This window comes from Gobius niger (assembly GCF_951799975.1).
Source record: "Gobius niger genome assembly, chromosome: 16".
NCBI lineage: Eukaryota > Metazoa > Chordata > Actinopteri > Gobiiformes > Gobiidae > Gobius > Gobius niger.
This window is the reverse complement of record NC_136867.1, coordinates 19554877-20051388: the sequence shown is the minus strand read 5'-3', so window position 1 is coordinate 20051388 and position 496512 is coordinate 19554877. Positions and strand designations below refer to the sequence as shown.

The 496512-nt window shown below is 41.6% G+C and overlaps 9 protein-coding genes across 22 annotated transcripts; 7 read left to right on the top strand and 2 right to left on the bottom strand.

Annotated features, from left to right (window-relative positions):
• Window positions 1-766: 766 nt before the first annotated feature.
• ppp2r3a (protein phosphatase 2, regulatory subunit B'', alpha) lies at window positions 767-73859 on the top strand. Its single transcript, XM_079573373.1, has 14 exons — window positions 767-1184; window positions 42804-46061; window positions 65584-65732; window positions 65928-66063; window positions 66757-66860; window positions 67093-67195; window positions 67332-67406; window positions 68996-69239; window positions 69566-69614; window positions 69714-69803; window positions 69955-70130; window positions 70476-70594; window positions 71112-71218; window positions 71779-73859. The coding sequence occupies exons 2-14, from the start codon at window positions 43554-43556 to the stop codon at window positions 71873-71875; spliced, it is 3957 nt and encodes a 1318-aa protein (XP_079429499.1). The 5' UTR covers window positions 767-1184; window positions 42804-43553; the 3' UTR covers window positions 71876-73859.
• Window positions 73860-83699: 9840 nt separating this feature from the next.
• fndc3ba (fibronectin type III domain containing 3Ba) lies at window positions 83700-192233 on the top strand. Of its 2 annotated transcripts, XM_079573380.1 has the most exons (27): window positions 83700-83813; window positions 114759-114904; window positions 118386-118461; window positions 140534-140610; window positions 144860-145088; window positions 145403-145574; window positions 146507-146634; window positions 163844-163902; window positions 166776-166927; window positions 167052-167111; window positions 167193-167331; window positions 167494-167547; window positions 167740-167864; window positions 169556-169730; window positions 169949-170035; window positions 171229-171364; window positions 171916-171987; window positions 172419-172537; window positions 172917-173022; window positions 173793-173965; window positions 174528-174641; window positions 175675-175824; window positions 176339-176619; window positions 181440-181664; window positions 188212-188378; window positions 189251-189378; window positions 191090-192233. In XM_079573380.1, the coding sequence occupies exons 2-27, from the start codon at window positions 114788-114790 to the stop codon at window positions 191405-191407; spliced, it is 3639 nt and encodes a 1212-aa protein (XP_079429506.1). In that variant the 5' UTR covers window positions 83700-83813; window positions 114759-114787; the 3' UTR covers window positions 191408-192233. The 2 variants fall into 2 exon arrangements, with proteins under 2 accessions (XP_079429506.1, XP_079429507.1); XM_079573381.1 differs by lacking the exons at window positions 83700-83813; window positions 114759-114904 and adding an exon at window positions 117787-118000.
• A 6113-nt stretch (window positions 192234-198346) lies between these two features.
• Window positions 198347-201486, bottom strand: ghsra (growth hormone secretagogue receptor a). The gene is made up of 2 exons (XM_079573544.1): window positions 200485-201486; window positions 198347-200099 (listed from the first exon to the last, which is right to left on the bottom strand). The coding sequence occupies exons 1-2, from the start codon at window positions 201281-201283 to the stop codon at window positions 199786-199788; spliced, it is 1113 nt and encodes a 370-aa protein (XP_079429670.1). The 5' UTR covers window positions 201284-201486; the 3' UTR covers window positions 198347-199785.
• A 1710-nt stretch (window positions 201487-203196) lies between these two features.
• On the top strand, window positions 203197-234436 carry pld1a (phospholipase D1a). Of its 2 annotated transcripts, XM_079573401.1 has the most exons (26): window positions 203198-203567; window positions 212359-212571; window positions 212958-213127; window positions 214040-214182; window positions 214405-214516; window positions 214663-214728; window positions 216213-216271; window positions 216395-216487; window positions 218556-218708; window positions 218911-219060; window positions 220178-220261; window positions 223160-223241; window positions 223471-223581; window positions 225147-225332; window positions 225553-225766; window positions 227119-227247; window positions 227444-227562; window positions 228660-228773; window positions 230098-230208; window positions 230323-230411; window positions 230492-230605; window positions 230692-230741; window positions 231013-231147; window positions 232126-232279; window positions 232922-233039; window positions 233979-234436. In XM_079573401.1, exons 2-26 carry the CDS (start codon window positions 212394-212396, stop codon window positions 234201-234203), a joined length of 3159 nt encoding a protein of 1052 aa, XP_079429527.1. In that variant the 5' UTR covers window positions 203198-203567; window positions 212359-212393; the 3' UTR covers window positions 234204-234436. The 2 variants fall into 2 exon arrangements, with proteins under 2 accessions (XP_079429528.1, XP_079429527.1); XM_079573402.1 differs by lacking the exon at window positions 214663-214728 and having other exon boundaries at window positions 203197-203567.
• A 3626-nt stretch (window positions 234437-238062) lies between these two features.
• Window positions 238063-318869, top strand: LOC306975700 (traf2 and NCK-interacting protein kinase-like). Of its 11 annotated transcripts, XM_079573357.1 has the most exons (36): window positions 238063-238496; window positions 256899-256964; window positions 281882-281938; window positions 285364-285489; window positions 286215-286325; window positions 287409-287499; window positions 288451-288581; window positions 288667-288721; window positions 290168-290246; window positions 290977-291152; window positions 292435-292501; window positions 292594-292792; window positions 295370-295486; window positions 296702-296788; window positions 297604-297804; window positions 298051-298524; window positions 303019-303165; window positions 304188-304433; window positions 304560-304660; window positions 305399-305514; window positions 307462-307559; window positions 307644-307667; window positions 308838-308906; window positions 309277-309383; window positions 310812-310914; window positions 311535-311684; window positions 311860-311956; window positions 312033-312203; window positions 312949-313092; window positions 313567-313701; window positions 313853-313953; window positions 314031-314180; window positions 315760-315777; window positions 317086-317245; window positions 317573-317712; window positions 318645-318869. In XM_079573357.1, the coding sequence occupies exons 1-36, from the start codon at window positions 238440-238442 to the stop codon at window positions 318726-318728; spliced, it is 4455 nt and encodes a 1484-aa protein (XP_079429483.1). In that variant the 5' UTR covers window positions 238063-238439; the 3' UTR covers window positions 318729-318869. The 11 variants fall into 11 exon arrangements, with proteins under 11 accessions (XP_079429483.1, XP_079429489.1, XP_079429490.1 ...); XM_079573363.1 differs by lacking the exon at window positions 296702-296788; XM_079573364.1 differs by lacking the exon at window positions 298051-298524.
• A 3108-nt stretch (window positions 318870-321977) lies between these two features.
• slc2a2 (solute carrier family 2 member 2) lies at window positions 321978-327899 on the top strand. Its single transcript, XM_079573967.1, has 12 exons — window positions 321978-322098; window positions 323020-323115; window positions 323946-324157; window positions 324318-324442; window positions 324647-324762; window positions 324838-325000; window positions 325111-325217; window positions 325631-325711; window positions 325816-325920; window positions 326008-326109; window positions 326208-326411; window positions 327547-327899. Exons 1-12 carry the CDS (start codon window positions 322084-322086, stop codon window positions 327736-327738), a joined length of 1518 nt encoding a protein of 505 aa, XP_079430093.1. The 5' UTR covers window positions 321978-322083; the 3' UTR covers window positions 327739-327899.
• A 2064-nt stretch (window positions 327900-329963) lies between these two features.
• Window positions 329964-334118, top strand: LOC306976034 (eukaryotic translation initiation factor 5A-1-like). Of its 2 annotated transcripts, XM_079573877.1 has the most exons (5): window positions 329964-330197; window positions 330801-330977; window positions 331113-331217; window positions 332250-332381; window positions 332569-334118. In XM_079573877.1, the coding sequence occupies exons 2-5, from the start codon at window positions 330810-330812 to the stop codon at window positions 332629-332631; spliced, it is 468 nt and encodes a 155-aa protein (XP_079430003.1). In that variant the 5' UTR covers window positions 329964-330197; window positions 330801-330809; the 3' UTR covers window positions 332632-334118. The 2 variants fall into 2 exon arrangements, with proteins under 2 accessions (XP_079430003.1, XP_079430004.1); XM_079573878.1 differs by lacking the exon at window positions 329964-330197 and having other exon boundaries at window positions 330725-330977.
• Window positions 334119-350698: 16580 nt separating this feature from the next.
• Window positions 350699-372530, top strand: slc7a14a (solute carrier family 7 member 14a). The gene is made up of 10 exons (XM_079573462.1): window positions 350699-350820; window positions 361676-362156; window positions 363283-363519; window positions 364982-365199; window positions 365340-365486; window positions 366892-367100; window positions 367296-367443; window positions 367877-368372; window positions 368462-368698; window positions 370991-372530. Exons 2-10 carry the CDS (start codon window positions 361850-361852, stop codon window positions 371269-371271), a joined length of 2280 nt encoding a protein of 759 aa, XP_079429588.1. The 5' UTR covers window positions 350699-350820; window positions 361676-361849; the 3' UTR covers window positions 371272-372530.
• An 8159-nt stretch (window positions 372531-380689) lies between these two features.
• Window positions 380690-385760, bottom strand: cldn11a (claudin 11a). Its single transcript, XM_079573807.1, has 3 exons — window positions 385433-385760; window positions 383685-383849; window positions 380690-381586 (listed from the first exon to the last, which is right to left on the bottom strand). The coding sequence occupies exons 1-3, from the start codon at window positions 385656-385658 to the stop codon at window positions 381324-381326; spliced, it is 654 nt and encodes a 217-aa protein (XP_079429933.1). The 5' UTR covers window positions 385659-385760; the 3' UTR covers window positions 380690-381323.
• Between the last annotated feature and the right edge of the window lie 110752 nt (window positions 385761-496512).

The window sequence follows — 496512 nt, the reverse complement described above, 5'->3', positions numbered from 1 at the left end:
ACAAGTTCCTGAAAGTACAGTCGTCATTATTCATTCACTTGGTGGTGGTAAACTGTTATTGAAGCCACAGCCGCCCTGGGGCAGACTGTCCATTTACCACATGGCTATATAATGTGTTGTTCATATCCTGAGCTCTTATTATGTCAGTGCCCTCTGCTGGACACGTGTGGAACTCTATCCTTTTTATTTATTTATTTAATGCCCCCTAGTGGCTAGAATGAGCATTCTGGTTATTCTTTCAAAATGCATAACTCCGCACAGGAATGGGCTAGAGACTTACTTTTTTTTTTTTGACATACTCTGGAATTTATGCTCTACAGGGCAGGGGCCGGATTAAATCATCATCATCAGTCCGAGAAACCCCTTGATCCAAAAAGGGCCCCCCCAGTATGAATAACTAAGCTAAAAATATTTAAAGTGGTAGGAACTTAAGTGTCGCATTGCCTTTCAAAATCAGTGCTTTTTCAATGGTCGTGTTTTGTAGACAAGATTTGAGGGGCCCCCACTTAAGTGCCTTGGACCCCACTTTGGAAACTGCTGGTCTAGACCTATAAAAGCCTACCTCACATTCTCAGTAAACACATAAATCAATTTAGGCTCATGAATTGACTCTTTGATTCCAAAATATGACAGACTCCAGCCCTAGTCCAAGATCGACAAATAAGCGTGAAGCTTTACCACGTGACCCTCGAAGTCGCGCCTATCACAACCCTATATCCCGCGGCTAAGTAAATGTACCTGTTAATCTCACTTGTAGCTCGCAGGCAGACAGAGGTGGAGGCTGGATACTCGCAGCCCGGGAGCCTGAATCGCGTCGTGGCTGTCAGTCTACCGCTACACCCCGCCCCGCCGAGCCGCTAACGGGAACTCCCCCTAGTTCCCCCGGTCTGTGCGCTGCGCTCTGCTCAGTCTCTCCATGAGCTGTCACACCGAAGTATTCCCACACACACTTACGCATCCACGCACACACAACAAGGTGCTAGAGTAGTCTTGTAGCCACCAGCACCGCTTCTTCTTTGCACGTCGGGAGCTCGAGCCAGCGGCACTCGTTTTGGCTGAGTGCAGGAGAGGAAAAGGCGGCTTGATTTCTCCTCGTCTTGGCTACGTCGTGACCTGAGTTTTTTGGAGGAAAGAGAGAGAGAGAGAGAGAGCAGGACACGAGACAAGCGGGAGTGAAAGAAGAGGTAAGGACACTTGCGTTGCCTTGTAAAACTTTGCTGGGAAAAAAAGCGTAAAGGGATTCTCGTGCTGTGCTGGTTATAATAAAGAAGGGACAGGGCGTGCTGGGTTTTTTAGTTTGTGTTTACGCGCGCGTCATGGTGCACGTACACACGCGACACTAGACATTTGGGGGGATCCTCTCGGACTGTGTCAATAGAAGTTTGGGAGGGTGAGACGACAGGCAAATAGTGGCACTGTAGTGAGGAAGCAACCTGTTAACTCCAAACTAGCAGATTGCCACTTCGTTCATAGTCTTCCAATGTCTCAGCTTTTTTTGACAGAATGCTAACTCTTGGGTTGGTATAGGCTACGATGTCTTCCACTACAAAAGCCTGTGTTTCGAAGTGTACGTCTGTGTTCTGGCGGTGTTGGGAGTGATATCTTGTCAGATCCTGCGGGGTGGGGGTCAGGGAGGCAGTCACTGGGTCTCCCTTTGGTATTCTCCAAGAATAGACAAGGCGCGCTCTCACACAGATGCATGGCCACGTTAAAGAGCTGGGGAAAAAGAAAAAGAAAAAAAAGTCGTCAGTGATGACCCATAGTGCCCTGCAGGAAGAGGCCATTTGGACAACAGAAATAGAGGGAATACAGCAACCCTGACATCATGCTCACAAGTTAGGGCATGTTTTAAGTACATGGCAGGACTAATATAAATCTACTTTTATTAAGATTCTGATATCAAGTGATGTCAGGTCTTTGAAAGGTTGCGTCTCGGATGGACTTTGCAGATGTTGATGCTTTACTTTGCCAGTTGTTGTATTAGCTATTATATGGTTATGACACACGAGTTCTCATCCGTCTGCCCCAAGCCGCGATAAAAATAAGATGCAAGCGACGTAAGAGCAACCAAAACAAGACCAGAGCCAAATCAATGTTGAATCCCTGCTTTGAGAAATGACGCTGTTGCCATTGCAAATTGTCTCCCTATCGGAAAAGGCAATTGGAATTATTTCTTTTTCTGATGCATGTTACTTTTAAACTTATTCTAATACCACAGAAAATGGACAGACATTTCAAGTCATCACTGCTTCTTCAAATAAACAGGCTTCATCGCATTTTTGTAAGTTGCAAGTAGTTGGTTCTGGCTCCGAGAAACACTGAATGAATCATCAATCTTCCACTCCACTACAACGTAGGCCATACCTGTCATAGTCCAGTTGTAGTACGACTTAGAATCTTAAACTTTCCATTTCCATTTTTTTTTTACTGCCTTTATTTCAAGGCTATTATTTCTGTGATGCACGGACAGTGAGGTATGACAGGGATGACTCACAAAGGACATAGCAACAAACTGGTCCGTTCGCCTGCTCCCCCGTTCTGTTCTCTGGATGAAAGATGGCAAAAAAAATACATGAGAGGACGGAGAGAGAGAGAGAGAGGATGTCTGGCTGGACACCCTGACTCTTGGAAGGCCACAGAGGCTGCTGTAAATGAATTGAAGACAAAGTGTGTTGTGTGTGTGTGTGTGTTGCATCCATCAGACTGAATAGAATGACAACGCCAGCAAGAGAGTTTTCATATGAATTGAAAAGCTTCATTCAGCATGATAAAATGTCTAGATTTGATTGGGAATATTTAAAGGCTGAGCAAATGTTGTTAACCAAAGCTGCTGTGTTAGTTAGTTGCTTTGTTTGTTAAGTGAATGAAATGTTTTTGGATTCAATTCAAGGTTAGAGATGTGCGACAAAGGAGACGTGTCTTTTGGGTGAGCAATGGTTCTCAAACCTTTTAACACCAAGTACCATCTCCAAATACAGGCCTAGATTAATGGGGGGTATTTAATCAAAAACAGACCTGGAGTTATTGGAATCTTCTCCAGTGGCCATTATGAGTATCGTGGTGGCAGCCCCTCCCGAGGCCCTATGTATCAAGAAAATGCTTCGCTCATCACTCAGTGTTAATCTTAATCCTTTCATCACAAAGTAAAAACACTGCAAGATTATTTTCTCTTTATTGAAACAGCTGTGCAGCGAAGGGGAGCAGGAGGAGAAGAGAGGGGTGAGAGGGACTTACAACCTCTGTAGATGCAAAAAGATATGAGACTGTCTGCAGCAAGCTGGTAGCATAGTTGTGTAGCTTTACCGGCTCCTAAAGGAGATGTCGTCTGCATGTGACCCATCCTTCAGTGCCTCCCCAGACCTGTCAGGAGCAGTGGTGACCTGTCTTCAGTTTTAGAGATTTGAGTCATTAATAATGTCAATAAGGCTTTTACCCTTACATTCCAGTTTTTTAGTCCAGCCCATGACATATATTGTATTTCCATCATTGTAAAGTTAGAGTCTTGCCTTATAGGAGCCCTTCAAAGATTTCATTATTACGTAAGTCCGAGCTGCTTGAGAGACATTTTCTGTCATTCTCCACAGTATACGCACAGTCATTTTAATTAAATCCATTCTTGCTGACAGAAGGTTTTATTAAGCGCTCATAATATCCTCGTTTGTGCTTTGTGTTTCCTCACTGTTTTTTTTTGTCTCACAGTATCAGAAAGGGTCACGGTGTCTTCAAACGATAAGTTGATGGATAATTGGCTTGCCTGTTGCTTCTCGGTCCAAATGGATGTTCGTGGGTGGAAATGTGGGTGGCTGAGCTCTATCTATGCAAGATTTGATTTTCTTACAACTCGTCTCCATAGGATTTTCACAGGTGCTTATTTTCGCACCTATAAAAAGATGATTGTGAGTAATGATTTGAGTTGTTTTGCCTGTACATTTATTTATATATACATACATATACATATATATTAGACTTTGTTCTTGTGGCTTAGGTCAACAAGATTAATTGCAAATCAAAATAGTAATTATGTTCATATATACACTGCCTGTGAGCGAAATTTATGTCTCATGCTCCCTGAACCACTCAATCTCAATGTGAGCCTGATGAATCCTGGCATTGTCATCTTGGAATATGCCCGTGCCATCAGGGAAGAAGAAATCCATGGATGGAGTAAAGTGGTCATTCAGGATGTTCAGGTAGTCGGCGGAATCTCATTCTTTGTGCACATAGTGTCGCCGAACCTAGACCTCACCAACAACTTTATTTTGGTCAGGCAGTGTAATTTGATAATATAATGCCCTCTACAGACAATAACATATCCTTTCTTCATGGAGTCTTATAATGTAATTCTTTAACAATTTATTTTACTCCCGAATTCCTCAGTATGTCTATTCTGTGTGTATGACTGACTAGTAGTGAGTGACAGTAATCTGGCGTTATTCATTTCGCACATTGGTGAAGGGGAACAGTGCCGGTAACAACATCCCACGGGAACATATTGGGAGTGTCCCGCTGTAATGGAGTTACAGCTGCGGTCTAAGGCTGCATTCGGGGAGATGGTTGTCGGGTGGGTCAGACGGCTGAGTCACTGGCTGTCAACCCGCCATAATCAGCCAGTTTTCTTCAGTTGGAAATGGCCTTATAGCAAAAAACATTCAATGATTACATTTGGAGAATCCTGGGTCAGCTGATTCAAGTCACTGTGTAACTTTCATGTGTGTTGTTACTGTTTTGCAATTGTGGCTCCTGGTTTATTATGGTTTTATCTTTTAATTACTCGGCCTCTCCCCATGAATCAAAATCTGGCATAAAGCTTACCGAGCTCTCTTTGTAATGTTTTGATTGACAGAGTGTTTTGTTGTAGTAACACTGTCAGAAAAAAGCTCAAAACACTGACTTAGATAATGATTTCCCACCAATGTCAGTCTGTCCAATACCCATTCAATTAGTCATCGTTGCTATTAGGAACCATTGTATTTGACGACTTCATGGTACTTTCAGTCATTCACATTTCCCAGCAGCCTTTGAGTGTGTGCGTCTCGTATTGCATGTAACGCGGCCGGCTGCTAAAAATGAAGACGTGACAGGGAAAGTGTGAGTGTGATAGTGAGAAGTGTGCTCGGGGGAGGGCGCTCATGGGGCCAAAGGCTAAAGTTACCGCCTCTGCTTAGTATGTAGTCGTCACTGAGCCAACAAGGTGCATGACCGGGCCAAATGTGAATAATTGTTGCACTTTTGATCCGATTTTTGGCTTAAGTTTTGACTGACTTTGCGGGTTTGGGCTTGAATGATGCCAACAGGGCTAAAGATTTGGTCAAAACTAGGAGTTAACTGTAAGGACTAAGTCTGAATTAAACCCAGGACCTGTTGCTATTGTAAATTGTGGTTTGTGGCCAGTCATCACGTGGGCGTTTGATAATGGGGAAATTATCCAGAGGAGTCCGATATACACTGGAAGTGCCCCATAAATCTGACTGTAACTTAATGCTTTACTCATCACATGCTGTTATTTTATCTTGGATGATATTACAAAGTCCTGGGATCTGGCTCCATGAATCCAGGTCAGTCATTAATCAGAGCGCAATAACATTGGATCATACAGGAACAAAGGCAATGGGTTATTCTTAAGTGGCTTGTGATTTATTAGGTACATTTGGGCTGAAATACTGACTGTAAAATAATTCATTTGTTGTCACTTCAGGGGACAAGATGAATTGAATCTTGGATATCTTTCAAGGAAACTAAACATCTCAGCTAGTTCACATGGCAATAGCAAGGCGTGCAGATTCCTTATTCCTCTGCATTTCTATGTTATTCACGGTGTTGCTGGCTGCAGTTGCCAAAATAAAGCCCGTCGAGTCCCGTACCAGAAGGACACAGTGTTGTGAGCTGCAGTGCGGTCACAATGGGCCGATTCATTCATGAGAGTGTGGGAGGTACTGTGGCCCCCCCACCCCCCAATGGCCTCCTCTGATCCATGCCTGGGAACACGGAGGAAGACCTGCAAGATTAGGGATGAAGAGTCACTTTGATTCACAGATCTCCCATCATGCTTAGCTGCGTGTTGACAGGTCCCTTTGTGGTTGTGGTCAGGGTTGAGCAATATCTGAAAAAACATGAGATAATGTAGTTCTGTGGTAGTGATGCAATCGGTGATAAGCTTAAAGTTGTGGTTCTCAAACTGTGGTGTGAGTCACGCTGGTGGTGCTTGAGCTTTTGCATGTTTGTCACTTCATGCTTTTGTAATGGGTGTAATAATAGTTTTTTTATGGTTTAAACACAGTTTACACCCAGTTTAGCCTAGGGCCGGACTATTGCATTTCTTCATATTGATTGATTTCGATTTATGATTCAATTATAATTTTTCAAAATAGAATAAATCAATGTAGCTGATTCGTGAACTTAGACAGACCTTTTATACAAACCAGAGCTCACACAAAACAAATGTTTCATGCTTCATTCCTCTAGTTTCATTTAAAGCAGTAGCTACTAAGTAACTCATGCCCATAGAGGCCATGAGCGCCACTGCTGGTGTCGTAGCATGTTCCGGTTTTTTATTCATTCATTTTCTGTGAGAGTAAATACTACGCTGACAGGAAAGACAAAGGGAGAGAGGGATATTGTACATCCAATTACACAATGAAGATGTTTTTTTTTTCATTCAACTTGGCTGTAAATAATGTTTAAGTGGCGCTAGCCCGCAGTTAGCTTTGCCCGTGATGTTCCTGATTCCATTAGTGTGTATTGGGGCCTCCAACCTGGTGCAGGAAAGCTGCAAGTGTGGTTTTCTGTCCAGAGACCCCAGGGGGAGATGAAAGACCCCCAATCATCCCATCAACAGTTGTATTACCCCCAGAGGGAGAAGGATTCTATTAAGGTAAACAAGTTACTTAGTACTGCTTTAACGCCCAAACATCTTGCACCGTCTAAAACTAGGCACTGTTTCTGCCGAAGAAAAGGCTGTAAACCTGACTATATAAAGTATAATATAATATGCCTAATATGAAAAAAAAAAGATTAAAAGCTGTACACAACAAATGAAACAAAAAATAAAATTTTATTTGAAATTATTGATTGTTGAGTGAGCGATGCGGAAGAATATTAAGGTTTTAATTATAGATAACATGTTAAAAAGTTACATTTTATTCACAAAAATAAAAGAGAAAAAATACTCAAAATCTCAACCAATATACTTGAACTAAATTATGACTAAACGACACCCAAACAGGCAGGAACAGACTAAATGAGCCGCAGATGGCCTAATGACTTACCCTAACACAGGTAATTATTGAGCTGAGACTTAAACAACAGGGAAAGGCTGATGGCACGACCGACTAACTCCTCCCTCCTGCTAGTCCAGTTCCTCACTTTATTTGCTGCTATATTTTGTTGTTATATTTTGGCTATGTTTTGTTGTTATGAAGCCTTCTGAATGGTCGCTTCAGCCCGGCGCTCTGTGAAGTGCATCCCTCTGTTTGACTGCGCATTTGTGAGCGATGAGTTAATAGGCTCCATTCAGTGCTTTATTGTGTTGTGTTGTCCACAGTGCATGGCTTTGTCTCACTGCTACACATTACACACACTTTTATACTGAGCTGAACCAGGCATTCCTGCAGTCGCTCGGCCCGATGGACAGAAAGGGCGTAAGATGGGGAGGAGCTGGGTACAGCTAACAGCACCATTCATAGTCATTGGTTGGAGCCTGAGACATGAATGGTGCTAAAAATACTTTCATTGCTGCAGTTTTATGTTGCTTTGGTCAGCTGCGCTTTTCATTATTCTCGGGTCTTGTTGTGAAGCTGCAGGAGATGTCTGTGTCGCATTACCATTAAAAAAAGCCTTCTCGGTTTTCCAATAAAGAGCTTTGTGTAGTAATGAGAAACCAATTTGAATACAGTAAAGACAGATGAAAGAAATTCTACCTCTTTATGTTCAGACTTGGGTTAATTAAAAAGCAATTGGCACCGACTCCATGGACGTTAATAAAGTAATAAAGTTCTTGTGTAATTGTGGTTATGCTGCTTTGCTTCATAAGAAAGGACACAGGTTCTTAATTTCTCAGCCGTACTGGGTTGTTTTAGTGTTGAGGATGTTTCACCTCCCACCTGGAGAGGCTTCGTCAGCAAACTAACAGTATTCTTTGTAATACTAGACTGAATTTGTATCGGGAGGGGTTACCTTGTTATTGGTACCACCCACCCTTTGAATGAAAAGCTATACTTCAACTTCAATAGCCTCTGTTTTATTGGCTCAGATGGGGGGGCATCAATAACAAGGTAAATACCTCCCTCCTGGATTGGTATTCATCCTCCTGCTAAAATGATTTTGCTGATGGAGCCTCTTTAAATGAGAGGTGGAACGTCCCTTAACACACACAGTTGCATTATCTGTGATTGGAGCTTTATTATGGTTGTTTTATTCGGTCCAAAAAGAGTTGTTTTAAAGCACATCCACCTACAGGGAGCGCTATGTTTCTGACCTTGTTGATAAAAGAAGGGTGGTCATGGAGAGCATTGAACGTTCAACCTCCTAATTACAATGCCACTGTGCCAATCCTCCAAATCGGCCTTAAAGGACAAAGATGTCTGGTCAGTAATATTTTTTCCAACCCAGTAATTTTAAAGGTTGCTTGCCAACTCGCAGAAATTGCCCCTCGGTTGAGCGCTAGACCATATGTCGATCCCATCCAATAAGTCGCTGTGGCGTGTTTCCATTGAAAATAAACAACGTCCTTGCTTAATTCTGGGCCTATGCTCCTCACAGACAGACCGACTAAACTACACAGGCAAAAGGCTGCTTTTATCGGTCAGCGTGGCTAGACCATGCGTCTCACTCCCCGACCACAAGCACTGCAGCGAGCGGGACGGCAGCACGGGAAATCAGGGAAGAAAATGTAGAGATAGTGTAACAGAAACAGGAGTAATTTAAACTTCTGTAGCCGACACCACGGAAATGCCTCCAGTGCGCCATGGGAAATAGGAGAGGCATTACTGCAGGGCTGGCATGTATTTTATTAAGCTGATATTTTCTGGTGTTGCCTATGCCTAATGAACGTTCAACAAATTCTCGACAAACTACCATCCAGTAGTTTTCATGGATCCCTCAAAGCTGTTTTTACTTTGTTGTCTGAATTACATAAAAGAAAAGTGATAATCTTTTTGTTCTTAAAAAGGATATGAGACAATTCCCTCTACTGCCCCCTGTTGGCCGGTTGTTTCAGGGGATGACTGGTCCCACAGAGAAACCACATGAACATATTTTAAGTGGTAGGGGAAACTGCAGCATCAATCGGAAGAAACTTGTGCTGACACATGGAGAAAGGAACCACCTGGCCCAAGTGTGCTGTGGTTTTCTCGAAAAGACAGATTGTTTCTCAAAGATAATAAAGAAATTATAATAGTATAGCCTCTTTAAACAGCAGTAAGTGCATTAACATGTTGCGGAGGAAGGCTGGGAACTCTCTTGGGAAACGCAGAAGTTGAGCTGACCTACAACTGCGCGAGCCAATTCTATCTAATCCATTCAAGGAGCTTTATTGGCAAGATGGGATCTGCCCTGACATTGCCAAGGCTTAAGTGCATTTTGTCTTCCCCTCCTTCGTTCGGTGGAAGCAGGAAGTAGGTTGGCGGTGAGAGAGCAATGACCGTCTTTATCTCGGTCAATAAACATGGGCCAAGAGGGAGTCCTCCCGGCTTTTGATTATAATGTGCTTTATAGACCTACACACTCCCATCAGTAACGCAGTCGCTGTATGGAGAAAAGAAGGTCAAAGTTACTAGACTAGAAAGAGCTGATGAGGGATGGATAACTACTAGGGGTGTATGTAAGTTACAAGGGCGAACTGTGCGTATGAGTGGTGGTGCTGAGACTTCCCTTTTCATATTATAGCAAGCGTATGTCTTGTTTAGTCTAGGTTTACTTACATATTAGAGCAAAATCACCAAGGTCTTGCATTTAAAACACATTTTTTTGCAAACACAGCCTAAATCAAAATGCATAGTGATAAGAAAATGTGCAAATGTTCAGTTTTAGTCATGATCTTTTCCCATTCAGTTCCATTGTAGCTGTGTTTTTGTCCGTATCTTGTTTTGTTTTGACACAATTGGATTTATAGTAGTAATAATGGCTTACATTGTTTTAGTTTGATCTTTATTTAGTTCTGTAGTTTCAACCTTGTTCAAACCTTATTCCCCGGATTAGGTTCGATGCTGCTTTTTCCCAATTTCAAGGGACTATACAGAGTTTAAAAATGTTCCAGCAATGCCCTAATGTGTAGAATGAGCACCACAACTGCCTCTAAAATCCTACACTGTCACTCAAAAAGTTTTACTTCGGGTCCGAATTGCCATCATGCACCAGCTTAATATAGAAGGTGCAGTTACACATGTGGCCTGAGTTGGCAGTAGTGAGTATAAAATGGCTAACGTGCATCTAGCCCCTTTAAGCCCTGGTTCAGTTGTGGATTGATATTTGACAGAGGCCTCCCTAGACCCGGTGTTGGCGTCTAGGTACAATCTAGTTTACTGAAGACTGCTTTGATAATAATGTTTGATTGTCTATACATTACACACCCTTGTCGGGACCTGGTTTAGTCTTAGTTTAACCTCATTAGTCTTGAGATAAATCCTGGTTTAGTCCCCCACGCTGTAACACAATCAGAATATTATACCGTATGAAGGTTGCGGCATAAAAACCAGGTCAAACTCAGGAGACATACAAAGTAGCTGGATAGTGCTGTTTAATGTGGCGCAGAGTTGGCAGCCTGCGCTCAGTGAACGGGTCAAATCGCACTCCCTCCTGCCTGCCAGTCTGACCACTATATCCTATCTGCACCGGATTGTAATAATGTAAGTGAATTTGTCATAAACCAAGGAGACTTAAAACCACAAACTTCCTAATATCAAGCTTTATTTAGTCATTTTGGAGAGGACGGATAAGCATTTCACTGTTTCCAGTAGCGCTACAAAATTAATCACAATCAATCGCAATCAAATGTCGAATGGTGGCAATTAGCATATTAACTGCCATAGTTTTTTAGGTATTGCGGTTCCGATGAAGACAGGCTAACCATGTCATTTAAACCTGCTCTGAAATGCATAGGTTCTTGTATTGGATCTGGAGCTCGTATTTCAATCTTTTCTCAGAGTAGGACTGGTTCTCTCATGAGATGAACAAATTGCTTCTAATCGCCAAGTTTCCACCTAGTTTCCAGTAAGTTATTTGTCCGGTATACACAATGAACTGTGCAGTAGTGAGTTTGATTTCCTTGACGTCCTGCTAAGTAGCTAAGAATGCCTTACACTTACATTTTTACATGTAGTGCCTTTCAAGAGCTGGGAACGAACTTCCGACTGCGGTATAAGGGAACCACTGTACCACCACCTGAGCCTCTGATGGTGCCTTTGAGTTGAGATAAAGCAACACGTCTACAAACAAGAATAAAGTTGTTTTTCTCCTCTAAGCACGCGTTGTCCATATTGTATTTCATCCTTTAATCTGAGGAGGAAATCAAAGAGAGGCATTTACTTTCAAGCTATTTCTGAATCAGTATAAATGTGTTTAGCAACAGGTATCTTTCTCTTTGTAGATAAATCTGAAACCCACACGCTTTCATATGCTCACAAAATAAAAAGATGTTTGTATACTTTGTAACTCTGTAGTCCTTTTTTTTTTTTTTCAGGAGACGCGTCAAAGCTATTTTACGCCACAAGATCAGAAAAAAAAGCAGCTTGATCCAAGATATTTCTGTGATTTAGCGTTAAAGTGTCTGTTACCACGACAACCAGCTTCACAAAAGACATACTAGTGCTGATAGAGGTTACATCACACAGACTTGCATTGTGCAATGATATACCCAAACACACTGCATACTTGGAAAACAAGTATAGTTGTTCAAATACCATTTCCATCTATAGTAAAAACAGGCATTATTTTTTTTTGTAGCATTAGTTTAGCAGGTAGTTGTTTACTCTAATCTAAAATATGTGCCTTAGACCAATCCTCCACTTAGATACTCCTGACCAAGATCCTGGTGAAGGATTTGTGCTACTCCATCACCCACTGATCCTGACAAGTTGGCAGTGAATGTCCCTTTCTGTGTCTGACAAAATCAATAATAAACATCACAAAAAAGCAAAGATTTGTCCTCTTGCATTTGACCTTTGAGCTGGGTGCTGTCAGATGCGCCACCATTCTCATATCATGAGCTAGATTCGAATAGGTTGCGTTCACATGATATCACAACTTTCTACACAGCCTATCATTTAAAATTGAGTTGGTGGGTAGCTATGATTTGGATTGTAGTAACTATGGTAACCGTCACAATGCTGAATTTTTCCGACTTGGTTTATGGTTAATATCTATGTTCCCTCCCGGAACTGCCACCTTAAAGTGGTGGAGGGATTTGAGTGCACGAATGGTCCTGGGAGCTCTGTTGTCGGGGGCTTAATGCCCCTGGTAGGGTCTCCCATGATAAACTGGTTCTAGGTGGCGGGTCAGACAAACAGCGGTTCAGAACCCTCTTATGAGAGACCAACAGACCTGAGAATCAAGAGGCCGTCCTTCTATGGACCCACCACATGCAGGAGGAGCCATGGGGGCAGGTGCAATGTGATTTGGGCAGCTCATACAGCTGCCCCCACGATCCGACAGCGGAGAAGTGGAAGAAAATGGATGGATGGATGGATCTTTGTAATGTCTGGACCACATGAAACAAAAACGGTCACAAAGTTCAGTGTCTTCTCTGTCTCTCTCAGATTCAACATGCTTGATGAACCCAGGACCTTCTTGCAGCGAGACAAAAGTGCTGGCCAATCTGCTAGCTTGCGGCTTCCCTTAACCTTACATTAACCTCTGTTTCCTTTACCGGGAGTCCGCATTCAGCTCTCCGTAAACACCATAGTCGTGGCCTCAATCCCAATCTCGTTTTACACCTCCATTAGTTTCTGTTGCTGTTTCTGTCTTGTGTGTCTCTCATCCATTAGTCTTCCCCCTTCACACAGAGACGCGCTGACAGGGCGTTTCATCTCACCTGTCCCGTACGCATCCCTGAGGCCAGACAACACCGAGGATATCAGTCACTGTCTTTGATCCTGGGAGTCGTCCTTCCAAAATATTTGTCTTTATAAAGATGATGAAGCATGTACTACAGGTCTTGTTATTGCCATCGTCTATAAAAATCATGTAAAAGTCTGAATCTGTTTTGCAGTTAAGTATCTTGGGTCGCACTAGGCACCATAATATGATATCCTTTACAAACAACATTTCCTGTCCTCGTGGGGTCTGAAAGGCATTTCATTCTTGTATTAGTTTTGTAGGAGGTCACATTTCAGGCTTCTCTCCAATATCAATGCTCCTGGATGTGTTTGAAACTTGCACTGTGACCTGAATTGAAACATAAGTCACAAATCTAATGACTATAGCAATACTACAAAGAAACTGCCTTATATATCATTCCAAAACTGTGTCTTGGTTAAAAAGCAGCAGTGCAGCCATGTAGTCATTGTTTTCTATCACAGTAAGCGTGTGTAGCATCATCTGCAATGCTAGAACTTGTAATGATGACTTTGCACTAGTTGTTGTTGTGGCAGAGCAGATGGTAAGCAGTTTTTCTTCCTCCTCCAAAGATGGATATCCAGTTGGACATCTTACTCGAGCTACTAAGCCTTCCCCATTATGTCCTTACAATAGCGGTTTAGAATCATCTTGATAGTATCAGCCCTATTACATTGCGGTGTGTTCGGGGTGCCTGTTGGGAGATGGGAAAGTTTGATACGGTTGGCTCTCTTTCATCTGCGAGGTGATTCAGCTGCTATGTGTGTTTGAACTGCATTCAATCAAAGACAGTTTGTTGAACTCTTGCAGCAGCTGTGGACACATCACCTGCACCTGCGCGACCACCGGGCCATAAGTCCTCCTATTCTTCTCGTACGTCTCCTTTTGTGTGTTTGCTTTGGGTTCTTTGTTTGAGTGGACTTAATAAGACGAAGGAAATTACAATAGGATCCACCGGAGACAGACAAGGGTCGAGAAACCGAAATCCGCTCACCCAATACTGCATACACAAACAGACGTACTGAACCATCAGATATTTAGGATGACACTGCAACGACGATTGAAGCTGCAAATGAGGACACAAACATTGGATTATCATCATCATGAGAACCAAAACAAAGAATGTAGATATAAACAGTTTTACATGCCATGTAAAATGTGTGGTTATTCAATATCAACGTTGTTTTCAGTAAAATCAACATATAAGATCAGAAAATACAAGACTTTTCTCATCAACACAGATCTGTGAAGTGACATTCTAATTAGAGTATTTATTGCAAGTTAGAATTACTTCATTAAGAAACACATTGACTATATTGAAAGAAGATTTCATACACAACAGCAATATATAATCCTAGAATATTGCTGTAGACCTTGACATATTCATAGTCACATACAGAGAAAGTGAACAGTCTTCAGGCCCGCAGGTTTGAGCCATGTTTTTCTGGTGGGATTTGGTGTTCTTCTGTCAGAGCAGGAATTTCTGACACAAATAATTCATGTCCGCTTCAGGTGCACACGGCTCAGCGAGATAATGAACTAGCACTTTCTACTTATCCGGGCCGAGCTTGACCTCCACTGGATTCCTCTGCAAATCCACAGGCAGCAGATAAAATAAATGCTCTCGCGTTTAGCCAGGTCACAATAATTGGCTTGTTGTTCAGTGGAAAGTCAGCGGTACCCTTGTTGGTTTTGTGCCATGGCGAGGGGCTCTTTTTACCTAGGCTTGGGTGAAATCACTCTATGTTGCTATTGTGAAAGTCATATACGTGGGGAATTGGTGGTGATTGTGTTTTGTGTAGTTCTTTTCGTAAACATAAAGGGCTGACTATAGCTTTGTGGTGGGATATATTGACAAAAATGAAGATCTTAATATTGTTTAGATTATCCCTGTATTGTTGGTGTTCTTTTCCCATTAGCCTAGATCAGCTCTGAGAATAACAAACTCTGACACATTGGCTAAAAAGGATACGTTACAGCCTATTTGCGAATTGCACTTGCTTGACCCTCCTGTGACCAGTTCAGACTCGTGTGCAGACAGTGGCAGACAGAGGTCTTAAAGTTTGCCAATACATGCCATAGAGCAGTGTTTCCCAACCAGGGTTATGCGAGTGTCAGGGGCACTATTATTTCAGATCTAAATAGAAGGTGAAACTGAACAGTATTTCAATATAAAAGCAGTAAGTAACTTGTTTACCTTATTAAATCATTTTCGTAGTCCCTCTGGGGGTAATACAAGTGTTAATGGGATGATTGGGGGCCTTTCATCTCCCCCTGGTGTCTTTGGCCAGAAAATCACTCTTGCAACTTTCCCTGTTCCGGGTCGGAAGGCCCCAATACACACTAGTGGAATCACAAATAAGAAGCTAACAGGCTAACGGGCAAAGCTAACTGCGGGCTAGAGCCACTTAAACAGTATTTACAGCCAAGTTTAGTGTAATTTGATGTACAATATCCCTCTCTCCATTATTTGTCTTTTTTGTCAGTGTAGTATTTACTCTCACGGACAAAAACTTAATGGGTAATGAGTTTTAGTAGTAATGAAAGATTCAAGCGGTACAAAGGACGAAAAGAGCATCAGTGGTGTGTTGCATGGCAAGGAACCATTGTAGCAAAGATATTAAAATGGGGATGGTCAAAGCTGAAGAAGCTTCTTGGATTCAAAGTGACACATCATCAATTCTAAACAACTCCAGAATCAGATTACTACTTTTTGAAAACCTTTGTTATGAAGGGAAGATCCTGGACAGCTTGGTGCTTACTTAAACGTGGCATTGTGTTTTTGTTTGTCTTTCTCAAGAAAACTCAACTTTCTTTCTTTCTTTAATGAGGAACAATATTTGTAAGCATGTTTTTTTCTGAACTTCAAAACCATATTCTCTGCACAATTTCAGCAGTCTTACATCGTGTCTCTCCAGATCTTGATTAAAGGCTTCTCTTTTCTGCGTTCTTCTCCAAAGTGCGTGTTGACAGTGTGGCCCTAGAGTATAATTTACTCCACAATCTCAGCGTTGTAAGGCTGTAATTAAACAGTGATTTACCCTTTTATTCATGGCAACATTGTTATGGAGTTCTTCAGTGAAGAAAGCAGAAATGTTTGGTGACTCCAGCCTGCGCACATGGGAAAAGGGGAGGCTATTGAAGGTCCTCTGGGAACTGTTGTTATTATTGTTAAGCAGATTCCTATAAGAAAGCCAAAACATACAGCCAAAACCTACAGCTCATACTAACGCTAAGAAAAAACTAAACGTGGGGGGAAATTGCATTTGATTATAATCGATGGAATCTGTCTCGGGTCAAAATGATTCCCCAAAGCACAGCACTGTTTACATACTGAAAAACATGCGCAAAGCTGAACAAAATGCTAATTCTTGAATGCTGTACAGAATCTGCCTTTACCATCCGTTGCATTGGGAATATTTGGTTGTTTTGATGTCTGCAAAAGCTCTTCTTTCTCAGATGCCTGTTCCCAAGACATGTTGCTGGTTTCTGCTGCCAAGAACATTTAAATAGAAAGTTTCTGTACAGTATGCTAATGTTTTGTTGCTAAAAATACCAAGGAATGCACAGAACTCAGAGGAATTCATATTTAGCAGCAGCATTTGGACTGATGTCGAGATGACTGTCTCTGTAATTCCACTGTGGTTGGTTCCTATTGTCTCTCAATTTTCGTTACTTCCTCATGGGAATATTGGAAATATTCTATGTTTATGAGTCTTGCCCCTGAACCCAAGTGACACAGTGAAGATGAAGCGACTTAGAAGCTGACCTTGTTTCGTGTCATGGGTCTCAGTCTTTGAAGTGGACACCTCCGAGCTGTGAATGCTGGATTCCTGAGATTTCCCCAGTCTTCCGTTACATGATGTATGGTCTGCCATTGTCCCCTCGGCCTTGTGTATCAAATACTGCAGAGTCAGTGAAGCTTAGCATTTGCAAAGTAGCTCTATAGTGCACAGCAAACGGGGATATAACATAAGTGGGGGTCCATTTGATAATACTGAAGCACGACACGAGTTGCTCCATATACACCAAATAGAGCTAGTTTGTTAGATAAATAGTCATATTGATGATTTTCACATAAGAACTGAGTATTTATTTAGGGAGCCGATCCTGTGGGACATACGGTATCAGGTAGACAATTGAATCTAAATATCCGATTCTGGACTGTCTGTTTTGGCTGTCACCACAAAAACACAACTTTCACCAGCCGAATCTCAGTGAATATGGACATGCTGTACCTCATTTTTCATTTTAACCTGGATAATTCAAACGTGAGTGAGTTTTACACTATAAAAGTACTTTTGATCGCCGTGCAAAACAGTGTAGCGGGTGCGTAGGCCGACCTATGTTCCCCAGGTGCGATTTTTTTTTTTTTTCGTAGGCGAGTTGGTACATCAACCAATCACAAGTCATGAGAGTGAAACCTCATACATATATCTATCATCTTAACCCTGACCCTGCCCTAGCCACTAACCTTAAGGATAGTGGGCTGGTGCCTAATCTTAATCAATAGAAGTGGGGGAACATAGGTACTGGGGAACATAGGGCTGACCCCCACTGTAGCTAGCAGAAGCAGCTAATGCCAACGACAACTAATCAAGGCTTGGACAGAAACAGTCAATCAGATGTTTTGTATAGCCCGATATCACAACAGGAGCCAGGACTGCACAAACATTAAAAGCAAAAAGCAAAACAATGAACAACAATGTAAAGTTCAGGCAAATGAGGCTATCCAGGCAAACGTACTGTCAAGATAAGCAGGTGGTGACGAGCCTCATGAAGAAGAGTCCAGTGATCCTTATTTAATCCTTTTCCATGACAGTTTATTTAATTGAAAACCCCTTGATATGTAATTCATTAGTTGCAAGATAAGATTCACAACACCCCACTTTTCTCATGGTATCGTAGTAAAAATAATAGATGGCATCATGATCCACAATGGTTCACAATTACCTGTATCAGCAATAACATCACCATTTAAGAGCATACTGAACCTGTAGCTAATCTTGGTTTACCATTGATTTCCATGTATGTGCTGCCAATGACAATGCAGAATCGTTTCACATTTCAATAAATCCATAAAGCTTAGTAGCACCTCTTTCTCGGTCTACGACATTTTTAGTAGCTATAGAAATACAAGCTCTGCACTTTTTGGCTCTATATTTTCTTCTGAAGAGATAGCCCAGAAGTCGAGTGGAAGGATCCAGCCTCAAGCGAACTGCGCGGTGAGTCTTTGACAGAGCGGAGGAATCTGAAGTATCCATGGTTTAGGCTGAATCAGGGAAATGCAGGAACTCTAGCCGCAGGCATTAGGGCTTATATATAGGCCCTCACCTCATGACGCCAACACTGCCCTCTGAGCGCCCTCCGCCCACCACCGCTCGTATGGACACAACATGCGCCTTCAGTAAATCTTGAGGTTGTTTCCTTGCATTTCTAATTACCCATGAAGTAACGCGTTATGCAGCTTTTACTGATTTCTGCCAATACAGTTCTGTTCTTCTTTGTTCTACTGTTGGACTGAATATTGGCAGGAACGGGATTCAAAATATCAAAATGGGCAAATCAATAGTAAAGCACACCAGATCTGTTGTGTTAAAGTGAACACACTTTGTATTGAATAGGGAAAAAACTGGTAGAACTTTTTGTCCAACATGAAGTGTCAGTGATCGAAGAGAGAGAGAGAGAGAAAGTGGTGTTCCTCTTCCCAGACACTTCTTTCAGTTCTTTTGGTGCAAATGTGTCCTTTACAGAAGAAAGAAGAGATTGCAGTGTTTTGAAGATAAGCAAAATATAGAGGAAGGAGTAAATCAGATACAAAACACTTATTTATACAAGATAAAAATCAATTTTCTGCTGGCACTTAATCGTCATTTTAGGAAATAATTATACCGTATTTTCCGGACTATAAGTCACACTTTTTTCCGTAGTTTGGCTGGGGGTGCGACTTATACTCAGGTGTGACTTATATATCAATATATTATATACATTGTATATCAGCTACTCCTGCACCATTGAAGATTTAAAAAACGGTAATCGAGCAGAAGAAAGCAAGCTTGGAGTGAGCGAGAAACGTGTGAGGGACTGGCGAAAAGCGGAGGTTACTCTTACTGTAATGAAGAAAACAAAAAAAGCGAATCATGGGCTTAAAGCTCGAATGCAACAGCTAGGGCAACGAGATCGCAAATGAGAGCTTGAACAACTTGCTGCCGGGAGCGGCTTGTCAATAATGCAGTTACGCCTCCATCCCCAGGTAGTTGCCAAGGCTGGTGCGGCTTATTCTCAGGAGCGACTTATATATGTTGTTTTCTTTTTCATTATGCATTTTTTGGTTGGTGCGACTTATACTCCGGAGCGACTTATAATACAGAAAATACGGTAACCATTTATGAACATATACTGGGACCTGAATGACCCTGAACCACCTGTTTGTGTTTGCCGATTTACAGCATCAGCTTCAGCTTTCAGGATTGTGCCCCACTGTTTACATTCCTCTGTCATTTCCGAAATTGATATACACTACATTGATGCATCAGTGTATTTTCGAAGGATAGTGCAATTGTTTGTAAAGAGGAAGTCTCTGACTCACTTCAAATTCACTGATCTTGATTGCTTGGCGCGTAAGCGCAGCGAGCATTGTTTACATTCTTCGGTATCCAGATCCTGTCATTTTGAAAGGAGATGATGACGGATCGCAAATTACAAGTCACAGTAGCCTTTTCTCTCTAAACACTTTGGTGAAATCTGACAAACATTTACCCAGCTCAGCCTCTTTCTGTCTGTTTCTATGGAGCTCCTGTCTTTGCTGATGTATTTGATGTAGATATGTGCCTTTCCAAGCTGCTTCAGTTCAACTCTTACATCTCTGTGGGATTTTTCTTCCTCAGAAACCCCTCTCTCTCTCTCCCTCTTCTCTCATCATCTTGAATTTGACAGACCATTTCATTACAAAAAGTGAATAACTTCTTCCGCCCCAAATCCTTAACCCGGGAACGAGTGACAGTGATTGACACTTTTCAATGATTGCAATGATGTTTTAAAATGAGTATTCGTTTCTCTGCGTCCTGATCTCTCGACTCGAGCCTGACACAAAGACGCTGGGCTTTCATGAATAGATCATTGTAACCAGCAGCGCTTTATCTTGACTTTGTAATGATGATTTCTCTTTTTTTTTTTCTTCGGTGGGCAGAGGAAGGCTTTTGGTTTCAGACTGAGGGGAAGAGGCGAGCTGTGGAGCCAGGCCATTTTCCCAGAGGTTTTTACTGACTCCTGACTTCAAAGGCCAAAGCAGTCACAGTCGCAAATCCCATAGGAAAGAGTGGCTTTTCCGCCAGAGGGAAGCTACACCTCTATTAACGCATATGCTTGTGCAACAGATGCTGCCATGTGTTTCTGAGCACTGCACTGTTTAAGATAAGTCCTATTTGCATAAGGACATTGTGGAAATAGTATTGCAGGGTGCTCTTTCTGTATTCTGTATCAAGGAAGAGTCAACTTGTTTTTTTCTGGATTTAGTTGCTACATTTATTTTGACTAAAAAAGGAGTTCGGATAAAGATGCACAGCTTATTACATCACTGATAATACAGTATTTGTGTTGTTTTTATACATTGCCTGTCAAGAGGGGAGTGTAGGTTGCCAGATAGTGACTACCAGATGTAACAAGATCAGGCAAAATCGGCTTCTGAGCTTGCAGTCATACAGTTATAATGTTATATCCTCATCAAAAACATACCTTAAAGTGCATATGACCCATTAGACACAAATTTAGCTGAAACATAATTAACACAATTATATTTAAGATTTTGCTAAAGATTGTACCCAGTTTTCTTTAATTTGGCCATTTTTGTGATGTGACATGGATGAAGGCAAACAGTTTTAAACTGTTGCCGTGCCAACCATGTTAAGTCAATGGGAAATGAGTCAAACTGCTGTGGAACTTTACCTCTATCTATGTCACTTCCTGTCAGCAGCTTAAAAATAAAAATAACTTTTCTGCCAGACGTTTCTTCACTAAAATTGCTGCTTCACTGAAATAAAACGATAATTATGAAAGTGATGAACTTGCAACAGATGATAATAATAATCATAAAAATAAGTCATATTTTTAAAAGCATTAAACCCATATGCACTTTAAAGGGACTATATGGAGTTTATAAATGTTAAAATTATGTATTTTCCTCCCCTACATGTTCCAGCCATTAATTGCTGTCATGCTGGAGCTTAATATAGAAGCTGCAGTTATGCGTAAGACCTGAGGTGGCAGTAGTGAGTATAAAATGACCAACTTGCATCTACAGTAGTCCCTTTAAAGGGGCTAGATGCAAGTTAGCCATTTTATACTCACTACTGCCACATTACACATGTGACCTGAGGAAATTCGGACCCAAAGTAAAACTTTTTGAGTGACAGTGCAGGATTTTAGAGGCAGTTGTGGTGAATAGGTCTGGGCTCATTCTACATATTAGGACATTGCTGGAACATGTAGGGGGAGGAAAATACTTAATTTTAACATTTTTAAACTCTGTATAGTCCCTTTAAGTAGGCTACGTATTGATACCTTAAGTTTGCACGTTTCAGTAATTCTTTCCTGTCTTTTCAGTCGGTCTCTTTTTCTGCACTCAAAATGCTAAATCACACTCTGTCCCACGGAGATTTTAGTGAAACATCTGTCTTCTAAGGTCTAGACATCTTCACCAAACTTGTTCTTGCTCCTGTCTCTGGTCAATCTATTGCCACCACCTTGATTTGCATGTTTGCCGAGGTTCAATTCGAAAAGTAGAAGCAGCATTGCGTCCTCTGCTGACTTATTGCCAGCACACATGATTTTAAGTTGTACTACTAAGATGTCAAGGCAGAGCCTGAATACAACATAATAGACTTGTAACATAGTCCTCCTTCAGTGCTTGCAAAAATAATCAAATATCACTCATAAGCTTCGAAAGCGTTAATTATATCTGACTGTTCCCATTTCTCAGTAACAATGCTGGCAAACCGTCACATTATCTGGACTGGGAGCCTGATTTTATTGTGATTTACAGTTTGTGGAGAATACATGGTGCGTTGCCCGGTCTGGCACATACCAGATATTGGCAGTAGTAGTACGTTTCTTATGTGGAGGAGTTTTGGCCCTTTCGCTCTTGTGTGGGAGTCTGTGTCTACGCAGCTGTGTTTGACTTTGCACGAGTACTAGAAGAAGTTTGTGTCTCCAAGGCGATATCGCATGAAAAATAGCATGGCATTTTCGTTTCGTGAAATTGCGCTAGTGTTTTTCCCTCCGTGGCATTTATTGCTGATTTGATTTTAATTGGTTTTAATTGGTTTTATCACCTGTTGCTTGGTTAAATGCGTCGACCGGCTTTCCAGCTTTGTCCCCCAACAGGAGTGCGGGAAAAACGTTATTTTAATACGCTGAAAACACACACAAGTCGAAGTCTTTTTGATCGTGGGCCGAAATTCAGCCCCCACGGCGGGTCGTGGGCCACATATATTGTAAAGGACTGTGGCCTCATAAATAACAACATCTTACACTCATTGTGCTTCATCAGCCTGTGTCACATGTTTCTCAAAGTGCTACATAAAGTCATTATTCATTCACTCCACATTCGATGGCAGTAAGTTACTATTGTAGCCACAGCCGTCCTGGGCCAGACTGACCATTTACCACGTGGCTATAATATGCTGTTTATATCCTGATCTCTTATTATGTCAGTGCCCTCTGCTGGACACGTGTGGAATTCTTTCCTTTTTTAAAGCTTTAGGCTGCCCCCTAGTGGCTGAAGTGAGCAAACTGCTTATTTCTTTAAAAATCCATAACTCCGCACAGGAATTGGCTAGACTTACTTTTTTTTTTGACATGCTCAGTAATTCATGCTCCTAAAAGGGCCACATTAAATCATCTTGACCTTGACACATGTGCTTTAAAGGGGCTAGATGCAAGTTGGCCATTTTATACTCTCTACTGCCACCTCAGGTCATATGTGTAACTGCAGGTTATACATTATGCTCCTGCATGACCGCAATTCGGACCCGAAGTAACAACGTTTTGAGTAACAGTACAGGATTTTAGAGGCAGTTGTGGTGAAAAGGTCTGAGCTCATTCTACACATTAGGACATTGCTGGAACATGTAGGGGGAGGAAAATACTTAATTTTAACATTTTTAAGGGGAGACATCAGAATTAAATCTTACTCAACTCGGGAGTACTGGCATTGCTGTCATCTCGATCTTTAGTTTAGCCTTTACCTTTTTCTTTTTTAGACTTTTAGATCCATGTGCTTGTTTACATATATATATATATTTTTCAGCTTGTTCAACACATTGCAGATACTGAAGTAGAGACCTTTCCTAATTCAAATGGATCACCAAGGCACATCATGTACCGTAGGGATAGTGGCGTTTACTCGCAACTCCCCAGTATAAAAGCTAAAGGTGTTTGCGACCCCCACAGGGCGCGTTTTTATTGAAACGACATAGAAAATAGGCCTCCCTGTTATGATCTGGTGTCACCCACGTTGAGAACCACAGGCATAGTGATATGGGAAGAACGATGCTGTGATCTGCCAGGAAACAGGAAAACAAAAGAGGAGATTCATAAAGAAGACATAAAGTTGGATGGAGAGAGATTAAAGATTAAACAAGTTTATTATGCAATGTGTTAAAATGCAAGAAGGAAATTGGCACTGTCTTGCAAACCGTTTAACGAAACATAAAAATTGTAAATTCCTCTACATTTACTCAACATCTGATGCTAAATTTTACTGCACTTGTTTTATTTAGTTGAACCACTTCTTTATTACATATCCACGCGTACGACTTGCACATTGTAGACTTGGCAGCTCTCATCGTCGGCATGACTGTGTGTCTGGCCTCAGCTCTGAAAAAGCCGCCTGGAAAATTCTCTATCATCGCTGCCCAATGCTGCCTGCTCATGTCATACGACAACACGCAGAGTCAGATGTAGTACATGCAGACGGCTAATGTACAGACAAAGAGACCCGCATGCTTCAGCTTGACATCGAACATTTTACGGTCGTCTCAACTTTTACGGCCAAAAGCGCGCACTTGCGAAGAGCTGGGGGCATTACTAATGACACAGTCCATACGGCATGTGGGCATACCAAACACATGAGGGATTTAGGGCATTTGAGTCTTGAGTTTTATTTGAAGCATGAGCAACCTTTTACTGAAAGCAGCGATCACTTATTCCACCGCTTTTATTTTGGGCTTATTACTTCATGTGTGTGTATATATCATCATGTTGGTCCAGTGGTTGTTCCCATGAGAAAAAGAGTTGGACCATTGAGCTATGACGGCACAGGAAGTTACCGTATTTGGGGAAAGGTCAGGTTAGTAATAAAGCTGTGGCTGCACAGTGTATTTTCTTTATAGAAACTGCCAAGTGTTTTAATTACTGGAGTGTGTTTCTCTATGTTCTCGGTTATAATCGGAATTGAGCTGAAATGCCAGGCAGCAGGAGAATCTGTTGTAACTGATTTTTCCTTTCCAAAGGCATGGATGGATAGGTGAATGGCCATAGCATAAAACAGAGGTGGGCAAACAAAAGCCCCGGGCCAAATGCAGCCTGCCTCGACCTTCACTCTGGCCTGCTTAATACTGTATGATCCAGCCCGATTTGCATGGGATAAAACGGCTTTAACAAGACCAATGTTTTCCCTGACATGAAGAAAGAGCTTTTATTCATGCGTTCAGGCAATTACAGTCTATTTCAGATTTGACCCCAAGTTAAAAAACCCAGAAGTGGCCTTTGCATCAAACATTTTGCCCACGCCTGGCATAGAGAATGAATTTGGTAGTTGCTTGTCAGTACGATTATTCAGAGTGTACTCCACCTAAACCCCAAAGTAGCTAACATCGCTGTTTAGTTTTTTTTTCAAAACTAATCAAGTATGCACTTGTACTATTTGTTATGCAACATGAACAAATGGGTGGTATCAGGAGAACCAGGTAAAAAAAAAAAGATTGCCGTCAGCAGTCCAGGTCCAAGATCATTCTGCAACAGTCCCATTATGGCTTTCTTCATATTTTGCCGTCCCACATTCACTTTGAACCGCTCATAATGACACTGTGCTCCTTCCTGAGCCTATAACCCATGAGGGAGTGTGTGTGTGTGTGTGTGTGTGTGTGTGTGTGTGTGTGTGTGCGTGTGCGTGTGCGTGTGCGTGTGCGTGTGCGTGTGCGTGTGCGTGTGTGTGTGTGTGTGCGTGTGTGTGTGTGTGTGTGTGTGAGTCATGCGTGCCTCTGCCATTGCCTTTGTTCTCCTGACACACTGCCCTGAAACCAAAGGCATGTCCTATGCTTCAACTTCAGATGAGAGAAAACAGTGTGTGAATATTATAGCTTCAGGGCACATATATGCTGCTAACCATTACAGGACTACTGCACTATATCAGGGAAATGATGGTATTTGAGAACTACTGGATTTTCTATTTTATACATATTTTTGATGGAGATGAAGCATAATTCCGATATTCTTTATTTTAAAACTTGACGAATGTTTAATTTTAGATCACCGTGCAGACTTCACTGTCCTCATGCAACTTATTCATCTTAAAGGAACGCTGACAGGAGAGACGGAGCGCCCTCCAGTCCTGCCTCTCCATAAATGAAGCCTAATAAGTTGCGCTTGCGTTGGCTTGTATTGTGGCACCGTGCCCCGTATTGCAACCAGATGTGACACTCAAAAATAAAGCCGTCGGCTAAATCCGGATGCCAAAGTCAACGCTTCCAATCCCTTTTTAGCAGTGTTTGCTTTGAATCTTCACTACGAACCTATTTGCCCTTTGACGCTCCCCTGTGGTTTTTATAGTCGTCCTTCAAATTGTTTTTAGTTTTACTCCATTGATGAATCTCCTTATGCAACTCTTGACGTGCCTGTGACTTTTTCCGCATTGCAGCTGATCGACACTTCTCATCCTCTGTGTCATATTAGATTTGATTAGATTTAGTCCCGTGATGATAAACATTGCAAAAAAAAATATTTTTGGCGTATTGTTTTTTTAATTGGTGCGTCTGCTTCTAATTGTACCACTTTCACTTGTTTTTGTTTTTTTTCTACCTCTTGGAGACATTTGCGATGCCAGTAATTGCTACCGGGCATTGATGTAGCTGTAGCAATTACTGTTGTGTTTTTTGTGGATTGAACACAAAAAAACAAGCAGTATAGAGCTGAGCTATTTTGGAAAAATGGCTAAACATAAGTGTCAGCAGGTTCTACACAATAACACCGCACAGAGATAGGATATAGCATATAGAGGACATTACCTTCTTCCTACTTCTTCTTCTTCTTCTTCTTCTTCTTCTTCTTCTTCTTCTTCTTCTTCTTCTTCTTCTTCTTCTTCTTCTTCTTCTTCTTCTTCCCTCTTCTTTCTTCTTCCCTCTTATTTCTTCTTTCCTCTTCTTTCTGCTTTCCTCTTCTTTCTGCTTTCCTCTTCTTCTTCCTTCTTTCTTCTTCATCCTCCTTCTTCTTCTTTGTCTCCTTTTCTTCTTCTTTCTAATACCTTTTTAGATCTAAAGGTAAGTGTCAGCAGGTTCTACACAATAACACCGCACAGAGATACGATCTAGCATTATTGTTTATATATAGAGGACATTACCGAAACACATGACTTAATTTCCCCTAACATCTTTTACGTTCTCTTACGAAGTCTAGAGCTGCACGTGTCTCGGCCCTCTTCCAGAGTACATCTGTATTCAGCCTATGCCTGGGTTTATGTGTGCGCTGATGTCTCCCACAGATGATGAAATACAGAGAGGAAGGAAGTGAAGAGATACTGCCGTGCATCTATCAAGACAAATCCCCAAAGCTGCAGAGATTTACATGTGTGGACGAGGGCTGCAATAATGTCAGTGTTACAAAGATCCAAAATCATCAGGTTTACTTTGTAAATTCAAAGTTGTTTCACTTCAATTGCATCTCAAGGCTGTTTTACTTAGATGGACGATGCAACAAATAGTGTTCCACAATGAGCCATATATAAGATTATGATTTAGATGTGGCAGTCAGGAAGTCAGGCTAGGACAATACACATCGCTTTGAGATATATTGTGACACGTCTATTGTATTGTTTCAGCTTCCCACACAACACAAGTAAATCTAATGTTTATGACTTTAAGGGCTGGTCTCAGAGTTGTTAGAGCGCTGACTTATTTCACACAATTACAGACTACCATTTAGTTTAAAGCGTTTGAACACTTGACCTTCTTTTTCTCAGGTTAACGTATTAACATTTCTTATCAAAACATCCTTATTGTGTTGGTAAATGCCTCTATGCGACTGAAACGCACCGGCATAATATGTCCTGATAAATAAAGGACTTTCAGTTAATCTAAGTGCTTTTTTAGTATACCTCACGGCATAGATACAGACGGCATCTCGTCATAGAAGGGGGCGTGGCTTCGCTGAGGGGGAAAATAGAATCTTTTGGGAAACACATTTTTTCACTCTTTTTAGCCATTTTCTGGTGGAATACAAACTTATTTATCACATACAAATAAAGTCAAGTGTAAATCGGATCCATATGGATATTTTCTCACAGCAGATTGTTCTGTAGAAGTGAAAAAACGGCAGTCATAGCAAGCGCTAGCTACTGTTAGCATTAGCACGATATTAACATGTAGGATCTTGTTAGCATTCTCCTTTTTTTTAAATGTATTTATGGGCTGTTGAACCACTTTGCTCCTCTCCATGTCTTTGTTTCTTTATTTAGTAGAAAACTATGTTCATAATTCAGCATTTGTTAAAGTAGTTTTTGAACAATTAGAGAAAGTTTAGATTATTGTTTTCCCCCTTAACTGTTTTCAAACATGACCATATATGGGCGATTACAGAGATGCCGTCTGTATCTATCGTAGCTAGGGGTGGGTACCATTAAACGAAACCAGTATGGTATCGGATGAAAAGTTTAAGCACTTCCGATATCAAAAAATGAAAGTATCGAAAGCAGGAACCGAGAAAAAAATCTTCAATCTATAGATCAAAGTTTTGATGCTGTTGGTCCAGGGAGAGCATTAAATGAAGGGACTTGGTTGTTTCAGCTCAAATCAATTATTTTTTCCCCCCTATTTTTATTTCATTTTTTTGTTCATTTTTTTTGCCCAATGTTTACCCAATTTTTCCCAATTTTGTTCACACTTTTTTTCTTATTTTTGCCCCAGATTTTTTCTAGTTTTTCCAAATGTTTCCCCTCATTTTTGCTAATCTTTAATTACTAATATTCTTCCTATTTTTTCCCCATTTTTTCTCCAATTTTTCACACATTTCTTGACAATGGACACCGAAATCAACCTTAGATCCATCTTTATTAAAAACTGCATGCCTATAGAACATAGTGATGTTATCTGAAACTCCATAGAAAAGTAATAATGATTAGCGGACGCTCATAGAAATGGCGTGGCGGTGCGTTCAAAAGCATTTTCTGTGTAAGTGGATTCGGACACTGTATATATGTAAACAAGGCGGTGTGACGCATTTGGAGACACCCTGACTCCACAGTGAACCGGGGCGCTTTGGGAGCTGGACATTCGACCACTCCGAGGGCAACAACTGCGATCACATGCACAAACACTGCAGGGCTGAGAATAGACGCTAAACACTGGGCAGGAAAATAGCAGCCTGGTGCTGACAGAGGATGTGGATTTTCAGAGTTGACTGCTGGTCCATCCCTTGTATTGAAGTCACAGAAGAAGAAGTGATTCGATCAGTGCGGCGTAATAGAAGTCAACTAAAGAAAGTGCTGCAGGTTAGATCCATGTAATACAATTGGTTGATGTCAAAATATCAGATTGAGGGCAAGGGCTGAAATAGAAAGTTTGGGAGTGTTTTCCCTGACCATAGTTCATTTGTGGGTTTTTTTCATTTCTATAGGTCAAGTGATTAAAGAGATAATGAAGCTGCACTGTGCAACATTACTGTATTGATGTAAATGATTCCTCGGCTTGTTGTGAGCTGGCTTACCTCTCTTAGATCTGAAAGTTTGCTGGGAGCGAGACATCTTGAAGACATCATCAGCTCGTCTCCATGGAGATGTTGCTTAGATAGCCAAACATAATGTTTAAAGACACTAGGTTGGTTCTTTTCCAAAAGCTTTATTTTGTATTAGAATTTTCTGATTCAACAAAGCCTAAAGGCCGTATACCTGATTTTTCTTTTCTTAAATAACAAACAATGAAAGAGGAAGCCAGTAAAATGTTACTTGAAGTCCAAACTCATTCCTAACTCCCAGCATCCCAATTCTTCACAGGGACATGTTTATAGACACGCTTAACAGACTGGGTTCCTTTTGGGTCCCTTTTACAGGAATGCTACAAAACTAGCCTGAAAATGAAATTGATACAAATGCTTAATAATTCGATGGACAGTGTTTTTGCCACAAATGTCTGTGTTTACTAGATAATAAAATCTTTCAATTTTCAGGTTTTAAGAAAAAAAACAATTCACATAGCTCAATCTTCACATTAAGATCTTTAGTTATTGCACTGATTCAATGTTTATTTATATGGAAAATTGCAACTTCATGTACCTATTTCCAAATTATACATTTTTTTATACAATTTTAATTTACATGTAAATCCGGATTTATCCATTAATTTGATTTTGTTGATTTTGTCACAAATACAGACAATAATGACCCCTTTTTTATTAGTAATCTTTTTCCCTCTATTATCTTGCCATAGACTTCACCTCAACATTTTCAGTATTAATCCATGGGCTCTTTAAGAATACAGGTGTGCATGTGCATTTAATATTAACCTTCACCAAAGAGGTTTTCGGCTTTACCCAAATCTAAAAGGTTACAGCCTATAGGCCTATAGGCCTCATTTCAAAGATAAACAATTTATCTAAATGGATCTTTTTCCTGTTTTTATCACTTTTCATCATCATCATCATCATCATTTTTCATCAACCACCACTCTTTTTTTTTTCTACACTTTTTGTCTTTTTTTTTTTTTTTGCTGCATTTTTTTTAACTTTTTTGTCCCATTTCAAAGGTTTTTCCAAGAGGCTTTTAGATTTGGGTAATGCCAAACTGGAGAAAATGTGGCCGGTTCAGGTGAGGGTGAAGAGGTTAACTTCTAGAGCTGGCTAATTCTGCTGCATCCATGGCTTTGAGTATTCCCTTTGCAAGTTTTATACAAGCTTTTAAAAACTGTTCATTGAACTCACCGAGGTTCACTGTACCACTTCAATTGTCTCCGTGGGTTGCCAGACGTTGGGGAGGGGAGCTCAAGGAGTCCGGTTTTATAGACTTGTTTGTAAGTCGGCTTGTAAATTTTCCCTAACTTTCTTTGGGTGACAGCAGCTCCCATCGACTGACACCGTTACTGCTTGGATCTGAGGAAGTATTTCATTTTCAAGCCTGATACTTGAACCTGATCCCTTTTCTTTTTCAAGCATAGAAATCAGCAATGTTTTTTTTCCCCTCGCTGTCATTAGTTTTCTCCGTTTAACTGAGGAAGCATTATTCCTTGTCAAAAGGGGTTTTTAGACATAAAACCCACTAATGGCCGGCTTAAATGGGCTCTTTTGGGTAATTTAGACCAAATCCTGCATGTTATGAATTATAATGGAAAGTGTAATTATAGGTTCCCAAAGTGGTCAGCAGTGTCTCATTGAAAAGGGGAGCTGCAAATTTTCCCCTCCACCAAAAGCAATTTCTGCCAAGTTCCAAATGCACTACAATGTTACAGAATATAAATATTTTTTAAGAGGTATTGCACTGTATAGATTTCTCTCCACAAGGTGTCACAGGTGAGATCGATCTTTGTGCTTATCCATGTGAATGAGAAGTTTCATTTGAGGACATGTTGTAAAGGTTAATTACAAATCATCGGCAACAACATAATGTGCAATGGCCCACCTATTCATCAACACAAATCCAAGCTATACTCACACAGGAAAAGGTAAGGGCAGACATGAGGAAAGGGAAATACTATTGAATATGAGTCACTTTCCGCACTCAATTTTGTGACTTGGGGCACGGATCTTTTTTTAATGCCAAATTTCATGATGATAGAGTGTTTGAATTGAATTGTAAATTTAACCTCTCAACCCCCACCTGAACAGAGCACATTTTCTCCAGTTTGGCCTTACCCAAATCTAAAAACTTCTTGGAAAGAAGTGTCAAAGTAGACAAAAAAATGAGGAAAAATTGACGAATACTTAACAAAAAAAGGTACAAAAGAGCAACAAAAAAGCAATGAAGAGAGAAGTCAACAAAGGTCGGAACAACACAGCAACAACGCAAGGAAAAATATCTGTTTAGGTCAGTTTTGTTGGTCTTAGCTTTCAAATGAGCCATTACTCTGGCCTATAGGCTGTGACCTTTTACATTTGGGTAAAGCTGAACTGGATAAAATGCACATGGTTAAGGCGGGGGTTAAAGGGACATTTCAGGATTTTTGACATAGGGCCTCTTTTCCCAGTTGTCCAGAGTGTTGTTGATTTCTGGAGATTATTTTTTTTAATTCATGCATATTTCAAGAGTTTAGTGGTGCTAGGCTAGTGCTAGGCTAGTGCATGTCTATGGTAGCCTGCATTAAAAACAGTCTGACCGAAGCACAGTGATGCAAATCACTTGTAACACCAGACTACCCATATAAATGTTGATAAATGTAGAATCATTTGAACCATTTTGCATTTAAAATAACTTATATTTGAGCAATGTCAGCTTCGTGGTTGTATAAGCTACGCAGCGGTGGAGTGATCTGCTAGAAACTAGTCCCTCAAAATGCAATAATTAATGTAATGCAAGGTCAGATATATTTCAAAAATGACTATCGACACAGACATTTATATGGGTAGTCTGGTGTTATAAGTGATTTGCATCACTGTGCTTGGTGATGCAGGCTACTAGTTACCATTGACATGCACTAGCCTAGCACCACTAAACTCTTCAAATATATGGACTGCATGAATAAAAAAAATATCTCCAGAGATCTGGATAACTAGGTAATGAGGCCCTATGTCATAAATCCTGAAATATCCCTTTAAGAGGTTAAGAAGAAATACTGTAGGTTTAGAGACAAATCAAATAATCTATCAACAAATATGTTACACTGAAGACCTTTCACTTCATTTTACCTTCATGTACAGCCTCATAAAATAATGGGACCTTTCAAACACTGTCAGGCCCATATCAAGGTTAAGCCACGGCATCTACAACGTTTCTATAATTGCCTAAATTGGACTAAATTATGTCTAAATCAGGGCACTTCACAAACCATAAACCCAAAACCTAAATGAAATGCAGAACATGAACAAAATTAGCTCTAAAAAATGTGAAGTCTCGAGATCACCCTGAATCTCACCTGTAGAAGTGTCACCAGTTTGTGAACCACTGCTCTGACATATCGAGGTCACACAAGTCTGATAAGGTTGAACGCCAATGTGTAAAAGCAAAGGAGGCAGGCTGTCATAACTTTGACGAATTGGGAATTTAATTACTGTCAAGTCAAAGGAAATATTTTTACCACTATCCGGAGTCACAGCTTTGAAGATACAACGTAAGGTTATTTTTGTATTCAAATCAGCTGTAACATGTCCATGTGCATTGTGTTCCCCTCAAACGGTGTGGTTTGGACAATTATCCCAACATGTTATTTAGAGATCTGAGGTTTTAGCGATGTCCCAACACCTGATCCCGCCTGCTCCACTAAACTCCCGAATTAGCTGTGGTTTTTTCTCCTATTGCTTCTTCCAGCTCTCAGCCCCCGGATATCCCGGCTCGGCATTCTGGGGCACAGGCAAACTTCGTGGTATTTTCCGGAGCACGGTGACTTTCTTCCTGGATGATGGGCTATAGCAACAGGGGATTGTGGTCAGAAACCCTAATCTGCTCCTCGTATGACCCCGTGACGGACAGGGACAGCAGTGAGAGAGGGGGGGGGAGAAGGAATGGGGGAGAGAGAGAAAGAAGAAAGAAGATTCTGATGGTTAGTCTAGCCCCTAGTGCTCCAGCCTAAACATGCTCTTATATGGGTTTCTGTTCTAATCTCGACACTTCTCTCTTTGTCCCGTTATAAACACAGCAACATTGGCCTGACAGTCATCCACGCACGTGCAGCTTCTGCCGCTGCAATTTAGGGAAGCCAAAGGTGGTCATTATCTTACACATTTTCTCTTTGTATATTGTGAATAGTGGAGGTTGTCAAGACACAAAATCGTCGGTATTGGAAAGCAGGAATTGTGCAGCTAAATGTCACTTCTATGTCATTTTCTACTGTCTTTGCTTTACATAAACATTGTTTCATGTGGGTCAACGTGACCAGCATGTTTTTGGAGGTCGGGGAAACCGTAGCACCTCATGGAAACCTGGCTGGCTGCCTTCTGTCTCCTCTGATCCTCTGAAACAGTGCAGCGCCTCCTGGGTTTGTCCCTGTTTAAGAGCGTGGTGTCCTGCACTGGTCAGCTCCACCTCCTACTGCGCAGCTCCCTGCTCTCCCTCTGCCCAACAACTGTCTTTCACCATCTTCTGGGAAGAGTTTAGTGGTTCCTCTGTGTTATTCCACAGTGGACGCCCATTAGCTAGAACGATAGAAGGTGTGTGTGGCTTAGCTGTGAGTCTCGCCCGGATACCTCCTCGTTTGTCCCTTTTTTGTTTCCTGTAGCTCCACGTGAGCTACGGTAACATAAACGCTGTCTTGTTGCACCCGGAACAAATCACTTGCTCCCACCAACGTTTGGCTTGAGCCTTGTGAACTCCCTAAAGTTTTGGTTTGATTGTCCTTCCTTTTTCAGTTTGTCAGCTTCCTGAACACTCGTCACATAACTATTTATTTCCATGGAGCGCTATTTAAAAACGTTGATGCATTTGGCTGGATATTACCTCTTGAGATAAGGAAATTGCAGGAGACTGATTGCAGGAGTTGTGCTGGCATAGCCACGGTATTTGTGAGATTTCTTTGTGGCAAACAAATCTATTTTAGGCTTGTGCAGTCACAATACCTTTTCAATCAATGACTAGGAAAGCTGCAACTGAGAGATTAAAACTTGCTGAAGGTCAAGGCATTAACATCAGCAGGATGGAGGAGCAGCAGTTGAATCTGAGGTGCCCAACAGTTACTTTTAACTTTATTTTCGTGTTGATTGCTCCGGCACTGACGTCACTGCAATTACACCTTTTGTCTGAGGAAAAGAAAGCAACAGTAAGAATCAAAAAGCTATCCACATGTTTGTGACTGACAAGAGCATGTACCAGCATAAGACAACAATAGGAGCTACATTTGTTATAGATTGTACCTCACATCGTTTTTTATCCCCTTTTGATGGTCACTTCCTTCTAGTTTTTGCGTTTTGAAGCAGTGGTTTAGTTGTTATTCTGAGCATGTTGCCGAGGGGGTTCACTTTGTAGGTGGTATGGCTAGAATAAACTGTTGACTGGTTGAATCCAGGTCAGCTGTCTTTGTGCATTATCGTAGCTCTATTTTGCTTGTGTCCCGTTGTCTCCCACGGTGGTGTGTGTGGATTTGATCTATCTGATTGGTTCATATGACTGATGCCCATTGGCAAAAAGGATGACATCATCTCAACATGTGCAGCAACGAAGAGATCAGGTCAAAGTTTGCTTGAGGCTCTATTATGAGTGAGTAATAGGTGTGGCATGAAGAGAGTATCTTTTAGTCTTTTATGCACAGCAGAGAAAGTAGTCCGTCATCGTAATGATTTAGATTTGTAGAATTGATGCTTCGGGATTTTTTTTACATAAAGGGCTCTCACAATAATTACAATATCGACTTATCGTTCAATAAATGACAGATAAACAATATATTTTTGGGCTCAATATTTGTCGTCTGTACATTTATTTGCATTTTTCCTCAATTTTACTAATGTACAAATGTTTTTACCCTAAAGTAAACAAAGCAGCATCACTGTCGTTTTTAACCTTTAGAATTAGTTTCTGTGCCTTTAAAAGGTCCTCAATCATCTTGACAGGCCTATTTACATGTTGGGAAAGTGCTGGTTTGACACAACAACACAGTACCTAACAATCCTGGCAAGGATCTATTTTAGACCGTGACTAGTCTTAAATCCATTGCTGAATCGGTGCCTCCAAGTGCATCTCTGTTTTTAACCAGGCTTCGGGCTGACTGTGTGAATAGCAGTGCCGCTCTTGATTCCTTTAGCAAAGTTTTATGGTGTTCCTGCTGCTGTTATCAGAATAACAAGCACTGCTCCGGGCGACCAATTTTTTCCGTACTACAAACTATCAACGATGTTCATGCCTGTACACGTGGGCAAGCATTTATAGGGCTCCAAACTGCTACTTTTTACTCCTTCAAACCATGCCTATAAGACTACTGAGCGCTGTGCAACTTTACAATGCCCTCATTAACTGCATGGATTTAGATTTTGTTGCCTTTTTAACCAATGACTTCTTATTTGTTTGAAGGTTAGGGTTGAGTTGTTATTGAAGTCGGGATATTTTATCATGTGTCTTCAACAATGAGCTTAAAAAGATGTATTGTCCGTCAGTTGTTGTAACCAGGAAGTGTGTGTGTTTGCGAGACAGCGGCTTCCTTCACCTGCTTATGCTCAAAAACATCCTCCTGTTCCTAAGATTTGTCTCCTGAAGGCGGCTGCACTGTAAGTGTGGTGGACTGTGGCAGGTAGTAAAGCACTGTGGTCACTAATAAGACTTTCACAGAGACAGCTCTTACCTGGAGGAGAGGATGCAGCAATTGTGTTTTGCTCTTTTCAACACAAGGTGAAAGTACATTTTGCAAAGAGACAATGTTTGCGGTTAAATGGAGTAAAAAAACATAAATGCAAAGTTGGAAAAGGTTGTAGGAATGAAGGATCAGCGCAACTGACCTTGTACAATTGGACCTGCCAATTCATGATATGACCTGGATTCAGTATCAGGGAAATGTTACTGTCACTGCAAAGTAGTACACTGAGTTACTGCTATTCACAGAGCAGAGGTGTGGATTTAAAGGAGCAGGCCACCGTTCTTCCATACTGTGATATGTTCTTACCTGAGCTTAGACGAGTTGATGCGTACCTGTCTGGTCTTTGTGCGTGCCTGTGGAAGAGCGTGGTAGCTTCCAACTTCACCCCATTTGGAGCTATAGGAATATACTGGGAGAGGCCAAATGCTAGCAACATCTTTGGTCTTTTTTGCGTGACTGAGTTCACACAGTTCTTCCATACTGTGATATGTTCTTAGCTGAGCTTAGACGAGTTGATGCTGTCTGGTCGTTGTGCGTGCCCGTGGAAGAGCGTGGCAGCTTCCAACTTCACCCCCGTTTGGAGCCTTAAATATAGTCAATAATTTATTCCATTAAAAGCGAAGAGTGCAGATAAAATACTCATATGCACGGCTAAAAAGTAATGTTTTCTGCCAGGATTTGAACATTGTCAGATTTCAGGCCTGTCTCACATCATCTGAAAGGCTGGTCCTGATTTAAAAAACTGAAACGCAGCCTCACTTAGCCTACTTATTCCCACCTCTGGCTAGATACTTGTGGTCTCTCAAATCAAAGAAAACATTGAATGTGTTTCTTCTTTATCCATAAATCTGTTAAACAAGCCGTGACAAAACAGATTTCCCTGTTTGCTGTTGCACCAATCAGTGCAGTAGTATTCTCCCAAATGTGTGTCAATAGTAAAAATCCTCCATTTTTAACTGTCCCTGGAGGCTTGGACACCTGCAGCTTGTGTCGTCCAGATGTACTGCAGACCTGACCAATAAAACCAGGCCAGGTCCTTCACGCCTTCACATTCGCTCCACTGTGTTTGTGTGCTCATGTATGTTAGGGCCTAAGTCTCGGGGGAGCAGTGAAAAGTGTTGCTCCGGTCCAGACGCCGAGGGTTGCCAGATCTGGTCAGAAAACCCCCCAAAATCTCCAACACTGTTCCCCTCAGATCAAGTCCAGGAACATGCAGAGAAGAGAAAGCGTTGCAAATGTGAAATTTGTTGGGGTGATTAGGAACCTGTTAGTCACCATATTCTTCAAAGCTCTTGAGCCAAGTTTATGTTCTTTAGTAGCTGTGATGAGACTAGCAGATTAGTTGGAATATGAAGGCGGCCTAACTTGAGGAAAAATGTAACCTGGTCCCTTGCTGAGAGGTGAGAGTAGGGCTGGGTACCATTAGGTACTAAAGGTATCGAAAAAATGAAAGTATCGAATTGCAGGAACCGAAAGTTTTGATGCTTTTGGTCCAGGGACAGCACTCAAGGAAGTGACTTGGTTGTGTCAGGTTTTTTCTCCCCATTTTTTCCCCCAATATTTATTTATTTTTCCCCCTATTTTTTCATTTATTGATTTATTTTTTTCCCCAATTCATTTCCTCCAAAATTTTTACACAATTTTTTTGCACCAACTTTCTTTTGTTTTCACATTTTTTTCCCCGCATTTTTTTGCAAATATTTTTTTCACCCCCATTTTATGCACTAAATGTATTCCCAATTTTTGCCTAATTTCCCCCCACAATTTATTCCCCATTTCTCCAATTTTTCCCCTCATTTTTAAAAAAATATTTCTTGACATTGGAAATGAACCTGATATTGTACATTTGCACATCTACCACACATTATCGTTCTTTTTTCTGGTTCTAGACGTCAAATATTTCAGTATAGGTATTGGAAAAAGTATCGTCCAGGTATCGTTAAAGTACTGGTATTGAAAAAAAAAAGTAACGGTCCCCGCCCTAGGTGAGAGCGCTATTGCAAGTAATATTTTGTCCTGAAATTTGATGCAAAAATGCAAGAGGTGATGCATTTTCAGCCACTAAATGACAACAAATCTTCTGTTAATATACATCAAATTGCTGAGCCAACTATTTCCTCCCATTTCCAAGCCTTGAAATAACAAAACTCTTTATTTAGAGTTTTTTATAAACTCTTTATATGCATGATTATTCTACTATAAAAGAATAATCATGCATGTGCTTGGATATTGAATAGAACTACTAAAATGAAAAGTCTTCTCACACACTTGCAATTGATCAGTAGTTTAATTCCCTCTTAGCGTCTATTAGCTAATTGTTTTCATCTTCAAACTCCTGTGATTGCAGTCCGGGGAGGCATTCCTCTTCCTGTTTTTCAGCAGCTGTAGACAGTGCATTATGATAATTGCACAACGAGGGCCCTTTCGGCTTTCCCTGACAAGGACGTACATCCGCTGCTTTTGTGCGGCAGTGGAGGGAGCTACATGGAGGGCTGTTGAATTATCTTGACTTTGTAGTTGAGCGCTGTCACATATATCTCTGTGTGTGTGTGTGTGTGTGTGTGTGTGTGTGTGTGTGTGTGTGTGTGTGTGTGTGTGTGTGTGTATGTGTGCGCTCTTGTTCATACAGCGAAACCCAGGAAGTCAGTCAGGGTAAATAATTCATGTGAGGGGCTCTGCAGTGGAGAAGTGGGTCAGGACTCCCGTCAGCGCGGACATATAGATCATGTGTGGGAATGAGAGAATGGAAACAGAATACTTATGAGCTGTCAAATTAATGATGCAATGTGAAATTGTGTTGAATAGCCTGCAACTTTATCTATGATGCACTTCCAATGGATATTAAAGGAGAATAAAGGGCCTAAACCATGCAGAATTTACTTATTTAAGCTTTTCAGTCTTTTTAATGATGAAAAACATATCTGGAGTGGTGTTTTGTTTCAGTTATCCTGCATATTTATTCAATCACCCTCTTCTATACCCTCAACGCCAGTCCTGGTATACGTCACACGCAGACAGACACATCATCTGAGTTTTAAAGTCTAGAAAACAAGTAGTTCCAAATCAAACATAAAAGGAATTTTCATTTCAAAAACCTCTCATATCTTTGTCTTTTTTGCAGAACTATTTGTTTCAAAGCGTGCATCGTCTCACTGACTGCTTTTAAGTTCCTTTTTTTCATGCAATTTGTTGATTGGGAGTTTATTTGTCAGGGAGACAAGCTGATTTAGTGAACAAGATGCCCTTTCCGATCAAGCCTAGTTTGGCTTGGAACTAATCCAAGCGTTTACTGTAGTAGTTGAGTTGTTACACAATAGTACAGTAACAATACTTTCCCAGCAATGCTCTTTTTCTTCAATCGCCCTTCCCCCTTTTTAAGTTGCAGACTTTTTTGTTTCCCGTCCTCGCTGATGCAACAAACCGCTTTATTGCAAATGTATTTCGAGCGAGATTTAACTTGCCACTACTTGGTTGGTGGGTAAACACTTAACCAACCACTTGCCAGTACTTTATAAAAAGCTCTTGCCACTCTTTTGCAGCTAAGGTTCTTGTATTCTCCTCTAATTTTTCCGCATTTATTCAATCATTTATTCATTGTTTGCTAGATATCAATAGTGTCCTTCTCTGTGCAGTATTTAGTAGGTGGTTCCGAATGTTTTGAGCGCTGTGTGTGATCTCTGATGCTACACAAGTCATGCCTAGAACTTCCATGTGTTGGTGGATAATGACAGGGCCAGTGCGGACCTGTCCCTGCTTCCTGGTGGTATGTTTGGGGCTGTTTTCACTGCAACAAAGACCCACTTACCCTCAGAGGCTCCCAGGTCTCTACGCTGTGCGCACTCATGGACATAACCGCAAAACAACAACGAACTGCATGCAGGTGGGGGAAGCTATAAAACTGAATTAAAACTCCAAATAAAGAAAATCTGTGGCCAAAAAACCATGTGAAGAAGCCTGCGTACCACCACTGGTCCCTGCCCCGCTGGTTGCGAACCGCTGCTGTTTACTGGGACGCGCTCGCGGTGACAGGAGCGAAGGCTGCGACAGAAGAGGCCTCTGGTGATTTAGTGCTTCCTGTGAAGGTCAAGTTGAAGGAGGACTGTTTTTAGGCAGGTTCTGAGAGAAGGCGGGAGCGAGGGGTCTGAAGGCACGGGAGCGGAGCGGGATAACAGGGAGAGAGGGAAATGGAGATGGGAACGTAGTCATTATGGAGGAAAGCTGTGAAGTTTTGAGGGTAAATTGCACTTTGATGAATTGAGGTTTGTGGGAGATCTTAGTTTCAGGAAAAGTGGCTAGATTTTCTATAGCGGTGTGCTGTTGTCATTACTTTTGCATGTTTGGAATGTTATTACTAGGGTTGTAATCTGATTATATCTGGATCTTCTGACAGTGGCTATGTTTACATGGTCCGAAAAATCAGATAACTGGAGAAATCAGATAACCCAATAATAAGATCTGATGTGTTTACATTCTCTGCAGAAATCGGAGAATCCCAAACTCCAGGTTCTACATGAGCCGTGCAGATTTGGATTTTTAGAGCAACTGAACCGTCTCCACTCCTCTCTTTAGTCAGACCTGCAGAACCAGGTAGAGGATGATTGCGTCTCCATATTTGGACTTGGAGTCAAACTGCTCTCCATGTGGCCACAGCTTCTTGTGCTTGTAGCCGAGTGGATACAGCCCAAGTTTAGTGACTCAAAGGTCTAGGGTTCATATCCGGTTCACCAGTTTATTGTTTTCTGAAGTAATTAAAGAAATGAAAGCACACGTAGCAGAAACTGTTCTTTAACTTATATTAAGAATGTATGGGTGAAGAGAGTGATTATTTACTGAATTGTCTCTCTAGAGAGGGGACTTGAAGTCACAACACTAAAGAGCAGCAGCCTAAACCACTCGACTGTCAGCAGTATCAAACTTTTTTGAGATTTATTTCATGGATAACTTTTAGTATTTTTATTATGTCTTTGTCTTTTTGACATGATTTTGGCCTTTTTGCTGTCTTTTCTTGATTAATTAATGCATGTGTGCAGGAATAAATCAGATTATATGATTTTCAGATTATGTTGTTTACACGTCTCTTCAATAATCTGACAACTCCAGAAACCAGATTATAATCAGATTTTTGCTCTCCATGTAAATGTAGCCAGTGTAGCCATAAAAGTGAAAATAGTAGTTATAGTCATAGTAGCAGTAATGATAAGAAGGTCCTGCCTTTCTGTGTGGAGTTTGCATGTTTACTGTTGTGTCCCTGCTAAAGGTCATTGTCCTCCCATCCCTTTTTAATTTGGTTGTACTTGGATCTGTCCCTATCACATACTGAGTGGGCCTCCTCCGGGTGCTCCCCCATCAAACATGTACAATTGGAGGAGTACCCACTCCTCCAATTAGCTCAAGGAGATGGTTCCTGGGGCTGCACTGCGGTTGCACACTGGTCAAAAGCAGAGAACAATATGCATGGGACGTTAAAGTATATTTGCCCAAACCTAAACTTTAAAATTGCATAGAAATGAAAAAAAAAAAGTTTCCCCCAATGCACTTCATAAAAGTAGGCTTAGGTGTGGTTTGGGTACACATGCTCCATGTGTAACCAGCCCCTGAATCATCCCTTACCATTACATGTGTCACTGAGCTATGCGCCGTATCGGTAAGTAGGCGTATGTCTGTGTGCAGTTTGCGTAGGGCTATAAACATGAGCGGAGTTTGTTTACATGCTTGGTCTCACTTTAAGAAGCTGACACACGCATATGCCAAGACAGAGAAGAGATAGTGATTGCGGGTATGTGTTGCTAATAGCCTATTTCTAAAAGTGTCCAAGCAGATTTAAGCGAAAGAACAGCTTGCCAGGAAGAGTAATTTCCTGCCTCGTACTGATTCAGAGGCATCCAGCTGTTGTGTGTTTGTTTGTGGGGATAGAGAGAAAGAGAGGGAGGATGGAGAAAAAAGCAAGATTGTGATTTGAGGTGACCGCCTGTTTTTTCCATGCTTAATAGTTGTTTTTCCAGGTGCAACAACCCCCCCCCCCCCCCAAAGGATGATAGTGCCAGCCACTGCCTCTCCCCCATCTACAAAACTAACTAATCATTCTGTCTCTAAACCAAGGCTCAAACAGTCAAAACAGACCTTAGACTGAATTATATTGTTCTAATCATCCTTCTTTGCAGACAATATGGATGAATGGCCTGTTTTTCTAGCTTGAGATTTCTTCTTGCCTTTACAGATTTAGTGGTGTCTCCAAATAACACGTTGTGCATTGGTATTTGTGTTGAAAAGCAAACAGAAATACCAATATAAAGGGCACATCTGCGAGACTATCATTTTATCTTTTATAAAAGTAGTGCAATTTTTATGTTTTGGATCCTCGTAGGCAGGCATATTTTGGAGTTTAAAAATATTCCCTTCAACTGTCAAAAAGTTGGAAACAGGCAAAGAATGTGAACAATCGAAAACATACTTATGTCTTTCTGCCAGAGCCGTTATAAATCAATATAGTCTAGTGCGTTTTTTCCATCTCTATATTTCAGTTTTTATTATGAAACTCATATTCCAGACAAGTACTGGTAAACTGCTGGACCGCACAATTTTAGAAAGACATTTAATGGAGATTTTTCAACCACCATGGCGCAGTTATAATTAAATTTGAGATTTGTGTCTTGATATAAACATTCAGTTTACTGTCCAGGAGCACATTCATTTGACAGAAGACTGAAATACAAACAGCTTAACTAATACAAGAACCATGTACAGGGCTAGCAGGTTTTATTCATAATAAAAGACCCCATGGAGACGGGATATGTTGTTGTTTGCAAGGGATGTTGTTCTGCCTAAATAATCCCAGTCTGTTCCTAGCTCCATGAAAGACTGCAACATGTTCAGGCCCCCATAAGGAAAAACAGCTCACGGATTGTTTCATTTTGATCCACCTTATTTTAAAATGTTATTTGGCAGTGCATCATTGCTCTATTTATTCACTTGCAAAATTTGAAACAGCTCTGGCAGTTAATTAATTAGTGCCTCATCCCAGTCACACTAAGTACAGCACTGACATACTTTCTCTCTCTTCTGTTGCAGGTGGTGTTGTCCTGTCGAAACATCCACTTCCCTTGACGCTCCATTAGCATCCGGAGACGTAGCAACACCAGAGATAGACCACGAGAGAAGGATAGCAGTGGCCAAGCATCTGCAGGCCATCTACTGCCGCTTCACATCTGTGACTAATTCAAGTCCATCAGGAATAGAAAAATAAAGGGGGACTATTGACACGTCGCTGCCCATGGGATGTACCCGCGCCGGGGGTATGACGCTGGTTGAAGTCTCCCCCGGCTTTGATTAGGCCTCTGGGGGGAACTGGTGAGGAAGGATGGGTGATACCCCCAGCTGGAGGTTCCGCATTGGCCCCCTTCATGGCTGTCATTAGTGGGTAATGAGCAGCTGTTAAGAGGGGCAGCCTGTGGAGAGAGGAGGGACTGTACATCTGTAGCTGAGAGGACTGCAGACCTGGAACCTTTTCTCCCAGGGAGGAGACGATTTTGAAGAATTTTGTGTGTGATTTTAATTCGCCAAAGTGTTTTATTGTGGATGTTTTTTTCCTTCACTACGGCCTATTTCACTTTTTGCAGTGATTTGCATATGCATGTGGCATAGACCCTGGAAGCATTTTGAGTTTTTCATGCACAGGACTGAATAAGCTATTTCCCATATAGGGTTTTAAGTGGAGACTTTCTTTTTTCAAAATGACTCTGAACTGTGTTTTCCTATCAACTGGATAAAAAAAAATACAACTCTACTCTTTTGCAGACTTGTTTTGTGACATTTGCCATCATGGCCGCAGCCTATCGCGTGGTGGTTAGCAGTGTCAGCTGTTACAACAGTGTGGTAGTGGACAGACGCGCCCACTCCCATGCCGTGCACTACTGCTCCGGGCCATGTGGGGCGCTATCGCAAGGACTGGACTGCACCTTGGCCCACAGAGGCACCTGCTCTGAGCTGCTTGTTGCGCCCGAAATGACATACCCAGATGCCAATAACGCAGCTCTCCAGTCGAGAAACATTATAAGTCCGCAGCACTTGTCCAATCATGGTAAAAGCATTTCCATCGATAGCGGCTACAGCAGTGGCCTGGAGCGGGCAGGTAGTAGTGGAAACCTGTCAATCGCCGAAGACGGAGCTACCTTGCGGAGTAAAAAAGCCTCAAGCAGTTCTATTGGGAACTTGTCGGGCAGCTTGAAGGACATCACCGAGGAAGCCATTAATTTAGCAAGTGGCAAGCTCAAAGAATTCTCCTTTGACAAGCTTCGCCTTTCGTCATCAAATCATGTCACCTTCAGAAAAGGGCGAAAAGTGCGGCCGGACTCGTTCAGCCGCCGCTCCGCAGACTTGGAAATAATCTATGGGCACTTCAGCTCCAGTGTCACCTCTAATGGGACAGCTAATGGCATGACTAATGGCCTGAGTACTCCCAATGATGAGAATGTACCGCCGTTCGGGTTAGGTAAAAGCTTAGAGGAGACGAAGCAAAAAGGCAATTCGAGTAACCTGTCTGCCATCACTAAAGCAAGCGGGGGGTCCACCGGTAGCCTATCTAGCATCAGCTCCCTTGACCAGAGTATGAGTACGGTGGCCTCCCTGTACCGTAGCACCATGGGCGAGGAGAACTTGATCGTTCGCTTGTTGGAGAAAACTCGAGCCGAAGCGGGCAGTGGCGGTGGGGAGGACATCCGCGCCTGCTTGGACATTCTTGTCAAATGCTCCGAAGATTTAAAGAAATGTACCGATATAATCAAGCAGTGCATTCGCCGTAAAGCAGGGGGGGGTCCTGAAGATGGAGGAGCAAGCCCCGACAGTGTGTACCGCGCTATGATGGCGCGACTGAGCTCCTATCTGAAAAGACTGCCTCTAGAGTTGGAGGGGATCAGCGGCGGGCCGGGACATAACGAACTTGCCGAGTTGGTGAACAGTCTTCATACGCTCCAGCAATTGCCTTTCTCCCCAATTTTCGGCAACGAACAACCGCCCCGCTACGAAGATGTAGTCCAGTCCCCTCCCATGACAAAATCCTTCATCTCTTCCTCTGTTAGCGCTAAATCTCCCTTAAGTTCTCCGTCCCGAACCCCCACGCTTGCGAATGGACTACATCACCCGTCTCCCATAGGTCAACACACGCTCACTGTCCCGTCTGTAACAGTAGCATCTAGCCCCTCGTCATCCCCGTCCCATTCGCCTCTGCGAACTTCACCCACCCCCCCATACGCGCACACACCCCCAGCTTCCCCAATGGAGGCTCTATTCATCGAAGAGGAGGATCCACCAGAGCAAATTGTCGAAATTGCCCCCAAGCAATCAAATAATATCAATGGGTCGATGTTAAACCAGCAATCTCAATTTCATTTGTCAAATAATTTGCCAGTCAATACCAGCTATAACCCAAATTGGCCGCCTTCTGCCCCGGTAAATCTTGCAATAACTAAACCTGTCACACATAGAAATGAGGACATCGACAAGCTGCTAATGGACTTGGAAAACTTATCACAAAGCATGAGCAATCCACCTCTCCCAGCTAAGACCAGAAAAAGAGACAAGCTAAGTAACGATCCTTTCGGTCAACCCAAAATGGGGCATTTTCAAAATCAAAAGCCAGTCGCAATGAACGGGCCTCGGTCAAAGTCCCCCGTGCCGATTGCCTCTTCACCGGTGGAAAGCAACCAAGGTGGAGTTGGGGAGGAAGAAGACGGCGCGCTTTTGATGAGGATTTTGGAGAGCATCGAGAGTTTCGCCCAAGAGCTGGTGGACTCCGGTGCGGGGAGTACGGGAAGCGCAGAGCGAAGCAGCGGCAAGGAACGAGAGGTGATGAGGCTATTGCAAGATACTCTGGCCCCCAATAGCAGGTCAAATACCCCGCTAGAAAATCTGGCTCCGTGTGCTCCTCTTGTCCTGTTCGACGAAACGCCGCCAGCCATCCCGCCAAAGCAATCCCACAATGCAACACCTGTCAAATCCGTGATTGTTCCCGAACCTCCGCCTGTATGTCCAATTGACGCTACTCCCAAACAAGTGCCTATGCCCGCACCAGAGCCTATAATCGAAATCACAGAAGTGGAAAACATTTCAGAAGTTTCCATTGCAGAACCACTGCCGACAACAGTAGACTCTACACCTGCAAGCTTGCATTCCTCAGCATCTTTGACTGAACTTGAGCCTAGGCCCGAAGCCTCGCCTCCTGGCTCTATGACGACGACGACGGAACCAGGAAGTCAACTAGCTGGCATGTCCGATGTGGTGAAAGACAGCGGGTCTACTCTTCTCATCCAGCAGACTCCAGAAGTGATCAGGGTGAGTGAGACCAGTTATTGTTTTTATGCTGTTCTGTTCCTGTTTCCATCTATGTAGTGATTAGGCATGTGGATGAGCAATACAGCAACTTAACATGTTCGTGTTTGCAAGTTTTTCAAACCACATTTGTCCAAACGCTGTTCAATTCTGATGAAAATGCCAAAATGTTAGAGGGCAACTCTATAGTCAATTGCCTGAAGATGGTTATTATGGTCCACATAATCTTTTACTTTGAGCACTTGTTATGCTTTATAACTTAGAACAGTATAAAGCCAATTCTACCAATTCTGAGTCATACATTCATCATACTGAACTCCTCTTTTAGAAATTCAGCTCAAATAAACATTCATGAAAAAAAACTTTTCTTCTGTAATGAAGAAAAACTGTCCTTGCCCACTCTATGCAAACAGCCGTCTATTTCTAGCTCTTGTCGAGGCAACAGCTTGCAGCTTTAAAAGATATAAGTTAGATGGAAAATCAATTTTACAGCATCTTTCGGTTCCCTCATGGTTGTTAGTCAGACTTTGATGTGAACTGTTCCAATGGTGATGAGATTTTGCACTTTGATGTTATATTTTTAGACCATAAAGCATTGAATTACGTTTATTAGTCGTGAGAGAGCACTGTGATAGAGTGGTTAGCCTTTCTGCTGATTCTTTCCGTACCTTCTCGCATCGTTCCTGTGCTTGGTGGCTTGGTGAATTAATAATTGAATAAAGTAATGGTGAATGCTTGGCTCCTCCATTGTGAGTTGTCCAGAGATGAGCAGCCTTGCTTCTGTCAGACTTCCTCAGGGCAAGCGTGCAGTGAGCAGTGCTTCCTTGTCAAGTGCTTTGTGTCTATATCGATCATTTTCTATCTACAACCCAAAGTTACCTTGGATTTCAACTCTTACCCTATAGGCTTTTACAAAGAAGAATAAATATTGCTACATAAAGATTTCATTCTTGGAGTAAACACCCTTTCACCTTTACCTAACATGGAAAGTTCCACTGAGAGTTCAGAATATATATATGTATATTTTAAAGAGAATACCCTGTTGTACATGTTTTACTGGTAGGGGAAACCAAAGCACCCACAGGAAAGCTACTCAGACATAGGGTGTATGTGCAAACTGCACACTGAAAAGCCCCTTCTGGCCTGGGAATCAAGCTCGGGACTCGGGAGCACGAACTGTTCCTCCTCAACCTTAAAATGCACGACAGGATTTCACCGTGATCACAATGACTTTAAATCATGTGCGTAATACACTTGTAAGTCAAACCGCAGCATTGTCTGGATTCAAAGTCATATACACCGGAGGACAAAACTGTCAGCTGAATGTTTTCCTTTTTTTCCAAGACTATATTTTATCTCTGACAGTTGCTGCTGCAGAAATGGCCTTGACGACAGCTCTCAATCGTTTTCGATAAACTCGCTCATCAACAGCAAGATGACCTTTACATGGAAGAAAACCGTTATTGTGATAGTAGTGGCTGCGCTGTGTTGACATTCCTGCTATGAAACTCGTGTGTATCTTGGCTCACTCTGTTATTCCCTTTGGACTATATTTAAGGTAATTTGAGGCTGTGTAATAGGCAATGTGAGGTGAAGGGACCTAGAGAAAGCGCTGCAGTTTTCCGACAGTCGCCTTCAACAGAGGAAAACCAGAATATATCTTTGCCTAAGACTAAACCCGCTAAAGTGTAAAACTACAGAACCAACACAAAACTAGGATTACACCACCCCAAACGGCTACTACACCAGGACTAAAGCGGGATCAATCCAGCTCTCAAGTTTTCAAATCGATATTTCAAATCTAATCCCTAACCGAGGAGTCTTATCCTATAACAAACTAAACCCAAACTTAACTGCACAATTAAGTGGTCCCCATCCCTCTGTTTGAGACCCTCTGGCCTTGTAAACAAACTTTGAAAGCGGAGGTTACGTTTTCTTTGATGTGGGCGTTTAAAAAAAGAGCAGCAATTACAGTAATGATGCCTGACAGACGAACCCGCATTAACACTTGCGCATGAGAGGCAGGTCTGTTCATGTTTACGCGTTTGCCCTGACCCCTGCGTCTCTTCATTAGATTGTTGCCAATTTCTTTCACGGCCCTCTCCCCGCAGCGCCTCTTGTAGCCGCCGCTGTTTATGTGTTTATTTACCGAGAGCTGTAACCTTATGCCCCACTGATATGTAGGCCACCTATTTGAGAGGTTACCATGGTAGCCTTCTTCTGCAGCCAAGATAGAGAGAGGGAGAACAGGATGCTCCAAAAGCATCATTACAAGATGTCCTGCTATCCAGCTCCGTATCTCTGCTGCATTTCCACAGTCCACATGTCATCATTATAGCAAAAATACACGTTACTGCAGGTTGTATTCTTGCTTCAGGCTTCAATAATCTATCTCTAGCATGTAACAAATAGTTTACAGAGATTTCTGATCCAAGCCTTTTTATTAATCCATGCTACAAGTGCAAACAAACACTGATGCCACTCTATGTAATGTCATGTCTGAGAGTGGCTAACTGGCTTTGGAGTGCAAGGCGGCAGAGTGGTTAGCATATTCTCACCATGTCAGTCATAGGTTTCAATCACTTCTTTTCTTCTAATCTCTCCCCCGCCTTGATGTGCACATTTTCTCCAGTTCGGCTTTACCCATATCGAAAAGCTTCTCGATTGGAATGTTTACAGCCTATAGGCCTCATTTGAAAGCAAAGACCTTGAAGAACTGATCTTTTTCATCACATTTTTACCACTTTTCTGTTGAGTTTTTGTCACTATTTTGATGCTCTTTTGTTGCTTTTGTATGGCTTTTTATACTGTGTTTTTGTCACATTTTTGCCACATTTTTGCTGCAATTTCACAAATTTTTTGTCATATTTTTTGTACTTTTTTGTCAATTTTTTGCTGCACCACTTTTTTGTCATCATCTGCACTGTTTTGTCATATTTTTTGCAATTTTTGTGTGGCTTTTTTACAGCGTTTTTGTCACATTTTTGCCGCTTCGTTGTCACTGCGTTTCTGCACTTTCACCGCTTTTTTGTTATATTTTTTGTTGCTCTTTTGTGGCTTTATTTTGTCACTTTTTCTTCTAGTTTTTGTTGCTATTTTGACGCTTTTTTCAAGAAGCTTTTAGATTTGGGTAATGCCGAACTGGAGAAAATATGTTCGGTTCATGTGGGAGTTAAGAGGTATAAAGATAGAATATCTTGTTTTGAATAGTTTTTTATTATGATAACGTCCTATTCCTTCACTTGAGGCGAGACCGATGGATATTTTCAGCCTCTTATCTTTATTATCATAAGGCTAATTTGAGAAATAAGAATGATTTTGACTTTCTCCAGTTTTCTAAAAAAAAAAAAAATAAGAATATGTCTGAGGCGATTATGCTTGGAAACTGATATGTTTAAGTAGGTTATCTCCTGTTATGGCTTCCTTTTTCAAGGGCATGCCCTCGACACCATATTTTTTAAAACACCATTATGTGCTGAGATTTGCTAATAGAATTGGTCTATTCCCTGATGCCTCTTTGTTCCTACGGCCAGGTATCAATCTTCACTAACCGCTCGTCTTCCATCCCTCTGATTGGCCCCTGGGTTATTTTGGGCTCGGTAAATACGAGTTGTTGCTGTGTGGAGGGAAGACCATTGGAGGGGGCGGGTGGGGGTCATATGCTGGCGTCCCGAGTGTTAACGGGATGCTTACCCCCCCGGTGCCCCCTCTGAGCCTCCTGGCAAGCGCTAGGTGTGAGCGGGGCCTAAATCTGTCCACCCCTCTGTACTATGGCATCCCGCTAACAGACTCTCTGTCGCCACAGTGTAAATGAAGCTGCCCCTGTCTGTGGCACCGACTGAATAAATGCGGGGCTCGGAATCCCAATTGAGTCTTGTTTATGCTTCGTACAAATTATGATTTGGTTCCAAAACGCATAACAAATCACTGTGCAGGCGGCAGGAATGACATTCGGACTTTGATGTCGTCATTTCAGATAGAGGGCAGGGTCCAGTCTTATTAGGCGTCACTGACTGAGAATAAATTGTGGGCATAAAACGTTGGGCTTTATCAATTATTGTTTGATAAATAAATTGCGGTTTCATGCATGTGACTTAAAGCAGTACTAAGTAACTCATGTCCCTAGAGGCCATAAGCGCCACTGCAGGTTTCGTAGCATGTTGTGATTTTTCACGTATTAATTGTCCGTGAGAGTAAATACTATGCTGACAGAAAAGACAAAGGGCGAGAGGGATATTGTACATCCAATTACACAATGGAGATATTTTTTTTCACTCAAACTTGGCTGTAAATTACCGTTTAAGTGTCGCTAGCCCGCAGTTAGCTTTGCCCGTTAGCCTGTTGGCTTCTTCTTCGTGATTCTATTTGTGTGTATTGGTGACACCTTGCATCACCCTCAGAGGGACTACGAAAAGGAATTATTAATGTAAACAAGTTACTTAGTACTGCTTTAAACATTGTAATATATTGTATATTAGTGATTACAGCTCTAAAAGTATGTTTGTATACATATTCCTGTTTCAAAAAGAAAATATTAATAATGCCACCAAGCAAAAGTGCAGTCAGAGATTTCTGTGTTTTGTTTTGAGGACATTAGCTACACGTAACTGCAGATCTTATACACCAGTGTCCAACTTTATTTGGCATGCTGCATTTTATTTGGATTGAGTATGGCATTTTTGTTGTTCATACATTTAAATTTTGTTTTCATGTGGATAGGCTCTATATTACAGAGACATTTGTCATAAACAAGGTCAACCATCTGCATTTTTGGAAAGGCAAATTCAGTCAAAGAATTCTAGCTTCAAGATTAAAGACACTTTCCCAGTGTTTTCCTAATTGTAGAGTACATTTTGTGGGGGAAAAAAAGATGTGCTGTGCATCTAATTACAAAGCATTTTCATCAATCATGAACTATAGCGCGAAACATGTAAGTTTGGACCCACTTTAATTTCCTCCAGACAAATGATCTTCTGTAAAGTCTTCAAACTCTCTGACTCCACATGAACACAGCCTTAAAGAAAAGGTATGAAACTACTGTATGTGTTGGCCTCCATTGTAAGTTGAGCCAATGCTACTGTAGGTCACCACCGAGTTTAGGAATAGCTCGGTGACACTCTATCTCTCCTCTGGCACTCTGGGAATTATGCTAATATATCCCCAACACCAACCCCGCCCCCCTTCTCGAACGCCGCATTAAGCTGCCAATCAAACTGTAAACAAGCCAAGCCCCTCCGCGCGCTCAAAGTGCCCCCGCCACTTGTGCTGTCCGCCCCGTGGAGACTTGTAGCTATGCCCCTCTCGACATGGCTTTGGCCTCGGGGCGGAAGTTGGCCCGAGCCTGCTGGGATGACACTGGGCCCAGGGGCAGTAACATCCGGAAATGTTCCTTCGCACAAGTGTTTATTGTTGATTTTAGAGCTAACAGAGTAATACGTGGCTTTCTGCACCTGTCAGGAGACTTAACATGAAACACCATGGAGACTAGGAAGTGACCGGAGAGGCGGCAAAGCGAAGCCAAAATAGTATTAAGAAAGTAGCAGTAGTTGGGATGCTTGAGAAGTGACTGTTCCTTTCAGATTAGGCTATATACCTGATTTTATTTTATGGAATGTAATTTGTTTTGTCTTTTTTGGATTGTGCTAAAAACTGTTGTGCACTGTGCAACTAAATGTATGGGTAAAAAAAAACATATATCGATTGTCAACAAGCAGACTAGTTGTTGTTGTATTGCTCCTGAAAGTTGTGAAATGTGTTCATAGAATTGCTTCAGAAAAGTTAGAAATGAATTTGGGCCACAACTAATTTTAAAATGTTAAAAAGTGAACTATTTTAAAGATTGACATTAACATTGCAAAAAGTATTATATTGCATTAAAATAGCCAATTTAATGGTCACAAAAGTTAAGTGCAAACAACAAAATAACTTAGAATTGAGGTCTTATTATATAAAACCTCCCAACCTTGTAGTTTTAAGATATTAAAAAATGATTTAAGTCTTGACACAATCTTACAGAATATCTCGGATTAAACAATCAAACAATATTTTCTCCTGCAATTTGATATCTAACATGAACGAGTTCTTGGGACGTCTGATGTTTTTTCTTGGAGGTCTACACTGAGGTGAGGCGTGATTTACTGACAGCTGTAACCTGACTGGCCATGTATCATGATGACTTTATCCACCACGTGTCAACTAGTGGGTTTAAGAAATGTGGTTTGAATGATTCAATTAATGTAATTTATTCTTTGTTGAATATAATTACCATCGCAGAGAACACACAACAATGGTGTTTGATTCAGGTTCAGGAAACTTAATTGGTCCCAAGGGGCAATTCATTTGTAGCAAACCTCAGAACATTTGTGTCAGACGTTTCAAATTGTCTGTATTACTTAATAAACACACTCCAACACAATTCAACAGTTCAGTGACAGAGGGGATGAAAGAGTTGGAGAAACGATTAGTTTTTGAGAAGGAACATACAATGTATTCAGAGTGAATGTGGTTGCTAGCCAGGGGTGGATCTAGAAAAAAATCATGGGGTGGCAAGCAGGGTCATGGATAATTTCTGGGGTGGCAACACATTTTTCAAATTCAAAAGTTTTGCTTCATTGCAAGGCATTTTTCCATTTATATGCAGGCTGAGCCTCCCCAAAATTAAACCCAAATAGTAGCATTGTCCATAATATAAGTAGGGGGTTTCTAACAGGTACAATTGAAACTTTTGTAATAATAAAAGTAGAAAAATAAATAAATAAATCATCATCTTTGGAGCCACAGGACCTGGCACTTGGCTCCTTATTTAGCTCTAAAGTAGTTATAATTCTTTGTCCTGTCAAAAAAGTACTGAGCCAAGAAGCTTCTAGAGCAGATGTGAGACATCACATGACAATGGGGTGGCAGCTGGGGTGGCAAAACCTTTACTAGGGGGGCAGCTGCCACCCCATGCCACCCTCCTAGATCCGCCCCTGTTGCTAGATATTTTATTGATCCAACGTGGTAGATGCTTTTATCTCAGCAAAAACAACTTAAAAGATACATTATTTTTATGCTTTAGACACTTTTTATGCTTTGGACACATTAGACACTTCAGAACTGGCCTTTCATGTATTAAACTTTGAAAATAATGCATGGAGACAGGTCAAAGATACATAAAAGCCAGTTTTGTATTGAGGGTCTGACGTTACAGAACTTTCATTCTGCTGTGATATCATTTGCATACCCATGGCACTGAACTCAGCGATTGAAGCATTTAGAAGAAAACCCTAGAGTTTGTTTTGGACCGAGCGACCAGAATTTTCCTTTGCTGTCCATCTGTGAGACAAATGAGGGAAGTGACCTCTCAACCTTTCAAGATAGTCACCGCCGTGCGATTTCAAAAGAGCGCATGGCGATAGAGAAACGCAAGAGTAAAGAAATAACAGGAAGGGAGAAAAGTCTAAAACAAATAGAATGGACAAAAACGCCTATTGAGTTGGGGAGGAATTCTCAGAGCTTACAACTGAAAAAGAAAAGGGCTTGAATCCTGAATGCAGAGTAAGATTTTGTATGTGTGTGCGTGTGTGCGTGCGTGTGTGTGAGAGGAGGAGGGGGGGGGGGGGTAACGTGTTGACATTGGGTCGGCAAATGGGGTGACATCATCGCACGGCTGCTTCGACAGGAAATAAGGTCACAGCGGGAACCTGGGCCAAGAGCAGAGAAAAGACGCCCGCTTTTGAGACGCACGAGTGAATAGGTTTATTTATACCGGTACACACACATTACACACAATGTACAATAGCCCAGAAAGAGGCCTTGGTTGCTATGAGAGAGGGACATTTCCAATACAATGAGCTACCAGCGTTCAAGGTTATGGGTAGTGAGGACAATGGCGGGTTTCCCAATAGGATACATTATCTCAACCAAGCTGTGGTATGGAAGAAATGACTGGAGTTTTGCTGAGGATTGTATTATGTTCCCTTGCAGGATGGGGTCAAATATACTAATTAACATCCTCAAGGGGCCGGAAAAAGAATTTACTATGTAGCCACGCCTTGTGATTGTGAATGAAGAACTTTGTAGCTCCACAAATAAGAGAATTTATCCCGTTTGGGCCCTAGTCTTTACCTTTGTGGAATCGAACAAAATGGCATGGCAATACAACGGGATGATTGATTGGTTAGGACGTTGTCTCACAGTAAAACGGTCCCAGATTTGATTTGCAGACTTGTAATACTTAATATAAACGTTTTGGGGGGTTTTTTTGGTAGAGGACAGTGGTGTTCAAACTATTCACTTCAAGTTCCACCTTCAATTTCCACCAAGGTCTAAACTTGGGCTAAATCAGGGCTAATTTTTTTTTTTTTTTTGATAAAGGGTTATTCCAAAAAATCATACAAAGACTATAACATAAAGTTTATTTTTAAAGCACTTTTCACAGATTTTTTTTTTAAGTGCTCTTTATAACATGAAGGAAACATAAGAAACATCACATATAAATAACAAAACTGGGAAAAAAAATATCATCAGCCAAAAACTTACAGTTATGTTCAATAAAATTCTGTCAAACCCTGGCAGAATTTTAGACAATTTTTCAAAGAACATGAAAGATAACACAAAAAGTTTTTTTTTTTACTCATAGTTTGTGGTTGTGTGAAGCCATTTGTGGTGGAAACACGGAGTTTGCTCTTTTGAAATCATAATGAAAAAGAGAAAGTACCAAAATGACCTGATCCAAAGTTTACATAGTTCTGTGTCTTGCCCCATTTAGCATCAGTGACAGCTTGGAGTTTTTTGTGGTAGTTGTGGAGGAGGGTCTGTATAATGTAATGGTAAAGCGCCCCGTTCCTCTTGATCATAAACTTTTGTGTTATCTTTAATATTCTTTGAAAAATAGTCAAAAAAATTCTGCCAGGGTATGTCAACTTTTGACAACAAGTGCCTACATAACAAAGTCTCCACAGAGTCAAGCACACGGAGGGACAAGAGCAAATCATTCCAGAGTCTGGGGGCTACAGCCTGAAACATCAGATTCCCCCAAGTTTTCAAACAAGTCTTTGGGATCTTTAGGAGACCCTGGTCTCAGAGGTAGGGGCACAACAATTCAGTAATATACTCAGGGCCCTGACCATCCAAAAAGTCGATGCGTCATTTGACTCTAAGCCAGTGAGGATTGATAGAATGGGGGTGATGTGGGCAGTTCTATTTGTGCCTGTCAAAGATCTGGCAGCAGCATTTTGACTAGTCATGTAGAGAAGCCTATAGCACTGAAGCATCATCAGTGGAACCACAAGAAACACTGGCACAGGTCCAACATCTTGTTATCCGTCCGCCAGCACATACATTGACATTTGGCTTGCTTTCCTGCTCTAAATGCCCTCACATTGTTGGACCATTGACATCATCACTCTCCCCTCCGGAATCAGGCAACCCTCCAACGCCTTTCTCTGTGTGAGTTGACGCAAATTCCCTTCTTTCGAAAAACACCAAGTCACTTTTGGAGTTTAAGGGCTTATCGTGGGAGGTTCCTGCAGCGTATACGTTTTTGTGGACCCTCCCTTTTGGTTACTGTGGAAACCTCCAAAACTTGTTTATGAGCTGCCTGTAGGTGGTGGGATTCCCCTCCCCAATAACACGAGTGCTACAGTGATTGGGACATGCACTGTAGGTTTATAATAGGCTCATAGTAACCGCGAAAATCCTAGGTGGGTGTTTTCTGTTGTTTAGTTTGGGTGTGGTTGCGTACAAATGTGTCTGGACAATAGTGGTTTATTATGGGAGTAAACTGGCAATGTTCCACTGAGCCGGGATAAGAAAAACGCCCAGCTACTTGGAAGAACTGAGGAGCATGTCTTGCCCTTTTTCTGCCGGGTATTGAGATTAGGAGTAGATTTGCAGTTTGATGTTAACAATCAAGAGTCAGTCCACATGTTCAGTTGGTATTAACAATAACAAGAATCACATGCATTTCAGAACACGATGATAGAGATATAAACCGCAGGGCTGGAAGGTTTTATCAATAACAAGACCTCATAGAAATGGGATGCCTCTGCAGAGAGAAGTATACAGCGTTATCTCAATCATTGCAGCCTTAATAATCATTATATAACAGTCATTGTATTATTAAGTTCACTTTTTTTTACTTGCTTGTGATGTTTTTCAACAAGCCAGCCCACGCAAACAAAGTATTCTTTTCTTCGATCATTTTGATTGACTTTGACTTAATGTGGTTCGTGTAGAAATAATAATTGAAGTGTCAGACGAACAGTCGACCAACATTAACTTTTTCTTCTGTTGTTATTGAATAGTTCTGGTAAAAAGCACCGAGGCAAACAATGCTAATTTATGCGCAAAAGTTATTCAGGAAAAAACAGTGACTTTGCACAATCTCACAGCCCTGAGTCACAGGGGTCGTATTTTTGTTTTTTTTTCTCTCTCTTTTCTCTTCTGCATCTGAGAGAAAACCGCAGCACTGTGTCCTCTTGAGTCGACGTTTAAGGCATAATTTATTCACACCATCTGTTTTTGTTTCCCTTGCATAGAGAATTCATCGACTTATGAACACTTTTCCATTGTTTGTGCGTCTAAAAAAAAAATCAAACTGTCTGGATGCGCCAGACTCCCGTTTTGTGCTTGCCATAGTCTGTCAGTAAAGTTGGAGGAATCGAAGTCTGGGATGAGATAGATTGGGTGAAATGATGCAAACCAGATCAAAGTGTTGGCCCCCCGAAGAGGAAAGGTCTGTGAGTATGGGGTTGAACAACAAGTGCCAAGGCAAAGGCAGTGAGTTGCTACCCTCTAGTGATCCTTATACCTCACTGTAGTTGTATCATGGGGCTGGGAGTTCAGTTAATCATCAATGAAAACAATAGCGCCATCTGGAGGACGGTTTTCGCATTGACAGGATTATATGAGGACATCCAGCTGCTGTCTAGTCACTTGACCGACAAATGTCTTGTAACGTCCTGACAAGTGTGCTCTTTTGAAATGGGGATATGTTTTGCAAATGTGTGAAAGTACAAGAAGATACAAGCATAAAGTATCATTAATACACACACATGCGAACCAAAGTAACTGCCCGTCATTGCTTACTGTGTTTTAAAAGCTTGTTTTTAATACCTGCTGCATGCCTTGGCTGGCTGTGCGGCTCTAGACTTCAGCACTTTGAGGCCCACCTCTGCGGCCGCGCTTTCTCACTTACTCCGAGCCCTAAGATAGACGCGCCGGAGGTAACGCAAAACTCGCCCGGATGAGTAAAAATAAGATGAAAGAGTATAATGTAGAGTTTGTTGTTATTGAACTCTATATGTTGACAGGTGGTGATTTCCCCTTGGCCAGTGTAGAGTTCGCAGTCATGGAGCAATTAAAGGCAACCGGTGTTTATCCATTTGTTTGAAACCAATGGACATACAGTAGTGTTTTATTTGTGCAAGAATTCCTTTCCAACTAATTCCCAGTCTAAAAGAGATACCATTTTGTTTATACAGTATGTAAATATTTTAGTTGTCTCAGGAAGTCTATTTGAAACTGGCCTAAAAGTATCAAATATCTCAATTTCTGCACAGGATTCTCGTTCTAGCGCTCGTCCCGTTGGCTGCTGGTCGTGTGGGGAGAGGTTGTGCTTGGAAGGAAACGAGATATAAAAGAATCGGGGGGGGGGCGCGATGAGAAGCGCATTTCCTTCCGCCGGGCCCGCAGCATTCCAGGTCAAAGAGCGTCGCCGTGGAGACAAAGTGCGGCATGGGACGAGCAACCATAGAAATAAATATGCAAGAGTGCGGGGGGAGAGAGGGAGGGAGGGAGGGGCAGAGGTGGGAAAGTACCCCGTTAGGTTAGAAGTAACTATCAAACGCAAAATGTACACAGCTGCCATTTTGTTTGATAAGTATTTGATATGAAGAAAGTATATGTCTATATAATCATTCATTACAATTACTGCTATTGTCCTATTTAAAAATGCAAGAAATATAGGCCTACAAATATCTATAAAGTAATTAAGGCAAAAAAAAAAAGAGCAGAATACAAGAATTACTTCCTTACTACAAGCCTACATATGAGTGTATTCAAAGCTCTATGTATTAGTATGTGCATGCTATGCTCATTTTCCATTGCCGCTTTGCCAGCCTCCTCGCTCTCTCTCTGCCTCCCACATGTGAGCCACGTGCCCCTCCATGTTTTAACTGTGTGGACTCTGCCCAGCGCCCGCAGCCGAAATAAACATGAGGAACTGCGCTCTAAATTTACTCCGATAATTTTACAGTGGCAGGACTGGCGGCAGCAGTCGGGACGAGCCGCCTCCCGGAGCAGGTGTCTCTCTGCACGCCGGGAGGAAGTTGTTATGTTCACACTGTTCAACTTCTGTGAAAGACATAGTTGTAGTTAATACACAGGCAATCAAGGCATATTCACTCACAAATGCAAATGCCAGTCTCGGTTATTAAAAATTGCAATTTTTCTTCATATCGAGCAGCCCTAGTATTTTTATGACTATTTTCATGGCAATTAGAACATTCATAATTCTGGCTACAGTTTTGCTTTTCCCATCTATATGAGACCCCGTAAGGCAAGTGGATGATGTATAAATATAAAACTGGTAATCCCTGTATTGCTTGAAGTAATTTTACCTGCCTTCATATAGTGTGAAAAATAATGGACTAACAACTGCATGTTAAATTGCCCATCAAAGACAAGTTGCTATCTCCCTTGAATTTTTACACTAATAGAATAGATTGCTCATAAAGCGTGACAATTGATGCCACTTAGGACAAATTGCATGTTTTGAATAATATCAAAGGCAATAGTGCGTTGGATTTATGCAGCGTAGTTTAGGGTTAGTCAGTGAAATGCATTGTGGGGATATGACAAAATCAGAATACAGAACAATGAACTAGTAACTACACATGACTTTGATTAACTTACTCATGTTCATATTAACTATGATTTCAATTTCAAGGTCAAGAAGGTCCCAGGTTTGATCCCCGGATAAGGCCTTTCTGTGTGAAGTTTGCATGTTCTTCCCGCGTCTGTGTAGGTTTCCTCCAGTTCCCCTACCACAAAAAACATGTACAATAGGCCAAGATTAATGAAAGTGCGAGTGGGGGACAGCCGATGGAAATTAGCCCTTGGCGTGGCGTGTTTACCAGCACGAGTCCCGTATATGTTCATTAACATGCACTGTCCTGACTAAGGGTTATGCTATTAGCGATAGCAATACAGCCGCATGGCAGCGTTACAAATGGAAGCGATCGCACCTTTACTTTATTAATGTACTGTATTAATTTTACATAGCTGTCTTTTTTTTTTTTTTTTTAGATTTTCCACACTGCTAAAAATATCCACATTCTTGAGATCATGTGACCAAAACAGAGACACGGCCAAACAACAACCAGACAACATTAGGAAAATGTATAGTGTGAGTGTGCACCTTTTCTGAGGGTTAAGGTTGTTTTAGTATTGTATACAAATAAATATTGTAAATATTAGGTGAAATGTTATCACTATATTGCAGAAATATGCGATGTATTCAGCAACATATATGTTCAAAGAGAATGTGTCTCGGTGTTAACAGCATTTTAGCAGGTGTTTTTGGATATACATGTACTGTATAAACACCTCTGGTAAATGAATAGATGATTTATATCTTGCACATGACTGGTGTCACCGGGTGACCCCTGGGTGCTTTCAAGTCCGACCTAATGTACTCATCCCAGTGGGAACAGCACGTCCTATTAGATATCCCCCAGCAGGCGCAAGGCAAAAATACACCAATTAATCTAAGCTTAAACCCTCAGTGCTTCGTTGCCAGACACAAGTGTTCTTTGCAAATTAACGTTTCCTTTATTCAAAAATAGTCCTAACCTGATTTTATTTTATTTTTTTGAGTGTTGGGAAGAAACTTTAGACATAGGGGCGGCGTTCGGGCATGTCCAGGAGACTGAGTTACAGCCTCTGTCAGTCAGATGGGAAAAGAGCAAGCAACTGTGCATTGGCATCTGCTCGGGCTCCCTTTACAAACACATGTGCACAAAATACACACAAAAACGCACACGGACACGTGAACTTTCACACGCAACACCTCTTTATTGTGAGAAATGTGTCAACGCAAGTGCATGGCTGTCGAGTTAATAAGGTCATATGGAGGAAGCGCGGCCGTATAGGCTCGGATACAGGGGGATTTGGTAAACACTCGAAGATCGTGCTCATTTGTTGATGGAGCTGAGATAGCGATAATGTATAATGTTTCCCCCTGCTGTTTGGAGGTGAGAAGTGTGGCGCGTCGTGGAAAAGGTTGGCATGTGTGCGCGACCTTGGCTGGAGGTACGCAGTTGTCTGAAAGAATCCTCAAGAGCCGTGGACAGTGTGCTAACCAGAAACAGATGCATACTTTTCCACGGAAGACCTGTTCTGTTATTTTATTTTACTTTATGCGCACTGTCCCGTGGGAGAGTCTGACCGTTAGTTATTCATTCGCTGGTCACGCGCCATTTGGCAGCGGGACAGAAACATTAGTCGTTTACAGAGCGAGCATTAGTGCAACAAGGGACAGGAAACAAGGTCAACAAACAAGACATCACTTTAATTAAGCTGTGAGTGGCTTAAATCGTTCTGCAGGTGCAGCGTAATTCGACACACAACTCTAAATGAGTAAAAGATATTTTTTAACCTTGGTGGTAAATTTGGTGGAACAAAAATAATTTTAAGTAATGCCGTCCCGATAGACTTGAATTGGGGAACTATTACAGTGGGTAAATGTGAGAGAAGTGTCTTGCCCAAAGACAATATGATCCGAATAGTGAAAATCAAACTGCCTGCCTTTCATCTGTGGATTAGGCTCAGTTATGTGAATTAGTAGTATTGTTGTACGTTCTCACATAATACTCAAGTACTTTGCTTGTACTTGACAGTTTGTGCAGGTTTTCTTGCTTAATAAAATACAGCACTGACAGCACTGAGTCTCCAATAGACCACCAGTAAACTCATTTCTCAGTACCTTTCGTCAAGACCTTGAGCAAAATCCATGGTTTGCACAGCTCCTCCTTAAACCTTACTCTCTCTTTGTTTGAGCTTTGGACACATTCTTCCTCTTGTATTTGTCCTTCACAGCACACGTTATGGCAAAAGTTGAAGATGCTTCTCGCTGCTGCTTGCAATATCCAGTGTAGTCCGGTTCACTTTGTAATTTTGACGGATTTTTGTGGAGAATATCAAAACTATACATTTTTGAAAACTTTGTGAAATAAGCAATCAGAAAAAACAATGTTTCCAATTGCTTTGATATGAAAAACAAGGAAAAAGAAGTGCGATAATAACATTTATATGGAAATTTACAAAATGGTAGAAAATTCCATTTTGCCGTTCTAATCAAAAAAGTCAATGAAACCCTTGTCATATGTTTCATGGAGTTACCATAGCGATGACCAGGACTCCCTATTTACTCCAATGGAAAAATGGTATAATTGCACAATTTTAGCAAATGACAAGGGCAAATGGAAACATTGTTTTTCTTATTGCTTATACCACAAGGCTTCCAATAATATATAGTTTTCATACTCTCCATGAAAGTCCCACAACAGTGGAAATCTAAACATAGTGAACCGGACTAGTAGTTTCACTTCCTGATTTTCAAGCAATTTCACTGTAAGCCCCTCCCAATCCCACATCCTCTCGCTCCCCTTCGCTGTGCAGCTGTTTCAATAAGGAGGGAAAAAAAGAGAAAAAGTATGTGTTTTTACTTCTTGAAAAGAGGATTAAGCTTTAGAGATAGAGAGGTGAGGAAAGCTGTTTGAGAAAATGACGAGCTCTTGGGGAGCTGCCATCGTGGTGCTGAGAATAGCTGCAGGAGATGATTCAAAGATTACTCAAAGATTACTCAAAGATGCGAAGAAGACGGTTGAAACACAGCTCCAGGTTTGTTTTTGATGAGAGAACAGCGTTGTAACATGGTAAAAAGCTTTAAAAAGTCAATTATAGTCCCTTTAACACTTCTTTGTTCGCTGTTTTAAGGAAAGAAACATTGACACACAACACAAATCGCAGTTTTTGAACTAGGAGTGGAGTGAGAATTGTGCACAGTGTCCTATGAATTGAGAAAAATGTATTGTAAAAAAAAATGTATTGTACTGTAAATGTAATGTAAAATTACTACGACTACCATTACAAGAGCGAGCCAGCATTTGGATGTGGTTCAACTTTACATTGACCGCCCTAATGTCACTAGATCCACTAGTCACTGGACACATTATCCTATAGCCTTTCCAGTAACTTCTCTTCTATGAAAGATACTGTACCCATTATTTACTGTACTTTGATACAGTCAGCTGATCCGGTGAGACTTTTGTGTTGTCTGTCCTGAGTTCTCCCCTCTCCCTCATTAACTGCCCTGTCAGGCCTAGGAGCTGGCTCTGGACGGTTACTGGCCTGATATGGCTTTGCAGGACCGGATCATGTCACCTCAGCTGTGCACACACATACTGCAGGGCATCTGTGCTAATTCAATTTATGTACCGTGATATAACACAGGCTTAAAAACTATTTACGTGAACAGATTTAAGCACCATATACAGTACTGTCATTAATAGGAACTGTGCTATTATAGCAGCACATTTTTAACCTTTTTTTTAATAAACTAGTGATTGATGATCTGACTTGGTTGGACTTTTTATATCCAAGTACTTTATTCTTTGCCACTATGAGATAGGCGTTTAATATAGCAGTCCCAATTTGTTTAAAAATGACCAAAACTGAATACATTTTGGGGACAAGAGTGGAAATGGCTTCATGGGTTTAGTTCATTGTCATGTTAGGTACAGTTTCTTTCAGAGGGGATTTTGGAAAATAGTCATCAAAAGCTTTAATCAAGCTGTCATATTGTTTGGACAATTCGATGTCTTTGGGTGCTACTTTATGGGTAGATGTTGTCCCTACACTGTGAGAAAAAAGCATTTTGAGAAACCATCATTTGAAGTTACAAGCTCCCATACTAATCTGTAGAGTTTTCGATATTTCTGTATTTAGGCAAGGCAAGGCATGCTTAGTTATACCGCGCATTTCGTACACAAGGCAACTCAGTGCGCCTTTAGAACTATACAAGACAATACGGTTTATTTGTTTCCAGGTGAAATCTTGCATCAATCTGGCCCAAAACCTGAAAATTGCCTGCCGTGTCTCTCCTCAATTGATCCTAAAGGGGAATTAGTTCACAATGCATTGCAATTTCAGTCCATATCGATGAGTGCGTGTGTTTTCAATGCCGGTGTTCCAGGAGGAATGCATTCAGAAATGCGCACTAGTCATATGGTATTACTGTATGTCAACAGAAATAACAACAGGTGCGCTGGCTGCTGAATCATCACGCCCCGATTTATCTCCACGGAAACACATTTAAGTATGCTCTGTCCACTGAATTTACTGTAAACCGCTGACCCGCACTTCCTGCATCCCAAAAAGTTTCCGCTCGCCACCTCTAGCCAGCTAACTTTAGCCAAACAAAAGCCCACACAACACTTACACCCTAATGTGCAACATGGACCCAGTACGCCCCTCTTCACCCCACCTCCCTCCCCTCTACGACGCCCACCCCCCCCAATGGGCCTATTCGAGCAAATGCTGGGGACAGCCGCGGCGCAGTGCGTGTGTGTTGTCGCTGGTCCTGGCTCATGTTTCCGAGCGCAGCTTGAGCTTGAGCGCAGGCACCAGAGAGGTTACACCAGAGACATAGAGCCACTCCGGACTAGCCCACAACTGGAGGTCCCAAAGAGAGGAAGCAGCACTGGAGTGTTTTGATTACCTTGTCTTGTTTTATGGACTAGCTGGAGTCCTGAGGAACATCAATGAAATGATGGAGTAGTTTGGGATGCACTTGGATTTGGAAAGAAATTGGCGTTTTGGATCTTTTTATACTTTTCTGGACACATTTAATGAGTCGTTAACAGAACTATTGTTGCTTTGCTGAGCATTTCTTGCTGGTCAGGCCGGTAGCCGCACCAGTGGCCAGTAAGTGGATAGCTTTCGGACATCCTTGGATTTGGAAGGAGATCAGCAGACATATTGGATTTTGTCATACTTCCTTGAACTCTTTTTAACTGACTCATCAAGCCGACATTCTACTTTTGTTAATAAAGCCGAGTCCTCGCATCAGTTAACGGGACAGAAGCTTTACTAGTGGCCTATACAGGTGGGGGGGTTTGTGTCTCGTCCCCCACCATGAAGATCCAGGAGACGTCTTTGCGTCGGGACCCCGACCTCAGGGGGGAGTTAGCCTTTCTGGCCCGAGGGTGTGACTTTGTGCTCCCATCCCGATTCAAGAAAAGACTCAAGTCCTATCATCAGCAGCAACAGGTTAGTTTGTCCCGGGCCAAGTTCAAGACCAATGATCCATCTACAGGTCCAAAACTTAAAAAAAATAAAAATAGACAGATAAATGTAAAATTAAAAGAGATTACATTCATGTTAAATAAATGAAATGTCCTAAATTTAGCAGTGTGAGAGGTAATGTTCTAAACTTTTTCACACAGAGGCAAATCTCAAACAACCATAACAGAGGCTGCATTTTGTTGCCCCCCCCAGCGACATGCCAGGAACGACACACTATTCCCAGGCAGATACCAGAGTGATATTAATAGGTGAGGAGGTGTAGGAATAGAGTGATAGAATGAACGCTGAAGGAGAGAGGGAGGGGCCGCCCCAGCTGTCCTCCTCAATACACACTTCACAGGCCTATAACACACAGTGCAGGAACCAGGAAGAGAACGCAAACGTTTTATCAGCGCAGACTCGTTTTTATAAGGGTCTGTGGATTTTGAACAGTGCGTATTTTGTTTTTTGATAGTGAATTTGCTGTAAAGATGAGCCATGTTTTGAAACAGGAAATGAATGTAGGTGCTCTGCTCCGTCAGAGTGACAAAAGATTGACATGTCACATCGCACAAAGTTTATGTGCAGAAGTTTGCTCTGAAGAGAGTGTTAACATTGTGTTGATCTGGCACGTGTCGTGTTGGACATATTAATGTAAGTTTGGCAAAAGTTAAAGCACACCGTCTCTTGTCAATACTGCCACGCTATGAATGACCAGTGCAGTGTTTCTCAGGTTTTTTTACTGAACGTAGTTTTTTGCATTGATCATTCACTCCACTCTCAATGGTGTTAAGCTTGAGTTGAGAAGGTGAGGCTGCCAACCTGCGCCATCAGCCCCTTTGACCACGCTCATTCACACACCACTCATCTAAGCGTCCCGGTCTTCTATTCTGACACTAAAAAGGCCCAATCCCACTAAGTTTCTGAGAACAAGGCTCCATTAATGGGAGAGGGGCTTACAGTATGTTCCAGGTTCCCAAAGATACACAAGACCCTGCCTCACTGAAGATGGTAGCATCATTTTTGTGCTGCATGACAGGGGTTCTTCATATAGTCATTGTCCCGTAACTCTTCAAACATTTCCACGGACAGAATCCTCTGACTGCTGTGTTTCAGTCTTTGTGCACATGAGTATATGCTGGATGAAGTTCATATTTCTGAATCAGGCTCTTTTCTTGTGTCTGTGTATCTCCAGGTTCAGGCGAAATCAGAGAAGAGACCAAGCACCCCTCCTGCCACACCTGCCCCAGAGGTGCCCACTGTTGTCCCGGCAACAAGGACCCCGAGTCCGCCCCCTGTTCCAGTCATAGTTACTCCTCCCCCTCCGGCCATCAACATTCCCAGGTACAGATGTCAAGATACAATAATAACTTTGACTGAAGCTATTCTTCTACGTAGACGCAAGTACAAAGTTTCAAATGGATAGGTTTTCTCTTCATTCAACTCAGAAGCAATACAAATCAGCAATACATTATGTTTTTAATTCCTTATCAATTTTGTAAACACTGTAACTTAACACAGTGATATGCCTATTCCCAGGTTCTACTTCCCGCGTGGGCTCCCTGTGATAGGCACCTCGCCCAACCATGACGCCACCATCGCCACCATCGAGGCTGCCTTCACCGAGTTCGAGGACGAGAAGGCGGACATTTATGAGATGGGGAAGATCGCCAAGGTCAGCCTTGTAACAACTGCTGTAGTCAGGTGTGAGGATAGTAGCAGCGCTGTGTGAGCTCGGCTGTTCCCAGAAAGCAGACAGTCACATGACGGAACATAAAGCATAATTTATGACAGGTCTGTCATAATTCCTGGAAACATTCTGCTGTGCATGGGCATGTTTTTAAGGCCAAGAAAAGTAGTGTTAATTTGCAAAAAGGCACTTACGAGACCTGGAAATTTTCCTTTTGTACTAAGGCCACCTTCTGTCCTTCACTTATTGACATTTCTTTGCGGATAACACACAATCTATGACCTGTGTCATCTTAGTTATAATAAACCTTCACTGGAAGCATCACTGCAATCTACCACAACGTTTTGAGTGTTTATGTTTCCAGGACCAGTGCTGATAGTAAATACATTTCTCCTAAATATTTGATTGCTCAAAAGACATAATAGTTCGGTACTGTTTAATAGCAGGAACAACCCTTTCTTACAATGCTAAAGACTGTGTCCAGACTTGAACTTTTACTGATCTGTTTTTTTTATTAATGCTGAAATTTACCCTAATTTATTATCTTTATTCAAACCTAAATAATAAATGATTTGGTTGTTGGCACATTCTTGATCTTTAATGGCACACTTTATACAGATTTTTGCTTGTAGTGTGCCATAGATGACACTTATGGTATGTCTGGTGTTTTTTACTCAGGCATGTGGATGTCCTCTGTACTGGAAGGCCCCCATGTTCTACGCTGCAGGTGGAGAGAGGACCGGCTTCGTCTCTGTTCACTCCTTCATTGCGACGTGGAGAAAGTAAGAAAAGACGATATATTTCACAAATCCATAGACATGATAAACGTCTGTAAATCCCACTTCTTTTCGGTTTCATTCCAAGTCTATTAATATACATAGTTTTCAAAATGTCACTTTCACACTTTAAATTCTCCTCTTCCTATCTGTCTTTTAACTTGTAATTTGTTAATCTATTTTACTCGTGTCAAACCCTGTGTGACGACTGTGTCCTTCCTTCTTTTGTCTGCTCCAGGTTGCTGCACAGTTGCCATGACGACGCATCCAGGTTCATTTCTTTGCTCGCTAAACCCAGATGCAACTTCCTGGAGCAGGAGGACTTCATCCCTCTCCTTCAGGTACAAAAGAAAAAAAAAATACAAGGCATTGCATATAGCATTTGGATCACGGTCAGACGACTATTTGCGCACTCTGTAACATCTGTCCACCTTTATTGTTTGCCTCATGTCCCCTCTCTCTTGTGTCTCATTTCAGGACATCGTTGACACACATCCAGGATTGACATTTCTGAAGGATGCACCAGAATTTCACTCTCGATACATCACAACGGTAAAAATGTGTGCTTTATTTCATGTTTTGGGCTTGTTTGCTTTATGGACATTTTCACTCGGAAACAAATAAATTAGCTAATATTAACAACAAGATAGATATTGCACAACAAGATAGACCTTGTTCCATGTTAACTTTATGCCTATGTGTTTCGTATATTCTGTGTATTTTGATGCTTTGCTCCACCATAAAATCCTCAAATATTGAAAATATTTTTATTTTTTTATAATTTATAATTTTTGGTTTTTTTCGTGAAGGAGTTCTCTTGAAAATGACATACACAATCATATATTACTATAAATCATTAACCCTTTAGATTCCAATTTTTACAATGAACAAACAACAACATTTTTAAAATGCAATAATTAAAAAACTAAACACAAATAATCCAATGCTGTCTGGTTGTGGTATAGGGCTATAATATAAGGTAGGGATGGAACGGGTTGAAAATAGCCAAAACTAATAATTTTTTTTTCCACATTAAAGTAAAGGGTTGGTAGCATAACAACTGGAAATTGCAATCTTTATTTATAGAAGAGAGGTCAAAATATGAAATTATGATGGAGTTAATGGCAAATACTGATTGTATGGGTTTGCAATAGAGGCTGGGAGGGGGGAGGGGTTAAAAGTGAGCAAAATGTATGACCTTATTTTTAAAAAATGTAAAAGGTTTAGAAGATAAAGAAGGGAAATTGCAGGGATAATAAGTTTCACCTTGATTTAGACATAGGAGGTCAAATAAAGAGTTTATAATGGAAGTCTATGGGTACGCAGATATCTGAGGCACTCTCAGAGGACACAAAACTTCTCACGCAGTTAAAAAAAATTGATCAGAACCAAATGATACCCGGGAGACACATTTTTAGGGGAATTAAAAAGGTTATTGCAATAAGTATACCCTCCGATACGCAGATTTCCACAAGGGATAGATATTGCACCGACTCAGTGTTGCTGCTCCATTGATTAGTATGGAACATTGCAATTTTAAAGGCCACTTAACTGTATTTAGAGGTGGGGTTTTTTTTCATGGCAAATGCATTTAACAGCTCATCACAGGGAGACTAAGATATTGTCATGTTTGTGCGTAAGTGGCTCTCAGAGGGGATGGTATCCTGTGGTAGGCGCTGATGCAGAAAGGCCTCTCTCTGTGCGTCAGACCTCCGTGACGTCACGGAAACACTGCTGCCCTGTGCTGCCCCCTACTGAGCTGTTGAGATCCCCTGACCCTCTCATGCCCATATTAAGACAGGTCATTCAGTTTAGACCCACTGACCAGTCACTCGATGACAGTGGAACTATGTACCCTGGGTTATAGGAATCTGCTTTTTACTAGTAGACGGAACAGGAAGGATTGTGTCTTTTTGTTTTGTTGGATGGAATCAAAATATAAACGATACACCAAGAATAGTTGTTACTGTGAAATTATGCATGTACAGTGATTAAATCAAAGTGAAAAATGTGTGTGTTGACTTTAAAGATTAATACAAGGAGCATTATGGCTTTTAATCCTCTGTCTTATGACTCTCTTATGACCTCCCTTCATTTTCTCCCCTCAGTTGCTTGACACCCGTCTCCCCTGCTCTCCCCAGGTGATCCAGCGGATATACTACATCGTGAACCGCTCTTGGACCGGGCGCATCACCATGATCGAGCTGCGCCGGAGTAACTTCCTCCAAACACTGGCTCTGCTCGAGGAGGAGGACGACATCAACCAGATCACCGACTACTTCTCCTACGAGCACTTCTACGTCATCTACTGCAAGTTCTGGGAGCTGGACACAGACCACGACCTGTACATCGACCTCAAGGACCTCACCAGATACAACGATCACGGTGAGATGATTCGGAAAATAGTAAGAGAGAACAACTATTCCTGGACAGTATGGGGGCTCCCTTTGCAGATGACAAACAAGAAAGTCTTCAAATACAAATAAGCCTGAGGATGATAAACACAGTTGCATTTCTTCATCACATAATTCATCATGATTTATTGCAGAGATCAGTAGCAGATTTTCTGAGACCCCCATTCAGACCCCACTTGGTCCAAGATAATTGTTTGTTTTTCCTGTGTTGACATAAATTAAGCACTTACTCATGTCCCTGGAATTAATGGCTTACCGTAAATCCATTTGTTTCTGCCTTTTGTCTCCTCCGCGCAGCTTCCTCAAACAGAATAATCGAGAGACTATTCTCGGGGGCTGTCACTCGGTGAGTAGAAAGCCTCCGGTAAAAGCCGAAACGCGTCAACTCTTTACGGCAGTGGTTGGTAGTATCCGCTCTAATTGATTGCGTCTTTGCGGTCGCCAGGGGCAACGCCGTGCAGAGAGAAGGCCGCATGAGCTACGCCGAATTCGTCTGGTTCCTCATTTCGGAAGAGGACAAGAAAAACCCCACCAGGTAAAAGAGCTTTCACTACTACGACAAAATGCTGAGGGTCTGAAGGATTTATTAGACATTTTAGTAGAACTGGCAACAACAATAAACACCTTTTGATTCACATTTCAGCCTTGCAAACATGTCTAACCCAGTGTTTTGCTCATGTCGCTAGTATCGAGTACTGGTTCAGATGCATGGACGTGGATGGAGATGGCATCCTGTCCATGTTTGAGCTGGAGTATTTCTACGAGGAGCAGTGCGAGCGTATGGAGAGGATGGGAATCGAACCTCTGCCGTTTCAGGACCTGCTGTGTCAGATGCTGGACCTGGTCAAACCGGAGAATCTGGGTAGGTGCTACTATAAGCCTCAATTAGGCATAACTTAAAGTGGGAGTGATTGTTTATTAGTTGATTTTAGTTGTAGATATGTAGATTTGGATTATCAATGTAGTTGTGATGTGTCATAAACTCCCTCAGTCAGTGCGAAAAAGAATATTGTTATTCATCATTCCAACATACAACATGCAGAAAGGCTTTACCCAGCTGAGGTAATAGAACCCCCAACCTTTTAGCTGTGTGAAAATCTCAACTCCCTGGTCTGTCTGCACTGTGTAATGAAGGCAGGCCCATTAAAATGGCATAAATCTTTAGAGGGGTATCTATATGTCCCACTCATTCTCACTGTCTCTGTAGGGAGGATCACACTGTGTGACCTGAAGCGCTGCAGAATGGCCCACATCTTCTTCGACACTTTCTTCAACCTGGAGAAATACCTGGACCATGAGCAGAGAGATCCATTTGCTGTGCAAAAGGTAGCAATTATAAAATACATATAACAATTTTGATTTTGGAAAAAATATAGAATGATATTTTTAATTTATGTTTTCAATTGAAGATTCTCAGTTCTCTGCGCATATTTTACACAAATTTAGGGACATAAACAAGACCAGGCTGAAATATAAACCGCTACCCATTTCAAGAATCACATTTATTTCAGATCATGTTTGTAGAGGTGCAAACTACAAGGTTAGGAGGTTTTATCCAGGATATTTTGTGCTCTGCAAAGACACTAAGACCTACTGATTCTCGCTGACACAATTTGCTAATTGCAACCATTCTAGCTATTAAGGTTAATTTGCACCTCTTGAACTAAATTGAACAAAATATAATATGTTATATATAAGTCATATAACTATAAAGCTGCATGCTTCAAAGTTGTGTCAGTAGGACTGTTGCTCTCTGGATGTGCAAAGCAGCCATGTATGCTTCACATTTACTTGTAAGTCTATCTGCTCATAATGTATTTGTGGGGATGGTATGGTGTTGCAGGACATCGATAGTGACGGTCCAGAGCCGTCAGACTGGGATAAATATGCCTCGGAGGAATATGAGATTCTGGTGGCAGAGGAGACCGCCAACGAACAGCTGCATGACGGGTACAGTGCTCTTTCTCACATGTAAACTTTACATTGGCTTCAGAAAAGCAATAGCACAAGTATACAATTCTGCAGACATATTGCTTTAGATCTGTGGTCTTTTGGCAAATTCCATTCATTGCCCTGATATAGAACGGTATAACCTCTATACAAGACTGAATTTACTTATTTATTTTTTTATGAATAAGAATGATTTTCAGTATCAGACTTCAACACAACAGGTCAACATGCAAACTTTCTGTAATGCATGGATAAATATATCGGGGATAAAAGAACAGCAATATCAGGTTTATGATCATTTTTTTTTCTTTTGGAAATTTCATAGGAAAATACAATAACTTAAGATGTTTAACTCTATTGTTTATATCAGTCAGGAGGTCCATTATCCTCCTATTTACTGTATATCCAACCCCACCACAAAATATGCAGAAACAATAGAAGTTTGAACATATAGATAAACATTGGAGGCCTACAGAACATTGAATGCAATGTCATCTCAAAACTTATCAATTGGTGTATATCCCACTGTATGTGAATTCCACTTTTGTATGTTTTGGCAGGTCCTTTGATGATGACTATGATTCAGAGGAACTGCAGGTCCCGGGAGACATTGGCAACAAGATGGAAAAACTTGTCATCACAGATCTCACTGCTTAAAAAAACTACTACTGGAACTGTGTGCTATGCCGTTCTGGAATCAATGGACTCGATGGCCCTGGTATCACACAAAATGAAGAGTGCAAAGGACTTTCTGCATCAAATGACACAGTTACTAGTTCTACATATGGAAAAAGACAATGCCAACAAAATGATATTTTTGGAATAAGAGAGGAAATATTTAACTGCCTTGTACAGCTGACAATCTTGCCAAAGGACTCTCAAGAATATAAAAAATATTATATCATAAGTAAATGTTACTTAAGTTGGACACTGCCCTTGAAATATACCAGACGACTGCAAATTTTGCAAGTCTGTGAACACAAAGCAATAGAAGGGAAAGATTACTGGTTACCACAGCGCCCTCATGTGGCCAGTCTTAGTGATTGCATGCGTTTTTGTTGAAGAAGCAGTGTTTAATGGCTCACTAACCTTTCCAAGAAGGAGTTTGGCCAAAGCTGCTGCTCTATTATTAGTCTCGCATTATCAGCAGTCACTCAGCCTCGCTTTCATTTCTCTACCCAAGGATCTGCCTAAAAGGAGAGCAATGAGTGAATGTTAATTAAGTAATCAAGCTATAAAATAACATACTCTCTGGAAGAGTTGCCAATGGAAAGTCACGTGGTGTGCATTAGTGATATCTTCATGGTCCGCTTGCTATTGTCCACACTACTGTAAATCCATTCACATTTTTCAGTTTGTACAGCAAAAGATTTACATTTTTTTCCTCAATTATGATCAAAGTTTTCTGTCTATGTCAGTGCTGTGCAGTTTTTTTAAATCATTGTTCAAACCAATTATTTTCAACTCATGCACGCACCTCACTGGATGTAAAATTATCATGGATTTATGCTTTGCCCTTGTTTTGTTTATAAACGTGAATGCTGCAATGTGTTTCAACAGAATGAAGGAAATGCTCATTGTGGGGGTTTCATCATTGTCCTCATTTAAACCATGTGTGTCATTAGCATTAGCGCTGTAGCTCCTGTTGGCTCATTTGGACAGATGTGTTGCACTGGGCTCTCTCTCCTCTGTGCAGTGACAGGGCCAGTGTGCCGCAGGAGTGTGTTTGTTCATAATCACAGATGGAGGAGTTGCTTTTCCAGTGTTTTGTGAAGCGTTGAGAGTCTGTTTAGACATCCCAGTCGTAACCATGGAGACGATGTCCACATCCTGGGTTTGTTTGTAGAAGTTTTAATTAGGAATAGGACCGTGCTTATCTTCAGTGACCCCTCAGTCACTGCCATATACCTCCTGTATGTTCTTACTGTAGACACAAGCTCCCTCTGTGCTGTCACCACTGTACATGTGCCTGATTGTATTATATCTAAATAATTATGTTAACACTATATTATTAAGCCTTTATAAATATAACGGCTGTGATATTTTTCTGTATTAGATGACTTGTAATGTTGTGCCACTGTGTGGCTGTTAACTGGGAGGGTGGGGTAAATTATATTATGTGTGAATATTTGTGTGCACAGGAAATGACTGCAGCACACAATAATCCGCTGGAGGACGCAGCACTCTGATGACAATCATTATTCAAGAGGCCAGCACTGCTCTACAGTGATTGACAGAGTTACAGAAGTAACCTGCTGTTACTGCAGTGACCTACTGTTACAACAGAAACCTACTGTCACAGTAGATCACTGTAATGACCGTGATCTCCTGTCATCACTGTGTTACAGCAAGGCACGTCTGCTGCTGATGATACAGCTCTATGCAAATAGGCCTGATGTCCCCGCCGCATCAGGCAGGAGTGAAGCCATTTAAGACTTTTACTTTGAAATACATCTCTACTGTGAGAGATAGATGAGACTTTTTGTTCGATGTACTTCCTCTGTGTAGAGGAGCTTAATTAAGCCGAGACTTCAAATGGTTAATATAATGGCATGGTTTTCTTTGTTTTCAGTTTGTTCTTATACCTGTTGCTGCCATTTAAAGTTGAAATAAAGATACAAGATGTTCTGTTTTATCAGTGTTGCCGTATGTCTAAGTTTCTTCTGAAAGTACATTTTTCAGTGCCTTCTTTGGCAGCCCTCAGTCACACATGCCTGGTCTGTGACCTCGTCTGATGACATAAGCAGAAGGTGCTGGCGTCATGGTTGCCAAGGCAGACTCGCACCAAAACAGGAAGTACCCGGTGACTGTGGTGATATTCAAGAGATTCCAGTGCACAATGAATCCACCGACGGCCAGTCATTCCAACCACCACAGAGTTTACACATCTACCCAAGCTCACTTTTACAAAAACAGACATGCACACACAAAGTATAATGTGGTAATGACATGACATGTGGTCAGAAATCTATCATCTTTTTTATAATTATTATTTTGAGTCAACCATGGATATGTACAATGGAAAGGTTGTTAGAACTATTGCCAAGTCTTTGGTTTCCTCCCACTGTTCTTGTCCATGTCTTAGTGAAATCCACACATTGCCTACATTGCACTGAACAACTAAAGAAATAGTATGCCCGGTGCATTACTACACCTCAGAGTGTACCTTGCCAATAACCCTGAGTAGCTGGGACTTCAACCATACATCAGTCCAACGAGTTGAACGAAGCTACTCAAAAAGACACAAATTACCAATCTCTAGATGACCAAACTGTCTGCCCATATTGTTTCAGATTTTTGGTATGCGTTCTGACCTGAAAGCGACTATTGTTCTGGTCCTCTGGTGTAATGGTTGGCGCGAGCATGATAGCCTCCCAATCAAAGGTCAGCGCTGGTCATTGTTTCAAATGGCAGCTCTGTGAGTTCTCCACAAATGTCAGGAACAAAACAATTATCTCCAGATTACGGTCACACTCGCATTCTTTTACCCACCACCCAATGACTTCACTGCCTGCAGTCATGACGCGATACAAGGTGAGAGAAGAGAGCCACTGTGCTCACCGAAACGGGCAAAGGTGTGTGATAGAAAAAGAGGTAAACATTACATAAAACATTATCCCATTAATCTTACTATAAACAACACAGAGCTGTAGTGATGTAAGGAAAGGCATTTGAGATCTTTGGAAAGCCTCATAAAGACACACTGGCAAGTACAATGATCTCATTCAAAAAGTGTGGGTAAATCCTGTATTGATTAGTCATAGGAAAGACTTACACTTTTCGTTGACAAAGTTCACTGGCTAAAAACACACGGTACTTTACATGATGTTTGTCATAGTGTGTCATGCAACCCGTGACGTTTACAGTTATTTCCATTTTAGTACTCTTAACATGGTTTGTTTGTTATGTTTCAGTTATCTTTGACAGTGCAGTGTGAATCATTCATTCATCATCAGTAACACAGTACTGTTTAACTTTTTATATATACTATATGGAAAATTAATGCTCTTGCAATTGAAAGAACAATACGAAGAGGTTGTGGGCTAACAGCAGTAATTACATTCATACTGCATCAACAATGTTAGTAGCATTTTTGATGTTATTGATTTTTAACTTCTGCATTAACCAAGTGCCTTTACTCCAGTTCAGCTTAACCCACTTTTTCGTCACTTTTTCGTCACTTTTTCGTCACTTTTTCGTCACTTTTTTGTCACTTTTTTGTCACTTTTTTGTCACTTTTTTGTCACTTTTTTGTCACTTTTGAACACTTATATGATCATCACTTTTTCATCACTTTTTTGTCACTTTTTCGTCACTTTTGAACACTTATATGATCATTACTTTTTCATCACTTTTTTGTCACTTTTGAACACTTTCATCACTTTTTCGTCACTATTTCGTCACTTTTTCATCACTTTTTCGTCACTTTTTTGTCACTTTTTTGTCACTTTTTTGTCACTTTTTTGTCACTTTTGAACATTTTGCATCACTTTTGCATTACTTTTTCCTCACTTTTTTGTCACTTTTTCGTCACTTTTGAACACTTATATGATCATCACTTTTTCATCACTTTTTTGTCACTTTTTTGTCACTTTTGAACACTTTCATCACTTTTTCATCACTTTTTCATCACTTTTTCATCACTTTTTCGTCATTTTTTCGTCATTTTTGAACACTTTTTCCTCACTGTTTCATCACTTTTTCGTCACTTTTGAACACTTTTGAACACTTTCGTCACTTTTTCATCACTTTTTCATCACTTTTTTGTCATTTTTTCATCACTTTTTCACCACTTTTGCATTACTTTTTCGTCACTTTTTCATCACTTTTGAACACTTATAGGATCATCACTTTTTCGTCACTTTTTCCTCACTTTTGCATAACTTTTTTGTCACGTTTGCATAACTTTTTTGTCACTTTTTCATCACTTTTGCATCACTTTTGAACACGCTCTTTTTTGGCTCTTTTGTTGCATTTTCTTCATTTTAGTCAAATTTTTTGTTGCTCTTTTGACACTTTTTTTCAAGAAGCTTTTAGATTTGGGTGAAGCCAAACTGGAGAAAATGTGCTTGGTTCAGGTGGGGATAAAGAGGTTAAAGCTATTCTGAATATATCAAAAATTCTATGTTTAAAATAGTATCAGACTTAAGCCAATTTATTTTGACACTCATCTTATTTAGCCACGCATTTCTATATTGACATGTTACGTTTTGCTTAGGATGACTGTCAAATGATGATATCCAAAAGATAAAAAAGATTTGATGTGGTCAATATCAGTGTGAACAGGCCAGCAGATAACAACAGAATTCAAGTCACTTTTTGCCTGAAGTGCAAACGTTACCTCCTGATGTAATGGAAATACTGGCTCCTAGGGTTGTTTGGTTAGCTTACTGTGGACGTCCTACCATTCACATAAATCCCGCTGACCTCGTCTCATCCTGCAAACTGACCACGCCCCTCTTTGATCAGCTGTCATAACAATTCATGTCGAATAGCCTCTGCACAAATATACCCACGCTTTAGCAGGAAAAAAGAGAGATGCCTTTGATGGCCAATCCAGCTGCTCCACAAAGGGGGGGAGAAGGTGCAAAGACACAGAGGTGGAATAGGCATGTCCGATCTTGTAGCACTGCAGATTTGGGGTTGACTGCTTTGAACTGCATGGGCCAAATTCCAGCTCACTCGCACATAAGGGAGGAAGAACGAAAACCAGCACTTCATACAAGCTGTGAGCCAGACGCGCCTGTTATCAAGAGTCACCTGATGTGTTTATTCTCGTCAACTGAGGGCCTTTCCCGTAGACACAACATAAGCAGACGAGAAGACATCCCACTTAGGCAAAAGTCACCCCGACGTAGTAACAGTACTACAAAGAGCAAAACGAATCAACTGCAGCTTAAGATAACAGTATTGGTTGTAAGTAATTTCAAAAAGAGCATATTGCACATGTTTTAGCTGTGGTATTTGGACAGAGTGTGCAAACTCTATTGACAGAAAGGCCCAACCCACTCTGGGTCGAACTTGAGTCCATCTCGCAATGAGGCAAGTGCGCCAACAGCATGCAGGAGGCATACAGTGACTTTTATCTCAATAGGATACTCTTGGGTCTAAAGATGAACATGTAGTTGTACTGTAGTAGTAAAAATAGAAGTGTTAGCCTCTTACACCCCGCTTTAAAGGAACAGGCCAGCGTTTTTACACACTGAGATATGTTCTTACCTGAGCTGAGACGAGTTGATACGTACCTGTCTGGTCTTTGTGCGTGCCCTCAGTCACGCAAAACGACTAAAGATGTTGTTAGCATTTGGCCTCTCCCAATGTATTCCTATAGCTCCAAACGGAGGTGAAGTTGGAAGCTACCACGCTTTGACTGCACGCACGCACGCACACAGACCAGACAGGTACGTATCAACTCGTCTAAGCTCAGGTAAGAACATATCTCAGTATTGAAAAACGGTGGTCTGTTCCTTTAACCAAGCACCTTTTCTCCAGTTAGGTTTTACCCAAATCTAAAAGCTTCTCGACTGGAGCTCACAGCCTATTGGACCAGTGTAGTGCCTCATTTGAAAGCTTTCTATCAGTATTTTGTCGTGTTGTCGTCACTTCTTTTTTTTTATTTTTTTTTATTGCTTTCTCATCACTTTTGTTGCTTTTTTAAAGTGTTTTTGTCTCTTTTTAAAATATTTTTTTGTAATTTTTTTTCGTTGTTTTTTTTATTGTGTTTGCATTACGTTTTTGTCACTTTTCCGTTGCGTTTCTTCCATGTTTTTGTAGGGTTTTTTGGGTTGTGTTTCTGATCTTTTACTGTTGCTTGTTTATCACTTTTTTTGTTGTGTTTTCATCACGCTTTCATCACTTTTCTTGGTCACTTTTTTGTCGCTTTTTTATTGTGTTATTGCTGCTTTCCCAGCGCGTTTTCATCTCTATTTTGATGCTTTTTTTCAATAAACCTTTAAATTTAGGTAAAGCCAAACAGGAGAAAACTCGCTCGGTTCAGGTGGGAGTTAAGAGGCCATAGTAACCTTAACTAAAGTCAGTCTTCCTCAAGTTGACAATTTCCATAAGCCCTTACTTGTACTTGTGTGATTATAACACAATATAATAACAGGTACCATCACTTTTACTTAAGTGCACATGCTCCGTGCTTCCTCCCCCCTGTGATATATGCGCACACTATCATATGGCTGGTCACATTCCACGCACTTCAAAGGCCTCTGGTGAGCGGCGTGCGCATGATTACAGAGCGCGCCTGCTCTAAAGACACAGGGAGGGCGAGCGGCAGCGGGCGATCGAGCACAGGACGCACAGGGGAGGGACAGGGGAGAGAGAGAGCGAGAGCAGCTGGGATGGCGGGACACATCTGGTGGTTTTGAAGGCTTAGCACTGACAGAGTTCAAGTCTATATCTTTGCGCACTTTGTACAATCCAGGGGGTTCTCAAACGGAGGGGCGCACGCTTCCTCTGAAGGTAAACTTGAAGGATTACTGCTAGTTTTAATCATTTATTCTAATTACACACTGGGCTGTTTTTGCATCAGTGCTGCAATTTGGGCCTTGTCCCGGTTGTCCCGGCCCTGGTTTACTCCCAGTTTGGTCATGACATAGCTGGAGTTAGATCTATTTCGGTCCTGTTTTAGACCTGCCTTGGTCCAGATATAGTCTTGGTTTAATCCTGTTGGGACTAGGAAATCCAAAGGATACAGTCTTTTGCGCTACTTGGTGTAAAACGTTCGAGAACCACAAATGCAAGTCAACTTTTGGACTCATTAAAGTACACAGGCCATTCAAAATAGTCTGAATATAATCCGAGGAATAATGCTATAGACTCGAGTGTGTTCATTTGTTGCTGCATGTTTCCATAGTTGAAGAGTGTGGGAATGCCGGGTGTTGGGTTGCACAGAGCTGCATGTGAGTTGCACAATGTTTTAAACGTTTTCCCCTACAAAGCCCTTCCCCGAATCATCTGCTTCTCTTTACGTACATCCCAACACACATGCGCAGCAAATGGAACACGGACGGCCGATAAGAGCAATTGGATCAGTCGCCGCTTTAGGTCTTCAGAGCATGTGTGTCTATATTTGAACTATTTATATTTTAATATGAGTAAGATGTAAAAAACGTCCTGAGCCAAGAGCAATGAATACACTTGGATTTTATGATATGTCGTATGATGACAAGAGGCATCTCCAAATCCTGCACCAGGGACCCGTCTCAGCCAGACTTCTCGGCCCACCCAGCACTGTCAGACACATATTGACACAATAATATGTTAGATGATAAAATTATAGCTATACCACCGGGGTTTAAGCCCATTAAACGAACGTTATCTTTCAGAGACCCTTATTTTGCTGCAGACAGCTCAATGACCCCTTTGCCAACTCACAAACTCCTTTTCCTTTTTTTTTATGTGTGTGTGTGTTTTGTTTTTTTGAAGAAGATTAACGGTAATAAAGATATTTTATTATAGTCAGATGTTCACAAGGCAGTATTTACGGAGCCCTTAAAGTTCCCTAAAAAAAAAAGGCAAATGCTCAAGTTTTCTTTTTGGCCGCAGGGTTGAATGAAAGTTTTTTTTATTTTGTATTTTTATCGTACAACATTTTTCTTCTCCCTTTAGGAAACTTTAGGGGCTCCATAGTTATAAAAATGGTTGATTGATGAAGTACAGTACATCTTAATAATTGTGACCTCGTAATACATATTTTCAAAAACCATCATCTTCACTCTTGGTGGGGATGCTCTTCTTCTGTAGCCACAGCTGCTGACTGGGCTGACTAACAGCAACTTAGCTGGCAGCCCATCTCTGCCAGCGGCGTACGCAATCACCGCCACTCAACAATTTTGCATGCATGTCCGTGAAAGTTGGGAAAACGTCTTGTGGGACAGTTCTAAAAAGCTAAAGTAAATAAATAGATAATGCACTTTTTATATGTACAAAAAGATCCCTGCACATATTTGTCGCATCTGTTGGGGGCATTTGAGGATGATGGCTGTTTGTTGACTTTATTTTTAATTCCCAATAGCGTTCACCCAGTGTCCCGGTGCAGGCGTGTCTTTCACAGGCCTAGGATTACAGTAGCAGTTTTCTTTAGTGCCGTCGGAGGAATGTGTTTGTGAGCCGGGGCCAGCTCAGAGAAATCTAGAACTCAAGGGCAATGAGGCCATTTGGCTGCATCCACTTTCTGCTCCCTTCAAACACAGGCGGCACGGAGGTAGATCACTGAAGGAGAGGTGAGGGGAGTAAGGACTGTCAAATGAAGGATTTGTTTGGGTTTACTTCATTGATTATATGCGAAGAAACTGAAGATAAAGCTTACAATGCAAGGTAATCATATTTAATTAGCTTTTTATTTTTACCTAGTGTAAGGGCAGGGTGGCACATTCTCATTTCACATCACTGTGAAGAGTGTGGTTGCAAGGATGTGATGATGCCACATTTTCAAATGAAGGGAAGGGGAACAATGTGAATGACACAGTTTTTAAATAAACAACAATGTTTATCACCACGTGTTTGTGACTGGCTCCAAACAGCTAAAACAGTTATCATAGTGTGAGCAATGAACTGTGTTTATGATAAAAGGACTTCACGCCGAACAAAGAAGACCATACTTACTGACATATTTAAAACTGGTCAAAAGTCTGCAGGTAAAGACAAAACATTATAGAGTTCCAAATTTCCACCTCAGTGAAAATCTATATGGGCTCTTTAGGATGTAACATGAGTGCAGCCTATCGTGAAACTAATGTCTATCCAATTATAGCCTTTTCTTTTGTAATTAGTGCTTGTCTGCCAGTAAATGTTATTGAGAAGAAGCTATATCTAATGAGATTTGTTTGATTAGATTTTACTTTGAACCCTTGCCTTGAAATATGACTTCTTGACTTGTTGAACCCGCAGGTCGTTATTGTTCATTGACACGTTTATCTTAAATTGGCAAACACTTGCATCCAGTTACCGTGCAATCCATAGTTGAATCCAATACAGCGAACCCTGGATCTGATGTAACTGCAATGTGGTATTGAGGCCTTGTTGTTCTTTTTTAAACTGTACTAAATGTCCCACAGAACATATTGATTCGTTTGCGCAGTGACCCTTGGACGCGTCATTGGAGAGGTGCCAGGATTGACTTCAGCCACCAGAGGGACTGCTGCTAATGCGTTAGACCAGTGGTTCTCAGCTGGTATGGCATCGGGACCCACTGTACCCTGGGGTGACAAGCCGCAACCCAAAAACGACTTGAAAAAATATAATGTATTGTCTTTTCCTCAAAAAAAATGAGAAAAAACTAATAACATCCATTTTAACAGGCGCAATAGTGATTCTATACTTTTCCTGTACAGAAATATGAAAAAATTTACATGAAAAAAGGCTCTCGACCCTTCCGCAACCCACTTGTAACCCACCAGTTGAGAACCACTGCTTAAGACCACCAGTCCTCACCATGACCCAAATACATGTACATCTGTCTAAATAGCCTATACTGAGTTTGCTCTTTTTAAATCATAATGACAAAATAAACAACCAAAATGAAATCTAGAACTCAAGGGACATCAAGGGGCATCTGGTGGCCAAGATCACCAGGGTTTACATACCCTGGTAAGCATCCTCACCTGTGATCTGTGTTTATAATTATTGTGTGTGTATAAAAGGTCAGTGAGTTTTGGGCTCCAGCATCAGTACTGACGTTTCTAGTCATGATGAAAGCAAAATAATTGTTAGAGGATTTGCAATAAAAGGTTGTTGAATTGTATGAAATGGGAAAGGGTTATATATATATATATATATATATATATATAAAAAAAAAATCCAAGGCAGTGTTCACACTCTAAGTGGAAAATTCTGTTGAAACCACATTTAGGTCGACCAACAAAACTTTCAGCAAAAACTGGCAGGAAAATTGTGGATGCATAGAAAGACCAAGAGATAGCTTCAGCTGAAACACTGGTCTCTCTAAAATAAAAAGGAGTGTAGATGTTTCAAGGAGGCACTTGATGAGAAATTACTACACAAATGCCACAAAGTAGCCGTTTACAATATGCCAAACAGCACAGAGACAAGCCTCAACATTTCTGAAACAATGTCATTTGGAGTGATGAAACCAAAATAGGACTTTTTGGCCACAACCATAAACGTTACATTTGGAGGAGTCAACAAGGCCTGTGATGAACGGTTCACCATTCCTACAGGAAAACACGGAGATGGATCACTGATGTTTTGGAGATGTGTAAGCTACAATGCTTCAGGGAACTTGGTGAAAATTGATGAATGCAGCATGTTATTAACGAATACTGGAGGAAAACTGTCACTCACCAGCCTGGAAGCTGCACCTGGGATGCACTTAGACGTTCCAACAACGATGCAAAGCACAAGTTCTGGTCGATCTCTCATTGGCTTCAGCAGAATAAAGGTTCTGGAGTGACCATCTCTGTTTCCTGACTTCAATATATCATTGAGCCACTCTGGGGAGATCTCAAATCTGCAGTTCATGCAAGACAGCCCAGGAATTTACAGGAACTAGACGCTTTTTGCCAAAAAGAATGGCCATCATGGTATACCATCTGAGGAAATAAAGAACCTCATCCACCACAAAATAATCCAAGCTGCCATTGATGTTAAAGGGGGCAATACTAATAAATAAAAGATCCGCACAACTTAGTCGCTCCAAAGCTTATTTAATGCTCACCAGATAGTGACGTTTCGGGCCTTAGCCCTTCTTCAGACAAAGTGGGGCAATACACCATATTAACTGGGGTATGTAAACTTTTGATCAGGGTCATTTTGGTGTTTGTGCTATCTTTCATATTCACTGAAAAATGGCCCAAAAAAAAAATTATGTTCTCTACCTCATGGATAACTCATTACTTTCTATAGGTATAGAAAGTAATGCAACGCTCTTTATAAAATAAGATAAATGTGTTAAAGCAACAAAGCTTCTTTTTTGCATTATTGCCACAATAATTCAAATAATTATAATTAATATCGACTTTGTGACATCAATTTCCCCCTAAAAACTATCAATGCTGATACTACCGTGTGCTATGAGCATACATTGGTGTCCCATCTTCCAAAATGAAGCAGCCAGAAGCAGCCCCAAGACTCCTACTGATAAGACAAGAATTAAAGGAGGCATGTGGCTTATTAAACACAATTATAATCTCAGCGAGAAATGTATTAAAATTGCTTATGTAAGGACCAGAAACATAGTTATACAAGGGCAGCTTTTGCTAATGTCTACTAACAGCCTTTGAATGCATCAAGAAAAGCGCAGTACTAACTTGGTTCACTACTTTTTACTTTCTTCTCTGTTTTGGACACCTCCGCGTAAAAGTACAGTAGCCTATACGCTGCCGCCGCTGCTGCTGCTGTGATCTCAACCCAGACTTTCCCTGTTGCGCATGGGAGCATATTTACGGTAAAGGGGGCGGGCTCTGGCCTCCATGTGCGTCGCGTTTTGATTGGCATGGCGGAGTCTCGCAGTCCGAGTCGCGCCGCGCCAGCAGACAGGCAAAAGAGCCGAGCCTGGGAATAAAAAAAAACCGAAAGAAAACGCGCAGCAACTCCGTCTGTTTTCCTAAGATTCTTTTATTGCAGCGAGGTGAGTTGTTTTTACGCTTCTCTTCACTGTACGAACCGCCTGGATGGCTATTGTTGGGGAGGGAAAGTGCGAGGAGAGGCTCGGAGTGTGAAAAGTTTTCGAAGTGCGTGGAGAGTTTGGAGCGGTGAGTGAGCGCTGACGCCGGCAGTCTGGGGGCACTTGGCTCGCGTAGAGGAAAAAGGAAAACTGCTGCAGCGGACGGGCTGAGGGGGGCAGAAACGAAACTTTTCTGGGCGCATTTTCGCTTTTATTTTCAGAACTCTGCCGTAACTTAAACTGCGCGGTGTCGGTGGTGTTGAGCTCTCCGGTGACTTCGAGTTTGACTGTGTGTCCGCTTTTGGGAGCTGCTCTTTTGTGATCCACCGCTTTTCCCGAAAGAATGTGTTTTTGTCTCGGAGACCAACTTCGGATGTGAGTGCGCAACAGGACGAAACTTTCACACGTTTCGGCCCTATTTTTGCATTTCTGTTGTTTTCTGTTAAATGCGACTTTATGATTGTCTCGTGCGCAAAATCAGGAACGCAGACGTTTTATACGCGGCAGCAATACGCTTGGATCTGAAGATGCTGAGGCAGTCAGATTTGACAGAGGTGGTTGCGAAATCATCCAGTGTTTTCTTGTTATACGGGGCAGTTACGTGATCACTTTGGGAGCAATGCATTGCTTTTTGAGGCGCTGCGTTTTTCCTCCGTGCGGTTTGCTGAAAGCTGAAGAAAGTAGGGCTTTGGTGAAGAGGGGAAAAAGTGTCCTAACTCCAGCATATCCTAGCATTCCTTCCAGCCAGTCTGTCTGCCTCTCTCTCTCTCCTCTCTCTCTCCCTCTGAAACGTCTACGTGTCTGTTTGTGCAGCAAAGACACATCTCCCTCTGATGCAGACGTGGAAATCAAACATTGGGGCTCGTGGATGAGCTGCAAACTCAATGTCATCTTTTTAAAGAGGCTAAGTCTATTACATTTAGCCCACCACTTGGGGCCTTCATAATAACGCAACGTGTAAGTATCAGCATTGACAGAGTGCCAAAGCTATACATAATGCACTACATATACTACGTGTGGTTTTACAACTTTTATTTCTAGATATTGCTTCAGGTTTTAAATGCTTGAGCAATTCACACCAGCAGAGGGAGTACTGAGCTACTCAGGTCTCCTACTGTTATTTCATATCATAAACGAAATCATTGTCTTTTGAACGCTTGATCAAATTAAATTAAAAGTGAAAACGAGTGAGGATTGAGTTGGAAGGAATAAATGTGCAGCTTTTAACAGAAGCCACGTTGTTTTAAGTCTTAGTGGCATCATGGAAGTTTGCCACAGTTGCCCAGTTACATAAAGCCATTATAATTTGACAGTACCGGGGATGTATAGGCTATCTATGGAAGTCACAGAGAAACTGCTTTCATGCAAAATTTAGGTCTGTATTTCACCATCTACTCGCATGTTTAAATAGTCGAAATTTTCTCTGGATGCTGCCAAATGTAGGCTTGGGGGAAAAACAACCTATAGCCTCCACACATGTTCACAAATAGCATGCATGTATTGTTTTGGTTTTTTTAAGAGAAGTTGAAAGAAGCAGCGAAATCCGATCCTAAATACATGACGTCAGATGACATTCCTTTGGTTAAAAAAAAGGCTGATGTGGCTGTGATTTTTTTTTTCCTTGAAGAAAAGTTGATATCCAACGAAAGGCTGCTAGGAGAAGGATTTAAAAAGCTGTATGCCAGATAATACAAGCACATAGTGCAAGAAATATATATCCCTAATCTCTGCATAGAAAGCAAGGTTGCAAATCAAAAACTGAATCTGGCCCTAACTTGCTCTTAAATAGTTGCTTAACAGGTATGATAGGTGTCACTTTCGAGAAAAGCACTGAATTACAAGCCCCGGGATGCTTCTTTTCGTAACTAGGTCCTAAGGCAAAGTTTGCTGCTTTTTTTGAAGAACATAAGCGAATTTGCATGTTGGAAAGCAAGAATAGAAAATGCCTGCAGTTATTGTGCAACGCTATATGTAGTGAACCCCAGTCTCCTTTACCATGTCCTTTGCCTAAAGTTATCACTGTATCGAGGTTATTGAATACAATTGTTAACAGAGTGCCTAGAGACTAAAAAAGTATTCATGGATGGTCAAATTATAGAAACACAGAGAAGTTTCAGTACCTTTCCAAGCGAGTATCTTTTGGGTATTGCTTTTCTTTTTCTTCACAACCCAATTATATCGCAACTTAAGTTGAAGTAAGCCGAGCCGGTCCTGGTTAACCGAATGGGAGCAAGGTCTGCATCACTAAGCTTCTTTGACCTCATACATTCAACATGGTTAGAATGTAAACAAACTCACTGGCAGTCGCTTCAAGATTGCAAAAGAGTTGATGCATCCGTATTGCAGGAAACATAGCCTAACTATTGCTTTGAAACATTTCTTATTACTTTTAAAACATGTCAAATTCTTGCGACAGGTTGGTAAGCGGATACACTCAAAGGCGTTTGTGAACAATTGGTTTAAGCTTTGTTGCATGTTCCTCTCCTGTGATTTCTCCAAGTACCCCAAAGGAGGCTAGCCTTTGTCGCTTTTGGCCATTATGAGCTATTGTATGAATAGCAGCGAGGTTAAGTAACACTCTGTACATGTTATTGACCTGCTTTCCCATAACATTGTTGCACAGGTAGGACATGTATTTGTGCCACTTGACCTAGACTATTCTATTTTTTCTTGCATGCAAAACCTACACTGCATAGTCAAAAAAGTCACACACTAACACTTGAATGGACCACCTGTAGCTTTGATTATAGTATGCATTTGCTATGAAATTGCTTGGATGAGATTTATTTTTGGCCTGAAAAGTATGTTTCTGCCATTTCTCCAACTTTGAAGATCTTTTCGCTCCTCATTTGGGCCTTGTTGATTGATTTTGTGCATTGACAATATGAATGAAATGTTTTCAAGTTTGAAGATATGAGAGGATCATTTTGCTCGATATTTGTAACACATTCTGCTGTATTTCTCAAAGACAAATTGTTATATGAATGTGGATGCGATACAGCATCCAACACCTCGGGGATGTTGCCTGCGTTGCAGCTCCCAAAACATCTGGCTAAATTCATCCTTGCATGTCAACTTCCTACAAGCTCCGACACGAAGCGCTCATTCTCAGGTGCATTGGGTAAACGGGGTCAATGTCGGGCCGCCCGTTCTGTGCGCCGCGCTTGCCCGTGTGCTAACCCAGCGCTAACCTAGAACATGTTATCTGAAGGCTAATGTTACTGAACTGCTTGTGTGTCAGCAACAGAAGCAGCAGCAGAGCCTCTAGAGTTACCGTGACAAGACAATACGTCCCTGGAAAAAGTGTGTGAGCCTGTGAAAGAGTAGATAGGAACAAGAGGACATCTCCACATTGGCCTCTCAGCTGTTTGCTTCCTCTAACACAGGTTTTCCTGCAGGTTAGATCAGATTTGAATAACTTGATACCTGCGTGCGGTTATCTGCATGTAGCCGCTAGCCATTTGGTAACATTGCCAAGTCAAAATAAGGTCTTTGTCAGAGATTGTTTACGTACAATAAAGATTGCGTGCAGTGGAATTTGGTTTCGTTAACACTATTCACCTTATTCCGGAAGTTTGCGTAGGCGCCGCCATGAATTGTGCCCGCCACTTTTCTCCTATCTGTAACCATGGGACTGGAGAAGTCCACATAAAATCAGTTACTACACAAAAACACGGTGCAGTGTTGACACGTTGGTGCAAATGAACATTGGCCATTTTACACAATCAATCGACTAAACATCAGATTTGAGTGGAGAATATTTTCCCTCGTTCTCCGTTTAAATGAACGGGCTTTGCACTCGACCGGAAGTGTCTGAACAACAGAAGTGCCGGAACAAAGCAAAAAGTGGGCGGGGCGGAATAAGGTGATGAAACTTGTCATTTTTCCCCCCTTTCCCTGGATTTTGCATTACTATTGACTACATTTCAAAGTACTCATTTCATTCTAACCATTCAATCCTATCTATCCTACCTCTCCTTGGTTTGTAGAAGAATGGCTTTGTTGCGTAAGAAGCCATGATGCTGAGGACATGTGCAGCAGCTTTAACCGAGACCATCAGCTGCACAACAAACCCATCGCATGAAGCCGTGTTTTTCAAGGCCGGTAGATCTCACATGTACAGTAGAATCTATTGTGTGCGATGATGCCTCATTGCAGCTCTTGTATCACTACAGTAGATTCCCTTGTCGAAGAAGTGCTCGCATCTTTTCACTCCGTCCAACTCTGAAAAGCGGCAGGTGGGCACTGTCTGCTCTTACAGCGGTGACATTTGGAAGAAGAAGCGGCCCGTTGTGAGGGGGATCCCATCGCGGTGCTGCAGATGTGATGTGAGCAGCCTCTGTTCTTTGAAGGCCAAGGCACTGACACCTGGCTCTGCTCCGGGTCTTCCGAGCGAGGATCTTTTAGTAACGGGCAGGCAGTGAAAGCGTGCACATGTGTTCTCCCAATGCTGCGGCGGACGACGACTCCTCTCGCCTTGAAAAACCTTCTCTACCTTCTCTAACAAAAGGGAAGTAATAATGTAGATAAACGACACCTACTATAATATCCTGCTAATTCAGGATCTTAAAGCACATGTATTTGCTTTTGGATATAGGGTACAGTATTTTCAGTTCAACAAACCTCTGGCCAATTTGAAATCTTGTTTTAGACATTGTGTTTCTGCTTACATGTTATTACTTGATTGTTCTGCTCTACTGTTGCAGACTCTTGTATTTGTTATGAATGGTTGTGCCCCCAGTCTGAGGCATATACCCTGAGGCACTGCTTTACTGCTGGAATAAGCTCTAATTTTCCATGAGCTTTAAAAGAAACATGACTTGACTACGCACCATTATTAACATTCAACAGAGAAGCTATTTTCATTATTTCTCTTTGTGCTTTGCTCCTCGTTCTGTGTCCCTCTTTCTCAGCCCGTGGTCCACTGTTGAAGTATCCCAGCATCTCGTGTTTGCTTGGCGCGGAGCTGTAATGTTTACCCGCTCCCTCGCTCCCCCCGTCGCTCGCCCCTCTCATTCTCCGGAGCCCTGTCTCTCTTTCTTTTTTGTCTCCCTTGATAATTTCCTGCATTGTTGACAGTTGATTTAGAGGGAGATAAAAGAAGGCTTTCAACTTCTCCCCCCCTCTCCTATTCTCCTGGCTCCTGTGTTCAAGGATGGCTTTAGCGTAATGTTTCGTAACGCCATGACTCTTGTGTCTGTTTTAGCCGGTTTCTGTCTCAGATAAGGAGTCTGACATTTGGGCTGAGCGCGATTATTGGTATTTCAACCACTGTTCCCCAAGGACTTCAGTGAAACTCACTCATCCTACTTTTTCACAAACAATGGTACAGTCCCAAGGCCAGGTGTCTGCTTTCAGTCATGGATTTTGTCAAAGGAAGCCTGTTAAATGGAGTCAAATGTATATTGTAGAAGAGTGACATTTAAAATTATTTCATCACAATGAACATGAACTAGAATTACATTAAGGGCATGTGATGCAACCCATGACTTCACTGAGAAGTCATACTTCTCCATTCACTGTTTATGCAGTGTGGACAGAGGAGTGTTGGTTAGACTCAGCATTGACAGGGCACCGCTCTGCTAATAGTGGTCGCTGAGTTAGCGGACCTGTCCAGCGTGGTCTGTGCCCATGAAGCTGCACTTAAACTTTAATAAGACCATTGCAAACCTTCATGATGGCTAATGAGGAGGCCATCATGTGATCGGCAGGTTGGCCAAATCCTAATTGACGATAATAGTTGAGTAGAAGTCTGACATTCATTATTTCATTGTGGAAAAAGTAAGAAAGAAAAAAAATGCAAATACAGATATTGTTTTGCAGTCCAGTGAAGTCCAGCTGCCTATATTAGGACTTATATCACTGAGGGAGATATGAACAGGAATTGCAACAAGACACATGTCAATACATTGTATGGACACATCCACTGATGATTAGTCCATTTAATCTACACTTCTTTTTTCTCATTTACACTATGGTTGAACACAAATGATAGAGCGCATATGAAAGAGTCACCTGGGACTTTTCACATGCCTTCCTTATTGAAATTCATAATTACAATATGGCCAGAGCTGAATACAGATTTATATAATATACTGTATATATGACTTCTGTGCCAGTTAGTGAACCTGTGGACCTGCGGTGCTAATGCCCCTCATGGCTCCTCAGGGCAGAGCACAAAAATAGCTCAGCCCACAGTGTGTGAATATGTGTTCAGCTGTGTCTCCACAGCCAACACACATGCAGGAAACATACAGACTCTACGTGCCTGCATTAGCATGCCAGGCATGTTGGTGTTTCTAGTTGGCAGCTCCATGGAAAGTTCCGCCGTGCGATAATGGTTCTTCTTATGTCATTTTAGAGTGAGTGCATCTCTCAACTGTCTGCTCTACACTCTCCTCCAGGTGTTCATTTGGCACCGACCACTTTTAATGACTGCTTCTATTTATTATGTACCAGTCTGACACTCAAATCATGCATATGACCGGGGAGGGCTGGGCAAAATCATGGCAATATTTAAAATTGGTATTAACAGTCCAAGGAGAGGGTTGGGTCACTATTCTGAAAATATTTATCTATGACAGGAGGACATCTTATAGAATTGTTGTTGATTATTTGGTAAAAGTTAGAATATTAGAATATGTAACAGGTCCTTCACATAGAAAACTTTTGTGTTTTTTGTAAAAAAGAAAAGTAAATCATAGTGTTTCATAGTTTTGAATTACTGAACTTGATAACCACTAAGACCTACAGGAAACATAATAGATGGATCTGACCTCCTACAGGTAAAGAGGGGTGCCATAAGAACAACAGTCTCTGGATTAATAAGTTCTAATAAGGTCTTCCTTGTCTGGGTTTGCAAATCTACAATACACAAATGTTATCTACAATAACATATCATTCACCACTTCTTCAGTCACTCCTCAGAGTTGGGGACTTCACCAAAGCATGTTTAAGTGTCAAGGATGAAAGGCCTGGGACATCAATGTTGTCTGTGTGACACGACCCTCCCACAACATTTGACCCGATGCTCCCAAGTCGGCCATTTTAGATTTTTTCACCTCCAGACAAACAAAAAAACACATGACCTTTAGTCAATGATTAGATATACCCTAGTCTTTAGATTGTGACTGTTCATCCTGGAAATGATGATAAATGAAAGTCAAGTTCTTCAGTGTGATAGCTGACTCACACTCAAAAGTTTACAGAAGTTGAGATGTTTTAGTTGTTTTGTTCTGGTTTACTCACCTTTCACGCAGCTGTCACCTATCCATAAACAGTAAGTGACATCACACTCTGTGACCATGACCTCTCAGTTTAGCCTGGTCTCTCTTATTAGCTCTAAAACCCCCGCAAGACCCAACCCTCCCCATGATCCAACCCACCGCTCTTCCCCTACACCAAAAGCTTCCATATTCATGTAGGTCTTGTAAATTCCATTCACTGTCCCCATCAGACTTCAACTTAATCACACGGGAACAAATAGAAAGGTATGAAAACTCCCTGAATCTAGTGCATGTCGTATTGTTTTGAATGAAGTCGCGTTGAAAGTGTTGGCACCGTTCTCCTGAGTCACACATGGACATGGCTGGTCCGACCTGAGGGTTCCTGCACGGGGAAGGAAGTCGATGTGTTTTTTATGCAAAGCCACATGTTTTATTGCTTTCCCTTGTTAAATCACCTCCTCCTCTCTGCCCCCTCCAGGGTATGCAGACACACTCCTGGCCCTGTCTCCCCCACCCGGCGCTGCGCTGCATACCTCACCCCCCCCCACCTATCCTTTCCGCTCCTGACAACTTTACACTCCATTGCTTTAACAATGGCTAATGAGGTATACCATTTTAGCCCGAGAGCAGCATCTCATTTGAACCAAAATATTGAAGTCAGTCAAAACGGCGTTGGTTTATGTTGATCAAGCTGAGGACCGCACAATAAATCACAAGATCAGCTACTCTGACTTATGACTAGTATAGACCACATCACCTCTTATCAATTCAAATCACATATACACATGTTAATGCAGGTTAATACCATTGACCTGTGTTTTAAAATTAGAATTTGAAATGTCAAGAAGTTCCCTTGTTAACGTCAGTCACGCTGGGATAGCCCGTGTCAATGCCCCCTTTATCACAGTAGGGAAAGCGCTACTGTACCACTGCTTTAAAAAGAAACAGTCATCTAGACACAGTTATCTCATTGTGGACACGGCTTCCTCTGCTCCTCCATCCATCCATCCATCTCTCCCGCTCTTCCTTTACCTCTCCCCTCCCTGCCCCGGAGCAAGGGAGGCCGGACCCCCCACAAATCACTGAAACATTTCAAACACACATGGGCAGCTCTGGGCACACACAGTATCCCCGCGCCGCTGTGTGAAATCCCCAGGCTGATTGAGGAGGAGGAATGCGACCCCTTGACCTCCGGGACGACGGGTGGGCGGGGGGGTTGGGGGGGCGCTGTATAACACGGAGCAAGTGAATGTGTACACTTTCCATTGGCGTATAACCCCAAAAGTGTCCCACCTGATTACTCTCATTCGCTTGTAATGAAATAAGTCTCGCAGCTGTATTTATATTTTTGCATGATGACCGATTGGACAAATACATATTTCCAGCATAACATAAAGTCTGACTGCTGCACTTGACACTTTCTGTTGGCTTGTAATCCAGAAAGTGTCCCACCTGATTGCACTGATTCCATTGTTCATTTGTTTATTTGTTTGGGACCGTGCATATTAATGAGCACACAGGGGACTCATGCATGTAAACGCCACACCGGATTCTTCCCATCTGTTTCATCTGTTGTCCCACACTCGCACATTCTCATTCATTCTAGGTTTTTAGTGGCAGCTGGAATAATAACCGCATTTTTCTGAATAAAAAGCATTGCGCGACATGATTTAGCACCTCTATCCATCCAATTGAGTTGAGATAAAGTCTGATGTACCTCCTTCCACCCCTTGGAATTCCCACTTTGATTGGTAGCGCCAGACTCTCTCTTTCTAAAGACAATAAAAGGTGATTTAAACAAATGACTGTCCGCTCAGGCCTCATTGAGTTGTTCGCGGAGAAATTCTCAGACTGATTTGTTGGAACTGTCTGCGCAGAGAGGAGACGGCTTTCCCATGTAGGTGTGACTAAATAGGCCTTTCTCTCGCCGCACCTACACATGCATACCACCCACGGATGAGCTTTTTTTTCATGGTCCATAAAGTCCATGATCAGAATACGTCTCGCTGGTGCGTCTCCCCTCCGACTCCTTCGAAATGTGCATCCGTGTGAGAAAAGAGTGCAGGGGGGAGGGGCTGAGTTCACTTCTTGACTCTGGCATGGCTGGCTTAATTAAGACCCATGGCATGCAGCCCCAGCAGAGCGGGGCAGAAGCGGCAGGTCCACTCGCTGAGAATGGGGCATGGCAGGCCAGGCATTGTCCCGCGCCGCGGCACGGCTCCTTTCATTCCTCCCTGTGAGCCGCTTGTAATGTGGAGCTGATTGTGGCTGATAGGAGGTCAGTGGAGTGAAAGAGAGGTGGTCATGCAGTCGGTGACTTTTGCACCGCTGACTTTGTGTTGGATAAACATTGTAAATTTATTCAGATGCGACTAGACTTGACATACCACTGTGTTGCATTGTTAATGTGAGCTCTCAATCTCGAGCAGAAGTTTTCATTTTTGTGTCGTGCCTCCTCCTCTTTTTCTCAGCTTCTTCAGCTCAAGTGCAGATATACAGTTTTGAAAAGTTAATTTTCAAAGATCATTGTTGTAGACATGAGGGGGTTTAGGATTCTCCACTTCTCACTAAAAACTAAGTTTATTTTTTTTTGATCCTTTTTCCTTTTTTTTCTTCCTTTGAGAGTATTGTTTTTGGCTTAAATAGAAGAGCATCTGCCGCTGACCTGACATATCTTAAGGGTCTGCGTTTTTTACCAATACAGATGGGATCCGTGCTTTGGCAGAGCTCTGTTTTATGATTGTATCAATTGTTTATCTTTTGTCTGTGCAATATTGTGTCTATTGTGTTTGTGATGTTATTGAAGGTTTTTCATATTAAAGTTGACTTGAATCCAAGTTGTATGTACAATTGGTAATATAAAGTAAATAGTATGGTGGCAAAATATTCAAAAATGATCTTATCTTTCAATAATCTTTGCTACAGTGGAACAGTTTTTTATGCTTAAATGACTGAGCCATGCTGTTATGTGCAAACCCACATGCTACAACTGTAAGCCTTTCAATCTGCCTGGAGCGGGCCCCAATGCAGGACTTCAGGAACCTTGTGCAGATCTTTAGCTGCAAGATCCTGTTCAAAAGTATCTGACCTATATAGCTTGAGGTTTTAGCTTAGTAGGCATGCTTTAGATTGAGACACCTTCCACTGACCCAGAAGTAATGTTTGGTCCCTCATGCTGACAAATTCTCTCTGTCTCTTCATCTCTCTTCTGTTTCCTCCAACTCTGTGGCCTCCAAAGCTTAGTGCCATGTTTACCGACTGAAATATTGCCCTGTAGCCTCCAGTGTATTGATGAATCATGTGCTTTCTACAATAGCAGCTTGCAGGCCCTTTTGCTTTTGTGCGCTGGTGGAATTTTGTGTACATTTTCGTGCTGTGTTGTTGTGTGCGTCTGTGCGCGCTCTTGTGTGCCCCATGTGCTTGGCGAGAAGGAAGTGGTGGTGTTTGTTTAAACTAAGCACGCTCAGCCATGTGGGACAATTTAGCGGGAATGGGACCCCCACTCGCAAAAAATCTCTTGCTCATGGGCTCCTCCCTGCCCCCTCCAATCACTAACCCAGAACGCTTGTGAATGAGCGGCTGTCTTTTGAAGGGGTTGTTTGGGAAGTTGTGCCAATAGTGGGGAGCCAGAGGAGGGGGTTGGATACATTGAAGAAGAAGAAAAAAAGAGAAGGTTCTGGGTTAGATGTTTTGGATTTAGGACATTTAATTTGACTCAAAATTAGAAAACTAGGGCAGAAGTGATTGAGAATTGATAAGCTTAAAAAAATCAACGCATAAGCAATGGATGTTTATTTATTTTGCAGGTTAAAACAGTACTAAGTAACTTGTTTACCTTAATAAATCCTTTTCGTTGGCCCTCTGGGGTAATGCAAGTGTTAATGGGATGATTGGGGGGTCAGAAAACCACAATTGCAACTTTCCTGACCCCGGGTCAGAGTCACCAATACACACTAATAGGATCATGAAGAAGAAGCTTGCAGGCTAATGGGCAAAGCTAAGTGCGGGCTAGCACCACAGTATTTACAGCCAAGTTTGAGTGAAATGTCCATTTTGTAAATGAATGTACAATATCCCTCTCTCCCTTTGTCTTTTCTGTCAGCGTAGTATTTACTCTCACGGACAATTAATAAGTAAAAAATCGCAACATGCTACAACACCTGCACTGGCGCTTATGGCCTCTAGGGGCATGAGTTACTTAGTACTGCTTTAAGTGCATATTTGACAGGTTGCACTACCCTTTTCACAAGAACACAACATTAAAATGAGGTATTACAAAGCACTTCCGCAGTGTTTTTAAAAGCTTCCTCATTAAAATGGACACAAACTGTGACATAAGACACATGTACATAAGGGCCACGAGTGAGTTCCAGTTCTATCCTTGAAACTTTGAAATCTCCCTCTTCATAATGTTAAGTTTTAGAACATAAAAATGTAACTTACATTTATCAACCTTTCTTAAAAAACAAAACAAATACCAGTTCATTGGTTTTAAACTGAGTAACATTTAACAGAGCAATGCATAGGAAAAAACAAACACCTGTCATGTGGACTTCAGTGTGCATATAGGGCACAGATGGAGGGGAGAGAGGCCATCCAAAACACAGTGTGACTAATACTGATTGGCCGCTGCGCCCTTTGGAGTGAAAAGCGTGCAACCGCAAAGCTCACACACACGCACTCATGGGCTACAGGCTCCCTTATCTGCGCTGTCACTTGAAGAAGGATTTAGTTTATCCGGCCGGAGCGTCATATCGATGCTAAATGGCTCATTTTACATGGAAGCGGTGCATTTCACAGTTGTAAAAGGCGGACCGGGTGATAGATTACTGCGGTGGAGCTGACGATGGGGGGCTAATGCGGGGCTTGTGGCGGTGCAATGTCACACTTGTTGAATATTGTCATGTCTGGAGTGTAAAATATCATGTGATGTGCTGCTTTCTCTGGCAGAGCTTTCGTAAGGGAAGGACTTGCGAGATAGTAGGACCTTGTGTAGAGTTCATTGTGCCCGCTTATCTCCATGGAGACAAGAAAGTGGCCTAGAACGACGGATATTTTTCGTAGCAAAAGCACTGATGTTTCTGACTATGTGACATCAAAATCTGCAGAAACTTAATTATGAGACGAATTGCAAATGAGTGGTCACAAACTGCAATTGGCCATTTTCAAAGTCGGCGATTATTTCATACAATGGCCAGGATGAAGTTACAAAACAATCTCTCTTTCATTGGGGTCTTATGTAGGAACCTGCTACCTTAGAGGCTTCGGTTACACGTTTCAGAACAAAGTCAATTTGAGATTTTTGTTTCATTATGCCTCTCGGTCTCCAGACACGGCTGCACCTCGCATCTCTGGCTTTGTCCTCAGCCAATTAGAAAGCAATTTACAATACAAACAAATCCAATGCCCAGTGTAGTAAGTATAGCACATCTTCCGATTCTATAGGCAGAAAATAATCTACTTTTCAGCTTAAGATGATTTATCACTTCTTACGTAACACAACATTTCCAATCAATCGTAACAGTGTTGTAATGTTGCCCAGCTGCTATCTGATGACTCAATAGGGGTTTCCCAAACGCTTGATTCACAGGTTCTCCTCTTTCCAAGGAACTGCAGCTCATGCCAAAACATATATTTACAGAGAATCACAGTCTCATGTTTTGTTGTTGTCCGAAGACAGATTTTTGGTAGTCATGTATCAATATTTTTTTAATTCCTTTTGCAGGTTTAGGTGCATGTTTGGAATTATTAGTGTAGTACAGCATAGAGCTTTGTATTCATTGTTATTATTAAAGGGACTATACAGAGTTTAAAAATGTTAAAACTAAGTATTTTCCTTCCCCTCCATGTTCCAGCCATGTCCTAATGTGTAGAACGAGCCCAGACCTATTCACCACAACTGCCTCTAAAATCCTGCACGGGTCAGAAGTGCCGTCATGCATGAGCTTAATATAGAACCTGCAGTTACGCATTAGACCTGAGGTGGCAGTAGTGAGTATAAAAGGACCAATTGCATCTAGTCTCTTTAAGTATTGGCTGCGTAAAGTTCAATGACACCAAATGCAACAGGGGATGTTTCTGTGGCCCATTATTATTGGCATTCAAGCAATTGGCAGTAAATCTCATTAGTTTCCATTTGAGAAAGTATTGATTGACACACACTCCGTCCACTGAAACGCATTTATTCATTTGGATAGTGCATGATTGTACATAAGACTCATGCATGTACGCACGCTACACGGGATTATAACCATGGGTTAATCTCCACTCTCATTGATAGCCTGTTGTACATGTTTGTAGTGGCAGGGAAAACCAGAGCACCTGGAGGAAACTCTGCAAGCACAGGGAATCCGGGACCTTCTTGCTGTGCCACCGAGCCGCCCAACAAAAGTATGAAATCTGTCTATGTCATCTCCTGTACTGTAGACCCTCTGCATCTCCAATGTGTGTGGCCTGGCATAGCTGACGAGGAGATCCTTGGTTTTAGGGAGGGGTTAACTTTGAGCTCTCCTTAGGCTAACATACTCAGACACGCAGACTCAATGAACTGCACTCGGCGCAAGTTTTTTGAGCGGAGAAGAAAAATCTGGAAGCCTCTACTTTGTCAAGGAGTGACTCATGATCATGTGCTTGTGGGAAAACAGCCACTTCCTCTATATTAAATACAAACAATTGTGCCAGAAGTACACAACTGTCCTTAGGCTGCGAAAGGAGGATACTGCGCGTAGAGAGACAGATGAGGTTTATTGAAATGGAAATACTGACATCAGGCCTAATGATAAAGATAATGATCGGCGTCTGTAAACTATTTGGTTGTGGTGTGTTTACGCTTTGAACATCTGGTAAGCAAAGGCTCTGACACATGGAGGAACATACCGCTTTTGCATATCCGGTCGCGTTGTAGAGGAGGCTGCACTAATGTTCTACTGTATTGTAATTGGTCCCCATCTTTCAATGACACTAACCCATCAGGAGCACTGCAGCGCCCGGGGGAAACCTATCTCCAGATCTTGAGCGCTATAGGTTTTGGTAAAGACAAACCCAGCTGGAGGAAAAACAGGCAAACTAGTGTCTAAGATTCTGAGTCTTCAAAGATTTGATGTGACACTCAGTCTAGAATTGTGTGGGTCCTGTTGGGATAGTAGCAAAGTCAGCGAAGCCCATGTCCGAGAGGTTGGCACATTTATCCTATTTCGGGCAAGACACCCATCTGAATCATGTGCAAGAGTCTCTGGAGTGTAAAGTGTAATAGCTGTGATGGCGAGTGAAGAAAAAAAAAAGTAGAATTACTTGAAAAGATTCTGTCTGATGTAACTTGTTGAAATGCCTCGCTTTTGACACAATGACCCAGTTTACTCACAGCCCTCTTCCTCAAACAGATGAATATAGCAGCAGCGCTTGTTCCTGTCTTTGACGTTGCTGCTGCGTGACGACGTGGCAAGCGCTGGACTGTGGGTTTACTGCCTGCTGGGCCTCTGCCACACCACACACAGCTGCAAGAGAGAGAGAGAGGGAGAGAGCGAGAGAGCGAGAGACAGGAGGGGTAGAAGGAAAGGAGAGAGAATGTGGGAAAGAAGGGGAGAAGGAAGGGGAGCACATCTGTTTCAGCGTAGCTTGAGTTGAAGCTAGCGGCTAGCACTCCCGGCGGTACGCACATAGAGCTTATTGTCAGGTTCTTCAGAAACAGGGGAGAGGACGTTTCTTAATTTGCCGGACTCATTCAATTCTCCCTCTCCGGCTCCGTGTCTGTGCTGCTTTCACACTGGCCCATTGCCCGCTGTCTGTGGTATGACAGGCAGGACTAATGTTTGTTCTGGGGCAATAACACAATTAGGATTCCACACATATCTCTCCCCACTCAACCTCCGGCCACTGTGCGCCCCCCTCCCTCCCTACCTTCTACCTCTTGTCCTCACTGCTATAGGGCGGGACTTGGGGATTAAATTTGCCTTAGCCTGTATTTGGGAAGAATCACTTTAGAGTTAACTGTGCATGTTTTAAAGGGTCTATAGGGCTGTCATAATCATTATTATATCGACTTATCTTATAAATGACAGATAAACAATACATTTTTCGGCTGAATATTTATCGTCATTACATATTCGCATTTTTGGGGGCTTTTTATTTTATATACTACTTCTTTTCTTACCCTAAGTAGGTTGTGTTTCATTGTATTTCAATTTATTGTGGGATATTGTAAGATTAGAGCAGTACTAAGTAACTTGTTTACCTTAATAAATCCTTTTCGTAGTCCCTCTTGGTGTAATACAAGTGTTAATGGGATGATTGGGGGGTCTTCCGTCTGTCCTTGGTGTATCTGGCCAGAAAACCACAATTGCAACTTTCCTGCACCGGGTCGGAGCCACCAATAGACACTAATAGAATCACGAAGAAGAAGCTAACAGGCTAACGGGCAAAGCTAACTGCCGCTAGCACCATGCTACGACGTTTGCAGTGGTGCTTATGGCCTCTAGGGGCATGAGCTATTTAGTACTGCTTTAAGTCCTTTTTGAACTGATATTTTTAAGCTAAACAGGCCTAACATTACTCAATTTCTTCAGTATATAAGCTAATTTCACAACTTTGAGAGGTCGCTTTTCAGGTCACAGTAATGCGAACCATAACTATAGCCTGCAAGCTCACGATCGATGAGTTATAATTACATGGACAGTATTTTTTTTCACAAACCACTACATATGTATGATAAGAAGGAAAAAAATGTCTTTCTCTACTAAAATCAGATACAGTGACTGAAATCTTAACAGCTAAACAAGGATTTTCATGCACTTCAGAACTTTTGTGCCGTGAAAATCAAAGAAATTACAAGGTTTATCCATGAGACGCAGTGCAGAAATGTGTTTTCATGTTTGGTCAAATGTTCTACTGAGGTTCAGCTCTTGCGATTTGCTCATTCGTCCTGTTGAAATTGTGATTTTACGTTGTTATCCCCCTCTCTGTCCTTTCCCTAGAGTAGACAGGCTGCAGATACTATTGATTTAATCGCTCCTAATTGTAGTATTTTCCACTAATCTCCCGTCACGTCCGAGTGAGTGTCTCTCTCTCTGTGTTTTTTTCCTGGCTCAGTTCCCACTATTTGGTCCACTGCTCTTCCGCCAAAACCGCCCAGCGCAGGTGATCTTTCTCCAATTAACCTTTCTCACAGCGGAAAGCTCTCCCACCGCTCCTGACCTGGGTATAAAATAGCCGCCGCTTCCTCTCGATTTTGTTCACAGGGAAAGACGATGCCGCGGCCGACCCCTCCCTCTCTCCACGCCTCCGTCTGCTCCTCTTTCGCTTCTTTCTCCTGACCTGCCTTTTGTTTTCTGGGTGTTGTCTTGATCCTCTATATATGTGTGTGTGTGTTATGTAACCGTACGCTCTCCCTGGGAATGAGCCGCACTTTCTTTGAGCCCTCATAGCACCCGCCCACTGGCCTCGTCCCCGGCCAATCGGGGGGCCGGTGCGTCCCGCGCAGCCAATGGCAAGGGAAGAGCGGTACCCTGGAATGCGGGGGAGGCGGGTTTTTTCCAGGAAGTGCACAGCAGTAAAGTCAAATCCCGGACCTTTTTGGCTGAGCTGCTCCTTTGGCACTCAGGATTAGAATTACTCTGGGTGGGTTGGAAGCAGCTGCATATTTAGCTGTACAGAGCTTTTTGAAGTCTTAAGTAACTACAGCCTTGCATCTTTGAAAATGTACTTGACAGTTTTTTCTCCTGTAAAAATAGTCTGTGTAACTTTATCACCGCTAACCTCCAAATGACCCATTTTGTTGTGAAGGAATCCTATATATCAAGGTGTTTTGTGGCATATTTGGAGCAATGTCAGTATAAACATCCCATTGGAACAAACAATACATTGATCTTATCCTTCCCCATTCAGTAAGACACAATATATTGTTACTAAGCGTTTCTGAAGAAGTTCTGTTATGTAGCCAGTTTTCATCCTAAAGAAGCTCCTTTTTTGTTGATCTTTCTTGGGTGTATAGATATTACTTGGGTGGTAGAAAATGCTGATCTTTGATGGGGAAAAATAGAGAACCCCGTATATGATTCCAATACAAAGTGCTCCAGTATCAATATCAAAGCTCATAACAAGCAAATTCCAAGTGCTTCAATTATTTAGGTGGTACAATACAAAACCATGTAGTTTCGGTACTTTAAGGATACTTGGCTTTCGATACCGATACCTGAACTTTTTTCGATACCTATACTAAATTATTTGTCATATAGAACCATAACAAATTAAAAATGTTAATTTAGTCCTTTTATTTCCATTTAATTACTTGTATCATTTGTTTGAGGTGAAGCAACCAAGAAACTTCATTTAAAGCAGTACTAAGTAACTTGTTAATAAATCCTTTTCGAAAAAAATGATCTCCATTGTGTAAATTGGATGAACAATATCCCTCTCTCCCTTTCTGCTTTTCTGTCAGCGTAGTATTTACTCTCACGGACAATTAATGAGTAAAAAAACACAACATGTTACAACACCTGCAGTGGCGCTAATGGCCTCTAGGGGCATGAGTTACTTAGTACTGCTTTAACTACAAAAGGGTGGAAAAAAACACTTTCCAAGCTCATTTTTGACCATTTCCTTCCACAATTTTCCCCTACATTTTCTAAAATGTTCTACCTTTTCCCAATTTTTTATTTTTCAAATTGGCTGCAAATTTTCCCAGTTTTTCAAGCTTTGTCCCAAAGATTCCCCCTCCCCCCCATTTCTTTTCAAATATACCCTGCTTTTTCCTTCTTTAATTTTTTTTTTCAACATGCCTTTCACTTCACGTTGGTCATCATCAATTTTGATGACCAACAGCATCAAAACTTGATATAAAGATTTTCGACACTTATATTTTTTCGATACCTAAACCTTTTTTTTCTCTATACCATACTGGCATTGTTTAAAATTGATATAGCCCTATAAATGGCCCTTGAATTGTATTTTTATGTAACTATAACCATACAGACTCGGACAAGGGCAAAAGGTGACGTTTGTTTACAATTGTGTGTCCGGATTTCCTGCTTATTCGACCTTTAAAAATAAATAGCGTCCAATGAGCGGCTTTCTTCTCCGAGCTCTCGGAAGGACAGAAAGGAAGAGGGCGTGGAGAGGGCCGTCTTTAGTCACTGTGTCGTCTGTTTCGGGGCCCGTGTGTTCCTGGAAACACATGCCTAGATGAGAGGGACTGCGCTGGTGGCTTAGCGGATGGATAGGAGGAGGATGAGAGGGGAGAGAAAGGCGATGCCCAAGGTGCTCATTTTGTCTGCGTGTGCACATGCAGGGCCAGTGGAGAGAAAAATGCTGATTGGAGTTGTTCTCCAGGCTTCGTCCTAACTTGTCGGCGCCTGGACTGCTCACAAGGATCTGCAGAATGCCTGGTATTTAAAGGAAACAGGAAACAGACTGAAGGGGGGTGGGGGGTTGGGGGGGACACAGGGGCAAGATGAAAGAAAAGTAATGAGCTCCTCTTTTGGATGAAGTAATCGAGGAGTAGAAATAACAGTGTTTTTTTTAATTTGGAACCAAAACACTCCAGTCAGTGTAAACAGGGATATTTGAAATTCTTTTTGCACTTTTTTTCCGCCACACACGGTCAATATCTAAAACAAAAACACATGCTTTTTAACCTCTTAAACAAGCGCATTGTCTCCAGTTTGGCATTACCCAAATCTAGAAGCTTCTTGACTGGAGATTTCAGCCTATAGGCCAGCGTAACCCTCATTTGAAAGCTAAGACCTACAAAATTGATTGTTTTTTGTCGCTCTTTTGCTCATTTTTGTCGTGGTATTTTCATCCTCGTTTTCTTTGCTTATTTTGACGCTTTGTTTGAGGAGATTTTAGATTTGGGTAAAGCCAAACTGGAGAAAATGCACTCGGTCAAGGCCGGGGTGGTAAGAGGTTTTTAATGCTATGGTTTACTATTGAACCTGGCAAAACTTATTTGCTCGGGACAGTCCATGTTAATGAACACACTTTGGACTCATGCATGTAAGCAGTGTACATGTTTTTTAGCGGTAGATGAAGCCTTAGCACCTGGAGGAAGCCTATACACAGGGACGGAGAGAACATTCAAGAATTGCCTTAGAAATTTGCCCCTGGGTCTCATGCGGCACCGGTCTTCTCGCTCATAAATATAGGTAATAAATCACTGCTGCAATTTTGATGTTTTCTTTGGCACAGCCCTCCTGGCAAAGTGTAAAACCACAAAGTGTCCCTTGTGTCAAAAAGTGTGTCCTTATCTGAACTATAGAGCTGGTAATTCAACTCCCATGCTGTGCACACATTGCGTAGGGGAGGGCATCTAGCTGAAGAAAGTGCCAATTCAAACTTCAAGTATGAATTATCTGTATGCATATAATTCTCAACTTCCATAGATTTTATTTGTTCTTTACTTGTCTGTACTTCCAGCTTGGAGAGAAGTTGATACTTGTGGACTTCATGTGCCAGACAGGTGACCTCACTGGTGTGTTCAAGATAAAAAACATAGTTGCAATTTTTGGCATAGTTGCCATATTCCACCATTTTTCTAATATCAGGCAACCTTGTTTCAAATTGCATTATGGGAAGGTTGAGGTTCGAAGGGTGTTTCTGCCGTTTGCTAATAGCATCTGCCTCGAGTTATGCGCACAATGTAGAATCCCACCACAGTCTAACCTTGGAGACACTCGGGGAATGCTGCATGTAGCAATAATAAAGGAAAACATTCGACAAAATTACGTGCAGAACGAAAGGTTGGGATGAGGACATGAGCTTTTGCTTGACAGCCAGGAGAGCACATTCAGTCTCCTTGCTTAGAGATCCAGTGTCTGCTTGATGTGTCCCCATTTAGCCACTACGATTTACGGTCGCTGTCATCGACTAAAAGTCTACCCCGCAAGCAAAAGGACCCCCGCGAAGACTTTTATGATTTGTCAAGCTAATAAAATAATCAGTCTATAGGCTTTAAGACGATTTGATAGTGCATGTTTTTATGTACGACTCAATGGAAACAGGTGCACAACATGCAAACATTTTGGAATGTACTGTTGCTATCAATACAAAACATGCTCCTAATGACCAGCTTGACACAGAAAATTCTATTTTTGCAGTGGGTAATGAAAGAATGGATTTGGATGAGAACCTAACCTATTAAAATATCATATTTGGCTGCCTTTAGTCAGCATCTCCATGGACACGAGCTGCAGATGTCTCCACTCCCAGTAAATTTACAAGTCTTGTCTTTGGAGAGGTGAGCCGCTCACAGCAAACGCACATTTGTTAATTTTTTTGATATGCTAAAAATGCTAAAAATGTCTGTAATGGAATAAATGTTTGCAGCTTATTCTATTTATTGGGTGAAGTGTGTTGAAGGTAAAAAAAAATAAAGTAAAGGTGCCCTAGAGGTTTGAAATTGAAGTAGTTTGGCGAGGAGCTTGTTCGTACATGGCTTTGCGAGCGTGCGCGCTGATGTACGAGTCCGTCGTCGCATTCCTCTCTCCACCCGCTGCAACTGCGTCTCCGTGGATGACATATCATTACGGCAATTACAGGGCGAGAGGGCGCAGACCGTAGACCCGCTGGCAAATGTATGCAAGGAGCACACATGCAGGAGCCAAACGTATCAAAAAGGAAGATGAAAAGAGGGATTCTTTTTGATCAGTTTCAAAAGTGCATCAGTCGAATTTCAGAAATGTTACATTTTCCCCAAGTTTCTAATTCCAAGGCAGAGTAGTGTCTTTTAGTGTCTTTTATTTTTGCTTCAAGCTAGTCCTTGCTCTAAGTAGGCTTGCTCTGCTGTTTGGTTGCAATGATTCCCAACTTGTGAGAAGGTATTGTGATTGAGAGGCTAGGTTGAATGTAAGTGGATTAAATCTGGTATTTCAACATCAATCTTAAAGCAGCGCTAAATAACTTGTTTATCTTAATAAATCCTTTTTGTAGTCCCTCTGGGTAATGGGATGATTGGGGGTCTTTCATCTCCCCCTGGTGTCTCTGTCCAGAAAACCACAATTGCAGCTGTCCTGCCTCCGGGTCAGAGTCACCAATACACCGTAATAGAATCACGAAGAAGAAGCTAACAGGCTAGCGTGCAAAGCTAACTGCAGGCTTGCGCCACTTAAACAGTACTTGCAGACAAGTTTGAGTGAAAATGTACAATATCCCCTGCAGTGGCACTTATGGCCTCTAGGGGCAAGAGTTACTTAGTTCCGCTTTAATATAGTTTTTAGAAGCTCTTCTGAAAGAAGTCGACAATATGTATAATTCTTTTAAGTACGTCAGTATGGACTTTTTTTTTTTTTATGTTTTCAAATGACATGCTAGCAAATCGATGTCATTCTGAGCTTTAAAATGTGTGGGACAGCTTCGTCTTGATTCATTCATTCATTCAAGCTTTATTAAGGACACAAAATCCTGGTCCATGGTATTAAAAGAAAAAAGAATTTTATGAAACTGAAATACAGATCGGAGCCCTAGTGCATAGCTCAAAACTGCAGCTTCTCCAGGCATGACTTGGACCAAGGAACAGTATTTGTAATATAGTTAAGCTAAAAAAAAAAGTCTAGTTTGCTTGATTGTCTCCTTTTAAGGTCACAGGAAAGGGATTGAGTTGGACACTTGAATTCAGACAACATTCAACCATGGTAGGAAAACAAGGAATTGACTTAGAAACAGAAAGATTAGAAATGGGAATAGAAAACACAATCTATCCTGAAGTTAAAACAAGATGGATTACAATAGATTAGTCTATTCTATGTATCAGCATACAGACGTTCAATAGACACTTTTCCCTCTTTGTAAACTGTCATATTGTATTATTTGCCCAAAGCCTTGTTATTAGCCCTTACAGGGAAATAAGAGTTGAGTGCAACGTGGGAACCGGAGTAGCGTCCATCTTTCCTCAATCAGTGTCTTCTTTGTGCCGAGCGTCTGTGTGTACGTGTGTGTCCTTCTCACTATAAGCACCAGCAGCATTCCTCTCCTCCCGCCTCTCTCCCTGTTCCTCCCTCCCTACCCCCTCCTCCACTCCACCTCTCTCCTCTTTTTTTTTTTCTTTTTTCTCCTTTTTCCCCTCCTCAGTTGCTGGAAAGAGCGAGGCAGGTCTCCCATACACTGAATACCTTTTGTAAGAGGAGCTGGACTTCAATGGGAGTGGTATTGGTGGCACTTTCCCACAATATTTAGAGGCGACGACCCCCTTTTTTTAAACTCAAAACCTCTTCAATGCATCAACTTGTCCTCGGATATCTTCGAAATCCTTTTTTTTTTTTTAACCAGGCATTCCTTCACTAATGCTGGCAAATGTACACAAATTAATATTGAATCTAGAAGTGATTATTCGTAATATTTTTAATGTTTAATTAATATTACATTTAGATTAGTTTTGTGTGATCAAGATTTACTTTTGTGACGAAGCAGAAACATGAACTGCTAAGCTAGGGATCGCCAACCATTCTTACCCTGTGATACTTTTATGTATGAGCTCCTTATAACATTTGCATAACTATGATGGAGTTTTGCACTGGCGAGTTGGTAGCCAAGATGATGTTTCAGCATAAAAGAGATTTTTCATACTTAAAGCTGCATTATGCAACTTTTTATGGGAAAAGAAAGTTGATATTTGTGCGTATTTGACCTTGTAGTGACCAAGCGGCGGTATAAGTGATCAGCATGGCACATTAATTTTCAATCTTGGTGGTCTCTACAACGCTCCAGGATCAATTGTTTTGTAGGTTTTCTGGCGAGAGGGTCCGTCAGCTACGAAAACCTTCTAAACAATGAATCCTGGAACTTCCTAGAGACCACTGTGATGGAAAGTAAAGGTGCCATGCTGACCACTCTCACAGCCGCTGGGTCACTACAAGGTCAAATAAGCACATATATCAACTTTTTTTTCCACACAAAAAGTTGCGTAATGCACTTTTAACTATATTTACCTTAATGTTTGCAGATTATTTCCAATATGTCCTGAACAAAAAGCATCTAAAATGAGGCTCATCAACTGTGAACAGTATGTGTAGAAATATATAGAAGGCCTTTGACAAACTTCTTGGAAAGGCTTGGAGAACTTGTTGATGCTCCTCAGTTTAACACTAATGCAAGACACATAGACTGACTTCAGAGCATGTTTGTAAAAGTATAAACTCAGTGATAGTCATTTTGTGCAATGCAATAAAATCCCATGGAGATCAGATATTATGCCTGCACATGATATTGTCTAAATAGCTGCAGCCTTGTGATTTGCCAACTGCGAGAACTCAAATTACGGTTTACCTTGCAGTCCTATTTTTCACTGTATTCCTATGGACGGCGTACAGTAGATCGCGCTCGGAGCGTTGACACCTGAGAGCATTCCTCAGCGCTTAACACACCCAACATCGGGGGAATGAGATACCTACAGCTACGTCTGAGCTGTGGTTTTCTGTGCTATTTGGTGCCTCTTATGTCAACACATTTACATGCACGATGCTCATTGGGACGTATTGAATGTCAGATAACTTCAGAGGTGGAACAAAAAAAGCCCCCATACGTGAAAAGTTAGAGCCAGCAAAAAAAAAAAAAAAAAGAAAAAGTGGTAGATTCGTCGTTGCAGGTGATAGCATTGTGTGACCAGCTAGGAAGTTGTTTTTAACGTTTACACCAGCGATGCATGCTTGACAGTTCCTGCGTTATCACAAGATCCAGTGAGTGGGTGCACTTCCATATCGAGACCACACATTTGCAAAGAAATGTGCCGGGGAAAGTAAGAGGAAAGTTCAGTTTCCGTTTCGGTTCCCCTCTGACAAATTGGACTTTTATGATATTTGTGCTTCTATACGATCAATCCCTTACTTATATTCTTTACACTTGCGTTTTATATTTAGCCATTTGTCAAATATTCCACTGGTGCTGACGTTGAACTATGATGGCTGTATTACTTTTACTTTCCTTTTTTTCAATTAACATGCTTGTCGGTATTTTGGAAACTCCGAAAAGGTGTCACAGTGTGCTTTAAAGATGTTTTTAAGAGAGCAATTGTTGGAAATCCAAATACGTTACAAACCTTTAAAGTTCAGTTACATTTGAAGCTTTTGATGGATTCTTTGTCGTGATGAATTGGTTGATAACCCATATTTACTATTTGAATAATAGCCTAAACCGCTTTCTGTCGGTCAGTTATGGATTTCCGTCCGCTCTCTCTGCTCATGCGTTGATAATGCTTCTCCACCGAACTGAAGGCTCTGAAATCAATGCATATCTTGTTTTTGTGACACAATCACTTCTGGGAAGAACTTGTCACGCCTGATACATGGAGCCATAACACATATCCTCTGCTCCCCTTCAAAATGAATGACCGGCAGCAGATTCTCAATTGAATTTGGTGTGGAGTGGTCCTCGAGTGGGCTGTACTTTACGGGGCAATGCTGCAGTTATTAGTGAGTATGGCTGCCAGTTAAGTTGGGGCCTATAGAAGCGATGATGTAATGAGTTTCAGAACATTTTTGCATAATTTCCTTAAAGCTGCATTATGCAACTTTTTATGTGGAAAAGAAAGTTGATATTTGTGCTTATTTGACCTTGTAGTGACCCAGTGGCTGTTTGAGTGGTCAGCATGGCACCTTTACTTTCAATCACAGTGGTCTCCAGGATGCTGTGGGTTGAATCGTTTTGTAGGTTTTCTGGTGAGAGGCTCCTTCAGCAGTGAAAACCTTCAAAAAATAATTAATCCTGAAGCGTCCTCGAGACCACCGTGATTGAAAGTAAAGGCGCAATGCTGACCACTCATACACCCACTGGGTCACTACAGGGTCAAACACGCACAAATATCAACTTTTTTTTCCCCACATAAAAAGTTAATCGCACAGCTTTAATATGTTGTATTGTAAACTCAGCTTAAAGTGTTTTTACTCAATTGATTCACCATCTAACTCTAAAACCGTCCCAAAAACCAGCAGCGGTCAGTTTGAGTTGGATTGGTGGCAGGATTATTTCCTTACTCAACTGATGGGGGGGATTAAGCCTCCCTGTGATCTCCGAAAGTGCTATCCAGTAATTAAGAATAGTAATGGAATAGTTGGTTAGATCTGTTGTGTGTTATCATATTACTCTCAATTGGCTATCATTGCCGTAGAAAAGCTGGCCGGCCTAGTTTTTACTGAGCGGGTGCATTGGCGTGTGTATTTTTGAGGTGTGAAGTGTCCGGTGGAAGTGTGTCAGACCGTCTGCGAGCTGCATGTGAATGTCCATTATGTTCTCCATCAGGACAGACTGTGAGTAATGGCCCATGTGTATCTGGGGCTGCTGAGTGTGAGCACTGTTAGTGTTTGGTGTCTGCGAAAACACAGGGCTATTGATTCTCAAAAGTGTCAACAAGAGAAGGGGCCACTTCAGATCATATGGAAGTCTTCAAAGTACCGTAAAGTATAAAAGTGGATCCGGTGTTATTAAGTAGAAGTGCTTTATTGACTGTTTTGACCTCACAGTGGAGAGCAATCCAATAGCCTTTAAGTCCATTCATCCTCCATATCATCTCTTTCACCGCCGGGATGTAAGGTCTATAAGTCTAATGTAAAGTATGAATGAACAATGAGCGTTGTTTGCCGGTGAAATCACGGCCAGATGGACAGTGGCGCTGACATCTACAGACATCCCCTACACAGACGCACAGTGTGGTTCCCCGTCCCGCCGGAATGCGGGAGGAATAAGGTGTCGATTCCCAGCTGGGATAAAATGTTAAATGAAAAATTCCACGTTGGATCCAGAGGACAATCCCTCGCTTGTCCCGCCGAGTGAGTGTGCTCGCATGGGCCGTCTGTGAACACCCGTCTATGTCTAAAACAGAAAGTCCCTGTGTAAGCACTGGTGCACATAGGAGATGTATAGAGCAGCGGTTCTCAAGCTGTGGACAGGAAAAACCTATGGTGGTACTCAAGACTCTTTAGCTGCTCAAGTATTGTGGTAGCTCCAGTCCTAGGATTAGATCTGGTTTAGTCTTGACTTGTCTGCCCTGGAGTACACCGCATTTAGTTCTATTGTTGAGAGAAAAAACAATACTGCCTGCTCTCGTTTTTTGAAAATCAATCTTTGAAAGACTTAAGGAGATGCACTTTGATTTTAGGAAGTCTCCTCCTTCCCTCTCACCAGTGTCCAGTGGAAATAGTGCACCAGTATAAATATCTAGGCACCATTACTGATGACAAACTGGCCTTTGAGTCTCAGGTTGGTGCTCTCTGTTCCAAAGCTAATGAGCGCATGTACTTTTATCGTAAAGACTTTTAAGAGAATGTTTCATTGAGTCTGTTTTGTTGGTTTGGTACAACATTGTCCTTGGAAAAAATAGGAAGCACTTGCAGAGTATTGTGCGCACTTGTGGGGAAATTGCAGGAGGTACATTTAACGACCTTCAGGACAAAGAGGCCCAGATCTTCAGACGGACCAGGCAGGTCACCTCAGACTCGGGCCATCCTCTATGGGCTGAGTTCAGCTCCCGTCTGGCCACAGATTCAGCAAGGGTTTGATAAATAGATTTATTTATTAACTCTTTTGTTCCAGATGCCATTGGTAGTTTAAACGGCACTTTGTAATTCTATGGAAACTGTGCTTTTCGTCATTCTGCTGCTGCAAACCAAACGACTCTTTGAACCTTGAAAGTGCATAATATGACAGTCATTGCAATCTGTACAAATATGCTACATTTGGAAAGGGATGCAAACGATCTCTTTCAGGATGATACAATGATGATGAAAGCGCCATCTTGAATTAAAATCTGCCAAACAACCTCACCACTGTGGGGGGAAAAAGGAAGCAGATGACAAAAACAAACAACTATTCTCATCGCAATTTTAGCAACAGCTTTAATTAACTTGACATCGAATCCTTCTTTCTCCCGTCCATTTGACCAGGTAACATCAGTCCGGAGCGCGGCGCCTCTTGACAACTCGAATCTTTTTAAAGCTCGCCTCCGCACTCTGCAATTTCATACATCACTTCGCCCAAATTGCAGTGAAAGGTTAAGTGTTTAAATTTAGAGGCAAACTCTGCCAAGTAATTATATAACAGGACATCGCTGAGCTGCATTTAACACATCGCGGTTTATCTATCTATCAGGAGGGTCTGAGAGAGGCTTAAAAGCGAAGACGCAGTTTCCCACTTTCGATTTGGGAGGTGGTTGTAAGGCATGTCTGCTCCATGTAAAATAGTCCTTGGAAGTGAGCTGGGCGATCTCTCTGTGTCTGGAAAATAGCAATACATTTCAAACAAACTCCACACCAGGCATTTTTCTTCAATTAAGTCAAAGAAAAAATGATTTGGTCGCCCTTTTTAAAAGATGATTCCAACATTACAAACTTGGGGAACTTTTTTTTTTTTTTTTTAATACCCTACAACCAGCTGGTCATTGTCTGGACTTATTAAGAAAGGAATGAGTGCTAGAAAACTATAATGTATTGGGTGATTTTTTGGGACCTGGGACTGGCACAAAGATTGCACTGGAAGTGCAATCTTTGAGATTGCACAAAGATTGCACAAAGATGGCACTTCCATGTGACCTCTTCTGGCTTCACTCATTCGTGAATCAAAGAATAATTGACGGTTTTGATTACATTTTCAAAAAAGGGGAACTTGATTGTTTTGATTTTGTCTTGTCATTTGATTTAACCACTCACCCCCCACTTTCACTGAGCGCATTTTGTCCAGTTCGGCTTTATCCAAATCTAGAAGCTTCTTGACTGGACTAAGACCCGCAAAGCTGGTCGTGACTTTTCTGTTGCTTTGTTTTTATCACATTTTTAAAATGTTTTTTTTTGGTCACATTTTTGTCTTTTTTTTTCCTTTCCTCTTTTTTGTCATGTATTTGTATTTTGTTTGTCGTGTTTTCGTCAGTTTTTCATCTCATTTTTTGTACATTTTTTGTACCTTGTTTGATGCTTTTTGATGATTCTTTAATCGTGTTTTTGTCTCTTTTGTATTGTGTTATTGTTGCTCTTTAGCTGCTTTTTGGTCACTTTTTGGTGCATTTTCATCCTTGTTTTGGTCACTATTTTTCATGACACTTTTAGATTTGGGCAAGGCTGAAATGGAGAAAATGTGTATGGTTCAGGTGGGGGCTAAGAGGTTAATAAGCTCTGAAGAAGTTCCTGAAGAAAGTAGTAAAATGTCCTCTCGATTGACCTGCCCTACGATATTTGAACATATTTACTGCGATCTATTCTACTATGTACTGTAGCATTTGCCGCATGTTCCTGGCCATTGCGAGCGAGTCTTAATGCCTTGTAGGAGGTCTCAGACTCTTGTTTTTGAGAAGTCTTTTGTAGCTTTTCAGTCTGGAATTAAAAATGAAGCAGCGCACAGTAATTACTTGCCAGGCTGTATCCCATCGCGTCGCTTTTATCCAAATATATTGAATTCTTCTGAGACATGAGGTTTATTTTTGAGACATTGGACGGGACGCAGCGGTTGCCTATTCCTCCAAAGTTTGCTCCTTATTTATCATCCAGGCCTGAACCTTCACTTTGCCATTCCCTGCTTTTTTTTTTTTTCCCTCCAGTCTTTTTCCTGGCCGAGCTCGAGGCAGCCTTACCATCTGTCTGCGACGTGTCCTGAACGCAACCCCTGTTCTCAATACATCTGTGTGTGTGTGTGTGTGTGTGTGTGTGTGTGTGTGTGTGTGTGTGTTTGTGTGTGTGTTGTGTGTGTTGTGTAAGTGCACGCCCGTGTACAACTGTATCTCAAGGCGGGATGTCCGGGCTGCGATGGAGGAGTCGGGAGGAGATAGCAGCAGTGTGTACACGGGGAAAACGAGATTACATGGATAAATTGGGGTGGGTGAAGGGAGGGGGACGGGGGGGGGAGTGGGCTCGGGGGGTGTTTATGTGACAGTATGAGGCGCAGCTGTGTGTTCCACTAACCCACGCTAAGACCTCTGTGTCAGTGTTATGGGACGACCGGGCGAAAGAGGACACACACAATGGCACGCAGCTGCTCACAGGAATGCTCACTCCTACAACATATGGACTTGTTAGGAAAGTCACATGTTTCAGAAAGTTGTCACCTGGACATAGTTTTAAGAATACTGCTAGAATATATGTCCACCTAATACAGTGATATGATTATTTTGTGATTATATTGTGCAGCCTTAGTTTTAGACAACCACTGGACTAAATTTGACGTCTTGTGGGGGCAACAAGAAAAAGTATTCATTGGCAGTTTGATGTATGCAGTCATTTATAGCACCAAAAGTAGTAGCACCATTTACTAGCAGTAAAAGTTACTAGAAGTAGCAAAAGAAATGGTGGTAAAAGGTTGTCAATAGAAATGCCCTGTGTCACCAGCTTTATTTCATTGTCTTTTTTTATTTAACCTCTTAACCCCCGCCTTAACCGAGCACATTTTCTCCAGTTCAGCTTTATCCAAATCAAGCAAAAACGAGCCCGAAGAGCAACAAAAAAGTGACACAAATGTGATGAAAAAGTGCTGAAAACACAGCAACAAACCTCAACAAAGACACTTCCAAACTGTGACAAAAGAGCGGCTAAAACGTGCTGGAAAAGCAACAAGAAAGCCACGAAAGAGCCACAAAAACGTGACGAGAATGTGATGAAATAGGGACCAAAAACACAACAAAAACATTGGAGTCTGTTTTGTAGGTCTTAGCTTTCAAATGAGGCGTTGCTCTGGTCTATACTCTGTAACCTTTTTTGCACTCGGTTAAGGGGTGTGTGTGTGTGTGTAATTGTTTAATGTAGCTGTTTCTATATTACTTTACATGTGGCACCTTTGCTCTTTAGTTTTACTACTGCTGCTTCAAAGTAACCCTGTTTTACCTCTGTGCATATACTGTGTATTACTTCTTATCCCCATACCTACCAATATTCAGCTATGATTGCTAATCGCTGCTCACAACCACTAATCATCTGCTCTTTAGCCCTGATTTCACTCAGCGACAGACTGTGCATCAAAACGCAATACGTCATTTGCTAACCCACCTCTGGCCATAAACCTGTGTGCGTTTGTGTCTTACATGGAGATGCTGTGCCTCAATACGTCACCCTTACGATTTTGGCACGCGTCCTCTTGTGTGTTGTTGGGATCCCATGTTGCCCCTGGGACAATGTGCGCTGTATGGGTCGCCGCAAATGTTTATCCATGTGGCTTTAGCTGTTAGCATGTGCATCGTAGCCGTTAAAGGTCGAGCTACTTTGTCTAAAGACCTTGACAACAACCACATGTTGGAGGCAAGACACCCGCCGCTTTTAGAGCTTTTTATCCCCCTCCATTTTCAACCACTTTGATGGATCCTAGTTATTTTCCACTTAAGATGATTAATGCTGTTATTATTGCATGCTTACTGCTATGATTATCCTTAGCAGAGAAGCCAACTGTAGCTCCCAAAATAGGCCACATGACTGACCCACATAGACCTATTTACATGCTAGTTCAGATGTTTACAAAGCCAGCAGGTGCAGCTCGCCGGGCCCTTTTTATTGCCCAATACTAAACATGATTGCTTGCAAGACCGTTATGCTGATAAATACAGCCATTTAAATTAGTCTACTGCCTATGCATCTTCATTCTGGTTTATGTGGGAGTACGTGCATTATTTAGCCAGCCACAAAGCAAATAAAACTGTATTACTTTATACTGGAACTAACATACTTTATTGAAATGGTTTTGTTCATACCTATTCTCTGCTTTCTTTGTAACATATGTTGTGTTTGTTGTGTTGCAGGTAGGGCAGTTCAGTGAATTTCTCCATGAATGTACGTCACAATGATGATGACAGACCAGATTCCGCTGGACTTGGCTCCGCCCCCTCTCCTGAACCCGGAGGTCCCGCTGATTCCTCACATGGTTAACGGCGACGCAGCGCAGCAGGTAAACACGAAAAAAAAAAAACACACGTTCTAACACCACTAGTGCCAGGCAAATTGACAATCATTGTGATTCACTGATTGTGTTTTGGACTCGCATACCGTCACATCCTATTGGTCAGCCTCTATCTTGTCCTACACAAGTGACAGTCAATCAGATAGCTTTTGTTAACTATGACTATTTCAAGTCTTAAATGAGGACTGGCTCCAAGTTAGATGAGCTAAAGCATAGCCAATAGCATAGCCAATAAGACACAAAAGCAAGGTGTAAGAGTTGAAAGTAGCTTGAAAAGTTGGACATGATTGCTTTTTGTTTCATCTACCTGCTAACACCCATTGGACTTAAAAGCACAATCTGAAAAACATGCACCCAAGACCATATACTTCCTGTGTAAATACATATATATATAATTAATTTATATAAACTTACTTAAAGCAGTACTAAGTAACTCATGCCCCCAGAGGCCATAAGCGCCACTGCAGGTGTCGTAGCATGTTGCTGTTTTTCACTCATTAATTGTCCGTGAGAGTAAATACTACGCTGACAGAAAAGACAAAGGGAGAGAGGGATATTGTACATCCAATTACACAATGGAGATCTTTTTTTTTTAACTCAAACTTGGCTGTAAATACTGTTTAAGCCCGCAGTTAGCTTTGCCCATTAGCCTGTTAGCTTCTTCTTCGTGATTCTATTATTGTGCATTGGTGGCTCCAACCCGTAGGCAGTGAAGTTGCAAGCGTAGTTTTCTGGCCAGAGACACCAGGGGGAGATGAAAGACGCCCCAATTATGCCATTAATTTATTAAGGTAAACAAGTTACTTAGTACTGCTTACCACCACCGAGTATGGAGTGAATGTACAATTGTCTCATGTAAAGCGCTTTGTGACTATGTATGTGAAAGGCGCTATATAAATAAAGATCTTCTTCTTCTTTATTGCGGCAGATTGATAGCTCATATTGAATGGTTCCTGGGTTCAGTTTAAGATGTAGATAAAATTAAAGTGCTACGTATGAGACTAGAAGGATGTGAAAGCAGCTGAACAAGAGGCACAGAAAAAAGACCAGTGGTGAAGTCTGAGTAAAGAAAGCCATCAACTTTATTTCATGAAGTCAGTATTTATTTATTTTTCTTTTCAAGGAGTCAATAAAAAAAACAAAAAGAGAGAAAAAATGACACATGAGACTTGGACTGAAAAATAATACATTTTGTGTAATAACGTTGCCCTGGCTTTTAACCAGGTCATGCCAACTGAAGGTGGTGAACATGCAAAACATGCGAGCCTGGTTGGTAAACAAAACTTTTTTTCTCAGGTGAGGAGCTACTGCCGGTAAACTGTGTCTATAACAGGAACTAAGAGCCGAGAGCTATGCCACACATGTCTACACACCTCATTGTGACTGCTGATCTGAGCACTTTCCAAATACTCTGCATTCTCACTTCAAGTTGTGCAAAATAAATATAGTTATAGCTTTGCCCATTAGCCTGTTAAAAAATAAATCTAAAATAAATCTAGTCCTGCCTGCTATTCTTAGACGATGCGATTTTGTGAATGATTTGAATAATATCAAAAATTCTAATGATTTCAAGAGACTATTCACTCACTCAGGCGCTAAATTCACACAAGCTATTAAAAGTTTTATGTTCAGGCGTCCTAAGATAAACTGAATACCCCCAACTGCATGCACAAACCAATCATAACGGACGGTTATGAGTCCTATTCTCCCCAAACGCTCCTCTCTTTTTGTGCACGAGGCAGTTTGTGTATCCTCTGTTTCTGTCCCGGCCCCAGAGGAAGTTTGCCGGGAATGTTTTGGCTACTGCAGGTACCAGTTAGGCGAAGGGTTTGGCTGAAGAGTGCAGCTCTTTTTATTGTCCCCCCTGTAGTTCCCGAGTCATGGATCTAGCCCCATGATTACATAGATTCTGCCTTCTTCCGTTGCTCTGTGTACTTGTTGGTCCCGTTCAGCACTTTTGAGATTTTATTTGCTGTTTTAGTGCGTGAGTGGGAGCAGCGATGTCTGTGTTGAGTCTGAAAGCGCATACTTGTGTTTTGTGTCGTCTGCGGCCTGTCTACCTCTGTCTACCTCTGTCTACTTCACCTACTCGCGTCCCTCACTCAAGATGTCAAAGATATTGACGGGTTTTATGCCACAGACAACAGAAAAGCCCTCATGGCATCATCAATCTAATGGGTTAAGATGGAGCCTATTATATTGCCGGTAGGCTACGTAAGATTACAAACACATCTTTGGTTAAAAAAATACCATATTGATCTTCATGTCTGGATACTTCACACGATCCACCTGTTAGACATTTAGTTTATTTGCTCGTTCACAATCTGCAGTACCAGCACAAGCTCAAGGGGTTGCAGTATGTCAATGTTTGACGCAAATACAGAAGTGTTAATGACATCTAAGACACTCTGCTAGAGACATCAGAGTTGTTTTGGCCATGTTTAAACTTTGTTGATGTGATGTCGGTAATAATAAGCCTAATTCCTTCAGTATCTAATTTTTTTATGTGTGCTAGAGTCGGGGTGTGTTCACCGGCTGCATGAATGTAGTGTATTTTCCCAGCAGATGCATATGGACTTGTTTCCAGTCGCCCTGATGTGAACATGGCCTAAGTTTGATCTAAATTACTTGAGTCACAGTATACATTAATAGAACACTGATTGGCAGACGCCTTACTGACACCTCACGTTTCCCTAGTCTTTTATATGGGGGGGGGGGGTCTTCTTCCCATAACACGGGTCGTCCTGTACTACGCCTGCGTTCCCATAGCAACAGCAGCAGCAGCAGACGAAGCAGGAAGTGTGTGTGTGTGTATATGGGTGTGTGTGGGCTCTCGGATTTGTGTGTGTGTCTGAGAAAGGAGGGGAAGCAGGTTATAGCGCTGAGATGGGAGACTGTGGGAGAGAGCTGACGATGTGCACAAGGGCACACCTGTGGAGCATATAGTCGCGCGTGTGTGTGCAGAGGCTGCATGCATGATTAAATTTGGCGTGTGTGCGCGTGTGCATGACAATGGAGGGTCACCTGTTTCATGTCTACAGCCACGTGTACTCCCTCAACAATCTGTATGCGGACAATCTGACGGTAAGACGCGAGGAGTTGGCTAGTATGGGCTGTGTGGTTTCAAGCACGTTTGCGTGACATCTTTAGTGCTAAGTGGACATGCCGTATCCTTGTATTTTGACTTGCTTTTTGAAGATGTGCAACAGTGTCACGGCAGCTTACCTAATGCTGCTGTGAGCGTGCCAACTCTATCCGTCTTCGTCACCACCCCTATCGTGAAAGCCACTGCGTGTTATGCCACCTTGCTACTATTGGTCAGAGTGGTGACTTTCCTATTTGGGAAAGATTACTACAAATGTTTGCCACAACTTTTTGGTCTCAAACTGGAGTTCTTGTTTGTACAGTGTTCTCAATGTTTTCGCTTATTCAGCATTAAGCTATCTTTTCATTTTTTTATGTTTTGCAGGTGATTTTGGTGCAGGTGAACCCTGGGGAGACTTTCACCATCCGGGCAGAAGACGGCTCGCTGCAATGCATTCAAGGTAGGTCAAAAATGTCAGGATGGCACTGTAAACAAATGTACCTTTGATTGTTTGACACACATGTCACTTACAGCTTGGTCCTAATGACTTTAAGTCCATCTAAAAGATTCAGATGTTATTATGACAAAAATAATGTAACTGCTATATTCAGTATGGGTTTTCCTCATTTTACATCCCTATTATTTTGATGTATGCCATGCACCAAACATGCTAGTGCGATCTGTGCATTCCTCGAAGTGTTGGTATGAGCATAAACGGGTATAACGCAAGAGGGTTTTTGCTGAAAACAGACTCCGTGTTGGTCTGTTTCCTTTGAAGAGAACCAGGCAATAATTCCATAAGGATGAGGAAGGGGAAGTGAGGCGGAACACTGGCATCTAGGCGTGTTATCTCCAAATTAAAGAAAGCTGCATGAAAGAGCGGTTTTACCCTGAGAGAGATTGGGTATAGCTGATGGTAGCCCGCTTCTTGGGGCTATGTGGCTGGATCTGATAGGAGCGACATGAAAAGCCTGGAAATGCAAGCCACTTAGAAGCTCTTAAAAGACGGAAGGAGGTGGCAGCAGCAGTAGCAGCAGCAGCAAAAATGGGAATTCCCCCAACCCTCTGTGCGTCTCACTTTGATGATGTCAGCAGAGTTAAGCAGCAACTCGGTAACTGTGAAAGAACTCCTTTGTGTTTCTGCTAACCTCCTTCTCCCTGTCCCAGGCTGCTCTTTCTTTCGAATTATGAGAAGGTTTTCTATTTCAAGGCTCCTCCCAGCCTCCAATCGTCCACTTTACCGTAGTCTAACTAGGGCTGCACAACATAGATCTACTGATATAAAAAAAAAAAAGATATGAGAATCAAAATGCGAAACTTATCTCAATAGTATTGTTAAAGTTCTCTAACAAGATAAAATAAGAGTTGGGTTGAATGACATTGCAGGAAAAAAAAGGGAAACTGATGATTTAGTCCTAATTTAGCATCTAAATAGTACAGTATAGTGTAACATTAGTGAGTGCAGAGTATTGAATTTCTATATATTTAACGTATTTTGTCAATCAGCTTTTAACACAATGTTGTTTTTATTTTTATTTATAAAGTTACCTATTGTTTAAAGCAGTACTAAGCAACTCATGCCCCTAGAGGCCATATGGGCCACTGCAGGTGTCGTAGCATGTTGCGTTTTTTTACTCGTTAATTGTCCGTGTGAGTAAATACTACACTGACAGAAAAAAACAAAGGGAGAGAGGGATATTGTACATCCAACTACACAATGGAGATATTTTTTTTCACTCAGACTTGGCTCTAAATACTGATAAAGTGGTGCTAGCCTGCATTTAGCTTTGCCTATTAGCCTGTTAGCTTCTGCTTCGTGATTCCATTAGTGTGTATTGGGGCCTCCGGGTCAGAGCAGGGAAAGCTGCAATTGTTATTTTCTGGCCAGGACAACCAGGGGGAGATGAAAGACCCCCCTATCATCCCAACACTTGTATTACCCCCAGAGGGACTACGGAAAGGATTTATTAAGGTAAACAAGTTACTTAGTACTGCTTTAACTTCTAAGTGTCCCTCTTTCAACCGCTCCCCTCATATAATTACATTTTTCTTTGGACTCTTAGAGCTACACTCTCAGCCCAGTGCATTATGATGATAGACAGATACGCATTTGTTGCAAAGAGCACTGACGTTTGAGATGCCGCTCTCTCGTGCTTTCTGCTTAAGTGCTAAGATGACATTGTGCTTTGCCAAAGCAGGCAGGTGAAATACCCATAAGCTACTTTTGCTGTATAATACAAAAGCCCATGTGCTGTATTACGCAAGTATTCATTTTAGGGTTGCGTTAAAACTAAAGGGCTGCCCAATATCCATACATGGGGCTAACATTAAAAAAGTATCACTGGTTTGCATCTCTGTGTGCAGCCTGCCTCACTGGCTTACTTTCACCCACAGCTGATGACAGTTAATTGGGCGGTAGTATTTAAGGGGCTAGCGTCGTTAGCTTTGGCCAGGTCATGTTTGAATGCTCTTATTATTAATGCAGTGGGGCCACACGTACTGACTCCTGGGCTTTTTTGCTGTCCGTCTTTCACTGGAGGAGGTCAGCGGGTTTAATTACAGGCGGGAGTGTGCAGTTTTTTCTTCTTTTTTTTGAAGGCCAACTCCTTATAGACAGAGTTGCAGTGTGATTACGGGGCTTGTTTGCTTGTGTACTTGCGCATGTGTACTTTTGCGCGTGCTGGTACATGTGTGTTTGTGTGTGGCTCTTGGGGGAGATTACAGAGACCTCCAGGCACAAGCAGGGAGCAGGTTTTATATAAAGTAACCTGTGTTTAGTCGCTGCGCTGCGGTATGAGTGCGTGCCTATGCTCACATACGCACATAGGCGGCCAATAGAGATGCTTTCATTGGAGTGAACCTTTTTATCCAACCCCTGCATCTTTTTCAATCTCTTTCCACTCTTTCGTGTGGTATCACAGATGGTCATTAATGAGCCTATAGTTTTACCATGTTAGTGTTTTTTCTTCACGGAAAACACACCTGGATTTGTGTTTTGATCCATGCATGTTTAAGTAGTGCCTCAGACTGTCCCCTTCTCAAGAGCTCCAAAACTTAACCCCTACTAGGGCTGCACAATATGAGAACAAAATGACTCTATGCAGGGGGAGAGTGAGTCCTTCAGTGGGTCGGTGGATATAAGGAAAACTCAGGTGCTCTTTTAACAAGTCTCACACTGCTTCGCTTTTTCATGTCAAGCTTTGTTGCATGGATCCTTAAAGCAGAACTAAGAAACTCTTGCCCCTAGGGGCCATAAGCCCCACTGAAGGTGTCGTAGCCTGTCGCGTTTTTTACTCATTAATTGTCCGTGACAGTAAATATTACGCTGATAGAAAAGACAAAGGGAGAGAGGGATATTGTTCATCCAATGGCACAATGGAGATCATTTTTTTCACTCAAACTTGGCTGTAAATACTCTTTAAGTGGCGCTAGCCCGCAGTTAGCTTTGCCCGTTAGCCTGTTAGCTTCTTCTTCGTGATTCCATTAGTGTGTATTGGGGCAGGGAACGTTGCAATTGCTGTTTTCTGGCCAGAGACTCCAGGGGGAGATGAAAGACCCCCCAATCATCCCTTTAACACTTGTATTACTCCCAGAGGGACTACGAAAAGGATTTAAAGTTACTTAGTACTGCTTTAAAGTCCCTTGCTATGAATGGGACATGTCACCAACATGTTTCGACCTCACTCAGGTCTTGATCATGGCAGACCAAAAAATAAGAAAGCAATTACAATGCTCTAGCAATATTTCACTAAACAATTTCAGCACAGCAAACAAAAATTGTATGCTCTTTCTTTTACCCAATTTTCATACTTATTAAAATGTGTCAAAACAACACAAAATGCAATATTAGGATGAAAACAAGGCTAAAGAATTATATTAATCCTTATATCCTTAATAGGGATATGATGACTAGTATGGATTTTTTTTTTTGCCACATCTGCTTTCAGCTGTGTTTCAGCTGTGTTTCAGTGCAAAAAGAAAAAATGCAACAGTGATTTTGTGATATGGAGATTACATCACCAAATAAGTTAGATAAACTATAATTTGGCAATATATTGTGCAACCTGACTCCCTACCTGCTGATGTGATTCTCCTTTGTGGTTTTAATGTACGTAGAGACTGCTTCATGTCTGTCCTCAAATAATCTCCACTACTAATCATTCTATTGCTAAGAGCGGGCAGGTTTATTTTATATTTGTATCAACAGTTTAACTCTTCAAACTTGTTTTGCATACTGTACATATGCTTTATTTGAGTTATAAAGTAATGAAATGGCTATAAAAGGCTAAGATGTCCCACACATATGTATTACTTTGTATTAATGTATGATAAAACACAAAAACTTACCTGCTGTAGATGTAGCCATGCTTTTGTCTATGGTATGTTTTCAATAAAGTGACCTGCTGTGAAGCTATGCTGAAGGCAACTTTAAAAGCTTCTTTGAAGAAACTGTCTGAACAGACTAATGCTGGTACTGTACATGTGAATTTGCTTACGCTCATGTCTGCCCGCCGCTGTGTGTTGGTCCACATGTCTCCATTCCCTGTTGAAACAGCCTGACCCCTCCGTGCTCTGGGTCAGCGTGCCCTTTGAGCTTTCACCTCTCCCGCCCCGTCTCTCACCGACTCTTCATGTTGCCCTTATCCCGTGTGTATTTGTGTAAACCTGCTGTGGACCACCATAACCTGCACTTTTCCCCCCATACTGTCGCTTTTGTTGTCCACTTGTTTTGATCATGTTGCAAAATAGTAAATTAAGACCAAAACGAGGCTAAAAATAAACAAAATTAGGAAAGTATGACTGAAATGGAACTTTTACACATTTTTTAAGTTTTGTGTGTGTCTTTGTTCTAGGCAGCCCTAAAAAGGAAATGATTTACCCTCAAAACTATATTGAACATGAATTAAACTTCACATTGACAAGTTCATATTTCACCTTACTTCAATTCAGGACCCCTCTCTTGACCGCTTTGTCTTAGCCTTACGTAATTGCAGTGCTTCTTGACTTCTAACTCGGCTCATATTGTGCGCAAATATTGAGTAACCCTCCCCCCCCCAATCGCCCCACTCACCTCCAGTGCCCATCCCCCCCCGCCCCTGTCCCACCAAGACCGTTCCCCTGAGCTTTCCCACACTCACTTCAAAGGGACAAGACTGTGGAGGGGAGTGTGCGAGCGCCCTGCTCTGGAATGTCAATGTGTTAATATGGCTCTATGTGTGCTTTACAAGGCCGTGTTCGTTTACTGTGTTGTTTGCTCTTTTGTCCGATTTTTTATTTTTATAAGGGATGATGTGGCGGGATAGGAGGGAGGATGGAGGATGTTAGGTCGTGACATGACAGGATATGACATCACAGGTCATGGGTAACTCCGGATGTGACTCACCTGTGGTTCGTTTGTATAGGGCAGTATTTATAGCCCAGTCCATGTTAGGCGATTGCAACGTACTGCTTCACACTATCATATATTGCTGTTCCAACAAAATAATTGATCAATAAAGAAAAACAATGAAAAGGTGACAATCATGTTTTCACCCTCATAATATAAACCTCAACTTATCATCCTACTCTAGGCCTATACATTTTTTCTTTTTATATATCCAAAGTCCTAACCAGGGTGCAATTACGATAACACATGATTGGCAGTAGAACTTTTAATTCAGTAATTGCACATTTCATTAACCAAATATTTACAGTTTCATCATTATGGGAAAAGCCCAACAGCTTGTAACCGGGATCTCTTCAGCCCTTGCTTTGTCCCTCGCCCAAGACTTGATAAGTCATATTTTAGGTACATTTTCTTTGGTGCTGAACATTTTTTACAGAATCTGCAAAATTTTAGCTTCATAAAGTAGAGCATAAGGACAACATTGAAATCCTTTTTGTTGAAATAGGATAATTAGACAAGCCTTATTGATGCGTAAGTAGTTTTTGTTTCATAAAAGTACCTCATCGTGTGAGAAGTGTGTTTGGTCAAAATACATGATGTGATTAATCAACTTAATCAATCACAATTAATAATTTTTTCGATATATACGATTAATCGAGATTAATTTTGACAGCCCTAGTCATTTCCAAACCTCATTAATGAAAGAGGAAGGCAATCTGGAGTAGAATGCTTCCCAACGGATGGACGGAATACAAAGGGGAGCGTGGAAGTAATGCATATTAATAATTGCTCTTAATTCAGAGAATGATGCACAAGTTTGTGGTCCTTGCTCTGTCATGAAGTTGGTATTAATTTGTTATCCAGCAAGTTTTCATTACCCTTTTCATAGTTGGTCAAGAGCCTAGAGACTTTTTGAAATAAGAAAAACTTTGCCTACTAAATGAAGTCTGGAAGCATGAGCATACCATCGTCATTGCTATGCTATGCGAATACATCCTATAAAAATGGTTAGACATTTTTAAATGTCTTGCATGCCGTGGCTGAATTGCATTTTCTACAACCATTTCAATTTGTAAAAAGGTTGTCTGCGTGACCTCAGCCAGCTGTGAGCTCCTCTTCTTTAGTGTTCGTCTCATCTGCACACTGCAATTTGTTAATCACATCCAGGTCTGTTTTGAGTGTTCAAGCAGATGTAAGCGCTTTAGTTGCTGCTCTCTCCCCTCTGATCCAGTCGGTTGGTCCTCGTCTTGGTCGCATCTTCATACTGTTGCATTATTCGGCGTGGCTGAAATATGACGAGCACTGTAATCATTCTGGTTAACTCAATTTGAGCGGGACAAGCCTGAGCACGAGAGATCCCAGGTGGACCGCTTTATTGACCGCAGTTCCCCATTGACGATGTGCAGGGCTAACTATCTGCCTCTAAAACAAATGACCTGACAATAGCGCTGTCTAAGCTCTCTGTCACGCCAGGGGTTTTCCGTTGTAGGCACAAGGTTTTAAGCTGTCACCTGCACTGGGTTGTTTAGTTTGCTTCTCACCTCAAGAGGCTTCAACAGCACCTAATGATCTTTTAGCAGCTGCTCAATAGCCTCTTTGTATCAATAGCCTGGTGTGTCTGTCCTGGCATGGACTTTGTTTCAGACTCACGAGCCGATTGTGCCCAAAATACTGTAACTAAGGAACAAGTTGAATTTAAAACCCCTAAGCTTTCCTGTACAACACAGTACAGATGATTGCTCGAGAAAGTGTGTACAATAGTCCTGTCTATTTTCAATGTGTGCATTTGAGACACACCTGTAATGTTGTTATGTGGGTTTGATTCAGTAGGAAATTATATCAGTCTCATGTTATTATTAAAAAAAGATGCATAGACTTGAAGCTAGCTTGATTAAGGATTTGTGTATTCATTATTGTGATACAAGACATTGCTTTGTTGTTCTGTTAGAGCTTTTGCTTCTGAACGAGAAGGTCTCTCCTCAAGTCATTGCGAGACAGGGCTGATACCTTTGCCGAATGTGCCCTCATTTAGTGCTTAGTTGCATACCTTTTTTTTCTTTTTTTGAATCATGACGCTGTCTCTCTCACCGTGCTCACCTGAGTCCTTTTCTTTTGCCTTGGGCCAACTCTTAAGACTCACAAAATTCTTTCTGGGGATGTGTTTAGTGACTGTTCTGATTTGCGTTTTTTTTGTCTAGTCATTTGGAAGAGGTTTGGGAGCACACACGCGCTCGCTCTTTCCAGGTGGTGTGTACTGGAATGTGGCCCCCCCCCAGGCGCTGCTTCTTGCACCTCTTGACTACTACCTGTTATGATGGACTTAAAGTAGGAGGACAGGGCTGCTGTGCTCAATTTAGCCCCGATGTGTGGAAGACAATGGCCGTGTAGGACCGTACTATTGTCTTGTCGAAAATGTTTGTTAATTATTACTTGAATAAAAGCATATTCACAGTAAATGTAACTCCTAATCCTCCTTCAGCCTGTCGCTCTGTGTATCTCGCCTCTGTAAGGGCATGTAGAACAGACAGAGACGGAGCTGATTGTTGTTGCGTGCCCTGCCCAGCGCCTGCCATTTAAACCCAATGCCCTCATGGACTCAAACACGAGTATTCGGATGGGAGGGGACGCACTAGGCTGGAAATATGAAGAAAAAAAAAGAAAGAAAATGGAGAATGAGGAAAAGTCAACACAGAGAGAAAGAAAGAAGTCATAAAGGGAGGCCCGGCGTGTCTGATCGTGTCTGCTGTAATGTGTTATAGGCAAGCACTTCCTCTACGCCTTGACCCCAGCCACCCCTACGAGCTGCCGCCGCTGCTGCTGCTGCTCTGGGATGGTCCTGACTTAGATCTCGACAAAGGAGGTGGGGGGATAAGTGGGTTGTCCTATAGGTAGAGCTAGATGAATGGGGTTATCTCTATAGCATTGGGAGATCATAAAGACTTTACGTCATTTATCCCTGAACTCAAAAGATGCAGGCAGCGTCCCAAACCCAGGGGAATATTTTGTCTCTTCCTATGCAATGCAGTGTGAAAGTGTGCGAGCAGCTGTAGAGAGAAGATTCTGGAGAGGAGCGTAGAACGAGAGACGGAGAGAGATTGAGAGGGGGGGAAGACGGAGCACTTTTCCAGGGATGACATTCTTGGCTCCGTCGAAGCTCAGGGTACAGCTGGAGCACTTCTTCTCCTTTTCTTTACTTCTGCAGAGTCCCTCCCTTCTCTCTCTCTCTCTCTCCCTTCCTCTGCCTGCCTATCGGTCTTTACAAACTCTGTCACTTCCTCTTCTACTTCCGCCTCCCATTAAACTGCTGGTAGGTTAATTATCATTTGGTGATTGTTGATCTCATTGAGCGCAAGGATCCAGAAGTGAGTCGAAATGTAGCCACTTTATAGCATCATATTCATTCAACAGTTTCCCCATTAAAGGGCCTTTACCCGATTTAGTTTTGTTTACAAACATTGATTTAGGGAACAAGAAAAGTTTAATCTGATTGTGGTCCAAATTCCCAGTTTTATAACAGTAAATGTTCTTCATAAGGATGTGTTTATAGTCACGTTTCAAAGCAAAGAGCTTCACTGTCATCTTAATATTATACTATTGATTAAAAACGAATAGTTAGTTTGAATAGCTTGATGCACAGCAGATCTTTATGCCCGCAAATCTCTGCTTTTGCAATATATCAGGGCATTTAAGTTGTATGCAAATTTAGATTGTAAACAGTTCTTTGGTGGGTTGCACCTTTTTTTTTTTCATCTGAGGATGCACTGCCAAATTTTATATCCGATAATCCATTTTCATCCACCAGTTGGCCAATGTACCAAAGTAAGTTATAGTCTTTATCTATTATATTTAGATTTATGAAGGGACCTCGTTTCCCAGGCTTCGATGCAAAACAGACATTGCGCATGTGATTGTTAACGTCACAATGTTTACAATATTTCGAGAAGACAGCCTTTCCCCCCCAACTTTTTCTTCCACCCGATTGGCCGGCTGGTTATGTGCATTTCCTAGAGTGAAATCGAGCTGGAGCCAGCGGAGTGATCGGAGGCCCTGGTAAAGAGAAACATTAGACACTTTGACCTTGCTTATCAAATTAATATGTCTTCTCCTTTCCCATACGAGATATCTGAACTCTGCTGCTGTGTACTCTTGGCCTTGGCACACACAGGACTGCGTGATGTTGGGGGAATTTCCCTGCTAAGTTTCTTTTTTTTTTTTTTTTGCTTACTCTGTTTCCATCCACATTCACACGGCTCGTCTTCTTCTCCTTGTCTTCCACTTTCTCTTGCTCTTTTGTGGAGGACACAGGCCGAGCGCTGTTCAGACTCTGACTCACGGCAGAGGAATGCCCCACATTAACATGCGCCGAGATAGACGCAGGAAAAAGGAGGGGGCGGTTGGGAATTTTTTAATCAAGCTTTTTTTTTAAAGGGGGATGTTATGCAAAATTTACTTTTTAGAGCTTTTTTTTCATCATTTTAAACATACTTGGAGGTTTGTTGTGATGGGGAGCGAGGCGACGAGGGGTTATAGTGACAAAGGTCCATTTCGATGGGAACTTTGCATAAATAGATCAATGTCGCGTTTTCTAACCAGAAAAACGTAAGATAGTGATCAAGAAGTGCTTGGAATTATCTTTAAAGCGTAATGCCGTGCTTCAAAGAAATGTGGAGAAAAGTAAGACCAACGTTTTGTCAGGGTTTGTTGAGTCTTGAGAACTAAGGAGGAAAGAACAAGGGAGGTGGATAGGAAACGGTCTTAAGTCTTGGGTATGTTTACACACTAACAGCTGGTGCACTTCTTAGCGCTGTTCCTCCAGACATGTCGACTTGATTAGAGAATGGATACAGTGAGTCATCAGGCTCTGGGTTGTGTATTTAATATTGAGTGTGCATGTTCGTTTGTGTATTACAAGGCCATAAGCGGTGGATAACTAAAGCCAAAAAAAAAAAAAAAAACATCATGGGAATAATGGGAAAGTCTAAGCCTAGCAATTTTCAATACTTAAATGGTGAAAGACATCGATTCGTGAAATGAATCTACTGCGTGCAAGCTTCTAGGCTGGTCACCCAGAAAGAGGGGCGCAACCCGATCGTACTGCAGGACTTGGCCTGAAAGATCTTAAAGAGGCCGCACCTGCTATGGAATAGGCGGTGGGCAACCAAGGGGTAATTTGCCCCACAGGACAGGTTGCCACATAAGCATTTGCAGCCTCTACTGGCTCTACTGCTGCTTTTATCCATAATATCCTCTGATTTGACTAAACATTCTGCTGGTTGGTAGCAATCAACGGCTGTTTCTAGGATTACAGTTGCAATATGCCACGTGCTGCTATTACTGCATCTGCTGCCTACAAATACTTCAAACTAGTGGTAGTGATATACAGTGTTTGGAATAACGCCGTTTAAAAGAACGGCGTTAGGTAACGGCGTTATTTTTTCAGTAACGGAGTAATCTAATTCATTACTCTCCTCGTCGTTACAACGCCGTTATCGTTACTGGGTAAACAAAGTGGCACGTTACAATTGGGCTGAATGAAGCGCCGCGGTGTCAGCATGGGGAGAGCAGTGGAGAGGGTGGGCGGAGTCTGACGGAGCAGAACACGCACATCTGACTGTCCGTGCAGAGTACTGCATCGCGCTCTCTGCTCCATAAACTACTTGTGTCCCCGACCCGCGGCTTGTCATCCCCACAGCGCGGTGCAGCCGCAGGGGAGAATCAAGTTGGTGATCATTGATCAGTAGTGTTGGAACTTATTTTTAACCCAAAGACGCAGTGGACGCGGTGGAGACACGTCTTTCTCCCTCTCTCTCTCAGCGCCTTTCTTCTTCTTCTCTCCCCGCTCTCCGCTCCATAGAACAGTGCAAGGCCACTAACCTTCTGGGGCATGTAAACTTATATTTGCTGTCGATTGTTTCACGGAGAGACATCATGCTTGTGCGTAAAGTCTGCCCTGATCGTTGGCACATGTTACTCTTGTTCCTCCCCATTCTCTTTGAATACGGCCATATTCCTACATTAATAAAACAGCGGCGCAAATACAATACCACTCAGTCACAGGGGCCTCCCCCACTCACCCCCCATTCAGTTCATTCAGTTACTATGAACATCTTTGAACATCTTTGAACACCTGTCTGTTCTAACCATTTCAATTGACTTGTGAAAACAGCAACAACAAAAAAACAAAATTCTTTGACATATAGCAACACAAATAGTTACTTTCCCTGGTAACGAGTTACTTTTATTATAGAGTAATTCAGTTACTAACTCAGTTACTTTTTGGAACAAGTAGTGAGTAACTATAACTAATTACTTTTTAAAAGTAACGTTCCCAACACTGGTGATATATTACTACAACTGCTGTAATTTCCCACTAAATGTCAAAAATTCTCCAGTCCACGGCATCTGAATCTGGATAGTGTCACTGCCCAATGTTATATTAAGTGTTCTTGTTCATACAACTGCATTACAACAGGACTGTATGAGACCATGCATGTGCACATTGATAACTGAAGCCATGAAGCCCATATCTCCAGTCTGGGAATAGCCTTGTGATAAGAGCAGAAATAGTTTGGGTGTTTCGCGGCCCGCTTTGTTTTTCTTTACCGCGGTGACCGTGATTTTGGTCACCGTGGTCATTTGTAAATGTCAAAGTGCTCCCGAAAAGTGTCACGCCACGGTTCACTCTTGCACAGGTGCTGCTGTGAGGTGTCTGCCGCCGGCATGTGAGACATTAGAGAAGTTCTACTAGTACTACTGCTTTATACTCATTCTTTGAAGCAATACTCTTGCAATGCTAGTACTATTTTTAATCCTACTACCACTGCGACTTAGCTAGATCATCATGCACTGTGGTTCAGAGAAAAGAAAAAGATGAAAATGATCTAAAAAGGCTCTTCCGAAATGCTATCAAGATAACTTTAGACATCTGTTACCTAAGTGTACAGTACTGTTATTATGAACTTATAAGATTTTTCCTCATCATTTGCAACTTGTGCGGTTTGGAAAATTTCTTTCATATGATATGATGACTTGAGATCATTAACTACGTATGCTCGAGCACTTTTCGCAGATACAAAAACTCCCAGTGCTATACAAAATGCTTTTAAAGCTAGTAAAACAAACTATGCAAAATATGCATTGAAGCTTAGTCCTTTTCTCTCTGCATTTCTGCTTTGCCACATGTCTCTCCCTGCATTACACATACATGACATAGCCCCGGTGAACTGTTCATTAAGTGCAGCGTAGAACAAAGCCTGCTCAGCTCGGTCCCTCCAGACATTACGTTGTTCTCCTTTGGACCGGGCCCAGAGGCTTGAAGGCAGAAGTAGGTCGTCCCGCCGCTGCGCTCCCCTCCCTGGATGCCCCTCCTCTGGGTGCTCTTGGGTGGAGGTTTTAGGCTGGCACCCACGCTCAAACGCCAAACACTAAACAGATCGGGGCTTGTACGCCTGGAGACAGTTTACACAATGATCACCACACGATAAGCTACAGATACAAGAAACGCTACCCCTGGGAAAGGAGTTCTTACACAACCAAATATCAGGGTTAGGGGAAAATGACGTTTTTATATGTCAGTGATGGGGAAAGTTCCAATAGTTTCAAAGTAGGGTAAAGGTCTTCTAGTGACGGTAGTCTTGTACTTCTAGGATCCTAACCTAAGATTATCCCTCTGAGTCTGGCATGCATTAGGGGAGGTCACATAGAATGAATGACCTGATGACCAAATGCAGGACTTGGCTGAAAAATCTTACTGTCCCATTACTGCTTGCTGCTGAGGTCAACTTATTAACAGTTTTAAAATATCTACACTCTTTCCTTTCATGTGGCACTAAATAGCTATCCGACAAATAAATGCAACCTTGCCCCATAGCCTCAGATAATGCTGCACTTAGAAGTAAGGACTCATTTGATAATAGTCGATTTACAACGTTTTTAAGAATCACTTGAGGCAAAAGAGTCGGGCCACTGTCTGACTGGAAACGCCGCAAGATTTATGGAGTGTTTTGGCAAAATAATGTAACCTCCTATCTATCTGCAATAAAATCACTGTTTCAAAATGATAAAACACTCATCTATATTACCAGTGGGGCCTATAAATCCTATGTGCTGTTTCCAGTCTCATTATAGGAACGATAGCGCTGCACTATAGGCATTACTAGATTCTCCACGATAAGCTGATGATATGCCATCGAGGCGGAGTGGATAGTAATACAACACCTCTTCAAACCTGAGAGGAGGGAATTTCCACAAACAGATCTCAAGGTGTTTTTGTATGCATCTATTATTTAAAGGTGCATTACATAACTTTTTATGAGAAAAGAAGTTAATATTAATGAGTATTTGACCTGTCAGTGACCCAGCAGCTGTATGTGTGGTTAACATGGTGCCTTTGCTTTTCACCACGTAGGCCTCTGTGGTGCTCCAGGACCAATAGGTTTTCACTTCTGATGTGTTACATTCCATTCAGAAAACCTACCAAAAACCCTACAAAAAAAACTGACATAAAATTGGGACGGAAAGCAAAGGCACCAAGCGAACCACACATACGGCCACTGAAAGGTCAAACACTCACTTCTACAAACTTCTTTTTTTTTCCCCCACAAAAGTGAAACACACTTTTAACCTTTTAAAGGTGTAGAATAGATAATAGTAATAAAATGCAGGTTTACTCAATTTTTTTTATTGTATTTTATTTTTATTTTTTTGTATTGTAACGTATTATTGCCAAATAATAACTGATGTGAACTACAAAATATAATATATTTGTCTACTGCCTATTACTCCCACTCAAAGGTTGCTTCCATAACTACTTGTTATGAATTAGTTTTTTTCTACAACTGCTTCTGTGTCATAAAGTTGCAACTCTATAAATACATTGTCTGCAAGGATTGATGGTGGGATTTCCTTTCTAATACTGTTTGGGTTCTTCATCCTACGCACCCATCTTTATTGATCTGTGAAGAACTACTCCCATTTTGTTTGTGTTACTTAAAAATACTCCAATATTTGAATCAAAGAATTGCTCAAGTTTATGAGCTCCAGAAACATGTTTCAGTATCAGTCATTGTGCATTTTGACAGCATTATGTAAGGCAGTTTTAAGTGTAAATGTGGCGCTGTGCAGGAATGCTCACATGCATACCTGAATGCATGCATTATGAAGGACACAGCCACACACACACACATACCTGAGCACATGCATTATGGAGTACAGCCTTCAAACACCGCATGGCCTTATGATTTGCATTCCACAGCAAATCGGCAGCCGCTCAAATTACACACTGTCACTCAGAGCACAGGAGCGCGCCAAGGGCTCTGTGTATGGAAGTGGTGCCACCGGGGGAATAAAAAAAAATCATTGTTTTGTAATTTTCTCTTTGGATACTGGCACTTTTAATGGACAGTCGTATTTTAGAGCAATGAAAATATAAAATCACTTCTTGATCAAATCCACTTAGGTTTGTTGTTCAGCATTGAATGGCCCTCTTAGTGCCCAGTCATGCTTGCGTGCTCGCGGTTGTCTGTGCCCCTCTGCCTTGTCTGTGCGGGTGTTGTCGCTATGGGCAGGACCGTGCAGGAAGCCCCGACTTCCTCCTTCACCACGACCTCACCCTGCCCACTCTTAAGATGTCTGCCGGACCTGACTCACCGGAGATAGACTGTGGCTTATGTTTATTTAGCATCATATGTTTCACACCCGGGCCGCAAATATAACGCAAGCTATTTTAGAGCAGTCTCCCACACATCCTTTGTTATCACGTCTTTTATTTTAGTCCACTTCCTATCGCACAATACATCTGCTTCTTGTTCTTGTAGTCGGTGTCAGTGATTGGCGAGAAGCATCAGGGATCATATTTACCTGTGCATTGAGATATGACCTTATAAGTTCTCCTGCCTTTTGATGATCCGTGCACACTGCACAGTCATGGTTAGTCATGGTTTAGTTGCAGTTTTGTCCGTTATTTTTTTTTATGGATAAGATCATGGTTAGTCCGTGCAAATTCCAATAAGATAAGATTCAACAATCGTGCAAACCTAAGACTTTGTGTCCCTTTTGTGTTTTGGTTGGACTCTGGTTAATCCTGACATTATTTCTTTGTAAGCTTTTGTCCTGTGAGATGATATGCATGCGAGCCTAGAGGGACAGGAAACACTTGTTATTTTATTTTTTCAGTCCAAGTTTATTCGTAAGCAGCTTTTTTTTTTGACCCTGCTTTTATGGCTTATTAGGATGCTTGTACTGCATGTGTATTGGTCTGATTGGAGAGGAAGCGCCGGTGGGAGTGTCGTGGTGGAGGAGCTCCTGAGGACAGATAACATTACCCCGCTGATGCTTACATAACTTCCAGGCAGCGCCACGTCACGGCTGACCCAGACACACGCACACACACATGCACATAAATCAATACTGATATACAGGCAGTTTGGGCAACTGCACAGCGGGACCTTCACAGGAGACCAACGATGACTTTAAGATTACACACACACACACACTTCTGTAGTGGTTCAAATAGTTCCTCCAAGTTATTTTTTAAAGAAGGCTTTAAGAACAGGGCAAATCGGTATGCATTAAATCTATACTGTACCCCATGTTGTACAGTAATGGTTTTAGTCATTTGTCATCCTACTTCTTTCTTTTCATTCGCCAGTACAGTACAGTGTATTTTAGAGAAGTAAAGGGTCAATAGTCCAAACTCTAGAGCATTCAAAACAGTTTTGTAACATCCCAATTCGTTTATGCAAGTTTCACAACTTGCGGGGGCAATGTAAGCAACAACTGCTCGTTCACAATCGATGCAAATGCTTTATAGATGCACCACACACAAAGGCCTTTTTCCCAAAAGTCTGCATTTACTGAAGGACAAAAGAAATTGTATTCCACTACTTGGAAAATAGATCTGATTCAACACTTTTAAGTTTGTTTGAGTTGCACAATGTTTAGCAGACGTTGCTGTTTTGATGTACTTTATTCAAAATCGCCTTTACAAGTTTGGATTGAGACGAAACCCAAATTATAGTCTGTTGCTAACATGCTGTATGATTTTGTAAATAATATGCTCTATGACCAGTGAATGACCACTGTCATCAAGACGAGTCAAAGTGCAGCTCAAAACGTCGATATCATTTGACAGATCTAAGTGTATTTGGGAAATCCATTGCCGAGGAGTTGTTGTCTAAGTAGGTCAGCTCACAAACAGGCTCCTTTGGTCTGCTCCAGCACACACACTTTCCCAAGAGGGTCTGTGTTTCCTCTCAATATGGCCGCCACATGTGCAAGGCCCGGGCCGAGGCGAGCAGAGTGAGAGAGAGAAGGAGAGAGAGAGAGGGAGCCTGATGCTGAAAGATCAATGATGCCACAGTGTCCCTAAACACATAGAGCTAATGTGCTAATGCTAAGAGAAGGAAAAGGCTATTTTCTTACCATCCCTGTTTTATTCCTGAATCACTTTTGTGGAGTAATCCGGCTAAACTAAATGTGATTTTAACAAGAGCACAACTAAGCCAGGACTTAACTTAGACTATATTATGTCTAAACCAGGATTTAACCGGTCTAAACCATCTACAGTGGAAGTAAACCAAGCCTACAAGCCTCCACAGCTCGAGAAGCCTTGTACGTATTAGCCCATTATACTGAGTGTAGGAGCCTGTGTGAGGCCTGTGTGTTTACAAGTGTGTGTTGTGATCTGGGGCCCCGAGTGCAGCTGCCTGTGACAGCTGCATCACGGGAAACATCTGAGGGGACGGTTGCATCATCTCCTCTGTCTGTGCGGCTAAAGGTGTGCACATGTGCAGATTAAAGGCTCTCATTGAGCAGACGACATGTGGAGATGACATGACTTAAAGTAAACTTATCAGCGTTTCCTCGAAAGTCAGACATTTAGTTGTTTGTGTCACAAGTACTTTAGCCAATAGTTTATCTAGATCTAAACAAAGCGCAACCCAAGTAGTTTCAAAACTCCAGGTTACTCACCACTCCTCCATCTCCTCCTCTATGACTTCTGCTGCTACTTCTATTACGCCTACTCCTTACAATGCTGTTTCAGATGGGTGCTATTCATTCCTTTATTGCGTAGCTCTGTACTGTATATAATTATTGTATAAATAAGTGATGATTTGCCTAATCTGGTTCTTTTTTTTAACCTTGTTAGCCTCTTCTTTCCTCCCTAAAAACAATTTGATGAAGCCTTGCCACATTTTTACTGCGCTTGCTCCACAGACATTACTTCAGATTCCTACTCTTTCTTGTTAACCTCCTGTTAATAATTTCTGTCATCGCAGTCTCATTACGAGTCCTTGGCCATGTTTGGCAGCACACCTTGCAACGGACTGCGTTTATCATAATTGTTGTACCCCGTTAGCCATCCGATCCCCAGAGAGCTCACTATTATACAGTGCAATAGTTCATGCAGGCTTGTGATGTCATAACATAAGCAAGGGATGACCTCTTGTCCCACCTTTGACCTGACCTTTGCGGCAGTCGGAAGGGGAAGAAGCAACAGATGGAAGAGAGAGAGAGAGAGAGAGAGAGACAGGGACGTAGTGTCTTGGATTCCTGTAGCATTAGGCAGAGGAAGTTCTGACTGTGTTTTGCTTCGAAAATATTGCGGAATATCCTGGTGTTTCCAAAGAACACATGTATAAATTCACAAAAAGAAACAAGGAACCCAAACTTTACTTCTTTTTTTATACGTCAACACAAGCTTCTGTCACTTGGATTACTTACAGTTCAAAGTAGGAAAGAACTATTCTAAGAAGTTAGAAAGCTACTGCAATAGAGTTTTATGTACATTTGCAACATAGCTTCTTGCAGAATTGATTGATCCCTTAATATAAAATGATTTATCTGAATGCATCACTCGGGTGCAACTTCTTCTTTGTCTTCGACTTTTCCATAAGGCGCTCTGTCCAATATTGTATGACTTATTGCAGCGTGTGCGCATGAGGAGCTGCAGGACAAAAGCGTCTTGTGTTTTTGGGAGGAGGAGGAGGGCGGAGTTGGGGGTTGGTTTGGGGTTTTCTTTTTTTTTTTGGAGGGGGCTGGTCTGCCGGGTCCAGTCCTGGGGGCCGCTGATGGGAATGCTCCTGTGTGCAGTGTGTGTGATGGGGAGGAATGCCGCTGTTTGCTGAGCGAGGAGCGCAGACTGTCCAAACACGCGGCTGTTTGGGCACCTTTGTGGAAAGGGAGCTCTCTATGGCATCTTTGTGGGAGTCGGACGGACTTTTAAAAGTGTTTAAGGCTTCATCTATAAACAGCAAACAATGAGGACAGCTCTTGGATCCTGTACTATAAGGAAGGAAGACGCTAAGATTCCAATTGACCACAAAATAAATGAATTCTGTTTTCCTTGTGCAAATGCATGTGAGAAGGATGTCATACAGTCTTGGACACTCTATGGTCTTAAACATCAACATTTTAAGCACTCTTTTGGTAAATTTGTAAACCATTTTAAACCACAATGATCAGTTTCTGGTACTTGATTCCTTAGTAGTGTAATCTAGGATTAGAGCTGAACTACCCAAATTGCCTAAAAAACGGTTCAAAAGCAGTTATTCTTGAGTTAATCTACCTTCAATATTGTGCAAATTTCCATATAGAAAAATGTTTTAAAGTCTAGTTGATGGTACTCCCAGTCGCTTGGATACCAACCATATAGCCTTGTATTCTGCACTGCTTGTATACACTGACCGTCTGTATACGGGACAGACAGTGAGGGGCAGATGGAAAGCGCACAGCACTTGCCCGGCTGCCCCGCTCTGAAAGACGGCCTGTGAGTGCGGCGGGACTGAGACGGCCTCTGTCTAAAGTGAACCAGGATTACTCAGTCGGGATTGCTAAATGCAGACTTTGGCCCGGCGTAGGTGTGTGTTTACTGTACCAGTTTGTTTTCGGGACGTCCAACGAGGGGTCGGGACAGCGGGTGAATAAAAGATGCTATGTAACGTTGGGAAGGACGGAGTGAGTAAGGGCTAGGATGAAGGAAACAGGATGTGATGAATGAAGTGAGTAATGAGCTACACAGAGCTGATGTTGATGATCATTGGCAAAGAAATCTAGGTTCAAGGTTAGGAGTTTATTTCACGGGGTTGTCACGGCAAATCCTCCGCCTCAACGTGTGCAGGGCATGGTTTGAGTGTATTGCGCCACGTTTTAAGCAAGGTGCCCCTCCTGATGCAGTCTTCTTTGCTATCATCTGGGACTGAGACGCTAATTTGCTTGCAATATCAGTGGCTAGAGCATTTGTCCACAGATTTAAAGGTTAGCATTTCCAGTCCAGCGCAAAATGATGCGTACTGTCATTCTGTCCCTGAGAAAGACACTTTACCCATCTGGCTTACGTGGTGTGGGATTGGTGGGGCTGATGGAGCACCTGGATTTAAAGGGATATTTCAGGACTTTTGACATAGGGCCTAATTTCCTAGTTATCCAGACTGTTGTTGATTTCTGGAAATATCTTATTATCTTATTTCATTCATGCAGTCCTTATATTTGAAGAGTTTAGTGGTGCTAGGCTAGCGCATGTCTATGGTAACTAGTAGCCTGCATTAAAATCCTCTTCAAAATCATGGGGTAGTCCTCCAAACGTTGCCATATCTGATTTGTAGAAAGCTCCTTTGTGAATTCCACGTGTAGTAATGCCGCAGGTAAACAAACTGCTATAGATCTGGTAACCTAGCAGATCACTCCACCGCTGCTCAAATATAAGTTCTTTGAAATGCAAATTGCAAGTTGCTCCAGTTGGTCAGTTTTAGGTTCATCAACACAATGTGCCCAAAGAATGAGATCAGCTGACTACCTGAACATCCTGAATGACCAGGTTATTCCATCAATGGATTTCTTCTTCCCTGATGACGCAGGCATCTACCAAGATGACAAAGCTAGGGCTCACGTTGCAAAAGGTTGAATCATCATGTTCACTCATGGATTGGCCACCACAGAGTCCAGATCTTAACCCCAATGAGAATCTTTGAGATGTGCTGGAGAAGGCTTTCCGCAGTAGTCACACTCTCCCATCATAAATACAAAACCTCAATGAAAAATGAATGCAACACTGGATCTTTTGACATTGCAGAAGCTTATTGAAACAATACCACAGCGAATGCATGCTTTAATCAAGGTTAAAGCCGGTCCAATGAAATATGAGATCTTATGGCATATTTTGAGGTGACTTCTTTTTTGGTCAAGCAGTGTATATATTTACTATTATATACTACTGCTATACATTTTTACTGTTTTTCATAAGGAATTTAAAACATGCCATGAACAAGATGAAGGATCATGTTGTTAAATGTCTTCAACAATGGCATGAATTTGTAAGAAACAAAGCACTTTCTTGTGAATAATGTACGCATACAAATGAACATTGTGCTGACTTTAGAGTGGTCTGACTCTAAGACGGCGGGTCCTGACAGGGGTGTAATCGGTCAGAAAATATTTGTGCGTGCCTGCGAGTGTGCAGTGTGATTTATTCTGAGGACCGACATGCTCCCACAGGGGTCCCAATGACTTTAGCAGCAGCGGACCTCCATCGCCGACTAATGCGGGGAGAAAAAGAGGCACTTGAGGAGATACGCACGGTGGAAAAGTCAATATCATTTCAATCTGCTAATTCTATTATACATGCTATATATTCAGACAGATATTTACTCGAGCAACTACAGACATCCATCATTTAAGGCCTAAATGTGCACATTGTTAGGCTCCAGATGCGTTTGTGCAGTCGGTATAGACCTGATTCAACATATGCATTTCAGTTTGGGCAGAGTGGAGGTCATATACAAGGTGTAACTGCTTGGGACTCGCTGAAATGATAAATGTCTACTTGAATTGCAGATGTGAGAAACATATATTGGTGAAGTTTTTGTTATTATTAAGGAAGTGCATTCAGTGGGTTACAGTATATAAGAGTGTTTGTAAACCTGACCTATTTGTGTCCCCAGGTATAAGGCAAACATGTTCAAATCATATATCAGTTTTACTGATAACAATTGTAATGTTGTTTTGATCTTCACACGAAGGTTGCCAGATCCTATAGCTCAAACCAGTTTTGAAATTAACATAGATGGATTTGCTATACTACTTCCAAAATCACTCCGCCTGTCTGAATTAGTGCTTAGTGTCCAGTTGATGCTAAGTATGTCAATTCTACAGGTTCTTAGCTTTCAAATGAGGAATGGCATGTCCACATATAGTGAAAGCTTGTACTTTTGTCCTCATATGTCACTCAAGTTCTGCAGTGCCTGCAGTTATGGATGGATCTACAATAAATGTATAAGATATTACTGAAGAATAAGCCTAAAATTAAATAGATGCACCTATGGGATGTCACTATATCGACTTATTGTTCAATAAATGACAGATAAACAATACATTTTTGGGCCCAATAGCAATTTTTCCCACATTTTTCTAAAGTAATGCATTATTGCTTTCCCAAGTTAAGTTGCGTTTTGTTGTATTTAATATTTATTGTGGGATATTTTAAGATTTACTTTTCAAACCAAGCTTTGTGGTCATTTTAAGCTTTAGAGTTTGTGTCTGTGGCATCAAAAGGTCTTCAGTAATATCGCAAAATTTTCCTGCTTCAATATATCAAACTTTATATTTTATATTAGATGTACCTTGCTTAAAGCCAATAGTTGCCATGGTCCGAGACATTAGAGACACAGATGTCAAGCGAGTATGAAAACAGATATAGCTTCATTGTAGTTAGTGTTGCCATAACGTCAACTGGAGTAAATACAGGCTCATGTCACATAACTAAGTAACTGTTTGCACAGCTTAATGCTAATGCCATTCGATCAGCTTAGTCTGCTGGTCTCCATCATACACTCCTTGGTACTAGAATCCCCGACTCTGGGAACTTGAAAACTCCTGCCCCCGTTATAGAAATAGCCCATAGCTTTACGTAACGTACCCATTCCTTAAAGCGACAGATAGTAATGTATGCTTTTGGGTTATTAATGCTTTGGAATAGGGGGGCGATTCTGAGCCAGTGGTCCACAGCGGGGTCACAGTGAAAGGCCCTTCCTTTTGAAAAAGTGTGTGGGGCAGTTTTCCCAGCATGCACCCTGTTGATTGATGTGTGTGAATGAGACTTGACTGGAGAGTGAAGCCGGCCAATTAAATCAAGTGTTTCTTGTGTCCGTAGGTCCTGCAGAGGTTCCCATGATGTCGCCCAACGGGTCAATCCCCCCTATCCACGTCCCGCCGGGATACATCTCACAGGTCAGTAAGGGGTTTGGAGTTAAAATGAGTTGGAAAATATATATTACAGGAGGGATCAACCAATAAAAGTTAATAGCAAAGAATTAATTTGCACATCTCTGAATTGAAGCGTGATTTTGAAAGTAGTTTTTGTGACTATTGTACTGTACGACTATTGTTTAAGTGCGTCAACAAGAAAAGCATGTTAGCATTGGTTCGCTGTCTTTAACAAGACCACACAAGTCCCAGGTTTGATTCCTGGTCCAAATAGCTTCTTCAAAGGCATCTCTCTATTGTTTGCTTAATCTCTTAACCCCCACCTGAACAGAGCACATTTTCTCCAGTTCAGCATTACCCAAAAATAGCGACGAAAATGAGGATGAAAACGCCACAAAAGCACTTCAAAAAATGTGATAAAAACACGGCAACAACGCAACAAAGAAGTTACAAACAGTTTTGCAGGTCTTAGCTTTCATATGAGGCGTTACACTGGACAAACTCTCTATTGGAGAAGCTTTTAGATTTGGGTAAAACTGAACTGGAGAAAACATGCTGGGTTGAAGTAGTGCAGATTTCCAATACCTGTGCACATGTGTTACCCGCCCATGGCAGGAACTTATGGGACACAGTCAAGAAATCCCAGGTTAGGGTGATTGGACTAATTTAAGAGGTAACTAGTGCCATCTGTTGCTTTTGAAGGTTCACACTTCGTCATGATTGGTTAACAAGGCATGTCCCTCACTTAGAACATGACGGAAGCTGCAATAGGATGAGTGAGTGGGGAAAAAGTGTTTCGGGCACAGAACTGAATTGCAAACCGATATGGCAATGTCTCCAAATTGACATTTCTATATGTGCTGTCTACCACAACCTTTTCTCTACTTCATCAAAACAAAGAAATACTTTAAAAAAAAATCAATTTGGATAAATCAAATTCGCGAATGTACACTTTCCATCTCTCCTTTTTGAAAAATGACCTATAGCACGTACAACAATAGAACAATGCTTTCCAGCATAATTCATCTCAATTCAGTTAGTGCCAGGGCCTGTGTTTGTTTGTTTTGGCACTCTGGGTAATTGAGTTATGAGGAGTTAAGGATCTACCACAATAAACTCTTTTACGATGACAGTTGTGTAACACAAGTGGAGATCCCCCCCTCCTGTGCTCAGTTAAATGATGATCATCTATGAGACATGAACTGCCCCCTAAAGAGAACAAGGGCACTTTTCATTTTGGCAGCACGGCTTGGCTTTTCTGTGTGTTTGTGCGTGGGATGATGGTGAGATTGTCAAATAATCTTTTGCAATGGGGGGAAAAAAATTATTGTTTTGTAATATTGCAATAACATCAGTCTTAAAACATCATCTGCTGCAACTACTACTGCTTGTGTTGCTATTTCTGCATTTGCTGTAGTAGTTTTTAGTACCACTACTACAGTTTTAAATAAACAAAAACGAAATCTCCTGCTTCCAGCTAGTTATATTCCCTGTATGATTGATTGATAGTCCTTTCTTGAACTCATTTCACAACTTCTACTATTACTATCATCCTCACTGACGCCCACAACTGCATGACCGCTCTGAACCTTTCCACCGAAATTCCCCTACTACTATTTCCCAATCCGCAGCTAAAATTTATTCTGCTCATTTGTTGAGATTTAAAGACCTTTTATAACACTTTAATCCGAGTATGATGCTTTTCTGTGGACACTCTCCCGCCGCCCGGTGCCAGTGGACAGCGGGTCATTGCCATCTCCGTGGGCTGCATGTTTGTGTTTTCTTTGCGTGCGTGTTAGCAGGGAGCTAGCCAGCAGTGAGCGGGAAACACTGTCACTCTTATGTAAACGGGCCGATAGGGGAGACAGGCGGTGGGTGGGTGGTTATAGGAGGCTCTACTGGGAGGGAAAAAGAGAGGGAGAGAGAGAGAGAGAGAGAGTTGGGCCAATTCTCTATGCAATGAGAGATGGATTATACACATGTGTTCATTGGGCTGTGTGTGTCAACAAGTGCATTAAAATAGTTGCATGGATAGAGCATGAACTTACATCACCTGTTGGTTTGAGCAGAGTTGCCAGGGGAAGCATTTTGATAGTTTCAGCGAGCAGTGCAAGAACTGACATTAGGACAAAAAGTCAGATAAGGATAGGGGTAGTATAGTGTAATGAAAGTCCTGCATGTAACAACTTTTAGTACAGGTGCCTCCCACCTATCAACCAAAATAAAAGCTAATTGTGCATGGCTAAATGTTTGCAAATTGCGGTCAATGTGTTCATTACACAATCATTTGTTGCACAAAGAGAAAATGCATCTGTAAATGTGACTTGACGTGAGTTGTTTTGCCAAGACAGTAATTCAATTGGACTCATAGAGCTTCTGTAGAAATGTGCAGTGTTTTTGAAAGAGCTGCTCGGAAAGAGCTGGTTTACTGGTTGAAGGTATTAAAACCACTGTAGCTTTTTAGTACTTGGGCACAAATACTAAGTAAATGAACTCATTTTCACATACTTTCAAAAACTACTATCCATTAACCTTTCATTGTTGTTTAGGCAACTAAATGATGTGATCAGAGTAACAATTGGAGTAGAATCTGTTAATAATGCTCAGGTAAATAAATAGGATTGCAGTAAAAAAAAAAAAAAAAGTAAAAAAATAACAATGGCATGTTACTGAAACATAAATAAATGTGTGAAAATATAATGCAGTACATGATTGCTGCAGACCGCTATGCAAAAAGCCCACACACAGACCAACAGTGTCAGGGGTCAACACCCAAAACACAACAACCAGAAAGAGCCCTATTGGAGAAAGAGGAGGGAGGACCAGCTTAATTCCTCTGCCCTAAAGAGGAGTACAAGAGGAGGCAAAGGAGGCCCCAGTCTGGCCCCCCTCTATGCTCCTCTGCAGGAAAACAGCATATTTACTGGAAAACAGGAGCAAAGTCCTGCCATGATGTCGGTCTGACCTACATGCTGGTTCACACATGGAGGTGATATAATGGCATCAAATTAGGGTATGGAGATGCAGATTTTGTCACAGCATTGAGTTAAGATTTTTTGAAATGTTTATTTATAGACTGTAAAAGAAAAAAGGAGTCTGTAACAATGAGGGTTCTGTTTTAGAATAAAAACAGTGCATAGACCCACTGCCGTTCTTTATGCAATACAACATTTAAAATATATCCATATCATCCCCTCGTCCCACATCTCTATCGGCTCTTATAGCATTATTTTCTCTTATACGGTGCTATTGGAATTGTCACTTGGTGTTATTTGGCCGTGCCTTGTTGTTGTTGTTGTTGTTGGGACAGGCAGATGACTTCCCTCTCAGCGGGGAGTGTGTTTGCTCTGAGCCTGGTATGCGGCTCTGTGAAAGTGTGTGAATAGCAGGAATGTGTTCGTCTGGAGCTCTCTGCTTCTCGGTGCAGTGCGACAGTGGACATATGGTAATTTGAGGCACTTCTTTGAACATTGTTATTGAAGCGTGGGGGCGCTATACTTTTCTTTCCAAAACAACCCCAATGTCCAAAATAACAGTGAAAGAATATGCTGGATTTTTTTATGAGAAGATTCCAAATGTTTTTTTTTTATGATTTCTCCTTTATTGAAAGCCTGAAAAAAAGAGAGTTATGCGGATCAATATGGCTGTGCTTTCATTAAACATGACAGCCTCACAAGAAGGAAGCACCTACAGCAGAGATGTTCACACATGCGGTGCCTGTCTGTCAGTGCCTTAATCTTTTAATTTATTTGTTGGTTGGCGCCCAAACATAACAAGTCAAAGCACCTGCAGAGCACAAACACAGCAACGTTTACTAGAATCACAACTTTTACTGTTTTTGGGGGCTGGTTTAGAAAAAACGTGCATTGGCATCACATTTGCATTCGATCATCACCTTCACTTCAGCATGACATGGCGCTCCCTTTGCCTATGGATGATTTAGTGATTGTCGGCGCGAGTGGGGTCAATAGTTTCATGATGTGAAGCAGTGGTTTCAAACTGTGATGCTGTGGTGATACTGGGCTCCTCTGAGGTTATGGAGTTTATTTTATTTGGAGTCAAAAGTTTGAGTTAGTCTCTGTTTTGAACCACGCAAGTCATGGTTCAGTATTTTTGTACATCTGAGAACCAAACCGTGTAAGAGAGGTAGAAAAAAAACTGCATATAAATGAGACCATCATTGTAGTTCTTTGTATTATTTCTTTTATCCACAAAAACTGAATCCTACCTCTGTGTTATGACTCAGCATGGTTCTGTCTGCTCTTCTCCCCAGGTTCTGGAGGACACCACGGGGGTCCGGCGCGTGGTGGTGACCCCCCAGTCTCCAGAATGCTACCCGCCCTCCTACTCTCCGGCTCTGTCCCCCACACATCACCTGCCCCCCTACCTGACCCACCCGCACTTCATCCCCAACTCCCACTCCTTCTACCCCCCAGTGGGCCCCGGAGAGATCCCACACCAGTACTACCAGCATCACCTGCCACCCATGTACACTGACCAAGGTATTGTATATTCATACTCTGTTCTCATTATGCGCAATGTGATTAATGATGTACTGTATATATTATGCTAATAGAGCCAAACAACAAAAGGTAACTTGAACACGTGCAAAAGTTCAGATTTAATCATGATTTTATTAATTTTATACCTGAATTTAGTACTACACTTATATTAACTACATTTCATACTGCAATGAAATCCATGGCATTGTAGAAAATACCATTGTCAAAGACACAATAACTACAGAAATCGTCTTTTTGTCAACCCCTACTTCATTTTTTCTTGCTTGACATCTTCTTTTTCCTCTCGCCAACAGAAATCATCCCGCTTTATGGGATGTCCAACTACATCAGCAGCCGAGAGGAGACGTACACTAAGCCACAGCCCAAAAAGATGAATGAAAAGAGACTAGAGCGACAGAACAGGCTCAACTCCCCTCCCTCTACTCACTACAAGAGCAGCCTGGGCCCTCAGCACAACGGATACAGGTGAACTTCCTTTTACATGTGCTGCACAAGAGCGTTACTTGTGCTCAATAGGCAAGTGTTTCAGAAATGCTTAGAAAAAGGAAATGTACTTCCTGGAGTGGTTGTTCCACTAATTATTTACTTAACCCCCACCTCAACCAAGCACTTTTTTGGCCAGTGTAACGGCTCATTTGAAAGCTAAGACCTTTTTTCTGGTGTTTCCATTCTTGTTTGCATTTTGTTTTTTGTTGCCTTTTTTGAGGCTTTATTCAATAAGCTTTTAGATTTGGGTAAAGCCAAACTGGAGAAAATGTGCTTGGTTAAGGTGGAGGTTAAGAGGTTAAAGAGACCTTTGAGCTCTGATTGGGTTACTCCACACCTGTTCAGTCCGTGGTAAATTGATTTATATCAAGGCGACCACACCATGACAAAATCTTCTCCATCCAACAAACCACTAAATCATCATCATCTTAAAGAATAACTAAGGAACTTGTTTACCTTAATAAATCCTTTTCGTAGTCCTTCTGGGGTTGGTACAAGTGTTAATGGGATGGTTGGGGGGTCTTTCATCTCCCCCTGGTGTCTCTGTCTTGAAAACCACCCGTGCCTCTGGGTTGGAGGCACAATACACACTAATAGAATCATGAAGAAGAAGCTAACAGGCTAACGGGCAAAGCTAAATGTGGGCTAACGCCACTTAAACGGTATTTACAGTCAAGTTTGAGTGAAAGCAATTATCTCCATTGTGTAATTGGATGTACAATATCCCTCTCTCGCTTTGTCTTTTCTGTCAGCGTAGTATTTACTCTCACGGACAATAAATGAGTAAAAAACCGTAACATGCTACCTGCTTATGGCCTCTAGGGGCATGAGTTACTTAGTTCTGTTTTAAGTTTATGAAGCATTACGAGATGAAGTTCATCATTTGACCGAGGTTTTGCCTTTTGTTACAGCAACAAGTCCCACGCCCCGTCGCTGGGGTCGGTGGGTTCAGGGGGCGGAGTCAGTCCTGGAGGGAAGAAGCCAGAGAGGCGCCTCCGGAGCAGTCCCCGAAACGGTGAACCAGAGCCGCACACACAAGGTAAGGACAGTGACGGGACTGTGCGCACCTGAGAACTTTATATGAGAGAGACTGGCTCAGATGCAGGGGTTCAATACAGTGGTCCTATAACTTTTGACATGGGATTTCCTATTGATAACAGCTCGATTAAAAAAAACTAAAAATTAAACTCTTGAGATGTTACTGTCCCTAATCAATAAGTCATTTCACAAATGCAAATCGGGTCCAAAAAGATTAATGGAAAAAAAAACATGCCGATGTCCGGTGCTGCATATCATTTTCGTCAAACAAACTTGGTGTCTCTGCCTAAAACGGAAGCTTCTTGTGGCCTGTATGAGAGTCATTGTCCTGTGTTAAACTCAATGGCCTTTTGCATTCAAGCGTGTCCTATAAAGCGCACCTTTCTCTCCCCTCCTCCCTCAATGAAAGTCAGTCCCGAAAATGAATGGATGAATGGCGCTTCACTGAGGTAAAAAAAAGAAAAAAAGAAAAAAAAGACCATGGGTTGCCTTGGTTACCACATAGTTGAAGCCGTCCCCGAACGCTATCGTCTTACTGCTGTCTACAATACAGGCCTTGTTGGTGAAGGCTATGCTGTGGTGGGACGGGTGGAGGGGGGGGGGGGGGGTGTATTTTGGAATGGGTACATACCTGTAGAGTCCTGCTGCAGCTGAAGGAAGCCTTTCAGACACTCGACATGGATTTATCAAACACGTATAGGCAAACAAAGACTGCAGGCATGTGGGCAAATGGGCTGATCGGAAATGGGGGAAGTTCCAGTTTGATTTACTTGGCTACATTTTTCCAATAGCTTGCTCCTTATCTTATACCTTGCCAGTGTCATTTTTTATTACGTTTTGTTGATATTAAGCAAGGGCAAACCAACATAGTTTTACAGTCTGGTAGACAGTTTTGATATCTAGGGTTTTTCCATCTACCCATATGAAAACAATTCTAATTTTACTTCTTATTTGTTGCACATTAGAATTTTAGATGCTAAGATTAATAAATATGCAGTTCTGAGCCCATTCATGCCGTGGTCAAACACTTCACAATTCTTACGAAGGGGAGGCAGCCTGTATGCCAATATGTGCTTAAAATTGTTATCGAATTTCCAGCCTTGCCGTATCATTAGATAAATAATTTAGCAAATATTAGTCAAGTCAATGGCCAGGTTACTCTAGTTCTCCTCAGAATGTGACATCAGCTGTACATGCACAGTGAGGGCCCGCCTCCAAATAAGTTGTGTGGGTGTCTTCGTATGATTTTGGTAAATAGTCTGCATTCTATTTCCTTTTTCTGTTGCTGTCTCATCTTTATACTGTGTATTTCAAAGTTGACACAAAATCAGTGTATTTATTGTGACTAAAAATATAGCAGAATTCAGAATGTCATGTTACATTTTTAATTCGATTTTTAACCCCTTTCTCAATACACTCTCCATTTATCTAGTCTTTGGACTTACAAACACCCCCAGAAACATGGTATTTACACACCCCATTACTCAATGTACACATTGGTTTTGTTCTATATTTCCACTTGCGTGTGCTTATTATGCTTGTGCTTATTTCTATGGGGACTTTGTTATATTACTGTAATATCTGTGGTCTTTTGGGGTCTCCATATAGGCCTGGAGATTCTGCACAATGGACCATACGACAGACAAACCCCGATACATATCAAAACCTTATGACTAATGCAAACTGGCCTTTTATGAAACAACCCGTAGTCAAGGTTGTAGGGGACTGGCAGGGCGCAGCGGGGTACAGGAATGTCAAAATTCGGTGCACAGATGAGCAGGGCCGAGATGGATAGAGATGGTTTCTTTTGGAGACGGGGAGAAAAAAAAATTGGACGTTGAAGTCCAGCGACAGGCAGAGGAGAGATGGAAAGATGGAGAGTCGGCGCGCTGAGAACAAACAGACTGAAGTTGCCTCTTGGCCCAGTGCGTCCGAATGTGATCCAGGCGAGCATACCTCACAACCGCCTACGCTTGCCCTTGCTGCCCTTAGATTTCCACTATGGGTTTGTGTGTGCGTGTGTGCGTGTGTGTGTTGCCCCTATGCCAGCATCAAAATGGAAAAGAAAATAATATTAAACGTTGAAAATACTTATCTTTTGCATATACTTTTGACTAGTTAAGGTTTGTTTGATATACATTTCACTCCAAGATATTTCTGACTGGTATTAGTGAATAAAAGTGCAGTTTATACAAGGGAAAAAACATTAGCTGAACATTTAGCTTGAATCAAGAAGATAAGCGGTAATCAGATTCCTGTTTAACTGCAAATCTTAAAAGTATGTTTTTTTGCGATCTGTCAATCTGATCTTGTTTTGTTTTAGAAGTTAAGTAAGCAGACTGACTTGGCAAACATTGTATCCATTTGTGACCAGCTTTTCAAGGCTCTCTCCTCCCAAAGTGAGCTGATTCTGGGCTGTCCTTTTGGCTTCCCCCCCTTCATCCTGGCTTCGCACCATCACCACTGCAGAGCTACTCCCGCACTCAGAAAAGAGAGACTTTAGCATTAACAGATGGGGTCCAGCATTTGTTAGACCAGTGGAACTCAGATTGTGGGAGGGGTATGGCTGGTACATGAAGTCATATCCCCTTTGCCCCTCCTGCTTTGCCATTTGTTGTGAAAGTAGATGCAGGTGATGACTGTAGTGCTCTCTGTGTCAAATAGTGCAAAGGTGATGCTCAATGCGCTCGTTCAGCCGTCTGTGATTGTATTAAATTAAGTAATAAATAAAGGCGAAATAGACATTATATGATTTATTTTTCCTGGAGTCGGTGAGGGATTCCTCTAAGCTCCGCTCCGCTGAAATGGCAGCTGAAACAAGTGAACACGTGTCACGTATTTTAAGTTTTGGCACCGTCAAGCGAAAGCAAAGAAAGCCGCGCGGATCATTTGTGCCAAGTTCAATAGAGCTGTGATTTTTAAACACCGAAAACTATTTGGGAATCTGATATCTAGTTTTAGCACAATGTTCGTCACAGCAGAGTTCATGTGGAGCGATGTTTTATTGGCAAATCCATACATAAGTCGAGTATGTCTCGAACCTGTCAGCGCCTGGCGTTCTGATCACTCATCATTTGTAATGCATATGAACACTTTTCAAGATCAGCCTGCCCATTTCAGCCCCTATCTGTGCAAATAAGGCCAAAGTAGGTATAGTTCATAGATTAGGGTCATATCTTGTCATTGTAGCATCCTGGGGTTGAACAGGAGTATACAATATTTGTTAATTATGGAGCTATTATTTCCTCCGTACACCTTAATGTGGTGGAGGGGTTTGAACGCCCGAATGATCCTGGAGCTCTGTTGTCCCATGGCAAACAGGTCCTAGGTGACGGGTCAGACAAACAGCGGTTCAGAAGCCTCTTATGAGAGACCAACAGGCCCGTTTAATCGTGAGGCCGCCTTTCTGTCGTCCTATCACCTGCAGGAGGAGCTACAGGGGCTGGTGTGCAATGCGATTCGGGCAGCTCCAACAGCTTCCCCCACGACCCGGAAACAGGCAAGTGGAAGAAAATGGATGGATGGATGGATGGAGCTATTATTGTTGCAAAAAGTTTTGTGCTTGTGTGACTAGATTTGTCTGTAATGAGAAGTGAGCATAGTTGCTTTGCGTGCGTAGAAATATGAGACATGCTTTATTATGTCTATGTTGATGTTAATGATTCCATTAGCATTAACAGCCCACTGCTTCAGCTACTCTTCCTGGAGTCTTTTCACATTATACACACTTCATCAAAGTACAAGGGGTGGAAATGAAATCCAAAATGCAGAGTGTGTTGAATTATCATGTTGAAAATGAACAGAACAAACTTAAGTCCAACTCACAAGGCTTTACGAACACACAAATCTTTTTTAACGTGGACCTTCGATCAAGATTTGCAAGGATAACTACGTTGCCTGGCCCAGAGTTTAGTCTTTAAGGCATTGGGCTTTTCAGACACCAATGACCCCTGCAGAAGGATGCTCAACTTTCAGGAGCCAGCAACTTAATCTAAACGAGTAACAGCACCACATTCTTCAAACATATTAACTACAACGCTTTAGACTCAAACAATTGAAAAAATAGCCCTGTCATGTTATGCTTTGGCGATGCGATGCTTGTTAACTCACTCCGTGAATCATGACTCAGCACTCTCTCTCCCAAATCCGTCTGCTCCTTCTGTAACGTAACAGCGGGCCAAAAAGGTGTGTGAACCCTCTCTCTCTCTCTCTCTCTCTCTCTCTCTCTCTCTCTCTCACGGTCTCGGTCCTGTCCCAGCTCTTATTGGGCTGTTTGGATGTGGGTTGCCATGGCGATAATCTCAGCCCCCCCGCCGTCTGCAGCCACCTTCCCCGCAATCCCAAATAGGGTCATGTTTGTGTGGGGCGAGATGGAGAGGTGCAGTGTGGCGGAATGGACAAGTTGATGAGGGGACACCAAGGGCAGAGTGGAGACACAGTTTGGTTTCATAGACCTTGTGCGATAGTAGCATTTGTAGCACTACTCAACCTGACACACTTTTGATCAGATGCTTTATATTTACTCAAGACATGCATACAGTCTCATTGAACTTCTCGGGCATCACTCGGATCTTCTCAAGCGAGTGTAAAGCCTCTCACTCAGACCCCTTGACCGCACCACAGCTGGTTATGCAACACTGCCGCTCAGTCACCCTCCATCCGCACTAAATCAAGTTAGAGCTAAATAAATGAAATAATTACAACTTACTGACATGTGACTGTGACTGCCAATGTCATTTCCCCTGATCTACTTTCTCTCTGGGACATACAGTAGGGCTTAGCAAAAGGTTTTATTTTTAGACTTGATCCTGCTATTTTAAATTCGCTCCACGCTGCGGTCTGTGTGCACTATACTGTACGTCAGGGATGGCCACTCATGCAGCGTAACAACTCAATTTAAGACTTGTTTGTGGTTGTTTTTGCTCAGCGTAGTGGTGTTAAATGTCTCCCCCCCCCAAATGCAACTTTTCAGACAATTTCCTTTTTGCAGTCAATACAACAATAACCCCGCACAGCATTTACCGTCAAAGAAGTCGCTGCAAAAACCCCAGTTCAAACTGATAGCTTCTCCCCGCTGCACATCTGCTTGTCCCGTGTGAACTGGCCTTCCGCTCCTGTCTGCCAGTCTAGAGTTACAGTCCGGAGACATTTTTTTTTTTGGGCTGAGCGGGGTCGGATGGGGTCAGGGTGCTGCAAATCTCATATCCCATAATCCCTCGGTGCCTGTTGTGCGGTCGCTGCTCCGCGTTGCACGTACACACGCACACTTGCTTCAACACGAGTGCATACATTATTGGGACCATGTGTGTGTTTATGGGTGGTTGTTTGGAGCTTTGCAGTTGGTTGCTGCTCGATCCTCAGCTCACCTCTACCTCTATTCTAGACCTTATTTATTAAGTTAAAGCCTCAATACCTGATTCTTTATATTACATTCGTGGCTAGTTTTTGTGTGCAATACTATAACTGTATCGCTCCCTGAAGGTTGTGAAATTTGCTTATAAACTCATCTCTTAAGAATCGGGATGTTTGAAATGCTTCTCGGATGTGAGGAATGAGTTTGGACCAAATATTTTTAAATTGATATGCTCCCTCTTTCATTGTTTGTTAACAAAAATGCCAAGTACACAGCGTTTAAAGCTATTCTAATCTGTTCCACTCCAGTCTGTAATAGCCTGAATGCGTTCATATGAAGAATATAGGCCTGCAACGCAAGCCTGTTCATGTAGATAATTTTATTTCTGATTTTACTTGCCATTGTCCATGATCCTTAGCTACTTGCCTACTTCATAGGGATACAGCCATAGACAGATTATGTACAAGAAGAATCATTGTTATAGCAGTGATGTTCTCTTGTTTAAAGCAGCACTAAGTAACTTGTTTACCTTAATAAATCCTTAGGGGGTAATACAAGTGTTAATGGGATGATTGGGGGTCTTTCATCCCCCCCTGGTGTCTCTGGCCAGAAAACCACAATTTCAACTTGGCTGCCACCAGGTCGGAGTCACCAATGCACACTAATGGAATCACGAATAAAAACGTAAGCAGTATTTACAGCCAAGTTTGAGTGAAAAAAAAAAAGATCTCCATTGTGTAATTCTATCAATCTCTCCCTTTGTCTTTTCTGTCACCGTAGTATTTACTCTCACTACAATGAATGAGTAAAAAACTGCAACATGTTACGACACCTGAAGTGCCGCTTATGGCCTCTAGGGGCACGAGTTACTTAGTACTGCTTTAAATGCGTTTCTTGGATCAGACCTGTTGACCACTTCTTATGGGAATATCTTTTGAAATGTTTAGTCCCTTTTGCATTACAAGCCGTGTACGTCGGTAGAGATAAAGTGGATACATCATACACAATTGCTAACAAATGTTGCTGTAATGAATGGGACCGGTGGTGGTTTATTGACAACAAAAACAATGGGTACTTCTGTGTCCTATCTATTTTGCAGTAGAATAATTACTCAAAACTGTGTGAGCAAAGCAAAAATACTACTTGAGTATGGTTTATGATAAGGGAATGTTATGACATGTTGAAAAGCATAAAAAGGTTGATTTTGGATAAGTCTCCTTTAAGTTCTTCCTTAAACAGACCCGACCTTAGTTCCCATGCCATATTACAGAACTAATTTACCCAGTATTTACCAAGCTTAAAGCAGCCTTCTTATTTTGACTCTTGAGTTGTTTTGGCCTGATTCACTTCACTCCTTTCTCCTGCTCTTGCTCCACTTCTCCCTTTCCCTGCTCCAGTCACTCCGTCCGCCCCATGCTTCTCTAATCCCCTTTTATAAACCATCGCCGCCACGGCCATGAGAACCAAGCCTTCACCACGGCAACCACCGTTTCAGGCATGTCCCAATCACTTCTCCCCGTGTCTGCATGTGCTGTGTGTTTGTAGCCAGCTGTTGAGCAGATGGAATGATCACTATGCAGCCAATGATAATGGTCAGGAATTTGAGGTCCTCTTTTTTTTTTAAGGCTTTATTCCTTCTTCCCCCTCTGAGATTTTTTGCCCCTATGTCTAGTGTTGGGATTTATGGTTCTATAATGAGAGCTGAATCTTCGGGATGTGTTCATTTAACGAAACATTCAAAAAGACTCACTGACAAAACATATATTAGCAAATTGCAAAGATTGAAATTAGGGCTTCACCTTCACATCATCATATCATTGTTATGTCAATACTATTTGATGTAATATCTACCAATATTCAATGTCCAAAGGTTGTAATTCAACAAACAAGCAAACAAATGAATCTGATCTGGCTCTTTTGTCATATAAGATCCTTCTAAACCGTTCACGTTATCGAGCACATGTGTCAAACACACGAGATGATGTACATTTTTTTTTAAAGAAAGCCAGAATGCTCACTCCAGCCACTAGGGGGCAGCTTATATTAATAAATGAAAGAATTCCACACGTGTCCAGCAGAGGGCACTGACACAATCAGAGATCAGGATATAAACAGCATATTATAGCCATGCGGTAATGGTCAGTCTGCCCCAGGGCGGCTGTGGCGAGTGTGGAGTGAATGAATAATAACTTTGTGTAGCACTTTGAAAAACGTGACACTGACTGATAAAGCGCAGTAAGTGTAAGCTGTTGTTATTTACTGGGCCACAGTCCTTTACAATATATGCGGCCCACGACCCAAACAAGTTCAACACCCCTGTTATAGAGCCATTCAAGTGATCTGATTCCCTCAATAAGCACCACCATCACTGCTCCTGTCCCGCCTCCCTCTCTCTGCTGTTGTCCTCTCTGATTAGAGGCTTGCTAAATGGCTATCCTATCTCTACTTTTAGGGAAACACAGTTTGTTTGAAGTGGTTTGGAAAGCTGGAAAGTGGCTTCTTACCTGTACTCAAATAATGCACTTACAGTATCTGGCTTCAAGCATCAAGAAAAGATGGCCTTACTTTTCATGGAAATTATATTTTTCTGTCTACATGTAGCATTTTTGACTCATAAGTGACGATGCCGTACTTGTTGGATTCATTGTAGAAACCTGCCGTCGTTGTATTATATTTGTAGTAATGAAAGGTACTTGTAAAAGCCTGGCTATTCATGTGAAAAGTATTCGTAATCATGGTAAATAAACTAGTGGTAGCAGCAGTCTGTTTCTTTTATTCAAGTACTTTTTCTTCCTTCTACTTACCGAGTGCATTCTCAAAGTACTTCCTCCTCTCTGCCCGTGCGTCTGTTTGTGATGAGCGGGGGCTCTGGGCTGAGCGGTCGTTGCCACATTTTTCACATTTTTTACTGCTGGCCTTAAAGCTCTTTTTCTGTCCCAGAGCAGACAGGCTGCGTCTCCCGACCACACGTCGTCATGGGGCAAGAATGCACCCTCCACGCTGTCAGCGGGGCCGTGATTTAAATGGCAAAAGATGGCATTCATTTTATAAAAAACATCTAAGTGTGTGGCAGTAATGGGTCTTATTTGGGCTTAAGAGGAACAGGCGCCGTGGCAAAGGGATGTTAGAGGTTGGCGTGAAATCAATGAAAAAAAAAAAAAAAAAGTACTTTGACTAGTGTGGTAGTTGTACAAAGTAGTTTTAAACAAGTTGTAAGTCTGACTCAATCAGTTCAAAAACTCTGTGTGAAGTAAAAACTGAAAAACACCAAGTAAAGTAGTGATATCACAACATTTCAATGAAAGGGCCCAGAGTTTGGTGATGTGCCGTAAGGATAATTGTTAACACAGAAGACTGAGATAATGATAATTAGCTTTGTTCGCTAATGCAGAAATGGGGCCCTAAAGCTACAGCCAATGACCTTTTGAAATGCAAAGCTAATCCGTCTCAATAGTGTGAAAATGCAGAAACCAGTGTAAGCATTGCCTGGAGCTTTTTTTCTATTTGCTATGGCCACAAATAACGAGAAATCCACTGCAATTGCCCTTTTTCTTATCAGTATACGTTTTGATAACTCATTATGTGTGAAGCTGCCATATATTGAACTGCTTTAAAACTATATTAAGCTCTGAAATGTGTTATTTATTTTGGAACTGTGGGTTAAGAGTAAAGCACATTTCAGAGCTTTCAGGGTTAACCCTCTAGTTCACAAAAGTTTGTCTTCTTTCACAAGTTGCTGAAGGACAAATCCAAATTTATTCCCCTTCCCGAAAAAAAAAAAATGGTGACAAGGCACGCTATTAATACTGTTTTGCTTCCTGTGGACAATGCTTTAATGCCATAATCACTTCCGCTTTCTATTTTTGGACTTAATGGAGCTAAAAAACGGAGCCCCTCCCTCGTTGAACGCATTGTTGTTGTCTTCCCGTGAATCTCACGGATTGGACTGCAGTCTGTCACCGCGGCCCGGCTGTGGAGTGCGTCTGCTGATGATCCCGCCACATCCTCCTAAGCTCGTCTCCTCCCTCCTCTGCTTTCATCCATCTCCCTCTCTCTCCCTCGCTGCTCTTATCCGCGGCTCACTCCCGATCGCTCAATTTCCTCGCGTGTTTTTCCACTTAATCTCTCCTGCAGACACTTCGCAGTTTGTCTCCTCTCTGTGTTACTGTCTGTCCCTCCGGCCGCCATCCGTCTTCCTCAAACGGCTTCAGTTTTCAGTCCCTTTGCCAGAGGAGAAAGCAGAAAGCCGTACTCTATCGCCTGTACCTGTGGAGAAAAGTGCAATATGTCAAAGTACACATGAAAGCAACCCAGAACTTGATTCAAAGTTTGATTCAATTACTACTACAGATTTCAAGTACTACTACAATGTATTGCTAGTGCTACTCGAAGCAGTGCTGCTGACATTATGACTACTACTACTACTACTACTTTGATTGCTTCCAAGCTACTTGTACAACTTAAGCAACTACTGAAAAACTACAGATATTGCTCCCCAGTGTCCAAGAATACATTTTGTCATTGAATTGAAATTATATATTTCAATAATCACTATTAATTTCTTTATTATATGTAAGTTAATTAAAGGCCCCATACCTGTTTTAGCCTTTTAACCCCCACATGAACCGAGCACATTCTCCCCAGTTTGCACATTAGATTACCCAAATTTAAAAGCTTGTTGAAAAAAGAATCAAAATAGCCACACAAAACAAAGAAGAAGAGCTTTATTTATATAGTGACTTTCACAGAGTGCTTTACATGAGACAATTTTACATTCACTCCACACTCGGTGGTGGTAAACTATGTGTACCGCCATCATTCATTCACGCACACATCATTCATACAGGCCTATTGTATATGTTTTTAGTGGTAGGGGAAGCATGCAAACTCCACACAGAAGCTTGCATGTTTGCAAAATGAGACGAAAATGACAATGAAATGTCAAGAAAAAAGGGAAAAGTGGCAGAAATGTGACAAAAGTGCAATAAAAAGTAATAAAGAGCAACAAAAAAGTGCTAATAAAGCAATGGAAAAGGTTTTTAAAAAGTGACGACAGCATGGCAACAACTTAAAGGGGCTAGTTACATGTTAGCCATTTTATACTCACTACTGCCACCTCAGGTCATGCGTGTAACTGCACCTTCTATATTAAGCACGTGCATGACGGCACTTTGGACCCGAAGTAACACCTTTTTGAGTGACAGTGCAGGATTTTAGAGGCAGTTGTTGTGAACAGGTCTGGGCTCATTCTACACATTAGGTCTCCAGTCAAGAAACATTTAGATTTGTATAAGTTCGGCCGAACTGGAGGAAATGTGTTCGGCTCAGGTGGGGGTTAAGAGGTTACATTGTAAGTTATGGCCCAAACTCATTCCTAACTTTTCTAATATCCCCATTGGCTCCTTGCACCAAGTGGCTAGTTCTGCTGAGCTGAAACTGCAAATGCTCTACTGAAGTATTCACATAACACAGACTAAGTGGTCATACCAGGAACTGACTGTCCACCACGTGATTGTTCAAACTGGTCCAAGCTAATCCTCATAGGAAATTAATAGGACGTGAAGTACTGGCACATACAGCTTCAGGTTAGTGGAAGTAACCACTACCCAATCACGTATCAGGGCCTTTTAGTACTCAAGCAAAAATGCTGACATCATCCCTCCACTTCCGATCTATTTTCTGTTCCCTGTGTCTCTCCTTCTCCCTGATAATGAAACTCCGGTTATCCAGTGACAGGATGTGAGGTCACACGAGGACAGGAAGTGTGTGTGTGTGTGTGTGTGTTGCCGGCGCAGGAGGCCGATGATGAGGGTGCAGGGGAGGACAAGCTCCGATCTGGTTCTGTGGTGTTACTTCGGGACACGGTTCGGTCTCTCTGTGGTCGTCTTTTATATTAAACACTTGGACAGCTGGACGGGGGCGACCGCAGCGAGCCGTAACAGTCAGCTGTGAGCATAAGCAGCTCTGTTTCAGACTTTATTACAGGCCGGTACATTTATTAAATCAATCTCCCCTGCTTCTGCCGCGGCCCCCGTTTGTGGCCCGCCCGACGTTTTATACGGCTGAGAAATTGTCGCAGAACCGTTTTAGTGCTTTTATAGTCATTATTCATCTTTTTTCTGCTTTCCCGTATTTTGATCCTTTGTGATTGTCGGAGCCAGTTTCAGCGGATATTAAGGTCTTCTTTTTTTTTTGTCCCAATACACTTTTATCTAGACATGGGACCTGTGATATTCAGACCGAAAAAGAGGCGGATTCTTATAGGACGGCAGTAGCATATAGTTATTAGTGTCCGTCTACTGTTCTGTCCTATTGTGCCATATGACGTACCACTTTTATCGCTGACTTATTTCACTTCTTCATGGCTCAAGCATGCAATGACAGCAGGACCTACAGTAGTCACTTGTGTCACAGCGGAGACCAGCTCAAGTCTGGCTCACTTAAGTCAGGTCGCTTTAGTGATTTAAACATCTGCTCTCAGTGAACTCCGCAGCTGAGCCATAACGTCATGGAATTCCTGGTCGTCTCTTTGCAGTTTTTAGCTGCTCTTGACGTGTAGCTGCAAGACAAAGCACTTTATCCCGAAAAGCTCTTGTTCTCCATTTTCACTCAGCTGTAAGAGAATGTCAGTCTGCTGCAACCCTGTGCAGGCCAGAGGCGGGAAACGACTAATGGTCAAGTAATTTGCTTTAGCACGTAATATGTTTTGAAAAAAATGCCGTCTGTCTATATTTGGAGAACAAAATATTGCTAGTTTTAAACTAAGACTAGAAATCTGCATTTTACCAGTTACCATAGTTACCACCCTGGAGTTTTCAGCCTCCCTCCACCTCAACTTTAAACCATAGGCTCTTGAGAATCTTGTAATGTCAATGTTGTGATATAGCAGATCTTCAGACACTTTGCAATATGATATGCTCTTACTTACTTTTACTACTTCGTCTTCTTTCATCCCATTCAGCCAATCATCTTCTTCCTAGTTTGCAGTACTTCAAATATTGATTTGACATACAATATTTCACCCTTTTCTTTGCATTCATTACTTCTTCCATAACCTAACCGGTCGAATCAGTTCCTCTTAACCCCCACCGGAACCGAGCACATTTTCTCCAGTTCGACTTTAACCAAAAGTGACAAAAATGCATGGAAAATTTTAAAAAATGGCCAATATGCGAAGAAAAGATCCTTCTGGATGAGTTTTGTAGGTCTTAGCTTTCAAATGAGCTGTTACTCTGGCCTATAGGCTGTAACCTTCTAGAAGCTGAACTGGAGAAAATGCACCTTGTTAAGGCGGATGTTAAGAGGTTTGTTCTAAATTTGTCTGACCCTCGACATTTGCGCTACTTCAATGGAAATGTTGAAGTATTAGTGGGAAAAAAATAAAGAGAAATGTAAAAAAGTAAGTATAAGTATTGCTCATCTATTATGTATAGAGCCATAAGTCAATAGTAATTATTGTGCCAGGCCTGTGTATATGCGTATTGTCACCTGTTGAACTCACAGTAGCCCGGCTCCCGTCGCCGTAACCTGATCAGCCTCTCTATTGCTCTTTCTTCATTATTCTCTCTCCACACACACCGCGCACACATTCGCCGACAGGTCAATCCGAGGTCGCGCTTCCATGACATCACTGTTGCCATGAGTCATAAGAGCAACCACCCCCCCCCCCCTCCTTTACCCCCCTCCAGGCTTTTCTCCCGCGCTCACACAAAACAACACACAAACGCACACAAGCCGTCATATCCACACACACGCACGCCACCGGACCATGTGCAACACTAGGCATCATTCACCACACACTTAGGGGCCAGCTCCAGTCCAAACACAAACACACATTTACTGATCGCACGTGCGGACAAGGCCACATTGTGTTGTCTTATAGTGGCCGCAGTATTGGAAGAAAGAAGCGGGAGGGAGGAAGGTGCAAGAAAGTTTGCCAGTTTGCTGCATCGCCATTATCTGCACAATGTAATTATTCAGTAAGTTCTTGCAGCAGTGGCAGATGGCAAAGCTGTCGCCATGAACTCACAAACAACAATAACATTAACTCCAGTTCGCCTTTACCCAAATCTAAAAAAACACTTGATTGAAGTTTGCAGCATTTAAGCCAGAGTAACGCCGCATTTGAAAGCTAAGACCTGCAAAATTGATCCTAACTTTTTTGTCACTTTTTTTTTGTCTCTTTTTTGTTGTGTTTTTGATGTGTTTTTTTTTTGTAGTTTGTAGTTATAGTTGCTTTTGTGTTTTTTGTTGCTTTTTCATCTTTTTTTTCATAGCTTTTTTGACACATTTTGTTAATTTTTTAAATGCTTTTTTAATGTGTTTTTGCCATTTTCACATCACATTTTTGTCACTTTTTTGCCCTCTTTTGTAGCTTTTCCGTTGCTTTTTCATCACACTTTAGAAGTGTTTTTGTCGCTTTTTTGTATTCTTTTTTTTGTTGTTTGTTCATCTTTTTTTTCATAACTTTTTTGATGCATTTTGTTGTTTCTGTCATTTTTTTGTGGCTTTTTCATCATTCTTTAGAAGTGTTTTTGTCTGGGGGGTTTTTACTCGTTTTTTTCTGCTCTTTTGCCACTTTTTCTTACGTTTTCATCCTCGTTTTTGTCTCTATTTTGATATATTTTTTACAGCCGAACTGGAGAAAATGTGCTCAGTTCAGGTGGGGTTTAAGAGGTTAATAAAATAATAAAGTATGATTGAAGTTGAAAACTTGTTCATATCAGAAGCTTGTTGTATTATTTTGTACTTAGATTGTACACTTTACTGTTTTGAAGAATCAGATGGCTTTTTTTTTTCTTTCTTTTTTTTTTACTAAATAATATGCATGTGCATAATTGACAATTATAACATTCTTTTGGGTAAAGGAAATACAGTAAGAAAGGAGAAACTGGCTTGTCAGGATTGTGAGTTGACCTGGTGCACCCTCTGCAGGCACTTGTTGGAATGACACGTTAAATACAGATATTGGTTGACAGTTTTGTGTTCCCTCTATGACAATAGTGCTATAGTAGAAGAAGAAACAAACAATGTGGATCATGCAAAGTACAACTCCAGGTATATTTTTGATGAGGGAACAATATTACAATATAGATAAGGACCTTTACTTGGTTTGCCCTGATAGTCAAACTTTCTCCAAACAAAATCTATATCCCGCATAATGTCCGTCTTAAGGCCATTGGCGAATGACGACTGTCCACCGAGCCCTCTTCAAAGCCCGCAGCCCCGCTTCCTCCTGTCTGCCTCACCTCTGCGGCCACATGTGCTCTGTGTGTGATTTAGCGCGGTGCTGCCCAGATGAGAAACACAGGCCTCGTCTGATGGAAAAACCCCAGCCCAGAGGATCTAACCGGGTTGGGGGGGGGGGGCTTTGGGGGGGACGGTCTTCCATTACGACTGCCTCTGTACCCTGGTGCCCCCTAAATTACCTGTGGACATGTCAAAACAGACCAGCGCATGTGTTTTTCTAGCTTACATTTGCATAGAGGTATTCTGTACGTGTGTGCGCGCATATTTCAACAAGTGGCTTAACGCAGTTGTCAGAAACCAAGACACCGCAGGAGAAGAAATAACAGCACGCTAAAATTACAATGCATACCTTGTAGTGATTTTCCTAAAGCCTTGAAAGCGGCTCATTACCTTTTAAAGAAATAGAACTTGCAGATTTTTTTTTTTATCATTGGCATTATGATGTTGCTATTTTTATGAGGTTATTTCCTTGTCTGAGTCTTTTGTAGCTTTTGTTTTTGTTAGAAAAGTGAGTCATAGTTTGTTGGCTTAAATTTGGAACACAGGGAGGCAACGAAATATGCGAAACTGTGATAATATAGTCAGTCTTTTCCAGTAATCTGTTGTTGCCATCAGAAAAAAAAATCAGAAATTGTGAAAATGCCATGCTAAGATCTGCTCGTATTAGTTTTCTTCTTTTTTTAGAAATACTTGCCTTAAAGCCACGCCGCGTAGAATTTCACCCAAGAAATAATATTGAAATACAAGCATTTGTTTTATGATAGATATTTTCAACATTGAAAAATACCTCAAATACCTAAATATACAAACGAACATGAGGTTTTGCTGTGAGCGACTCACCTCGCCTCAGACCTGACTGTAACTTTACCGGGAGTGGGTACGTCTCCAGCTCGTTTCCATGGAGATGTCGACTAAAGTCAGCAGAATTTGAGATTTAAATAGGTTAGGTCCTCATCCAAATCCATTCTTTCATTACCTACTGGCGAAATAGCGTGTTCTGTGTCGATCTGTTCATTGGGAACATGTTTTTGTGTTGATGGCACCAGTAGAGTCCAAAATGTTACACAGTGTGCCTTTAAATGATCACCTTAAAGGAATAGGCCACCGTTTTTAAATATTGAGATATGTTTTTGCCTTAGCTTAGACGAGTTGATGCGTACCTGTCTGGTCTGATGCGTACGCTCAGTCACGTAAACAGAGCACAGACAGCGTTAGCATTTAGCCTCTCCTCTTCTCATCTATGGATCCAAACGGAGGTGAAGTTAGAAGCGACCAAGCTCTTCTACGTTTTTGCCATTTAAACATGAGAGGTTACACGATCCAAGTATAGACACACAAAATTAAACATGTCGATTATCTAAGCGGATAAAAGGGGAACTATATTGCACTATGTTGCAAGGCATAGTAATATTACTACGCCTTACAATATAGTTCCCCCTTTATCCGCATAGAAAATTGACATGTTTAATTTTGTGTGACTATACTTGGATCGTGTAGCCTCTCATGTAACCACATTTAAATAGGAAAAATGTGGAAGAGCTTGGTTGCTTCTAACTTCACCTCCGTTTGGATCCACAGATGAGAAGAGGAGGAGAGGCTATATGCTAACGCTGTTTGTGCTCTGTTTACGTGACTGAGGGCACACGTAAAGACCAGACAGGTACGCATCAACTCGTCTAAGCTAAGGTAAGAATATATCTCAATGTTTGAAAACGGTGGCCCCTTCCCTTAAAGACGTGTACAGTCTTTTTCAGTGCAAGAGCATGTTATACTAGCCCGAGTGTATTTTTCTAGGAGTGCATTTAATTCCAAACTCTGAGTCAGTATTCAAGTGACTTCATGTTTTTCTATATAAATTCATCTCCAGATTTGTCTAAAACCAATAGGAACGTATTGTGCAACGTTATATTTGAACAACATCTCTCGCACTGAATCATCCCAGTTTACTATCACATCTGTTTGACCAAAAAATCCCACTCTCCCTTTCCCTGGAACTGGCCTTTACCGTAGACTCACACAATTGCGCCACTGTTTTGTTGAAAAAAAAAAAGCTCTGCAAAGTAACCCTATCCATCCACTTGGCATCGCGCTCGCCGTGATGTCACTGCAGCTGACGTCAAATCGTCCTCCCAGCAATTATCCGCAGATGTAGAAACGCCTGATTGAAAATAATACTAAATGATTACCCTAATGATTTCTAGCTAATGAGGGCTATTTCTGCAGCCGCCTTTGTACTGAACTAAACGGCCATTGTCAAAAAATCGGACCATGTTTTGTATGTTCATCTAGCTCAGGGTCTGGAACTCGTGACTAATGCCTTTTTGTGGAAATTATGATTTTTTCCCTTTCCTAATGATAATCACGTTGCCTGATTAGATGAAGAAAACATGTGTTGCACTGTTACTGAGAAGTTGTAAATCTTTTTGGCCACAGTGTTTTATGGATGGTCGACTGAATTGAAATGCGTTTACTCATTTTTCCGTGTCATGATGCATAGCAAGGAATTAGAGTTCTTAAAAAAGTGACGGTCTCTCATTAAAAAAAGGGGGAAAATATCTCTTTCGGAAAACATTTTTGTAACAATGCCTTGTTGTTTGTGTTCTTCCAGATAATGACTTGGAGGGGAAACGCGTTCAAGACATGCTGTCCACAATCGATAAACCACAGGTGAGTAGCTTTCCATCGTCAGGAGAAAAACACAAAGGCAATCAAATCAAATATTTCAAAAAGTTACATGATTTTGAGACATTTTTCACATTTCTGATATTCTGATTAGAAAACGGCATATTATAGCGAAGTAACGGCAAATATCAAAATACAGTGTCCAAACTAACATCAATAAACTTTTGCACATTAAATGATGATGAATGCTTATTGCATTTTACAGCAGGGGATCCCGAGTTGTGGGTTGAGTGTTTAAGGGGGTCGCGGCCCGAAAAATTTGGGAACCCCTGATCTGGACTTCCACTTCTCATGAACTAAAAAGGCAAATATACAATAAGGCTGGAATCAGTACAACAGGAAGTAAAGCTGCACAACTTCCGTATTTCAAAAGTACTCACAAAATCAACATGTGTGATTAAAACACTGTATAACTTAAGTGCAAATAGTTTTTAATTTAATTCTCTCATACTGTAATGAGGCTCCGCATGTTGGCCACCAGAGGGCAGCATCTGCTCATTCTCTAAGCTGGAGCTCTGCCTTCTCCAGACACAACGTTGTTCACACTATTCACATACAAATAAGATGAGTTTTGAATTAACTTAAAAAATGTTATTGTTAAAATATAAGCAGCATGTACTCTGTGGTCACTAATATTTATTTTTTGCATTTTCATATGTAAATCTATAAGGGTAATCATCTTACAAAGTCTCTGTATCTATGAGGGGATTGTGATACTTGCTCTAGAATAAAAGATTTGCATATCAAGAGATTTTATTTATTGCATTCATTCTTCAGTTTGACAACTTCGATATTGTCGCTTGACAGATTGATCGCATGTCCTGGCACAGCCTCAAGTGCTGTAGTGATGGCGTAGGTTACAAACAAAAACAGATTAAATCACGTTATTGATCAAAGCCATCAGATTTGGTGCTACAGCAGTAAAGGGGTGGGATGGATTTTGTTTGGAGCTTCTCCTCACGGCCACAGTGGCAGGTGGCACACATTTCATTAATATCTTCATGATATTAGCTGCTCGCGGGCAAAATTGTTTACCTTTATGGCAAAGGGGCGAAGATTGAATTGAGATCCAAGAGGCAATTGAACAAGCAATAACATCTTTCTGTTGTCTTTGTGCGTGCAGATGAGTTTTACAGTAGACTGCTGTGCTTATGATGCAAGAAGTTGCAACACACATTAAATACTTATTTCAAACCAATTAACCTCTGAACTCCACCTGAATCACACACATTTTCTCCCGTGTGGCTTTATCCAAATCTAAAAGCTCCTTGAAAAAGGGTCGAAAGGATGAAAATGCAACAGAAGAGCGACAAAAGAGCGACAAAAAAGGCGATAAAAAAGTGTTGAGAAAGGCGATGAAAAAGTGACAAAAACGAGGGTACTTTGTTTTAAGTAAGTAAGTGCTTTATTGTCAATCTACAAGCGTACAACGAAATAGTGTTCAGGTGTCAGTCCTGAGCTGCTGCGGCTTTGCCACGCCGTCACTGTGTGTCAACCTGACCTGCATGACCTCGGAGGTTAGCGAAACTGTAGCACTTGGAAGAAACCTGGCTGGCCGCCCTCTGTCTCCTCTGATCCTCTGAAACGGTGCAGCGCCTCCTGGGTTTGTCCCTTTTTCAAAGCACGGCGTCTTGCACTGGTCAGCTCCTCTACCTTCTCTTCCTCCTGCATCTCCCTCCAAAGATCCATTTAGATGAGCTTTCAAATGAGGTGTTACACTGTCCTATAGGCTGTAAACTAACCTCTTAGATTTGGGTAATGCTGAACTGGAGAAAATCCATTCTGTTAGGGCGGGCGTTAAGAGGTTACAGGAATGCATCTTTTTCAATACCTCCGCTTTGATCTTCTGTGCATGTAGGAAACATCTCAATCATGCATTTCTTACTTGATTGCCAAAACATCTGACATGTGCTGTCCGTTTGATGTACACGTTGCTAATCTCATAGACTCTCTTCCCTCTCAAGGACAATCACGACGTCTTCATCTCATAGCCAGTTCAGCATAAGTTAGAAAGCCATTGTCATAGCAACCCCTGGGCGAGGCGCAGGCACTGACCGATACAAGCCACCCTTGAATCTAGAGCGATGGTAATGTTAAGCTGTAAGCATGTGGCCACAGCTGCCCTGGGGTAGACTGACTGAAGCGAGATGTGGACCCAACAGCAAATGAAGAGCTGGAAATAATTTGGGAAGCGCAAACTGACCATATCATTGAGCTTAGTGCTCCTCGTGTGATCACATGCGTTTCCCCTGCCCTCTGTCTATCCGTGTTCCTCGCAGACAGCCGGTGCGTGGTTGTGGTTAGTGCTGCCCTAAAGCTGCGCTCATTGACTATTCAGGAAATGCAGAGTCTGGGACAGCAGCAGACTGAGTTAAATCACAGTAAATTGTATCTCCCCTCCATGCGCCACTGCTGAGATTTGTATAGACCTGCTCAAAATGGCAATGATTCTGACACAAAGAGGGACGTATTAAAATTCAGCGCGACACAGTGTCTTTTCCACGTCTTTCTGAGGATGGCTAGTTTGAATAATTTCTTCAAAAGTAGTGGTGAATATGCATCTCCCACATGGGTTTTAACATAATAAGTAGTCATAACAGGGATATCAAATTACCTTTGTATGGACTCCTTAGTTTGAATACTTATTATCCACAGTAGTATGAACATAGATAACAGTGGGAAGAAATGAATGATAGTCTACTGTGGTGCTGCTGCTTCGAAAAGCTTGTTATGCTTGTGAAGTGCAATATAAAATGACAATACATCATCAATAATGCACAGAATTCAATTATTTGACTGAAACTCGTTACTTTTCTTCAGCTGGAGACTCATCGATAACCTTGTGACTGTTTTTCCAGGTGACGAATGTGCAATCGCGGGCAGCTCGTCTGTCTTGGGCGCCCCCTGCAGGGCTGGTGAACAGGCTCAGTAACGGCGTCCCCGTGTCCTGCTCCTATGAAGTCTCTCTGTCGGACAAGGGGCGAGACGGAAAGTACCGGCTCATATACAGGTAACTTCACACTCAAACTCGGGGTTTGACCTAAGACATCAAATATGTTGTCAGATTATTGGATTACTTGGTGGTCATGACAGGGACTGGAGGTGGCTTTAAGTGTGACTGTAACTTTTTTCAGTGGGGAGGAGTTGGAATACCATCTCAAAGATCTAAGGCCAGCAACGGACTACCACGTACGGTAAGGCCATTTCGACGCATTGCCCCTCATTGCATCACCAGAGTAACAAACATAAACTAACAGGGCTTTTCCTTTCTCCAGGATTTCTGCAATGTACAACTCGGTGCGAGGCTCATGTTCAGAAGCCAGTTCATTCACCACACACTGCAGTGTCCCAGACGTCCCTCTAGCCCCCAAATTGTCCCATCGCACCAAGAGCACGCTCAGCCTACAGTGGAAGGTACGGCTTTAACAGGACATTTCTGTGTTTCTTTTTTTTTCTTGGAAAGTGCACATGCTCATTCTTGCGTGTTTGCATGACACCACAGGTCCTTTGTCTGGCTTTTTGACTCTTCCTTTATCCTCAACTCATCTTTCTATCCTTCTTATCTTGCGTCCTCAGGCCCCGGGTGACAACGGATCCAAAATCACAAACTACCTTCTGGAGTGGGACGAGGTGAGACCCCGCTCTTAAACTCATCAAAATGTCCCACAGTATATATGTTGTACAACCTGCCGCTGAGCTGGAATCACAACTACTAGATCTTTTATGTCTTGGTATAGGCCGTGATCATGTGATTTCTTTGTTGTAATCTTCAATCACTCATACTCATAGTTTGGACTTTAACGCTGTTACTGTTTTCTCTAGGGAAAGAAGAACAGTGTTTTCAGAGAATGTTACTTTGGGAGCCAGAGACACTATAAACTGACACGACTGTTCCCGGCTTGTGGCTACACGTTCAGAGTGGCTGCACATAACGATATTGGCACAAGGTAATGGTGACTTTCTTGTCATACACTCAGTGTCGTTTTTATGCTAATGCGACGGCTGCTGCGCACAGACATTTTACCATTAACGGACAAATATAAGATGTCTTGCAAATGTATTCTCGGCTGTACAGTGTATAGGAAGGTGTCAATATACAGCAGGTGGTCATTCAAGTGTTATTTGAATTTATACACATGGTTATTTATATTATGGTTTTATGTATATATGGTTTGGCAGAAGCTCAATTACTATAATGACATATACTGACGCTGTGTCCTTTGGTGAGATACTTCATCCACCTGTATGTTCCATTGCCTTGATATAGTCAAAGCCATACAGGGGGAGGAAAATGTTTGTGAACGCTTTGGAATATCTCACATTTCTGTATAAATTGGTCATAAACAACAGCCCCTATCCTCACTGTGAAGTACGGTGCAGGGAGAGTCATGGTGTTGGGGCTGTTTTGTTGCCCCAGGGTCTGGACAACGTGATATCATCAATGGAAAAATGAATTCACAAGTTTATCAAGATATTTTGCAGAAAACCCTGAGACATTCACAACAGCGTGGAATAAGTATGTTCCTTTTACTAGACAGCTGGTGGACCCTTCTTTGGCAGCAATAACTGCTTTCCTGTAGTTGAAGATTAGACGTGCGCAACGATCAGTGTGAATCGTGAACCATTCCTCTTTACAAAACTGCTGCAGTTCAGCGAGATTACTAGGTTCACTTACTTTTTCTTCCCTGCCCTGTGACTGTTTACATGTTATGGCCATTAAAAATATGATAACATGTAATTGTTTGGGTGGTATTAGTTCAAGCAGACACTGGAGATCAAACCACATTTTATGACCAATTTAGGCAGAAATGTGAGAAATTCCAAAGGATTCATACATTTTCCCGCTGTACAATGGAACATTTACTGTATGTCATGTGATGTTATTGATGAGTGAATAAATATTGGACTGATAAGATCTGAGATGCATTGTGAACACTTGAGGATGCGCTGGAAAAACTGTATAATACATTTCATATAGAACACCAGGCTGTGGAGTTATATACAGTATGTGTATACCACCAAAGAAACATTATGTACTATAATGGAGTGAAAAACATGACTAACTGAGACCACTCTGCTTTCCATCCTCGTTTTCCCCATTTCATCTCCGGTCGCAGTGCTTTTTGTCATTATAGAGCATCTCGATGTAGTCGTGCCACAGAAAGAAGAGGAAGAGAGGGAGGGCTAGAGAGGGAGGGCTTATTTGCGGACCTCGTTGAACTCAAACTCGCCTTCATGGATCAGAACACAACTTTTGGTTGCCATTTTTTTGTACACCAAAGGGTTAGACATAGACTTGGATCATCCTCATTAGAGAAGGGTAATTTTGAGGACACAGTAGCTTGATGATATAATTGATACAGACTTAAAATACAAGTAAACAGCAATGGCAGTATACTAGTATTCAAAATAGTAATGTCAAAATGTAGTAAAATAAAAGTATGCATTATGGACATGAGGATGTTGCTGTATAATATAAACAATGGAGGACTAGAGATAAGTTTCTACATAAGGTGTGCTTTTTTGCTAATTCAAATTCACCGACTGTCTCTACTCTTCTCCCACTCGTTTGTGTCAACATAATAAAAAAAATTGCCCAAACATTTAGATGTGCAATAATAAGTTTGTTGTTTTGCAGCGGCTTCAGCACAGAGGTGATGTACTACACAATGGGCACGTTGCCCGCTCTGCCCCTGGCTCCGAGGCTGGTCCGGGCCGGGGTGTCCTGGGTCACTCTGGAGTGGGGGCGGCCTGAAGGCAGCCCCAGTGAAGAACAGCTCAAATACACACTCGAGATCCAGGAAGACAACAGTGTACGTACACAATTAAGTTCATTCAATGCATTTTTATTTCAATTATATCAATTCAGGTAATACAAAACAAAACTGAATGTCTGATGATTGATGGTGAAAACCGGAATACTAGTACTAGTACTACTGCTCAACTACTTATCATTTATACATACTCAACCAATCAACTGAAACATTGTGCATATGGCAAACTGACAACAATTATTTTATTTTCATTACAGGGAACAGACTTTCATCCAAAATACACTGGAGAAAACTTGACCTGTACTGTACAAGGCCTGAAGAGAAGTACACAGTATAAATTCAGGGTGAGTTTGTGTTTCATAGATGGCTACTGCTTGGTACAATCAAAGATCGTTTTCATATTCTAACTATTCATAAGGTTAAGGTATAGTATCTAAAATGTGTCCTGTGCATTGAGCCATCCTCCAATTCCGCTGGAGCTGTGGGTGACCGCATTGTGGCGCCTGGGGGCCCATCTCAGTATCCTCTTGACCAAGTTGTTTACTCCAGGGTTTGAACAGTATACGTGTGCTGATTTGGCTCATGTACAGCTGCAGAGCAAACGATTATTCAATGTTCAAAATGTCTGAAAATCAGGGAACATGGCTGATTGATTTTCTAGTGGAGGTCTGAGAAGCCCCACAGGTTCAACTGAAGACACTCATTATTTTGAATCAATGAGAAACAGACTGTCCTCTCCTTGTTAGATGCTTAAATATAATAGCCATTCAGTGGATTGTACGGTCATACCATCTCTGTAGTATAGATTATCCGTACTGTAACCCTTAGCTCATAAGTGTTTTTCCTCGCTTATCAGTGCCGCGCTCACAGTCACTTATCGCTCTGCATGTGGAAGCATATGACATATACAGTATGTGTATATGTCTTATCCAGACTGCTGTTTGTGTTTCACTTATTTTTTCCCAACACACCTCACAGCTACTTTTCTTTAATTTGAAGAAACACAGGAAAATAAGCTTAACTCTCTCTCAATATGGGACAATTACAGGTTCTTCATATTTTGTATCTCTTCTTATTGATTGACCTATGTGCAGTATTCTTATATGGAGTACAAAAACTAAGAGTGCAAAATGCAAATAAAGCTGTGTTATACTGTATAAGGTTTTCAGCATATGCTGTTCCCTCACCTCTTTGTTCTTGCTCAGTTCTAAGTAAACATACCTTGAAAATAACCTGATTTGCTTGCCAAGACATTGTAATTTTTTAATTAAAGCTACAGAATCTTTTGCACACATATCCGTTATACAATTGGCCCACAGACTGTTTTAAAAACAAGCTTTCTCTTTCTGTTTTATAATCAGCAATATGTTAGGCTTGTGAATCAACAACAAATATCACATCATGTTATTTGTTTCATTTATTCACACAGTTTGTTATCCAATAGTTTTCTTTTGTGTATACATGCAGTATAATACAGTATTGAAATTCTTCACAAACATTAATTAAATTAAATTAAATTGAATGTTTCCTGTTGCAGCTTATAGCGTCGAACACGGAGGGGAAGAGCAGTCCCAGTGAAGTCCTGGTCTGCACCACAAACCCAGACAAACCAGGCCCCCCATCCACACCCTGCATCGCCGCGGCAACGCCCTATGGATTCACCGTCACATGGGGTAATGATATGAACACAATATGTAGATAATCTCTTTACAGAGATGCATTGAATTGAATCAATCCTATATTTTGTCAGTGTAAAAGTACAATGTCAATATTTTATCAACAGTAATCCAAGACAAGTGATTAAGAGGATGTTTTTCTTGTAAAACATTGTGCCGCAAAGCATTTTTTAAGTTTGTTCAGAATCCTTCAGCAGTAGCTTCTTTGGTAGATAATTTGTTTTTGCTATTTTGAAAAGAACATGTTGTACTTTGTAAAAGACCTTTGACTTTTCCACAAGAAATTTGTCTTTCTTAATGACAAAAAAAATGTATGAAATATATTTTTTCATCTTCAATTCATTCATTCTGTCAGAAGCTTTGCTGAATCCAGTTGTGCCACGGAGGCCATCTGGATTAAACCCAATGGGGAAAGGGGTCCTAAAATATTTAAGTATACCATCGATACAAATGAAGATCCGCAATGACTTGAAAAGTTTCATGCACTGTAACTTAATTAGTTTTGTTCATATAATATCTAATGTTTTGTTTTGTTTTGTTTTTACCAGATCCTCCCCAAGACAATGGCGGCTCAGAAGCTCTCACATACCTACTTGAGATTTCAGAAGGGTGCTCTGAAGGTAAAGTTATTCATTACTAATGTTTCAAGCAAAAAAAAAAAAAGCACTGCGCTCATGCATTAACCTAGTTCTGTAAGCATGTAATCTGGCCTTGAGTGCATTTTTACGTAACTGTGACATGATCCATTTTATGTAATCTTTGTCAGTGCTGGTAAATTGCCCTGTTTTGTTGCATTACCCATTGTTGTCATGTATAATTCAGGCACACTTTTTGCGTCACCCAAAAACAATGCCCCTATTGCGCAGAGGTGCAACATAACATGCACAACCTTTATTATTGGCTCTGTAATGGATCAGAAAAGCCCATTTACGTAAAACAAGGCAAGCCTAAATTCTGGGATAAATAATTGGGTCATGCTTGGCAACATACAAACAATAAGGTCTTATGTATACAGTAGTTGTAATAATAATGATTTCGTGTTATTTTGCAGCGAGTCCGTGGGAGGTGGTCTACAGCGGACCCGCCACAGAGTGTGTGTGCGAGCAGCTAACGCCAGGAACGGTGTACCGCCTCCGAGTGTGCAGCATCACCACCGGAGGGCACAGTCAGGTAATGCGGGCATAGACGGACTGCTTTTTTTTTTACACTTCGCAACAGTGGTTTGGGGACAGAGGGTCAGCTATAAGTGAGATAACATTGAAATGGTATGGATTGCATGTATATTTATGAAAAACATTACAGATGTTTATGTCTTTTTGTGTGTGAATATATGCAGCTTCGGGTCACATACTATCCCAGTCTCAATAAAGTACTTCACCTTACAATGTGTTACAATAGAGACGTAGTGTGTGATTTATTCGTCAATTGTTTTCTGTAATATACCAAATAGGGAATGATTTTAATAAGAGAAACACCAGAGCAGCATAAATAACCATTACTAGCAAATAAAGGTGATGTTTTCTGAAATTGTTCGTCCTTGCTTCCACAGTGTGCTGTCAGCATCCCAGTCCGTACGTTATGTGTCCCGCCTGGGCCATGTGTGCCGCCGAGAATTGTGGGGAAAGCCAAACACAAGGAAGTTCAGTTAGAATGGGGTAAGTCCGGTGCCTAGGGTTTGATACAACTCTTTATATAACAGGGCTCAATGTCTGTTTGCGGGTTCTTCTGCAACCTCAGTAAACCTCATTTCATTACTTAGTCCACTGAAATCCTAACCTTCTCTCAGATCTGACCCTACCTTGCTAATATCAGCCCATTACTGTGCATTAGTCTCTCTATCTGTTGGTTTAAGTGTCCGAAGCTCAAGCAGAGGAAGTTCTTTTTTAAATCGGTATTAATAAAGTTGGACCCAGTAAACTCGCATACAAGCCTCTGCCATTACTTTGCCCTGTTACAGTCCAGTGAGGTTTTTCGACATCACTTTCCACTAAACACGGACGCTGCTGGAGAAAATATAATGCACCTGTTGAACTTAACATCTACAGTGGGGTCATTGTGAAACATCCTTTTATTTGTTTTGTTTAATCATCTGGCTGGCTAAGACTATAATCATGTGCATTTCTTATTTATTGGTGAAAAAACTGCACTGAAACAATGAAATAGAAAATGAAAGTTTTGTAAAATATTGACAAAATTTTCATAGTGACACAAGTATTGGGAATCTTTGCAACAACTACAGAACTATTCCATTCCTCTGTGCTGTTTGTGAACTTGCAATTCATTCATCCAGTAGGTTTATTGTAAATTCAGTAGATTTTTTGTAAATTCCATTAATTGAAATGAATATTTATTCATACCTTTTCAATGCCAGACTTGTACATAACAACACAGGAGTGATATTTTTCATGCTTTTTTTTTTTTTTAGACTCCCCTACGACAGAGGGAGTGTGCGAGCAGTGCGTGTTCAGCTTGGAAATGAGCGAAGGAGACAGTGAACCAGCAGAAGTGTACAATGGCGCCGAGCTGCAGTGCACTGTGGGTAGTTTGCTACCAGGTGCGACGTACAGCTTCAGAGTGCGGGCTGCGAATGAAGCCGGGGTAAGAATCCTGCAACGCACACAGATCTGTACCTGGAACCTTTGGGATTGTTTTAAAATAAGTAGTATGAGTTCCTAAATAGTACCAGCAGTAGCATAGGTAATAGCAATATTTTTGGAGGGCTTTGTAGGTGTAATAGTTGGTGGAAGTTATGGTAATTGATTGTTCTCAATGTGGTTAAATCATTTTAGTTGTACCTCTAGTTTCAGTATAAAGTTATAGTTAAACAAATAGCTATAACTAGATCTTGATTACTTGAGAATGGCAAATATCATTGCAAATGTATTTTCCTATCAGAGGTGTCACACATAGCTCTCGGGGCAGCGTGTCCCAGACAGCAGACAGACTAAGAGGTTGCATTTAGTTGAAGCAGTGTCCCCTTGTCTGTAGCGAACACTAGCATTAACTCAATTACGTTTTAAAGAGCTTCTCTATCAAAAAAGGGAACAAACAGGCTCGACACTTAACAGCGGTCACGCTCTGAAGCACATGCCCAATTTAAAGCTCGTGCATAAAGACCTCCACTATGAGTTCAATGTTTTACTTCTTATTTGCGTTGCAGTTTGGTGCGTACTCGGAGCCAACGGAGGTGACGACTGCAGCGGGACCTCCAGGCCAGTGTGGGGCGCCAGTCATCACTTTGACCAGTAACACCTGTGTAACGCTTAATTGGGAGGTGAGAACTATGTCTTGTAAAAATATATATATTTTCACAAGCAACATAAAGTAACAAGATATAGTTTACTGGATACTTCTTATGTTATTATATCTTTCTATCAAGAGCCACACAAAAAAAATGTGTGTGGCTTGTTGCAATATTAAGTGACGCAATATGTATATCACAAGTAGTCACAATATATCGCATTCTTACTGAGATCTACCTGACAGAAGGTTTATACTTTTTTTTTTTAGCCTAAAACAAACAAAAAAATACACTTGGCATGGTCTTTGTCATGATTTTGACATATTTTTTTCAAATTACTCACAATGTTTTAATTTAATGGGAAATTCTATCGCTTCTGCATTGTGAGACATTTTCAAAATAATCATTACTTAAAGCAGAACTAAGCAACCCGTGCCCCAGAGGCCATAAGCGCCACTGCAGGTGTCGTAGCATATTGCGTTTTTTACTCATTAATTGTCCGTGAGAGTAACTACTACTCTGACAGAAAAGACAAAGGGAGAGAGGGATATTGTATATCCAATTACCCAATGGAGATAATTGATTTCACTCAAACTTGGCTGTGAAAACTGCTAAAGTGGTGCTAGCCCGCAGTTAGCTTTGCCCGTTTGCCTGTTTGCTTCTCCTTCGTGATTCCATTAGTGTATATTGGGGCCTCCGACCCGGAGCAGGGAAAGTTGCAAGGGGGATTTTCTGACCAGAGACACCGGGGGAGATGAAAGACATCCCATTAACACTTGTATTACCCCAGAGGGACTACGAAAAGGATTTATTCAGGTAAACAAGTTTCTTAGTTTGTATCAAATTCAACTATCAAACTTGTATTCCTTTGACCAAACTGGAAAAGCAATACTTTTGGAAGTTTACAACCTCAGAGTAGAAAAGAAATGAAATCACAATAAAATCCGCATTTGATTCAAACGATTGCTATGATTGGTGAAAAGTAAATGTATGCATGGTGCTTCATATTCTGTGTAGGAAGGATCTTTAATGTCGATGTTTATTCTTTTGGCTGTGTGTGCTGCAGAGTCCGGAGGGTTCAGGGAGCGACATTTCGGAGTATCGTCTGGAATGGGCGCGGGAGGAGGAGCCCATGGAGCTGATCTACTGTGGATCTGCCACACAGTGTGAGCTGTCAGACCTGACGCCTGCCACAGAGTACTGCTGCAGGCTACAAGTAAGTCACACAATACCAGTCCATGCAAATGCTCAGACCATAGATATTACAGACAAGTCAGGCCTCCCTTTACGGCCCTTATCCTTGTTAGTAATACAAGTTTTGTGTCATGTCAATGTTTTCTCTGCTCAAGAAACGGCACCTTTGTCATTATCTTAACTGACCCATTATAGACTGACCTTTGCTTTTTCAGAGTTAGTTCATGTATTATATATCTTCTGGCTTATGGTCATCATAAGCAAAAGAAGAGGCAGGAAAGTCCCAGAAATGAGCCCCTTGTCCCATGTCTGATGCCCAAAATGGCACACTTTGCTTGAAACTCAATGACTTTGTGCTAAGTTTATGTCAATCATGAAGTAAGAACCAATTAAAAAGCTCAGAATTCTATCATCTCAATGCTGATTGGATCACAGGTTCACAGGTTCATCATATCAAATGTCCCCAATCAAACAGTTTACAGAGGTAGCCATGTGTCTCAGACTTTCTTAATTGTCTTCTTTCTCTTCTCTCTCAGGCGGTGAACCAGGCAGGAGCAGGCCCCTACAGCGAACAGGCCAGTATCCGAACCCCAGCCACGATCCCCGACCCCGTGACCACGCTCGCGCTCCTGGACCTGCCCACCTGCCCGGAGACGGGGCATTTCCCCTCCACCTGCCTATTCCTGAAGTGGGAGGAGCCCAACAGCAACGGAGCGGAAATCACTTCTTACGTCGTAACCGTGGACGACCAGACGATCACCGTGGAGTCCGGGACGAGTCACATGGTCACAGGGCTGCAGCCCGACACGGAGTACAGGTATAGTAAAAGAGTAAAATGGAAAAGTATCTCATATTTACTAAACATAATTCATATTAAAAGCCTATATTATTCTTTTCACATTATTGAGTTTGGGATTGAATGTTATAATATCAACATTGTCCATAGACTTACATTAGCTCAAAAGAAAGAACATACTGCAATGTTCAAATGTCTTTATGTAATTGATAACTCAAGTATTCTACATTTAATGTATTTATGATTATTTTATATAGCCTAACCCTGTTCCCAGAATCCTTAGTGGTTTTGACAACTCAATCCCAAACTTTCTAAATATGCTAAAAAAAGAAAAAACATTTTCTTCCCATCTCACTAAAAACGGTTGCTATGGTAAACCTTTAGAAATCCTTCCCCAGTCACAGTCAATAGCAGATTGCTTTCGTCATAAAGAGCAATGGCTCACTGCCTAACAAAGGAGAAGGTTCGAATGACTTGCTGCCAATCACCATCTTGGCGACCTCCGACCTGACCGGTGTGTGTTTTGTCCCCCTCCATTCGCAGAAGATTTCATTTTAGATTTCAGAATCATGATTACCAGTAACCTTGTGGCTCTCAGTGGGGAAAAGGAATTTGTTGATGAATTAAATGACTTTAATCAGGCCTCACTTTCAAATTTACTATTGTTTCTTCACTTATTCATCATAATACTTAAGTGATCCAAAAGGGGAGTTAGTCAGTTGCTGTTGCTCCATTAAAAATAAATCGTGAAACATTGAAACACTACAAAAACGGAGCCGTCAATATTAAAAGCAATAAGGTAGTGCTACTTATTAAACCTGCATAGTTAGATATTTCCCCACTATATCATGGAGTCGATGCAACACTAGGTCACATGACTGTTTAGTTCTGAAAAATGGACTCATGAAGAGTGACACAGGAAAAAGAGGCTTTTCTTATTATGCTGCCCACAAATGGAACAAACTACAAAGACTTTTGCAACTGAACTCTTTAGTGCCTCTGTCACATCTAAAATGCTTAGTACTAGATTTGTATAAAGAAAATTGTACCTGCTTTAATTGATATTTATAACATTTTCTAAATATTGTAACTATTATATTGTTGTTCTTTGCAATGAAGCAAGGCGCTCCTGAAAAAGAGAGTCTTGTACTCTCATTGGGCCTTCCCTGTATAAATAAAGTATAAATAATAATAATAATGATAAAAATAACATGACTAAGAGAGAGATACCCAACCTCGATCATACAGAATATAATGTAAACACCATTGAAAGCCTCACTCGCTCTGCTCTAAGTCCACATGAAATGCTGCATCCCGTGTCCCATCCCTCATATTGTTCTTATGAGTGGATTCTGTGAAATGGGGAGGAGAGGGGGGGGGCATGATTGTTTTCATTGTGTTTTGCTCATGTCACTCTGCTCTCGGGTGCGCTCCCACAGGGGTGTGCGCGTGGCAATCCGTGTGTGGGATTACTTAATTACAACAGCGGCCACTTCAGACCAGCGCCATCACATTTTTTCACCGGGGTGTTTTGTGGAGAACGTCGGTAAATGCCGTCGTCGCTTTTGGCACAAGTGGTCACTTTGGCAATAATAACACAACCTTGCAGTTATTCACTACCCAGAGCTGTTTTAGCTGTCAGGAATTGTATTTTTGGAACTTTAAAAAGGTTACTGAATTGCCAAGGTGAAAATGCTTTATTCTGGTCGGGGTCAAACTGTAATGTTTGAATACAGTCTGACGTTTTTTGTTGTGCGGTCACTATGACATCTTCTTATTCTCAAACCTTTAAAGTCTTTGCAAAATGGAAAATTCTAAAAAGAAAAAAAAAATGTGTCTGTGGGGCAAGTATTTAATATAGCTTATTAATTTAGTATATTTAATGTCAAGGCGACCAAATAGAAAATGTTTTTAACTCAACCAATAATACTGTATTTAAAAAGCTTGTTTCATCCTTTCCTTTCATGATTAGTCATATTTGAATCTCCGTTGTTAAAGTGTCCCATTGACATATAAATCACCCTTGAACAAATTGTTTTCAAGGGTTTAACACCTCACTACATTTTTATTAATGTCTGCACCATTCAAATGTGTAGTGTTAACCAATGAATTCAGCCCAATCAATAAACATCAGCTGAGGCTTGTTTTGTCCTAACCAGTGTCCCGTACCTGTCGGGTGCCCAAAACAACAACATGTTTACCTCCGGCGTCACGAAAGACCAGCTGCTCACGTGTACTGTGTATCATAGAACAACGACCAACAATTATTAACCCATTTAAATGCAAATCTTTTAATAGCAACATTAAGCCTCATTGTCCTTTTTAATACCTGTCCTTTTCCTCTTTCTGGTCTCCATGTTTTATCCATGGTACTAATTACATGGCGAGGAGACAAGTGCTGCCCTTTTCCACTGCAGAGCCATGACTTTGGATGAAAGGTTACAGTAACAGCGTCTGCAATTAAATGTCAGGAGATGGATGCTTTGAGTGGAGAGCTTTGGGGAGGATGGTAATCTCGTGGTCAGGACCTGAGAGGCTACAGCACAGCTATATATGGCTAGAGAAGATACTGATATGACTTTTGTGATGTGTATGTGTGAAATATGATTAAGCTGAGTTAAGATGGTTACGTACCATTACAAAAGGTATCGATTTAAAGGTCCTTTACACATTTCTTTCTATTTACATTACAATGAAAGAGGGAGCGAGTTCAGTTATACTTTTAGTTGTGGTCCAAAGTAATTCCTTGTTACTTTAATGGTAATAACAACTAGTCTGCTTGTTCACACTCAGTGACATAGTCTTCAATTTCTAGTGTTTCTACTGATTTGTTTTGTTTTGTTATTTTGTGAGCCAATTGGTGCAAAATGTGCACTGATAAAATGATAAACAGCCAGGAGTGGGACACATTTTTTTATTCATTTATTCAGGCAAATGTAATGGACTAGTTCTAGCCCCTGCAGCTCTCCCAACAAAAGTTTGGTTCAGGATTGCATTAGCAGCACAGCATTGTCGAGTGTATGCAAATTAGCCATGTGGACTTAAGTTTTGTTTAAAGCTGCCATCATGAAATATTGTTAACATAATATTTAATGAATAAATGACGAGCATAAACGCGCTAAACTCACAAAATGCTTTCTGACTGGGTGCTAAGTCCTAATTCCAACTTTATTGCAATAAAGTTTATCCTGACTAGGAGTGCTGTCCATTCTTTCGTTTGAAATAATATTTAAACAGTGAGACATTGTGCTGGTAAATGATCTTTGCTCCTGATCTGTCCTGTTTAACCTGGAGTCGGGTCAGAAAGAGGGATAAAAAAGAGCGAGGGGAGCAATGCCGATCATTCATGTTCAGGACGATCTACGAGAAGATTAGGCTGGATCCTAAATGGTCAGAAAGCACAAAAATAACGCTATGCAAATGAGTGATACATATCTTTTCCCAATTTGTAGCAGGCAAACTGTAATCCTGAATACTTTCTAGTGGTTATACGGCATATACCTGCGTATCACGTAGACTATACCACCACTGTTCATACTTGATAAAATTGCTTCACAATTCAATAGCGGCACACAGTGGTCTTTTTTTGTGTGTTTTTTTTTTTCCCCCAAAATATCTGCTTTTTTAACACATTTACATCAGCAGAATAAACATGGGGAACTTTCTCATGATTTTCTGTTACAACATCCTGTATAGTAGGTCAATGATGATAAGACTCTCGAGTTCACTCATAGACCATTAGACACTATGAGGTACTTGAAGTAGCACAACATTTTCAGCACAGATTGATAATAAATGCAGGCCACCATCAACTGGCAGACTGTAGCTTGGATTCAGAAGATGAATTGTGAAATTACAAACTGTAAAATGGTGAAGAGATGATTCTGTCTGAATCATGTGAAAGAAGTGAGTCAAGAGGTTTACAACATTCAGTGTAATAGGTTTCACAGTGTGTCATGGGTCTAATGGAGGTGGACAAAAGGATCACACCATCACTCGCTCACTTAAATGGGCCTTTTAAACCACGGACATGCATGCAAGTCCATATGTATGTATACATGTATATATATATAAATATAATATATATATATATGTGCGTCCAGACAGTGGCCAGCATATTTCTCTATGAGATGTGCAGTTTATGAGATGTGCAGTTTTTGAAAGACATCCATACACAGAATATCCACAAATTACTGCTCTACAAGATAAGGATAACTGGACTAAATATTGCAATGGATATTCACTAAACCTTTTCAACACAGGATATTCCCATGAATTTACACAAAATATGTATCGTTTTTATCAAGTTGTGTTGAAACTTTTGCACATGTTTTTTAAGGCTGTGTAAAATGTGAATCGCATTTAAATAGATCGCAGTGATTTTATGGCATATTTTGTCTTCTTGACAGAAACAGCAACACATAATATTGTAAAGCTTATTTGCTTCACCATAGTGAACGTATGACTCATAGCTATAATGCTTGTATGAAAATTGAATAATGCAACCTCGTATTGATTCTATAATTTCCCCGAACTTCATTTCTGTTGATGGAGATGACGTTGAACTTCGTGCCATTTTTCATTCATGTGAATAGACTCTGTAATTATACAGATATTAATCACAAAATAGGTCAAACATCTGCAATATGACGCACATTGTATCATACAATTCTGCCTGTTTCCACCTCACTTTTCTTCAATGGGCTCTTTCAAGGGTCGCAGTGTCACATGAATGCAGAACCCTCTCGATAATAGATCACATTTTAACATCCATATTAATGACACTCCATTACAGTTAATCATGTTTAATTGCACTCTTTTGTATCTTGTCTCTCTTGCAGTGTGCTCATCCAGGCGGTGAATGCCATTGGCTCCAGTCCCTGCAGTGCCCCCCTCGTGGTCCGGACACGCCCCCTGCCCCCGGCCCCGCCCCCTCTGGAGTGCTCGGCCGCGGGACCCCAGAGCCTCAAACTGAAGTGGGGTGAAAACAACAGCAACACGCACACCCGCGCCCTGCTCAGCGACGACATGGTCTACACACTACAGATGGAGGATAAGAATCACAGGTGGGCGCGCTGTCTGATCAGATTACATAAGTATTTTAAACATGGTACTTTATGTACATGTGCTTTAACCTATGTACACGTACTTTAACCTTTGTTCCTGTTAAGTGTCTCTAAGCTTCAGTCTCCATCTTAAAATAATGGAGTTTATAATTAATGCATTTTTTAGATATATTCTCAGTGTGAAAGCAAGCGACAACGAACAGCAAAATAAAAATTCAAGTAAATAAAAAAAAAATGTCCAAAGTAATAAATGATAATATATTGATTTTATATAGCACTTTTCTGGACACTCAAAGACTCTTTACGTTGCATTATTCATTCACTCTGTACTTGGTGATGGTAAGCTACTATTGTAGCCACAGCTGCCCTGGAGTAGACTGACAGAAACGAGGCTGCCAATCTGCGCCATCGGCCCCTCCGACCGCCACCAACCACTCACTCGTACTCTACATTCACCCAGGCTTCCTGCTGTTCCCAAACGGTCTACCATCCCAAGTACCAGCCAGGCCCTTCCCTGCTTAGCTTCCGAGACCTGACGGGATCGGGCAGGGCAAAGGCGGTGTGGCCTTAATTATGGCCATAATTCTTGGCAGTGTAATTATTGACATTTTAAAGATGAATCTTAATGTAACCTTGAAGGAGAGTGCTGTGAGCAATTTTATATTGTATTTTAATGGTTCATTGATTGGCTTTACATCAAACACAGAAAAATAAATGGATTTCGAAGGATGTTGATATGCATTTACTATTAGAACTTAGTAATGAACAATGATGACAGTGTAGCGCTTTGAGAAACTTGGTAATACAGGCTTGTAAAGCGCATTACAAGTGTAAGGCATTACTATTATTATTATTACTATTATTATTATTAATATTTAGTCTATAGTTATTGCTATTTAAATGTTATCATATAAATTTGGTTGTAAAACGTTGCATTTTGTCATGAATGGAGTGATTTCTTTTTCAAGCTGGCGGGCCCCCGTGGGACGTTCAGAACACTGTGGACCTTTGGAATAGCTGCTGTATTTGCTTCAAAATCCTATCTCTTAACCCCACATCACATCTCTGTCCTACGCTGCTCTGTTCTTTTATCAAGTACCAAAGGATGATTCATTTCACAGCGTTAACTCTGATCCCATGGCCCGCAGATTTGCATCTGCTTAAATAACCGAGCCCAATAACAATCACTGAAGTGGTCGTTGACTTCGCCAGAGTGATTCATATGGTATAAACAGAACAATATTTTGAACCAACCAGGAGAAAACATAAGGACGAGGCACTTGGACTGGGCTGAACTTTATGTGAGAAACCTGTGCAATACGTAAACACAAATTGGGATAGTTAAAATGTAACAATTGTAAATAGTTTCTAAGATATTTTTTTGCAGCTATGATGTGGTCGCAGCATAAACAGGATGAGATAAACTATCTGTATCACATTATTAGGTGACACTGTATCAATATTGCAAGAAGCTACAATTGCAAAATCCCGGAGGTCTTCCATCTGACTGAGATCAACCAAAACTACTTCAAAATGTGCAACAGTTCAGTTTTAGTCTCCATGCCTATCTGTGAGAGTGACGTCAACACATTTGAGCATTTCAATACTCTTTTAAACCCAATCCTTCTCCATTTGTTCAGGCTTGAAGAATATGGTAAAAGAAGGGGGGAAAAAATCTGAACATAACTAGGGGAATATTAGCCGTTTAGTGTTTGTCGCTCCTTTTTAACATCTGATTGAAATTGTTCACTTAAAGCTTGATGCTCTAAGCCTCATCATTTCACTCAGTTCCTTTAACAGGCCGCTCAATAGCCTAATGAAGATGGGAAACTCAATGCCACACACACATACACGCACACACACGGCGAAGGAGAGCAAAACATCTGCAGCCTCACAAATGGTTAGATAAGCGTGGGTGCATGCAGTGTGTGTGTGTGTGTGCATGTGTGCTTTTTGTGTCCTGTAACAAGTTGTACCATGGGTAAGTCACGCCGTAGGAGGATGGAATAGGTGTCTGAAAATCAAGCTGGGTTTCGCAGTCTGGGCTGGGCTGGCGTTACAAAGAAACCGCAGGGGATATTTCTGCTAAAGCTAGTCTGCTAAACATATTGCACGTAGACGAGGAGAATGTATTTTGAAACACATTAGGAACAAAGGGCAGCCAAACCTGATGTTAAAATACATTTGGTCCATATTCTTAATTTTGAAACCTACTGTAAAAAATATGTTAGACACATAGTGGGAGTTGTTGGCATGTGTTTTATGTATGCTGCGTATGTATGTATGTTTACTTTTGGAGGTTATCTGCTAATGTTGGAAAGGGCATCAAAGCCATGGTGGGCAGCTGGGTCCAATTTTGCTTCTCTAATCGTCACCAAATTAGCTTTAAGCAAGCGGCACAGAAATATGTTTTGTTAATTGCGAGGTTAGGTGCCAATAATGAGTTGGGGGCTCGCCACCTGTTTAAATGTCTGAGTGCCCTTTTCGTTTGGCGGCGCGTTGATGTCTAAATGAAAGCTTGGCCAATGCGTTGGCGCGGCATCAGTGAATGAACTACGGTGCAACGAGCAACAGATGGGCTGCTATCTACTGGACTGCGATCTGTTCACCTCCCCATTACGCACTCAGATCCTGTTTAACCTGCCAGGCGATGAAGAGTAGCTTTATTTAGTTTCCTATTTTTCATTGGCGTATCTACACAGCACTTTGTTGCAGGGTTTCCGCGGGGCACTTGGATAAGGGTGTTTTCAGATTGATAGAAACAAAGAAGAATGAAAATATGATGAAGTAGATGCACTTGTATCTGCACTGATATAATATACAATTTTATGAAGACCTATTTTATTACTACTTGATTCTTGTTTTACTCTGATTTTTAATCTGGTTTGTCCCCAGTTTTGGCCTATTTTGACCTGTTGTAGACCTGATATTGACCTGGCTTGGACAAAATTGTGCTCCAAAGGCCAATTTCTCTTTGTAGTTGGTACATGATGTTTGAGAGCCACTGCAATACATACAGTTTGCCAGTTTCACGAAAGACAAGGAATGTGACTGAGAATAAGCAGTTTTGATGTATTTACGTAGTGGAGAGCGTTTATGGGTTCAACTGTTCTCAAAATTATGCACAAAAAGTGAAGGGGAGAATTCTGATGAAGCTCGTCTGGAGGGTCTGTTACTGTAGATCTATTCAACTTTGGCTTAGGTTAGAAATCACATCAGACAGAAAAGTATGGACGTTTTATATTAACTAGTAGCGTAGCCTTTTTGAGAACCAGTGCATTGTAAAGTAAATCGATAAAAAGCTCTTGTTAACTATAAATCTCGTAATTGACGTTGGTTGAGTAGTCTTGCAGTAAGTTGCACACGAGCCCTGAGTTCCAGTATATTATGGGCTGCATTAGCGGTTACATTACGATGATTTACGGTACTTTATGAGCTGTAGCCGTTCACTTTTGAGCCCTTTCTCACTCGGTCATACCGCCGGACTGCCTAACGTGCACTTTACAATTAGGGACATTGCCATGGAAACTCAGAGACCTCCCCTCTAATGCAATGTATTTGCGAGGCCATTGTTTTACCTGGAAGTATTTATGCACTTTTGGCATTCTTACCTTATTTGTCTTTTTTAATTGAATTTTTTGACCTTCCGATAACCTTATACAAACCTACTTTCCTTTTTCCCCCTTATACTTCAAGTCAATTGAATGTTTTTTCATATTTATTCCCATGTCTTTACTTGTATGCTAGCACACCAGTTTTTCTTTATCTTGAAAAACAGACTTGTTGCATGTTTCCTATTCCTCATTCCCTTTAAAAGAGGCTCCTTTTACTACCTCTGTACTACCCAGGATGCCTTGCTTCAGAGAAATTGAGAACACAAGGGCGCCATGACAACGGTTGCGAAGCATTACCATTTAGACATTAGTGACCTGGAATTCATTTTTAATTAACTTTTGTTGATGTTGCTGTTTATTCGCTTTGTCCTGTTTTCCTGTGAAGTCTGACTGGTCAATAATTTCTAATTCTAATTGACTGTGTCTGAAATGTAGCATTTTATTCCAGAGTAATAAAGTACCGGCAGTGGACATTTTTAATTGTATAATACTGGAGCTATTGTTCATTGTTGGCTCTTTTCACTTCCTTCTGTATTGCTTTTAACTAATGTTTGTCTATGAACAATGTTTGCTAGTCGTACTTAACATGGCAGAGTTCTATGATTCTAACATTACATTTATTACAGTCCATCCCAAACTCTATTCAAACTTCTCGTGGAAGGATTTTGGCATCTTGAAGACTGATGAAGCAACAAGCCAAAAATGACTAAATGTTTCTTCTTAACATGCATCTCTTAAAGCAGTACTAAGTGACTTATTTACCGTAATAAATCCTATTCCCTCTGGGGGTTATACAAGTGTTGATGGGATGATTGAGAGGTCTTTCCACCTGGTGTCTCTGGCCAGAAAATCACACTGGCAGCTTTCCCTGCTCCGACCCAGAGGCGCAATACACACTAATGGAATCACGAAGAAGAAGCTAACAGGCTAGCGGCCAAAGCTAGCTGCGGGCTAGCACCACTTAACCAGTATTTACAGTCAAGTTGGCGTGAAAAAAATATCTTCATTGTGTAATTGGATGTACAATATCCCTCTCTCCCTTTGTCTTTTCTGTCAGCGTAGTATTTACTCTGACGAACAATTAATGAGAAAAAAAACGTAACATGCTACAACACCTGCAGTGGCGCTCTAGGGGCATGAGTTAATTAGTACTGCTTTAATAGGAGTGCTCAAGTTGTCACAGCCAGGTGTCTCCTTGAAATATCATGATTGGCAAATGCATAAAAGTGGTCTTAACCTGCCGTCTCAACACTGACATTGCTGATACGTAGAAACCAAAACAAGCTTTGTCTATCGAGTCCATTTTCGCTTTTGTAAATAACTGAACAGACACATTTGGCGCTGCACCAAGCTCTGGTTTATCTCATTAACTTTGTCCTGCTCCTTTTGCCAGTGTCCATTTGTTTGTGGCTGTGGCTGTGAAGGATGCATTTAATTGCTTTGACATTCTGCCTCTATTCGGTTAAATAGATTTCTCATGGCAAACTTACCGCGAGGCAAGTTTGTGATCGCGTACAGCTTTTTGTTTTTTGCCTTTGTGGGAGGAATTAACTAGTCCATAAATCAACCATCACTTCTCCAAAGAGCCACTGCATAGAGAGCTCAGTGGAGTTATAGCCCTTCTCCGGACTATAACCTCTCCCCCCTCCTCTCTGTCTCCTTCACATCCTCCATCTTGGTCTTCTCTTATAATTGCAAGTCACTTTCTCTCCTTCGCTTGCATTCATCACTTTTTCCTCTGCTCCCATAGACTCCCGGTACCATCAAACTGATAGCCATGATGAATAGTCCTTTAGCTTAGGCCCTTATTCACTGACTTATTGTGTCTCTCCTCCATCAACCTGTCTTTGGCGCCAAATGAAAAACTTTTTTACAGTGACCTTTGTCAGATTTAGGTCCTTGGCCTTGTCTCTATTTATCTTTTAATCGATCCAAAGTACAGTGACTTGTGACGTAGGTTGCGGTTGTGTGACATTGCAACATCATTGGCGTGAAGGGCAGTTTTCGGACAGTAATTTTGCCGTGGTTTATGGTTAATATTGCGTTCTCTAGCTGCACAATTTTAGTGGATGGTGTGATTTTCTTTTCGCTAAAGCCATTCAGCGATTAAGATTCCATAAACTGCACTGCTTACAATACATTCTTGACCTTCTTTTGTATAATCATTTACATAACTGAATTGACAAGGGCCAGGAAGCACATTAGCGGTGCCTATTTTCTTTTGATTTAGCTATTCCTTCAGAGCACTTATTGGTTCGTGGAAAGAAAGCAGCATGGTTACATCATGTTTGTAATGGTCTTAGGGTCACTAATAATGAGTTCAAGTCGAATATTGCAAATAGCTACTTGTGGGCACATTGCGCCCATTTTACCATTTTAAATTACATGTTATTGCGTTCTTCGACTATCCCAGATCCCACCAGTATACCACTGGGCACCTGTGGATACTAAAGTAGCTCATCAACACCGAGTGTGGAGTAAATGGATAATACACCGAATTGTAAAGCGTCTTTGAGCATCTGGAAAAGCGGAATATAAGACAAAGGCATCATTGTTATTATTACTTCTATTAGGTTTGTTGGACCGTTGACCTCGGGCACAACAACTAAAGTCAATTTGTCCGCAGACGGTAGGGTCTCATTCATCAATCTAACAGCTGTGGGAAGGAAGCTGTTTAACATTAGAGCTTTTGTCATCTTGATGCTGCGGTATCTCTTTGTTGATGACTGCGGTGTCATCAGCAAACTTAATGACATGTTTGTTGCTGTGAGTGGCAGTACAGTCGTGAGTAAGCAGCGTGAACAATAACGGGCTCAGAACACACCCTTGAGGTGAGCCTGTGCTCGCCGTCATTGTTTTGGATGTTGTGTTGCCAACTCTCTCTGCTTATTTACTTAGAATCATAATATAATAATCTTTTTTTTGTCTCTCAGGTTTGTGACGATCTACCGCGGGCCCAGCCACACGTACAAGGTCCAGCGGCTGACCGAGTCGAGCTCCTACTGCTTCAGAATACAAGCCGTGAGCGACGCGGGGGAGGGACCATTCTCCGAAACGCACACCTTCTGCACCACCAAGTCTGTGCCCCCCGCCCTCAAAGGTAACAAGTCCCAAAAATAAGAACATAATAAGAACCAGATCTAAGAATATAGCAATAGAAATCAACGGTGGGATATGAATAATCCCTGAACGCAATGTAAATAGGTTATGTTTACCAGTTGATCCTATTGTTCGGAAATGTCATACAAAGTGTTACTGTTATGGCTGCCAGTGCCAGTAAGCCGCTTATTACAGCTTGGACGTCCTCTCTTTGGATATAACCTGAGAATATTATTACTTTAGCTGCGAGATTGAAATATGCAAGCAATATTATGAAAGTGTTTATAAACAAATCAATATGGCGGCACCTATTTCTCTAATTCAGTTTGCCGCATCCATTCGGGATTCATTTCACTCCTCTGTTTGTTTTTCTGTCAAATGTTTTTTTTTTTAGCTCTGCAATTATTGGTAATGTATTTTCAGGTTCAGGGTGACACGAGTCCCAAATGAGAAGTGCTTAGACAGTCAATTATGTAAACACAAAAACAACATTTCAGAGTATGATTCTGAGCCTTGGTTTTAAATCATCCAAATATCAAAACAAAAAGGTTTCAGAGGATGTGATGGTGGAGGCGATGGTAGTCCTAGTAAAAACAGTGTTGTTAGGGAAGTCTAGGCAGGTTTACAAAAAATTCTTCAGGCGTAACAGGCGTAATTATACTTTATTGATTTTAATTACAGGAATAATGGGTGTTTTTCTAGTGTAAACATGTCACCATGGTCTACACCCCATTGAGTCCAATTAATGACCCTTTTTAGACCCCGTTTGGACCTTTTGGATCTTGATCAAATAATAATAGCTATGACGACACCATGATTATGAAGAAAAGTAGGAATTTCTGATGTTCACTGTCTGTCTTATCTTCCCAACAGCTCCCAAAGTGCACCAGCTGGAGGGTAACACGTGTGAGGTCACATGGGAGGCTATCCCACCAATGAGGGGAGACCCTGTGAGCTACGTCCTGCAGGTGCTGGTTGGCCGCGAGTCAGAATACAAACAGGTAAGTCCAAACCTCACGGCATTTGTATATTGTCAGTGTTGATCTCATGGTACAGTGTTATTTTGATGATGATGGTGGGAGCTAATAAAGCATTGTGTGGTGTTTGCTCTAAAATGCCCTTCATATCCTCTTTTCCTCCCAGGTCATTGGAGGTGAGTGAGTGGGGGCTGTTGTTGTTGTTTTCGCCTCAAAGTCCGACAAAACGCCTCATTTTAGACTCTGGAAGGAAATTCATGATTCCCCCCAAACGGCGCAAAGGCTCAGTTAGGCTTGATGGAAAAAGATTTTTCAGAATTCAGCTTTTGTGATTGAAGTGGCCAGCCTTGTCCTCATTTTACTTTGGCGATTCCGAGAAATGTTTTGTATTAGCGCTATTTGCACACAACGGTTATATGGATGTTTGTTGGATTGCATAGGTGTTTGGTTTTAGTAGATAAATAAGCGGCACAGAGAAGGAAGACTATTCTGAGCTCTGTGTTGTTTAGTTATTTGAGAAGCATGGGGAAAGAGGCTGCACACCTGCCCATGGCTGCACACCTGCCCATGGCTGCACACATTCAGTGTTGAAGTGTCCTGAAAATCCGATTGTCTACATGGTTTCTATTTGGAAATGTTCTTGTAAATAACCGACGAGAGGAGCAATTTACTAAAAAACACATTTGTGCTGTTACCAAACAAAATGGAAACACAATTATAGTACTTTCAGCTGGGTGCTTAATGTTCTGTCACTGGGATTTGCAAGAACTGTTGGACACATGCGATGAAATTGGGAAACTCTATTAGTTTTCCGTAAATGCGACTGTAAACTGCAAGAACAGACACCGACTGAGTTAAGAATTGATGACCTCTGATCCACAATGAGATGCATAGTTGATGTAATTTTTATTTTTGCCCTTGCATTTTGTGCTATTTTTAACATCATGGCAATTATTTGATTTCAAGTAAGACATTTTGAGTGACAGTGCAGGCTTTTAGCGGCAGTTGTGGTGAATAGGTCTGGGATCATTCTACACATTAGGACATTGCTAGAGCATGTAGCAGGGGGGAAAATACATAATGTTAATGTTTTTAAATTCAGTCTAGTCCCTTTTAATTGGAAAAATACACTGAAAAGTTCAAAGCTGGGATATCTTCACAACTCCAGGACATAAATATTAATTCACTGGTACATGTTTTCCAACAAAAGGCATACTGTATGAAATGTCACCAATGTTGCAATGTTACCGTATCAAAGAGCCTCATATAATTCCGTTCAATGACAAAGGAGCATGTTCATGAAGCAGTGCATTAATCTAGTTCTTGACATTTACATGACATTTTCAATGACTACAACTAAAACTGATTAATTTCAGGATTTTTGACATAGGGCCTCATTTCCTAGTTATGTAGAATGTTGCTGATTTCTACTAGTCTACTAGTTACCATAGACATGCACTAGCCTAGCACTAGCCTAGCACCACTAAACTCTTCAAATATAAGGACTGCATGAATAAATCAGAAATCTGCAGAAATCTACATTACTCTGGATAGCTAGGAAATGAGGTCCTATGTCAAAAATCCTGAAACATCCCTTTAAGACAAAATCAGAAAGAATTGATTGATTCAAAAATAACTCTTATGTTTATAGATGTCATTCTATGCTCTCTTGGTTTCTTTGTATTCCTTAAACTCAAAAGACTAAGCGACTTAGCGATGTATCTTCTTCGCACAGGTGTATAAGGGAGAGGAGGGCTCGTTCCAGATCTCCGGTCTCCAGGGCAACACAGACTACCGTTTCCGGGTGGGCGCGTGCCGCCGATGCCAGGACACGTCCCAGGAGCTGAGCGGACCCCTCAGCCCTTCCTCCCTGTTCACGCTGCGCCGCCACGACAGCAGCAGCGCGTCGTCGGGGGAACTGTGCCCGACGGAGACGGGCAAAGCGGCCGGGCTCATCTCCAGCGACGAGCGCTTCGCCGCGCTGATCGTGTGCGTGTTCGCGGGCTTCTCCATCCTCATCGCCTGCCTGCTACAATACTTCTTCATGAAGTGAGGGAATTTTTAAAACTATAGGATAGAAAGAGAACGCAAAATCACAGAGAAACTTTTTTTTATGTATGAACGAACCGAATGAAATCAAAAAACACTTGAGATGTTCTTCTAAGGCTATGTATGTTTTTCTTTTTTTTCTTTTTTTCTTTTTTTTTAGTCAATGTACCGATCCAGGCTTTACTCTTATTGTTACTGCCTGCTCTCACTTGGTCATAATTTCTCCCCATGTCGTCTTTGTGTCACTTGTCAATGATTTCTGTCGAGGGAAGCCATTTTTTTTAAAGCTGGACCTTGTTTGGGAAACTGATAATCAAGCCTTAAAACTAGCTGTGAGCGCCGCAGATGCTCCTCAGACTCACTCGTTGCATGTTTTATTTTTTGTTTTATTTTGTATCCTTTTTACAACATATTCTATTAGAGACATGTAAATGTTTTGACAGTCTTCTTTGCCGTACTTTTTTTTTTTATGTTTAATTTACTGCAGTCTTTATCCAGTCAGCCATATTCCTTCGTAGGCCTTTTTTTTTTTTTTCTTTCTTTCTCAAAAGCTTTAGCCGTTTTGTATATCATTTTTTTTTACACAAGAGGCTGTCAGTTAGTCCGTGCAATCTGCTCTCACACAAAAACCAACCCGCGACTGACACAGGACACTTTACATTTCATGCTACGACAATGACAAGCGCGCGTATCCTTTTGAAGTCAATCACATATCTCTATATAACACTCTCGTTCAGCTACCAAAGTGATGCAAATCCATGTGTGGTGTATGATGCTGCTATCCTGTGATTTTTTTTAATTTTTTTTTTTATTCTATCTATAAAATTGAAAACCAGTAATCTAATATATAGATATATACACAATATATTAATATAGCAAATATCTATGAGCTATAGAAGTGATGTATATAAAAGTGATGGCAATGTAAGGTCTAAAAGTACAGTGCAAAAAAAATATTGGAGTAAGAGTCAACGCTAGATAATAGACAGAAACTTATTATTACAGTTAAGTGGGTTCAGAAAGTTCTCACACCTCTTTATTTATGCCTTGTTCACAGTGTGGGAGTCTGACACCAAAGTCGTAACATTTCACAGACCTATTCCACAGTTCGCGATCATCGCTGTGCTGTTTTTATAAGTTCATAAAAGCGTATGAAGTGTGAAATATACTCTTTGAACATCTCCGGGGTCAGGCTTCAACATAAAACAAGAGTAAATAAATATGTAGGTGTGTGAATACATCCTGAACTCGCTGTGTAGCTGCTGGGAGTTTGAATGGCTAGACTGAAAAGGGAGAATACTGAGCATTTTGTCAAAGTGCTCATGCCTTTTCACACTATCTCAATTTTGCCTCTTTTTATGGTAGCACGTACATACAAAGGCGCCCATACTGTTACAAGCTATCCGCGTACTAGTCGGCGTGTACCCAGCCAGCGTAGTCAGTACATCCAAGGACTCTTCCCATTGCTTTCCTAAACGGCCATTTTTGCCGCTTTCCTCTGCGACTTCCTACATCTTTTTTTTTTTTTTTTTACTCCCGTCTGTTGTTTGAAAGGTGCTTTTATCAACATCAGTACAGCTACATCTCTCCTGTGTTCTTGAACTAACCAAACATAAAGAAACAGGGCATTCAACCTTCAACCCCTCTCCCACTTCTCTTTATAAAGTATTGCCAAGGTACAGTCCTAACTCAAAACTCCAAAGATCCCTATATAAAACGCATCAGGTGGAAGGATGACATTGGGAGGTGTGCTGGGGACCCGCCCCTTTGTTGTGATTGGCAGCCTGTTTTGTACCTCAGGGAATAGGCCTTACACCGGGGGACTTTTCTTCCCCCCGTAAAATACCATTAACATTTCTTCTTCTTCTACTTTTCATCTTTCCCTCTCCTCATTCTCTGTGCCTTGCTCCAGCTCGCAAAATGGTTTACTTACTTGCTCATTTACGTATATAAAAAAAAAAAATGCCTTTGCCAAAGTCGATGGGAAAGTCAAGGTAGAGTTCTTTTTCTTATTTATACTATATATTTGCATACAGTACTTTACATGCCAATAACAGTGCAATCTTCATTTATTTATTGTTTAAAGAGTAAGAGACAAGTGTAGTTATATACTAATTTTTTTTTTCCTTGTAGCATGTTTTTTTTGTTTTTTTTTGTTTTTAATTTTTGTATGGATGTATGTTAGATATTGATTAAGGCCAGCATTCCTTATCTGTAACCCTTTAAGTATTTCTGTAGCTCATCAGTCCGCGCATCGCAGTTAACGTCATCCTTTTTTTTTGTTGTTGTTGTTGAAAAACCATGTAACCAAACGCATATGTATTTTTGTGTCGTTTCGGCCCCGTGCACAGCTGAAACCTCTTTTTTTTTTAAACCGCTTTAGACAGAGATACATGTAGCACATTAGTCTTCTGTATTGGGATAACTTGCTGCTGCCTTTGGCTTTTAAATTAGTATTTTCATGAAGCTTCGGATATCTTTTTTTTTTCTTTTTTTTTTTTTAACTGTTGTATTGCCAAACTGCAGGCTTACTATGTCCACTAAAGGGTATTCGTGATGTTTTCTGTAATGACACCGCATTTATGATTATTATATTCTTTCAAAAGGACAAAAAAAAAAAAAACATTAACTCGATCTGTGATTACGCTTCTTTATATTATCTTTTATTATCTGTAAAGCAAGCAGAAATGTGCCATTTTTATACAAAACAATTGTGTAGCCCCTTTTCAGGAGGAGGACGTAGCGATGACAAAGGCAATCAGTGGATGACAATATGACAGTAATAGTCCAGTACTGACGACTCCTCCTACAGGCCTTCGCTGGTATAGCAGTAGTGAGTATTTTCTATCCAGTATTTTACGAGATGATACACAGATTTATCTATAGAGCTGTAGTAGCGACTAACAAGAGATGAAGCACTTTTTTTTTTTCTTTTTGATGACAAAAATAAGGTTGATATTGAGGGGAGTCCTTTTTACAAATACACTATTGCCAACGTCGTCTGTTACTCTCATTTGGCATTACATGGTGTGGTTGGCATCACTGTGACATTGGCATTACTCGAGCGCGGGCCTGTGTGCTTCTCCAAACAACGGCGCCTCCTCTCGTGCCTTTTTTTTTTTTCTCGCCCACTCTTTCGACGTCGCCCCTGATCCCACGTCGAGCCTCAAGACGACAGTAATGCCGACTGGTGCGCGCCTGGAGGTTGTGGGCAGGGTACTTTTATGTGCTTTATTTTTTTTATTTCAAATGCTGTTCATTTTTTTAGACCCCACCCCCTTTTCCCCCCCCCCCTTTTTTTTTTTTTTTTTTTTTTTTTTTACGAAGTCCCACCCACAGGTCCTGCACATTTGGTGGGTTAAGAATGATTTACTATTTTTGCCCCAGGAAACCCCCACGTCTGTGCCTTCTGATATATTTTCATTTTTATTTTTTGTTTATTTTTGTACGTTCTGCAGTAAGTAGAGATTTTGACTGAGAGATTTGGCGATTTGACAAAACGTACAGAAAACTCACAGGTATTTAACTATTTTTTAAGCGAGACAAAAAGATATTTTTACCTCACAAGTAAAAAAAAAACAAGCAAACATTCCAATGTTGTCATGGTCTACAAATTGAAAACAGAAATTCATGCATTTCTTGTATTGTAAATGTTAGACAATTTCATACACATTATATAAAAGAAACTGCCATATCAATTTTAATGTATAGATTTTTTGCAAATACTACCCTCTGTATGTAAGACATAACTGTATCGGTAGCGTATATATAATATATTTATGCCCAATAAATGTTTTAATTTTTTCTGAATTTTGACTTTGTCTTTTTTTGTGTCTTTCTTTCTGCTTTAGTCTCACACCGCATGATGAAATTAACAATAAAATCGAAACAAAAATGCATGTGATTTAGTATTAGCGGTATTTTCCGATGCATTGGTCAAAGGTTCATGTCTTTAATGGAACTGGCCACTGTTTTTCTGTTCTTACCTGAGCTTAGACGAGTTGATGCGTACCTGTCTGGTCTTTACGCGTGCGCTCAGTCACGCAAAAAGACCAAAGATGTTGCTAGCATTTAGCCTTTTCTCCTCTCCTCTATGGGGCTAAACGGGGGTGGTTTGAACATTTCCCCTACTTCGACATTACTGCACGGACGATGAAGTGCTCCTAAGATGTTACTACGCCTTACAATATAGTACCCCTTTTCACCCTCTTAGAAAATCGACATGTTTAATTTTGTGTAACTATACTTGGATCGTGCAACTACTCATGTAACCATATTTAAATTGAGGAAACTTGGAAGAGTTTGGTCTCTTCTAACTTGGCCCCATAGAGGAGAGGAGGAGAGGCTAAATGCTAACAACGTCTTTGGTCTTTTTGCATGACTGAGCGGACGCGTAAAGACCAGACAGGTACGCATCAACTTGTCTAAACTCAGGTGAGAACATATTTCAGTGTGAAAAAACGGTGGCCTGTTCCTTTAAAAGAAAAAAAAGGCTCATTGCAACCATTTCTTTTAACTCTTTATGAAGGTTTAGGATTTTTTTTGTGTGTGTCCATATTGACAATTATGTTTGGACGCTAATGATTTTATGCTGTTTGAGTGGCACCTGGGCATACACATTTATTGGCTTTTTTTGTAGTAAATGGTGAAAATGAAAGTTCCAGAGGGAGCGAGGGTAAGATCAGCTTTCTTTCAGCCTGGACTGAACTATTATGTTTGTCTTTCAGTTCTTTCAACAGATGATTTCCTTTCATGCCGCTTGTTCAGATAAGCGATCGTCAATATTGTCCCTATGTCCTTGAAGACTGGTGGCTCGAGTAGACTTAGTAATTTCCGCTCCTCCCCTCGGACCACCATCACTCACTTGACCTCGTGTGCACTCACTGATGCGTGTAATGTATCCAGTCAAGTCCGAATGAAAAACAAACCCTCTTATCTTATTGCGATTGTGCAGTGATGAAGGCCGCTGAAAGTCATAGACAGGCAAAAACAACACCTGCATGGGATTTGTGTTGCATAACGTTGGGACCAAGCAGTGAAGGTCCGCTGGTGACAAAAGAGGCCCCAGCAGTGGCAGTGTTTCTTATTGACTAGGACATTACACAAGACGGCGCAGGCCATGTGAGGAAAATAAGCTTTACAAATATTGTGTTGGTGAGGTTATCTGAGGGTTTCTGTCACAAAGGAAGGGTATTGTGAGGATTTTCTTTCTTCTTTCACATTGTTCAAAGAAGGACAATGTAATACAGGCTATGAACAAGGAATTGCATCGATGTGCAAGACCTCACATGATAGCCAAAAAGAGAAGTCTGAGATTTTAGACTTCTGCAGTACATTTAGCTTTACATTTTACTGTATTATGCAGTCAGTCTGCACACTTGTTTGAAGATAACTGTAACTGTCTTTCTGAGTGTATTGCCGGGATCCATAAACAAAAGCTCCAGTAAAATATGCTTTAATTGGGAAAATTCTGTCAAGTAAACTTTTCAATAAACACTTAAATTGCACTTTACAAGCCCGTGTCACAACTTTTTGCTACACTGTAGTCATTATTTATTCACTCCAACTTGGTGGTGGTAAGCTACTATTGTAGTCACAGCCGCCCTGTGGCAGACTGCCCATTTACCACATGGCTTTAATGTGTTGTTTATATCTCTTATTATGTCAATGCCCATTGCTGGACATGTGTGGAATTCATCACATTTTTCATTTAAGCTGCCCCCTAGTGGCTGTAGTGAGTATTCTGGTAATTTCTTTAAAACCCCATAACTCCGCACTAGCCTGGCTAACGCCAGACTGCTGTGTGCGCTCGAATCATTTCGAACTGCACAGCAGCCTGAGGACCATGGCCGAAATTTTCGCATGGATTTGGGAACCAATCACAGAACGAGGAGGGACGGCAAGATGATGATGAGCTATTCGATACACGGAACCTTGTAGTTTATTTACAGATTAAAAATAAAACGTTTATTTACGGATCAAACATGACAGCAGCAGACGCAACGCTATTTTCCGATCAAGCTTCAGTCCGTGTTCTAAATAGTTTAGCTCGAAGGTTTACAGCGGGTACGTCATACGTCATCGGATACGATTGGCTGTGGCCACGTGCAGACGCATGATAGACATTCGTAGTGCCCAATAAACGGCTCTGGACGATCGTAAACCACACCTCTCCTATGAGAAAATGAATTGGTGGATCCCAGACTAAACATCACTTGTAACTCCGCACAGGAATGAGCTAGAGACTTACTTACTATTTATTTACTGTACATACTCTACAAGTTGTGGGCCAAATTGAATCATCCTGCAGGCCCGGAAGTAGCCCGCAGGCCGCCTGTTGGGGACCCCTGTGACCACTCATTTGCACAATACATTCACACAGCCAGGTAAGATGAATGAAATGTCTTGCCAAGTAATCAGATCACTGTCACTCTCAAGAAGAAAGATGCCCTGACCACCCTATCTACACACTAGCTCCAGCTCCTCTGGAAGGACCACAATGTGTTCCCAGGCCAGCCCAGAGAGTCCCTCCAGCGTGTCCTAGGTCTTCCCAGAGGACTCCTCCCTGGACTTTGCCGCCAGTTGGCATCTGGTTTAAAAAATCTCAGCTGGCTTCCCTCGATTTGAAAGCAGAAGCTCAACTCAGAGATCTTCCTCCACACCCTAAGTCTAAGTGACTGCCCAAACACCCAGCGGAGGACACTTAGTTTGACCATGTACATCCGGGATCTGGTCTTTTCTGTCAAATTGAACAGATATTTTCCAGCCAGTAAAGAATATTAAAATGCATTGAATTTTAATTTAAGCACCCAAAGCATTCAGGAACAATTGACTTTTCAAGCCAAAGGACAACAGTTAGCTTATATGTTTTCCCATTGACATTTACATTTACCTACAGAACATAATCACTAACTTGACAATACATTTTTTTTTTACATTTACATACATTCAAATACATCCATCTGGGTCCAAGGCCATTTTTAAAGATGCACTATACGATTTGAAATATATAGCACATTACAAAGCAAGATAAAAGCAGTTAAAGAGAAGATTAGTGTCTGTTTCACAGTATACAAAGTTCATCTGAAAATAGGCATCTGGCCAAAATTTGTGTGAGAGTGAAAAACAGTGTTCTTCCATTGTCCATCAATTTATGTAGAAATACCGCAATTTAACGTAATTATCTATATACAATAACAATAGAAAAGTTACATGACCTTAGAAAATAATAATAATTTGCTTAATGAAGTATATAAAGCATTATTATCCATTAATGAGTTTGGTTCAGAGTGTACTCAAACATTGAAACGCTAGAACAACATGTACAAATTATTGTGCGTCATTGTTTTTGCCACTTGTGTTGTTTGCTGCTAGCGCGGTAATAAGGTACTTACCTGTCATTTTTTTTCCTAGACCCAAAGCTCTTACAAGGGCTTTACATGAACAACTCAACATGCATACATCGATGTCATTTTGAGCTTGTTTTTTTCCCCCGAATGTGCTGTGAATAGTGTCTTTGGTTTACAATGAACACACAATATTAACATGTAATAATAAATACAGTTAGTCCCTTTAGCAGAGCATTAAGACCTGAGAATGCCAAATTACAAGACAACATGGAGAGATCTTACATTTAAAATACAAAATAAACAATTACGCAACAGCATTTACAATACGAAAATACAATCTGGCTTTGTTTTTTTGTATATACAGTATATATATATCTATATATATGTATGCCAGAAACATTTAATTTAACATTAATAATGAAATAGTTACATTTTCCTCTGAGCAGCATAAACACAGCATGGACTTGAATTTCCAAGATACAGGGCATTTCGAAAGTCACGCATTCGCATACAAATAAATAAGAAAAAAAAAGACACATAAACATACAGTAAATTCATTCACTCTGCACCGCTGCTCCTCTCTGATGGGAGACAGACTGGCACAAACATCATCTACAGTGCTTACTTTGTCATCCAGAATCTGCAAAAAAAACAACAACATAAGGCCATAGAGTTGATGTGCGTGTTTCTTTTATCACATTTGGATTGATGGAGCACTTGAGGCTAGAGTTTTTTGCTTGACATTAATGATGCTCAGTCTGTTTTTCAGTCCAAGCAGGTTAAAGGTCTCAATTTCTGCTATTGTGTTTTGTTTTGAGATTTTAACAATGATATAAAGTTGTCTCCTCATGGGGAAAAAAAAACAATCACACTCCTGGAGTTGTATTTTGTTTCATTCATGCACGTTTGAATACTCGTGCCTGTCTTCTCACCAGCTCATAATGCTGGCCCCCACCTGCTAACATCAGTGCTCCTCTGGGTTTGTCATTTCAGCACTCAAATTGCCGATAAGTTCTGTCTCTTATAGTCTTGTTTAAAAGCTGGCAATAGACTCGCTCCAGCCATTTGAGCAGGCTCCCTTCAGGTTGCTGGCTGTGCGACATCGGTGAGGCTGGTTGTCCGTGAGGCCGAACAGGCGAGCTGCGGCCCTGCGGTACTTCCAGGACATGGTGTTGTAGAGGATGGGGTTGATGGCCGCACTCAGGTAGAAGAGGACCACGGACACTAAACTGCAGTAGCCCGACAGGATGGACAGGAGCTGGGACTGCGAATACTGGGAACGGAACTGAAGGTATCGGCCAACGTGGAACGGGAGCCAGCACAGGACGAAGGCAAACACCACCACAACTGTGGAGAGGGAGGGAGGGAGGAGGCATTAAATATGAGGGAGCTTCTAGTGAGACTTGAACACAGTATCTAGCCAACAACTAAAGATTGGTTTTAAACTGCAAAAAATGTCCCTAATTCTGGACAGACAACTAAAAACAAAAACTCCACCCACAAACAATCAGGCTTTAAAATGCAATCATATTGTGAATCTTATTTCATTCAGAACAATGGAGTATAGAGTTTTATCATCTTTCCCATTTTCAACATATGACATGGTTATCGTATCACTACATCAGGCCTAAATGCCAATATGATCAGAATACTAAAATTATCAGATGGGCGGAATTTGCAACAACAGAACTGCTTTACGCGCCGTGCGTAATTTGTGCGTAATTGTACATACCCAGCATCTTGATGGTCTGCCTGTTGCTCCGTTCCCTGACCCGAGAGCTCATGCTGGTCTCCCGGTGCCTTTGCCATAGTTTGCGACCGATGAGGCTGTATAGAACCGTGAGGCAGAACACGGGCATGACGAAGAACGCGGAGCTGAGCCACATCATCGCGCCCATCAGCCCCGACTCCATGGCGTAGTGTGTCATCTTACACTCACGCGTGTCCTCGATGTCCATGTCGCTCCTGTTGTCTCGCTCTACGCCCACCACCACAAACACGGGCCCGGCACTCATCATGGCCACGGTCCACAGCACGAGTATCAGCGCGCGCACACGTCTCTTGGTGACCAGGGCCTTGGCGCGCAACGGGAAGCAGATCGCCAAGTAGCGCTCCACGGAGAGAGCGGTGATGCTGAGGATAGTGGAATATGTGCAAGACTCTGACACAAAGTGAAAGAGTTTACAAAGTGCGTCTCCAAAGCGCCATGGTCTGTACCTCCACATCCGGTACAAGTCCAAGGGCATGCACAGCAGGATAACCAAGTCGGACACAGCCATACTGCACAAGTACAGGTTGGTGGTAGTCCGCATGTCTCTGTATTTACACACAACCAAGATAGTCATCACATTCCCCGCTATCCCCACCAGGAACAGCAGCGCACACGCGACTGTGGTGGCGGTGAGGAGAGGGATAGAGTAGAAGTTTAGAGGAGGAAGCTCCCATAGAGGGAAGTCCAGTGTGCTGTTATCGTTCTCCCAGCTGCAGTTACGGAGGGAGAGGCACTGAGTGTCGTTGGGCCAAGACGGCATGCTGCCGTTTATTTACATGGCTGCACCAGGTCCTGGTTGTGCAAACCACCCTCATCCAGAGCGGGGCGCATCAACCCGTGGAACAGCACGCCCCTCATTTCAAAACATGCGCATCAACAAGCCGTGCGTAAAAGTCAACACCAAAAGTCAACGGTTCTAAATGAAAGATATGGCCAAGATTTACTTTTAAAACAAACCATTCTCAATATCTACCCAAATCCATAAAATATCTCAGTTAAGTAGAACAAGATGTTTTAAATGTTAAAACGTTTGTATCACTGAAGGGTAAAACGTTGGAAAAAGGCAGCAAAAGTTAGTTATTTCAAGACCTTTTGATCCATAAAAATGGTTCCAGTCCACAGCCATGTGTCCTGCGTCTCAGATGACTGCCCGTGTGGAGGTGTGAGTCAGAGCCGTAGTGATGCTGCAGTGAACATTTGTAACATCTGTCCAAGCGCAGCTCAGCCAAACACATACGGGTAAACAACCACGAGCGTGAAGACGAACACGCGCCTGAACCGAGAGAGTTTAACAAAAGTCACAAGAACGAAGAAAGAGCGTCGCATTGAGAACATACTGAAAATATAATCCAATACGATGGTAAAAGATGTCAAAAAGAAAAGCTCCCGTGGCTTCCCCTGGAGGATGTGTTCAGTGATTGAGTCCTTGTGCGCCGTGCATGAGGGGTTTATACGGTACAGGTGAAATAGCACAAGCCTTAATTCAAACATGCGGCTAACCAGCACCCCCTAATGGTTGTGTTTGGTGATATTATGACCATTTGCAGGTTTTTCATTCATAAAATCAATTGGGAGATTATACATTGAACTGGTTTTAAGGTTTCATTTAGGGATACAGTGGCTTCAGGGAACCGAGATCATTAGAGATCATTAGTGAAGTCTAATCTCCAAATCACGCCATTAAATAATATCTGACTAAATAAACTGGCAGAAAGACAAAAACTATCTCAGCATACTGTATCACAAAAAAAAAAAAGGAAATGTCCAAATGTGAAAAATGAAATCTTATCTGTTTGCCCTTTGTGCCTTGCACACTCACCCAGGAAACCATTATTGTTTATGGCCTCTAAATCATGATGGGAGTGAAAAGCGCAGAGGGTGGAGAAGGTAAATAAAGGGAAACACACTGACAGAGATATTTCTGCTGGGAACTCATTGGAGCTGTTCACGAGTCTTGACGTGAGGGAAACCCTTTTCTTGTCGTCTGGTATGTACTCAAGCTTATTCCATCCTTCCTATACTGTCTATATTATTGGTTTTGTTCAAGCAGAAGATGATTTAGGCTGCCTGATATAGTATGTGCCAGTGTTGTAAACATTTATTCATATTTTGTATCATTTATTGAAAGAGAATTCCTTTGTGAAAAGTCAAGAAGAGTCTACATATTAAGTAGCATTTTGGTCTTTTTCGTTGTATCTTTCAGATAGTATAAGTAGTAATAGTATACTTTCAATATGCTTTGAAGTATCTGTGGGTGTACAAGTCTAAGTTTAGACGCTCTGTATAATAACTTTAACAATCAAATTGTAGGAAAATATAGCCAACTATTGAGCAAAAAAACTAAATCCCTGAGAGTGTACGGCTGGTTGGGTGTCATCCGGTGCTATCAGGGAGTGGCGAGAGATAACAGGTTAAAGTCTATATTATACTGTATTGCACCGAGATATGCGTTTGGTAAAAATGAAAATTGTGTTGTGCGTTGTAGTGCGTAAATGTACCCACAGGATGGCGATGGAGAGCTGTGCATGTCTGGGGCCGAGCTCATTGTAGCTTAAAGTTCCAGGTAAAATTAGGAGTGACAGGCCACTGACCAGCTATGTTGATTAATAAGTTAAGTTTGCTCATTGTTAAAAGAAAGGCTACGCACTGTGGCTATCGTTTCATTGTAGAAAGAAAAATGAGTGAAGAGATTGGTTCTAGCCTCTATGTATTCTCCCTAGCGAACTCCTCCTACCCCACTGATCCACAAGTCCAATTCTTTTTCTGACCAATCAGTGTTTTTTTGTGGGAGACCTCTCCACGCGCTGATAGGCTCAGAGTTTTGTCAGACCCGCCTTGTCTGAGGAGTTGAGGGGAGTTCAGTGTTGGGTTTTCTCAGCCATAGCGTAAAGAGGAGACGGCTGGACTCTGCACGAGCCCTGTTGCTGTCACGTTTTAGTTGTTTATTAGCCCGTTTCGAAAGTTTTGACCGGTTGGTTTTACTGACAAGTGGGACAAGTGGCAACGCGAGCAACATGCGGGCTGCACGTCCACCAAACGAGCAGGTAGGCTTTGTGAACTAAAGTTTTTTTTTTCTGTCTTGTCTACTGTGCAAGAATATCTTTGCTGTATGGGGTGTTCTTGTTTTTTTTTGCATTTTAAATTTCTTCAGTGTCGTCCGGGTGCGCTTGCGTAAAATGGGTAGACCTCCGTGCAAAGTTGCTTGATCCCATAGGAGCACATTTTATGGACTGTCACCTTTCACAGTCCCTTGGGAACTTCGTTATTGTAACCGGGACAGCTAAAACCACGGGGAACGCTTTGCAAATTGCTCTTCTTTCTCTTGCCCATAATGCGCGCTCCCCGTCGGAACCAAGCCCCGCTCCTCCTTATGTTGTCTTTTTGCAACTGATACATACGCTACGCTTCTGACCTCTGGCATTCGCTCACCCTCAGCCAAAAAAGCACAATGACTCCAATACTGTAAACGCCTATTGGAGCTTTTAACTTCAGTGGGACGCTCAGGTTTAATCTGTAACACACTGGACTGGACTCTTGAAATAGTGCCAAATATCCAGGACCTATTACATAATCATACTTTATTCTATTGTTGTACTCTGTGTCTTTAAGAATGGGTTGAAGGTAGTTTTCTTGCTTACATGGCAGATTGAAGAAATGCATTACAGATGTGGAGAAGAGTGGAGTTTGTTTTCTTTAGTTTTATCCAAACAATCCAATGCCTATTGAGAATGAGATCTAGGGTGTCCAACTGATTTTATTTTGTTGCTATTTTTGTTTTGCTATGTTGCTGTTTGTGCAATAGAGGGAGTTGACTGTAGCTGCTTAATTGTAGTTCATTGTAGTTATTACAAGCTACCATTCCTGTAATTTACACCTCATAAGACATAAGCCTACATGAGTACTGTTTAGGTTTGTGGTAGGCAAACAGTAGCCTTTTATGAAAGTTTGACAGTATAAATTTGATTTATTGGTCATTGCAATGCATTTTTTTTCTTTCTCTGCTGTTTTGATGAGCAAGATACTTTCGGCAGACTCCAGACATGTTAGTAATTCATTTGCCTGTGTTTATTCAAGTTATGAAAAACAATATTGTCTCTATTTACATTTAAAAAAAAAAGCTGGGCTGATGAATCTTAAAAGTCTTTAAAACATAATGCTGGTTTTCTTCCACGCGTATCGGCTCCAGACAAGCCTTTGTCAAGAAGTGAGGACCAGCGACTTGTCTCCTCTTTTTATAGAGGAGTGATTGGGCGCTCAGAACATCTGGTGACCAGAGGGTGTGGCCGCACAATTATCTGAGGACACTAATTGGATAACATCACAGAAGAAAGAAAAAGAAACACTAAACTATTATATATAATGATGATAAAAGAGAAAAAATAATGATAATGATTGATAAATACTGCTACAGAAAAGGGTTAAAGTCAATTTCCTTATTTAATCCAGGGTATACTGTAGCTTTTATATAATAGATATACCAAGTTTCCCTTTGAAGTAATGTATGTATGCTAAGTATGCTCCAAAGTAAACCCTCCACTCTGAGACCTTTAGGGTTGCTGTCGTCATTTTGAGCGAAATGTCTACTCGTTTTTGTTCCGACAATATTATCTGTCCATTGTTCTGGATTCTAAACACTTTTATTGTTTACAACTATGTAGTCATCATTTATAATGTACAGATTGTGTGTAGCAGTTGAAAGGGTTTTAGTGATTTTAGTTGAAATGTGTAATCATAGTATTCTGGTAGTTGCAGTAGAGGCTATGATGCCATTAGTTGCTGTAGTTGCAGCTTTAGAAGCAAAGTAAATAGTAGTGGTTCATAGCGTTAAACTCTTAAATTAGAAGAACGTTTTCATTATCTAAGTCTAACAACTATTGTGAGCATAGCCTTTGTCTGATAACTGTTTTCCTTGCTGAATATTCCTACCTGTAGCCCCAACATTCCCATGCTCAGTCTTGGTTGAGTGAGAGCACAGTCCCTCCTCTGTCACAATGATGCCTTGTGTGTGTCACCGCGGAGCGTCCAGCGATGATGATGACGTCTCTGCTCTGCTCTTCCTCCCTCTCCGGTGCTGTTGCCGATTAGATAATAGGCAGCTTTAGAGTGGGCAGAGAGAGAGAGGTGCCACTGGACCTCTCTCTCCCTTCACTCCGTACCATCTGTGCCACGACCAGCTTGGCACCGCACCTAATGTACAGTAAACGCCACACGATAGTACTTATGGACACGCTGCTGTACGCTCATTTACTTATTACAATATGAGAATTACTCTGGGTGTTCACTGATGACACATAAACATGACTGCAAGGGATTCTGAAAATGTGGTACATCGTAATTACAATTTTTCAGCATAATGGACTAAAATTATAATTAGCAACACTGAAATGGCAATACACATAGTAATCTGAAAGGTTTAAGCCTTCTTCACTAGCGTCATAAAAAAAAACCACACATTTACTTCCAATAATAAAGCAGAAAAGGCTTATGTTTAATTAGCTGCTTAACTCCAGGCATTTACTCTAATTGCCCCTCAACGAAACAAAGACATCTTTTTACTGACTTACAGTGAGTAACAATCTTACTCATGTTTCACAATTAAACCACCTCTCTATTCTGAATAACAAACAAAACAAAAAAACATTATTTTTGGCGGGCCGTGTCTCATCTTCACACATCAAGCAATGACAGTGATGCGTTTCACAACTTTGTGTATTTCTCCTGACACTGCATGAATAAACGGGACAGTAGCAACAGCAGCAGCAAATGTTGACATACTGTCAATGGTTAGCCAGAGCCACAGTGTTCCTTTGAATAATTTTACATTTATTGAACACAAGACACCAAATACAGCCCCTGCAAACGAATAGCAAATGTATTAACTTTGAGCAAACAGTTTAGATAACATTACATTACATTATCGGTGATGTATTTTTCTGGCAGGACATGCCAAACTGTGAACAAGATGTGATAAATATCGAGGTCAGTGGATCTAGAGCAGATATGGGCAAAGTTTTAATGCGAAGGCCACATTGGGTATTTGAACTTTCCATGAGGGCCAGACCTGGTGCGAATTTGATTGTTTCAAACATTTACAATTCTCAAATAGACTTTAATAGCCTAAACACATTAAAAGAGCAACAAAATATTAATGAAAAAAATTGTGTTTTCCCCTCTTATTCGGTAATGCTTTTAGGGCCCGGATTGAAGAGCTAGACGGGCTGCATCTGGCCCCTGGGCCTTAGTTTGCCCATGTCTGATCTGAGTCTAGTTTTGTTTTTTGCTAATATTTAATCATAGTTTTTTAATCATAATTGGACAAAAAATAGCTGTCAATACAGTCAGGCTTAACAACATGACCCACTGGACTATGTTAACCTGTTTTATTGACAAAGTGGATAAGTTGCTGCTTCACTCTGAAAAAGAGCTTTTGGAAATGCTCTAAGCCAGTTGTTTACCACTCACTTTTTAGCACTGGTCTCTTAGCCTCCTTCATTTGTTCAGCACATCGCCTTTGAGCACAAAATGCTCACCTGCTGCAAAATAATGTATTATATACTGCTAATGATTCCCATGGTGTGAGAGAAGACTGGAGACCGGAATTGTTTTGTTGATTTGTCGATTGTAAACTCTGTCCATCCAGCGTGAACTAATAGGATTTTTGATTCATGCCTTAAATAAGTGTGGTTTTGAGACCGTTCATGTGGAGCGGAGCTAAAGCCAAGTTCAACTACTGGAGCAGAAAAGTGTTATTATTAGCATGATGGAATAATTCTCCTCCCAGTTTTGAGGAAGTCAGTCTAGGCATAGCACCATTGTATCCCAGCTTCAGGATATGAATTTGACAGCACACAGTATGTAAATAAAATCCCAAGAAACTAAGCTAAGGATACAATGTCAAGGTTTCATGTATGAAGTATTCAGTTCATGATGATACATATTTTTTTCCCAATATTGTGACGCAAACAGTTTAGCAGATTTTTCATTTTTTTTCACCACATTTTGTCACTTTTTGGGTCATTTTTTCATCATATTTTTGTCATTTTTATTCACATTTTGTCATTTTTTCACCACACTTGGCCAGGGCACTCTTAATCTCAATGAGTCTTTTTCCTGGTTAAATAATAAAAAAATATATATATATTTTTTTTTCCACTTTTTTTTTCCACCACATTTTTGTCACTTTTTATTCAATTTCTTTGTCACTTTTTCTGCACATTATTCTCATTTTTTCATCACATTTTACTACTTTTTGTTGCTATTTTGACACTTTTTTTTAAGAAGCTTTAAGATTTGGTTAAAGTTGAACTGGAGAAAATGTCCCCGGCTCAGGTGGGGGTCACGAGGATAAATAATGCAATAACAATTTCTAAAACTAAGCCACTGCACAATTTTAAGTTACTTAAGAAGAAATCAAGAAATCTTATACAAACAAGAACAACAGAGAAATTAATTAGTTTCATGTTCTGGAGTAGCTGCACTGATCCCAATAATTTGACTCTTATTTGAGTCATTTCCACCTTCACCCCTTGGGAAGCTTGAATGTCCCAATCTTGAGTATTTAGTTCTGTAATAGAAGCAGTTAATATGAGCATTTTGTGGTTTGGTGACAGTGTCTTCCCACACAAGGCTTATGTGTTTGGCTCTGAGACTGTTTTAAAAAGTGATTTCCTGAAGACTTCCTCAGGGGCTGTCGTCGTGCTGCCAAAGAAACCAAAGTGTACCCATTTTCAGATCATGCGAGCATCTCTGAGGGAAATGTGAGAGCTGACAGTGGGTGGGAAACATGGGACCAGAAATGTAATGATTGGAACAAGTTTACAGCCTTTACTTCACTGATTAGTGCGAACCAGCTGTCTTTGAACGTGCCCAGATCCCGTTTAAAGACGCGAGGAGATCGAGCGTTTAGTGTGGCTGCTCCCAAACTCTGGAACAGTCTCCCCCTAAACGTCAGAGCTGCTCCAACCATAGAAACCTTTAAGACTGCCCTTAAAACACATCTGTTTGCGTTGGCGGTCAATTCAAGCTGAGCTGTATTATAACTCTATTGTGTGTGCTTCTCTTGTTGTTTTGTACTGTTATTTTATACTGTGTACCTGTATGTGAAGCACTTTGGGCACCTAGTGTTGCTGTAAACGTGCTATACAAATAAAGTTGACATTGACATTAGTGTTGTATAGGGATCTGATGACGCCAAAACCCGCATATTTTGTCGGTACTTTCTTATGGTATGGTATATTGTGTGTTAATGTAAGCCTGTAGCGCAGGTATTTTTGTCATTTTTCCAAATTTCTTTATGTTTGCTTTACTGGAATAACAAAGATTCATGTTCAGTTTCCTCTGCTTTTCAATTTACGGGAATAAGTGCAAAGCAAAGTCTGTCCCTGACCCAAAGTTTCCAGGTTTACGTCCAACCTTCCACAATGATCAAGAGCTTGCGGTATTAGAGGTCGACCAATACTCAGATGATGTCAATATGTATTTTTGCCCAATGTATATGATATGAAATAATGTTATCTCACTTATCCAGTCAGAAAGTCCTTCGAGCATTATGTTGTGGGTTCCTGTGACATAGACATGCAAATATTCAACAGGTTCAACCAGCGTGCCTTTATTGTAGTTGTGCTATTTTGAAACTGTTAAGTGTGCATGCAAATGACTATTTTTAGCATTCCTAGGGTTTCAGTCTACACAAGTTGTTATAAAAAAATTAAAAAAACACCTTATTTGACAATAATACAGTTTTTCTTATGTTACATTGCTTTGACAATTTTCTTGTATGGTCCAAAATATATTCTATTTGTTATCCCATTGAACTACAGAATGATATCACTGCGTGTCGTCGATTCTCGCTTAATTGACATTTGAAAGCCACAGTTCCGTGTGAACGAAGAGGCGGACACTTCTGCTGCTCCCGCGATTAGTTTTGGACGCTCTTCTTTGCTCTTAGATTGCCATGACAACCCGGCAGGAAGCAGGAAACGGAACGTTCTGCCCTGAAAATAGAGATAACCCATAATTTCCAGCTGGGATCGCGACACTCTCTTGACTGCCTTAGCGTGCGTCTGCGTGACACGTACACAAGATATATACCCCCACATACCGAGTCCTGGCACCCCCCGCAGAATCGAGTCTCAGTGGGTCAAGCGTCTGTAGCTGGGGTCATGTGTATTCTGGGAGAAGAGAGAGCTGTTAAAAATACTATGGATATATTTGAGAACTTGGTAGGAGAAGCCACGCAATTCCAACAGATTCCTCCTATAGTAGCTCTGTATACGTAATTAATGACATGCTTATTCTAACCAAGCAAATTAGCTGTTACATGTTTCCAGGAGTCAGACAGTGCATGGAACAGGTGCTTATAGCTGGAGGCCCTGAACGCTTCAAGTTGGAGCTTGTTCAAGACTGAGAATGTTTACTGTAAGCTATGCTGTTATGGCCCACATCTCTAGTTGTCCAACTTCAATGGAGGTTCTTGAGTCATCTCCTGTACTCTGCGGCCTCATTAACATGACAGAGCTTGTCACTCAATTCAGGACAGAGAGGTTAAGATGTTATCTAAAGAAAAAGGTTGGTTTGAAAGAGGAGCCAAAGAAGCAATTTTTGTGAAGAAGGAGAATCCAGTCATGAACAGGAATGGGTTTCGTTTTAACCTCTCCCAAGTTTCTCCTTCACGCCGTGCCTGGAAAACTGTGTCATGTTAATGAGGCTGAAACTCAGCACAGGACAGATCAATAGGCAGTTAATCAGCAATGATCAGATGAGATTATGGCCGTTCAGACTAAACGTTAGGTTATTAGGATGTTAATAGAGGGGAGGGACTGAGCCAAGCTGAACCCCTCCCTGTGGTCTTTATCTGGGCTGCGGGCTGGGCTGAAACTTTAGTGCGCTGACAAAGCCTTTTGGATGAGAGGCAAAACGTTCTACACTTCAACTACAGAATACAGAAGATGACTCAAGAACGATCAACATTTCAGGTAGTGCTGTCAATCAATCATTAATAAGAAAGAAATTGAAATGTTGAAATGTGAGTATCACGATTAATATGATGATGAAAATCAATTTGTGATGGGATTCCTGTGTCTGAAATCTGCCATCTCACAATGGGGGATCGTCATATTGTGATTAGGAGGTTTTTTTTCTTCAGTTTAACACAGCGTCATGCTGAAACACAGATACTTTCCTCACCTGTTGGTCGTGATGCTCTGAATGAGTGGCATGCCAATTTTACCCATCACTGCAAAGTCAACAAATGGTTTTAGTCACCGCTGACAGACAACAACATTGTACTTAGTACTTATTTAATATCAAAACAGTGATGTAGACCAGGGGTTTCCAAACTTTTCACACCCCAACCCCCTTCTGTAAAATGTTCATAGAATTTCTAATAATTTACGATGCAACATTTAAAATCTGGTTTAATTATGTTAGTTTGGACACTGTATTTTAACAATTGGCTTAATTTCACAAAAATGTGTTGCTTTCAATGAAAAAATACATCAAATTCAGTGTCAGAAACTAAAAAATCATCTTGTGACCTCCACTTCAGTGTCCCCCACCACCCAGGGGGTCCAGTCCCCCACTTTGGGAACCACTGATCTAGGCTATAAGTTATAATACTGTATGTTTTTTTTGCCATATTACCCATCCGTACGCTTAGACTAAACTTAGAACTATGAGTGATTAAGTTTGTTTACCTCAAGATCCCTGATATATGGTTAAGACTGCAGCCCATAATGGGAGAACACTCTGTCCTCAGCGTCATTTGTTTGACTCCCGGCACACACAATTTCCTGAGTGTTTCTTCCGGCTCTTCACCCATTTTCACCTTGACATGCCCTGTTTAATAAAGTCTAAGGGCCACTAGTTTCAAAAGGATAGCACTATTCTCTTCCTTTGTGCTTTTCACCCTCCTGGAACTTCCCAATTGTCGTGAATCACCAAAATTGCAGCATCACCAGAAGCTGAGTGGTGCCACGCCTCGCCACAGTCTGCCATTATGTCACTGAAAGAAGAAGACAGGCGCTGCACTGTGCTGGAGCCTGGAGTGACGACATCTCCTGAGTCACGCTTTGTGTTTTCAATGACTAATGCTCACAAGTACCTTTTGTGTGGTGCGTTTGACTTGTACTATACATCATCATGCATCATTTTGTGCACAAGGTTTTTTTTTAACTATAGGGCTGCACAATATTCAATAACTTGCCTTGAGAGTATTATTGCAATACTTTAGTAAACCATTCCAATATAACCTAGTGCATTTTGTGTGTGCATTTTTTTCAAAACAACAGAAACAGAATCTAAAATGGAAATAAACTTGGAAAATCTTGATTGAAACAGAATCTTTGCACATTTTTAAGTTAACCTAAGTTTTTGGCTGTTTAGGTCTAAATTCCTGTTGAGTGATTTGTTGAATGTTCACTGTAAAGTTTCCCAAATACTTCACATACCACGGACTTGAAATACAGGCTATTAAGGTCGAGGATTAGACATGGTTTGGGCTATTATTCATTTTCTTTATTATGTGGTTTTCCTTGAAGACTTACTTTCTCACCGTCTTTAAATGTCATCTTTCATTATTTCTTAGGGGTGAGTGCCATTATAAGTAAAAGAAAAAAAGTGAAGGCACTTGATATACTGAACAATTCAAAAAATATCCTTTTAGATCCTAAGTTATGATGTTAGGTTCTGAGAGAGTACTTACAGAAACACTTGTCCCAGCACAAAAAAAAAAAACATCTCCTGGTGCATGAAGTAGCAACGTGATTCAATTTCTCTGGTAATAAAACACATTAGAATTGCTTGATGTTTTACCTACACCTATGTTTTCTCTTCTAGGGCCACCCTGCTCTGGTGGTGTGCAGCTGCTAAGCATGCTGGGTAAGGCCCCTCCCACGAGCAGCAGTTTAAACCTGGTGCACTCTGAGGTGTCAAACCGAGGGCCAGACGAACAAGACGGAATCAACATGGCCGACCTTGTGGAAAGCCTTGATGCAGGAGAGCTGGACATTGGAGACGGAGAGGAGATCGACTATGATGGAAATATTTTAGGTGCGTGCTCAAAATATGCTCCTTTTTATGAATGCCTTTAGTTAGCTTCTGTTATTATGAGTTGTCGAAGGTAGAAACTTGTTCTGCTGAAAACTACTGGCTATCTTTTAGTGTCTCAAATGGGGCTGCAGCAAAAATTTGAGACAAATCTTACTTTTAATGCTCACAATTGGCAAATCACAATTTCAGGTCAAACGAATAAAGTCCACTGTTTAATCTCAACATCCAAAAGCAAAATCCTTCAGTGTGGGCACCATTTCCAAAGATCCAACCTACACACTCTTTAGCAGCCAAACTACACTCCCACGACAACAACGTGTGCAAGCCATTAAACATACTGAGAGTCCTAACAGCTACATATTTGTCGTCTTTAATAATTTCATCAGGGGACAGTCGGATCCCGTTCTCCGCCATCTATGCCTTGGTTGGGTTCAAAGAGGCCAACGCCAAGGTCTACCTGCCAGCTGTGCCCATCACCGCTCGCATCCTGGAGGTGGAGAGGTTCACCTCGGCTCAAGATCGCTTCAACCTGTCCAACCACCGGAGCGTCAACAAGGTAGAGTTTGGAGTCAACCGAAAAGATAAACAAGTATAATAAATGTGAGAAGTAGTTTCTGAATGTGCTTGGTTACTGGTAATTTCAACGTACACACAATTAAAGCAGAACTAAGTAATGTGTTTACCTTAATAAAATGAAAACCATGCTTTATACTTCCCTGCCTCCGGGTTGGAGGCGCAATACACACTAATAGAATCACAAAGAAGCAGCTAATAGGCTAACGAGCAAAGCTAACTGTGGGCTAGAGCTAATTTTGAGTGAACTCAAATATCTCCATTGTGTAATTGAGTTGTGGCACAATGTACAATATCCCCCCTTTCTCCCTTTGTCTTTTCTGTCAGCGTAGTATTTTATTCTTATGGACAATTAATGTGTAAAAAAAATGGTCTGCAGTGGCATAATGTACATAGTTCTGCTTTAAAAGATTTGTGTTTTTTTTGTTTTTGTGTGAATTTGTTTATTTTATTGGGGGCCCTTTAGCTCCTGTCTGAATTCATGCTGAGGATTAAATTGAACAGTACAAGTAGAAGTAGTAGTATAAACTATATAGACCGAGGGCTAGGGCCTTGTAAATGACTATAAACTTCTTCTTCTTCTTTTAAGCTGCACATCATAGAATATTCCTTGTGTTTTGGGTTTCTTCTGTTTTAGATTTGTATACTTAAATGCTTCTTTGCATTTTTTGATGTTGGTCAACTAAACTAAACTAAATAATATAAGAGCCTTAGTTATTGAGGCATCAGTAATAACAGGAGTTGCAATATTGGCAGTTAGGTTGTAACATTTTTTTAATACATAATCAAGTTTTCTGTTTGTTTGAAGCTTTTTCTTTCTAATATGCATTACAGACTTTAACAACATTCTTCCTCGTTTGATCATCCCTAACTCTTGTTATGTCTTTTTTTCCAGTCCCTGCCTGCTGTGTTCAAGATTGAGCTGAGGCACGGCGAGTTCACTTGGGTGGTGAAGAGGAAAGAGAAACACTTCATGGAGCTGCACAGAGAGCTGAGGACGTACAAGACCTTCATGAGGATCCCACTGCCCTCCAGAAGGTGCTCACATGACACTGAAACTAAAATCCACGTAACAAAAATCACATGGGTGCTGTTATTGCATGGTCAGGACAACATCGCACTCCAGTAAAGGAATGAACTGGTTACTGTAATTAAGTTGTAAAGATCTTTGGCAGAGATTGAATAAATGGTGACTCCCTTTTAAATTGCTTTATGTTGTTCCTGTGAATTATATAGATGTTTGTTGTTTTTTTATTGTAGCCACACAGTGCGTAGGAGGACAGTGCGGAAGAGTGAGGTGAGGGAGATGCCTGTCCTGCCCAAAGGAGGGGGAGACGAACTGGTGCGAGAGGAGCAAGTCTCCAGCAGGCGGGTAAGCTCTGGCTCCACAAACATTTTTCCCTTTAACCCTGTAACCACCCATTGCCAACTCAAAAGCCGAAAACTGCTCTCAAACCTACTTGTCCTTATTGGCTTATGTGAGAACCAGTGGTCAAAATAGTGTATATGTTTCTACAGAGACAGTTAGAAGACTATTTGAACAAGCTGCTGAGGATGGCAATGTACCGCAAATACCACCATACTGTGAGTAATCCCTCTAAGCTTACATGCTCATAAACATAACACAACCATAACTTCCCTATGACACCCTGTCAATGTTTACTCTATCACTCCCTATAAATTTCTAACTATACTTGACAAGTCTCAACTTCCCACTTCAGTAAACACGCCGATTGATTGTACTGACATTGTAAAATAGCTATTGTGTCTTTATTTTTACTAACCTGTTACTATCAGTGCAAGACCAACAGAGGATGTCATACTATGTGGGAGGTTGACATAGTTAAATCACTGTTTACTCAACAGAGAGGCTGTTTAATGTTGAGACATATTAACGTTGCGTCTGGTAAAGTGCATGAGCGAAAGCAGATGCAGTCAAGACACAGCCATCTCTATTGCCGGGATTACACTTTTTTTTTTGGAGCTTATCCATATCTATCTCCTGGGCATTTAGTTTCAATATTGAATTGGTATTTTATGTATTGTACCTATTTGGTTATTTTTTTTCAGTTTAAGTTTAAGATGATTTTTAGGTAGGCTTTTTTCAATTGTATTCTCGGCATTTCACCAATCCTCCCGTGCCACTGGGTCATAGTGTCAGGAGTGTGGAGCGAGAGGGTTAGCATTCTGTACATGTTTTATACATGACTAAAATCCATATACTCCACCCACAGTATCTGCATGGGGACCCACCCAGAGTGGCAATCTCATTTGTGCCAGACCTAGAGGGCTCTGTCATGTTAATGAAGCTTCATTAATGCTACATATTATAAGGTGTCTTTTCATTTATCTGGGGAAAAACAAAACAAAAGAAACAACCAAAAAACATCAAAAAGCATCAAAAAGCAAACAGTGGCGCAGATGGTAGAGCGGGTCGTCTCATGATCAGAAGGTCAGGGGTTCGAATCCCAGCTCCTGAGGGTGCACACTGTCATTGTGTCCTTGGGCAAGACACTTCAGCCACCTTACCTCCAGTGTCTGCGTACACTGGTGTTTGAATGAGAGTGTGAATGGGTGAATGGTTCCTTGCTGTAAAGTTGAGACCATTTACCATTGTAAAAGGGGATAAGATTAACTAACTAACTAACTTTATTGCTTCTTTTTCCTACTACAGAGATACAAAACATCCAAATACAATAGTTTCAAGTCCAATAATCGAACCAGCTGGATTGTCTTGAATTAATGCAGAGTTTTTGCCACAAAACATGTTGCCTCTTCACATGCTGGGTCTGACTATGTGCCACAAGGTCACACAGTAGTAGTTACAGATGAATTTGATTGATGTATTACAGCCAAGCTAAAACAAAACTACCATTAGGCTCAGACCCATCGGACTCACCACTGTTCCAAAATACTATCCAGACCCATGTGTTGAATTGTGCCTGAATGAATAGTAACATGTGTTTTATCTGTTTTCATGAGCTGACAAACACGATACAAATAAGTAAATCCTTTAAGCTTGTTGTCTCTTTGTGAATGCAGCAGTGTGTGTTCCTGTCTATTCTCAGATGGAGTTCATAGACATCAGCCAGCTGTCTTTCATTCATGACTTGGGACCTAAAGGACTGTGAGCGATTTTGTTTTTCTTCCCCTCTCCCTTTAAGCCATCTGTAAAAAAACATTATAATCTCTCCTCGGACAGATGAAGCAGCTTCTTTTACATATAAACATTTTCATGTCTTGTTTCCAGGGAAGGGATGATCTACAAGCGCTCGGGAGGACATCGCATACCGGGCATGAACTGCTGTGGTCATACGAAGGCCTGCTACCGCTGGTCCAAACGGTGCGTGTCTGCCAGAGTTAAATTCAGTATCAAGTAATGTTAATGGGAAGTATGTAAGTAGTCAAATTAATTGTCTGGATGGCAGTAGAGCTAGTGGGTAGGCAATGACCCATAACCCGTAAGATGGTTTGAATAATGTCCACGTGTTGTCTCTGAGTTACAAACCCATATTTGTTATGACAGGAAGGGCTTACAAATGGGCAAAACACAGTGGGGCTCATGGATCACGGCAGGAGCTAGATAGCGGGTGCAAGCTGACGAATAAAATATGCTGCTTTGTTGGCATGTTGCACTTAATTTACCATTTGATGTTGCCTGTATTACAATATTAGGGCCCCAAATCTGATATGTAAATGAGGTGATTCTGCGTGAGTAAAATATTTACTCTGCTGCTGATCCACTTTTGTATGTGCTGCTCACTTAGCACATGGGCAAACGCTTGGTAAATGACCCCCAGTGTCATCATTTTTACACAATACTACAAATTTTGCTTGGATTCTCTCTCAACAATATACATTTATTGTATAGTCTCATTGTAGTCCTTTGAATGAAGTAAAGGAGCTTCTAATGGCCTTAAAGGGACTATACAGAGTTTGAAAATGTTAAAATGAAGTATTTTCCTCCCCCTACATGTTCCACCGATGTCCTAAGGTGTAGAATGAGCCCAGATCTGTTCACCACAACTGCCTCTAAAATCCTGCAGTCGCTCAAAAAGTTGTTACTTCGGGCCCGAATTGCCGTCATGCACGAGCTTGATATAGACGGTGCAGTTACACGTATGACCTGAGGTGGCAGTAGTGAGTATAAAATGGCTAACTTGCATCTAGCCCCTTTAAGTTTACGCCAAATGTGCTTGTTACTTCAAAGTGAGCAATTTTATTTTTTAGGTTTATAAAATAAGCATTTATTTGTTTATTTTAATTTTTTTGCTTTTGCATCTGTTGTGGGTTAGCGCTCGATCATTTCACTGGCTTAAAGCAATAGGCCACTGTTTGTTCTTGATATGCTCTTACGTGAGCTTAGGCGAGTTGATGCGTACCTGTCTGGTCTTTACGTGTGCGCTTAGTCAGTGATGAAATTAGAAGCGACCAAGCTCTTCCACCTTTCCCATATTTAATTATGGTTACGTGAGTAGTTACACAATCCAAGTATACAGTAGTTACACAAAATTAAACATGTCGATTTTCTAAGCGGATACAAAGTGGCACTATATTGTAAGGCGTAATAACACCTTAGAAGCACTTCGACGTCCGCGCAGTAATATTTTCACTCCTATAGAATTCTCTGCGCGGACGTCGAAGTGTTCCTAAGGTGTTATTATGCCTCACAATATAGTACCCCTTTTTATCCTCTTAGAAAATCTAAGCTCAGGTAAGAACATATCATACAACATATAAAACGGTGGCCTATTTCTTTTAATTGCTGAATTGTTCTAGACCTCGCACGTTGTACTGTTAAATTCATATAGGATTTAACAGTTTGTTGTGTTAAAGTGTAAATTATGTCAATGCCTTGCTTTTAACTCTCCCCTCTATACTCCTCTTGACTGCTTGAATCCACTTCTACTGTAAGCGTCCTTGTTATCCCAGCCAAGTTCTTATGTGAGCGTTTGTTTTGTTGTTAGAAGACAACATGCAGAGTCCCACACTGTGTTCGCAGTGCCATCCACCTACCTCCCTGTGATCGTACGCTTCCTACACGCTTCCCTTCAAACATTATCAGATGGTCCTTCTAAGAAAACATTTGAAAGTCATATAATGTAGCAATGTGGGAAAACGGAAATGAGCTAAGATATATAGGTATAATATATGTATAATGTATGTAAGTAGCAGTAACATTTTTGCTGCACGTTTTTTGACTACTCTACTAAAGACATGTTTAGTAGCAGAAATAGCAACAATGACTTGGCAATGGCTGTGGTGTTTTAAAAACGTAATTCAATATTCATTCAATATGTTATGCTCATTGTAGACATTTTTACCTCTTAGTTTTATTTCTTTATTTACACTTTAATTCTTTGTTCGTGTCTAGTCTATTTGCTCAATATTGTTTGTGTGTGTTTTTGCAGGTGGCTGGTGGTGAAAGACTCTTTTCTGTTGTACGTCAAGCCAGACTCTGGGGCCATATCTTTTGTGCTTCTTGTGGACAAAGAGTTTGGCATCAAAATGGACTCCAAAGACACAGAGACCAAGCATGGCGTCCGCATAGACAGCCTCTCAAGGTCAGGATTACCATTCGATTCACTGTGGCTCAAATGGTTCACTAGAATTAAACCATTTGATCCGCTGTGTCAGTTTAAGAATCCAGTGGTGATGGATTTAGCGTCACATTTTGAAAGTCCAAAAGTAATTAAAAATCCTGAATGATGAAACTTTTGGTGTATTTATAAACCTGAATGAGCTTAATAAGCTTTACTTTGGCAGGGCGCTGGTGTTTAAGTGCAGCAGCTACAGACACGCTCGCTGGTGGGGGCAGAGCATCGAAAACTTTGTCAGGAATCACGGGAAAGCGTTTCTCAGAGATCATCGATTCAGCTCCTTCGCACAAGAACAGGAAAACATCCCGGCCAAATGGTAACTAACTGGTACCTAACAGTGCTTTCAGTGTTGTGTGTTATGTTATGTTATCCCAGATGGCTATGACGATGCATTTCAGCAATGTGGTGACAAATGGACTTCTTTTACATCTCATCAGTCACTATGCAAATACATTGTGAGCGTAGCGTTTTCTGGGATTCGCATCTATTTCGCCACCTCTCCCACTCAGCTGGCAGATCTTGTTGCGTCGTTTGAAATTGTCTTTACACTGAGTGCTACAACTCGGTGAGCTGTCTCTTTTTGACTTTTGAGAACTGAGAATGTACCAACAGCGTTTTAACACAATAATCAGTTGTGACAAGGAGGTCAAGACCTTAACCAAGGCGAAGAGAGGGTGTGAAGGAGGCCATTTTTGTGAAGAAAGAAATCGGCACAGAGGTCTTAGGGTACATCCGAAACCAGTAAATTGGTAAGAGGTCAAACAGGATGTGCGCCAGCGTCCGCCATGATAAGAAGCGTCCAAATAGGGCTGTCAGTTAGGAAGGAGGTAGGGAAAGGAGCCTCAATGCTTCAGAGCTATGTGCCATCCCTTAAGCCACCGCGCCTCCGGTATATAACCCCAGATTCAACTGATCCTCTACAGTAGCCACCGCTGCCTCAAGTCAAGACCATGGCATTGAGGTTATGCTAATGAGTTGGAGACAGAACCCAGGTCTTGCTAATAGACAGTTAAAGAGATGGTATTATGCTTTTGACACTTATTGGATAATCATTTCATACGAATCTTGATTTCTGTCCTCCACTTCGTTTCCATTTTCCTTTGAATCACTTCTGTTTCAACAAGCTCTCTGTCCCTAAGATTGCTTGACAACGTTTTTCTACAATAAAATTGGTAACTTCAGTGTTGCCGGCGTCTTGGAATAATAATGGTTTCTTAAGAGATATAAGTGCACGCAGGGTCACAAAGACAAATGGAAAATGCCTTTGTACTTTCTTCACTGATGCCAGGGCTAAAGGCTTTGTAGTTTGAAGTGACAAATGAGTCAGCGCTAAGAAGCAGTCCCTTTTCCATGAACTGATTGTCGAGTAACTTTATTTGCCCACCTCATTTGCTTTGTACAAGTGACCCTGATGTTACTTTCTTTTACTTTAGGTATGTCAATGGTAAGACGTATATGGAAGATGTGGCAGATGCGCTAGAGGAGGCGAAAGAGGAGATTTTCATCACAGACTGGTGGTAAGTTTGGCCATTGTGTAAAAAGGAGAAGCTTGATAATGTACTGTTCTGATCTGCCAAGGGTTGGTGTTAGACTTTCTGAAGCATAGGCAGTGTCTAGGACTTTTTGTCTCACATTTTGGTTCAAACAATTCCACTTCAAAAGCACCCATTAGACAGACACCAAATATCCGGGCCTTTCTGTGTGGAGTTTACATGTTCTCACCCTTGTCTGTGCATCCTTCGAATGCTCCTGGTTCCCCTAGAAATTAAAACACGTACAATAGTGTCCCCTCCAGGGCCATGACAATGAAGATGATGAAATCTCAGTGGGACTTTACTGGTTAAATAAAAGGAATAAATAAAGATATTTTACTGAGGGATTAGTTGATGTATGTATCCCTCTCAAACTATGTAGTAATTGCGGTATTACTTAAAATACTAAAACATCTATTTAAAGGTGCATGGTGCAACTTTTTATGTGGAAAATATTATTTTTTATTTATAATATTTGTATGTATTTGACCTTGTCGTGACCCACCAGCTGTATGAGTGGTCAGCATAGCCTCACAGTGGCCCATATGGCGCTACAGGATCAATTGTTTGGATGGTTTTCACTGCTTACAGACCCTCTCACCAGAAAACCTACAAAACAATTGATCCTGGAGCATTGTAGAGACCACCGTGTTGGAAAGTAAAGACTTCATGCTGACCACTCATACAGCCACTGGGTCACTAAAAGGTCAAATACGCAAAAATGTTAACTTTTTTTTCTGCATAAAAAGTTGCATAATGCCCCTTTAAAAATTGCAATTTTTATAGATGGTGATCAAAATCAACCAATAATTTGAAACCTGGCTGTGTGCCATATTCACATATTACAATACATGTGCAGAGTCAGAGCAGATTTTAGTCAATAATTTACATAAAACAGAAAGTTACATGATGTGATGTTGAGCCCTTTAAACTCTAGGACAATTTTCGCTGTACTTCTACTGTATTTGTTTCCAATCTGTGTACTAGATGTGCACCCATAACAAGCAGCTTTAAATATATTAGCATACGCATTACTGAGGGCGGTTACAGCTGCGCCGAAGAGACGTCGGTAAATAGCGGTCACTTTAACACCTGGACAAAGCTCTTTTACATAGTATTATGTCTCTGTCCTCGCTACCACACCATGCAAGCCCCATTACAGCTCCTATTTCCACCCCATTCAAACACAGCCAGAGCACAAGCACAAAGGAAGGACATGCTATCCTCCTCCATGCCTTTTTACTTTCTTTCTATGACCTGAGAATACAGTGTACCAACCCATTTTACCCTTTGTACTTTGTTTAGGGTCAGGTTTCTCTCATGGGGTCTGATGTTTACTCACCAGGTGTTCCAGAAAATGTGTTTTTTTGCATAAATTACAAAGCAAAGTGAAAAGCCATGAAGTAAGACGTAGCTTTGTAGTAGCTTAGTCATTTCATGAAATCCCGCAAATGTGGATGTTATGTCGGGTTCAAAAAAAGTATTACAGTATAAAGTAGTGGCGTTTTGTGAACTAAATGAGCAGACACAATACTCTGCTTTCCTAAAGATTTGCCCCCCCCACCAAAAAAGTTGAATAGGAGCAGAAAAACCTTTTATTTTTGCACTTTTTGGAAGCTTTAATCAATACTCTGGCAGCCATATGCGTTGTTTACGGTTAATCAACACTGCTATCTACACATATCACGCACTGAACTCTCAGTATTGACTTTGTGGCACTAAATTAGCCGTGTAGCACCTGTAGCTGAGGTAACGACATACTCCCATGACATTTTGAGCGCAGTAATTTGCAGCCTTTCACGGCCAAATGCGTGACCACTCATGTCGGAGGAAGCCTGAGTGTGGCAGGCAGTCAACACTGGCATCACTGGCTGAAAGTCTTAACCAATCAGAGGAGAGCTTTAGCAATATGAGCCAGTGGCATGGTGGATATGAGGGACCCTAGAGACAAAATCCATTTATCAAGCAATGGTATGGCAAATGTATTTATATAGCACCATTCATTTGCAGTAACATGAAGTCCTTTGAAAAGAAAAAAACATGCTACTGTATAAAGAAAATATACAAGAGTTCTGGTGTGAACTTTGTAGAGAATCTTTAAGGGAGCCTATGTAAGATTTTTGTATGTAAATATTTCATAAACATGACCTATTAGTGTCTCCATATATGACATTGACTCAACATGTTCAAATCAAACATTGGTTTTGCTGGTAACGGTTGTAATGTTAACGTTATTTGCTTACATTTTTCATTCTGGTTCTCATGACAATTATCCAATCAGAAAGCAGATTGAGCCACACACTTAACCTGTTAGTTGCTGTCCCCCCTGATCAGGAGATAGGGATTAGGTTTAGGGTTATGATTAGGGTTAGGAACGGCAAATGTGATGTAAATTGTGTTTTACTCACATAAATCTTACATGTAGTTTTATTGTAGAAACTAGAAGGTCTTGGATTTCAAATGAGGTATCATACTAGCTTATAGACTGTAAGGTCTCAAGTCAATACTCTTTGAGATTAGCAATTAGATATTAAGTTTAAAACCAGTTTGGAAATGAATATAAAGGAGACGGGTCTGAATGCAGCCGATGAAGAGGGACCTGATTAGTGGAGTTCCACACCTCCACAGGACACTGTTTAAACTAATCCAAACTAGCCCTAAACCAAACATTAAACCTAACCTTAAGGATAGTGAAGTTTACTTATGGGTCTTAAGATTGATTGAAATAAATGCTGCAGAAAAAAAGTTTTCCTGTGGAGCTCCACTGCCCACATGACTTTCAGACCTTCTTGACATAAAGGGACACCCTCCTACTTCCATAATCCTAGCATATCCTACAAATACTATCTTTTTTATGCTTTGTGTTTTGTTTTACCTGATCAGGCTGAGTCCAGAAATCTTCCTGAAAAGGCCGGTGGTGGAGGGCAACAGGTGGAGGCTGGACTGTATCCTCAAACGCAAAGCAGTAAGTCACACCCGTACTATACAGCGTAGAATTATCACAAAAAGTTAGCCACAGTAAATTTTGAATAGAACTGGCTTCCACTTTTGAGAGACGCAGCATTCACACATTTTTTATTCATAGTGTTCATAATTTTGTCAGACATGTTTATAGCTACCCACTTGCATGAGTCACAGTGCTGATTTACTGTTCAATAAAGGTCTATTAATATGAATGGCTGTTGTGTCCACAGCAACAGGGCGTGCGGATCTTCGTGATGTTGTACAAGGAAGTGGAACTGGCTTTGGGCATCAACTCTGGATACAGCAAGAGGACTCTGATGCACTTACATCCAAACATAAAGGTAATGGCAGATCTGTTGCACAAAATACACACATACAGTATTTTATATTCAATCGTACCTCATAGGTCTTATATATGAGGTACAATGTTAACAATAGGAAGAACGCAAATACAAGAAGCATAGGTTTAACATCTTTATGTGAATGTAAAAATTGATGGGTTCAAAACTACCAAAGGAATTCAATATACATATGTGGATGTATATTTTTTTTTATATATAATTTAGCAACTTTGTCATTAAAAAGTTGTAGAAGAAAAAAGAAAGAACCTCATATGTGGGAGAGTGGGAGGAAAAGTAAGTACACCGTTTGGAATTTCTCACATTTCTGCCTAAATTGATCATAAAATGTGGTCTGATCTTTATTAAAATTATAAGAATGATTAAACAGTGTCTGCTTAAACTAATACCACCAAACATTTACATTTTAGCATATTTTTATTGGCCATAACATGTAAACATTCAATGAACGGGTTGGAAAAAGTAGGTACACCGCTTGAATCTCACTGAACTGCAGCAGTTTTGTAAAGAGGAATGGTCCAAGATTCATCCTGATAGATGTGAGCGTCTAATCCGCAACTACAGAAAAGCAGTTATTGCTGCAAAAGAAGGATCAGCCAGCTATTTAATGCAAGGGTTCACTTACTTATTCCATGCTGTTGTGAATGTCTCAGGTAAATGCAAAACAGCTTGATAAACTTGTGAATTATTTTTTTCATCGATGATAACACATTGTCCACGCCCTGAGGCAACAAAACAGGCCCACACCCTGATGGTGACTGTAATTGATTAATTTTATGCTAATGTTTTTATTGATTTTATTTGTTTTCTTGTAATTTAATGCGACTGTGAAGCACTTGAAATGCCTTGTGTATGAATTGTGCTCTACAAATAAACTTGCCTTGCCTTAGTTTAGTTTAGTTTTGAGCATATCGTATTTACAAACTTTGCAACTGCCGTTCTTTTACATTCCGGTTTGTTCTCTGAGACCAGCTCATTTTGGTACAATTAAGATATACATAACCATAATCAACACATAGCTTAGGATGTAGATACATAACCATAATCAAACATAGGAAATAAGTTTACATAGTCTTTTGATGTATAGAATCAGGTTAAAAGGCTGTCTTACTACGTACTGTGCATTCTTAAATATCGAATGGTAACAGGTTATTGCTGCCATCTGATACCGCCGCATCATTGCCTTGTTGTTGCCTTGCCTTGATCCCTTCACCATACTTCACAGTGGGCATAGGGTTTTGATGTAAACAGTTTTTTTTTTTTACAAAACTGCTGCAGTTCAGCGAGACTCAGGTGATGTACTTACTTATTCCTCCCTCTCCTGTGAATGTTTACATGTCATGGCCAATGAAAATATGATAAATGTAAATGTTTGGGTGGTATTAGTTTACATAAACACTGTTTACTCATTCTTATGATTTTAAATTCCAAACAGTGAACTTACTTTTTCCTCCTACTGTATGTGTATCATAATAGATTCTTGACCATGACCACCATCTTTTCCTTCCCACATCGTGATCTGTCTTGCTGCTCTTGCTTTGGTGCAGGTGATGCGGCACCCGGACCACGTCTCCTCCTCGGTGTACCTGTGGGCCCATCACGAGAAGATCGTTGTGATCGATCAGTCTGTGGCGTTTGTGGGCGGGATCGATTTGGCGTACGGCCGCTGGGACGACCGGGAGCACAGACTCACCGATGTGGGCAGCGTGACCCGATCTGTCGCGCTGGAGCAGGTCTGACCCCCTCACTGACCAACACACAGTATAGTTTCCTTGGATAATTTGATAATGTTGCAAAGGGGGAGACTTGAAGAAATACAGCTCTCCCCAGTGCCACAGCTCAGTGGAAGGAACAAGCAGCTTTTGATTTACTGAACCCTTTCCAAACAACTTTATGTCCTCTACCTTTGGATTTCTCGGGATTCATCTGTTGCTCATTTCATTTTGTGTCAAGGCTGGCTACACTAACCCTCCGTCCAACAAAGCGGTGCCCACGGGAGACGCTGTTTCACAGAGCAACGGCCGCGGGACTCCCCCACCCCCCGACGTGGAGCTCCCCAAACTCAAAGGGATCGGGCGCAGTAGGAAATCCCGCTTCAGTCTCTACAAGCATATCCACAGGCACACGGTCCAGCACGCAGACAGTGTGAGCAGCGTGGACAGCACAGGTAAGAAAATATAACTAGGCCTGCCACGATAATTACTACATCGACTTATCATCCAATAAATGTCAGAAAAACAATGCATTTTTAGGCTCAATATTTATTGCCAATACATTTATTTACTTTTTGTTCATACTTGAACAATTTTACCTTAGTAAATTCAGTTGTGTTTCATTGAGTTTACCCACCATCTATGCATTTTCGTTGTACAATTATATAATGACAAAGTTAGTTTCAATGGCATCAAGTGGTCCACATCAATATCGTTTATCGCGATATTTTAGTGCCTCAATATATCAAATTTAAAATCTTATCGTGGCGCAGACAGAAACCATGACAATGACATTGCTCACCATTTTTTGCTGCAGACATTTTAGTCCGGATCACTATGTTTAGATTTCAACTGTTGTTGGATTATAAACCTTATGGTATAAGCAGTGACAAAGCCAATGTTTCCATTTGCCCTTGCCATTTGGTAAAATTGTGCAATTATACAATTCTTCCATTGGAGGAAATGGGGAGTTATGGTCATCGCTACGGTAACTCCATGAAACATAAAGACAAAGGTTTCATTTACTTTTTTGACTGGAATGGCCAAATTGTATTTTCTGTCAAATTTTGTAAATTTCCACCAAACTTTGTTTTTAATTCCCCATATTGTTATTATCAGTCTTTTTTTTTTTTTTTTTGCATATCAGAGCAAATGGAAACATCGTTTTTATGATTGCGTTTTTAATAAAAAATGTATAGTTTTGATACTCTCCACACAAATCCGGCGAAATTACATAGTGAATCGGACTATTTGTCTAAAACACAAAAACTATAGTAAAACTAATTCAGCTGCATTCTGACCTAAACGTTGCTTGTTAAGTCCAATTTAGTTTTGAATATAAAAGTCATTATTCTCGTTTTACGAAATTAAATATGCCGAGATTTTTTGTGACTTTTGTGGCATTACAAATATAGTATTTCGGCATTAAGATGGCATTAAAAAACATTACATTTGCCACCTGTAGAAACCCTGTAACTCATTCGTTAAGAAAAAGAGGCTTTCACAGTGTCAGTTCCAGAAAGGAAAAATTAATATTGCTTCATAACTGGGATCGACAGCAAAGCTTTTCCAAAACTGCAGCCTTTATGTGAGTTGTTGGTCCACAATGGCCAGTATCTATCCAAAATAGGTCAAGCTGCGCCTCCAATCGCTGAAAAGGTTATTGAGAAGAAGAATCGAAATAGTTTGCTGCGAATGAGGATATTACAAGCGGCCATAGGACATAATATCATACCAACCATGTTATTGTAATGTTATTGTTATGGCTGCCTCTATTGTTTTGTGAAGTATTGTATTGTGTTTTCAGGGAGCGGTTCCGTAAAAAGCTTGAAAACGGGAGTGGGGGAGCTTCAGGGCAACACTCGCTTCTGGCACGGAAAAGACTACTGCAACTTTGTGTACAAGGACTGGATTCAGCTGGAGAAACCTTTTGACGGTACAAAAATACACTGTACATGTCTCACTTTCTAAAATTAGCCACACCATTTTCTAGTCAAGACACAACAGTTTATAGATTCATATTAAGGTAAAAAAAAAATACATTTGTGCACTTTGTTTTGAATATTATGGCATCATCACTTTTATCTTCCGTATTCCGTATTGTTCTTGGACTTACCTGGCACTTTCTTCAGACTTTATTGACAGATACACCACACAAAGGATGCCTTGGCACGACATCGCCTCTGTGGTTCACGGCAGAGCTGCAAGAGACGTGGCCAGGCATTTTATCCAGCGTTGGAACTTCACAAAGGTACAACATGGAAACTTCGACAATAACCGCTGGGTTTATTTGAATTTGCCGACATGAGCTACAGGCGGACTGAGCTAGTGGAAAAACAAATGTTACGAGCTTATTCCAGTTACTTTTTCTCTGCCATTTCTTTTTAACTCTCAACAGAAAGAGGCAGCATGTTTTTTTCAGGCCCGAGTGTAGACTCATATATAAGACTAATATATTCGAATAGTATTTCAGCATAATGCCTCATGAACTCTCTGTATAGTGGCCCATAGTGGAGATCTGCACAGTAGCAATGCTTAGGACTAACTTTCTATCTCTTTTTAGCACATTTTTCTCCGGTTCGGCTTTACCCAAATCCAAAAAGCTCCTCGACTGGAGAGCAGCAGTGTAATCTTATTTGAAAGACCGACTAAAGTGATTGGAACTTTGTTGTCACGTTGTCGCCGTGTTTTTGTCACATTATTGATGCATTTTTGTTGTTTTTGCATCTTTTTGTCATGTTTTTGTTGCTTTTTCATTGCTTTATTTGTTGCTTTTTAATAGCGTTTTACCACTTTTTTTGTCAGTTTTTGATGCATTTTTGTCATGTTTTTGTTGCTTTTTTGTTGCATTTTTGTCATGTTTTTGTTGCTTTGTTGTTTTTTTGTCACATTTTTGCCACGTTTTTTTTTTACTTTTTAGTCACTTTTTTGTTGCAATTTTGTCATGTTTTTGTTTCTTTTTTGTCTTAATTTTCGCCACTTTTTAGTCACTTTTTAGTTGCATTTTTGTCATTTTTTTGTCGTTTTTTTTGTCTAATTTTTGCCATATTTTATGTCATTTTTAGTCACTTTTTGTCACTTTTTTGTCTCATTTTCACCACGTTTTTGTCACTTTTTTGTTGCATTTTTGTCATGTTTTTGCTTCTTTTTTTTGTTTCTTTTTTGTCTCATTTTCGCCACATTTTCGTCACTTTTTAGTCACTTTTAGTTGCATTTTTCTAATTTCCTTACTTTTTTTGTCGCTTTTTTTTTTTAGCTTCTAGATTTGGGTAAAGCCACACTGGAGAAAATGTGCTCGGTTTAGGTAGGGGCTAAGAGGTTAACTTCTTCTTTCTACCTTTTATGTAGATCATGAAGCCAAAGTATCGCTCCCTGTCCTATCCCTACCTGCTGCCCAAGTCGCACTCCAGCGCCAGTGAACTCCGATACCAGGTCCCGGACAGTGTGACCACCAAAGTCCAAGTAAGAGAAGTTTGTCATTAAAAGTTGCAATGTTTTCTTGCCTTCAAAGCAACTGGTGATTAAAGAGAAACACACCAACACAAGCCTGCATGTGATGTGAGATTAGTGTGGAATCAAAATAAGGACCAGTCACATTCCATTGGCTCACTAAACTTGAAGCAGCGAAGAATAACATAACAAAAAAGCAAAAAAAAAATAAAAAATTTACAAACAGGGAATCAAAGAAGCGTCTAAATGTTGAATCTGGGCCACAGTGTCAAAGATGAGGGTTAAACTGCCAAGAACACAGCACGGGTCCTTCTTTCCCACACAAGATCTCCACATTCCTGTGTTCACCTTCACTTCATCTGCTGGAAACTGATAAAAGAACAGGCTCCAGAAGACGTCCATGTTATGCAACCAACTTCAAAGATGCACCCAAACAGTTAGCGCTAAAGAGTTTGATGCCAAGTTCAAACCATAACTTGCATTTCCTACAAAAGCATCCAGTGATTTTCACCGCACTGACAACCTTAAAATAAAACACTTGAGAATACAATCGCATGCCCACGTCGTTATAATTCTTGTAAAAAGCAAGACAATCTGGTAGATTCTTGATGCAGATTAACTTGAGTTCTGTATCAAGGAAAGAAAATGGCTCACTACTTGCAAAAAAAGGCAATACATTTCCTCATTTAAAGGGGCTAGATGCAAGTTGGTCATTTTATGCTCACTACTGCCATCTCAGGTCGTACGTGTAACTGCACTTTCTATATTAAGCTTGTACATGACGGCAATTCTGACCCGAAGTAAAACTTTTTGAGTGATTTTAGAGGCAGTTGTGGTGGTCTGGGCTCATTCTACACATCAGGACATGAATGGGACATGTGGGGGGAGGAAAATACATAATTTTAACATTTTTAAACTCCGTATAGTCCCTTTAAGCAAAGCATTAATTTATGTACAGTACGTAGTTTCACTAATAAAGTCAGTAAAGTTCATACATACAACAACAACGAGCTCCCAGAGAACTATCCGCTTTCCCAAACCGCTATCTTTAAGCCTTATTGCAGTCATATTTTAATGGACTGGTCTAACTGGATTACAAGCCCCCGTGACATCCATCGTAGGAGGCATCTGACAAGCTTTAACATGTTTCTTCTTTCATAATAGAAACTGACATTTTACCACCTTAGACACCCGAGTACCAGATCAAAGTTTTAAATAGGTAAAAAAAAGAAAAGAATTATGGTTTAAATATACACTCACAGGTCTAGCAGCAAACAGTACAAGTACCTGTAAGTACCTGTTGTAGTTGACTAAAATACTGATTTGTGCTTCTTAGGTTTTGCGTTCTGCAGCGGACTGGTCGGCTGGTATCAAGTACCACGAGGAGTCCATACATAATGCCTATGTCCAGGTCATCGCCAAGAGCAAGCACTACATCTACATAGAGGTATGAGCTCATGATGTGGAAGAGAAGAAGCAGTTCCTAATATAGATGAATTCATGCTCATAGATTGTTTATGGACGTCTTTTTACAGTATAGTCTTTTATGATTGTTCCTCAGAACCAGTTTTTCATCTCCTGCACCGACAACAGGACAGTCTATAACAAGATCGGGGACGCCATCATTGAGCGGATCCTCAGAGCTTACAAGTATTTAACGGTTCAACCATTTTGGAGATTTTAATGTAGCTTGATGTAGTCTTGATTTGGCTTTTTCTCTTTGCTCACAGAGAGGGCAAGAAGTACCGCGTCTACGTAGTGACGCCGCTGCTTCCTGGTTTCGAGGGAGACATCACGACCGGAGGTGGGAGTGCCATCCAGGCGGTCATGCACTTCAACTACAGGTCACTGAAATACTTTTATTCATTCAGTTATCTGTTTATTTTTTTTGAGAAGGCAAGAAATGATTTTTGAAATTCTAACCCTACAGGACCATGATCAGAGGAGAGTACTCCATCATTTCACAGCTGAAAAGAGAAAGTAAGTATCGTCAGAAATCCATTTTGGGCTATTATCATGGATGAGAACACAAAGAAAGTAGTATTATTATTATTATTTTCAAATGGGCAAGTGATATTATGTAACTTTACAAAATTGCTCCCGGCAGCCAAAAACAATATGCAAATCAGTTCACGCATTTAGTTCACTCAGCAATGATTAAAGTAGTGATTTGAATAATGATTTTAAGATTTGAAGTGATGTGCGCCTGGATAAAATAGTATATTAAATGCTCGTATTTTGTGTGTGTCAGTGGATGATCACTGGATGAACTACATTTCCTTCGCCGGTCTGCGCACTCACGCGGAGCTGGAGGGGCGTCTCGTCACCGAACTCATCTACGTCCACAGCAAGATGCTCATAGCTGACGACAACACGGTCATCATTGGTCAGTGTCTTGACTGCTCTACTTGGTCTCCCCCCCCTTCTCTCTATCTAACTCTCCCTCTTCCTTTCTTATCGCCCTCTTCTCTCTCTCTCTCTCTCTCTCTCTCTCGATAATGTCACTCATGTCAAACACACAACAAGCAGCAGTAGCACTGACAGAAATAGAGTTTGTATCACTTTCTCACTTTATCAGGTTGGCAATGGATCAAATGGGAGCCAAGTCCAACTGAACTGTAGCTGCACACAATCCAGTGGAATAGCTATTGTACTCCCCCTGCTGGCTACTCCAGGCATTTTTCTTTGTGAAGAGCTCTCATTTAGAAATGGACAGTACTTTGAACAGTCTGAATATTTTAAAGAATAACTAAGTATCTTGTTTACCTTAATAAATCCTTTTTGTAGTCCCTCTGGGGGTAATAAAAGTATTAATGGGATGATTGGGGGGTCTTTCATCTCCCCCTGGTGTCTCTGGTAAGAAAAAGGGCAAAGCTAACTGTGGGCTAGCGCCACTTAAACAGTATTTACAGCTAAGTTTTAGAGAAAAAAATGATCGACATTGTGTAATTGGATGTACAATATGCCTCTCTCCCTTTGTCTTTTCTGTCAGCGTAGTATTTACTCTCACGGACAATCAATGAGTAAAAACCGCAACATGCTACGACACCTGCAGTGGCGCTTATGGCCTCTAGAGACATGAGTTACTTAGTTCTGCTTTAACCGCTCTGACACATTGCCATCTATTTCAAATTATTTGCATTAATATATATTTTTTTGCAAATTCACTTTTTGTTTTAGGCTGTGTTTGCAAAATCCGAGTCAGATGAAAGCCCTCATTAATTTGTGATGTGGATCTTGCATTGCCTAATATTGCATTAACAATATTTTGGTGATATCATGTGTAGCTTTTGATAAATAAAATGTATGTCCACTGATTGCCGCAATGATTTATAACCTGGTCTGTCATACTCCCCGTATCCAGGCTCGGCAAACATAAATGACAGGAGCATGCTGGGTAAGCGGGACAGCGAAGTGGCAGTGATTGTGGAAGACTCGGAGAAGGTGCCCTCTGTGATGGATGGACAGGATTACGAGGCGGGACCTTACGCACTGCAGCTCCGCCTCGAGTGCTTCAGGTGCCATTTTCAACCTCGTTCTTTTTTTTTTTTTGGTCTCTGCCTGAATGAAAAAGACGTGTGTGATTGATGAGAACACGGTGTCTGGAAATGTAATGCTGACGTATGTTGTTAGTTATGGCATTAGACAAGACAAACAGGAATGAGTTCAGAGACAAAGGGTGAAGACATTTATCATTGCACAAATGCCACAGTAGAATTGGAGGGTTCAGCCAAGGACGGTGCTTACCCTCTGGCGCTTGCAACAGATAGGAAAATGTGTGACAAAAAAGCCACAAACGAGCATTAGAAAAGGGACAAAAACATGACAAAAAAGGGACAAAAATGCCACAAAACAGTAACAGAGAAGTGACACACAAAAAAATGAGAAAAAAATATCAAAAAGTGACAAATGCAAGGAAAAATCTTAACTTTCATATGAGGCATTACACTGGCCTAGAGGTTGTGACCTTTTGGATTTGGGTAAAGCTAAACTGGAGAAAACTCACTCAGTAAAGATAGGGTTAAGAGGTTAAGCATATTCATTTTGTCTGCAAAGTGGCCCAAAAAAACTTTCTTACACTTACTTACAATACAATTTATCCAAAATGTAATGTTTATGTTGATATTGAACCTGCATAAATGCCTAATTTGTTTTTACAGAACAATCCTTGGAGGCCACACAGATGAAAGTATCGACCTGTCAGACCCAATCAGTGACCGCTTCTACAAAGAGGTGTGGATGACCACCGCGGGTCGCAATGCCACCCTTTATGAGAAGGTACAACTGATATTTAATACAAGAGGCCTAATCTACAGTCACTTCAATAGACAAAGGCAAATTACTACTTTCTTTCCTGGATTGACTGTGGTGCATTTTGAGCATATACTGTACATCAGGGGTAGGTAGGTTTGCTTGGTGGAGAGCCGATTTTCTTTAATTCTTCTCCAATTTTAGCCCAATGTAAAGCACCATTTTGTACAAATGCCAGCGTTGTATGTACACGATTAGGGCTACCATTAAAAAATACCAGTCTGGTATCGGGAAAAAAGTTTAAGTTCTACTGGTATCTAAATGTAGTTACCGAGGGGGGAAAAAAATACTGTTTTGATGCTGTTGGTCACGGGACAGCATTAAAGGAAGTGACTAAGTTGTTTTAGCTCAAATAATTTTTTTTTGCCCATTTTTTTATTACAATATTGTCTATATTTCCCCAATGTATTCCCCATATATTTTTGTCCCATTTCTTCACACAATGTTTCCTTATTTTGAGCCACATTTTTCCCCAAATTATTCCCCATTTTGAGCCACATTTCTTGCCATTGGAGATGAACCCGATATTGTAAATTTGCAAATCTTCCAAACATTATTGTTCCGTTTTCTTTTTCTAAACAACAAATATTTTAGTATAGGTATCGAAAAAAGTATCATTCAGGTTCTGTTTGAAGATTTTATAAAGAATTGACTGTATTTCACACATTTTTAGAGTATTCACAGGCATTTGAGCTCTCATTTGTGTCATAATATCATCTTCAAAATTATGAAAAACATCCTGAGGGCCACAGGTTCTTAGCAGAAGGGCCGGATTTGGCCCTCAGGCCTGACGTTGCCTACCCCTGCTGTACATTCTACATTCTTTACACCAAGCCTATAGTCTCCCTGGCTGAATTTGCACCTCTGCTTCATTCAACAGTTTTTTAACAATATTGTCTCCGTCAGGTCTTCAAGTGCCTCCCCTCGTCTCTGGTGCGTAACATGGCTGAGCTGGAACAGTTCCAGACCAAGCCGGGACTGGCTCAGACTGACGTGACCAAAGCCCGGGAGGAGCTGAAGAAAATCCGGGGCTTTTTGGTGCAGTTTCCTTTGGACTTCCTGTCAGAGCACAACCTTGTGCCCTCCGTGGGAACGAAAGAAGCCATGGTCCCCACCGAGATCTGGACATAAATAAGCGGCTTGAAAAAAAGAAGAAGACAATTACGCTACTTGGTTGGTAGTATGAAGATTGTGGCTTATGAAGAAGATGGGAGAGAAGATCAAAAACAATATCGAGATTGTGAAAAAAAGAAAAACAGATTTTTTTTGTGGGCATCGATTCTGGACTACGGAAATATTTCAAGGGACCATGTGTGAAGCTGAAGAAAATTCACAGACATGCATGTGCTGTTCGTAATTTAAAAGTGAAGCCGCAAAGTGATCTCCGTTTTGACAAAATGCTCTGAAATTGTCAGTCGTGAAGCATGCACCAATCACAGGAGCATCGGCTATTTGCTTCTCATGGAGTATTATCCACCACTTGTTTGATAGGAACATATCTGGGCATCTATGTGCTGTCACAATGCATCTTCTTATTACCTGGCTCGTACTGCATTATGAAAAGTTGAGTTGGCTCGATCTACTGCGGCTTGTAATGACCTTGTTGACCAGAAGAGGGAGCCCAAACCCTTCGAAAACTGCAACAATCACGTGGGACTTTTACTTCCTTCTTGTATTATTTCTTAATGGCTTTCCTGGTGTATAAAATCACGCTGTGTATCTCAGACAAGCTTTTTATATATGTAAATTAACTCTTCATTGCCAATTTCTTGAATTTGTTAAAGTCTCTCTTTGTCAGAGCGTTGTCAGGCTGCTTGGTTTTTAATGTATGCGACTTACACGGCTATTAGTATAATGTTATTGTACATGTATAGTATAATATGAAATGTTTTCAATGTAACTCCAATAATGTGAAATTAAAGAACCACTTTTTTGGTATTCAACACATATCAAGAAATACTCTAACATACGTTTCATGAATCTACAACAATGACATTGCTCAACTATACAAATGTCTATACTATACTACGATCTAAAACAATGTCAACAATTTCCCCTGATTTTCCTTTGGATATCTAGAAATCTTGCTCAGTGAGATTAAAGAAATATAGTATTTAGGCATTATATAGCATTAAATAGCATTGAATTTGACTTCCTGCCACCTATAGAAACCTTATGTGCTACATAAATTGGAGAAAAAGACAAATTTACCTCTATTTAACTCACCCATCTAGCTTCTTTCAAAACCCTTCCTTACTCACCTTATTCTTTAAGAGAGTACATGCAGAGTTGGTTTCTGTTCCGGGAAATTGGGATTACATAATTACATGAATACAGTTAATTAAACCGCTCAGTCAGTTCTATATTACATGATGAGTTATTATTTTATGGTTAACAAACAGTTGTTAAAAGGTGTGACAAGTTTGAGCACTTAATCTGTTCTCTGGAAAGGCGTCACGGTGGGCCTCCTGTGCCAAATTTAATCTTTGTCCTGATCTAAACCACTGTGGAATCAAGCTTATCATTCTTCTATGAAACACCAGCTGCTTGGAATGGAAAACAAAAGCTGTGGTTCTCACCTGGTGGGAAACGGGATCCAAATGCGGGAGTGCTAGAAATGTATTGGTAAATAGTTTTGGTAATCTTTGACAGTTAGCCTTACAATCAGTGCAATGTATTGACAGTTGAGCATAAGGGGCTAAACAGCTTTTCTCCCCATAAAATTTGAAATATTTTATGTCATGATGTGGTGAAGGTGGGTTTCGAACCAGTTAAGAGCCACCAATCGAGACTGTTTCACTGAGCCCCTCTAGAGTCCACAGTGGCTCAGGTGAGTGGGCGTTTTGTAACTGGAGGCTCAGCAGTGTGTTTCCAGACAGTTATCCAAGTTACCATTGTCACCTTGCATGAATGCGACGCATGAGTGAACAAGCGACTGAAAATCTTAGTCACAGGTACACAACACATTTCAGTTTCAGTTCTTTCATTAACCAGTTGTATGCAGAGGTCATTTTCATAATCCTTCTTTCGTTATTTCTGACCTGTTATGCCTGTGCATTGTTTTTCATGATGGGTTAGTACAATTAGGGTTGTGGGACTTTGACAAAAATGACTGTTGATGAATAGTTTTGATAGTTTTGAACGTCTGCCTATTATATTTATATAATAGGCAGACATTATATTTATTAAAAGTTGAATTACAGGGGCTAGATGCAAATTGACCATTTTATACTCACTACTGCCACCTCGGGTCATACGTGTAACTGCACCTTCTATATTAAGCTTGTGCATGGCACTTCGGACCTGAAGTAACGACTTTTTGAGTGACAGTGCAGGATTTTAGAGGCAGGTATGGTGGATAGGTCTGGGCTCATTCTACACATTAGGACATAGCTGGAACATGTAGGGGGAGGAAGATACTTAATTTTAACATTTTTAAACTCCTTGTAGTCCCTTTAAGCAGGCAATTTTTATTTTGGTCGCTAAACACATAAAAGCATTTAAAGTCATTTCATTCAAAATTAAAAGCACTAAATCTGATTGAAACTGGCATTCAATCTAAATTTCTTAGAGAATATACATTTTACAGACAGAACCTACAACAGTGACATTGCTCAACTATGTCAAAAACAAACAACAGTCTTGGGACAGGTTTGTGCACTAAATCTGTTCTCTGGAAAGGCGTCACGGTCGGCCTCTTGTGCCTCTGGCACTGATCTGAACTACTATGGAATCAAGCTTATCATTGCTCTCTTACGGAATACCTGTTGCTTGGAATTGAAAACAAAAGTCCTGATCCTACTGTTAGACATGGTGTGGAATTATTAAATTCTTTCTGCAGAAAATCAAACAATGTGATTTAAGTCGGGACGAACAAAATAGATGTTCAACCCTTTTTCTTGAGGCTTTTTCTCTTGATCTTACTTTGGCTTTTGGCAGGACACTATATTATAATTAAATACTATAATTGGTGAAGGGAGTAGACTTTTGCTTCAATGGGACACCTCATATTTCAGGTATTCATTTATTGCGCTTGGTGCGTAAAAAGGAAAAACAAATAAGTGACACTGGGGCCGCTGGAATTCATCCCGCCACATATTACATGATTGTAATTTCCAGATAACCATGAGCATTAAAGCCCCTATACCTGTTTTTATTATAGCATTGTTTTGTTTTTTGATCTTCCAGTATATTCTAAACTCCTCAAATTGTGGAAAAAATACTGTGCATTCATATCAATGTTCTGAACTTGAGGCTAGTTTTCCAGCATTTCTGTGTGTAAAAGTCACCGTGCAAGTCATTTGAAAGCTAAGACCTACAAAAAAATCTAAACTTCTTCCTCATTATGATTGTCACGGTTTGGTGCTTTTTGTTGTGTTTTCATCACGTTTTTGTTGCTACATTGCACACAAAAACTGAAATGCGGCCAAAACGCTACATCATAGCAGTGAAATCATGACAAATACGTGGCAAAAAAGAAACAAAAACAAACAAAAAAACGTGATGACAAAAACAAGGGAGAGGCTTAGATGAGTTTTGTAGGCAAGACTCTGTAGGTTGTAAGCTCCAGTCGAGAGGCTTTTAGATTTGGGTAAAACTGGAGAAAATATGCTCGGTTAAGGTGTGGGTTAAGCGAATAAATTACTCAATCCCACTTTCATTATTTGTAAAAAAAAAAACAGAAAAAAAAAAACAAAAAACACAGGTATAAGGCCTTTAAATAAACATGATATTTTAATAATAATAATGAAAAGGCCAATTCTGTTTATTTTCCACTATAAAGCGCTGGCCTATCTTTGATTTCCTGCTCGTATTTCCCCCCCCCAAACTTCCATTGAATTAGCAAAAGATTAATATTACCACAACATTTCCTCATCCTGCTCCAGCGCGCGTCCCTGCGAAACCCCGCCCCCTCTGCTCGCATCCGGGCTGTGTCCCCGCCCCTCCCTCCCCCTGTGTTTGTATCCCCGCTCTGTCACAGCGTCAGCGGCACCAGTGTGTCCCCTTCTCCCCGCCGTGTCCACCGCTCCGCCGCCCGCGTCGCGTCTCCTTGAATCGCCGCTGCTTCCTCTCCCAAACATGGACCAGGAGGGGCGCGTCACTCCTGTCCCCGTGCGCCCTTTCATCCGCTAAGTGGGTCTACTACTACGGCCACGTTTAGCGCCCCCCCCACCCCCTCCCCTCCCCTCCGAGCACAAGGCAGGCATAGTTTCATCTGCGTTATTCAGACTCAAAAAGAAGCAGAGAGTAAGCGGAGTGACAGCCAGCCCGGGCAGACGGAGGAGGTCGCAGAGGCGCTATCGGCACTTGGAAGCGAGAAAGCCGTTTCAGGATACCCGTGCGTTATTGTGTGCGCCCTTCATCACAATGGCGAGTGAGTCTCCAGCGCGCAGTCTGGACGAAATTGACCTCTCCGCCTTAAGAGTAAGTGTTTCTTTTTTCTTTTTTTTGTGCTTATTTCTCACATGATTTGTCTTGTTCGCCTCCGTTCGTTGCACCTGCCACAGCGAGCTTCCACCGTGAACTGCAAACCGGCAGAGGAGAAGAGAGTGAAGGAAGCGTATATATATGTGGGGAGCCAGCCAGCCTTGCCTGCCCCAAACGTGTCAAATAATAGATCAAATTGCATGGAGACATTGACTAAACTGACAGCTGAAGAAGTGCGTGAAGAGCATGCACCCCGACCTCAAATGAGAAGGGGATAAGGGAGGATGGAGCTGAAACTGCTGACCTGAAATCGTTTTTTTTCTTCTTCTTCTTTTTGAATGGGTCAGCCTTTAGCAACATCTTTGCAGTCATAGATTGTCCTACATTTATTACAATTGTCTTACTTTCGGTCAATTCTACAAAATCGAAATAGCCTGAAATTCTCCCCATTTGCAACACAAACTACACTCTTTTGTTCATCCGTTATAGCTGGAAGGCAGTCTGAATACCCATACATGTCAGACAGCAGATGAAACCACCAGTGCTTTTTTGCATCACTGGGCACAAATGCATGTGGAGTGGTTGCTTCTTGCTTCCCCTGCGTGGGTGGCTTTGGTAGTCTGTAAGTGAAAAGATGCTTACTTAAAAGAACTGGTTACTGTTGAGAAAGATAAACCACATTGCTGCTTTTGTTATTGCGTGATTCCTCAACATAGGCAGTAGTTTTACAGTCCTATATATATTTTTCCAATGTGTTTTTGTCCTTAGGTCTCCCTCCCACATGTTGTGTCAAGCTTTTCCAGTCACATCACATCTGTCTTCGTTCTTGTCTGGCCCGTGATCTGTCTGTACCTGGCACGCTGCATGTTATCCGAATCTCGACAGCCCCACCTCCTACATCAGTGGAGCGACGATCACAGGGAATGAGTTGTTGACATAAACTGCTGCTCTGCACATGTGCGCCAAATTGAGTTTTACGTGGAGAATTTAAAAAGGAATTGGAAAGGGTACACGAGATCACAGGGTAGATTTGGTGTGTTGCAAGCAAGCGTACTTTTGCTTAGTTGTAACTGGCCCCATTAGTGTTCAGAAGAAGCTATTTTCAAAGAAGCTTGTTGTGAAGGATGGGCCACTAATCATGTTTAGTCCTGGACCTGCTATGGCTATTACGTATTTGGTTAGTTATCGAAGAGTTAAAGAAGAACTGATGATACTGAAGCGGACCATAGGCAACTAGTTCAGATCTAGTTCATTTAGGGTTTGCTTTGACCTGGTACTGTCAAGTTAATAACACAAATGTACTACTTTATTGGTTGATCACATGATAGCTTTGGTATCAGAACTGTACAATTCGGCAAATGATTGTTTTCTCAGGAAGCCACAATATATTGCAAAATGAGGTCTTCAATCTGACTTGGACAGACATAGTTTTTGATAAAAAGTTACAAGTCATGACGTCACAAGGCTGTACCTGTCCCAAGCCTTTATAAAAATGTCAGTAAGGACATTAGACATACAGTAAAGGACATGCCAAACCATTGTTCACATCTCTTCTTGAAGCAAAGTATGTTGTCTGTCTTGGACAAAAAACATCTTGACTTTTCATGATGGCAGATGATGTGCCTCATTGTGTCTCTGAATATTGCTGCAGCCGACAAAAGAATGCACTTTTGCTATGATGACTACATTCATAGCTTTGGAGTGCCTGGGTCTCCCTGGAAGCTGTCATTACCCCGCAGCACTTTCTCTCGTCTTCCAGGGAATTGTTTTATGTAAGTGCAGACAGGTAAACATGTTGACACAGGAAATGGTGATGGTTAGTGCTGTATTTTGGTACCTCGGTTTCTGTCACCTGCCCACACGCTCTTGTCTGTGATGCATGTGTAGTCAACCGCTGGCCTGGCGAGACAGGAAGTAGGTCATCTGGCTGTGACGGTGCAGCACCAATGGGGGAAGGGTGAGGGGGGATGATACTGGAGTTATGATACTGGCTGTATATCAGAAAAAAAAACAAGTCACCTTTGCTTCTCTCCGCCTTTCTTTTTGGGTGGCCTAGTATTGTTTTGTTTAAAATGGGATTTTCCATTTATGTATAAATGCAAGATTCCCTTTACTGTCCACATTTTAAACAGTCCTAGAGCATTAATATTTAAGAGAGGACTAAAATATTCACTTCCAAACTAACACATGCATTTATGAACATGTTTCTAGAGATAACTCCTATGCAATGATCTTCGTGGTTTTGCACTGCTTTCCCTTCCTCTTGCAAATTCTGTAGTAGAGTTGTTTTTGCAAAATACATACTGTACTCGGGTCCTCATGTCACTGGACAGTCTAAACCAGGGGTGTCAAACATATGGATTCAATCCAGCACCTGCCTTGTAGAGCATACATTCCAGAGTATGTAGCGGAAAAAAAAGTAAGTCTCTAGCCCATTCTTGTGCGGAGTTATGATTTTTTAAAGAATAACCAGAATGCTCATTCTAGCCACTAAATATTAAATAAAAATTTAAATAAATGTTTTTTTAAAAAGGAAAGAGTTCCATACGTGTCCAGCAGAGGGCACTGACATAATAAGAGCTCAGGATATGAACAACACATTATATAGCCACGTGGCAAATGAACAGTCTGTCCCAGGGCGGCTGTGGCTTCAATAATAGCTTACCACCAGAGTGTGGAGTGAATGATTAATGACGACTAAGTATGTAGTACTATGTAGGAGGACACAGGATTGTAAAGTGTATTACAAGTGTAAGCCATTGTTTTTAATGAAGCTACAGTCAAGTTGGGACTTTGACCAAATCACAGCTTATTATTATACATTTATTGGAAAATTGTTCTCTATTATATGCGGCCCACGACCCGCCGTGGGAGCTGAATTTCGGCCCGCGACCCAAAATCAATTTGACACCCCTGGTCAAAACAATAAACGTTCTACTTGTGCTGAACAATGAAACACACCTGACAGAGACAGTGAGGCTACAGTACATAGATATATTTTGAGCTCTGAGACTGTGAATCATATTACTATTACTTCTATATTACTTGACTAGATAATGATAGCCTTTGCATTTTCATAGTGCAGCCCTCACAAACTGATTGCATTTGTTATTATTTCAAAAACGTTTGTGCAGCTATACTTTGTTCTGCCTTTCTTATGGCGATATTGTCCTCCCATGACACAGAGACACACCGGCTGTGCAGAATGGGAAGTGAAGAGAAGTGGCTTTCCGTGTTTGCTGTCTCGACACTTTTTCTTCTGCGTCTGTCTGTTGTGGCTCTCTGCGACATTCGCTGGTGTCATGCCTCAGCCCCTGCAGCTCCCATCCGCAAGAGCAATGCTTCAGTCGAACAGCGCAGGCCGAAGATGGGGTGGGGTGGGGGTGTCCGATGTGGATGTCACTGTGGTTTGTCTGACGGCAGTGCTTTGTCAATGGTCTTCTTTGATGCTTATGGATAGTTCTGGTCTGAGTCACTGCCCTCACCACATTTGGAGAAGTAGAGAAAAGAAACCAGACAAGCTCAATAAACCAGTGAATTTAATTCTTGTGGGAACCTAAGACTCTATCTCACAGTTACTGCTCCCATAAATGGAAAAGGTGCTATTAATTTCTATTGCAAGGATCGCTGAATCACATGTTTTAAATGTAAAACTTTAAGCTCCTTGATAATGCCACCTGCCGGTCATAAAGTGTACTTAGTGACAGATAAGCCTGTTTTATAATGCATACAATAATGCATTGCTCCTTGACACAGGGCTGCACAGTAGAAAACTGACTTGGTTAGACTAACACAGTCATAAAACTGTGTCAAAACAAGATCAAATTGGATTAATACAAGATCGGTAAACAAAAAAATGGATGTCAATGAGGAAAATCATGACTTAAACTTCAACTTTTGCACATTTTCAAGTGTGAAAGTATAACACAGATGGAAGACCGCTGTGATGTTGCGATATATTGTGGCTTCGTGTGATACGGATGTTGCGTCTCCTAATATTGCGGTAAAGATAATCGATTTTAGTGCCATTCCGCATTGCTCCTAAACCGAATAAGCTCGGCGAGACATTTTGCTGCAGGCTAAATGCTATCTATACTGCACTGTTGCACTGGTATTGATTGGTTTCACTGAAGTTTGAAGTATACATTCATCGCTGGCCTTTAAAAATGGTGATGAAGCAGCAGCAATGGTTTAGTCTTCTTATCTGATCAACAACACCCTTCCATATACCACTGAGAATCTTTTTTCTTCTGCATCTTCGTCTCATGTTGCTGCTCCTGTCTACTTCTCTGAAAAACCTCACATTTATTATGTCTTTCAAGAGCTTTCTTTGAATAAGCAACTTCCTTATATTCAACCTATTCGGTGAATAGGTTATATTCGACCTATTCTGTGTTGTATTGATTGGTCTCACAGCAGTTCGAGATCCAAATGGCGACTGTACGGTATATTTCTGATTTTTATTTTCTTGCTACAAGAGTGTCTTTGAACCCGGACTGTTGAATGGTTTGGTAACATGTTTCTCTCATTATTGAGCTGTCAGGACCCTGTGCTTGTCAGCTTCTCCAGAGGTTTACAATGCATTCACTGGGAGCCTATTTTCCATTCATGTAACTGTCAGTTTTATATGCACACGCTCCTATGTACCATACAAGGCCGGTCTGTAACATGTGCAAATGTGTTGTAATCTGTGTGTTAACCGAGTTGCCGTTTGAATTCCCAGTGTGTGTACACCAGTAATTTAATTAATGCTTCTGCAACAGTGCTTTTCAGCTGTATAAAACCTGTACATTCTTGCTTCAAAGACTGAATGGGGGCTTTGCTGTTGCCACATTAGGGAGCGACATTACAATGCATTGCTTAGTCCTCCAGTCGGTTAGTTGGTCCAGTCAATATCACAATACTAGATTTTGGGAATATCTAATTGCGAAGTTTCTATTGAGTATTTAATTTGCTATTTTAAACACATCTTGGGGTGTTAGTATTTGAGCGAAGACGGAAATATTAACTCATAGTGTCCATTTCACAATATGCTTCTAGTTATTTAAACTAACTTGCAGCTGTTATTCATTCCAAGACCTTGTTTTGTAGTGTGCCTCCTAAATAATTGCAATCTTTGATATTTGCTAAATGCGACCGGTCAAACTGATTGGCATTATGAATATTTCATGGGTTTTACCATCCCTGGCACAATTGTCTCATTTTATACAGGTTTAGGACATTAGCAGAAGTGCTTCCTACTGACCACATATGGTGACTGGAATGGGAGCTGTATGTATGAGTGAAGTTTTTCAATCACTGACACACCGTCATGAATCTGGATGAGAGGCCAGCTTCTTTCATTCTTGTATGCTTAACATCTTAAGGATTTTTTTTTTTTGTACATTCATTTTATTGCAAAACATTTGAAAATTTCCAAAGTTGTAAATGTAAATGTGGACATCCAAGAGTTCAGTCGGTTGTGCAAAGTCTATGAACTATAGCAGCTAGTTTTGGTACAAATAGAATATCACATTGTTGCATTAGTGTAGCGCAGCAGTACAGTATGTAGTCATCATGTCCACTGTGCCTCATAAAAAAGCCCATTTTCAAATAACCTATTCATTTACTGTAATGTGACTAATAGTGTGATGATGATGCAGACTGTGGTTTTTATGTACAGTGAGCGGGTCAGAGGCGTCAGAGGCACGGGTTCACCATGCAGTCAGCTGATGGCTGCGACAGATGGAGGACCAGCAGGAAGTAGCAACATAGACATAAAAAACACCACAGACACTCGTACACACGCACGTACACACAATTCATTTTAGTTGGCATTGGTCAAAGGCACAGAGCTGACACTCAGGTGTGAGGTCTGAGATGAAAGGAAAAAGCAGGTGAGGATGAAAGGACGACTATGGGGTCAGAGAGAGAGGACACAAACAGTAAAGTGGACTTCACCGTGCTCAGTTGTAGCTTATACGCATCTTTTGGGAACCTCAGCATTGATTTAAATTCTATAGCTTAAAATAATGTGTAGACATGTGGAAGAGACAGTTTATGAGTGGGAAATATGGTCAGGTTTAAATTTGGCATAGAGCACCCTCTGTTGGCTGCAGTGGGAATGAGAATCAGAAACTGAAAGTGTAGGATTTCTAGAAGCAAAGAAATTCTTCATTCCGTGACTTGTACTACGAAAAGGGGCGTGGCATGGCACTGACAAAAACTTATGGAAGTTCCTGCACTAAAAGCTATTAATTCATAGAAGTATTTGTCAACAGCCCAATGCTATAGTACAGTTGAAAGGTCTAGCTACTCAATAATGGCAAAACCACAATAATATATATAATATATAATACTGGTTATTTTCTTTTTGCATTTTATACTTCACACCGAACAATGTAACTATTGCATGATCTGTTTTGTTAACTCTCTATCTGTGGTGTTGGATATAATGTATGGCTTAAGGAAGTTGGTACAATGGTTAATCTGACCTTCTGTGCCTTTTGTGGGATTAGTCAAACGTTTAGTCACACTTTACTTTACAGCACTGTAGTAGCGTGGTCATAGAAAGGAAATAGCATTGTAAGTAACAAGGGACAACGTATTTTGCTGCTCTGTTTCCCGATTATAGCCAATTAAATACTTGAAATATTTGCTGGTAAATGATTGTCAACATACTGGGATACATCACCATGACATAAATTATTCCTGTTCCCGTAAATGACTATAGTTGGCATGTTACACTTTTAATCCATGCTTTTTAAACTCTTTGATCATGCAATTGTGCTGTAACATAAAGGTTTTTCCTCTTATTGTCACAGATATCATTACACCCATATCAGAATATCTAGTTTTGAAGTGGCAGCGCAAATATAGCTGTCCAACTGCCTCTGAGGGGACAATGCGGGGAACATATAGGCTGAACTTCAGTCTAAAGGAGGAGATGTGACCAGTGACTAAACTAGCCCGTGCCATAGTGCTCTCCCTCCCTCGCGGTTTATCCCAGTATTAGGCCACATTCCTCAGCCCCTCACCATAGACTCCATAGTAACGGGGCCAAAGCACTGCCCAAGGCTTACACAGAGCTTATTCATGAATAGTCTATATACTGTATGGCAGTCTGTCGCCCAGAAATGCCCCACTCCCCTCTCCCCTCTCCTCTGCCCGGCTGCTTCTAGTTGACCTATTTTCTCGCCCCCAAGTCACTGATGATGGAGCTGTAGTGAGCCTTTAATTCTGGGTAACGCTTGTGCAGGAAGTAGAATGGTGATTGTCCTATTTGCACAACTCCATCCATGTTACATAAGAAACGGTGCCATTTTATTGGTGTAGTTATGGGTGCGCTTGTATTAGTTCACTACATAAATCAATGACAATCATAGATAAATCAGTAAAGATACATACATTTAATCTTCAGTGAAAGGGGTGTCAGTATGGCTGTACAATGTGAGAAAACATTTACATTCAATAACATTATTATATATATGCAGGCATAATTTATGTATTTGCTGCATAACTATAAAAGTTTTCACTTGGTTCAAACAAAGTTGACAAACCAGTGCATCAGCTAAATCTATTTAATTATAAAGTAGTAAAGTAGTAAAGTAAAATTACTTAGTGATGACTGAATGACAGTTTTATTATTCCAGGTGATTCAGTGGTACCCTAGAAAAAAATTGTCACTAATGTCAAGGTTATATAATACATACCAATGACTATCAATACTCAAGAGACAGAATGGGTATAATATAAAACTTTAAAAGAAAGTACTATCATTACTTCTACAGTTGTACTAATGTTTCTTACATATCTATGCCAGGGGTCTTCAGCCTTTTGTCCCTATGAGCTGCTTATACTTTGAAGTCACTTGTGTAACATCCTGTGTATCAAGAAATGTAGAGGAAGCTGGACAGCTACTGATAGCTCAAGAGCTATTGGTCAGCGATCCCTCCCTATTGCCCAGCTGAAAACTGCTTGTAAGTCACTACTACTAAATACTTTTTTATAGTACCTTTCAAGATAGCCAAAGTGATTTACATGGCATTATTCATTCAGACTCTGGTGGCGGTAATGGCAGCTCTGCTACCGAGACTGCCCTAGTTAACTAATGTGAATGTGGCTGTCAATGAGGGCTGCGCAATATTTGACTAAACTGTTTCAACACGGTATGTTAAAGCTATGTTAAAGTTATGCTAAGTAAAACCAAAAGTCTAAATCAGCACTAAAACAAGGCTAAAATGGAGCTAAATAAACTAAATCTTTTGCTTAGGCTGAGTTTGCAAAAAATGTGTTCACCTCAGTCAGAACGAAGACAAGTGATTTTGAAATACTGCTATATTGAGGCTTCGTGCGATACAGACATTGCATCAACATTGCGATACAATATTTTTCTTGCCTTATATTGTTCAGGCTCACTGCCAATGTGCTTCTCCGTTCATCACCAATCACACGAGAAAACAAACAGACAAGACAGAGCTGGGATTGAACCGCCAACCATGTATTTCTAAAAGTATTGCTTCCACTCACAAAACCCCATTGCACTGCAGATTCTTGTTTGGCTGTCAGTGCAAAAAGTAAAAAAAGAAAGAAAAATCTATTGGATCGAAATCTCATACGCAGGGGTCAAAATGGAAGAAGCAGATGAATGATGAGGGGGCAGGAGGGACGGACGCGCAGATGACAAGAAAAAGTGTCACATGACAGGGTAAGTGATTTAAGGCGTAGGGACGAGGAGTGAATGGGTTCATTATTATGGCAGGACAAACTCTAACTCTGCTTCCTGCTGTAAATCTATTATTAAGAGATCTGACTTTTTAATGTTGGTCTGGGTCACAGAGACTGAATTATTAAGCTGTCACTGCGTCTCTGTTAGGGCAACTCGATGTATGTTGTGTTGCATATGGCTATTCATACAAAATCATCAGAACGCTTTATCCGGCTGCACATTAAACACATCAATACATTGGTGAATTGTTTTTATTGCGATATTAGGCAACACAATTTCTATAATGCTAGAAGCCATGCTATATTGTCTGACTCTGACTGGATTTTACAGTTTTTGCTATAGATTTTTTTTTGCAATATCCAAGACAGCCCTAGCTTTGACCACCACAAGCACCGACAGATTGAATTCTATGGAGAAAAGACAAAATCTGACTCTTAAGCACGTTGTGTATAAATCTTTCAAGGGCTCAGTTTGTTACACAGGAAAGTAGGGCTGCACGATATATCGCAAAAAATATCATATCGCGATATCAGTTAAAGCAATATCCGTATCGCAAGAAGCCACAACATATCGCGACATCACTACAATCCTCAAAGTAAAGACCTGCAAAACTGATGGTAATAATTTTGAAGTGTTTTTTGTCACTTTTTTGTCACTTTTTTGTCACTTTTTTGTCACTTTTTTGTCGTTTCTTTGTTGCTTTTTGTCATATTCTTGTGTTTTTCCCACTTTTCTGTCACTTTTTTTCTGGTCATTGAGCAAGACACTTTAGCTACTATATTGTATGAGTGAGTGGTAATTTCTTTTACAGTATTTTTACCAGCCACGAACTTGGTGTTGGAAAATCCTTTTCCAAATGAGAAAAGAAATGTGGGATTTTTTCTGTTCAATGCACTTTCAGTTGCATGATTGGTGAGCATGGCGCCTTTACTTTCTGTCACAGTGGTCTCCAGGATCAGCTGTTTGGAAGGTTTTCACTGCTGTCGGACCCTTTCACCAGAAAACCTACAAAACAACTGATCCTGGAGTGTTGTAGAGACTGACGCACGTGATCGAAAGTAAGGTCCGCTGGCTTAGTATAAGATCAAATATTCAAAAAATCTCAACTTTTTTTCACATGAAAAGTTGCATATTGCACCTTTAATGTGTAAGTTTGATTTATCCACATATCCAAACTCCATATTTGTATTGCACTAAACGATAAACCAGCTTGTCTTCTCTGATAATGAGTAACTGCCATGGTGTTGGGCAGGTGCTGGATATAAAAAAGTTTCTTTGGAATTGGGCTTGCCTTTTTTACGAGTGCACAGTGTTTTGAATTTAAATAGGCACTATGTACTAAATCAAAATGTCCCAATTTGACATGTCATAAATTCTCTTAGGCTGTGGCTCTTGACATTTATTTGTTTTTAGTCAATATTCTTGGATGGTTGCCAAGTCTATGAAGTTTGAGAAATAGTTCTGAGTAAAAGTGAGTGTTACTATTAAAATCATCAGTTGGACTGGTCACTGTTGGCATCCCAAAGGCAGTAATGTATTTGATATTCTTGAGGGGGGGAAAAACTATCCCTGTCAGTGCCTTTATGGGTAACAGGCTAGGCTTTCTGAAATACCATTTTGTTCAGCAGTTCATAATATGCACTGCAATCAAATGGTATCCAGATCATGGTGAAGTTTATTTATAAAAAGAGAGAAGAGAGTAGAGCTTTATACAGTATATATAGCACCTTTCACAGAAATGGTCACACAGTGCTAAACAGTGAAAATATGAAAAAGGCTCAGCTCATCTTGTGTTAAAAGCCTGTGCTAAAAGATGTGTCTTTAACAGAGTTTTGAAGCTCTCAATTGAAGTAGCTTGTAGAACGGTATTGGTCTTGGATGTGTTTAATATGTGCATTATGAACTGAATCGGTAAAACGGAATTTCTACCTCAAGTGTTGGCAAAATTGGAAAACTCTGTGATAGTATTCATAAATGGGTTGGTCTGATGACAAGAATAAACAAAAGCAGTACTAGCTGCAGTCACTGAAGACCCTTAAACATGTGCTGTAAAGTGGCTTTCTGCAGGACTCCAGCCCGGCACTCTAAAATCCATTACTTTTAATGGCCTGCTGGACCAATATACTGTGTTTGGGATAGAGAGAGGGCCCAGGGAAACTTCACTTCTGTGCCCCAAAGGTTTGGACTTAATCTTTCGTAAGTGCACAAGTGAAATGATAAGCCACATAATGAGTCAACAGAAGAAAAATAAAACTACTATTGTAACTCCCAATTCGTCTCAGATTTTTGCCTGTGAAAAAAATAGATATACATAATAATTTCTCTGCCTTCTCTGCCTTCAAGCCCACGTTGACTTTCAGTGAGATTTGTAGTTTCTTTCATATAATGGGCTGCATCAAATATTTGGATAGATCATGGCTTATTGAGATAATTAAAGGCACACTGCGTAACATTTTGGATGACACTGTTACCAAAACCGAACCTAACCTGTTCAAAACTCAAATTCTGCTGACTTTCGTCACATCTCCATGGAGACGAGCTGGAGACGTACCCACTCCCGCTAAAGTTACAGTCATGTCTTAGGAGAGCTGAGCCGCTCACAGCAAAGGCACATGTTTGTTTATACATTTATCGGGTATTTTTCAATGTTGAAAATATCTGTCATAAAATAAATGCTTGTATTTCAATATTACTAATTGGGTAAAATATTACACGGTGTGGCTTTAACTACCAAGTTAATAATTGTATCTGGTCCATACACTGATTAAGTCACATCGTGTGCAAGGGAAAAGAAACAAACTCTTATTACAAGGACAGGACTTTGAAATGGGACATGTTACATTGTATGGGCCGATCTTGTGTTTCTAAATGCAGGCTGTAGACTAGACCTTTGTGCAGATGGATGGCACCATGTGCAATCTTCAGCTTCATACCTGGCACAGTGAGCGGGCTGGACAGAGGCTAGACAGACACCCGTGGTGATATGCAATTTACGAATGAGGAACTGCGTTGCAATTTTGCCGACATTATACTATACAAAAGTGCAATATCACTGTGCACGCTCCCTGCTTTATTTGTAGCAGCTGTAGAACAGAAACAAAATAATGATGCAGTTTGTGGATGATGTATGGAACGGCTGTAAATTGCTCCGTGCTCCGGCTTCTTTGCACAAGTTTGTTCATAAATTCCACGACTAAAATAAGTCCCGGTTTCGCCTCAGTGCAAGCATAATGTGAAGATTAATGAGGAAAAGGTTCAATGTTGCAAAATGTTTCTGTTAACAGCCTCTTAGCCAGAAGCGTATGTGTCTTTAAAACTGCATTACCTGGATTTCCTCTCTTTAACCTCCAGCCATGAATGAACTACTCTTGTCAGCACTGTTAATAACCTTGCTTTTATTTCATTACAAAACATTTAACCAAACCGATCTCTTACCATGAAAATCTGACTCATCAGATTTGAATTTTTTAAGCTAATAGAGATATTCAATAGGCCGATTCAAAGCAGCAAATATTTTTTGCCACAATGTGCTGTATGGGCAATATTGTACATTTATTCTTTTCTCTTTGGTGAAACTGGAAGAAAGTGCACTCTCACTATTGGGCGGATTTGTTTGTTTATCTTGTGTTGTATCATATAGTCACAAATGAACATCACTATAGTCACTATTTCCACTTTAGATAACAGAAAACGAACAGGTTTTTGTAAGACTATCATTAGTGTATTTAAAAAAAATGAATGGATCAGTTCACCCCATACAACAGAATTAGAATTCCTAAAATAGAAAATAAAGGCCTCATCTCTTGTATGTTGGTGCCTACAGGAGTGACATATACACTCCTAATGGTCAAGGCAAAGAACATACATTTTGAGAGTATTTTTCCCCATCTGCACTCAAAGTCATGTTTCAGTGCATTACTGTCCTACAAGCCAGCGAAGGCCCACAGAGGCAGTGCCCACTGGAGCAACCCTTAATGTAATTGTGCGCAGCTTTTGAATAAGTACTTTTGACTAACTCATCTCTAAATCTAAATCCACATAAGTCCGATTATTTTCCCCAACTAAGCTCTGATTCTGATCCTCTGTTTACAAACTATTTAATGCGCGCTGTCACATTCTGCTGCGGCTAGACACACACAGCCCCTGTGATTCACCAGCCACCCGTGGGGTCATGGGGCAGTCATGTGGATCTGCCTGGAGATGCACAAAATGAAGATATAATAAAGCTACCCTGCACAGGAACAGCCCCACCGGTGGCGAAACGCGCCCCCAGCCCGAGTGCAGAGAGCTCATTCTGCAAGTAGTGGCCTATAAAATATGAATGATATTGTGCTATATTTTTATCAGCGTGCCAGAGGACATGTATGAACTAGAGCAGGAAAAAGGCTCTTCTCTCCCCGGTTTGGGCGATCGTTTGGAGAGGGAAATAAAACCACACACGCGTGCATTGCCCGCCTCGTATGTCTTCTTCCTGTGCATTTTAAAGCGTGCGACTGGCTGTGTGCGCGGCATCAGAATGTAGAGAGAGAGGAGAGGGCGTCCTGAGAAGTGTCTGGGGAGATCCTGTCAGAAGTTTGTATGCGAGGCCCATGGAGTTAATTCACACGCGCGGAGAACGGAGGAGGAAGTGAGAAAAGGAGAGGTCTATGCATTGGGCACGGACTGTTGACATGCAGACTCTAACCTCCGATCGATCGACAGCAGTGGGACCGGTGTACACAGAGCATCGCAACAGAATCCCTGATAGGAAGGACCGCTGCTTATAAAAAGTGTGGTTTAAAGAGAGTGACTTTCAGAAAATAGTCTTAGAAAATAAAAGTGGAAAGAGTGGCATGACTTACTTATATTTTTGTCCTGTCAAAACATTTTTACTTAATGGGTTTCATTAGACAAAACTGTACAGCATGTAATGTAGTTGATGAGTGAGGGCAAACAAGCTGGGGCTCAAAACTTGCCATTATGGCTGCCTTATATTGTGCAGTGCAAATTTAAGAATAGCCACAGCAATATTCATATTCCAAAAAGCCACGATCTTTTGCAGAGGGAGATTTACACATGTTTTGAGTACACAGCCGAACACTTATCTGACTTAAAAAGTAATTACTTTCCCACTTCAGGTCCACTTTAGTCTGCCTTTGAAACAACAGCTTCTCTTGCTAACAGTATTCAGTGTTTTTGCCAGTGGATACCTTGGTTAATTCACCTCTGGTTAATTCACCTGTCAATACCAACCATTGGATTCTTTATATAAAATAGAACTAGCTGGCGAGTGTAGTAGCTTACAGGATTGTAGAGTAGAGTATTCACCTGTCTTTGATTTTATTTGATCCCTATTAAATTCTCTCTTAAAGCAGAACTAAGTAACTCATGTCCCTAGAGGCCAATAAGCACCACTGCAGGTGTTGTAGCATGTTGCGTTTTTTTTGTTGTCATTAATTGTCCGTAAGAGTAAATAGTAGATGCTGAGAGAGAAGACAAAGGGAGAGAGGATTATTGTACAGTGTGCCACAACCCAATTACACAATGGAGATCGTTTTTTTCACTCAAACTTGGCTGTAAATACTGCTAAAGTGGCGCTAGCCCACAGTTGGCGCTGCCCATTAGCCTGTTTGCTTCTTCTTCGCAATTCTATTAGTGTGTATTGCGCCTCTGACGCGATGAAGGGATAGTTGCAAGGGTTGTTTTCTGACACTTGTATGACCCCCAGAGGGACTACGAAGAGGATTTATTAAGGTAAACAAGTTACTTAGTCCTTCTTTAACACTCTGCATTATAGACTACTCAGTCACTCTCACCATAGTAGGTGTGATACACTCACACACTCTAATATTTCACTGCAACACCTTTAGCTTTGAGTACAGCACACATTCCCTGTGGCATAGTTTCAATAAGCGTCTGCAATGTCAAGAGTTCCAGTGTTGCATTCATTTTTAGCCAAGATCTTGTATTGGTGACCGGAGAGTGTGACCACTGTGCAAAGCCTTCTCCAGCACAGCCCTGAGATTCTCAATGGGGATAAGATCTGCACTCCATGTGTGAAAATGATTGATGTCTCCTGCTCCCTGAACCCCTTGTTCATTTTGTGAGCCCAATGAATCCTGGCATTGTCATCAGTTAAGAAGAAATCCATTGATGGAATAACCTGGTCATTCAGGATGTTCAGAGAATCCATTGATTTCATTCTTTGGGCAGATCTAACCAACTGCAGCAAGCACGGATCATAACAGTTAGTTAAATCCAGTTGGTGACCCTTTTTTTTAAATATCAGGCAGTGTGTGGCTTGTGCGCTTCCTGTACTATTCTCTCTCCATCTGACTTGCTCTCTCACACAGTTTCATTGCACACATTTAGCTCTCTGTGCTCTTCCCTTGATGCCCACTCGCACTTGTTAGAACATTTGAACACTGGCTGTGTAGGAGGAGGTGTACTTTTGCCACTCTGTGTGTTGCTCCAGTGTGAGGCAGCGAGACGGCGGGAGGATGTACTTGAGGGCGCGCGAGAGAAAAAACAGTTCGTCTGCAGCGCTAGAGAAGGGGAAATCGTTTGTGCGCGCCCTGAACAAAAGACAAAAGGAAGGAGAGTGCGAGAAAAGCGCTCGGTCCACAGAGGCAGCTGACAGGTTGACAGGTCTGCTGAGAGGCGCAGAAACAAACCAATAGAGACACTAAAGCACTACAGGGGAAACAGGAAGGGGAACTGATAAAAATAAACAAGGGAAACACAGATGGTCAACCTAAAAGAAGGTGTAAAGTAATTGCCTCTGTTCCACAATACTGTACAGAGTTAGTTGTCTGGTTGTGCCATTTCCAAATCTAGCGAAGTGGAGAGTGTTGTGTCAAATCTTAGTTCTCCCATTTTAGTATTTGTATTGGTAGACATTACTGTCCCTGTAGGGAAATGTATCCTCCGCATTTGACCCATCCTTCATCCAGTGCCCCGTGCAACCGGTCAGGAGCAGTGGGGGCGACCGCAGTGCAGCGCCTGATCTTCACCGAGAAACATGGTCAGAATTACCTCGCGGGAGGATTAGCTGACTGTGCATGTTTTTGGATTGGGGGGGGGGTTTCAGTGTGACAAGCTACTCAAGGGTGGAAGGATAAGTCAAATACAGAGGAAAAGGATGCAATGCTTGGCGAATCCAAGTAACCACCAAACCCTTCACTGAAATTGAAAGAAAAAAAAAATCTGCAGTAGGCAAAATATAAAAGGTGTACGCGCGTGTGAAAAGCTGAGAGTGAGCGAGAAGAGGATGGAGCCTCTCAGATGTGAATAGAGTGTAGCTTTTTATAGACCAGAAGGTTTTATTGAGCGGGGAATAGTGTGTGACAAGCAGCAGGTATCATGTAATATTTGAGCCAGGCAGAGATGTCAACACAATGTCTTGCTTTGTAATTGTGAATCAGCTATAATGCAACACGGCACCTATTAGATATGAAAAAAAAAAGAACATCCACATCCCTTGAAGCTTGAGCTGTATCATTTGGTAATCTAGACCAGTGGTTCTCAACCTTTTGGAGCCGCGACCCCCATTATAGCAGGTAAAGGGGTTCGTGACCCCCCACCCGGGCTATTGTTAAATAGTAGAGATAAGTTCTCATAATGTTGTTTATAGGACCGCATTTTATTTTATTTATTTAGTTTTTTAAATTATTATTATTACTATTATTATAATTATTATTTTTATTTATTTTTCCATGTCTTTTAATTATTATTATTTTAATTAATTAATAAAAATAAAAAAATATTAATGTTTTTTTTGTTTTTTGTTTGTTTTGTTGGGGAGGAGGGGAAAAAAATCAAAGACCTTTGTTGTAACTTGTTGTTCTGACTTGTCAATAAACAAAAAGTAAAAAAACAAAGTAAAAAAACAAAGAGAAAAAACAAATAGCTGAAATAAAATTCATGAAACTACGAACAAATAATGGCACTTTGGTACAATAGCAAACACATGCTACAATAAAACATTAGATTATATGCTAATTAAAATATGTATACTTTATCTAAATAATCTGGCGACCCCCCAAATTTGTCTTGCGACCCCTATGGGGGTCCCGACCCCCAGGTTGAGAACCACTGATCTAGACGCATGGATAAAGCCACAGTATAAAGCAAAATGGCCTAGGTCTTCCATTTACAGATATATACAGTAGTGCACATGTAACCACAAAAGAGTTAATGCGACTATTGAGTTTTGGCATTAGCGTCTGACGGACCAATTTGCAAAAACCAATAGTCAGCACCGTCGTCCTCTGAGGCTCCCAGGTCTAAGAATAGCTCAGTGAGTAAGAGATTTGGGGTTTAAATTAGTCACGTAGCTCAGATGCCTTTTTAAGCTGGCTTTCAACAATGGCAAATGTGACAAAGACAAATAGTATAGTGAAAGTATTGAAAACATAGGGCTGCACTATTTTTGGACAATACTTTATTGCGACGTCCAAACTTTGGGTTGGCACTTTTATACTTGATATACCTCATGAAGAACGTTTTACTGTTATTCTCTGAGGACATATTACTGTATTACCTGTAAAATTGCAGTGTTTGACATTTTCTATTCATCATTTAAATATCACTGCTGCAGCCCTAGTGATATTGATGGGCAAGTTGTTCTCAGAAAACCCTTCACAAGTTGGAATAAGTTTTCTGCGTATAGGCTCTTGACGTGTCTGCCAATACAGTTCAAGTTTTGATTGACGCACACGCAAAAACTGCTGAGTTTAAAAAGAAGACTGGGCACACTAGTAGTTGTTTTTTTGGCCCATGCTCTGGACACTGTCAGGAATGAAGAGAGGAACGAGTGGACGATTTAAAGACTTTGGAGTGAGTGTGAATGCCAGCTATTGTCGGAATGCCGTGGCAACACAGCAACGGGACAGGAGCAGGATGGGGGTGGAGGGAGGTTTTGCTGGGATGGGGTCAGCGAGTTTTAGTTGCTCGCTCTACTTGGGCTGCTTGTCAGAGTGTAGTGCTAAAATCTGTGTTGACAAATAGCAGCAAAGCGACTTAAATTATTAGTTGGTTTGCGTGGATGTGAGCACTAGAGCTGTGCACTCAGATGAAGGTGATCTCCGAACTAAAAATATCAAGTAACTGAACACATAAAGCCGAGAGAAATTGTGATTTTCAATGATTGTCCTTTATATTGCAATAAACAGTGAGTTGTTTCCTGAAATGACTGTGTCAAAATCAAAACGTAACAAAGAATCAAGACCGATCTGAGGCTGGATTGGGGTCTGAATTAGGACCTTCATGTTTAGAAGAAGAAACATAGCACTAAAACTTGGCCTTTAACCTTAACCATGGCCATACCGCCTGTGCTATGCCCAATCCCGTCAGACCTTGGAAGCTAAGCAGGGAAGGGCCTGGCAGGACTTGGATGGGAGACCGTTTGGGAACACCAGGAAGCCTAGTGAATGGAGTGAGTGAGTGAGTGGTTGGTGGTGGTCGTAGGGGCCGATGGTGCAGACTGGTTGCCTCACTTCCGTCAGTCTTTGTGCAATATGTGCAATAACTAAGTGCCCTCAAACAACGAGCTGCTTATTGAACACAAATGCTTACGGTTTGGGAGATCTACTTACCCTAGACTTCCACCATGGACTCCTTTTAAGATGGTCCATGATTGAAGTTATACCTTGTTGTACACCTGTCATTGCGTTGCAGATAACTTGACTCATTCTGTTGTTCTATCTCCTCAGGATCCTGCTGGTATTTTCGAGCTGGTTGAGCTGGTTGGAAATGGCACATATGGGCAAGTGTACAAGGTGAGTCTGACATTTTTGTTATTTGAAGTCCAAACTACAGTTAAACATTCTAGCATTGTGTTGTGTCACATTAGAATATACAATGGTTTAAGAAAACATTTGTATTTACGTTTGCGGTTGATGCATCTGTGGCTTTCACTTTTACTCGGCCTATATGTCGCAGCCTCACATTGACCTAATTCATTTCCTGCCATGGTGCAAGAAGCAGAACTTCCTTAGATGCAGAGGATCTGAGGTATTTAAATATTGCAACAGACACCACCAGAAGTCTTTGAGACGCTTCTTTCCAAAAGTCTTTTTTCCATCGCTGACTTATAATTCTTTTCGTCTTGTTGCTGTTTTCACCTAAAGCACACTTCACCTAAAGCACATTTCCCCCTCTCATCTCAGCGGGGGGCAGCGGTTTGCACCCATGGGAGCCTCTTAGTGAGATGCTTTTGGGGAAGTGTTGTGCAGAAAGCTGTTCTCAGTGGGTGACATTATGACATGCGTGTGGTTTGAGATGTTCACTGTCTTTAGCCCTCAGCTGTTTCCTGCTGCCATTTTGAACACAGAATGTATTGTGACACTGTGATTACGTCTGTTATGGTCCCCGTCCGAAAAAGCGGCATCAAAACTTAAAAATAATATCCAAATTCAACTAAACGTGGATTGGAGTGTTTTCTGCACTTGTTGCCCTTTCTTCAGTCATCTGGAAGGATTTTTAACTGTATAATCTGCCCATATAATATCTCCCATGACCTGACCCTCAAAGACACTCAAATAAACACGACTGAGTAAATAGAAATCCCCACCGACCACCTCTGCCAGTGAGCGCAGCCTTCTGCCCGTGCGCACGTGTGTTTAATGGACCCACAAGTCAAGGTTAGCCCCGAGATGGAGAGGAGGTGCGCTCGCCGGTGATTGGATCAGAAGAGAGGTCGCGCAGAGGTCGGACATGGCTTCTCCGTGCTCCTGGAAATAATCTGACAGCCTCGTGTGTATACGGGACAAGAGAGGCGAAAAAACACGGCGCAATCGGGAACAGGAGAGCCAGTGTATCCGGTTATTGCTGACGCGACGGTCTTATGCTGAAAGTCACGGCTCATTTGCTGGCTGACATTCAGACGCTCTGCTCCTATGCGTTATACAGAGCTGCACACTTCGCCCCCGGCAGCAGGACCGACCAGCTGATGCATTTCCATTCATTGTTGGAGTTGGACAAGTATAGATGTATAAAGGACATACTATTCAATCAGCTATAGCCTACTTACTGTAACTAGACCTATTTCTGTGTGGATGCATGATGTGTGAAATGTCAACTTTGTGTGAAAAGTACTATACTTAGCATTAGATCGGTCAGGGTAGCTTTTTAGTGGCTGCAATTCAATTAGAAAACGACAGGCATAGGGCTTTACCTAGACGTCCATCTTTTCCTGTAGCTGCAGCAGGTTTCGGTTTCTAAAGTTGCATTAATGAATTTCAATGAATGATGACTTTATAGCTGCACTGCGCAAGTGAAATACACCTCAATAGCAACATAAACCAATATGTCTTCAATACCAAACATACTGCTAATAATCTACTACACTGCGTTAACAATTATTATGCAAATAGTATTTCAGTGCCATAAAGGTAGAAAATGGACGGTATTGTGTCTCAGGGCTCTTTGAATAACTTATATCAATCTCAGACGCCTGTGATGATCAGTTGTCCGGTAAGCCCAGTTAAGGAAAAAGCTACTGAAAAAGGGCGTTAACCATTATTAAGCAGACAACCATTCTCAAGCAACAGAGGAAAGAAAAAGGATCTCTCTGTCGATGAGAAGCGTGAAATAGTTGAATGCCTTTGACTTGGTATGAAAACCTTTGATATCTCATGAAAGATGAAGCGTAATTAGCGTACTGTTAAGAGATTTTTGCCTGATTCAGAGCACACACGGGTTTGTGCAGATAAAGGCACAATGAGGACGGTTTCTGCCAGACAAATACCTCAGATTAAGAGAACAGCTGCTACAAAACAGCAAACAGGTCTATTTGAAGCTGCTGGTGCCTCTGGAGTCTCCTGAATATCAAGGTGTAGGGTCTTCAGAGGCTGCAGTTGTGCATAAACCTTCTATCCGACCTCCTCTAAACTGTTAATTGAATGCTCATGAGCAGAAACGGCTTACCTGACAGCTAATTATCACAGGTGTCTGAGATTGATGTCAGTGATTCAAAGAGCCCGGAGACATAATACTATCCATGAGTTTAATTGAATTTATTTTTATTTTTTACCTTTATGACACTGAAATACAATTTATATAATAATTGTTAACGCAGTGTAGGCACCGACAATGCTCTTCTTGCAGTGGGTTGTCAAATCATTGGAAGAGGAGCAAATGCGTTTATCCCCCATGTTTAGCTTCCTGTAGTTCAAGCAAAAGCAAAGCAGCAACATGTCCATGGAGAGGTGCTGGTGATGATTACTTTGGAAGTAGTTAGACGTGCTTTTCATTGGTTTGTGTTGCTACTCCTAAAGGAACATGCATAAACTGTAGATTGCCTTACATACAGTAATTGCTGGATATGCTGGATACCGCTCTTGACGCAACTCTCTTGGGATCGGTGCGCAGCCTGTGGTTCTAATAATTTGCCACAGCGTAGCAAGTTATCTGCTACTTAGCGTCGGTATAGCTCCTGCTGATGCAACCTCCACCATTTCACCCAGGTTGGGACCTACATAAAGTGGAAATAAATTGTTTTTGACCTTCTGTGGCCAAATCGGAAGAAAGATAAACTTATATCTATTCGCCAAAGCTGTGGCGGAAAAACCACAAGGAAATGTAATCCCGAACCAAATCACCTGCGGAAAGTGCTTTATAATGCTTCATATGAGATAGAGGCCCTTTCATCTGCTCCTCAATAGATACTCGGATAGATGCGCCTCATACATAAAGATAAAGAGAAGCGAAAATGCCATCTATTTAAGATTCCTGGTGCGACTCGAGGTCCCCTGTCTGAGTCGCCCGAAGAGAATCAACATCTTGTGCAGGTAAGTCTCGGTGATGCGCTCTGATGATAAATTGACCTTCAAGTCTGGGGATATTAGCAAACGGAAATCGCTCTCCAGCTCCTTCCCTGAAACAATAGACAATTAGGAAGTAACGAGTATAAAGGGAACATATCATGCAAAATTCACCACCAATCACCACTACAAGCCTATAATGTAACTGCAGCAACAGAACTCCCTCAAGTGCTGCTCTAAATATTTGGCATTTTGCGCACGTGGGGATGCTTAGTATTGAATAAATGCTTTTCCTCTGATTCAGAAACAAAACAAAGATGTAAGCATCCCAATTAGATCAGGTTTGGTTTAAATTTATGTTACTGCATGCAGTTTATATGGTGGCAGACTTGTGCCGGGCGAAATGCCAAATTACAGAGAGTCCCACGTGCTGCTGGTGGCCAAATATAGCACAGTTTTATCTGTTGCTAACCTAGAAATTACTCGACATGCATACCGTATAATGAATCTATGTGAAGAAGTATTGTTAGAGCTAGAAAAGAGTTCAGATGGCAGACTTTCACAACTGCAAAACAGGCAGAAATGGGCAGGGCCACTTTAAACGACTCTTGTGTATTTACCCATAATACAATGACATGCAGTTTAGCCTTTAATCATGGGGCACAAAGCAGTGTAATGAAGTGTTAAGTGTTTGAAGTATAGGCGCAACAACATGTACAGGATAAATGTATGTAGTCCTGTTGAGTACAATGCAACAGAAGTGGAAATCAGGCCGCATTAAACAAACAGGAAAGTGCAATGAATGGAAATGGTGCAGCTGCTTTTTACAGTCACAGCGGGTGAGCGAATAAAAGCCCATACGGTCCCCAACCGTCACTGCTGCTTCCTCTCTCTCTCTCCTCTCTCTCTTTCTGTCTCTCTTTCTCTCTCTCTCTCCCCCGTGTCCGTGTGTGTTTGTGTCTGACAGTGGTTAATATTTTAGGAGCCGAGTCGAGCACTTTGCCTCAGGAGAAGCAGGAGTGGATGTGTCCTGTCGTTAAGAGGGAGAAAAAGATTGGTCGCGCTGCTTTCTTCTTTCCTCTTCTTGCTTGGAGACAGCGCAGTCAGTGCCAGCAAACAACTAACACCGGAAACCGCTGCCAAAAAAGTGGGCACTTGTGTGTGTCATTGTTCAAAATGGACACACGCTTTTGCTTCTGGGTGTGGGAAAGTTTTAGGTGTTCAGATATTGCAGTCTTTTATTGTGTGATACAGAGATGGTGTGAAAAAACCCCAAACACAACAAAAACTGCAGAGTAAATTATAGGACGCAGTAGCAGAGGGCTCAACAACGAACCCAAAGGTTGGTGGTTCGAGGTTCCTGATATAAACATAGCACATGGGTCTCAAGTGATGGAAACTTAGGACCTTTTAAATAGTTAAAAGTACGTAACAAAATAGTGTTCAGTTGTTGAGTTCGTCCTGTGGGCCAACCTGACCAGCACGTTTTTGGAGGTCAGGGAGCCTGTAGAACCTGGAAGAAGCCTGACTGGCTGCCTTAAGTGCTCCTCTGAAACGGTGCACCACCCCCTGGGTTTATCCCTGTTTCAGAGCGTGGTGTCCTGCACTGGTCAGCTCCTCGACCCCTCCTTCCTCTTGCTCCTGCGCAGCTCCCTCCTCTCCACAACAATCTTCTAGGAAGACCAAAACAGGCAAATATAATCTGTCTTATTCTCCAGTGAAGGAACATTTGTCAGAACAATGGTAGGGCTAGAAGATTTGCGTGGCTTAGCTGCGAGTCTTTTCCAGATACCTCCTTGTTTGTCCCACATTACACATTAAAGTGCACATTACATTCAACAAAAGTTATGTGACTGAAACCCATTAGTAGATCTATTGCCAGTCATGTATTTCAGTTTTTTTAACCATGGCATTTTTATGACCTATACTGTTGCCAAAACACATTTCACTTTTTTTGCTCTTGTATCCAGTTCAGTTTTATAATAATACAGTAGTTGCCAAACAGCTGGACATGACGATTTGTCTTTAATTTAGCTCTACAGTCCGTGGAATAAATGCAAAAAAATCCAGTGAAACCAAGTAGTAAATTGGTGTTCTATTGGTGTTGAATATGATCATGCATCACACAATTATTTGTATATGCATTGTATCCTGCCAATACAGAGCCTTATGTCATGATTGGCCGCTCTCTGAACATGTCCCCACATTCATCAGTCGGAAAAATGACGCGTCCCGTGGGAGCGTCGACAACCTGATTAATCAATTTTCCAATCAATAATACCGCTGCCCAGCCATTTGAGCGTTGTCGCAGCCAATCGCTGACGAGCGTTTCCTCGGGTCACTAGAGTCACGAAAACAGCGTGGAAACATGCACACGTGAGGTTTCGAAAAGACGAAGCCGCCAGTGAGTGACTAAGGGTTAAAAGGGATGAAAACGGGTGACACTCACAAACAGTTGGTAACGGCGAACAGGAAAATCCTAACAAGGAAGATGAAGAGGCAGGATGTGAGAGAACTTTTTAATTATTCATCAGAAGCCATGCTCTATTTATGGTGATTTTTCCAGCAGGCAAGGGAAGCTATATGTGCCCATACAGTACGCAGTGGCTGCTCCCTTAAGTACAGTTGGGCTCTAGGGAGGTTTCGGGCCAAAAAAACTCAGCGCAAAGAAGAAAAGAACAAAACAACACTATTATATATTGATAGATAAAGCAGCATATAGGAGAAGCTTTTTTTGTACTTGATGTTAGGGCTGACTGAAAATTGGAAAATGATTGTGTTTTTCTATGAGACAAAAATATTAAGCCGTCATCTGCGTTGGGTTGGTTTAGCGTTGCCTTTCACCTTCGTCACCAACTAATGATTGACTTGCAGTAGGCTGAGTATATCTTGATCCAGTGGGAAGGGGTTTACATTTAGCAAGGTAAAGCCCTCCATAACGAATCGGAAGATTAGGATACATCCATTGTGAAATATGCGCTTCAATCAAGTTACAAAACATGTTTTAGGCATACCCAGGAGCATTAACATTTGAGAAAAGACTGAAATGGAACTACTAAACCAAGGCATGTAGCACTCAGATTACAAATAATGTCGCTGCGACCTGAATAAATGGATGGAAATTAGAGTAAGGGTGGAATTTGTTGTTTGTTGTCATGTACTGTTCTGAAAAAAAAAAAAAAAAGAAGCTACAACTTTCTCGGACAATGACTCCTATGACATTTGTGAAAGCACACTACAAAGCTAGATTTGTATCATTTAACTAGATGGGGTAATGAAATGGCCGATAGACCTGTTATCTTCAGAGTGCAGACAGGCCGGACTCCAGCTACTCAGCACATTAGCGGGCCTCTATATTATCCACTAACATAAAACACATCTATAGCTTCGTAATAAGACTCGGCTTTTGTAAACCTATACATCTGCAGCCAAGTAAATATCAAAGTGGTCCCGCAACACCACTTCTCCCTTCCTTTTTCGAAGTGCAGATGTTTTAAGTTCTCGCTTCGCTCATGAACATTTGATCAACTCTAATGTTGTCTTTGCAAACTAAATCAATTTTTAAATGCGTCAGCTTTTAAAATGGCATTCTGTGTAATTGGACTCAAAGACATTGTTTGAATTTTTAATGCAGCCAAAACACATAAAAAGAACTCCTCGCAATGTAAGACAGCTCTACAAAACCTAAAGGGCTTGTTTGGGTCTTTTTAATAATTCAAATTGTTGCTGAAGTGTGAAAAACAAATGCATGGTGCTTAGTCAAAGATTGGGTACTAAAGCGCAAAGATTTCTAGCTACAGGGCAATGTTTCTACAAACAAGGCATATCTAAATGAAAGTGAATGAGATTATCTCCCGGTCATGGCTTCTGTTTGTGGGTGGGATTGTGCTGTGTTTGAGTTATTCTAAGGCTTTTTTTGATTCTGTAATGACCTGTGAAATTTTAGCAAACCAAACTAGGCCAAACATTCTGATGCATCAAATCTTTGAGACTGTTCCAACCAGGGATAAATGTTATGAGTTTCCGATGAGGATCTCTATACCCTTGCCAAATCAATGCGCAAACCGCTGTACATCAATGTTACTGGCTTTGATTTACACTGCGCTTTCAAGCTCAGAAGTCTACTCGCTGAGTGTTCCATTGTTTTGTGTTGGGGAGCTTCATTCTGCAGATGCCCAGGGCTTACTGGTGGAAAAGTGGCTGTCGATCTGTGCCAATGGCCTCTCAAATTACCTCCATGTTGAAAAGTTGACACCAAAAGTTAGGATAACATGGCAATTCAAGCCAGAAACCAACAGCTTGGGTTTGGATTTGCTTTGAATACACTCTTTATCGTGTTAACCATATATTTCTTCCCCTTTCTGCTCCAATATGACTTCCTCTTTGTCCCGCCTTTACTTGAATTTAAGCACCTATCCCTCCCTATCTCCCCTCCCTGTCCTCACCTGCTCTCTCCTCTTGGCCCAGAAAATTTCAAAGACCGTGGGAGATGCCTTTCTTTCTTTCTTTTTTTCCCCTATTGATGGCACAGATACGCCGCCATCAAACGTTCACACACACCACAGAAACATGGAGAAGCCAAAACACTGAAAGAAGTCAGTCCGTCTTGTTTGATGCTAGAAACTCCGCGAGCTACTCGTTCACAGCAGGGGGGAGGAGAAGCTCAAGCGCGCATTTGTGTAGAGAGTTTTTTTTTTAAGCAGACAGAGATAGATGGCAGAACGATGACAAATCTGCTGTTGGTATTAAATGTTGAACTGAACAAATTGCTTTTTAACTGGGTATTCCGCTATAGTTTTGCGATTCATAGTGTGTTGATGAATCGGGAAGCCATTAATCTTACCGCATTAGGAGTGTTTATCTAGTAACTCGGCTAAATGCTTCGTTGGCATGTCTGACCTTTTCAGCGATTGGTTAGCGCAAGGAACGGACCATGTTTTCTAAAACGTTATGAACTTTTTAATCAAGTATTTGCAATCAATTTCTGGGAGAGTGCACAGTCAAAACAAAAGCTGTTACAAAAGTGCACTGGCGCTAAAGCTGGGCAAGCCCTTCTTTACAGCAGTGACAGCATTTTCAAAAGGATCTTATGGAAGTATTTCATGTATTTGTCCAAACATGCTTATGAGTAGGACTTGTGTCTTACCACGAGGACTAAGCCAGAACTAGAACTGGTCTGATAAAAAAGTACTAAATCATGAGGAATCTCAGAAAACTCAAAGCTCAAAGGACAAAGCCATTGCAAGAGACAAGCTCACACGGAGGACTCGCCTTCCTATACCTGTCTTACATATCAAAGCTGATTCCTGTGAGCAGGAGCTGGCAAATGAATGACTGACAAGAGCAGTGACTGGGCTTTATCTGCTGCATTAGACACGGCGAGATCAAATCTAAAACTGGGATTATGGTCTGAGGAAGAAATTTGTCAAGGCTGTCTCGCTGCTATAGACTGTATTAGGACTGACAGAGCCTCAGGTGTGGAATGCAGAGATGGTCTCTATGGTCTTCACATGAGGACAATGACGCAACTGTCTTATGATGTTGGAATAGAACATTTCGTATTTCTGTTTTTATGTTGTATTATTGTCTCTTGGCTTGAGAGACGAACCACTTGGATAGTAGTGACTTGTTGGTGATAAGGCCCTTGAATTGACAGGAATTCCCCCAAGATAGTACGACTTAATGGGCTTAAAGACTCCAATGTAAGGTATCAACTGGGTAATGGGGTATTGAACTCATAACCTTCATGGCACCAGGCAGGAGCACTAACCACTCTGTAACATGCTAATTTTATTTACCAAAACGGACGAGGTGAAAGTAAGCCACTAATCATATGTGAGTTTGCCCTAGTCTCAGATATAGGCCACACTCCTGATACATAGATAGTGCATTCGTCTACATTAAAGGTTGCTAACTGGGACAGTCTCATATGATCTCAGCTGGGGGCTCTCTCTTGTATGATAAACATAACGCTTCTGTACACTGTATGACAAAAAAAAAAACTTCCGACCTAGATTTAGCCAAGACAAATGCGACAGATTACTGCTCGGGTTTGGTCCGCTCACAGAATGGATGTGCTGAATGCCAGGTTACTTAAGCAATTAATTGGTTCCTTGATGAGCATATTTTAAGATGACTGTGTGAAAATGAATTAGGCTCATAAAAAGTTTGAGATCAAATGTTATATTTTCAGCGTTACCATAGAAACCCGCCGTTTTAGAGGGATCTGGCAAACATATTCAATATATTAACTTAATGCGCCCTGCCTTAACCAAGCACATTTTCTCCAGTTTGGCCGTACTCAAATCTAAAAGCTTCTGGACTGGAGCATACAGTCTATAGGCCAGAGTAACGCCTTATTTGAAAGCTAAAACCTGCAAAACTGATCTTTAAAGGATCTTTTTCCTTGACTTGTTGCCATCACTTTTTTTAAACGTAATTTTTCATCAAATTTTTGTCACTTTTTTGTTGCTTTTCTGTTGCATTTTCATCCTCGTTTTCTTCTTGTTTTTGTCGCTATTTTGCTGCCTTTTGTGCTCGGTTCAGGCGGGTTAAGAGGCTAAATGCAGCGAAAAATAGCCATGAAACAACTCCATAGCTGCCGGCTCACTTCTGGTAAATACATCTAGCACAAGTCTTTTATTGTTCACATAAAATCTTCAGCATTGTTGTGGGATGTGCCCCTTCTACTTCTCTATTATGATTAAAGTGTGGTTCACGGAGCATGAGACATAATATTCACGCAGCATTGTATCGGCCATCACACCTTAACACAGTGTCTCCCATAGGAAAAATACAATCTTTTGGCAAACCAGTACAGCAGTCTGGATGGAAATCAATGTTGCGGTAGTTGTGTTGTGAGACTGGAACCGTGTGCGTTGTTTTTAATGTTTGCCCCATGTGCCTGGTCATCAGTGCTATGATTTGTGTACCCCTTGTGCCATCACCATGTCTCTCTCTACACCCGCCCCTCCCCCCCTCCCTCCACTGTCTCTGGAGTCTTTAGGGATGAATGAAACGTTGAACCGTGACTGAGGTGGCTGTTACCGTGGGAACGCCAGATGTGCGCTCACGCTCATGCCAACACCTGGACTGCAGTTGATTAGCTCACATACGCCGTATCTCTCGCTCCCCCGAGGCCACGCATCCCACTTGCCCACAATGCACCTCTCCGGTCTGTCTCCCATAGAGCTTGGGTCAATTATCTGCTCCCATTCTTAGCGTCTTTGTTTGCATTTTTTTTTTTCCTCCCTGCAACATTTCACAGCGCGCTAATTGTAAAAAGAGCTATTTGCACACACCCTCTCTCCCGTGCGGTGAATTACGCCGAGTCAATAGTCGAATCGATAGCCAATACTGTCTGTGACTCACTGTATTTTTCTTTATTACCCCTGTCCTGGTGTGTTTAATGTGTTTTTCAAAGTCTTTATTTTCACACTTTCACGTCTAATCACACGTTGGAGCGGCAGTTGTTAGATGGAAACTGGAAGGTCGAGCCCAAATTCAAAAAGTATTTGTTGCGTGTGGGTCTTCATGGCCACATATTTCTCAATGACCTTTGTTTGTTACTTATATTTTGATTGGAGGTGTGACCATTTCTTTGCATAGAAGGAAGATCCTGCTTTGGTCTTAGATACTTAAAGAGGACATATTTAACCATGTTGTAACATTCCCTGGGGTAATATTTCACTTCATTTAAACGTGTGCATAATCTTCATTAAATTGGTCGCACCTTCTTCTTCTCCTTCTCCTTCTCCTTCCTCTTCCTCTGCTAAAGTGCTCTTATCTGTATTACTTGGATTTTGTTGCATCAGAGAGGGAACACGAGACTGTACTACACGTTTTTAAGATCATCATTGGATCCTTTGTGAGCAGTTCTGCGCTCAAGGTGTTCTCATCACTGTGCCATCAGTTTGTTAGCATGCTGTTTGGTGAAATCTTGTACGCCGAAGCTTATACTAACTGCTTTATCACCTATAGCTCTCCGTAAAGGATGATTCCAGGCCAATTTAACAATCTCAACTAGCCCAGTCTCTCATTTCTCAATCTCTTCTGATATTATTAAAAATGATAAGATGTATATATTACCAGAAATAATGTTTTTAAACCACTTTATGCAGAATATACTGATACTGCTCTTGCTGCGCTCTATTACTTTGGGCTCCTTTGGAGAGACCACGGTGTGAATTGTTTTATGTATGGGTCATTACATTGACACTTCTCCCCTGCTTCTTCTCTGCTGCTGTTTTCCTCGCGCACCTACCGAGCGTGTATACAGTAAATCAGCGCTGACTGTTAGTTTGACCTCTAGAGCCGACGAAGCGTGATGCTGATGTGCTGAACCTGCCTCTTTGCTGCAGCCCCACCTCTCTTCTATGTGTGTGTGTGTGTGTGTGTGTGTACGTGTGATGTATTCTGTTGTGAAGATGCTTTTCGATTTGAAATGGGAGACAAGTGGCCGGGTCAATGGTTGCCTGAGTGTATTAGCGAGTAAGTACCTGTGTATAATTGAAAAGCGGGATGCATTTATGGCTTTAGCTCCAAGCAGGTCATGGCTGCGGTGTGAATGGATTCCTATCAATATAAAAACATGTACCACATATAGCTTTGAATGAAACAATCTCATTTTCACCTAAGTGGTAGCTGCGCGATTTATTGTGCATCCATCAAATCACGGCAATTTATGACACGCTGCAAGCAGAGGGCTGTGTAAGGTGTAAATTGCATTGATTGTGCACGTAATACAGCATGATACCTGCTAATGAGTGCAAAGTTTTCTTTTGTTAGTTCAGTTCAGTGCTGCAAATGTAATCACAATCAAAAGGAAATCGCACCTTTAAAGAGATTACGAGAGATTTGAGCACGTCAACTCAAATTGGATGTTATTTTTGGCAAAATACCCTCTTGAAGCAACTAAATATCCCGTTTCGATGAGCTTAAAATGTGCTAACTCTGCAGTTTATACTTCTACAAGCATGTTCTGACATGCAACTGATTATTGTATTTGTGTAGTAGTTCATATGCATGTCCTGGTATCCTCCTGGTATTGTTTAAAGCAGAACTAAGTAACTCATGCCCAAAAAACGTAACATGCCCCATAGAGCATGTTCATTCATTGTCTGTGAGAGCAAATACTACGCTGACAGAAAAGACAAAGGAAGAGAGGGATATTGTACATCCAATTACACAATGGAGATATTTTTTTCCACTGACACTTGGCAGTAAAAACTGTTTAAGTGGCGCTAACCCGCAGTTAGCCTTGACCGTTAGCCTGTTAGCTTCTTCGTGATTCCATTATTGTGTATTGGGGCCTCCGACTTGTAGACTGGAAAGCTGCAAGTGTGGTTTTCTGGCCAGAGACACCAGGGGGAGATGAAACCCCCCCGCCAATCATCCCATTAACACTTGCATTTATTAAGGTAAACAAGTTACTTAATACTGCTTTAAAATTGGTGCTTTTCATTGGAAACAAATACAAATTGCTTTAGTTGTCGCTCTGTACCCTCAACCACAAAAGACATTGTTAAAGAAGGGAATCCAATTTAAAACCCATAATCCACCTCAAATGAAAGCATTAGATTAGAAAATGTTAATATGGAATATACTATAAATATGCATACAAGTTGCCATTTCACAAAGATACAAAGAAGCCCATATAGCCATGACCTACTGGTGCTGTTTTGCTCTGAAGTGTCTGATTCCCGTATCAAACCCAATGCTAAATCCGTCTCCCCGCCCTGAGATTAGCCCGCCTCTCCATTCATTCCTCTGTCTGCTTCGTTAATTGGGGTGTTATTCTGTGAGCTCGCAGGTTAACGAGCCTCCGCGCACTCCCCATCTCCTGATAGATTATTGTTTTGCAAAGCTTATCCCTATAACTGCAGTTCATTCTGCTCGTGTGCAATGTTTGTGCGTTTGTGCCTCTCCTCTCCTTCAAAGCCATCAATAAAAACCCCTCTGGACTTATTCAACACTTCATTGGCCTCATCATTCTCCCGCACATATTTCTCCCAAACTCTTGTTGTGCACGATTCCCTTCGCCGGCGCTGGTAATATCTTCTCTCTCCTTTTTTTCAAATCGCGCCTCCTCTTTCTGCGTGTGGATCTATGACTAGCCTAAGGGTGCATATATATTTCCCAGCCAGTGCGGTGGTAGATTGGAATAGTGGCCTTTGTCACTTTTATTTACTGCCTGGCTGACTCCACTACAGTGAGTTAGCCTGCCTGCGTGTGTGTGTGTGTGTGCGTGTGTGCGCGCCACTTTCCGTGAATATAGAGGGATTGGAGGTGCTTGAACTGCAATGAGGTGTGTCCAGGAGCATCACCCTCCTATTTTCTAGGGGCATTTTGTATTTGTAAAGTTTGTTAATGGAAACCGCAGCCCCAGCGAGTATGCACCTGCTACTGCTGCCGGGGTAGCGAAGTGTGAATACAGGAGTGCAAGGTGTTGTGTCTACTGTACGCCGCAGTGAAGCAAAGGTTCGGTGAAATATTTTGACCTCGACCCAGCTGCATTTGGGAGCGCATGAATAGTCAAGCCTCCTGTGAAAGGGCTGATTTCGAGAACACAAAGTTCAAAAGAATGGTAATAGTAATAAACCAGATAGACCATGATTATAGGTTTAGTGGCAACAATACACTGTGATCCCCTAAAGTCCTTATGGAAATAATGCTAAACTAATCTGTAAAGCTAATAGTTCGAACATTTTTGTTACCCCCTGCCTTAACCAAGCACATTTTCTTCAGTTCAGCTTTACCCAAATGTAAAAATGTTTCTCGACTGGAGCTTAAACGCCAGTTAAAAGCTATGACCTACAAAATTGATCGTAAAATCGTAAACATTTGGGTAAAGCCAAACTCAGTTCCCGTGAGGGTTAAAGGTTATGCAACAGGTGACACATTCACATCGCTAAAAGCCAAAATATAGGGCAAAATCGCTTTTCCATCTTGGACCGCAATGCTATAGGCTTAATTTCTAATCCTAATTTTTACATAAGGCCTACTTTTATTCAGGATTAAAAACTAAAAATGTCTCAATAAACATGTCAGAACTACAACTTCAAGTAAACCCTGAAACTGCCCATTGATATCAATTGTTTATGTTGCTTACATGACTAGTCAGCTCTCTAGTCTGCGTGACTGTGTACACAGCGGTCCACCCGGGACCTGCCCCATTGCCCACATAGCCCACTTTTTCCCCTCTCTGATACTGTTGCCATGCCAACAGGCCCAATGCCAGTCCGTGGGCTTGAACCTGGTCCAGACAGTTCTTGCTTAATGTTTGTGTGCATGGATTAACACACAGAGTGCAGATTAGGATTAGAGTGTGACCCATTTCTTTTCATGAAGACTCACACAAACTGACGCTCCATTGTTTTTGTGCCTGTGTTTATGCAATACTCAGCATATGCTTTGTTCTCTGTTGTGTAATGATAATAATTTTATGTTATCGGACCGTGTGGGTGTATCTTACTGTCACACATGGTAGCAATATCTGAGAATTAAGTCATCATCCAGTTTTTTACATTTCTGACAGGGGCATTGCTTAAACAGTCAACATTATGGAGGGTGTGTATGCAAGTCTGGATTGAGGTTGGCTGATTTTATTCCTTGTCTAAAGACCCAAAAGTCACCCAAACTATAGAACCAGTTTCTTCAGATGTCAGTATTGAACATCAGAGGGGGTTTTGGGCACCCTCCCCTATGAAACTTTTAATGAACTGGTAGTATTTTCATCAGACCTCTGAAAATACTCAACTTTATCTCGGGAGCCAGTAGTTCTCTGCTGGAAGGCTTTGCTCTCAATAATCTTTTTGTTGATCCTCAAACAAACAAGGAGCTAAACTATAGGATACAACTCCTTCAACAACTCCTTGGACAACAGTAGTGTCTCTTTTCCGCTGTCCTGCTCTGGCCACTGTACCTCCTGCTCTGCCAAAATTGTTGCTATGGCTACAATAGGAAGTGTCCCGCGTGGTACGAGTCCAAAGGGGGTGTCATTTGTGTTACTTGGCGAGAGGGCATAGAGGCTCTCAGCACTCAGCGTCTCAAGTTATCCACTGGCTCTCGAACTTTTCACGCCAAGTAACAGCTTAGAAAATACTGGGCTTTCTGTGACAGGACGAGGTCTACTCTGCCAGGTTTGAAATAATACTGAACCAGGGCTTACTGTAGCTGTTTGCGAGGACTAGCCTGAGTGAGACGTGTTCAGTAGGGTCTCAAGATTCTTAATCTCAGTGAGGGCTTGTAAAATAGATATGGGAAATAAATTGCAATAAGTTGCAGGCCCGGTCCATACGAAGTCAAGCTGAGGACCAAACGCAAAGATATTTTTTCAGTCCAGTGTATCGTCCATACGAGCCCAGTGTTTTAGGGGTCTGTAAATGAACATTTTCCAAACTAGGTCCCAGAGTGGAAAGATCTCAAAATGCTGTTTACGTGGCGCCATTGTTACGACGACTCCATCAACTTTTACTAAAACGATGACATCACAGCACCAGAGTGGTGTCAGTTATCCATAATCTAATGACCTTATTATGGACTCATACTCATAGATCTATGATGGTTTTACTCTACTCCTCTTTGCTCCACTGCAGTCCGCAAGCCACAGGTGACAAGTAGAAAAACACGACCGAGTCAGTCTGTGTTTTTGGACTGACAGTCAAAGTCCGGTCACTGACAGGTTTTTCTGCTTTGGTCCCGCTACGTCTGAAGATTAAACTCGCCTCCTCGTCTCTTCTGTAGATCGTAAATCCATCAGTTTCATTTTCTTTCATTTTTATTTACTTCACCTGCTCTTTATCCTTCAGTTTGTTTAAAAGAGAGACAGAGTTGGGGAGAAATGAGAGCTTGTATCTGTTGTTCTTGAAACTGTGCTCTGTACCGTCTTCCTGATGGGACAATTTCATCATATTTTAAGTCTTTCTTACAAAAGCTTGATGTCTGTTTTAATTGTTTGTGACTATATCGTATGTAATTCTAAATTGGGGAAAACACAAAACTGAGCAGTTAGATTATGGAGTGGTACATATCATTCATTGTTCATCACTGGCAAAATGAGATTGTCCTTCAGCAAACAATAAACTCATCATAAAAAGATGTGACATGAACACCTTAAATTTAAATGTAACTATTTGTTGTTAGATTATGATACGTTTGCCATATATTGTAAACCCCCCCCGTGTCCGAATTCAACCTGAAGCGCGTCTTTTTCCGTCAACTGTAGTGTTGTGTCAGTGGCTCTATCTGACAGATGTAATTAATTCTCATTATGTGCGGTGAAAATCACAGGAAGAGGCGTGCCCCGTGTCAGTCTAAGCCTCACTTTCTGATGTGTGGAGCTAAAAACACTCACTCACACAGGCAGAATTAATGACAGTGGAGGAGGCTCGGAGTATAATGACAATATGATGAGCGATTATCTGAATTAGAGAAGGATTACACTTCAGTCCACCGCACTTACTGACGAGAGTGTCGTGTTTTTAATCATAGTATCCCACTCTGATATGAGGCGAGGAGTGCTGGTATTATCTGAAAATACCACTGCGCACTGTCATTGCGTTTGCACGGTCATGCTGTATGTCTGATGCGTGCGCGTCTGATCAAGCGCGTTTAATATAGCAAATGGAGAAAGCAATGTTTCCTTGATTGGTGCATTTTGTTGAAATTTGCGCTCCTCCTTTTCACAGCGTGTGGAGCGGATTTAGCAGGATGCCCGTCTTGTTGCAACCAGCCAGTGACTGGAATGGGTAATGGGGAGAAGCGTCTTGCCTACAGGACAAACAACACTAGCTCTGCCGTGAATCAAACTGGCTACTCTCCAGTTCAGAGACAAGTGCACGGCATTTAAAGGCCCTATACAGGCTTCTTAAAAGGCTATTCCACGAGGAAGAAGAAGAGGAGGAGGAGGAAGAGGAAGAGAGGGGAAGAAGGAGAAGAGGAGGAAGAAGAAGAGGAAGGGGAGGAGGGAGAAGAAGAAGAAGAGTGGAGGACCGAGAAGTGGGGGAAGAGGAGGGAGAGGAAGAAGAAGAGGAGGAAGAAAAGGAGGAGGAGGATGAAGAAGAAGAGGAAGAGAGGAGGAAGAAGAGGAGGAAGAAAAGGAGGAGGAGGATGAAGAAGAAGAGGAAGAAGAAGAGGAAGGGGAGGAGGGAGAAGAAGAGGAAGAACACAAAGAGAGGAGGAGGAGGAAGAGGAGGTAGAAGAAGAGGAGGAGGAAGAGGAGGAGGAAGAAAAAGAGGAAGAAGAAGAGGAAGAGGAGGAGGGAGAAGTGGGGTAAGAGGAAGAGGAGGAGGGAGAGGAGGAAGAAGAGGAAGAAGCGAGGGGACTGAGAAAAACATTGTAGTTAAGGCAATTTGAGAGTTGTAATGTTCAAAACAAGTCTGTTAAAGATATTTGAACTTTAAAAACACTCAGCGTAAAAGCATTGTTTAGAATGAGACGGATTGAATATGAAAGATTTCTCAAACGCGTATAAAATAAGACTATTTTGTCCATATTATTTGATATTATTGGATGGTTATGAGACCAGTCATCACTGCCCAACAATGCAGCTCACCCTCCCTCACTGGGGTTGCTCCGAGTAATAAGTTTCTGTGGGTTCGTCTTAAAGGCCGATTGGATCTCTCTCTGTATCAGTTTGCTGTCTCCTGCGCAGCACGGCCATCGGAGCAGAACTAACACGGTCAATGCAGCGTCTTATCGCTCCCACGCACCTGGACCAGCTGCGTCACCCATCCACGCGGGTGTCTTCGGAAATCGAGCGCGTGGCTGGACCAAAACGCATAAGAAAGAATATGAATTTGAGTGTAGGGACGCTTTATTTTTAAATGTCACGTCGCCGTAAATTGCCACGGCTGTTTTGGATGCGCTTAGTCATGCAGGGCCACTACCCAACCCAAATATTGTCTCCTCATTGCGCCCCGTCCCATGTCTTTCCCAATTTGGGCCCAATGTCACAGCGGATTATCTGCTGTACGCTTGAATGCAGCTGTCTGTGGCTTCATGGGATTCAGACTCAAATGCTAAATCGAGCCCGCGATTAAATGCATGTCAAAAGTTTGTAATAATATTAGATCCGGAGTCTGTATTGTCTGCTTTAGTTTGTTTGTGGTGCCTGCTCTTGACAAACTTTCCATCAAATGCTACGATTATGTTTTGGTAATTACAGTTGTCAGGTGGGGAACTATGCTATAAGAACTTTAAAGGTGCACTATGCAACCTGATGTTAGTGCGTATTTGACCTTTCAGTGACCCAGCGGATGCTTTGGTGGTTAGCATAGTGCCTTTGTAGAACCGTATCAATGGTTATGTACACTTTACATTCTGAAAAAATACCTGAAATCCTAAAAAACCTGAAGTACAGTTGATCCTGAAGCATCATAGAGGAACCCAAGGTCAAATAAGCTCTAATATTTACTTTTTACATATAAAGTGGAATAGTGCACCTTTAAGAAATACATAGAAGAATGGATCAAGTACTGGCGTGGTGTGGTTACCGTAGTAACGGCCCGCAAAACAGCCTGGTCCGGCCCACTGCCAATTTTCCTATAAAAAGTAAACAATATTATTGCGAGTGTGCGACATACCCACAAATGCTATGGCGGCTATAGTGGCTAGCGCCAACGTTACCGCTAACTACAGCTGCATATACACTGAGAAGGCTCTGCCCTGCATAAAAACATAATTATTACAGCGAATTCATGTTGCCTTTGCAGTGCTATCGAGTAGAGTCAGAACTGTGGTAGAATCTAATCGAGAATCGAGAAAGTACGCCTTTTTGTTTATGTATATTTAGCCATGTGCTTCTGAAGTCAGGCTTTCAAAATAATACAATAGAGCTGGAAAGGCCTTTAGACGCCAACAGGGCTGAAATAACAGTCACAGTGAGAGTTATAATACAGTATTAATCTGCTGCAAAAAAAAAATGATTTCAAAAACTGGAATATAATTCAAACTTTTATATATTTGAATAATGATGGTAATGAATTTCTAATTTATTGATCCCAAAAATTATCAATACGCTTGGTGCTGGTGGGGGCCCCGCCAAATGACCGGCCAATGACCTCTGAAAAAGCTGTCCCAGTAAAACATGTAATCCAATAGCAGTATGTCTGCGTTTACAATATGTTCTCTCCATACATACTGCAGTAAAATATCCAAACACTTTTAAGCTCATCATATTGACCCAGTTGCACAATAGCCCAGTCACTCATCTGCTCTTTGACCCAGCTTTTTAACACTGGCAGACAGCTGATCCACGATTCCTTGTCTACACGGCTGTAAGACTTGCCTCCTTGTTTTCTGCCATCCCTGCTTGTCACGCTCAGGCCTCATTGGTTATTGCATTCAGCCTAACACCGGAAAACAATCTGTGCTGCGAGAGGCATTTGAAAGAGAAACACAAAAGGACAAAATTAAGCCAAACATTTGGAGTGTGGAGCGAGGAATAATGAAAGGAGAGATTGAGAGAAGTTAAGAGGGCTGGATAATGAGGATGGGGGTGAGGGAGGGGGGGAGCGGGATGGGCGCGGATCTAGGTCAGACTCGGGCGACAACAAAATGCAGCTTTCCCAATGAAATCCTTCCTATAGGGATGTTGTAAGGCTATGTATTTAATTACATCAGCAATAGTAGTGTTAATTCTAGTTATAGATCAGGGTCAGTCAATGAAAAGGAATGGGTGAAGCTAAATGAAATATGTTTGGGGATGTATATGCCTCAAGCCTTTAGCAATCAGTTGTAACTCAATTGGAATGGTAGGTTCTCAGTCTGTTACATCTTGTGAGGAATTTGAGAAAGATGCACACCTTGAAACAGTAAAATCAAGTGCCTGTTGACAACAAACTTGAGGATAAAAGAATGAAGCTTTCTGAAATGCTGGTCAATTGGAATTGGCTTTATGGCAAGTGAAATTGTAAACCATCTTCGTGTTTCTGGTTGTATGCTACTGTGTTTCACACTAAACAAACTGTTGTTGTTACCTTTCTACCTTTCTGCGCTAATGGCTTAACCACAAACAGCCTTTTGTTTTGGTAAGAAGGTTTAGCGAAGATCAACAGGCAGTTAGTAACAGGTACGTGATGTTTGACGCTGTTTCGTGCAGCCTTTATCCCCAAATAGTTGGACGTTTACGTAAATGCCTTACTATTTGTAGCATATTCTCTAATTTGTTTATTGCATAATGATTATGCTATAGAGTTTTAGGGGAAGCAGTCGTGGAAATTGCAGTGATGGTGGCTGTAGAATAGGCCTGTCACAATAACACATTTGAGGTATATTATTGACTCAAACGATATTATTGACTCAAACGATACTGGATACTGTCATTTCTCAGACATAAAAATGACAGTAAACCTTTATTCTAAAAGTGCATAATCATATCCTAAAATGCCACACATGCTGCAATAAAAACAAAATATCATGTAACTCAATTTGCTTAAGTTAAAAGTTTTACAAAGGAAAAATACGGGGGAAATGCTCATATCGTTAGCCACATAGCATCATTGCCTAAGTCATTTTGTATTGTTACAATGGCAATAAGAGAAAAACAATGTGTTTCCTAAAGGACGTCTTTTTACATGTTTTCCAAAAACAGTGGAAAAATGAGTTAGGCAATTATGCTATGTGGCTACCGATATTTGAACAGACGATAAATATCGTGCTCAAAAATATATAGTTTATCTATTATTTATTGAACGATAAGTCGATATAGTATTTATCGTGACAGTCTTACTGTAGAAGAAGTAGTAGTTTTATCTATCTCTCAAATACAAATTCAATACTATTCCTCTGTAATTACATACTTATAGCTTACACCTTGGACACTCAAGGCAAGTGAACAGTAAAAAAAAATCCCCTACAGACAACTTAACATTCAAGAAAAGTAATAGTCACTGGGTACAGGTAGATAGATCTCGTTTTTACCGTAACCATGGAAGACCATTTTACAATGAAACTTTGAATGGATACACTTTCTGATGAATTCCTCCAGCTCTGCCTAAACCACTTCATAACACAAATCTCAAAGCCCGCCCTGGTCCGGGGAAAGATGTCCTTTTTTCATGCTAATGGTTTCATTTCGAGATGCATAACATTTCTTGACATTGCTCAGTGTAACCCAGACCCCGGCGTTACCCCTCTCTCTCGCGGCGGATAGAATGACCGTGAAGGGACAAAGGCGGATGAAGACGGGCGGGCGACTGTAATGCCTTTTTGCCGCCGACGTCCTTTTCATTTAACAAGGCTTTAGTGACACGCTTTTGGAGGGACAGAAAATAATTGTCTCCAGTGTATCTACAGACGGCTTTATGTCATGCAAATTTGGAAGCACTGCATCTAAAACGAGATATGGAAATGCCAAAATATGAACATAAGAAGCCTAATCCACAGCCTGGTGGCACGAAGCCCCTGACAACATAGCCCCCAGGATCATTCAGGTGCTCAAACCCCTCCACCACGTTCAGGTGGCGGTTCCAGGAGGGGATAATGAATGATAGCAAAGCATAATGTTCATATTACAAGAAAATGTCAGTCAAATCACTGGGGAGTTTGATGGTGTTGTTATTATGGTAATTAGTCTCAACATTATAGTGTATAGTGTATTACAGTATAGTATCCTAGTTGCACTTGCTTATGCTTTCATCTGCAGTTCTTCTGGTCAGCGCAAACCATTGCAAATACAAATTGCATTTTGAACCATCTAGCCCACCCTTGTCTAATCCTTTCAACATTTGAACCCCTCCTGAACCGAGCACATTTCCTCTAGTTTGGCTTTATCCAAATCTAAAAGCTTCAAGAAAAAAAAAAGCATCAAAATTGCGCCGAAGATGCAACAAAAGAAAGAGACCAAAATGTGACAATAACGCGACAAAAAGGGGGGAAAATTACAAAAACATGGCCGAAACACAACAGAAAATATTGTGAAAACATGACAAAAAACAATGGAAAAAGCATCAAAAACTGCCAAAAAGATAAAAGATAAAAACTCGACATAAACATGGCGATAATCACTTTTGTAAGTCTTAGATTTCAAATGAGGCGTTACACTGTTGTTCTGCAGTCGAGAAGCTTTTAGATTTGGGTAAAGCCAAAATGTGCTCGGTTAAGGCGGGGCATAACAGGTTAATCATCATTTTTTGTTGTTGTTGATACTTCACATTGTGTGGCACCACTTTGTAACCTTTCAAACCATTACTGTAACTCATTGGCTCTGAACCACTGGACTTTTACTATCCCTTTAAGTTATCTTCCAATGTTTTATCATACATTTGGAGCTGTCTTCTCTCTGTGAATAGAGGACATGGACAGATTTCTTTGCAAGTGTGGTCCGATTCTGGTTTGTAAGTGGTTTGCAATGCCTTTGTCGCTGTTTGACAATGCCAGTCCTTGTGTGGCTGGAATTGGGGCAGTCTGATCCTAATGAGAAATCCCCTGTTCAATCTTACCAGCGCTTTTGAATCTTGGACAAAAATTGGGCCTATTTCTGTGTGAGTGTGTGAAAGAAAAGTGATCTACCATCCAGCAGTGCTGCGCTCGGATTCTGCTCCTCTGAACCATGACTAAGAATTATCCCATTAAAACGCAGGCTTTCTTCTTACAATAATTAAGAAAGTTTAATTTTCTCGCCTAGATGTGTCTGCAAATCCATCTGTGGGGCTTTTAATGTCAAAACTGTGGAGAGAAACACATAGTTTTAATGTTATATTATCGTAGCTATAAATGCTGATTTTGTTTGTCAAAATCCTGCAATTTTACACCGTTGCAAATCCTGAATGGGCACAAATCTTACAATCTTTTCAGAAACCTATTTTTACTCAAAGACTGTTTGGCAGAACAAGCCATCAAGAACCTCAGGTATTATTTCACTGCTATTAACTGTGACTATTGAATATTCTCTCAAGCTATTCATCAAACAAAGTGACTTTTGGCAAGCCTGTGGGAACAATTGATTTGTTAAAAAGAAGCAAAATACGATGAAAAATGGGAAGCGTTCGAAGCGACTAATGCAGGCAGCTGAATCTTTCCTGTACAAGGAAAATAATTGGAAACTTTACTGTCAGAATGTTTAAAGGGTTTTTGGTTTATTCAGTAGAGCATTTATCCCATGATTTCTTGAATAGGGCTACCCATTTTGGACAATAGCCTAGCCAGATTACAAGCATATACTACCTATTATGAAATGGTTGCAAGGGTTACTGCCCAACACTTTATTATTTTTTTCATTTTATTTACAATACATAATAATAACAATTCAACCTGAAAAGACTCAGACAGAAAGGCAGTATGAGTGTTTCATTAGCGAACATGAATCATTATTGAGGCTCAGACCCCGGCAGAAGATTGAACGAATGATATGAAATGTGTGGCATTGATGAATGATAGACAGAATCTTCCCTGGAGCCTGGACCCTGGACCCTGGTGGTGGTAGAAGAGGAGACCTGGGTTGGCCAGTCGATGATGAGCAGAGCCAAGGAGAGGCCAGGCGGAGAAAGGGGTGGAGGCGGGTCGTAGCACGGCTGGGAAACGGTTGAGTGATTGATCAGAGAACTTAAAAAGGGGATCCTGAGCGATGAGAGGCTGCGGTGATTGGCTGTTGTAAAGGTGCGGCTTGAGCAGGGTCTGTGATTGGATGATTGGAGAGAGCTGCCGGTGATGAAGTGATGAATTAATGCAGCTGGTAGGTCTTCCAGGTTGAATTTGCACAGAAGCTTCATTAAAAAAAAAAAGACATTAACAGAAAAAGACAGACACATAAGTAAAGAAATAACAAAGAAACAAACAGTTCTTAAATTAAGTTTAAATGGAAGGCAGCGATTATCTAAAGAGTTCAGGGCTGTGATGTCATATTGCTATAAGCATCATGGAGTTTGCAGCAAACATAAACCAATGGAGACTTTGTAAGGCAAAACACTGGAGCTACTGTTCACATTAAAACACTGCACACCACAGTATGTTAAGTATTCACCAGTAGTGACTCAACAGCCAATGGAGTTCTTCCACGGCTTTTTCTTCCACTTTCTACATCGTTTTTAGCCATGATAGTCCATGGAAAAGGTTTGCTAACAGCCACAAATATGGCAGATCTCCGTGGTGACAGTGGATTTTACCGAACTCTATACCCAGCACTTTTTGGTACTGGTATGGATAGACAATAGGCCTTGAGTAATGTCAGCGTTTTGGCTCCCAGCTGTAATCACGTGATTCAGGCCCGTAAGGGAAACTTCAAAGCCCCTTCACCACCTGGTTCAGGGCAATTCCTGTTTGTTTGTACAAGTGCTGCTAAGCTGGACTGCTCTGACTCTATCATTCTAATCGCTCCAGCTCAGACAGGTGGAGATAATGGCCGCCGGTGGTTACGTCCTATCCGCTTCATCACAGCCGCAGATGCTCGCGAGTCTTTTGCAAATCAAGCACTTGTGTTCGCGGTCCAATCATCAGCACCCGCTCCGGGCTCAGTCCCTGTATTATACATCATGAATGTGACTTGCTACTTTGTTCTATCTTGTTTATGAAGCTCCTTTTAAGTACTGCCAGTTTAGAAAGTGGGCTAATTTTGTCTCAGCTAAACACTTCCCCCGTGTTTTAACTTTGGGGGAACGTATTTTTGCGAGCAGATATAGCTAGTAAGGTGTTATCCCTTCACGGTTGTCCTTTTTTGGTTCATTTTGCAGACGAGAAGCGATGGTGGGATGCAAAAAAGGTTCTGTTTTTTTGTTAATTATTTGAAATAGGGAAGGATGTTTGTTTTGGCCCAAATTCCAGCACCACTTTGTACATCGCAAAGGCCTAACTGGGAGATCTGAGAGTAATGCGTCAACAAATGTTTCAGCGTCTGCCGTGCGCAATCATATGTCATTCTGAGAAGCCGCATATGCTCGTGATTTATGCAGCATATTTTGTCCGAGGCCTAACTTGTCTTATGTGTTCTTCTTCAGGGCCGCCATGTCAAGACGGGGCAGCTGGCAGCCATCAAGGTCATGGATGTCACAGGGGTAAGTCTCCCACAGTCTCCCTGAATACACAAACACACTAATGCTGGAACGACTGTACGTAGAATGGTACAAATTCACTCTGCATTCTGAAATGTGTTATTATTTATTATCTACAATCACTGTATCCCCTAATAGTACATGCTGTATGACTTTAACCATCAGCTTCGTGCTCGTCATCTATTCTTGAGTCACTGTGAACTCCTTTGTGCGACGTGGTGGGTTGAAATAAGGACATCCCTTTTGCCACTTTGGTAATATTAGCTTGATATTAAGTCAGGAAGATGAAGGCAGTGTCTTTATAATGCGGGGACAGGGAAATCTCAGCTATATTTAGACATCCTCTCACTCCGCTGCTCGCTGCGACTGCTCAGCTGCCTGCCAAAAAACAATGAGACGCTAAAGGAAGTTAGTGCCAAAAAGTAAGTGAGCGAGACAATGCAGTGGTGAAGTCAAGAATCAGCTTGTTACTGTTATGGCCAGTGGAGTCTAGGCCTGCAACTGTAGGCCGTAAAAGTAACGGATGAGCTCCTTGTTGGTTTAAAAAAGGCACTACAACAACAATCAAACTTGGGTTGTGTTAAACAGTATTTGAGGTCACAAAAACAAGAATTCAGTCACTGAGCTTTAAAGAAGAACTAAGTAATTTGTTTACCTTAATCAATCCTTTCCATAGTCCCTCTGGGGGTAATACAAGTGTTCATGGAATGATCTGGAGAGGTGTTATTCTCCCCCTGGTGTCTCTGGCCAGAAAACCACAATTGCAACTTTCCTGCCTCGGACCCGGAGCACCAATACTAATGAAATCACGAAAAATAAGCAGGCTAACGGGCAAAGCTAACTGCAGGCTAGCGCTACTTAAAAAGTATTTACAGCCAAGTTTGAGTGAAAAAAAATATCTACATCTCTAATTGGATGTACAATATCCCTCTCTCCCTTTGTCTTTTCTGTCAGCGTAATGTTTAGTCTCACAGACAATGAGTACAAAAAACGCAGCATGCTACAACACTTGCAGTGGCGCTTATGGCCTCTTGGGGCATGGGGCCTATGTGGAAGTCGGAGAGTTCCTCTGTTCATTTCCAAACTGGATTTAGCCAAAAGATCAGACAACCCTGTGTGAGGCTCATAATTGCTGAATGGAAAATTGTCCTGAGAGCCAAAACAAACATTAACCTCAAGTAAAATGTCTTGTAACTGTAAATAAATCAGCATTGCAAATTAATATTGAAAAGAAAATATGAGTAAATTAGTGGTGGACCGTTATCGGCGTTAACGTGCTGCGTTAACGCGAGACTCTTATCGGGCGATAAAAAAAATATCGCCGTTAATCTATTCTCAAAGTTGGGTTGGGAGCTGGGTCTATACTCTGCAAGCTATGACGACTTTCACCGTGATATTTTAAGGTCAGCACACATTACACTACTTTTATGCCCAATTTCGGACGCACAGGAGAAACGTGAATGAATATTGCGTCTCCAAAGCGACACACAGAAGCAGCGGCCAATGACAGAGTGAAAAAAAGACAGAAAAACACCGCGGCACCTCCCTCTTTCGAAACAGCGACATAAACAACTCCTTTCATGGCCACAGCCCCACACGAAACAGCGCAACTTTATCACCAAAAGTTCACGGGAGCCTTTTCCAGCTACATTTCAACCGCGAGCAGAGTTAACCGCAGCACTTACTGAGTTTGGAGACGAACTTTCCAGCTACTTTTCTCCGAGTCCGTTAGCTTCTCCGCTCCACCCGTTTACTTTTCTGATCAAATCCAAAGAAATACGTCCTGCATCTTCGTGTTGTCGACGTTTATCTCCATTTTGACAGAACTATTGCCAGGTTGAAGTTTGTAGTAGCAGTAGCTGTAGCAGCATGAGCTGCGTTGTTGTGTTGTGATCACGTGACACTGTTGACAGTGTTGACCAATCAGGAGATGCGCACATGTTTCCCACGCTCACAAACAGAGGCCTATATTTTCTGATCTGGTAAGATGGCCCATATTACCCGTAAATAAATACTTGGGGACTCCTGCCACAACTGTCCCATGCGAGAGACGTTTTTCTTTAGCAGGTCATAGTTGCAGAAGAGGAGATTTAGATTTAGTCACCAGAAAATTGATTGACACAAAGCTACTGACTGTAAACAGTTCATCAGGACCTCTTATGTAGTAGGCCTACAGTTCAAAATTATTGTTAAATAATGACTTACTTTTAGTCATTATTTGGGTAGCACACATATTCTGAATGGCTTCGGCAGAATTCAAGCGAGTCATTTTAATCTAGATTAATCTAGATTAATTTCAAAATTAATCTAGATTAATCTAGATTTAAAAAAATAATCTATGCCCACCTCTAGAGTAAATACAATGCAACTTTATGTCCTTACATGAAATTCCTCTATGTCCAGATTTATGTCTAACCCATTCATTTTAATTTGCGGAGGTAGTCTCATCACCAGCCTATTGTGAAAACGTTAAGGCACACTTTAAAATTGAAATGTGTTCTCCACATGTGACCATCCTTTAGCGCTTCTGGGACAAAACGTCATGAGACAGTGACCAGTGACCACAGAGCTGCTCCTGGGGACCAATTTCACACCTCAAGGTTCAGGGACAGGCATCTAGCTGGAGTTTCGGCCTGTTGTGTAGCTTTCAGAGCATTGAAACATACATTATCACCTGCATATTTGTCCCTTTACAATGGTTTACCAAGTGGGTTGCAAATTCTGATATGAAAGCCTGCACAGTTAGCTATAAGCTACAGAATGGCTTTGTAAACACTGCAGTTATAAGCCAATACACAATTGAAGATAAAGTTTGCATCAATAATTAAACAGCAAATTGCCGCTAAATAACAAGCGCCTTGGACCCACAGCTACAAATGCCGCAGCTAATGAAATATAAAATGAAATTGTGGAATAAACGAACTGCCTCGATAGATACTTGTTTTGGCTTTTGGCAGAGCTGCCTTACCCCACTAAAACAAGGTGATTAAAAAGTAATGGAGGTGTGCTGGATAATTTAGTGCCCAGCTGTGTGCAGTTTTACACTTTTAAATAAAGCAAACCTGCCAGTAACCGGTCAGCCATAACATTACGACCACTCAGCGGTTCAGAGGTGCCCAAAGTATGGTCCAGTAGCCAAATGTGACCATTTTTTGTGGACATTCCCTGCTCTTGCTGAGTTGGCTTGCATCGCTATGTTACTTTGACCATTCTGCAGCGGTCTGAACTAGTTTAGGGAAGGAACATTGGCCACATCTTATCTTAAGTTAATGCTACTCAAAAGATGTACACCACATTCACATTGTAATGTATGGGGTTGCATAACAGCGTGACCAATAATAATCAGGTGCTCAAAATGTCAAGGCTGATCGATTTCTATTACCTTGAAAAGAGATTAAGGCTCCAAGTATGTGTTTTTGTTTTTCCAGGAGGAGGAGGAAGAGATTAAAGCAGAGATAAACATGCTGAAGAAATACAGCCACCACAGAAACATAGCCACGTACTATGGCGCCTTTATCAAGAAAAACCCTCCAGGAGTGGATGACCAGCTATGGGTATGTTTACTTGTCACATGTAGTTTAAATTAAGGATCATTTTTCAAAATGTTTTTCAAGAAAGTTATTAAATAAGTAACTGTTAATCACTACTCATTTGTCTTCATATTGTATGTAAAAAATGTTCTATCTTTACAGTCAACATATTCGATAATGTCATATTAATGCTGATTATAATAATTAAGATCACCAATTACGAAATGCTAATCAATTAAGGGGTCTTTCTGAAATGTGTATTTTATATTCATGTTTTTGAATGAAAAAGTAGAGTACCATTTTCAGCTTTTTAGGCTCTTAAATATAAATTAATATCTTACCCTCCGCCTTAACCGAGCACATTTTCTCCTGTTCAGTTTTACCCAAATTTAAAAGCTTCTTGACAATAGTAAGCCCTACAAAGCTAATCACTGTTTTCTGGCTCTTTTTTTGTTTTTTTGTTTTTTTGTTTGTTTTGTTTTTTGCTTGTTTACTGTGTTTTTGTTGCTCTTGTGTTACTTTTTTCAAGAAGCCAAACTGGAGAAAATGTGCTCAGTTCAGGTGGGGATAAAGAGGTTAATCACTAATTTATAAGGAACCAATTCAATTCTTAGTGGGTCCTGACATCACATGCTTCAGGTTTATCGTATTATTGCTAGAACTTAACACACAGTATCAATAGTAATATGCTTCCTATTTTTCAATTCTCCTTTAATCATTCCTGTGTCATTGTTTATCCATGCCTTCAGCTGGTGATGGAGTTCTGTGGCGCGGGCTCCGTCACAGACCTTATCAAGAACACCAAGGGCAACTCTCTGAAGGAGGAGTGGACCGCTTACATCTGCAGAGAGATTCTCAGGGTGAGTGTCCTTCTGCCCAACTTAAATAAAACACAGCTCTCAAAGAGATGTCATTTTCTGCACTTACTCTGTTTTGTGTTAGCCTGAGGGAGAATACCTTTACTTTGTTGACTCAGAAGAGGTTACAGAAGTAGTAGGGAAAGCTTGTGCCACTACCTAAACAGGCCCAGATGAGAAAGGCAGGATTCTCTGAAAAACAACAGCCCGATAATAGGATGAATAGTAGAAGCAGCGGTAGTCTGCCTTTTGAGATACATCCACAGGTGGTTTTTTTTGTAGACATAGAGTGCCAAATATCATTAAAAAATGTTGTACTTTTGCACAGAAAGTGAAAAAAATATTTTGCATGGAGGAAAAAAAAGGAAATTCAAATGCGATAAGACGAGTGATAAAGTACAGCGGGTAGAGCAGCGATATCATCAGATAGAGTCGAGAGGAAGCAGGGAACTTGAAACAAAACAAGGGCTTTGGTTTGAGAGAAAGAAATCAAAGCGGATAAAAGGAAATTGTTGCCTGTGTTCGTGGCAGGGTTTGTGTGGAGCTGACAAGACGCAGCGATATTGAGCTCTCTGTTTGAGGCTATTGCCCTCAGCACAAAAACATGAACAATAAAAAGATTGTGGAGAGATAAAAAGCGTGTGTGTGTGTGAGAGCGAGAGAGAGAGAGAGAGAAAGACAGAGATTCCAGGAAAAAATTCAATTCATGGTTGTACAAGTTTCGAAAACACATCAGAGAGGATAAACTGCTGTGCCCGGTGTCGAAGATGAAAGTCAATTTTGGATCAGTGCAGGGGATTACGTGGAGAAGTGAGGATATCATATTAAAAACTTAGTGTTGTGACATATTTGTATGCAACACAATTATGACATACACTACTGGCCTTTCAAAGTTAAAAAATATTTAAATGATTTGGTACTTTTGGTGAGTACATCCTAATCCTAAGTATGCTGATGGATTGACATGTTATGATTGATTTTATTGTATCTTTCATTTTCTAATCTAAAATCTTTGACTCAAATGTCGCCACAGTTGATCCTTTTTTTTTGAGAACACGTTGCTTATTTGTTTTTTTCTTTTTCCAGGGCCTGACTCATCTCCACCACCACAAAGTCATCCATCGGGACATCAAGGGCCAGAATGTGCTGCTGACGGAGAACGCAGAGGTCAAACTAGGTCGGTCTATCGCTTAAGCCTTTTCCGCTTGACGAAGGGTCTGTGCGCAATCTACGATTTTGTGGAACACATGGACACGTGTGTGTTTCTGCATTTGCTTTCTGCTTTCTGCTGAGCCCACTCATCTCTTTATAGCTTTTAGACTGCTGAAGAAGGGACTCTCTCCAAAGCCCAGTGGGGTGGGGATTATAAAGTGTCTGGTACTCAATAAGGCCCACCCATATGCTCCGCTCAAAGAGGGAAAAACACAATAACAAAAAGTACAACGTAACCTATTTTCAAAAAACAATCTTTATGAGTTGTGCAGTCTGTTGAATTTTAACTCTTTACAAGTTGTTATGCACTGCCTGTCCAAAAAAACTAAAAAAAAAGGGTCATGCGCTCTAATATTTGGTTGAACCGCCTTTAGCTTTGATTGCAGCACTCATTTGCTCTGGCATTGTTTCAGCAAGCTTCTGCTATGTCAAAAGCATACATTTTTCCTCAACATCTTGCCTTGATGATGGGAGAGTGTGACCACTGTGAAACTCGTTCTCCAGCACACCCCAAAGATCCTCAATGGGGTTAAATTCTGGACTCTATGGCGACTAATCCATGTGTGAAAACGATGTCTAATGCTCTTTGACAATGTGAGTCTGATGAATCTGGGCATTGTCATCTTGGAATATGCCCGTGCCATCAGGGAAGAAGAAATCTATTGATAGAATAACCTGGTCATTCGGGATGTTCATGCAGTCGGCTGATTTCATTCGTCAGGCACATAGAGTTGCTGAACCAATAAGTAACAAAAACTGCAGCAACCCCAGACCATAACAGTTCCATCTAGGTGGTGACTTTTTTTTTGGAATATGTTGCTTTCTTTTCCCTCCTGTTGGTGTATCTAAGAGAGCTTTATTCTGCTGCCAAATATTTTTTCTGTCAATCAACAAAGCCCTAATCCTTCCATTGCAGTCGACTTTGGGGTATCGGCGCAGCTGGACCGAACGGTGGGGCGGAGGAACACTTTTATCGGGACGCCGTATTGGATGGCTCCAGAAGTCATCGCCTGTGACGAGAATCCAGATGCTACATACGACTTCAAGGTGCCGGAGCGAGTTTCTATGAAGCCATCTGTAGCTCTTTTTTTTAATCACCACTGGTATTTATGCACTGTCTTTTTCATTGCAGAGTGATTTATGGTCACTGGGGATCACGGCGATAGAGATGGCGGAAGGAGCTCCACGTATGTAGTCAATAATTTAAGCCTACACATTTTTACTGCCCGAGAAAGGACAGAAAGCAGAGATGGGAAGCTACAGCTTTCAGTGTGAAATGTCAGCATTTTGTGCAGGTGTATCTAGATAGTGTGGAATGTGTCGAAAAGATTTGGGATTAAAGATATTAATGGTTTGTGTAAAGCAAAAAAGTGAATTCAAAAATCCTCACTCCTGAAGTAACTGTAGTTGTAGAGGGATTTAACTTGTTTACCTTAATAAATCCTTTTCATAGTCCCTCTGGGGGTAATACAAGCGATAATGGGATGATTGGTGTCTCTGGCCAGAAAACCACAATTGCAACTTTCCCTGCCTCCGGGTCAGAGCCACCAATACACATTAATAGAACCACGAAGAAGAAGCTAACAGGCTAGCGGAAAAAGCTACCTGTGGGCTAGCGCCACTTAGGCAGTATTTACAGCCACGTATGAGTGAAAAAAATCATGTCTATTGTGTAATTGGATGTACAATATCCCTCTCTTTCTCAATATCCTTGTCTTTTCTGTGAGCGTAGTATTTACTCTCACGGACAATTAATGAGTAAAAAACCACAACATGCTACGACACCTGCAGTTGCGCTTATGGCCTCTAGAGGCATGAGTTACTTAGTACTGTTTTAAAGGAATAGACCACCGTTTTTTCATACTGAGATGTGTTCTTACCTGAGCTTAGACAACTTGATACGTACCTGTCTGGTCTTTGTGCGTGCCCATGGAAGAGCGTGGTAGCTTCCAACTTCACCCTCGTTTGGAGCTGTAGGAATATGCTGTGAGAGGCCAAATGCTAATAACATCTTTGGTCGTTTTGCGTGACTGAGGGCACGTACAAAGACCAGAGAGGTACGTATTAATTTGTCTAAACTAGGGTAAGAACATATCTCAGTATATATAAAAATGGCTTTATTAGAAAATATAGATCCCACGCATAATGCTAGCAGCTTTTGAGGGAATATGTAGCAAACTTAACATTTTCTTTTACTCACTAATACTAGCCTACTATTTATGTGTCTACTGCCACTACTACCGTTGCAGCAACTATTGTCTCTAAAAATGTCGCTATGATCCGAGATTTACTTCATGATTTGGCTCAAGCGAAATGTTGCTGGCATCTGTTCTTAATTAAGTATAACGCTACAGTAATGGATTCACTCATTATCAATAGACCATGTATTCCCTGTATCCTTGTTGTCGTTGTATTGCTCTCTCAGACTAATTTATGGTATTTAGCCAGACACTTAACTAACAAGAGTGTACCATGCTTGTGTGTGTGTAAATCGACTGCAGTGTTATCGGTATTGACAGTTGATATTGATCAGTGAATGGGGCAACTCCAGCTTTGACTATATGCCATAATGATGTTGGGTCCAATTACCCGCTCCCTGTGCCAGACTCTCACCTGTGATTTGTATCTTCTAGCGCTGTGCGACATGCATCCGATGAGAGCGCTGTTTCTCATCCCGCGTAATCCTGCCCCCAGGCTAAAGTCAAAGAAATGGTAAACCTGGATTTTTTTTTAATAGTTATATTAGCAGTCATAACGGCAATTGCCCTGACTAAAACACAGTCCCATACCGAGCAAATTATGCAGAATTGTGCACAACTACAAATCACTCACTGAGGCACGTGCCACATTGGCCAGGTTGGATGAAGTGTCTTGCTTAAGGATACAACAAGGTTCGCTGGTTGGTGTTAGAATCCGAAGCTCCAGCCTTCAGATTGGTTTATTTTGTGGGGACGGTGCATGCTAAATGAACATGAATAAAGCTTTGGATGTGAACACACCAGATTGTAGCCATATGTCAAATCCCAACCATAGTTCTGCATTCATGATCTTCATCAACACACTTGCATTTGTAGTTCCAGTGCACAGCTAGACGACACGCTTTTCCTATTTACAAAGATGGAGTTATCGCTTCATTATTGACAGGCGGATTAACAAAACAAACATGGCTGCTTACCTGGCCGAAGAAATGAAAAAAGTACATCTAGTATCAAATCAACAGGCAAACCACTTAACTTACAGGAATGACAGTATTCACCTTATTCCAGGGTGCCGCCATTCCTAGTGCACGCCCCTTCGCTCGCATTAGTTTACAAAGGCCTGCAGACGTACAGTGACACAGGAGTCATATTTTAGGGGGGAACACTGAGCCTCTGCCGACTGAATATTGTCATCACTGACCTTAATTGCATCCCCAATTTTCAAGCTTGTACCATGTGTTCAGGTCGAAGAAGTTCCAGTCGTTTATAGAGAACTGCTTGGTGAAGAGCCATACCCAGAGGCCGAGCACCGAGCAGCTGCTCAAACACCCGTTCGTCCGGGACCTGCCCAACGAAAGGCACATCCGCATCCAGCTCAAGGACCACATCGACCGCACCAAGAAGAAGCGAGGAGAGAGAGGTGCCATAGTTACACTGTCGAGGGCTGAATGAAGTGGGGAGAGTTACAGTATCTTATTGCGATTATGATTTCTGTTTTCAAACCTGTGGTCACAACTTATATAGTTATGGGTCACACCTCACGACAAACTCCGGCCCCACTACAAATTCAAACTATTTTCAGTTTGGTCCGGCTTTCCTAATGCATACCAATTCTTCACAGGGATGAGTTCATGTCACATGGTCAACAGCTAGCCTGTCAGTTCTCAATCTATAATAAGCCTTTATAATTAGATGCACAGCACACGTCTGTTTTTATAAATAAAATAAAGCCATGAACAAATTTTATTCCCCTGATTGAAAAAAATCAAATAAAAAAAAATCAAAAGCCCCACAACTCACTGAAAATAGCCCCAACCCACCAGATGAGAACCACTGTGTAAGAAGCCTTAGTTGTACATGTACATAGTGTTCTAAATTTATAGTCATTGTGCGCTCAGCTTTACAGCTGCTGTTACCACAAATGGGCACTTTGAAAATCAACCCTGAAGAAATACAGCTGCATGTCTGTGATAAAATGCTCACAAGATACGCCTCAACTGTCCAGTATTATTTATTCAGGCAGAAATAAAAGCGACGCACTTCCTCCGCTCTCCCCCATAACCCACACACTGTGCATTATCGTGGAGAAACTGTCAAACTGCCACATTAGACGCTTGAGCAAACCCCGTCCCGCGCGGTAGATGTCGCGATGGTGTCTGTCATCGCAAAGACCAGAGCTTTCTGCAGCAGCTGTCACATTGTCACATTGAGACACTTGGTTTTCAAATGTTGACTTCAAAACTGTGGGTTTTCCAGACTTCACTCTATACGGCTGAAAGAGCTCCTATAGCAAATCATCATCACACTCACAGTCCTTGAACACATTTCTAAGACAATTTATGTCGCTATTCATAATTCAAAAGAAAGTGCATAAGAGGAGATGCTGATCTATATTTTATGAAGCACATGGCAATGTTTTAGTTAAATTATGTCATCATGAACATTATTTATTAAAATATGACAGACCTATTACGCATCCAAATAACTCTGTACACTGAGTAAGAAAAATATCATTACTGTATATGCAAATTATATTTCAACCTAAAGCTAGACTTTCACCCACTAAATAGAACATAATACAAGCTATAATTCCATCATGTGATTTTTTTTATTGATGTAAAATACATGTGTCTTTACTTTGGGCGGCCTTGTCTCACCATCAGACTAAAACTTTTTTGCTTCTTGTCATTTTTTGCTTATAGATGAAACTGAATATGAATACAGCGGCAGTGAAGAGGAGGACGAAGAGAGAGAAATGGGCGAGCCAAGGTTAGTAGACGCGCACTCCCAAAAAATGACAGCTGCACCGCTGACTATCTTCCATTGTCTATGGTAACTGACTGTAAGAATATTGTTTCCAGCTCCATCATCAATATCCCTGGCGAGTCGACTCTGAGGCGGGACTTCCTGCGTCTACAGCTGGCCAATAAGGAGCGGTCGGAGGCCCAGCGGCGTCAGCAGCTCGAGCAGCAGCAAAATGATGAGCACAAGAGGCTTCTTTTGGCAGAGCGGCAGAAACGCATTGAGGAGCAGAAGGAGCAGCGCAGACGGCTTGAAGAGGTAACGGTTCACCTGGAGTCCATCCATAAACAAAGAAAAAGACCATGAGACAATGGGCCAAAAATAAAAAAATAAAAAAAAAGTTGAAAGTGAAAAAAACAAAAAGCAGATTCAGCTTGAATGGCCATATAAGCATGTATTCTACTTAAAAGTGTGGCAACTTCTGGTTTCAGGGTGCGAAATACATTCGTCTCATCTCTCGTATTGCACCATGCAGAGTTCCTTTTCTCCTCTGTGCCCTCTAGTGTAATTAATCATTTTCTTTTTCCTGCTGAGACTAAAACAGAGCGGCCAGACACTTGCACACACACACACCCACACACACACACGCACCCTCCCTCGCTCCCGCTCCCCAGTGCCCGTGTCTCAGTTCCAGAGAGCAGGCTTAGACCAGGAAATCCTCAGCCCATAATCCATGCTCTCTTTCGGGGCTCCCACCAGGGTTAGCCTTCCCAACGCACCACTAAGTACCATGACTCAACTTGGGCTAACACAACCACTTTGAGTGGAGGGGATGTGTGTGCAAAGGCATTTATGTGCTAAGTTTAGAGCAATCACGGCATGTCCCTATTTTGTCTATATAATACCGGCGGCACGGTAGCACAGCGGTTAGTGCTCTCGCTTCACAGCTAGAAGGTCCGGGTTCGATTCCCACCTGGACGGGCCTTTCTGTGTGGAGTTTGCATGTTCTCCCCGTGTCTGCGTAGGTTTCCTCCGGGTACTCCGGTTTCCCCTACCACTAAAAAAAACATGCACAATAGGCCAGGATGAATGATGTGTGTGAGTGATTGTATGGTGGTGGTCAGAGGGTCCGTTGGCGCAGACGTGTGTAGTCGCGAAAGCGCCTCTGACAGTCTCCCTCAGGGGAAACTGAAGCTACAAACGTAGTTTACCACCACCGAGTATGGAGTGAATGTACAATTGTCTCATGTAAAGCGCTTTGTGACTATATGTCTGTGAAAGGCGCTATATAAATAAAGATCTTCTTCTTCTTCTTCTTCTTCTTCTTCTTATAAATAGGATCGAGGGCTGCATATTTTTATGAAAACATTCACTTTGCTGTAACACACCTAATCTTTGGAGATGTTGTGCACAGTTAGGAGACGAAAGTAAAGTTGGGGTCACCTAGGCCATTATGTACCATTATAACACAGGAGCGATGGTAGAAATGCGCCTCTGCACACCTATATAGGTATTCCATTGAAAATCACCGATTTTCAGCTAGAATAGGCACTCACAACATTTACAATGTCTAGACTGTATTTCTGATTAATTTAATGTTATCCTCATTGAAAAAAGCAGTGCTTGGACATTTAGGTAACCCCAAACTTTTGAACGGTAGTGTATGTTAGAGGAATTGTTTGTTGAGCAATTGTAATGAACTTATGAAGAAATGCAACAGTTTCTTTCGCTAAAAAAAACCTTTGTATGCTAAAACCACATGTATACTTTATAAAATGGCACAAAAATAAGGGCAAGCTAGGTTGTCTTAACTTGTCATTTTTGGTTTTATTGCTTAATCGTTTTAGTTTTAAACTGGCAACCCAAACGTGGGTTTTTGCTGATCAGACTTTTGGCAGGGGATGGGCTTTAAAGGGACTATACAGAGTTTAAAAATGTTAAAATTAAGTATTTCCCTCCCCCTACATGTTCCAACAATGTCCTAAGGTGTAGAATGAGCCCAGATCTATTCACCACAACTGCCTCTAAAATCCTGCACTGTCACAAAAGGTGTTAATTCGGGTCCGAAGTGCCGTCATACACAAGCTTAATATAGAAGCTGCAGTTACACGTATGACCTGAGGTGGCAGTAGTGAGTATAAAATGGCTAACTTGCATCTAGCCCCTTTAAAACCAAAACCAAAACATGTAATCATGGACAGCATCATAGAAATGTGCTTTTAGCTGTGAATCATCCAACAGTACTAGTTGTTTGCTTCCCTTTTTTGGGACCAAATTGAGATTTTTGAACACTACTCATCTTGAACACTACTACGTCTGTAGGTATCATTGGCCAAATTAGAAGCCAAACAAAATAAAACAAACAACATCTCTAAAGGATTACAAATGCTTTTTTTTGCACCCTATTTGTCCATAATATGACTCAGCATTTATGGTATTATGTGTATTATGGTATTATGTCACTACTTCATAGCCAGTGACATTTGGTTGTTGAATTAAAAGACAAATCTAGCATACACACACCTTTAAATAAAAGTCACAATCCTTTGTTTATTTCTTTGTTTGGGGAAGTCACAACAAACTTAGCTTACAAATCTCCAGGCAGTTGTTTTTTACAGCTGGTTGGATCACAACATTACAGTGAGACAAGTGGTTCTATACAGATATTGCATTTGTCGACATCATAAGTGCAATTCATTTGTGATATATCGTGCTGCCTTAATGGAGAAATGCAAAGTTCTACTTCATACATAATTTAAAGCGCTCTTGTCACAAGCTATTGAAAAGCAGTGGTTATCTCAAAGACCTCTTAAGAGCAACAATGATATCGTGTAAGCAAAAACGATTGAGCCTTTAAGTTAACATGGATATATGCAATTCTGTGTTTTCATCTAGCAACAACAGCGAGAGCGCGAGCTGCGTAAACAGCACGAGCGAGAGCAGAGAAGACGATACGAGGAACTGGAGCAGCTCCGTCGAGAGGAGGAGCGGAGGCACGCGGAGAGAGAGCAGGTCTGTCATGCACTGCTCTGCATACTGTAAAAGTACTGTACACTGTGAATGTGTATGTGTGCCAGCTCTGTGAGAGGAAGCGCAGGAGGATTCGCTTCATGTGCACCAAGCCTGAACACAGCCTCAGGTGCTTTATGCATTAAATTCAGTCAGACTCTGTGCTGGTATAAGCTTCTGTAGCCGTGGCTGTCCTGGGCCAGGCTGAACGCCACTGAACACACAATTATGCTCTTATAGTCGTACAGGAAAAAGGTGTGACTTGCTCGAGGAAAGGACGGCACGAACTGGCTAGATTTAAACCACCAATGCTCTGCTTTTACTTGTTTACTATTATAATCATCTTTTAGACAGGAGTCACAAGACAACTATATGTAATAGCTTTGACTATAATTACTGATATGCCCCTGTTCTTTTCTAAAATCCCTTGTGTCTTGTATTCTTTCTGTTTCCTTTTTACTGTAATGCTCTGTTTAGGGCTGCACAATATATTGCCAAATTACTGAGGTCTTCCCTAGGGCTGGGTACCGTTAGACGATATCAGTATGGTATTGGAAAAAAAGTTTAGGTACTTTAATATAGCTATTTTCTCTATTTCCGCCAATTTTTCCCATTTTCTCTTTCCCATTTTTCCACAATTTTTGCCCAACTTTTTTTTTTTTTTAAGAATTGTTCCAGAATTTTGCCGCAATTTCCCCCCATTTATCCCAAAATTATTCCCAATTCCACACACTTCTTGATATTGGAGATTGACCCAATATTGTAAATTTAATACTGTATCTTCCACATTTTACTATATGTATCATAAAAAGTATCTCGGATATCAGTATCAAAAACCATCGTTGAAGTACTGGTATTGAAAAAAAATGTAACAGTACCCTGCCCTAGTCTTCCATTTGACTGAGATTTTCTCTTTCTTCGCAAACACAACTCAAACAAAAACTTTAATATGGGCAAATGTTCTGCCAAATTACCTCCATTTTCATCTTTATTTTATTGCCAAATTTGAAGAAAAAAACTTGTTTGACTTTTGCTTAGATTTAATGGAACATAGTCATGTGCAGGGATGTCGCTTTTTTTCTTATGTTGTGCAGCCCTTGCTCTATCACTTGCAGCCTCCCCATTCATTCACTTTACCTTAGATTACATGGTCTTCTCTCTGTTTTTCTGACTCTCTCTGTGGCTCCTCTCTCTCTTTGCCGACTCTTTGCTGCTCAGGAGTATATCCGTAGACAGCTGGAGGAGGAACAAAGGCAGTTAGAGATTCTCCAACAGCAGCTTCTACAGGAGCAAGCCTTATTGCTGGTAACCGCAGCCCCACCACCGCCACCTCACCCACCCACCACCCCCCCTCTGTGCCGTGTGGACCCCCCCCATCGCCGCTGCACGCTCCTAAGTGGCCCTTAAACCACAGATAGCAAACAAAATGAGTGTTTATGCGTCCCACGGGCGGCTGATTGCACGCGCAGCCCTATTACTGCGGATTGGGAACAGGCTTTCCCAAATGTGTGGAGAAATGTTGTGACTTAGGAGCAACAGACTACAATAGCATCCAATAGAAGGGGCTGGGATGTTTTAAATGAGCATTGTATGTGTCTAGAACAGGGGTCTCCAACCTTTTTTTTTTCTTCTTTTACCTTGTGAGCTATTACGTTACTAAAATAGTGGGAAGGTACCTATACGTGGAAGACACCATTTGACTTGGATGGGGTTCACCCTGGAGAGTTTGTTGCCAAGATGATTCAACACAATTAAAGAAAATGATCATCAGTCATTCACCTAAATGTTTTTTTTTTTTTTTTTTTACAGATTTTGATTGTTGAGACATGTGACACGTATGTAGAAATGTTGACACTTTTGGGCAGATACTGTATATGGAAAGGGCTGGAGAGATTTACTGGCAGCTCTGGTTGGAGATCCCTGGTCTTGAAATATCATGTGTTGGTATTGTTTTGTGCAAAGTGCTTTTTTATTAACTCATTTATTTATTTATTTATTGGCATGTGTGGCCGTGTATGTTCTCTTCCTGTCCACCATTAAGACCTCTCGCATTCATAAACCTGTAGTGCTTCATACTCCCTGTGCATCCAGTCCTCTCACTGTGTGCCTGTGTGCCGCAGGAGTACAAGCGTAAGCAGGTGGAGGAGCAGCGTCAGGCCGAGCGGCTGCAGAGGCAGCTGCAGCAGGAGCGGGCCTACCTCGTGTCTCTGCAACAACAACAGCAGCAGCAACAACAGGAGGGACGACAGGCAGACAAGAAACAGCTCTACCACTACAAGGATGTTGTCAACCCCAATGACAAGCCTGCCTGGGCCAAAGAGGTACATTTTAATATTTATTTGTAAATGATGTGTTTTGAAATTGCCCTCTACTGCATCCTGAAACCAACGTTCTGCATGCTGGCTCCTTTGCAGACTGAAGCCGAAGCCGTGAATCTGCTGTAAATCTGTGTGTTTTTTTAATTATCAGTGAAGAATAGAACTTTGAAGCACATCATTGTCTTTGTCCTTGTGTATGTGTTTTACTGTTTACTTGGTTGTTCACACTCTACTGACTCTGACTTCTAGGTCCAGAAACCGCAGCCTGGTAACCCTCCCCGCTCCAACCTACAGCATCAACATTCATTCAACCAACCACCTCCATCCTCCGAGTCCCACGGGCAGGTTCCCAGACGAACTGCCTCCCAGGGCCCATGGCACATTCCCAATATCCTTATTTCTGCAGAGGGCTTAGACCCAGGGCTAAAGCAGGAGATAAGCCAGCAGGTCAAACAGTTAAGAGCTCAAAGACTCAGTCAGAAGAGCCAGAGTCCAGGACACAGTGAGGACCAGAACAAAGTCCCAGGACAGGGGCCCAATAGAGCGCCGAGTAAGAACCAGAAAGAGCGTCCCAACCAGGGACCAAACCCCACAGCCAACCCTTATGCTGCGGACCCCACCAGGAGAGACAAGCACAGAGACAGGCCTCTCTCTGCCCCTGAGCGCCCCAAGAGCCCAGGACCCTCCTCCAAACTTCCACTGGCTCATAATAAGATCAAACTGGTCAGTGTCGGTAAACAAAACAGAGTACACTCACCCTGCCGCCGAGTAGATATAGATATAGATGTAGACTGTAGTGAAAGGGCCATGCCGCGCCCATGGTCCATATCCCCAGCGGATTATGCACAGAATAAACGTGTTGTCCCTCCACGAGCCAGATCGCACTCACCTTGCCCTCGAGAAGAAAAAAGTTTGATTGAAGATGGTAACATGATAAACCACTATTATCCACAAAGGAGGGCCTCAACCCCTTCATTCTTTAGTAGTAATTTCCTACAGGTTCCCAATGACAATCACTTCCTCGTCCCCTCCAATGGGAGCGTCCGAAGTAGCTCCTCCCTGACTGACCTCTCTGCCTCCGCTCCTGCCATTTTACTAAAGCAAAACCTGTCAAACAGTTCAGAGTATATGTCCAGACGCTCTCATGGCATCTCCCCTCTCAACTCCCCCACACAGCAGCCCTCCTCCTCTCACTCCAGCCCCTGCTCTCTGTCCCCTGACTATGACTATGACACTCTGTTTCCTATGCACCCAAACCCCCTGTCCCCATCTCCGTATTACAGTCCTGCTGTGTCTCCCCAGTTGTCACCTCGGACCTCTCCCAGGGGCTCTCCTCGTGGATCACAGAGCCCAATAGGGGTCAGATAGATCGCAGAATGTTTGAACTTTATATATATATATATATATATATATATATATATATATATATATATATAAAAAGAAAAAATCAATGCAAAAATGACCAATTCCAAGTTATTGATAGGCTAACCTCCTGTGGGGTCCTGACTGTTTCTTTATTTTCTATGTGTATTAAAAATAAAGTATAATAAGATAAGACTAGGAAATTCAATAATCTTTTGATAAAACTCGAGCCAATTGTTTTTCAAGCAAGATGGTGACAATATTTTATAATTACTTGCATCAAATTAACCTTTGCCCTGGACTTAAAGTGATAGTCAGTAAGACAGCAGAGTGAGGAGAGAGAGAGGGTGAAATTTGAAAGTGATTTGATCGTGTTCCTCCTCTCCTGATTGGACCTGACGGTCGGTTCACAGGGAAACCCGTCTCATTGTTCAAAGTGGATTCTGATTAGTTGCTGAAATTAGCAAAGGGAAAAACTTTAGAAAAAAATATTACGTTGCATCAAATTGCAAATATTTAAACTTTTTTTAATCCTTATTTAACCAGTAAAGTCCCACTGATCTTGTTTTAGAGGTAGGGGAAACCAAAGTACCCAGGGGAAACTTACACAGACACCGGGAGAACATGCAAACTCCACACAGAAAGGCCCCGCCCAAGTGGGAACCCACCAGGACCTTTTTGCAGTGAAGCACAAGTGCTAACCGCTGCGCTACCGTGCCTTACAGACGATCACTTTAAAGCCCCTACATTTACAAACATATCATGTAAAGTTTTTCACATGTAGTAAGGGATTATTCCCCGTCTGCATGGTTTCTGCATCGTAGTGTTTATTGTTTCAGTGTGACAAGTAGCCTGGCTAACACCAGACTAAAATCACAAGTGATATTTAGTCTGGAGACCACCAATTCATTTTCTCGTAGGAGAGGTGTGGTTTATGATCGTCCATACTCGTTTATTGGGCGATACGAAAAAAAAAAAAAAAGTCTCATGCGTCTGCACGTAGCCACAGCCAATCATATCATCGTATGAGATGACGTATGACGTACCCGCTGTAAACTTTTGAGCTAAATTATTTAGAACAAGGTCTAAAGCTTGATCAAAAAATACCATCGTGTCTGCTGCTGTCACGTTGGATCCGTAAATAAACTTTTTTTTTATTATCCGTAAATAAACTACAAGCTTCCATATATCTAATAGCGTGTCATCGTCTTGCCGTCCCTCCTCGTTCTGTGATTGGTTCCCAAATCCACCGGAGATTTCGGCCATGGTCCCCAGGCTGTTGTGCAGTTCGAAATAATTCGAGCGCACACAGCAGCATGGCGTTAGCCAGGTTATGTGACAAGGCTAATCCCCAAAGGAATAAGATGAAAAGCACTGGAAACAGTTAAGACCCCTGGAAGTTAGCATAAGCAATAAGCAGATTTTATATTGTAAATACATTTCTAACTTTTATTAAAATTTTTCTATTTGCTGATTGTAGTACCGTTTGTAAATATTTTCACACTTCTCAACTGGGTCTGTGTTCCAAAGGGGATTGCTTTCACTAGTGTAGTATTTAAACAGAGCTTAGCTTGAGGTATAGCCCTACTGCTCACCACCCGCCACCCCCATTATCAGCCACGGTCACAGATAAACCCTGTCCCACTGGTGATGTCATCCGGAAAGCCCAACCCTGCCTGTGTTCGGTCAGTCACTCTTTGACTCTTGGTGACGGGATGGTGACGGGAAAAGTGGTGGTGGACAGACTTCTTATAATCCATCGCATCTCCTTGTCCTCCTAATGACCTGGCTCAACATTCTCTTTCCTTTGTAGATATGTATAATTTAATACATACCAGTTGTCTTCCAAGAATCTCCGACCAATTATAAAAAACGAAAAAAAAAAAAAACTTTTGTGTGGCATTATACAATCTAAGACCTAGCACATGAGCTTGAAGCAGCCATTGGATGAATCAAAATCCTGAATGACTGAGAGCATACACAAAGTATTAAAAGTTGCATACAGAAATGAAATAGATTGGTGTGGATTGTGTATAGTGCTAATTTCAGAAGTTTTTTTGTTTTGTTTTTTGGGAGATTTCATTCATATTTCTGTCTCTTCTAGGTTTGCTCCCATTCGACTGTTGCATTTCTACTGTTTACAACAAGTGCCTTCCTAACACAGCGTAGTATATTTGTAGATAGATTACTAACTCCAAATTTAATGAACCGTGCTCAAGTTCTCAATCTTGGAAATCGCTTGTAGATTACACGATTGTGGGAGATTACAGAAAGCTTCCACCTTTCGTGTGCATCCAAATTCACTCTAAACAACGTATTGACAAATCCACGCCGAGCATTGACTGCGTGAATTGTTTTTGGTTGCAAAAAGTGGGATTTCAGAGCGTTCCTTGGAGCTTTCTCTATAATCTGATAATCTGATTACGCTGGCCAGAGAAGCTTTCTGATTCCCCCACGCGCAGGTTTTTTTTTATTGTAGCGCGTGTGAACTTCCAAGAGTCACATCAGGTCACATTTGCTTGACAACAGCTCAAAGCTACGAGCTGCGAATGTGCCTTTTCATGTGCCGTCTTCTTAAAGAGATGAGAAATGAACTGAGCGTTGCCGAAAGCCACCAGACAGTTTCAACTCTCTCCACAGATGTAGTTTGTGCACATTTCTGATTCTAATTCCAGACTATGGCCTTATGCTTCTTATTTTTATTCATACATTTTAACATGCTTTTGAACACCTTAGTATTAGTATTTCCCATGTCATAAACTTATTCCCCCATCAAAAACATACCTGGAGCAGTTCTTTTTCTACTGCTGAAGCGCTCGGATCTGTATTTCCCGCATTTTGTTGCGTCAAACACCATAACACATTTTGTCCAGTTTGACTTTACCCAAATCTGAAACCTTGTTGTAAAAAGGAAAAAGTAGCGGCAAAAATGAGACGTACTGTAAATTAGGATAAAAATGCAGCCAGAAAAAGCATTAAAAAATGCAACAAAACCGATGACAAAAAGTGATGAAAAAGCAATAAGACAGTTATAGATAAAGATAAAAAGGCAGCAAAACAGGCAACAGAAAGTGATGTGAAAGAAACAAAAACACAAAAACAAAACAGGTGCCAAAAAAATTATGAATAACCAACAAAACGGGAGACAAAAAAAATAAACAAAAAATACAACAAAAAAGTGACCAAAACATGATCAGTTTTGTAGGTCTTGGCTTTCAAATGAGGCGTTACACTGGCGTATAGGCTGCAAACTCCAGCCAAGCTTTGGGGGAAGCTGAACTGGAGAAAATGTGCTGGGTTAAGGTTGGGGTTAAAGGCCTTAATCCATGCCCTTGCCCACTCTGCGCTCAAAGTGCATTCATTACTTTACCACTAAAGTCGTTAAGAGAGTCACCACCAAAGTAAACCATGCCACTGCCTTGCACTTGTCACATATGAGTTTATTTACAGTTTCATTAATTGTCAGAAAAGAAAATTCCATAGATATTAAGCCTGACCATTTATAACAGTGACAAGGTCCATAATCATGTTACAACCACTCCATAAAATCCCCATTTCATCACACTCCCCCTCAGCACAACACAAGACTAAAGAATGCTCTATATCCTCTGAAACCCAGCCATACATCAAGTATAAGCCTGCAATCGTAATCTTACAAAGGCATAATATTAGATGAAAGGAAGCAAAGTGGGCTTGCAAAACAAAAAAAACACATGTGTGACTTAGCTTATGCAATCGGTCATGCTATAGACTGGTCTGGTGGCTGTACGGTGTTAGCCTGGTATAGGCGATCGGACCGCTGTGCCTTGAGTCTGTGTGTCATTGTGAGCTGACGGTTGCTTTGGCCCATCACAGGTGGAGGAGCGCTCTAAGCTCAACAGACAGAGCTCCCCGGCGGTGCAGCACAAAGCGTCCCACCGCATCTCCGACCCCTCCCTCCCTCCCCGCTCCGAGTCCTTCAGCAGCACCCCTCCACCCATCCAGCGCCCCCTAGAGCCACAGGTGTGTGTGTGTGTGTGTGTGAGAGCGAGGAGCGAGCGCTGGTGTGAACATTAGCCTAATATTGTGGAAAAGTGAATGTATTTGAGTAGTTCTAAACCGGGGGGGCTCCAAGTCACCAAATATGACTCATCAATCTCACGCATCATTAAATGTAGAAAACCTTTGAAGAGCAACTTGAAAAGGGCGGGGAGTTACTGGAAGCGACCGAGCAACAGTTTGGAGACCTCTAAAGTGAGATCAATTTGCTCAGAATGCTAACCACTTCAGGCATTGATCCGCACAGACAAGGCATACTGTATAATCCTGAGCGCCTACCTACCTACAATTTCCTTTTATTGATTCTATTGACCATTCAGTTCCCAAGACAACATTAAAGGTGCATTATGCAACTTTTTATGCGGAAAAAAAAAGTTGATATCTGTGCGTATTTGACCTTATAGTGCCCCAGTTGCTGTACTTTCGACTTAACTTTCGATCACGGTGGCCTCTACATCGTTCTAGGATCAATTGTTTTGTAGGTTTTTGGGTTAGCAGTGAAAACCTTCCAAACAATTGATTCTGGATCATTGTAGAGACCACCGTGATCGAAAGTACAGGCGCCATGCTGACCATTCGTACAGCCGCTAGGTCTCTACAGGGTCAAAAACGCACAAATATCACCTTTTCTTTCCACATTAAAAGTTGCATAATGCAGCTTTAACTTTTTGCAAAATATGCACTCATGTCAAGTCAGTCTGTAGTCAAACTCGCTGATTTGCATGAGTTTAGCCTTTTGAACTAAAATACAGCCATACATTTGCTTTTCCACTATATTGTTTATTCTAAGATGTGCCTTCACCTGCGAATCTTCCAAGAGTCTATCTCCCCTTTCATGCTGCCACAAATAGTGCCTTATCATTAGTGCCTTATTTTTTCCTCACTATTCTCACAATCTTCCTGTCTCTAGCTTGCTTTGATCCATACCTCTTCATCACACACAAACCTTTGGCTGAATAATAATAAAAATGCACTCACTTTATCAGATGGCTCACCTAGTCCCAGTGAAGACCCACTCCAGCTCCATGTCCGGGTCCCAGTCTCTTCAGGACCAGAGCGGCTCGGTTCTGAACGAGGGCGTCGGCGTGGGCTCCCCCAGACCCGAGATGCCCCGACAAAACTCCGACCCCACTTCAGACACCCCCGCCATGCCAGTGCGGGACAGGGAAAGAGAGCGGGAGAGAGAGCGGGATAGGACGGCGTGGCTGAGAGAGGACGACTTGCCCCCCAAGGTCAGAAAATGCCATTACTCTGATTGTTTGGAGAATCGAATAGATAGATTTGCAAATATCATCTGATTTGATATTTTCAGATTGTGCGCAGCGTGCATAAACCGACTGAATTGTTTGTTTGCGCAGGTTCCCCAGAGAACCACCTCCATCTCTCCGGCTCTGGTCCGGAAGAACTCTCCTAATGGAGGAGTGGGATCTCGAGGAGGCTCTCAGCTCATACGCTCCAGGTAAGGCTTTTAATGGCACTTCCCTGAAGAAACAAAAAGCTAGAAATAGTCCTGCGAACAACCCAGGTCGAAATCCTTGCTAAACCTAAAGGCACCAAGCGTTTGCTCATGTGCAAATTGAATAGCACGTGCAAAAGTGGATAAGCGGCTGAGTCATTCGCCTATATCTTACTAACAGCACTTTGTCATTTACATATCAAATTTGTAGCCCTATCATACATGTGATCTCATCTCGCTTGCTGGAAAATAAAATATAGCTATTTGTGGGCATATTGCAGCTAATTTATATCTAGCCTCAGCTCCTCCAACTCCTGTCTTGATAAATGATCCCCCACCAAGTGTTCTTTTCAGAATTGGACCTAAGCTTTGACTAAAACTGTAATCTATTCATGTTTCTGCTATAAAGGTTAAAAAGCCAATAGATATACATAGATTTATCGATTAAATGCAACAAGACCATTGTACGAGAAGTCAGTTTTACCATCTTAGAATTTGTTTAATTCAACAGGCCAAAGTGGCTAGTGAGACTAGTGTGATTAGCTAAAATAGGATTAGTATGTTGCTGTAGTTGAGTTGTGTTTCAGTGAAGCCCTGACCTTGGTACCTTTTTGATTCTTACAACTAGCCTTATCTACTTATAAATCTTTCACCGTTTGGTACAATTTGTAAAGATATCAACGCAGCTTCCTCATATACAAACCTTTAAATTTCACTCTTGTATTTTCTGTTTCCCTTTAGTAATCCAGACCTTCGGCGATCAGAGCTCTCTTTGGACGCCATGTTGCAACGCACCTCCTCCAACTCCTCCTCCTCCTCCTCACCTTCGTCTCAGGGAGGCTCATCCGAGAGGAGAGGTACACAAAGACTTTTCTAATGAGAAACAAATTATTATTGACCACACAACAATATGGTAGAATTTGCTTTCTAGAGCTCAAAGCCACGTCTCACTGCACTGGACTATTTTTGAGAGAACATTCCCCTTCTGATCCAAGAATCTCTCCTAGTGCTGAAGCTCCGGTCTCTAAGATGTACTTATTTTAGCCGTCAAGCAGGCAAATACTAAACTAAATTTAAATTTGCACAGGGAGGCGTCAGACACTTGGCGCGCCCTGGGTCGGCTCATCCTTCAAAGGCTTGTATCAGTGGCACAGTGACGGCGCTCGTTCTGCTCTGATCTACCTGTCTCCTCCAGAGCGATAGAGAGGAGAGGAAATTAGCGGAGGAGATAGAGAGAGGCGCGTGGGGAAGTGTCAAACAGCCGGGCCGCGGGGAGATCCCAGATATGCATGGGCCCACTTTGACAAGGCTGAGGCAGAGACGAGCTGAGAGAGGACAGAGAGGCGGATACGATCAAGTGATAAAACAATACATTTTAACAGTGTCTGACAACCTCCACAAACCTTTATTTACATGTTGTACCGGTGGAGGGAAGAGATTGATTACTTTCACACAATTTACCTTTTCAAACTTGGGGTTTAAACTAAGCAACAATGTCTTTTTAATAGACCAGTTCACCTAGGTAACAGCGAAAGTAGTTTGCAACGTATTAGTTTATAAATGTGTGGTCATTAGTCAACTGGACTAGGTTGTTTACATTAAGGACGTTTCCTCGCTCCTTTTGAGAGGAGGAGTCAAGGCTGCCTTAGTCTAACATATCTTTTTAAACATAGTTTACGATTTTCCGAATTATAATAACCTTCTTATTAGCAATCTGCTAATGCAAATGAGACTTCTCCATAGGGGCCCGAGTTTAACCTTTTAACCCACACATGAAGTGAGCACATTTTCTCCAGTTTGGCTTTAACCAAATCTAAAACTTTCTTGAGTGAATAAAATGCCAGAAAAGAAATGTCAAGGAAAAAGATCAGTTTAAATGAGTTTTCTTCGGTCTTAGCTTTTAAATGAGGCGTTACTCTGGTCTATAGGCTGTAAGCTCCAGTCGAGAAGCTTTTACATTTGGATTAAACTGAACTCGAGAAAATGCACTTGGTTAAGGCGGGGGTTAAGAGGTAAAACCAGCTTCTAGCATGTGTGTTACCTGGTCTTTACATTTTACCACGAGCACGAAAAGAAACCTCTGTGAAGAGAGGTAAACCATCCTCAACTTAAACAACCCAGTCCAGTTGACAATATTTGAAAATTACAGGACGACTGAAAGTCAATATAAAGATTCTAGTTGTGGTGTAATTATAGATGTTTGTATTCTAAGAGGCATGAAACCATACTAATTTGTTCTGAGCTTGCCTGGTTGTATGATTTGATGTCCCAACTCCTTAAAGCAGTACTAAGTCACTTGTTTACCTTAATAAATCCTTTTCGTTGTCCCTCTGGGGGTAATACAAGTGTTAATAGGATGATAGGGCGGGCCTTTCATTTCCCCTTGGTGTCTCTGTCCAGAAAACCACCCTAGTAACTTCCCTGCCTCCGGGTCGGAGGCGCAATACACACAAATAGAATCACGAAGAAGAAGCTAACAGGCTAACGGGCAAAGCTAACTGCGGGCTAGCGCTACTTTAGCAGTATTTACAGCCAAGTTTGAGTGAAAAAAAATATCTCCATTGTGTCATTGAGTTGTGGCACAATGAACAATATCCTTCTCTCCCTTTGTTTTTTCTGTCAGCATATTTACTCTCATGGACAAATAATGAGGGGGAAAAAAACAACATGCTACGACACCTGCAGTGGTGCTTATGGCCTCTAGGGGAATGAGTTACTTAGTTCTGCTTACAATGACCGCCTAATACTGTGTTTTGTAAAATATGTACACATATAAATGAGTAAATAGTGCTCTGTTCGAATAGGTCAAAGAAAGCACCATGGATCTCCTCCTGGAGCCAATCAGGAAGCCAAGCTGAAACAAGAAGAGGGTCGAGACTCGAGTCGCCCCAGCAGACCAGCCGTAAGTCTTTTCACATCTTTCAAACCCAGATCTCCGCTGCTCTTCTATTTCACATCTGTCTGTGTCTCTCTGCTGTCCTCCCAGAGTTATAAGAAAGCCATAGATGAGGTCAGTGACACACAGTTTGAAATCGTCAAAAAGCTTCCCCTTTTGTTTTCACAAAAAGACACCTTTGATTTGTTCCTGTGTAAAAACAATGTTTCTCAAACCTTTTTTTTTATGACATGGACCACCTCAGATTTTTTTTTTTGGGGAGGCAAGAGGCAAAACGTCCTCAACGCCAAAGCAACCCAGTGCTGATGACGGCCTGAGAACCTTTTTCTACGGTGTAAAATATCAATGCTGAGGTACTCAAAAGCAGGCTCATAAGCCACAGTTATACATGAAATGGCCACTTTGGGTTTACAAAATGTTGACTTGGTTTACCAATGACAGATTGCCCAGAATGACCTGATATTAAACAAGCAAGAACATAAACCAAACCACTGTACTTGACAAAACCAGGATTAAAACATGAGTAAAGGAAGAGGATATTATACAGTTTGAGTATATTTTAAGGCTAATCCATGAATTACCCCGGTCTACCAAGGACCACACCCCAGCACATCACAGACCTACACCACAGTTTGAGAACCAGTGCCCTTAAATACAGCCCCTTCCTTTTGATACCAGCGCATGGGTGTTTCTTCCATACACGTACCCGAGACAGTGTATGTGAGGGGGGTTGTGCTTGTGCAGATCCATATGTTTTTGTGCATGTGGGATGTGAAATCGCCAAGCACATACACAAGCCCAGTCTGAACCTGTCTTCTTCCTGTCTCTCTGTCACGGTCACTGATCAGGAGGAGCTGGTAAGCCCCCTCTGCGTTCCACAACCCTCTCCCCGCCCCGACCAATCTGCATGACTTGGCCCGTTGGCTCTGGCTACGTAGAGAGAGGATGGGTGAGCTGCCAAGTAGCATGGCCGTGGCTAGTTGTCAAAAGAGCGCTAGAATGATCCCCCATTAGAGGCCTCGTTATCTCTTGTTTTTTCCCTCGCTGGCTTGTATTTGCAATATCAATATTTGAGAGTAAAATTGCTGATCTGTTTCTATAACACTGAGCAAGATAGATCAGCACTTTTGTTCTGCCTTAAAGTTACCAAGTATGATTTGTACGGCAGCAAAGTGTCCCCTGAAATGGACCTACTCTTGGCACTATTATGCCGTCCTGCTTGAGAATATCATGGTGAAGTGCATTAAATCTTAATAATAATACATTTGTTTTTTCTTTCCATAGGACCTCAGTGCATTGGCGAAGGAGCTGCGGGAGTTAAGAGTTGAAGAGGGAACCAGGCCTCCTGTCAAAGTAATGTGATGTTCACAACGTTTATTAACCTCTTAACCCTCACCTGAACCAACAATTAACAATAATTTCAGTTTAAATGATAGTTAATGGTCTCATATTGCCTGCCCTGCACAACCTAAAGAAGGAAGGAAAGTATAATATAATACAGTTTATAGTGAAGCTGTGGTCTACCAAAGAATTCAATGTATCAAGACGACAAATGTAATCAGCCAGTAAGATTTAATCTTGCCCAAGACCGTACCTGATTACAACCAGAGAGTCAGCCACATGTGTTTACACTATTCAAATTGAAACTGAAATCTAATCTATTTGCAAATCCTAATATCAACAGTTCATTTGACCTCTGCCGCCTCCACTGTTTCCTCTGAAGGTGACAGACTACTCGTCCTCCAGCGACGACTCCGACAGCAGCGATGAGGACGGGGAGACGGTCGGCCATGACGGGACGGTTGCCGTTAGCGACATCCCCCGAATCATGTAGGTTTTTCCTCCCCCAGGTTTTTCCTGCTTTATCTCTCTCCTGGATATCTTTCAATCTGGACCTGTCAGCTCGCATTTGTGTGCGCACTGCTGCAATAGGCACAGCGCCAGCCGGTAGTAGTGGCAGGATTGTGCGAAAGTGAGTCGTCGACCAAGATCATAAACTTTTTCGCTTGTTTGTTTGTTTTCAAATATGCAAATCTAGATTACTGAGTCAATGTTACTGTTTAAAAGTAACACAAAATGTGCAAGAATAGCTTGTATATTAAAATATACATGTTTTTCTTTTCTTTTCTTTTTTTCCCCTAGCGACAGATGTACCTCAGCCAACATATTTCAAAGTAATTTTTTGTCATCTTGCACAACAGCAAAAGGTTATACTTACTGCGTACAGCTGGCTTCAGTGTTGTAAATTCGCCTCTCTGCAATTTGCTGACAGCCTCCCCCTGCTCTTCACACTGATGTTTCTATTTTGTGAGCATTGCATTCTCCTTATGTCACTTGGGAACAGGACTGGGTACCGTTGATTTTTTTCCAATATTGATAATTTTACGATACTTGATTTTCGATACCAATACCTGGACGATACCTTTTTCGATACCTATGCTAGATTATTTGGCATATAGAGCCAGAAAGCTAATTACCTATAATAATGTTCATTTATTCCTTTTCCTTCCATTTAATTTTTTTGGCATTTGTGTCATTTGTTTGAGGTGAAACAACCAAGAAACTTGCTTTAACTACAAATGGGCAGAAAAAAGTTTTTCCCTCCAAATTTTCCATATTTTATCCATAAATTTCTCCAAATTTTTTCCTAATTTGTCTACGTGTTTTTTTCCCCCAACTTTCCCCAAATCGTATTTTTCCCCCAAAATTTGTTTCCTATTTTTTCCCAGTATTTTTTCATTTTTTTCAAATTTTCATGACCAACAGCATCAAAACTTTTCGGTACCTGCTTTCGATACTTTTATTATTTCAACAACAGTAGCACCTACCGCCTTTGCTCTGCCCAGTCCCGTCAGACCTTGGAAGCTAAGCAGGGAAGGGCCTGGTCGGTACTTGGATGGGAGACCGATTGGTAACACCAGGAAGCCTGTGTGAATGTAGTGAATGAGTGAGTGGTTGGTGGTGGTCGTAGGGGCCGATGGCGCAGACTGGTTGCCTCGCTTCTGTCAGTCTACCCCAGGGCAGCTGTGGCTACAATAGTAGCTTACCACCACCAAGTATGGAGTGAATGAATAATGCAATGTAAAGCGTCTTTGAGTGTCCAGAAAAGCGCTATATAAAACTGATACATTATCATTATTATTATTATTATTATTAAATGTACTGAGATATACATTTTTGTTAATATCATTAATGCCAGTGCGGGTCTACATTCACAAGCATCAGGATTGCTTTAGTAAATGGAGGTGTGTGTTGCAGGCCGGCCATGCAGAGCAACAGTGAGTCACGCGGCGGGTTGACAGAGGACACCCTCGGAGACGCCTATAACAGCTCCAAGGACAGCACTCTGATGATGAGAGAGGTGAGGAGGCAATCATTGATTACTCTCCAACTGACTTCTTACCAACTTAGATTCAGAGTTAGACAGAGTTTGATCCACGCGGGAAATTACTTTGGCTCAATTATCATTTTAACTGTAGTGTGTGTGGGGGGAATTTTATCTCTCCAGTAGTTAAAGCTCAGCGACTTCTTTCTGGAGATAGCACCGTACACATTCAAAGATTCACACCATATTTATGCGCAGTTCTGTCTTTTGTTATTAACCTCTTACCCCCCGCCTTAACCAAGCACATTTTCTCCACTTCGGCTTTACCCAAATCCAAAGAGCTTCTCGACTGCAGAGCAACAGTGTAATGCCTCATTTGAAAGCTAAGGCCTACAAAACTGATAACTTTTTTGTCAAGTTTTTGTCATTTTTTCTTCTCTTTTTATGCCGCTTTTTTACGTGTTTTCATTGGATTTTTGTTGTGTTTTAGTCACTTTTTCGCTTTTGTCCCTTGTTTGGCTTTTTTCTGCCATATTTTGTCGCTATTTTCAAGTAGCTTTTAAATTCGGGTAAAGCCAGACTGGAGAAAATGTTTTCAGTTGAGGTGGGGCTTAAGAGATTACATTTTCTCTGTGTCAATCTCCTCATGATACCAGGCGGAGGAGCGGAGGAGAGGGGCCCACACGGAGAGCAATGGTTTCGGGAATCACAGTAACCACGGTAACCTTCCTGACCTGGTGCAGCAGAGCAACTCCCCGTCGGCCACGCCCACCAACGCCCTGCAAGAGCTGGGAGACATGGCAGAGGTGAGCGACGTGTACATTTAAAACATGTACCTAATTCGCCTCCTTTTTGACTTGGGAGTTTGCTCAGAAAAGTTTTACATCTCTTGTTTTGATCACATACATTTTCCGGCACAGTCATTTCATCCATCGATTAGGAATTCCACTCGAGCCCCCTCTCTCTTTTCTCTGTTTTCAGTTCGGTCTCAGCGGATCCAAATCCTCCTTCACGCCGTTTGTCGACCCTCGCGTCTATCAGACCTCCCCCAGCGAAGGAGACAGTGACTCGGCGGCGGGTACGGCACCGCTGATACTTCTTGTTACGGCATTAGACTTATGCCTAATTACATTTCACCTTTTGTCTCTCGCTAGCTCTGTTCGCTAATGAGCTGCTGAGGCAAGAGCAGGCCAGACTCAACGAAGCCAGGAAGATTTCTGTCGTCAATGTCAACCCGACCAACATCAGACCTCACAGCGACACGCCCGAAATCCGCAAATACAAGAAGCGATTCAACTCAGAGATCCTGTGTGCCGCACTATGGGGTAGGCTAATAAATATAATATATGACAGAGTGCCACAACTAATCCACTGGTCTGCAATCTTTTCACGCTTACCGTATTTTCCAGACTATAAGTTGCACCAGCTAAAAAATTCATAATGAAGAAGGAAAAAACACATATAAGTAGCTCCGGAGTATAAGTCGCACCCGCCTTGGCAACTACCTGGGCATGGAGGCGTAACTGCACCATTGACAAGCCTCTCCCGGCAGCACATTGTTCAAGCACCCATTTGAGAACTCATTCCTCCCGCTGTGGCTCTAGTTTTAGCTTCTTTCGTTTTCCTCATTGCAGCAAGAGTAACCTCTGCTTTACTCTCGTCCCTCACAAGTTGCTCGCTCACTCCAAACTTTACAGTTTTTTTTAATTTTCAGGGGTAAATGCGTGCTTTCTTTGCCATTGTACAACCGTACAGGAGTAGCAGATACTGGTACAGAAGTCTAGAGCACCCTCTAGTGGCTGTCAGTGTGAAAATACCAAATGTGAAATTATATATTTTGATATATAAGTCGCACCTGAGTATAAGTCGCGCCCCTAGCCAAAATCTGAAAAAAGTTTGACTTATAGTCCGGAAAATAGGGTAGTGTAACCTCCTAAAAATGATTGAAAAATGACATTTTCCAGTCAGCTGCTTAAATAATCATTTGTATCAACCCTGATACAAATCTTTTCTGTTTTCATTTTATTATATGTGTGTTTGTTATTTAACTTCTGCTTTTGGGTATTTCAGGGGTGAACCTGCTGGTGGGCACTGAGAATGGTTTGATGCTGCTGGACCGGAGTGGACAGGGTAAAGTGTATAATCTTATCACTCGGAGGCGTTTCCTTCAGATGGATGTGCTAGAAGGGCTCAACGTCCTTGTCACTATATCGGGTGAGTCTAGAAGCATAATCCCAAAATAAACTCTGTATAATAAAAGCTCAGCATTACGGTTGCCTTCTGTCCTATTCACAATCAAATACTCTGCGCTTCACTATTTTCCTTTTATGAGCTGCAGTAAATCAGTCTTCATACATTAAGTTTGGGAATGGTCTGAGCTTGCATTTTAGCCACAGGCTGACCCTGTTTAAAATCAGGCTTGCCCCATTACTCCTGCTTCTATGTCATGTTTGCACCATCCCTTGATAAAGGACCTTTTCACTGACAATGGCTCACCATGTACATCTCGAAAAGGAGCCACAATGAAGCAAGTTTAAAATACTGATCTGAGAAAAATATATACATTCAGTAAAGAGTAAAAACAAGTCTTGTCAGAAGAATTGTTCAGGTCGTAATGCTGTGCTCGGTCTGTGAAATATACCGTGATTTTATTCCATTGTAGTAATAACTATATTTTAACTATTTCAGGGAAAAAGAATAAGTTGCGTGTGTACTATTTGTCCTGGCTGAGAAATAGAATATTGCACAATGACCCGGAAGTAGAGAAAAAGCAGGGATGGGTCACTGTCGGCGAATTGGAGGGCTGCGTGCATTATAAAGTTGGTAAGTAGTACAATTTTCTGCTAAACCTTTCAATAATATGATCAAATTGCACCGATGTATTGAATGCCTTCCTATTTGATTACGTAAGCATTGATTACAAGATTTTAAAAAACAATGTTGCTAATTCAAAATCTTTCTTTCTCAATCCTAGTGAAATATGAGAGAATCAAATTCCTGGTCATTGCTTTGAAGAACTCGGTGGAAATTTACGCCTGGGCTCCCAAACCCTACCACAAGTTCATGGCCTTCAAAGTACGAGCATATTAGAAATACACCTCATCGACTAGTGTTAAGTCATACCTAACTTTTATCTCTTTCTTTCTGGTCAGTCCTTCGCCGAGCTACAGCATCGCCCTCTGCTGGTCGACCTGACGGTGGAGGAGGGGCAAAGATTAAAGGTCATCTACGGTTCCACTGTTGGTTTCCATGTGATTGATGTGGACTCGGGAAACCCCTATGACATCTACATCCCCTCACATGTAAGTGCAAGGCTTAGGCTAGTATCTGTAATGCCCTTTTCACTGTTTTATGTTAAAGAAGAACTAAGTAACTTGTTTACCGTAAATCATTTTCGTAGTCCCTCTCGGGGTAAAAGAAGTGTTAATGGGATGATTGGCGGGGGGTGGGGGGGTGGGTGGCCAGAAAACCACACTTGTAACTGTCCTGCCTCCGGGTTGGAGCCACCAATACGCACTGATGGAATCACGAAGAGGAAGCTAACAGGCTAATGGGCAAAGCTAACTGCAGGCTAGCGCCACTTAAACAGTATTTACAGTTTGAGTGAAAAAAATTATCTCCATTGTGACATTTGCTGAACAATATCCCTCTCTCCCTTTGTCTTTTCAAATCAGCGTAGTATTTACTCTCACGGACAATTAATGAGTAAAAAAACGCAACATGCTACACCTGCAATGACGCTTATGGCCTCTAGGGGCATGAGTTACTTAGTTCTGCTTTAAGCTGTGTCAATGAAGTGTAATAGGGCTGTGCCAAATTGTCGGATGGATGGATGAGTAAACTATCCCATCAATGCCATATTTTTTCTCATTTTGCACAGCCTTATTTCTATTAAGCTGAATATAAGACAATACTAGGACAGCACAATATGAGAAACTACAATATTCGATGACTGTCTTGAATATGGTGATAACGGCATTACTGCAGAATTTTATTAAACTATTTCATTACATAAAAATGGTTAAAAGAAGGCATACATAATTGTTTAAGGCTGTGTAAGCAAAATTCCGTCAATGCCAGTCAGATGGAAGACCGCAGTTGTTTTTGATATATGGAGACTGCGTCACCTAATGGTAATTATTTGGCCAGAAATGTGCAGCCCCAGAAAAAAAACATCTATGTTTGTGTTTGCGCTTGGCTTTTTGAATTACCATTGCAATAGATTGTTTGCCCGGTGCCCTTGCTAGAACAGTCCTGTTCATTTGAAGTGGTTTAAGACTGGCTTCAAAAATAATACTGAAACCCTATGTAGTGTTGTAGATGGAAAAGGAAATGGTCGTGACAACAACAAAAATGCGGGCATTCTTATGTAGATTTTGATCTTGCTTTCAGTCCGCTATCTGTCAATGTTCCTGTTTGGTTTCACAATCTCGTGCAGATTACTTTATTGGGCTGTGGTTTTCTAATCTCATGCTGTATTGTCAGACAAGTACATGGGAGACGTTCATACACAAGCTTAGCCAAAGTGGGACTAATGCTCACCACTGATACAAGGGTTGTTGATGTTTTTTTTTTTTTTTTTACCACGGCCGTCAGGGGACACCCAATCGAGTTGCACATTTGAAAATGCTTAGATCCTACTTCCTAGTCCTTTAAAGGGCCATCTGTGTCAGCCACTTCAGCTGCGGTCGTAATGTTGCGCTTGATCAATGTTATGGACTGAGAAGGCTGTTGAACTCCGTGAGCACTGTCCTGCAGGTGCACCCAATGCTTTTATTATTAATGAAGACTGTACCACTGAAACGCTTGTCTCTCTTTCTATCACCGCCTTTCATGTGAAACCTGCTCTTTCTTCTCCCTCCCTCTCATCCTCTCTCACAGTGTGGCCCGCAAATGAAGGTGACATTCTGCCATCGACCCTTTACTAGATCAATAGCTTTGTAGTGAACACCCATAGTGAATACATGACAGTATCATTAGTGTCCTTGTACAGTGCAGTTCTTAACATGTGAAGTTTAACAGATCACAATATAGAAGTCACGTGGTGTGAAAAAATGTATCTTACCCATGACGCCTGTACTGAGATTGAATGTACTAGTAGTGCAACTTGTGGTTCAATAGGGGGTTAAAATTAAGCAGAGCCCCTGTAGAGAAATATGCACTTACTCGCCATTTGACATTTTCAGTGCTATTGATAATTGGTCATATTATACCCATACGATGCTGTCAAAAGAAAAGAGAAAAGCAAAAAGAAAAGCCTAAAGCCTACCAAAAGAAAAAAGCCTATAATGGGACTCACAGTATGTAATTCTGTGCATTAAGTTTAAATGGGTAAGAAGAGTTTTTTCATGCCATTGCCCCTTTGTTTACGACCAACACCTTCACTTTTTTGGGACACGGCAACTTTCGAAACTGCTGTTAGATACAGTGCTTTCCAAATGTTTTGGTGAAGTTATTGTTTTTAGATTGACTGTAGGTAGAGATCTAGGTGCCATTGTGAGAAACCAACTTAAAGGCACTTATACCTGATATTGTGTTGCTAGTAGTGGAGCGAAAACTAGTTTTGTCCTCCATTATAAAATCCAAATTTTGGGGGGAAACACGGTACATTTAATTGCATTTATATGAATAGCAAGCGAGTTTTCTAGGATTTCCGTGACAGTGGCCCTAAAAAGTGACCCTGCCAGTTGTGGAATGTGCCTATAAACTCATCCCTGTGAAGAATTGGGATGCTATAAATACGTTAGGAAGTTAGAAGTGAGTTTGGACCACAACTAACATTTTACTTCAGTGGTTTCCTCTGTCATTGTTTGTAATCAAAATATCAGGTATAAGGCCTTTAAGATTACATATCATCAAGTTCAGACTCTATGAAAGGAGCATTTACCTCTGATCGAGAAATCCAATACCAGTGCCTTGGCAGACAGTTTCTGCATAATGTTTTTTTAGTCCACCTAAGGCACTTGCAGAGCGCCTGTACATGCTTGTGTTTCAAACTACTGTATCGTTTTGTATTGTATCTCTGATGGTCCTTTCTTGGAAGGTTTATTTGGTTTTGTGAATCCCTAATGTCAAGCCACACCCATGGTCCATGAAACACCTTTAGTCACCTCTGTAGTGCTGACATCCTTTTAGATTAGACCACTAACACTGCCAAATGAACTTTGAATGAATGAAATTGGTTCTCATTGTAAACGTTTGTGCTAGATCCAAAATCAGGTGACGCCCCATGCCATCGTGGTGCTCCCAAAGACAGACGGGATGGAGATGCTGCTCTGCTATGAGGACGAAGGGGTGTACGTGAACACCTATGGGCGAATCACTAAGGACGTGGTGCTGCAGTGGGGAGAGATGCCTACCTCTGTTGGTGAGTCATGGCTATTTACCTAATGATCACTGTGTTTACTATGTAAGTCAGGTCTGAAACGGTTTACATAGAGTCAATTCTTCTCAAAAAATACTTAATATGAAGTTACACAGTAGTTGTAACAGTAGTACTTCATTCACAATGATTGTGGTGCCCAATTTGTTGTGTTTAAGTGCCCTCTAGTGGTCATGAATGAGATCATATTTTGTGCCAGCTTCAGCCACAGTTACATTACACCTTCAGTACTGTTACAATTACTACAACTACTACCCATGACTACTTTTATACATTTTCAAACAAAACTCTGTGTTTTTCCTGTCGGTGCAGCCTACATTCACTCGAATCAGATCATGGGATGGGGAGAGAAAGCCATAGAGATCCGCTCGGTGGAGACTGGACATTTGGACGGAGTCTTCATGCACAAGAGAGCGCAGAGACTCAAGTTCCTCTGTGAAAGGAACGACAAGGTAAAAAAAAAGCCATTAATAAAATGTACATTTTATTATTTCAACTTACTTAAGACAATGACTTTATATAATAGACAGTTTATTTGTACTTTTGCAGCTACAATGTATAAAAACGTGACTGAAATCTATAAAACACAAAACAGCAACTTCACTTGATAAAAAGGAAAAGGCCCAACCCTCTGCCTTACCCAAGTGTATTTTCTCCAGTTCGACTTTACCCAAATTTAAAAGCTTCCCAATAGAGTTGTCATTTTTTGTCCCTTTTTTATGGCTTTTTTGTCACCTTTTGTCTTTTTTTTTTATGTCTTTTTCTCACTTTTTTGTGGCTTTTTTTGTCACTTTTTTGACATTTTTTGGGTCACTTTTTTGTATTTTTCTTCCTTTTTGTCACTTTTTTGTCATTTTTTGTGGCTTTTTTACGCTTTTTTGACACTTTGACATTGTTTTGGTCCCGTTTTTGTCCTTTTTTGTCCCTTATTTGTCCCTTTTTTGTGGCTTTTTTGTCACTTTTTGGACATTGTTTGGGTCACTTTTTTGTATTTTTTGTCCCTTTTTTGTTGCTTTTTTGGTCCCTTTTTTCCCTTTTTTGTGGCTTTATTACGCCTTTTGGTCATTTTTTAATATTGTTTTGGTCCCTTTTTTGTGTTTTTTTGACATTGTTTTGGTCATTTTTTTGTCACTTTTTCCACTTTTCTGACGCTTTATTGACGCTTTTTTGTCACTTTTATGAATTTTTTTGGGACATTTTTTTGGGTCACTTTTTTGTCACCTCACTGTCACCTCATTTCATTGTTATTTTGCTGCTTTTTTCAAGCAGCATTAGAATCGGGTAAAGCCAAACTGGACAAAAAGCACTTGCTTAAGGTGGAGGTTAAGAGGTTAATATATTTGGATGTCTCAGATCTGTTGATATCTGAATGCTTTGTCCACAGGTCTTCTTCGCCTCGGTGCGCTCCGGCGGTAGCAGCCAAGTGTTCTTCATGACTCTGAACAGGAACTCTATGATGAACTGGTGATGACTCCGCCCACTGCCCTTCTGCCTCTCTAACATTGGCCGACCCGGCAGCAGCAGCAGCGGTGCACCTCAGCACATCTCACTCAGATCTAACACGAGGCCAAGCATAAACTCTTAAAGAGACTAAAAAAAACAAAAACAATCTAAGACAAAGACTCTGTTGTATGTGAGAGATATGCCAACCTGGAGTAGCAGAAGCCATCGTTACTTAACTGACTGAAGTGTTGACATCGTATTTGCAAATGTCTATCTCGTTCGTTTCCACGTAAATGTTCAGCAATTGTAAATCCACTGTTTTCAAATTTTGCACCTCTCCGGCTTCTTGGTAGGTCGAATCAAAGGAGTTTTCCAGCCTGTGTGCTCAACTTTACCTCTGGGGCTGGCAGTAGAACAATGAAGATTATATTTAATTTTCAAATCAAAGAAAGGGAGTACAAGAGCCTCCATTTTGTAACAATTCCCAACACTTCCATGCCATCCTCTGCTGTCTTAGGCTCTAGATAATTGTGAATACAGCTTCTAGTGATGCAAAGGGGGCACTGTAGGGGGCGATATGCAAATATCATGTGTCCTTTTAAAAGATACCGTTCTGTTCAACCACTCACAACCCACCTACTCGACTCTTTTCTTAACTCTCAAGGTGCTGCATCAAACTTACTGTAATTTCCAGTGAAAGCTGTATGTGAGGTACTTTTGTTTTGTTAACCGTCTTCGATGCTTGACAACTTGTACAGCACATGTGTGTGTCATGTGGAACTGTCTGTGCGTGAAAGTGTGTGGGTGTAGCTATGTGCATTCTGGCTCGACGATTTCTCTCAAATCTTTAAAAATCAAGTTGAAACCTGTGGAAGACCCTGCGTACAAGATGCAGAAAGTTACAATTTCCGGAAAAAAAACCAACTGCTTATGAGATCTTTGGTTGATTTATGTGGTAAAGTTGGGTTTCGCAAACACTCTTCCAAGGAACAAAGAGATGTGTAATCTTATGAACAATGAAAGCATTTAGAGAAGCAAAACTTCTGCCCAGGCACTGACTCTGTTTTGCAAATGCAACGGCACATTGGCTCGATCTCCAACAGCAGGAGTTTCTATTGTGCCACGATGTACGTATTAATGCTAAAGAATTCATTTCTTATTCTGTGAGGCTGGTGTCTTTACTTTTGTCCATACCCCCAAATGAATTCTTACAAACACTTCTACCAGCGATTTGCATAAACACAATCTTTCTGTGACCTTTCTTTGAAAAAAAAACACAATGACATACATGCTAATATTACAGCACTAGGTGGCTGCAGTTTCTCTCACCTCACTGAAACCTTTTGCACAGTAGATTCGAAACAGCCAAATGTAACGCAGCCGGACTTGCCCTCTGCATAATGACTATCAGATACATTCTATTGAGGTCCCAGATAATGTCGACACTTCTTAAGCCTCCTGAACTTTGTTTGGGAAGCACCGCAGTATGTGAAGAAATTGCTTTTTTTTTCATTTGTGCTGCATGGCTGTAGCAAAACAAAACGATTCTCATGTAATTCATCACTTTTTAGACACTTTTTCTTGATCGAAGCATAACTTTTTCAAAGCTACTCTTTCCCAAACAGTCTTAGCAACTACTGAGTGATCAGAGGGATTTTTTAGAGACCGTGAAGAATTTTAAAAAGTAGTCGATGGCTAACTTTTGCAGCCTATTATTAAAATGGATCCCCAAGCACATTACAATAGGCCAATGTAAGAGGCCATCAAAACTTATGACTCCAGATAACGACTCCATCTAGTGGCACTGCAGAAACCACTGGAAGGTCTATATCAAGCTAATGATCAGACACACTGTTATTGCTTAATGCAGTAATAGCGCGTGATTAAAATGTACTTTGATCTAACGGCCACTTTATTGGCAATGCCAACAGGGAATTTCAAGTTTTACTGAAAACCGTGCCAAAAAAATGTGAAGATATCCAATGAGAGGCAATTCCAAAAAATGTCAAAAATAAAAATAGGGTGAATAAAGCGCCTGTGACTTGACTGCATAATGTGATTTAGATTGATTATCAGTGATTCTCAAACAAGAAGGTACATTTATTTCAATAAGATGGATTAATGAGGAAAAAAAATGTATGTAGAGCCTTCGCTGTAATAGTAGGTTAGTGTTTTTTCTTTCCTGGTTTAGACATGGTTTAACACCCAATATAGGCACAATATTGTTAGACACATTTTAGACTTTTATCTTTAGTACTGACTTTATTTTGTGCTCGGTTGGTCAGATGTTGTGTGAGTTGGTACTCGGTGTGAACGGTTTTGAGAACCACTGGTATAGGTGCTGAAATAATGTACCAGCCCGTTTGAATCTGCATTGGGTCTCTTTGAAAATATATATATTTTGTGTCCTCTTTGTTCTTCTTGTTAAGCTTGCACATTTAACTACACTGGACTTCCATCTTCCATCTGTCTGTCAATTATTTGTGTATATTGTTTTTTGGGGTTTTTTGTTAATATACCGGCACATTGTAGTTGCTTTCAAGCAGCTATCCCGATGTTTGGGACGCTGACTTAAAAGAACCAGCTGTCATTTTAGCAATAATAATGATGATAATAATATTAATATAAAAATGAGCTATGGAACCACTGTCTTCCCGATAAGAGTGTTTGATTATTGAGTTTGACTGGGGCATTATTTACTGTCTGTACACTGAATCTTAACTGTATTCTTCAACCATCTTACTTGATCATGTTATGTTTTCTTCATTTTCAAAAGAGCATTACTAATGTCCTGTTTTCTGGATTTTTTTTTCTTTCTTTCTTTGTTTTGTAAAAGATAAGATGTTAAGAGATAAATAAACAAAAGTAGAGATTTAAACCTGGGTTTGTTTTTGGACTGCGTGTTGCTGTTCATTCCTATCAGCATTATCGAACGACCCTCAGACTTTGTCCTGTAGTGTATGATTAACCAGGCTAGAAATTTGCACCATATGCCAACATGAAAAATACAAACAAGGCAAAGTTCCAACTAAATATAATTGAAATGCTTTATTTCACTGTAAAACTGTGTTGCAATTTTGTCTGTGCAATGATCTAAACCAAACTGCATTTCTTTTATCTTTTGTTTTTACAACGCTCAATCCTTCCTTAAACAATAACACAATCAAAATCAACCTTTTTTTTTTTTTTTACAATGATGATTTATGCATTGAATGTAGCAGTGCTTGGCTACAGTATAGGACCCGCTGCTCTCTGTGCATATGGGGGTGTGCGTGTGTCTTGCATGCCCTGCAGATTAATGAGTGGACACAGCATGATCCAGGCTAAAAGTCCATTGATGATTAGCTCCTCTCTCCGGCGGAGGACGACCTGTGCAGAACATGGAGAATGGGAAGGTGAGTTTAAATCCGCTCGATCACTTAATGCGTCATTGCTGCGTGTCACTTGTGGGGAAAAAAAGCGATTCCTTACAAACCAGTATAAGCATAATGCATTCATAGCGTTTAAACTTCAATTGTTTACTTTACTTTTAAAAGCTGATGTAACATACTTATCGATCACAGATTCGGTCATTCATTGATAAATGCCATAGCGCCTCTTGATAGGGGAAAGTGTTTTGATGGTTAGTTTTATTTGATGTTTGTCTATAATATAACAGTATGTCGTGAAAGGCAAATGTAAACCAAATATTCAAATGTTACTTGAAATATTTCTACATATACATATACAACATTTGTGGATGATTTATTCGTTTTTGAAAGTGTCTTGTTTGTTCTTGAGCGTAATTCAAAGTTTATAGACCAACATTATGCTACCTTAATTGTTTTATTGTCATACGAGATATGAGTCCTAAGGAAAGCACTTTCACCTTTTTGTCAGTGCATTTCAAGAACTGTACAGATGCTTTGTGAGTGTGTGCACTAGGTGGGTTGACACAAACATAATAAAGAGGATCATGACTTGTAGCTTCTGTATGAACTTCATCGTGGTTACTGGCAGTGGGAGGCGAATAGCATTTTCTTATTATTGTCCTTAAAATGCGGGGTGTCCTGTCTGCTGAGCTCAGTCAATATAAAAAAAAAGCATTGAACCAGTGACACTTTGCAGTTAAGTATTCCTGATCTGTGTCGTCCCACGCCTAGCTCAATATCTGAAGAAAGTCCTTGTGACCTCAGTCGCATTAAGCCTGACTCGACCAATTACCTCATGAGAACAACAAAACAGCTTACCTCTGATTTACTTACTTTACATTATGCAGGCTGTTCAGGAGTGTGTGGGTAAATCCAAACTTTCATCACGTTGTCTTCCCCAATCAGGATCTAACGGGGACGTTGGCTTTGGCTGTATTCACAGCATGTCTGGGCTCACTGCAGTACGGATACAGTCTGGGAGTTATCAATGCGCCTCAGAAGGTATGCACTTCACCCACGCACACACATACACAACTTCTCATTTATAAAAAACCTACAGGGTGGCTATCCTCACTAACAAGCCCTTACTCTTTGATCGTCCACTGGATAAAAAAAGATGGTCCTGAATGATCCAAACCATTTAATTATCACTGAGGCAGGCAAAAAACTAAACCATGAGGACTAAATGTGCGCTAAAGCAACAAAACAAGTAAACCTGCACTGAACCGGACCATCAGGATGCTTTGGTCATTGGTAGTTTGAACAAAGCTATAACATGCAGTAAGAGCACCATGAGTAACAAGGACAAATTTTGTGCCAAACAGAGGCAGATCAGGACTAAACCAGGTGTGGACTCGGTCGTGGCCTAGACTGTGGCCATACCGCCTTTGCTCTGCCTGATCCCGTCAGACCTTGGTAGCAAAGCAGGGAAGGGCCTGGTTGGTACTTGGATGGGAGGCCGTTTGGGAACACCAGGAAGCCTGTTCGAATGGAGTGAGTGAGTGGTTTTGGTGGTTGGAGGGGCCAATGGCGCAGACTGGGTGCCTCGCTTCCATTAGTCCACCCCAGTGCAGCTGTGTCTACAATAACAGCTTGCCACCACCAAGTATGGAGTGAATGAATAATACAACGTAAAACCAATGCATTATTACTATTATTAGACTAGGTCTTACCAAGTGTAAGTCAGGCCTAAAAAGCACAAAACCAGATGAAATTCAGGCTTTGTCATTGAACAATAGCTCAAAAAGCCAGTGTTTCCTTCACATTGTTTTGATGACCCCTGTAAACATCACACAAACTTTGCAGAACTTTACCAACCTGTTCTTGTTCAGGTGATCGAGCGGCATTATGGAAGGTCATTGGGGGTGTGGTCCGACAGAGCGGCCCAAGCAGGGAATCACACTGAGGGGGAAGAGGGGGTGTTCCTGGAGGCAGGACAGCACCCGACAGTCACAATTTACTGGTCCCTCTCTGTGGCCATCTTCTCCATCGGCGGCATGTTCTCCTCCTTTCTGGTGGGCTTCGTGGGAAACTTAAGAGGAAGGTGAGAAGAGGTGTCAAACTGTCATGGCAATATAAATGATATCCGTGACTCCAACATTGCAGCATACATCTTGAATGTTCCGCAGTGTGGTTTTCAGTCAAAAACAAAATGGAGTCCAACTCAGAAAATGAAGGACTATGTATAATATTTTGTGCAACAGAGTGAAGGGGATGCTGATGGTGAATGTTCTGGCCATAGTGGCTGGACTTCTCATGGGTCTGTGCCAAATGTGGAGCCCTCACATCATGATCATCTCTGGACGCGCCGTCATGGGGTTCTACTGTGGTAAAGTACTGTTAGCCTCAGCAAACTTATTTCTTTTCCAGTTGATATGTTTTACCATTGTCAGTAAAAACCAAATGGGGTTACAAACTACCACATACTTTCATATGAAGTTTAAATTTACAATTAAGCTTGTGTTATTTTGTAAATACACGGCACATTCCTCCATTATATCTAGTTTTGTAACATCTATTTGCTGCATTGCAGGACTATCGTCAGGTCTAGTCCCTATGTACATTGGAGAGATTGCGCCGAAGAAATACAGAGGAGCCCTGGGGACATTACACCAACTTGCTATTGTTATCGGCATCCTCCTCAGCCAGGTGAAGCACTATGATTCTCATCATTTGAGAGCCCCTGTGCTTATCGGCTGTGTGTTCTGTCTTGTGTGTTTGCAGGTGATAGGTTTGGACTTTGTGCTTGGTAATGACGCTTTCTGGCCCATTCTGCTCGGCTTGTCGGGGGCCCCAGCCATTTTACAGTCCTTCCTGCTGCCCTTATGTCCCGAGAGTCCCAGATACCTCTATATTATGCTGGGCAAGGAGCAGGAGGCGCGAAAAAGTCAGTTCACACAAATGCAACAGTGAAAATGACAAAACAAAAATTGTAATGTAAATTAAAAAATGTAATGTAAGTGAAAATTGTAAATATGTCAAATTTGTATGTCGCAGGTTTGTATCGTCTCAAGGGGGCATACGATGCGACTGGTGACTTGGAAGAGATGAGGAGCGAGAAAGAGGAGGCGGACAAGGAAGCGAGGGTCTCCATCTGGTCTTTGGTGAGTTCGACAAAGTGACAAAGTTTGATTTTCAAAAATACATAGAATTGCATGTTGTCATGTTATTTAATGCTGCTTTGATTCCTGGTTCAGTTGTGGTTTAGCCTGGTTTAATATGTGCAGTCTATTCATCTTTTGAACATAGAATTTTGACTTTATTAGTTAGTTCTTAATAGAAATAGTAGGCTAACATTGTAGTCATACATATGGGGCTGGTCATTGATCTATGAATTGATCATGAAGTTGCATAGTGGTCTTGGTCCGGGGTTTGTTCATAGACAAAATGCCCTTGTACTTTTAGAAGTCTTATAGAATGTCATGTTGTTGCAATGTGCTCCATCGCCACTAGAAGGCAATAAAGAGACCACAGTGTAAACGTGAAACATCTTGCTTTTAAGAATATCCTCTTCTAGATTCGTTCTCCAGTGTACCGGGATCAGCTGTTTGTTGCCCTTATGATGCACATCTCACAACAGCTGTCAGGCATCAATGCTGTAAGTGCTAATACATTCAATTACAATATCGGCCTTACCGCATGAACTTACTAAAAAAAACTGAAAATGACATGTTTGTTTTTTTTCTTCACCTCTTTCAAAAGATTTTTTACTACTCAACGTCTATCTTCTCTCAAGCTGGTGTGGCTCAGCCTGTCTACGCCACCATTGGGGTTGGGGTTATCAATACAGTTTTTACCCTAGTCTCGGTAAGCCACCCTTACGTTTGCATAACAGTTACTATATCTACCACGTCCCAGAAATGATGAATGGGAAAAACACCTTCATATGCACAGGTAGCGCTGGTTGACAGAGCCGGAAGACGGACCCTGACTTTAGTTGGTCTGGCTGGGATGTGCGTCTGTGCCATTGCAATGACTGTGGGTCTCAAATTTCAGGTTGGAACTACTATTGCTTTTTACTTGCCATTTCTTCTGAATTTCCAGCTCAGCTTTTTAATGTATGTCTGTTAACTTCTAAAACGACTGTGTTGCAGAATGACTACGCTTGGATGAGTTACGTCAGCATGGTGTCGATATTCCTCTTTGTTTCCTTCTTTGAGATCGGCCCTGGACCCATCCCCTGGTTCATTGTGGCCGAGCTGTTCAGCCAGGGCCCCAGACCGGCAGCCATTGCTCTGGCCGGCTGCTGCAACTGGACCAGCAACTTCATCATAGGCATGACCTTTCCATACATACAGGTAAGGCAAACACCAGCTGTTGATAGTGTAAGCTTGTTGTTGTCGCCCACCTGTGCACCTCACAGTTTTTCCCCATAGATGCTTGGTATATTTGCTGTTTTTAGTCTAATCTTGGGGTGGCAGTAGGGTCTAGCCTGGGAGATTCTCACCACAGTCGCATAGTGGTTAGATCCTGTGTTTGATTTCTGGCCTTGTCGATCTGGTTTGGCACTGAATGAGTTTAATGCAAGTTCAATGGCAATCGTATTATTAACTTTATACACATTTTTGACTTGTTTCAGTCCTGGATTAGTAGGTTACACCAAGAACAGCTGTTTATAACTGGTGTATTCTATATTTCATCCAGAGGTGGGTAGAGTAAAAAGGCTACTTGAGTACTGTGAGTACTGAGGAACTGTTTGAGCGTAAAAGATTTATAATTCAGTAGTGACATAAATTATGAGAGACAAAACAAGAAAACAATGTAAAAATCCTAGTGTTTCCAAAGAAAATGTCAGGAAAATGTACATAAATAAGGAATAAAGTACATGAATCACACACTACATCTATTTAATGTACATGTACTTGAGTAAACTGAGTACTATTCGCCTGTGATTTTGTATATCGTGATAATACAAAAGGGCCTATAGGACGGGGGGCGACAGTGGCGCAGTAGTAGAGCGGGTCATCTCATGATCGGAAGGTCAGAGGTTCGAATCCCAGCCCCTGAAGAACACTGTTGTGTCCTTGGGCAAGACACATCACCCCCCCTTGCCTCCAGTGTCCACGTACATTGGTATGTGAATGGGTGACTGGTTCCTTGCTTTGGGCCTGTTGAAGGTACAAAAGCGCTATACAAGCTAAGCTGAGACCATTTACCATTTATGACCATCAAATATATCACAATGTTTTTCTTCATATTGATCAGTCTTGGTCTATACCTTTCACTACTGTGTCAATAACACACACATGCTCCTCAAAGTCCACCCTCCACTCCAAAGAAGGCACATGCTTATTATTGAGATTGACCAGAGATTCGATCCGATTAAATGCTCCTAATGTTGACAGCTAGCAGATTTGTCTGAGACTACTACAACACAACAACATCACTACAACAATACTGTGTGCTCTACTACAGACTTTGTTCTTTTTACAGGAAGCTCTGGGCTGTTATGTGTTCGTCCTTTTTGCTGCACTGCTTCTATGTTTCACCGTCTTCATTTATCTGCGCGTCCCGGAGACTAAAGGCAAGACATTTGAGGAGATCTCCGAAGTCTTTCAGAAAGGACGCAAAAGGCCCGCTACAGACACTGAACTGCAACAGCTTAAAAACCCCACGGACGCTTAAAGGTGTAGCCTGTATCCTGCCTAGCCATGCAGCGTTTGCATTGTATTCCAGAGAGACCATATGCTGCCCCTTCGTTTTAATGTCATTTCAAAGTTGAGGCTAAAATGACTAATGTTCAGTGTGTCCTTGTTCCTTTCTTGATTAAAATAATACTAACAAAACGAACACACAAACAAAAACAAACTTAGAGGTGGTGGATTAAACCTCTATGGAGCAAATAAAATCGCAAAATTAATGTTGTACTTGAATGACTGACTTTCTCTGTAGAATACAACGATAAAACTGCATGGCTCGCCAGGATAAAATGTGGTAAAAGTTATCGTCACCTAGAATGTCGCTGACGTTTTAGAATTGTACTGCTTTGTGGAGTCACATTGTCTAACATGTGTTTTTATGTATTTGTTACATGGAAGATGTTTACACACAACTCATATTCTGGGGCTGAGGATCAAAAGGGTATATTGTCTGTAGATCATTTTATGGGAGAGTATAAAACTTTTATTGAATATTTTGTCAGAAATGTTCAATTTTCAAGTAGAAGTTTACTCATTAAAGGCAAGAATAATTCTTGTTCTTTTATCAGAGTTCACGATAATATATTGGCAGCTGGTATGAGTTTTCATTTGCATCCTTGTGATTCCCAGCTCTCGATAGGCAGTATGACTCAACAAGCTTAAGTGTTTATATAAGCAATAACTTATCAATAAAATTGTAACAATACACTGAAAACAATTAATTTCTCTATTTTATGAATTCACACTTTTTCATTGTTACGCTCATGTTATTCTCAAGTGAAGATGGTAATAATTCAAACTCTTAAGTTTTCCATTACCTGTTTTTCTGGGGACCCCGGGGCAGGCTCCTGTGTGTGATCGATCCTGATTACAGTTGAGGCCCTTCCCAAAGTAAAATTGCGTCTTCTTTCTAATCCAAACGAAAAGGCCGACAACCATATCCCTAAACAAAAGATTCCTGTTGGGCAAGTTAGCAAAGACCTCCGGGCGTGTACTGATCAACTGACAATGTACATCATGACAATGTAAAGATAAGGTAAAGGCAATGAGGTGCTTTATTTGTCATTATACAACAAAATGTGTCCTCTGCATTTGACCCATCCCTCGACACATCCAGTCCAATGTCTACTGGGATTGCTTGTTTATTTCCAATTAATGGGGTTCGTGACCCCCTGCTGTTGGGTCACACCGTGGGATATAGTGTATACATACAGTATATGCATACAGTATGTACATACAGTATATACAAACAGCATATACATACATTATATACATACAGTATATTTACATGATCTGGTGAACCGACATATTTTTCTTACAACCCCCGCCACTATCTCTCTCTCTCTCACCTGTGGCTTAAAAATGTAGCTTACCGCTATCAGCATGGAGTGAATGAACCCCCCTCCCTTTCATGTGTGAAGCGCTTTGGGTGTGACTTGTGTCATATTAAAAAGGCAATACAAACAAGATTCCCTTTAAGGAATAGGCCACCGTTTTTCTATTCTGAGATATTCTTACCTGAGCTTAGACTGCGTACCTGTCTGGTCTTTGTGCGTGCCCGTGGAAGACCTTGGTCGCTTCTAACTTCACCCCATTTGGGGCTACAGGAATACATTGGGAGAGGCCAAATGCTAACAACATCTTTGGTCGTTTTGCATGACTGAGGGCACACAGTTCTTCCATACTGAGATATGTTCTTACCTGAGCTTAGATGAGTTGATACGTACCTGTCTGGTCTTTGTGTTTTTTTTGTCGGTTCACCAGGTTCACCAGATCATGTAGATATACTGTATGTATATACTGTATGTTTGTACATACTGTATGCATATGTATACACTATATGCGTGCCTGTGGAAGACCTTGGTTGCTTCATACTTCATTTTGCCTGACTGAGGGCACGCACAAAGACCAGACAGGTACGTAACAACTCGTCTAAATTCGGGAAAGAACATATCTCAGTATGTAAAAACGGTGGCCTGTTCCTTTAAATCTCATTCGTTTAACATCTTAATGGAGACGAGCTGGAGCTGAGCCACTCGCAGCAAAAGCACATGTTTGTTTGTACATGATGTATTTTTCAATGATGAAAACCTGTCATAACACAAATGCGTGTATTTAAATTCAGCGCAGTGTGGCTTTAACTCTCAAATCTAGGACTGAAAGTAAACCTAACCATGCTACGTGTAGCTAGAACTGAATGAATCCCCTACTTCCTCAAAGCGCGGTCACCCCCTGCGCCTCCTCACATAACTCTCCTCCGGCTAGTTCAGCTCACTGGGACCAGCCCCTCCTCCTTAGCCCCACACCGGAGACTGTTCACCGCGACATACTTACAAGTACAGACAGAAACTCCTACCTGTAATTTTTACCCCTCCTCCATAGCTACCTGCTTAAAAACTAGAGCCTGCGTCGTGCGTCCCTCTCTGGCTGTGCGCACAAAACAAGGTAAGACTTGCTTATGGGACTTTAGAAATATCTAGCGTTAACTTACATCGGTAAAGACGGGGGTAAAGAAGGGGATAAAGGGCGCCGATCAACACTGGGTTATAGTTGTGATATTTTGTGAAAAGAAGCGAGAACAAGATCTGTAGTTTATTAGCCATAAGTGTTTAGTCATTGTGAAAGGGCGTGCGTACAGACGGTGCCGTGTTCAAAAAGTTAATTTGGCCCAGCTGCCACGTAATGGCCTTTTCTTCAAAAACAATGTATTACAGCGTTACTGATCAGCTCTTGGCAGGCTTTTCTGTTGCAGCAAAAGGTCGTGTGTCTGCGTGGGGAAAGACTGAAGAGCGCAGACTCTTCCATGCGTTTGTTCATGTGATGTGAAGCGATAGCATAATAGCAGCTGTATCGTTAGCCTTCGCTTAGCATTGGCCGCACTCCTCCTGCTCATCACCGGCCCAGCCCTGTTCGGCACGAGCACAGTCACACTGCGAGAGCATGTGGCGGCGATCCCAACGTGTCCCTTTGTGGTTAAAACGAACCGAGTGACGTGTTACTTTGGGCTGTAATATTGTTGCTAACCACGCTGTGCTTCTCTCCCATCAGTTAGCAAGAATGGCAGATCTGGACGGAGATTTTGAAAGCGCGGAGTCCGGAGCCTCGGAGACCTACCCACAGCAGTGCTCTGCCCTGCGTAAAAATGGACATGTCATGCTGAAAGGACACGCGTGTAAGATCGTTGAGATGTCCACTTCGAAAACCGGCAAGCACGGGCACGCTAAGGTACAGCCGATTCCCCCTCGTCTTTGGAATTCAGAGCTTCGGGGCAAAGTCTCTAATAAACGCGTGTTTTGACTCTTTACAAGTTGCCCCTCACTGCGATCCCCACTGACCCACAGCTTTTATTGTACTTTCCAGGTCCATCTTACAGGGATTGATATCTTCAGCGGGAGCAAGCATGAAGATATCTGCCCTTCTACTCATAATATGGATGTTCCAAATGTTTGCAGAAAGGAGTACCAGGTACCAGGCACTCTTTACATTGCTATAATATGAATTGACTTGAGGAGGAGGGGGGGACTAGCCAGTACTGAACAACTAAATGTGAGGTTTTGCGAAATGGGTGGAGCACACATGAGCCTCCTGAGTAAAAAGAAATACAGGTTTTGAACTGGAGGAACAGGTTTTGGCCATGTTCTTGTGCGTCCACCGTTAAAGTCACATCGATTCAAGAAAATGAAGTACTGCTACTGGGATGAGTGTAGTGATCGAGGCCATACATTCAACATTTATCTACTTAAAATGACAGTTGTGTTCTGTATCATTTCTCTACATGTTATGAACTTGAAGTTTTAACATTGTATGTGACAAATAACCCAAAAAATCCTAGCCTTGCGCCTGTTGGGAAGATTTTTTTTAAGGACATACTGATTTCCTTGCAAATAGGATCTACTCAAGCAGTTCACATCCTTCATTTCATTTTACTTTTTAAAGGAACAGGCCAACGATTTTACAAACTGAGATATGTTCTTACCTTAGCTTAGATGAGTTGATGCGTACCTGTCTGGTCTTTGTGCGTGCGCTCAGTCACGAAAAGTTGTCTCGCAGCATAGGTATAGCTCCAAACTGGGGTGAAGTTACGTGAGCCTTTACATGACCATTGTGAGGCATTGTAATGACACCGGGAGTACATTGACAATTCTGCGCGGATGTCGAAGTACTCCAGGTGTTATTACGCCTCACAATATAGTGCTCCTTTATATCCGCTTAGAAAATCAACATGTTTAATTTTGTGTGACTTCGCTTGGATCGTGTAAAGGCTCACGTAACGGGGTTTAAATAGGGAAAACGTGGAACAGCATGGTAGCTTCTAACTTCCCCCCAGTTTGGAGCTATACCGTTGCTGATTCAAACACTGTTGAATCAGAACACGTGATCCACCTGGAAAATGTATTCTCTTGTCAAGGGTATGGCTCTGACGAATCTGTTTTTTTGTGTTGTTTTTTTCATTATGCTTTGAGGCTAATCATGTCTGTCTTGTTTTGTGCCATTTAGCTTAACAATATTGATGATGGTTATATGAGTCTGATGGACGAAAATGGAGAACAAAGAGAGGACCTGAAAGTACCTGCCAATGACCTCGGGAGGGAGATCACCAAAAAATTTGATAATGGCGAAACCTTTAATGTAAGTAACATTAACCACTGTTAAGGCCAGCTGAACCACACATGCCGTTTTTGTCCGTTTTGGTTGGAGGAGTAATATTAGAGCAGTAGTGTAATAGCTCCTGTTTGTCTTATGAGCATAAGCATCTTGCTACTGTCAACAAGTTTGAATTATTTCCTTTAAAGTTCATCTTTGTTCCTTTTTATAGGTGACTGTTCTAAAAGCTGTGGGCAATGAAGCTGTTATTGGGATCAAATGCCAGACATCATAACCAGGCCATTTCACACTCTCACACCTGCCTCTGGACTTCTAATTTCCTTTTAATATTAACATTCTTTGTATTCATAGCAACATTTTGCGTTCATGGCATATCAGAACATTCTTAAGTGCCTATTGTTTTAAATTTGACATGGAGGGCAAGTTGGAATTCTCCGGTAGAATTCGCAGTTAAAGATACAACATTAGTTTTGAGACCTGAGACAAAAGGCAAGGCAAGAAGAAGAAGAAAGAAAAAGGCCATTTTAATGCTTGCCCTCCATGTAAAATTTTGACATCACCAAATTCTAGTATGACACAGCTTTTTTTTTTTTTTTTTCATTCCTAAGTTTTTGCCTGCCTACTGGCATCTCTGGGCAGCCAAATGACTATTAGTTTTAACTTCTTTTACATATACATGGGCAGTTCTCTGTCCGAAAAGAGATGTTTACAATTCATGTTACTGCAAGTAGTAGTGTTTCGGGCACTACTGTGGATTTAAGTATTTGTATCTCGTCGGTGAGTAGGGCTGGGCAATTAGGTCAAAAGACAAAACCTGTTTTTAAACGACTCTTGACCATTACAATTTTAATCAAAGTATGAAGTTTAATGTCTATCAGTCTTACAAACCAAAGACCATAATATTATATCATTCGTTAAAGCCCATATGGGAGGCACTAAACTCTCAAAGACGTTTTGTTTCCACTCCAAACTGTAATCGCTAGAGAAATCTACAAAGGTTTTAATTGGATATATAGAGAGAGAGGCCTTGATTTTACAATTCAGGCTCTTTTCTTTGTCAGTTCTGTGTTAATTAAAACGTAGTAGAATAATACATTTACTGCCCAGCCCTATCAGTAGGTAATATCATATGTATTAGTTTTGTACACAAGATGGAGGGAATGTGGATCTAACTCGGCTTAAACACATGCTGTAAACAGATTCTAGTTTGACAATGGACATGGACTGAGAACTTGGCGATGGACAGTCTTATTGCACATTTCATATTCTGTCAAAAGTGAGAACGAGAGAGTCTAGATTTAATGTAGACACTTGTACTAGTGATGCAAAGGGTATATGATTTGTAGGATTCTTAGTTTTAAAATACACTGATTACAATCTTGGTTTTTATGTGAACCAAAATTTCCGTAGATATTATTGACCAATAAAGACCCAATGTGCTGTGAGGCGATTTTCACACAGCTACCTCTTCTCAGGAGATGTGTTACGCTTTTTTGAGTCTTTGTAATGTCTGTATCTGGTGTTGGAGGCTTCGTCTTTTTTTTTACATTAAATATTTCTTTGTTTTGTTTCTTTATGTCTCTGAAAAAGTGTTTTAGTAAGGGCTTGGGAGCTCTGTTCTCAACCCATGTTTCTGTGGTATTTTCTTTGTTCTTCTCAGGTGTAGCAAGATATTCAGTCTTAAGAAAACATTGTTTCTGAGTTCAGTCATAAACGTTGACTTTTCTGGTTGTATCCAACAATAAAATTATTGGTCTGATATTGATCGTGTGTTTACTGAAAATTGTCCAATGTTTGTTATCCAATTTCCTAAAGTTGCCTCTGAAGACGATGGTTGGGTTAACCCGATAAACTAAGCAGAAACACAAACTGAAAGTCACAGTTGGCGAAGAACTAAATGTAAATAATCTATAGCTTACTTCTCTGATTTAGTTCATCAAGATTAGATCTGGACAATACATTCAGATCTCAATTAAAAACAATCCTATGTTTCTGTGGACCTTGAAATATCTGCAAAATGTTGGGCCACATAAGTCTGCAAGTCACTGAAAGTCTTTGAATACGTGTTGAACCTTGTAAATGATAAACAAATGAATCTCCATGCAGCAACACCTTGTCAACTGTAGGTGGTGCTAGTACATCACTTTTAAATTTGCACTACTTTAAAGAGGTCTTTGGTCCTATCCCGGTCCCACGGGAAGTAGCATGTTTTTAGTCACGCAACCATGGATCTGTTACACACACAACCCTGTTATGGCTGCAAGACAGACAATAAATATGTCAGACATGAGCCAACATTCAGAAATTATCCACAGCAATGATGAAAACAGTTCTGCCTATTTGAGACAAATAAATTTCTCTTTAGCCTATTTGAACAGAAATGTCTGGTGTTCACCAAATCACAACAATATTCAAGAAGCCCAAGTGTGAATAAAAGTTTCGAGGTCAGTGTGATTTGGAATAAGATAAGATAATCCTTTATTGATCTTTATTACCATGCTTAGATATCGTCTTGTTCATGTACCATCTGGCATTTTCAGGTCTTCTCTAGAAAGATAGTAAACTGCTACCCTTAAAATCTGATATTCAATAAAATGGATAAAAGTGTCATCTTTAGGGTACAGTAACACATATCAAAAGCTATTCTGAAAAACAATAAGAAAACAATAAGATTAGATAAAAATGGATATCTGTACTGTATCTGTCTTCAGACCTACAAACTGAAAAGAAAATGGGATCAAAGGATGGATTTGAGAGAATAAAACAGATGAACTGCGACACTCCTCCCAGAAGATGGTGAGAGACTGTTGTGGAGCGGAGGGAGCTGCTCAGGAGGAAGAGGAATGAGGAGGTGAAGCTGACCAGTGCAGGACACCACGCTCTGAAACAGGTACAAGCCCACCGTTTCAGAGCATCAGAGGAGACTGAAGGCAGCCAGCCAGGTTTCCTCCGGGTGCTACAGTTTCTCCTATGACCACAAACATGCTGGTCAGGTTGGCCCACAGTGTTGGCGCGGCTCATTCACTGCGGCTCAGGACTAACAGCTGAACACAGTTTCGTTGTATGATTGTACAATGACAAATAAAACACTTACTTACTTACTCAAAGCAGTTTGAGCAGCAGTTTACAGCAAGGAATCACTCATCCATTCACACTCTCATTCATATGCTAATTAACACAGACACTGGAGGCTAGGTGGGTGAAGAACACAAGGATAGTGCATACCTGCAGGAGGCGGGATTTGTAACCTTTTGGATTTAAAGATATTGAATCCATGGATTAGTGCTGTTTGTGTCTTGGATGGGTGTAACCAAAGTATGTGCGCACAATATCACCAAGAAATGTAATTGCTCGATGCTCAGAGCCGTATTGTTTCACCTGCAACATTAAAGGAAAACGCATGTTTTATTTAGCGATATTAATACATTTATGTTACATTCATCATATATTTAGTTTATTTGTTTTGTTTGGCAGAGACAGTGCAAGTTAATGAAGCTACACCGGAATGTAGCCTTAGGCTAATTTCCATCCGTCGTCCCTCATGCACACTCTCAAACACACTCTCATTCATCCTGGCCTAGTGGTAGGGGTACCCGGCGGAAACCTACACAGACACAGGGAGAACATGCAAACTCCACACAGAAAGGCCCCGTCCCTGGTGGGAATCAAACCCGGACTTTCTAGCTGTGAAGCACAAGCACTAACCGCTGTGCCTTTGATTGAGTTAATTTTAGTTCTATAGAGCAGAAACCCATCGTTTCTGATTAACCAAGAAAGCCAAGTTAAAATTTGGCCATTTGCCAGGTTGTGTCCAGGTTTACAGTGGAAGTTCTTACAGCTTTTCAACTAAGCATCCTCTGAACTCAAGGTTGGAGAGACCACATAAAGACAAAGGACGTCTTGAGTTAAAGAAAAAAAAAAACTGGGGACGTCCCAAGGGCTAGCTTTGAGCACATGTGATTAAATTTACGCATGTCAAAGTGTCAAGAATGTAACTCGGCCTGCTTTTAACATGGCAGAGGACCCCTCTTTCTCACAGGGGAGGGAGAAAGTTCAGCTTCCTGACAGTCTGGTGAAAGAAGCTGTCCTTCTGGGTGCATGGCATCATTCACTATGCTGAGAGCAGGTGGAATATACTGTATGTCCTGCCAGCAGAGGGGGAGAGTGCTGGGACTCTGAAAGGAAGTAGAGATGGCGATGTCCTTTGTTGACCATTATTATGACCCAGGACAGGTTTACTGCGATGATTAAAACTCTGGACTTTGGTGTAACTCACCCTCACAGCAGCACCGTTGATGGCCAAAGGAGTCCGCAAGAAAGTGGCTCAAATGTTTCAATGTTTGATCATCAAAGTACCACCTGGTTAAATGTTAAATCATCAAAGTACCACAAGGCCTGATCCAGATGAAATCAGAATGTAAACCAGAAAAACACCCACTTTATCTGCACTGTAAAAGCATAAATCAAAATGAACAAAGACTCTTCTCCTCTTGAAGCCCATGTGGTTCTCGCCCCATAGTTTGAGAACCCCAACCCAATAGCTGGGAGCTAAAAACTCTTCACTTCTATTAGATTATTTTGAAATACGCTTGTGAAGGCAAACTCAGTCCCCTCTATGAAAACCACTGAAGTCGTAGGTTTGGATATCAGGTGCACTTAACCATTCAGCATATGACATACACTATTAATGGCCACATTGGAAATAGATTCCATATTTATGGAGATGTGAGTGGGAGCGTACAGTATGTCTGTCTCAGCTCCCCCTCACCCCCCAAGCATTCTCGCTGGGTGAGTGACACCATGTCTTTCCTTCAACTTGAAAAGATTCGGATCACAGTCCAAAATTCTGTGGAAAAATTTCAAAGTATTTGGCAACCCTTTTTGGATTATTATGAAAATGTGTTCGATGCAGGAGTTAGACTAGCAATTTTGTTATTTTTATTATTATTATTTTTTTGTATTGTATCTATTTATGTAGTAGTAGTAGTTTATTCGGTCTGTTCATTCCTTTAAACGTAAATACATTTCCAATTCTTTGTGGACAACACGACCGAAAGGGTTTAGGCTGAAGTGAAAACTTATAACGCCTAACCCAATGTTATTTGACTATCATTACCATTATTATTATTATTTATTTATTTTTTATTTGTCTGTTTGTTGGTTGTAGAGTTGTTTTTCTTTTCAAAGTTATTTGAATATATATATATATATATATATATATATATATATATATTTATTTTTTTTTTTTTTTTGGGGGGGGGGGGAGTATTATTACCCTGGGGTGGCTATGGTAAACATAAGTTTATTCAAGAACTTTGTCCTTGACTATTTGCCCCAGTATGACTGGTTTGAATGGACTGGACTGAATGGAGTGTACATTGATGTGTGTTTTCTGTACTTATTTTCAAAAATAATAAAGACATTTTGAAATAAATGTCTGTCTCAGCATGCCCAGTGTGAACATCGCGCTTGATTGAAAACATGTTTTTCACGACAGACTCACAATAGGCCAGACGGAGCCCCAGAGCAGCACAAATTTGGTGTGTTACGGTGTCCTCCTGGCCTCACTGTCTTTCCCTGTTATCCAGCCTTCCATCTCATCCACCAGGCCCCCCCTCGGCGCACCATCAAAGGCCAACCCCACCTTAGGAACACATACATCCCGGAGAATAGGCAATAAAGTTCACCACCACCATCATCCCAAAGCCTTTCATTTCTACCGCCTTCATTCCTCCACTTCCATGCACTTAAGCTAACTTCTGGCCCGTTGTATAAAAACAAAACCTTTTAGCTAATCAAATCCGTTCCATCTGTGCGAGAAATCCCTCCAGATTTCGCAAAGTCGCTGTTTCGCACAGACTGGACCGCAGCAGCTCAGGATAACTGCAGCGGTGTTTTGATTTCATAGAAGTCCAACATCACGTGTCGGGAGAACATTTTGGGAATACATTGGAGTGATCTAGAACTGACCCTGTTATGTAACAACCGTATCGGAAAACCATATCAATGAATTGACTTTAAAGCTGCACTGTGTAACATCCATACTGTTGCTATAATACAAAACATGCTCCTAATGACTAGACACAGATAATGGGTAATCATGTAATGGATTTTGGATGAGGACCTAAACTATTTGAATGCCATGTTTTGCAATAAGTATCTTTATGTACTGTGTGAATTGTTTGCACGGTGTGGCTTCAACTATGTTATTGATTCACGTTCAGAGTTCTACTTTAACACAAGCATGTTTGAGTGTGCAGCATTTTGAGAGCCATTACCAAATCATATCCTGTTGTTGCATTACTCAGACATTCTTTCTGTCTCTCAGAAATGAAAAACCCCAAATGGCAGGAATATTTGGAGTCCATGTTATGAAGATGTTTGGGCTTCAAAAGCAGAGCGGTATCTTGTTGCAAAAGCGCCGATGTGAACTTCCTGAGATTGCTTCAATTTAATGCAGATGTTGTCTTATACACAAACTCACTTACCGACTTTTAGGACTTCTAAAAGCGATCTTCAAGTCCCTCTAAATACATGATCATGAGCTTTCTGTATAGTGGCCCATATAGAGACCGAACTCGATTTTACATGTGTACGTGAGGAGTGTCTGGTAGTGTTGGACGGGGCTGTGTTGTACTAGTCTGGCCCCCAACAGTTTTACGATGCATATCAGAGAGACGCTTAAGACCCCCATCCAGAAGATCAGAAATAGAAGTGTTGTTTTAGCAAAAGCCGGGTTGAGTTTCAGAGTCTCTCACGTTGTGCAAACATCTCAGGCATCCTCTCCACACCTCCATTTTGTGTCTTTTTCTTTGTTCGTAACTATGCCCACGTGACCTTTCAACTGTGAGGCCATGTGACGTCGCTGAGGACGTACTCTGTTTTTCTGGAATGGTGCACAATTGGTCTAGACTCAGCTGAAGAGATTTGAAAGGTATTTGTTGCAGATTTGGCTCTGCAGCATTTAGGGCTTTATTTTCTTCTGCAGGGGGTTTAAACTGGGGATGTGCAGCATGTTGACGTTACATCTGGCACAGCTATGGCATGTGGAGTGCAGTGTGAAAATACCATGTCATACTACAAGCTTTATATGATGAGTTCAATAAAAAAAAAACTATTATGTCAAAGCTTCATAAGGAGAGAGTTCAATTGTATTTTGAGTGTCCATAATGCAAGATGTGTTTTGAATGAAAAATAAAATATTATGCTGAATAAGTTAAGCGTGTCATGGTTCTGTCTGTTCCCGCACTTGGTTTTGTTTAGTGTTCTTATTGTCTACGTAGAGTTCATGTCCATAGTGCTCTATTTGGATACTTCTAATCTGTCCTTGTGGTTTTGCAATGTGTTTCACCTGTTCCCTGCTCCTTTTGTGTATTTAGACCCCTGTGTCTTCCACTGTCTTTGTTGGTTCATTTTCTGTGTGTTCATGTTCGTTCTGCTCCGGTCCATCCTGTTTGTGAGTTTTTTGATTTTTGCTTTGTTGCTCCTTTTGCTTGGATTTTACATTTACATTTTTTTTGTGTGTGTATCTTTTTCATATATCCGTGACAGAATGAAGCAACCACATTCTGACCCAGCAAACTGCTCTCCCCAAACCTTGCCTGCACCAATAACCGAGCCACCAACAATGCTCTCCGTCTGGGTCGGGCTCCTTCCATCCTTCTATTCCGTTCCGTCCCTCTGGTTTTACTTCGCGTCCCCTGTGTCGATTACCTGCCCCGCCCTTATGTGTTTCACCTGTTCCCTGTTCCTCGTGTATGTTTAGACCCCTGCATCTTCCATTGTCTGTGTTCATGTTCGTTTTGTTCCTGTCCATCCTGATTTCTGATCTATATCTAGCGGAATCACAGTATCTGTCACCAACAAAGGTGAGATTAGAAATGAGGTGATGTTCTGATTGGTTATTTTTGGCGAAAAGCAGTGAATCAAACTTTGTATAAGCCCCTATCCTGCAACTGAAATTGTGATATCAAATTTGTGAACGTCGCAAAAGCAACCTCTTATCTCAGCGGACATCTTGTCAATGTGGGACTCTGTTTCAAATTGCTTGTTATAAATACTCTGGGCGGCGCGGTAAATGGACTAACAGACTCAAGTGTAGGCCATGTCTCAATCATTGTAAACCGATCGCTGTCATCTGGTTCTGGTTTAGATGGAGCGCACTTGAAGACTGATCTGATCTGCCTTCACCGCGGGCTGTTTTTACTATTGAGAGAGACCCTCGGCTCAAAGGCACACACACAAAGCTTCACTATCAATACATTGCACATGCACACACAATTGCTTGTAGCAGCAGCAAAAGGAAAAGAGACATTTCCTGTGCACTGCTCCTGTCATTTGACCCCATGTCCCAATATGTTAATCATTTCCTCCTGTATAATCCAATAAAACGCTGGGATGGGCTAATGCATTAGATTAGACTGAGGAGTGTTGTTTACATTGGCGATACGGCAAACTGCGTCTTCACATTTTTGTATGTTTCAAACTAAAACATAGGATATTTCCAATCTTGTGGTCGGGATGAAACCGAATTCCTGACTAAAAAGCCGTATTGATTCTCTTGGACCGAATCGGAAAATATGTAATGGAGCCACCGTGCGTTATGGAAAATAGCACCCAACAACATACCATATGTGTGTACATTTCATTTGTACTTAAATCCAACTTTAAGTAATCCACTACTCTTTTATAAAATGCTTGGTTTAATCTTTGATTTCACTGCTGAGGAATGAAGAAAAACTGCAACAGCAAGAACAATTACAGCCTGTTTTTATTTTGCACTTCAAAAACAGAATTGCAAACATGCCTGAGTGATCCTTAATCCATATATCACTGATGTTGTCTCATACACTAACTTACTTAACTTACCGTCTTGACAGCTGCTCTATAAAAGTTACTGCTGTAGAAAATAAAAGGCTCCCAACTTCATAAATAATGATTGTAAAATAAATGATATGAGGGTATGCACTTCATAATTTGTCATCATATATTATTATTATTATTATAAATTCAGCGAAGGTAAGAGCACAAAGAGGATGATTAAAATAGAACTGGAGTTCTAATAATGTTTTTATTATGAACAAAACCACTGCAAAAGTTCCATGGTACTTTTTATTTGCACTGGTTTGATCCATGTTTACAGCCACACTAGGGACGCTGGGCCTTGATAATGTTACTGAACGCAGTTAAATATCGTGCTTCTTCTGACGTAATCTGTTTTTATTCACTCAAAACATTGACAAGGGGAGATAATTTGTCTTTTAAGGGGTCCGTCCAGCTATTCAATATTTTTGCTTGCAACCTTTAGAGGAATCGCTTCTGAAAAATCAATCAAAAATCACAGCTTTGAACTTTTTGAGCTTTCAAGCTTAACCCACGTTGCCATCCCAACAGCAAACCTAACGTGTTTGTCATGTTTTCAGATGAGGCTGGCTGTCACATGTGGTTTAAGCTCATATTACTTGTAACAGCAGATTTTACATCATATTTAGTCGAGAGTATTTTGTGAAAAATAACTCGTTTAAATCACCAGTTGAGGCACATCATGCGTTGAACGGTTTTGTCTATTTAAAGTCAAAACTGGGGTGTCTGACTTTTTGTTATTGTTGCCACAGAGTATGAAACAGAACAAAAAACAGATGCATTGTCTTCAACAACATTTTTATTGAGTGATGCAACATAGAAGTAGAATCTAAATTAGTGCAATTTAGTTACAGCTAGAAATGAGTTTGGGACAAAAAATAAATAAATCACAGTTTGAACAGGAACAATCAGGTACCCACCTTTTCAGTTATACCTTTTTAATATATATAAATGAATGTTAACATACACCAATAAAGGGACAACCCCACACACTATGACCACACTACCTTGTGAATGCCATCAGATCCCAGAAGTTAAACAGAGGTTAGTATCTGGACAGGGGCCCGCCAGGGGAATACCAGGAATGGTGGTTAAAGGTCCGTTGGTGCAGATGTGTGCAGCTGCACTTCTATCAGTCCACCCCAGGTTAAACTCCCCTTCCCCACAAACAGCCACACACATTGTCACTATCAATTTTCCTGTTTTAATCATGATGAATCATTGTACATTGCAAGAAGATACACAAAAGAGAGGTCTACTTCAAGTCAGGGCTTTATTCTTTTAATGTATGTTTGACTTTTGCAGGATGTTCTGATGATGAGTGATGGACTGTCCTTTTCAACTGCCAGGCCCAGCCCAATGGTGAATATGCTTTCTGGAAGAGATGCATTTGGACACAAATAGTTACAAATGTTCTAAACTAAACATGTTAAGTCTTTTTTATAAGAGTGAAATAAGATCAGGCACAGCAATGGCTACAAGCTGCAGCCCACCAACTACTCCCACTAACAGTTCATTGTGTGATTTATAGTCGATACTAAAGGGATCGCTGTGTTTCTGTGGGGGTGGTCAGATATATAGGCCTGTAAAACTTTAGTATTTAGACCCCACAAAGTCTCAACAAATGATTATGCTTTCATTGCTTAGAAAGACACTATATTAGAAGAGAAAATTGTCCACCCTAAAAAGTATATATTATTCCTCTGGTTGATTTGTTAGTCTACACAAAATGAATCGTCAGCCTATACCTTAAAATAACAATACAATGCACCGAGGCTCAGTCAAGAACATCGCCGTTCCACGTTATCTCCCTTGTCACAAACGACAATCCAATTATGCTTCGTGCAATTATTTTGAGTTTGTGTGCGTGTCGTCAGGCCGGGCCTGAACCATGCATGAGTCACAGCCGGCCTTGGGTGAATTTCATTAACGGCCAAACGCTTGTCTATCTTTATCCCCACAATCTGAAAACAGGATGAGGACGCACGTACTGGGAGGAGCAGGTAATAGGCTGAAATGCAACGTCACATAACGGAGACGTGGCAACTGTGATGGAAAATATTGATACAGAGGTAATAATCTGAGAGGGAGGGATGGCAGGGGCTATGTTCATATGGCAGAGTAGCCCCGCCCTCCTGCTCTGGTCGTCATGGAGATATCTGGGACTTTATGAATGGGGTGAGGTACTTGAATGAAAAACGTTATTTGGAAGATACACTGATTTTTACTTATTGAACGTGTCATATCACACGACATTTTGTCACAAGTTGTAACAATGTGATGTATAATACCTGTATCTAAGAGCTATAGGACAAAACACTGGCCCACAAGTCTGGAAAAAGGCATGGGCCACTTATTTAATTATTTTTAAAGGAATAGGCCACCATTTTTACATATTGAGATATGCTCTTGCCTGAGCTTAGACGAGTTGATACGTACCTGTCTGGTCTTTGTGCGTGCGCTCAGTCACACAAAAAGACTGATGCTGTTGTTAGCATTTAGCCTCTCATGGAAAAATGATGGCCTTTTCCTTTAAGAGATCATCATATTCATATAGGCTTTTATAGACAGGACAGTTTAGAGTTAAAGGATGAACAGAATGGAAATTCATTCAGCAGTCAGCCTGATGTGTGCCTGACCCCTATGGCAGAGGCAGGCAACAGCAGGCCCCATGACAAAATGTGGCCCCCAGCAAACATCCTGTTGGATTTTGAAATAGAACGGCACACGGCAGATTCCAAAACCTTCGTAAGAAATACTGAAATGTCAGTTCTTTTAATGGCCTATAGGGGTCGACGGCAGGCAAATAAGCAAGCAAACAAACAAAGAGTTCAAATGTCAAAGTCATTTAGTGTATTTAATATGGCCCATTTAGTGCTATTTATGAGATACACAGCAGGTTGTTAATCACCCCATTAGGTAAGACACACACAAGTCAAATGATCCAATGAGCCAATAGATGGTGAAATTACGGCGCCACATGAGTCTAGACTTCACATACAGTCGCCCGTGCGCCCACTGAGCTGCACGGGCTGGTTAATGCAGCTCTATTGTGCGCCTTTGGGGTGTCCAGCTGCATGTGCGGGTCTGCGGCTAATGACCCGCTGACAGTGGACACCTGTGGGCAACTTCAAAATAAGATTAGGCCCAGAGCCGCTCAAAGAGAATGTGGAATCGTGGCTCACAGCACCGCCAATTACCACAGAAAACAAATGACCTCAAGCCTAGCAGGCGTTACCAGAGATTTTCAGTCAAAGGAGTTACTATTTTGAATATTTTATGCATGTGTTGTGGTACATAAAAACACTTTCTTTCTCTTTTTTATGTAGACATGTATTTGTTTACAATGAAATCTGTTTTATCCTTTGGTGTATTGTAAAAGCACATTTGCGTTTGAACCCAGTCTTGGCAGGTTTCTTCGGGATACATGCTTTCTTTTCTGGGATCATGCACTTGTCATGTGCCTTGTGTATATAGATAATAGCTTTCTGTCAACCGCCCCAACACATCCTCTCCATATTGAGGATTTTGCATTTGCATCAAGTAACAGTGACAGGCAGATGAAAAGCATTTCCTTTTGTATTTTTTGCCTAATACTTGTCTCCGTGGCTTTCTGGGACTTCTTCAGACCTTATTTCTCCGAGCGCCTCTACCCGTGTCATGTACAGGCCGCACACTGTACTGATCCTTTCTTTGTAACTGCTCTTCCGCACACGGCACAGTCAGACAGGAGCAGCTGAATAATACATGGGGCCTGGAGTGGAGCCGAGGCATCTGACAGCACTGGAGCAGACGTTATTGAGCGGGAGATCAGGTTTGCATAGAGCTTTAATAGAGTGTGTTCATCATTGGGAGTTATGAGCAGCAGGTTAGAGACTGAAGAGGTGCTACTTGTTTGTTATTGCATCGATCACTATAATAATAATTAAAGCCGCGACTGGCGATTTAGGAACTTCCTTCATGCGTCCGCCCTGAATAAGAAATAAATAGCCAATTTTACATTGAAAACAGCATGGCAAAAGATGCAAAAAAAAAAAAGGGTCATGCTCCACTCAAAAGTCAGTGAAATTGACCGCGATCCACTCTCAAGCTGGACAGTGGCGGTGGTCCCCTTCAGAAAGATCCATACCGGGGTCCACTCCTGATCCACAGAAGCATGATGTGCCCATGCCCTCAGTGGTGTCAGATTGCAGCAACTCAACGTGGACAAAAAAATATGATGAACCTGGCAAAATCAGCGAACACACTGTGCACCTCGAAATTCCAATGCATTGTCAGTGTATATATATATATATATATTCTGCTGGTTTTAAAGAGGTCATGTGCAGAATGTACAAAAGGGAAGGTGGTCTGAGGGCGTACGAATAGAGCGGTTTTATAATGGTAGCCCCATGTCTGTAGATGCTATTGAGCTAAGTGTGAACTTATTCTGCTGAAAAACCTAGGACTAGTGCATTATAACATCCGGTGTGCAAAATCATCTCCAGGATTTCAATCCAATATGGCCGGAATCCTGTTGGTCAGAGGGTGGAGCTATAATTATGTTTTATCACTGTCTCTATGTGCTCTATCGCTGTGCCAAAGGGAATTGCAAATCCCAAATGCATAGGGGTCGACTTCCAGGGGACACTGACGAGACATTCTGTTTGGAGCATGTGCATGTCGCCCACTGACACACAATTTTCGCCGACCCTGATTATTGTGCTCAACTTATATATAGCGCTTTTCCACCTACACCAGGCACTCAAAGGGCTTTACAGTAGTAAGGAACCAGTCACCCATTCACACTCTCATTCAAACACCAACGTGGTTGTGTGTCTTGCCCAAGGACTCTCTGACGGCGTGCACCTGCAGGAGGCGGGATTTTAATCTCCGATCATGAGACGACCCACTCCACCAACTGAGTGCCTCCCCATGCACGGGAAGGCACTCAAAAATGCGATTCAAGAGGCGGAAAAATAATAATCAAGCAAGAAACCGGGGGAGAACAAAAGTCCCCTGCCAGGACTTTGTTCAGGCTCGAGCCTAATAAAAAAAGATCTGCATTTGGCAAGTGTTTTTGATTCAGAGAGCCAATTCTTCTTCATATCTGTAAAGAGTTCACTAAGTTGAATGTAGTAGATCAATAAAATAAAACTAAATCATGGACATGACGGTAAAAAATGCAATATTCATAATTGTCTTGAATATTGAATTTGAATTGAATATAGGACTCCAAATGGGTGAAATGACATTTCTCAAAATCATCAAGGGCAGGGTTTGACCCCCTAACGTTACCTAAGCTTAACACTGTATAGATCTTCTTATTCTGTACAAAAGTGCTCTAAATGCTCAATAAAGTGACTAACTCCACTATTAGTGTCATTTCTAGAGTCGTAGTGATCGTTAAAAAAAAAGAAAATAAATAAAATAAATGACAAATAACTGACGATAAATAATTGTGCACTAAACATTTTCAATGGAGCACATCAAGCGTGCTCTCTGCCTGCATTGCTTCTGCACCCCCAGAGTTCCTGAACCCCACTCTGGGAATGACTGCACTTTTGACAATACAATACAGAGTTCTCTTGTGTTTCAGATGTCTGCCCTGTAAAGCTGTCATGCGTGTTGCCTTCAGTTCCGTGCAGCTCAACACTCAGAGACAGCGCTGTGTTTGTTCTGATTTTCAGGAAGTCTCCAAACCCCCAAAGTTCTGTCAGACAGCAAAAGGCTCAAGTCCTGCCCTGTAGCCTAATGACCTCATCTAACAGTGTTGAATTATGGGTAGTGGCACACAGGTCTCACGGCTGTCTCTCTGCTCGGGGCTAAGTGATTGTGAATCATCGCTGGCGCTGGGCAGCAGGGAGGGTGACATTTAAGAGTGAGGCGAGAGGAGAGCAGAAATATTACAGCAGAGGGCGACTTAACCTGGTCAGACATGGGCGTTTTCAGCTTATATACATTATCCAAAAACTGGAAATGTACCGTATCTCCCCGAGCTCTGATGGGCCGGAGTGACAAAACAAAAAAAGAGCAGCTTTTGTAAAACAGAACAAGAAAACTAACAAATCGAGACTATTTGGGGGCACAACAAAATCAGCTACATTGTACTTACAGATTTTTGAACGACAGTTATTGTGATAGGTTTGCCTTTGACCAATCAGGGCCTGTTATCAACGCTAACAACCCAAATGCTGCTAACACCTGCACTTGGATTATTCACTTTGGTCAGTGGAGTTAGCCTCTTAATCCCCACCTGACCCGAGCTCATTTTCTCCAGTTTGGCATTGCCCAAATCTAAAAGTTTGGCAAAATAGCAGCAAAAACGAGATTTAAAAAGCCACAAAAGAGGACCAGGCAACAAAAAAGTGACAAAGCGAGGACCAAAACGTAACAAAAGTCTGACAAAAATGAGATGAAAACATAACAATAAAGTGACAAAGAAGCCGCAATAAAGGCACAGAAAAGTGACAAAGCGAGGATGAAAATGCAACAATTAATTGACAAAAACGAGACAAAACGAGCAAGAAAATGCAACAAAAAAGTGAAAGATATGCGACAAAACGAGGATGAAAACGTAACAAAAGTGTGACAAAAACAAAGATGAAAACAAAACATAAAAGTGACAAAAAAAGCAGCAATAAAGGCACAGAAAAGTGACGAAACGAGGATGAAAATGCAACAAAAGAGTGACAAAAACAATAAGAAGCGGCAATGCTATGGGAAAAAAAAGTGTCTAAAGTGACAACAACACAGCAACAACGCATGGAAAAAGATCAGTTTAGATGAATTTAGAAGGTCTTAGCTTTCAAATGGGCGTTTCTCTGGTCTATAGGCTGTAAGCTCCAGTCGAGAAGCTTTTAGGTTTGGGTAAGGCTAATCTGGACAAGGGGTTCAGAGGTTAACATTGGAGATATAGACCTGCATATCTGCCATTTTGCTCAAGTGGACACAGTGGAAAGTGACCGAACAAGCTCACGTTAAGCCCTACAAGTCGCCAAGGCTCTCTATTGGAGAACGATTTCTCATAAGCAACTGTGCAGCACATGCCTCCACCAAGACGCAGAACAATTATTTAGTTTGACTTCACAATAACGCTGTGTGGTTAATGCTCTTTGTTGCAAATGAACATCATAGCCTTTCATGCTTTATTCATGCCGTAGCCTATAAAACTGATCTACTGTCGGCATCCTCTCCCAGTGTTGTAGTGTATGTGATACAATGCACAGGGAATGTGCAGAGCCTACAAATGGATAAATATGCAGCAGCATCCTTGTCACTTCTACATGGTAATGGACTGATGGAGCACCAAGTCTAAGAGAATGATTTTGTGTATTATTGAGCCCACGTCTCAATGCGCAGAGCAGTGAGAGCACACACACACACACACACACACACACACACACACACACACACACACACACACACACACACACACACACACACACACACACACACACACACACACACACACACACACACACACACACACACACACACACACACACACACACAATCTGCACTCATTAAAGCATATTATATTTTCATACCCTGACTTCTTATTATGTGGATTGAAGTGATGAAGACAGTGCATACAGTAAATCTATTTGCTTTCCAATAATGGTTCGATCTTTTGGAGTGAGAGAATGCCTCTATGGACTAATGTGTTTGTGATTGTATAGTGATTTGCTGCATGTCTCTCTGCGACAGCTTCACAGACTATTGATCTTTTTTTTTTAACTGTAAAGCCATTACGGAGAGATTGTTAAGGGAAAGCACTCAGCCTTTATAGACTTTGATGTTCGGCCCATGATTCCTATTAGTTAAATGAGAGTGGAAATCACAACCGCGCTACATCAGTTGAATCTAAACAATATGGAGTCATCGATTAAAGCTTGTAAGTAAGCTTCTAAGTGCAATCTAAAATGTGTCTTGTCCCATGTTACACACACAAACTACACCTTTTAAATCACGTGCTTACAGTTCTCTTTCCAATGATTTGTAAGTGCTTGATTGAAAAAAAAAGAAAAAAAAAAAGCCTCTTAGCCTATTTATTATCTATGTATTAACAAAAAGCCTTTTAAGTGGAAAAAAAAACATATTACGTACGGTTTGACTGGCAGCAAGTCAGTCTCAACTTGAATGCATTTTTATTGCTAACTAAGACCTACGAAAGTGATCCTAACTTTTTTGTCACGTCGTCACCGCGTTTTGGTCACGTTTCTGTGGTGTCTTTGTCACGTTTTTGTCGCTTTTTAATTGCTTTTTTTGTTGTGTTCTCAGTACGTTTTTGACGCTTTTTAATTGTTTTTTTTTGTTGTGTTCTCAGTACGTTTTTGACGCTTTTTTTGGTCACATTTTTGTTGCGTTTTCATCCTCGTGTCTGACGATATTTTGATTATTTATTTTTTTTCTGAGAAGCTTTTAAATTTGGAGAAAGCCGAACTGGAGAAAATGTGCTCGTTTCAGGCAGGGGTTAAGGGGTTAATTGTTTAAAATGTTGGTTTAATGTTTGTCCCTGGGTTCTCTGTCCACTGTGTTGACCTAAGTGGCTGTCCCTTTAAGTAAGCTCCGCCCACTTCTCCTTGACTCTAGCTTCTGATGTGATGTCACACCAGTGGAGGGAAATTCAATTGTGGTAAAGGTTCTTACTTTTTATGTGTCAAAAATTTAATTTTAGCTATTTTATGAAGTAGATTTAGTGTGGTCAATCTTATGGTGTCCACTGTGTTGACCCTGTTTTGTTCAGAAAACAATCAATTTATATATTTTTTAAGTGGTCTTGGGTAAAAATGTACATTTCTCATCAGCTATCAAAATCGTGTTAGCTATAATGCTGATACAAGCTAGAGTAATAGCCATTTTTGTTGTAAAATGTCCACCGTGTTAGTGTCCACTGTGTTGACTTATTTGGATAACATAGTCCACCGTGTTGACCTTTGTTCACCTTGTTGAGTTGATGTTTTTTGTTATCATTTTATTAAAATTACATGTATCATACATGTTTGGTTATTGACATAAATGTATAGAGGTGTTGGATAATACATGCAACAATTTGTGTGAATTTTGCTTTGTCCTGGATGTTTTAAGAAATAACAAAACCAAATACTTCTGTGGTTAACACAGTGGACATCTTCCTAGCGACACTGTGACAAGTATATGAGTTTTAAAACTTGTACAAAATATAAGATTTAGCATATTGAGCATGACCATTATGTTTTTCAGTAGGTACACAGTCTTGTTTTTAGGAGGAAATCTTTTTTTTTTAAGTTTATGACATCCAAAAGGCACCCTAAAAAGGCTAACAATTGAATATTACATTATGTTTATTTTATATTTATATTTCATTATAAGGATTTGCGTGAAGAAAAAGCGACCGACGCGGAAGAGGACACGAAAAAACAATGCAGTGCGCCGCGAGTCACGTGTCCTGCTACGTCCTTCTTGAATGATTTAACGCCTTTGCATCACCACCACCGCCTCCCTCCCTCCATCCCTCCCTCCCTCCATCCTGCTCCTCTGCGCTGGTGCACGCGCTGCCCTGAGATGCTGCTGCTGATGCTGGCGATGACCGACCGCAGCGTCCGACAACATGGGACCTCTCTAATCCCCCCGTTCCGCCGTGAGTGCCGTTTTTTCGTACACTTTCCACCCATCTCCCAAATGTTTCAACTTCAATCCAACTCCTCTCGCTTCCCCGCCATCACTTACTCACTCATCTGCTCCGCCCGTGTTTTTTTTGTTGTTTCTTTTTGTCCTCCTTTGTGCACGCTTTGCTCTGGGTCTGTGCTATGGCGCTGGGCACGCTGTGTGGTGGTGCCAGCGCACACATATTATAGCGAACAGTATTTGGCTTTCGAGGGCGTCAATGGGGGGGAGACGAAAACAAAAGCGACGCAGGCAGGCAGGCACACGGAGAGTTTTAGGGCGGGTGTTATCGCTACTCCCTCGGGACTGGAGGGCTGCAGTACGTGGAGAAGCCTGGGTGGGAGTGTGGGACGTTTCAGTGAACTGTTGTGCAGGTGTGATGCATGTACTGTATGGCAAAACCAGGAGATGGATTAGATAATGCAGCAGTGTGTATAGGCTACTCCTCTCTTGTATGTACATCTTAGGCATAAAGCTTAAACATTGTTCAATCATTTAGTTTAGAATTGATGGAGGGCATGGCGCTCTATTTAAAATGATTGTATGAAACCACATTTACCTTTTGAAAAGAGTGAGATCAATCCCCCTTTGCCACGTGGACGTCCCTGCCTCTGAAACACTGCCCTTTCTCCTTTCAAACTGCAACACACTACCTCTCTCTCTGCCTTTTGTCTATCTGTTTACCCATCTATTATAGCAATATGACATCATGGTGAAATTGTTGCCTGTTTCGTGAGAGTCTCCGTGAGCACAACGGCGCCCCAGACATCGGAAAAGCCTTTATATCTGTGGATCTGGGCTAATCCCTAATGACATGCTCCGATCTCGCTCACTCCACTCACTCGATCTGCCATAAGGTCCTGTCCCCTGGGCTTTGCTTTGGCTTTTTCCCTCCTTGTTTTATTCACTAGCTTATACTGAGAAGCGGTGGTGGTGGTGGTGGTGGTGGTGGTGACACACTAGCCCTGTCCGTGGTGCTGAAAACAGTCATCAGTCTCACATCGGGTAATAGGTTGATGGCTGGCAGCGCTCAACAGGTGCCAATTGTGAGTATTGCAATTTATGTCTATTGCTGTAACAGGCTTTTGGAAGGGAAATTGCGTCTTTACCGGAGAGAGTAAAGGTCGATTGTTGTTTAAATTTCATTTTTACAGAATCAGAAATACCCTTTTTTCAATAATCACTTGGCTTTTCTTCCCATCAACACATCAAAATCCATTTGCGCATACATATGATCTATATCTGTATCTGTTGTAATGTTATTTACAGTCTGTCTGACTAAAGTGCTATTCCAGGTGATCCTCCTGGCCCTCTAACCAGCAGATCAGGCTGGATTTTCGAATATTAGAGGAGTAAAAAGGAAACAAAACAAGTATGCCTTCTTAGCTGTAAGATAAGGCAGGGCTCGCAATGCCCATGAGAGTAAACGCGATTGGGCGCAGACCTTGGGAGAAGCTATGAAACGTAACGAGAGAAAACCGTGAAAACAACACAACCGAATAAGAAAGATTACGTAACGGTGGTAACTCAGAGACTGCAGCCTGCCTCTCTGCATATCCTTCACGCTATCGAGTCTCCAGGCCTCTCATCCCCCAGCCCTGACTCATAAGGAAGGAGGACAATGCCGGGGTCAGCCACAGCAAAGGAGGCGCTGGTGATGGGGTGGTAAGATAAGGCAGGGTGAGAGGTGGTGATGGGAATGGCGGAGATTGGAGAAAGTGAGATCCCGGTGGCCTGCTGGTTTGGTAAAAGGGCACATGGAGATGATAGACTTTCGAAAATAAGGTGATAATTGGGTGGTGACCAGGCAGAGGGGAGGCTATACCGTTCTGCTACTGAGGTGAATATAGGGAATGCGTCAATGTAAAGTTGTGCTGATGCTAGTTTCATGAGGTGAGGATGGATTGAACAATGGCACAAGTGGTGATAGAGAAAAAAAGGTTTAGCTGGTGTGGTGAGAGAACGATGAGGGTGCTTCTATTCGCATTTGTTTTGTTCTTTCTTAAAATATTCAAGAAGCAACTGCATTTTACAGTACAGTAAGGTCATACATTGCAATCAACATATTGCATTTCTGCGTTCTGAAAAAGGGCTTGGGGGGGATTTTCTAAATTGCTGACCAAAGAAGCCCATTCATAAATATTTAACTTGTGAGCTGTAGTGTGTTTAATGGTTGACCCACAGAGGCTGCACCGCCCACCATTTGAAATTGCATTTTTAAAGACACAGTGCCGCAGAGCCTGCATCTAACCTGGAATACTGTAACTAAACCAGGCAGAGAAAAGGCAAAAATGCTTATTATGATTGCAAAATGTTATACTGAGCTTGAAAGAGCTTGCAGACAACAGTTATGGAACAGATACAGTGCAAATACATTGAGAAATTGTCATAGAAAAGTTGAAAGCCTATGTCATGAAAGGCTAATGTCCACTACTTCAAACAATCCGTTGTAGAAGTTCATAACCCTTCAATTCAATCACTGTTTATGTAAAAATATGTACTCAAACTTCCCACCTTGTGTTGTCTGTAGCTCTTTGAATGCTACACAGGCTTTGAACGGTTGACAAGGGTTCCTGCATCAATAGTGAAACGTAATACCAACGTAATACACTGCTGCCAATTATTCCATCTCCAAAGCCTGTTCATACGCACATGTTCGCAGCATATTTCCCATCGATGTATATTGAAGGTTAGACGAATTGCCCCGTCACTTTATAGGTCAGCTTTCTTTCAATCTACACTGGTCATAACAAAACAGGCTCAGACCGGCAGCATTTTGAATAGGCCTTCACCTTTTACTGAGTGCGATGTGGCTCAGCGCTGACGTCAATGAAACAAGCTTAAAGGCCAATAGAGTCTGTCATGCATTTTAATGTCTGTCCATTGTCTTGATTAGTTAACATTGATTTCTGTGCATCCATGCTTGTGTGAAAGCATCTATCTGAATTTTGGTTTAATTATATTAGCAGTGATTTGGCTGCACCATCCACTTTATTATAAGCAGTGGTGCATACTCGACTGTTCAACCGAATGGCAACAATAAATAAGTCAATGATATAGTATATAGTCAGGGACCCAAACTCTCAAAACTGTGTTGAACCTGAAATGGTCTGCTATATGTTTTATTTGTGTTTTTTCTGTTAACTTTGACCCTAAGGACCAATAATCGGAGGGTCTGCTCTGCTGGAAATATCGCGGAAAAAAATTGTGGCCATTTTAGTGTATGCACCCTGTATTTTTATCAGAAAAATGTGGCAAATTAGGCAGGATTTTCCCAAGTTTACAAATGCAAAAAAGGATGAGGTTGTTGTAGGGCTGCTCGATTATGGAAAAAATAATGATTCTTTTAGTCATAATTGAAATCACGATTATTCAAACGATTATTTCTTGCCTCTTTATTTTATTTATATATTTATTAATTTAAAAAAAACTATGCTGAATGTTTTCTGTTTTCTGAACAGTCTTAAAAGTACAAATGATTTCAAGTTTGCCTCGATTAAGGTCTCTGTTTCACACCTGCCCCCTGCTGGCCAGCCCTCACACCTGCGCAAGTAAACTGAGCAGCGCGGCCCGATGACATCATCACACAGCGCTGTTTGTTTTTATGTCAGGCAAAAGCATGAGCCATGGTACGTGAAATGCGAAGGGAAAATAATCCCAGCCCCATGAAATAGTGCATGTCTTTTTTTCCGATTATGCTAATTTTGTAATTGTTTAGTGTAATAATTGAAATTGTAATCGAATTTCGATTAATTGCACAGCCCTAGGTTGTTGTACGTAGCTGTGGTGATCCCCAATAGTTGATTGATGACAAACCTTGTGATACTAAACAACAAAATACTTGATCAATACTTTGAGCAGATAGAATTACCAATATACTACGTGTAGCCAGAAATAGTATGTACTGTGTGGGATCAGCCTGTGACCAGCATAAATATTGCACGCTGACAGCCTGTCTTACTGCCCCGCGTGTGGTCCCAGACACTTAGTTTGTGTGCTGAATAGATGATGCTATTGTTGTGAGAGGTTGACATGACCTTGTTGTCTTGTTGCGCACCAGGCCTCACGTGGAGATGTCATCGATACGGTTGGTTAGACACGCAGCCTGAGGGCGCAACACGGCTTTTTTTATTCATATTGTTGAAATGCTATCTCAAAATACTGTATTCAGCTTTACTGAGGAAGAATGACAAGCCTGGGTTGTCACTTTGTGAAGTGTGTTCCTAGTCTGCAATGGACTCAGCATCTCAGTATAAATCGCATAAAGGTTTTTTTTATTTGTATGAATGAAGAGCAAAGTAACTCGGTTATGTTGTACAATGTAGTGGACATGCAATAGTAGGAAAGAGTCCCTTTGTCTTAGTCCCTTTATTTCAAAACTGGTTTAGGCCATAGGATATAATCTCAATGATCACTCGCCGCACACGCCATCTATATTGTTTTGGTAGAGTGTCGTGACAGCTTCCACCTCTTGGGGGAATGAAGTCCCGCCTCTCGGTGCATGATTGGACCGATGTGGGTAAAATCGTGAAATGATAGGCTGCGAGGAGCTGTCCAGACGGTTCTTCTTTTGAACTGAAAGGAGGAGTGTGTGGCAGGCCAGGCAACCCTAATGGTGCGGATCAGTCTCCTCACTAATTCAATGTAAAGTTGTTTTGTAATTGTGAATAAATCAACAATATAATTGGCATTTGTTTGACCAATATTTGATTTCATCATCTGGCGACAGAAATACGTAGTATTTATTCGATATTTACAAAAGAATAAAACACAGTGCATCAGTTTGTTCCATGACAGCAGGATAATATGCCCTATAGCCATTTGAAGCATTGTTTCCTCTCAGTTCTGTCGGCCACTTTAAACGGCTCTGAAGAGATTACGGTTGTTGAAGTGATGAGTGGTGCTTTAACACAGTATTCCGCTGAAGGCAGGGAAACCTCACTGATGTCAACGCTCCAGTCATTTTCATCATTCATGTCTCTGTGGATAGACCGGTGAGTCATGTAAATGACAGCTTTTGTCAGATCTCAAACTGAGAGCAATTATTTCCATTGTATGCCTGTATAGTTTGTATGTGATACACTTGACATAATGCATACACAATACACATGTGATCTTCCACAGGTCCCTGTCTTCAGACTGTAAGGTCAAAGCTAGTCACCCAGGTATTATAACAAAACAAGGATTTGATTTATATAAAGCCAATGTACAAAGTAGTTGTTTTCCATCGACCTGTCCTTACACTCTGAGAGATGGACATGGACTGGAGGCTTAGTCACGCAGGGTTAGATACAAAGCTTCCCTCCTGACAGCTCACTTATCTGAGGAAGGAACACGCCGGGCTCCTTCATAATTACAATGACAGGGATTTCACTATTGATCCTCTGCCTCGAACACTGACAGAACAGAGGTGTGTTGTTTACAAGACGGATATTGGAAAAAGGCTTATTATTCATAATCATTGCTCACAGGAGAGATTAAGTTTTGCAAAATCATTAACCCGCACAGCATCCTCCTATCTCTCATCTGAGGCAGTAGCATTTGGGCAATTCCATCTCTCACAAATGTGCCTGCAATATTGAATAATTTACAACGTTTTGCCGCTGTAGTCTCTTTATTTTGGGCCCGACAAGAAGCTCAGAATAGCAGCGGCTTTTCAGATCGAAAACATGATGCATTGCAGCCTCTGAGTGGCATTCATCATCACAGCACTTGCCACTTACTGTGGAACTTGATACAAGGGGGTTACGAGCTAAACGCACAAAAATATGTTGTTGGAGCTAATGTTGAAGCGCAATATTTAAGTGTTGCGGTTGGGAATAGATTTGCAGTTTTTGTTCAGATTAATTTATGTATAATTTTATGTTTTGATTCAGGTCGCCATTTGTAACACGACACTATAGAGAAGATTTGAATCCATGAAAATCACTGCCGATCCGAAGATGGTTCGGTAAAAGAAAATTAAAAGAAAATATTTACATTTCTCAATACCTCTTTACATTGTGCCTTCTAAACGTAAGTGTATTATTGTGAGCAGCGTGCGCACCTGCTGCAGTCCTGTGTGTCTGTGTTTTGTTGATCTCCATTGTTTAAACAGGCGAGGCCGGGCAGGTGCTGGTTACTGTCAATAAAAGAAGAGGATATTAAAATGTAGCACATGTTTGGATTTGGATTTAGATCATGTTTTTGTCATGCGTTCGATTTCCAGGCCATAAAACAGACTCAGTTGCAGATCGGAGTGCCAGGCGGGTCTGATTGGGTCTGTGGATATGAATCAATGTTTGTGATTACAGTGAGTGAACAGTATCTGTGTTGTGCCCAGAGCAAAAGCAGTGCATGGTAAAAATAAATAAATAAAGTATTCAGGGTGGGGCCCTTCTATTTGGCAAATGCTGCCTGTGTCTGACAGTTTGCTGGTACCTTGAGTCTAAAAATGTACAATCGCGGTTAAAATCCGTCACCAGTTTTACGTATTTTATGTTGCAGACTTAAAGGAGCTACAGTATACCCGATTTTACTTCTAGAAATGGCATGAACATTATTTGATCCTCCTTTAGCATACTGCAAACTCAAATGCTTGTTGGGAAAACAGTGTGCATCAAATTATAAAACATTTCAATCAATTTCATGAACTTTCAGGCTATTTTTTTTTTTTTTAGCATTTTTGTGAACGTGACCCTGAAAAGTGACCCTGCAAGTTGTGAAATTTGCCAATAAACTTGTCTCTTGGATTTGGATTCTACAAAGATATTAGGAAAGTCACAAATGAGTTTGGACCACAACTACTTTTTGGATTCAGTGGCTTCCCCTTTCATTGTTGGCAATCAAAAAATCAGGTATAGGGCTTTTAAGGGTATAATTCGGAACCATCAGAGACAGAGACTTACAGTGTTTTGTTTTGGAATCTACTGCTTTTTGTCTTTTAAACAAACTCCATCTGAAGTACCTACTACACATGAATATACAGCGCCCCCTGCTGCCACAGTTCAACACTGACACGTTTAGAAGCTTCATACACAGGATAGACCAGACATTTTTGAAAATATCATTCAAAAATAGCAGAAAAACCCACATCGGTCGACCTCTATTACATACATTTCTATGATTGAAACCTTTATTATTATAATACATGTTTAATTATAGACTATTTGAAAGATAAACATATAATAATAGATAATAATTATAATTATAACTTTTATTGGAAATGACAATATGATGTCCCTAATTTTTTACCCTTTTAAAAAAAAAGATCATAAAAATATATATGAATTGCAAATTATGTCATTGCTTATTTTATTTTTATTTAGATGAAAAAACAAATTCTTCGTTGTCAATCAAATATGTATTTCAAACATTGTTTTCAGGACTAAAGCCACACGGAGAAACCAAACACTGTGTGTCTATAAAATGGCCGGAATTGTCAGCAAAACAGATTTTTAGTTCCTTAGTAAATGCTATCTTTAATATTAACCTGTTACTTGCCGTCCACCCTGATCCGGGGGCTAGGGTTAGTGTTAGGAACGGAAAATGTGATGGAAGTCGTGTTTCTCTCACACAGATCTTCACATATTGTTAGAAACTAGAAGCTTTCAGATGAGAATGTAGGCTGTAAACTCTCCAGTCAATCGACTTTAAGATTGGGATGTGCAGAAACCTAAACCTAACTCTAACCCTAAGCTGGCAGATAGCAGGTTTATCAATAATAATCTGGAAATAACAAAAGGTGATCTGGGTTTAGTCTTGCTCTAATCTGGAATCAGCTCTTATATAGACCTGATTTCATCTGAAGTAACTGGTTTGCTTAATGCTTACTGTTACGGTATTCTCTGCCTGTATGAAAGGTGACATTTTTTAGATAAACTTTATTTTATCTCCAACAATTTCCTCAGAATATGATTTATTGTATTTCTGCTGCAATGTCAGTACAACTTGTCAAAATATTTAATCTAATCGAGCAAAGGAACTGCCTAGAATACTGTCAACAACGTCCATCAAACTGTCTGCAGAAACAGTACGGTAAAGTTAGCTCTCTAATACCTTTCCCAGATAAGTCCCTGATAACAAAATCTACTACAGCGCACCACCTCCGAGAATGAAAGGCAATTTAGTGGAAACATTTTGTGCCAAGAGGATTTCTCAGCTTTCATTTTGCCCCATCAAGACGAGAGCGCTCTCCAAAGTAACTGCTCCTTGAGGGGAACCTGCCATTATAATCACTTCAGTCCATTCACAAAACCAAACGATAAGAGCAAGTGACTGTGGTGGGGAATAGTTTTATTTCTGCTGAGTAGGATTTTAATCCAAGTAAACTCACCTTCCTTTACTGCCTTTGCTGTGGATTGAAATGAGTGCCAATGACCCTATCTCGCAACAGAGTATCCAAGAAATCCATCCCCTTGAAAGAAAATAATGAAATGTATTAGACTTAGTTTTAAAAGGTTAAAAAAAACACAAAAGTTTTCTGTGCCTCAAGGACACATTTCGCGTGAGTCGTGAAAATCAATCAACCATCAGGATGTTTTTCAATTTTGTTTGTCCCTCTGTGCATCGCATCTTAAAGCAGCACTTAAATGGACAAGGATGTGTGTGTTGCTTTAACTAGTTTATCGAATCACACTGATACAATTAAAATCCAAGGCACATTCTTACATTTTTCTGTCAGAACCAGCAACAGAATGAGATACTGTACTTTACTTTCCCCGTAGATGCACACTGTTGTTGTGTCCTTGGGCAAAACACTCGCCCCACTTTGCCTCCGGTGTCTCCATGCATTGGTGCATGAATGAGAGTGTGAATGGGTGTGAATGAGTGTCTATTTAGGTAGAAAAGTGCTATATAATGTGACCAGTTACCATTTTAACTTTTGATGGACACTATGACTATGGCTTTTTACTTGGGCTGGACGATGTGGCAAAAAAAAAAAAATCAGTATATATATTTTTTCTCTCATACTGATCGATTTTAATTTTCGAATAAACATACCGGTAAATACATGCAGCTGATTCTTGAACTTTGACAAATCTTTAATACAAACCTCAGCTTAAACAAAAACAAATGCTTTCCTCCTGTTTCATTTAACGCCAAAGTAGCGGCTCGGTGCAACATATCAAGTTACAATAAAGTGATATGACAAAGACCAAATAGCACAGAAACATAGCATATCCAGACACTATTTAGACACTAATACTGGTGCTCTGGTCTCTGCTCTGGTCTCAGCATTGGCTTCCTGTCACTCAAAGAATAGATTTTAAAATAGCTCTGCTGTGTACAATCTCTTCATGGTCAGGCACCGAAGTAAATAGCTGACATGTTACAGCCGTAGGAACCACCTCGGGCTCTGAGAACCTCAGGGAGGGGTCTTTTGACGGTTCCTAGAGTTATGACTAAACACGGTGAGGCTGTGTTTCAGTTTCATGCAGCAAAGGTCGGGAACTGTCTCTTTTCCGTAAGACAGGCCTCAACACAAGCATGGTTATTTACTGCAGCCTATGGCAATTGAACTTATTTGAACTAATTTTAATATATACATATATATATATATATATATATATATAGTATAAATAATATATGTATTTTGTAATGTAATTATATTGATTGATTTGTTTTTAATGTATTTTTTTGTGTTTGGAATTGCTGTGAGGCACATTGACTTGTCTTTGACATGAAATATGCTGTACAAATGAACTTGCCTTACCTTACTTTGATTATTTGCTATTACTTGCCAATTATGTATCACACCTTGAGGAAGAAATTCATTTTGTTTACATTGCCATCATTCAGTGTCATTACATCATGCCTCATCGACGTAGCTATAGGACTCATCTACATTGATACAACATTAGTACATACACAGCTGGTCATGGTCCTGTCATTTTCAATAATGTTTATATATTTTGCTGTGTACTTTGGGTTGTAGGGGCAGATAAAGGCAGTCATCTTTTGAATGTATCTAGTGTTTGATTAGGTTTAAAGTACACACAGTTGTGTGCTTTCATTATGCAGAGTTGAATTGCGTAAAGAGCAAGGCCATACTACAATGAGACTATAATAGCTGTCCATTCAACAGCATCTCTCCCCCACAGGATTGTATGACACCGCTGTATAAAGTGGATGTAGCCTCTCTTGTTACGCCATGCACTTTAGTTTTATTTTATTATCCTTTTATTCTTTCAGGGATGCATGATGATAATGACATTTTCAGGAAAGGAAGAAATAGTTTGGATTCAGAACTTGAGTTGAGAGAGCAGCTGAGTTTCTTGTCTTTTGTCAACACTTTATACTTCCTATACAATAGAGTCTATTGGACAAGTTTAGAGTAGCTTTTTAGAAAAAAGATGGATGGAACCAATAACAGGATGCGGTAACCCCCTCTCTACATGATCAGTAAATCCAGCCTGCTGCTAAAAGACCATTAGTCGATGACAAAGCCTCTGGAGAGAGGCAAAACATCCACCACACTAAATCAACCAGCACAGACAACGGATTAAGAACCTTTGTCTATTTTCAGTGCAGTATTTGAGAACTGTTAAAACTGTTTCCTCACACCCCTGTATTTAATTATTGCTGTAGGACATGCACACAGCAGGATAATCCCATAATGCACTGGGCAGTCTCCTTTACGTCTCTCACCCGCCCTCACACAGAGACTCACAATAGAGAGGGATCCTTGGACGTTATAATGACTTTGGCTGCTATGGAAACGGGTCTAATTAGGTGCTTCCTCATTCGAGTACAGTCCCATTGAGGATCATTGTGTCAAACATCTTCACCAGTGTGTATCGAACATGAATGGAGTTGCAAGGATAAAATGTTCCATGTTTGTTTTGCAGATGACTTACTTCTTTCCTGGAAAAAGTGAACAAACGTCACGCTGAAGCCGGATGCAGACGTAGTGAATTTGAGCCTCTATTTGGATAATAATTTCTTCCAAGCGTCTAAGGAAAGCCCGTATCATCTTATACTATCTGTGGAAGCCTTTTCAGTGCCCTTGACATTTTTCCAAAATGAGCGGTCTGGTCGGGAAACTGAACCCCCGCCGGATACAATGGGGCTCGACTTGGAACACTTTCACGTCCCGGATTCTGCGGACCAAGCCGGTGGAGTCCATGTTGGATTCCAGCATGACGGGCACGGGGGCTCACGGGACGAAGCTGGCACGGGTGCTGTCCACGGTGGACTTGGTGTCCTTGGGTGTGGGCAGCTGTGTGGGCACCGGGATGTACGTGGTGTCCGGGCTGGTCGCCAAGGAGATGGCCGGTCCTGGAGTCATAGTGTCCTTTATAATCGCAGCTGTGGCCTCCATACTGTCGGGTAAGAATGAGATAATATGTAAAACTGTGTTGTTGTCTTCATTTTATATGACAACCATAAATACGTAACATAATACGGAGGGTTTGGCAATCTTATACTACTGTAGAATCATACACTGCCTGACCCACAACTTGCTGCAAAATAAATGCTAATATTTGGTTGGACCGCCTTCAGCTTTGATTACATCACACATTTGCTGTACCGTTGTTTCAGTAAGTTTCTGCAGTGTCAAAAGTCATTTTGTCATTTTTCACCAAGATTTTCTATTGATGATGGGGGAGTGTGAGCGCTGCACAAAGCCTTCACCAGCACATCCCAAAGATTCTGCGCTCCGGGGTGGCTGATAACTATGTGTAAATGCTGTCTCCCTCAAGCACTCTTTCACAATGAGAGCCCGATGAATCCTGGCATTTTCATCTTGGAATATGCCCGTGCCATGAGGGAATTCATTGATGGAATAACCTGATTATTCAGGATGTTGAGCGGGTCTCATTCTTTTGGCAGTTTTTGTTAATGAACAAACCTCACCAACTGCAGCAACCACATATTATTTAGTTACAGTAGGTCAAATCCAGGTGGCAACTTTTTTCTTTGGTCAGGCAGTGTATATTTCTTGTATTGGTCAATTAGACAGATATAAAAAAAAAAAAGAAATTCATTAACTGTTTAAATTTGAGGTTGTTTTTTTTACAATATTGGCAGATATCTCCGGAATCGAAAGGGACAGAAACTTTCTGTTTTTTGCATTTGAAAGAGCACAGTCAGAGCTTTAACATGAGCTCTTAAGGCTGAGATCAAACCCTGCTCTGCATAAGTCGGAAAGCAATGTTATTATTCCTTCAAATTATGCCACTGAAATCCCCTCTTCTCTGCAAATGTTTCCAAAGTACTGATGCTACTCAAGCAATCCCACACGCCCTCTTTGTTCAATACCCATTAGCCTTGCCATGGCTAATGGGTAGAATAATAAATAATATTTATTATTATGCACTCGTACTGTATGCTGTCAGAGTGAAGACATTATACAAGAGGGGAAATATTAGAAAGGTCACTCATCCTAATAATGCCTCTATCAATTACCAACACAAAGCCTGTTATTCAAAACATCTCTGTGTCTCTTGTGTAGGAGTGTGTTATGCAGAGTTTGGCGTCCGCGTGCCTAAGACCACGGGCTCAGCCTACACCTACAGCTACGTGACGGTGGGCGAGTGCGTGGCCTTCTTCATCGGCTGGAACCTGATTCTGGAGTATCTGATTGGCACAGCGGCGGGGGCGTCGGCACTCAGCAGCATGGCCGATTCGCTGGCCAACCACAGCATCAGCAACTTCATGATCTCGCACGTTGGAACGCTCCACGGCCTAGGTGAGTACGTGGGGTGTTGGGGATAACAGGCTAACGTGCAACGCTAACTGTGGCTTTAGCAGTATTTACAGCCAGGTTTGAGTGACAAAAAATATCTCCATCCAGTATTTACTCTCAAGGACAATTAATGAAAAAAAAAAACTTGCTATGACCCCTGCAGTGCCGCTTATGGCCTCTAGGGGCACGAGTTACTTAGTTCTGCTTTAATTGCACATGCGTATGTAGTAGGGCTGTACAATATGAGAAAAATATATATTCTGTAACTAAATGAACATAATAATGAATACAACTAAGCTTACGTTTAAGTTGCCATGCATTTCTATGTTGTTGAACTAAATAGTTATAAATCTCTAAAGTCAGATTGGAAGACCTCAGTGATTTTGCGAAAACAATTATGTGCAGTGGTATACACTAATGTGCAGCCCTTTAATGTATCAAGTTTAGAAATGCTACAAGGGCAAAAAATAATATAGATTTAATGTTGAATATACTGTGAGCAGCAATGAGATTTTGATTGGGATTTGAACAGATAGATGAATAGATTTTTGCAGTTTGAGCAGTTCTGGCACTGAATCCTGTGTTGAGAGATAGGACCCTCAAATATGAATATTAAAAACTTATTTTGGCTAAAACAGGTTGATTACACTGAGCAAACTGCTCGCCCTGGCAAAAGCAAGGGATCTGGCAACATTTTGGTGTTGCTTTTCCGGATTAAGCACTCAAGGAGTATTCCTTGCCCATTTGCTTCAGTTTGTGTATAATCAGGCACATTATTAACTAGATAATAGAATTAGGATGGCTGACAAGTCTGTAGAAATGGCGCTTTTTCAAATCCATTATGTACTTATAAATCAAACAACTCAAAACAACAATTCATTGTTGCAACGTTTACTAAAATGTCAGAATTCTTGCCAGAGTTCAGTCTACTTCACAACAACAGAACAAATCTATATGGTTATATTGCTACATAGCGGAGGGTCTAGTAAATATAACATGTCTATTCTACTGTGAGTAAATGGGAATCAACAAGTAAAGTAAAGTACAGTTGGTTTGAAAAAATCCTGGCATGTTTTGGAAGGTCACACAGCCCAGGTGGAAAGGCCTGATAGTGAGTTGTAATGCTATAGTTGACTTGTGCTGCAGCTGTATCTGTGTGACCACTCCCATCCAGCTCTTTCCTGACTGTCGCTGACAAAGCAAGGTCAGTCCACAGTGACCACATGATCAGCACCTCAACCAGCTGTTCACTGCACAATGGAAACTTATTGTGAGTCTTTCCCATGCCAGAGAAATACAGAGATGTGACTCATTATCTTTACTTCTTCAGATTATGAGATAATGTTGCAAAGTTTGACAGTTTGACCAAGACCAAACTGTCACCTGGTTCATGTCAATCCAGGTGATGATGCTGTTATTCCTGATTTGTCCCCTCTTCATGTAGAGTTGTGTGTTTTCTTTCCAGGTAAAGGTGAGCAGTCCTACCCTGATGTGATAGCTCTGCTCATCGCTCTCGTGGTGACTGTCATCGTGGCTCTGGGCGTCAAAAACTCAGTCGGCTTCAACAATGTCCTCAACGTCATCAACCTCATCGTGTGGGTCTTCATGATGATCGCTGGGCTGTTCTTCGTCAATGGAGAGAACTGGGAGGAGGGACGCTTCCTGCCTTTCGGATGGTCCGGGGTGTGTACAGTATAGGGATAATAAGAGCACACAGAGACAAATGTTTATAATGATCAGAAGACACTATATTTCCTAAATAAGTGCTAACTGCTACCAGAAAAAGTGATTGTGTGTGAGTGATTGTTTGTGCCTGGCTGCAGGTGATGCAAGGTGCAGCCACCTGTTTCTACGCCTTTATCGGATTTGACATTATCGCTACGACGGGTGAAGAGGCCAAGAGTCCCAACACCTCCATCCCCTACGCCATCACAGCATCACTCATCACCTGCCTCACCGCCTACGTGTCTGTAAGTCACATGAACGTAATCCAAAGAATTTAAAACAGCAGTAATGGCCAAGTAAAAAATAAAAAAAAAAGATTCCATATGACTCGAAGAAGAACCGATGGAGACAGCAGATGTTTTATACTGATATTGTGACCAGACGGAAACAGGGATTACAGTTGCCTGTAGTCCAAGGTTGCACCAGGATGGGCATCTGAGCCCATTACACAGCTGATGTAATGGGCTCACTTTACACAGCTGATGATGTTACTGCATTGTAGGAGACACACAGTAGGATAACCAAAGTAAAGAATTTGGATGAGCTTATAAATAGACACAATGCTTACCTAATCATTTACATTCTTTTTTCTGCAAAACTACTGCCACGACTTTGCATATTTGTTAAGAGAATGTAGAAAACAAAAACGCATATATCTAAATTTCTGAATTATCAAGACCTTTGCATTGCAGTGTGGGAGTCTCAGCAGCTTTGATCTCGACTTATTCAACTCACACAACCCACTTTGACACTTTTTATCCAGAAGGTTGTTGCTATGGCTACGGTGCAAAATCAGCCAATCGCAAGGCAGTACTTCTGGCACCTCCCGAAGATTGCATCAAGTTTGTTCTTTGAAATTCATCCCACTTTTGCCTCTCCTTCTAACTTTGTATCAAACATTGTGCGCACACACAGGAATGACCCAGTTCCACAATATTTCAGGAAATTTCCTGTGAAGTTGTATGTCGTGACTAAAAAGTGATTGAAACCTTTGAATAAGGAACTGAAATGTAAATATGTGGTATAATTTGACTGCAGCATTTTCAAAAAGTGTACAAAGATGTTTTAATATTATGAGTGAGTAATTATTATTTATATGGGGCTTTTCAAAGACAAAGGTCACAAAGGTCACTTAAAGGCAGAAAACATACACAACAGTGCACTGTCGTAAAATGCATTCTTCAGAGGGTGCAGTATATCATAGATTTACTTTGAATGGTCACAGTAAACTAGCTTTTCCCATAATGCCTGAAAGGTTGAAGTTCACCGGGATACATTTGTTTCTGTGGGTTGGTCTTTTATCTTTGCTCTTAGTGGCTATAATCTGTTTGGGCAAATCCCTCCCTATCGCGGGCCAGTCTCAGTGACAGATGGCCCTGCATGAATTCACACGTCAGCTTCACAAAACGCACACACACCCACCCACAGAAATAGGAAAACATGACTAACCAAACACTTTTTATGGAATTTGTCTGTAAAGGGTTCATCTCTGCTGACTTTAAGTTTTAACAATTAATTAAGGGTTAATTTTTTTGCTGTTTTCGTTTTTAAGTTGTCTTTTAGTTGTTCAAAAGTATATGGAAAATCCTGAAAACCATAATGTGTAAAATCATGTCACAAGTTACGCTCCCTTTGCCTTCTTGCGCCCAGGTTTCGGTGATCTTGACTCTGATGGTGCCGTACAATGAGATCGATGCAGACGCCCCTCTCATGGAGATGTTTGCGCTGCACGGCTGCATGTTCGCGAAGTACATCGTGGCGGTGGGGTCCATTGCCGGGCTCACTGTGTCCCTCCTCGGATCGCTGTTCCCAATGCCCAGGGTCATCTACGCCATGGCAGGGGACGGGCTCCTCTTTAAGTGAGGCTGATAGAAATTCATGCTTTGCAAAAACGGGTTGTTTCAAATATGAATACAAATTTGATTACTGTGTATGGTTCACAAATTGTTTCCATTCTTCCAGACTTGATAGCATTTGTAGTCCTTGTCTGTGTAAAGTCATATTAATACAGTGCCATTATTTTCCGACTTTCATTGATATTTTTTCCTGTGTAGGTTCCTTGCTAATGTGTCGTCATACACGGAGACGCCAGCTGTGGCCTGTGTGGTGTCAGGTGTCCTGGCAGCTCTGCTCTCTCTCCTGGTCAGCCTTCGAGACCTCATCGAGATGATGTCTATAGGAACTCTACTGGCCTACACTCTGGTAAGCCATGTTACACAATCTTTTTTTACATTTTTATATGCATTTTTCTCTTTGTTCATATGTTACACTGTGTGGGTCCCACATGGCTTTATGTTTTTGTAGATCATTTCCCCCCCCCCTTCTTCCTCTTCTTCTTCCTCCTCTTCTTCTTCATCTTCTTCCTTCTCTTCTTCTCACTCTTCCTCCTTCTCTTTCTCTTCTTCTTCCTCCTCCTCCAATATACTATAAATGAAGCTTCACATTTTCCTATCCTGATTGAATTCTTGTGACTGTGCGATAGGGTTCCGTTGTGTTACTATACAATATACAATATACAATATACAATATACAATATACAATATACAATATACAATATACAATATACAATATACAATATACAATATACAATATACAATATACAAAGACTCTAACAGAACTCTAATACATTCTGTAGGTGAGCCTCTGTGTGCTGCTGTTGCGGTACCAACCCGAGAGCGACATCCACGGCTTCGTCAACTTCCTGTCCGAGGAGCAGAACAAAAAACGTAAGGAAGGCGTTTTGGCCGAATGCGAAAAGGACGCCTGCTCTCCCACCAGTGAAGCGGACGAGTACGGGGGCCCCGCCACCAACACGTGCGGCGCCAAAAACCTGCCTTCCCTGGGCGACAACGAGATGCTGATCGGCAAACCGGATAAAAACGCTTACAACGCCAGCCACCCCAACTATGGCACTGTGGATATGACCACCGGGATCGAGTCGGAGGAGACGGAGACGGGAATGTCCAGGAGGCTGAAGAAGCTGATTGGACCACGCTACTACACCTTAAGGATCAGGCTGGGTTTGCCGGGGAAAATGGACAGACCGACTCCGAGCACCGGGAAAACTGTCACTATCTGTGTGCTGCTGCTGTTTATCTTCATATTCGTATTCTGTTCCTTCATCATTTTTGGTAAGTTCGTTCCTTCTTAATGGCAGTGATGTGCAAATGCTTCTCAACCACTGACCTGTCCTGTGCGTGCTCTTTTCTTTCTGTCACAGGAGCCAGCAGTATCGCCAATGGCAGCTGGTGGGCGTTGCTGCTTCTGATTTTGCTGGTGTTGTTCTTAGCCCTCCTCGTCATCATCATCCTGCAGCAGCCGGAGAACCCCAAGCGCCTGCCCTACATGGCGCCCTGTGTGCCCTTCGTCCCCGCCGCGGCCATGTTGGTCAACATCTACCTCATGCTCAAGCTCTCTGCCATCACCTGGATCCGCTTCTCCATCTGGTGTTTTGTGGGTAAGCATCGGACGACCCTCATTATTTATATGCAAAAACCATTACCGTTAAGCTGTTTACATAGATGATGAATTTAAATCATTTTAATACTCCCACTTGCATGCAGATACACAAAACTAATTAGCTCCATGACGGCTCTTTTCCTAATATGTATTCATACTTTTATATCTTCATTCATCATTTTAGAAAGGTCAACAACAAACTACATTAGTGGGTCAAGTCAAGTGCTTTTCAGTATATTTGCAATTCCCAAAGTCGTGAGTGCCATAAAACAAAAACAACAAAAATGTATAGAATTTGTAATGGTATTCCTCATACATTTGCATATAGAATACAAGTTAACAGCAACAATAGGCAGAATACTGATTATATAATTAAATTCATTTAAAGCAGAACTATGTAACTCATGCCCCTATAGAGGCCATAAGCGCCACTGCAGGTGTCATAGCTTGTTGTGTTTTTTTTTTACTCATTAATTGTCCGTGAGAGTAAAATACTACACTGACAGGAAAGACAAAGGGAGAGAGGGACATTGTGCATCCAATTACACAATAGAGATATTTTTTTTCACTCAAACTTGGCTGTAAATACTGTTTAAGTGGCGCTAGCCCGCAGCTAGCTTTGCCCGTAAGCCCGTAAGCTTCTTCTTCATGATTCTATTAGTGTGTATTGGTGGTTTTGACCCTGAGGCAGGGATTTTGCAAGTGTGGTTTTCTGGCCAGAGACACCAGGGGAAGATGCAATTAACACTTGTATTACTCCCAGAGGGACTACAACAAGGATTTATTGAGGTAAACAAGTTCTTAGTTCTTCTTTAAAATCAATTTCAGACTTCAGAAATGATTTATAGACAACCTTTAAAGCCTCCTTGCAGTACCTCTTAGGACCCCCAGGGGTCAGGGTGTTTTGCTTTTCAGATTTAAAAATACTGAGCAAATGAAGCATGACACAAATGGATACAGCATAACCAATGATACATCCAGCACTTGTTTAAAATCAGGTGTAGAATTACAGGAAACAAAAAGACTTACTTGTTATTCTACTCACAGTTTTCTTGAGAAGCAAAAATGAAATGTGGGTGAGTCTTTTACTGTAAATCGTATTGTTTGCATTGTAAAAGCTGCATAAAAATAGATTTTTTTTGTTTACCAGCTGTGAGTCTGTTATGAGAGGGCTGAAAACACACTGTTACATAAGAATGGAGCGATAGCATCTCCATTAATAGGCAGCAGATGTGTGATGTTGTGTCTGAAAACAGTGATTCAGCTTCTTCATCCTCAGACTCGGGGTGTGATGTATTTGAAGCAGCGTGACTCTTTGTAGGTTTGTTTTTAGGAGAAAGAATGGGGATGTCTCACGGGCTTTCATTTCCTGTTGTAGATATATACTGTGTACTGGATGTGTATTTTGGGCTGAGTCCTTCAAAGGTGCATCATGCGATGGTACATAGAGTCATCCACATCATCGGCTCCATGCTAAGAGTCAAACCTGATTCCTGGGAAACAGTAGTGTCACCAGCAATAGTTTATGTGGTAGTGCTAGAAGCTAGGATGAGGCTATGTCAGGAAGTAGGGCACAAGTATAACTGTACAATTAATCAAATAATTAAATTTGCAATTGTTGTTGTAAGCTTTGTATGCAATGGAGAACGCCTGTACAACTGAAAGCTTACACAAAGATAAACTCTCAATATTAATGGTTGCAATTGCAATTGCAATTACAATGAAAAACAAAAACAATGTGCAGCCTTATCAGGAAGGCAACATTATTTCTGGCATTTTACAAAAATAAATATGCTATTATCTCTTCATCTCTAATGATAACTGACTACAGATAAAAGTTCTCTTTTCTTCTTAATGATAAATCATCTAATAGCTGTTACTATTGATGGACTTGATTATAAAATCTTTATTTACGAAAACATTGCACTTGTTTTTATCACACTGATAAAGTGCCTTCATAAAATAAATTGAAATTTTAGGATTGTGGCAAGTCTCAATTCTGAATTGGGTTTATTTGCAATATGATTTGTCTCTATATGAAATTACCTTTGTTGAAAACTGCAGTATGAATAACACATGTAATTGTCCATGTGATTCCATATACATTTTATATATGGAATCACATGGACAATTAATTTTGCTATTCATACTGCAGTTTTCAACACAGGGACTCTACACAAGCGTGTTGTTTATATTATAAATCTCCACCAGATGTCACCCACTCCACACAGTGTTCTTTGTTGTTGTTCCTTATAATTAATGACCCCATCTCTGTCCTGCTTTCTAACAGGGATCCTCATCTACTTTGGCTACGGCATGTGGCACAGCACTCTGGAGATCACGGCCCGGGAGAACGAAGCACATGCCTCCACCTACCAGCGCTACGACCAGGGGGTGGACGAGGGCTTCTGCGGCTTCGAGGACGACTTCTACCCTCCCACCGGAGACTCGTGGGACGGGTCGAAGGGGGGGCAGGGGACCGAGCCCAAACCCCAAAGTGACGGGACAAAAGCTGGGGGCAGGACCGATGCAAATCATGGCCTCGCAGAAGAAGACCCCATGGATTTCTGAATGAACTGTGTCTTTGCTGAATGTACTGCCTTGTCTGCTGCCAGCGGGACGGAGGGGACTGTGTTATACATGAGTGTGTATGTATGAGTGGTGGTCTAAGCATGCATGCATGGATGTTGTTGTTTGTGTCTTCAAATGAGTATGGAGGACCAAAAATGACGGAAATAAAAAAAATATATATATATACTCTCAATAAAAATTCAATCCTCTGTTTCTTTCATAATTGAAGATGTATTGACAAACATTTGAGCATTTCCAACTATTATATTTTTTGTGTGCCACACCAATTCAGCAAACTTCTTTCATATTTGGTCCTCCATTCTGGGCTGGATGGTTTCCCAGCAGCAGTAGTTTCTTCTTTCACTGAACTCTCTTTGCTACTGTACGGTTCCCGCTCGTGTCAAAAAGTCAAGGCCGTGTTTTTGTCACTTGTTACTCACCTACCGACGTCCCACGCAAAAAAACACCGGCCAGAAAGGGAAGCAAGAGATAAAGAAGTATGTTTGCCTGACCAAAAGTATGTGAAGAAACCGGGTTGGCCCCAGGAGTTCACAAACTAGGAGAAGTTGTTGAGTGGGAGAACATTTGAATCAGCATTTTCTTTTCCTGTTGAAGTGAACAGGAACAAGTAAAATATTTCCTTTGTAGCCTGTTCGCACTGTATTAACCTATCATTATAAAACTACAACTCATGCTTTACATCCTACGTTTATATGCTAACCATCCAGCCCAGACGAATGGGGAAAGCGTGTTCGTGTTCTGTGTTACAAATTGTTCTTGGACTTTGCTTGCGATAGTGCCTTCATCCACTGTATGTGAGTCAGTGTTTTATATGTAAGAATGTACCCATAACCATACACCCGATGGCCTGTGTGGTATCTTCGTTTTATTGCCCCCTGTTTTCCCAGCATGCACTTCACACCAGTCAACCACTGTACAACGCCAAATCTCGCACTCGTTTTTTTGCGTCAGCCAATTTCAGTGTCGCGTTTTTTCCAAAGGGGATCTATTCAACCTTCTCGGCCTTTGTCAGTTCTTTAGCTCTAAGTCACCAGCAATGGCTTTAAAGGCTTAGATTTTTCTCTTTCCGAGTGTAGCTTCTTTTACACCGATCACGCATAACATTCTGGCCACTGACAACGCAGAGAGGAAACAAAGCTCATGTGATGGAAGCAGTGAAGTGCCCAAGGATTTGAATAGAGAGATAATGTTCATGTAACAGCCTAAACGACCCATAATTTAAAGCCGCACTCTGGAACTTTTCATACATACAAGGATGTTTTTTATTTTTTATTTCTAGGACCAATATTTTTTTTTGATTCATTCCGATTGATTAGGCTAATTACATATGGAGTAAAAATATACAATTTTATCAAATAAACTAATCGCCCTTTACTTTATCACAGGCACTTTTTCAGCTTCCTTTTCCCCCAATATTTTTAATCGAGCGCCACTGCTATTTATTTCATTCCTGCTGTTTTTTATTGGTGAAAACAACAAAAGCCTCTTGACCGACATGACTTGTGTCGACATCACCGGCTCGTCTCCATGGCGATGCCGCTGCTTTTCTTACAATACAGGTAGCCCAACAATAGGTTAAAATACATTTGTCCTATTTCAAATACTTTATTTTATACCTAGCCTGGAAAGTTCCGCAGTGTGGCTTTAATATTGAGGTGGTGGACAGGTCACAATCCTATGGTAAAATTTGGTCAAATAGTGGATGCGCTGACATGGTTTATTACTATGTCTTCTCCCTCAGCGCAAATGAACTAATATTCCGGTATATTCCAGTGGAGGTGGTCATAATGTTATGCCTCATCAGTGCAAAGCTTTTAAACCTGTTGTCCTTTCAAATGTTTTTAATGCATGCATGTTTGTATGTATGCTAAGTGCACTATTGTTCTGAAGTATTGTGAAAGTCAATCAGTCAGCCCGTGTCAACTGCCAGGTTTATTGTGAATTCACATGAAAAGAATGTATGCGCTCATGGCGTTTGTCGAATGAGCAGAAATAGCAGAAATTGTGGTGGCTACATACATTTTTTTGTTTCCATGGGCTGTGTGTGCGTTCCAACTTGTCCCCTGTTGCTGCACCGGTTCCTGCCAGGGAAGCCTTACGTCGAATGCACTAAATCTAAAGATGCCACGCTAAAGCCCCACCCTACCTCTGCTTTGGACACGTCCCATCCCTCGCCAATCAACACACGTTTTCTTGAAGACATAGGCCCATTGTGTTGCCCAGTGAAATTATCCGAATGTCACTATTGGAGACTCTGGTAATGGATGATTTTGCCATGCTTGTTAAGAATTGGAGACAAAAAGGAAAAGTGCGCTAAATGTAGGTGATCATTGTCAAGATACTTGGCCTAGTAGTTGATATACATAACATTAATGTCAAACATATGCAATCAAAAATATTTTGTATCAAGGTAGAAAGATGAATAACTTATCCTAGTGGTTTTTTGTACAGTTGATGGAAAGACAGTGATCTGGGAACTGAGGCTGCAGACTCTATCTTTGGTGTGAATCTAAATAGAAGCTCCTATATTGAAAATATAAACTCTAAGCTCCCCTATCTGGAGTAAGTAGGCGAGAAAATACATTATTATTTAAAAGTATACAATAGTATATGTATAGTTTTTGCTGCTTTTGCTGAATTGTCCATTTAGAGTCTTCTAGTGCATAACAATTGCACACTCTTTTTACTGCACATCCCTAACACTTCATCTGTACTACTATTACTACTACTACCACTACTACTGCAACTACTGCGACTTTTTCTGCTACTACTGAACTGCTGCTGCTTCTTTCATAGCTCAGCCAAAGTGGCGCAAACACGCGCCGCCCGTGACAAACCTGTACAGAAAGATTTTTTTCCATGTTGTGTTGAGTTTTGTTCCAGTGAACGAGTGAATGCATGCGTGTGCCGCTGATGGTGTAGCCTGTGTGTAGCATGCTCAGTGCACGAGGCTCAGACTTCGACTGTTGCTGTGTTTGTTTGCATGTGGGGATTGACTACAGTAAGACACCGTTTTTCTTTTTTTTTACATTGAAGTGAATGCGGATCTGGTCCTTAAAGCTGGGTTTTATTTATATAGCCTACTGTGTTCTGCAGTTTAAAATCGGGGAAGGCTGCGGAAATTGGAATTGTTTTGATACTGGTTTGGCTGTGCAGTTAGATAATTGCTTTCAGCTACCTACTTAAATGACCAATTCTTAGTGTGATTTTAAAAAGAACAACAACAACAACACGGTGTCAACCAGAATTAATGCTTAAAGCAGTACTAAGTAATTCATGCCTCTAGAGGCCATAAGCACCACTGCAGGTGTCCCAGCATCTTGCAGATTTTTACTCACTAGTTGTCCGTGAGCGTAAATACTACGCTGACAGAAAAGACAAAGGGATAGAGGGATGTTGTACATCCAAAAAAAACATGGAGATCATTTTTTTCATTCAAACTTGGCTGTAAATACTGTTTAAGTGGCGCTAGCCCGCAGTTAGCTTTGCCCGTTAGCCTGCTAGCTTCTTCTTCCTGATTTCATTAGTGTGTATTGGGGCAGGGAAAGCTGCAAGTGTGGTTTTCTGGCCAGAGACGCCAGGGAGAGATGAAAGACCCCCCAATCATCCTATTAACATTTGTATTACCCCCAGAGACACTACGAAAAAGGTTTTATTAAGGTAAACAAGTTACTTAGTACTGCTTTAAATAAAGAAATGGATTGAAAGTACTTAACAGCTTTATTTGCAAACTTGACTCCAGCTTAAGGACGAGCTCTGTGTTTTTTCAGGCTGTATGTAGCAGCACACTTGTAATGGAGGCCCCTACAGTAACCTCACAAACACCAGAGACACTTCCTCTTAACCCACAACGTCTGAAAGCCAAAGCCCGCCATCTTTGTTTACTGTTTCTGAATGGACAGTTCACACAGTGAGGACATCCCAGTGGAACTAATATTGCTTTTTAAAATAGTACATTGTTTTCCAATAGTATTTAGATAATGCCATAGCAGTTAACGTCGTAGGCACAATGACATTATGTGGTAAACATAACAAAAAGGTATTTTTCTACAGTTGTCCAGATGAATGGTACACAACATTACGACCACTTGCCTGAGTGGGTTATTTTGCTAAGATAATCAAGTAATTCGGGCAGACCGGCTCATAAACTGAATCTTATTTGGGTTCCGGTTTGCAGTGCCATACATAGAGTACATGACACAAATGGTCATTGATTACAGCCAGTTGGTCGCAATGTTTTACCCCAATGTATAGGTCCATGTGCACAACAGAAAAAGTCTTCTTCACACAAGCCCCGGAAGAAAATATATTTTTAACAAGCCTAGAACTGCTCTTTGTAAATCCTTAATCCTTTCCTTTGAGGGGTTTTCAAATTTAGGACAATAGCTGTAGGAAACGTGTGCACAAACTTTTGAATATACAGCATAATCTGGCATTGCCACTATTGCTTTGAAAGTCTGTTATGTGTTTGTGCAGCCGCCATGTTTCTCCGTCGCTTTAGTGTTCGCCGTGACCAGTCCGTGCGATCAGTGGGATTGGCTTTAGATATTTCTTCTGTATATTTTGGCACAAATGTGAGTAAAATGTTGTTGTTGGTTTTTTTTTAGGTTGGATTTTGTAATGCGTTTCTTCTTCCATATGTGTTGGTTGCACTGTTTTTATTATTTTATGTTGATATTGCTTCCATGCAACAATGAAAGTTATTTATTGCAAATACCAAAAAAAAGAGTCTCATGTCGTTCTTTTGCTGAAGCTGTGGTGAACCAAAACCACATTCTCTGTCTCAGGAATATCTCACATATTGATTGATTGACTGTCTACCACAAAACAAAACCATATGAATCTATTAATACTTTTGTTTGGGGCAGTTAGTGAATATTTGTTTATTATTCAAACCATACGCTGGCTTTTACACGTTTACAAATCAAATCCTTGAGTCACTTCGCAGCTACATTTTGTATTTGGAGTGTACGGGAAGATAAGAAATCACTCATGCTGCTGATGTAAGTATAAAACAAAGTGTAAAATCCTTCCTGTAACAGACAGGTATGCGTGAACAGCCAAAGTCAATCCCACACACCAATTACATCAAGTCTACAGGGCACCACTAAAACTAGTTATGTGCAAAATATTAACATTACGCACTGCTCACTAACTGTCCTTGAGATGCCAGGAGGACGGACCAGTGCCCAGTCATGTTTTGGTTTGGCTGAGTCTGGGGCAGAGGAGGCACGTGATCAGCAAAAACACAGTGACTCAAGAGTTACAATATTATCAAAATATTCAAGTGATCACTGGCCTCCAGCTAAAAAAAATGGAATTGCCCAGTCGTCAAAAATGTTTATGAAGACTGATGTTCTGAAATTTAAAATGAAGTTATAGCCGGTGTCAGGTTTGATGCCTGGGCCGAGTGGGCATTTGTGGAATTTGCACATTCTCGTGTTTGCATAGGTTTCCTCCGGACGTACAATAGGACACATTCTGGAGTCTGGACTCTCCTGAAAGACACAAAATAAATGAATTGTCCCAAAACCAAAGCCTTCAATGTCATTGACAAGCATTAGGCTAAATTGGATTCAAACTGGCATTAAACGGATATTTCAGGATTTTTTGACATAGGGCCTCATTTCCTAGTTATCCAGAGTGTTGTTGATTTCTGGAGATATATTTTTAATATTCATGCAGTCCTTATATTTGAAGAGTTTAGTGGTGCGCTAGTTCTAGGCTAGCGCATGTCTATGGTAACTAGTAGCCTGCATTAAAAAAAAACTTCAAAATCATGGGGCAGTCCTCCAAACGTTGCCATATCTGATTTGTAGAAAGCTTCTTTGTGAATTCCACGTGTAGTAATGCCGCAGGTAAACAAACTACCGTAGATCCGGTAACCGAGCAGATCACTCCGCCACTGCGTAGCTTACAACCAGGAAGCTGATGCTGCTCAAATGTAAGTTATTTTAAATGCAAAATGGTTATATAAAAAAAAAAATCAGTCAACACAGACATTTATATCAGTCTGGTGTTATAAGTGATTTGCCTCAGGTGCACGCTTGGGTCAGACTGTTTTTAATGCAGGCTACTAGTTACCATAGACATGCGCTAGCTTAGCATTGAAAAGCATTAAATTTGACCTTCTTTTGCCTATAAACCCTGAAGAGTTAATAAAATTGTTATGTTAAATGGGTTTGTGTTTTAAAGTGTTCATAGAAAATATGTTTGGCCGTGTATAGGAAAAGTAAATAGCTTATTGTGCTTTGTATAAATTCCCAAAGTGAAATAATACATAACTATAATACTTAAATCCTTGCTTTGGGACAACATACATGAAAGATTGGTCCAATATCTCTTTTTATTAGGCTTACCACTGCATGTATGTGAACATGTAGCCAGACATGACAATGATGAACAGCGTAAACAAATAGCAGATATTAATCTCAGGCTCATAACTCATCATTTACGCAATAACAATGGGGTTATGAGAGTATATGGGGAGGGCCAGGTCAGCGTTTTCTGAGCCCATCTCTTTGAGGTAATAAGCATGTATCATGTTTTTGGCACACGCTGCACTTCAGAGGACAGTCTGCTCTCCTGTGGGATCCGTGGCTTCATGCCTGGAGCTGCATTAGCCAACGTTATAATAAAATACGCACACACTTTCATACAGGGAGGGACAACAATTATGTGTAGTTTCAATAGGAGGTATTTTTGAGGGAGTGAAAGTAGCTGTATTAGATGAGTAAAAGTGGCTTAATAGTAGTATTTGCAGTAATGCATTAAAAGTAGTCAACAAAAATTACACTTTGAACATTAGGACGGAGGAGGTGCTAGTCAGATTTATTAAGCAGTCAAATAGCCTCAGGATGGAAAATTTTTCTCATCCTCTCAGTTGTAGTCTTGGGAAGGCGGTGTCGCCTCCCTGATGGGAGCAGGAAGAACAGGTTGTTATCAGGGTGGCCGGTGTCCCTCACGATCTTGTCGGCCCAGTGTCGGAATCTCTAAGTGTAAATGTCGTCCAGTTTAGGAAGACTGATCTTCAGGATCCTCTGTGCCGAGCGGACCACTACCCTGAGAGCCAGGCAATCCTGCTCAGTGCAGCCCCCCCCCCCCCCTCCATCCACAATGTGATGCTGCCGGTCAGGATGCTTTCAATGGTGCAGCTGTAAACGTTTTTAGCACCTGGGGTGTGAGTCTAAAGTCTCTCATAGATGATCATACATTTTATTTAAAAGTGACTTTCTGTTGCCATATGGATAGGTTAACTAAACTAAACTAAACTAAACTAAACTAAACTAAACTAAACTAAACTAAACTAAACTAAACTAAACTGAACTGAACTGAACTAAACTAAACTAAACTAAACTAAACTAAACTAAACTAAACTAAACTAAACTAAACTAAACTAAACTAAACTAAACTAAACTAAACTAAACTAAAATAAAATAAAATAAAATAAAATAAAATAAAATAAAATAAAATAAAATAAAATAAAATAAAATAAAATAAAATAAAATAAAATAAAATAAAAAAGTTTGAGCACCAGAATGATCCTGGGGGCTCTGTTGTCGGGGGATTCGTGCCCCCGGTAGGGTCTCCCATTGCAAACAGGTCCTAGGTGACGGGTCAAACAAAGAGCGGTTCAGAAGCCCCTTATGAGAGACCAACAGACCCGGTCAATCATGAGGCCGTCCTTCTGTAGACCCCCCACCTGCAGGAGGAGCCATAAGGGGCTGGTGCAATTTGATTTGGGCAGCTCAGACAGTTGCCCAAGTTACAGTTACATATCTAACCTTCGAGCTCAGTACTTTCTTCAACATTAACATCCCTTAAAAGTCAGACGGGATAAAGACGGTGATCGTGCATTGTGTATTGTAAGATACAGTAAGTACGATCTGATAACAATGAACAACATGTATTTCTGCATATCATGTCAGTTTTAGATATGAGTCACTTTATTCCTAGATGAGTGAGTATTTATCTGATGCGTCATTACCTCCTCTCTCTCCCACCCCGGGGCAGCGTGATAGAGGGACTGGGGGAGGCCCGGTACACAGTGTGGCGTTCCGGAATACATGTTTCTGTTTTAGTGTCTCAAGGTCAACAAGTCACTTTCAAGATATGACACACAGTTGTTTTTCTCCAAAGAAGTGGGAAAGAGGAGAACGAGTGCATACCTTGCCTGTGCTGTTCGAAGCGAAGGGATGATTGTACGAACGGGTAAATGAAATGAAAATAAACACCTTTGCCAATGTTCCTACATTACAGCCAGGCTCAGGCTCAGCTCTGTGTAATGCTTTCATCATTGGACCAAAACGCTATTTCATCCATGTCTGAAAATTATTCAAAACCTTCATGGATTTAAACAGAAGCCTGGTTCTATTCACTAAATGTTATTTTATTTATGTAATTTTTCTAGGATCTGTAGTTCAAAATGTCACGTTTCACTTTAGCTATTTAAAGCATTTCCACACGCCAAGTCCTAAAAGAATATGAATCGACAATGAGATCCCTTCCATTTCTTTATTGTAGAAAATCATCAGCACAATAAATAATACAGATAACACTGCAGGGGATGATTCAGGGTGAACATATCAGCTCCGTATCCCAGATCGGTATTCGACACGTTCAAGTAACATCGGGTACAAAATACTATCAATGTAATCATAAAGACTGCAGGCGGAGGAGGAGGAACAAAGCACTGTACAGTCATAGTACATCATGGGGCTAAACACATACCTTTGTTCAGAAAGTGTAAAAAGTATGATAAAAATAGTAAAAGTTGCTAGTGTATATTCATTTTCATTGCAAGTATGCTTTGGTCATCTTGAGGTATATATAGACAATTAATAGGTATTTTTCATAATGTGTATTTGCAAAGTCAAATTTTACACTAAGAAAAAATACATATTCAAAGTACTCACATACAATGAAGGCACTGCTTTATGATTTGTTATTGCATATTTATAAAAAAAGATCTAAGCTGAAACTCATTTTCATACTTAAATGCCCAGTAACTGTTATTTATTATTTTTTATTTTTTTTACAAACAGTGAAAGAGGGAGTGAGTACAGTGTGAACTGTGGTCCAAACTCATTCCCCTGTCCATTTCAAACATCCCAATTTCAAAGATTTCAGGGACACACGTTTCTGTTTTTTTTTTTCTGTACAGGGCCTTTAAAATAAAAGCGTAATTGCCAGAACACAGTCTCTCTTGAAGAGTTAAAAGAAACCAAGAGTAACAGAGTTAGATGCCCCTCCATTGTCTGTTCTCACGCTTCCAGAAAGCTGTTCTTAGCCTTGGACTGAATACAAGTTAGTCAAAATGTATTTTACATTCAGTGACAAAGTAGGCCAGTACGTGGCCTAAACTCTAAACTACCCACATGTTCCCTGTACATATAACGCAGACAAAGGCTTTTCATTTGAAATATTGTTTCGGCAATTGAAAAGAAAAACAGAGCAACGCCTTTTAATGAAGGCTATTATTCAAGAGCTGAATTTACACGAGACCTAAGGAATTCTTCATTGTAATAAAAATGTCTTAAAATAGCAAAATATATCAAAGGAAATCACAAAACATCTAATTATGAATCAGGATGACAAACAGCGGACCACTCTCCCACGCTCTGAAGTGTCTGAGTGGGCCATATCTCAGGAGGAAAAAGTCTCAAAGCAATTATTGATCCATTGTTGAAGAAACGTAGTAGTTAAAAACGTGATGATTCAAGGACATTTAAGAGTCTTATCGGTCTTCTTCTGGTGGAACTCAGGAGAATTGTACTGTGCTTTAGTGAGGGCAAGTCCTTGTTTAGATATGGTTTGGACCTGGTTCAGACTTGGTTTTTAGATCTGATGTAGATCCAGGTTTTTTTGTTGTGGCGGTCTGCTTCCTTTTATATTGGTTTGATCCTGTGGCAGATAGTCCGTGCTTGATCTTGCGCCGTTGTACTTTGAAAGCCAAATATTGAATACAGAGGCCCGTGGTGAAGAGATGAAGAACCGCTACTCTCTAATACACAGTACATACAATGGTCCCATCACACGTGGGCGCTCTTAGCGTGATTAGCCGATGCCGCTGCCGGGCCGTTGTTGCTGCCCTGTTTGGAGTAGTAGAAGCGATTGTTGTCCTGATACGAGCGTGAGTGGGACTCGGACACGCAGCAGGCCAACATGCAGCCGCTCAGCAGGGAGAAGAGGGTCCCGATCCAGCCCGTGTACAGGGAGAAGCCGAACGACATCAGCCCCTGCTCCTGGTACGCGCCGATGGGGAACCAGACTGTGGACACCATCCCACACGCACCTGATGGGATACAGAAAAAACATGTTTAGGATTTATGTTACAGCCGGAGAAGAAAATACTCAAAAGTTCAAGTTAAAGCAACGTTTGCGATATAATCATCCAGCTGGACACCTCGGACCAACATCCTGGCTCAAGATCTGAAGATGGGTCTCTGTTTGCTGCACTGCGGTTGCCCATGGCTCCAGACAGGTTGCCTCGTAAGCAATAGTAGGGGAGACCGGGGGTACTTGTCATACAGGGTCATTTATTGAATTACTTTTTATAGCCACACTAGAGGGTGCTGTGTGCTGGTACTGACACATAATATGTGTATTCTTCTTCTCTACCAATAATCATTTCCTCATTTGGACTGAGGACGTGAGGAGAGGACACATTTGAATTGTTTTTATGCCTTTTCCCAAACTTTAATGTCTGGGTTATTACTGATCTGAAAGACAGAGATGTTATCTTGGATTTGAGCCGTTTCAGAGCAAACATGCTACAGAAATGTGTTAGCTAGCTTACATTGTTTGTAAAGTGGACACTTGGGGCTATAGAGTTCGGGAAATTCTGCAGTTACCATGGAGAGCCACCATCTTTGCAGCTGTTAGCATACATTCCATTGACCAACATTAGCTAAAAACAGTATAAAACGTGAAGAAAATAGCCGTGGAACAACTCCATTAGCTGCTGAGTTACTGCTTGTAAACACATTGTGGTGTCCAAGTGTTTTAATGTGAACAATAACTCCAGTATTTTAACTTTTAAAATCTCCATTAGTTTACAATTGCTGCTAATCCCATAATGCTTAGCGATATGACGTCTCATTCCCGAACTCATTTTGTTACACCGACTAAGGGGTTATTTGTCACATGGGGTACAAATGGTGGGACAACAAAAGGTTACAAAAGTTTAGCAAATTTCATGTTAACATTAAAAACTCCATTAAAAAATATTGTGACAACCAACCCCAAACATTGTGACAACTTGCCCTGCATATCGTCAGTCCGTTTTGTTGTGTTTGACGGTTAATAACTATTTATCTCAATATGATAGAAAAAAAAGAGAGCGAGGTCTCCTCTAAGTCAAGGCTTCAAGCTTTCATTTAATGCAGGTCTGACTCTTTTTTTTTTCTTCTGTTTTTCTGATTTTCTGTTGATGAGCAGCAAGCTCTAGAAAAAAAAAAGTGTGACAAATAGCCCCGGTCTCCCCAACAGTATGTATTAGCAGCTTACGTGACATGGAAGCACAGATCTCGCTATTCCATGATCGCTGAATGTGGTGATGAGGTATTAATTCACTATTGGGGCAGTTTAGGAATATTATTGCAGGACAGTCGCACATTTGGGATACTATGGGAAAAGTTAAATCAAAACATGTTTATAATTCATGACAAAAAAGTAGCTCGGTATGAAACCTTCAAAAAATATATGAAGTTTATTGATTTTGTTCATGTTTGAAATTGAGTTGAAGTACCCTGCTTGTATTGGAAAGGTCGATGCTTTGACAGTCAACAACAGCCGATGGAAAATACACAATCGGAGGCAGGTGTTCGACTTTTCACTGACACAGACAGTGAAAAACACTGCATTTTTAGCCCGGTAAAGCGGTCAGTTTCCAGGAGGACCCGGTCAGTCACTAGCAGGGTGTGGACAGCTGAGGCACGGGGGGTAGGAATGTGCAGGGCTTTCTGTGTCAGTGGTGGATCTAGTATGTGTGGGAAGGAAGGCGGCCATATTGCACATCCTCACCCGTCAGCTGCTTCTCATTTGAGGTCACGGGAGGTCAATGGCACGGGGTCCAGGTTGGAGCATGAAACAACAACACCTGTGCTAACACTGCTGCTTCTGATTTCTACCGCTATCTCCAGAAAACCATAGAAATACAAGATGGAACCTAACAATTTGTAAGATTTTGAATTTATTTTAGAACTTTGTAGGGTTGAAGTGTTTTGCCAAAGAACACAAGGACATCATTATCAGTAACGGATTGCTCACCTTTAGTATAATCAGGGAATGTCCTTCATAACTTATTGCATTCTTCTGCCTCCATAGCTCTGTCCAACTGGATCATTTTCCTATAGTGCAGTGATTGAAGTAGCCTTATCAGGTTTTCTTACCGACTACCAGTGTGAGCACTCCTCCGATGACCGTGCGCTGGTTCTTGGAGCTCTGGGGCTCGTTGCCGAGGTTGATGCAGGGCATGGACATGAGCAGCAATCCCACCGCGGGCAGTCCCAGGATGCACCCAGTGATCATGAGGGCGCGGGTCGTCTGGATGTAAGCTGCAAAACACATACATTTACGTTTATATTTATGTTCCATAAAATCAGTTTGTGTAGAAATAAAAAGGCTTTGAAATACTAAATCAGATGCATGACTGGAAGACCTAAGTGATTTACAATATTGTATGTCAATGTAATGTTTTTGCAACAGCACTAGTAGTGGTTATTTTGAGCTAGTTGTAGTGCATAGAATTGATGTTAGGACCGTGCCCAGTATATTGTACTGAGAATATATTGTAATGAAGAACTTCACAATACAGTGTAATGATATGCAAATACTTGAAAAAAACAACAACTATGTTATATGTTTGTTTGACCCCAGGCTTTTATTTGGACCAACAAATGTTTGTTTTTTTATCTATTATGTTATGGCACTGTATAGGGATGCAGTGTTAAGTATTTGAGTATTTGGCAATATCCAGCAAGCCGCTATATCTGAAATACTACTATACTGCACATAGAAAATGCAATATTATTCCACATTTTAGGCAAATTACTATAAGAAATATACAGACCTCACTGGAAAAATTGGCATTATCAGTTGTAGGAGCAACACTATTTGTAATTGAAGGATGCCTAACTTCAGAATAGGGCATGTTTTCAAGTTACTTTACTCAACATGTACTATTCCAGCTCTGTTCAACCAAATTTAGGATTCTGACTTTTTCTTGTCGTACAGTGAATGTATTTTTGCCACCACAGAGTTTGTTGTAAACACAGCAAAAAGCAGATCTTGTTGCATTATCTTCGCCTACGATTTTTTTTTTGGAGCGATGGAAGATACAGTAGAAGTAGAATCTAGTGACATTTACTTTGGGTTTGCTGCCCCATTCTTCACCGAACCACCGCTCAAAGCTGTACACTGGCGGGAAACGCGCATATCATTAATTTACTTGAACATTGTGATTGTGTCGAGATTCTAAAGATCCAAAAGAGATATTGCACACCTTTTTCAACTCTTCTTGGTGATATACTGTACCTAATAATAGGTGTTTTGCCTCATATGTGACTTTGTTACCCATCACCCTTTAGAATCCCGGCACTAAAACAGATTACTATTATTAAGGAACTGGAGATCAATTAAACCCCTGAATTGTAAGAATTGGCTTAAAACTATAGAAAGTATACAACGCATGGAAAGATTGACTTAAGTAATATATAACAAACAAGCTGAGTTAAAAAAAAAAGAAAAAAAAACGGTCAACGGCCAATGAATAAAGATTTGGGAGTTGGAATAAACACATATTTTAAGAATTATAATTCCATGGTGGGGAGTCCCATTTACTCTTCTTTTCATACCCAAGGCAGTGTTGGTTTAGTATAAAATAAGGAATGGTAAAATAATCAATTTAACATGTTGTGTTTGTTTTGTTTGTAATAATGGAAATGTAAAGATATAATGTTCATGATAGAATAGAGTTTGGGCCAAAAAAATAAATAAATCACAGTTGGAACAGGAAAAATCAGGTTCCCCAGCTTTAGGTAGTACGAGCCAACATTTCTCAAATCGTTTACCAGTCTGATTATTTCCCTATACTGTCACTGGGAATCAAACTTGCGCTTGCGCTTGCGTGCGTGCGTACCTGGCAGGTCCAGTAACTGCGTAAGAGAGATGCAGTGATACTGTCCGGTGGAGATGACGCACTCCGTCCATGGCCCCTTGGCGCTCAGCTCGTCCATCTTCTTACAGGTGCTCAGTCCGTACTTGCAGTTGAGCACCCAGTCGTTGGTCGCTGTGGCTATAACGATGCCCAGCCAGCCCAAAACACTCAGGAGAAAGCCGCCCAGCTGGATACAGGAGTTCGACATGACGCCAAAAGTAACGGTGCCAAAAAAAAGTTTAAAAAACAAACAAACCTATAGGCCTCTACTCACTTACAAAAAAATCTGATTTGCAAATATTGAAAAGAACTACTCCAAGTTTTAGGGTCGCTCCTTAAGTGCTACAAGTTGGCAAATCCTCTCAAAGTCCTCAACTCCTACTTCAAAACAATACAATATTCCCATCTGCTTTGGGTTTATATGGGAAAGCCCGGGAGCTCGACTTTGACTTTCAACCAATCAGCAGCGTTGGCCAAAAAAGGGCACCGTGGGATGGGGTGGGGAAATGTCTGGGAATGTGTTTTATCTGGCAAAAGGTACATCTCTAACCGAGTGGTTTATACCGTGGTAGAGGAGAGGTGCGTGACCAGTGACAGTGGTGGGTGTAAGACCAGACAAATGCTGCCCTCTGCTGGATTACATAGAGAAATGTAAGTGATAAGATGAATTGAAATGGTTGTAAATTAATAAGAAGAAACCAGTATTTGTTCTCAGGTTATTTAGAGTAACCTAAATTCTTTGGTATTTTAATAACGTCGCTCTTCACTGTTGTGTCACAATATTGTTCGACCTGCTCTCAGCAGCACCGGTCCATAAACAAAAGTTCACACTCTATCTTATGAACAATTAACTATTAGTAACAGTCTATTACTCGTCCCATTCAGTCTGTATCGATCCTATTGGAAGCTTTGCACACATTAAGCTTAAAAGGGCACATTTTTCTTGTACAATACAACATTTTGCCTCCATTGCATCATTGGATCATATTTCTCACTTTCTCCACTCTCTCTAGCTCCTCTAGGACAAATGTGCTCCGGAAAGACTTTGTCATGTCCCAGGATGACCCTGGGGCTTCCTCCCAGCACTACCTCCTGTCCCAGTCTGGAGCAGCAGTGCAGGAAGTTCCAACCGCATAAATGCTCTTATTGAAAATGTGGAAAAATTCACTTACTTTCATAGTGCACTATGTGTCATGAATAGTGTATAACACATTTAAATCATTTATTGATTAACTTTCACTTTCTGGGAGCAGTGGCTGGTGTAATTCCCTCACCCATGCAGCTATAACAGCGGGCAGTGTTAGTCATGAATTTCCTGAGTGCCATTTTAAGGACTTCTGGCTCGGGGTGGACGATAACTAAATCCAAGTTCACACATTTCACAATTAAACTGACGTAACTCACTCAGAGCATGACGGAGACTGACCAAAAGAAGGCGTGAGTGGGGGAGAGGGTCTGTGTTTGAGCATGGAGCTTCACCACTACAAAACGATCTTTCCAAATTAGCTGATGTCCAGAGGGAGGAGATCATGTTTATAGTTATATCAACCTGGATAGACTCAAACAGACAAAAGCAGCGATTAGGAAGATTTATTGACATGTATATTGGTTTTGGCGATCAGACCTTGTAGACATCGATGTATGTATGAAAGTCAGTATGGATGAACAGCTTGGGGTTAGGGATGTCTTCCCCCGGAGCCTGGACACTGGTGGTGGTATAAGAGACCCGTGAAGATGCAGCAGGTAGAAGCCGTGGGCAGAAGAGGCGGAGGTGGGTTGCAACACAGCTGGGAAGCGAACAAACCATGATTGCTGGGGCTTAAAAGCGGGACCGAGGGCGATGATTGGCTGCTACGGAGGTGCGGCTCTTACGCTGATGGCTGAGGTGGAGGTGTGGCCCTCACGGAACCGGTCATTGGCTGGAGGTAGATGATGCTGAAATTAGTCTACCAGTTGAATTAACGCCTAGGCTTCATAACGTCCAGTACAACGACCAGTGGAGCTAAGGCAGACGACACGAGAACATTGTCTTCACTCTTCATGCTGAATTGTGATTTAAAGACCATATCAGAAACCTTTCATATTTTCTTAATGTTTTCTAGACGTGTATTAAAGTTGAACAAGCCTTCCACGGGTTCACGCTCATTGTTCACAAGACTTGTTTGTTTTGAGTGCCGCGCTTTTCCCTGATTGTCTCCGAAAAAAAAAGGTGCCTGTTGATTTGTAATTTTCTTTGCCTCCGCGCCGACACAAGCGGAGTCTATTAAAATGTGATGATTGTTTTGTGCGGGAGAGAGCCCAGTGGTGCGTAACCGCTCGTGAAAGGGAGCGAATGAATTTCCATCTATTGGGCTGAATCATTTTGTATCACGCTCCTTTGGCATCTCTTTATCAGGGCCAAAAACAATGCACTTTCGGTGACAAGACGGTTCCCAGTGTGTGCGGTTATGGAGTCCAAATCGTCTTTTCAGATTAATATCAAAGGCGCTTCAGTCTGTTTCATGTTTGTTCTTCGGAGGGTTGACGGGTCAGAGAGGTCGACTTAAGTCCGTGCAACTAGAAGTAAAAGTTAGTTCAAGGGAATATTTTATAGTGAATTGACTTTTTTTTTCTTCTTGTTTTTCCAAAATACCTATATTTTAGTTTAAAGGCCTGTGATGTGCTTTATGCTGAAGGAAGACACCGCACGGCAAAGATGTTGAGCTTCTACTTTGGAGCGACGGTGGGAAATAAGGACTCCAGAGGGACGATTCATGGTGGATATTAAAAAAGGTGACGGAGTTGTTTTGGAGAGTGAATATATGAGTAAAAGAAAGAGGGGATTCATGGTTGACATTTGAGAGTGACTCCCCTTAAAAGAGGCAGCAACGAATAACACAGAACAACAAATGTATTATTCCGTGTCTTGCCACACACCTATTTACTTTTGTATGGTCTCACGCAAGATCCTGCTATTTCATGTTATTCTGTTTGTTTGAATATCTTTGAAAATGCAACTTCATTTTGATGACACAATCAAATTCCACTTTGAACAGCTATTGCGTAGAGCAGTGGTTCCCAAAGCGGGGTCTGAGGCCCATTGGGACCCTGAGAGGCCCTGCAAGGGGGCCTAAAGATTGCACATCAAGCACATAAGAAAGTGGGGTGTGGCTGGTGTAGACGAAGATTGGGATTTTAACCTCTTAACCGAGGGCATTGCCTCCAGTTCTGCTTTACCCAAATCTAAAGCTTCTCAAATGGAGAGCCAGTGTAACTCCTCATTTGAAAGCTAAGACCTACAGAATTGATGGTAACTTTTATGTCACGTTTTGTTGCCTTTTCAACCCTTTTTATTCATTGCTTTTTCATTGATTTTTTGTCACTTTTTGTGGCTTTTTTTTGAAGCGTTTTTGTCCTGTTTTTGTCTCTCATATTGTCATGTATTTTTGTTTCCTATTCATTGCTTTTTTCACCACTTTTTCACCGTGTTTTTGTCACTTTTTTGTCAAATTTTGTGGCATTTCTGCTGCTTTTTCACTCTGTTTTTGTCACTTTTTGCCATGTTTTTGTTTCCTTTTCATCGCTTTTTTTCCCACCACTTTTTCACCGTGTCTTTGTCACTTTTTGTTGCCCTTCTTGAAGCATTTTTTGTTGTGCTTTTGTCTCTTTTTTTGTCAAGTTTTGGTCCGTTTTTTCCACCACTTTTTCATCATGTTTTTGTCACTTTTTTGGCTTTTTTGCTGCTTTTTCACCTTGTTTTTGTCATGTTTTTGTTTCCTATTCACCGCTTTTTTTTCATCGCTTTTTCATCATGTTTTCATCCTCGTTTTCGTCGCTATTTTGATGCTTTTTTTTCATTTGGGTAAAGCTAAACTGGAGGAAATCACCCTTGGTTCAGGTGATGGATAAGATATTAAAAATTAAACATTGACTAACAAAAAGAAAACCAAAAACTTGTAATCCACAGTCAGATTGAAACACCTACCCTCATGGTTAAGTGGTAAAGGTAAAAAAAGTAAATCAGATAACTTACAGATAACAGACCAGAAAGACTATACTGTTGACCAACAGGTGGCGATGTTGCACAGCGCTCAGACCCAGCGCCGGCTTTCAGGTGCAGTGCCACAGAGGACAGTGTATCCCTTCTTGCTGTCCTTGCTGAATAGAGTTAAGTAAGTCCTCCATCACTCCACGAGTCCGGTGACACGGCAGCAGCATAGCAATCAGCCTGAGGAAGAGACTTCATACACAGCCCCGATATATCCCAAAGCAGGAGAGACGTGTGCCCCGAATTACACTCCCAAAACCAAGCCTACAGTGTCATGCATTTCAAAACAGGAGAATCCTCACTTATCTGATGCCTCGTGCTCTTGTTTGTGTTTCGCCACGAGAAAATCTATATGAGAATCTGCAAAAAATGATCCTCATCTTGGCAAAGCCTTTCCTTTTCGAATCCCCGGGTTGCTGCAATTTTGCCAAGAGGGCCTGCAATTTTTCACTTCAGCGATATCTAAAATAATTACTTCAAACCACGCCCCACACAATCTCGCAATGACGGCAGTTTTTCGGGTTCTAGGAGTGAAGTGAGACGTACCAGTGACTCGAAGGAGGTTTGCTGAAAAACAAAAGTTACCATTGGGTGGTTTTTGTGGGAATACGCAATTACAAGCTCGATATTCCAGAAGAGCCTCGTCAAAGTGAGGGCCGGCCACGGAAGATAATCAATTTAGAGTTTCCAACATGAATTCTCAGCAGGGGGTATTGAGTTGTGCTCAGTGAGTTTGGCTCATAGGAAGTTTCTAAAGTACCGCTGAATCAATAGAGAGAGCTGTTTAACAAATAACTATGAGATGGACTTTTTTGTTGTTGAGGTAGTTGATATTTTGTGACATAATATTTGTCTAACAGGTTGTATTTCGAATCTCTATTTAGCGCTCATTCACTGTTCAGTCACACAGATGAGCGACTTCTAGACACACAACATTTCAAACGGTTTGCAAACCTAGGAATCAAAGATAGATCTATCTCTGAGTTAGTAAGTGAATGTCCCAACTGTCTGAACCATAGAAATGAAAATCTATGGCTACAAATGCAAATGGTACCTAGAGTTGTTTCAGATTCTTGGAAGCCAGTCCTTATATAAAAGTATGGCATGCTGATTTTAAGAAATGTATATGATTTCTGTGATTTCTTCATCTTTAACATTTTGAAAGAAGTATAGCCATTGGACACACCGGACCCCGAATAAAGCAGAACACGAACTTAAAGGGACTATACAGAGTTTAAAAATGTTAAAATTTAGTATTTTACTCCCCCTTCATGTGCCAGCCATGTGTAGAATGAGCTCAGACCTGTTCACCACAACTGCCTCTAAAATCGAGGACTGTCACTCAAAAAGGTGTTACTTCGGGTCTGCATGAGGTTAATATAGAACCTGCAGTTACGCGTAAGACCTGAGGTGGCAGTAATGAGTTTAAACAATTACCAACTTGCATCTAGTCCCTTTAAAGGAACAGGCCACCGTTTTTACATATTGAGGTATGTTCTTTCCTGAGCTTAGACGAGCTGATGCGTACCTGTCTGGTCTTTACACGTGTGCTAAGTCACGCAAAAAAGACCAAAGATGTTGTTAGCATTTAGCCTCGCCTCCTCTCCTCTATGGGGCCAAACGGGGGGTGAAGTTAGAAGCGACCAAGCTCTTCCACGTTTTCCCTATTTAAATACGGCTATGTGAACTGTTACACGATCCAAGTATAGTTACACAAAAACAAAGGTGTCGATTTTCTAAGTGGATGAAAAGGTGTACAATATTGTAAGGCGTAATAATACCTTACCGCGTAGTAAAGTCAAAGTGCTTCTAAGGTATTATTACGCCTTACAATATGGATGAAAATGATTCTGATTCTTACAAAATCGACATGGTTAATTTTGTGTGACTGTATTGCAGACACTGTTTAGTGTGATTACCTAGTTGGGCAGAAATGGCCTCGATTTACACAGCGCTTTTCCACTTTCATTAGGCACTCAAAGAACCAACGCGGCTGAATAAACTTGTCCAGCAGATTGAAGGAAAACTTAGGATCTCATGCTCTTTTCAAAGGATAATTTAAAATTTCCAGCAGAGCTTTGCAGACGGCCGCAGAATAAAATGTCCAAAAATAAAAACCGGTCAGACAATGGACCAATCAGAAAAAAAACAGAGCATGCGGTGTGGAGACTGACAACTGAACAATAGACATCCAAACTGGGCTCCAGCTAGAGTCGTTATAAATACCTGAGCCATTGTAGCTAAGTGCCGATGATTGGTCTGATGGAAATTATGGCAAACAGAAAGTGCAGGAGAGAACAGCGTAATTGCAACACTGTGAATCAAAATTTAAGTAAAGTGGACAATTCTGAAGCTGTCGAATAGGTGCTTCTTTTTTTTTTTTTTTTTGAGAATTTATTCTTTTGCTGCTGAAGTGATTTGTCATGGGTGGTCATCCCCGACGAGCACACGCGTTAACATGGAGCGAGCGGGGTCCGTAGCCTATAGGACTGGTTCCCAAACAAAATCACTCAACCAACAACAGGACCCCCCCCCCTAGAATTAGCATTGATAATTATTTAAGATGCAAAACATTTCAAATCTGATTGGATACTGTATTTTGATATTTGGCTTAAATATACACATATGCTGTTTTCAATCAAAAATGCATCAGTTTCAATGTCTGAAATGTTCAAAATATTGTCTCAAAATAATTTGCAACTTCCACTTTGGGAACCACTGGCCTATTGGACAGGTTTACAGACTGGGGTACAGGGTGGAGCGTCATTGCGTGTGTTCTAGCGCACTCGCTAATAACCCGTCTAAAAGGAGGTGTTTGATGTGTGTGTGTCATTAATCAGGCTGATATATTTTCCAAACTAATAAGTCGCACCAGCCAAAAAATGCATTCTTTCTGCTGCTCGATAACCGTTGTTTACATATTTCACTATTGCATCTTGTAATTTGCAGAATGTTGTTTGCTTTTTGAGGGCATTTGTGTTCAGTCCTAGCAGATACTGGTACACAAGCCTAGAGTAGAGCGCCCTCTAGCGGCTGTCAGTGAGATAATAACAAACATGTGAAATTATATATTTTGATATATAAGTTGCACCTAGGTATAAGTCGCACTCACAGCCAAATTATGAAAAAAATATGTATTTGATTTTTATATTATATATATAGTATATTAGTTTCAGTTTCAGTTTATTCGGTCAAAATCATGACAATGATTTACATTCAGTTAAGTATACTTCTTCATAACATAACATACAAAATGACCGAAAAGGTATAGGCTGAAGCATTATAGTCCGGAAAATACGGTACTCCCGCTGATCCGGGACTAGGATTATTTTCAGGACGGCTAGATTCGGGATTCGGGACAAAAGCCGTGATTTCGGGATGGTCGAATGTGTCATGATGATTTGACCTTAATACAACCAAGAATCCCTAAAATATCTAAAATTCAATTGATGTCGTCCAAATATTTGGACTAAATAAACATTAAAGGCAACACAAGTAAAAGCTTAATGTAGTAAAAAGGATTTGGCTTAGCTGTTGTGTACCTGTTTCTGCACGCACTTACACGCATCTTTTTCAAAGTCAAAAAAAAGAGAAGCTTTTAATCAAAGTGTGTACCTTTCAGCAGTTATTTCTCAGTTAAATAGTCTAAGAGCCTGAGAAGAATTGCAAGAATTACTAAAATAAAAATCTATGTGTTTGCTGGAAAGTGTTAATGTCAAGGCCTGAACGGCTTTATTGAACTGCACTGAGCACAACATTCTGAATTGCTGTCTACTACAAGTAAACAGCCGGTATTACTCCCACTGCGGCTGAGAAGGAGCTTCAGAACATGGTGTCACTCACATGTCTACCCCTTCATAGAGTCTCCCTGTAATCCATACTCCTCTATAGACGCCCTGTCACGTCGAGCCATCTATACGTCTAAAGCTGTGAGACGGAAGCGTGGAGGAGGGGGGACTGAACCGGGCATATTCCCACACTTTGAATCCCATACACGGCAGCACGTGGAGGCACGGGAATGGGAATCTTATGTTAATGGGGGTTAGGATTGCGACAGCGACACTGACAGAGAGGGCTGATGGGATTTGAAACCTCCCGGGGAAGAAGAAATGTAAAATATATCAAGGTGCGTGTTGTAAGTTATGAACATGGGTGAGTTTAAAGAAGTGGCTCGGAGTCAAAACGAAAGGGTGAGTCGATCTGTCTGTCTCAGGAGGAAATACACGCAAAAGCAAATCATCAGGGACAGTCATGTAACATTGGTGAGGATTTGTGATATAACCACTGACGGGGGAAGTGAGTTGTGCAGATCTTCTGGTTCCATGGCATGTCTTGGTCCTGAGTGAGAAATACTAGGAAGCAATTTGTTCAGTTGAACAGTTTTCCTGAAAAATCAAAATTGTGATCATTTAGAGTGAATGTGAAGCATGGCCAAAGCAGAACATTAACTAAACCAGTAATTTACCAAGCCAGGTTTTACAAGAGTTGAAGAGAAAGTGGCTCTGAACAATATCAAAAGCTACTGTATTTGGATATTAGTCAAATTTTCTCACCTTGATTTAAAGAGACTAGATGCAAGTTGGTCATTTTATGCTCACTACTGCCACCTCAGGTCTTGCGAGTAATTGCAGTCTCTGTATTAAGCTTGTGAATGACGGCACTTCGGACCCGAAGTAACAACCTTTTGAGTGACAGTGCAGGATTTTAAAGGCAGTTGTGGTGAACAGGTCTGGGCTCATTTTACACATTAGGACATGGTTGGAACATGTAGGGGAGGAAAATACTTAGTTTTAACATTTTTAAACTCCGTATAGTCCTTTTAAGACTATCATCACACTTAAATTTACATGATAAATCTCAGTTAATGAAGCTTCTGCGCAAATTCAACCTGGAACAGCTACATTCATTCATCACCTCATCACCGGCAGCTCTCTAAAATCATCCAATCACAGACACTGCTCAAGCCGCACCTTCGCGACAGTTTTAAATGCCAACTCTTCAAAGTGACATTTAAAACGTATTTGTGAAGTTAATGCAGCTGAAAATGTTAAATACGATTAAAGCTGTGGGTTTTAGTACGAGGGACACTGCGATACAAATAAAAACACACAGCATTCTTGATTTTCTACACTTTGGCAGACTTACACGTACTATAGTAAGTGAATTGAGAGAGACTTCCTTAAACCAGGACTAGTGGACCGTCCCGTGTGAGGAGGGGTGTGTGTGAGTGGGTGGGGTGCTCTGACGTCCCGCTCAAAGAGTTACGACTGCGGGGGTGAAGAGGTGCCGTGATGGAGTGATTGGAAGATGGAGAGAACCCTTTTTGTGACCGGCTCGATTTGATGGAGGGGTGGCCATATTGGATGAGTCATTCTGGCCGAGGGGTGGGACTGTGGGTACTTCTTCAAATCCTTGTCAAGTCACACACTCAGTGATTAACAGGGGGAGATGTTGAGGACAGGGCACACATTTTGTGCCTCTATGTGCAAAGCCATGTTGGTTTAACGGATGAGACTTCAGTCAAAATGTTTCAAATAAATCTTTGGAAAGAAAATGTGACATCAATCATAAGATCGGTCTGCACACTTGTCACAGTAATGTCATTTTGGTGGTTTTCTTTGGCAGGCTAATAAATTATGTGTTATCAAAAAATCTACATGTCAAATGTTCAAAGGCCTTTGTTTGCAAGAATAGAGCTGCTTTGTATTGATTTGACGCTAAGACAAAAATATTTGTTACAATGTTTTTAAATGACAAAAAAAATGTTTGTTATTGACATAGAATTACGAATAGCACTCACATGTGTTGGAGTGAATAAAGCTGTTTTGTTGTGATGTAAACATCACATTTGAAGATGAACAAAATGACTGTAAATAACTAGTTTCGTTTTTGTTATTTCGTTTTTAGCTTTGTATGGTAATAAGGCCAAAACTAAATTACTTTTGTATTGATTTTTTTTTTTTTTCAACAATTAATCGATTGACTATGAGAGGAGCAAGAACATTTTACTTTTTTAAACATTTTGCCACACAAAGCTAAAGCGGCCTGTTGATGGAGGAAACTTAAAGTGAACGTTTGTAGTTTGTAAGATGCCTCCCGCCCACTGCACGGGACTGTCTTTCAGTGGGAGACTGAGACACCCTCAGTGCAAGAAGGAGCGCTACCGCAGGTCTGTAAAGCACTTTGTGATACCTTTCGGTATTATTAATAAAGTTTGATTTGATTTGATCTCCACTGCAGTCAGACTGTACAACACTTCTGTGAAGTAACATGTGCAATAATCTCTTTGCAAAAATACATGTTATCTCTGTATCTGCGTCACTTTATCAGCCACTTGCACTATGACTGTAAACCTTACACGGCCAATGCTGACATTAATATATATTAAATATTAATATATATAATCTGTTTTTGTTATTGTTTATACCTTTTGCCCCTTAAAGTTTCTGTAGTCATTGTATATACGTAATTTACTATTTAATAGTCTGCACAGTTCTTGTATATTTTGCACCCTCGAGTGTTTCTTGAGAGCTGATGTAACATGTGATTTTTTCCATTGTGAGATCAATAAAGGCTAATCTTGTCTTAGAGCTAATTCTGCTTTCTGATTGGATAATTGTCCTGAGACACAGATATTTATGAAATTCATCAAATATACACATTGTTCAAGCCATTTTTGCCTGTGTGTACCAGAAAAACAACCAATTGATTGCAGAAATAGCTAACTATTTCAATAATCGATTAGTTGTTTCAGCCCTATCACAAATATTCCCTCTCCAAGCACTGACAGTACACATTTATATTGTCACTTAATTGAGCTGCATATTAGAAATATTTCAACATTGTACAGCCCTATGTTTTCATTCTGGATGCTGTCTCTACACATGTACGTTTAAATTTGTTGCTCAAAACAATATTGATTCTTAATTTTGTATCAATACTGTACTCCTTATGAAATGTATTGTGGTCTGTGTATCTTTTTGCACTTTCTGGAATGAAGCCATTCTATTTACGAACCTTTCACATGGAGGATTTAAAAAATGGTACTCCAAATAATAGAGGTCAATGAACAATGAAGCCGAATGAAAAGCAATCCATGTCAAAGTATTTTTCCCACGTACCTGCGTCTCTTGTATCTGGCTGTACGCCTGGTGTTAACCTGCATCCCCCTGGGCATGAATACATTAGGAGAGATTGAATTCAGGCCCGTGCATATTCATCACTCCCATCTCTTAGTGTCAGAGGAGCTGTAGGAGCTGACACCTGTTTAACTATATACACTGTAACTGGATTATTGCTGTAACTGTGAAGGGTACAGAAGGTAAACCACACGTCAGTCTCCAATATTGACAAACTAATGGGAAGGAGAAGAGGCTGTCAGAGCAGTCCCTTTGTCCTTGTTTTCACATCATTTCAGCCGCCTTTCAACGACCCACAACTCATCATAAATCCACAACATAATAATATTGAATAATTGAGGCATTTCAACCTGCTTTTGCACAGCGTTGATAAATTACATTAACCTCTTATCGGAGCACATTTTCTCCAGTTCGGCTTTACCCAAATCTAAAAGCTTCTCGACTATAGCTTACAGCCTATAGGCCAGTGTAACGCCTCATTGGAAAGCTACCACATTTATCTTTTTCCTGAAGTTGTTGCCTTCTCTTCTCTTCTCTTCTCTTCTCTTCTCTTCTCTTCTCCTCTCCTCTCCTCTCCTCTCCTCTCCCCTCCCCTCCCCTCCCCTCCCCTCTCCTCTCCTCTCCTCTCCTCTCTTCTCTTATCCTCTCCTCTCTTCTCTTCTGTCACTTTGCATGTTTGTCACGTTTTTCATCACTCTTTTGTTGTCTTTTTGGTCACCTTTTCATCGCATTTTTAAATTTGGGTAAAGCCAAACTGGAGACAATGTGGTTGGTTCAGATGGGGGAAAGCCACCATTTTTAGCCAACTGCATGCTAACAAATCAACGGCACCCAAATGAGTGCAGGAGTGTTCTTCCATATTCTATCTATTGACAAATCAACATCGGAGTGTTAGTGCAATAGAAGAAGAAACCGCCACAGTAAACTCCTTGAACCATGTGTGCATGAAGTGAAATACTTCTCTGGGTGTTTTGATAAGAGAACACTGTTAAAACATCTCCTTAACAACAAGAAGCTCAAAATTTGACATAACTCTCAGGTCAATCAACCCACAAGGTCTCAGCACCGGAGAGAATTGTTATACCAGACCTAAAAATCTCCACAAATTACAGCTGAAAAAGTGCGGACGCATGTCGAGACCAAACCACGAGGCAAAGTTATCGACATAAATAAAAAAAACAGCATCGCAAACTCAAGTGAATTGATTCAAGATTACGTTTCGGCATAGCCTTCTTTAGATCATTTCTTTTTTTTCTTTTTAGAACCACAGTGCATCGACAAAGTTATTGACAAAACCATACATATTATCAAGGGCATTTGTGAAAGCCGCTGAATTCAGAGACTGTGGCGCTTAACAAGATTTTAATTTTTCAAAAGCTCCACACAGAAGGCCCTGAAAACCTTTGTAACTTTGAATGGTTGTGAGCTTTTGCTATGTTTTCACATCAGCTGAGTGCCACAGGTCTATACTGTAACTTCTCAGTTTGAGCCAATTGAACTATGATACTATTGATGGACTTCATTCATTCCACAAGCAATAATGTGCACCAAGGACTTCAAACTGACCTTGCAACTGTGAATAAGCATGAGAAGAATATTATTTCTTTGAAGTGAGCCAAAAATGAATTTGTCCATAAAGTGCATGTTTGCCAGGTTTTGAGATAACTTTTGAGGGAAATGGAAAATAACCACTTGGTCAAACTGGACTGCCATGAAAACGAGTCTAAAAGAGTTGTTGTGCTGATGACGACTTTGCCCGTGCAGTGTATTTTTCAACTCCTTCAATACATTAATCTCTTAACCCCCACTTGAGCGCCTTTTCTCCAGTTCAGTTTAACCCAAATCTAAAGGCATCTCAACTGGAGATCTATAGGTTTTACAGCCTATAGGCCTCATTTGAAAGCTAAGACCTGCAAAAGTGATCGAAACAGACAAAAGCAGCAAATAGGAAGATTTAACATGAATATTAGTTTCGGCGATCAGACCCCGGAGGTCTGATGTATGAACTGAAATCAGCATGGTTGGACAGGTTAGAGGTAGGGTTGTCTTCCCTGGAGCCTGGACACTGGTGGTGATATGGAAGACCCGTGAAGATGCAGCAGGGAGAAGCCGTGAACGGAAGAGGCGGAGATGGGGTGGAGGTGGGTTGCAGCACAGCTGGGGAGCGAACGAACCATGATTGCTAGAGGCTTAAAAGCAGGACCGAGGTAGGTGATTGGCTGCCACGGAGGTGCAGCTCTGTGCTGATGGGCTGAAGTGGAGGTGTGGCCCTCTCGGATGCGATCATTGGCTGAAGGTAGGTGATGCTGAAATTGATCTCCCAGGTTGAATTAACGCCTATAGGCTCCAGTTTTCCTGGCCATGTTCTCATCACATTTTTTTTTGTCACTTTTTCATCACATTTTTGTCACCTTTTTCATCACTTTCTTATGGCTTTATTGCCATCACATTTTCATCCCTGTTTTCATCGCTATTTTGGTGTCTTTTTTAGCTTTTAGATCTGGATAATGCCAAAATGTGCACGGTTCAGGTGGGAGTTAAGAGGTTAAATTCACTGGCCTGGGCACAAAAAGCTAGAAGTGCTGAGAGAGGGAAGTCCAAAATCTGCAAAATCTGCACACTACACTTTCAGAATTACTGTATGGTTAGATGAACTTACGGAAAGTGGGAGAAGGGTGTAAACTGTAAAGTGACCAGACAATCCTAAATGAGACCGGAGAGTCTCTTGCAAATCATTTTAACCAAATATTGATTTCACGAGACTCTTCATTCTTGCACCGTGAAAGTTTTACAAAATTGAAGCCTGAAAATCCAAAAATGCCTTATTCAAAATTGGAAAATATCTCCAATCTCAAATAACCCCTGGCTATTAAAGTGAACTTCATAACTTCTCCCAACAGTGTTCAATGCTTTCATTAACAACCTATTGATTTTTACTGGAGCCCACTTTGTAGCTCAGTTTTTTGATGTCCAGCAAGAGTAAAGTTTCAAAAAATACAGCGCGGTGGTAGAGATGTTCAAATATTCAACAAGACTAGACTGGTGGGGTTGAGGACGTTTCAGAATTATTTGAAAATCTCTACTACAATGAATAATCCCTGAATGACTAAGAGCCTTCACAAGACTGAAGACTAAATATGCAGGTTCACTAAATCAAATATATGATTTTTGCATGACATAGACCCCTTTATTATGTTTTGCAATGTGTGGCCATAATAGAAAAAGAGGAAACGTTGCCATAGTCACACACTGAGGACAAAGTCTCCAAGGTCACAAATGCAGCTTTGTAAAATGACAAACGAGATGCTTGATCGTGTCTTGTTACGAAGAACAGAGTTTTTGGCTTGTGTGATTGATCCTTAGCAACTTCACAGATTAGTATACATGAAATGAATTTAATAAGACAAAGTAAATGTGCGTAAAATGAATTTCTATTCATTTATGGTGAAATAATCCAAACACACTTATTATGCTGTGGAAGTGACAACAGTCTCCACAACAAGAAGCCAAATTACTGCCTCACGGAGCAAGGTGCTTAGAGCAAAAATAATAATTAGGAGCTGGGTTTAGTCAAATGCAACAATGTGGAGGAAGCAATTATCTTTCAGAAAATATTCCAAACGTTGGGAAAAAAATATACTGTATGAAGTCAGTAGTGCTATCTAAGCTTTTATTTTTGAGCTACACGATATCCAATAATTTTTATTTTTTTGTTTTTTACCTTTATAGTTTCAAGAATCAGATTGTAGCTTAACACCTCAAATATGAGCCTTAGGCAGAATGCAAGCTCCCTCAACATTTCGTACACAGATGTAGAATTCATCAGACTTAATTCCATTGCAAATGAAGTTTGGACCAGAGGCTGTCTAAAAGCACCCCAGGCTTTAGGTAAGGGTGCTCCGAAAGTAAAGTTAGTTATTTCACACACACACACGTGCATGTCTTTGGACAGTGGGAGAAAGCCTGTAGTTCTAATCACTCTGCCACAATACCCCCCACTATCTGAGACGAAGAGCCAAATTGCAGGTTCATAAAAGCCATTTGTGAGATTGCAGCGGAGAGCAGACCCAAACAGACGGACGCAGCTCTGCAGTGGGCCCAGTGGAAACTTGATTTGTGTCTCATTCTCCAGAGCGTCTGCAGAGGAGCAGCCATCACTCACCACTAACTGTGTTAGCCATTAGTATCAATTAATCTCAACAAACGCTGTTGGCTATTACACTCAATACATCACCAGCAGCTCTACTAACTATGGCGCAGCAGCAGCGAGAGGCACAGTCCCCTCGCTCCGTGGGGGAGAGATACATGTGTCAGTCCCATATGGCAGAGGGAGGGGCTTACAACAGCGGACATGTTAGGACAGTGAATCACAAACTTTCCATGCAAAGTAACAGCCTGAGAAAAGAGTGCGCCACGAGACAAGAACTGAACCAGGGACCAGGGACACTGCGGCTAGACCCAATCTATTTCAGGTCCAGTGTTGAGGGTGATGCATTTGTTGCACACTAGAGTACTCAGATTACTTTTTAATGTAGCAAATAACGTAAGAGTTTTGCATATTTTACTTATAATTGGCTTTACTGACCAGATTGGCCGACAAACTCTTTGTGAAAGGTCATTTTGTTCATCCATTGCCAACAACTGCCTGTTTCATTGTAATTTAGGAATGCTAGCATGTTGAGCCTCTTTTTGCAGACTGTCGATTTAAATATACAGTCTAAAGAATAATATCTCACACAATGCTTTTACTGATGTTAAACTGATGGTTTCAGGATTTTAGTAGCTTGTATGGCTCGTGTTGTAAAGAGGAGCTTTCAGATTCGGAAAAATTGAAAATAAAAGAGTCTTTTTAAGAGTATAAAGAGTATAAAAGAGTATAAAAGTATTGGTAATGCAGGAGGACTGAAACATATTAAAGTAGCGCAGCAACATAAGAAGTTTGTTTTCCAGAGTAGTCACAAGGTTGTATAGATGTACTGCGAGTAACTGTTCAGGTCAATACAAAGTCCTAACCTGGACAAACTCTAGGACTATATGGGTAACTAAAGTTTACCATGAATGATGTCGTCCCGGCCAAACCAGATGGTCCCCTTGTGCTGTGCTGCAGTCAGTGACTTTGAGGACAGATTTCCCCATAAGGACAATAAAGGGTAACTTAATCTTGGCTCGAAAAAACAAAACAAAAACAGGACGGTATAAACATAATAACAACAGAACAGAAGTCAGAGTCTTGCTCACCACTTTCTGCAACAGCACCACAGTTTGAGAACCCTTAAATAGCAGGAGCCAGAGTGAGAGTAAGAGCAAAGAGAGCCAAGTGATGGATTCTGGGTGATTGTCCGGTGGGATGGGGAGCGTAGCCTCTGTCAACAGCATAAATACACTCGCAACATTAGACATAATAGTTCATTAGTGCTGCGCTGAGATTTATGCCTGTGCGGGGCAAGGGGAGTGGATTAGCCTGTGGCCATTTTGTTTCTTTTTTCCAAATGTGCGAGTGTCCCGACATATTTTAAAAGTCCTCGACAGTTGGCTCATAACCGCATGAACCCTCCACCATTAAACCTCTACTCCCTGTTCTCTCGTTTCTGCATTTTCCTAAATTAGCCGCCCCTGCCTGTCCTGCCCCCGCCAGCCTCAGCCTCTGTTGTCACCAGGAAGAGGATAATCTATAGCCCTTACATGGCTGCTTGTGCATTATCCAATATCTAAGATGGCTGTGCGTGTGCGTGGGCGTGTGTGTGTGTGTGTGTGTGTGTGTGTGTGTGTGTGTGTGTGTGTGTGTGTGTGTTGACCAGTGGGACAGAGAGGCAGAGTGGGAAACTGTCACGACTCGTACATCATGTGGATGGGACACACTGCAGTCCCGGGTCGGGTTGAAGTTAGGCCATACTCGGCCGTATAATTCGCTCCTTAAACCTGTAGAACTTTATCATCATTCTGAAAACGATCCACAGTAGACGCAGGATATACAGCCAAGTCACGAGCAAGCTAAAAGGGAAATGGTACTGACAAAACATACAAAATAGAAAGAAAAGAAAAGATATGAAGATAAGAGCTTTATTTGTCATTTGTCACAAAACTACATTTAGGTTTTAGTCTTGAGCCACTACGCCTGAGCGTGCCACCATAATGGGCCAACGTGACCAGCATGTTTTTGGAGGTATAGGGGAAACCGTAGTACCTGGAGGAAACATGGCTGCATGCCTTCAGTGCTGCTCTGAAACGGTGCAAAGCTTCCTGGGTTTGTCCCTGTTTCAGAGCGTGGTGTCCTGCACTGGTCACCTCCTCCTTCCTCTTCCTCCTGCGCAGCTCCCTCCGCTCCACAGCAGCCTTTCACCATCTTCTCAGAAGAGCTTAGCACTTAATATGTTTCATTCTCCAGTGAATGAATTTGTCAATTTTTTCCCCACTTTTTTGTTTCCTGTTGCGCCGTTTGTGACGCCTTCACTGTGCTGCAGGTGTAGGGGCTCTTCCTCTTCAGTGTTTCCGAAAAAGACATTTGTAGGTCTTACTCATTTGAGTCCAACAAATGAGTAAGACATTAAGAGGAAGGGCTGGTTTGACGTCCGAAACGTCACAACTTGGTGCAATTAATAAAACTGTGGGAGCAAACTCGAGTTGTGCGGAGCTTTTCTTGTTCCATCTTTGGGGTCCAGCACGCTTGCTTTAGACCTCCTTGGATGTGCGCATCTGCTCTACTCACATTTACTCAATAATGTTGACTAAAACATTATTGGGTAAATGCTCTTACACCTGTTTTCAGCTGTGTACATTCTTGATCCACATACTGTATATTGATGGCCTCTCTGTGTGGAGTCACAGTCTTCCTTCCAGTGTTTTAGTGAGTATCCTTGTGGGCTTTTCCCCATACACAGTTGGCTGAAAACCAAGATCCTGGAGCAAAGCACTATGGCACCTACAGCTCTTAACAGGTTGCCTTGGTCAAATTCAGAGACCAGTTTTCTCTTCCGAGACAACAATTTTCAAAAAGCCTCAACACTACTAAATAAATACCTAATAAAGCGCATTTACGTGGAGGATAATTTATCATGAAAATAAACAAATGGCATCAATCCCGAATGGGTTCCTTATGTTCAGTTGGACACTCACAAGACTATTTTTGCAAGGTAATTAAAAGAAAGCATTTGGAGGAGTTCTTACTTAATATTTATACCTCATATTCTTCTACTGGTGATCAAAACAAAGCAGTAACATCTCCATGAGCAACATTATGTCCCACTCCAAACAAAGTCAGGTCTGATGAGAGGTGAGTCTGTGAGTCATAGGCAAGATGCTTATCATTCACCAAGGAAAACAAAAAGAATTAAAGCCGCAAGCGGCGTCGTGCGGCCCTCGCCCCTGGCATTCCCCCCCTTGCAACCGCCCCTGCTCGCTGTCGCCCCATGCGAGCCCCCCGATTGCTATGCTCCTTGTGAGCCCTTCTGATCGCTCTTGCCCCTGGCGACCTCCCCCTTGCGAATGCCCACGTTCGCTGTCACCCAAACCTGCTTTAGCCTCTGTCTCACACCCAAACCACTCTCTTACGCCTGATAACTCCTGCCCCATCCCACTCTCGCCTGAGCCTTTGTCACACACCGGCCTCACTCTTGTCCCAAGTAGCTTTGGTGCCCACTGTTGCCTCAGCCTGAAGGCCCCCTGTCCTCAACCTGGGCTGCTGTTCCAGATATGAAGCTTGTAACACAAGCCTATAAGTCATGTAAGTCTATCAAAGATAACAAACGGAAACAGGAGAATCAGAAAAAGACGTTGCAAACTTTTCATACTTGTTGTAGGAAGACACGTTGTACTGTAATGTGGAACGAACCAGAGGGGTGTTTAAATGGAACACCTCTCTGCAATGGGCTGCACGAGTGAAGAGGGGGAAGGGAATACACAATTGTGTCACATTACTTGGTTCTCATTGTGTACTTTTATCAGGCTCGAAAATATGTGAATCATGTGAAAAAACAAAGAATTGGAAAATTGTCATGGCAGTGTTTGAACTGGCAACCTCCTATGCCAGAGACCAGCACACTATCACTGAGCTATAACTACATACTGTCAATGGCCTGATGTGGGCAAGTATTCTCTAGAATAACGCTCCAAAATTAGGTCCCAGCGCCTGAGGAGAGGTAATTTTTGGTCAATTTTCCCCCTCCATTTTCTAGATTGTTTTGACATTGTCCCTGGTGTTGCCTCAATAGTTGCCCTACTATCCTGCCATGTCTTTAGTTATGCAAATTCTGTAAGCGTTGTTCCCACTTTTTTCATGAGGGTGGGACCATAGGTGCTGAATTATGTAATTTCCAGTAGGTGCCGAGAAAAAAAAAAAAAAAGATAAAAATAGTAAAGATCAGAATTGATCCAGCAGCCTCATGGTTATGAACCCAATGCTCTACCTATGACACTATACAGGCACAATTAAAAGTCTAACTGAATAAAGCAATGTCTTATGAAACTCCCCATGCATTAGAAATGTTAGGACTAGCTACCTCCTTCACCTAAGACGACCTTTTACCACTGAGATATAAGTCCATACAAACATGGGCCTGATGAGGGCAAGGCTTCTCTAAATTTCTGGGCCGAAATTAGGGGACAGCACCCCACTGGAGGAGAGGGAACATTTCCCCATTTTTCATGAGGGTGGGACCAAAGGCGGTAAATCATGTTCTTCCCAGAAAGAGCCAAAAAAAGAAAGAAAGAAAGAAAGAAAGAAAGAAAGAAAAAAAACAAAAAAACTTATGAAGGTGAGAATTGATCCAGGGGCCTCTTGGTTATAAACCCAATGCTCTGCCCATGACACTATACAGGCACAGACAATATATTAATCGAACAAAAAAATATCTTATGAAACACCCGCGCTCATGGTCTTAGGCTGAGATAATGTGTACAGTGGTCCATGTAAAATGAGAAAGCATAAGAAAAGTGTGAAGGCTGTGTTAGGACTAGCTCATTCACTGAAGAAAACCTTGCTACTACTGAGATATAAGTCCATACAAACATGGGCCTGATGAGGGTGAGGGTTCTCTCAATTCTCAGGCCGAAATTAGGTGACAGCACCCCACTGGAGGAGAGGGATCATTTCCCCATTTTTCATGAGGGTGGGACCAGAAATTACCGAGTCCAAAAAAAAAAAAAAAAAAGGTGATGGCTGGGATCGATCCAACAATCTAACGTATAGGAACCCGGCACTCTACCAATGGAGCTTCACAAGCTTAGTGAATACTGCAGCCAATTGAACATTAATGTTATGAAAGACTGCACTTGTGTATTTGTAGAAAATGGAAATTACAGCTTAAGCATTAATATATTTCTTCTTTTTAATTAGGGTAAATTCCTCTGACCGCCCAAAGATTTGATGAGAGGGTGCACCAGCCCAGCAGCACCCTCCATATAAAGAATATGGCGTTGAGAGCGAAATAGTACGAGGAACACACAGAGGGACGGACAGGAAACGGGTAAAATAAACTTCCTGTCACTATAAACTTTAGAAAAAGTAGATGTTGGAGTCAAAAACATCAAAATTGAAGCATCTGTCTGTGACAGAGGGGTAGTATAAACATGTACGATTCTGAAACTGTAGCCGTTGTGAATAAAGGAGGAAATTTGGAAAAATGACGAATTTCAGAGAAAACTCTTAGAGAGGCCAGCACGCTGCCTGGCTAAGACCTCTGGCCATTTCCACGGAGGATGGGTGGGACCACTTAGAACCACTTAAAACCCACTTAAGGCCCAAAGGCGCGAGTGTGTGTCCAAGTTGGTGGAGGCTCTCCGTCACTGAATTATTTTTTTCAAATTTGCAGGTGGCGCTGTTGTGCCATTTTGCATGTCCCACGTTGGACACCCAGATATTCATAAACTGTGCACCAGACTGATTTTTTCCGTGATTTTTAATTGAGTTTTCGCGCACGTTCAGGGGGTGAAAATCCAGTTTTAAAAAGTGGTACGGATAGAATAATAATAATATTCTGAGCAAAAACAATATAGGCGTTTTTCCATTGTAGCTGTTTTTACACATTAGACATTTTCGGAAAGCTCTGGCCGAGTCCTATGCGTCTGTCGTGGTCGGAGGTCGCTGTCGTGTCCGTTGTGCACTCCGTACGCCCCATCGAAGCGCACCCTGGTGCCCCCCTGCGTTGCAGAAGCAATAGTCCCTATCGCCATGTATGGCGCTCGGGCCTAACAAGGGTTCCCGTTGCTCGAAATAGCACATATTATACATTTGCGGAAAGCTCTGACCAAGGCGCATGCACCTGTCAGGGTCATTACTCTCTGGCACGTACCCCGTGAATGAGTGATGGCATTAACATGCATATTAAAGGGGGCGCTGTTGGGTCCACTGCCACCAAACCTCATGTCATGTATGCGGGGGTCAAGGGGCGATATGTGTATGAGTTTTGGTAATGATCCGAGTTAGTTTGTGCGAACGGGGGCCATTATTGAGGTCTCAAAAATCGCCAAAATAAAGGTCAACTTTGGGGCTCCACTGGAGGAAGACCGCATAACATAGCAAAATTCCGTGGATAACTTTTGATCCCCAACATGTGTAGATGAGGTAGAAGCGATCAGAAGCTCATTCGGACAAACGCCCACGGAGGAGTTCGTTCAAATGCGACATCAGCGTGAAGGCAATTTGACTTTTCCTCATTTTTCCACTGAAAATAGGGGACTTCCTGTTTGTCAGGGGGCGGGGTCATAATAATGTTTTTTGCTGGTCACGACCTGGACAATGTCTGTGCCCAAAGGCGCGAGTGTGTGTCCAAGTTGGTGGAGGCTCTCCGTCACTGAATTATTTTTTTCAAATTTGCAGGTGGCGCTGTTGTGCCATTTTGCATGTCCCACGTTGGACACCCAGATATTCATAAACTGTGCACCAGACTGATTTTTTCCGTGATTTTTAATTGAGTTTTCGCGCACGTTCAGGGGGTGAAAATCCAGTTTTAAAAAGTGGTACGGATAGAATAATAATAATATTCTGAGCAAAAACAATATAGGCGTTTTTCCATTGTAGCTGTTTTTACACATTAGACATTTTCGGAAAGCTCTGGCCGAGTCCTATGCGTCTGTCGTGGTCGGAGGTCGCTGTCGTGTCCGTTGTGCACTCCGTACGCCCCATCGAAGCGCACCCTGGTGCCCCCCTGCGTTGCAGAAGCAATAGTCCCTATCGCCATGTATGGCGCTCGGGCCTAACAAGGGTTCCCGTTGCTCGAAATAGCACATATTATACATTTGCGGAAAGCTCTGACCAAGGCGCATGCACCTGTCAGGGTCATTACTCTCTGGCACGTACCCCGTGAATGAGTGATGGCATTAACATGCATATTAAAGGGGGCGCTGTTGGGTCCACTGCCACCAAACCTCATGTCATGTATGCGGGGGTCAAGGGGCGATATGTGTATGAGTTTTGGTAATGATCCGAGTTAGTTTGTGCGAACGGGGGCCATTATTGAGGTCTCAAAAATCGCCAAAATAAAGGTCAACTTTGGGGCTCCACTGGAGGAAGACCGCATAACATAGCAAAATTCCGTGGATAACTTTTGATCCCCAACATGTGTAGATGAGGTAGAAGCGATCAGAAGCTCATTCGGACAAACGCCCACGGAGGAGTTCGTTCAAATGCGACATCAGCGTGAAGGCAATTTGACTTTTCCTCATTTTTCCACTGAAAATAGGGGACTTCCTGTTTGTCAGGGGGCGGGGTCATAATAATGTTTTTTGCTGGTCACGACCTGGACAATGTCTGTGCCCAAAGGCGCGAGTGTGTGTCCAAGTTGGTGGAGGCTCTCCGTCACTGAATTATTTTTTTCAAATTTGCAGGTGGCGCTGTTGTGCCATTTTGCATGTCCCACGTTGGACACCCAGATATTCATAAACTGTGCACCAGACTGATTTTTTCCGTGATTTTTAATTGAGTTTTCGCGCACGTTCAGGGGGTGAAAATCCAGTTTTAAAAAGTGGTACGGATAGAATAATAATAATATTCTGAGCAAAAACAATATAGGCGTTTTTCCATTGTAGCTGTTTTTACACATTAGACATTTTCGGAAAGCTCTGGCCGAGTCCTATGCGTCTGTCGTGGTCGGAGGTCGCTGTCGTGTCCGTTGTGCACTCCGTACGCCCCATCGAAGCGCACCCTGGTGCCCCCCTGCGTTGCAGAAGCAATAGTCCCTATCGCCATGTATGGCGCTCGGGCCTAACAAGGGTTCCCGTTGCTCGAAATAGCACATATTATACATTTGCGGAAAGCTCTGACCAAGGCGCATGCACCTGTCAGGGTCATTACTCTCTGGCACGTACCCCGTGAATGAGTGATGGCATTAACATGCATATTAAAGGGGGCGCTGTTGGGTCCACTGCCACCAAACCTCATGTCATGTATGCGGGGGTCAAGGGGCGATATGTGTATGAGTTTTGGTAATGATCCGAGTTAGTTTGTGCGAACGGGGGCCATTATTGAGGTCTCAAAAATCGCCAAAATAAAGGTCAACTTTGGGGCTCCACTGGAGGAAGACCGCATAACATAGCAAAATTCCGTGGATAACTTTTGATCCCCAACATGTGTAGATGAGGTAGAAGCGATCAGAAGCTCATTCGGACAAACGCCCACGGAGGAGTTCGTTCAAATGCGACATCAGCGTGAAGGCAATTTGACTTTTCCTCATTTTTCCACTGAAAATAGGGGACTTCCTGTTTGTCAGGGGGCGGGGTCATAATAATGTTTTTTGCTGGTCACGACCTGGACAATGTCTGTGCCCAAAGGCGCGAGTGTGTGTCCAAGTTGGTGGAGGCTCTCCGTCACTGAATTATTTTTTTCAAATTTGCAGGTGGCGCTGTTGTGCCATTTTGCATGTCCCACGTTGGACACCCAGATATTCATAAACTGTGCACCAGACTGATTTTTTCCGTGATTTTTAATTGAGTTTTCGCGCACGTTCAGGGGGTGAAAATCCAGTTTTAAAAAGTGGTACGGATAGAATAATAATAATATTCTGAGCAAAAACAATATAGGCGTTTTTCCATTGTAGCTGTTTTTACACATTAGACATTTTCGGAAAGCTCTGGCCGAGTCCTATGCGTCTGTCGTGGTCGGAGGTCGCTGTCGTGTCCGTTGTGCACTCCGTACGCCCCATCGAAGCGCACCCTGGTGCCCCCCTGCGTTGCAGAAGCAATAGTCCCTATCGCCATGTATGGCGCTCGGGCCTAACAAGGGTTCCCGTTGCTCGAAATAGCACATATTATACATTTGCGGAAAGCTCTGACCAAGGCGCATGCACCTGTCAGGGTCATTACTCTCTGGCACGTACCCCGTGAATGAGTGATGGCATTAACATGCATATTAAAGGGGGCGCTGTTGGGTCCACTGCCACCAAACCTCATGTCATGTATGCGGGGGTCAAGGGGCGATATGTGTATGAGTTTTGGTAATGATCCGAGTTAGTTTGTGCGAACGGGGGCCATTATTGAGGTCTCAAAAATCGCCAAAATAAAGGTCAACTTTGGGGCTCCACTGGAGGAAGACCGCATAACATAGCAAAATTCCGTGGATAACTTTTGATCCCCAACATGTGTAGATGAGGTAGAAGCGATCAGAAGCTCATTCGGACAAACGCCCACGGAGGAGTTCGTTCAAATGCGACATCAGCGTGAAGGCAATTTGACTTTTCCTCATTTTTCCACTGAAAATAGGGGACTTCCTGTTTGTCAGGGGGCGGGGTCATAATAATGTTTTTTGCTGGTCACGACCTGGACAATGTCTGTGCCCAAAGGCGCGAGTGTGTGTCCAAGTTGGTGGAGGCTCTCCGTCACTGAATTATTTTTTTCAAATTTGCAGGTGGCGCTGTTGTGCCATTTTGCATGTCCCACGTTGGACACCCAGATATTCATAAACTGTGCACCAGACTGATTTTTTCCGTGATTTTTAATTGAGTTTTCGCGCACGTTCAGGGGGTGAAAATCCAGTTTTAAAAAGTGGTACGGATAGAATAATAATAATATTCTGAGCAAAAACAATATAGGCGTTTTTCCATTGTAGCTGTTTTTACACATTAGACATTTTCGGAAAGCTCTGGCCGAGTCCTATGCGTCTGTCGTGGTCGGAGGTCGCTGTCGTGTCCGTTGTGCACTCCGTACGCCCCATCGAAGCGCACCCTGGTGCCCCCCTGCGTTGCAGAAGCAATAGTCCCTATCGCCATGTATGGCGCTCGGGCCTAACAAGGGTTCCCGTTGCTCGAAATAGCACATATTATACATTTGCGGAAAGCTCTGACCAAGGCGCATGCACCTGTCAGGGTCATTACTCTCTGGCACGTACCCCGTGAATGAGTGATGGCATTAACATGCATATTAAAGGGGGCGCTGTTGGGTCCACTGCCACCAAACCTCATGTCATGTATGCGGGGGTCAAGGGGCGATATGTGTATGAGTTTTGGTAATGATCCGAGTTAGTTTGTGCGAACGGGGGCCATTATTGAGGTCTCAAAAATCGCCAAAATAAAGGTCAACTTTGGGGCTCCACTGGAGGAAGACCGCATAACATAGCAAAATTCCGTGGATAACTTTTGATCCCCAACATGTGTAGATGAGGTAGAAGCGATCAGAAGCTCATTCGGACAAACGCCCACGGAGGAGTTCGTTCAAATGCGACATCAGCGTGAAGGCAATTTGACTTTTCCTCATTTTTCCACTGAAAATAGGGGACTTCCTGTTTGTCAGGGGGCGGGGTCATAATAATGTTTTTTGCTGGTCACGACCTGGACAATGTCTGTGCCCAAAGGCGCGAGTGTGTGTCCAAGTTGGTGGAGGCTCTCCGTCACTGAATTATTTTTTTCAAATTTGCAGGTGGCGCTGTTGTGCCATTTTGCATGTCCCACGTTGGACACCCAGATATTCATAAACTGTGCACCAGACTGATTTTTTCCGTGATTTTTAATTGAGTTTTCGCGCACGTTCAGGGGGTGAAAATCCAGTTTTAAAAAGTGGTACGGATAGAATAATAATAATATTCTGAGCAAAAACAATATAGGCGTTTTTCCATTGTAGCTGTTTTTACACATTAGACATTTTCGGAAAGCTCTGGCCGAGTCCTATGCGTCTGTCGTGGTCGGAGGTCGCTGTCGTGTCCGTTGTGCACTCCGTACGCCCCATCGAAGCGCACCCTGGTGCCCCCCTGCGTTGCAGAAGCAATAGTCCCTATCGCCATGTATGGCGCTCGGGCCTAACAAGGGTTCCCGTTGCTCGAAATAGCACATATTATACATTTGCGGAAAGCTCTGACCAAGGCGCATGCACCTGTCAGGGTCATTACTCTCTGGCACGTACCCCGTGAATGAGTGATGGCATTAACATGCATATTAAAGGGGGCGCTGTTGGGTCCACTGCCACCAAACCTCATGTCATGTATGCGGGGGTCAAGGGGCGATATGTGTATGAGTTTTGGTAATGATCCGAGTTAGTTTGTGCGAACGGGGGCCATTATTGAGGTCTCAAAAATCGCCAAAATAAAGGTCAACTTTGGGGCTCCACTGGAGGAAGACCGCATAACATAGCAAAATTCCGTGGATAACTTTTGATCCCCAACATGTGTAGATGAGGTAGAAGCGATCAGAAGCTCATTCGGACAAACGCCCACGGAGGAGTTCGTTCAAATGCGACATCAGCGTGAAGGCAATTTGACTTTTCCTCATTTTTCCACTGAAAATAGGGGACTTCCTGTTTGTCAGGGGGCGGGGTCATAATAATGTTTTTTGCTGGTCACGACCTGGACAATGTCTGTGCCCAAAGGCGCGAGTGTGTGTCCAAGTTGGTGGAGGCTCTCCGTCACTGAATTATTTTTTTCAAATTTGCAGGTGGCGCTGTTGTGCCATTTTGCATGTCCCACGTTGGACACCCAGATATTCATAAACTGTGCACCAGACTGATTTTTTCCGTGATTTTTAATTGAGTTTTCGCGCACGTTCAGGGGGTGAAAATCCAGTTTTAAAAAGTGGTACGGATAGAATAATAATAATATTCTGAGCAAAAACAATATAGGCGTTTTTCCATTGTAGCTGTTTTTACACATTAGACATTTTCGGAAAGCTCTGGCCGAGTCCTATGCGTCTGTCGTGGTCGGAGGTCGCTGTCGTGTCCGTTGTGCACTCCGTACGCCCCATCGAAGCGCACCCTGGTGCCCCCCTGCGTTGCAGAAGCAATAGTCCCTATCGCCATGTATGGCGCTCGGGCCTAACAAGGGTTCCCGTTGCTCGAAATAGCACATATTATACATTTGCGGAAAGCTCTGACCAAGGCGCATGCACCTGTCAGGGTCATTACTCTCTGGCACGTACCCCGTGAATGAGTGATGGCATTAACATGCATATTAAAGGGGGCGCTGTTGGGTCCACTGCCACCAAACCTCATGTCATGTATGCGGGGGTCAAGGGGCGATATGTGTATGAGTTTTGGTAATGATCCGAGTTAGTTTGTGCGAACGGGGGCCATTATTGAGGTCTCAAAAATCGCCAAAATAAAGGTCAACTTTGGGGCTCCACTGGAGGAAGACCGCATAACATAGCAAAATTCCGTGGATAACTTTTGATCCCCAACATGTGTAGATGAGGTAGAAGCGATCAGAAGCTCATTCGGACAAACGCCCACGGAGGAGTTCGTTCAAATGCGACATCAGCGTGAAGGCAATTTGACTTTTCCTCATTTTTCCACTGAAAATAGGGGACTTCCTGTTTGTCAGGGGGCGGGGTCATAATAATGTTTTTTGCTGGTCACGACCTGGACAATGTCTGTGCCCAAAGGCGCGAGTGTGTGTCCAAGTTGGTGGAGGCTCTCCGTCACTGAATTATTTTTTTCAAATTTGCAGGTGGCGCTGTTGTGCCATTTTGCATGTCCCACGTTGGACACCCAGATATTCATAAACTGTGCACCAGACTGATTTTTTCCGTGATTTTTAATTGAGTTTTCGCGCACGTTCAGGGGGTGAAAATCCAGTTTTAAAAAGTGGTACGGATAGAATAATAATAATATTCTGAGCAAAAACAATATAGGCGTTTTTCCATTGTAGCTGTTTTTACACATTAGACATTTTCGGAAAGCTCTGGCCGAGTCCTATGCGTCTGTCGTGGTCGGAGGTCGCTGTCGTGTCCGTTGTGCACTCCGTACGCCCCATCGAAGCGCACCCTGGTGCCCCCCTGCGTTGCAGAAGCAATAGTCCCTATCGCCATGTATGGCGCTCGGGCCTAACAAGGGTTCCCGTTGCTCGAAATAGCACATATTATACATTTGCGGAAAGCTCTGACCAAGGCGCATGCACCTGTCAGGGTCATTACTCTCTGGCACGTACCCCGTGAATGAGTGATGGCATTAACATGCATATTAAAGGGGGCGCTGTTGGGTCCACTGCCACCAAACCTCATGTCATGTATGCGGGGGTCAAGGGGCGATATGTGTATGAGTTTTGGTAATGATCCGAGTTAGTTTGTGCGAACGGGGGCCATTATTGAGGTCTCAAAAATCGCCAAAATAAAGGTCAACTTTGGGGCTCCACTGGAGGAAGACCGCATAACATAGCAAAATTCCGTGGATAACTTTTGATCCCCAACATGTGTAGATGAGGTAGAAGCGATCAGAAGCTCATTCGGACAAACGCCCACGGAGGAGTTCGTTCAAATGCGACATCAGCGTGAAGGCAATTTGACTTTTCCTCATTTTTCCACTGAAAATAGGGGACTTCCTGTTTGTCAGGGGGCGGGGTCATAATAATGTTTTTTGCTGGTCACGACCTGGACAATGTCTGTGCCCAAAGGCGCGAGTGTGTGTCCAAGTTGGTGGAGGCTCTCCGTCACTGAATTATTTTTTTCAAATTTGCAGGTGGCGCTGTTGTGCCATTTTGCATGTCCCACGTTGGACACCCAGATATTCATAAACTGTGCACCAGACTGATTTTTTCCGTGATTTTTAATTGAGTTTTCGCGCACGTTCAGGGGGTGAAAATCCAGTTTTAAAAAGTGGTACGGATAGAATAATAATAATATTCTGAGCAAAAACAATATAGGCGTTTTTCCATTGTAGCTGTTTTTACACATTAGACATTTTCGGAAAGCTCTGGCCGAGTCCTATGCGTCTGTCGTGGTCGGAGGTCGCTGTCGTGTCCGTTGTGCACTCCGTACGCCCCATCGAAGCGCACCCTGGTGCCCCCCTGCGTTGCAGAAGCAATAGTCCCTATCGCCATGTATGGCGCTCGGGCCTAACAAGGGTTCCCGTTGCTCGAAATAGCACATATTATACATTTGCGGAAAGCTCTGACCAAGGCGCATGCACCTGTCAGGGTCATTACTCTCTGGCACGTACCCCGTGAATGAGTGATGGCATTAACATGCATATTAAAGGGGGCGCTGTTGGGTCCACTGCCACCAAACCTCATGTCATGTATGCGGGGGTCAAGGGGCGATATGTGTATGAGTTTTGGTAATGATCCGAGTTAGTTTGTGCGAACGGGGGCCATTATTGAGGTCTCAAAAATCGCCAAAATAAAGGTCAACTTTGGGGCTCCACTGGAGGAAGACCGCATAACATAGCAAAATTCCGTGGATAACTTTTGATCCCCAACATGTGTAGATGAGGTAGAAGCGATCAGAAGCTCATTCGGACAAACGCCCACGGAGGAGTTCGTTCAAATGCGACATCAGCGTGAAGGCAATTTGACTTTTCCTCATTTTTCCACTGAAAATAGGGGACTTCCTGTTTGTCAGGGGGCGGGGTCATAATAATGTTTTTTGCTGGTCACGACCTGGACAATGTCTGTGCCCAAAGGCGCGAGTGTGTGTCCAAGTTGGTGGAGGCTCTCCGTCACTGAATTATTTTTTTCAAATTTGCAGGTGGCGCTGTTGTGCCATTTTGCATGTCCCACGTTGGACACCCAGATATTCATAAACTGTGCACCAGACTGATTTTTTCCGTGATTTTTAATTGAGTTTTCGCGCACGTTCAGGGGGTGAAAATCCAGTTTTAAAAAGTGGTACGGATAGAATAATAATAATATTCTGAGCAAAAACAATATAGGCGTTTTTCCATTGTAGCTGTTTTTACACATTAGACATTTTCGGAAAGCTCTGGCCGAGTCCTATGCGTCTGTCGTGGTCGGAGGTCGCTGTCGTGTCCGTTGTGCACTCCGTACGCCCCATCGAAGCGCACCCTGGTGCCCCCCTGCGTTGCAGAAGCAATAGTCCCTATCGCCATGTATGGCGCTCGGGCCTAACAAGGGTTCCCGTTGCTCGAAATAGCACATATTATACATTTGCGGAAAGCTCTGACCAAGGCGCATGCACCTGTCAGGGTCATTACTCTCTGGCACGTACCCCGTGAATGAGTGATGGCATTAACATGCATATTAAAGGGGGCGCTGTTGGGTCCACTGCCACCAAACCTCATGTCATGTATGCGGGGGTCAAGGGGCGATATGTGTATGAGTTTTGGTAATGATCCGAGTTAGTTTGTGCGAACGGGGGCCATTATTGAGGTCTCAAAAATCGCCAAAATAAAGGTCAACTTTGGGGCTCCACTGGAGGAAGACCGCATAACATAGCAAAATTCCGTGGATAACTTTTGATCCCCAACATGTGTAGATGAGGTAGAAGCGATCAGAAGCTCATTCGGACAAACGCCCACGGAGGAGTTCGTTCAAATGCGACATCAGCGTGAAGGCAATTTGACTTTTCCTCATTTTTCCACTGAAAATAGGGGACTTCCTGTTTGTCAGGGGGCGGGGTCATAATAATGTTTTTTGCTGGTCACGACCTGGACAATGTCTGTGCCCAAAGGCGCGAGTGTGTGTCCAAGTTGGTGGAGGCTCTCCGTCACTGAATTATTTTTTTCAAATTTGCAGGTGGCGCTGTTGTGCCATTTTGCATGTCCCACGTTGGACACCCAGATATTCATAAACTGTGCACCAGACTGATTTTTTCCGTGATTTTTAATTGAGTTTTCGCGCACGTTCAGGGGGTGAAAATCCAGTTTTAAAAAGTGGTACGGATAGAATAATAATAATATTCTGAGCAAAAACAATATAGGCGTTTTTCCATTGTAGCTGTTTTTACACATTAGACATTTTCGGAAAGCTCTGGCCGAGTCCTATGCGTCTGTCGTGGTCGGAGGTCGCTGTCGTGTCCGTTGTGCACTCCGTACGCCCCATCGAAGCGCACCCTGGTGCCCCCCTGCGTTGCAGAAGCAATAGTCCCTATCGCCATGTATGGCGCTCGGGCCTAACAAGGGTTCCCGTTGCTCGAAATAGCACATATTATACATTTGCGGAAAGCTCTGACCAAGGCGCATGCACCTGTCAGGGTCATTACTCTCTGGCACGTACCCCGTGAATGAGTGATGGCATTAACATGCATATTAAAGGGGGCGCTGTTGGGTCCACTGCCACCAAACCTCATGTCATGTATGCGGGGGTCAAGGGGCGATATGTGTATGAGTTTTGGTAATGATCCGAGTTAGTTTGTGCGAACGGGGGCCATTATTGAGGTCTCAAAAATCGCCAAAATAAAGGTCAACTTTGGGGCTCCACTGGAGGAAGACCGCATAACATAGCAAAATTCCGTGGATAACTTTTGATCCCCAACATGTGTAGATGAGGTAGAAGCGATCAGAAGCTCATTCGGACAAACGCCCACGGAGGAGTTCGTTCAAATGCGACATCAGCGTGAAGGCAATTTGACTTTTCCTCATTTTTCCACTGAAAATAGGGGACTTCCTGTTTGTCAGGGGGCGGGGTCATAATAATGTTTTTTGCTGGTCACGACCTGGACAATGTCTGTGCCCAAAGGCGCGAGTGTGTGTCCAAGTTGGTGGAGGCTCTCCGTCACTGAATTATTTTTTTCAAATTTGCAGGTGGCGCTGTTGTGCCATTTTGCATGTCCCACGTTGGACACCCAGATATTCATAAACTGTGCACCAGACTGATTTTTTCCGTGATTTTTAATTGAGTTTTCGCGCACGTTCAGGGGGTGAAAATCCAGTTTTAAAAAGTGGTACGGATAGAATAATAATAATATTCTGAGCAAAAACAATATAGGCGTTTTTCCATTGTAGCTGTTTTTACACATTAGACATTTTCGGAAAGCTCTGGCCGAGTCCTATGCGTCTGTCGTGGTCGGAGGTCGCTGTCGTGTCCGTTGTGCACTCCGTACGCCCCATCGAAGCGCACCCTGGTGCCCCCCTGCGTTGCAGAAGCAATAGTCCCTATCGCCATGTATGGCGCTCGGGCCTAACAAGGGTTCCCGTTGCTCGAAATAGCACATATTATACATTTGCGGAAAGCTCTGACCAAGGCGCATGCACCTGTCAGGGTCATTACTCTCTGGCACGTACCCCGTGAATGAGTGATGGCATTAACATGCATATTAAAGGGGGCGCTGTTGGGTCCACTGCCACCAAACCTCATGTCATGTATGCGGGGGTCAAGGGGCGATATGTGTATGAGTTTTGGTAATGATCCGAGTTAGTTTGTGCGAACGGGGGCCATTATTGAGGTCTCAAAAATCGCCAAAATAAAGGTCAACTTTGGGGCTCCACTGGAGGAAGACCGCATAACATAGCAAAATTCCGTGGATAACTTTTGATCCCCAACATGTGTAGATGAGGTAGAAGCGATCAGAAGCTCATTCGGACAAACGCCCACGGAGGAGTTCGTTCAAATGCGACATCAGCGTGAAGGCAATTTGACTTTTCCTCATTTTTCCACTGAAAATAGGGGACTTCCTGTTTGTCAGGGGGCGGGGTCATAATAATGTTTTTTGCTGGTCACGACCTGGACAATGTCTGTGCCCAAAGGCGCGAGTGTGTGTCCAAGTTGGTGGAGGCTCTCCGTCACTGAATTATTTTTTTCAAATTTGCAGGTGGCGCTGTTGTGCCATTTTGCATGTCCCACGTTGGACACCCAGATATTCATAAACTGTGCACCAGACTGATTTTTTCCGTGATTTTTAATTGAGTTTTCGCGCACGTTCAGGGGGTGAAAATCCAGTTTTAAAAAGTGGTACGGATAGAATAATAATAATATTCTGAGCAAAAACAATATAGGCGTTTTTCCATTGTAGCTGTTTTTACACATTAGACATTTTCGGAAAGCTCTGGCCGAGTCCTATGCGTCTGTCGTGGTCGGAGGTCGCTGTCGTGTCCGTTGTGCACTCCGTACGCCCCATCGAAGCGCACCCTGGTGCCCCCCTGCGTTGCAGAAGCAATAGTCCCTATCGCCATGTATGGCGCTCGGGCCTAACAAGGGTTCCCGTTGCTCGAAATAGCACATATTATACATTTGCGGAAAGCTCTGACCAAGGCGCATGCACCTGTCAGGGTCATTACTCTCTGGCACGTACCCCGTGAATGAGTGATGGCATTAACATGCATATTAAAGGGGGCGCTGTTGGGTCCACTGCCACCAAACCTCATGTCATGTATGCGGGGGTCAAGGGGCGATATGTGTATGAGTTTTGGTAATGATCCGAGTTAGTTTGTGCGAACGGGGGCCATTATTGAGGTCTCAAAAATCGCCAAAATAAAGGTCAACTTTGGGGCTCCACTGGAGGAAGACCGCATAACATAGCAAAATTCCGTGGATAACTTTTGATCCCCAACATGTGTAGATGAGGTAGAAGCGATCAGAAGCTCATTCGGACAAACGCCCACGGAGGAGTTCGTTCAAATGCGACATCAGCGTGAAGGCAATTTGACTTTTCCTCATTTTTCCACTGAAAATAGGGGACTTCCTGTTTGTCAGGGGGCGGGGTCATAATAATGTTTTTTGCTGGTCACGACCTGGACAATGTCTGTGCCCAAAGGCGCGAGTGTGTGTCCAAGTTGGTGGAGGCTCTCCGTCACTGAATTATTTTTTTCAAATTTGCAGGTGGCGCTGTTGTGCCATTTTGCATGTCCCACGTTGGACACCCAGATATTCATAAACTGTGCACCAGACTGATTTTTTCCGTGATTTTTAATTGAGTTTTCGCGCACGTTCAGGGGGTGAAAATCCAGTTTTAAAAAGTGGTACGGATAGAATAATAATAATATTCTGAGCAAAAACAATATAGGCGTTTTTCCATTGTAGCTGTTTTTACACATTAGACATTTTCGGAAAGCTCTGGCCGAGTCCTATGCGTCTGTCGTGGTCGGAGGTCGCTGTCGTGTCCGTTGTGCACTCCGTACGCCCCATCGAAGCGCACCCTGGTGCCCCCCTGCGTTGCAGAAGCAATAGTCCCTATCGCCATGTATGGCGCTCGGGCCTAACAAGGGTTCCCGTTGCTCGAAATAGCACATATTATACATTTGCGGAAAGCTCTGACCAAGGCGCATGCACCTGTCAGGGTCATTACTCTCTGGCACGTACCCCGTGAATGAGTGATGGCATTAACATGCATATTAAAGGGGGCGCTGTTGGGTCCACTGCCACCAAACCTCATGTCATGTATGCGGGGGTCAAGGGGCGATATGTGTATGAGTTTTGGTAATGATCCGAGTTAGTTTGTGCGAACGGGGGCCATTATTGAGGTCTCAAAAATCGCCAAAATAAAGGTCAACTTTGGGGCTCCACTGGAGGAAGACCGCATAACATAGCAAAATTCCGTGGATAACTTTTGATCCCCAACATGTGTAGATGAGGTAGAAGCGATCAGAAGCTCATTCGGACAAACGCCCACGGAGGAGTTCGTTCAAATGCGACATCAGCGTGAAGGCAATTTGACTTTTCCTCATTTTTCCACTGAAAATAGGGGACTTCCTGTTTGTCAGGGGGCGGGGTCATAATAATGTTTTTTGCTGGTCACGACCTGGACAATGTCTGTGCCCAAAGGCGCGAGTGTGTGTCCAAGTTGGTGGAGGCTCTCCGTCACTGAATTATTTTTTTCAAATTTGCAGGTGGCGCTGTTGTGCCATTTTGCATGTCCCACGTTGGACACCCAGATATTCATAAACTGTGCACCAGACTGATTTTTTCCGTGATTTTTAATTGAGTTTTCGCGCACGTTCAGGGGGTGAAAATCCAGTTTTAAAAAGTGGTACGGATAGAATAATAATAATATTCTGAGCAAAAACAATATAGGCGTTTTTCCATTGTAGCTGTTTTTACACATTAGACATTTTCGGAAAGCTCTGGCCGAGTCCTATGCGTCTGTCGTGGTCGGAGGTCGCTGTCGTGTCCGTTGTGCACTCCGTACGCCCCATCGAAGCGCACCCTGGTGCCCCCCTGCGTTGCAGAAGCAATAGTCCCTATCGCCATGTATGGCGCTCGGGCCTAACAAGGGTTCCCGTTGCTCGAAATAGCACATATTATACATTTGCGGAAAGCTCTGACCAAGGCGCATGCACCTGTCAGGGTCATTACTCTCTGGCACGTACCCCGTGAATGAGTGATGGCATTAACATGCATATTAAAGGGGGCGCTGTTGGGTCCACTGCCACCAAACCTCATGTCATGTATGCGGGGGTCAAGGGGCGATATGTGTATGAGTTTTGGTAATGATCCGAGTTAGTTTGTGCGAACGGGGGCCATTATTGAGGTCTCAAAAATCGCCAAAATAAAGGTCAACTTTGGGGCTCCACTGGAGGAAGACCGCATAACATAGCAAAATTCCGTGGATAACTTTTGATCCCCAACATGTGTAGATGAGGTAGAAGCGATCAGAAGCTCATTCGGACAAACGCCCACGGAGGAGTTCGTTCAAATGCGACATCAGCGTGAAGGCAATTTGACTTTTCCTCATTTTTCCACTGAAAATAGGGGACTTCCTGTTTGTCAGGGGGCGGGGTCATAATAATGTTTTTTGCTGGTCACGACCTGGACAATGTCTGTGCCCAAAGGCGCGAGTGTGTGTCCAAGTTGGTGGAGGCTCTCCGTCACTGAATTATTTTTTTCAAATTTGCAGGTGGCGCTGTTGTGCCATTTTGCATGTCCCACGTTGGACACCCAGATATTCATAAACTGTGCACCAGACTGATTTTTTCCGTGATTTTTAATTGAGTTTTCGCGCACGTTCAGGGGGTGAAAATCCAGTTTTAAAAAGTGGTACGGATAGAATAATAATTAAAGCCGCAAGCGGCATCGAACGGCCCTCGCGGGCCGTGCCTCCTTTAGCGCCTCTACCTATCCGTGCCACAACCCTACCAAGGGCGCCAGCGTTGCCACACTGCATTTTATTGCCCCGATGTGCCATTAATCTTTGTCAGTAAACCTCAAAACAACATTTTTAGCCTCTCCATGTGAATAATGGCTCCAGCCTGCAGAGGGCGCTAGCACGCCCGTAATCTTTTTAATTTCACAATTAGCATCAGACGGCCCTAACGGGCCATACTTCCATGACCACTGTCCACAAGCTCCTGACAGGGGGTGCTAACGCGCTGTAATGTTCTATAATGTAAAATTTATGTGTCAGCCCCATTACAATAACATGGGGGCCCCCGGGCGTCACCATGGCAACACTATAAAAAATACGGTATGGGTCCCATTGGCTTTTTGGATCGGGATGCCATCATCTATTTTTGTACCGAATTTCATCCATTTCCGACAAACTAATTTTTTTCCCATAATGCATTTTTTCTTCTGGACCTGGAGGGGGCGCTATTGCACCCAATGTCACTTTTTCACATTTGTTGCGTCCAGGGGTGACAGGTCAACAAAATGTATATTTCCGATTTAAAATCGGAGTTTGTTTGTGCGAATGGGAGCGATTTTTAGTTTACGATGAATCGCAAAATACTTCGGAAAGATTGCGGCTTCGCCGCAAACAAACCGAAAAACTTAGCCAAAAAATTTGGATAACTTTTGATGCCCCACATCTCGAGATGAGCTGGAGCGATTTTGAGCTCATTTGGTCAAACGCCCTAGGAGGAGTTCGTTAAAATGCGATGTCAGCGAAAACCATGACTCAGCATTCTCCAGGCTTCCAGTCAAAATGGCGGACTTCCGGTTTGTCAGGGGTCGTGGCCACAATAATATTTTTTGTTTGTCGTCACATGATGAATATCTGTACCGAATCTCGTCGCTCTACGACAAAGTTGACGTTGGCCCAGATTGGTCCCGCCTCCATCGACGCAATGTATTTTGATTCACCATGGCAACACCGTACAAAATACGATATGGGTCTCATTGGCTTTTTGGATTGGGACGCCATCAACTATTTTTGTACCGAATTTCATCCATTTCCGACAAACTAATTTTTTTCCCATAATGCATTTTTTCTTCTGCACCTGGAGGGGGCGCTATCGCGCCCAATGGCACTAATTTGCATTTGCTGCGTCCAGGGGTGAAAGGTCAATAAAATGTATATTTCCGATTTTTAATCGGAGTTTGTTTGTGCGAATGGGAGCGATTTTTAATTTTTGATGAATCGCAAAATACTTCGGAAAGATTGCGGCTTCGCCGCAAACAAACCGAAAAACTTAGCCAAAAAATTTGGATAACTTTTGATGCCCCACATCTGTACATGAGCTGGAGCGATTTTGAGCTCATTTGGTCAAACGCCCTAGGAGGAGTTCGTTAAAATGTGACGTCAGCGAAAACGCTGACTCAGCATTCTCCGGACTTCCTGTCAAAATGGCGGACTTCCGGTTTGTCAGGGGGCGTGGCTACAATAATATATTTTTTTTGTCGTCACATGACGAATATCTGTACCGAATCTCGTCGCTCTACGACAAACTTTACTTTGGCCCCTCCCCCATTGGCGCAATGTATTTCGATTTTTGTAGGTGGCGCTGTCGCGCCATTTTTTTTTTCCCCAACATGAAACACACATTTTAATTAATTTTTCGCCGGACTTGAATTTTGGGCAAAGTTTGGTGAGTTTTCGACAATGTTCAGGGGGTCAAATTCCTGCTCAAAGAGCAGAAGAAAGAAGAAAGAAGAAAGAAAGAAAGAATAATTAAAGCCGCAAGCGGCATCGAACGGCCCTCGCGGGCCGTGCCTCCTTTAGCGCCTCTGTTGCCACAACCCTACCGAGGGCGCCAGCGTTGCCACACTGCATTTTATTGCCTTGATGTGCCATTAATCGTTGTCAGTAAACATCAAAACAACATTTTTAGCCTCTCCATGTGAATAATGGCTCCAGCCTGCAGAGGGCGCTAGCGCGCCCGTAATCTTTTTAATTTCACAATTAGCGTCAGACGGCCCTAACGGGCCGTACTTCCATGACCACTGTCCACAAGCTCCTGACAGGGGGCGCTAACGCGCTGTAATGTTGTATAATGTGAAATTTATGTGTCAGCCCCATTGGATAACATGGGGGGCCCCGGGCGTCACCATGGCAACACCGTACAAAATACGATATGGGTCTCATTGGCTTTTTGGATCGGGACGCCATCAACTATTTTTGTACCGAATTTTATCCATTTCTGAGAAACTAATTTTTTTCCCATAATGCATTTTTTCTTCTGCACCTGGAGGGGGCGCTATCGCGCCCAATGTCACTTTTTCACATTTGTTGTGTCCAGGGGTGAAAGGTCAATAAAATGTATATTTCCGATTTTTAATCGGAGTTTGTTTGTGCGAATGGGAGCGATTTTTAGTTTTTGATGAATCGCAAAATTCTTCGTAAAGATTGCGGCTTCGCCGCAAACAAACCGTAAGACATAGCCAAAAAATTTGGATAACTTTTGATGCCCCACATCTCGAGATGAGCTGGAGCGATTTTGAGCTCATTTGGTCAAACGCCCTAGGAGGAGTTCGTTAAAATGCGATGTCAGCGAAAACGCTGACTCAGCATTCTCCGGGCTTCCTGTCAAAATGGCGGACTTCCGGTTTGTCAGGGGGCGTGGCCACAATAATGTTTTTTTTTTGGCGTCACATGACGAACGTCTGTACCGAATCTTGCCGCTCTACGACAAAGTTTACTCCGGCCCCTCCCCCATTGGCGTAATGTATTTTGACTTTTGTAGGTGGCGCTGTCGCGCCATTTTTTTCCCCCCCAATATGAAACACACATTTTAATTAATTTTTCACCGAACCTGAATTTTGGGCAAAATTTGGTGAGTTTTTGAAAATGTTCAGGGGGTCAAATTCCTGCTCAAAGAGCAGAAGAAAGAAGAAAGAAGAAAGAAAGAAAGAAAGAAAGAAAGAAAGCGAGAAAGAATAATAATATTTCCGAGAAAAACAATATCGTCGCTTTCGCGACGATGTCATATTATACATTTTTGGAAAGCTTTCAACGATCCGCACGCATCTGTGGGGGTCCTGGGTGGATGACGAGCGCTTCGCGCTCGTCATCCACTATATACCCCCATTCACACTATATACCCCCATTCATTTTAAAGCAATAAGAAGTATTGCAGTGAAGCCCACACCTCCGGTGTGGGCTTCACTGTTTTACATGGTGAGTTTACGGTTGACATGGGGACAGCGCTTCGCGCTGTTTTTGTGCGCTCCGCGCACTTAGGTTCAGTGCGCTGCGCGCACTGCGCTGTGATTGCGATTACAATAGGCCCTTGCGACGGCAGGCCGCTCGGGCCTAATAATAATATTTCCGAGAAAAACAATATCGTCGCTTTCGCGACGATATCATATTATACATTTTTGGAAAGCTTTCAACAATCCGCACGCATCCGTGGGGGTCCTGGGTGGATGACGAGCGCTTCGCGCTCGTCATCCACTATATACCCCCATTCACACTATATACCCCCATTCATTTGAATGCAATAATAAGTATAAAGGGCCCACACCTCCGGTGTGGGCTGTCACTGTTTTACATGGTGAGTTTACGGTTGACATGGGGACAGCGCTTCGCGCTGTTTTTGTGCGCTCCGCGCACTTAGGTTCAGTGCGCAGCGCGCACTGCGCTGTGATTGCGATTACAATAGGCCCTTGCGACGGCAGGCCGCTCGGGCCTAATAATATTTCCGAGAAAAACAATATAGTCGCTTTCGCGACAATGTTATATTATACATTTTTGGAAAGCTTTCAACGATCCGCACGCACCCGTGGGGTTCCTGGGTGGATGACGAGCGCTTCGCGCTCGTCATCCACTATATACCCCCATTCACACTATATACCCCCATTCATTTTAATGCAATAATAAGTATAAAGGGCCCACACCTCCGGTGTGGGCTTCACTGTTTTACATGGTGAGTTTACGGTTGACATGGGGACAGCGCTTCGCGCTGTTTTTGTGCACTCCGCGCACTTAGGTTCAGTGCGCTGCGCGCACTGCGCTGTGATTGCGATTACAATAGGCCCTTGCGACGGCAGGCCGCTCGGGCCTAATAATATTCTGAGCAAAAACAATATAGGCGTTTTTCCATTGTAGCTGTTTTTACACATTAGACATTTTCGGAAAGCTCTGGCCGAGTCCTATGCGTCTGTCGTGGTCGGAGGTCGCTGTCGTGTCCGTTGTGCACTCCGTACGCCCCATCGAAGCGCACCCTGGTGCCCCCCTGCGTTGCAGAAGCAATAGTCCCTATCGCCATGTATGGCGCTCGGGCCTAACAAGGGTTCCCGTTGCTCGAAATAGCACATATTATACATTTGCGGAAAGCTCTGACCAAGGCGCATGCACCTGTCAGGGTCATTACTCTCTGGCACGTACCCCGTGAATGAGTGATGGCATTAACATGCATATTAAAGGGGGCGCTGTTGGGTCCACTGCCACCAAACCTCATGTCATGTATGCGGGGGTCAAGGGGCGATATGTGTATGAGTTTTGGTAATGATCCGAGTTAGTTTGTGCGAACGGGGGCCATTATTGAGGTCTCAAAAATCGCCAAAATAAAGGTCAACTTTGGGGCTCCACTGGAGGAAGACCGCATAACATAGCAAAATTCCGTGGATAACTTTTGATCCCCAACATGTGTAGATGAGGTAGAAGCGATCAGAAGCTCATTCGGACAAACGCCCACGGAGGAGTTCGTTCAAATGCGACATCAGCGTGAAGGCAATTTGACTTTTCCTCATTTTTCCACTGAAAATAGGGGACTTCCTGTTTGTCAGGGGGCGGGGTCATAATAATGTTTTTTGCTGGTCACGACCTGGACAATGTCTGTGCCCAAAGGCGCGAGTGTGTGTCCAAGTTGGTGGAGGCTCTCCGTCACTGAATTATTTTTTTCAAATTTGCAGGTGGCGCTGTTGTGCCATTTTGCATGTCCCACGTTGGACACCCAGATATTCATAAACTGTGCACCAGACTGATTTTTTCCGTGATTTTTAATTGAGTTTTCGCGCACGTTCAGGGGGTGAAAATCCAGTTTTAAAAAGTGGTACGGATAGAATAATAATAATATTCTGAGCAAAAACAATATAGGCGTTTTTCCATTGTAGCTGTTTTTACACATTAGACATTTTCGGAAAGCTCTGGCCGAGTCCTATGCGTCTGTCGTGGTCGGAGGTCGCTGTCGTGTCCGTTGTGCACTCCGTACGCCCCATCGAAGCGCACCCTGGTGCCCCCCTGCGTTGCAGAAGCAATAGTCCCTATCGCCATGTATGGCGCTCGGGCCTAACAAGGGTTCCCGTTGCTCGAAATAGCACATATTATACATTTGCGGAAAGCTCTGACCAAGGCGCATGCACCTGTCAGGGTCATTACTCTCTGGCACGTACCCCGTGAATGAGTGATGGCATTAACATGCATATTAAAGGGGGCGCTGTTGGGTCCACTGCCACCAAACCTCATGTCATGTATGCGGGGGTCAAGGGGCGATATGTGTATGAGTTTTGGTAATGATCCGAGTTAGTTTGTGCGAACGGGGGCCATTATTGAGGTCTCAAAAATCGCCAAAATAAAGGTCAACTTTGGGGCTCCACTGGAGGAAGACCGCATAACATAGCAAAATTCCGTGGATAACTTTTGATCCCCAACATGTGTAGATGAGGTAGAAGCGATCAGAAGCTCATTCGGACAAACGCCCACGGAGGAGTTCGTTCAAATGCGACATCAGCGTGAAGGCAATTTGACTTTTCCTCATTTTTCCACTGAAAATAGGGGACTTCCTGTTTGTCAGGGGGCGGGGTCATAATAATGTTTTTTGCTGGTCACGACCTGGACAATGTCTGTGCCCAAAGGCGCGAGTGTGTGTCCAAGTTGGTGGAGGCTCTCCGTCACTGAATTATTTTTTTCAAATTTGCAGGTGGCGCTGTTGTGCCATTTTGCATGTCCCACGTTGGACACCCAGATATTCATAAACTGTGCACCAGACTGATTTTTTCCGTGATTTTTAATTGAGTTTTCGCGCACGTTCAGGGGGTGAAAATCCAGTTTTAAAAAGTGGTACGGATAGAATAATAATAATATTCTGAGCAAAAACAATATAGGCGTTTTTCCATTGTAGCTGTTTTTACACATTAGACATTTTCGGAAAGCTCTGGCCGAGTCCTATGCGTCTGTCGTGGTCGGAGGTCGCTGTCGTGTCCGTTGTGCACTCCGTACGCCCCATCGAAGCGCACCCTGGTGCCCCCCTGCGTTGCAGAAGCAATAGTCCCTATCGCCATGTATGGCGCTCGGGCCTAATTAATCTAATGCTTTTATTTTATGCCATTTATTGAGTGAGATGTTATGCAGGCTTTGTCTATGCAAATAGCAAAAAAGCAAAAAACTAAGAAGTCCATATCCAAGTCCAATTGTGAGTTTTGAAGCATTAACATGGGTGTGATTTTGTCTTTTTATATCCCTCTGCTGACTGCTGTACTACACATTTCCTGTCATCAAAATGAGGTGCACTTTACGGTAGTTATGGCCAATTTAGGGATATTTCCTCCCCTTTCAGCACAGCGCTTTTAGAATAACATTAGTCCAATTCTGGTGTTATTTGTGTGAAGATGAAAATGTTCCCACAAATTCCAAGAAATTACATGTAATAATCCGTTGTTCGGTGGTCATAATTTTGTGCCTGATTGGTGGAAGATATAAAAATTCTCAATTTCTTTGAAGCGTCAGTGTTGGCTGACCTTCCCAATTAAAATAAAACTGAAAAGTGACATTATACATTCAGTGCAGTCGCTGTGGGACATGCCTGGAGTCAGAGCACTTTATTGGCTGTGCGCGGGTGACAAAGCCGCTCTGGCGTTAAAACGTGAGAGAGAAAAAGTCATTAGGATTAAAAGGCTATCAGGACACACCCATCTGATCTTTGAGGACGCTGTGTTTGCATTTTACAGTTTAGAAGCTTGAAGAGTTAGACTTCAGTACATGCAGTTTAGTTAAACTGTTAAATGTGTCTCACTGTTTACGCACGGTTTCCTGGATCAGTGGTTGCTGTGGCAGGATCTTGTTCAGGAGCAACACTATGAGGCCAAAGAATGAGGTCAGCTGAATACCTGAATATAGGCAGTATATTCAGCCATGTCATCTCAGATTCTCCACTGGGAAACTGGGAAATCATTTTGATAACCGAGTTTCTGAGATGAGATAACCTTTGACCTTTCAACACAACAGAGAGCAGCTACAGGACATTTTGATGCTTTTATCTGATTTTTATGAAGCCTGCACTATTTATTGAGCAACTCAATTTCAATTAAATCTCTTTTTCTATTTGGAGTCATGTGAAATAAAATGGCTGAACTTGATATGTTCCACTGATCAAAGCAGACGCTGTAGCAGTAGGTCAGCAGTGAATTTACTTGATTTCAGTGTATTATTTTGTGTTTTTGCTGTGTTTTTTACTACAGAGTCCGTACTAGCCATTAAGGACCCAGGTTTTATTTAACTGAAGAGGCATAAACAGCCCCACACACCTGCAGCAAAGAGGAGGCGTCAAAAGAGGCACCACAGGAAACAAGGAAGGGGCAAACAGGGAAGTATCCGGGCAAGACACACAGCTAAGCCACACAAGCCTTATCCCTATTGTTCTGACTAATGTTTGTTCACTGGAGAATAAGATGGATTATACTCGTCTGCTATGCTCTTCCAAGAAGATGGTGAAAGACTGTTGTGGAGCGGAGGGAGCTGCGCAGGAGGAAGAGGAAGGAGGAGGTAGAGGAGCTGACCAGTGCAGGACACCACGCTCTGAAACAGTGACAAACCCAGGAGGAACTGCTCCATTTCAGAGAATCACTGAAGACAGTACTCCGGTTTCCCCTGCCTCCAAAAACATGCTGGTCAGGTTGGCCCACAATGGCGGCGTGGCTCAGGAGTCAGGACTAATCCAACAACTGAATTTCGTTGTACAAGTGTACAATAACAAATAAAGCACTTACTTACTAACACAATCTCAATTTACCAGAAGGTCTTGAGAGCTGAAAGCGTAGGTGCTATAAAGTCTATGTCGTCCGGTGACATCGATGAGCTTCACCGGTGCAGCACGATCAACAAATCACCCGTGAAACTACAGTCATGATATGGGATTGCTGCTATTTTGATTTATGTTTTCACACGGACCAGAGCAGGTTTCAGCCAATGCAATGCAATTATATTTTTTACACCTCATGCATTACTTCCTACATGCAATAAAACCCCAGTTGTACTGTTGATTTGATTTTCATTTAAAATACTTTGATGAGGTACTTACCCAATTGGTCTTAACCGTAACCTTTTGGTAGAACCTCTTGTGCCTGTGTTGATGTGTGGCATGAATATTCACAATATCATTAGCACAATCATTTCTTGCCAGCCAGTTGTTGGCCTGCATTGAAAATATAACCAGTGTTATAAAGTCCAAACCAGGAAAAAAAGACAAGCACAAGCTAAACCAAAACCATTTGCCATTTTGACTACACTGCATCTTCCAGATATTAAACCCTTCACTGTTGCTTATATCAGATGCCTGTGTGGAGTAAGGTGTATCAGCGGCGCCAATACGTCACAGCTCACTGCCTCTCTGATGGACAAGGTCGCTCTGATTTCGGATCAGCGTGTTGGGCACCGCTGAACCAGTCACACAAGACAAAGGAGCAAAGGCTGCAAATATGCATATCATGGTTTGCCGCTAGGAACCCCTCTCCCTCTCCCCTCCTACACTCTTCACCGGCAAACAAGTCAACAAGAGGCAGTGCACAAGGGCAAAGACGCTGCCATGATTAAATTGGTTTATTTAGGAGGGTTAAGCGGGGTTGGCACTCTGGAGGCAAGCGCAGATAAGAGGAAGGGAGAACATGCAAATTCACTTGTTATGGCTCACAATTTGTACACTAAGCTTTGGTGTTGTGTATCGTAGAGAATATAGGATAATTGAAATGAATTTACCGTAGGGCTAAGACAACAACGTACTGAATCACAACTAATCAATTCATCCAAGTAGTTGTTCTTAACTGGTCTATAGCTTTATGACCCATAAATCCCCATCCTCACAAGTCATGACCCAAATAAAGATGTTAATTTCAACTTTTACAAAAAAAAAATTTTGTTTGGCCATGTTTTAGTATAATATGAAAATCTGACATCATTATTTGATGTCTGGCAATGCATTGTCTGTTGTGACGTTTGGGTAGTTTCCACACTCCACTATAGAGGGTGTGTACTTACATGCCTTTTTTTAAACAGAAAAGTCAATGCACAGAAACAGGCTAATTAAGTGCCAGATTTACGGAGCCACATGCTAAATTGCAAGAAGTACATAAAATTAGCAAAAGCAATGTTATAGCGTCCTAGATTTATCAATAGAAACTGTTTACAGTGGCGCAAATCTGATATGAAGCCTAGGCGTAAATTCAGCCTGGAGCAACACTTACCTCCAGCTAATGATGACGTCAGCGAGGGTCACACCTCCACCCGAGAGTATCAGCGCAGAGCCACGCCTTTGTCGCAGATAATCATCGTTCATGGTCCTGCATTTCAGCTCCAGCGTTCATGGCTCAGGATGCTTCCAGCTGTGCTGCGACCCACCTCCACCCCTTCACCGCCTCTCTGTCTGTGGCTTCACCCTGCTACATCCTTCACCGGTCTCCCATACCACCACCAGTGTCCAGGCTCCGGGGGAAGACATCCCTGAGACTAACCTACCCATCCATACTGACAATAATCCGTATATCGATGTCTACTACCGGGGTCTTATCGCCAAAATATTGATGTCAAGAAATCTGTCTAATTACGGCTTTTGTCTCCGAGTCGATCCAGGTTGAAATACTGTACACGTTTGCGCTGTGGCCTTTTAGCGTTTAGAAGAGACAGGCATTTCATCCGCACCACTTTAGCATGCATTATCTATTTTGCAAGTGTGCAAATCTTAGCCCTGCATGTCAAAACAAAATGTTACATGTCAAAACTATGCTGAGGCATCTTCTGCATACCCTCGACTATAGACAAAAAAGTCAGCTCCAGCTTCTGAGCACACAAAACACCATTGTGCAAGCAGAGTGTGCAAGGACTGGCAGCAGCAGTTTAATTTGAGTCCTGAAAAGATGCATGTGAAGGAGTACGCACTTTAAAATTTACAGGGCACCTCGTCATGACGTCGCGGCGGGACAGAGCGGGACAGAGCGGGACAGAGCGGGTCAGAGCGGGACAGAGCATTCGGAGCTTTTGGGATGGAGCGAATATGCACGATTGCTCACATTTCCCAAAAACTTGAATAAATGAATCAAAGCAGGTGTTTGCATGAGGAAACAAAACACACAAAAAAGCAAGCAGAGCGCTATAGCAAACCAAGAGAAGGCAGAGGGATAAAGTGAATTTCGTGGTATACAACAGTAAACCCATGGCCTATTAACCTCAAGTTTAGCAGCCGCACACGCAGCAGTGACAAGCCAGAGATGGTGAGACCGGAGCAGCTCCCGACTGTCTCTTTGACGGGCAGCTAAACCGCATTAGCCGAAACAATGGAGCACTCAATCTGCCCCTGGTGTCCCGGGAGAGTGCTGGAGAGGGGCAGCGGGGCGAGGCGAGATTTAGCCTAATATACGCCACGGGTCGACTGGGAGTCCACGGCAGCACCACCCAAGCCTGTCTGCCTGTCAGCTTGTAATTGAGGAACAGCACGGTATGAGGCATCTATCAGTGACCCCTTGTCCGTTGTGGTAATCTAATTTGTAATAAATAATCAAAGTCACCTATCAGGGCGTTCAGAGGAGCATCAGTGCAGCTGTGCCAACAAGTCAGTGGTGATTTAGGGGTCTTTAGATTTAGGGAGCCATACTGAACTCATTATCTGACAATTAATTACTAAAATACAAAAGTTTTAATCAACCTCCTCCAGTTTTTTTTTTTTTTTTCACCCTTTGAATATCACGTTAAAGGAGAACTAAGTAACTTTTGAACACTTTTAGAGAGAAGCTGTGTTGTGACATGTTGCGTGTTTTTTTTACCCATCAATTGTCCGTGAGAGTAAATGCTACGCTGATAGACCAGATAAAGGAGAGAGGGATATTGGACATTGTGCCACAGCCCAATTACACATAGGAGATATTTTTTAGTAGATACTGCTAAAGTGGCGCGAGCCCACAGTTAGCTTTGCCCGTTAGCCCGTTAGCTTCTTCTGATCGTGATAAATGAAGTAATAACATTTTGCAAAATGTTGATCAAGAAAACGAAAGCTGTAGACAGAATACATGTTCTAGATCTAAGAAATACCAAAAGCGAGGGAGATGTTTTCCATTAGTGGTCGGGGCAGAGAAAATTGCAAGTGTGGTTTTCTGGCCAGAAACACTGGGGAGATGAAAGACCCCCCAATCATCCCATTGACACTTACAGGGCCAGATCTTGTGACTGGCGCAGTCCGTGCACAACTCTAAACGCAACGTGGTACACGCGCGATCTTGCATGTGGCGCAGGTTTTGCGCTAAAGGCTGGGCTGCTAGGGAGAGGGCGTTATTTAAGAAAAAGAGGCCGACTGAGGCGTGGTTCATTACAAGCAGCACTACTCTTCTATGGCAACCTTCACATTATGTTCCTCTTTACATCGCGCTGCCTCGTCTTCTTCCTTAGAATCGATGTCAAATTGAAAACAAAAGCGAAATTGCCTTGAAAAGTCTGTTTGAGCGTAGGATACACACGGCTTACTTTCTACAGTAGATCGACACCACACCACAACACCAAAACAACAGTTTTCCATAAATAAACCACACATGCCTTCAAGTGCCACAACACCACGTCTGATCTGAGTTTTAAGGAGACATTTCCATCGTGTGTCAATCTTTACCTCCTGATGATGCTCCTTGTGTAGCCACAGCTCAGGGCGCATCGCAACTTTTTTTTTCTTTTCCAATTCAGCCGCTCCAAGAATCCTGCAGCTGTAGCGCAAATGTTCCAATACGCTACAGTTTTCTTGCAACTGCTGCATAACTCTGCAACTACTCCGCAGCCGATATGACAGTTTCTGATCAATTAAATCCTGTACATTTCGTAACTTTGCGCATTCGAACGGTGTCCAGCGCGAGGCTGCTTGGATCTGCAGCGAGTGGCTGCAGCAGCAGAGGGACAGTTTTATTTCTCTAATCTTTATTAAACATTGCGCGTTGCATCACGCATGTTACGCGTTTACAAGAGAACCCCCCTCGCAACCCACCGCCTTCCGCAGGTCTGGGGAAAGCATGGGGAGGGGGTGGCACCACAACATCGCAATGTGAGTCTGTCCCCCCCTCCTGTCCTGCCCACTTTTTGCGCCAGGTATGACACTGAAGATTGCAAGGAGCGCCACCCGTCTGCGTACTCGTCTTCTCTACAGCCTGCGCTATGAACCACAAGATCTGGCCCACAGTATATTACCCTCAGAGCGACTACGAAAAGGATTTTTTAAGGTAAAAAAGTTACTTAGTTCTGCTTCTTTCCGATCTGTATTTACTGCATGTTGCTGCTTCATAGATGGAACATGAAAATATTCTCCATCATCCGACCCGTTCGGAGCAGTTCTGCGCTGAAAGGGGGTCATTCATCAAGCTTTTGTGCATGTGCAAAAGTGGATGAGCAGCAGGGTTATTTGCCCATTTCTTACTTCCTCGCTCCTTTACATGATCAGATTTGTCGCCCGAGCACTGTAATACACGCAATCTCAAACGGTAAACTAGCTGCAACATGCCATTTTCCAGCCTGGATTTGCTATTTAACACCAATCTCGATAAACGATCTCTAAAGTGTGTTCATCAGGGTGCCATTGTTCCGCCGTCGCATGTCATTAACTGAAAGTGAAGGCTTTACTGTTCTTAATAAGGTTTTTTTTTTTCTTCAAGCCTCAAATATGCATCCACAAAAAGCTTCCACTCGTGTTGCATGCTATTGTGCTGTTCCTTGTCATTGTTCGGTGAAGATTAGTGTAAAATTGCGCAACAAAAGAGAAAAAAGAACACTCTGCTCTTCTCACAAATGTGATGCATCCCGGTTAAAAAGCCATACAAACCCTCTTATCCGGTCATAAACGTCTCTAGCCTGTCTGCCTGTCAGCTTGTAATTGAGGCAGAGCAAGGTACGAGACGTCTATCATTGACCCCTTGTCCGTTGTGGTTAATCTAATTTGTAATAAATAATCTAATTCATCAATCAGAGCGTTCAGGAGAGCACTGTGCAACGTGTCAGCTCTCATAATGCGGAAGTGTTGATTGGTTTAAACGCTATAGACCGGCTCATAGACCGGGGCGCATCAGTTTTAAGTGGCTGATTGAGCAAAGCACTTTACTTTATGGAACAGGATATAGACGCGGGGGCAGTACAGTCAGCAGATCTGGACGGGTTTTAAAGGATGCGCTAAACGTTTTATGAAATGCATCTCGCGTTTTTTTTTTTTAACGCTAAGAGTGAGATGAGAGATTTGTGGAGCTGATATGGAAACGGCAGGGTAGGTTTTTTTGTGATGCGGACAACCCCGTCAAAGGTGGAATAGTATAACAGTGAGTATTTTCACACTGAGAACGGTTACTGGGACATGTAAAAAGATAGCATATTAGAGGGTAAGTGAACATTTTGTGCTCAATGTGTTAAAAGCTCGGAAATTGGCGGATGTGCCGTATAAAATTGAGGGAGATTAACAGGAGAACATTTCGTAGATCCTTGATTTTCAACGTGTGTCTGCATGGGGGGAAAAAAAATGGTCAAATTTCACTGAACGGATTAACACAGTCTTTTAATTGGGTATTTGGCTATTGTGTTGTGCCGTGATTATATTTTTTTGAACACGGAAAGTAGCTAGAACATCTGTTTGCCAAATCCAATGCGCCAGTTTCAGCCAGACGCTCAGCATTCAGACCATTTTTTCCCACATGATGCAATTTGGGATTGTGTTGCGGCACCTTTTCATTCTGCCTCCCCTAAATGCGAATCAAAATATGCTCTGTAATAGATATTTGAATCTTGGCTCAACTTTTTTTCTTTTAAAACCAATCTGAAGGTAGCATCTATCAAAAGTGGTCCCGGGAAAGAGTTTCTGTGTAAGGCTGATATAAAAAGTTGCTTGCATGTGTACTTTTGACAATGCAACGAGTATGACCACCGATGTTTTTTGCAGGTACTCATAGATAGTGTTTGCCGTAATCCCTGAATTTGCCTCTCTGAAATGGCTCCGCTGTCCACGGTTTGAAGTAGTATTTGTTCCGGAAAGAGCTTTCGTCTGGCCAGTCGCTAAGGGTGAGGGCTGCGGCGGAAAGAGCCGAACTGCTGAGCAAACCTTGAGAGGATAAATAAAGATTACAAACACACAGCTAGCTAGCCCTTATGTGCATTATCCCAGGGCAAAGAATGCATCATAGAGCCACTGTAATTTCACTGCCTACCTCTGCAAGAAGTTCGAGGCAGGTGTGGGAAAGTGCAGCAACGGTTTCGTAATTGAACAATATAGATTTTTTTTTTCTCTTTTTAAGGAAAGGTCAGCAATGTGTCAAAAATATGATTTGGTTTTCTGTGGATTCAGATTGCGGTTTGGATGCAGCGGTGTTTTAGGATGCACTGTATATATTTATTTCTTTACATATTATCATAGTGTGATCATCATTATTTTTTATGTGGATTCAGTGCTGTGTCTTAATGCCCCCTGCATTTCCTGGTCTTTTTAGTGCACTATACAGCGGTCATGTCATCTGTCCAAATGACCAGAGGGAAAAAAGTACTGGACTCAAAATGTTCTGCATAGTACCTTGAAGAGTAGTGAAAAAACCCCATGTGAAAAAAATACTGATGGTCACTATGGGTAGGTGTGACACGTTAACGTTAGCTGCTTACCTTTAGCTCTTGAGTAAGTAAGTGAGTAAGTGCTTTATTTGTCATTGTACAACCGTATGATGGAGAATTATAGAGTTAATTCGGCCTTCACACGTGCCCTGCAAACCTTATCATATACTGTCAAATGGGAACATTTGGGCGCCGACCTTCTGCATGACTTGTGGCCTAGTCAGCGTGGCACAATGTCTGTGAGTAGACTGTTAGTGTAACCAAGATTATTATCGCCAGACTCTGAATGATCAATGCCCTGAATAGTGTATTGACTGTTCAAATGTCTCCGGGCCTGTGATACGGTAATAAACATCTTCCATGTAAGACATCCAGATTGTGCCCCGTCTCTCCATTCTCATTTCCTCCGGACTCCTTTAGTATTTTGCTAGCACCGTACAACGAAATAGTGTTCAGGTGTCAGTCCTGAGCCGCTGCGACTGAGCCACTGTGGCCAACCTGACCAGCATGTTTTCGGAGGTCGGGGAAACCGGCGCACCTGGAGGAAACCTGGCTGGCTGCCTTCAGTCTCCTCTGATCCTCTGAAATGGTGCAGCGCCTCCTGGGTTTGTCACTGTTTCAGAGGGTGTTGTCCTGCACTGGTCAGCTCCTGCACTGCCTCCTGCAGCTCCCTCCGCTCCACAACAGTCTTTCACCATCTTCTGGGAAGAGCTTAGCAGTTAATCTTTTTTATTCTCCAGTGAACGTCCATTAGCCAGAACAATAGAAGGCATGTGTGTGTGACAGGGTAGCCCTTTGCGCTCCTGCACGTAGTGGCTGATGAGGTGAGAGGGCGCACTATAAAAAGGAGGGTTCGTTACGCAGCCCGACCTCTCACCTCTGACGTCACCCGCTGCGTGGCTGAACACAGGAAGCAAGGGCTTCCACTGTTTAGGCCGGCTACTTTGGGCCAAACATGCGCTTCAGTGGCCGAATTTGTGCGCGGAAAGCCAGCAATTCAATAGCGCTTTCGGTGAGTTAAGTGACAACATCCTTTACTTTTATTTGTATGTTAGTTTAAAACCTGGTTGTTTTTAGCGTGGGGTCCAGTGCGCGTCCTGCTCTCCGGGTGCTGTCACCATGGGGGAGGGTCGCAGCCCTGTGTCGCGCAGGTGTGCGTAATGTGAGCGCTTCGCTTTTATCCCACGGTACGTTGTTACGGACGCTTCACACACCTTATGTAGCCTTCGAATTTATGTTAAACTAAAACTTAACCTTGTCAAACAGGGTCCTTCCTTCCTTCTGAGAAAATGCAAGTCTGTTCGTCGCTATGTTGATCCCTCATCGCAACCCTGCACAGCCCAAATTCAGAGACCTCTTTGATAGCAGTGGTCTGTTAGGGCAGAGGGCTTCGGACTCACACCGCCCCTCGTCAGTCCCCTCATCCATTGCTGGACCGTCACTCCAGGTAAAAGGTGTGATGGACACGTGGGGCTGCTGAATCTGGGCCGCCAGCCGTTCCGCAAGGACTTGACTAGCCATGGGTTTTCTCTGCTGTTTTGTTTTCTTTAATTTCAATCTGCAAGTTTTGTATTTGCACCCATGTAACCTGCTCTAACTCAAATGAACTGAAAATATATTTAAATCCAAAGTAATAAAAACAATATATTTTCTTATTAACCTGTCTCTGTCCTACCTAGTCCAACGAACCTGTGTGACCTTAGCGTGGGGTAAAGTCAATACTGGGTTCTCTGACCCACAATTCAGAGTGGCGTTGTGATCACTGTAAAGCAATGCAGTTAACAAGTGGCTACTGCCTCGGTCTGCTACATGTGGCTTAGCTGTGAGTCTTGCCAGGATGCCTCCTTGTTTGTCCCTTTTGTTGTTCCTGTAGCGCCTCTTATGGCACCTCTACTGTGCTGCAGGTGTGGGACCTCTTGGTGCCTCTTCATTGTTTCAGAAGAAGTTGTTAAAGGTATGCAGTCTCTTACTCTCATTTAATCCATGTTAAGTCTGACAAATCCAAACTGAGTGGTGAATTTGATTGATCTTTATTGCTGGAATCTATTTTTTCTTTGTTCTTACTTAAACGCCAGAATGAGCAAGATATTCGAAATGAACTGAATGAATGCATTACTTACATGTAGTCTGCTATATTTACAAACTGTAGTGATGGAGGGTTAGAGCTGGATATACGGACAAATCCAGGAATGTATAGTTCTGGTGTGGGCATCTGCATCTTTCATTGTGCCAATGCCTTTAAAGTGGTCTTCTCTGGTGACAATTAACACAATAAAAACTTTAAACTCTTATAAAACTTTAGGAGCATTGGTAGGTTTCTATCGTAGCAGTCACAGCATACAAATCACTTTGTAAACAAAACTTTGAACTGTCAGTCCACGTGTGACTTTGACAATGCACATTTCCCTGTTCAAAATCTTTCCCCAAAACATGCATAAAAAACGAATGTAAAATTACTCAACAAAACCCAGACCAAACGCTCTCATCAATCATTTCCGTCTGAACGACAGCCCAACACCTGCTTCGTGTAGTGTTTGCAGACTCCCCATATTGTACCACTGCACAAGCCGCTGCAGTCCTCTGTCATCCTCATATTAAAATGGCCCTGGTCCTCCCCTATGCCCCGCTCTGTTTGGACTAGCAGCGCACCGGGGTCATCTGTCACCCAAACAGCTCTCATATTTGGGCAAGGTATACCACTCGGAGACGGGGGCACTCTTGTCCAATCGAAGTAGAGGCTGTCAAATCAGCTGCGAAGAAGAGGGATGAGTGAAAATGAGGGTCCAGTGGCACAGAGAGAATCCATAACCGGGGCATATTGCAGCATAGGACTTTTGGTAAACACAAGTACGGCCCGGGTCAACACCGAAATCTCAAATGACAACAGAAGGGGCAGCTTGACGTGCAGGTAAACAACAATCTCCGAGGAAGACGTTTCAGAAGGAATGCAATTTATATGGAAAGAAATCAATGCAACTTTGAGGCGCAACTGTGGTTTCCCCCAGTTTCTATAGGAAAACATCACAGTGGGTGCATCCAGATACAGTTGGGTGTAAAATAAAAAGGAAAAGAAATGCTGCAAAGGATCTAAAGTGTCAACTAACCCTATCACATCACACTGTTAATTCCAAGTTCCCAGCTAATCTGTCTATCACTATATTTCATCTAAACCCAACCTTTTCTTCAGCAACCTCCATTTTTGCTGGGTTGTGCTTTAATACTTTACTCAAGTTGGCACTCCACTTGATTTGAGTCTAACAAACTCACTTGTAAGTTTAACCACATCGTTCACTCCGGCACTTTGGTAAGTAAGCAGAACACATTGCGGGCCAATCAATAAGGTGTCATTGTCCCCGAACCGCTCGCCCCATTCATCCCGGCGCTGACATTTCCCACTCCCTCACAGCTCCTGAACGCAGCGGCGGGTCGACCAGCGCTCAATCATTTTGTTCAGCGTTCTGGGCTGCAAAGTGGCCGATAGCACGTGGCTCTCTCTTATCTACAGAGTTTTCATCCATTTGAATAAAACAAATGAGAATGGCGCCCAGAACCTTTTAAACTGCCTTTGATCAAGTGGATTTTTTAAATTGCAGCTTGTTTTAGCCCAGAACTGTTTTTATTAGACTCACACAAGAATGCATAATGTCCCACTCATTGAATCACGGCTGTAGTTTAGGATGAGAACGTTTTAGCTGAGCAAATATAAAGCGTCTGCTGAGATAGTGGCAGATGAGGTTCAAATCTCAGCTTCAGCTAATGCATGCTGTCATTGTGTTCTTTGGCAAGACACTTCTCCTGGCTTTTCTTTTGTGTCTGTATACACTGGTACAGTGGGTTGCATAAGTATCAGCCCCCCTGTTAGAGAAATAACAATGGTGTTCGAGAGGATAGATGAAGAATAGGCAGCAGTCTGGATGTCTTATACAGGAGAAGTTTATTTACCATCGGTGCGGGACCTGGAGACATGAACTCGTGACATTGCGCTAGTCCTACCATTCAAGTCTGTCTATGCTTCCACAGAAAAGGGATAAATACCCTCTCAGAGCGTCATACTGATACGCAAGCATTCAGTGGCTGAGAGTGGGCGCCTGAGTCTCACAGTCAAGGCTATGACAGAGATAGTACGACTGTACAGGCTGACCCAGTATGATAAATAGCGATTTAATGTTATTCTCTAACACCCCCTTTAACTTTTCTACATTTGCCACGCTATGGACCATAAATATAAATATATTTAATTGAAAGCGATGCACAATCGTGAAGTGAAATTAAAATTACACATAATTTTGAACTTTTTTTTATAAACAAAACATTGAAAAATGGGATGTGCATTAGTACCGGCCCCCCTTTTCTTTTAGTGCAACCAATTGCCTTCAGAAGTTGCATGAAGATTTCTGAATGATCACTTGTTGACCTAATGACTAAATAGAGTCTACCTGTTTACTGCAAACCAACGAAGACCTGGCTGTCCTCCTAAACGTGTGCAGTGGCCTGCTGCTGTGATGCAACAGGCCACACCCTATTTAAGGATGGCTTCTCATTCACAAAAAAACATTTTGCCTGAAGAAGGCCACTGGCTGAAACGTTGCATTAATAAAAGAACACTGGTGTTGCAAGTATACAGAGTGCGAGAGATTTTTCCTTTTCTACATTTGGCATCTATGCCTTCTCTTACGCACCTGTTTAAAACAAAGAGATGTGCGAAGTAAACCTTCTTCAGTTTTTTATTAATACAAAAATTCAAAATCAAATTCTCTTCACAATTGTGTGTCACTTAGTGTGTGTCTTTCACATAACATTTCAACTAAAAATATTTATGTTTAAGGTCCATAGCGTGACAAAATGTCGAAAAGTTAAAGGGGGGCCTATACTTATGCGTACCACTGTATGTGAAAGAGAGGGACAACGGATTAGGTAATGGCACTGTCCTAACCAAATAAACAAATAATATGAACGATAAAATCTGCACTACTGCACTTCTCTAATCACACAATTTTTACAACCACCATCAAACCGAGGCGAAGAGGATGCCCGAGGACATAACAAGAGTATAGAAAAGCTGAGACCGATCTGCCGATAAGTAAGTAAATGAGGATACTCAAAACCTAAAGACCTGACCTCAGCTTGAAAGCTTTACACTAGTAAGCCCCCCATGAGTGCAAGCCCTGCTACTCCAAATACTGTAATATAAATAATACATCAATCCAATGCCAATCTGTGCAAAAAAGAGCTGCTGCTATAGCTTTCATAGCCTTTCAGAAGAACTTTGCAAGTGTACAGGTACAACATTAGATCATTTTGTACAAACTTTTTGCATTATTGACATTCCATCTTTTTTTAAATCTTTCTAAAGGACATCATCTAATTCCCCTGGGACCACCATGGCTTGTTTCACCCACAGCTGCATAACACACTGTATATTGTGTCATTGTTCTAATTAATTAAGCTGAGACGACAGCAGGCGATAAACCCGCTGGATTGCAGCGTGTGCAGACATGCATGTGCCTGACCTCCTCTGCTAACAGCTCTTAATAACCGATGACACTGCAATTTCCATCAAAGGACTGCATTGTTTGGGGGCAAAAGCTACACAATAGTAGGCTCTCTACATGCAGAACAATGCAGGTCAATAAGGCAGGTTTATTATAAAAGAAAGAGAGTAAAAATAATACATGCATTTAGTATTTAAATCTTTAAATGTAAAATGAATACTATAATAATCCAATCATCACAAATCTTTTCAACAGCATTGTCATAGTTGAACGTTGCCCCATACCGTATTGTGGACAAAGTTTAACGCTATAGACTGTTCTACTCCTTGGGGTCCTGCAAATAGAATTTCCAAATTTCCTTCATAACTTCCTCCTTTTCTTCACATAACTCGCCTCCTGCTGGACGAGATAACTTTGGATTCGATTTCAGATTCACAAGGCGCAGGTGAGGAGGAAGTGTGGAGCGTACGGTTGCACTTTTCTAAAACAGTGATGGATGGATGGCCGGGGATCACGGGGCGAGCGCGCGCAGGGGGGGCCCAGCGCCGCCTGCATCAAACCATCAAATTCAGACTTCTCTCGGGGACTTCCGTAATTCGCCATTTGATCTCGACCTATCGGAGAACACCGGCTGGGAAGGAAAGGTGAAGGCGAACGCGGAGGAGGAGGAGGAGGAGAGTGTGGTATTTTAAAGGGGAAGAGGAGACAGATTGGGATCTAATTCAGAGCAACTATCATGACGAATGCGCTGCGTTGTTCGCTGGGATGCGTCGGGAAAAGCTTGGGTCCACTCCTTCGGTGCAATGCGAGGTGTAGCCAGCGCCGCCAATTAATGACACTACGAGGGGAGACTGTCCAATTCTGGAGATTAATGCTGGATATTGGTGCAAGTGGAGAATAAATCAAAGCTCAAGGTGCCACTTTGGGCTGCGGGAAATTAATAAAGTGTATTACAGATGGTGCTGAGAGGAATTCGATGGCTCCTTGGCACACCTCGTACAAAAGCACTTTTATGGGCAGGCACCACCACCGAGGCGGGAATGGCCCTGTCATCAAGCCGATACGGAAGAGTGTGGAGGCGCCCACTGCCGCGGTAACTTTATTGATTGTAAAACAACACAGCGCTAATTGTCTCTTCAATTTGCAGTGTTTAAAACTAGAGAGGAGTCCTTATCAGCACGCAGCCAGGCACCGCGGATACAGCTTGGAGATGCACACAAAAGCATTGAAAATCATATACGGTGCAAACCCTTCAGTGAGATGTGAATGCTATGAGGGTTTTATGAATATCACTTTGAATTCTACCAAAAAGGTCAAAAACAGGTCAAGGAATATAGTTGTTCATGACTCAATAAAGTTGTTTCCTCATCAAAATTACACTCAGAGCTGTTCATGTTTGATTAAAGGCCCCTCACATTAATATTTATTTGGTTTAGCATTGGTGCTACATCCAAGTTTGCAATTGTTTAGTCTCCACAAATGACTGTGAACACAATATAAAGCAAAGGAAAGAAATGCATTTCATTCAACTAATCATGTATAAAAATAATCTTAATATAAAAAAGATCATCTTCGCATGACTTGTTCTCATCCTTTCAGTGCTCAGCCGAAATGCTTTTAGCCTGTTTTGAACCGCTTCATTCCACATTCATTCCTCGTTCATTCAGTGGCATATTAACAGTGATAATACTGTTGAGAGGGGCATTTACCAGGTGCAGTTTGCTCATGTGCAAAATTAGTGCAAAAGTGGATCAACAGGTGAGTCATTTCATGCAGCATTCATTCACTACATATCCGGTTTGAGACCCTAATACTGTGATACAGGCAATATCAAATGGTAAATTAGGTGCAACATGCTCAAAAAAAATAGAATATCTTATTTTTCAGATTGCCCTCGCTGCCCTTGTCCTTTCTTGTTCTTCAGTGTAAACTCCTAAGTGGTCTGGATTTGTATTTTCAACATAACTTGCATGTGCATTTCAAGCAGAGGAGACCGGGGCTATTTGTCACACTCTTTTTTCTAAAGTTTGCTGCTCATCAACAGAAAATCCCACTAGAGTCAGACCTGCATTAAATGAAAGCTTGAACCCTTGACTTGACTCAAACACAACAAAATCGACTGTGACAATGTGCCCCATATGCGGGGCAAGTTGTCACAAGGCGTGGGGTTATTTGTCACTATTGTTTTAATGGAGTTTCTGATGCTAACAAGAAATTTGATAAACCTTTTTTTTTAGATAAACGGACAAAATATGTTTTAAAACAGTCGCAATGCAATGCCACATGTGCTCATAACACTCATTTGAACCAACTGTTGATTTTTTTGGCAAAATGCTCTATAAAATATATAAATTCACTAAAACGACCCAAACATACAGGCTCTATAAAATACAATATTAAAATAAAGTGATCAGAAAAACATATTAGACACAGAAGAAAAAAATGCCCCACCATGTTATACCCCACGTGACAAATAACCCCGCGTGTTCATTTTACCAACAATAAGCTAGCTAACAAACGGCTTTAGCGTGTTAGCTCTAAAGCGGCTCATATCGAAGCTAACATCTCTGTCTTTCAGATCAATGTCTTTTATTTAAGGCACTAACTAGAGGAACGCTCTCATTACAGAAATAACCCAAACATTAAAGTCTGGGACAAGGCATAAAAACAATTCAAATGTGTCCTTAGGTCTTCAGTCCAAATGTGAAAATTATTATGGGAAGAGAAGAGGCATGCCAATACACATATTATACATCAGTACCAGCGCCCTCTTGTATGGCCATAAAAAGCAATTTGACAAAATACCCCGTGTGACAAATAGCCCCAGTCTCCCCTATAGCCTTTTGGAAAAGTTGCATGCCGTGTATTGTATAGTATAAGGGTAACACACGCAAACACACTCTTCCGCTCTCAATACAATAATGCATGAGTTTTACCTGGCTGGAGGCGGACCACCCATGCAGCCTCTCCATCTGTCCAGTCAAGTGTCTACGTGCTCCCATCTCTCCTGCTGCGCTCTCTCCCTCCCTCCTACTTTCCCCTTTCCTCGCTGTTCCTTAAGCCACGAGCGGCAAGCTAAAAAAAAGGGGGGATTTATACTTACGGGCTGGCCACCGCCTGACTGAATTGACTGAGAATCCTGGGCGACTTGTGCTCATGTAGGACTTAAGTGGCTGAGAAACTGGAGGAGCGCTTCTACTGTTGTCTGTTTCAATCCATTGACTGATCTGTCTTTGGCAAATTTAATACACGAATTTCAAACCCGCGGGGCAAAAGAGGCTTTCCTTTCGGCTGGCTGTAATATAAAGTGATCATTGTGAGGGAAAAAAAAAATACTGTTAGGCCTGAGGGAGTTTGTGAGTGTAACCCAGTGTGTTTTATTCTTCCTTTTTCATAAACACCATGTTGTGAAACTTTTGGTGAAGTCAAAGCTGTTGTATATATGGTAATTAACTGCCGTGTCTTTATCTAGTCAGTTAGATTTTTCCCTCCAAAATACCTGTACGTGAGAAATTTCACTCAAGTCGGCTAAAGAGACTTTTTCTTCCACCTCTGAGTGTGTGATTAGGAAGCCATTTTGTCATACTGTGAGACTTAATCATTTGCGGCCGCCTCCGTTTTCCCTTAAATCTGTCCAAAGTGTCGGTTCCAGTGGTTTGCTTTTGCTTATCCTCGCCATAAGCCCAGACCAGCTTAGACTGATAAGACGTGCAACCCCGCGGGTCATCAGCTGCTGAGCCCTTATAATGTATATGTGGTATGCCTGGTTTTCTTTACGTCAGTCCCCCTGCTCGTGTGTGTACGTGCATTTTAGACCGTTTGCCGTGTTTGCACATCTTTTGTCGGTTGTGTCAGTGGTTGCTGATGTGGAAAGACTGCTCTGGCGTCTCTTTATCACAGCTCCCAGATGCATTCTTCAAATCCTGTCTTGACCAAGGCAGGTGGGTCAGTTATATATTATGTTGTCACACCTGGAATCAGATTGATGGAAAGTTTTTGCAATACGGCTGCCAGACAGGAGGTAAATGCACAAACAACCCTATACTCTGTATTTCTCCATTGTTCTTAAAAGGAACAGGTCACCGTTTTGACATACTGAGATATGTTCTTACCTGTGCTTAGACGAGTTGATACGTACCTGTCTGGTCTTTGTGCCTGCCCGTGGAAGAGCTTGGTCGCTTCTACCTTCACCCCGTTTGGAGCTATAGAAATATACTGGGAGAGGCCAAATACTAACAACAATATTGGTCGTTTTGCGCGGCTGAGGGCACACAGTTCTTCCATACAGTGATATGTTCTTACCTGAGCTTAGACGAGTTGATACGTACCTGTCTGGTCTTTGTGCGTGCCCTTGGAAGAGCGTGGTCGCTTCCAACTTCACCCCCATTTGGAGCTATAGGAATACATTGGGAGAGGCCAAATGCTAACAACATCTTTGGTCGTTATGCGTGGCTGAGGGTACACACAAAGACCAGACAGGTACGTATCAACTCGTCTAAGCTCAGGTAAGAATTATCTCAGTATGGAAAAATGGTGGCCTTTAAAGGATAGAGATCAACATTTCACAAGTAACACCGAATATTTATATTTATAGGCTCTCAATAAGTTAATTGAAGCCATTGCAGATATTAGTCATGTGATGCCGGTCTGAGCCTATCAATACACATGACTGATCCGGCGTGGTGTCTCATTGCAAGCAATGGCGGCCTCCAGTTCCCAAATGTGATGCCACACTTTTGCATCTTTACCCACCACTTCAAAGTTGTTTTATGTAGTGTATCTTCACCATCTACCATAAGACTTTTTTTGGACAAGCCATAGAGAAATAACTACGACTATGCGCACTTGGACGTCTGTGCAGTAAAGTGAAGATATTACTGCGCAGACGCCGAAGTGCTCCTAAGGTGTTGTTGCGCCTTACAATATAGTACCCATTAAAAAAAATCTACATGTTTAATTTTGTGTAACTATACTTGGATCGTGTAACTACTCAAGTAACTGTTTTTAAATAGGGAAAACATGGAAGAGCTTGGTCGCTTCTAACTTCACCCCCGTTTGGCCCCAACGTTGTTGCGCCTCTTTTTTGTAGTTTTTCAACACAAGCAACCACTTCACGTAATGCTCCGGTATGCTTGTATTCTTAAGTTTTTCTGACATAAATGACAGAAGTCATTTACTGAACTCCGTGTGGCAGGAGCGCCATTGTTAATGTCCGAATGACTACAACTTTCTTGTCGCTGTTTCGGTCGTCACATCCGCTATGTTCTCATTGGCTGCTATGCGCTTCGGTTGTCCCACATTAGTCCCGCCTCAAGCAGTAGCTTTTCTACGACAGGGTCGCCAGACTAGTCTCCTGTTTATTAATAAACACATAATAAACATCAGAGATTAGTCTGGATGCCAGGCGAACTTTCTCCCACAGTCCACGTCCTGAGAGAGAGAGAATATATCGATGGGTCCCGCTCTAGCGCGTGTATCAAAGAGCGTGGGGCAAAGTCCATGCTTCAGAAATTTTCAAAACACCAGCATGTGCAACTGTCTTTTATATCCCGAAAAGATACAGGTGCTAACAAATTAATATAGGTTTACAAATTCTCAACAAAAAGAGGAGCACGGACATTCTGAGTCATCCATCTTCTGCATTGATGTATGAGCCACTAATTTGTCTTTGTGAGTGCTTTCTGTTTGTGTCGAGGCTACTTTTGGGGAGGTCACACAACAGGTGCAAAAGTAAAACTAAAGTGCTGACTCTGAATTGGATTCTAAGAGTTTGTTGTTTTTTTATGTGGGAGGAGGTAAAGCAGGACAGTTTAACACCGCGGAGACAGCTTGTTGTTGCTGAATAAAATCACAACACAAGAAGCATCAATTAGACAAAACAGATGATCACGGAAGAGTTTTTTTCTTCCCTGGGATGGATAATTAATGTCTTATCAAGTTTAATTCCTATATGTTTTTTTATTTTTATTCTCTACTCTAGAATAATATTGAACAGTTAAAGGTCCTATAATGGGGTTTATTCATTCTTTCCTTGCACAACTTACAAACACATGTCTAGTAAATACTCTATGACAGTGGCTCTCCAAGTCTCACCTCATAAAATATTGGTCCTGCAAATACCACAAGACTAAGATCCAGATCGATATTGGAGCAAGCCAGTCTGAAAGTACATCTAAACTGCATGGCGGTCACATTACAAAGCCATAAAAGAAGAAAAAAACATGATTTATATAGTGTTTTGCAATTAAGTTCTTAAGACTCATTTTTAAAAGTACAATTTCCGTGTAAGAAATCGTCAAAACATTGCAGCTTGTCTGAGAAAATGTCACAATTATAGCCATCGAATTAATTTTAGTTTTCGATTGTCGACTTGAAAAGATGCGCTGCTCGTCTAACCAATGCAATTTCACAAGAAGCACAGTCATTGCAAGCCCATTTTGGTGCCTAATTTGAGCCAGAATTCGATATTGTTGAAACATGTCTCACTATTTTGTACTTGTGGTCAGCCAAGATCAAGGGTAATTCACAAATGTTTTCTCCAAAATGAGAACCCAAGCAGGATATTTTATGTTGATGAACATTTGACCCTATATAAACTGCTTCTCATTCAGTCCAAGTCGTAAATCGTAAAAATAAAAAAGTCATTTCATATTGTGTGTTTTTCGGAGCGGAGAGAGGTCTTCTTAATCTAATGGAGTGCGGTGAATGCAGGGCAAACTCGAGTAGCAACAGCCGTAAGGGAATTATGCGGCTTTTAGATGATTTAAGCTTTTGACTTTATGGCATTTCAGGACAATCGCTTTCTTGTGTAAACATTTTTACAGTGCACTTAAATCTTACTTGCTGTATTTCGTTTATTATTTACTGCAAGTATGATTTCCAAGGTTAACTAACTTATATGTGCTGAAGCTACTGCCAAACAACCAGGAGACTTCAGTGTGAAGGCAATACAGGGGCCTTGGTGCTTTGATGGTACATGTGTCAGCCATGTATAATCAGGTTCTGTGATAAATGTGGGATATTTCTACGGTCTAAACGGTGGTGGTGTGGAAGATGTGCTGCGGGGGATGGTTGTTCTTCTGCTGCAGTAGAAACGGAGCGGAGGGCAGGTTTAGGTATACTCAATGGGCAAGGAAAGCTCTTCTCTTTGGTCGTCATGGTGGGGAATTAACATTGCAGCGATACCACCCCCTACAGGCTAGCGGTGACTTCAGAAGATTCAATAATGCATGGTAACCCAATGGGCACTTTACACGTCTAAAAAATTACCTTAAAGTCTGGCTGAGAAGAGTACAATATTTGTGTAAGCTGCCTATAATTAGCACAGTATTAAGTGGTAATATGCCTTTAATTTGAGCGTACACAAGTATTACTGCATGTGCCCAGTAGAGGGTGCTGCAGCTTTTGTTGTAAGCTCACCTCCATGTGGAAAAGACAAAGACATAAGGTACTCTGTGAAAAATGTGATAGAATCATTACTAAATGGTGTTCATCACCGTGTATTTGTGGGGTTTATGGCAAAGCTAGTTGCCAGAGGTACTGGAGGAGAGGATTTGTCCAGTTTTTGTTTTATCTTTTCTCTGGTGAGTGACATGTTCTGCTAAGCTATGCTAGTTTTCTGCTAGCTATGTTGCAGCGTGAATTTTTTTTTTTATTGTGATGATAAAATTATTGAATTCATGTATTTCCGAGACAGTTGTGAACAAACAACAGAAAAAAACAATTGGAGAATATGTACAACTATGTACAAATCAGAAACAATTTACAGAAAGTTGATTGTATGGCAGTTGATTACACTGTCATGTGGATTTTTAGTGCCACGTGTAAAATATTGTGCACTGTGTGAAAACCTGTGAGTTACTATACTGTTAACTTTGAATGTGAATGATTTCAACCAGATTTGAATGTTTTTGATATATTTGAATAGTGATTAATATTTGATATATTAATATATGAGATCTGATTTGAGACGGACTGTTCAATGTGAGCCTGGACTGGAGCTGCTGGTTCCTAAGCTGTGGACGTTCTGGACGCTCTAACATCCTTGGTGGACTTGGGCCCCATCGAACACCATTAATCTGAAATATTGTGCACAAAAAAGGTCATACTACCCGGGTAGTGGTAAATCAGAGCTGACCATTTTTTTTTATTTTTCCAAATTGACATTTACTATAAATAGTGGTCTATTTTTATCTCACCTTCATTTCTCCTTTAGAACCTAGATTCCTGGGTACGTGTATTGATCTCAATAGTTCACTTTGTACATGCTGCATTTTCAACCACACTGGATTTATGTTATAATTATTTTTAATGTCTTAGCTGTGCTTTGATTGACAGGCCCTAGCTTATTGTGGAGGAATGAGCACTGACTATAAATATGAGTATACTTCACTATATCCTGAACAATTTGTCCCCTACATTTAACCCTTCATTCAATGTGTCTGGGTCAATAAGGCCTGGGGACCCAGGCCTTATTGACCTATGGAACTATGGTGAAAAGCACTAGTGTAGATTTTATATGAATTTGATATTCGATAACTGCCTTCAATATTCTGGAAAATGATATGATTACAATGTTTTGCGAAACAATTTAAACACAATACGTGTGATCACTAAATTAACAAAAGTTGAAACAATTTTTCCCATCAAATTGAGTCAAAGCAAGGCAAAGCATTGTAAACATGTGTTTTTGCTTTAGGATGCATTAGTGAAGCTTAAAGTTTAAAACCTCACTTCACAATATACTGATATGGATATTGTGTCATCTATATTGATCATTTGGGGCTGTTACAGACTCGCAATAGATGATGACACGACGAGAAATGTGGGAGGAAATGTAGTATTCCTGGTTCAGCTAATTCCCAAGCTTCATTGAAAATCGAAAACTTTATAGACCTTATGAAGAGTTGAGTTTATTTGGTTATGTCAGAGTAGTTATGGTAAAATGGGCTTCATACGCTTGACAGTACAGTGTGAGGCAGCGGTGGCTTTGAACTATGATCTGCCATGGCACGATATTGATTCCTCTTAACTCCAGCTGTGAATCAGATCAAAGGGAGGAATCTAGAGAGGCACAGGAAAATTTAACATTTAACTTAAAGCCCCAGGCATCCAACGCGGCCAATGTGGGATTTACATTAAAAGTTGCAAGTATGCTAACTTTCTTGTTTCCTATTTCTCGATCTGATTAGTTAAGCCCTGCCATAACCCACAGCTGAGCTCATAAAGTAATGGTTTACGTTACGTTTTGTGACCAATACAATATTTATCGATTTGATTCGATGTAAAACAATATATTATTGAATCAAACAACCGTGGACAAAATACATTAACAAAAGTGCAATAAACAGCTAAGATAAAGAGCTGCATGTTATGTTTTTGGTTACAGCATTATCTTTTATCCAGTTTGTTTTAAGTTAGAGTCTTTGTGCACGCCCGTGGAAGAGCGTGGTAGCTTCCAACTTCACCCCTGTTTGGAGCTATAGGAATGCATTGAGAGAGGCCAAATGTCATGTCATGTCGTGTCAACATCTTTGGTTGTTTTGCGTGACTGAGGGCACACACAAAGACCAGACAGGTACGCATCAACTCGTCTAAGCTCAGGCAAGAACATATTTGAGTATGTAAAAACGTTGGCCTGTTCCTTCAAGACCTCTCTTCTTTTGGCTTAACATCTTTTGAGTGGTGACAGACCAGAAGCTGCAGAACTGCAGGATAAACAAAGGGCCTCTGTCACATTACAAGTTACCTAGCAAAGTTACCTGGGTGTACAGGTCTAGCACCCAGACACTGTAGTGTAGTGTCTATGTTAAGGACACTGCAGTGAGAGGGTGAGGCACTCTGTGACCAGATACTATAACACTAGCAGCAGATAGCAAGAGCCAAAAGCAACAATACCCAGATATTAACAGACTGCTTATCTGAAATTGTACAGGAACACACAGTTAGCGAGCGTGCGCATCCATAGCCTGAAATGCAAGGACAGTCTTCAGACCATACAGCACTGTGGTGCAGGCTCGTGATTTTGAAATCTCCGTGTCTTGCAATGTAACTTCTAAAATCATATCTTGCACTGTACACCCAGCTTTAGACCCGAAACAGAACATTTTCTCTCACCTGCTGTGAGTAGCTTTTCGCAGCTCTACTTTCCCTTGATGCTGCCGATGTGGAGGCTCTTGAAAATTCGTGATTATCAGGCTGCGGTTAAATTTCCCTTGGCATTTACAGAGCCTACAACCACATTTTCTGATGATGATCATCTTTCTTGCAAAAAAATGTATGCTCTTAGAGCTCTTACAGCGTGCTTCTGTTATTGTTGCAACTGATGTAATTCCGCTGTGCCCACTGGTAGCTGCAGGCACTCAATGGTGACGCAATGTGACCAAAAACATTTACCCCAACAATTTAAGCGAAAATAATGTAATTGAATTTTAATTGAATGTTTATCTCCAATGCATCTATACAAACAAATTAATACAAACGAAAATTATTAATTAAAAGTGATGTACATCGATGTGTGAACAGGATCGATGCATCCGGCCAGTTTTATACACCTGCATAAAGGATTGAAAACGAGCGTCTGAATGCATTGGATTTGAAGTTTCATCATTTCAGATATGGTATATTTGGCTGCAAAACTATATTCCATCGGAAACAGCATTGCCAAAGCAAAATGGGCCAAGACCAAACACCTCACGCGTACGGCCCACACGTGCGGCCCACACGTACAGACCCGGACCCTGCGAAACCGGCCCTAACCGCCAAAATATTGACGGGGTGCCTCGACCTGTACCGCAAGGATGTGAAGTCTGTCAAATCGCTCAAAAATATCAGAAAAATGGCCTAAATTTGCAGACAGAAGGCGTGGCTTAACTTTCCAATGTGATTTAGAGCCGCTGCATTTCTCTGATAATTTGGGACCAACCCTTTCTCCCTCTCACACTTTAAAAAACAGCTCTGAAAGCAATAGATTTGAGTTTTGTTTCTCCAAATAGTGATTTTCTTTTGATCAAAAATAAGCCAAATATTCTATTTGATACAGAAATAAACAGCATTGCAAAAATGTGAACGATACTTCCCTCTCGACGCACACTTCCTCCTGCTGTTCTGGGGGATCCAGATGTGTCCCCAGGCCCCAGGAAATCGTCCCTCCAGCAAGTCCTGGGTCTTCCTCCCAGTGGGACACACCCGGAGGTTTATTTACCTGGGAAAGAGTTAAAATCTCACATCAGATGTAATCAGAGGCTTGTTTTCATCATTTCATATTGGGTTATGTTTGATCAAAACTATTTTCCGTCAAAAACAACATTGCCAAAGCCCGTGGAAAGCTCTTTTCACCCACAGTAATGCTTAACAAGAGGCTTATTCCACTGTTTAATGACAGATCTGTGAAGACAGCCCTGCGGCACAGACCATGCAGAAGGGCCTATTATTGGTACGGGGCACAAGCACGGGGCACAAGCACACGCAAAGTGAATGGGCCAAGACCAAGCACCTCACGCGTACGGCCCACACATGCGGCCCACACGTACAGACCCGGACCCTGCGAAACCGGCCCTAACCGCCAAAATATTGACGGGGTGCCTCGACCTGTACCGCAAGGATGTGAAGTCTGTCAAATCGCTCAAAAATATCAGAAAAATGGCCTAAATTTGCAGACAGAAGGCGTGGCTTAACTTTCTGATGTGATTTAGAGCCGCTGCATTTCTCTGATAATTTGGGACCAACGTTTTCTCCCTCTCACACTTTAAAAAACAGCTCTGAAAGCATTAGATTTGAGTTTTGTTTCTCCAAATAGTGATTTTCTTTTAATGAAAAAAATAAGCCAAATATCCTATTTGATACAGAAATAAACAGCATTGCAAAAATGTGAACGATACTTCCGTCTCGACGCACACTTCCTCCTGCTGTTCTGGGGGATCCAGATGTGTCCCCAGGCCCCAGGAAGTCGTCCCTCCAGCAAGTCCTGGGTCTTCCTCCCAGTGGGACACACCCAGAGGTTTATTTACCTGGGAAAGAGTTAAAATCTCACATCAGATGTAATCAGAGGCTTGTTTTCATCATTTCATATTGGGTTATGTTTGATTAAAACTATTTTCCGTCAAAAACAACATTGCCAAAGCCCGTGGAAAGCTCTTTTCACCCACAGTAATGCTTAACAAGAGGCTTATTCCACTGTTTAATGACAGATCTGTGAAGACAGCCCTGCGGCACAGACCATGCAGAAGGGCCTATTATTGGTACGGGGCACAAGCACGGGGCACAAGCACACGCAAAGTGAATGGGCCAAGACCAAACACCTCACGCGTACGGCCCACACATGCGGCCCACACGTACAGACCCGGACCCTGCGAAACCGGCCCTAACCGCCAAAATATTGACGGGGTGCCTCGACCTGTACCGCAAGGATGAGAAGTCTGTCAAATCGCTCAAAAAAATCAGAAAAATGGCCTAAATTTGCAGACAGAAGGCGTGGCTAAACTTTCTGATGTGATTTAGGGCCACTGCATTTCTCTGATAATTTGGGACCAACGTTTTCTCCCTCTCACACTTTAAAAAACAGCTCTGAAAGCATTAGATTTGAGTTTTGTTTCTCCAAATAGTGTTTTTCATCAAGGCAAAATCCAAATCTACACTATTTAACAGAGAACAGTAGGCTGGACGTCTCCACAGGTCTGGCTCACTGAAGAACAGCTTCATCTCCACTGCTTGTCCCTTCCTGGCACTCCCTTGGTCTGTGTCCTTGGTCTGTCTCCAGCGACGGTCTCAAACTGTGGTCTACTGCAGCCTCTCGCCGACAAAGTGCCTGCACTCTGTCGTCTTAAAGGACATGTGAAGACTGTTCTATAGGTAGGTGTCTATGGCAAAGCTAGTTCTATCTGATGTAATGTTCCGTGCCGTTGCTATGGGCCATTTCATTGTAGGAAGTGGTGGGCGGGGCTTAGCAGGAGGACATATTATACAGGTATATGTTGTTCACTAATTCAAACCAAAGCAGTAACAGGAGTCGAGACCATAGAAATAAAAAGGAGAAGCGTTGTTCCATTCGTACGCATGTGGACAGTTAGCAAAGAAGCTAGTCTAGCAGACTGTTGAGATTCTGTTAGCTTGCTGAATATATTCTCCCTATAGCGTTAGCACTAGCCACCAAACACATCAAATTCTGAATGTTTTCAGCTGTTGTCAACCCATTGACCACGTTTAGGGGACGCCAAAGCCTGTATGTACAATGTACAGACCTTTGGATAATTTACTTTAGATACTAACTAGCGTCTAAAAGTGTCCTCTGCGCTAAATACTAAATGACTTTCAGGTTTCTGCTTTTCACGTGTCGGATACACAAATACACATCTAATGGGCATTAAACGTGCCTATTTTTATGTTTCCTATAGCTTCTAAAGCAAATTAAACGCTCACCGGAAAGGGGGAAGTTAGTTCCCCTTTTGAATTTTGAGCCCCTGCCCCTCTCTAGCTCTCTGCACGGCCCTGCTGTTAAATCCCTTAATTGTATGTTTTCATTCATGATAAAAGCAGTACTACCAGCCACCACCAGTGGGACTAGACTCAAATCTGTTCTTATAATCCTTCCACTGTCCTTGTTTTCTATCATAAAACACACCTTTGGATTTACATGCATCTCAGGCTTAGACAATTTCCAAACTTGGATTCCCAAATTAAATTCTGCAGAACACAATCACGTTTTCTATTAGACCTTACCTATGGGGACGACTGACTTCCTGTCGGTCATACAGATGTGGTCTACGCACACACACACACACACAGTCCGTCAATAAAGGCTTCGTTTACAGTGCTACACAAACACACCCAGGGCACTGTAGTCTCTGCCTGAGACGGTAAAATACACTATAAATATCTCAAACTGCTGCTGCTGCTTTAATGATGTCCACTGTTGCATGTCATGACCGCTGTTAATATTGGACAAGTTACCGGCACTCACCATCTGCTTTCAGACTGATGACCTTGACATATGAAGAGAGAACCTCTCATAATATGTGCTGAAGAAGATTTTCTGGCAATTTGATGAATTATCACAGACATTAATAAAATATTCCAATTTAATCCACAGTTATTTGTTTTTAACACAGTAGAAACTATTATACCAGTACCAGGCTTATGTAGCTTAGTTTGTTGTGTTCACCCACAGACACAAAGTTTAAATAATTTTCACTAGGTACAGTTTTACTTAATGTCACTATTTTTTCCTTCTACAATACACTGCTTGACAAAAAACAAAAGTCCCCACCTGGATTTAACCTCTTACCCCCCAGAGAGCAACAGTGTAATGCCTCATTTGAAAGTGAAGACCTTCAAAAGTGATCACAACTTTTTTGTCACTTTGCCAGTGTGTTTTTGTCACATTTTTTGAAGCGTCGTGTTTTCGTCTTATTTGTTGCTGTTTTTCACCTGTTATTACTGATTTTTGTTGCTATTTTGTCGTGTTTTCACCATGTTTTTGTCACTTTTTCATCTGGTTTTTGCCACGTTTTTTATGCTTTTTCATTGGGTTTTTTGTCACTTTTTTTTTGGTAACCATTTAGATTTGGATAGTCAAACTGGAGAAAATGTGGTTGGTTCTGGTGGGGGGTACGAGTTTAACGAACTGGTATGATCTACGGTTGATGCAGTCGGTGAGGTCTAGGTTCAGAAACACTGTCATTCAATCAGTGGATTTCTTCTTCCCTGATTTGTTCTTCCAAGATAGCAATATCAGGATTCGTTGGGAGTAGGAACATGGGACATCCTTTTCACCCGTGGATCGGCCACCACAGAGTCCAAATCTTGAGACCAGAGCGTGTGATTTTGGAGCAGCTGTTTTTCTTTGGTTGAGCAGCGTAAGATATTTCCCTGCGTTTCCCCCTCCCAGTGTGTGTATTTGCTGTCAGTTAGTTCGTGGTTATGAATGGTAGTAATTAATCCCCTGCTTGTTTGATGAATGGTTATCTCTGAGCACTCTGGCGCTCACGGCCGCTTACACATACTCCTGCTCGTTGAGTTCATAGCCCCGTGACCCCGTTGTCTGTGCCTCTGTCGGAGCGACTGCTAATCGATAGCCCCAAATCGCCCCATACATAACGAACGATATACGGCTGGCCCAGAAGCGATGCGTCCTCAACCAAACGTGTCGCTTGAAATTAATCTTTTTCCTTTGTTTGAAGTAGGGACCACAGTATTGGCACAAGTGTAAGTGAGTTACAAAGTAGGAGGAATGCATTATGGGTTTTGAAGGTTTCTTTTTTTTGCAGTAAAGACAAAGATAGATGTATAGTGTTGGGAGCCATTCCAGTTCTTGGATAGAGATCAAAGAAGATACAGTCAGGATAACGCAGCACGAGATGAAAAATGTGGGCAGGGATTTAACCGGTGCTTTGATAAGTACATATCTCTTTGCATGTGAGACAAGAAGAGGACATTTTTTCAAATGATTAACCTTTGAATGTGCAAAACCGACTGTTGCTGGTGACTGTAGCTCTATTGTACATCACAATGCAATGGCACTGAGCTGTTCAAAGCATTTAACCTTCAGATCCTATTGCTCATATTCAAAACGTTTATGTATTTTCTGTTTGATGTAATGGAGTGGCAGGGATAGAAAAAAAAATCTATCCATGATATAGAGTTTCAGATTAGCATTTCAATATAATAACTGCTGAAAAATATTTGAATAATGTAATCGGACAGGGGCCACTTCAGGTAAGTGGTTATCTGTGGAACATACTTGATTTCTGTTCAGATTTGACTGAATGTTCACCTTGGGCTCTGCAATGTGTCCAATTGAAAATTCAAACAGTCTAGGTACATTATTTTGGCTACCTCAGCATTGACATTTCCCTTTTTTCCTATTTGAATATCGTCGACATACATTGTCTACACGCCAGTGGTTCCCAACCTTTTTCCTTGAAGCCCCCCTTGCCCATGCTGTAGCCGGGTATAAAGGGGCATAACAAAGTATCTATTTCAAACAAATTAACTGAAATTGGAGTTAATGCACCTGTAGTCCCTTTTCAATCATATTTGATGATTTTCACTCATACAATTTGCATATATAATATCCCTCCCCTGAAATCCCAGACACCCCCTCCCGTCCTGGCCCATCCCCCAGATTGGGAACCACTGGTCTACACTAAGAAGTAACAGTAAGAAGATAGAGTGGTCAAAAAAGGAATTCAAATTGGCCTGGAGCTCCCTCTACAAGTCGCAGTGCGATTGAAGCAAGCTTTCATTTTTTTGTGAACAAATCAATGGCGCCGAGATGAACACACTTGGAGCGCAGAAATGCTCAGAATTAATGTGTGGATGATTCACATACTTTTAAAAACGTAGAGAACAGCTTTGTGTTCCATCTTTTTAGCATAAAAATACAAGAAATACAGATCGGAGGACTTATTAAGTGAAATACTACTCCGCGCAGGCTTTTTGCGACAATTTTACATCTCCTTTAAGACCAACATCTCAACATAAGTTTACACATTTCCACATGATAATTTAATATTTTAGACAAGTAAAAGACTGGGGAAATAATAACAATTGATCTATTTCACAAGTTGAAAGGTGAAAACCATGTCATGACTTGAAAACCCCCTAATCTCGACTTCCCTCTCGCTCTAGTACTCTCGCCTTACCCTCTTATCAGACATATGGCGCCAACAACCACACTGCTCTTATCCATATGCACGCTTGATTTTACTCACGCGCATAACCCCCTTCGCTAGACTAAACCAATAATCCAAAGTGAGCGGGGACATAAATTCTTGTCAGCGGGCACAGCTTGTCCTGCGAAGGTCATAGCATTGGTTCTCATGGTGCCTGCAGTTTGACAGATCTTCGCCTCGACCTGCTACATCTGCGCACCACCCACTTCTCCAGCCTCCCCCATTCTTCCTCCTGTCTCCCTCTCATTGTCTTCCATATTTGTGGCTAATGCTGTTCATCCGCACACTCAAAAGCCGCGCGGTGTAATTTATGTCACCGGCGAAAGACAATGACAGCAATCAAGGCAGCAGAAACAACAACAAAGGAAGCGACTTGATGAATAGGAGCGCAAAATGGATGTGGCATCATTACAGACAAGGTAATGTCTATAGTGACATGTATCAACGCTAATGTCATTCAGTGCTAATTGTGCCAAACTGTCATCAGGAAATATGAGGGATGTGTTTTTATGCATCCAGTTACGCTCATAATTTTCTGATTTTAAGTTTACAAAAATCTACAAGAAATCCATTAAAATGATGATGCCCAAGTGGTTCGGTTGCTTTGCTCCTAATTTGAGGCTATGGAAGTTAATTACTTCATGCATATTCATATCAGAAAAGGCAGTTTCCAGCGCGTTTTTGAAGTTTTGAAGGGTGACTATCTTCGAGATGAACAGCAGCACAGCAGCCTTGGTCTGGCAGAAACACAGCGCCTTAATGCAGCACTGGAATGGTGCAGTGCATTAGTTTGAGGTTAGGTGTCATTGTGAGACAAGGGCTTTGTTATTTGTCATCATACCTGTAAAAAGTATTCAACTTAGTGGTCATTAGCAAATGCAAGATTAACCTTCTCCAACATTTCTCCAACACACACTTGCACGATTGAGAAAGCAGGGACATTTTGGTGACGCTCCAGCTTGTGTATTGTAGCAATTACAATGAAGGGGTCGAATTCAGCATTTGAGTGGCTTCAGTGGCTGATGGACTCGCTGCTGGGGATGTGGAATAGTGATTGAATTTATATTTTGGTGGAAGAGGTGATTGGGTGAAGAGCGGTCGTGCGATGCTGACTCTTATTCCCATTTCCACCGTCACTGTCTGCATGGGACGGTACTACCTTTATCGATGCCATTTTGAAACTGTTTTCCCCCCCCCAAGCCAAAGTAAGCCGCTCTGATGTATACGCGACATCAACCTCTCTGCCTGCAGACCCCATAAATTGCCACCAGTATTGAGTAGGTTACTTGTAACACCACTGTGCCCACATGAATAACTATAAAAATGCCAATGTATCCAACAGATGTGTTCAAATCTTTCTTTTTGATTGATTTTAAAAGGCCCCGTTCACTTGGTATCCTCTGTGTCACCTCTTTTTTGTTATTACCTGCTTTGATCTGTAAGTATCCCTCTCTTCTTCTTCACTGATCCTTCCATCCTCTCTTCTTTTTAATCTACAACTTTGCTCTCTTTGCTGTGTCCCTCTAAGCTCCATCTCCCCTGATAAAACTAAATATAACACTATCCTCTTCTGCTAATCCTACCATCGCTGCTGTTATATTCTCCCATGTTCGTCGATAAGCAGTTCCCATGTTGCAGTCTGACGACAAGCTAATTGAGGTCATTTGTGGCGCACGAGCAGAATCATCCTTTAAAAAAAAAAAAACAAAAAAAAACATTGAACCTTTTATGGCTGCCAAAAGTCCTCCCCGTACTCCCTTTCATCAAAGTCGAGTCTCACACATCCAGACGACGTTTAATTTGAAACCAAAAAAGAGGTTACTAATCCGCGGATTTGTGTCTGCGTCTTTAATGGTCGTCCTGAACAGCAGAAAGACATTTTTTTTCAGAATATTTCTTTAGTCAGTAAATAATTTCCTCCTACATGTTTTTTTTTTTTTAAAGGATAATAGTTATGCCGTCACAGAAGCAATGGTAATTCAGTATTGATGACTGCAGTGGAATTGTCCTTATGAAGTAGACTAATGCTCGAAGCTTAGCAGAAGCTCTTGGATTACTTCACAGCAAGAAGGTCTCAGGTTCAAGTCCCGGATCTTTCATCCTATTTTTAACAGGTTGATCCTCCAGCAAGGTGCTCCTGTCCATGAACCTGTTGCTCAAGATCTGAAGGAGGATCTTCTAACGGCTGCACTATGGTAAAAAACAAAGGCAATATTGTTGTTGCAGCGATGCTACGGCCCCAGGCATCTAGTCTCCCTCCTCTTAGTGTACGTTTGTTTGTGTGGCTTAATGCTGCCTTCATGTGGTCTCGTAATTATAGTAAATACCAATTGCAGAGTAGAAAATGAAACATGAACACCACCTCATCTTGTATTTTCCACTGAGAAACTGTGAGATAATTTTGATGCCCCTGTTCCTGAGATAAGATAACCTTGATGACCTTTCAACACAACAGAGAGCAGCGATAGTATTTTAGTATTTTATGTCTTTTAGCTGACTGCTATGAAGCCGACACTGTGTTTTTTCTTTCTTTCTGTTTTTGATTAAAGCAGATACGACTTTCAAACTCCACACAGAAAGGCCCCATCCAGGTGAGAATCAAACCCGGGACCCTCCTGCTGTGAATAACAAGCGCGCGTTGCTAAGGACTCTGCACACCCGGGAGGCGACAGGTGCGAAGAAGGCAGGGCAATTTATGCAAAAATGAACTAAAGCTCCTGCACATCGCCTCACTCTTTAAAGGGGCTAGATGCAAGTTAGTCATTTTATGCTCACTACTGCCACCTCAGGTCTTATGCGTAACTGCAGCTTGTATATTAAACTCGTGCATGACGGCACTTCAACACCTTTTTGAGTGACAGTGCAGGATTTGTGCAGTTGTGGTGAACAGGACTGAGCTCACTCTACACATTAGGACATGGCTGGAACATGTAGGGGGATGAAAATACTACTACTCAGGTTTGCCCTTGTGAAGTTTAAGTCAACTGCATTGGTGACATTTCCCTGTAAAGTGCATCTTAATTACAGAGCAGAAGAAGTCACAAGATACAAAAGCAGCAGTAGCAGTATAGGTTGTTGCATAAATTCCGTTGGATACTGGGTTTCTAAGTGCGTGACTCAACATCAGTGTTGTTTTTGATGAACATTTACTTTTATTTCTCTGATTTTGAAGCATTATCCACAATGGATATAAATCACTTGATGTGGTGGCTCCTGCCTCCTTACCTGGGGATGTTTGTGTCCTTCAGCTGTTGTCAATATCAGCAGACAGGCACGGGGCAGATCTCAGATGACCCTCGGCCACCACCGCACAGACACCCCTCTGCCGCCCCTGCAGTGACTGATGGAGACTGATAAGTTACTGAAGCTACGGGATAGGCCGGGGTGTGTCTGTGATGATCTGAAGACCGCTGCTTCACTCTGCTCCCGGGACAGGAGCAGCACCATATTCCAGAACGCAAAACAAACACTACACAGGTAAACAACAAATCAATCAGTAGAGGAATTTGAAGACACCCTTACTGGAGTTACTTAGACAGCGCAGAACATACAAACTCCACACAGAAAGATCCAAGAATCAAGTCCAGAACAGTTTTTTTTTTTTTATCACTACTGCACTGCAGGGATTGGGAAGTACTGAGTTAGCAGCAAAAATAAGTAGTTTGAAAATGTAGACCAAGGTCAATATGCTCCACATAAATTGTCAAGTCAGGAAGCAAACACCAGTAAAAAAAAAAGTTCTCCATCTGGTCCTGAACAAACTTTAGAGACTGAGCATATATTTTTATGTACTTTGTCTCTTTTGTGAGCTGTGATCAACCGAGTCACTATAAACGGTCTCTGCGCGGTAAATGACAAAGGTGTTAAATTTTAAACTTCAGGCAGAGAGCAGCAATCACCTCCACATTGTGCAAGGTACACAGTAAAACAGGTATTACACCAAGCCTAGAATAATATAGTTCTATAAAAGTGTCCTGAATTTGCTCTAAAATTGTGCCTTATGTGGACACCTAGGTATTTCTTTGGACATCTTATTCCCTTTTTTTATTTTTCCTTTTTTTAAGATTTCCTTCAAGTTCAGTGGCGTAAAAGTATGCAAGTATGAGAAGTAATTTGTGATAGTAAAAACAATAAGTCAATTAATGCTACACTGTGGAATATTTCATTTTATATGCAGTGTTTGGGGAGTAACTAAATACATGTATTTAGAATGCATATTTAGAATGCTCATTATGAGTAACTGTATTCTGGTGAAGTTACTCTTTCATTTGAGAGTATTTAGAATACAGTTACTTTCCAAATATCGAGGGAATACATCCCAGTACTCAGTCATTACATTTTAGCTCCATATTGCGCAACATTATTAAGAAAGAACGTTTAATGTAGACCTGTTTTTCCTCCTAAAATAAAATAAAGATTTAAAACACCCTATGCCACAGTTCACAAACACTGCACATGTGTCACATGATGCGCTGAGATCTGCTGCTCCATTTGCCAAGAGAGTTAAAGAGTTTCTAATGAATGGTAAGTGAGTTTATAACAGGTGTTCCAACAATTGTAGTCTTCATTTTTGTAATTGTATGCATATTCATACATTAATATAATGACAATCAATGTAAAAGTATTCTAACAGTATTATAAGTATTCAGAATACAGTACTCTGATCAGACAAAGTATATATTTTAAGGCAAGTATTCAGTATTCAGTAACTCCAAACAGTTTCAAAGTATTCTCCCCAACACTGGTCATATGTTGCTAGTGGTGTCAGAAAACTGAGCAGACATGTTGGTGATACCAAACATGATCAGCCAGACACAGACGATGCTAATTTTTGGTGGAGGAGGACCTAATATTTAGAAGGATCACATAAGCCACGTGTTGTTAAAGTGAAACAGCAACATCTCCATGGAGACAAGCCGATGATATCCCTCTCGTCAGGAAGTCAGGTCTGACCAGAAAAAAGTTTGCATTTCTTCACCAGTGAAAAGGTAGTAAAATGATTGCATTTAACTACTAGATATCCAAAAAATGGTTAGATCCATTCCTGAACATAAGCGATATTGGCCATTTTTATGCATATCATGCCTTGATCTTATATGAAACATAAACTTGCAATGCATTTTTGTCTCATAGTTATGTCAGCAATCTACAACAAAAGTTTAAAATGTATTTGTTTCCACCTTTACTCACAGTGTCTCGCTTTAAACTGAACTTCTGAAATCTTAAATAATATAATAATCTGAAGAGGGGCTTTTAGAATATCTGAATCTAAAGCGAAATTAGCACAAAATCATTCGTAAACTGTTTTCGGTCAGATTTGTAGATTCAATTCCCGAAACCCATTGTGACAGTCACCATAGAAATAAACCTGTTTCAAAAGGCATGTTGTTATTTTTCCCCCTTCAATGTAATGCATGAGAGACATATTCCGTATTACTCATGTGTAACAGCTGCAGCATGAAAACAGCACAGAGAGAGACCTTTTCCCGTCATCAAACCTATTTTCTGGCCCATTCTTCCTCTCCATCCCTCCACTCTCCTCTCCACTCTCCATAGGAACTCCATTAGACCTGGCGCTATGTTATCTTATCCCACACAAACAGCCTGCGCGCCCGCGGTTCTCACCAATTACTATACCGCATATCTCCCGAGGTCTTACAAATCCAACACCGCTCGGGTCACGCACGTTTAGCTCTCAGCAAACAAGCTAACGCCGCTATACTGTAACATCCCATACTATTTCATTATGTGATAAAAAAAAAAAAAATAGCACAACGCACCACTTTGAACATTTCAATTTGTGAAGCAACGAACAAAGATGGCGGCACCTGGGGCGAGGAGTAGACCAAAAAGGTCAACATGAAACATTAATAGGGTTGAAACTGTCTTAATAATGATTTATAGTGCGGGAGGCGTATCATTAAACACAGTGTGGGTGGCCGCAGGTTCATCACAAAATATGAGAAAAGGATCCACGTCAAAGAAAGCAGTAATGAATTTTAGCCCCCATAACAGATATGTTCAGAATGGGAATCTTAATTGGATGAGCAGTGTATGCGCTAAATGGGTCAGGAGTACAGCTTGAAGATTAGACTTAGCGTGCATAAACATTATTGTTGATGAAAACTGCAGCACCAGAAAGGAAACCACCCCGGAATACCACAGGGAGAACACATACAAACTACACAAAGAAATATTACATATGAGTAAAACCCGGGAATAAGTGCTTGTAAACAAGTGTTTACGATAAAGTATAAGCTTATTATTTCTATGTTACAGTGAGGAGCCTCTAAAGCTTCTGTCACATGGGACAGAGAATTGGCCTTTTAAATTATGATGGTAATAAACAAGCTCGACAAACCCTGAAATGACAAGGGAAAAGATCTCTTTGAGGATCCAGCAGATATTACAGAAGATTTGTCTACAAGGCATATCGACGATTCCTCTAATGGATGCTGGTTTGGAGATGTTTTTGAATGTAGAGGCCATAAGCGCCACTGCAGGTGTCGTAGCATGTTGCGTTTTTTTACTCATTTATTATCCAGGAGAGTAAATACTACGCTGACAGAAAAGACAAAGGGAGAGAGGGATATTGTACATCCAATTACACAATCGAGACTTTTTTTTTTCACCCAAACTTGGCTGTTTAAATGGCGCTAGCCTGCAGTTAGCTTTACCCGTTAGCATGTAAGCTTCTCCTTAGTGATTCCATTAGTGTGTATTGGTGGTTCCGACCCGGTGGCAGGAAAGTTGCAAAGTTTTCTGGCCAGAGACACCAGAGGGAGATGAAAGACCCCCCAATCATCCCATAAACATTTGTATTACTCCCACACTGACTACAAAAAGGATTTAGCAAGGTAAACAAGTTACTTTTTCTCTAATATAAATAAACAAATGAATGCAGCTAAAAATCAAATCAAATAGTTTTCGTATAGTACAGTATCACGGTAACAGAAGTTGCCTCACAGGGCTGTAGCAATATTGCTGATTTACATTACAAACAGGAAAAGGTTTGGAAACCATGCACTGACGAACAGCGAATGAAAAACAAATGTACTGTCCACGAAGTCCCCATCCTTAAACCTTCTTTCACAACCGCTTTGGGAGAAAAGAGAAACCTCAAGGGGACCCACACTGAGGGAGACATCCACTCCCATGGATGGACTGGCAGGTAGACCCAGGGTTGTGGGGGTCCCTCTGCAGATGGATTGAACACTGTGGTGCTAATGTCCAGTCCTCAAAAGTTTCAATTTATTCCTCACACTCTGTAATTAATTTGAATGTGACGGTCAGTCAATGGCAACAGCATGTCTGACAATCACCAATCTCACACACTAGAACATATCGACACCATGCATTCGTTTTTTTGTAAAAATCCTGAAGCTTATATTAAACAAAGCCACAAAGAAACTGCACTCTCTCTGACTCTTGCTTTGAGGACATATCAGAAGTGCATTTGGACAAACACGAGTCAGCATTACGTATTTTCTATACGAGCAAACCTTCACACTTTGTCGAATCACGATGAAAATTGCGACTCTAGATAAACTGCATTTGTGATAAGAGTTTCATTGCACGTTCCACTGATTTGCAGAATTGTCACTGAGACACGTTTGATTTGGGAGAGCGCTTTGGGGGTGAAAGAAAATAACATTTTCTGTTGCTGATAAGATTGTGAGTTAAGCACTTCTTTGCGAGCGGAGATATCTTGGCAGCGAGCGTAAACAAGATGACATAATGGATAAATATGTGCATCTTTTACGCCTAATGTTAAACTGTTCTTGTATATCTTGGACCCTAATTACGGGAGCTGAAATGACACCGAGACATTTTCGCTTACTCAGCCTGGGCCTTTTTTTTTTTCCTTTAGACTTTTGCGCTTGAACTGTAGTTTGCTTTACTGCTCTACATTACATAAGTGAATTAAGCCTCGTCCAATGGGGTGAATACAGATGAAGTGGGGAGGACACATTGCGTACGCTCTCCGCGCCTCAGCTCTCCTTAGTGAGGGGGATTGAGGAAAGCTAAACAAATTGCTTCCTTGTTGGAGCTCTCCTGCAGCGCTAATGCGGGGATAGCTGCATGCACGCGTGGACAATTCCCCACTGCAGGTTCGTTTTTCTGTGATTTGAATAAATATATGCTGCGCCGCTCCAAATGTCAAGGAACTTAAATAAATGTATGTACAGCAAAGGGAGCAGAAACGCACTTTGCAGAGTTGGCAGTTTCTCCATTGTTTATTGTCTCAGTGGTGTGTTTCCATTTGGAGATTCATTTGTCAGGCAAAACATAATGACCAGATTCCTGTTTTAACAATATAAATGTTTGTGTGGCTCTCACTCGTGCAGGAGGTTTTAATCGTAGACAAAAGCTGTTTTAGCGCTGAGGACGTTTTGGCTCACACCTCGCGAGGCTTTGTCGGCAACTATGATTGTTTAGCTGCAAGCTGGATTACCAACTCTCTTCCTCGGGTTTGTGAGTTTCTTGTGGTTGCAAACTGGAATTTCCACCCTGGGGGATCGATGTTTCATTAGCTCCACTTTGTTGTCCAAAAAAAAAAAAACGTGGCCTATTGTAAAAGTCCCCATGCATAAATGTTTTGTTTGCTAACTATAAAAGAGGGAGCGTGTGGATATTAGCATCTCGATGACTTTATAAGCATGTTTTACAACATTCAAGGAGCAATACTGTCATGTAAACAACAACCTGCTCATTTATAATCAATAAAAAGGCTTTTTCATTACATGCACGCACACAAAGGCCTTTTCTTATATTGTTTGGGCTCTTTCAATTTACTAATTGACATTGAAGAAATTGTATTCCTTTACTTCAACAAAACTTCCGTTCTACTATAACCCAGCACAGATGACCTCTTTATGAAAAGGGCAAAGACTAGAAATGAAAACGTTACACCAGATTGGGTCATGTTTCACTTTGGTGCCGACTGGATTTTGTGTTTTCTTGATTGCAGGACTCCCGCGCTCGCAATCTGGATCTGAGAGGCATCTGCATCTGTGGCAGCACTGCTCCACCTGTTCCAAGCGCCAGCGCCGCAACACGCTTTTCGGGAGTTTGGACGAGAAAAGGCGAGGAATTATCAGAAACACAGACTGATTGCATCTGAAGCCTGGCCATGAAGCCGGCTGGAGATATGGACGGCCAGCGTAACATCTTCCTTATCAGTCACAGTGAGGCTATTAAATGAGAGCGCTGTAGTCCAATCTCATCAACATTAAAATTTCAAGTCCAAAACTAATGAGGCAATTCATTACTGTTTCTTATTTTAGTCTTGGTAGTCCAAAATCAGGATGAGAAATCCCAAATAATAATGAGATATATACACAAAGGCAAGACATTCCTATGGGGGATTAGTAAAAAAATAAGAAGCAAAACGATTAATACTAAAGTCCCTGGGTCCCACTTGTTGTAAGTGCCCATAGAATCTTGAATATTTGAGAGACACAGCTAATCCCTCATAGTAAAATAAACAGAAGCAGAAGACAAGAAGAAGTCCTGTGTCTCTTCTGTTCACCTGCCCCTTCGTCAAGATCCAGCTGATCAACCTGGCCAGAGCTAAAATGAAATGGGGCTCATACTCCAATGTCATATTGTTTACAAGTACCACTAAGAGGCTTTTTGCTGTCAGGAAGTCTAAAGCCTGTCCACTTAAAGCCGTTCCAGCACCAGCAAAAACATACTTCAGAGCCAAATGGAGTCACATGGGACAGAGAATTGGCTTTTTAAATTATGACGGTAATAAACAGCAAGCTCCATATCTGGAAATGACAAGGGAAAAGATCTCTTTGAGGATCCAGCAGATATTACAGAAGATTTGTCTACGTTTCTTCTGAGTTCTATAAAAATGAAGCAAATAACAAACAACATCAAACAACAGCCAGCAAATATCCAGCACTTTCTCGATAGTTGCAGAAGCCTCCCGCCTTCAAATTTGTCAAGGCTAATGCTTTTACATCTTATCCAGAGACAACATTTCGAAACCTTCGACTACTGAACTACTTTTATCCACACGCAGTTTGCTTGTAACTATGGTTGAGTTGTTACAGGGAGCTTTCTTGAGTAAGGCAAAGCGTCTACTACTTTCTGAAAATGTATTGTTCTGATATCGATCATGGTATTGGATCTCATGTCATTACCACTGACATTGGTATTGGCGAGTACCACCGATCTGATACTATAATTTTTCTTATAGCCTATATTACCCACATGCATATAGGAAAGTGTTTAAGCTAATGCTACAGCTTATACTCAGAGCAGCTTACTGTGAAGGCGCTTGAGGGGCTAAAAACTAACTTTGATGAAGAACTTTTGCAGAATTCATCCACATATTGGCTTTGTTTTTTCTTTTTAATGTACTCTTGGCCTCAGTATATCTTTTTACCTTGTTGGGCCTATATGATTGGATTGGAAAAATGGTATCAACAACCCTGAAAACCATTCCAACACTAGCAAACTCCTTGACGACTGAGATCTAACACAAGCTCCTAACTTTTCATTTATTTTAATCATTGATGTCTCAGTAGAGGTGAACTATAATAATTTCATCTGGCAGTTCATGTACTATTGAACAGGTATCAAAGAGATAGAGTCCAAGGGGCCACGGAGCACGAGCTGACGCGTGATTAGTGATGACTCTCAAAATGGCCTCCAGATATTACACACATTCAGCCACTATACTCACACGTATAGGCTCCTGGATATACACACAATCTGTTGGGTTAAGTTAAAGAGGTTTTCTGCCCCGTGGTTGTCCTTGGGCAATATCATCACACACGGAATCAATAGAGCCATCGCTCAGAGTGAATGGAAAGCAGGCCGGAGACATTGAGAAATACAGCAGGGGGGTGTGATGAAGGGGGGGGGGACTGAAGAGAAAAATGAATGTAAGGGCAGAGGAGAGGAAAGAAGATAAAAACAATGGTGTGTCTTGGAATTTAAGACACTTTCTGCAGTATTCGTCAAGACTAGGGACCAAATGTGTGAATTGAAATAGGATTTGGAGTTATTTTTCCAGAGGTGTTGTAGCTGTTGGTCAAAAAGGGCCTTTGCATTTTAATCTTTTACCTGTGCAACTTTGTGATATCAGCTGGGTTTCACAGTGTATTGGGCAATGGTGGTCATCTGACTCAAGAATTAGTAATATTATTACATTATGCAGAGGTCTTTGGGGAGCAGACCCACACACAAGGAGATTGCTGCAAACTGCAAACTTATACTTCCTGTTTAACAAAATTTCATGTGAGTTTGTAAATGGATTAATTCACTTCTCGGGTGTACAAGTGTGGAAACCAACAAAGACAGTGGCTTGAATCGTTATGGGAGCGAGTTAAGGGAAGAGAGTACACTCTAGCAGGATCTGGCAGGAGCATGAGGCAGCGGAGTACAAAAGGCAGCTAGAAACAAAGTGACAAGGATGGATGGAGGAAGCGAGGGGGTAAAACAGATGGGGGAAGGAGCTAGGAGAGGAGGCTGGGTCATAACTGCTAAAAATTTTACGCACAGTGAACCAAGTATTTAAAGGTCCTCTTCCATGCATTATTCAAGTTTTGCCCTTAACACTAGCTGGTATGTCGTGCTTTAGGACTTAAAATGATGTGTAAAACAGGTATTAGGAATTCATCCTTGATTTCTTCTTGATTTGTTGGTACAGAGGGGGTTGATGCTGTTTCAGGAGTGAACAATATTAGTAAAACAAGCTTAGAAATGGGGATATGTAGAGTGTTTATATGTTCAGAACAAGTCCGATGTGTTCTCTTAAATCCCACATAAGCACCACCCCATGATGGTTGGGAATCACTGCACTCAATAATAGCCCTTTTAGCACGGCGACGGTGATGGGACAAAAGTGGACACGTGAAATAATGCCGGGCGATTAGGAGCAGAGCAAAGGTGAAGCCGCGATCTATTTCTGTCACTTTTATTGCATAATGTACATGAATTTATTAGGTCCGATGATCAAATGGTGGTGTAATGGTTTCTGTCAACATGGCCGACCGCAGAGGAGTGATAGATCTTCAACTGTAAAATTTACCACAGACACTCGGACACTCGTTTATCGCTAAAGTCACAAAGTGCCGTAAATCATCTATTTTAACAAGGCGCAAAGTTCATCTTTATGTATCGACCGAAGCGCTGAAGGGTAAAGAAGGTCGAAGGAGAAGAGAAAAATAGATAGTTTATACATTCGCCTGCTTTCGTAAACATAAGGAGGCAGTAGTTTCGGAACGTCCTTGGTCATTTTACACCTAAGCCACAATGACCTGTTTTTCTACGTACAATAAGCTCCATGGCTTAAGAATTTAATGATGCTGGCTCCGAGACAGTGACTGGGCTCAGGACACAATGAATGGATCTTTGTTGCTGTTTTTAATCCAATTTAAGGATTGCGAGACAAACAGTGAACATAGTTATTCATATTGACCTGTCTTTTTCCTTGCATTGACTTTTTACATAATGCAGTAAGGACAAACTGTGTGGCAAAACTTCACAATGATTTCTCTCTCACTCTCTGAGGCGTGATTTCATGACATGTACATTTCTACCATACTAGCGATACATAACGATGCTGTAATGGGTAGTAAGGAGAGTAGTTTTGTAATACACCGAATAAATGATAAATCAATGTTTTTGGCTTTTACTTTTTTATGTTTGTGTCGGCACTACAGTCGTTCAGGAATGTTCTATCATAGAGATGTTCAAATATTGTCAGACGCCTCTTTCCACTCTCAAGTCAAATAAAGCTGGGTAAACACACAAGCTGAAAGTCTATTTAAACTCTAGCCTCTCCTAAGTTATAAATGTTGTACTCTTTAGTTAAAAAAATAACAATTGATGGATAAAGTCGGCATTCAAGGGGGCGTGGCCTTGCTGAGGAGGCAGGAAGTCCGTTTTGGGAAGCACCATTTTTCACTCCTCCACCATTTTCTGGTGGACTACAAAGCTATATATCACATTAATAAAGTCAAGTCAAAATTGGGTCCATGTGGATGTTTTTTCACAGCAGATTATTCAGTTGAAGCGAGAAAAAAACAGCAGTTGTAGCTAGCGTTAGCATGTAGCATGATGCTAACATGAAGTGTTATCTTGCATTGGAACAGGCTACCGTTTTTCCATACTGAGATATGCTCTTACCTAAGCCAGACGAGTTGATACGTACCTGTCGGTCTTTGCGCGTGCGCTCAGTCACGCAAAAAGACCAAAGATGTTGTTATTACGCCTTACAATATAGTACCCCTTTTATCTGCTTAGAAAATCGACATGTTTAATTTGACTGAGTGCCAGACAGGTCAAATTTAATTTGACAAAGACCAGACAGGTAGCCATCAACCCGTCTAAGCTCAGGTGAGAACATATCTCAGTATGGAAAAACGGTGGCCCGTTCCATTAAGTAATGGGCTTTTGAAGCACTTTGCTCCATGCCTTTGTATCTTTATTTAGTAGAAAACAATATTCATAATTCAGCATGTGTGTTAAAGTAGTTTTGGAGTAACTGGAGAACATTTAGATTTTTCTCTTCTTTGCTTTCCCCCTCTGACTGCTTCAAACATAACCGAATATGGGCAATTCTATACGTTTATTATTGGAAAAACAATTATGTGCACAATATGTAGAAATGAATCAAAAACAGAAAATATATATATAAAAAATATCCCAAAAAGTTAAAATCTCATGACAAAAGGTTATAAAATACTTGAAAACATAATTAATGGGCAGCGCATACTCAAATATATACAGAGAGCTGTCACAGTAGACGCGCAGAAACTATTCGTATTTTAGGCGGTTGTGCAATAGGGACTACATTCTTCAGTATTCAGCTGTGCACACGTTCATTCATGGACCCGCTCAACATCGCACAAGGTGAGAGGTGCTGTGGTCACCCTTTTGTCCACCAGTTTCAAGGATTACCTCAAAGTTAAGCGTGGTTTTGATGTAACTTTTCTATTGTTGTTGCCGTCATCATCACAATTTTAACATGCAGGACGGGCTCCACCAGCTCCTCTCCATAAAAGATGAAGGTGAAAGTTAATATGTGCAGGTAGTGTTGGATGGGAGTTGGATGATGAGGAGCGTGCCGTGGCGTAATTGTATCGGGACGTCCGGATGTGGAGCTAGCTCCTCTGTCACCAACTTCATTACCGTGTCCCATGTTAATACAGTGACAAACGGGCCGCGCAGAGAGCAGACTGATTACATCCCAATAGATCATAGGCGACACACATTAGCGTGCATTAGCCCTGATACAGAACCTCTCCTTATTACATACAAGGCCGTGCTCTTGTTCAAAGGGGAGTTTTTCTTTCTCACCATATCCTCCACCCCCTTGCACCCATATTATCAATGTGGAAAACTAATCCCCTGTACCTTTATGCCCTGCAAGCTCAGCAAAAATGCTTCCTACACAAGTGTTAAGGGTTACAATATGCACATGGTTCTGTGCTTGGGTAACTGAGAAAAGTGACTTGGATGAGCATAACAACAAACAAATTTGGTTTACTTTTTTGCATTCTGGCTATCATGGATTGTCGAGGGGGAAAATGTGGATTTTATCATTTCAAAATGAATTAGCTTTGTGAGTGTCGCTTCTCCTTTTCAAAAATATGTTTTTCTTCCCCTTCTCATCATAATTCTACACCATAATTAACCAAATAAGCTTCACACATTCTCTTTGCTATTCTCACAATGCAGATAATTGACTAATTGAAACACCGATCCTATGCCCAACAACACAATGAGTGGCTGATTGTTCTTATAAGATGTAGGCTTATAAAAGAAGCCTTCTACACATATGTACGAGGCTCGAAATTAACATTACCATGGTGATGTCAGGGGGTACGAGCCAACTTTGTCCATAAACCAAAAGCTAAAAACGGTATTTTGCTGCTGGGTCACTAAACACATACAGCACACTTTCCAAATGCTTTTATGTGAACTATACAGTATGTTACATTTAAAGAAACAGGCCACCATTTTTCTTTTAATTTCTACTGAGATTTGTTCTTACCTGAGCTTAGATGAGTTGATGCGTACCTGTCTGGTCTTTGTGCGTGCGCTAAGACAGGCAAAATGACCAAAGATGTTGTTAGCATTTAGCCACTCCTCCCTCCTCTCCTCTATGGGGCCAAACGGGGGTGAAGTTAGAAGCGACCGAGCTCTTCCACGTTTTCCCTATTTAAATACTGTACATTTGCGTGAGTAGTTACTTGATCCAAGCCTAGTTACACAAAATTAAACATGTTGATTTTCTAAGCGTATAAATAGTAGAACTATATTGTACGGCGTAATAACACCTTAGGAGCACTTCGCCGTCCGCGCAGTAATATGTTCACTTTAATGTGCTGACCCGCATTTGCCCCATAGAGCAGAGAAGGAGAGGCTAAATGCTAACAACATCTTTAGTCTTTTTGCCTGACTGAGCACACGCACAAGACCAGACAGGTACACATCAACTCGTCTATGCTCTGGAAAGATCATATTTCATTATGGAAAAACGGTGGCCTGTTCCTTTAAGATCGCCGTTGGCTTATTATTATGGAATGTGCCAAAATAAATCGTTGCGGTTTTGAAGATACAAATCCTCTTCACTCACAACTTCAGGTTTGAATGTTATATATTTCTTGTATAGCTCTGGGCATTAAAATAACAGCAGCATTGTTTATAGGGAAAGGTCTTGGATGGATGCATGTGACTATGACTTTGTGTTTACCTGCCTAGTCTGCACTTTTGCCAAAGATAATAAACTATTTGATTTGACATTATAAGCTAAAATAATCATTGTCTTACAAACAGCCTATGACCGGCAATGATTCAGAATAAACTTCATTTATAATCTGACTCGTAGATCAGATTGTTATAGCCCTCGATTTCCTGAGTTGAGCAGTGGGACACTTGAATTTGGCCTGTATTACTGTAATCCCCGCACCTCCACACAGTGCCAGCTCAGCACACACCTCCTCCTCCAACAACAATGGGAGTAATGGAAGAGCTCTTAAGCCATTATCACGGCTCGGTGTTCGCCAGCGGGACATTAACCTGTTCAACCCAACATGTACGTCTTCTCCCCATGACAGTCTGCTGCTGCAGGGGCAGAAACTAATCGAGAGATATTCAAAATAAGGTGCCGGTTTACAGTAGGTGCAACTCAGTAAATCAGAATATGGCGGCTTAAAAAAAATAAATTATATTTCAGTATTTCAATTCAAGTGAAATTCACATTGCTCCGTATGCAGAAGATTCAGTGCACAGCATGACTTTTTAAAAGTGTGATGTTAACCTGTTTTTCTCTTCGCTTCTCTCTTTTCAGTTGGTTGCATATTTATTTTCATATGTGCAGGTTTTAAAGCAATTGCTTCTCTTGACTTTACCGTCTCCTTTTATCCAACCATGGCACTGGCACAAAGAATACATTAACTTGTGGCTTCCTCAAAGACTGACAGAAGAAACTATTCCCCAAAGCCACTTTAACAAGTGATAATAAGCTAAAACAACCTTCTCCAACTTACTTATGAAGTTATATTCATGAAGTAACAAAGTAAGAAAGTAAGTGCTTTATTTGTCAGGGGAAACGGGGAAACCGTAGCACACGGAGGAAACCTGACAGGCTGCACTGCTCCTGAGTTTTTCCCTGTTTCAGAGCATGGTGTCCTGCACTGGTCAGCTCCACCTCCTCCTTCCACTTCCTCCTGCACAGCTCCCTCCGCCCCACAACAGTCTTTCACCATCTTCTGGGAAGAGTTTAGCCGTTCATCTGTTTTATTCTCTATGGAACGTCCATTAGCCAGAACAATAGAAGGCATGTGTGGCTTAGCTGTGAGTCTCTCCCAGATACCTCCTTGTTTGTCCCTCCTTGTTTCTGTAGCTCCGCATGTGACGCCTCCACGGTGCTGCTGGTGTGGGGGGCTCTTGGAGCCTTTTCAGTGTCTCAGAAGAAGAAATGAGTAGGTCTCAAATGGGTTTATCTCATAAGCTATAGCTATTTGTTTACTTTTAAAAAAGCTACTTTCTTTAGGACCATTATGAACTCTTTGCAGTAAAGAAAATCCATTGAACCTCACAGAAACACGGCAAAGACGCACAATAGTATCCATTAAAACAGTGTGGAACACAGAAACCACTAATGCAGTTCGTAGAAAAAGGCAAAAAATGCAGCTGTACAGAGACAGAGGGAGGTTGCTACCTGTCGCATAGAGACGCTAAATACAACATTTAGCGTCTCTAAATGTTGTATTTAGAGACGCTAAATATCAGAATACTTTTGGTTTGCTGTAATACTGACTGAGCATTTGTCTCAATCACAAGTCCTGACTTCAACCCCACGCTTACAGTTCTTCCCTGTTTCTGCCTGATCAACAATTTTCTGGCCTCAGCCGTGGCAGCAGTGAGGCTTGTGCTAGGGGTGGGTCACTTGCAGCATTTACATATTTTAATTGGCCTGAGATTTTGACCATGATTCAGTGTACGCATGTAAACTATGGAAATAGATTTGCCATGTGTACGGCATTTCCATCGGACTCTTTATCTCTCGATATATTTCATTCTCCTGCAAATTGCCGGCGGGGGGGAAAGAAAACTGTTGCGTTGTAAGACTAATCTTTCCCCCTCCTGTAAATTAGCAAATGTAATTAACCTACATGTCCCGGGGCCATTTAATACAACATGGCTGCACTTGCTGCTATCTGGCCCATCTGGTAAAACGCTGCTCTGCTTTGCATTTATCATTAAGATGTCATTTTGTTCCATGGCAATGAGTTGCATCTACCAAGATAATAAAGTATCAAAGATTTTAAATCCAATGATGAAATCCAATGGAATATCGATGAAATGAAGAGTAGAGCTTTATGCAGTAATAGTGGGCAACATTTCAACTTTGGAAATCCATGTATCTTGCAAAACAGGAGCTCATACAGGATTAAAACAGAGCGCACGCGTCTTTAGCTTATTGCTTGTTTGAATAATGCATATGCAGATGTACTTTATCCACATCTGTCATAAGGAATAAGCATAGACGCCATACATCACAGTCACAGTAATGATCCGGCTCAAACAAACTCTATTGGCTGGTTGGTGTCCGCAGTGTACGTGCAAAAAAATAGAATCTTCCCCATTACCGACCGGAATGAAATGACGTTGCAAGTCTACTATAGCGAAGATGAATATGTTTAAAAGCGTTTAGTTCATCTCACCATCTGCCATCAAATCCCGGTGCTTACGGGCTAAAACGCTGCTCTCTAGGTGCAAATTCGCATAAGCTATTCATATCCCATTTAGATTGTGACAAGAAGTGTATCTCGTTGTCTAATAATATGGCTGCTTTGCATAGATGTGTTTGAGCAATGCTAATTTATTCATGATTGCAAGTGGTACTTCAAAAGTGTGGCTTTTTTACTGTATACAGCTGCTTCGTTTCTTTTTTTTCTGAAAATGTTGAACTCAATCATCAGACATTTGGGTAGCATATTTTCCGGACTGCAAGTCAAACTTTTTTTCATAGTGTGCCGTGGGGTGCGATCTACACTCAGATGGGACTTATACATCTTGTCCACGGCGCAGTTACGCCTCCATGCCCAGGTAGTTGCCAAGGCTGGTGCGACTTATATATCTTGTCCACAGTGCAATTGCGCCTCCATGCCCAGGTAGTTGCCAAGGCTGGTGTGACTTATATATCTTGTCCACAGTGCAATTGCGCCTCCATGCCCAGGTAGTTGCCAAGGCTGATGCGACCTATATATCTTGTCCACGGTGCAGCTACACCTCCATGTCCAGGTAGTTGCCAAGGCTGGTGCGACTTATATATCTTGTCCACGGTGCAGTTACGCCTCCATGTCCAGGTAGTTGCCAAGGCTGATGCGACTTATATATCTTGTCCACAGTGCAATTCCGCCTCCATGCCCAGGTAGTTGCCAAGGCTGGTGCGACTTATATATCTTGTCCATGGTGCAGGTACGCCTCCATGCCCAGGTAGTTGCCAAGGCTGGTGCGACTTATATATCTTGTCCACAGTGCAATTGCGCCTCCATGCCCAGGTAGTTGCCAAGGCTGGTGTGACTTATATATCTTGTCCACAGTGCAGTGATGCCTCCATGTCCAGGTAGTTGCCAAGGCTGATGCGACTTATACATCTTGTCCACGGTGCAGTGATGCCTCCATGTCCAGGTAGTTGCCAAGGCTGATGCGACTTATACATCTTGTCCACGGTGCAGTGATGCCTCCATGTCCAGGTAGTTGCCAAGGCTGATGCGACTTATACATCTTGTCCACGGTGCAGTGACGCCTCCATGCCCAGGTAGTTGCCAAGGCTGGTGCGACTTATATATATATTCTTTTTTCTTCTTCATAATGCATTCTTTGGCTGGTGCGACTTATTCTCCGGAGCGACTTATAGTCCATGAAATATGGTAATATCGTGGCATTAGGAGGAAGCAGCAAGTGTTTTTCTTCGTGTTGAAATTCTGTATCACCCTGGGAGAACTCCGCTCAAGTTCGCTGCCTTTTTTGTTACCCTAAAAGTATCACAAAAAATGTTGGAGACCCCTCGTGTGTGGAGAATAAATACTGACACGAGATATTTAATGTATGAGTGTGAGCAGGCGATTTGCGATGGTCAGGTTTCTGTGAGTGAGCCCTCGGGCTTCAGTGGCTACACACACAAACTTATCGACGTAGGGGGATGTAGAATGCGATGCGAAGTGCTTAGAGGGTCTTGACAGGTTGAGTTCAAGGCAAAAACAAACATGCAATTCATGATGTAAGCGGCACTGGGGCTTGCGACTGACTAAAGAAGTTAGTGACTCCTTGAAAAGCCATCGCCTTTTATCAAAAAGGAGTAACATTGATCACAAAGTAACACGTTTTTGAAGTTTATTCGTCTTTATTGGATGTCCGACAAACAATCAGGGCGAGAATGAGGAATTAGCAGAGGAATCTGACCAAAGTCACCCCGCTATTTACAATTCTGTCATTGTTTGTTCCAGTGCAAAGTAGCAGACAAAGATCCTTCTGTCGTGTTAATGCTTCCTCACTGCAAATGCCACCTCTCACATTATATGGACTAATTACGTCGCTCAGTGCTATATATTGACTGGGACAGCTGTATCGCACTCATTTAGCCTTTGAAAACATCAGCTGGATTTGCCGCCTAATTGTTTGAGTAAATGATCTGAGCGTGTGTCGTTGTCTGCCTATTTGTTCATTGTTGTCGGAATATAGTGGCTTATTTTCAATAGAAGCTGCACTGTATAGCATTGGAAGAGCTGACTTTGAGCTGTCAGCGCTGATTACATTTAATTTGTTAGAAAAGTTAACCGAATAAACTCTCTGTCAACTTCCATGTTTCCTGCCCAAATGGTGTTGGGTCGTATTAGCGCTGTCTATGGGCGCCACTGCATGACAGAAGGGCTTGTCAGCACAATACAGTCACTTTGCACTGTGCTTTTATCCGCCGAGGCTGATGTCAAACCCGCTTCCTTTCTGTGTCTGTATTTACTGCTTTGTGTTGAATTTTTTTGCAAAACAAGCTGCTCCCCTCCAAGTCTGGGCTGCTTTACATCTGTTTGTTCATTTGCTTTTGTCTCACTCTAACAGGTGCTGCGCGAGCACCAAAGGAAAACAAAGGCTCGTTCATTGACTTTTGTATAGCATTGGTTTCAAAGCTGTCAGAAGGCTTACTATATGCTCTGTTCAGTGGTTCACAAACTTTCTCACCGAATTAAACACACACAAAAAAGAGGCTTCCTGGGAAACTCCAGCTCCAGATGGGTCTACAACTATACCAGGCATAAACAAGGAAATAATAGGTCTTACATTAATTAACCTCAAGTTTGGCTTTACCCAAATCTAAAAGCTTCTTGAAAAAGACCGATGATGAAAACGCAACAACAAAGAAACCAAAGAATAACAAGTAAAAGTTGACAAGTGATAAAAATGTGTGGAAAAAAGAGCGACAAAAACGACTCAAAAGAGCAACAGAAAAGTGGAGAAAACACAACAAAAAAGTGACAAAAAAGCAATGAAAATGTGACAAAAATGTGATGAAAAAATGTAAAAAAAATAATTTAAAAAAACGCCACAAAAAAGCAATGATGTCAAAAAAGGTTGCAACGACGCAGGGAAAAACTTCAGTTCTGATCAGTTTTGTAGGTCTTAGCTTTCAAATGAGGCATTGCACTGGCCTATAGGTTGTAGCCATGGATCTATTGTAACTAGCGGTAACCTTTTAGGTTTGGGTAATGTTAAACTAGAGAAAATGCATTTGTTTAAGGCGGGGTTTAAAGCAGTACTAAGTAACTCTTGCCCCTACAGGCCATAAGTGCAACTGCAGGTGTCGTAGCAAGTCGCAATTTTTTTACTTGATTTGATTGATCGATTCTCTGAGGCTGCTACAGGAAACCAAATGTAAGAGGATTTGGCAGATATTTTTATTGTGATTTTCTCTATGTGTGCAGGCACTCATGAAGATCGAAATATCTTTACTGCTCCTGGATTCAGGATCAGAAAGACATGCACCAGGTATGAATAGAAAATGAAAACAAACAAACAAGCCCGCCCTTTGTGACAGCAGTGGGCGATGGGGTGAAATGGAACTGGCATCCCATTGGTTGGACGCCCTTGTACACTAAATGACATCCACAACAATCCAAGAATGTGTCAAATGTACTGAAAAACAAAATGCAGAGCCACGATCAGATTCCGCTCTGGTCTTTTAGAGGGTTACTGTAAATAATCTGTAGGCTGCGGATGACTCTTACTTAATGGCGGATTAAAAGATGACCCAATTTGCTACACTTTTGTTCTGCTGGCGGATCCCGATTGAGATGCAGAGGAGGAGGGACGCCGCCTAATTAGTTTGGCTCACACAATCCCAGATCCAAACCAATCAATGATTCGCTAATGGGCTGTCCGTCAAATGACAGAGGCTGGAACAGTTCAGGGTCGCCGGAGGAATGCCTTAATTTCTCACAAGAACGGGGCAAAATGGGCCAAATAGCAGACTGCTGGCCATTGGGAGCAATTATCTAAAATGATGAGGACCGATAGCAGGACATGACGCATAATGAGAGGTTCGACACTGAGCTTTTAAATCATTCAAAGTTTCCCAAAATGGATTTTTCTCGTTGCCGGCAGCTGTTATATTCTTAGCTTTTTTGTCATTGCGTCGCATGATGCAGTGGAAGCCGGTGACACTTCCAAAAACAGAAATCAATCATTGGAGTATATGAAATTGTGTTGCTTTAAGATGCGCAAAAGATCTGTACAGTTAGTTAGTGGCAGTTCTATAACAAATACAGAGCACTCAGAATATGTCATGAATATTCTTGTGTGATAAAATGAAATGACCAAATTACATTTAAGGATGCATTTACTTAGCATCTGCTGAAATCTAAACAAGGCCAATGTTGTTGGGCTCAGACACCTGCGAGATGCAATCTCATACTTTAACCAACCATTAGATTGGCCAGTGTCCTTCTAATTTATTCTCGCTTATGGAATTTATTTGGCTATGACTCAAAATCTTTTAAAATGTTGTTGATGTTAATATTGTATAATTTTATGTGGTAGCCAATGTTAAATCACTTTACCTGATTTTTTTTCTCGTAATGGAACGAAATGTGTTTCGTCCCCCTTTAATAAGGTAAACAGACATTTGTCGAGGAAAAAAGTAGCATCTAATTATAAAACCAATTTCAGGAACTTGCCAGTTTTCTAGCCTTCCTGTGAAAATGACTCTGAAAAGTGACTCTGTAAGTTGTGCCTATACACCTGTTCCTGTGAAGAACTGTAGTGCTACAAATAACGTAAAGGGACTAGACAGAGTTTAATGACAGAGTATACAGAGTAGAATGAGCCCAAACCTATTCGCCACAACTGCCTCTAAAATCCTGCACTGTCACTTAAAAAGTTGTTAATTCAGGCCTGAAGTACCGTCATGCACGAGCTTAATATAGAAACTGCAGCTACGCAAAAGATCTGAGGTGGCAGTAGTGAGCATAAAATGACAATGTGCATCTAGTCTCTTTAAGAATGAGTTTGGAGTTTCCTCTTTTACTGTTTGTAATTTAGTATCAGGTATAGTGACATAATTAATATGTATATTGTTTTGTTAGTTTTTAACTAACCTGTTGATGGGTCTAGAGATCAATAGCTCCAAAAATATGTGCCATAGGTGAATCCTCCAACCAGGTGTTTCTGACCACCAGCCTGGCTCCACGTCTGGAGATGGGTCCCCGGGCGCAGCACTGCCGCTGATTTATAACGACAAATGAAGCACCTTTACCTTTACCAAAACATGCCCTATATGTATTTTGCATACTAAACTACTTTAAATTCAGGCACTTAATTACACAAATGCGTTTAGCCACTTGAGGATCAGTAACTTATGCAGGGCTACAATCAAAGTGGCCACAGGTCTTGATTAACACTTTGGCTGAGACACCTGCAGAAGTCTCAGAGGACGGTTATCGAGTGGGCCCAGCGCTAACTGCACATCCATATGCAAACAGATCACTGCAAAACACTGCGCTGGTTCCTAAAACACTCTATAATGGGCCTGACGTGCATCCCATCCCTTTTCCATACGCATTAACCACTGTCTGGACAAATCAGTGCACGTGTCGGAACAGGTGGTCCGTCATTACTCATCTGTAACTTCTATTATGGGATATCGAGGTGGCTGAGCAGTCATCATGCTGCCCTCAAGGAGGACGGGAAGGAGCTCGATTTATTTTTCATTTGTTAAATAAATGTTAATGAACACACATGGGGAATGTAAACACGCAACGCCAGATTGTAGCCGTTGGTTATTTTCCATACTTTGTCCCCTTGGTCTGTAACTCGCACTCTCAGACAGACTTTCACTCAACCTGGCCCATTGAAACCAGACTACCCAGAAAAAAGCTGCTTTTATGTGAATTTATAACATAATAAAATAATTGGTGAATAATGTGTCATGAGGCCCGGTACACAACCCCCTCCCATTACCCACGTCCCAGTCCTCTGCTCAAGCGACAAAACAACACAAAACTGTCCTCTATATTTCTAAATCATCACCAGACTCACACTGCACACTTCTGCGCTCAAAGTTTGTTCATCATGGCGCTATGGATTTGTTAGCTGAAAGTGAAAGCTTGTTTTCATTGTGTTATCCAGTGTTAATTTTGACAACATTTAGTATTAGTTTTAGTCTTCTTTTTTCTTTTATTTGAGATTTAGTCAACTAATCATCTTCAATTTTAATCTAGTTTTAGTCGACTAAAATTGCATGTAAATTTAGTCGACTAAATTGAATTTGCATCTATAATATTTATTATAATCATAATAAATGACGATCCTCAGCTTTATGGAGCTTCTCCCACATGAACAAAGCTCAGAGCTGTTCCTTTGGCAGTGAATTGAAAGGTTATAAGTTAACCTTAGTTTTTGTTGCATTTTAGTTGTCATTTGGGTGGCACGGTAGCGCAGCGGTTAGCACTTGTGCTTCACAGATAGATGTTCCCGGGTTCGATTCCCACCTGGATTCGGCCTTTCTCTGTGGAGTTTGCATGTTCTCCCCGAGTCTGCATAGGTTTCCTCCAGGCACTCCGGTTTCCCCCACCACTAAAAACATGTTCAATAGGCCAGGATGAATGAGAGTGTGCATAAAAAATGAATGGTGATGGTCAGAGGGACCGTTGGCAGATGTGTGCAGATGTGTGCAGTCGCGACATCGCTTCTGTCAGTCTCCCCCAGGGGAAACTGAAGCTACACCACAGAGCAAGTCAATGTGTAATTGTCTCATGTAAAACGCTTTGTGACCGTGTCTGTGAAAGCCACTATATAAATAAAGTTATTCTTCTTCTTAATCAGCAAAAATGTTACTTTGACCAACATTATAACCAAATATTGTAGTCTGCAAAATTAACACTGGTGTTATTTGTAATAACACTGCATTATGTAATAACTGTTCAAAATGTAATAAAATGTTAAATTCACTGTGAAATAAAACCGCACTTTGTAATAATGCTCTGCATTTTGTAATAAACTCTCTCAACTCATTGTGTAATAAAATGGATCACTGCACACTATCAAGCAGTTTGTAATGCAGCGTTAAATACATTTAGTTTACTAACTGTTGTTAACATGAATAAACGTCTAAACAGATGGGACAGTCTAGTGACTATGTGCTCCATCTGTGAGTCTGCTCAAGGTCAGGGACAAGTCAGAAAAGCTTCAGGAAAACGGTATAAACAGAAAGTAATCACTATTTAGCTGCTCATAAGTGAGTAACAAATGATGAAAAGAGCTTTGTAAATGTTTTAGAAATGATACAATTTCTAAATTGTAAGTATTTACAAGTCCTTTAATCGTGCACAGTCATCTCTAAGTGTTTCCCGCACTTTGTATTGCATTGTATAATTGTTTTTTAAATATGAGAAAATGATGACAAGCTGTGGTTTTATTACACAAGTGAAAATTGTGTTACATTTTGAACTGTTCATAATGTGGGGTATTACAAAATGTGTCTCTACATGCTCTAGGTCAATTTATAATTAGCTACAATTAGGTACCACCACCCTGAAGTAATCAGTCAAAAGGAGACATTGACATGAAAAGTCATTCTTCACATTTCAAAAACGTGTCATTTCAACTTAAATGGATGCGTTTGGGAAGCACCCTTTTCCCTCTGCATTATCCCTAGTTCTGTTTGACCGAATCCACATATTTGCCTCCACAGATGGGTCTTGACTGATTCCTCTGTTGTCCCGCCATCAGTCATCTCTCCCCCCTCCCTCCTCCGCTCAGATGTAACAACAAGAACGTATTCCTCCCAGAAGTTACCTTGGCAGTTTGGGCTTTAATGGCTTTGTGAATTCAATCATGAAAACTGTAGCACTCCGCTGTGGTCACGGGAGCGCTCAAGATGATATTTTACTGCGGGCCAAAATGCTAATAAGACAGCGCTGTTGATGATGGCGCTGTTATGAAAAATCGGTGGCAGTGAGGATGACAGTTTATTAGTCTGGCGTGGATTAAAAGGAGTGTGTACGTGTGGCAGTTAATGGAGTTAAACTTGACGGGGTGTAAAAAGTCTCGAAGAGTGATTCAGAAAAGGAAAGAAGTTGGGACTCAAAAGCTCTGGTTTACAAATCTCATCATGCAGTGTTCCTTTGGTTTGTTCCTAAGGTGGGGGAGTGGGTGAGGTAAGATTGGCAGGATAGGAGCCGCAAAAGAAGATGCACACAAGCGCAGACAGCTATTCACGTTGTAAAGATCACAACCTCAAAATAGAATGAAGTATGACTTTAATTAATCAGACAAAGATAATGATCACTGGCTGAAGAAGGTGATGTTGGAAGGCTACTTAAACTGAGACTACTGGGGAAATGAGCTCTTGGGATATTTACACCCCCCTCATGATAGTAGGACCAGGCGAATACTGTGTAAATAAGGGAAAGAGTGTGGACCTGTTCCAAACTTAAGACAATGAAACATCTCTTTGTTTATTCACTAAGCAAGACAGTATAATAACAAGCCCATTTACAAAGGCATTATAGAAAAAGTCTCTTCACCAGGCTTTACATTTCAAACTTTCTGAGCAACTGGAGCCCAATTAAAATGTCTTGATATAGTATTTTGGGAGCCTTGAAAGGTTATGTTAGAACATAATCATAGTCTTTCGCTCTCGTCTTTCTTTCATCCTTTCCATCACCCTTTTGTTGACCCCGGTGTTTCCACCAGATTGCCATTACTTACAGTATAATGAAACACATACCCGCAAAAAATCGTTTCTTTTCTACAGTGAATAAAGTGCACTGCGGTGTACCAACTTCTCCGACATTGATTTTGCATTTCCTATCTGTTCGCTGCCTTGGAGTGTCTTTGTGCAGACTTTGCGAACAATACCAACAGTACAGTTGAACGTCTCCTGTTGGGTTTCCAGTCCAAGGACTTTTAAAGGACGCTAACTTAAGTTGATTTGCTGATCCGACACGGTTCTCCCAGCAGCCCACAGAAGGAAAGGGAGGGCAGCGGAATATTAAGGCACTTGGTGGTATGCAAACAGACTTAATGCAGAGATAGACTTTTATATTGTACTTGAGCGTCGACTCAAACATACCTGAGCAGTTAGGCAACACAATGTGAGTGAAATGACAATTTCTGAGAACTACTTTCAGATTACAGGATTTAAAAGGGCCACTGCAAGCCATTTTGGTCAGTTTATACAGCCCGATGGTTTAATAGCTGCTGCCTCCCAGAACCTGAGTGTCTCTGCTCTGACCCTGCAGCTGCGGCGCACTTCAGCTCAGACGTGTCGTGAAGCTTAAGACCTCGGAACTCCATTCATCGCCTCATCTCTGACTACACCTCACCAATCATCCAATCATCCCTTCATCTCGGGCCTGCTTCAACCAATCATCAGCCAGGATTCCCCTCTTAAGCCTCCTCATTCACTGCCTCGACCGTTTCCCAGCGTGCTGCAACCCTCCTCCGCCCCTCCTCCACCTGGCCTCATCTCTACTCCAACCTTCGCCTCAGACCTCATCCTCTACCACCACCAGTGTCCAGACTCCGGGGGAAAGACTCTCCTATAGTCATTCCTCACGCCCATGTATTTCATACCGTTGATTCATTGTCTTCTGCCGAGATCAGAGCACCAAACATGATTCATGTCCAATAAAACTCTTCTCATGCCGCTTTGTTTCTTTCTTTTCAGGCTGAATTCCTTTTCCCTTTTTCACTTGCCACTGCGAGCACAGGCACCAGAGAACACTATGTGATGCAAATGTTTTGTCAGAACATCTGAACTGAGGTTTGCAAACAAATTTACTACCTTTGTATGAACGGGCCGTGTGTGAAGTCTGTGTGAAGAGTTGTATCATCAGTCACACACATACAGTATCTGTAGCTCTTCATTCTCATCGTTCTCATTGACACAGGCCGTTTTTTGGCTGCTGCAGTATTAAAACAATGACACAAATGCTGTACAATGCCATTCACTTACAATGGCCTCAATCTGGTGCCCTTCGGAGCACTTGCTCAAACTGAACACACCATATTGTGTCAAAACCAGACTTTAAAAAAAAAACTAAATCAGGACCAAATCAGGATTAAAATGGAACTAAATTAAGGAAATTATGACTAAAACCGAACTCATAACTTTTGTTTTGGGCTATATTAGCAAAAAAAACCAAGTCACAAGTCACATAGAAGACCTCTGGATTTCTTGTGGCTTCTTGCAACATGGATATAATATCGTTAATATGCCCAGAACTTATGCGGCTCTCCTTTGAAGCAATATAGCACAAATATGAGATGTTCTCCACTTATACTTCATACAAGGTTAATTAATAATAAAGGCTCCCTGACACTGTTTTGGTGGAAGCAGCTGTTAAACGTTACTGTGGCTTGTGTTGCCAACTGTTGCAGCTGCGTTGGCAGAGAATACAGTGTGCTTTGATTCACATGGGATCAGCCTACATGAGCGATTTTTAACCAAAAATCTTTTTCCACAATGGTACAACATCTTGTATTACATTTAAACATATTCCCAAATCATATCATTGCACTGTATTGCAAAACACCAAGATTCTCTCCACCATTTTCATTACTCCACAAGTTGCAGAAGAACATGCCCAGAATCCTCAGTAGTTCAAAAAGTTAGATATTGAAGAGTAAAAAAAAACAAAAACCTGGCAGTGCTCTCAAATCTCTGTTGGTGGGCAAATAATGTAAAAATAAGACTATGAAGCCCAATAGGAAAAGCCTGTCTCAAGGTAGATACAGTCCAGGAAAAGGCATCTTTGAAATCGTGGCCTGCCGGGGGAAGGGCTTATACCGGCAAAGATGACAAAAGGAAAGAAACAAAAATATAAGTGAGTTTCAGATCAATGATTCCTCAAACTTTTTTTTATATCAAACACAACCTGAGAAATGTCTTTCCTTATATTTTTAACTTTATTCACAACACCAAGCGAGTGAGAAGTTCAGGCAAGAGCAAGACGCCATTTTTATCTGGACTAAACCTAAACCCTTTTCCAGATGAGTGGGTTTGTCTTTTAGTATTCTGTAGCAAAATATTTGTAGAAGAAATTGTTAATCTAATACAGAGGTGGACAGAGTAGCCAAAGTAATAATGTTGCTATACGATGATTTTGCCGAAGTAGAGGTAAAGTTAAGTTAAGGTGCTTTATTTCTCATTATACAACAAAATCTGTCCTCTGCATCTGACCTATCCTTCGACGCCGCTGGGACGATCCGTAAGGAGCAGTGGGCGACCGCAGTGCAGCGCCCGGGGAGCCATCTCCAGATGTTGCGCCAGGCTGATGGTCAGAAACACCTGGCTGGAAATGACTCAAGTAAGAGTAAAGAGGCACATGTGTACTGTGAGTATTGAGTGACTGTTTGGGCATAATATCTGATTTGTCTTTGAGTTTGTGAGAAACAAAATGAAAAAAGAAATGTTTTGGAAATCCTGATATTTCAAAATAAGTTGCCATAAACTGGTACAGTATACGGGTAAGTGATGCGTGGGTCAATGTATAAACAACCCGCACTCGTTTTCAACTAACCCGCCCACAACTTGGACTGCAAGTTGTGTAAAGAAAATATTGTACTCGACCCAACATTTTTCAGTACTAGACTAATAATATATTAAAGCAGTACTAAGTAACTCTTGCCCCTAGAGGCCATACACGTAATTGCAGGTGTCATAGGATGTTCGTTTTTTTACTTATTAATTGTCCATGAGAGTAAATACTACACTGACAGAAAAGGCAAAGGGAGAGAGGGATATTGTTCATCTAATTACAAAATGGATTTTTTTTTTCACTTAAAGTGCCGCTAGCCCGCAGTTAGCTTTGCCTGTTAGCTTCTTCTTCGTGATTCCATTAGTGGTTTTCCGGCCAGAGACACCAGGGGGAGATGAAAGACCCCCCCAATCATCCCATCAACACTTGTGTATTACCCCCAGAGGGACTACGAAAATGATTTATTGAGGTAAACAAGTTACTTAGTACGGCTTTAATTACAAAGGTTTAATTGGCATCTTTATTTCAAACGACCCGACCGACCGCGACCTGAATATCATGACAAATATTTTTGGATGACTCGTAACCACAGGCACCTACTTCATCTCGGATCAACCCGCGCACCACTGATACGGATCACAAACCCCATCTATTTTATGTTTCCCTATGAAGCATTTGACACTTACTCTCTAAGAGCACAGATGGATCACAATATTAGTCAAGCAAAAGTCAAAAGAACGATATGATAAAACTAGTCAAATGAGTGGCAGCTACTTCAAAAAGTTAAAAGTCCATCTACATAAATATAATTAAGAGAATTATCCGCGTTTATCAGTTGTCAGCTACGGCAGGCTGTTGTCATTCCTGTGAAGAACTGGGATGCTAAAAATGCCGCCTCTTGCATTGTAAATAAAATAAATAAATAAATAATGTACAGGGCTCTTGACCGGAACACTTGGGACCAGTTCCGCCAGAAGATAAGCCGCCATACAGGCATGCAAATTGAATCACTGTGCATTAAAGCAACACCACTCTTGATTACGCCCCAATGTAAGCTATTTCTCAATGGACATGTTTCTATATTGAGCCCTTCATATAAACAAAACAAAGATGCAGCTTGGCATGAAATGTAGCGCACAATGCGTTCTCTCAGAGGATACATGTTCCACTAAACTGAACATACATATGATAGGGGGCACCCACCACCTCTCTCTCTCTCTCTCTCTCTCTCTCTCTCTCTCACACGCTCTCTCTCTTCTTTCCCATGCATATCCGGGCTATTATTCTTCTTCAAACCATATGCATTGCGGTGGCTTGCAATTTGTCCTCAAAAGCGAACGGCAATAGATTTATGTGCCCATAACGTGGCATAATACACTGCGGCGCGCGTATACGAATGCCGCGGGGTTGCTGTTGCTTCTAGATAAGTTCCTCTCCACGCTCCGGCCTCTTTGCACACGGGGCTAGAAGGAACTCAGATGAATGGGAAGCCACGTCGTTAATTTGTTTTAACTCCAAAGGCTTGCCAAACAAACCGGATCGCCTCTATAAACACTTCGCCACAGTTTTGGGAGTTTTTCTTCTTCTTCTTCCCAGCAGTTCCGCTTTGGCTACACTCGATTATTGTCCTTTTTTCTTCTCGTTTAACCCTAGTCTTTCTTCGCTTCCATGTGCTAAAAGGTGATATTAGCGGTTGCTGCGGCGTGCCTGGAATGCAAACTCAAAGCTCTCCCTCTCCCTTGGCATTTGGAGACCTCATATGCGCTACCTATAGCTTTGAACTGACAGATTACCCGGGATTATAGCCCAGACGTGCTGCCCCCGCCTTCATGTGAGGAGGAGGAACCGCGCTCGAATTGGCAGTTGTTGTCGGATTGCCCCGTTAGTAAGCCAAGTTCATCACGAGTCCCTCTGCAGCGTAATTGCAACGTCAGTACAAGGGTGAATCACTGATGTGTTTTGATCAGTGTTGAAATTCCTGCAACTTCAAAATACTCCTCATCAACTGCAACTACAACTACTTCTTCTGCTAATGCTTTCACTTTAACAGCGATTACAGACAATATTTGAGGAAGGATAACGACAAAAAAAAAAAGTGCCCATGGAAATAGTGAAATGTCTATTGTCACACATTCCGATGCTGCTTTGAAGATGCTTGCATGTTTCGAGGGGGTATTTCCTCATTCTTGAAGACCCAGCAAAACCTCTCACATCTGAGTGGGGGGGGAGCACGGTGAAGGTTATCCCCGAGACAGGAGGGGGGGGTGAGCTGGGGCCAGGAGGTGAGGAGAGAACAGGAGGAGGGATCCCTCACGGTGACAGAGAGACACGACCCCCGCCAGAACACATCAAGGGCTACTTTAATTGGGTTTCTGATGCCTGCTTAATCCTATTCTCCATATTAATCCTTTACAATGTACATAATAAAAAAACAAAACAAATAGGCCTGCGGAGGGAGGCATGGTCTTTAATAGGGAAACAGCAATTGAGATAAAACAAGTGGGACACCTGCGGATAACCAGAGGGGACGAATCGAGGACGTGTCCCCGTCGTGGAGGTCCCGAAGAGCCAAATGAGGCGTCTTAGCGATACATGATTATGCATGTCCTTTGAGGGGATCTTAATCTTTTTTCCCTTTCCAGGTCCGTTGGCGCAGATGTGTGCCGGCTCGCTTCCGTTAGTGCAGCTGTGGCTACAATGTATGAATTCTGAATGTGAATTAAATGAAAGATTGTCCCTCGTGAAGCACTTTGGATGACTTGTTTCATGTGAAAAGAGCTATAAAAATAACCTTTCCTGCCTACCCTGAGATGCAATTTCTTATGTCCAAATATGTAGACATGCTGTGGCACAAATTGTATCAGGATTTGTTTTGTTTAATGGGCACCGGCTCTGCTACTTTCAATTTAGGTCTGACCTTTTCTTTAGTTAGCCAGAATGAATAGTCATTGGAGGACAAAATACCACTTGAAGTTCGGACTTTGTGCTGCATGTAATCATCGTGAAAGGGTCAAATTTTAAAATAGATGAATAACCATGTTGGATTGTTTTTTGTTTTTTAATCAATAACAGGAGGTATAAACTTGTATATCAACAATTCAAATGGAAAGGCATCTGCCAAATCCCTGCATGAGGGCCGTGTAGAATAAAAGGTAGTTGTTTTTCCTCCCCGATAACTACTTAAGAAATCCAGAAGCGTCCATAGTCCATAAAGGGCTGTTGAAGGGGTCACAGCCCTAATCGCTCATATGTGGACAAGCATTTTAAAGCCCAGAGTTTTGCCTGTAAGGAGCTAGAGGTTGGTTATGTTTGGACAAAAGGTCAAGAAGCGAAATGCATCGAGTGAAATGGAACTATGGATGTGAAACACAGAGGGGCTATAGCTAACCAAGAGGAAAATAACTTCGCTACAAGGAAATAATACACGTGTCCACAGCAGGATAAGCCAGGCCTGATAAGAGTCGGAACACAAAGGGCACAGAGTGTGGGTCTCCTGTTCCGGCCTGGACTTGAAAACACTATTTCATGGCATTATTGTCGTGTTTTGTAGCTTTTCGCCCCCATCAGAGGTTGTTACTGTAGTCTGTTTAGTGTGATTTGAGTAACGTGGTGTGTGAGTGATTGGTGGAGGTCGGAGGGATCGTTGGCGCGGATTCATTCGTATAGCCTCGCTCCCGTCAGTCCACGCCAGGTTAGTTGTGGCTGCTGTAGCTTATCACTGTGTTCAGAACGAATGAATAATGCATGAAATTGTAAAGTGACTTTGTCTGGAAAAGCTCTGTGCACTAAAATCTGATGAGATGTCTGTGTCATGACTTTAGCGGTCATGCATTCGGGGGGCTCAATATTGCCAAACTTCTGTTAGCGCAATATTAGACGACGCAAGGTCCATATTGCAAGAAGCTACAATAAACTGCAGAATCATTGAGGTCTACCATCGGACTTCATTTACATGATTGTTACCAACACAGCAAAAGTGATAACACATACTATGAAATGAGTCGATTTTGTTTTATATGTATTTTCTTTATAATTTGCAATAATCATCTTTATCGTAAGACAGTTAAACATCACAACTTTCCTTCACATTGTGTAAGCTTATGCAACCTCCCTCTCTCTCAGTACAGCTGCATTTTTTTGTGCAAACTGCATTTGTGGTTTCCGTGTTCCACACTGTTTTACTGGATGCTTTTGTCCATCTTTGCTGTGTTTTTGTGAGGTTTGGTGGATTTTTTTTTACTGCAAAAAGTCCATAATGGAATAATAAAAAAGAAAGCAGCCTTTTTAAAAATAAAATAAACAACTAGCTTATCAGCTAAACCCATTTGAGACCTATACATTTCTTCTTCTGAAACACTGAAGAGGTACCAAGAGCCCCCCACACCTGCAGCACAGTGGAGGCGTCACAAGAGGAGCTACAGGAAACAAAAAAGGGACAAACGAGGAGGTATCCGGGCAAGACTCACAGCTAAACCATGCATGCCTTCTATTGTTCTGGCTAATAGACGTTCACTAGAGAATATAACAGATTGATTGCTAAGCTCTTCCCAGAAGATAGAAAGTCTATTGTGGCGTGGAGGGAGCTGTGCAGGAGGAAGAGGAAGGAGGAGGAGCCGACCAGTGCAGGACACCACGCTCTGAAACAGGGACAAACCCAGGAACGATTTCAGAGGATCAGAGGAGCGCTGAAGGCAGCCAGCCATGTTTCCTCTGGGTGCTACAGTTTCCCCGACCTCTAAAAAACAGGCTGGTCAGGTTCTCAGTGGCGGTGTGGCTCAATTGCAGCGGCTCAGGACCAACACCTGAACACTATTTCGTTGCACGCTTGTACAATGACATACATATAATATGAAACGATAATTTTGCCCAGATACGTTAAAAATATATATTTCTTACACATTCAGTTGACACCTAATGAGGGAAATAATGAAATCCTCCACACGAGGGCAAAGCTCACGAATGAAGGCTGTTACATGCAACGACTAATTAAACACAAACAATTTAGTCTAACAGCCGGAAAGAGCTGTGTGTGCATCATCCCAGGGTGAGAATATCATTGTCCTTATAGATTTGCTGGGATTACATGTTTACAGAGCATAAGCGCCCAGACAAAAAAGAAAACATGAAGTGTCTTAATCATTTTAGAGATTGGGCATAAAACCAAAGCCCAGAGACATAAAACATCAAATCCTTCTGCATTATGTCTGAGAAACGGCTGAAGATGAGACCTTTGAGAAATTCAGAGAGGCACTCGGTGGGTGTCACGGTGACATTGGGAGGCCTGAACATCCTCACATCAGAAATATAATACTTTTTTTTTTTTTTTTTCCAGCCAGTGCATTCAGAGGAACATGGCACGGTGTGTGTGACTGTTTTGACAAGTCGAATAACTTTGGAGATCTGAAAGTTTGTTATCTTGAGAGAAACTTCCCACAGATTAAGAGAATTATTTATAAGTAAAATAAAAAGAATGGAGAATTATATGATGTCAGTTTCAAAACCCTCTATACTGGATTGCTTCATATTTAGGCAGCTGCTAAAACATTCTTAGTTACAGATGAAACCTCTTGAGGATTGAGGTGGAACGTCCCCAACACACAACGGCTCATTTCACTCAGCTGAGAACAGACGAGCTGAAGAAGCCCCTTGGATGAGAAGCAAAATGGCCTCTACTTTTAACACCCTGGTTGTTAGAAATACTCTTGACAACCTTGCCATTACTACAAACTGGATGACTGAGAGCTTACACAAACAACAGCTGCAAGAGTCAAATTAGAAAACAAGCTGAAAAGATAAACAACAACTATTGTGATTAACGGATCAAGCACAAATTTCACAAAAGGCACATTATTGAGTCTGATTGAGTTTTCAGTGACAGTTTCTGACAATTTGAAAACACTGTCAACTTGGCAAATTTCACTTGATTTTTGCCGTTTATACTTCTCTGATTTCGAATAATAATCCAGCAATTAACAGCCTGTTATTGAGCCACTATTTGCATATTTATTTGTCATAGAAGACTTAAAATATGAGTTTGATAAAATAGGCTCCTGCTGCTTAAGCTTTAGTTATGATTTTGTCCTTTTTTTTTTCCTACAGTGTAGTCCTGCCTCTGCACTAAGCTCGGCAGAGAAGTGGAGTCCACTCACTGTCCACAGCCCATTGATCCGGCACTAATCAGCTGTTCCTTAACTACCTTATTATCATAGACGGTGGAGCTCAGCCATTCACAACACGCACTCACACACTGTGGACCAAGGGGCCAGTTCCCACAGGTTAGGCATAACATTACGACCACTGACAGCTCAATAAAACAGATAATCTCTTCACTGTGACACCTGTCAGGGTTGGGATACCATTAGGCACAAATTGTAATTGTTGGTTGTCGGTAAGGCTGTTATTGCAATGTAATTTCAATGTCACAAAAAGGTATCAAATCTGAGTCAAGATTATAAAAAACTGCAAAGGCAAATGGTACAATGTAGTGTAGGTTTCAGAAGTATTTGAAGGAAATAGTATTAAATTATTATCAAGGTGTCCAATTTCATTATAGTCATAAGATTTTGGTCTATGACCATCTGTACCGGATGCCTCCTGGTCGTGTTCTGGGCACGTCCCATTGGGTGGAGGCCTCGAGGAAGACCCAGGTCATGCTGGAGGGACTCTGTCCTGGGAACACCCCCCGATTCTCTGGAGTGTGTTTGGATAGGGAAGTCTGGCTACCTCTGCTTAGACTCTTGCTTCCCAGATCCGACCCCGGATAAATTGGAAGTACTATTAGGGGCTGATCTTCCCCCTGACGCTAGTGCAAACGAGAGGAAAATCTTGCGTGCAAATAAATGTTTGCCAGTGCTTGTGTGGCCAGGGGGCAGGTGAGTCGCTGAGAAAAAAGGGGTCAACTGAGGTGTGGTGTGCTGCAACGGGCGCTAAAGTTACTGCTTTTGCTTTGCTCTCCTCATCTTTACATTAACATTGCGCGCAACCATCATGTACTTCTTTCAGCATTACGGCTACATCATTTTCAAGATCTCACAGGACAATCTGCAAGTTTTATTTATTCCACTGTTTGTTGAACAGTGGCTGTGTCCTGCGAGAAAGACAATATAATACTGGTCCTGCTCTGGCGCTGGTATCGAAGGGAGAAGGGCAATCTCATCCACACGACAGAAACGAGATCAAAGCCCCCAACGCATGCAGCGCTGCCACCACCTCGATCACCCCAGACCTCGGATTCAAGTGTGGAGGAGGAAAAAGCTTGGAGAGGGACCACCACTTTTGTACATAACCACTGCATTTGCCACAAGTGTCTGTCCATCCCATGTCCAGCCCCATAGGTGGCAAAGTCTAATCTACAGCCTGCGTTTAGAAACACGCACATAAAGTTTTATCCATCAGACTGCCTCTTGCAGCAAAAACGTTCAAGCTGGAAATTCAACATTTGTCCCCTACTGTCTTTATTACTTTTTTCTGCTACTTTCACCTTGTCTCACAATATTTCTGAATCCTTCAAATAGTTCGCAAAAACCTACACCACATGCTACCATTCGCCTTTGAGCAATCTTGCTAACAATCTTCCCCGTCTAAGAGCGAGTAACTAGAATTCCCAATAAGGCCAAATGTGCTAACAAAAACTCAGCGAAACACATTTGGAAGGGGCGCGTTTGTTCTCGGCACTACCTGCCTCGCTCCCACAGGTACCTGGGGGAGTGTGTGAGAGGAGCCATGCAAGTTTAATGCTGTTGGTTTGTGCAATAGAACAAAGCCCACAGAGGCAGGTTTCATCTGACTCTATATCGAGCAAGTTGGGCATGAGGAGACAGGAGGAAGAGGCCGGCACAGGGAGTGAAAAAAAATAAATGTCGCTACTTGGCATTGACTGTCTTGGATTTGTCAGACGTATTGCGCTGGGTCACCATCCTGCAGGCCGTGAAACCACTGAGGGATCTGGGGCAGGGGGAGAGATGTCTCAATCTACAGGTGCTGCTCTGCAGTACTCCCGGGTTTCGGCACCAATTGTTAGGACCCGGGTCTTTTGTATCACGTGAGAACAGTTATTTGGATATAGCCAAAGCATACACTGGAGATAGAGATTGTCTCAAAGATAAGGCGTTTATTGCTGCTGTTCCTAGTTACAAAGAAGTATAACCAGCTTGTGACTTCAGAGAAAGAGAAGAAGTGAAGTCCAGACCTCTGTTGACAGTTCCTTTTTTATCCTAGTCTTGCATCCCTCTACGC

Bases quoted from the DNA above. Each gene is read 5' to 3' on its own strand.
- LOC306975700 (XM_079573357.1), top strand. From the start codon at position 238,440: ATGGCGAGTGAGTCTCCAGCGCGCAGTCTGGACGAAATTGACCTCTCC. The intron at 297,805-298,050 runs GTACATTTTAAT...TCTGACTTCTAG, and splicing joins AGCCTGCCTGGGCCAAAGAG to GTCCAGAAACCGCAGCCTGG. The intron at 307,560-307,643 runs GTAAGTCTTTTC...CTGTCCTCCCAG, and splicing joins GTCGCCCCAGCAGACCAGCC to AGTTATAAGAAAGCCATAGA.
- slc7a14a (XM_079573462.1), top strand. From the start codon at position 361,850: ATGAGCGGTCTGGTCGGGAAACTGAACCCCCGCCGGATACAATGGGGC. The intron at 363,520-364,981 runs GTGAGTACGTGG...TTTTCTTTCCAG, and splicing joins TGGAACGCTCCACGGCCTAG to GTAAAGGTGAGCAGTCCTAC. The intron at 367,101-367,295 runs GTGAGGCTGATA...TTTCCTGTGTAG, and splicing joins GGGGACGGGCTCCTCTTTAA to GTTCCTTGCTAATGTGTCGT.
- slc2a2 (XM_079573967.1), top strand. The intron at 324,158-324,317 runs GTGAGAAGAGGT...TTTGTGCAACAG, and splicing joins GTGGGAAACTTAAGAGGAAG to AGTGAAGGGGATGCTGATGG. The intron at 325,712-325,815 runs GTAAGTGCTAAT...CTCTTTCAAAAG, and splicing joins AGCTGTCAGGCATCAATGCT to ATTTTTTACTACTCAACGTC.
- fndc3ba (XM_079573380.1), top strand. From the start codon at position 114,788: ATGTACGTCACAATGATGATGACAGACCAGATTCCGCTGGACTTGGCT. The intron at 118,462-140,533 runs GTAGGTCAAAAA...TTGTGTCCGTAG, and splicing joins CTCGCTGCAATGCATTCAAG to GTCCTGCAGAGGTTCCCATG. The intron at 167,865-169,555 runs GTAATGGTGACT...GTTGTTTTGCAG, and splicing joins CATAACGATATTGGCACAAG to CGGCTTCAGCACAGAGGTGA.
- pld1a (XM_079573401.1), top strand. From the start codon at position 212,394: ATGCTGGGTAAGGCCCCTCCCACGAGCAGCAGTTTAAACCTGGTGCAC. The intron at 218,709-218,910 runs GTCAGGATTACC...TTACTTTGGCAG, and splicing joins CGCATAGACAGCCTCTCAAG to GGCGCTGGTGTTTAAGTGCA. The intron at 227,563-228,659 runs GTACAACATGGA...CCTTTTATGTAG, and splicing joins AGCGTTGGAACTTCACAAAG to ATCATGAAGCCAAAGTATCG.
- ppp2r3a (XM_079573373.1), top strand. From the start codon at position 43,554: ATGGCCGCAGCCTATCGCGTGGTGGTTAGCAGTGTCAGCTGTTACAAC. The intron at 69,804-69,954 runs GTAAAAGAGCTT...TCATGTCGCTAG, and splicing joins GACAAGAAAAACCCCACCAG to TATCGAGTACTGGTTCAGAT. The intron at 70,131-70,475 runs GTAGGTGCTACT...CTGTCTCTGTAG, and splicing joins GGTCAAACCGGAGAATCTGG to GGAGGATCACACTGTGTGAC.
- ghsra (XM_079573544.1), bottom strand. From the start codon at position 201,283: ATGCCGTCTTGGCCCAACGACACTCAGTGCCTCTCCCTCCGTAACTGC. The intron at 200,100-200,484 runs GTATGTACAATT...CCCTCTCCACAG, and splicing joins GCAGACCATCAAGATGCTGG to TTGTGGTGGTGTTTGCCTTC.
- cldn11a (XM_079573807.1), bottom strand. From the start codon at position 385,658: ATGTCGAACTCCTGTATCCAGCTGGGCGGCTTTCTCCTGAGTGTTTTG. The intron at 383,850-385,432 runs GTACGCACGCAC...TGTGTTTTGCAG, and splicing joins GCAGTTACTGGACCTGCCAG to CTTACATCCAGACGACCCGC. The intron at 381,587-383,684 runs GTAAGAAAACCT...GTATCCCATCAG, and splicing joins AGTGCTCACACTGGTAGTCG to GTGCGTGTGGGATGGTGTCC.
- LOC306976034 (XM_079573877.1), top strand. From the start codon at position 330,810: ATGGCAGATCTGGACGGAGATTTTGAAAGCGCGGAGTCCGGAGCCTCG. The intron at 330,978-331,112 runs GTACAGCCGATT...TGTACTTTCCAG, and splicing joins GCAAGCACGGGCACGCTAAG to GTCCATCTTACAGGGATTGA. The intron at 332,382-332,568 runs GTAAGTAACATT...TCCTTTTTATAG, and splicing joins ATAATGGCGAAACCTTTAAT to GTGACTGTTCTAAAAGCTGT.